Source organism: Podarcis vaucheri (assembly GCF_965113315.1).
Source record: "Podarcis vaucheri genome assembly, chromosome: 4".
NCBI classification, from domain to species: Eukaryota; Metazoa; Chordata; class Lepidosauria; order Squamata; family Lacertidae; genus Podarcis; species Podarcis vaucheri.
In genome coordinates, this window is record NC_138762.1 from 69,976,452 (window position 1) to 70,553,167 (window position 576,716).

At 42.1% G+C, this 576,716-nt stretch overlaps 6 protein-coding genes and 3 long non-coding RNA genes across 19 annotated transcripts in view; 4 read left to right on the top strand and 5 right to left on the bottom strand.

Moving 5' to 3' along the window:
• The first annotated feature begins 31,203 nt into the window (after positions 1-31,203).
• LOC309530963 lies at positions 31,204-44,832 on the top strand. Its single transcript, XR_014218989.1, has 3 exons — positions 31,204-31,310; positions 33,635-33,687; positions 43,756-44,832. It is a non-coding gene; the product is annotated as an uncharacterized lncRNA (long non-coding RNA).
• Positions 44,833-44,984: 152 nt separating this feature from the next.
• Positions 44,985-47,434, bottom strand: TMSB4X (thymosin beta 4 X-linked). Of its 2 annotated transcripts, none has more exons than XM_082220204.1 (3): positions 47,274-47,434; positions 45,858-45,971; positions 44,985-45,460 (listed from the first exon to the last, which is right to left on the bottom strand). In XM_082220204.1, exons 2-3 carry the CDS (start codon positions 45,955-45,957, stop codon positions 45,426-45,428), a joined length of 135 nt encoding a protein of 44 aa, XP_082076330.1. In that variant the 5' UTR covers positions 45,958-45,971; positions 47,274-47,434; the 3' UTR covers positions 44,985-45,425. The 2 variants fall into 2 exon arrangements, with proteins under 2 accessions (XP_082076330.1, XP_082076331.1); XM_082220205.1 differs by having other exon boundaries at positions 47,263-47,358.
• Positions 47,435-78,661: 31,227 nt separating this feature from the next.
• Positions 78,662-89,835, bottom strand: LOC309531414 (toll-like receptor 7). Its single transcript, XM_082220856.1, has 3 exons — positions 89,695-89,835; positions 87,440-87,524; positions 78,662-83,669 (listed from the first exon to the last, which is right to left on the bottom strand). Exons 2-3 carry the CDS (start codon positions 87,482-87,484, stop codon positions 80,517-80,519), a joined length of 3,198 nt encoding a protein of 1,065 aa, XP_082076982.1. The 5' UTR covers positions 87,485-87,524; positions 89,695-89,835; the 3' UTR covers positions 78,662-80,516.
• A 4,625-nt stretch (positions 89,836-94,460) lies between these two features.
• PRPS2 (phosphoribosyl pyrophosphate synthetase 2) lies at positions 94,461-120,983 on the bottom strand. Of its 3 annotated transcripts, XR_014219308.1 has the most exons (9): positions 120,769-120,983; positions 111,558-111,741; positions 109,992-110,006; positions 104,747-104,845; positions 102,642-102,766; positions 100,120-100,293; positions 99,078-99,237; positions 96,308-96,838; positions 94,461-96,272 (listed from the first exon to the last, which is right to left on the bottom strand). XR_014219308.1 is itself a non-coding variant. In XM_082220910.1 (8 exons), exons 1-8 carry the CDS (start codon positions 120,888-120,890, stop codon positions 96,746-96,748), a joined length of 972 nt encoding a protein of 323 aa, XP_082077036.1. In that variant the 5' UTR covers positions 120,891-120,983; the 3' UTR covers positions 94,461-96,745. The 3 variants fall into 3 exon arrangements, 2 of the variants coding, with proteins under 2 accessions (XP_082077036.1, XP_082077037.1); XM_082220910.1 differs by having other exon boundaries at positions 94,461-96,838; XM_082220911.1 differs by lacking the exon at positions 109,992-110,006 and having other exon boundaries at positions 94,461-96,838; positions 120,769-120,980.
• Positions 120,984-121,004: 21 nt separating this feature from the next.
• On the top strand, positions 121,005-124,640 carry LOC309531451. Its single transcript, XR_014219322.1, has 2 exons — positions 121,005-121,260; positions 124,432-124,640. It is a non-coding gene; the product is annotated as an uncharacterized lncRNA (long non-coding RNA).
• A 7,140-nt stretch (positions 124,641-131,780) lies between these two features.
• Positions 131,781-351,438, bottom strand: FRMPD4 (FERM and PDZ domain containing 4). 4 transcript variants are annotated; one of them, XM_082220847.1, is made up of 17 exons: positions 351,118-351,438; positions 210,668-210,781; positions 189,637-189,797; positions 187,931-188,033; positions 168,580-168,625; positions 157,604-157,708; positions 155,642-155,749; positions 153,313-153,444; positions 149,709-149,828; positions 147,939-148,075; positions 145,172-145,298; positions 141,946-142,035; positions 141,393-141,575; positions 139,910-140,048; positions 138,353-139,417; positions 136,737-138,023; positions 131,781-133,732 (listed from the first exon to the last, which is right to left on the bottom strand). In XM_082220847.1, the coding sequence occupies exons 1-17, from the start codon at positions 351,156-351,158 to the stop codon at positions 132,387-132,389; spliced, it is 5,304 nt and encodes a 1,767-aa protein (XP_082076973.1). In that variant the 5' UTR covers positions 351,159-351,438; the 3' UTR covers positions 131,781-132,386. The 4 variants fall into 4 exon arrangements, with proteins under 4 accessions (XP_082076973.1, XP_082076974.1, XP_082076975.1 ...); XM_082220848.1 differs by lacking the exon at positions 351,118-351,438 and adding an exon at positions 269,727-269,941; XM_082220849.1 differs by lacking the exon at positions 351,118-351,438 and adding an exon at positions 224,393-224,452.
• Positions 351,439-439,377: 87,939 nt separating this feature from the next.
• LOC309531452 lies at positions 439,378-442,858 on the top strand. Its single transcript, XR_014219323.1, has 2 exons — positions 439,378-439,470; positions 442,280-442,858. It is a non-coding gene; the product is annotated as an uncharacterized lncRNA (long non-coding RNA).
• A 5,895-nt stretch (positions 442,859-448,753) lies between these two features.
• MSL3 (MSL complex subunit 3) lies at positions 448,754-466,540 on the bottom strand. 2 transcript variants are annotated; one of them, XM_082220878.1, is made up of 13 exons: positions 466,031-466,540; positions 461,951-462,033; positions 461,394-461,489; positions 460,382-460,479; positions 459,420-459,511; positions 458,436-458,558; positions 457,249-457,409; positions 455,356-455,514; positions 454,842-455,104; positions 454,162-454,271; positions 453,539-453,638; positions 452,532-452,616; positions 448,754-450,791 (listed from the first exon to the last, which is right to left on the bottom strand). In XM_082220878.1, exons 1-13 carry the CDS (start codon positions 466,526-466,528, stop codon positions 450,692-450,694), a joined length of 1,968 nt encoding a protein of 655 aa, XP_082077004.1. In that variant the 5' UTR covers positions 466,529-466,540; the 3' UTR covers positions 448,754-450,691. The 2 variants fall into 2 exon arrangements, with proteins under 2 accessions (XP_082077004.1, XP_082077005.1); XM_082220879.1 differs by lacking the exon at positions 466,031-466,540 and adding an exon at positions 465,248-465,592.
• Positions 466,541-489,220: 22,680 nt separating this feature from the next.
• The window catches only part of ARHGAP6 (Rho GTPase activating protein 6), a 190,379-nt gene continuing 102,883 nt past the window's right edge, over positions 489,221-576,716 (top strand). The window contains exon 1 of one of the 4 annotated variants that reach the window (XM_082220861.1): positions 489,221-490,309. In XM_082220861.1, the coding sequence (XP_082076987.1) occupies positions 489,743-490,309 (567 nt within the window). In that variant the 5' untranslated portion in view covers positions 489,221-489,742. Of the gene's footprint in view, positions 490,310-502,989; positions 503,160-576,317; positions 576,641-576,716 lie in introns of those variants that run through there. The other 3 variants (XM_082220862.1, XM_082220864.1, XM_082220863.1) reach the window with 3 other exon arrangements.

Here is a 576,716-nt window from a genome sequence, read left to right on the forward strand (position 1 = left end):
ACAGTTGCGGCCTCATCCATTTCTGCAGCTGTATCTAACAGACAAAAGAGCAGAAACTTGCACTTCACGCTGAGGTAAAAGGAGAGAGTCTCCCTCCCAGTCTCTCTCTTTCACTTCCCCCATCAATTGATTGCATTATCCTTGAGACATCTGCTGACAACAAGGGCTGATGGGTAAAAGGTGAAAGATGATCCATGCCCATTAGATGTGAATAATTACATCTGAGATATTATACATTTCAGTTATACCTATAAAACAACCAAAGTAAGCAGGAGTTTATGCTTGTATTTGATTCAGGCAGCGGAAAACAAAATTGCAGTGTGACTGCTTATTGCTGTGTATGCCTGCATGTGCATTCACACCCACACACCAAATACAGTACCTTGCACAGCAAGTTTGCTGCAGTGAAACGCATAAAAATACAGGGGTTTTAAAGGTTTTTCTGCATTGTAAAGGTTTGTTTAATGAGGGGCGAAAGGTAAGTCAATTATACAGTGGTACCTTGGTTCTTGAACAGCTTAGTTGTCGAACAAATTGGCTCCCAAATGCCGCAAACCTGGAAGTAAATGTTCCAGTTTGCAAACGTTTTTAGGAAGCCGAACCTCTGACACGTCTGAGTGCAGGAAGCTCCTGCAGCCAATCGGAAGCTGCGTCTTGGTTTTCAAATGGTTTCGGGAGTCGAACAGACTTGAGAATAAAGGTACCACTGTACTCCCAAGGTGTGTGCGTTTGTGTGATGTGCAGTCCAGTAAATCAAGAGAGGGGTTTGCATTACTGACTTAGAGTGCAGTGAAGTTCTTGGTTGTTTTAGTGGTGCAATTTCATCACTTCTCCCCCCGCTGTTCACATCAACACAGCTTAATTATTTTTTTTTTTTATAATAATTTTTATTACATTTTTTCCAAATTACAGAGAAAACAAAAAGAAAGACAAAGCTAAAGAAAAAAAGAAAGAAAAAACAGAAAATCTCAACCATTTCGACAACTTATTTCAAATTTCCATTGGACTTCCCCACATCTCCCACATGAGTGCATTCTTGATAATAAAATTTGCCAGCAAATTATACCCTTATTTCATGTGTGTCTTTACATTTTCAGTTGCAATTTAAGTTTAAATCTCTTATTCTCCAATTACTCTAAAAATATAACATAATATCCTTTTTACCCGTTTAAACTTTGATTCTTTCATGAATATTGTCAGTTTCATAGATAATTAAATTTCATTGCTGGGGCTAACGTTCCCAATCATACGACGTCTTATGTTTCATACAACTTATAATACTTCTGCAAATAGTCTTTAAATTTTTTCCAGTCCTCCTCCATTGCCTCTTCTCCCAAGTCTCGGATCCTTGCAGTCATCTCGGCCAGTTCCATGTAATTCATCAATTGCGTCTGCCAGTCCTCCAGTGTGGGCAAATCTTGGGTCTTCCAATGCTTAGCAATAAGGATTCTTGCTGCTGTTGTAGCATACATAAAAAAAGTTCTATCCTTTTTTAACACCTTCTGGCCGACAATGCCCAGAAGGAAGGCCTCTGGTTTCTTGGGGAAGGTGTACTTAAACACCTTTTTTAACTCGTTATAAATCATTTCCCAAAAGGCCTTCAATCTTGGACAAGTCCACCAGAGGTGAAAGAATGTCCCTTCAGCCTCCTTACATTTCCAACATTTATTGTCAGACAAATGGTATATCTTAGCAAGTTTGACTGGGGTCATGTACCACCGGTATACCATTTTCATAATGTTTTCTTTCAAGGCATTACATGCCGTAAATTTCATACCGGTGGTCCATAACCTTTCCCAGTCTTCGGACATAATATTGTAACCAATGTCTTGAGCCCATTTTATCATGGCTGACTTAACTGTCTCATCCTGAGTGTTCCATTTAAGCAGCAAGTTGTACATTCTCGATAATACCTTGGTCTTTGGTTCTAGCAACTCTGTCTCAAGTTTCGATTTTTCCACCTGGAATCCTATCTTTTTATCTAACTTAAAAACCTCATTAATTTGGGCATAGTGTAGCCAATTTTGCACCTTATCCTTTAGTTTTTCAAAGCTCTGCAACCTCCAATTACCTCCGATGTTTTCTATTATTTCCCAATATTTCGGCCAATGTGCCTCCATATTGGCTGTTTTCCGAGCTTTGGCCTCTATTGGTGAGATCCACCTCGGAGTTTTACTTTCCAATAAGTCTTTGTATTTTTTCCAGACCATATATATTGCTTTCCTGACAATATGGTTTTTGAACATTCCATATGTTTTCCCCTTGTCATACCACAAATACGCATGCCAACCTAACGAATTGTTAAAGCCTTCCAGATCTAGGACATCAGTGTTTTCCAATAAGATCCAATCCTTCATCCAGCAGAAGGCCGCAGCTTCATAGTATAACCTTAAGTCCGGCAGGGCAAACCCCCCTCTCTCCTTTGCATCAGTTAGTATTTTAAACTTTATTCGGGGCTTTTTGCCCTGCCAGACGAACCTAGAAATATCCCTCTGCCACTTTCCAAAACATTCCACTCTGTCCACGACCTGCAAGGCTTGAAACAGAAACAACATTTTTGGCAAAACGTTCATTTTTATAACTGCAATTCGGCCTAACAAGGATAATTTCAGTCTTGACCAAATTTCAAAATCTTTTTTAACCTCTGACCAGCATTTTTCATAATTATCTTTGAATAGATTCAAATTCTTAGAAGACAGATTAACCCCCAGGTATTTCACTTTTTTAACAATGTTTAGTTCTGTTTCCCTCTGGAACCCCTCTGTTTCAATAGCCGTCAAATTTTTCCCTAACACCTTAGTTTTTTGTTTGTTCAACTTAAAACCCGCCACCCGACCAAATTTCTGAATCAATTCCAAAACTCTTTTTGTACTAGGTTCTGGCTCCTGTAATGTTAAAACCAAGTCATCTGCAAATGCTTTCAGTTTATATTGTTTCGCTCCGACCCGTATTCCTTGTACCTGCCGATCCTCCCTTATCATATTCAGCAAAACCTCCAGAACCGAAATAAACAACAGAGGGGATAGGGGGCACCCCTGGCGTGTTCCTTTTTCAATATGAAGTTCTTCTGTCACCACATTGTTCACTATCAACTTAGCTTTTTGTTCTGAATAGATTGCCTCTATTCCATTCTCAAACCCCCTTCCCACTCCCATCCCTTCCAAGTTTTTCTTCATAAATTTCCAAGAAATGTTGTCAAAGGCCTTCTCCGCATCAATAAAAATTAACACTGCTTTGGTGTTAATATTTGTTTGTAAAAGTTCCAGAATATCGATAATGTTCCTGGTGTTGTCAAACAAATGTCTGCCTGGGAGAAAGCCTGCTTGGTCCTTATGAATTACTTCATTTAATACTTTTTTAAATCTATTAGCTAAAACATCCGCAAATATTTTGTAATCCACATTTAGGAGTGAGATGGGTCGGTAGTTCTTAAGTTGAGTCTTTTCAGTTTCCACTTTAGGTATCAGTGTGATGAATGCTTCTTTCCACGTATCTGGTGCCCTCCCTCCCCCCATAATCTGGTTACAAACCTCCATTAATGGTTGTATCAAGTAGTCTTTTAAAGTCTTATAGTATTTGGAGGTGAGTCCATCAGGGCCTGGAGATTTGCCTAGCTGCATATTCTGAATGGCATCCTCAATTTCCTGTTGTGTTATTTTACAGTTCAAGATTGATCTCTTTTCTTGTGATAATTCTGGAAGGCCGTTTTCTTTCAAAAATTGTTCTATCTCAGTCGCATCCTCGGATCCTTGTGTATACAATTTTTTAAAATATTTCTGGAAACACTTTCTAATTTCTCCCGGTTTCTGAATGTTCTTTCCTTCAACTTCTAGATTGGTAACATAATTTAATTTTTGTCTCTTTTTCAACTGCCAAGCTAGCAGTTTCCCACATTTATTCGCCGACTCAAAAGATCTTTGTTTCATTTGTTTAATCTTCCATTCCACTTCTTGATTAATCAGTTTCGCATATTGTGACTGGTGGAATTTAATTTCTCTTAAAGTCTCCTTTGATTTTGGGTTTAATCTTAATTTTTTCTCACCATCTCTTATCTTCTCCAATATCTTATCCTTTTTACCATTCCAGAACTTTTTCTTGATCGTATTCTGTTGTATCAGAAACCCTCTCATAACAGCTTTACTCGCGTCCCAGATTATTCTTTTTTCCACCGAGGTATTCAAGTTAATTTCAAAATAGTCCTTTAAAGCTTTTTGGGCCTTCTTTACAATCTCTTGATCTCTTAGCAGGTTGTCATTCATTTTCCATCTGAAGGAATCGGCAGTAGTTAGTCTCATTTCCATTTTCAAAGCGTTATGGTCGGAGCATGTCTTTGGGCAGATTTCTATTTTTATAGTCTTAGGTGCCAGCCCTCTAGTTGTCCAAATTTGGTCGATTCTTGTCCATGACAGATGGGCCTCAGAAAAGAAAGTTCCTTCTTTACCAAGGGGGTTTCTCGTCCTCCATAAATCAATTAAATCCATATTGTCAGTTAATTCAAAAAAGGTTTTTGGTAGTCTTCCATCTTTGGTCAAATTCTGGTTCTGTGACTTATCCATAAAAGTAGAGACAACCCCATTCATATCTCCCATCATAATGATGTTAGAATAGTCCAGATAGTCCAGTAGTGTCTCATGCAGCTTCTTGTAAAATTCTGATTTCCCCTCATTTGGTGCGTAGATTCCTAATATCAATATTTTCTCTCCTTGGGTCGATATTTCAATAGCCAAGATTCTTCCTTGTTCATCTTTGAACAAGAATTTTGGTGAAAGGTTCTCCTTGGCGTAGATCACCACGCCTCTCTTTTTAACTCTGTCTGATGAAATAAATTCTTGGCCTAATCTTTTATTTATTAACACCTTCTTGTGTAACCTGGTCACATGAGTTTCTTGCAAACAAATTATATCCAAATTTTCTTTCTTTAGAATATGGAAGATCCTTTTGCGTTTTTCTGGGGAATTCGCGCCATTAATGTTCCAACTATACAGCTGCAGAGACATCCTGTATCGATCTGTTGTTACTCTTTATTGGGTGTCTTCTTTTTTGTCCGGGTCCGAAGGTGGTGGCTCTTTCCCAGACTCTGGTGGTGGCCAAATAGCTGCTGCTCCTTTCTGCAAGTCTTCTCCGTTGTCGTGTAGGAACTTCTGGCTATCCTCTTTCGTTTTGATTTTTATCTTCTTTCCTTTGTATTTGAATGAAAGGCCTTGTGGAAACTCCCACCTGTATGGTATTCCGTTACCTCTCAAAAGTCCCGCTAGGTCAGTATAGTTAGATCTGAGATCCAGTAATTGCTTAGGGATGTCCTTGTAGATTTGTGCTCTTCTGTCCTGTATCACAAGTGCTTTGTTAAAATGTAGGTCAAGTAACTTGTCTCTCTCCTGTTTAGTCCTTAAGATGATCAAACAGTCTCTAGGCCTGTCTTTTCCAACGACTCTTCCCAATCTAAATGCAGTTGTTATTTTAAAGTCTGTGTCTTCATTAATACCCCAGAATTTAGAGAATTCTGCTGTTAGAAAACCTATCAAGTCCTCTTTCTCAATCTCTGGGATAGAGCGTAATCTCAAATTATTTTCCTTGTTTCGCAGTTCCACCAAAGACAGGTAGGCCTGCTGGTCTGTAATATGTTTGTGGAGCGGTCTTACCTCTCCTTTCAGTTCCTCCACTCCTTTTGCTGCGGCCTCTGCTTTTTGGTTCGCAGCCTCCGCCAATTTTCGATTTTCAGATGTTGCGTCGTTTAGATTTCCAATGTCTTGTGAGTGCTTAGCCACCTGTTCTGAAAGTTTGGTAATTGAGGATGTGGCTAAATCAATTTTTGCAGTTTGGTCATCCACTTTTTTGTTCAAAATTGCAAATTGTTGTAACATTTCCTCTAACAAAGTGTTAGACCCTCCAGATGCCATATCCTCACCTGTTAATTGTTCAGCTTCTTCAACTAGAGTTGTTGGCGAGGGTGCAGTCTGCAAAACGGCAGGGACTGAAGATCTGCGTCCCTGAGAAAATAGGGTTGTTTGTGTCAGTTTGCCTTTCCCTGCCTTCGACGCAGCTCTTGTTTTTACTCTGTCGCTCATTCCCCACCTGTCTTTGGATTCAAGGTCAGGCTGTCAAAAATTTCCTGGGAAAGGCAGGCCTTGGAGTAAACAACCAAACCACAGAGAGACAAAGCAAAGTTGGTTCCCAGGAAATTGTAAATCCCAAACTCCACTAGAGGGAGTACTGTTGCAGTTCAGGAAGGAAGAGACAAAGTTTCAGTCGCCATTAAAGTTCCTGCAATTAAGTAAATTAACAATAGTCTTTGGAGAAGACCTTTCCCCTCAAGCAGAGCTCTCACAATGTTGCCACAAGTCTCTTAAAAGGTGCAAAGTACAGTTGTTAAATTGTATCCAACAGTGATGCCTCTAAATATCCATTTCAGATTTGTAAGTGTATCTGCAAAACAGCCTTTTGTCCCGCTGCAAGTCCGGGGCTTGGGTTTTTAAAGTCTTTAAAATTTTTTAGTAAGTTTAGCAGAGGAGGAAGTCCCCATAAAGAAAGATAGAGCCAGTCCCAAAGAAATAAAAGTAACTTGCCTTTCAGTTTCCAGCTTCTCTAAGCGTATGATTTCTCTTGTTTTAAAGCCCTTCTGTGCTGCTTCCAGCCTGTCAAATCCTTTGCCTTTGATCACTAAGCACCATCGGGAGACGGACTTCCTTTTTCTCGTCTCCCGCTTTCAGCCAAATTCATAGATTTTGTAATCCAATCTCAGGTGAATCTTACTCACGAGTAGTTGGTCTATAATCCAATGTAGAAAGAAGAAAGGTCGGCGCTCATCCGTAACAGCCGCGCGGCTTCACTCCCGCAGAAAGAGCGATGAATCCACAGCACCGCTTCCCCTCCACGCTTCCGGAGCCCCTTACGGGGTCCCTTCTTCGTTTTGGGGGTTGCTCTAGGTGCCCGCCGGATCCCACGGCCACGAGCTCACTCTGCTCGTGGTTTTTCTTAGTGGGTCGTCGCTTTGCCGCAGCGAACGACCCTTTTCTGCGGAGCCCCTCTTCGCAGCGCGAAGAGGACCGCCATTACTTGTTTCGCGCCGCCTCCGGAAGCCACATCAACACAGCTTAATTAGAGTCAGATTCATTGACAGCAGCAGGAAAACAGAGGTCTACAGATTATTCCAGAAAGTAGGCCAGGTCCTTTGGTGGTGGCAGTCCTTAAGGTATCCTGGCCCTAAGGCTTTCAGCATCCGAGGCTGTCCTGTGGATCACTCCACTATCCTGTAAAAATAGGTGGGCAGTGAATGGTGACTGGAGAGAGGAGAGAGGAGGACATACATGGCTTCCATGGAATGCCCTTCCCAGGGAAGTGTGCCCTTTGTTCCCTTTCCAGCACCAGGCAAAGACATGTTTATTTGTCTGGGTACTCTATCACGATGCGACATATAAACTAGTTTATAATGCTAGCTTTATCTGTTCAGCTGAATTTAGGTGCTGGATTTTTGTGCAGAAGATTGTGATATTATATTAATGCTTTCTTATTGTTGTTTTTTCTGTTTCCCTGAGAGATTATCACTGAAGGATAACCTTTTTAAAATAAAAAATAAAATAAAATAAGGGAGATGGCCAGCTGGATGTCCCAGGGCAGGACATTCCAGAGCCCATGAATGTCAGTACATAAACATTTTGGGTATCTCTACCTAGCTTCTTCATTCTTTACCTATAGGGAGGAATCCCCAGCCTTGACCCTGACATGCTGTGTGCCTTCATAGAATAAATGAGACACAGTATATATGCAGTCCTATACAATAAGCCATGGAATAGTTTGTCACTGACTGTTTTAGCTTCATTACAGAATACTGTATGGCTGCCTTGAGTCATGGAAGTAAGCAAAATGCAGTTGTCAGATCTGCAGTGTGTCAAATGGCATGTTTTTTTGTGGCAACGTGCGAAAAATCAGCCAATCACAGGAACATGTTCGGTCAAGATAGGAGTCGTGAATTTTCTTGTTCCCATCACGGATGTGTTTCTCACGCACTCAGGGGACAAAGGAGCACGATGATCTTCTCTGGAGCCTTAAAATAAAAAGGAACTGAACAGACATTTGCTTTCTGAAGTGACAGATGGATGTAACTGTAGCTAATCCATAAGAAGTGGCATAGTGAGGTAGGAAGATCATAGCACTTTCCAGCTGGCCCAAGACATTTTGCCGCCTGAGGCAAAGGACAAGGCGGCTTCTTCTCCATATCCCACGTATGGAAGCCAGCTGGACCAACAGCTGATTCTTACTGTAATGTGGTGATGGGATTGCATCCTGTACTGCAAGGCCTCCTGGACAGACTCTGTTGTATACAAGCCTCTATCCTCCAACAGAGGGGAATTGTTTTCGGACCTAGGAGGAATAGCCAGGGGCTGCCATTTCTGCCCCCCCCCCCCAGCATCTGCTGCCTGAGGCAGATGCCTCACTTTGTCTAATGGTAGGGCTAGTTCTGATACTTTCTAGCTGCAGGTACTGGAAACCTCCATATAGCTTTTTGTTCCCTGGTTCAAGACTCCAAAATGTTGTACGGTTGACTCAGCTGTCTGAAGTGCAATTCATGTGGCATGTGTGTGTGTGTCCCTACCCTACTGCACCACTCACCCCAATAGCAGGGTGAAAATCACTACAACTATGAACTTTACACCAATACCTTCTGTGTGGCTCCAAATTCAAGTGGCCACACTCACTTGATTAGTGGCTACACACACACACACACACACACACACACACACACAGCCAAAGCTGCCCTGAACCTTTAGCCTTTATGTCTGCAAAGAACATGACAAGGCTGGATAGCTCAGCTGGTTAGAGCATGGTGCTGATAATGCCAAGGTTGCAGGTTCAACCCCTGTATGGGACAGCTGTGTATTCCTGCATTGCAGGGCGTTTGCACCTCAGGGTCTCTTCCAACTCTACAATGATTCTTTGATTCTAAGGCACCGCAAAGGACAGTGCTTAATTTCCATAGCAATAAAAAAGGTCACGCCATACTTCCTGGCTATCACACCTTATGACCTAGACATTCTTCCCTCCAATCCTAAATGTATCTATGAGTGATGGAAAACTACTTTGAACATGCGCAGAGGCATTCTCCTCTACACACTGTATCCCTTGCACAAATTAAGTGTTAGGTTGGCTAGGTCTCCCAGTGCAACTCTTCTCCTCCCCCCGCCGCATCTGTGCAAAGCTAGTTTTGAAAATACGCTCCAGTGTGTGCAGTTGTGATTACTTAAGGTGCCTAAGCAGAGCTCACAAGCATCCAAATACATATTTGTATTATAAATATTGCCTAATAAACTGTTTGCAAACCTCAGAGATGGTTTCTTGCTGTTGCTGTAGTTCAGAAAGAAGGATTCGTAATGCATACTTCTGATCCTTATCCCGTATTTTATTGCAGCTCCTTCGCTGCTGTTCCCAAGTAGACTTTATTACTCAGTTGACATCATGTTTGCAGTGTGGGTGTGTCCCTAGTACTTAATCCACTTGGATTCACTTTGTAAACATTCCCGTAACTGATACTTTTAGTTTACTTGCTCTTATTCCTCAGTAATGTAGAAGTGAACTGGCCTCTTCCACATGGGGATTCCACATGGAATTTACAAATGGTTAAAATACTCCAGTATAAAGGGAGATGGGCTTTCAATTGGGAATACAGAATTTCAAATATAGCACATTATTATCCATGTTTTACGCATGCGCACAAACTTACTCTTCAGAGATTATTTGCCTTTTTGTTTTTTCACCTTGGCAATCAAATAACACACCAAACCACAATGCTTTTATTACTTTGTAAACCCAAGAAATATTCTGTTTTTGTTCAGAAAACTGAACTTTTTAAATGGCACATCTGTCCACTGGCATATTTCCCCCCACTCAGAAACCTCCTTAAACTATTTATGCGAGGTATAACAGAGGCAAGATCAGGTACAAGGATAATAGAAAAACCAAGCATAAAAGTACAATAGGATGTTCTATTTCTATAGAAGTCAAGTTTACATAAACCTGAGGAATTATTCACAGTGCTCTTTGCCCTCCTACTACAACTGTCTATCTTCATCCTAAAGTCTAATAAATGCAGCTGCCAGGTCCAGGATGCAGTGAAACTTTCTAATATACAGGTGTGCAAATCCCACATTTTCAGTTCCTTCCTTTGAATGGTAATACTGGATGACCATAAGCCTTTCTTATTTCTTCTCAAGGCATAAATAAGCCAAGCTGCAGTGAGCTCTGTCCCCACATCCAAGGCAAGGGTTCCTTTCCTCTGCGGTATTCTAGAACAGCCTCGTTTATTTCTACTACCACACAGCTAGGCCACAAGCACAAGACACCCTGCCCTTAGGCAACACAGCAACATCTGATAGTGTGCTTCTGGCTGTGCGGGATTGCATTCATTTCCTGCAACAGGGTTCTTTCACAAGCCTCCTAACGAAGCAACCGAAGTCCAGCCTCACCATTTCACAAAAGGAGTTAGATGCCTAGCGAGGTTTGAGGCCATCACCACCGTATTTCCCAAGGCAGCATAGAATCATATAATTGCAGAGTTGGAAGGAACTCTGGGGATCATCCAGTCCAACCCCCTGCCATTCAGGAGCATGCAGCTGTCCAGCACGGGGATCAAACCTGCAACCTACAACCTTGGCATTATCAGCACCACACTCTTAACCAATTGATCTATCTAGGCATGCACACTCTGCCTTTAAAGCACATCCGCCCGCCCACCCCCAACCAAAGGTTCTTGGGAACTGTAGCTTTAGGGTGCTGGTAATTGTAGTTCTGGGTAGGGTAAACTTCAGTTCCCAGGATATTTTATTTTTGTGAGGGGAAGGGAACAATCTTTAAATGTGAGATGTGTACACAGTCCAAAAGGCCACATGCATAGACTCTATGCATATATATTCTAGCTGTGCAGGGTTGCATTTCTTAGGTGAGGCTGGGTTGGGTAGTGAGGGTGGTAACCTGGCTGGAACAGTGGCTGACAGAGAAATGATATCCCAGCCATTCAGGGGAAGGGAAGTGTCTGACTGGAGAGCAGCATGTTTGGAGCTCCCTCTCCTGATATAATTTGGGGTGCCTTCAGGGCCAGCCATGTCAAATGGCTCCCCAAATGTGGCATTTTTGTTTTTGGTCACACTCCCCTCCGTTTCTTCAGCCTTCGAAAACCATTGATTGATTGACTGTGGAATGCCTTCCCATCAGATGTCAAAGAGATAAGCAACTACCTGACATTTAGAAGACATCTGAAAGCAGCCCTGTTTAGGGAAGTTTTTAATGTGTGACATTTTAATGTATTTTTAACCTTTGTTGGAAGCTGCCCAGAGTGGCTGGGGAAACCCAGCCAGATGGGCGGGGTACCAATAATAAATTATTATTAATATAGAGAGAGGGGGGGAGAGAATATAATAAATGATTCATTGTTGTTGTGAAAACCGTGGTATTTCCCATTCTTTCTTTTTCCTGGGTGGAAGGGTGTGACATAAATCCAGTAATGATAGTGATACAACAATGCTTTCCTTTTTGTTTTATTGATTATAGTATTCCCCCTCTGCCTTTTCCCATGTGAGGGACAGAGAGTGAGGGAGCCAAATGAATTCCTGTTTCGGTCTTCAGGGCTCCTTGGTCCAGGTTACGCCAAGAGGCTTCTACCCCATCATTTTACGGCTTCCATTAATTTTAAACTGAAGATCATCTCAGGGAGGCACAGAGATAACAGGGTCAGGTCAGGTTTCCAATGTAAGCCTGCAATTAGGCAGCATCAGTAAGAAGCCCAGAAGGAATGGGCCTGCCAGATATTATTACTGCATTCCGACCTTCTTTCCCACCCTATTAAGAATCATCAGAGCCATACTGCCTTGGGAGGCCCATCTGCTGCCAGGACCTCTGGAATGGGTGCCAAGTACCTTTCAAGAGGCAAGCATGAAATCTGGCTTTATTTCCCAGCATGCCCATTGCAAGGCATATATGTAAATAACTGCCACTTGAAAAACACTCATCAAGCAGCCACTCTTGACCTTATTGGCGGTTGAGGAAGGTATAGTTAAGTGGGGCAGAAAGGAGAAATTGGGAGCGTTAGTCAAGTAATTATTGAGCCACTCAAGTAGCAGCTCTTTACATACAGGCACCAGTAGGCCTGAGCCAGCATAAGGTCTAAAAATGTCCTAAGAAGAAACTTGTTCTTTATCCTGGCTCAGGATTTTACCACCCGCCGGAAAGTTATGAAAGAACGTTGAGAGGTCACAACAGGAAGTGCAATCAGCAGTGAATAAATAGAGTTTTTCCTTCCTTTTCTATGGTTTTTCAAAACTTCCTTCTTCAGTTCCAAATCCTCTTAGAGCTGTTGCTCTCAAATATGTGTTGGGGGAGGGCTTAGGAAGGTTTCACATGCCTGGCTTTCTTTTGCAGGGTCTACCTGCCGCCTGTTCCTCCTTTCTTGCATCCTGATTTTTCATTTCTGCAAAGCCAGCCGCATCATATTTTCCCATGTGGGCCTAGCTTTGTTTAAGACATACCTTTTGTGTGCTTTCTTCCTGTTATTTTTTTTTTAAATAAGCCTTTTAAAACATTTTTAAACCCTTGGGAACTCCTGGGACCTGGCTGCTGATAGGAGAATTCTGCTGCTGCATGAACTAAATGAAAACACAAACGCGTCCTCTTGCAACATATTTGACTGCATGGCGCAATATGTTCTCATTGGCGATGTGCTATAAAATCTAATCTACCTACCTCATTTTTCATGAAAAACAAGCTGTCAGGAGAGAAATGTCATAACTGAATCTGTCTCTGGAGATGGCTATCAAAGCACTGGCCAAAGGTCAACAAACCAAATTATGCACATCCCATCCTCAGCTCTGTGTGAATTCATGCTGAAACTCTTCTGTTCCTCATATATAACAGACATAAGTGGAATCATTTCCTCTGTTGAAGTATTTTTCTAGCAGCTTAGATTTGATGTATAAGCTTGTTAAAGAGAATAATCCTGCAGTCGGTTTATTATATATTTGTGCACCAACAAGTACAAAATAGCCCCTCTGCCGTGCCACAAATCCAACTCAATGGTGTAACATTGGAAAATGTCGATCACTTCTCCTACCTAGGCAGCTATCTTTCCACAAGGGCCAACACTGATGCCGAAATCCAGCATCGCCTGAGCTCTGTGAGTGCGGCTTTCCCCCGATTGAAGCACAGAGTGTTTGAGGACCGAGACATTCGCAGGGAAACCAAAATGCTTGTTTACAAAGCTATTGTACTGCCAACCTTACTATATGCTTGTGAAGCATGGACCACTTACAAACGCCATCTCCAAATCCTCGAAAGATTCCATCAACTGTGCCTCCGAAAAATTTTACACATCACTTGGGAAGACAGGCGAACTAATAGTGTACTGGAAGAAGCAAAGATCACCAGTGTTGAAGCAATGATTCTTCAACATCAACTTCGTTGGACTGGTCATGTTGTGCGGATGCCTGATGATCGTCCTGCTCCTGCTTCCAGTTTTTGCAAAACATTGGTTTGCATTAAAACCAGAATACCTGACCACAGTTCAATAGAATCCTGGTTTGGGAGCAAAGCAACTATGGTTTGCATCAGCTATGTGTCTGGTGTGGACAAAACAACAGGCTATGGCTTGCCACAAAATTGAAGCAGAAGCTTTTAATCTCCTTCTTTCACATGTGAAGGATGGGAAGGATAGAATTCGAGAGTCCAGCGTGTGTCGCTCCTTGGTCTCATGATAGCCAAGTATGTTTTGCTGTTATGTCTGAACTGGGCCAATAATTCTTGATAATACTCTTTGGACCCAGTGAGTAGTGTGGAAATGTGCAATGATGTAGCCAAGTGGGTGTCAATTAGGTCATTCACATGATGGGAAACCGCCACAAGTCCCATGCAAGGCCCACTAGGCCACTGTCATGGAGAAGCCTGGTGGCTCACTGACCATTGTGGACTCATGACACTTGTGTTGTTTGCTGGTAGGGCCATCGGTTCCTTCTCCTTAATGACCACTTGACAGGGGCAACCACGCAAACTACCTTACCATCCAGTCACCACAGCTATTATGGGATGTTGAATATATGGCAGCACTATATGTAAGGATACCCTTACTCTGGGCTCAAATATACTTTTAGATCCTGCCCTTTACATTTACTGTTTGATTTGGAGTTTAGAGTTCATATCTCTCACCTTTTCTACACCAAATCCTCCAAATCAACAAGGTTGACGTTCCTAGAACCTTGTGACTTCTCCAGCTCTTGGCTCCTTAACGCAAACTCTGTAGAAGAGAGTCCTGGTTTTTTGTTTTTTGTATTTGTTGTTGTTGTTTTTTACAAATCTTCAATCTCACATAACATTGAGCTGAGGAAAGAGGGATAGAGTTTAGTAATTTCTATTTGCGTCCCAAATAAAAGCGAGGGAGAGCGTGCCATTTCCCAGATGATGAAAGTATAAACAATTCAATTAAAATCCACGATGAGAAGCAACTGTACTGTGCCTAATCCTGTGACTTTGGGCAGCACATGTTTGATCGGTAGAACACTTAAGTTCTTAACAGTGTGTACTAGTCACTAGTGTATCTCAAATGTACACCTAATATTGGAGCATAGCTTCCAAATGTACTTTACTTAGCTGCAACGTTTCCTTGTTTCATTTCCTTATTTATTAGCATGCACAAAGCTTTGATAGGCTGAAATGGATAGGCAAGTCCTCTGCATGCCTACCCACTGAGTTCACAGGCATTTGCTTTCTGATAAGTGTGCCTGTAGCCTTGGAAGTGTTTGGGGTCTTAGATATGAACAAGAGATCAAATTACATGGAGACATGTATGTAATATCACAAGGGGGGAAATATGAGTGATCCTGGGGGTTTACACAACTGGAAGTTAAAATTGCCAAAAAAATCCTTTAGTGGGGCATGCCAGCTTGTCGTTCCTGTGCAAATGTTTAAGATTCCTGCTTCTTGCATCACCATGATAAGGTGTAAGATAATGTGAAACTAGTACATGTGATCCCAGGAGAGGAAAGAGGAAGCCAGTGTTGGCATGTTATCGTGTATCCTAACCACCTACCTCCAGACAGAAGTAATTTAGGACTTGACAAGTCTTGTTAAACATCCGTCAAACCATTAATTTGACTAGTAAAAGCATATTCTGGGATAACTGAAGCCTGAAAATTAGTTACTTTTGGAGCCAGCCTAAGAGATCATTTTTGACATTGCCAGGTTGCACCTACTAGCTACTAGATTCCATCAGGCTGTGCACCACCACAACCCACCAAGCTCTGCTCTGTTTCTAATACCCATGATTCATCAAGGTGACATGCCTGGCTAAAACCTTTGTACTGCTTTGGCTTTGTCCCTCTGCTTCACCTGGGGGGAATCAGCAACTTGTAAAAATGAAGAGTTGGCAAATCTAGACATAGCTTTGGAGATATGTAGGACGGTGAAATGGTAGTTTCTGGTGTTTGATACACTCCATGAACTGTGCTGTGAGGGCAAGGGGCTTCTGGGGTACCAGGCTTGAGAATAATTTTGCAGTGGTGCTTCTTCCTAGGGCAGGTGTGCCTACCTCAGCTTTGAGTCATAAGAATGATGGGGAGGAGGAGAAGTCAAGCCTTCTCCTGGAGAAGATGTCCAGACCCTGCAAAGGGTTTAATATGGATTTCTAGCTGAGCTATAACTTAAGTGCCAGAGAGAAGGAACAAATATGCAAAAGCAAACAAAACAACCACAATACACCACACGAATATACTGCATTGATGTTATAGTGTCCCTTTCTAAAGCCTATGACTATGTACACCTTGTACTTAACAGCAATGGAAATTACCTGCGGCCCATGGTTTTTGTGACTCCAAATCAATCAATTGATAAGCACTCCCCGATAAAAATAGACATTGTGTTTCTACCTGGTATCTTTGTGTTCTCCACACACATTTCTTTTATAATCAGGAATGGGCACCTTGTCAAGTCAGAAAAGCCCGCAGGGCCTTAAACCTCAAAAGAATAAATCTTGGATCATCCAGCAGCTCTGGCTGGAAGCCGGCTGATGAGTGCAACTGTATGTACAGCACATCCATGTCCCCAATCCCAACAGGTGCTATTAAACCTGTCGGCAATGTTTACATGGCATATGCATCAAAGCAACCATTAGTAGGAGGGCTTGATTGCACATAGATGGCTCTATAGTGTCATAATTTGAAAACGTATATTCATTAAAAAAAGGACAGGGCTGTCATTTCCTACACCATCTTCTGCATCTGACAGAAAACTGCTGCTGTTGCTGCACACTCTTATGCTCTGTACACCTTGCCATTTGCTCTTGCTCCAGCACATTCCCACCACTGGTTTGTGAAGCAGAGTACACACTACATCAGCCACAGCTTCATTCAATAGCATACCCTCCAATGTTTCTCCAATGGAAACAGGGATGTTCCAAGGAAAAGTGGGACATTCTGGTATCAAATCAGAAACTGTAAATCATGATCTGTCCCTGGAAAATAAGGATGTTTGGGAGGGTCTGCTAGGAGTTTGTTGCGGGGAAATAAATCAGATGAAGGCATCCCCACCTGTTCTACAGTGTGTACAACAATGTAAAATGTGACTTGAAATGCAGGGAAAGGAAGACCTCATTGTACTTTAAGCTGCTAATGTGTACATAATCTTAGATATGACATGGAGACAGCACACTCATTTGCACCCAGGACAAGCCACAGCACTATCTAAAGGGAAGCTTGTCACTGCCCATGTGACAAGCCTACAGAAACTCCTTGGTGCTCTTCCAGCCTCATGGTTCAGAAACCCTAACCCTTCCTAGTCAACTATTTCATACTTGCTACTTTAAGATACCAGTTTGTACACCCAACAAAGCTGGCTCTATGTCCACTAGTATTGTCTATTATTATTATTATTATTATTATTATTATTATTATTATTATCCCCGACCCCCCAAAACAATCCTGCACGATTCAGCTGTTCACAATATGCCCATGATTGGATGCAGGAACATAACTCCTGAATCAGTAGGAAGTGAGAAAGTATGACGCTGCAGGAACTGAACCCTTCAATGTGCTCTAAGTCAGGGGTCAGCAACCTTTTCCAGCTGTGGGCCAGTCCACCATCCCTCAGACCATGCGGTGGGCTGGACTATATGGGGGGGGGCGGGAATGAACGAATTCCTATGCCCCACAAATAACGCAAGAGATGAGTTTTAAATAAAAGCGCACATTCTACTCATGTAAAAACACGCTGATTCTCAGACCGTCCAGGGGCCGGATTGAGAAGGCAATTGGGCCGCATTCGGCCCCTGGGCCTTAGTTTGCCTACCCCTGCTCTAAGTCCTAATGTACTTTTTGTATTGCTGACGTTCCTTTGAGTCAATTTGGTCTTCAGTAACTAACTGAGAAACTCTTTTACTGCTATTTCCTTTAGCCATTCTTTTCCAGGAACGACGAACATAAAATTCACTTCACAAAATAACTGAAAATTTTGTTCCTTTCAGCATTCCAGTGCAAAAAAAGGGAACCATCTCCCAAGTACACCCACCCACCCTTTCATAGTGGCAAAATAACGTAATATTGTTAAGAGAAACAACAATGAATTGTTCCTTGAAAAGACTTTATGCCTAAAATTGCAACGTTTTATTTTATTTACCTTTAAAATAAATCAAAATAGGTAGTTAAACAACAGCCACACTGATTGTATCCTTCTGTCTGAAATGATGCCTTGGGGAGGGAGAGACTCTCTTTCCAGTCCTGCTTCTTAGAGTTTTCATAGCACTAACCACTATTCCTGTATTACGCAGATAGCACGAATTACATAGGTTGAGTTTACAGGTAGCAATCAGCAAAATTCAGCTAGGTGAGTCAAGAGGGCCTTGTGAAAACTCATGCAACCTTTTGGTAAAAATTGAAATTCTGTTGTCGATTCACTCAACTCACTAATCTCTTTACTGTATCTGTGCAATGACAAACCCTTTCATTAATAATATTTACCTTCTGGCCATGCATCTTCCTTGTCATGTGCGCAGCTGGTATTGTCTTTTGTAGAGAACCATAGCCTAGAGGAAAGCCCATGCCTACTCGTCATTAGCTATTGTTTTTAATAGGACCATTTTTCTAAATTACATCTTGACTCCTGGTTATGTATAAAGGCAGCACACAACACCATGGGGAACCAAAACAGAATTTCATGTAGTTTTCTTTATACAATTAGTTCTTTCTAGAGGCATATTGAACTGAAATTAAACCCTTTCAAGATAGAAAAGGGGGTTCTAACTGCATCCCTTGTTGCTGTATTTCTGGAGATAGGAGCCTAAACCAGGCTTTGGATAACATCCACCACCGCCAGGCACACACACACACCAGAGAACTCCCCACAAAATTTCTCAGGTCTTTGTTAATCTACATAACCATCAATTTGTATTGTTCTTGGAATAAATTGTACTTTGACATGAGATAGGTAAAAAGTAAAGGACCCCTGGGCGGTGAAGTCCAGTCAAAGGTGGCTATGGGGTTGCGGCACTCATCTCGCTTTTCAGGTCGAGGAAGCCAGTGTTTATCCACAGACAGTTTTCCGGGTCATGTGGGCAGCATGACTAAACCGCTTGTGGTGCAACGGGACACCATGACGGAACACTGTGATATGTGAGGTATATCAGCCTCACTCTGGCAACCCTAATTTATGAAGTACCCAAGGACACCGGTGGCGCTGTGGGTTAAACCACAGAGCCTAGGACTTGCTGATCAGAAGGTCAGCTGTTTGAATCCCTGCGACGGGATGAGGTCCCGTTGCTCGGTCCCTGCTCCTGCCAACCTAGCAGTTCAAAAGCTCGTCAAAGTGCAAGTAGGTACCGCTCCGGCAGGAAGGTAAATGGTGTTTCCATGCACTGCGCTGCTCTGGTTCGCCAGAAGCGGCTTAGTCATGCAGGGCACATGACCCAGAAGCTGTACGCTGGCTCTCTTGACCAATAAAGCGAGATGAGCGCTGCAACCCCAGAGTCGGCCACGACTGGACCTAATGGTCAGGGGTCCCTTTACCTTTTAAAATGGTATATGGGTAAAAAGAACCTATCCAGGTTCAGAAATTCACCTTGACATGTGAAGAATTAAACTAGGAACGAGGCAGTGGCAGCCCCACTCATCTCAGTGTGGTGTAGTGGTTAAGAGCGGTAGTCACGTAATCTGGGAAACCGGGTTCGTGTCTCCGCTCCTCCACATGCAGCTGCTGGGTGACCTTGGGCCAGTCACACTTCTGTGAAGTCTCTCAGCCCCACTCACCTCACAGAGTGTTTGTTGTGGGGGAGGAAGGGAAAGGAGAATGTTAGCCGCTTTGAGACTCCTGAAGGGGAGTGAAAGGCGGGATATCAAATCCAAACTCTTCTTCCTCTTCTTCTTCTTCTTCACCCACAATGTCGCCTGTCACGCAGACTGCTCTTCAGATCTTCGCATGTTTAGCATGAAGGCCTGAGAGGCTTTTAAAGACTCATCAGCTGAACACACTTAGGACTCTCCTCGTAATCAGTAATCCTGATAAGCCAGGCTTCCCGCTCACAGGGGAGGTGTCTAAGCCCGTTCAATTGAGCATAGTTAAAAACCCTCTTCAAACCTTTGTGCTAAATGCATAAATATCTGAAGGGCAGCCTGGATATGACCAGTGCTATTCACTGTGCTTTCCCTTCGCTGGAGAAGAACAGGCACAATGAATCACACCAATCTTGTATTTGGGGACAGTGGCAAGTGAGCGACTGAATCAACCTCTTTCCTGACATCTAAATAGATGATCACTGAGGGAATAATCAGGGCTAAAACTGTACAGTTTTGGCTGCTGGACAGTGCTTTGTAGTATCAGGATGAGGAACTGTAATCCTCCATTTGATTTTCTTTTTTTCCTTTGTAAGAATTAAGGTGCCAGTATCTTGATAAAAGTGTCATGGCCGTCAGCACAAAATGGCTGCCATGGGCAGCAAAGAACAAATTTTTTTTAACAAAATTGATGGTACACTGTACTAATAAGTACCAGCACAAGAAGCACTGCAGCTCTCTGCCTAGTAGGAATCCATGTACAGAGGTCTTCTACACACAAACACACCTAACTGGATCTGAATGATCACTGTATGCATAGTATCAACACACATTTTTATGTTCTTCTGGGTCCTGTTGGTCAATTCATGGCTTTGTCATATTAAACTATAGGCAGATTGATTATTGAAAAGAGCCGTACTAATTGTCTGTTTAAGGGGAGAGAAATACTTCATGTCTGTAGTAGTAATCTTTTTTTAAAAAAATTGCTCAGATAAACTAAGAATCACTGAATTTGAAAGAAGTATTTGTCATCCATTATTACTTGGCATTGTTTTCAGTAGCCAATGCAATTGCTTTGTAGTCAAATAATGTTTGGCCTTGCCTAGTACAAAAGAGAAGCAGACAAGCTACTTACTGTACTCCTTTTCTGTTTTTCTAACAAGAGCTATGTAAAAGTGCCGTCTTTGGGGAAAACAGCCACTTCCTGTGTTTAGCAAGAAAAGCAGCACCCTTAGGTTTTTTCTAACTAAACAGAGAAACTCTTATCCCTTTTTATCTGTATAACAAATGTATGATAATGATAATTTTATAAGATCCCAAGGTGGGTTACAAAAAACAATACAATATTCAATTATAAAAACAGATAAATCTGTTGCCATTATAAAACTTCAAAAGCATTCCAATGGAACAGAATACATTCAGTGAAATAAATTCTATATGTATTGGCGTGTAGAATCATTATATGTTTCCCTGTAAAATAGATGCACCATTTTGTAAACATCTTTAATGAAAGAACTCTAGGGTCAGAATAGTGATACGCACACACAATATCAAAATATTAAAAGGAAACATAAAAATGTAACAAGTTAGAAGTGAACATTGTTACCTGGAAGTAAGAGGTCCCATGAGATGGAAAAAGCTACATTGATATTTACACCGATCTTAAATTCTTGTGAAGGAATGTAATAAAAGGAAATATATCTGCATTGGGATGGTGTGGCAAGATTTTCCCTTCTTTTCTGCTAGATAATAAAGAAATGTTAAATAGGAGTTATAAAACACGAAGGCTTACATTGAACTTGGGATGCTTGAACCTGATACATGCTCATTTTACATCCAACAATTTGTTACCCATTGCTCCAAACCTTGAGGGCTCCAGGGAGGCGGCTCCATTTGCTAACCAGAGCAACTTTGGCTGCTAACAGCAAACTGGAAAAGCCACCTCATACTGTTAGAAGAGGAGGGTGGTCTGAATATATAGAATTAAGAAGAATAATTGATCCTCAAACTTCTACATAACTAGACACATCCATGATGGATGATACAAGGAGTCGAAACTCACAGCAAAAGGACTGTATTGTTTATGGATAAGAGGAAAGTATGAGGGCATTGCATCACACTGACTGACAATTTTATCCCACTGACTGACAATTTCTGCTGAGCATGTAGAATTTTGAAGCAATTTGACAGATGGTTGCCCTCCAGTTCCTCTCCATGTATACAGTAAGAGGTATTCTAGTGCCAAGGTAAATAATACTCAAGATCACTCTGATAATAAGACCTGTGAACCCACTGTAATAAAAGCAAGAATCCCTCCCCACCCCTCGCCGAAAGATGCCAGAGCTTCTGGGAAATGTTCATTTATACGAAGCTGCCACAAAAAGTGGTATAAAGTGGTTATAGCTAGCAAGGAATATAGTGCAGATCCAGTAATTGTGTGACTGCAGGAAGCACATATTCACCACAAAACAGGATGGGGATGGGAATCTAATGAGTTCACCTTGTTGACCATATTCCTTAAGTGATGCTAGAAGCTATGGCCAGTCATACCATTAAGCACAGTGAGGCAGCCACCTGAGGCAGCAGATTCGGGGTGTTATGGGCAGCAAGATGTTAGTTGTTTATTTTATTATTACTGTATTCTTAGTGCTAAGGAGGGGGAAGAGTTGTCTGTGGGATCTGGTGCCTAAGATGTCAAAATAACTTGACAAGACTTGAGTATTATGCAGTGGGGGAGGGGATTTGTGCCATTTGCTGCTCCACTTCAGGCAGCGAAATTTCTTGGGCCTGGCCTGTGAGACATTGTGTGCTAGAAAGGTACAGTTCAGGTTGTTTTGCACCTCCATGCAGAACAAATTTAAACCAAACACAATCACTGCAATGTTAGAGTAAATTTTGGCAAGGGGTCAAACCACAGGATGCCTGAATGAGTTTACATTGCCAGGAAGATTGGAAGCGCTAATTATTTTTATTAGCACAACTTCTCAACAGAAATGTAATAAACCCCGGCTTAAGGGCTCTTTAAAATATAGGTCAGCAGAGACATCAGGTATTATCAAGAACCTAGGGCTAGACTCTTGATAGTTCAGGCCAGCGAAATGTTGAGAATAAACACAGGGTGAGTTTCCGTGCTACGTTTTGGATGTAGTGACTGCATCATCATTTGACTTTCCCCAGTAATTTGATCCTCTTAGCCAATCTTCTGAATATTTAGGTTTAAACTGAGATTGCAATTTATCACATCCTGACCCAACACACTTTTTTTGGGGGGGGAGGGGGGAATTCTAGGATGTGCTGAGCTGCAATCTCATTAAGTGATGGAACATCCAGAAGATTGCTTGTCTACAAAAATGCAAAGAAAAGCACATTCCATGGTAAATTTGCTCTCTCTCTCTAAAAAAAAGGTCACAAATACCAGATTATAATCCTTGCATGCAGTCCTCCAGTATGGCATAATTACAGATGCCTACTTACAGTTAACTAACTTTATAATTTTCTATAAACTGCAAGGGCTATAACTACGACTATAACTGGAGGGAGGACGCAGAATGGGTGAGATGAAAAGATCCCCATGCAGATGAGCCTAAGGTGCATTATTATTTCAGTTGGGCTCAATTGTATTTAGCCATGAGGTAACTCTTGTGACTTCCCTGCATTAGGAAGTTTGGAAATAGAGCCATTTTCCCTGAGGACAATAGCACACGTGTTTTCTTAAGCAGGAGAATTTTTCAAGTTTCCATGTGCTGCATTAGTCATTTCTCAGCCATGAACTAAACAAATGTTGTCCCACACTACATGCTACATCCTGTATTTTACCCGAACCTAAAACTGTTTCTCACTAGGCAAATCTTGTTTTATCACAAAGAAAATCTGTGAAGGCAGGATGTCTGGATGAGAATTTCTCCCCACCCATCCCCCACAACCTTCTCATCTAGCAGGAAAAATTCCACATTTTTATTCCAGGCTTTTCACAGCACCCAGAATATGGTACTACTGCTTGAATTCAAGAAAAGAAAAAAACACCTGACTGGGTTTTGAAAATATATGAGTTTTGTATTTGCTAAGTTAAAATGAAGTCCTGCTTTAGTGATACAAACTTAGGACTGGTTTCAAGTCTTTGATACTTTTCTCCTCACAGACAGCTACTTTAAATTCATAGATAAATTATTGATCCAAATGGGTGTGACCATGGCACCTCAGTATACAGGGTCACCTAATTTAGATCACTTCCTGAAAAAAAATGACAATTTCTCTCTACTAATATGTCACCAATATATCTGAGGCATATTAGTGGAGTCAGGTGGTGATTTTCAGAAGCACTCAAGAGATTCCAAAAAGATTCCACCTTCTTCCACTTCCCTATTAGTTTGAGCCTTACCTAGTCGAAGAAATTTACAAATTTTCTAGACACAATTATTATTGTGAAAGATGTGACTATCTGTACCCCACGTGCAAGTAGCCATAATCCATGACACATGGAACATTATGTAGTACAACAGCCAAGCAATTTATTACTGTGTCTGTTCTGATCCCTAAGATCGTTACATACATTTGAAACAACTGAGTGATGTATTTCTAATTTAAGATACAACCATAAGCCACCAGACTGCAAAAGCAAGACATACCTAGGACACAATTATTGTAACACAAACTACATAAGAAAAACAGCACCTGTACCTCCCTGCCATTCACAGATTTAGCTAAGTGACACCACCAACAGAGTGGTGATCCTCAAAAGGAGTTCAAGATGTCCCTAATTACGTAGAACCATGCCCTATTTAGTTAGGTACTTGTGTTCAAGCACTTCTTAAAAGAATGGCACAGTGTATAGCAATATTTTTACAGCAATATATTTTAGAGATTTAACAGGCATTCTCTCTTTGTAAATCCATCCACAAGGAGAGTGTTTGTTCTGTCAAAAAGTGGGCAATATTTTATAGAATACACATACACAAACGCAAGCAAATGGTTTATTCCTTGGAACGTCTCCAAGGAGTCCTATGTATGCACCAACTACAATTCAGTGGAACAAGGTGTAATGACTAACCATCATTTTCTACCACTCCATTTTTTCATCATAAATTAGTTACCTACTATTTATTCTTGAGAGTCTTGGGAGTCCCATGGACTGCAAGAAGATCAAACCTATCCATTCCGAAGAAAATCAGCCCTGAGTGCTCACTGGAAGGACAGATCCTGAAGCTGAGGCTCCGATACTTTGGCCACCTCATGAGAAGAGAAGACTCCCTGGAAAAAACCCTGATGCTGGGAAAGATGGAGGGCAAAAGGAGAAGGGGACAACAGAGGACAAGATGGTTGGACAGTGTTCTCGAAGCTACCAACATGAGTTTTTTTATATATATAATAATATTTATTAGTTTTCCAACAAATTGAACACAACACTACAAAAAACCAAAAAAGAAAAAACATAGAATAATACAATACAAAAAAACTAACAAACTGCAAAACACTAACATACAACTAACAAAACAAAACAAAACCATTTAAAACACAGTCCAATTTCAATATCTTATCTTTCTTTCACTAATTTCCACGACCTCCTCGCACCTCCTTTTTTGTATTCCACTTCTATTAATTATTTCAGCAATTCCTTTCCATCTTCTTCTGTTTTCTATCCTATAATTGTCTTAACACATTCTAACCTTATTTTTCCCTTTAATGCTCTAATAGTCTATTTATACTTAACTACTTATAACATTTCTACTAATACCGTATAACTTCATTCCAACATCTTTCTAACATTCATTAATTTTACAGTATTTCTGTAAATAGTCTTTAAACTTTTTCCAGTCTTCTTCCACCGACTCTTCTCCCTGGTCTCGGATTCTGCCAGTCATTTCCGCCAATTCCATGTAGTCCATCAATTTCATCTGCCATTCTTCCCTGGTGGGTAAATCTTGTGTCTTCCAATATTTCGCGATGAGTATTCTTGCTGCTGTTGTTGCATACATTAAAAAAGTTCTATCCTTCTTTAACACCAATTGGCCAACCATGCCGAGGAGAAAGGCCTCTGGTTTCTTAAGGAAGGTATATTTAAATACCTTTTTCATTTCATTATAAATCATCTCCCAGAATGCCTTAATCCTTGGGCACGTCCACCAAAGGTGAAAGAATGTACCTTCAGTCTCATTACATTTCCAACATTTATTATCGGGCAAATGGTAGATTTTTTGAAGCTTAACTGGTGTCATGTACCACCTATAAATCATTTTCATTAAATTTTCTCTTAAGGCGTTACATGCCCTAAATTTCATACCTGTGGTCCATAACCGTTCCCAGTCAGCCATCATTATGTTATGTCCAACATCTTGTGCCCATTTAATCATAGCTGATTTCACCGTTTCTTCCTGAGTGTTCCATTTCAACAGCAAGTTATACATTATTGACAAATTCTTAGTTTTTGGATCTAACAATTCTGTTTCCAATTTTGATTTTTCCACCTGGAACCCAACTTTTTTTGTCCAATTTGTATGCCTCCATTATTTGATAGTAATGGAACCAATCTTGCACTTTGTTTTTCAATTTTTCAAAGCTCTGCAATTTTATTCTCTCTCCATCTTGTTCCAGAATTTCCCAATATTTCGGCCATTTGGCCTCCATATTGAGTTTTTTCTGTGCCTTCGCTTCCATTGGTGACAACCATTTTGGGGGTTTCCCCCCCTAACAAATCCTTATATCTTATCCAAACATTAAACAATGCTTTTCTAACAATATGATTTTTAAATGCTTTATGTGCATTTATGCTTTATGTGCACAGGTGGCGCTGTGGGCTAAAGCCTCAGCGCCTAGGGCTTGCCGATCGAAAGGTCGGCGGTTCGAATCCCCGCGGCGGGGTGCGCTCCCGCTGCTCGGTCCCAGCGCCTGCCCACCTAGCAGTTCGAAAGCACCCCCGGGGGCAAGTAGATAAATAGGTACCGCTTACCAGCGGGAAGGTAAACGGCGTTCCGTGTGCGGCTCTGGCTCGCCAGAGCAGCGTTGTCACGCTGGCCACGTGACCCGGAAGTGTCTTCGGACAGCGCTGGCCCCCGGCCAATAGATGTGAGATGGGCGCACAAACCCCAGAGTCTGTCAAGACTGGCCGGTTCGGGCAGGGGTACCTTTACCTTTACCTTTTACCTTATCATGTATAATATAAAAATTAAAAAACCTGTACAACTGCAACATTAACACACACACCCTGAAAACAAAGCAATTTAAAAAAACCCAACAGTTAAAGTATCATTAAAACAATCCAGCAAATATTGAAGTAGCTCAAAAAGTCTTACTGCCTTTAAACATAATACAAGAAATAAAGCCTTGTTTAGTTAAGCACACTGTTATGCACCTACACACATTATTTTCCAATACTGTGGTACCTCTGGTTAAGAACTTAATTCGTTCCGGAAGTCTGTTCTTAACCTGAAACTGTTCTTAACCTGAGCACCACTTTAGCTAATGGGGCCTCCTACTGCTGCTGTGCCGCCGCTGCGCAATTTCTGTTCTCATCCTGAAGCAAAGTTCTTAACCTGAAGCACTACTTCTGGGTTAGCGGAGTCTGTAACCTGAAGCGTCTGTAACCTGAAGTGTCTGTAATCTGAGATACCACTGTATACAACATCCCCAAGCCATGCAAACTATAATAGCTCTTGGGCAAGTAGACTGAAAGCCAAGTATGTAACTGCATTGCTAATGGCAAAGTACATTTTTAGGCAAGAGATCTTGTATCCCCCCCCCTATCTCGATCAAAAACATTATGGTGTGCTCATAGTCTAGTCTTGGCAAAACTGGCAGATATTTCAAAGGGAGAAAAATAATTGAGTGAACTCATAAACGAGTCACCTTTCCAGGTGGTTTCAGAAGATAAAGTTGCTAAGGAGTCATAGCACTACTATACTTGAGTCATCATCAAATAATCGTCTCAGACGTTTGTGCAAATATTGCACCTGTGTAAATACTGCACACACCTCTTAAGGCAGAAGCAATGAGAATTCTGTGTGACATGAAAAGGAAACCTATCCTATGTCTGGTCCAATGATGTCTAAACATATTAGATGCCGCAGCACAGAAAAGTATGTAAAATGTGCACCAAGGAATCTTAACAGTGTATTATTTCCCAGCTTTTGCTTCAAATGGTTTGGGAATAGCAACCAGCATGGAGCAACATAGCTTATGAGAGGTGGCCCTAAATCTCTCGTGTACATTAGAATGCCTTTGAACTTAATGCTACTGACACATCCTCCAAGGCTTTCACACAGTTCGCTGTGTGTTCAAGAAAGTGCAAGTGCCTTTCTTTCACCCCATCCTACACATGGGGGAAAAACAGCAATAGGGTGCTCATTGAGTTATAAAGTCATGACATATCCCTTAGCTACACCAAGACTGGACTACTCCAGTGCGCTCTACACAAGTCTATCTTAGAAGAACCTTCTACAGAGCTCTTTGCTCTGTGGCATGCAAAACCCTCCGAGTCCCCGGAGATCAAGGGGAAGGAGTGCTAAACACAATAGATTGAACCTGCTGGCTCCTGTGCATCTGTCACAGCTTCAGTTCCCACCTCCTCCTCAGCTGCCTGTTCCACACCTGCATATCCCCCAACATTTCTCTGATGAAAATAGGAACGTCCCATTCCATAATGATAAATTTACTACTTATACCCCACACATCTTACTGGGTTGTCCCAGCCACTCTGGGCAGCTTCCAACATATATAAAAACATTAAACTTTTAAAAACTTCCCTATACAGGATTGCCTTCAGACGGCTCAGGGGTTGGATAACTCCATACCCTCCAACATTTGTCCAATGAAAATAGGGACATCCTAAGGAAAAGTGGGACATTCCAAGATCAATTCAGAAACCAGGATGGGATTGCTAAATCAGGGACACCCCTGGAAAGTAGGGGCACTTGGAGGGTCTGTGTCTGCAGTGTTTTCCATCTCTCTCTCTCTCTCTCTCTCTCTCTCTCTCTCTCCTGTTGCTTGTCCAGCATCTTCCCATTCTTCCTCTGATCTGTCTTCATTGTCCCACCACCACTTCCCCAGCTTGGAGCCTTCATCGTCTGAGGCTTCGCTATGGCGATCTCTGGCTGGAACCTCCCACTACTCCTCATTGTCCAGCCAGTCCCTGACAATAGGTTTCTCTCTTTCATCCAATGTCTTAATCTGCTGCAGCTAAGAATGTTGGGACAGCCCTGCTGGATCAGACAAAAAGGCCCATCTACTCCACCATCCTTGTTCTCACAGAGACCAGCCAGGTGACTATAGGAAAACAGCCTGTGTCTAGTTTTTATTATTATATTAAATGTGTGGAATATTATCGTACAGTGGTACCTTGGGTTAAGTACTTAATTCGTTCCAGAGGTCCGTTCTTAACCCGCAACTGTTCTTAACCTGAAGCATCACTTTAGCTAATGGGGCCTCTTGCTGCCGCCGCGCCACCAGAGCATGATTTCTGTTCTCATCCTGAAGCAAAGTTCTTAACCCGAGGTACTATTTCTGGGTTAGCAGAGTCTGTAACCTGAAGCATATGTAACCTGAAGCATATGTATGTAACCCAAGGTACCCCTGTATTTTAAAGTTGCTTCGGTGTCCTGAGTAAGCACTAGAAGAACTGCATATGCATCTTCATATAAATAAACAAACATATATGCACACACATACACACAGTGTCACACAATCCATAACCTGCTTTCATCAACATATTTCAGTTGACACTAACAGGACTCATCTGGGGTCAACCAGTTATAATTTCACCCTAAAGGGTTGATCTAACTTCTCTTGAATCCCACAGGGAATTTCACATATTGATTGGAGCAGAGCAAGCCTTCTAAGAACATGCTCCACATCCTTTGATGCAAATTAGTTATTCCTTAACATCCCTAATAACACAGCTTTTACTACGATAAAAGAAAAGTAGGGAAAGAAGGGAAATCTTCCTTTTCTTTTTTCATCATACAGTGAGGCAGAAAACGATTGTGATAATCATCTGGTGTTAGTGACTGTGAGTACAGAACAAGGAAGTGGTCTGATTAAGCAGAGCAAAATAGCGCGTTCTTGCATATGTGCCTTCAGACTGAATGCTAACAATTCCCTGCACAGTCCAATCAGTCACACTGGGGACTTTTCAGATAGGGGAACATACACTTGATCAAAGAGTGTGCAGCCAACCTTTGCCAGAAGAAATGCTGCTTAGGCAGAAAGAACTGATGTTATCCCTCTTGTCTGTCTCTGATAAAATATGTAGTGAGCATACTAAATGTGAGGAGATGGCCTACTTTTCCTTGCAATGTGGAAGAAACACAGTGCACTGCTGTAAACCTGTCTGTTATTAGGTTAAGGATATAGGCATTCCTCCCATAAGGCAGAAACCATCAACGAGAAACAAAATTAACGTGCAGACATGTCGCCTGAGTAGGGCAATTCCTTGGGATCTGATTAAATTTAATGATAGTTTCAGCATATATATGTGTGTGTGTATATGTGTGCGCGCGCGTGCAAGGCATTGCAGCAGTTGATAAATTATTAATCTTTCAGGAGAACAAAGAACAGAATTTAATCAGAAAATATTAACCGCCACAGAAAAGAATCAAAGCTAAACTCATGTGAGAAATCGTGTGTGTGTGTTCTCTATGGAAATTTCTCCTGTATAAACCCTTCTCAAAGGAATGGTGTTGTGAAAATATCATCTGTTTAACTGTGCAAGCAAAGGTTGTGATTAATTGTGCCAATGGTCTTCAGCTAACCTTCCTCATATCGCTTAGGCTGTATACACCACACATTTAAAGCACATTTCTCTCCCCCCCCCCCCCAATCCTGGAAACTGTAGTTTGTTAAGGGTACTGGGAATTATTGCTAGATCTTGGTAGAATTTACTTTTGTGTTAGTCATGTGTAATGTTGCACTGCCAGCATGAACGAAACCAGGTTTTTTGTTAGGGGAGGGCTGGACTTTTGCTGGTGATTGGTCAGTTAGTTAAGCATTTCTATTGTTTTATTTTATTGGGGGGGCAGCTGCCCCCCCGCCCTCCCTTGGCTACACCCATGACTGAAAACCTCTATAGCAGAGGTGTTATGTACTGAGTTGAATAGGATCCAGAATGCAGCAGTCTGATTGGTCCTAGAACAATAGGATCCAGAATGCAGCAGTTTGATTTGTCCACAGGAGCCACCCAATCCAGCACCAGGTGGAAGGGAATCCGCAACCTGATTGGCCTACAGGAGAATCCCGGAATTAGCCAATCACATTGGGCCCATTGTGTAAATAATGTATATAAGGCAAACATTCTGGGGGAACTTCCATTCCTCCTCACCACTATGATCTGAATAAAGAGCATGAAATCCACTCTCGACTCCATTTCAGGAGGTGAAGAGCCTTTTTCAACCAGAGGACCAAATGCCTTTGTAAGGAACTGTGCCAGTGACGAGCAAGGGCAAGGGCAAAAGTGGGTGGGACAGTAGATGTGACTCTCTGAGTCTTACTTTTATACAGTTCGCTACATTCCAAAATCATGTTTACATACACATCCATGCAAGCAGGATGCACGATCACAGTTCAATGATATATTCCCGCTAGGCAAAAGGATCACATGGAACTTGGCTGCAGATGCAGGGTTGACCTGAGGAGGTGGACTGGCCTTGAAAGTGTGCCAAGGGCCAGAGAGGGAAGCTCAGAGGTCCAGAATTGGCCTGTGTGCCTGAAATATCCTCCCCCTGCTCTGAAGTACCACAGGACTCGTTGTATCTGCATTTTCCTTCTGTGTGTAACACAAGGAAAACTGAAATGATTCAGCGCTCAGTGTTGATCTGCAGAGATGTGGGCGGGAGTTATAACATGAACAAGTTGCCAGTGGTTACGGCTTGCACTGTAAATAATCTCACTGAATGTCCTTTGCCTCCAGAAATAAGCGCGTTTGCTGCACAAGGAAGCAAAACCACTGTTCTTGATCCAAAGAGATGATAACAGGGCAATCCTATGCATGGGTCCTCAGAAGGAAATCCTCCTGAATACAGTTGAGCCTACTCTCAGGTAAGCATGTATAGGATTGCATCCTAAGGGCATTTTCCCACACACAAAGCCAAAGGTGCTGTTGAACCTCTCTTGCTCTGTTTGTGCACACTTAGGTTGCAACCCTCTACAGCTGCCTGAGAAATTAGTGGGATTTACTGCTGAATATATATATATGTGGCAAGCATTAGAAAGAGAAATAGCTGGATCCAAAGGTTGTTGTTGTTGTTGTTGTTGTTGTTGTTGTTGTTGTTGTTTTATTAAATTTGTATACTGCCCTTCATCTGAAGAGTACAGAGTGGACATGGTTTCGAGTGGAAGTGTGAGGAAAAGACTGGCCATGGATGAAAATGGTAACCCCATTGTGCTGGGGTTAATTCCTTCCATTTTGCCAGGCCTAATCTTGGAGATGTATCCTTCAATGCTCCTTTCATTATAACACCTTTGCTCCCTCTCCCCAACCCCACTCCTGATTTAAAATTTCACCGGCTGTATTTTTGTTTTGTTTTGATTTTTAAACCCGACTAGTCTTTTCAGCTGGATCAGCTTCTGTCTTCTTAGCTTGTTTATCTGGAAAAAAGTTGATGTGGGAGGAATGAAGTGTTTTGCTGAGAGAACAGCACATGCAAAACCGCCTGATAACTCATTGCTGGGTTTTGTCGTCCCCCCCCCCCAACATAACAGCACTGGGAATATTATAGCAGCCCTAGCATGGTCATGATCCTTGCATTTACACCTCAATTCCTCAGGATCTGGAATTGGGTTTTCTGCTTCTTCTGCTTCTCCAAACTCACTGAAAAAAAGGCCCATATATATTTCATGCCTGGATCTGGGCAGAGGGACCTCTGGTGGGCTCCCTCCTCTGTCTGGGGGCTTTGGCAGGCTTTCCTGGCTGTGGTAGCAGCTCTCTGAGCAGTGCTAGGTCACTAGGCTTAGCCCCCTTTTGCTTTTCCCACAATACCTCAGCACAATGCTATGTCAGGGGCACTGTGGGGAATTGAAAAGGGTATCTGTCTAGCACTGGTCAGAAGGTAGACTAAATCAATAAATAAGGTGGGCTGGCATCAGCAGTGAGTCCCGGCAGCTGTCCAAGAAAGCCAGTTGCTCATGTTGACCTTGGATTTGTGAACATCTGATTGACCAAGAATGTTTGGATACATTGAGCCCTGTAAACCCAGGTGGAGAGGGGGTATGTGTTACTGTAATGCAGGAATGGGGAATCTTAGCCTCAGTGCAGCCCTCTAGGCCTCCCTATCTTGCCCTCAGACTGCTCACTGTCTCTACAGGCCACAACCTTCATTGGCCCTGTTTTATGCCCTGAGTGTTTTGGCCTGGCTGGAACAAGTCCTTGAACTCTAATAGCACCGCTTTCTTGTCTGGATGGAGGATAGAGTGATTGCCTGAAGAAACTAGCTGACAGGAGCGAGCCAGCAATAAATCACACTGAGCAAGTTGGAGTTATTAGCAAATATCTGCACAGGAGTGTCAGGCCTAATGACACCTCCCCTCTGCTGTCTAAGTCCTCTCCTCTCAACAGTGCGTCCCAAGCAATCTGAGACTGTGCCTGTGTGAAGCTAACTTCTCCTCCACCCTTTTCATGCCTCTCCTGGTTCTGGAAGATGGGGAGGGATAGGAGCAGGAGGGGGAGACATCTGTGCCTCTTCATCAGCTGAGTTCATCTCTGCCCCTTGGCTTCCCTCCTCTCCTACTTCAGCTTCTGCCTCTAATTCTGGACTTCTCTTTGCCAGACTCGCCCTGCTCACTATCCCCTGTTACCTCTTCAGCTTCCGACAGCTCCTCCTCCCAGTCTGCTCCCTCTGAACACTCATCATCACCCCACTACCAATCACCTTCTTCTCTTGCCGGTTCCCCAGCTGGTTCCTCCCACCATTCCTCTGCATCCAGACAGTCCATGACACTAGCCTACAATACAATGATAAGATCCACAGCAGTTGCTCTGCTCCTACTTCGCTGAAATTTCACTTCATGACTCCGACAAAGTCCATACAAGCTTACACCATAATCACATTATTCTCTTTTTTTATGTCTTTAAGGTGCCTCAATACCCTTTGTTGTTTTTGCTGCTAGAAACTAACATGGCTCCCCATTTGGACATTTGTAATGTGTAGACATCAGTCCCCAACATTTTGAGCAGAACATAGAGCAGGCTGTTCAATAAGCATTTTTTTTAAAAAAAAAAATGCACATCATTGCATTACTCTCCTCTTGTTTATTTAATTTCTAGCTGCCCCCACCTCTCTCGAAACAAGTTGGCTGCAGGGATTACAAATAAAACAGGACACACACAATAATAACAACATGTCGATTTCCATGTTCTTCCACAGCTGCTTAACCCAGACTCTTGAATGCTGGCCCAAAAAGGAGAGGTTTACATTGGGTAAGAAGTTGCTTAAACTTTGAATGGGAGTAGGCTAGAGCACAACTGGATATGTGTGTGTTCATGTGCATACACACACACACACACACACACACACACACACACACACACGAATGTAGTTGTAAGGCAACAAGCCTGCCGTATATTTGACCCTTAGGAAGGCACAAAATAGTTACTTCCTTCTGTCTAAAAATATACCAGATTTGTTGTCCACTGTGCATCAAAACAGATGGGCCTCAACCCAGACAGCACTGGGGACTTTCCAGACTGGTTGTTTATTGAGCATTCATGCTGATGTATTTAAAAAAGAATGTGTGGACATTATACGGCATTGCCTTCTCATTGAGCATTAATCCTGATCAGTTCATGAGGGGGTTATATGACATTGCCAGCTTTTGGTTGATAGCTCACACTTTGCAGTGCATAGGATTGCTTATGTACCATACAGAACTGGTTCACAAGTCACAGTATGCCAAACTATAGCTTACCATGACCCACTAGAACATGCAGGTAAGGAGCCCGCACCTGCAGCTGCTCTGCTCCTTTCTGCTCTGCATGTCTTCCGAACCTGGCCCACGGTTATGTTCCCTCACCAGTAACCACGAGATGTAGCCAAAGAATAAGCCTTGGCACCAGGGTTATATAATTTTGCTTACTGTGATGTGAGAAATGGGCCAGAGCTTGAGGGAGCAGCCAAAGCTTAGGAAGAGGACAGTTTCTTGTTTTATGAACCCCTTAAAACCTCTGTGCTCTCAGACACAAAGCTGCCTACTGAGTAGAAAGATGACCTTAGAAAAGCTTCATTGCGCTTCCCATCTCATAAGGAAGTGAGAGAGAAACTGTACGGTTAAACTGTGATCTTAAGAAGTCCCCAGTAACAGCGGATTGGTCGCTTTTAACCCCCAGGGCAAATGGAAAACTTTTTTCTCTGGACAGGGATTGAAAAGAAACACACTCTTATAAAGGCAATGACTCTGTCTTGAATCCTAGCCAGGATCAGCTAGGGTTCAAGGGTTCAAGTTGGAGCACATACTTTAATTGTATCAAAATGTAGATAAATGATTTGATCTTTTGTATGAGGATTTGCTGTTTTTTCCCCAATTTACACTTATCTGAACATAAAAAGATATGCTGGATTAAACTAAAGGCTTACGGTAAGTCCAGGGTTCTGATCTTTTGCACCTATGCCCAGTTTCAAAGCCAGGACATGAGTGCAAAAACACTCATGATCTCCTGGCACTGGAATTCAGATGCTTAGTGCCTCTGATCCTGGAAGCCAACAAGACTAGTATCCATTAAGTAGTAGCCATTAGCAAGGCCTAGCCCTACTAATAGGCAGGAATGTTCCCTTTCTCTTGTCAAGTCAGATTTCTGCATACTGGCATCCCAGGATCCTGGGGAGAGCCATAGCTCAGGGGCAAACACATCTGCTTTGAATGCAGAAGGTCACAGGTTCAGTCCCAAACACCTCCAGGTAAGGGACCAGGAATGCCCTCTGTCAGAAACCCTAGACAGATGCTGCCAATCAGTGCAGCATATACTGAGGTAGCTGGATCAATGGCCAGTAGCTTCCTATGCCTTATTGTGCCGTAAATACAGTGTGCACAGGGTGGATCTTAGGCTAGCAGCTTTGCTGATTGTGTATTGTCCCTGCCCTTGCAGATAAATGGTAGGGATCAGTATGATCACATATTCAGCAGCCCTCAAAAGGGCCTTCCTCATCCCACCCCCCGGAACATATTCTGCTACAGGTGTTATACCAGGACATACAGGGAATATGCTTCACTTCCTAGTTCCCACTCAGTTGCTATGAAAAACTGCTGGGCAATGCATATCTGGGTGCTTCCTGCAAAAAGATGTGTCTGGTGACTTACAGAAAAATTCAGCCTGTCAAGGGATATTATTTGAGTTATTTATGGTGAATATAAATAAAGAAGCTTGATAGAGGGGTTGGCCTTGAGGAGTACATTACCCCAGCACTCCAGATAATGCACTGGTTTTCTACAGCCTTGTAGACACAATTTCAGAACAGGTAATTATCTTGTGATTGCTGAACTATACAGTCAGTTTACTTCCTTAATTTTATGGCGTTGTTCTGTACGAAACAGAAAGGAAAGACAGTGCATTTTTTACAAGGATGCAAATGGGCGTTGTTCTGACTGGAAATAACTGCCTCAGAAATGTTTGTGCAAGTGAGCAAGCAGGGAACGGTCCAGCTTGCTTTTTTGTAAACTGACAGAAAAACAGAGAAGATCCATACTGTTCAGCCTCTGAAAACTGTTTCTGAATCTGCTTCAAAATGTTCCTGCAAAGTCTGTACTGTACAGTATAAGGTGTGGGTGTGTAGCAGTTTTTGTGAAATTTGCAACACAGAGAGACACTTCACCTCTTTTAAAAGATGGGTAGATGTTTCAACTATTGCAGTTGCAACCTGTCAGGCTAGCATTTTGATCTTCAGCGTAAGCACTCAGAGGTCACATTGGTTTTGACAGAATGCAAGGACAGATGGTGAGTGCTTTTGTTCATCCAACATGGGAAAGCACACCATTCCACATAGTGGACTGGGCCTGTACACACACACACACACACACACACACACCGGCGAATCTGAGTTCTTTCTCTGAAACACACAGAGACATATAAACCAAGGGGAGCCAATGAGGTGCCCTCCAGATGTTGCTGGACTTCTGACAAAAATGCCCTGATGAAAATAGATTGCACACTCATGAACATGTTCACACTCAAGAACAGGTGGAATTGCCTTTTTAACATACAGTGTAGGTCAGTGTTAATTGTTTGTTTTTTGTTTGATCTATACCGCTTTCTTTCAAACAATTAAGATGGCTAATAAAAATTACAGACAAAACTGCACTAAAAGTAATCTAAAAGTAACAACTGAAAAGGTCAGAAATGGCATAATCATATTTAACAGTAGCAACCAGAGAAAGAAACTCCATGGAGGGGATGTAGGTTTAGAGACAGTGGCTTGCAGAAGGTCGCTTAAATGGTTTCATAGCTGAGGCTTGAAGTCAGGATTTACTAGCACAAAGCTCACTTTCTTAGTCATTCCCATATTAAAATCACTTTGCTCTGTGTAAATGAAACAACATGCAGCAGCCTCCTTCAAAAGCATGCCCAACCTTAGTACAAAGAAGTACAGAAGATGCATGTTTAAAGTTCTGAGTGCAGCCAAATTCAGCATCTTGGTCAAGCTCCAGGATGTGGTCTGAAACTGTTGCAGTGCAAAGCTTTCGTTGTGTGATTGCTATCATGTTACACATGCATTGCAAAGACACCTTGACCAAAAGGAGAGGAGGGAAAGAATGATTCTGAAGTTTGGGGGAGGGTCTAGTTTTGTAAATGGTTTTAATCATATAAGCCTTAAAAGATTGGTGTATATGGAAGTTCAACTGCTGGCTATTATTGCTAGTGGCTTCCCATGGGCTTATGCTCCACAGAGATAGCTACCATAATCCTTTTGAAAGTTACATTCACTAGCCACAAACTTCATATGCATTTGGGGAAATCATACTGCTTTTTGTGTGTCTTTATCCTACTATCTCCAAATAGCTTTGAGTAACCCCCCTCCCAAGAAGGGGTTATTTTCCTTTGTGAATTCTCTCCACCAGTGGCGTAGCGTGGGGGGTGCCAGGGGTGCCGGCCGCACCGGGCGCAACATTTGAGGGGCACGAGTCCAGAGGGAAGGGACAAGCAATCGAGGCTTGGTTGGGGTGGGGGTCGTCGTCTCCGCCACTGCTTCTGTTTCCCACACGCCGTGCTGAGGCACGTGGAGGAGGACGACGACGACGACGAGGCGGAGGCGGGCGGCGGAGGAGCGGGAGGCAGCGGTAGCCCGCCGCCGCCGGCGGAGCACGCCGGGCCGGGCAAGGGCCACGTGGCCGCCCGGGGGAGCCTCAAGGTGCGTCGGCATTCACATTGTGGATTTAAACAAGGAAAATGTAGCATAATCTACTGTTTGTAAGGGCCCTTTGGGATTGGTTTACCCATCTCAGACAGTTAGCTCATCGTGTAAATAAAGATGGCTGTTGTTTACATTTTTTTAATAAAAGCATCAACAACGATCCTTTTGCACGGTCTGTTGTGCTGTGTTGCAGAACTTTTTGCAGTTGCAGGATTAGGGATGGTGTTCTGTGCTACAATGGCATAGCGTGGGGGGTGCAGGGGTGGCCGGCCACACCGGGCACAACATCTGGGGGGGCGCTCCACGGGTTAGGGGGCGCAAAATCCACAGGTTAGGGGGCGCAAATTACTTGCCTTGCCCCGGGTGCTGACAACCCACGCTACGCCACTGCTCTCCACATAGCACTAAAAAAATCCCTCTGTTGTCATCTTCAGCATTCCCCAAGAAGATGCAAAGTGCTTCACATTTCCTTCTCCCACTTCCTGCCATAGTGAAGTGACAACAGTTGGCTGTTGCAGACCAAACCATAATCTCATGCATTAGTCTACCTTGCCATGTAGCCACGAGATTTGGAATGTTGCCTTGTAGATTTGCTACTTGTAGCATATGAAAGAGCCTTAAATTGCCTGGAAAGTAATGGCACGAGTAGCTTCATTGTGGCAAGCCAACATTGCTGTTGATTTGTATTGGATATGGTCAGGATTGACATTTTCTGGATGTTGTTCAGTGTGGCTTGTGGTGGCATGCAAGAGAGTTTGCAGGTTGATGTTCACAATCAACCACATTTCTACAGAGAAGGAGCCACAAAGTTACACATAGCCACCTTGCACTCAATTAGATGATTGTGTGATTGCTCTGTCAGAAGTACAAGTTTTTCAGTGGCCCAATGATTGTGCTAAAGATGCACCAGGCAGTGGGTTGTAAAGTGTGTGCTTGGTGAAGCAAAAAGAAAGAAGGAAGAAGGAAGGAAGGAAGTGAAAACATTGCCACAAATATTCTCACTGGCTAATTAGTCATGGGAATCGGTCCTAGGTTTGCATTGCTGGTTGTGAATACTGTACAAAATGAGAAAGCAGCAGGTTTCTTCAGTTCCCATAATGGGAAAACCCCACACCTTCTAGAGACTTTAACAACAATAACTTTGTATATATAAGGGTGATTATGAAGTATTGTACAGGTTACACATCTGCCATCTACTCTTTGTAGATCTATTCTGCCAATCCACATAGAGTTGCAGAGTTGGAAGGAACCCTGAGGATCATCTAGTATACAACCCCCTGAAATGCAGCAATTTGCAGTTATCTCATATGGGGATCGAACCTGCAACCTTTGCATTATCAGCACCATGTTCTACCCTGCTGAGTTCAACTGCTTCATTATTTGCGAAAAGAACAGCAACAAAAATTTCTGTAGTATCTATATTGTACTGGGCACCATACAAGTGGAAACTCGATGCATCCATGGAGAGCAGGGGTAGACAACATGATGCCCTCCAGAGGTTTTAGATTACTGTTTCCATCAGCCGCAGCTTGCATGACCATTGGTCAGGGATTATGGGAGTTTAGATCCAAAAGATCTGGAGGGCACCATTTTGGCTGCCCTTGCTGTAGGGGATTGCAGCCATCTGCCATCTGCTTCGGGTTGGGAGAAAAGTGCCTTTTTTCAACAGCCGAGTAAATGCAATTCACTTTCAGTACATCACATTCTAGCAGTTCTTATGAAAGCTTTGGCAATCAAGGCTGATTCCCCAAGAACAGTTTATAATCTGACCTGTTCCCACAAAGAGCACCCAAAGCATGCTGCTTTTAGCTAGAGAAATATTTACATTTCATTTTTGTGTTATTTAGCCAACTCCGCAACAATCCCATTTTGGGACGGAAACAAAAGTAAACATTTCTCCAATGTCAACACAGATCCCATATGCTCAAGGACATTTCTGATACTCAACAAGAATTTGCTCTGTGGGCTGGTGAGGAGGGGGTAATTTATTTGGGTTTAGCCGTTGAGTAAAATTTTATTTATAGCAAGTCTTTGATAAAATGTGACTCCTTCCTTCATTAGAAAGGAAAACAGAACTGACGTTTTTGTTTTGCTTGTCACAAATTATAAGGATTAAAGAACAGGCACATGGTTGACAATAGGTGTCATTTCACAAGCAGAACCAGTATATAAGCAGCAGAATAGTCTCTAGTCCTGCGGGTGTGTTTTGTACACTGTACAAACATTGCACACATGGAGCAGGTGTAGCCCGCCTGCAATCCCCTACAGCAAGGGCAGCCAAAATGGTGCCCTCCAGATCTTTTGGATCTAAACTCCCATAATCCCTGACCAATGGTCATGCAAGCTGCGGCTGATGGAAACAGTAATCTAAAACCTCTGGAGGGCATCATGTTGTCTACCCCTGCTCTCCATGGATGCATCGAGTTTCCACTTGTATGGTGCCCAGTACAATATAGATACTACAGAAATTTTTGTTGCTGTTCTTTTCGCAAATAATGAAGCAGTTGAACTCAGCAGGGTAGAACATGGTGCTGATAATGCAAAGGTTGCAGGTTCGATCCCCATATGAGATAACTGCAAATTGCTGCATTTCAGGGGGTTGTATACTAGATGATCCTCAGGGTTCCTTCCAACTCTGCAACTCTATGTGGATTGGCAGAATAGATCTACAAAGAGTATTCTGCCCTTTTATGAGTGGTGAGCAATATCACTGTCATGCATATGACCAATCTAGGATGTCTACTCACATCATGATGGAGGGTTAAACCTGGAAATGCATCTCAGAGCAGACTGAGATTCTGTCATCTGTCTCTCTAAGCATCAAAGTATCCATTTGTAAGGATCTTAGCCAGAGAGATAGGTGTGCAAAAGGATTCTCATCCTTGGCCATGAATGGCTAAAACAAATTCGTTTTTGGTTTAGTTTAGCACTGCTAAGATGATATGCATTCATTATAATGGATTGCTTGACCTAGCACATCTCTCCCCATTCTTTAGCTCCCTAGAAATAATTTGTCTGTTTGAGGCAGTGTAATAGCAATCAACTATATAGATGATATATTCAAATGTAGGAACACACAGACATACACAAAAAACCCAAAGCCATTGGAAAGCCATGTCCAAAACAGCTGGTCCATCTCCAAATGGGAATGATAAATCGGCGTAAAAGTTTCACAAATATGAATAGTCCAGGCCAATAAACAGACCAAACTCACCTTTGCTTTTCATATCTGCACAGTTGCTAAGGAAGTAAGTGTTTCTAAGGAAGTTGCATTATGCCACACATTCCTCTTTGCAGAATAACAATAATTTTGAAGTCAAAATGCATTAAGTAAGGGGAAGTGCATTTGAATCATTCTGGCAAGAGAAGTAATGACTGAAATGGCAGGAGTTTGTTTCATACAATACGTATGCAGGATGCATGCAGAAATCAGCAGTGCTGCATAAGTGTAAAAACCACAGCTAACATTTCTTTTTTCTTTGGCGATCACAAGTACTCCCAGTAGCTAACATTTCATATCAAGCCAAAAAGGAGAGCTGCTTTTCTGGTAGATATGAAGATGTATCTTGGGCATAATAAAAACCTTATCTACCTGTGCTGAGAATGGGCTAGTGGGGAGCATGGGAGGGAGATACCTTGTCATATGCTCTATTAGAAATGTTCCCTATTTATATGCAACTAAGGAAATGGTACCTTTCATTCTGAGTACCCTGTTGAAAATATTTCCTCCCTGTGCAACATAGCAGATAGATGATATATTCAAATGTAGGAACACACAGACATACACAAAAAACCCAAAGCCATTGGAAAGCCATGTCCAAAACAGCTGGTCCATCTCCAAATGGGAATGATAAATCGGCGTAAAAGTTTCACAAATATGAATAGTCCAGGCCAATAAACAGACCAATCAAAGCAATGTCCCTCATTCACAAAGTTACTCTTGCTTGTTGCTGCACCATCCAAATGCAGCCCTGAGAACACTGCTTTTAAATCCATTTGGGTGGTCAGAATGCAGCTTGGCTAGACATTGTTTAAAGAGGTTACATTGATGCATAGCTAATAGAAATGAATACAAGGCCTGCACATACAGCTCAAAGTTCATATTATGGCACTGTAGCTAGCCATTTATTAATATATCAGGTGGTATCCAACTAAGTTTTACTCAGAGTAGGCAGTGGCTAAGATTCACTAATTTCAATGAGTCTACTCATGAGTAAAACTTAGTTGACTAACACCCGCTATCTTTTCTTCTTGTAACAAACATGCAACCACAAGGTCTTCATTCTATAAACCACTCTTTCCCATTTCCATTCCCCAAAAATATCCTCACTTGTACACCTCAGTGTATGCTGAGGGCCACTGTGTGTGTGAATTGTGTGTTGGGTATGAAGGTATGAGCAGGGAGGCTGCTTCAAGCTTCTCCTCTGGGTAACCTTGATCAGTCAGTGCCACTCAAACTAGACTATATTCCAAGATGGCAAGAACGTGTATGCATGTGTGTGTAAAAAGTGGTGCACGTCACACACTAAGTCGTATCATTGCTTGTAAGTCAAGTTCATAATGTCATGAATGAAAGCTGGCATTTATACTGCCTCACACCCTAAACACAGCACTGCCTTTGGACCAAAACTGGGTTTTAAAATACCCTCCCCCGACCTGTCACATAGGGAACCAAGTAAAGAGCCCAACACCCTACTTGCAAACTCCCAGTGCACAATGTGAAAATATACTATTGCTTAATGTGCTGCTTGGGTTAGGAGGGCACGACCTCACTTAGTTCCAAACTGCCACAGCCTCATACACAGCTTCAATGCTTTTCACTTGAGCATATGCTGCGTTGCCTCCACACTTTGGGTTTTAGTCATCACACTCTGCATCCTGTTGCTTTCTGATTAAGATCGCTAGCAGGGTGGTGTCTCTCAATTGGTATTTTAAGAGCCTCAGCAGAACAATTTCCTGTGGCTTGTCCACAGTTCAAGAGGAAGCAAGCAGGGCTCGCTAGCAGCCTATTTGTTGATCGCTTTCATTTTGTCGTCAAATTCTTTCTAATGCTCTTTATTAGGAGTTGTCTCTCTTAGAACTCTAGTTCAACGCTGTGGATCCTGAGAGATGTAAACAGGCCAATCCTGTATTTATTCAGAAACAATGTTCCAGTGATTTCACTTAATACTTACTTCTCCGTAAGACAGCAACATATCATACGCCTTGAGGCAAAGGCAAATGGTCTTGGCCCATTGAAATTTTTTGATTTTTTTTGGTCTTTGAACAGCTCTCCCCAACTCCATCTCATATCATAAATTGCCACTTGAAACCCCCCTCCAAATAAAAAAGCATTTACTATGCACAAAGGGGCTTGCTCTGTGAGGAAAAACAACTGTAAAGCTCCCTTGTGTATCTCATAGTTCTTGGGTGGAACTTGGCTAATATGCTTAATGTTATGTCTCCATGGATTTGCCAAGAGAACTCATTTTGACATCATTTCAGAGCAAAGTTAGGCAGAATTAGGCATACTTAAGCCCATTGATTTGAATGGTTCTAGGTGCACCTAGCTCTGTTGCAGGTCTGGGCTGTTAAGCAACTGGTACATCCAGGAGCAAGTGAATGTGTCTGCAATTACAAGTCCCACATCTTAAATGTCCACCTCCCCATGTTATCCTCCTGCTTCACTCAGCAGTAGAAGCTTAACAAGATTAGGTACTTTCAAACTGAACCAAACCCCGAAAGAGGAAGAGACAAATTAAGGAATAAACATAAGCCACCAGGCTTTAGGTGGGGTGGCTTAAATGTTTTACCTTTTTGAGAATGGAGGGAACCCATTGATATTGTTGAAAGATTAATGAACAATCAGTTGCTTAAAATACATCCAACTTGGAAAGGCAAGATCATATTTGCATGATCTTAAAACTGTACGTTACTGGTAGTGAGCATCTTTTGTTGAAGAGGATTTCAGGTAACTAATCTGGTACACATTGCACAAAATGGAGCTCTCAGCAGTTCCAACATGCAGTCAGTAGAGCCTGGTTTCACTTGAATACAATAGCCATTGTCAAGTTTTCATGAATAGTGGTATTTTAATTGACTATGAAACTCTGTGCGCACACACATGCATGTTCCAGAGAAAAAACAGGTCTATTGCTTCTTCCTAGTATGGCTGAAAACCATATGTACAACTGCCCTAAGATGCATGGAAGAGTGGAATTTAAATGAGGTTATGAACAGAACAAAGAAAAGCACAGCCACTAAGGAGGTTGGAGCCCCCCACTAAACATACTAAGCACTGCTCAGTGCAAGAGTGGCAAACCTGTGGTCCTAACTGTTGCTGGACATCAAATTCAGTAAGCATGGGAGGTGATGGGGATAGTGGGAGTCTGGAAAGCTTGTTCCCCATTCCTAGAATAAATGAGAGTATGGCATTTAAGACCAAAATATTGGTGCTATGGAAATGGTTTTCTAGGAACCTTGGATATCAATGGTCACCTTATCTAAAAAGGGGGCTTGCTCATTTTCCTCCTCTGCAATGCACAACATTGTTAAGGGGTATTCTAGGACAGGCATCTTCATCCTTGTTGGACTCAGGACATGGGTCTGAAACATGCACTTGGGGACCCATTTCTTAAATATTTTGCCATATATTTGCATGGTGGCGATGCTGCTGTTGTGACCTACCTTGGCTCACCAGTTGGAAGACCAGTGTTTTAGAGCACACTCATCAATTTGTACAGGACAGCAAGATGCAGCTGAGCAACACCCACCTGGCGTGAACCACACATCTGCAACACCCAGGACTTCCTCTCAGGAGACCCCCAAATGTAGCAAGTTTGAAAGTTGCCACCTTAAGGAATTAAGACTGACTGCAGCAGCCTGCCACCCAAAGCAGCAGCAATGACATGGCAAGGTGAAAAGAAGTCTTCAAATCATTCCCCAGCTGGAGGCTGCTGTGATGCACGAAAGACAACCTCCATGCACAGGCATCCAAAACTGCCAGGTTTTGCTGAACATGATTTTTTTCAACATGTTGAAAGGGGAAACTGTTGCAATAAATATATTGCCCAAACACTGTCCATATAATTTGGTAGTCCAATGCCTTTTATAACAAAACTTTAAAATATATATATTTTAAAAGCACAATATACAGGTTGTATAGTTCCTGCATAGACCTCTTAGAAATAAATGTGATATTTTAAGTTATTTTTGCAGATTGCCCAATGAATGTTGAATCCTAATATGCAGACTGCTCTTGGCAGACAAAAGCTGGAGGGGGAAAAATGTTTATGCAAGAGTCTATAAAGTCATATAATCTCATGTTGGTATAGGCACTTATACTTCTTCCTTTGATAACAATTCTCAAAAAAATATATATACCAGATCAGTATAATCCAGATTTTAAAACATTTTATTTTTGCATATTAAAAAAATTGTGCATTCCAATAATTAAAATCATTTGAACAAAAAAAAATGGCACTCGGTTAACTGCATTTTACAGCTTGCGGGACCTTGGTACAGCTTTGCGTATATTCGGGTGTTACTAGATTACTGTAGTCCCTTCCCAGGATCTTCTCTCGAGACACATGCAAGCTCTTTCGTGCCACCAGGACCAAGCTGGACAGGCAGATGGAAAGGGCAGCGCCTTCGTTCACAGCATCAGTAGTTCTCTCTATTCTTTAAAAATTTTTTTTGGATGTGAAAGGGGCAGTACAGTCATTCAAACTTTATCCAACCTCTTTGCATCTTACAAAGTTAAAACAGCTAAAAGAAGTAAAATAAGAAGGCAATGCTTGTGGAATGTACAGTGCATAATTTGGAAGGGCCGGTTTCATTACGATTCACCCGCTTGCTTCTCCTGTTCAATTGCTGCAAAAGGGGGAAAGAAGGAGAAAGGAATAAGAAAAAAGGATTGTGCATGTGAAATGCAGTTAAATAGGAATCACATTTTTTAAAAAAAAAACTATTCATTTAAAATTCATCAAAATTAGACACTGTTGAATAAATCTATTTTTAAAAAATTCTTTCAATATATTGCATTTATGTATACTGTGCTTAAAAGTCCCCTTATTTTCAGAAAATATCTTTATTTTGTGTACTATATTTAATGCTTCCATTTGTACATAAATTGCACAGCATCTTGTAAGGCGCTGAAACCCCATCCAGCAAGAGAGGAGGAGGGTAGCTGAAGGAGCCTGGCTCAGCCCTGCCTTCTCTTTGTCTCCAGCGGCCCACGCCCTCTTCTCATTTCCCAAGATCCACTTACTTTCTTTTGAAGGCAGTGGGTTTTTCTCTTGCGTTTCCGTCTTCTTCAACTTAGACTTGTCGAATTTCTCGATTTCAGCCATATCTGGTTTGTCAGACATATCTGCCGATTGATCTGCAGGCACGCACAAGCACACACACAAAAGAGGGGAAAGAGATGGTTAGAGATTGCACCACCCTTCCTTCCTCTCTCCCCCCAACCCCACCCCACCCCTTTTCAAAACAGCTTGAATTCACTCCAACCAGCTCAGCTCCTCCTTCCTGATTCAGTGTAACACTACTAAACCCCCCTTACTTTAAAAGGCAGGTCTCTATATACTTATATTCATATGAGCTCATTTTACCTAAAAAAAATAAAATTGCACCACTGGGGGCTCAGCCTCAGATGAAACAGCACGCGGGGGGGGGGTTAGGGAGGGAAGATAATCGAAAGGCTTGAAAATAAAATTTGAAAGAAACAGAATTTGTTCCAGGTGAAAATCAATTCGTTTAAAAGAAAGAAATACTCATTGTTTAGTGGTGGTGATGCATCTGGTCCAGTTAAGATCTCCCCACTAGCCTTATTGCATGTGGAAAGCACAGCAGAGAAAACCGCACTTACAATAAAGCAAGCGAAGGATGAGGATGGTGAAAAAACGCCTGCGTGTATGCACACACACAATGCCAAGCGAAGCGAGCGAGACTATGCTAATCACTTTCTTCCATCTTAGGGTCTGGTCTGCCCAGCACATTCGGAGGGAGTCCTGCCTTCTTCCCTCGGCACAAAGAGCTCGCGCTGCAGCTGCAGCCCCAACCACCGCCCTTCCTCTCCCTCTCTCTCGCCCCCTCGCTTTCTCCTTCCCGGGGCCGCCAGATCCACAGCGCCGGCTGCTCGCCGGGAAAACAAAGAGCTGCTCTCTTTTGTCGCTCAACGTGCGGGGGGCGGCAGCAGCCGGTCGTCCGCCTCCCCGCCCGCATCTTCCCCTCTCCACCTTTCCCATCACGCCCCAAGTCCCCCTGCCTTCGAGGCTGGAGGTTTCGAAGCGCGCACACGCGCAAAACGCGCCTCTCCAAGGAAAGCGCAGCAAGCAGTCACGGAAACCGAACCAAGGTGCCTTGATCTGTCCAGCATGCCATTCTCTCCCCCTCCGGCAAACATCAGGGTCCAGGGGTGGGGAGTGGGCAGAGCCTCCTCGCTCAAAATGATAGCAAAATAATAGTAACAATAAAGCTTGTTTCTCCACGCATTTAAACCGCCGCCTGGTGCATTCAGAAAGAAGCCCTGAGTGTGTGCGCGTTCAACAAAGCGGAGACCAAAATCTCAACTGCCTCGAAAATCCAAGCCTACGGCAACATGCGGACGGGAAAAGGGGCGCTGAGATACCCCGCAAATAACCCCCACCACCGGCAAAGAAAGGAAGAAAGACCAGAGCCTCACCAGTGATGCGCTCTCTTCAGGTACAATTCCGCTCTTTGCAGCAGCTGCTCTGGACCGTCGTATAAAAGGGCGCTCCCCCTGCGTGACCAGTTATACCCCGATTCTATGCAAATCGCAGTGATGTCATCTTGAATAACTTAACTCTTTCGCCGCCCTTTAAGTTCCCGGCTTCCTCTTTTCTTCGCCCTCGGAGAGAGCCGTGCTACATAGGGAAAAGGAAAAGGCAGCGTACCGGGGGGGGGGGCGGGGGGAGGAAAGAAGAAGAAAGTCGCATGTAAATTATGATTCGTATACATTCTTGTTCCCCGCAAAGGGGGGGGCGGGCGATTTTGCATGCGGGCGTTTCCAGTAAGAGCAATTTTCTTTTTAAAAAATAATAATAAAATAATGAAAGGCTGTATTTCCTTGGAGAATTTCCTCGCACCCGCTGACTTGAGAAATGATCACGCCATACAGGCAGCGGGCCAGCGAGACCCACGGGAGGCCTACCTATGCCGAGCTCGACTAGAAATATGCTACGGTTTTTGCCCAGGCATCCACGAGGCATCCCATGAGCCGCATGGAAGGAAGGCTGCGAGCTACCCTTTTGTGCTTCCTCTTTCATCCAAAAGGGCAAACAATGGCTGCTGCTCACTTGGAGTGAAACGCAGGCACCGTTTAAATTAACGACTTAAGGGTAGAAGTAACGCCCGGCTGGCCAGATATTACCTAGCTTACCTGGCCGGGTGGGGAGGCAGATACACCCTAGCTTACTTAGGGGGTGGGGATGACAAGTCATGTTGCCAGACATGGGTGGGGTTTGTGGGGGATCGGTTTGTAATTTTGGATACTCTCTTTATTTTAAGTATCTATAAAAACAAGGAAGCATCAAGATTCTCTTGCTGCTGCCTGAGGACTAATCATTCCAGTACCCCATGAAAAAAATACCGAGGACCGTCCCGTTTCTGAAAGACATTTCCCTGAAATGATCGGGAAGTTGTGCGAGGAAGCGATGGCACAATATGCTTGAGCGAAGAAAGAAGCCTTGTAAAAAACGACCATTGATGGCTTCGCCTTGTGCTTCTGTTTCCCTGACTGGGGGGGTGTCTCTGCCGGCTGCTTCCAGTCATGCTTTACCCCAAAAGACTGCATACATCTTGCTCTTTTGTGGATTTCCGTTGTCGTTGTTGTCGTTGAGGAACCTCTCCCGATTGATCACATTAGGAAGATTTCCTCATCTTCAACCCACCCACCCATCCAGCCGCCCATCTCCTCCAGTTCTTGACTGGCGGCCTCCTCCTGCTGCCTTTGCAGTTTGCTGCTGCAACCCCTTGCAACCTCATGCGCCATGCTTCCCCCCCCCCCCCGAGGTTCAGCAGACAATAGCTCTAGTGTAGTGAGGCTGAGGTCTGCCCATCCCCTTCCCTTCCCCCCACCCCCAAGTCCTGCTCCCTCTAACTGGTTACTGCAGATCATGCCAGCTTCTTGCGCGCTGCCGCTGTCTGTTGCATGGTGGCTGGGGAGAATAAGCTGTAAAAAAGGGAGTGGAGGAAGGATTTCGCAACAGGCAGGCCTTAGCTGAGCCAGATCGAGGTATATTCTTGTTGCGTGTACAAGAATTCAACTGAAGCTGTAGGGAAACATCCAGCCTCTTGTTATGAGAAGGGCTTCTCCTGAAAGATAAGCAGGAATTAAAAGGAGGACATTATGGCACACACAAAAATATTGGTGATGATTTTGCTTAATGAGGCATACGCAAAAGCAAAAAAGCTATGACACTGAGATTCAAGAAACATTCCGAAAAGGGGTTTTAAATTAATTTTCTCTTGAGTGACTGTGCCACCTTTCTCCGAAATTATCTGAATTTGCTCATTGAGGCATAAGCACATGAAGGTGCGATTGCTCATTGATTAGCAGGAAGATTATTGCTTTAAGAGAATGGAAAGTTGGGGGGTGGTTGTTTAAACGGTTTCTGGTGGCAACCCAGACTCTGAAGGGCGTGTTCCACACGAAGCATCAGTTTGAATGTTATTCCAGAAGCAGAGGACCTTTCTTCATCTCAAGGGCCACATTCCCTTCTGGCTAACTTTCCAGGGGCCACCTGGAGCCTTCTGGGTGGGGCAGGAGGTTCAGCAGGAGCAATGCGTACAGATTTTGCCTTTGTGTACCTTAGGCTAGTTTTTCCAAATTCTCGCACCCTCTATCTTCCATCTAGACACAAAAGAGGCACCAGCTGAGTTCGAGGGCACATTCCAGCCAGGCAAAAAGCACTTGGGGTGCAAAGCAGAATCTGTGGAGGGTGAGGCCTGAGGAGGTTCCAAAAGCCAGTGAGAAGAGAGGCGCAAAGGGCTGCATTTCCCCCTTTTCCTTGGTCCTGAGGTTCTCCATTCTTGCATTACTCATTTGATATGGAAAATGTTAATTGAATGGTGTGTGTGTGTGTGTGTGTGTGTGTTTGTTTACTGCCCCTTGCAAAAAGGAAATCTCTGCAATCAGAAATCTATCCTGTCGCACAGAGAGCTGGGTTAGGAAACCTGTCTCCCAGACATCTAGTTTTCTATGCACAAATAGGTTTATCTTGCCTTTTTTTTAATTTGAGGGAGATTTATTCAAGGAATTCCCCACCTGCCGTCTTAAACTGGTGGAGTCTAAAATCAGTTTTACTGCATGATCTGCTGTTTCTGTAAGCAGAACTGAAAATGTAACAGGAAGACGAGAAGGCTTAGAATATTTTTAACCCAGGGAGGCTTCATTCAAATCTCACTTCTGAGGTGCTCACTTTCAATTTTGTCTCCAGTTGATGAGCAGCCTCAGCCATCCTGAGGAAACTTGAATGAAATGGGGTGGGGGTGGGGGGTGGCATTGAGACAACCAATGAGTGACAGACAGATACAGCTTGTAGCAATTACTGCTGCTGTCAACATCAGGGAAAGCTGATGCCTGCAAATGTTTCTCCACAAAAAAGGTGACTACACACACATGGTCAAGAAGGCTGCTTAGATATAGAAAAAATATTCCTGTGTCAACGAGTATTGGACTGTTGAGATGGCGCATACACACATGCACAAAAACATCAAAGATTTGTGGCCCAGTTTTCCACCTGAAAAATGCTGCTGGATTATATGCATTTTTAATTTTAATGACAAATTTTAAAATAGCAGAACATTTTGCATACATACCATACCTTTAAAGCACATTGCTCCCCCCCCAACCCCGCAAAGGATCCTGGAAACATTTTACCCCTCAGACCTCACTCAACCTACCCTGAGTGGGATCATTGGGAGTCCTAGGTGGGGCCAAATAAGGGCCCTCTAACTTTCCGTCCTGTAATTTGATCATCTTGTGGGAAAGAATATCTTTATTTATTTTTATTTTTGCCTGACTCAGCTCAACTGAGCAAGGGCAATCATTCCACATACTCAAAAATCTTTAGACCAGTTATCTAAACATCACAGAACTGGCTTGGGAATCACTATTGGGTTTGTTAGCTTACTGCGTTTGCAAACATTGCTACAATTCTGTTTGACAGTTTTGCACAGTCTACGGTTGTTTCTACCTACTTTAGAAAGATGATCCTGTATTTGTATGCTTTTTTTTTTAAGTGTATTGCAACTTCTTAGGAAACCCCTAAAACCACAAGGCTCACACTTTGTCACAAGAGTTGGTAGCTCTGCTGAAAAGAGAACTCTCTCTGTAGTATTATCTCTTGCAGGCATTCTGTATACAGTATTGGAAGGAGAAAAATAAAAGGGCCAAGTCCCTTTTAACATCAGGGATGGGGAACTTGTGACCGCCAGGGGGCACTGGACTACAACTCCCATCATCCCTGACCATTGACCATGCTGGCTGGAGCTGATGGGAGTTGAAGTCCAACGATGTTCCCCATCCCTGCCCTGAGCACATGAATGAATAACAGCAGCAGTAAGAGATTAGCACCAATAGTATTATTTTTTTACATTGGTTGTGTGTGTGTTTTACTTTCTAGAGGAGTAAATCAAGGAAGTTGCCTGATGCATTGTGAGACTGCAAGTAGTACCACTCAGAAGTTCTAGATGAGAAGATGCTTCCTTAACAGCCTGTCTTATTTGTTTCTATTGTGTGCAGCTATTTGATTACAGCCAGTGGCATCACACTCTGCTATTCATTCCTGTACTTCTAATCACTGAAAATAACTGCATCATCATCACTGTCATCACTGCTCTCAATGAGTAAAGAATCACCCATACCACACACTCACTACTGCATTAATTATGGTCACCGTGGTTGTGTATAATGTTGCACGCCACCCCAATCTCTGAACAGTGTGAGATTCTAAGGCTTCCAGGTACTCAGGGTTCATGTTTCCTTCGGAATGAGGCACAGTGGAGACCGTGGTCTCTTTACGATATATGGTTTATTGACACATATATGCAACCTGAGCCTATGATGGAGGGGTTTACAGCACCCCAAGAAGCCTTTGCTTCTCCCGTAGCTGCAGCCTTGGATCCAAACAGAAATCAAGCGTGTCTCTCCCTCGCAGGCTTCTGCCTGCAGCCTCTACCAGCAAGTTGAGGGAAGGGGGCTCATCCATTTGTTTTCTGGCACAGATCTACTTCCTTTGTTGCCTTAATGGCCCATTACCTCACCAGGAAGCTAGCCTGGCTATTGTTTGAATCTGAATCCTTTTAACACTTGCTGGATCCAGGAATTAGAAGCGAACCCAGGCATACAGCACACATCCCCCAAACTCATAACAATGTAATGCCCAAGTTACATAAGTTCTGGAGTACAGTGGTACCTCGGGTTAAGTACTTAATTCGTTCCGGAGGTCCGTTCTTAACCTGAAACTGTTCTTAACCTGAAGCACCACTTTAGCTAACGGGGCCTCCTGCTGCCGCCATACCACCACTGTGCAATTTCCGTTCTCATCCTGAAGCAAAGTTCTTAACCCGAGGTACTATTTCTGGGTTAGCGGAGTCTGTAACCTGAAGCGTATGTAAACTGAAGCATATGTAACCTGAGGTACCCCTGTATTTGAAAGTTTGCTACTTGGTTGTCCCTAACAAAAAGATTGTCCAACTGTGGGTTTTGGGGGCATTTTTCCCTGCCCTGCATGGATTGGCACAACTCCCTTCGTTTTTATCAATAATTGTGGAATTGTTTCCAACAAAAATTCTGTTTCACAAACATTCTGCATGCTGATGATACAATACTAACTATTGTCTCTTTCTGAACTGGCCATCTGAAAGAAGCTTGTAATTTTAATTGCCATTGTAAAAGGGAAGCTGTCTCTTAATTAAAACAAAATAAAGTTGTTACGTTTGGCCATAAACCAAGTTACATCTCTCCTTCCCCCCCCCATAACTCAGGATCACTTTCTCATCAAGTGCCAGAGGAGTAAGATAAAGGGTTTAAAATGGTCATGACTTGCATTAATTTATATGCTTTGTAAATCAAGAGATGTGCATTTCCGCTGTGGAGGTTTTCATATATAAAACTGCTCGTGTTTTCTTTGCTGGTATTACATTGCACCTGTTGGATTTTATCTCCCAGTAAGTATTTAACATAAAATTGAACTGACCTTCCTGGTAGCTGGCCCATTAAATTAAGGGCAATCATTTGCTGATGAACAACGACTGCAACAGAGTATGTTCCACAGATTCCACCTCCTAGTTATTCCAAGGACAACTCTCAAGGAGAAAGGAGCTCTAGCATATCTAAGCCCAAGTAATTGAGAATGAAACAACACCTCTGAATCCTGGAAACTGTCGTTTGTTAAGGGTGCTGGGAACTGTACCTCTGTCAGGGGTAAACTTAAGTTTCCAGGTGTACACAACTTAAATCTGATGAGATGTAAAATCCTTACGATATTTGACTACATGAAAACTCCTAAAACGAGCAGTTAACTAAACACGACTATCTTTAGAAATGCTTATGGGACAAAGTGAGCAGGTTGTACCTGCATGAAATAAAAAGCCTCAAAAATGCAATATCCCACGGACCTTGCTTTTTTTCTAAATCTAAAGCAGAGTCAAGCACAGTGGAAGGAGGTAAAGGCGTGGCAGTCCAATGCAACAAGATGTCTGGGCAACAGATTTGTCCAAACACTGCAATAGCTGTCATCAGGAAGATAAAATAACTACCCTTCTGCTGTTCAAAATACATAAATTTTAAGCCAAAGCTTCAGGGCTGCCAGCCAGGCTCTTGCCTCAAGGGAAGATAAATGATATTGAGGTGCAACAATGCCAGTTTTATCTTTCGTTGCTCCGTTCGCCTTCCTCTATACTTCCACTTGGAACTCGGTCTGAGGATTTAGCTATGATTTCCTGTAATCTGGTTACCAGATTTTTTGATTTATTACTGGTCAGATATTTTATAACTTGCACAGCTTGTAAATTAGAAATGTTTGTAAATTAGAAATGTTGTCTGAAGGTTACTTGTACATATTTTCTTTCACTCAAGAGGGCATTCTCAAATCTTAATTTTGAAGCAATCATAGAATCATAGAATCATAGAATCATAGAATCATAGAATCATAGAGTTGGAAGAGACCACAAGGGCCATCGAGTCCAACCCCCTGCCAAGCAGGAAACACCATCAGAGCACTCCTGACATATGGTTGTCAAGCCTCTGCTTAAAGACCTCCAAAGTAGGAGACTCCACCACACTCCTTGGCAGCAAATTCCACTGTCGAACAGCTCTTACTGTCAGGAAGTTCTTCCTAATGTTTAGGTGGAATCTTCTTTCTTGTAGTTTGGATCCATTGCTCCATGTCCGCTTCTCTGGAGCAGTAGAAAACAACCTTTCTCCCTCCTCTATGTGACATCCTTTTATATATTTGAACATGGCTATCATATCACCCCTTAACCTCCTCTTCTCCAGGCTAAACATGCCCAGCTCCCTTAGCCGTTCCTCATAAGGCATCGTTTCCAGGCCTTTGACCATTTTGGTTGCCCTCTTCTGGACACGTTCCAGTTTGTCAGTGTCCTTCTTGAATTGTGGTGCCCAGAACTGGACACAGTACTCCAGGTGTGGTCTGACCAGAGCAGAATACAGTGGCACTATTGCTTCCCTTGATCTAGATGCTATACTCCTATTGATGCAGCCCAGAATTGCATTGGCTTTTTTAGCTGCCGCGTCACACTGTTGGCTCATGTCAAGTTTGTGGTCAACCAAGACTCCTAGATCCTTTTCACATGTACTGCTCTCAAGCCAGGTGTCACCCATCTTGTATTTGTGCCTCTCATTTTTTTTGCCCAAGTGCAATACTTTACATTTCTCCCTGTTAAAATTCATCTTGTTTGTTTTTGCCCAGTTCTCTAATCTGTCAAGGTCGTTTTGAAGTGTGATCCTGTCCTCTGGGGTGTTAGCCACCCCTCCCAGTTTGGTGTCATCTGCAAATTTGATCAGGATGCCCTTGAGTCCATCATCCAAGTCGTTGAAAAAGATGTTGAATAAGACCGGGCCCAAGACAGAACCCTGTGGCACCCCACTAGTCACTCTTCTCCAGGATGAAGAGGAACCATTGATGAGCACCCTTTGGGTTCGGTCAGTCAGCCAGTTACAAATCCACTGAGTGGTAGCATAGTCAAGACCGCATTTTACCAGCTTCTTTACAAGAATATCATGGGGCACCTTGTCAAATGCTTTGCTGAAATCAAGGTAGGCTACATCCACTGCGTTCCCTTCATCTACCAGGCTTGTAATTCTGTCAAAAAACGAGATCAGGTTAGTCTGACATGACTTATTTTTCAGAAATCCATGCTGACTATTGGTGATCACAGCATTCCTTTCTAGGTGCTCACAGACTGTTTGCTTAATGATCTGCTCCAGAATCTTCCCTGCTATTGATGTCAGACTGACTGGACGGTAATTATTTGGGTCCTCTCTTTTCCCCTTTTTGAAAATAGGAACAACATTTGCCCTCCTCCAGTCTGCCGGGACTTCGCCTGTTCTCCAGGAATTCTCAAAGATGACTGCCAGTGGTTCTGAGATCACATCTGCCAGTTCTTTTAATACTCTTGGATGCAGTTCATCTGGCCCTGGAGACTTGAATACATCTAATCTAGCCAAATATTCTTGTACTATCTCCTTAGTTATTCTGGGCTGTGTTTCCTTTGCTGAATCATTTGCTCCAAATTCTTCAGGTCGGGCATTGTCTTCTTTATCGGAGAAGACTGAGGCAAAGAAGGCATTGAGGAGTTCAGCCCTTTCTGTGTCCCCTGTTTGCATTTCACCATCTTCTCCTCTGAGTGACCCCACTGTTTCTTTGTTCTTCCTTTTGCTACGAACATACCCATAAAAGCCTTTTTTGTTGCTTTTAACCTCTCTAGCAAGCCTGAGTTCATTCTGTGCTTTAGCTTTTCTGACTTTGTGTCTACACGTGCTGGCTATTTGTTTGAATTCCTCTTTGGTGGTTTCCCCCCTTTTCCATTTTTTGTACACATCCTTTTTTAATCTTAATTCAGTTAAAAGTTCTTTAGATAGCCACCCTGGTTTCTTTAGGCACCTTCCATGTTTTCGTCTCATTGGTATTGCCTGACGTTGTGCTTTTACTATCTCCGTCTTAACAAACTCCCAGCCATCATGAACTCCCTTTCCTTTTAGTATTGCTGTCCATGGGATCTCACCCAGCACTTCCCTAAGTTTTATGAAGTCGGCTTTCTTAAAGTCAAGAAATTGAGTCCTAGTATGCTTGGCTGCTACTGTCCGCTGTATAGCAAACTTCAGAAGAGCATGATCACTCGCGCCTAATGATCCTTCCACATCTACCCCACTAACCAGGTCATCAACATTGGTTAGGACCAGGTCTAAAATGGCTGTTCCTCTTGTTGCTTCTCCCACTTTCTGGACAATGCCAACTAAATATTTTTTTTTTGGGGGGGTGTAGTTTAGAACCATATTTTTAGGCATCTGAATCAGTTAAGGATTTATCCAAGTATCTTTGGGACTGTTCTCTACATTTGTGGGCGTTACTCTCTTTTCACACGTTACTCACCTGAAGCAGGTATGGGAGGTGGGTGGGCTGTGGGTCTGCATATGTAGCCCCACCTATAAAGTCACTTGGCTCTTCCTATTCCTACTGCTGATATTGCCACCATGTTCATCATAACTGCAGCAGCAGGGAGCCTACGGACTCCCCATGTGATGTAGAACTGTCCGGGGGTGATCAGGGATCAGAATCATGCAGAGAGCTTCCAGATATAGGGAAGGCTCCCCCTGCAAGAGTTGTGATAGGTGTGGCAGTGATCTGGGGGGAGCTACATTATTTTAGGGGTGGAGCTCACCATGCAGCCCTTGTCACCAAGCTTATTCTTTTCACTGTGAAGATGGCTTAAAGAAAGGGTGCTTTTTTGTCTCATGAACACCCCTTTACACATTTTGTCTTCCCAGTTTCTAAAATAAGGTCACGAGGAGTCACTGCAGAAGAATGCTTTGGTGTATACTCATGCCTGTGTATTTTTAAAAACACACACACAGAGCTTTGGTCTTTTTGTGTTTTAATCCTTGTCTCTGTGTGGTACTTGCTTCTCTTTTTTCTTACTGTGCAATACTCAGTCTGAAGAAGATACCAGGGGAACTCAAAAGCTTGTTCATTGCTTGGTGACTTTTTTGTTGTTTAGTCATTTAGTTGTGTCCAGCTCTTCGTGACCCCATGGACCAGAGCACGCCAGGCACTCCTGTCTTCCACTGCCTCCCGCAGTTTGGTCAAACTCATGCTGGTAGCTTCGAGAATATCGTCCAACCATCTCGTCCTCTGTAGTCCCCTTCTCCTTGTGCCCTCAATCTTTCCCAACATCAGGGTCTTTTCCAGGGAGTCTTCTCTTCTCATGAGGTGGCCAAAGTATTGGAGTCTCAGCTTCAGGATCTGTCCTTCCAGTGAGCACTCAGGGCTGATTTCCTTAAGAATGGATAGGTTTGATCTTCTTGCAGTCCATGGGACTTTCTAGAGTCTCCTCCAGCACCATAATTCAAAAGCATCAATTCTTCGGCGATCAGCCTTCTTTATGGTCCAGCTCTCACTTCCATACATCACTACTGGGAAAACCATAGCTTTTACTATACGGACCTTTGTTGGCAAGGTGACGTCTTTTAGTTGTCTATAAAGGTGGTGACTTTTAGATGGTTCCAATAAAGATAGTACGACAAATGGGAGTGTGTGTGTGTGTGTGAATAGAATCCCATTTTCTCATCTCCTATAATTCCAGTGCAAAGTTTTCTGATTCCATAAAGCTGCCAACCAACTCCAGGCACTCTTGGATGAAACAGGTTTTCTGGATCTATTTCAGTTGGACTATATGCCTGGTTTGGGAAGGGAAACTGCTTCGGTCAGCCTGTGAGATGCCAAAAGAAGAACACGAAGCAGATGACCCTGTTGATTCTCTTGGAACTCTCAGTGGTTTTCAGTACCAGCAATAGCAGCATCCTTATGGATAGACTGACTGAATTAAGGTTTGAAGGTTCTGCATTGCGGTGGTTCTTCTCCTACTTGAATGGTCAATTCCAGAAGGTGGTGCTGGTGGAAATTACAATTGCTCTGGCCTTTGGTGTACCACAGGACTCTGTTTTATCCTCCATATTATTAGACATCTGTAGAGATTTGGACCAAGGTATCATCAATATGTGGATGACACACAGCTCTACTTCTCCTGTTCAGCTAATCTGGGTGAGGCAATGGGTGTTTGGAACCAATGCAGTAATGGACTGAATTAGGGCCAATAAACTGAGGCTCTGTCTAGTTGGTTTGAGGTTCTATTAGCAGGCTGCTCACTTGCTAAATTGAATGGCGTTAAACTTGTTTTAGAAGGAACTAAATTCCAATTAAAGCAGGGATGGTGAACCTTTCGGCCCACGAGGCCTTCTCATTTTTCTCAGAATTGGGGCAAGTACTCTGGAGGTCCAGCAAATATTTAAAATCACAAAACATTCTGAAAAGTAAAGTGTGGAAATATAAGTTGTTAGACATTTAAAATATCCCCTTCTAAGTTGCTTCCCAAGTTCCCCACTTCCCTTAGCATAGCAGGAGACCACACGTTTGGTAAGTTAAAACTGGTTTACTTACAAACTCTTCAAACATCAGATTCATGTGCTTTTCCATACAGCAGCAAGAAAAGACAAGCAGCAAAACTTAGATTAGTTCCAAAAAGCTAAATGTTTCTAAATTATTTGTACAGAAACACAAATATGGCTTGCTTAAGCATCCATTCATCCAGCTTAGACCTCCTTGCTGGAAGGGTTCACATGGTGAAATGATGGTGAAAAGTGGGAGAACAAAGAGTTTGGTATTCCTTCCTCCTAAGGTGAGGGGATGTGACAGGACATCTTACTCTATTATCTTAACCCTTCATGCATTAATTAGTGTTAAGCATGTTGGTTATATGAGGCTGGATATATCCCACAAATAAGATGTCAGATGTTGGACAGGTAAAAACCTGGTTAAGCTGAAAGGGGGTTTCTAGGTATCACCAATCAGTTAAACAACTCTGAGAATTGTAGCTCTGTGAGGGGAATAGGGGGTCTCCTAACAACTACAGTGCCCAGATACTTTGGGGGAAGCCATGAGTTTTTAAAGAGGTGTAATCTTTAAATGTATGGTACAGATGGTACCTCAAAGGAATAAGATACCTCTCAGGGCCTAGACCTAGCTATTCTGTAAATAATAGCACACATTTGACCTGAATTCAGTATTTTATTCCTACTGAAGCCATAATATATGTTTAAATAAATATTAGTGGCAATTGCTTAATGAGAAAATATCTGTGCATAGACCCTCCCTTGTAATATTTAGTTCAACTGTGGTGAAATTACATAATTTGATGGCAGTTGGGAAGTTGCTTGTTGTGCAACACTCACTCATTACAAAATATGCCAGGATATAAAAGGGTCCAGAAGTTCATTTTAAGGCTTAGCTTCAGGGATTGATACATTTTGTAAACCGAATACTGGCTGTAGATGCAGATGACCTGCTAATCATTCATTACTTGTGCTGTGTTACTACACTCTTAGTTTGCATTTAAATCAATTTGGATTCAAGCAATTTAATTCAATAGTAGAGTCATGGCATGGTGTGTCCATAAAGCTTCCTCCTAGCATGCGTTGCTAAGAAGTGAGTAATTTGAAAACACATTTCTTTTTGAAAGCACAACAAACATTGTTGTGTGACTCTTCACCAGCCTGGCTTATCTCTGCCCCTTGACCTCCCTCATCCCACCCGCCTGTTTCAGCTTCTGCCTCTGATTCTGGACTTTCCTCTGCCGCAGACCCTCCCAGCTCACCAAGCCCTGTTACCCCATCAGCTTCCAAACCTCCTCTTCCCAGTCTTCTCCCCCTGACCATTCATAGTTGTCCCACCACCACTCCCTGGGCTCTGAGCCTTCATCCCTTGGGGGTTCCCTCAGCTGGTTTGACCCACCATTCCTCTGCATCCAACTATTCCATGACACTATATTCCCCCCCCTTTGCTGCTGCCACCAAAATTGGTGGGATTTGGGGAGCCAGAAAAAAAGTTCCCTGGGGCGTGGGTGTCCCCAACTGGTGGATAGCAACCCCTCAGTAGAGACTGATCCTTTGGGATAATAATAATAATAATAATAATAATAATAATAATAATAATACCTTTACTGTCAATGTACAACCTGTGTACAATGAAATTAACCGAGCCCCCCCCCAAACACTCAATCTTTGCACTCTGTGTGCTTGTCGCACAACACACCAACCCAGAAAATCAGTTGCACTATATTATTTTCCGCTCAGCAGCTTAACAGCCCATGGATAGAAACTGTTTTTTAGCCTGTTGGTACAACTGATTATACTTCTATATCTCCTGCCTGAGGGTAGAAGATTGAAGAGGTGCTGGCCAGGGTGTGAATCATCCCTGAAATTTTTTCTTGCTCTCCTAAGGCAAAGATCTTTTGCGATGTCATCTAGCGGGCCCATGATATCATGTGCTGTGTTCACCACCCTCTGTAAAGACTTTCTGTCCGTGGCTGTCAAGCCAACGTACCACACTGTGATACGATATGAGAGGACACTTTCTATTGTGGACCAGTAGAAGGAGGTCATCAAATGTTGTTTAACATTGTTCTTTTGCAAGACCCTGAGAAATGGAGTCTCTGTTGGGCTTTCCTAACCACCCGAGTTATATTGTTTTTCCAAGTGAGGTCTTCACTAAGGTAAACTCCCAGGAATTTAAAGGAGTTTAAATTTAAAGGAAGAGACTGAGCTCTGCCCCACCAGCCTCACTTTGCCCTCAGTCAGTCCCCACCTGCCTGCACTCTTAGCTGCATCCTGTCCAGAAGTGGCCCTGGGAAACATCTCCCTCCTCCTTAGTCTTAAGCGTGTTCTCCCTAACAGAGAGCACATGTTGGGGTGGGGCCTGCAGGCCACCCCCACTGTTGTAGGGTGAGTGTTTGGTGGGGACTCAGGCAGGGATGGGCTAAGTTGGGTCTCTGGGGAGATTTCCTTGTTGCCAATTTGGAGGAGGAGTCAGAGGTTTTAAATACTGGACGCCTGGCTTTGGGCATCCTCTTGGGCTGTTTGCACCAGATCACCCGCCCACTCTCCCTGAATGGGGGGGGGGTGTTTGCTCTGACCTTGCTATGCCTGTCATGGGGTCGTCTGCTTTTGAGGCAGGGGCCTGGTAGGAATTTTGTCAATTTGGCTGATTGGCTGGTGCCATTTGGTTTTTGCCTACTGCATAGTGAATCGTCACAACTTGTAAGGTTGGCAGTTAGGCATTGGTTAAAATTGGTTGGTGGAGGCGTAAGTGCCTACCGCTCCAATGGTGGTGCTGTGAGGGAATTCCGTTAAAGGAATCCAGGGGCTTGCCATCCTTTTCATCCTAGTCCCTGGCATCAGACTTGGGCCGTGCAAGCCACCAGGAGCATGCGGGTGAGAGGTGAGGGACTGATGCCCAGCTTCATTTCTCCCCAATATTGTTTCCCCTGACTGGCTTCCGCTGGAATCCGGAAGCCAGTTCTGTCCTTGGGGCAAGGACAGATAGTCGCAACCAATGCCTAAGCAATCACTTACATGTGTGTATTTAAATAAAGTTGTGGCCAAAATCATGCCAAATACCTTAAACAAAATTGATGTGTGAGTTATTGGGGGGTGGCTTAAGGGACCTCGACACTCAAGTGTTGTCCTTGCAGAACTCTACAGCGAGGAAGATTAGGACAAAACTATAGTTAATGGGCTCTGCCTGTCCTTGCTTCTGGCTCCACCTGCTGTTTGAGCACCCTTCCTTCTGCCTGCCGCCAGTCCCAAAGGGCAGCAGAACCTTTGCCACTCCTGCCTTCAGCTGTGTACAAATTACTCTGTTTGTTTACTCCAGCTCTGGCACCCTCCCACTGTTTGGGTTTGAAGCTGAGGACATATGACGTTAGCTACAATCCATCTATATCCCGTAGTTTCTTGAGAGATATTGTTGAGTGATGCACTTTCCCTCAGGACAGCTTCCATCCAATTTTAAAACATTGCGGTTAAGCTGAAGGTGTGTACATTCCAGGCATCTGTTGCACATGTGCAGACGACAGCGTATGTGCAGATGAGGGCTTCATTGAATAGGAGCTGGGGATTGCAGGTGCAGGGAGATTCTGGCCCCCAAGACCACACGAATTTTCTGTACAGCAATGTGAAGTGCAACTTGAAACGCTGTGAGGGGAAATGACCTCGCTGTGTTTTAAGCCACTGATGTGTGCAAACTTTTAGTAGCATAGAAAGAGTCCCATAAGTGGAAACTTGAGGAGTGACACACTTCACCAAAAAGGGAGCTTGCCTATTTCTGTGCCACTGCTCTGCTGGACTTTCGAGGCTTCTATGCTAGATGTGTAAGATTTTTTATTCTTTTTGCAGACAAGTGAATGTGGAAATAATATCATAGCTTAGGGCCAGACCAATGCAATTTCCTAACTGAGATGTAAATGGTGCCCTATACCTCCCACCTAAGGTTTTCTTTTTGGCAGCAAAGAAAGAAAAACCCAGCAGCGCCTTCCTTTCTCGACCCTGGGCAGTAAAAACAGAGTAATAACAAATTAAATAACAAACAAATTGCTGCTGTTTCATGATACCCAAAATCAGCTGGGTGACAACATGTTTTGTTGTATTTATATTTTAAGCATTTTTTTTTTGGGGGGGGGGGTAAAATACCCTGGGGCTATGATGACTGAAGTGATCATAATACAGTGGTACCTCAGCTTATGTACTTAATTCATTCCGGAGGTCGGTTCTTAACCTGAAACTGTTCTTAACCTGAAGCACCACTTTAGCTAATGGGGCCTCCCGCTGCCGCTGCACCGTCGGAGCACGATTTCTGTTCTCATCCTGAAGCAAAATTCTTAACCTGAAGCACTCTTTCTGGGTTAGCGGAGTCTGTAACCTGAAGCGTATGTAACCCGAGGTACCACTGTAGTTTGTTCTACAACAATAAGGTTTAAAAAGGCTTCTCAGCTATCCTTTTTTCTTCTTCTTTTAAAATTTTTTTACAACATATTCCACAACAACTCATACAAACAAACAAACCCACCACAATTTAATTATCAAAATTAAAAACTCGTATCCCCTTATACAAAGAAAACATAACATAAAAATGAAATACTTCCTTTATCCTGTAAATGGCCTACTTATTTACTTCTTGTATACTGTTTCTTTTATATGTGATTATTACAATTTTTCCTAATTATGACTTTAAAAACTGCAAAGTCTCCTGTAGAAATTGATCGAAACAAGTCCAGGTGTGTATTTTGGGGCACTGTTTGGTAAAGTATTCTCTGCATTTTTTCCTTTTCTTTTCTTTTTGAAATTCTTGTCTAGGTTGTCCCCTAATTGTCTCTGTTAATCTGGCCAATTCAGTATAATTTAATAATTTATCCTGCCATTCCATTTTTGTTGGTACAAATTATTTTTCCCAGTTTCTGGCAATTAAGGTCCTCACAGTGCTTGTGGCATAAAGGAATATTTTCCGATCCTCTTTTGCTATACCTGTGTCTGTTATTCCTAATAGGAAAGCTCTCCTTTCTCTCTGGAGCAATTGTGCCTTTAATAATCTTAGGAAAGGCAGAAACTCACAGTAGAAAGGAAATTATTATCATTATCAGTATTATTACTGTCTGCCCTTCACCAGCAAGTTCCATGGTGGATAACAATTTAAAAATTCAGTATTAAAAGCAACAAATTATAGTGGCAAGTAGAGGATGAGCTTTGTCCTGAAAACATACATCTCAGGTGTCAAAGGCCAAAGTATCATAGAATCATAGAATTGTAGAGTTGGAAGGGACCACGAGGTTCATCTAGTCCAATCCCCTGCAATGCAGGAATCTTTTGCCCAGTGTGGTAAATAATGCACTTATACACTGCTTACCGACCACAATAAACCACAAAGCAACTTGTTAAAAGTCATAAAACACAATTAAATACATCAACAACTTAAATCAAAATAACAATAATATTATTATCAGGACTGCAATGCAAAACAATCTCCAAACTCAGAGCAATCAGAAAAATAAGGTTTGCGAAAACTGTAGAGTGGGGAGACTTTCACAGCTTGCAAAGAAGGAAGAAGCAGAGCCCAGACAAAGTGTTCCCTGCCTATCTCATCTATTTTTGGCTCTATTTCACTCCCCCCCCCCACCTCTTGGCCAGTGTAGGAAGAGGACCAACAAAGACTTCTTTTTTAAACGTGCCAGCTAATAAGTAATTCTGATATGTCTGGTGTTTACTGTGTAAAAAGCAAGGGAAGCTTTTTTAGTTTTCTTTTATGAAAGAAACTTAATGCTGTGAAGCCACAATCCACTTCTTCTTGAAGGTTCCATTAGTTTGAATTGAATTACTCCAAGTCAGTCTTTGGGTGCCATTCAGATCATATATATTTTTTGTTTTGACTGCCACCCCAGTCATCATTGGCTGAGTCGTAGTCCAAAATACCTGGGGAGACTCAGGTTGGGGAATGGCTAATTGCAGCCAAACACCTTTCTTTCTATAGAGCAGGGGTGGCCAACTCCCAAGAGACTGTGATCTACTCACAGAGTTTAAAACTGGCAGTGATCTACCCTCCTTTTGGGGGGTCCATGACAAAAGTGTTGAGCTTCTTTTTAGGGGAGCCAAAGTTGGCGAGCTTCTTTGGGGGGAGCCAGTGATCTACCACAGACATCCAGTGATCTACCAGTAGATCACGATCTACCTGTTGGATGTGCCTGCTATAGAGAAACTCCCATGTGTAGTTTTGCTCTGAAATACCCTGGAAGGACACCGTTTCAAGTATTAATTGGAAATATAGCAGAAGATGGAATAAACTCCTTTGTTGTTAAAACTTTCTGCCACTCCAGGACGACTTCTTTGCTCATTTATTTACTGGAAGGGTTATCTTTCTTGACAGAGCTTGTGAGAGACTTCGAAAACAGCAACCCCCTTCCCTCCCTTCAACCTGCAGCCAGTTACAGATCGCACTGCAGAGCATCTGAGGACATCAGTTCACATCTGTGGGTATTTCATTTACCTTCCTGTCATTACCGTGGCTTACCCACTTATACATGGCTTGGGAAGTCTGGCCTTGTCAAAGAGTTGGTAAAAGTCAGTGGGACAGTGGGAGTCTCATAATGTTGTGCACCAGATCCACAGCCAATGATGGACTGTGGGAATCAGGCATGTTCACTTACTTACTTACTTCCTTACTGCCCTTCCCTTCTCCCAGGGAGCTGAAAGCAGAATACACGGTTCTGTTACCCTCCATCTTACTCTTACAACAACAGTGTAAGATAGGTCAGAATGAGAGGCACTAATAGCTGAAATTTCACTCCGTGACCTTCATGTCTGCAAGGGGTTCCCCTGTTCCTAGTCCAGCCCCTGAACCACTCTGCTACATTGGTAGTGTAAAGATAAAGGTAAAGGGACTCCTGACCATTAGGTCCAGTCGTGACCAACTCTGGGGTTGCGGCGCTCATCTCGCTTTATTGGCCAAGAGAGCCGGTGAACAGCTTCCGGGTCATGTGACCAGCATGACTAAGCCACTTCTGGCAAACCAGAGCAGCGCACGGAAACACCGTTTAGCTTCCCTCCAGAGTGGTACCTATTTATCTACTTGCACTTTGACGTGCTTTTGAACTGCTAGGTTGGCAGGAGCAGGGACCGAGCAATGGGAGCTCACCCCATCGCGGGGATTCGAACCACCAACCTTCTGATCAGCAAGTCCTAGGCTCTGTGGTTTAACCCACAGCACCACCCGCGTCCCACACATTGGTAGTGTAGAGAAATGAGTGTGTAAGGCTGCAAACTTATGCACGCTTACTTGGGAGTAAGTCCCAATGAACTCAGTGGAACCTACTTTAATGTCACTTACTTTGAAGTAAGCTTCAGGCAAGCTTTCCTGGGAATACTCTTCCCAGGGAAGGTCACCTGGCACCTCCCTTGATGCCATTTCACTGCCGGGCAGTCACCATTTTTCATTCCCAGGATTTTAACCTTCTAGTATGTTAATTCTCTGTACATCACTGCCTGGTGTTTTAAGGTGGCAATGTGTACAGAGCCAAAGAAAAGAAGGTGAGGTTAATACAATAAACAGCAAAGGGAGGGAAAATGCATTTTGTGCTCCTTTAAAAAAACTAAAAACCCAATGGTTCATGACACAGACATACAGTGTACCTCGGGTTAAGTACTTAATTCATTCCAGAGGTCCGTACTTAACCTGAAACTGTTCTTAACCTGAAGCACCACTTTAGCTAATGAGGCCTCCCGCTGCTGCCGCACCGCCGTACCACGATTTCTGTTCTCATCCTGAAGCAAAGTTCTTAACCCGAGGTAATATTTATGGGTTAGCGGAGTCTGTAGCCTGAATCGTATGTAACCTGAAGTGTATGTAACCCGAGGTACCACTTTACAGGGTTTGCCATATTGTTTTTTGAGATGATTTCTGTAAGGCCCTGGGCAATTGATGGCAGCATGAAGAAATTTTCTGAGGGCAGAGACAGGGCAGGGTGGATGACTTCAGTACACATTAACCTATTCTAATGTACTGCAGGCTAGGGAGACCTGGGATCACATCTCTGGCCAAGTATGAAGTTCTTGTGTTGGTCTTCGTATTCAACAAAGCTTTCATAAAGGAAAAAGGAAACAACATGAGTTATACACAAAGATGCATGTGAACAGACTTTTGCCTTCTCTATGGGTTTCAGGAATGACTGGTTTGCAGAAGTCCTACTGGGACCAAAAATGATCACCTGAGAAGCAGTACCCACAAAGTCTGCTTCCTGTTTCTGCTGGCTGCAAATGCAGATACAGTACTGCATTGTTGCACTCCGTACAAGGGCCACATGAGAAAATGAACTGAGTATCCCTTCCACACCTTAGCATGTAAACAGAGCTAATTGGATTATAAAGGCAAATCCACTGTCAACATTCAGAGTTTATGGAGCAAGAACAATGGGGGAGAAGAATGGACCATTGTCATCAGCATACTTAGCTTGGTATCTTTGCAAAGATAGGGCTGACTTTGCTTCAGTTTCAGTATACAATGCACACAGAAGCCCCAGGACGGAGAGCATTGTCCAAAGCAAAGCCCCTTTGGAAAAAGAAAACAGGCACATAGAATGGGGTTTGCTTTAGCTTCACTGTGCGTGGCTACAGCTTCATACACACCCTATAAAGTAGGAAAGAAAGGAAGAAAAAGGACCCCAAAATTTCACATCAGCCACAGGCTGCACATATAGCAAGTTCTTCAGAGATATGCATGCAGTTGTTGGATACAAAGGAGCTGTCCTGCAGCAATGCTGACAAAGCAACGCCACACATTTCTTCACAAGGCTGCCTCTTGCCCGACCGACCACACAGCAATGGCATTTGGCTCTGATGAAGGCCTCCTACAGATCACATTCTTTTCCACGTAACTGCTTTGGAGATAGACAGGGTATATATTTTTGCTTTCAAAGCACGTATTCCCATGTTGTTCACTTACTTCATGCAACACGACGGGGCATGTCTGACGGTGAAAACTGAGATAAAGTGGTGCTGAAGAATATGAGCTATGAGTGAGGAAGCCTGGTTCAAAACCTTACCTTGGTTACAGATTTGGTTGGAGACCTGAAAGCAAGTCATTAGTTTTCAGCCTCAGCATTTCCATCACAATGTGGGATTGTAATAGTATGCTACCTTACAGGGTTGTTGTAAAGCAAAACATTTTTATTTTTTTTAGAAATTCATGCACAAGAAAGAAAGAAAGAAAGAAAGAAAGAAAGAAAGAAAGAAAGAAAGAAAGAAAGAAAGATCACTCCCCATACATAGTAGGGTTTCTATTATTACTATTTATAATAATAATGTATCTGGCTGAGTTTCCCCAGCCACTCTGCGCGGCTCCCAATCAAGTGTTAAAAACAATACAGCATTAAATATTAAAAACTTCCCTAAACAGGGCTGCCTTCAGATGTCTTTTAAAGAGAAGATAGCTGCTTATTTCTCTCTCCCGTCAGTATGCATGCGTCATTCATGGTCTTGTAGGTACTTCCTCATCATCCTATTTACCATTTATACAGCATGTTTAATTTCTCATAGACCATGGAGCAAGTTGACAAAGCATGGGAACATGTGCCTTGAAAGCAAATGAATTTTATCATAGGTATGCCGCCCATTTCTGAGCTTGATTTTGAAACAGGAACAAAAGGTCTGTTGTTGTTCCCATTTTATCTGTAGGGAACTAAGCTGAGTCACTTTGTGGCTTGCAAGGTCATCCAGCTCGGGATGTTAATTGTGTGCCGAAATGCAGGCAGCGTGAGCAAGTCATGCCGTCTTTTATGGATGGATGCCATTAATGTCCAGAATAGGGAAATGTATCTCCCCACAGGCCTGTGCTTTTGGTGTTGATAAAAGGCAAAGGGCATTAGAAATGTGTGCAGGTTGTACTTCCTGCATCTGAGGAGATGGCAATTATTATTTATTTATAAAGTTTCTATGCTGCCCTTCATCTGAGGATGGTTTGCAATATAAAATATATTGGATATACAACATATAAAACACAATATATTTTATTCTGTTTTATATAAAGCACTGTGCGTGTGTGTGTAAAGATTTGTACATAACATTTATAAAATATAAAAACACAAAAACATACCATAGCAACAAACAAAAACAATAAGAACCCCCATAGTTTCGTAATAATTATTTATTCAATTTCTATCATTAAGAATATAGAAGCTTAGCTCTGCGTCCATGCTAAGCCAAGTCTCCCAAAGACTCCAGTCACTGGCAGAGACTGAAGTTGTGGCATATGACAACTGCTGACAAAGCCTGTTGCCAGCTGATGCGTGGCCTCTTCCACCCATGCAGAATGTGTGATATCACACATGACTACAGTGGTGCCCCGCAAGACGAATGCCTCGCAAGACGGAAAACTCGCTAGACGAAAGAGTTTTCCGTTTTGGAGGTGCTTCGCAAAACGAATTTCCTATGGGCTTGCTTCGCAAGACGACAATGTCTTGCGAGTTCCTGCAGGGCTTTTTCCCCTCCCCCCTTTTTCTAAGCCGCTAAGCCGCTTATCAGCTGATCCGATCAGCAGATAAGCTGCTAAAAGCCGCTAATAGCGCTAATCTGCTAATCCTTCAATGGGCTTGCTTCGCAAGACGAAAAAACCGCTAGACAAAGAGAATCACAGAACGGATTCTTTTCGTCTTGCAAGGCACCACTGTATGTACAGGGCTGGCTGCGGCTGATGGACTGCATCTGCTTATTCTTTTTGTCAAGCCACCACTGCTAACTCATGTTTTGGCTTGTTTCTGGTGGCATGCCCCAAAGCTCACTCTAGGTGTGGAAGCAAGCAACGCACATACCACACCACAAAGATAAAATAGCTGGAAGCCAGCATAGACTCCCCTTTAGCTCCACTACTCCATGTGGTGTCGTGACCTTAGGTCACATTAGATTTTTATGGGTGATAAAGAAAATATGTGCCTCAAGAATTTTGCTGGTTGCAGGTCAGAGTCACTGTGTCTGTTTTTGAGCATTGTCTTTCTCTTTTTATTATTCATATGAGGCACTGATAACAATCTGGCTGAACTCTAAGGGGAGCCAAGAGACAGCTCATTTTGTGGGAGCGGTCTCTTCTGCTTGGTCACTGTGAGCCACACTTTAAAGGGGTGATGAGAACTTGGTGACTTTGCAGTTAAAAATACTCCTGAAGTCCATTTCCTGTAGTGTCCAGAGAGCTTTATGAAATTGCTCCTCTCTAACTGACTGGGGACGTGGGTGGCGCTGTGGTGTAAACCACTGAACCTTGGGCTTGCCAAGCGGAAGGTTGGTGGTTCGAACCCCCGCAACGGGGTGAGCTCCCATTGCTCGGTCCCAGCTCCTGCCAACCTAGCAGTTCGAAAGCACATAAAAGTGCAAGTACAGTGGTACCTTGGGTTAAGAACTTCGTTCTGGAGGTCTGTTCTTAACCTGAAGCACCACTTTAGCTAATGGGGCCTCTTGCTGCCGCTGCACCGCTGCTGCACGATTTCTGTTCTCATCCTGAATCAAACTTCTTAACCCGAGGTAATATTTCTGGGTTAGCAGAGTCTGTAACCTGAAGCGCCCGCCGTTCGGTCCCAGCTCCTGCCCACCTAGCAGTTGGAAAGCACAATTAAGTGCAAGTAGATAAATAGGTACCCCTTTCTAGCGGGAAGGTAAACGGCGTTCCGTGTTCTGCTCTGGTGCTGGTTCGCCGGAGCAGCTTTGTCACGCTGGCCACGTGACCCGGAAGTGTCTGCGGACAGCGCTGGCTCCCGGCCTATAGAGTGAGATGAGCGCACAACCCTAGAGTCGGACACGACTGGCCCATACGGGCAGGGGTACCTTTACCTTTACCTATAATTGTACAAGCTGTCTTCCTTAGCACTCGGCAAAAGCCAGGTTACTCTCCCAGTGCGGTGTAGTGGTTAAGAGCAGTAGACTCGTAATCTGGGGAACCGGGTTCGCGTCTCCGCTCCTCCACATGCAGCTGCTGGGTGACCTTGGGCCAGTCACACTTCTTTGAAGTCTCTCAGCCCCACTCACCTCACAGAGTGTTTGTTGTGGGGGAGGAAGGGAAAGGAGATTGTTAGCCTCTTTGAGACTCCTTAAAGGGAGTGAAAGGCGGGATATCAAATCCAAACTCTTCTTCTCTTCTTCTTCTTCCCACAGCCGTTTCTGGTGCACTTAGTGCTATTCCTGCATGCATGTTGTTTTTTTCTTCAACATCTACATTATAACGTCATCATCAAAATGCCATCCCATATCCTGCCCCGCCCCCTTTTCACGATAACAAACAACAAATAAATAAATAGCATGGAACCTAATTTTCACAATGACAGTTGTGCATTCTGTCTAGATAGCTCAGTTGGTTAGAACAGTGTTTCCCAACCGGTGTTCCGCGGCACACTAGTGTGCCGTGAGACACCGGCTGGTGTGCCGTGGGAGGGAGGCGGGCGAGTCGGGCGGCGAGAGGCGGCGGCGGCGAGGATCCGCGTTGAGCCGGGGGCGGCTCCGCGGTGGTGGTGCCGAGCGGCGGGGCAGCGCGCGCAAAAGGGAGGAGCGCGAGACAGCGGAGGAGGAGGAGGCCGGCATGTCCGGGCAGCAGCAGCAACAGCAGCAGCAGCAACTCCCGGCGACGGCTCCTCCTCCGCCCGCTATCGCCGCCACCACCACAACAGCCGCCGCCGCCTCAGCTGCCGCTGTCCCTCAGTCCCTCGCTCTGCTGCCTCCTCCCACCCCGGCAAGGGGAAGGGAAAAAACGTTCACTTTTGTGCGTCCCTCCCGGCGTGACGCTGCGCGCTGACGTCACGGGGCGGGGCTTTAATGCTGGTGTGCCGCGAGATTTTTTTCCGGTAAACAGGTGTGCCGTTGCCCAAAAACGTTTGGGAAACACTGGGTTAGAATGTGGTTCGATGCTGTGCAAAACATGCAGGAATAAGCAGCAATCCACAAGAAATTGCCACACGAAAGCACTCCGAATTTGGCTGTGTTCAGGTAGCACTCCATTTCATTTTCCTGACATTCTTACCTGATAATCACACAAAGCAAAAGCCACCTCAGGCAATCTGACAGACTCTTGTAGAAGCTGAATGTTCATTCCCATGTAAATTGTTTCCAGGGGAAAAAAATCAGTTAGCAAACTGTTAATTCAGAAAATTGCTGGAGTTTTGTGCTTCTATTCCACATGATGATATTTGGGGAGCTATACCGGCATATAGATCCTTCCTGTCATTTCCAGATCCATCTTCAAGCCCTTTTTTCCCTTTTACCACCACGTTCACCAGGAAAACTTACTTTTAAACACCGAATCAGGAAGAAATTCTGGATGGGTGTATATTGTGAAATAGGGGCGCCACAGGCATCCATGTTTTTTGCGAAGGCTACATGATGTCATTGGCATCAAAATGTCAGCCTGTATTCCCCCTCCCCCCATTTAAGGGGGGATTTTCCCTTTGTTGGGGAAATAAACAATATGCTTAAAAAAACAACAACCTGTTGTCAGTGACCTGTGATATCTTGGTGACTCATTTGCAATATTAAGCCATTGTCTGGAAGTGCCCTTAGGTCAAATGAAGTGTGGCTTTTAGTTGATCTGAATACAGATTTTCTGTTTCATTTCCTGTGTGGATTTTTGCTAATAGCATCTGTATGCTGTCTGACTAATAATATTTTATTATAAAAGCAAGCAATCGTAAAGTCACTTGTTTAATAAATTCATTACTTTAGATTTCAAGCAGATCAATGTTCAAATACTTCAGTATCTTTTAATAGTCTGCTACTGTCTCTGTCTCTCTCTCTCTCTCTCTCTCTCTCACACACACACACAGAGAGAGAGAGAGAGAGAGAGAGAGCTGTGCCTTCTCTCTCTCTCTCTCTCTCTCTCTCTCTCTCACACACACACACACAGAGAGAGAGAGAGAGAGAGAGAGAGAGAGAGAGAGAGAGAGATATGGGGCAAAATTCATAACTACAGTGGTTTAGTAAATCAGAAATCTAATTTCAGTAGCAATGAACTGCTGCCACCTACAGGGAGCATGACTGAGGACGTATTTGTTATATTCAAATACTGATACACAAATCATTTTATGGTACCTCCAAAACTTAAAATTTGAGCAGCATGAACCCTGATGCTTTAATCCATAATTAGCCAGCTTTGGACATAAGGCAAAGCTTTTGCTTGTCAGAATTCCTACTGTAGCTTTCCATCAGTTATGCTGGAGTGATCAGATAGGCCAGTGGTTAGGCCAACTTTAATGAAAAGCGAATGCTGCATTTACATTTGTAGGTAAGGACAAGAAAGCTGTACGATGAAGACAGTTAACAGTGGGGGGGGGGAAGAAGGCATTTTCTAGGCAAGCATCTTCACCAATCTAAAAGGAGAGTGGGGACATTAAACACTAAACTGTGGTGGTTATTTTGTGATCTAATCGTGGCAAGGAATGGAACTAAACACTAGATATAAAAGGGGCATATTTATGGTTCTCCTGAAAATGCACTATCATGGAAAAATGTGTCCCAATATCAACATGAATGCTTTTGTGCATTGGGCAGGTAAACAAACAAAAACACAATGTGAAAATATCTGTGGATTTCCCCAAAGCTATTGTTGTTGTTGTTGTTTAGTCGTGTCCGACTCTTCGTGACCCCATGGACCAGAGCACGCCATAAAGTTCCCCAAAGCTATAAACAAATCAAAACAGAAAGCCAGGTGAAATTAGTTTCATAACTGGGGTTGTGATCCTGTGAGAACCACATGTGACTACAGATGCTCCTGCTTCTGGGTGTCTCTTGTAAAGCAGAAAGTGATAATTTCATGATAAACTAAGAAAGAAAGAAAGAAAGAAAGAAAGAAAGAAAGAAAGAAAGAGTTGGAATGAGCATTTTACAATTCAGTGTATGCTTCATTCTGTGGGGCAGTTTGCATCCTGTTTGGGATCAGGGCTTACCACCTCAAATCTGAGCCCACTAGTACCATAATAGCACAGTAAGAGAAGGCCTCAGAGAGGTGATGAGAAAGTACAAAAGCTTCTTCCTTCCTTTCTATCCTCCTAAAACATTTCTCCTTCCCTCTTCAGATGCCAAAAAGCACCATAAAGCTCCTGTCCTAGACTGGCCTAAACTCTGAAGACTGAGCACTCTAAGGGACATGCAAGGCTGACCCACCAAGGTGAGGCAACTGCCTCAGGTGGCAAGATCCATAGGCACAGCAGAACGTGATGTAGATCTTTAGGTATGCTGCCTGGTGCTGAACTGCGTTTCTGTGGCTTCATATCATGCAGAGTTAGAACACGCAAGCAGAGAAGTGAGGTAATGATAATAACTAGGCCAGAGCTTTCTGAATTTTTCATATCGGTGACACACTTTTTAGACATGTATCATTGCGTGACACAGTAATTCTGTCTTGCATCATTTCACAACACAGCAATTCCATTTTACTAGCAAACTGGTGGTTAAAGTAACCCTTTCCAGCCCCGGGAGGAGGAAGGGGAGCGTTCGCACGATACACCTGCAGCCGATAGTTTAGAAAGCTCTGAACTAGGCAATAATCATTTGAGGCATAGCAGTCTGCTATGTGGTATGTCTCCCTAGGACAAGACCTTTATAGCAACCTTATGACCTGCCCTTGGCAACAGGTCAAGAAAAGCTTTCCCCTGTTGTTGATTTGCTGGTGCTGTTTGGCAGCTGTGTATTCCCTCTCCTCCCTGATTAGTCCTTACTCACTGCAGCTGGCTTCAGATTGAGACTGTAAGGGGGAAGCTAAGTAGCTTAATGTAAGGGGAGGAGGGGCTTCAACAAGCCTCCTGCTTCCTATTGGTGTGAAGAGCCAAGCAGAGCCAGCAGGTGGGGAGGAGAAGTTCTGCCGGGGCAATATCTAGCAACACTAGGCAAATCTAGGAACCAATGGTTGACACAAAAGGCAACTGAGGTCACATGGAAGCCAGGCTATTGGTCCATACACTTCTCCCTCTGATTGGCTCAGATGCTAGACTCTTTCAGGTGCACCTGTGGATGAAAACTCCACCCTTTGCTCCTGAGTTACCCCCTCTAACTTCCTGTGGTGATCACAGCCTCCTCACAAACCCCTTGGTGGAGGAAGGCAAGGGCCCTGCAATGTGTTCTTTTTTCTGTCTGCTGGATGGTTCTAGTCCTGCCTGTTCCCTGCACCCACCCTGTTTTCCTTTGGAACAAGGGCAGCTGCCCAGTCAGGCATACCTAAGGTGAGTGTGCAGCCTTAATTCTACTAGTCTTCATTGCTGGGTTCAAACCTGCCACAACTGTTTCCAATTCCAGTGCTCCAGCCTGTGAGCAGCTATGCTGTGGCTTCTCTTGTTGCTCATTATAATGTTTTTAACCATGACTGTTTTTAGATGCGTTCAACTGTACAGTGGTACCTTGGGTTAAGAACTTAATTTGTTCTGGAGGTCTGTTCTTAACCTGAAACTGTTCTTAACCTGAAGCACCACTTTAGCTAATGGGGACTCCCGCTGGTACCATGCCACCACTGCGCAATTTCTGTTCTCATCCTGAAGCAAAGTTCTTAACCTGAGGTAATATTTCTGGGTTAGCAGAGTCTGTAACCTGAAGCGTATGTAACCTGAAGCATATGTAACCCGAGGTACCACTGTAATTGCTTTTAGGATGTTTTAATTTGTTTTAGAAGGGTTTTTGTGTGTGTGCATCCTTTGTGTTCTTCACTTGTACATCTGTTTGCCACCCTGGGCTCCTTGGGGAGAAAAGGGTAACATATGTATTCAATAAGTAATACTATAATTATTACTCTTTTTCCTTTCTGACAAAAAAAGGCCCCTTTGGCTCAGGTGGCATTTCTTCCTTGCAAGAACTTGTCTTAGGATAGCCTAGATGTGCTGTATGCCACCACCCAGCGCTCTCTCCCAAGTTATTTGGGTCCTGTATTGACCTATCCAGCTGTCCTTCCTTGTGTGCTGGCCATTCAGAAGGGGATTGTTGGTTATTTGCAGCCACTATGTGAGAGGAAGTGTATGACAGGGTTCAAAAGCATGGATGCAGAGATCCCACTGTTTTCTGAGATCTTGCTGCCTCCTCCCTAGCAGTTGCTGTTACAGAGGGTACTTCGCCATCCTTGTGTTGGGTTAGTTGTGCCTTGTGGTTGTGATGGTTGTTCCCTTATCACCCTGACTTCATCTATGTATGACACACAGGAAGTTGCATTGACATGTGCTGGCAGTGTGGATGCAGATGGGAGCGGCTGGCAGAGTTGCTGTAGTTTTGGGCACTTCCACATGAGTGTTTATCACGGATTCAGTGGTGCTCATGAGTGAACGATTTGTGCAGCAGTCACATGATGTTGTCCCCTTCAAAATACCACCCCACATTCTTTTCCCTTTAGGCCAGATTTACCGTTTCTGTGAAAAATCCATAAAGTTTTTGTTTAAATCCAGCAGATTAAATGGAGGGAAATATTGGGTGGCATTTTGACGAGGATGCTGCAAAGAAAATGTCATGCGTAAAGGAGCAGTGCGTTCTCAATAAACTGCCATGTGGAAGTGTCCCTGGAATGCTACTGTATTTTCCTCAACTTTGCTGCAAGGAGTAAACAGGCTCCCAGTTGCACTATGTTGCTGCTGACATGGTGAGATGATAGGATCAGTAAAGAGCAGGCATTCCCAAAATGTGGTCTGTGGACAACCAGTGGCCCACAAGTTTCTTTCAGGTGTGTCTGTGGGATTTATGGATGAAGATGGGAGGTGGCACATTCTTTGCATTAAATGTTCATGTTAATTTTTTAAATTTCATTTCATTTACTGTACAGTGGTGCCTCGCAAGACGAAATTAATTCGTTCCGCAAGTCTCTTCGTCTTGCGGTTTTTTCGTCTTGCGATGCACGGTTTCCCATAGGAATGCATTGAAAATCAATTAATGCGTTCCTAGGGAAACCGCCTTCAGACCAGGTCCGGGGACAGTCTGTCCCCGGACCTCTTCTGAAGGCTGGGGGGGGGACAAGGGCTTTTCTTCCCACCCCCAGCATTTTAAAAAACCCCGGGACAGCGGAGGACTTCTCCGCTGTCCAGGCGATCTTAAAATGCTGGCGGGCGGCATTTTAAAATCGCCCCGGACAGCGGAGGACTTCTCCGCTGTCCGGGGCGATTTAAAAGCCCCTGGGAAGGCAGGCAGGGGGGACAAAGACTTTCGCCCCCCGCCCGCCTTCAGAAGGTGTCCCCTGCCCCCCGCCCGGCTTTGGAGCACCGGGAGAAGCGATCTCCCCGCAGCGCCTTGCTTCAAAAGAGGTCCGGGGGCAGCGGGGAAGAAGCGCTGCGCTTCCCGCTGCCTCCCGGACCTCTTCTGAAGCAAGGGGCTGCGGGGAGATCGCTTCTCCCCACCGCCCCTTGCTTCAAAAGAGGTCCGGAGGCAGCGCGAAGAGCTTCCCGCTGCCCCCGGACCTCTTCTGAAGCAAGGCGCTGCGGGGAGATCGCTTCTCCCCGCAGCGCCTTGCTTCTAAAAAGGGGTCCGGGGGCAGCACGAAGAGCTTCCTGCTGCCCCCGGACCTCTTTTGAAGCAAGGGGCGATCTCCCTGCAGCGCCTTGCTTCAAAAGAGGTCCGGGGGCAGCGGGAAGCTCTTCCCGCTGCCCCCGGATCTCTTTTGAAGCAAGGGGCGGTGGGGAGAAGCGATCTCCCCGCAGCCCCTTGCTTCAAAAGAGGTCCGGGAGGCAGCGGGAAGCGCTTCCCGCTGTCCCTGGACCTGGGGCTGCGGGGAGAAGATCGCTTCTCCCCGCCACCCCTTGCTTCAAAAGAGAAGACCCGCTGTCCCCGGGGCAAGCTTCGTTTTGCGAAGCAAGCCCATAGGGAAATTCGTCTTGCGAGGCAACTCGAAAACAAAAAAACCTTTCGTTTTGCGAGTTTTTCGTCTCGCGAGGCGTTCATCTTGCGGGGTACCACTGTATTAGATTTCTCTGCCGCTTTTCACTCACATGAGTGCCAAAGCAGCTTACATACATATTTCATTGTTTACTGCCTTTCTGACTATTCAAATGGTAGCAAAATGTCATATATAATCAAAGAAGCAATACAATGTAATTTAAAACCAGGCAGCATCTAGCACAGTGCATTGCAATGGCTGCAACAGGCGGAAAAAGCACCAAGCTCCTCTGCAAATTTCCAGTAGTCTGTGGGTGAAAAAGTTTTGATAGCTGCTGATAGAGGGCTCGTCCACATTTCCATTTGTCCGGTGCCTAGAAAGCCTGGGTTTCCCTCTTGCTCTGCTTCTTTCTCAGGGAAAACCTACTCTCTAGTGCTCAATCAGAGCAAACATCAATCTGGGAAAATCCCAAATAGCAGTTTGTGCCAATTGAGCACTACAGAGTAGTTTCCGCTTCCCAGGGTTGGGATGATAATAATTAATAATAATAAAATAAATAAATAAATAAATAAATAAATAAAATATTTATATTCCGTCCATCTGGCTTGGTTTCCCCAGCCACTCTGGGCAGCTCCCAACAGAATATTAAAAACACAATAAAACACCAAACATTAAAAACTTCCCTAAACAGGCAGCGGGACCAAAGGAGTGTGGATGAGCCCATGTAGAGTAGGAACCGCTGATGTCAAGTCATTGTTAATGGGCTGCTGGCATAGCAAGACCATAGGATTGGTACAGAGGCGGAAATGTGACTATCATACAATCTGTGTTTGGGTTGTTAACTAAAATGCACTGACCAGCTTCCTCAAACTGGCCACATATACTAGCAACAGGAAACACCTTTTGGTTAAATTTAAAGCAGGAGAAGAAGTTCATCTACATGACTAACAAAAAACAGTAAAAGTTGTTTATAGGCCAGAGAGAGCTTGAAAATGACCAGAATTGGGTTATCTCAAATTGTGACCTTCAATATGTGGGTTCTTTTGACCCACAGTTGGGTCAAAGCTCAAGCAAAGGTGGGTGTCACCAACAACATTATTTTCTTCTTGTTATGGTGCTGAAAGAGCAAATGGAGGATAATGATAGAGGGAGAAAGTTAGACTGGCAGAAAGAAAACAGACAGATAAGTTGGATGGCTGGAATTCTGCAAATTTATTCTTCTGCAGCCAGGAAGAGGTTAAGATAAAGTTTATTGAAAGCTAGCACAAGAGTATTCACAACATAGTTAAGTAAAACACTGTTAACAATGCTAACATTTACCTTCCATAACAAGCAGATATTTCCACACACAAATAGAAGCCACACTGGGGACAGAAAAGCAGTAGCAGCTTGTAGTACCACAGAACTGCTTTATGGCACAAGGGGCGGGGGACAATAATATACTATTTCTGGTTTTGGACAACTCTTGTAGAAGCTCAGCATAGCTAAAAATAAGCACCGTATTTTTTGCCCTATAGGACGCACCGTCCCATAAGGCGCACCTAGTTTTTTGGGGGAGAAATAAAGGGAAAAAAATATTTTTCCCCCAGGCACGGGGCTGGGGCGGGGGAAGCTTGAGCTTCCCCCGACCCCAGCCCCCAAACAGGCAGCTCTCTGCAAGCCGTGGGAGTGCTCCCGCTGCTTGCTGAGAGGTCCGCAAAGCCTGGACGCGCTAAGCTGAGCGCGCGCAGGCTTCAGCATGCAGGCAACTCTCCGCAAGCAGCGGGAGCCCAGCGCTGGGCTCCCGCTGCTTGCAGAGAGTTGTGCGAAGCCTGGAGAGCGTGAGGGGTCGGTGCGCACCGACCCCTCTCACTCTCCAGGCTTCAGCGAAAGCCTGCATTCGCCCCATAGGACACACACACATTTCCCCTTCATTTTTGGAGGGGGAAAAGTGCATCCTATAAGGCGAAAAATGCGGTATTTGTGTTCTGGACCCAGTTCTTCCAGATTCTGATGTGGATTGTCCAAATGTTATCGGCAACTAAGATTGTTGGCTAAGAGCGATACATTTAAAAGTTATTTTTGATAATCCGTTGTGGTGAATTAAACAGCTTCTTATTTTTAGGTTCTACATTAGTATAAGCATTCCAAATAATTATATCAAGAATTTGTACCCAAACCCTGTAAAGTAGAACAGTATTGTTAATCTCACATTGCTTTTGGGGTCAATGCCAACTGGAGTGGAGGGGAGGAATACCTTTTGGGTTTGGGACCTTAAACATAAAGAGGACCTCAAAAATGATATTTTGACTTCCGATAAGCTTTGCAGTTTGCTTTTATGTGATTTGACCAAAATGTGGCATATTTTCTCAGCTTAAAGCTGCAAATCTAAGCCATTGAGAGAAGTAATTTGGTAAAAAAATTGTTTTTTTGTTAACTGTTATAGATGCTGTCATATTAAAGAGTTCAAAATGTTCAGAAATATTATTAAAATATTTCTGCTTTGATTAGACCATGGTGAATAGGTACTCTCAGACCAGCTGAATATGCAAACAAAACACTCTGCTTTATGTCTTATTTTTGTTTTCACATATCGCCATTTTTATTTTTCTTATGCCTAGCGGTCTGAAAGGCTGGAAGTGGCCCCCTCTGAGAAGAGGCCTATATAGGAGCTTAGGTGGACATGCCTTGATTATCTTAATTGAGGGTTGAGGTTTACATTCCCTTCTGGGCAATATTCTGGGGGCTGTGTGCCCTTAGTGGGCGGGGCCAGAGGCAAAATTGGGCAGAGCAACGAGTGCGCATTCTACCTTTCAAACAGTAGGTTAGCTCCTAAGCATAACACACACATCCAGCCTCCATCTGAGCAAGCAAGAGGCATTGTCAGAGTTCAAGAACCCATTCCAGACAGGTGGAAATACTCCAGGAAGGTGCCAGGAGGGCTGGTTAAGAAACATGGCTTGGAGAGACTCTCAAGGCTGGGGCACCACATTTGGCCCCTAGGTGAGAGGTCCCTATTCCTGGCTTAGTGCCCCCAATTGAGTTTATAAGATGACTTGAGATTTAAATCAGTGGCTTCAAATGTTACCTAGGCATTACACTGCCTAATACACTGTTCACTCTGTGTAATAATGTATCTTCTGGTTTCTCAAGGATATGTATATACAAGAATAATAAATAGTGGCTTCAGAAGCTTATAGCTGCAGCCTTTCTGTTCTATTTATCTTTCCCACCTCAGATGTTTAAGAGTATATACAAATCTGCCACAACCTCCTAGCATATCCCAACATTTAGTATCTAGAAAGTTCCTTTGCAGCACTTGTCTCAAATAAGCTAAGCTTCCTATATTCCAGCAGTAGGTGTTGAATGTTCCATGAGCTGCTGCTATTCCTTCAAATGTTTTAAAATTTCGCCCGGTGCAAAGGCTGAGATTGAGCCTCATTCCGTTCATTCGGTTCAGTGTGGCTTTAACCTACAGAACGTTTTTGTAGAATGTGACCAAGCTATACCATCTCTTTAAAAAGCTTGTTATAGCTCAAGTCATGGTTTGCTGCTAGTGAATTTCTCAGACACTGCCAGAAATACCACTGAGACTGAGGGTTAGTTGGCCATTCAAGGACGGACCTGTTGCACAATCTTTTCCTGAGGCGGAGATACTTTGAGGTTTGCAAAACCTTTTCAAGGAACACCAGGATGATTACATCAGCTTTTTCATCCACGAGCCGCTGGTGTGCCAAGTAAAAGGTTGTCTTGAAGTTGCCGCTCGAGATATACCTGTTTGTTAGCACAAATATAGTTTTTCTGCTCTCTTGTATACTCTCAGAAAGGTTTTCCAGGACTGGCCGCCCTGGTAGCCAATCTCTGTCTTCCAAACATAGCTTGAATCGTTTCTCTCTGCCATCTTCCAGCTTTTCAAGTAATTCTTTTAGGACCCACTCATTTACAGCTGCATCTTTCTTATCGTAAGCAATGAAAGCATCGTAAATAGCTTTGGACGAAGAGAGGCGTTTATATCCTTTCAAACTGGCAGTGCAGAAATGATAGATGTACCACACATCCCAGAAATACAAGTGGCTCATCACTGTGACCAGCATCAGCGACACGATGACCGAGACAGTCATTAAGTACAGGATCGAAGAATAGTTCAGCTCGCAGGCATTCTGATCCAAGAAAACCACACTTTTACCTTTCCATGCACCTGGGCCTGCACATGTCACATCTGTTGCCAGTAAAGGAATAGTCACGTTTGTCCGGTTGACCCATGAGACAAACCACACAAGGTCACAGTCGCATCGGAAAGGATTGCCGTGTAAAACTAATGTGTCTAGCTTGTCAAGAACATTCTTGGGGAAGCTGAAATTACTAAGTGTTTTGATTTTGTTAAAACTGAGATCTAGATGTTTCAGCTGGTAGGCACCTTGAAGAAAGTTTTTTGTCAGTTTTCTAATCCTGTTGTTTTGCATGTTGAGGTTCTCTAGGCCCCTGGAGCAGTTGGACAGCTCACGGGGGACTGTACTCAACAGGTTGTCGCTAAGATCCAAGGTTTTTAGGTTTTCCAGAAGGTGAAGGTTTGCCCAATTAAAACTCTTCATTTTGTTACGTGCCAATATGAACACCTTGAGCTTGGAAGGCAAGTTCTCAAAAACATCTGGAGGCAAAAAGGTTAGAGAGTTTTCAGAAATGTCAAGAGTCTTTAGGTTGGTCAGGTCCTTGAACAAGGACAAGAATTCTTTATTCCCATCCCGCCATAAAACATCTAAGCGATTCTTTCTAAATTCCAGAGTTTTGAGTGAACTGCTTGCCATCCCTTTATCAGTGGATGTAGAAATCTCATTCCCGTTCATGAACAACGTTTTGAGATTAATAAGATTACCAATGAAGCCCAACATGTGAGTGATGCCTTCTGCCTTAAAATAGTAACTATTATCACTGAGGTCGAGAACTTCTAGTTCTTCCAGCTCTTTAAAGGCATTTGAATTTAGCAAGTCAATCCGGTTGTTAGAAAAATCCAGATATTTCAAGTTGGAAAGATATTTGAATTCAGTTCCGTTGAGAGTTTGGCTCATAGCATTAGCAGACAAGTTGAGGCACTTCAGGAAAGTGAGGTCCTTGAAATCAGAGGGCTTGACAAAAAACATGTTGTTTCTGCTCAAATCCAGCATTGCTCCATAGCTGCTGCAAGAAGTGTCGCCGGCGAAAGGCAATGGATAAGCAGCCTCTCTGTCTTTGCACTTGCAACTTCGGCCATACTCATCATATCTGAAGTAATGCATATCTTTCAGCACAACACTATTACTTTCAACTAATGAATGCTTTGGAAGAGAGTTTAAATTACCAGTGGATCCACTTGAAATGAGAGATATTTTATTGAAGGAAAGATTTATAACTTTAAGAGCTGGGAAGCTTTTGAACTCAGACACATCAACATTCCTGATGAAATTAGTCCCAAAATCCAGCACACTAAGATTTTGTAGAGGAATCAAATTTTGTAAAGTATGGTTATCCAGTTCCCGGAAAATGAAACCCCTCAAACCTAAGAATTGCAGATTGGTAAGAGTAGAAAACGTCTTTGGTAGCTTCAGATATTGGGAATATGACCCCAGATCAAAATTGAAAGACAAATCCAAGCTTACAAGGTTAGGAAGAGACTTCAGAAAGTCGGCACGCTCAATTTTTTTAGCCAAATAATTCTGTGAGAGATCGAGCACTTTAAGTTTCATAGTATTCTTAAACCACTTTGGATCCACTCTGCGAAGGGAAGTGCTGTGCAGCCGCAGAACTTCCAATTGTGTTAAGGAGTCGAAAGCACTGGAATTAATAAAAATACTTGCCTGACCTTCGCATTCCACACAGTAATAGGGGGCATTGTGACAGCGAGGGCAGTTGCCACTTAAGTCCAGGATTTTCAAATTATGAAGGCTGGCTAAATCATCCCCACTAATATTCCGAATTATGTTATTGTAAAGGTAAAGTTCCATTAAGGAAGACGGCAGATTCTGTGGGACTTTTGATATGTTATTAGCTTTTAAGGATAACACAGTTAACTTCCCAAGGGCCTGAAATGCTGTTGCATCAATGCTATAGGAAACATTGCAAGGATTGCGGTAATAGCAGTTCTGACCAAGGAAGAGACTTTCTAGGTTGCTAAGTCCTGACAAATTATTGAGGCTAAAAATGTGGTTTGCTTCGAGACTTAGAAGACGCAGATTTGAAGGCAGATCCAGAGGGATGGTGAAGAGTTGATTTCCATCTAAATACAGTGATTTTAGTTTGTGGAGTTTGGCAAAACTGCCGGGTTTGATTTGGGGAATCTTGGTACACACCTTGTCTTTTGGCCCCAACATGGTAGGCACACAGTTGCACCTGAAATCAATTTCCAGAAGATTCTTGAGGTTGTTAAAATAGCTTTGGGCAATCATTGGGATGTGGTTAATGGCGAGTGTCAGGTTAGTAATGTTGGCAGACATTTCTTCTGGGAATGTTGGGAATGTTATGAGGCCACGCTCACTGCAATTTGCTAGCAAATATTCGCTACCAGCAACCATATCACAAGGCAAGGTTTTGGGGAATTGTGTCGCTGGCACCATCCTTGGAAACAGGAACGTAATGAACATAATGGAGAAAAGCAAACTGCTTGTTTGCTGTAGGTGATTTGCCTAGACAGAAGGGAAAATGCAGTCACAACAAACTCAGCTTAAAAGGCTTCTCTTAGACATTTCAATATTGGTAGCGAAAGCAACAGTGAGTTTTGTAGCACCATAAAGACACATACCAAAACGATGTAGATTACAGGCTCCTGCTGTGTGTGAGGCTGTGCATGAACTTTATAAATAAAGTTCAGATAATTTCTACAGGATGCACATACCATAGTGGACAGAGATCAGATTTCCACCCCTCTCTCATCGTACTAGAAACTATGGCTACCCAGAGAAACAAAATGGTGGGAAATTTGAGTCAGACAAGAGGAAGCACTTTCCCACACTTGTTTCTCCATTCACTTATAAAGCAAGAGGTTTTGTTTTTTTTAATAGAAAGGAATACACAGGGAAGCAAAGCCAGCTCTTCCTCTTGCCTTATGTCACTGCACTTGGTTAATATTATGTAGTTCTTCTGCAGCCTGGCTTCAACTGGAAGTGATGAGTCAAGCAGAGAACTGGTTGCTGCTATGGAGTACACAAGGCAGTGGCGTAGCGTGGGGGTGCAGGGGGGGCCGGCCGCACCGGGCGCAACATCTGGGGGTTAGGGTTAGGGGGCGCAAATCCACGGGTTAGGGGGCGCAAATCCATGGGTTAGGGGACGCAAATTACTTGCCTTGCCCCGGGTGCTGATAACCCACGCTACGCCACTGACACAAGGCAAAGCATGGGAGAGGTTGTCTTCACTCCCATTTCAGTCCTTTTTTCGTGCAGACATAGCAAACACCTGCCTAAAATGCATGCAGTTGCCCTGTAACATCTAGTCTGGACCCTCGGTGCCACGGTCAGTGTAATTCTCCCATTTCAGAATTATTAATTGCAGCTGCTTCCCCATGTCTCAGAGTAGTCAACAAAGTGATGAAACTGACTAGTGTGATCCCTTTTGCGTCTGGGGAGGGGAAATCATTTTGCTGAACGGCAGGCTATATGAGAGGGAGGGAGAGCTTGCATGTTTTCGGTTTCAAGAGCTACTCGTGATTTTACAAAATCTAAAACACAGTTTTGAGACATTAGGAGAGAGTATGTTAGGAGAGAGCTGCTATCCAGTCACTGGTCACGACAGTCACATCAAAATACACACATCTGTTGCACGTGCAGAGCTCTGAGGTGCAACTTGAAAAATAATAATTGCATGTGGTCAGAAAAAAAGAATGGGTTTTCCTACTCTTCAAGGTCTACCTTTTCTTTAATAAAACCCTAGTAGTCCACTGTTAGCTTCTAAAAGCAAGAGAACATAGAACTATCTGTGCTGGATTTGAAATAGATTTTAGATATGTATTTTTTAATTTAAAAAATAGTTTTTAAATTAAATTTTAAATATTTTTAAAAAAATGTTTTTAAATTGATTTATATATGTAATTGTTTTAAGCATATTTTAAATCATTTTGAGATGCTTCATAGGAAGCAAGTCATAAATGAAATAATAAAAATAAGAATATGTTCAGATAAAATGCTAAGCTACAGTATGTTTGCTCTCCTTTCTTATCTCTTCCTTTGATGGTGCTGTAAGGAGGAGATCGGAAGTACCTGCCTCCATTTCAGTGAACTGCATTTTGTCCTTGGCTCAGTTCACAGGCAACACCAAGCCATGCCATTCCTTAGTGAGGATGCATGAGTGTGCAGGCTCGCAGATTGGATACTGCAGCCATTTTGCTCCCCCAGCCCTACTACTGCTGCACTGGAATGAGCTAAGCCATTGTGCAGTGCGTCATCTGAATGTCTCCCAGACAAACCATAAGCAGTAAGCCATAGAACAGCTTGTTTGCTTGGGATGAGTCTGTGTGTCAGATGGCAGGTTAAGCCAACCCATAGTTTAGTTCATGGTAACAGGTCCAGGACCAGAGAAGGAGCAAAGTGGTTAGTTTCCTTGCTGGGGACAAGTACACCTGGGTAAAGCCATAATTTGGCTCACAGTTATGGGTGAACTGGGTCAATATGTTTGAACCAAGAACTGCACTTTGTTTTAACTATGGCATATTCCAGAAGTGGGGCAGCTTTGTAGCCCAAGGTGGCCAGTTTCAAAAGCCCACTGCAAGCAATAAGCTCAGATGTTTGGCAAGGACGAAGAGAGAGAGAGAGAGAGAATGAGGTGGCAGAAAGAGGGAGGGAATAGATGGCCATGGTTCTTTTTAGTTCTGGATTCTGCCATGTGGTCCCTGACAGATTCCCTCACCCACCTTGACAGAATAAAGGCTGCCCACCGTGGTTTATTTAGACAAGCCATTATTGTAAACTATGGTTTAATTTGTATTATCTGGACAAACCATTGCTTACATTCACAATAGTTTGTCCTAATTTGGGCATAACACATTGGAGATGGAGGGAAATGCTTTGCCCTTAATAGTGATCTTGGGTATATGGCAACATTCCATAGGTAACACCAAACCATGTTGCCTTTTCACTTTAAATCAATGTTTTTAATGAGGTTGCTGCTCACATGATTTGCCTTTGATTTAAGCACCTGCCCTTGCTGTCTTTATTTGGGTAACAGCCTTTGGATTTTGGGATTTTATACAGTAGTTGAATATTAATAACTAATCTTGCAATTCAGCCTGCTCCTCTAATTACCATATTTTTCGCTCCATAGGGCGCACCTGACCATAGGGCGCACCTAGTTTTTAGAGGAGGAAAATACGGAAAAAAATATTCTGAATCAAATGTTGCACTAAACTATTTAAAGCACAAAGCGGGCGGCTCCTGTCCGCTTTGCTGCTTTAAATTGAGCCTCAGAGGAGGGTAGGAAGGGGAACCATGGCTTATCTAAGTCCAGTTAATAATGCTGAGCCTGACTTATGGCCATCGAGATTAGCCTGGCCGTCTCAGTGGAAATCTGGGGAGGCTGGGGTGGACTTTCAGTGGTCAAAGTGTGGTTGTGTCTTCCTGCCCGGCATCTATTTCCTGCCCTCTTTGGCACCCCCGCACCCTGCTTCGAGGGAAGGAAGCGGAGCCATGGATCCTCTGCTCGCAACTGCAGTGGATTCCCTCCACTTTGAAGCAGGAAAGTGGGAGAGGAGCTGCTTACATGAGTGTAAGCTGCTGCCCTCCCACATTGCCGCTTCAAAGGGAGCCCAGGAGGAGGGAATCTGCTGCAGCCGCAAGCAGAGGATCCATGGTCCCCTTCCTTCCCTCCTCCGTAGTTGCTTTGAAGCAGGAAAGTGGGAGAGGAGCTGCTTACACGAGTGTAAGCTGCTCCCCTCCCACATTGCCGCTTCAAAGGGAGCCCGGGAGGAGGGAATCCGCTGCAGCTTCCCCCACCTCCCGCAGAAGCCGCACGCTCTTTAAAGGGGCTGCTGCGGGGCTTCTCCTGGCTTTTCTGGGAGGTGGGGGGACTCCCCCACCTCGTAGAAAAGCCTGCGGGAGCCGCACAGCCTTTAAAGAGGGCGCCGCTCTTGGGGGCTATTCCCCCAGGAGGGAGAAGGGACTGATGTGGCCAGTCAGTCCCTTCTCCCTCCTGGAGAAAAGCCCGCAAGAACGCACGAAGCTTGTGTGCGGCTCTTGAGGGCTTTTCCCGCCTGCCTCCCCCCTGCATTTGCTCTATAGGACGCACACACATTTTCCCTTGCTTTTTAGGAGGGAAAAAGTGCGTCCTATGGTGCGAAAAATACAGTAGATTTGCAAAGAGCCCAGAACAAAACTATGAAACATAATTAACTGCACAGGGAGGGAAATGTGGATTAGTAGATGTGAATGCTCAGTTAAGCAGCTTGTCATGTCAGAAGGCATGTGCTTACCTGGATGCCCAGAGGTGTGCGCAAGTATTTCCTCTCTCTCTTCATGGTGTGATCAGTTTCTTGCAATGAAGAATTACCTGTTTAACTGAGGAGGCAGCAAGAGAGTGCATTTTAGAAATATGCCAATAATAAAATAAATATGGAATTGTTTCTGTGGTAGAATCATAGAACTGTAGAGTTGGGTGGAATCTACACACATATAAAAAACCCCCGATGTGATTTTTTTTTTTTAAAAAAAAAAGTTTTGAAAAATACATTGAATTTTGCATAGCTCACTGTTGCCATCTAGTGTCACATTTGTATATTGCACTTTACAGCACATTTAAAACATTTTATTTGCAGCCGCGTAGCTGAGTCCTTGGAAGGGCCCACAAGGATCATCAACCTCCTGCGATGCAGGATCCTTTTGCCCAACACGGGGCTTGAGCCCACAACTCTGATATTAGGCTGAGTCAAGATGGAAGCACTTTCAGGAATCACTGAATGAGATAACGAATGATGTTTACGATTCGTCACAACTTCTATTATAATGTTTATAATTGTATTTTGACAGTTTGGAAAAAATAAATAAATGATTCTAACTCAGAACTGCAGGGGGCTCTGAAAGTGAGAAGACAGACACCCCCTTAAAAAAAAAAAACTTAAATTATTTTCAAACAAAATTAGCAACTGCTATTAACAGTGACCTGGCCTGCAGCCGTTAGCAGATGATAATGCATGTCTCCATGCAGTAAGAAGCTTTGCCTACTACTGTTCTGCAAAGCAAAGTCTTTGGTAAAAGTGTGTGGAGCACATGGGAGCATGAGATGGGAGCATGAGGTGGAGCTGCAAAAATAAGGAACAGCAGAAGTGAAAGGACTGGCCATACAGAGGGGCAAGGGAGAAGGAGCCGAATTTTCACGTATCAAATCATTGGGCTCCAGATGTGTTGGATTCCAGCTCCTATCACCCCCAGCCGACTGGTGAGGGCTGCTCTAACCTCTGTATGCTTGACTTAGCCAGAGCCAGTCCAACCTGTGCAGTTGGGAACTCCCCCATAGAAGCAGCTAAAGTTAGTTTTCACATCTGCATTAGTTCTTCTAGGGCAGGAATGGAGAACTTGAGGTGCTTCTCATGTTGCTGAGCTCCAGTTGCCATCAACCCCAGCCAGATGGGATGATGGATGAACATAAAGCCAGTCAGGGATGATGGATGAACATAAAGACATAATAAAAAAATTCCTTCCAGTAGCACCTTAGAGACCAACTAAGTTTGCTATTGCTATGAGCTTTCGTGTGCATGCACACTTCTTCAGATACCACACGAAAGCTCATACCAATAACAAACATAGTTGGTCTCTAAGGTGCTACTGGAAGGATTTTTTTTATTTTGTTTCGACTACGGCAGACCAGCACGGCTACCTACCTGTACTAAAGACATAAGAAGAGCCTGCTAGATCAGACCAATGGCCCATCTAGTCCATCTTTCTGCACTCAGAGTGGCCAACCAGATGTGACTGGTTCCTCATCCCTGTAGTAGGGTGATTTTATTGCCCCTTCCATTTTATAATAGAAGCAGCCATGTCAGTAAGATAAAGCCAGCTGCAGCAACAATATTTCGTAGACCAGGCATAGGCAAACTCGGCCCTCCAGATGTTTTGGGACTACAATTCCCATCATCCCTGACCACTGGTCCTGTTAGCTAGGGATGATGGGAGTTGTAGTCCCCAAACATCTGGAGGGCTGATTTGCCTATGCCTGTTGTAGACTATCAAACTAGCAAAATTTTGGGCTTAGAGACCAATCCAACAGGTCCATTTTCTTGCAAGGTTTGTATCTGTCTCACTCTTTTTGCCCAATTCCAACTGACTGAGTCACAAGTTATAATAAAGCCACACAACACCAACAACTCATCACTTGACCCCTTTTGGTATCTAGGTGAGTCTAAGGCTGTTATCCTCAATTACTACGGAGTTCAAAGGTATGTCACTTTTCTCCAGAGATAAATGTGAGGTTTAGCCTCTGAAGTTTTCTGGTTCCTAACCATTGGGTTGGAGAGTCATTTTTTCCAAACCAACTAACCTATATGTTAACTTCCTGTTTTAAAGATCAATAGTACTCATTATATGTTTATAAAATACACACCTTAACAGAATGTAGCAGATGGGAATGGAGACGAATACAGAAGATGATACAATTCTCAAAAATACTTATTGCACTCAAGAGTTGCTTCCAGATACAAATGCTTTCAAGAATACAGTTAAAAATTGAACTTACCATTCTATGAAGGATTTTGAGGAGTGCTGTTTTAGATGGAGAGAACAATGAACTAAGCCCTTCCAACTTCAGGTCAGGTACAAAATACAGGGAGAGAGCACGAGAATTCACCAATTGAATGATTCTGTCACCTACTTGGGTACTTCTTCGTTTCTCACCAGGAACTTGCAAAATTAATAGTATGTGAGGCAGCTGTCACCAATGCTCACTTCCTCAAAGGTAAAAATAGTGTGGGGAATTGGGGGTTTTTTTGTTTGTTTGGGTTTTTTGGTTCTTAAAAAAAATATATCCTACATTGTCTTCAAAGCATGAACCTGCCATTGCAATGAAAGTGTACCTGGGCTATGCTGCTTCAGAATGCAGGTTGAGATGAGACTCAAATGTTCTTCCGTGTGTAAGAATAATAAATAATAATAATTAAAACTCCCCAGCAGGGGAGGGAAATGGATACGCTGGCATCTAGATTGTAACTGCATTGTGCTGTGCTGAGTGAGGTGCATAGAGTTCTACAACCTCCCCATGTGCGGGCTGAAGTGGTACAATCCAGACACAGGTTTACGATTTCACTGAGATCTAGGGCCATAGGTGGTTGGTTTTTGCCTGCTTATAAAACAGGTAATATGAATATAAATCGTACTGAGAGGTGTTCAGCTGCTAACTTTTATTCTGAGTAGATCCCTTGAAGTTAATGTATGTGGCTAAGTTAGGTCCCTTATTTTCAGTGGAACTACTCTGAGTAAGATTTAGTTGATGAATAATCTCCACTGTGTCATATAGTTGAGGAATGATAATATGCTGGCCCCGGGGGCTAACTGAGAGGCGAGGTCCGGGTCCAGTCCGAGGTCGATGGTGCGGTATGGAGGCTGTCCGTCAAAGCTGTAGCTGGGTCCAAGGTGGAGAGTCAGGTGGGGTTAGGAACTCTGGCAGAAGAGGACGACAGGGAACAAGCTACCAACAATGTTGCTCCCGCAACCTGGGACTGGGGCTGGCTGGCTTTTATCTGCCCCAAGGCATAGGGCGGCCCCAGTCCACAGGTGACTCGCCTCTCCTGGCCTGGAGGCAAGCACTCCTCCTGCGGGAACTTAGTTCCTTCCGCCTCTCTGCCCTGAGTCTCTGCAGCTCAGGAGAGGCTGGAGGGTTACCGGACCCAGAGGCAACCTCCTCTTCTCCTGGCGGGGCTGAGAGTGGAGCACCTGCAGGCAATGGGTCCTCCATCCCCTCAGGAGCCAGAGCAGACTCAGCGGGTGCCTGCACCTGAGGATCCAGCACAGGTGAGGACCCTTCAGGCTCATGCCCCAGCCCCAGCTCAGCTGGTTCTGGAGGCGGGGAATCCTGTGCAGGCTGGAATTCCTTAGGTTCAGTCCCTGAGTCCGAATCCCAGGCCATCACAGATAACTTCAGAACAGATTCAGATTCCTCAATTACTTCAGATAACTTCAGATTCAGAGCAATTAGCCTAGACAAATTTTTATATAAAACGGTGTGTAACTGGATGACTGATCCATCTTGCCCCTAATCCTTTTGTCCCTGAATCAAGCATCAAAGTAGTATTTCAATGCTTGTGGATAAAATCTGTGCTATTGGATTTTGGCCAGTCTTTGATATAGTTAGCCAATCACTAACTATAACAACAACAACCCCACCAAAACCTAGGGAGATCTCAACTGCCAAGTCTTCTTTCCTTTCACATGCTTGCCAATATTTTATTCCTCCCCTCCTCCTCCCATGTTTAGAGCAGCTAGCAAGCATTGTTACAGTTTCAGTTCTCCGTGAAATGAAACTTAAGTTGTAGAGACATTTACAAGCTAGGCTTTCTTTCCATGCGATAGTCGTGCAGGTGTGACACCTCTTGCATGAAAACCTATAAATGGTGTTTCTTACATAACCATGTGCTGACTTGAGGAGGAATACAGTGGACAACAATAATAGTTCGTCTTAAGAAGCCTGTATTTATGATACTGAGGAAATACTCCATTAAAGGTAAAACTTTCTCTATAGACCACAGGTCTGAATTGCAACAACTGTCTAAGTTCTGAGGCTGGGAGAAGGGCAGCCTTCTGAGATAATACCTATGAAATAAATAATGGTGATGAAATTATATCCCACCCCTTCCCAAAGAAGCCCAGGGCAACAAATAGTGGTGCTTCTTCTTCCTGGCACCATTTTTCTTCTTAGTTCTTAGCCATTCTTAGCCCTCATCTACCCACTTTGCTACTTAATCTGCTGGCAGTGGGACAGGCTAGAGCTAAAACTAGGCATGGTCACCTCTTCTCTTTCTGCCACCCCCTTTTCTCTCTCTTCCAATGGGCTGCCTGAGGGGAGACACAGACCACTCTTGCCAGAAACCTGAGCTTACCACTTGCAAAGGGCTTTTGATAATTGGCTGACAGCGGAATGCAGCCTTGAGCTGCAGGTAGCCCATAGACCATAGTTAAAACAAGCAGTAGCTCCAAGTTCAAACTTACTGAGATGGTTTGTGCACAGTGCGAATTCAAACTATGGCCTGGTGTGAGCGTACAAGTGTGCTGACCCCAGCAGATTTCTTTCAGAAATAGCTTTTATTAAAGATTTTCTAGGGTTACAAAAGTAGGTGCAGGTCATAGGGTCTTTTCTACAGATTCGATGTGAGACGTGGAAATTGTATACATTGTAAGGTTGGGGGAGAAGAAAAGTAAGGAGAGGGGGCTATGTGTGCGGTATTCCCCCGCCCCCCAGCATCACTTGGGTAGGTTTTCTTTCTAGTCATTTACTAGTATTTCATGGGCAGCGAGGGAGCTCAGGGCATGGTTGGTTGGCTTTAGTTGACTGCATTGAGATTTGGGTCCATGTTGCGCCATGTGTGTAACAAAGGGGAGGCCATATCGGGGTGAAGGCGTCCTTTTTTATCTGTCCGTGTCAGTTTCAGTTTGTTGGTTAGCTTTTCTAGTAAGCCTGTTTCCCATACAATTTGATACCAGTGGTCCATGTTCACTCCTGACAGGTATCTCCAATGTCTAGCTATGATGCTTCTGGCTGCTGAGAGTTAAGAGCTCTTTATAGTGTGAGTAGGCATTACTGTCCTGGAAAATATTTAATAGGCTGGAGCCACAGCTCAACATAGCTCAGTAAAATTGAACCATGGCTTATAGTTTGTCTCACAGAAACCACAAGCTGCAACAGAGGTTTGTTCCACAGCCTATAAACCATAATCTCTCCAGTCTCACTTTTGTCAGTGCCAGCCCAGCAGGGCATTGGAAAAGGGAGTCTGTCTATCTCTGGTTTGCCGCCCTCACCCACCAAATTTTAGAAGTATCTTGTTATTTTACCAGCGGGTGCTGTTCTACAATGCAAACTAAGCAAAACTAGTTAAGCCCCTTGTTGAACTGAATCTGCAAAGGATTTGCCTTGTAACATGCCTAAACTGTCTGTGCCATATGACTCGTGTGCACTAGGTTGTCTAAATATTTGCAGGCATGGGAATGGCATGGGACAGCTGGTTAGGAAATGCATGTCAGTTCCATGAGAATGCTGTGTAGAGATTTCTTACCTCTCACAGACAACTCAGAACTACTTCTTATATTAATTCAGAAATAATGGGTTCACTTGCAACATTGTGCGCATGTGTGCCGATTTGTATATTCAGACTTCTTAACAGTATTGCCACATTTCAAATACAGTGGTACCTCGGGTTAAGTACTTAATTCGTTCCGGAGGTCCGTACTTAACCTGAAACTGTTCTTAACCTAAAGCACCACTTTAGCTAATGGGGCCTCCCGCTGCCACCGGAGCACAATTTCTGTTCTTATCCTGAAGCAAAGTTCTTAACCTGAAGCACTATTTCTGGGTTAGCAGAGTCTGTAACCTGAAGCGTCTGTAACCTGAAGCATATGTAACCCGAGGTACCACTGTATGTGCAGCTGCTCTCTGGCATTTCAGCACAAGAAAATGCATTCAAAAATAAAAAGTAAACCAGATGTTTAAACTCAATCAAATCTCAGAATGAGAAACATCCCATGCAAAAACCCCTTACAAGGTAATGAAAATTTCTGAGTTTACTCATCCGATAGACAAGTACTTTTCAGTTAGCAAAACTGTTTTTGTGCTTGTAGCCACACAGTTAGTGTCATTTGCACAATCCACTTTATATTTAGCATACAAGGTGTGCAAAGCAAGGTGTTCAGGTAAGATACCACAAAGCACCCAGTGCCTGGTTTCACACAGAAGTTTAGAGTTGGAAGGTATCCCAGGGGCCATCTACTCCAACCCCCCTACAATGAAGGAATCTCAGCTAAAGAATCTGACAGATGACCACCCAACCTCTAGTTAAAAACCTCCAAGAAAGGAGAGTCCACCACCTTCTGAGGTCATCCATTTCGCTGTCAATCAGCTTGTCAGAAAGTTCTTTCTAATGTTCAGTTGGAATCTCCTTTCTTGTAACTTGAATCCATTGATTCGGGTCCTACCCTCCTGAGCAGGAGAAAACAAGCTTGCACCATCTTCCATTTGAAGATGGCTGTCATCTATTTTACAGGCTAAACATACCCAGTTCCCTCAACCATTCCTCATAAGGCTTCGTTTCCAGACCCTTGATCACGTTGGTTGCCCTCCGCACACATCCCAGCTTGTCACTATCCTTCTTGAACATGCTTTTGATAATGTTTTTGTATCTGTTTCTGTGACCAGAGTCGCTTAGAATGTGAATGTGTCTATTTATATCCATTTAGGTTTGCATTATTTGCTGCTCCTGAATGAAATAAGAGAGCCAAACATAACTAACAGTCGGTAAGTATAATGCTGTTCTGAGATTTATTGAGAAACTTGAAACACAAACCTTTCCTGATGTCATTTGAAGCAAACCCAGTCTATAACTTATCAGATATTGAAAGAAAATGGGTTTCATTTATTCCAGCTTTGGTATTAGTGGATAAAGAGAGAGATTGCAGAAACAATACAAAGAACTAAGGAATCAAACATTCTTTGGCAAGATAAGTGACAAAAAAATTACCAAGACTTTACATCCAAAGCAAGTTAAGCAGATGTAGACTGAAAATGCTTTTTGGTTTAAACTTTACACACTCTGAAATCTTTTCTGTTCTCTCTTATTGCAAAAAGCATTACAGAAGAAATATATGTGAATGTTTAAGAAAGTGGAAGTCATTTTAAAATTCCGTACAGATTTTCATCATTGTCCCTTTTTTGGGGCTATGGAACAAGACCACCAACTATGGTTTAAAAAGGAATTGTGTGATCCTGGATGCAACTTGTATCCATTAAATGCTACTATTTGCCACTTACTTCATTCACATAGATTTGGCTCCATGTTATGAGAAACGTCAAGATAGGCACCTGTCTTTATAAACTTTTAGCAATCAGTTTCTGAAACTGTTTAACTGTTCAAAATTTGGACAACCAAGTTTTGTACACGATTGTTTCAGTTCCCCTGCAGATGGGAGAGTACACGTGGTCTTGTGGGAATCTTGGTTTTGGAAAGGAAAGCAAAAAAAAACACACCAAATGTTATTTTATACAAGGGAAATGAGGTAAGGCAGATGTTTTTAAATGCCTTTCTTTTTGCCTTCTGCATAATAAATGGACAACTGATTACCGGAAGAAAAGGAAGCTCATGTTTGTGCTTTTCAAACAGACTTCCCTAATGCACAACCACTATTAAGAGTTTAAGTGAGGATTATTGTGAGGGTTTAGGATTGGTCCCTTTTATAACACAGGCTAGCATTGAAAATGAAATGTTTGCTGGGAATTAGAGACTCAGGGCCCCTTCACAGCACAGAAGCTGCTGCAGACGCTGCCCACACCACTCAGGTAATGTCAGATGGGAGCTCCATAATCGAAGCTCCTTCCCCTGTCAGCGTTGCCCCAAGTTTTTCAAGGCAATACTCATGATATTGGGGTTTGTGGTGCTGAAGGCAGCTGTACTGCAACAGCTCTCATGTCACAGAATTAACATGGGAAGGGCCCCCAGTACAGAAGGGCAAGAATAAAACAAATAAAGTTTTACAAGTATTCCCCCCCCCCCCCCAGGATAAGAATAATAAAACTGTAGAGTTGATACATTGCATTACGGTTTGGCTCAAGTATTCTGAAGTGCCAGGCACTAAATAAAGTGCTGGCATTGGGAAGTAAGAGTTTATTACAGATTGTGTGTGCGTGCAGGGTAGAAGGGTGCATTTTGAAAGAACTGCATATTCTTTGCTCTCCAAGTCAAGTGTGTTAAGCATGTGAAGCTCCTCCAGATTGAGGTCCCTCATTGGCCGAGACACAAAGAGGGGGAATGGTCATGGCTTAGAGGAGCAGTAGTTCTGCAAGCAGAAATTCTAGGTAGGACTGGGAATGCCCCGTCTGAAACCCTGGCTATCATACTGCCAGTCAAGTCTAGACAATGCAGAGTGGGATGGACTAATAAGGCAGTTTCCTATGGCTGCAAGTGCAGCCATAACTCAGCAATCCATGAAGCGCTGTACTATGCTATCTCGGGTCATAGCTGTTTAGAAGCATTTTGGCGCAGTGATTTCTCAGGATGAGAGGGCAGTCTAAGTTCATCATTATGCCAGGGGCACTTTAAGAGGTGCCAAAAATTATTACTTGACCACAAACGATCTGCAAGCTTAAGATAGACACGGATTTTGTCAGAAGGGAATTTCACAGGCCATTTAATCTAAATCTGTAAATGACTACAAGTTTCTGTTCTAAGTGTGGCACAGTTAACTCTCAGCAAGTGCATGCCTCTCAGGTTACCAACCCTGAGTTAACTTTTGGCCTTAGCAAAAAATACTGTCTCACTGTTTTCCCATATGATATATGCACATCTTAATAAATCACAGGCAAAAAGCATAGTTTTCTCTTTTAAAAACCCAAAGAGAATTTATAAAAAGTTGAAAGCAAAAATAATACACATATTTGCCCGGTTTAGTTATTGTCCATATTAAAAGAGGGAACGTAGGTGTGATTGAGCTGAAGCTTTTCGTAGACCTTTGTTATCTTCATCATGAGCTGCATTATCTGATGTGCGTGTCTCCACCCCCCCAGAATGCAGCATGCCAAAGCTGGTTTGCAGTTATAGCGGGACGTGGCTGAACAGGTACGACACAGATTCGCCGTTGTGTGTTCTTCGGATCGCCTCAGCCAAAATCATAGAAATATCAATAACCTACAAGGAAAAGATAGTGGCTTCCTTTGTTATCCGGACATGCCAAAGTGAGTCTCATTCAAAACCTCAATTGTCTATTGGGCGGGGGGGGGGGGTGGAGGAAGAGGAAAGTTGTCAATCACTTGTTGTTGTACAAGCTCTATTCATAAGACCCTGCAGATATGCTGGAACATCTTGATTAAGTTTTACATTTCACATTTCCCAAGACTTCCAAAACAGCCATTCTGCAGACTGATGACTAGAGCTGGTGGATAAATTGTCTGAGAGTGATGTGGGCTTCATATCGCAATACCAGTTTCAGACAACGTGAGTAGGCAATTCATTGCACCTGAGAAGGCGCAAGCACCACTCTGTGAGCTGGAGTGCTATCTGGGCTTGCTCAGCCAAGGGGCAGGAGGCTTCCTGCCCCCCAGCTGAGCAGTTTAAGAAAGCCCCTGCAGCTTGCATGAGCCAGAGCAGTGTGGGGGCTTCCTCAGGGCTGGGCAATGTATCTTGGCTGCTTCTTCCTCTCCTAAGGTGGGGAGGCAGAAGCAGCAGAGATACATTACAGACATTGTGTTTATATATCAGCATATTTAGCTGCTGATATCTGTTTTTCAACATTGTGACTTACCCATGCGTCACCAGTAGGGCTGGGCGGTATGAGACAGAAACTGTGCATAACGGCAATGAGAGTTGTTGCCACTGGAGGGCAGTGTGAACTGATATTTAGAATGGTTTCCCTCCAAGCCTGTAGTATCAACTTTTATAATTTATTTCTCTTGTTGCGTTAGCCATGCACTGACCAGACTTGTTTTGTGTTGTTCTGCAAGGTAGGGGTGCAGTGTGGGATGGGGCATAGAGCCAGATGTGCCCACCAAAGGCTGTGTCAGCCAGCCAGGCTCCCCGCTGCACTGTACCCAGTGATAGGGTTGGGCTGGCGCATTGGGTTTTGTTTAGCCTGTGTGAATATGTGTGCGCCAAGTGCCATCGAAGGACACGCTGCTGCTGCTACTGCAAGGTGCACATGAGACAGCTACCAAATAAGCAGGATGCACTTTATTTAATAAACCCCAAAAGAAAGAAATGTGTAAGGATGCTGGGGCTGTAAAGTGCGTTCTAAGGAATCATTTCCCAAATAAGACACCACAGGGACTTTTAAGCAAGGTTAGGTTAGCCACCAGGGATGCCTGGTACAAGCCATAAATCAATTAGGACCCGATTTAGCATGTTTGATATGTATTCAGAATGTAGAAGTGACCATAGAGCTCTCTCAAAAGTCTTAGGCTTTATACAGGGGCAGGGTGCAGAGGGAGCCTCACTAGCCCAGCCCCGTGTCGCATCAGGTTTTCCACATCGTAGTCTGGTGCTGCTGAAACAAGCTGTATTGCCCCCAGCCGCTGCTTGGGATGACACAGCTTGTTCCCAGTGCTGGGGGGGGGCAGAGCGACACTGCGCTACTCAGCTGGCGGGTGCAAAGGCTCCCGCTCCTCCAGCTTGTGTGCAGACATAGCCTACCCTCCCAGGCAGCAGCCTCTATCCATCATACGGAGCCTCTCAGGCTCCATTTGGAAATCTGCCTCCGCCTTGCACCTGCCTTTCTCCAGGGAGGGCATGAAGCCCCCACCTGCGCAGCCCCAATCCTCCTCCTGCTCCTTTGCAAGCAGAAGGATTGGGACTCCCTCAACTGGGGAGCAGTTTAACAGAGACCTCATTGCACTGCTGGCTCATGAGAGTCAGGGACTCCGTAAAACTGCTTGGCTGAGGCAAGGGCAGTGGCACACTCCTCAGCCCAGCAGTTTGAAGAAGTGGAGGGAGGAACAAGCTGTATTGTGCCTCATCGATGCAGCATGTTGCTCCCTCTGCACCAGTATGAGGGCGGCTTCACTGAGTCCCCCCTGCCTGGATGCAGCTTGCTCTCCCTTGGCACGCTGGCAGCAGAGGGACTCAGGAGCAGCAATGTACCCAGTGAAGCCGACATCATATATTGCCCAGGCCTAGGAGGCTGTGATGCTGTCATGGGCTGGCAGCACTGGACCATCGTGCAATGAAGCTGCCTTGCGCACCAGAGCCAGACTTGAGTGCAACTCTGCAAATCTGGCCTTGATGAGGAAGCAGCTCATTGCACCCCCCTCAAAAAAGATCTCTCTTGGGTGGTGTCCCCAGGCACATAACTATTTTTATCCCCTTAATGTGGCTTATAAAACTGCTATATAAAGCTTAAAAAGATGAGCTGCTGCTGTAAATCAGCGCACCATACCTGAATCTTGGGACAATGCTTCATTTTTTCTTCCTGAGGGATCGTGTTGGTGACGACGACTGCTTCGAAGGCAGCATTATTGATCCGCGAAATAGCAGGGCCAGAGAAGATCCCATGAGTGAGAATAGCATAAACCTTAGTTGCTCCTGCAGACACTAATCTATAAAACATAGGAAGGGGGAGAGCGGGAGATGTATGAATGTCAGCACAAATCTAGAGTGCAAGTTTCAGGAAACGACAAGAGTAATTACCCACTTGGACAAATGCAGACAGATGCACAGAGCCTTCTCAGGCCCCATGCACCAGTGGCAGAGCTTATCTCCAAGGTGCAGGTCTGCACATGGCTGCACCCATGCCAGGGGCGGAGGACCAAGAGGGCCTGCCCAGCTGCCAGAGGGGCAATAGCCCTGAGTGGCTTTGCAAGGTCTCACAAAGCAGTGCAGGGCACCCCCGGCAATTGCCCCAGTGGCTCCCCCAAACAGTACACACCTGTCGTCTGCCTGCCTTCACCCAGGACGGCAGGCTGCATCTTTCCTCCTGGAGCGACTGACCGCCCCAGAAGGAAAGACACAGCCTGCTTGCTCGGGTGAAGGCAGGAAGCCCCGATGCCCCTCCTGCCTGCATGAGCCCCAGAGGCTTTGGGGATTGCTCACTTATCTTGGCTGCTTCTTCCTCCCAGCATATCGTGGTGTTTAGCTGCCAACATATCACAATGTTGAAAACCAGTTATCACCCCGCCCTACTATGCAATGATCCTGCACAGTTGTAAATGAAGACTTGACTACAAAGTTCATCTATATAGCTAGGTAGGCTCAGGGAAGTAAATTAACAGGCTATTTCCTAAAAAGGTGTATTTCAATTAAGACTGAAGCTACCCATAAAAACATACTTAAGTCGTAGCAGGCAGAGAAACCAATGTTTTGTGTGGGCAAGATCTCTTTTTCTGAACTAAAATGAAACCCATCCCCTCCCCACCCCAAAGAAACCTCTGCTGCTACCCGATTCTCTTCATCATGAAGGTCTGCCTCAGTTTTTTACTCACTTGTCCGCAGCGTGACATATTGTGCCACATGTGTCTGCCATGTCGTCTACAAGAATGGCTACGCGGTTGCTCACATCCCCAACCAAGACCATCCGGTCCACTTCGTTGGCTTTCTTCCTCTCTTTGTGGATCAGGGCAAACTCAACATTCAGTCTGTCAGCGATGGAAGTGACTCTGCATCAAGCGGGAGCAAAACATAGTCAGGGCTTTTGTATTAAAAGACTGACGCATCGGAACAAAACTTTTAGATCCTATAAAAACGTTACAACAGCAGTAGATGAGTCACATGGAGCAAAATTCAACCCCCACCTCCCCTCAATTTAAGGCAGGCGAGCATTTATAATCAGGATCTAGATTGGCTTGATGGAGCATTTTAAAAATTAGCTGCATTTGATTACATTAGCTGTCTCAATTTAGCATAATGGGTAGCTTGATAGCAAGAGAGAATCTTTGCTCTTTAGAGTGCAGAATTTTGTGTTAAGTACGTCTCTCATGGCAAGATGCACGTGATAAGCAGCTCTCGTTTGCCTCTACCACCTGTGTCTTTGTGCAGATGGCTGAACCTGCGAAAGCTTGCTTGTGACCCAGAATCCCAGTCGTGTAGGATGTCCTGTGGATGGATGCCTTCTGGCATGTGAAGACTCCCATGAGAACCACAGAGGATCTCTCTGCTCTTCCCACAAAGGCTAGGGAGGCTGGGACTACTCAGCACGTTCCTGCCTGCGTTGAATAAAACCAGAGTGCCAATTTCTCAAGGAGGCTTTGGTAACCCACAGACTACCACCAACACACGATGCTGGAGTTGAAAAGACCTGCACTGGCTTCCCATCTGCTGCTGGGCCAGTTTCAAGGTACTTGTACCCAGAGTAACGTAGACCATGTACAATCCCAAGTTTATCACTACCATTGTTTGGGGCGGGGTGAGAAGCACTATTAGTGGTTCTCTATCAGCCAGAAGCAGAATTTCTGTCAGTGAGGAGTTGTGCTTTCAGTACTGTGGGGCCTAGCCTGTGGAACTGCCTCCCAAAAGAACTTAGGCAGGTACCATTGCTAATGGGTTTCAGATGCCTGGCCAGACCTAAATGCAAAGGCCTATTCCACGTTTGCCTTGGCCGCTGAAAGCAGTTTCTACATATATCATAGTGGTAACTTTTGCAAGTGTGGGTTTAGAGGGGTTTAGTGTGTCAAATTCCCAGCCAGCCATGAAGCTCACTTGCTGGCAAGTCACTGCTTCTTTGCCTCACAAGGTTGCTGTGAGGATAAAATGCAGAGGATGTGAGCTACATTTGCCAAGGAAACAACCAAACAAAATGCCAATCAGGTCCCAAGCAGACCTGGAATGGAAAGAGCTTTAGGCTCTCCAACTTGCTTGGGGCTCAAGGCCCTGCTCAGCACTCCAGTTCTGGATGTGGGACATCATTGCAATCAAACCAACAAGTCATGTTTTGCCAGATGGGCACATGACGGGGCTGAGGCTCACAGAGCTTTCCTGTAAAATTTGCCAGAGAGAAGTCTGTAAGATCACTTCCTTTGTCTGCTTTGGCAGTAAGCGGTAACCCTCCATACATCCTGCTAATCTGGGCAGCCTCCTCTTTCTTCATCATGCTTCCAAGCTGACTGCATGTGCATGTCTGAGCTCTGCAGCCCATTCACCCTATTTGAAATCACATTTTGTACTTTTGTAACTTAGTGGTTATAAACGTGCCTTCATTTTGCTACTGTTAAGTGTTTCTTCAAGACCGAGGTTATTTAAGTAAATACAATTTTTACTACTTCACAAAACTGTGTGCGGTTGTTGTTTTTAAGGGGGAGGAAATGGGCAATAGCAGGGAAAATCCAGTGTGCCTTAAAGCATTCTGGATTATTGTTTCTAGGAGTTAAATGAAACTTGCCTTAGCTTCCAAGTTTAAGCTGCAAAGGATGGTACTGTGTTGAACTCATGTGAACAAGGAAGGATAACAACAATATATCATGTCCCAATGTCTGAATCCTTTCCTGCACTGGGATGATCCTGTGGGATCTCACACAAGCATCCCTGGCATTCAGGAGCTGATGCACTCAGTGGGCCTTGCCCACCAAGCAAAGTGCAGAGCTTGGAAATCATCTGGTTGGCCACTGTGAAAACAAGGCTAGATGGATCTTTGTCGTGATTCAGCACGACAAAGAAATTATTTTAAGAAGGTAAGTTTGCCAGTGCTTGGAACTCACTGCTTTCTAAAAAATGTTCCACCTACAGAAGTTAAGCAACCGATGCAACAATCACTTAGATAAACATCAATTGCCAAAGTGGTTTCTGCTCTGTAAAAGGAATGCTGGTGAGATTGTTCCTCCCAGCATACGGTCTGAAGGCCCCTGTGGCCAGCACTTTTCTGAAGCTAATGAAGCCTCGGTCTGGTCAGTGCCTGAATGGAGAAGCCACCTGCGGAACAGCATGTAAGCTGCCTTGGCTTCCGTAACAGAAAAAAGGTGGGCTCTGCATGTCAGAAACTATATAATAAGGTTAGCTGGAGATTGCATCCTACCTTTTTGCTCCTCCCGCATCTGGTGAGACAATGACACAGTTCCTCCAGTCTACAATATTTTCTTTGATCCACTGCAACACAGCTGGTTCTGCATACAGGTTGTCCACTGGGATATCAAAGAAACCCTGGAGATTGCAAGAAAAGAGACAGCCAGGTATTAATTTACGGAGGTACAGATCTTTATATGATCAACAAGCTGCAGAGGCAGGCTAACTACTGCCAAAATCTCATGCAAAATAAGCAGATGAGGAGCTTTCTCTGCCACAGCCATAGTCTCACAGGTAACTTCCTGGGGATTGTTAGCCAGTATTGAGTGGGACCAGTGAAAAAAGTGGGCAGGGTCACAAGCAAAACTGGGCAGAGCAATGGATGAGACTCTTATCTTTGCACAGCAGGCAACACTTCAGCCACGCAGAAGCTGGAAGCTCCCATATGCACCCACCCACCACACCCATCTTTATCCACACAAACTAGAGGTATCGTCACAGAACAAGGACACATTCCCACCAGGCAAAAGCACGTGAGGGAAGTGTGGAGCAGGGCTGGTGAGGGGTGTGATTGAAGGCATGTCCCTGATGAAAGTATATAAAACAAAAGGCAAATACAGACATGGGAAGAAGCACATACCACCTTTGCTCCAATATATGTCCAAGCGCAACATCTAAATGGCTGTGCTTGACCATTTTAAATGAGATGCTGGTCATGCAGTCTAGCATCTAACCCTCTTTTTGATATGCCCATTTCACTGAAATGCTTGAAACAAGAGAGGCAAGGACCCCCCAACAGCTGCGAGGAAAAAGCTTACTGAATACATTTCAGCCTGCATCTAAGCAGCCATGTAACAGCCACTGCTTTGTGACAGTGACTAAATTTAGTGACTCCAAAAGGGTGGGTGGTGTTCATTTTAATAAACTGCATCCCAATTCTCATTAGCATCCAGGCTGGTCCTCTGCCTCTCTTGATTCTGCCACTTAAGGGAGCTGCTCTTCACTTCTTTCTTCCTACTGAAAAAGTTGTCACTTTTTGAGAATGAAAGAAGCCGTTTGGACCTTCCTACATCATTACGCCCCCATCACATGCACAGCAAACTCAAGAGTTTGAAGCCCATGGGAGCAAAAAGCAGGTCTCTTACTTGGCCTTGAGAAAACCTCCAAGACTGTGTGTGTTGTCTACAGCTGACAGTCAACAACCTGAGGCTTTATGAGAGAGAGAGCTGGAGAGATAGCAGTTGCTTGTTAAATATTTAAAATGCCCCAGCCTGGAACTTAAACAGACCACTGCAGTACAAAGCCCATGATGCTTCAAAGCAACCCTGTGGAGACCACAGGATTGCCCAAGGGAAATCACTAGACCTGGCTTCAATTTTAGTAGAGTCAACTGGAACATATGGATTGCTGCAGTGCAGGGCTGCTCTTGAAGGTCCAGATGGTCAACAATTGTGCCATCAGTGGCTAGCAGGGTGGATCATATGATGACAGCTGAATATATCCTCTTCACTGGCTGCCAACTTGTCTCCAGGCTCTACTAAGGTTGGTGGATTTAGTTTTTAAAGCCCTAAATCAGCCTGGAATGAGGATTTTCTCCGGAATCGCTTGTCCATTTGCACCTAGTAAAGAACCACTCTCAGCTTCTGAAACCCTTCTTGTTATCAGCTGGGTGAGGGAAAATCAGATGATGGAGCAATATCCCTAGACAATGACACTTGGCCCATACGGCCTATTTTAAGTAGGCACTGGAGACATGCTGCGAGCGTTCGTACTATCACTTTACTGCTTCCACAATCAAGCTGACTTTTTGTTTACAAAGGTGGGGCACAAATTTTAGTAGACAGATAGAACAAAGGGTGGAATCCAGCTTCTACTCACGCAATGGGATTTCACCTTCCTCTCCTCCCATCTACAGCCTCCTATAACCCCCCCCCCAAAAAAAACCCTGCACAACAGATGTGGTGGGCAGCTGGAGGTGGGAGGAGCAAAAGAGCAAGTGTCTATTCTGCTTGCACGCAGACCTAGCTGCACACGACCCAACACATTTTCCTGATGGCAGTGCAAACACACAAAGGGAAGCAGCATACAGGAAGGAGAGAGAAAAGGAATCCTCATTACCTGTATCTGGGAAGCGTGCAAATCCATGGTGATGATGTGATCTGCTCCAGCAACTGATAACATGTTGGCGACAAGTTTTGCAGATATGGGAGCGCGGCTCTGGAGGGAACAAAAGACGGGTTTTATTAACTTTGGGGTTGCGGGGCGGGTGAGAAGGAAGTCATAAGGTCTCTCGGTTCAAGCGATGCAAGTGGACAAGTGATCAGAGCTCTTCCACACTTCTTATAATATCTATGCATCTCTGTATATAAAACAAGTGGGACCTGCAAACAAAATGTTGCAGCTGTATCCTCATCCTCTAACACAGTGTTTCTCAAACTTGGGTCTCCAGCTGTTTTTTGACTACAACTCCCATCATCCCTAGCTAGCAGGACCAGTGGTAGGGGATGATGGGAGCTATAGTCCAAAAACATATAGAAACCCAAGTTTGAGAAACGCTGCAGTCTAACAGAAGTGCTTCTGCTCAGGGTTCCAGCCTGCCAGCCACACCTTCACCTCTAGCCTCCCTTCCAGTTGCCTTTTTTATATACCTTACACTCAACATCCTGTGGCTCTTAGTATCCACTGAACATTCTCAGTTCTCATTGGCATCAGGAAGATTATTACAGGTAAGGAGTCCTCAATATGTGCTTTCCGGGCTTGCAACAAGAGCTCAAACCAATTTCTTTACACACTTTAAATGCTACCTGCTGTTGCTCTCAATTCTCGTCCCAACCCTGGGGCAGATCTGCACCCATGTTTTTAATGGTAAAGGTAAAGGGACCCCTGACCATTAGGTCCAGTCGTGGCCGACTCTGGGGTTGCGGTGCTCATCTCGCTTTACTGGCTGAGGGAGCCAGCATACAGCTTCTGAGTCATGTAGCCAGCATGACTAAGCCGCTTCTGGGAAACCAGAGCAGTGCATGGAAACGCCGTTTACCTTCCCGCCGGAGTGGTACCTATTTATCTACCTGCACTTTGACATGCTTTCGAACTGCTAGGTTGGTAGAAGCAGGGACCGAGCAACGGTAGCTCACCCCGTCGTGGGGATTCGAACCGCCGACCTTCTGATCGGCAAGTCCTAGGCTCTGTGGTTTAACTCACAGTGCCACCTGCGTACCATTTTTAATGGTAGGAAAGGGTTAAGGAAGGGTTGGGGTAACGCAGAGGAACAGATGACACATTGCTTTTAAAGTAATGTGTTTTTAAAATGTGACACCAGAGGGAGCTGCAGAGCCACCAGCAGCGTTTCGACGACTATAAACCAACAATGAAGTAAGAAAAACCATTTAAATTAAAAGTACGCCCTGTGACGTTTTAGAACGATATACCTAATGCCCTTCTAATAATGTTAGACAGGTCGGTGTAGATCCACCTCAGGACTCTGAACACAATCGTTTGGCTTTTCTGAAAGCAAGGGCTTCTGTTTTAGACCTCTTTGGATATTTTTTAAGCCACTTGCTAACTCCAGACATCCAAACTACTTTAATATAGTCAGGGCCAAACACAAATGCATGCTGAAAACCACGGCTACTTATAAGGAAAAACAACGGGGGGGGGGGCGGCAATCTGCAGCAGAGACCTGCACAAATGAACCACTTGGCTTCCTGTTGTTCGGCTGCAACTTCCCTTCCCCACTCAAACCCATTTGCCTTGTGAAGATAATCTGGGGGCAGGGGAGAGATCAGCTCTTCCCTCATCCCCTTACAAACACTTCCTTGACAGTTTTTTTTAAACCAAGGGTGGAAAATCTGGGGCCCAGCTGATGATATTAGACTACACTTCCCCTAATCCCTGAGCATTGGCCGTGCTGGCTGGGGATGATTGGATTTCATAGAATCGTAGAATTGGAAGGGACCCTGAGGATCATCTAGTCCAACCCCCAGCAATGGAGGAATAAGCAGCTGTCCCTTAGAGGGATTGAACCTGCAACCTTGGCATTATCAGCACCACATCATAAACAATTGAACTATCCACCTGGAGGACCACAGGTCCCCAGAGATCTCCCAAGGAGGCTGTGAGAAAAAATGGAGACCTACTTGTGACAGAGGACTTTGCATTCTTCTCTCTCTCTCTCTTGTTTAGATTAGTTATTGCATTGCATTGTATTATGAAAGATCTTAAAATCTTATTTTTTGAAAAAATTCTCCTTCACCCCAAAAGGAAATCTGGTTTCAGATACCCGAAACAACTAGGGGAGAAACCAGCAGGGCAGAATTTTCAAGGCGTATCTATTTCAAATGGTCCTCTACCCTTGCCCCCACCACACATTACATAAAGTGTTGCCTAAGCAAGTGTGTATTTGGAAATATTTGGCTACTGAGGTAACATGTAGTTTTGAACGGAACAGTGAACAAATCATTCCTCTTCAAGTAGTAAACACTGACATCATTTCCCCATGTGATGAAGCTTACGTAGTTCTTAGGAATGAGGAACCAGATTTAACTGGGAAGTGGGCCTTTTCCAAAATGGCATTTAGATAGTTTGAAAGCACTAAGAAGTGTGGAGGGGGGGAATGGAATGCATTCCAGATCACCCCATTTTTTGATGCAAAACACAACCATAAGTTGATTCCTCCATAAAGGTTTGCCTCACCAACCACCAGGTTTATCATGACTTCCATTCAGGTCAAAGCATGCAACATTTTGGCAGAATGGGACATACAGTATTGCTACAGAAATCTGTCTTGCTAAAATGTAGCATTTGAAAATACTTGAAATGCAACTGTCCCACTAAGGGTCAACTCTTCCAAGTACCCCCATACCCCTAACTTTTTGATTGCTTCTTTTACATTTCATTTTAGGAAGCTAGTCCTAATTCCTACACAAATGCAAATGCCCAGGATGCAAAGCAGTTGCAATGCCTGCAGGAAGTGGAAAAAGTCAGGAGAAGAAAGGAGAGTTGTAAAAGGCTGAAAATGGACAAGAGGGGGGTAGAGAAAGAAGAGGGGGGAAGCAGACACTCAGAACAGAAAAGTAACAGCAGAACAACAGAACTGAGAAAGAACTGTGACAGAAACCACTACCTGCACAACTGATACACAGACAGCCATGATTTGGGGCTGAGCTCATTTTGGGTGTGGGTTGTTGTTTATTCATTAAAACCCTTGTTTAATGCATTGCAAACTGCTTTTAATAAAGATGTATATGAATTACTGTTCATATATGTTAGATTTAACTGAGATGGGGCAATCAGCTTCCCCTTACTCATAGCAGAGTCACATGCATGACACAATCCACCAACCGCTTCTGCCATATGCTACACATTCATTGCAATGCAGTTTGCACAGAAGTTCTGAACCTCTCACAATGAATGAATGACTGGGTGACTGCATAGCACTGGAGCTTGTACACACACACACACACACACACCGCAAACTGCCCACTTTTTCAAGAATAAATCAACACAACTGAAAATCCAAACAGTGACATTAGTGGAACACTATATAGTCAAATACACATATTTTTCAAAAATATGGCTAATTATTAAAAATGTGAAGAATTTCATTCAGCCAAAGCATATAGCTGAAGACATACCTCTCTTCACTGGCTATTCTGCAACATCAGCAGCCAGGAGGCAAAGTTCAACATACTGCGTACATTATTGATCTCAGGACTGAAAAATGAAGTGCTAAAACAGCACTGATAGATGCCAGAACCAAGAGCCACTGCTTAAAAGCTACATCTTGTCAAGACACCAGTGTGACAAGTGCAGAGAGGACATCTCTGATAATTAGTAGGAAGTATTTACTTTGCCTCATGGGATGTTCTGGCCTCTCAAAGCCCAACTGTGGATAGGTCACATCCAAGCTATTTATCTGATTCTCATTAGCAAGGAGGGAAATTGGTCATTAACACTTTCTGAAGACTCGGTGTGAAGCCAATAATATGTTGTCACTTTTTGAATATTCAGAAAACCACATCCACACACCAGCATAAGATTTACTTCAAATAATAGCTTGTTGATGCTGCCAAATTGTAAGCGCTCTGGGTGGCATCCAGTTTGTGTCAGCCTAACTTGCACAATGGTCTTCTCCTTTCTTTCCTCCATTTCTGCCCCAAACTCCCCCAAAATCTGCTCTTCAAGGTTGGAGGATACGCAGGTGGAATAGAGAAAGAGCAAGCAGGTGCAATGCTGGCGATCGCCTTTTAGTACAAACACTGGGTGAGGAGACACTTGCACAATCGGGTTCCACGTCATCTAGATTGCAACGTGCCTCCAGTCCAAGAGCACCATGACAAAAGGTGCCTGCAGGGAACAGTTTAGCAAGTAAACCCAAGTTACCCCAGTGAACAAGCCAAGTCACATAACACGGGAGAAGACCCAAAATTCGAGGGCTGCTAGCCAAGCTGACCCAAGGGAAAATGTTGTTCCTTCTCTAGTACAGAGAACATTTCCACTTAGCATTTCTTTTTCTGAATGGGGCAAATCAATGCTTCAAAAGGGAACCCAGTGAACCAACAGAAGAACCATTCATAAATGCTGGTCTGGCATGTATGTTTCGTGAATAACATCTGGAAATCAGTGAACAAGTTGGGGTTTTTTTTTAAACCCCTCTAAAAACCAAATCCTTGAACCTTCAAGGAGTTAGCTCCTGGACATTTTGCTCTCTGCTTACAAATTATACTTTAGGATTAAGAGCAAGAGACAAAGCCATTAGTCACAGCTCCTTTATGTAACACAAACAAATATTTCAGAATGACATTAATATTTTTAGAAGATCTGAAACCTGGAAATTTCCAGTTACTTTCTCAGCATCCTATAGAACCACACCCAACTTTTGCGTCTGGACTGGTGAACTTGTCTACCACACTTTTTGGCTTATATGTTTCTACTGTGTGTGTCATGCCTACACAACTCAATTTCCAGTTTTCTCCTTCAAAACAGTGATTGATTTATGCTGCTTCTCCAATAATCAAGGAATTGGCTCTGCATGTGTGGTGAATATCCTATATATACACACGTCTTAAATAGTGGCTTAGATTTAAAACTTTCCTGCTCTGAGTTACCTAATTTTTTGTTTACTTTGGAAAAGGTCTGATATAAACTTCAGTATGAACTTTGTTGTGTTGGCAAAAAGTAGTAATGTTATCTGGAAATGCAAAAATCCCAGGTTTTTTTCCTTTCTTGATAAGGGAGGCAGAGCTTGCTCAAATGTAGTTAAAAATTATGCAATTAAACTGAAGTTGAGATCAAAATGGGTCAGCTGAGATTCTAATAATCCATGGTACATTTTAAATCAAGATAGCTGTAAAGTACCACTTACCCATCTACCTTGGTCCTATATAGGAAAACACAACAAAAGTCAATTAATGAAATATGCAAATCCTCTCATCTGCAAGAATAGGATAAATTGAAAAAATCATTTCAATCAGAATCCCCATTGACCTCTTTTATATGCGGTGAAAAATTTAGTGTTGCGAAAAGAATGTGTATATGGGTTAAGTATCAAGTAGTGAGATTTGGCATATTGAAAGAAGGATGTTGCATATGATTTGAAGAACTAAAGAGAATATTGCATCCTCAGTGACTTCCCTTTAAGGTAAGAAACTATAAAAGTCAAAAATGGAACTCTGAGATCACCTGGATCAGCATCTTTTTTTTTTTCAACCTTTAAGGCATCAAAAGGTCATTATCAAAAACTTGTCATCTTATTGTAAGAAATCTTAAGTAGAAATAAGTTTCATTACTGGGGAAAAATGATCAGCTCTCCAATATTCTACTATGAATAGAACAAAATGTTCCAAAATGGAAAAGTGAAGCAGGTTTATCTAATTTAAAAGGGGGGGGGGAGAGAATCACTATAAAGTTGTGGGGTATTGTACTCCAAACAAGTTGCATAAGATTTAAAATGGTAAATAATGACTGGAGATGCAATTTCCCATGGCATTCCCTACACTGTCATTCCAAGAGTGTGGTTAGAACTAATTATAACTTATTGCTCAGTCCCAAAACTAATCTCACGTGGTTGTCTAAGCACAATATTTTTCAGAATGTGTTATGCCTCTAACTGATTTGTTCACAGCTGCAAAAATTGTGGTAGCCAAACACTTGAGCCCAAGAATGCCTATAATTAAAAGAATGCATTACTAAAGTATGGAAAACAGCACAATTAACATAATTGAGTAAAAGAATTAAACTGAGGCAGAAGACACAGCATAGGAAGATTTGCTAGGAGGCATCCTTTTGATTTTTTTTAAAGCAAAGGTGTAACATTGACATGAATGCATAAAATTGTTTATCGGTATCTTAGCATGAAAAATAACGAGAATTATACTGCATACAATAATATATTTCTTGCTTCGTACTATGCTGAACTATTTTTATGCCAAACACACCCACAGGTACTTACATTTGGATTTTTCAACTGTGTTTGTGGTAGAATTTGCTCAGCTCTCATTTGCAACATTAATATTTGCCGTATCAACTACCAAATATGCGGTGTTGATCTCAGGGGCACCATGATGGGTTAGGGAGGAAGAATCCTCTTCGCCAGTTAAGATCAAAATTCACTTGGGAGCAAAGCTGACCAATTTCACTGGAAACTTTGCTTCTAACTAAGAATTCTGCATAGTGCAGCTTTAACTACACTAGGTTGTTTATAACAGTCTAAATGAAGGGTGGGGAACATCTGGCCCTCCAGATGTTGCTGAACTTAAACTCCCCTCATCCCTGACCACTGGCCATGCTTTCTGGGGCCAATCAACATCTGGAGAGCCAAAGATTCTAAATACATTTCATAATTTGGCAAATCAGGGAAAATGTGCGGGGGCAGGAGAGGAGGACTCTTATTTTGACAAACACCTTCAGAGAGTAACCACCGCTCACTTACCTTGTCTTTCTTATCTTGCCTAGCGTAAGGGAAACATGGGATTACAGCCGTAACTCGGGAGGACGACGCAATCTTGCAAGCATTGATCATGATGAGAAGCTCCATCAAATTGTCGTTTATTTCACCACAACCACTCTGGACGATGTAGACATCTTCCCCTCTTACACTCTCACCAATCTCTACACTGGAAAGAAAGATGGAGACACAACGATGACATGACTGGGCATGTTAAGTCTATAAAGCAGACAAGTAATACTTAAATTCTCTTCCTAAACAATACATTTTAACTAAGCAGCTTAGCTCTCTGCAGATAATGTACCAGACACAGGCTTACTCCCCAAACCCAAAAATTGCTTTTCAGGCAAGAGGGGTCCTTAAAAACCAACAAGTTGTGGCAACGTGATCAGAGGCTTCACGTGTTATGATAGACTTAACCACAGGCTTCACCTTTATAGGGTGTTGTACTACTTGGAGTTAAGTCTCAACTCACTAACTCCTGGGAAGAAGAATTGATTGTTAAGCCTTTCTGAGAAGTGTAGCTCTCAGCTTCCGAGCAAACTACAGTTTCAAGGATTCTATGGAGGAAGCCATGACTATTTAAAGTGGTGCAGGTACTACTTTGTATGGTGCAGACAGGGCTTTAAGAGCATAAGATTAGAGGGTTAACTATTATTCCCACTGAAATCAGTTGAGCATAAAAGGGCTTAACTTTGGCTCGATTCTGCCTGGAGTTTGCATCATTTACCTAGTTACAAAAAATCCACTGTATTCCAAATGTATCAAGGGCAAAACTACTAGTTAACCATTAAGATTCTACCCCATCTCCACCCCCCACCTCCAAAGTTAAACAACATTCTGTTGTGGTGATACAGATAAAAGGGCAATCAAGCTAGATCTTCCCCCAGAAGAACATCAATGTTTGTTTTATGCAATTTATCAAATTCAGCCATTTGGAACTTTCGGTTCAAGTTCGAAGGGTGACTGGTGCAAAGTGCCCAAACCATTAGACAGCTGAGGAGATTTTATACACAAAGGTGCACTTTTAAACCTCCTTATTTCACTTTGAATTTGCACCATTTTATAAAATGCATGGCAGGGACGTCAGCACAATTATTACAACAAATCCCCTCCGCCCAACATATATTACATTCCAAATGGAATCAAAACTACACAAGTCAGTACTTCAACTACACCCTTCTTATGCCATGGTACCTTTGACTCAAATGCACTATCTATGAGTATCGTTCACCTATGACAGAAATAATACACTTGTATTTTATTTTGACTCACAGGTGTGAAGCCCAACAGCTAATATAAGTTTCACTCGTGGACATGGCCTTGGCCTTTAATCTACAGTATCCAGAAGAGCTGATCCCCCCCGGCCAAGTCCTAGAGAGAAGATTATTGAATGTGGCTTAGTGTTGTTGGCAACATGATTCTTTGTCCAAAGGGTAGAGGTCCTCATGCAAGTGTTCTGAAACAATTTAGGCACAATTCTCTCTCAGACCCACTCACCACCCAGGCTTGTGGGTTCTCTTTTCAGTCCACAGGAGCTCCCCTATTATTTTATTTAGTATGCTAATATTCTTATGCTAAAGAACTCCCAGGTGATCTAGCCAGGCGCTGATCTGAGCCAGACATGCTTAGCTGCTGTCTCCATGATGGGGAAGGTACAGAGGTGAGCAAATGTACACAGATGGGAAGAGAACAGCTGAACAACAACTACTATTACTACTACTACTACTGAGACCTAGTTGGATGATCTAAGTGACATTAAGCTAGCTCAGCTTATGTCCACATGGATACTTGGTGCACCACCTGTCAAGGTCAGAGGAGTAGGCTTGCTATTGTTCATAAAAATGCCATCTCTCTCCTCAGAAGTCCAATCTGAACTGTGTCTGAGTTCAAGGAGATAGCTTGAGGTGTCATGCTAGAGACAGAAGGGGGAGGCAGTTTCAGATGTGGAGTTGGGGGGCTTCAATATCAGTGTCAGAAACTGAGATATGAAAGCCAGGAGCTAAATGGCACCTTAAACCTAGGTTAGGGGTGCCACAATGGAATGTCTAGGCATACTTTTTCATAACAAGAATACAAAGCTAAAAATGAATGAACAGCAGCTAAGGTATAATGTTCATTTGTCACATGGTCTAGTCCGTCCCCTGCCCACCCCCCTAATATTCTTAAGAGGGTCTCTTCTCCAGGCATCAGAGAGTAGCTGAAAGTGCAGAGATAGAAAAAGGCCCTCCTTTCCTTCCACTCTGCAGTTTTAATCAGAAATCTTAGGCACAGTACTGTACCCAGAGCTCAGAAACTGCTTGCACCAATGAAATTCCCTGTTGCAAAATGTGTTTAGAACAATGGGAGTTTCGAAAGTTGTTCCAATATCCAATAATTGCAGGACTTCATGGCCTCCATGACAAGCAAGTGGCTATCTCAGTACATTGTTGGTACGGTGCATGTGGCTGGACATAGCCTGACCTGGTCTTTGCCACAAAATGGATGGGAGGGAGGGGCTCATTGTGAGCCTGCTGTCACGTATGGCTCACTCCCTGGTCCATCCACAAAGGCTTATGGAACCCAGTGGATGTTTTTAGGACCCACCCTATTCTCTTGACTATCATTTATTTTAAACTTTTAGTTTTGTATTTTTAAATTGCGATCATCTGCCCTGGAACCTTTTGATGAAGGGTGGGTAAGAAATTTAACTAATTAACGACAACAACAGCTGCTTCAGCTACTTGCTGCATAATCTGCCCTCAGATTCCCCATTTGGGACATATGGGACTGAGGCTCCTTTACCACGGGCAGAGTTGAGAGTTCACTACTCCTATAACCCTAGAGCTCAGGATCCACACAGTGATTGACAAGAGGTTCAAGCAGAGACAAGAAGGAAATGCCTCTCGTGATGCACTTTCGGGACTTGCTGCCATGAGAAGTTGAATGTAGCGATGGCCAAGGTTTGCTTACGCTTGATATCCTTGCCTTATGTCCACTAAGCTTGCAGTCTTTGTACTTGACCACGCTCCAGACTCAGGCAATAAGCTGTGCCTTTTTGCAGTAAGCTAAGCAACTGCTTTGGCGCTGTGGGTTAAACCACAGAGCCTAGGACTTGCCGATCAGAAAGTGGATGGTTCGAATCCTCGTGACGGGGTGAGCTCCCGTTGCTCGGTCCCAGCTCCTGCCAACCTAGCAGTTCGAAAGCACCTCAAAGTGCAAGTAGATAAATAGGTACCACTCCGGCGGGAAGGTAAATGGCGTTTCCGTGCGCTGCTCTGGTTCACCAGAAGCGGCTTAGTCGTGCTGGCCACATGACCCGGAAGCTGTACGCTGGCTCCCTCGGTCAATAAAGCGAGATGAGCGCCGCAACCCCAGAGTCCTAATGGTCAGGTGTCCCTTTACCTTTAAGCAACTGCTTTGGCCTGAGAGAAGGAAAAGAACAAGACAGCAGGAACTTCCCAGACTTGGGCCTGCATGCAGAGCCCTACAACCTCTGCTGCAGCACCAACCACCTATTTACGGACTGCGTCTGGATAGGGAAGGCAGATTCTTTCCTCCTGCTTAATTGGGAAATGCAGCTTTCACATTCTACACCATGTAATCATTTACATTTAATGCTGTACTGCTGTTGTATCAATATTTTTCACTGAAATGCTATCCTCACACCCCCTACCCTCGTTTTGGGATGTACATCACACCATTCAATTTGTCTGTATTGTATTACTGCGCCCGAACGTAATTATGTGCAATTTTGGCAGCCATACTTAGGAGGGCTGGATGCGCTGGCAGCCTATTGACTCTGGAACTTGCCCCCTAAGCTGGTCCAACAGAACAAGAGTTTGTTGACCCTCAGGGCAAGGCTTATCAATGTACACAGGCATTTGCCTCAGGGCTTTTCTGGGAGAGGATTACCATATTTTAATACTGAACCAATTGGTTAATTGTTCACTTCTATTAATGCGTAATGCTGAGCACACACTTGCAAACTCCCAGCGACGGTGTTGCAATAAGCACTGAACAAAAAAGCATGCCGCGAGGCCTGTTGGGGTATTAATCTGGATGGCCAAATTCATATTTTGCTTCTGTTCAAAAACAAGAAGAATACTTTCCCTTAAACTGCACAAGCAATATTTGTTTTTCCAACCACAGTTGGTGGCTGCAGCTCTAAATGTTGTTGACAGAAAACACAGAATGCTTCATACACATTTAAAGGGACAGACACACAGCATTGAAATGCTATATTTGGGGGGAGGGGGAATTAATGTATGCGAGCCACTGCATGTATTGTCCGGTCACATGCAACTTCCTGACTTGCGAATATGTGGCAGAAAAACGTGCATCTGATGACATACAAGGCACTCCAAGGCACAATGTCAACCACCCCTGCTACTGATCAGAACCTTATAATTCCCTACTAAACAGTCAAGTCTTTGCTTTCAGCCTGCTCAAATATCCGAAGTCAACTTGGTCATAGAGCCAGTGTTTGAGTGCTGTGCTTGGATGTGGGGAAACAAACCCCAATCCAAACAGCTGGTCAACTAAGTTAGTATCTCTCAGACTAACTTGAACACAGGATAGTCGCAAGGCTAAAATGTCACTTTGAGCACACCAGTGGGATTACACCACCACCACCACCCCAAGCAAAAGCAGTCTTTTCAATATTCTCAATTATTATTTAGGTCCCATTCTGATTGAGAAGATATTCAAACTGTTAAAAAAAGCTGCTAAAGAAATATATCTCATTATCAGAAAGGAGAGGAGAGAATAACAGTAACTTAAAAATGCTAAATTGTTTTTGTGGCAAGAAATAGAAAGAGCTGTCAATTGGGAGGTTGTAGACTCTCTTTCCTTGCAGGTTTTAAAGCAGAGGTTGGATGGCCCTCTGTCACAGAAGACTTTTGTTGAGATTCCTGCATTACAGGGGTCCCTTACAACTCCATGATTTTATGAAAGACTGAATGTGGACTTGCAATGCCAGGAAATCAGATATATTCAAAACAAGAGACATTAATAATGTTTTGTTTTAGTTGACCAACAGCTAGAGGTAGAGAACACACCAAATGCAACTCTGATCCCACGAAGTGCTCTTTTCTGTGAGGTATCCTTTGACTATGTGCTTCCTTTGCAACAGAGCAAGGTGCACCAAGCAAAAGGTAAATGCTCCATCTTGCTCACACAAATTACCATTTTGTCTCACAGCAACAAGCTTAAATGCATAGTTGGTACCTATTCATGTACGCAGAATGTGCAGCAACGAGCCCGCATGCATGCATTGCTTCTGTTAGCGTTAGTGGCACAGCAATAAATAGCAAAATAGAACAACTGAGCTCTTGAGCAGCAAAAAGCAGTTTTACGAATGAAACTTCAAAGTGACTGAAATCACAGCTTTACACAAATTTAAATCAGTGAAACAAATCAATGAAGGAACTTGCACTTTAGCTCAGTTATTTCAACTTTATGCTATTTTATTTTTTGTTTTCACAACTATCCCAATAACACCAAGAGCCATCACTATCAGTGGTGGTGGTGGTGGTGGTGTGTGTGTGTCTAAAGAAACACAAGCAATAAGCTTCTTTTGTTTACACACGTGAAGCAGATGTCATTAGAGTGCACACAGTGCTTGTTCTAAGCCCCAGGCCAGATCACATGCTGGAAAATTAGAGAATGCAGCAGCAACAACACAGCGTTGCTGTGGTCCTCTGAGTCAGTTTAGGACAGCTTAAGGTTAAAATGTTTAGCTTGTATGCTTGAAGTCGATGAGGCTTACTTCCAAGCATGAACTGTTAAAATCAGGAGTGAAAGAGAGTCATAGCATCCATACTGTGCTATACATTTTAAACGTGAATGTTTAAAACTGATGTCACTTCTCCATTCTAGTAGAGCATCAGTGAGATACAAAGTTCTTTGTGCCTTTGACTTCTTGTGAGCATGTTTTTTGCTTTCATGCACAAGCAGTACAAGAATTGAATACTTATGCCTAAACCAAGACTTGCTTAAGAATCTAATGTGCACTAACTCTAAGGATCCAAGCTAGGTATACAGTATACAGCGGTACCTTGGGTTAAGAACTTAATTCGTTCTGGAGGTTTGTTCTTAACCTGAAACTGTTCTTAACCTGAGGTACTACTTTAGCTAATGGGGCCTCCCGCTGCCACTGCGCAATTTCTATTCTCATCCTGAAGCAAAGTTCTTAACCCGAGGTACTATTTCTGGGTTAGCGGAGTCTGTAACCTGAAGCATCTGTAACCCAAGGTACCACTGTACTAAGGGATGCAGCCCAACCACCACAGCTCTTGCACAGAGTAGCATCTCGCTTCTAGCTCAGGCATAACTTAGTGTTCAGTTTTGCTGAAATAAACTCAGGTGTACTTCTATAAACAGCAGCATGAATAAGCTACAATATTTTGGTTCACCTGGCACATCACTGTTCACTAACTGGAAATGGCTGTTCAGGTTTAAAGCCTTTTGAATCACCTGCTACCCTGGAGATGCTAGGGATTGGGCCTAGGGACAAAGAATATAGGATGACAGGGAAGAATGCCCTGTTACAAAAAAGACAACCATAGAGTTGCCCATTCCGTAGCCTCCTGTTTTAATTAAAAAGTTGTCAATTTTATTTGTGCAATCAAGAGCGGAAAAGGGAAACTTATAGGAGTTTAATGGTGCAGCAATAAAACCGTTAGCATATTTGCAAAGCTAAGCAGGGTACAGTATGGTTTCAATTTGGATGGGGAATTGTGTGTATTGCAGGAGGTTGCACTAGAAAGATGACCCAGAGGGTCCCTTCCAACTCTATGATTCTATAGGTTCTTCATCTATAATTCTATGATTCTTCATTTATAACGTGTCCAATTATAGTCTCTTAACAAGTTTAGAGAAGCCTCTTAGCTACATTTCTTGCCAAGGTATAACCAGCAAAGAGTTTTGTAAACTAAGCCAAACCCCTCACAAAAAACCCTTATTCTGGGAAGCATTCTTGGGTTGGTGTGCGTGCAACAGAAAATCTTTTTTTCTGCTCTGTGACATTCTACCAGCCACAACTACATGGCAGACTCATCTGAAATGGTAAGAACTATCTGATAGAAATAATTATATCTACCCAGGCTCTAAAGTGCTGGGAAAATGAGATAGCACTTCAGGAAAGAGATTTTGGATGCTCTACAATGGAAGACAATCAGGGAAGGATACAGAAGCTGTGATTCACTTTCCCATCTCAATAAGAAACAGCCACATTCCTATGTCTTATGAACACAGAAGCAAACTGTTCTACCTCAGAGTAGAATTAGGAGAAACAGAGGGATAGGATATGTATGTGTGATCTAGGACAGCTCGTAAACAGCTTTGGTCCTTGAATATGAAATGTATTATTGGACGGATCAAACAAACAAACAAACAAACCACATTCAATATTCAAGGACCAAAGAAGCACTTTCTTTTATCTGTCTGGAATCTTCATATGTTCAGCTTCGTCAGAAGTCCACATGTTCCTGCGTTATGAGAGGATGAAAAACTTTTTTCTATCCACTTTCTCCATGCTGTGCAAAATTTTATAAAATTCTATCATGTCATCTCTTTTTGGTTGCTCTTTTCCGACTCTACAATATCCTTTTTGAGGGGAGGTAACCAGAACTGTACACGGCCACACCATAGATTTGCATAAGGCAATATGCTATTGGCAGTTCAGTTTTCAATTGATTTTTTAATGATTTCCTAACACGGAATTTGCCTTTTTCACAGCTGCTGCACATTGGGTCAACATCTTCACTAAGCTTTCTATTATGACCCCAAGGTCTCATTCTTGGTCACTTCAGACCTCATAAGTGCATATGAATTTTTTTTATTTTTTTGCACCAATGTGTGTCACTTGACACTAGTTTACACCAAATTGGATTTACCACTTTACTGCCTATTCAGTCAGTTTGCACAGATCCCTTGGAGCTCTTCAGTCTCTATTTTAACAATTTAGGGCAGTTATTGTAAGCAAACATGCTCACCTTTAACTCTAGATTATTTATGATCAGTGGTGCCTTTTAAATACTTTTTTGTCCTGTCATGATCAAGGTTGTCAGGAAAGGGGCAGCCTGTAGGCTTTCAAGACATGCTTACAGGCAAACACAGATTATCAGTGAAGTGCAGACTCACAATCAGAATAACAAGTGACGGTACTCTTACTAAGATATGGTAGTTACTCAAAATTTGTTAATAGTACAACCAGGCATGTGGACTTTTAGATTCTGCATTTAGGCACACTTTGAGAGAGCCAAGAACTGGTGCAATCATTCTAAACTACAGGCTAATAATTCACACATTATGCTTTAAAACACGAATAAGGCATTTAATGCGTAAACTAGAGGTGTGAAGGCCCAGAATGCATGCCTCACTCTGGACAAACGTAAATCATCCTCATCACCTCCTCTAGGTCCAAGCATTAAGCTGTAAAATGTGAAAGCAAAGGAAGAAAAAGCAGACTACATGCAAAGACATATATAACAGACGCTTCTGAGTCGCTTCACCTGGCTACAAGTGCCTGCTGAATCTACAATTTAGGGGCCCAGAGAAATAAAGCAGGCAGAGAGAAAAGCGGCAAGTGGTTTTTTGTTTTTTCTTTCTTCCTAAAACGGGACAATGAAAGCGTGGCCAGAGCTAAAGATACACTTGAGGCCTCAGATATCTATCTATCTATTATCTAGTTTGTAGGCCTCAGACAAATATATTAAACCACCCTCTTAGGGCAGAACAATTAATTATCCTGCGACACGGAGGACGCCCTTTTCCCGCGCAGGTTTATGAGCAAACAAGAGAGTGTCCAGTTTGCATTAGCATTTCCATAATTTGCATGCACACACAAAACACGCAACCCAGAGGAAAGCGCGCTTAAGCTTTCAAGGGGTTTTTTTTTCTCCGCATCCCCGCGCCCCCACCATGCTCGTCACTTCACCCCTCGCTTTCTCAAGACAGGAAGCTCTTCTCCCGCCCGTGCCCCTCTCGATGCGACCCCCGGTCAGGGCGAACGCAGGAAGGGTTGGAAGGGACCGCGAGGGTCATCTAGCCCAACCCTCTGCCAACGTGGGGCGACCCTGGGATTCAGGGCCTCAACTGTTGTTGCTTTTAGGGAGGGGGGGCACCGGGAATGGCTTGCAATGGAGACGCTGAGCCGCCTAGGCTGCTCGCCTCTCCCCCCCCCCGCATCCCCAATCCGCTTTCCGCGCCTCACCTGGTCTCCTGGTTGCTGAATTTCTTCGTCACCACTTTCCCCAGATCCAGCCCCAGCCGGTCGGCCACGCGCTGGGACAGATCCTGGTGCGAGCTGCCGCTGAAGAGCACGATGTTGGGCATGGCTGGGGCCGCGGCAAGGGCAGCGGTGGCGGCGGAAGAAAAGGAGGAGGAGGGGAAACGGCGAGGAGACGAAGAAAGAGAGAGAACGGGCGCGCGCGACCAGCGGGTCAAATAGCCGCGGCCACGCCCCCTCAGCGCCGCGGCCACGCCCCCCCACCGGCGCGCTCTCTCTCTCTCTCCCGCGCGCGCCCCCCTGACTCAAGAGGGCGGGGACTGAGTGGGCGGAGCTACCGGGCGAGAAGGACGTTGCTCACGCTGTGAGTAAGTGGAAGAAGGTTCCTCCAAGCGAGTGTGGGGAAGCCAGAGATAAGAATGAAGAGAAGCCAAACTTCCGGTAAAGAGTGAAAGACTCTTTTCCTCGCTTGCCGAGGTAACCAAGCTGCGTTGAACAGGCTGTATATGGTTTACATCGGGCAGGGAAGATTTGTCGGGATCATCTCCGATGCGCCTGACCTGGTTTCCGATGGATTCTACTTTTTTTTCCTTTCCTTTTCTATCTCTATGGGTGGAGCAGTGCACTGTGGGCTGAAGGGTATTAGGGAAGGCGCAGAGAGGAAAGGGAAGGGCGCAGAGCGATCCTAACCTTCCTCCCCCCCACCCCCTCTCGAGGAGGTAGCCCCTCTGAACTGCAGGGGATTTCGCTTGTTCAAATTCCCACCCCACCCAGGGTGGCTGAAGTACCAGTAACAGAACAGTTCTGCATAGAGCAAGTAAAGCTCCGCCCCAAAATCAAAACACTAACGTTGAAACCATCTCATCACCTAAAGGTTTTTTAGCTCTGCCCATGGCTAAGTAGGAGAGACGACGACTTTTTTTAGGACCAACTAAAATGATACAAAGCTAGTCAGCAAACCTTCAGGCTGGGTCATAGTCTAGAGTCATGTGCAAAAGTTATAGTTATCAGGTTACTGGCATGGGACATACAGTACAACAGATAACAAGTGCCCACTCAGACCACAAACACAGATGGCTCAGTTCCACAATCTGACCCTGCCTGGCCAAAATGGCAAACTGCAGTCTTTGAAGGTGCAGGCGTTGTTAAGCAAAACCTATTCCAGATAGTATTGTAGTACAATAAGCCCGCAACTTATGTGGGGGGTTACACACTGGGGCTCAAGCGCCTAAAGCCACAACACAATGGGTGCACTAGTGGGTGGGAGTGGCAAAGTAATTTTTCTCAGATGCCTGCTACCCTTTTTTTTTTTTTTTGCCAAGCACGTAAAGCTGAATACACAGAGGTTAAATGTGGCAGAGTCCAGCCAGCCCGCACAGCCCTTGGATCATCACAGTCTTGCAAAGTGGCGCAGGGCTGGCAGGGCAGCGTGAGGAGCCAAATGTGCAGCACCCCCTTAAAAATGTGCTCCAGCATCCCCCCACAACACGCTCCATCTTCATAAAAACCTCAGACAACTGTCATAATTCTATTACAATCATTTGCTCTTTAAAAGCAAGGCAGGATGAGAATAATGTTTAAAAATGCCTCCCAGTTCGAGGCAGCATAATTTATTTTGCCTATTCCTCTGCCATCATACCTGAGACATGGATGTGAATAGACTCTATAAAAGGGAAAGCAGAGTGTGACATAGGGCTTTAAGTAACACACAAGGCAGCTGCCCCCCAAGCCAGATTGTTATGTACTGAAGTTCTCACCCTGGGCCAGCAGGGGGATACTCTAGGTAGTTTTCACTCAGGTCCACATATGCAAATAAGGGATTGAAAGTGACGTTCAGTGATTGGATAGTTACAGAAAATGGTTACTGTTGCATTCTAGTGGAGCTCTATATAAGCAGGCTGGCTGAACCCTTCAGTTCAGTTCTGTTCTGGCCTGTGAATAAATAAGAGCTGTTTTGAAGAATTGCTGTGTCGTCTGATATGTTCACCCACAACTTAACACAGATATTGCTACAAAGCACACACCATACTTCCTAGCAATAGGTCACTGCCAGAGGCAGTGTGTCTCTGAATTGCTAAAAATTGCAGGTGAGTAGAGTGTTATTGTGCTCAGGTACTACTTGGAGGGTTCCTCCTGCCATCTGGTTGGCCACTGAGGACAGGATGCTAGTCTAGATGGGTCATTTGCCGGATCCAGTAGGGCTTATGTGCTATGCCATTGAGCTATAGGCCCACCTCCCCATTGTTATGTTACAAATTGGGTGCTGCAAACATGGGCAGAGCACAAGACAATTCTTCTGGGATACACCTTGCGTTCTACTGCTGACCTGCAGTCACATCACATGCATACAAAAGTATGCATATAGTTGTAACTTTACAGTGCAAGCCTATATTTGTCTATTCAGAAGCCCCACTGAGTTTAATGGGACCTACTTCTTACCAAGTGTCCTTAGGATTGCAGCCTTAACCAGAATTGTGGTCACATTTCATGGTAGCTAGCAAATATGTTTCAAAAGGAATCAATAAAAAATAGACTAAGAGAAACAAAAATATAATAGGCAAAAACTACATTTTTTATCCATCTCATGCCAGGACTAACAATTGCTTTGGGGGAAAAGGTGGAAATGTTACAGACACAACTGAACTGCACGTTCAATTTCCTGCATGTTTCATCGTAATTTTGCAGAGCAAATGACTAGATGTGCATTAACAACTAAGAGCTTCTGAAACTAGAAACTCCCCAAAATGATTAGATGAATGGCTGTCAGGGAGATGACCCTCCTCTGTTGGGCCTTTCTTTCCTGTTGCCTGCTGAGAGTCTTGTGCTTATCATGTGAAATTTTTTTTTCTGGAAAGTTTCAAAACTTGTATTGTAAGAGAGAACCTCGTGGTTGTAAACTAATGCATGGATGAATTCACAACGTTTCAGTAAGTGGGTTTTAAAAACATCTCTGTTATAGCCAATTGTGTGAAAGTGAATTAAATAGAAAACAAAAATTTTGGATAATGTTCTCTCTTTTCTCTCTCAAAAGTTCTGTTTAAAATCTTTTCCAGGAAGTAATCGAAATGTGTCTATTGTGGGGTTATTTTCCTATTGTTATTTAGAGTACGGTGTGGTCCACAACTCTCATTAGCTCCAGCCAGCATGGTCAATGCTGATGAATGATACGAGTTGTGGTCCCAGCAACATTTGATGTGCCACAGATACCCAAACCCTCGCTTTAGAGCAAAGATTGGATTAAGGACTTGTGCTGGTTGAAGAATGATAGGGGTTCCTGTCTTCTGCTTCGTAAGTGAGCCTCCTTCAGCTTCATGAGGAAAGAGGAAGGAGGAGCTCACAGCTGCTATTCACTTCTTCATATTTCTCTCTGGCTGAAGCCCAGACATGCTGGGTGGCTTGGAGCCTCACTGACACCCCTCTGGAGGCTTCACCCAAGGCCGAAACCCTGGCTAGACCCACCCCTCAGCTACGGCTCTGCATTAGGTGTGGGGAGATGGGCTCCACTGAGGGTATAGACTAGGCTGATCCTGAAAGTCAGGCCTTTAGCTGTTAGCTTTTGCCAGCAAGGGACAAGCATAAAAGGAGTGATGCAGCAGAGCCTGTGTCCAGCATAAATGCTTACAAAACTCCAAATTGCTTTTCTTTCAGATGGAGCCTTGGATATATTTGCAAGGGAGAAACAGCAGTAGATGTTAAGCACCTCCACCACCGGCCTTCCGAATGTCCACCCTCTACATTAACCGTCATTCATGTGTTGGGGGGGGAACACATTTTTGCTAGTATAACAATTCTGTCTTTATGTGGAAAACCGTGAGTCACTGTCATTATATTGCATAAAATAATATTCTTTTAGGAGATGACTGCACTTGCACATTTCATTTTACTTGACACATATACTTTACTTTATATAAGTGGCTGCTAATACAAAATTGATTCTGAAAATATTTAGTCATGAAGTACTTGACATCTGTACTGTTCGTACCATCCCTTCAGAGGGTTTAGGATACAGTGGTGCCTCGCAAGACGAAAAGAATTCGTTCCACGAGTCTTTTCGTCTTGCGATGCTTTTCATCTTCCGAAGCACGGTCCATCGCAACTGCGCCTCTTCAAGCGGCTTTTAAAAAAAAGCGCAAGACATTTTTGTCTTGCGAAGCAAGCCCATAGGGAAATTCGTCTAGCGATGCAACGCAAAAACGGAAAACCCTTTCGTCTGGCGAGTTTTTCGTCTTGCGAGGCATTCGTCTTGCGGGGCACCACTGTACTGTTGTTTCCTACTGGTCTTACATCTGCATTTGAAACACTGTGGCTATCCTGTATTCTCATGAAAAACAGAGGCTACTGTCTTGGATGGGAAACAAACACGCTAGTGAACTGCCTCCACTGTTACTGCCAGAAGTTGTTCTACCATCTCAATCATCCCAGGTGAAAGGATTGCAAATTACTGTTGGATTCACCACAGTAATTGAATGCCAATTACCACTGCTTGGGTGTGAATCTTAAAGCAGCTGGAGCTCCATCCAGTTCCAGTTCTCATAATGTTAGCAGCAAATACACTCTCAGACTCAATGCCAACACAACAACACAACACAACACAACACAACACGGAGCTAGGTGTTTAAAGAAGCATTACAACCTTGTAAATCCCTGCGGCACTCTCTCAGAGGCTGTTTCTTCTACCTCCCATCATGGAAAAAGCAGGGAAGGAGTAAATTTGACATGTCAAGGTTTCCTCTTTTCATCACAACGAATGGCAGGATAACCCAACAAGCTTTCCCCCAAAATTCTCAAGCACCTCCATTTCTCATTATCCCACTAACCATGTCTGATGCATCATGATGTGGGTCAGACAAGCGTGCTTTACAACTGGATATGAAAAACTGGTATCAGCATCCTCTCCCCCCCCCCGGAAAATGGCTCTAATATTAGACTAGGAAGCAATTGCCTTGAGACAGTGCCTCAGGGGCTGTGCATTTAGCCAGGGAAAGGATCAGATGCTCGCCAGTACTTCTTTGCTGTCAGGTTCTCTCATTAGAGACAACATAGCAATGTGCAGGTGGTTAGTCAGGCTGATATCATGGGTAACAGGGAAAATGAGGACCACAGAAGGCTGGTGCTGTGCCAATAGGTGCATCATAGGCATTCCGATTAATGTATTTGACTCCAAGCATTCCCACAGCATAACTGGGCAGTTTAATTAGCAATTCAATCCCTAGAAGCATGTGCCACTAGGACTTATTTTATGGTAAGAATGCTTAGGGTTGCCACAACTGGCACGTGGCATGCAACTTCCAAGCAAGCCTGAGCCTCTGCACTTTTAAAGAAACTAAACAATGTTTATATTGATATATCAGGACAGTGTATAATCTTTTTTCCCTTTTTCGTTTTAAAAAGAATTGAGCCAACATTCTCTCTTATTCATGGATGGACAGAAATCTATAATAAAAGTATTTTCATAAGAAACAATTTATCTAGCTCTTAATGTTAATCTAAATGCGTGATGCGTGATTAGATAAATAAGCACTTGTGCTCATTACTGCTTGAAAACTGCCACATCTGTACAATGGAATCATTTCTTTATTATTATTGCTGTCATTTCCTTCATGGAAGACCCGAAGCCTGAATGTATATTAAGCTTTCAGAGTAAGGCTATAACATGATCTTTAAATGATTTGTGTTAAATGAGTTCTGCATAGTGTGCTAACAAACCTGAAGTATGAATTAGCTCTCCATTTATTCAAATTGACAGTACGATAGAACTGCTGAAGTTTTTGAAAGTAAAATGTGTGTGTATACCTATATCTAAAGGTAAAGATGGACGACTCTGGGGTTGCGCACTCATCTCATTCTATGGGCCGAGGGAGCCAGCATTTGTCCGCAGACAGCTTCCGGGTCATGTGGCCAGCATGACTAAGCCACTTCTGGCAAACCAGAGCAGCACACAGAAACGCAATTTACCTTCCCGCTGGAGCGGTACCTATTTATCTACTTGCACTTTGACATGCTTTCGAACTGCTAGGTTGGCAGGAGCAGGGACCGATCAATGGGAGCTCATCCCATTGTGGGGATTCGAACCGCCAACCTTCTGATCGGCAAGCCCTAGGCTCTGTGGTTTAGACCACAGTGCCACCCGTGTCCGTATATCTATATCTAGCTTCCTTTAAATCTATGGGGCGTCTTTCTTAGAAAGCATCTACATGATGTTAGACTCATTTCCCAATTCAAAAGGTTTAAGGAAGGGGTGATTCTGTGGTTCTCCAGATGCTATCCTCCCCACCCCCAGCTTCCATCAGCCCCAGCTAGCATGGCCAATGGTCAGAGATGATGGAAAGTGGAACATAAATTTAATTGGGAGGAAGAGATCTGCATTTCATAAATTGTCCAGCAACATCTGGGATGCCCCCAGGAGCTCCTTCCCTGGTTTAATGGGTTCCAAAGCATATTAATTCAATGCTACACAGTGGTCTGTTTGGGTATTTTCACAGTGCAGGGAAACAGTACATACATGAGTGTTGTACAAAAAAGAGATAGATTTTGCTCTTGCACAGCTCCATATCAGAGCACCCATATTTGTCTATAGGTGGGATCAGATTTCCACACACAAAATATGAGCAGTGCCTACCAGGAAGATCTACTGTGCAGCATGGGAACAGAGCAAATATATTCTGACCCGAAAACACATTCTTCCAGATTGGTTCACAGAGTGCTGGCTCTGTTGGCGCAGGCAGAAGGACTCTTTCATCTGCTGATGTTTTACTGTCTGCAACAGTGACTGGACCAGCAGCAGAGGGAACTCTAATTGATATTGGCTCATTTAATGGAGCAGGTTCCTTTCCAATTTCTCCCCTAGATGCTATGGTAGTCTCCCTGGAGTTGCTTCTTAAAGAAGACTCCCAAGAGTCTCCCTTTAGCATAATTTCCACCGTTGTACCGCACTAGAAAAGGGGTGTGGGGACCAGGTGAACTCTGGCTCCCAACATTAAAAGTTGTATTTATTGTTTATTAAATCTGTATACTGCCCTATGTTCTCAGGGAGGTTACAACATAAAGTCACAATATAAAAAACATAAAATACATAATAAAAACAAAAACAACCTAATAACCCCCTTCCCTCCACAACACCTTTTAAAAGGGCATTGGATGTCAATCAGCCAAAGACCTGGTTAAGGAGGAACGTTTTTGCCGGGTGCCTAAAATTGTGTAATGAAGGTGCCAGGTGAACCTCTTTGGGGAGAACATTCCATAAACGGGGAGCCACTGCAGAAAAGGCCCATTCTCATGTTGCCACCCTCTGGACCTCTCGTGGAGGAAACACCTGAAGAAGGGCCTCAGAAGATGATCTCAGTGTCCAGATAGGTTCATATGGAAAGAATTAATGTTTTAATCTCCTCTTCCACTCACAACCATCATGTTTGGTAAACTGCAGCTTTTAAATAAAACATACCTTTGTTAAACGCTTGTATTCTTGGGTTGCCATCTTTAGTAGAGCTATTTCGATGTGAATGAGACCTCTTCCATATAATTGTCGTGATCCTTCCAGAGGCCATCTGCATGGAAGCAGGTTTCTGTACATGGAACTGTACATTGAAATGAGTTTCCTAGGCTGCTTCAAAAGCTGGAACTATGAAATACATCATCAGTCGTGCAATTCAGCTGTTTGGGAGGAAGAGGGGCTGGGATTCTGTCTTCCTCACTCTCTGCTTCCCGACAAACTACTGATCAACACAGTGGTAATTTATCTGATTGAGTTATACGTACACATAGTTGGACCACAACCAGTGAGATTGGCTTGAAGATGCAGACCATAGCTTTGTCTTGAATAGTGACTGAAAAATGTGCTATGATGTTTCTATCTGTTTGGTTCCACCTCAAGCTACAGAGTTCAGGTTATTAGCTCCAAGAGTTAGGCTAAGTCAGAAATGGACATCTCAGGGGCCACTCAATTCCCCAAACAATGTCTAGGGAGCCAAAGAAATGTGGGATATGCCAACTGCTTCATGGGCTGTCAGGCTCTGTATTAGTGTAATAATGGCTTCTAGCCAGGCCATTACTCCACTCAGCCATAAAGTTTAGTAGGAGACACTGCAGCAATAAAAGATTGGAGCCCTCTCTGGGTATAGAATTCTGGTAGACTTTAGGGGCCTGATAAAGTTATTTGAAGACTAGATTGTGGGATAACCGGCCTCATATAACAAACATGCTTAGGCCTAATTAATGCATAAAGGGACTAACACCATAAAGTCAGCTGTCCTGCCAGGCTTAGCTCACCTTGGAAGGGTCTAGGTTCAAACCTTTGTTCACTCTCCAGTCTCCCCAAGAAGCTCAGCATGTGAAGAGGGCCGCATGGCTCTCACCAGCCACTCTTGAGTTCCTATACCAATAATTTAGGAGCTTTCACCACTGTAACTAAGCCAAGTTTTACTGTCTGTGCAACCTTTTCCAAATGCTGTATGGAAAAGCACATGAATCACACCTTTGGAGAGTTTGTAAGTAAACCGTTTTTAACTTGCCAAACGTGTGGTATTTTTCTGTCCTAGGAGAAGAGGGGAGTTTGGGAACTCACAAGGGCATATTTTAAAGGTCTAACAGCCTATATTTCCACACTTTGCTGTATATTTTGTGATTTAAAATCTTTGCAGGGGTTCTCTCACTAATTAGTATTATTATTAATTCAATGTACAGTCATACCTTGGCTCCCAAACGCCTTGGGAGTCGAACGTTCCCGCTCCCAAACAATCAAAAACTGGAAGTGAGTGTTCCAGTTTTCAAAAAAAAAAAAAAATGGAAGCCAAATGTCTGGCACAGCTTCTGCTATTGTTTCTGGCATGCCTGCACAATTGGGAACCAATCAGAAGCTGCACCTTGGTTTCTGAACTTTTCAGAAGTTGGTCAGACTTCCGGAACAGATTCTGTTCGACTTCTGAGGTACATCTGTAAATACTGCCCTTAATCAAAAGATCTCAGGGCAGTGTACAACATTAGAAACACATTACAAAACATAATAAAAACATCGTAAAAAGCACACTGACAGACAACCTAATTGTAAAATATTGGGGCAGTACTTGCTCCAAACTTGGATCTTGACAACCTAGGAATTATTATTTTATGCATATTTTTTCCCTTGAAGCAACATGATTGGGCCCATAAATATCAGTTGATCAACTATGGGTATGGGCTAGGTATCTTTAAGCTAATCAGCATATCTGGGATAAGCCCTCACCCTGCAGCCACACACATGCACAGCAGCCATATTAATTATGGACTTTTGGGGATTGTTAATTTGACATAATGTACATTTATAGGCTTAATTTGAAAACAAAATTTGCACAAAACGGAAGGCATCCTATTCCTTTTTATTTTAAAGCATGATTTAATGGTACTAGAGCTTTTAGTCATGAATGTCCAATGAAATGCAGTTGACTAAGTCTTTGGGAAATTCCTAAATGGGAAAACACAAGCAAGATTGATGTGGAAGGCTGGTGACTAAAAGTAGACCAGTCGTATCTTAGATGTTAGACTGAGAAGCCTAAAATCTTGAAGACAGATTCTAGTTGTTGAGAAATGCTTGAAAACAGTGTCTGGCATGTACCCAAAGGGCACAAATAGCCTTTAGACAAAAAACTAAGTCTTCTCAATAAATATCTCATTTGTTCCTCAGATAACTGTGTTGACACAGTCTCTGCTGCGTATGCTCTGGGATCAGCTGGAATAGCTGCAGATGTTTCTATGCAGCAATGTGCTCTCATCCTCTCTTCTCACCAGTATTAAGCACATGAGTGTGTACACTCCACATGGTACACACCGTAGTTTACTAGCATCCTATGGAGAGAGAAAAGACCATTTGTATGAGGGAACCAGTTTAAGTAGGCACTTCAGTTAATGCTGGAAATGATCCAGATTTACCAAGCTAAAATGGATAAAATAAATGAAGAATGCAATCATGTTGTCGTTGATTAATACTTCACTGTATTATTTGTTCTTCGTGAGCTAGAGATACACACCATATTGTTCTGAATATTGCTTAGGTCAGAGATGGGGCGATCTGTGGTACTTCAGATATTTTTGTTAGACTCCAACTCCCATCAACCTGAGCCAACATGGACAATTGTCAGGCTGATGGAAGTTGTAGTCTAGCAATGATTGGAGGACCAAAGGTTTCCCTTAATGTACACTGATATGTTCCCAAGCTTTATAGGTAATCACTGATTACTGCAAGTCTGAAATGTTCATAGGAAAACTGATGGGCCAGGAAATTACAAGTTAGTTATATGACATCCTTTCAAAGCTCTATATATTGACCTAATTGAACAAAGAGCAGAGCAGGAAAACAGACCACAAATCACCAAGTGCATAAAGTAACAGAAGATGATACAAAGGAGTAAGAAGACTAGGAGATGCCTTAAAAAGCCTATACATAGAACTCAAGTCACTCTGTTCAAACTGTCCAGGAAGTTATTTCATGTAATGCACAGAGCTACCTGTGGCAAGATTGCTTTTGATTCTGTTTTCAAAGGGTTGGGTGTCTTAAATCGTCTTGGGATTCAAATGAAAGTGTTCCCCACACACCAGCTTTTGTGACACACCATCTTGACATGGCAGACTAACCAAAATAACTTTGAGCAAGTGCTTCAAGCCACAGCGTTGAAAAAAGACTCAGGGAGAAGCTGTGTGTAGATGTGGATATAATATAAGGCAAAGCTGCCCTTTATTTTCATAGGAGGAATTGCTGCCAGGGAGAGTGTGTGTGGCGAGACAGTGGGGCGAGCTTCTCTACTTGTTCTAAACCAGCCCCTTTTACAGGGAACCTTATGAAAAAAGCTGCAGTCTTAACTGGAAAGTTAAGGGGAGTAAACGTCCCCCCTGCCGAATGTCATAAGCTGCATTTACGTGTTTGAATTTTGCATTTGCGTTAAACATTTGGGAGCAGTCCTGCAGGCATTTTTGATTGAGCAGTGGCACAGAAATAAACTACCAATGTAACAGATGCATCAAGCAAGCAGTATGAACAAAAGAGTAATTTATTATGCGCATATATATACACATATGTATATATATATTTATATATATATATATATATAATCTCTATTCAGTCACAATAGTCTCTGGGTTTTAAAATGTATTTTTGCTAAATTCAATGCTTTAAAAATTATAATTCAAACATTAAATACTGTTATATACATTATGATTCAATTTCTTAGTTCTAACCATGAACAGTATAGTTCCCAAGTATAAACCTGGACGGGGAAAGTAAGTAAATCCTCTAGCATTACAGTCTTAAGAAATTAAGATCAAACACCTGTACATTTGACTATGGAAAAAGTCAAACTTCCAAATGCTTTTATATAGTTTATCCTTCAAAAAGAAAGAAAGAAAGAAAGAAAGAAAGAAAGAAAGAAAGAAAGAGGAGGATAGAACTGGTCAGAAGTCCCATAGTTGTTGTTGTTGTTTTTTAAATCTCATACCTATTTTATATAAAATAACAAAATATACAGAGAGAGCGTCAAGGTTTGTTTGTTTTAAACATTATTTCATACACGTACAAGTAAATAAAAGGTTTTTTTTTTAATGTATGGCTTTGCAAAGGTAGATTATGAAGTGACTTCTGTTTATTTATTTAAAAGCATTTTAAGAGAACGTGTTAGTGTGCTTACGATAGTGGCCATGGTGGTCGAATTACGAGCCAAGAGTTTAATGCTAGAGTTACCGGAGGTCTTACCAGACACTGCTTCCGCAGCTTTTAGAAGACAAATGTAGTTTATTACAACCTCATCTATTTTAGCTACAATTTCCTCCTGCTGTGTTTCAGAGTTCATGATTTTAACTAAACGCATGCAGGCTTCTGTTAAGCAACAGAGTACTTGAAAGCTGGAAGTCATAGCTACAAGCATTTCCTCTGGGCTTTTTTCAGCCATGGCCATTTTCCTGCAGGCACTTCCCAACTGTCTCGATTCTACAGATAACAGTTGTTTATACTGAGAAAGTTTAAGGTCATATGCTTCTGAATGATCCTCCCTCTTCCCCATACACGATCGGACCAAACAGAGGAGCTCATTGGCATCTTTTTGTGCTGCAAGAAATCCATCAGGCACTGCATAATTCTTCTCCTTCATTACGCCAAGTCTCGCTATTCGTGCATCGAAGGACATGTCGCTGAGATTCCTATCGGTTTGACCATCCTGGTCTCCGCGAGTGCTCTTGCTGCTTGGGCTGCTTTCCGCATCGCTGCCAGTCTTTGTGCCCTCCTTCCCATTCTCCTCACTTTCAATGGAAGGAGGCCGAGGGGACAATTCTGCTACCTGGCACTGTATCTCGGGACGATAGAGGAACGAGAGCCGGGCGCCACCTCTGTGTTCATCTTCATCCTCGTCCTCTTCGGCATTTCCTCTCGCTAGGAAACAATAACTAAAGGGGCCGCGGCACTTCCAATTGCTGGCATCCAGCTTTCGTAAGGGCAACGTTCTGTACTGCTTGGACTCCTTCCGGATGGCGTTCAAGACAGGAGATCTCCTGCTGCCCACGCTGCTGACATTCACAGAGCTCTGGGAATAACTTTTGGATAACGTTTTGCCCAGAGGAAGTTCTCCTCTTTTTTCTGATTTTGTTGAGCCACCTGCTTCAGCGATGTCTGTACATAACACACTGACTGGGGCTTTCTTCTTCCCGAGAAACGTCTCGAGGCTTGTCGATTCTGCAGTGACGCTGCTGCTTCGTCGCAGAACTTTCCTGTTGTGCGGCATCTTGAGGCTTCCCCCCATCATCTCATATGGCCATAAACTAACCGCTACCCCACCTGACTGGTTGACTTTGGGAACATCAAAAGAGTCTTGGTTTCGACTTGGCACCTTTGATTCTGAGTGAATGTGGGATGATAGCGTGATGGAATCAGCTCTGGGCTGGTTAGGAAAAGCTGAAGACATGCTTCCTTGTCTTCCAGTCACAGGCTCTGTGAAAGCTACACTAGGGGGAGTAGAAGAACAAAGGGAATAATTAAGCATTGCCTCAAAAAGCCATTTAGTGGCCAAGCATTTCAGCCATATGGTCTTAACTGATGCTTTGGAAAATTTAAAAATGACAGGTTTAATATTCTGAATACACAGACCCCACATGCAATCACAAATCTTTCAGGAGATGTGCAGTTCATCAAAACAAAAATTAAAAAAAGATCTTTACATCAGTCATAGAATTATAGAATTGTAGAATTGGAAGGGACCCTTTAGATCATCTAATCTAATGCCCTGCAATGCAGGTATATGCAGCTCCCCCATGCAGGGATTGAACCTGCAACCTTGGTGCTAAACCAGTGCTAAACAACTGAGCTAACAGTTCCTTCCATATGTTATTAGTTAACTCTGATGAAGAAGACAGATGTAGGCTGGATCTACACTGATCTAAAAAAAACGCTAAGAAAAAAAGTTATATACAGTGGTACCTCAGTTTTCGAACGTCTCTGTTGACAAACATTTCAGTTTTTGAACGCCGTAAACTCAGAAGTAAATGCTTTGGTTTTCAAACATGCCTCAGAAGTCGAACATGCCATGCGGCTTCCACTGAGTGCAAGATCCTGAGGCCTAGCTGTTGACTATTGAGTTTTTGGTTTTCGGACGTTTCAGAACTCAAACGGTTTTCCGGAACGGATTATGTTAAAAAACTGAGGTACCACTGTAGCTCTCAATGCAATTTTCCATTTACTGCTGTACATTTTTACAGCTCATTTATAACGTTTTAACTCACCAGTATAGATTAGTCTATGGTGTAGAAAGAGAAAACGTACCACCTCAGCTGTGAAGCTGCCTTGCAGTTTGAAGTGCACTTGTCATAGGAGTGACGAATTGAATGCTTGTTTAGCTGTTGGTTTTGTCCTTTCCCCTGCTTGAAGGATGACCCCCGCCCCCTGACTTTAGGAATCAGCATACACATTACTCTGTTCATTCAATGTCTTGCTCCATTCTCAGAACTACAATTCCAGGAGTTTCATGTGAAGAAGGATTGATTGTGAAACCAGCTGGGAATTGTAGATCCATGAGGGGAAATAGGGGTTTCCTAACAACTCTCAGCACCCTTAGCAAATCATACTTTCCAGGATTCTCAGGAAGGGGGGGGGGAGCTATGGTTTTTAAAGTGGCATAAATGTATGATGCAGATGAAGCCTTTAAGCAAACTTTCAGGAGAAAAGATACCAAACGGCATGCATCACATGGTTTGGGTTTCAAGCAGGACAGTAACATCTCCAGCTCTGGCCAATAGAGGAAGGAACTGCAAGGATAATAATTGCCAAACAATTGCCATTGCCAAATAATAAAAAAAGCTTTGTGGATGGGAACTTCTGCAATCCTATACACCTAGGAGTGAATCCAATTCTGCTCAATGGGGTTAATTCTGAGTAGGCATTTGCAGGCTTGCAGAGTTAGAGGCTTGTTAATACTGCCTGCCGGTACACTTTTGCCTTCTTCCTCCCTATCTTGCTTTGCTTTCCCTACCCACGGTCGGCCAGGTCTAACTGGTACCTCAACCTCCCTTCAGTTGGTCTCTGGGTTCCTGCTACAGCCTCTCATTTCAGTATTTCCAATATTCTTCTGAAGACTTTGATTCTTTTATTTGTGGGGCTTGATCCCCCACTTCTGAGGAAATCAGACAAATGTGCATGTGGCCCAAAGCAGATAATGGAGCATGTGTTTTGGATATGCACAAAGTCTACACTCCACTGCACAGGTGGGATTTCTAGAGTAGCGACTGTGTGAAACCATGCTAAGGCCACACTCTTAACACTTGAAGTACTGTCAGGGCTAAGAGGAGTGGGGGGAAGAGATAGCGGGGCCAGAGGCTGATCCAGGAGCCCTATATATACCTGAAGGAGCATCTCCACCCCATTGTTTATCCTGGACACTGAGGTCCAGCTCCAAGGGTGTTCTGGTGTTTCTCTCATTGCTAGAAGTGAAGTTACAGGGAACCAGGCAGAGGGGCTTCTCGGTAGTGGCGCCCGCCCTGTGGAACGCCCTCCCTTCAGATGTCAAGGAGAAAGAGAATTGTACAACTTTCAGATGACACCTGAAAGCAGCCCTGTATTGAGACGTTTTTAATGTTTGATGTTTTATTATATTTTTGTATGTGTTGGAAACCACTCGGAGTGGCTAGAGCAACCAAGTCAGGGTGGGATATCAATAATAAAATTATTATTATTATTATTATTATTATAAAGGGGTAATGATTTATGGGCTGTTGTGAAGCAGGAGCCAGAGATGGAAGATGGGGAAGGGTTTGAGCTGTCAGAGATGGGGGAGTAAGGACAGGATGTGCCAGAAGTGGATGGAGAGATGGCGCCTGAAGGGAGGGGGCTAGCAGAATCCTCTCCCCTGCTGCCCCCCAGGACAAGGAGGGCCTTAAAAAGGCAGGCACAGTGACATTTCCAAGTAGGAGAAGTCACAGGTTGCTTGTGCTCTTGCCATCAGACTAAGGTACTTAGGTTTGCATGCAGGCATGGTCCCATCATTGCTCCAACTCAGAGCACAAGCCTGCAAAGGGGTGCCAGCTACCTAGCTACCAGGTGCATGTGTGTGCATGCTTAGTGTGCTTCAGGATCTACTGTTAAGTTTGTGCTGGTTGTTTGCCCTTCTTGGGCTGTGTGTGCTCTGGACAGTCACTTCATTTTTATTTTACAGTGGTGCCCCGCAAGACGAAATTAATTCGTTCCGCAATTTTTGCTGTCTAGCGAATTTTTCTTCTTGCGAAGCACGGTTTAAATGGTTTAACAAAGTCGCAAGACGTTTTCGTCTTGCGAAGCAAGCCCATAGGGGAATTCGTCTTGCGAGGCAAATCGCGAATGAAAAAACCTTTCGTCTCGCGAGTTTTTTGTCTTGCGAGGCATTCGTCTTGCGGGGCACCACTGTATTTTAACGGTTTAAAAAATGCCGCCCATGTCTCTTACACACATTCAGATTAACACTTTGGTGCTGCCGTACCTGTAGTTTCTTTAATCTTGGGGATCCTGTGACATCCATCTCTCAACGTGCCGAAGAGTGGGTCAGCGGAATTGACTGTGGGATGCATAACAGGCACTGCCATTCTGTGGCACACAGTTTCAGGCTGCTGGTGCAGCTCCTTGTATGTTGCTCCGTGGCTGGAGAGCATGGTGGCTCTTTCGTCTGCCGGAATAATGTAGCTGAGGCCCTTTCCTGCTGAGTCAGGGATAATGTGCTTCGCGTCAGAGGTGCAAAGAGGAGATTCGACTGGGGTTCCACACGTGCTGCTGCCTGTGCTGCACCCTGCGTCCACTGAGGAGCACTGCGAGCTTTGCAGAGAAAAGTGGCCTTCGCTCTGCAGGGATGACATGCGCTTAGCTAGGTGATACTCACACAATCTAGTCATGCTCTGCTCTGCTTCCGGAAGCTTTGGGAGGTGGCCATCGCCAGGTGAATTAGCATCTTCGGAGTCACTGCGCTCCTTGGGCGAAGAGAGAGTTGTCACATCTGAAACAAAATGTTCATCTGGCCCATGCCCTAAAGCCCCACTAGGACTAATCTCAGGGTGCATTTCCTCTTTACAGTCCACCTCTGTTTTCCCGAGGCTTGAAACTCTCGGAACTGCCTTTCCGTTCACCGTTTCGGAATTTGGCTTCTCTGCCGCTCCCTCATCCGAAGCAGCATACCATCTTTGGCCATCCTTGCGAAAGGCAGTTCTTTCCACATTAAAAGTGCTTATGCGCTGACCCTCTCTTGAGGAGAGAGTGCTGACTTTGCCCTTTTGCTCATCGGCTTCTGTCTTTTTAGCCCCCGGCTGTTTTTTCATAACAACATTGCCATCAGGGGTTGCTTTCCCTTCCCCTTCGGCCGCTTTATTTTTCCGTTTCGTAGTGCAAGAATATATCACGGACCCCATGTGCAGCTTGCTGAAATATTCAGTAACAGACTTTGTCTCCATGGTTTCCGGTTCCATCTCCATGTTGTCTGAATGGAGAATCTGCTTGGAAGGCACAACTTTTGACTGTAGCTCTGCAACTTGCTGATTGGCTGAGGACTGTACGGATTTCAGCAGCAGCCCTCCAGCCTGGCTCTTGGTGATGGAGAACTCAGCCTGCTGCTCCACAAGCGGTTGATAACCTTCGTTAGTGGGCAAAAACAGGCGCGTGGCATTTTCAGACAGTTTCTGTGCTGTGGCCAGTTCAGAAGTTTCAGTCATTTCGGAGGAGTTAGTCTCATTGCCAGAATCTGAGGAAGATTCGGGGCTATATGCTCTCAAGATGGCTACACCTGCATGCCGTAAAAAATAAGAGCCAGTTAATGAAATCACACCAGGCACTTCAATATACTGACAAGGGGGGGGGGGAATGGATTGGTTTTTTAAAAAAAAATGGTTCTAGAATACTGATTCACATATTGCATAGTTTCCAAGAAAGGCAAATTAACATTATGGTAGTTCTATCACATGGTATGTGTAGGTGATGGAGGAAAAACAAAAACAAAAAATAATAATGAAATGTTTCCAAAAAAATGGGCTAATGATGAAAAGGCTAAATGGTGAAAATGGATGAAATGGTATGGTTTGTTTCAGTGAATAAACGTAACAGTGGTGTAAGAACCTGAGTTGTCATTTGTCTGTTGTTCCTCGGAAGCAGCCAAGGCCTCCAGTGCTTGAAGAGTAGAAACCACAGCATCATCCAGACCCTTTTCAGATTTCCCTTCAGTATTTGTAGGAACAGCATCAATAAGTGACACTGGAATATCATCACTCCCTGCATTATTAGTCTCTTCCTTGTCCTCTCCATACTGCACTGTGTGATTCTGAGAGTCTTCTTCGTCAGAGCTATCCCTGAATCCAGGTGGAGGAGCCGCAATGGCCATGTTCAGAGAATGCAAGAGGAAGTCGTCTTCATTGTCATCCCCTTCCGGAGGTGGGAGGGATGTCAAGTCAATGATGTCATCACTGGAACCCGAAAGGCTGAGAAGAGCAGGCCTGTTGATCTCTCCCACCATCATGTCTTCCTCACAGCTGACGTCGTCCTCATCTTCAGCATCGTCTGTGTTCTCTGCATAGCAAATGTCATGCAGCAGGGGCTCCTCTATTCCTTCCGCAGCTCCAAATATTTTGCCATCGTTCAAACCTGCATAAACGGAATTTGCAGCAAACTGAATGCTTTCAGCATCAGGGGACAACTCCAAACTCTTGATGTCGTTGGCATGGCTTATATAAAGAGCTCTCTGCTTTTCCAGTGCTTCTGGACTTTCATCCAACAGTCTTTCATAGCCAAGGGTTTGGGGGTTAATGCCATCCAAACTGTGATCTCCAAAAATAAAGGATACTTTTGCAGCTCTCGGAGATCCCTGCGTTTTCTTGTTTGATTCTATTCCTCCTGAGTATGACAGTGCAGATTGCTGGTTTAAATTTTGGTTCTCTTCTTCTGCCTCTGCAGAGTCCTCTTGTTTGGCCAGCTGCTGATCAAGGACACTAGAATTATAAACACTCTCTATGTACAAGTGCCTGTGTTCTTTCGGGCAGAAAGTGCTGTCATTAGCCTCTGCAGTTTTTTGTCTCGAGTCTATATACATGTGCACCTCCTGCTCTCCTTCCGCTGGGAATGTTGTCGTTTTCGCTACACAGTTCCACTCGGGTCCATGGAGGTTATGCTTCCCCTTAGTTTCAGTCCCTAAAAAACAGAACAGGGGGGTAGAGAGGAAAGGCGAATTATCAAATCAATTTATGCTATCTCGCCTACTTCAGATTAGATAGCTATTCCTAAACAGCCATGTTTTAAGATTGATCCTTTCCATATAACCTTGAAATAAGTTTCTAACAGTTGCCTATTCTTAGGCTACTCCTTACTTCTCAAAGAAGTCAAACGCTGAATTCTTATTGTGAGAATAAATCAAATACTCAACCCATTTTGATTGCGTATCCTAACAAGCAGACTTAATAACTCTACTTGGGTTGGTTGACACCCCGATACCGATAAGGGAATTTATATGGCTCTGAAGTCACTTTCAAGTTCAGCATGCCACCTGCAAATCGGATTTGCCAAGATACATACTTTTGCTTTCCTAGAAGGTCTCTGCTGACTGAAAGCAAAACTTACCTGAAAGGTAAACTGGTACATCATTTTGTATGTCTGTGTATTCATCACATGATAAGTATACATTACCTGCTTCACGGCTTCCACTATTTTTCTTGCAGGCCATGTTAAATATTGAACGCCTGGAATCAACTAAAAGTCTATAATATCCAGCGGTTAAACAGGCAAGATTCATGGCATCTGACGATTCCATTAACAAAGTGATTGGCTAAGGGGAAAAAAGGACAGCAAAGTCAAGGCTATAATCTCTGGTGGGGTGCCAGATTTAGAGCACAAATTGGTTGTTGTTGTTTTTTTTAAAAAAGAAAAATAGTAAGAAAATATTCTAGATGGAATTAAATTGATAGCATGATTCTAACCAAGCTTAACCACAAGCAATTCCCACTACGTTGAATGGGATTTCCATGAATTTGAGAGAGGCATCCTTATATGTCAGATCCACCCCTGCCACACTCTCTGTGTCTTCCAGGCACAACATATCTTGTGATCTTGACTTCCATGTCTTATAACATCAAAATAATAGCAGTAGAAGGTGAAAAGACTTAAAAGGTGCTCCAGAATGGACACTTGAAATTATGAATGTTCATTTTTCAGGTAGAACTGCCAATTGAGGCAACTGAGATCTGTTTTCTTAAGACCCCACCCCACCCCCCAATTATTGGTCCAGGACCATTTGGACTGTGTTTTCTTCTGTCCCAGTTCTCAGGGGATAAGCTGTAGAGATAAACTGAGACAAATTCAGGCCATGCATCAATTCCTTTAATTAAGAATCTCACACCTAACAACCCTATAACTGTATATGGGACTGGATGCTTTTAGAAATCTACCACAGTTCAGTATTTTGCTAACGATTGGCTCTGTGTCATTCCCATAATTGTAAAGCATGTAAAATATTGGCTCATATGAAAAACACATTTTTCTGCTTGCTTTTGGTCAAAAAGTTTCACTTCAAAACAGTCATTCATTTTACGCTGAATGGCAAGAGCTTTGGTATAAAGCCACTCAGAGCTGTCTTGGGGGGGGGGGAATAGCACAAGTTAACAAAATATAGGGAATTCTTAGTTTGGTGGTTTAAAAAGAGCAAGGCTGCATTTTATTTTTCAATGTTTGAAAAAGGTTTGTTGATATTTATTTTTCTGAGGAGATGTGCCGAGGTTAATGTTTCCCAAATGCTTTCAAAATCCATTGAAGCATTATGCAAATAAACTGTTGCTGGTCACTTCTTTCACAAAAGAAGTACTGAGATTGAAAATAAACATTAAAAAGAAGAGAAAAACAAATACTCTTCAAAATAATAATTGTAATTGTGGTACTTCTAATCAGAGAATAAAGTTCAAACTAAGCTTGTTTACAACTACATAGTGAGCTTTGACAGTAACTAAGATTATTATTCCAAGGTACGTCAAGAAAATGAAAAGAAAGGCTAATTGAACTAGACCTGATGCTGAATTTGATGGATCACCAAATTTAAAGGGATAATTGAACTCTCCTTTTTTATTCTTACGATGCAGAGCTGAGAGTCTTACTGAAACAATTGCGACATTCAACTTACTTTTACATCTAGCACATGAAGCTCAACTCGAACAATAGTTTCATCTTCTGTAAACATCTCAATTCTGTTCACGTGGCTGAAATCTGCCAGCAGAGCTACCAGATTTGTTTTGGTGTTTATTACGTGGCTGATACCATATCGTGGCCCCACTAACAGTGTCACCTCAGAACGTTTTTCACCCTGCTGCAACACAGGAAGCAAAGAGAAGGGGTTTTCACAAAGCAAGGAAATACATGTGGATTTAAATCAGTTTACCTCCACTTAAATCAACATTATGCAACAAATCCACAATATCTAATTTAACCAGCTAGGTTGTGGATCCTCACAGAAAATAATTTTACAAGATTTTCATCAGTGTATATACTTGGTACTAAGGGATGAAAAATCTATTTAAAAAGTACCTGGTTGAAATGAGCCTGCTGGAAGCTGTACTAAAGCTATTGCATGATTTGGCTCAATATTACTTGTGAAGCAAATGATTAATTGTCTCATTAATTAGCCACTTGCAGAATACTCAGCAAACATTAAAAAATGATGGTGAGGGAAAGCCTACCAATAACGTTGCTTTGAATACACGGCCCCCATAAAGCCGTAGATCACTGAGGAACTTGAGATAGTGTACCTTGGCTTGCAGAGCAGAAAGCTGAAGATAAAGAGAGAAAACAATCAAATGACCATAGGAGTTAGGCGCAATGGTGACTATAATTCACTATAATTTTATTACACACCCCCGGCAAGCTGTTAATAAGGACTTCTCAAAGCCCATAGGTAAGCCATTCTTTAGAGAACTTCCTAAGGGCAGAAATTACTTTTAGATCTTGAAATTAGAAGTCTTATTTCATCCAGTCAGATGTAGTTCAAACCATATCAGAAATGATCTAGTGCAAGACAGATCTAAATGACTCATTGAAGGATTACAGAGGTAGAACACAGCATTCCATATAGTCAGAACTAGCTCCCTTTGTGAAAAGTTTTAGAGTAGCAATATACCAGATTTTTAAAACCATGTGGTGGCAACAATTCCCCAAATGTCTACTGATTAATCCCTCTGTGAATATGTCTCATTGCTACATGTGTTATGTGGACTGGATGAAGCTCATAGCTACCGTACTTTGCCATGTATAAGACTAGGTTTTTTAAACTCAAAAATAAGGTTTAAAAACTGCAGGTGTCTCATACACTGGTAGTGGGTATGGGTGACGGGTGATTGTTTGCAGCCGCGAGCTGCAGATTGTCATTGGTGATTTGTATTGGCTGTGGGAAATGGGTGTGTGATTGGTTGCAGCATCAAGAGATGCTGAGGATTGGCTGCTGCTGTGACAATTGCGCTTGCTATTTACTTTTGCTGTTGGTGATTGGGCAGATGCTTGTAGCAGACGCAAGCGATTACAAGCGTCGGGTTAGTGATTTACTGCATTCCCCCCCCCAAATTGGAGGTCCTCCAAAACAGGGGGTGTCTTATACACAGAAAAGTATGGTACTTTTTAAAAAAATGTTATCCACAGTTAAAAAGAAAAGCCTGATACTATTCCACCTTCAGCTCCTGCAATCCGCTCAAACTGAGGCTTGAACTGCAGCAGCTACAGCAACATCCAACCCAAGGAAACTGAGGAATAGCTGTGTTTCGCCTCTCCTCTGACGCTTCCACAGATCCTTCTAAACACCTCATAACTTTCTGCTAGCACCAGTGGAAGAGATTGTTCACACGGGCCTTAAGATGCCATACAACCATATCCTTTAATGTGGGAGCTTTTCTTCCAATACTATTGGAATATCTCAGTGCAGAATGAGATGCCTCTACCCAGCAGAATGAAATCTTAAGACACTTTTTCAGTAGCCTTAGGTACCTTTTAAATAGCACCATCCCACGGTGCTGTTGTAATGTTTAAAAGTCTTCAGATTGTGTAGACAGGGCCATTAGCACCCCACTGAGGAAAGACTGTGGGTCTTTAAAATTATAGCAGCGTGAGGTGAAACCACAGAAAGGTGCCTTTCACCACATGAAACCTGCAGCTTTCTAGCTGTAGTTGGAGTCCAACTCCTATCAGCCCTGGTGAGGAATTATGAAAGTTGAAGTCCAACAACATCTGGTGGGCCACAGATTCCCCCATCCCCGATTGAGAAGTTCCTTGACTGATGAAGGAACTGATAACGGACTGGCTACTGTTGTGATTTACAAATGAGGCATAATCAAGTGATTTCCCCGCTCCTCAGAAGCCAGAATAAGTAGACTGGCAAGAAGGGCAAGTCTGAGGGGGGTGTGCTCTCTGCCCCCATCATGATATTATGTTTTGCCCACAGGAATATCAAGATGGTGGTAGGCGCCACATGTGCTTCACATGGTGTTTACCTTTACAATGCCGGGTTGAGCATTGGTGCTTACACCCACTACTGCCCACCTTCTACCTACCCCTTGGTAATCTTACCAGAGAAAATCTAGTCTAAGTGGCTACAGGTGCCATCTTTATTTTAGACCTGAAGGAGCATCTCCACCCCCATCACTCAGCCCGGACACTGAAGTCCAGCTCCGAGGGCCTTCTGGTAGTTCCCTCACTGCAAGAAGTGGAGTTACAGGGAGCCAGGCAGATGGCCTTCTCAGAAGTGGCACCCACACCATGGAATGCTCTCCCATCAGATGTCAAGGAGATAAGCAACTATATGACTTTTAGAAGACGTCTGAAGGTAGCCCTGTACAGGGAAGCTTTTAATGTTTGATGTTTATGGTGTTTTTATATTCTGTTGGAAGCCACCTAGAGTGGCTGGGGCAACCCAGTCAGATAAGTGGCATAGAAATAATAACAATAAGAATAATTACTGCTGCTGCTGTTGCTGCTATTTTCCCTTCCCCATCCTCTGGGTGCCCATGTAGCAGAGGCATTCTGGGAAAATGAAGATGGCAGTAGTTCCTTGCATCTTCATCAAATGCATCACTTCACAGTACAAGATTATGTGCTGCCCGAGCAAAATGTCAGTAACCAGCATCAGCCCTCTATGCTAGCTGCTGACTCTGGGCCCTGATCATAAGAATTAAATTAACATGTGTGTGTGTGTGTGTGTGTGTGTGTGTGTGTGTGTTTTAAAAAACCTGTGTTCTATCCCCCCCCCCATATTTTGCCAAACTGGGTGTTCAAAGTGGTCCAAAAATATAGGACATGATCTAGTCTAACTGATGCATTTTAAAGCCTAATAGTTTCAGGAGGAGAGAGCTAAGTATGTACTTAAGTCTAACATGGCAATTGAATTAATGGAACTTAAAATTGCTTCCGTTCAGTTGAACTGTGTCTTAAAAGTATGAATAAAATTTCAAATGTATCCAATGTGATATGCATCTCAAGGAGCCATGCCCATTAATGCCAAAGGCAGATCAATGGACCGGGATATTTCACTCACAGAAATGAATGTATGGCATGGTGGAGAAGATGTGTGGCCGTGGCAGACTCCTAGGGTAACACAGTTCGGAACAGAGAAAGCAATTTCCCAGCAATTGTGTTATGAAACATAGAAGCAAAATGAATGCAGGTGGAAGGAAACTGTCATGCCCCTGTGGTTAACTAGCAATTTCCTACCATTTTCAAGATAAAATAATGGTTTTGCTAAACTAATTCCTTTTAATTGTTCTTGAAAAAATGGCAATAAGCAGTGCGCATTGTACAGGCTGTCAATCTCTGAAAAATGCATTGGCCACTTATTTCTCTGAAGGATGGGACAGAAAATCTCTCCGTCAGATGCAGTCCTCCTGATTATGAAAATCTATTTCTATTAAGATGCAAATGCATTACCTTTTTACCCGGAGGAACTAGGTTTTGATTTGCTTTGACAAGGTGCGAAAGTGCTTTCTTTATGTTCTTTTCTTTCATGCTTTGCAGTACAGCAGATGGGAGGAAAGTCTCCAGGCCCCATTCTTTTCTGCAATACAAGGCACAACTTTAATTCCACAGTCCTCTGACAATTACCTCTTCTAAAAGGTATCCCCCAAGGTTGAGGAAGCATGGAGAAACCAACTGGGGGCAAACGCAAGTTGCTCACCTGCACCCTGCAGACGCTATTATCACATAGAAAAATACTGTAAAAGAATTTCAGACGCTAGAAAAATGAATAAAAGGTCATTTTGAGAAATGGCTTTTGTTCTAAAGCCACAAAGCATGATTGTGTGTTGGAATAAGTGATGGAAACAAATTGCTGATTCACATGTGCAGTCTTCAGCATGACCCAAGCAGAAGGGGTTGCAGATAAAGGCTCCCTAAGCCATTCAGAAAGTTTCCTTGCGACACTGGGGATTTTGATGATCTGGATAATCCATGTGGGAAGCTTCTCATGCAACTGGCTTACCCTTGCACAGTTCCATTTCAAGTGGCCATAGCAGCTGCCATGGGCCCACCAAGGCCCATGTGTGGCCTAAGGTGTTAAATTGGCCTAAGGTGTGGCCAATTTAAATGCTTTAGTCATGGACACTGAACTGCAGCTATTAATCCTTGCTTAGGAATCCTGGTTGGGCTACTTGTTTAGGCCAATGAGCAAGGATTCGTTTGGAACAGTATACACATTAACATAAATTACATGACAGCTTGTGCGATTAGAGATGCTGCGGGAACCCAACAGAGTCAATTTCCAGTGTAGATATTATAGTCTGGATATTATAGTTCCACCAGTGTGGAAGTGTATCCCAGAATCTCCCTTCTGCCCAATTCTCTCATTCTCTCAGATTTAATTTCCATTAAGGGTTTAATAACTTATTGGCAGCGGGATACATAACGTTTTGCACAAGCTTAGAGATTTGTGTTCTTAGTTTGCAGAGTGACAGGATCGATATTCCCAAACCTGGTTCCCTTAAGGTATTTTGGAGTGTAAATCTCATCATGGAGAAGGTAGGCAGTAAAAAAAAGTGTGGATAAGCTCCAAATCTACAATTCTTTGATAACTTAGGAAGTTCAGAGATGGAATGCTATACCCCAAACCACATGCTTCAGGAGCTCCTCTTCCAGGGAGGTTTTTCAGTGGCCACAGTATGTGATGCCAATTTTTTCCAGGCAAGCAGCTATCCATTTGTTTGTTCCTAAAGGCTAGTCACTGTTTTATTGTGGCAATGGTTTGATATAAAATAGTTCTGACACTAGGCACAGGAGACTTTTAAAGTATTGCTGCCATCTCAACAGTGCCATTTTAGGGGTCAGTCAGCACACTACCCTAACCACATGGAGGCTAGCTAAAATAAGTTCTGCCTGGCCACTTTTCTATGCCGTTGGTGTGACATTATTGAAGGAACCCAGGTTCCTACATCTGAGTTGCATGGCAGAAGCTTCAGAACTGGCAAGTGGAAGCACTTCTTCACACAGCAGAGAGTAAAACTATGGACTCTGCCACTCCCAAGGTGCAATGGCCACCACATTAGATGATGACACATTAGATTAGTCACAATAGCCTTACGGATCAGAAGTACCACGCTTCTGATAACCAGTTGCTGAGGAACTTACAGCAGGAAAAGGGTATTGCACTCAGGTTTTGCTTGCCATAGGTTTCTGGTTTGCCGTTGTGAAGAACAAGATGCTGGACATGAAAATGTCATGGATGTATCTAAGGCATCAGAGCAGCTATTTTGTCAATGGCACCCCCAGCATTCCCACAAAATTAAAAATGTTTCCACTGGTCCAAAAAGGATGGAAACCCCTGATTTACTGTATGACTCAAAATAGGATGAATCTTACCTTATTCATCTCATCTATGATTATATAAATAAGCCGGCTGCTAGACATACAAACATGATGCTTCTGCTATGTTAGCTTTTGAGGCTTCCACCTTATCACAGCATTTAGTCATAACCATCAAGGGGAGCCTTATTTTCTACACTAGACCACACCACTGAGTGTTTTGCTAAAAGAAATATTGAAAGGCATGATGCAGGGGGGAATAATGACACACTGACCTTTTTTTCAGTATTAACAGATTAGTTTGATGAAAACAGTTGCCTAGCTGTTATCCAGGTTACGCATGAGGTGTGTGCATATTTAATGTGTAGCTGCTGTATGTAACAGAGGAAAGATCCCTGTAACTCAGTGTTGTTGTTTGACTCGTGAGAGACCTTTTGAGCAGAAGGCAATGGTGTCATTTCAACAGCAGATATAAATTAAACAGTAAAAAATAAGTTAGTGGAGAACTAGTAGTATGATAAGACATACTGACTTAGCAACTGTCTCAAAGTTTAACTTTAAGGTTCTTAGGAGGGCTTTCTGAGAAATTAGTAGCACAATTCTAACATGTCTACTCAGAAGTACAGTAAGTCCTATAAGTAGCAATGGGGTTCACTCCCACTTAAGTGGGGTTAGGACTGTAACCTAAGGCTGCAATCATAGCCCCACTAACTTGGGAGTGAGTCCCAATGAATTCAATAGGATTTACCTCTGAGATGGTTAGGATTGTGCTGATACTGAAAGTATCAAATTTTACTTGGTGTTTGCAGTTGTTCCATTTCCATCACAAATTCAGCTTGCACATCAACAGACCACATAAATGGTAACCACAGATATTACAAGGTTTGCATTCTATACTTACTCAATGTATTTGAGAGAGATTTTCTGCGTGTGCTTCGTGGTCACGGTTGCAATATACATTTGCAACGCAGCCAGTCTCAGTGCAATATCATACTTGAGCTCAGGTCCAAACCTCTCTTGAACCACATCGTTACAGCTCTGTCAAATAACCAGCAGAGGGAGTATCAAGCTCAAAAATCTCTGATTTTGAACATAAACACCGCATTATGACTAATTCTTCTTTAAAAGGCAAGCTTATAATTAACAAGAACTGTGACTGCCAGATGAGCCATCCATAAATCCTTGAAGATCACAGAGTGAGAAATGGCCAGGAAGACACATGAAAATGTTGATACGTAACATGGAGCTTCTTAAGTGGGAGTGAGCAGAAAATCACCCAGTTTCCTTTCCATGGCATGGACAGAGAACGTCAGCTGTTCTAACTGGTGTGCTGGGTATGACGGGTCAGAATCTAGTCATGTTCAAGGACTAGGAGCAAGGAATCTAATTCTCTTTATTATCCTTCCTCCATCCAAAGTGATGTTCCTTAGCCAATTCATGGTGAGTGAAAGGGCAGGTGACCAATCTACCACTTGGCTCCAGCAAATTAGTATGCTACAAGGTCCTAACACTGTAGCTCCTCGCACACGAAAAGGCCTAAGAGTTTTGCACAACCTCTTTTGGCAGAACCAGGAAGAAGGAGCACAATAGGTAGGTTCAGGAATGCGGATTATAGGATGAGCGTACATGCCAAATAATGAAAAAACACACGTGCGCACACTGGCATCCTCTTACAAGAGCTTTTGGTAGGCTGAGGAGCTCACTGCAAATCAGCAACTGCTTTGCATGTGGAAGGTTCAGTCCCTGGCATCTCAACATGGGTCTGGGAATGGCTCTTGGAGAGTCGCTTACATCAGTTTAGACAAGACTGAGCTTGACGGACCAGATGTCTGACTTGGTATAAAGCTGTTTCCTATGATCCTCACTGAATGACCATAGCCAATCATTCTGTCATAGTTACTTCTTCTGGTTCTTAAAAGGATGAGATGGGCCCCATGCTGCCCTAGGTTCCTTGTAGGAAGGGTTGAATAACAGATAAAAATAGTCAGCAAGGAAACCTATGCAGTTTCATCCATGCCTGTTATTTCAAGAAGATCAGTGATCCTGGAAACTAGAGGTGGTTAACATGTGGCCTCCCCCCAGATGCTACTGGATCCCAGCTCCTATCAGCCCCAGGCAGCATAGACAACTGCCAGAGGAACCACTTAAAGGGGGAACTGCTGTGCACACAGCTTTGTGAGCCCTGTGAATCAATCCAGCAGGCAACTTCAGTGGTGGGTGGGAGAACTGAAGCCTGCTTTCTGCAAGCACTGGCTCTCTTGTTCAGCTGATTTAGCAGGCTTTGGTTTTCCTGCCCATCAGCTGGGGTTGGGGAACCGAAACCTGCTTTCCCTTGCAAATGCGCCATTGCCCGTGCACTTTAAGGCTCCCAATTGTGCATGGGCAGCAACAACTCCACCTGCACACACCTGATGTCACATGAGATGTTGACTGTGGAGCTGGGGGGCATGGTTTGGAGAAAATGGCCTAGTGGGATGAATTTGAACCACTAGCAAGAGGCCAGGTTTGGCCCACCCTGATCTAAACCCTTGTGCCGTTTTCCTGCTATTCCCATCATAAACAAAATGTTATATTCTATTTCTTTTCTCTGCTCACATGTCACATGCCTTTAAAAACCTTCTCTCAAGGAAGCCCAAATTGCCCTGATTTATAGTAAACCCATACAACTCACCTGTACATACAGATATTCAAAGGCAACCGCATCCCTTCGTAAAAGGTCAATGGGATCCTTTGGGACAAAACTAATTCTGAAGAGACATCTCATCTTATGGGAGCTAGGCCTCTGGGTCACCTGGAACAACAAAATGCATGTGTGGAATTCCTGACATTGCATCCTATTTTGCATAACACACAAACCTTGAGATGACTAGACAGAAATTCTAACAAAGGGTATTATTATAATTATTATTATTATTATTATTAGTTCCCTCTCCCCCTTCATTATTATTTTTTTACAAAGCAGCTTACAAAATAGTACAAATATTAAAACTAGTATAAAACCAAAACAAAATGAAAACCTAAAAACACAGGCAGGGAGCCACCACAGAAAAGGCTCGTTGTCATACCACCACCCCCTCTGTGCCTCCTTTGGAGGGGGGCATATGGAGGGATAATCCTCATCAGGACGAATGGTCTTTTTACCAAAGGGCAAGTTATTATCACTCTGTTAATTCTAACAGAATGGGGTCTTAATAGTTATCATAAGGAGGCTATGTGGTATGAAGAAAGAAATAGAGGAACCAAAATCAGTTTACTTTGATTTCAGAAAAGGAGGAATCCTAAATTATTATTATCTCTCTCACACACACACACTCCATATGCATCAATGGAAAATACTGGTATTTCTCTTAATTCTGAAACATCCCAGACATCTTATACAGTGTTCCATCATTGCACAACCAACCCAGGACAGACTTTCAGAAATCAGCACTCCCCACCCAGATTGCTAAACACCAATAAAGCCAATGAAAATCTAGGTACTCGTAGTCCTATTTCTTCTCTTAGTCCTTCTCCCTGACCTATCTGCTGAATGCCTCCGCCTGTTAGTATGTGCCATTTTGACCTATGTTTACGCTGCTCCCGACCCATCAGGGTCTCCACCATAATCTCTGGAGACTGGCACACTGACTTATATGGCACACAGGCCATTTCCAAAACTTTCCAAATTAAACAAAAGCCTCTATGGAGTAGCCGGAAATTTATCAGGAAATCATCTCGCAGAGAAAATACAATCAAAAGGCAGACTTGGTGTATTATGAAGCAGAAAATCTTAGCTAATAAGCTAATCTTTCACAGAAAGATTATGCTGCAGTGCTTGCTAATATCCACATTGGACAGCAGTTTGATTCAATCGTAAGATTTTTATTCAGTTCAATGGGTTTTTGGCTAAGCCCTGTTATACCCAATTGAGAGATTGCATTAAATGCAAGCATCAGTCAGAAAAGGCATTGTGACCCACCCATCCAATTACGGTGTTTCCATTTGCTAGTAAACAGTAAGAAAACATGGTGGATGAGCATTAAAACAAACCACCACTTGGACTAATATAAAGAGCAGGAAATCAAGGATATAAAAGGGAGAAACTGAGGTTAACTATTGATAGCTTAATCATTATTGAACTCCCAGGTTTATGCAATGTCGATCTAAAATATGGTATCTTACAGACCAGAAGCCCCATCATCCCTATTCATTGGCCATGCTGGTTGGGGTTGATAAGAACTGTACTCTAAAACATCTGGAGGGCATCAGGTCGGAGAAGGCAGCAATAGATTAACACAACCCAGAAACCTACCTATATATTTAACAATAGTAATTGGGTAGGGGAAATGGCCGCCACTATGCACCCTTCCCCATGCATTCCTTGTATGTAATTCTGTCTCCTGTCTCTTGTGGACTCTATTTCACTCAATCAATGGGACAAGATGGTGAGTAATATGACAAAGGGAAAGAAATAAAGCTGGAGATGTTGTATGGGCAGTTTCCTGAGGCGCCTGTATTGTTAAAAGGCACCAATGAAGGCCTAACAAGTAACTGCACATGACATTAATAGCGTTGCTTGGAACAAGGAATTTTAAAAATAGGCATGGGGGCCATGTTTGACTGGGACTGCAATGCACAGGGAGGGATGGGTTAAACCAGCTGCAATGCCACAGTGCAATTTAAAAAAGCTCCATTTGGCACCATCACTAATTTTGTCATGAATTTAAAATGCTAGGTTGGTCTTATGAAAATGAATGTTTATTTGGATTGCCATATGTTTTGAAATAAATTGGTATTAGAAAGTTTGTGGTAATGATGTACTGATATGTATTTTTCATGTTGTGCTGCTGTTATATTATGGGTTGTTTTGGACATCTTTATGAGGAAAAGTGGCTTCTTTATTATTATTATTATTATTATTATTATTATTATTATTATTAATTAATGGCACAGAAGGAAATCACCACAAGATCAATTTATATATATATATTTAAAATCCCCTGATATCACAGTGACACAATTAATGCAATGTGTGTTTAGGACCTACTGTCTAGGTGGCAAAAAAGCAATCTGAGAGCCAATGTTTGTGCTTAAATCTCTCCTATTGAAGCCAATAGATGAAGATGCTTAACTTTGGCTGAATTGTGCCCAGCTCTGTTTGCTTTGATTGACAGGAAATTGGCAGCATTGTTCTTCAGCCTTTTTTTCTCTTCAGTGCCCATAATACAGTCTCCTAATTCATAATACAGTCCTCTGCTTTCCTTGCTCTAACAAGCTACTTCCTAATCATCAAAAGGCAGGCAGGCAAGCAGACAAAGAAAGAAGCACTAACAAGCTATTGGTGAGCTTTTGAAAGGTCTTTCCAAAACAAATAACAAAGAAAATAACAATTGATTCCAGTGACAGCAGAATTAGGCCAGAACCAACAGCTTCTAAGAACCCCATACTGCTGTTTCCACAATGAGCTTAATCTTCCTTAATGATCTAATAAATGAAGTCACCCAACAGTGTTTTCTGCATCACCATTTATCACCGCAGAAGTGGATGGATTATGGCATTACTGAAACAATCAGGGAACAGGTTTTGTTCGAGCAGGCTTGAGGAAACATACTCAGTGTGATTTGGAGATATATATAAATATAAAATCGAGGAAGACGGGGGGGTAGCTCAGAAATCAGGCAGGGGATACAGGCAGGGGTTTTTAATTCTCTGTTTAATGCTACTCTTCTGCAGCACAACACACAAAAGGGAAGGAAGGAGATCTCACACAATACAGCACCTACACTGCTGACCAGAGCACACACACATAGAGCCCCACCCCTGGGATACTAGCTGGACAGGGAGGGAAGGCTCCTTTTCCAAGCAGCCAAAGACAGGAGGAAGAACATGCAACAAGGGCAGCCACAGACACACACTGTCACCAGAAACCAGAAAGCAGGAGATAGATTGGGCCCCAACAGAGGCAAAGGAGAAGACTTTTTTTTTTTTTGTATGATGAGGGTGGGAGCAGAGAGTTCTTCCAGGAGCTAGAGTTGCAGAGCTCCCAATAGTTAAATCCACACTGCAGACTCCACAGAGCAGTTCCCTAGCCACCTTAGCTATGGCAGCAGGATGGAAGTTTCTGCTTATAGCACCATCTTTGATTTAAGTCCAGTTCACTGCATTATAACTAAACACATTTATATGCTAACAGTAGCTATCTGACACTGCTCTAGAAATGATAACAGTATATTCCAGAATATTTCAGGATCCACAATGCTTCATTGTTGCATGCATAGTTGCATTATTGCACAAACCTGAGTAAGAGTCTCTTGTTCATGTAGCAAGAGAAGTTTGGTTCCAGACCCATCAGTCTTCTGCTCCAGCATCAGGGAAAAGTGTTCAATACACTTAATTGAGAGCTTCTCCTGAAGCGTTAAGATGACATCCTTCAAAAGAGAACAGATTGATAACAACCACCCAGAAGAAAAGAAACGGATAGAATTGGGACCTTGTTTTCCCTCACTCTGAAATGTAATTTCTCAGTCCAAAGGGGTAGGAGTCTGTGGGCCAGACCTGGAGTTGCTCAGCTGCCAATCACATGATGTCACACTGATGTCCTCTGCAAGGCACTTTGAAGTCCCAAGGTCAGGACTTCAAAGCACCTTGCAAGGCATTGCTAAAAGGTTTTCAAGAACCCCCTGCTAAAATGATGGTTAACAACCCCCAGCTCTCTAAGCAGGAGATTCAGATACACACTCTTTCTGAATTTGGCTAAGAACTGCCTGCAAAAAGTGAGGGCTTTCCCCCTTGCTTTAGCTGAAGTCCACTTTATGGCATTTCCCCATATACTTTCCCTCCCTCAGTAATAAGCAATGTTGCTGTCATAAAAAAAAATGATTTCTCTCTCCCCCCCTCTTCTTTTTAAAAGACATTTTTTCATCAGTAACATTCTTGTTATCTTCCCACTGCTAAACATCTGAGTGGATATTTTTGAACAAGCTTTTGTATCAATCTCTACCTTCTGTTATTACTTCTAAAATGGCAATTAAATGTCAGTTTGCCTAAATGCAGTTCTGATTTCATTCAAAACTGACCACCCATCCGTAAAGATCCACGTTATTTTCAATTTATCTCTGATGGATATATATATAGGTTAACCTTGCCACTTGACAAAAATTTTGTTTGGTGAGTTCAGTATTAGAAATGGATACCTAGTAAACTGAACATAAAAATTCTGGTTCACAAAATCATTATTGATGCTAGGGAGATAAATAAATTATTGAAGCAGTTAAATAGTTCCAAAGATTTTTGAAATATATGACTGAGATGCATCACAGACATATTGATTGCACTTCCTCGCAAGTTCACTTATTTTTGCTAAACATTTATTTTTAGATCAGAAATTAGGCCAAAATGTGCACACTGAGTATATAACTAAGGGAAACTGACTGTAGAAAGGACAACACATTACTGCAATTGTGAGGTTTGAGAGGTTAGGAAAGATATCAGTGGGGAACCAGAGCGAAGTCTCTATTCTCAGAAAAATAAATAAGTCACAATGTTGATTGAACTGTACTATATAATCTGCATTTATCAGCATGCTTAAGTTGTGCTAATGCATTATGGGTCAGAGTTGGATAAAGGCTTTGCTTTCCTCAGATGGGAAGGCACCGTCCATCCACAGAAGTCCTTTGATCAAAGTGGCAGGGTTAGCCCACCCATGAGGCAAGGTGAGGCAACTGCGTTGGGAGGCAGGATCCGGCCTCTGAGGAGTGCATCACCTGCTGCTGCCGCCTCTGCCATGGTGGAGTGACTGCTACGGCATCCACCTTGGGAGGCCAGATGTGCCTCCTCCTTGGCAGCCCTACCCAAATAAGAGTCACTGCTGGTCTCCTCCCTCTCAGGAAATGGCATGGGCTGCTCGCTGGGGTCTCCTGGGGTCTGTACCTGCCTGGCATGATTTAGAACAGGCCCATTTCCCTCTGCGCCAGTCTTTGATTCCCAAGAGGGTGTCATTTTGTGGTTTGCCTCAGGTGCCAAAATATCTTGGGCCAGGCCTGGACAGTAGGCTGCTACTTTTGTTGACTTCCTCCTCCTACTGCATCCCAAATGCTGCCTCCTGCACTGTTCCAGAGGATCTCTAAAGCCAGAGTAGCTTCCAGCTCCCATTAGTACCATTCCCATTGTGAATTTATTTCACGATATCCCTTATTCGTTTAGCCTGTGGTCTACTTACTAGTAATATAATTCACTGCTGGCATAACCCTAACATACCTATTTCTCATATTATTGACCCATATTTGTTGCAAGTTATTCAATTAGCAATCAATATCTTAATTTCAGCTGGCACAGCATGCTGACTTCTGGCAGCATATCATGACTTCTTAGTGAGGTCCATGTAATTTTAATTAAGTTGCAGTAATTAAAGCCGTCACCCCTATTTTTGAATCACTAGCGCCACATTAGAGTTTATGAGCATAAAATTCATTTAAATCCACAAAATTCGTCACAAGGAAGCCTTATAGTACAGGCTTGAATCCTGCATACAAAAATGTTATTGTAAGGCTTGCTGGAACTTTATTCATTTATTTTTTGCAGTCTTAAGATGCAATGTATGTTGAAGATTCTGAGCAGCGAGCCTACCTTTATTGAAGTGCTGCAATCAAACCGAAAAGATTTGGTCTGCCCATTTTCAAGATACACTTTCAGAACGTTTGGCATGAAAAGAAGTGAATTATCTTTAACAGTTTCCTGTCAGAGAGTAAAAACAGTGAACATGATCAGAGCTCCCATATAACAAGGCTTTAAATTAGCCTAGCACTCCGATTCAGGGGAAGGAACCACACAAGCTGACTGACACTTGAAATCAAGGACTCTGGATCCCCCTTAAGCAAAATAAATAATTATATTTACCACTAATATTGAGTTATTTTCTGGTGGCCTTCACACGGAGGGATGGTGCTCAAGTTGTCCTTAAGCCACTGATGTTACAATCCTGGTACTTATTACCAGTGTTGAACTGCCCATGAGGTTGACTAAAGCAAGTGCCTTGGGTGGCGGAATCCCATGGGGCTGTGACCCTGCAGGTGTGCCCCTGCCACCACTTGGGCCATGCAGTTGAGGCTTCCAGCAAGATCTCATAAGAGTTCCACAAGATCTAGCTGGAAGCAGCTGCCCCGCGACCCTGGAAAGTGACGCTTTGGTGGGGAGCACCTTCTTGTTTCACCTCAGTTGACGAAACGAGATGGGTTGCCCCTGCTCATTAGTTGAAAAAGAGTTAGAGAAAAAGATGGCCTCAGCTTTGATACAATATATTGCCAAATTATTGTCAGCAGCCTGGTTTCCTTCCCCAGCAGTGCCTTTTATGCAATATGGCGCAGCATGAATACACTCTTTGTGTATGTGTTCATTGGCGGGAAGGAGTCTGCTGCTTGCATGTTGTTCTTCCATTGTGCATATCCAAAGGTTTATTTGTTTTATTGCCCACAGATTGAATTCTGATCTGAATGGGGCACTGGCGTGACCCAGCGTGGCAATTATTATACCCCACTTTTTTTATAAAATTACAAATAGAAATGTGCAACTGAGAGGCCATGTTGCAGGGATTACAGTAGTTTACGGAAAGGACGAGACAATGATTAACACAGTACTGGCTAATTGGTACTCGTTCTTCGCAGGAATGAGCAAAGGTAAAAGTTGGAAGCTTGAAATTCAAAGAAACTAGATACAAAATTAAGCAACGGTGAACTCCTTTTAAAGCACAGCATTTATAATATAATATTTATAATATAGCTCCTATATTAGGAGATGATGCCTATGAAATATTAATGCAGAGATGTTGTTTACTTTGCCAAGAACCAAAGATTTCATTGTGCTCTTGGTTTCATAACGGGATTCTTTAAATTATTAAGAAGGATCAAGGAATAAAAAAATACTGTTGCATTTTCTGAAACACCTTCTTTCTCAGGTAGGCAATTGTGGGGCCTGTGTTTATGCGGGGAGGACAGCCCTGTCCCCCCCGAGTCTCTTCTGAACTGCCAACAAACCTTTATTATGGCTCAGGCGCAACCATTCAGTTAATTACACAGTAAGGTCCTTTCACATGATTTCACATGTTGAGTTGCTCGCTTGAAAATACTCTCCATCAAAACTAAAACCTTGTGAAGAGTTTATAGATTTGTAAGAGAGAATGCTTTCCGTCTTAAGAACTTGTGTGTCATAATGGATGTTCACTGTTATGTAAGCTTTGCACATGATGTATAATTTCAACACAGAGATATTTCCAAACAAGCAGCGTTGAATAAAATATGCAATGGTACAGAGGAGCATAGGGAGCATAACATGCCACTGATTATATGCTTGAATTGATCCTTAGAATCCTGGATAACTTCGCTTTCTTTCTTTTTTAAAAGCATTAATTTCCACCCCAAATCTTGGCATGGTTTGGATATAATGTCTATAATGAATACATTGCTCACACATATCTAGGCAATTTATCATACTATTGTCCATTTAAAGTTTTAGAGAGTGATTTTGAATGAATCTCTCTCTCTCTCTCAAAAGGGAATTATATTTTAAAATGAAGAAATAAATATTCACACTCACAGAAACCTGGCCATTAATAATGACCTCTTCTGAGAATCGCACTTTGACAGGATTCGACTTCAATCTGGCCTTTTTCGCAGCGCTGATAAATGCCGATTTAGGAGACTAGAAAGAAGGGATGAGTGGAAAAGGCAAAGATGACTTGACTGACAGTTAACTGCCATCCACTGCTATAGATCTCCTGATCAAGTCTCATTTGATCCCATCTGTCAGAAATATTACTGCTTCTGCCCAATGCCATTTATTATATATTGGAAATAAAAGCAAATCACACTTTTCTGTTAGCGGTATGAAAAAATGTAAACACGGTCAGATGCAACAGGAATAGGCTGACATTCTTTCAGTGACATGAAGGCAGGCATCCCTTGAAGACGATCACAGTGCCTGGAGGTAGACCATCAGGTTGTGTAGCCAAAGCAGTGACCGGAGGAGGAATGGTTGCTGGGAGCAGCACAGAAAGAAGAAACACCATGTAGCAGCACAACTGGGCACCTTCATCTCCTCCACCTGAAATAAAACACGTGTCTCCTGTATCACCCTCCACAGCCATAGTTGGCACTGTAACTCTCCAATGGTTTGATTTTACCTCCAAAGGGGCACTCTTCCACTGTCTCCCGAGACAGATGGATGCTAACAACACAGTCCGCAAGAGGGTATGCAAAATATTTTCACCAGTGTAGGCTTTTGAAAATGGAGCAGCTGTAGTAGACTGCAACCACTACTATGCTATAAGATCCACTATCCTGTAATATTACATATGAGCCTTTTCTACTGAGGAAGACTAGGATGGCAAAATAAGGCTAATATTCCGGAAATCCATGTCTTAGACTCTGTGAAAGGATTCTGTGGAACTTTAACAACCCTTCATGTGGATTATTGGACTCTTTGAACAGACAGGTGGAATAGATACTTATGCGTGAACTGACTAGAGAATGAACTGATCCACTGGGTCTTCTGTTTTTTTCCACTGAACTTTATGAGACTTCTGTTGAAATATACAATTTGATATAATGAATAGTATACCTTATTTATTCAAAAGTACAGCTGGTTACATCTTGTGTGTTTATTGAATAATGTAGTAACGGGGTCTTCACATGGAAAGAGAAATTCATAGGCGATTACTTCTCTTTTGTTTCAGGGATTTTTATTTTTTTAATATATTACAACAATATTGATCTAGCAGGCTGCAATGGTTTGCTGCCATAGTCTGTTGCAACTTCAGTTCTGCCGCAGACTTGCATTCAGGATGCAAAACGATGCACCAAACTTCTTTCCAATGAATAAATTGATAAGGAGCATGTGAAACAATGTACTGCACAATGTGCAGCAGGGAAGCTGTCTATTGCTATATATATGCCCCCATTTTAGGTGGGACCAATATGTGCACAATTGTGCACAGCGCTGAACCTAGAACTAACCTGGAAATGTCATAAAATACATCACTTAAAGGGTGTAACTGGGGTGGAGGCAGAGGAGGGGCACAATGGGGCAGAGTGGGGGAGGAGTGGGGAGTTTCAATTGCATGTGATTTCACACAAGTGTGCAATGACTCTGAATGCAATCCCCACATGTGTGTGTGTATGTAGGTGTGTGCCTTTAAGAAAATAAGTTGTTATTTTATGCCATGGAGAAACAAAAGAATCACAAGAATTCCCAAGTTGTGACCTTCATCTAACTGGCTGGGCAAAAAGGTCATTACAATTGTTTTGCTAATTAATAGAGTATGGCTGCTGTCAAAGCAGCATGTTTTATATCCTTTTAAAAGGTTCTGTAGTACAAGTAAAAAGTTTTTCTTTGGATTAGAGTAAGAGAATGGCATCTCTGGTAATTTTAATATTTTCTTTTTCCAGCCATGGAAATCTAATGCAAATGTCCAGAGTGCAGGTGGGTGATTGTGTGCAGATGTGAGTTAAAGGTCTCTTAATCATGATGGGTTCTAATGGGTGTCTATGTATCTAGAGTATGATGGATTTTCTGGTGCTTCAGGCATGGAGATTTCCCTGTCCAGGGCTCCAAAATACAAATTAATAGGTGAATACGGAGTATTTGACTGCATGGGGACTAAGAAGGGAGAAAGGCACCTGCATACTCCAGAAGTCTCACATATGTTGCATGAACATCAAGAGCTACTTCTCTGTTAATGGAGGTGAGCCAAGGTGCACATGTTGCTTACTTGTCCTAAGTCTCAGCATGGGCTACCTTCTTAGGTAAAATGGTGACTTTAGAGTCAAGGTGCTAAGGAAATATCAAAATGGCAGCAAATTTGAGCCTCTTGGTCATACTAGCAATCACATGAGATCAGGAATGGGAAACTTCAGGTACAAGAGCTGATAATGTTAATAGTTCTTGTCTAGACAGAGGATGGAGAGGGATGTGTGAGTGCAATGGAACTAGCCTCTTGTACAAAAGTAAAATTCATATCCATTTCACTGCCCATGTTTGCCTTTGGCACCACTGGCCTGTGTCCCCTGGAAGGTTGTCTATATGGCCTTGAGAAGAAAAAGGATTCCCCACCACCACCACTCTTGCATTAGATGATCCAGGCTTATCAGATCCATTGCATCCATCATATCTGGTGATTCATGCTAAATACCAAATACAAACTTTCCCAATGATCTAGGGTCAAATGTTTAAATACTGTTGTTTTAGAATCTGAACTGCAATATCATTGAAGGTTGCTGCTTCAGCTTTTAAATGTTTCAAAGGGTGCTTCTCTTACTAAAAGAACTTGATTTATATTTTCAGAGCCCGTGTGTCCAACAAAATAAGTCCAGCAATAAAACCAAAACTGATATGTTGCAACAATTTCTATTTTAATACCTTCATATTCATATTGTGGGTATAAGAGTGATTAACGGTTCATGGACCGACTAGTTCATTTTTTTATGAAAGCACTTCTTTTTAGCTAAATAGAAGACATTATTCTCATTTAATGACCTTAAGCAGGAGCTTAAGGAATGCATTTGTCAGGGAATGCAGAATATAGAATATTTATAGGGTTTGTAAGATATAGTCTGTAATAAAATCAGCAATAAAGCCAGTCTCATTAGCACTATGTTGTTGGGAGTAGGAAGAATGAGAAAACTCTAATACCTTACTGTAACCAATGCCAGCAAGAACTCTTCTGTGTGGACCAATGACATTTTTTTCATGGCCACAAGTGTGGAAGCAAATTGCTTATGATTGTATGAACACAATGGTAGGAATGAAAGACCACTACAGTTGTACCTTGGTTTTCAAACAGCCTAGTTCTCGAACGTTTTGGCTCCCGAATGATCAAACCCCAGAGCTTCCTGCAGCCAATCAGAAGCTGCGCTTTGGTTTCTGAACGTTTTGGAAGTTGAATGGATTTCCAGAACAGATTCCATTCGACTTCCAAGGTACGACTGTATTCCAAGCCAGCCTCATGTGCTTCATTTGATTGCTTTATGAAACTCACAGTTACAAAAACATATTAACCTACTACAAATCTGTTAACTGTAACCGGCGCACAGAATACAACAGTAACAAAGGAAGCTTCCTTATTCTGAGTCAGACTATTGGCCCGTTTGGCTCAATATTGTTTACACTGACTGGCAGAGATTGAACCTGAAGCTTTCTGCATGCAAAACATGATGTACTCTACCACTGAGCTGCAGCCCAGTTAAGTCCATAGATAACTGTGCACATAATGTTCAAAAGACATTGACTGCACAAATGCAAAATGCCTATCCACAATATCTTATCCTAGAGTTACTGGTTCCCATAAGGGATCTTACACCATATCATGTTGCTACAGACCTTGTGACAAATATTGTCCCCTTTATTTTCCACTATTGTTATTTATAGGATTGTGAATGTTTCAAAAAGGTGCAGCTATGGTTGCATATAAAAAAAACACAAAGGGGTTTTAGCTTAATAACAATGAAATGGATTACAACACATGTATTAGGTGGGAGAGAAAAAAAGTTCTATGAAAGTTATGTGGAATTTCATACTTTAACATTTACTGAGAATGAGACAGTGAAATCAGATATAATAAAAGATGAGCAAGGTTTGCATATCTTCTTAGACGCTCACATTAAATATGCTATTAAATGAACTTCATCATTACATAACAGTAAACACATTAACTATGATAATTAATAGCCACAAGCTACACGCCAGCTAGTTTACAGGAACAAGAATTGGTTTACTGGGAAATAACAAAATTAAAACAATAAGAATTGAGAGGACACATGTCTGCAGCCTTTATTGTGAGGCAAGCTTTTTTTTTTTAAAGAAAAAGTTGCTTAGTTTTCCACAACAAATTTATGTCCCTAGTACTTATCCCCATCTCATTCATTCTCTCTTCACAACACTATCCATCATGGCCAACTTTTTCTTGACTAATAATTATGCAGCAGTTGCTGACTACCAATATGGCTCCAAGGCTGTCATATTTGTCAATATTTATTTTAATGAAAGCATCTTGGAAAGGCAGTGAATTATCTCCAGGCAAATAATGGTACATAGCCATTATGCACTTTTTACTGGGGTAGACCTCAGAATTCCATGGAAACAGGGTGTGTGATGTTCACACATCCAAGAGAGGGAAGAGCACAATGATGTTTAAGTGGAAGTTATAATGTCTAATGATATCTATAATTAGGCTCTTCCCTAAGAGCTTAAAACACTTTACATAATTCTCTCTGTGGCATTAGAATCCTTACAACAAAACTGCAATATATCCATAGGACCGACAGCACGCGGGAGGACTGAGTCTGCAAGTGTAGCAACGGTTCCACTCGCCCACACTACCCCTCCATCACCTGACTCTGTTCTCTGGCCAATTCAGGTTTCTGGAATAGGTTGGCGAGGGAAGTTACTTTTCAAACACAGACTGAAATCACACCGGTAAGGCTGCCACCACTCCCTTTAGTTCAGGGAATCCCAGAGACACAATCCAGGGAGAAGAGTGTGTCCAATTAACCTGGCAATCCCCACTCCTTACAAGCTGCATCCACAAGCTTGCAGGCAGAAGTTCACTCGGTATAGCGTGACTAAGCAGAAGGCTTGGATTTAGCTGTTCCCCGGAAAAGGCACCAACACACCAACAGGTTCTAAATTAAAAGTTTATTTTAAAAAGAAAACTGAAAACTTGTGGAAAAACCACAGGCACTTCTTAAGAGTCTTACAAACATGAAAATAATAACATTGTACATTATAACTAGCTCGTACATACTCACAAAGAGAACACGGTTAGAATAGTCGAGTCCTTTCAAGTTGTTGTATAATGGAGCTGTTAGAGGATTTCCATTTCAAAAGGACGAAACGGCTGTTAACGATGGAGCTTACAGCCGGGCATCTTTGCAGAATGCAGAGCAATGGCATAGAGCAAGCAATGGCATCTAGCCATGAACAAAACATCCCTTGATCTTTTATTCACAATTCTGACTTTGCGTCGTAACTTTTGGCCAATCAAGGGTCTTAATTTGATCAGCTCATTCTTTTGCAGCTGGGTCAATTTAGGCTTGAACCCTTAATCAAAGAATCTTCCTCCCACCTGTGGAAATTAACCAGATCCCCAATTCTCAGCAATTTGAAAACAAACAACCGGAGGGGAGGAAGAAGTGATTCACACCCACAACCCAGGTGTCAAACCTTCCATTAATCAGGGACCCCTTTCCTCCCATAAACCTCTCATGGCAAGGAGCCAGAAGGTCTGGGTTTTAAAGATACACAACTCCCTTTCCCAGGGTCCTTGCGGCTGACAGAATACCCACAAGGCCACATTCTTCTTCTTGACCAAGGAATGATTTTTCTAACAATGATAACTTCACTACAGCAAGACACCCAGATCTGAACTGGGGGACTACCTGGTCCATCACCAGGTATTGGAATGTTTTTAATAAAGTACGACTGAGCATCACAATGTATTTGAAAACAGTCAGAGAGTGTATGAAGGAGGACTGGTAAGGAATGCGCCCTGGAGAGAGTTATGAGGGGCATAAATGCTTGGAGGGCCACATTTGGCCACTGGGGCTGAAGTCACACACACACCCCACCTGCCCGATATGAAGAAACAGAATCAGGAAATAAAGGGAGAAACGCATCAAGAGAAAGGCAGAAATTCAGGAGCAGCCTGAAGTGAAGCAGAAAGCAGCTGCAGTAAGAGATCAAGCCACTCTGCCCTTTGGCCCCAGGCTAATTCATTGACTCTCCCTCTCTCTCTACCCTCTATTTTCTTACTGCAGGATTTGCTGGTAAACCTTCAACTTCACTTTGTGGCAATAATTTGGAACAAATAAAGACTGTCATGCCTATCCCAGCATGGAAGAAAATGTTTGATTTTCTAGCAAACATCTCTGGATAACTGGGGGTGGGCAGGAGTGGGGGTTAAGACCCAGAGCTGTTTTCCTGATTAGGTCTATATCAAAATACATTCCCACAACAATTTCAAAACACCAAATAATTGTAAGTCCACAGAACAAACCACATGCTGAAATCAGTTTGTATAACTGTGTATACTTTATTGTTTATCTGTATAGATGTTGAGCTCTACAGTAAAAGGATTCATGGGGATGATTAAAGGGTCTCCTTCCATTGCCAGCCTCAGTAGGAGCAAAGACTTGCTTATGCTGTTCCCTCACAGCAAGATACCTTCTTAGGATTTAATAGCTTTCCAGAATGATGGCTTATCAGACCCTCAATTGAAATTTATTCTCCAAGCCTGAATGCACAGCACAATGGATAAATGATCTAATTGGAAATATGCCTAAGCCTAATAAACTACCCATTGCAATGATAACCCATTTACAAAACAAAATGTTTTCAACAGATAATCAAATAAACTTCCAGAAAAGTGAAACTTCAAAGTGCTCCAAGTGATTAAGCTCTTAAATCCTTTCCTTATCAGTACAGATGACATTCAAATTAACCTGAGAAAGATTTATTAGATTGACAGGAAGCACAAAAGAAGAATGTTTGGCTTTGGTTGTAATTAAACTGAAAATGAATGAGCTTAAGCAAAACTAATCTGGAAGACACTGAGTGAATTATGTTCAGCAGATGACCAGAGTACTGTAATTCTATAATAGTGTTAGTTTCACTGAGTTGTTTTCATGATGGGTTAGTAGCAAGCGTACATATACTACTGGTTTTACCCAATTCAGAATACACGTTTGCTCTCTCTTCTGTTTACACAACTGCTGGACAGACAACACTTCCTCAGGAGATCAAAACAATTTGACAAAACAAATGGGGGCAATTATACTTCATTTAAGATCATCTCTACCATGAAACAAAGAAAATAAAATATTTCTGCTGTGGTATCTGGTTCGAACACATACAGCATCGGAGTCAGATTTTAAAAAAACAACAAACTCATCTGGTAAAACCCATGAGCTGAGATTAACACCATCTACTCACAAGTACACCACCTAAGAGTAATGTTACTGGCAATCAGTTGTTGTTGTTTTTTTGCGCCCACTCAGTCTGCTGCCCAGGTACTGCTGAGTTCTGTAAGTCCTGGAAGACCTGCTCCCTGCCTTGCAGGTCTTATATCCAGCTGACCTGGGAGGGCAGGGGCCAGACTGGCTTCACCTACAAAACCTGAGGCTGCTGAACAGACTTTTGGGCTGGATTGCGTGTGGGAATTTGTTGAGGAAGGGCTGTTGCTGTTGGTATTTTGTATCTTTATGTTAGACTTTGTGGTTTATGTGGAAATTGTTTGGTTCAGCTGTGTATTTTTTAAGGTTCTGTTTATTGCTCACAACTACTTTTATTATGTTGTGGTTATGTATTTTTTATGTTGTAAGCCACCTTGAGCACAGTTTGAACTGTGGAAGGGTGGCATAAAAATAAAATTATGTATGTAAGTATGTATGTTATGGGCAAGTTCAGAGGCTCTGCTTTTATTTCCTTTGGTTCTTTATTTTAATTCAGACTTGGGCTGGACAGCCCTTTCAAAGACAGGACTGTCCTCTGTAAACTAGGAAACATGGCCACTCTAAAACGGTTCATATTGTTTTGTTTCAGCCATTGAGAAAATTCAGTACATATAATAGGAGAATTTTAAATACACACACAGAGTAATGCACTAGGTCCTTCTGAGGTTATTGTAGTGGTATGGGTACATCTGATGCTTCAAGTTAACTACCTTGGTTTGTTTATTCTTGCAGTTGACCTAATATGCTTCTATGTTGTTGTTGTTTTTTTAAAAACCCCAAGCAACAGTTCATTCTGAGTACACAGCCAGTTACTGTTTCAGCATTCTAAATCTCAGGAGCATTATAAGTGTACAAGAAAAGGATTGCTGCCATCCAATCAGAGGTAGCACGGCCTGAGGCCAGGAATAAAATTTATAACATGCATCCCTCTGATTGCATTTAGCACTATAAGAATGTCTCCAAGCTGCATACAGCTTCACTGCAGGCTGTATATTTTTGCTTTCTATGTTATTAAATCCAATAATGGAACAAGCAGTTGTATTTCTTAATAATAAAATGTGGAATGAATTTCCTAAAAACCACGGCATCAAACATACTGTGAGTTTAATTCTGATGCCATTTTATACTAACTTACAAATCTTCAATGGATCCCTGCTATGACTTCAATTAACTGGAGTCAAAAGGAATAAGGTACATCAAAGACACAAACTTTAGGCCACAAATAGATCTCTGTTTACATAATAATTGGTGCAAACATGATCTATTCCTTGCTGCTAGCCTTAGCTACCTGGAAAAGATGCGGAATCAAGGCAAGGGGATATATTATTACCATTTAAATAGGGGGCTGTCCAAGCATGAAGGACACTACTCACTTAGGAGAATTCTGCATAATGAGTTCTGAGATCTATGAGCCAGATTTCTTCCATCATTTGCTCACCGCAGTGAAAGCTACCATTTTATCACATAGTGTAAATAAAATGCCATGTAAATTAATAAGCACATTAAATAAAATACCAGTAGGTTAAATTGTGTAGATAAGGCTAAAGGGAAGGAGAATTATGCAATATTTTATGGTAGAATAAGAAGTATCAGAGCATCTTAGGAAGTGCCTATATCTCAGTCTATCAAGCACTTGCTTGGTCAGAATCAGGGATGGGGCTGGACTCACCTGATCCCCACACTTCTCAAGTCAATGTAAAAATCAGACTGCGACCTTGTTCAGAATCTGCACTGGACCAAATTCCTCCATGAGGTAAATCTGAGGCCTTTAAAATTGTTCCCCCTCCCTTTTGGATGACTTGTACTCAGAAAGGTATACAGTGGTGCCCCGCAAGACGAATGCCTCGCAAGACGGAAAACTCGCTAGACGAAAGAGTTTTCCGTTTTGGAGGTGCTTCGCAAAACGAATTTCCTATGTGCTTGCTTCGCAAGACGACAATGTCTTGCGAGTTCCTGCTGGTTTTTTCCCCTCCCCCCTTTTTCTAAGCCGCTAAGCCACTTATCAGCTGATCCGATCAGCAGATAAGCTGCTAAAAGCCGCTAATAGCGCTAATCCGCTAATCCTTCAATGGGCTTGCTTCGCAAGACGAAAAAACCGCTAGACGAAGAGAATCACAGAATGGATTCTTTTCGTCTTGCGAGGCACCACTGTACTACATTTTATTTTTTTTAAAAAAAGACAAATTAATGTGACCATCCCAGGCCCTCACCACCCAGAGTGGCTAGGAAACACTTGCTGTGGGGGTTGCAAACAGGGCCACAAATTCCTCTGGGAGTATTGGGATGCAATAATGTCCCATCCCTTCAGAGACATTATATGGGGAGGAAGCATGACGGCCGCATGGGATGAGGAGGAGGATGTCATCACCGCCTGACACTCTTAGGGGCATTTGTAGAGCATGCTGCAGCAGCTACACTTCTTAGCTGATCCAGGCAGCTAGCTTATAAAGTTGGGAGAGAGTGAGCTTTAATGCTCTTGGGTGACCTTCACAAGCACTTACTTTTTGTTATATGCAGACAACTCTACGAGGCCGAGGTGTCTTCAGCCCCCTCAATACCTGCTGGCAGGAAGCCAGGCCCCCTCAGTATTGGGGGGGGGGCTGAGTGTGGAGCCAAGTGTGGCACGGTTCAGTGACCAGCTTGCTCCATGCCCCCATAATCTTGGGTGCAGGACCGCACCTCTGGTTATATCTATGTAGATTATTTGCCAGGGAGGGCAGCCTGCATATTAACTGCAGAAATGGGATTGGACTGTTTATATCCAAAACCAAAATGAACATGAACTAGGTTTGGAGAGATCTATTCATCTCTAGCCAGTATGTCATCGTCCATATTTGTAGCTTGGGCACTCAGAGCCTCCTCTTAGCTTAAAGCACTCAGTTGTCCAGAAAATGGACATCATATGTACCCCAAGCACTTTTGGAGGAGGCCTGTATTTTGCACTGTTTCATGTGAACAAAGGGATTTTACCTGCCACACGCCTGTGTACTTGCCCGTACTAGATAAAAACAGGCAACTGTTGCTTTTGTGTCTTATAATCTGCAGGGGTGCGGGATACCATGAATTGCCACATTACTTTTTGCTCCATTACTTAACTCTAGCTGGTTTGCTTGGGTCTTGCTCAAGGGGAATAAATGCAGCCTCCTGTCACCAAAAAAAAAGGGGGGAAAGACCCCCTAGTCATTTAAAACCCACTGAAAAGGAACATAATCACGGTGTTGCTAGACAAGGGGGAAAAGGGAAGCCAAAAAAAGAAGACTCAAAAAGATTGGCTAGTATACTTGTGAAATGTCTTGGAGTAGAATTCAATATCCTTGTTCCTCTGCCCCCAAGAAGCACTCCTCATACATACTGGAACATATCCATATTTATTTAAATTACACTTACATTGTTCCACTTCTGTCTAGAGTAGTATATAATCATCACATTTATCTTCAAAGACACAGCTCGTACTTCACATGTGCTATTGGTTATGCAGATAAGGAAGACACACACAGAGAGAATAGGCAGACAAAAGCAGTAAATGTTGCTAGGAAACTAATTCTAAAAAACATGATAACTACTTACAGGATAAGGCTGAATAACAGTAAGGAGGATCGATTCTTTGCAGCTTCTGTAAAAAAGGAGATGAAAGTGACGATTTATATTTTCATGCTCCAGAGATAACAAGGTTTCCTTTTTTAGTGGAGAGAATTGGGATCTTGTAACAGGACATTTGTTAACAACAACACCAAGAGTATTGAGAACAGAGCTGAGCCAAGACAAACAGCAGTTTCCCCAGATATTTTTGGCTTCAATGAAATGTCCACACCATACATGCTTTCTCTGAAACAGGGTGACAGTTTGCCCATCAAGAATGAAGGCAATTCTGGTGGACGGAGTCTTCACTCTGACTTATCTTTCTTTGCCCTCAATGATGTTATTACACGGTCAAATCTGATTAGTTATAGAGTGTCCTGGTATCACTCCATCTGCTATATGGTTCCACACTAGCTGGGGACCCAGAAAGAAGACACATGGGGGCTGGCGATTGTGCCAAAGCAGTGGCGACTGATGCTGGATTCAGATACCACTTTATTCCATCTTCACAGCATTGACTTACCTGTTCATTTGTTGCATCTTATGCTATCTTTAACATGACATAAAAGTCACTTCTGGGAACCTAGTGGAATCTAATGAAAGTTTAGCACTAATTTCCATGTTCTTTGTTTCCATAGAAAAATCTGCTTGCAACCCCCTTAACTCAGAAAACTGCGGGAGTTTTATGTTGACGAAATTTCAGGTGGTATGCAGTTTCTCCAGCCATTTATGGCAGTATATTGATTTTAAAAAGGCCACAGTTCCATAACACAACAAGATATTGCAGTTTAAAGGAACATTAGAAATCAAGACAGAAGCACAAGCATTATAACCAGTAAACCCCATGCCTTAATGCAGCCGGAGAGGGGGGGCGGGGAAAGCAGCAAAGAAGAAGAAAGTAAATATTACTACATTATAGTGGCTTTTAAGGTATTTCAAGCTCTCCCCACTTCTTGCAGTCCACAGACAAACAGACCAACATCTGATAAAGCCAGATTGACAGCAAAACAAATGAACATACGTACATAAATATAGGAGTCAAAAGTAGTATCAGAATTAAGGCACTTTAACTTGCACCATAACAATCCAACTTGTATATTATTACTTATTTTTCTAATGAGAACCAATAGTGTCATATGCCTGTACACATATGTTATCTGGTGCTTGCTTTCAAAGTGGAACAGCCTCCCTCAGGAGGCGAAGGACTCTCCTTCTCTGGAGGTTTTTAAGTAGAGGTTGGATGGCCATCTGTTATGGATGCTTTAGCTGAGATTTCTGTATTGCAGGGGGTTGGACTAGATGACCTCTGGGTCTCTTCCAATTCTATGATTCTATGAGTCAACACTTAGGTTGCACTCCTAATGCTCAATTTTCTTGGGAGTAAGCCCCATTAAACACTGTGGGACTGACTGCCACGCAAACATGCATAAACTTGCACTTTTAAAGTATGGATAAGATATTTGCAAGGCCCTGTTAGTATTTTCAGATGTTTGTAGCATGATACTTAAAAAGATGTCTTTCCTTCTTTGTGCATTTGCTGCCAGAAATGCACACCAAACATGTTTGCCGCATCAGGTGTGCAGCTGCCCTAAGGAAATGTGTTTGCACATAGTCAAAGGTAATTTTGGGTCACACAAGGATAGACTCAGCCATTCAAATCCTTCAGCATCCTCTAAAGGCTAAGAGGAAAGATTCTGAGGAAAACCACAGTCATTATCATCTACTTATAATTAATTTAAAGTAATTAATTGATAGCTTTCTGAAAAGTTGAACCAGTACATTGGGTAAAGCAGCAAAATGGGACACAGAGATTGCAAAAAGCCTGTGCTGGAGCATTCAAAGCTTTTGCTGAGGAACTCTTATGAAGTGTTAATCTTATTGAGTATCTCAGAAACACATAGATAAATGCATATTTATTTGCCATGTAAACACCCTCAAAGCCAATATTTGTTTTATTACATCAAGGGGCTGTTTTTCTTTTTAACATTTGGGAAAGGTTAGTTGCCACTTGATGGTGATGAACTTGAGTTTCTGTTGGCTCCCCCGATTTCCAATGCAATTAATTGCCTGCTTCTGAGATTTATTGCCGGGTTGACTGAAGTGCAACTAATTTGCATGCCAGTGCTGCTCAGTTGGAAAAACAAAATAAATCACCACCACTGCATTAGCCTGAATGAGTGCAAAGCCCAAAAGAATTTACTCATGAATAATCCAGCAGCTGAAGTAACTGGGGACTCCTGGTAAGTGGTTCCACATTTGCAACTTACGTGACTGGTCTTAAAACACTATTGATCTCTCCATCCCATTCAGTCTGGAACAACTCCGCGAAAAGCAACCATGTGTCAGGAAAGCATTCTAGTAGCAGCTCTTCCTTAAGGAACATGACACACACACTGTCTCCCCATTCCCACCCAAGGGACAAAGTCTTTTTCAGTCTTTTCAGCCAGAGTGGAAGGGAAAGAAAAGGTATTGGTCCCTGTAACTTTAGAGAGAGGAAACAAAAATTCAGAGAAAGGCCCATTTGTGAGCAGCTCTTTGGCTAAAATGCGAGACTGTCAGGATGGAAAAAATGTACTTGAAGATTTTGTGGTAGTTGTGTACTGGATGAAATCATTGTATTGCCGTGCTGCTTTGTGTAGCTCTTTGGACAAAGAGAGAATAACCCTACCCTTTTATATAGCTGCAGAGTGAAATATTCACTTGGAGGTTTATAGGATGCCTCGTCTGTGGTTATCTTTGTCACAGCAGCTTGTGAAATCATGCAGCTGGTTAGGATAGGCAAACATGCTCAAGTGTGACAGGTTATCATGGGCTGATCAGTGGATGGACAATTTATTTCAAAAGCGAAGAATGTTGTAGGGCTGAGAGACATAAACTCATGAGGCACCACCAGAGTTCACCGTAAGGCCACCAATGCTATACTTGCCATTTTTCAAACCCAGGATAACTATAATACAATTGGATATTCCTGTTTTATAAGCTATTATTGAATGATTAAGGCTTGAGAAATACATCTCCTGCCTCAGTCAGTCAATACAGTGAACCTTGCACCCAATTTTATTAAGAACCACAGCAAATGCTATTAATTTCAGCCCTAGAACTCAAGAAGCAAAATCTCCTTTTGCTGGTGTTTCCATGCCTTTGCTAGCTATGCCTCCCTAGATACAGGCATAACAGTGTAAATGTATATTCCACCCTGAACAAAGGCAGATTTGAAAAGAAACCAGAGATCATAAAGTGGCTTTAGTTAATATGCTCTTTGTGTAGCTAACAAAGAATCCAGATGCTAATAACCAGATTTTCTTTATTTCCAGAGAATTAACACTTGCTTAACAACAGCAACAACCTGAATGAGGATTTTTCTAAGATTAGGGGGATTTCAGGGCCATCCACTTTACATTTACGGTGCATTCCGCTTGGACTGTATTTGGCAGTTCTACCCAGTTTCATAGAGATACTTAACATGCAAGAAATGTGGAACATAAAGGTGAACAGAAGTATTAGATGATGGAACATTACAAAGGTCAAAGCAGTATTGCTAAGTATTATCTGTCTCGGACTACATGAAGCATGGGAATTCTAATATAAAATTTGCCATTGACTTTGTCTGTGAACTTGCAGGTGCAGAGGTCTCCCCCCTTTCTACTTATTCAGTGGAGAAGGAAAGAAAGAAATTTGGAGAAGAATGTCCCTGCATGGAGATGAAACATGAAACAGCTGACCCTGAATCATATTCTGATGACAAATGACTTATGAGACTTTAGTGGGATAGAAGGTCTGATCCTAACAGAAGGCACTAGAAAATATGAAGGGCATTGATGGGTATTGGCCACCACAGAACAAGAATCCCATCTTTATGGGTCAGAAGAGACAGACAGAATAGATAAGGCTGTTGGCAGTGCAACGGGAGATAATTCCATGTGTTACTTAGAGTTCATTCTCTTAAAGTTAAAATGATCTAGCCAAGAGGGGACAGGTGGCAGGTGCTCAGCAGCCAAGCAGAGTGGCATGATCTATATTGAGGTAGCATGTGTTCTGACTGGCTGTGTTGTTCTGATGGAGTTTTGCTCTGTACGTTTGGTCAAATGACACCCTGCTATGTACAAGGCCTAAAATAAGAAAGGCAAAAACCTTTCTCTATTCCTTTCTCTTCAAATTATTCTTTGTTTTTGTTCAGTTTCCTTCTCGAGACTTTTATCTCTAGATTCAGATTGCATTACTTAAGTGGCTTTGCTCACAAAAGACAGGGTCAAGCAAGGAACTATGTGTGTGAGAGGGGATATACAGACTTCAGGGATAATTTCACGATGCAAATTCAGTATGACACATTGCACAGGAGACAACATCTTTCTCTAGAGAGCTTGACATTTACAGGCAATCTTAATCAGAGAATGAAGTTAGAGAACAAACATAAAATTTATTTGCATGATATAAATACTAATTATTATAAAAATATGCAGTGGGCCTTTTCGGTAGTAACACTCCAGTTATGGAATAGCCTCCACAGAGAGGCTTTCCTGGTACCTTCTTTATTATATTTTTGGCACCAAGTACAGACCTTTTCTTATTCACCCAGGCATTTGAACGGTATTTTAAACCACTCTGGGGCTGTAGCTGCTTAGCGTAGTTTTGATCTGAGCTGTGAACTATTTATGCTGCTTCTGTTGCGAGGAAATTTTCATTGCCTTTTATTGTTGATTTTAATTACTATAAATTGCATTTTTAAAAATATTGCCTGTTTGTAAGCCACTTCAGGGAATATTTGTTGCTGGGTGGCCCTACAAATCGAATAACTAAATGGCAAATTCTTCTCTGAAATGCACCTAAAACTTTCATAACACCCCTCAAGAGCACAAAACAAAGCTAATCCTTTTAGACATTATATGAAAAGAGAAGGCAAGAAATTATGTATCTAGAGATTAAAGTAAAAGGCTGGAAGGAACCTCAGTCTGTTTGGTCCATGCTTTTCAGTCACCAGCCTAGTTTTCTTGAACTCCATGTTCCTTTGCAATCTCTGCATGCACACACAAAAGTGGCCAACAAATGAAATAGATTTCTAAAAGCAATAGATGATATTGATTCATTGCACAAAGGAACTAATTTTGAAATGTAAGAATCTTGCCCACCATAATGCCAAATAACCAAATTTCCTATTGAACCAAAATGAACAATAAAGGCAACTGCTATACAGTTAAGTTAGCATTGATCCCTCCTAAATAACCTGATGGTACAAAGCTGTTTTAGTTGCTATGGGACAAACAGAGACTTAACATTGGCATGCAAAAAAAGAGAACAAAGGGTCCTACTCTTGGTAAGTAGAGCAAAGCTTCTGGGCTCTGGTTACTTGACATGAAAAAATAACAACACAACAATCCTTGGCTCAACACCTACATCAGCACCAGCTTCTGGATCATTCAAATGAACCTTATGAAGCCAGTTGTTTAGCAGCAGGGACCAGTAACTATTGTTGATGACTAGTGTGGAACTCAGCTTCTTAACCATAGACCTGATATCAATCATTTTATGCTAGCAATCCATTTCATAATATTTTCTACTGTCTTTCTCTCTTACTCCCAACAACTCACTGTACACTATTATTTAAAGCAGGGGTCAGCAAACTTTTTCAGCAGGGCGAGTCCACTGTTCCTCAGACCTTGGGGGTGGGGGGTGGACTATATTTTGGAAAAAATAATGAACAAATTCCTATGCCCCACAAATAACCCAGAGATGCATTTTAAATAAAGGCACACATTCTACTCATGTAAAAACACGCTGATTCCCGTACCGTCCATGGGCCAGATTTAGAAGGTGATTGGGCCGGATCCAGCCCCCGGGCATTAGTTTGCCTACCCATGATTTAAAGCAATAGGCTTGTGAACGGCTATTTGCTATGAATGGATTCTTTATGTTTAGACTGAGTATATCCTTGATTGAGTTATGATACAGATTAATAGTAGCAATCATGAACTTTGATTACCAGATGTAGGGGAGAAACAACAGAGATTGTGGTACATAAAGTTTTAGTATGCCATAAACACCACAGCACCATTGATTTACATCTAAGTGCTAACATTTATTCCTAATATTGAGGGATGGAGCCAGGTTTGAGAGAACCCTTGGCAAAGTGGGACCCTTCCTACATTAATGAGCCCTGGTGGTCTTATCTTACAGCAACAGCAGGCAAATTACCGTATTTTTTGCTCTATAAGACTCACTTTTCCCCTCCTAAAAAGTAAGGGGAAATGTGTGTGCGTCTTATGGAGTGAATGCAGGCTACACAGCTATCACAGAAGCCAGAACAGCAAGAGGGATTGCTGATTTCACTGTGCAGCGATCCCTCTTGCTGTTCTGGCTTCCTAGATTCAGAACATTTTTTTCCTTGTTTTCCTCCTCCAAAAATTAGGTGCGTCTTGTGGTCTGGTGCGTCTTATAGAGCGAAAAATATGGTAGGTCTCGTCCAAACTTCTGCTTGTCCATGCCTAGAAAGCATGGGTCTGAGCAGTTTTGCCTTTGCCCCACTGCTTTCCTCCAGAAAACCCACTCCTTAGTGCTAAATCAGATGAAATGTCAATCCAGATAAAATTGACGTATGCTCCAATTAGCAGTAAAGAGCGGGTTTCCCTGGAGGAAAGCAGTGGGGCAAGTGGCAGTATGGATGAGCCCTTAAGCAGAATTCTGGAGAAGGGCTGGATGGCTTGGATTCACCACTTGAATCTCCTGCAATGTCCCAGAATGATTCTTCTGGGGCATTGTGGAAAATCTAAATGGCAGCTCCCAGCGCCAGGTACTTTGTAAAAGGAGATCCTAAGCAAGGCATGAAGAACGAGCCCTGTAGCTGCCCAAGGATACAGTGCTTTGCATTCCTTTGGGTAAGAAAGTGCCGGATCCTTATGGTCTATTAGTAATATTTGCTTTATTAACAAATACGCAAGCAGAGCATAAGAAAAGGCGTGCTGATTTTAATAGTTCATCAAGGGCCTAGCAGAAGAAGAAGGAGGAGGAGGAGGAGGAGGAGGAGGAGGAGGAGGAGAAACAACCTTCATTCCAGAGCCAAACACTGCAATCCATTGTCAGATGGAATAAATCAGATGATTCCGCCCAGCAAAGGAACTTGCTGGCTCAAAGGGTACAGATTAAAAATAGACATTAGAACAGAGTCAGATCACAGGAAGTAGAACAACCAGCCCCTTGATCCCATCTAATCTCTTATCTCAATGCCACCTTATCTACATTGTTCAAAAACGTCTCTATCATTTCATTATAAAGAACTCGAATCTAAGTGTTGGGGGTGCTGAGCTGAGATGGCCCAACTGCCTCTTGCTTGTTCAAAGCAGAATAAACATGTCCTAATTATTTGCAATGAGAAGCAGGGTCATCCTAGGGGAGGAACAGGGCCCGAGGCAAATCATTGTGTGGGCCCCCCTGGGGCCTTTATATCCACCCCCTCCTCATAGTGATGGCAAAGGAAAGAGCCCTCCTCTCCACAGCTTTCTTCTTCTTCTTCTTGACACACCCCTCTCTCTATCCACCCCCAGCTTACATTTTTCTATTTTGCTACTGATATATCAGTGATGTGCCTCTAATACCCTTGGCCTCCACATCCTCCCTTCACTGCCTTGCTTTAAGATGAGAGGAGGTGGAGAGCCTCAGCAGGTGAGTGGAAAGGTGGCAGGAAAGGCAGGACAGCAGGTTGTGGCCGCTGGAACCAGGTGCTTCCCATCCTCAAATGTGCAGGACTGGAATAGTCACCTCTGTTTTCACACCCCAGCCCTGCAGGGACAGCCTTGCCAAAAGGGTAATGCGTTTGTTAATTAAAATATTTATATTATGCCTTTCAGATCCTCATCCCCACCTTCCAGCAGCCCACAATATTAATGACAGATTTTTTTATAACCAGGGCTATTCTTCAGCTGGAACTCACCTAAGCTACTTTGTATTTAGGCACAACTTGTGATTTTGCCCCAGAAGGAAGACAGAAACAGCCTAAGCTGCGTAAGTACCAAATTTACAGATATCTGGACTAGGGAAGGGATAGAGCTTAGCACTTAAGCATATGTTTTGCAGAAAGAAGTCCTGCTTTCAAACCCTTGTGCAGGCAAGGGGAACCTGTTTCAGCCCAAATGCTGCATTCCTGTCTGGACAACCTTGGGGGGATTCAGGACAGATAAAAGAAAGTACTTTTCCCACACGCTACATGGTTGAATTCATTCCCTCAGGAGGCAGCAATGGCTACCATCTTGGGTAGCTTTAAAGGAGGATTCAAAGGAGACAAATCCAATGCTTTTTTCAGGGGGGTACGCATACCCCTAAACATTTTGTGAATCTACGTTTGGCCTCATTGAGGGGCAGTAATTCAATATGAGTAGGAAAATGAGAGTACCCCTAAACATTTTTAAAGAAAAAAAGCACTGGACAAATTCATGGGGAATACATGTACCTCAGGTTACATACGCTTCAGGTTACAGACTCCGCTAACCCAGAAATAGTGCTTCAGGTTAAGAAATTTGCTTCAGGATGAGAACAGAAATCGTGCTCCGGCAGCGCGGGAGCAGCAGGAGGCCCCATTAGCTAAAGTGGTGCTTCAGGTTAAGAACAGTTTCAAGTTAAGTACAGACCTCTGGAACGAATTAAGTACTTAACCTGAGGTACCACTGTACAGCTATCTAACCATGATGGCTATGTTCTGCCTCCACAGCTGAAGGCAACATGCTTCTGAAGACCCATGGCTGGAAACCACAGGAGGGGAAAGTCATGTTAGTGGGTTTCCCATAGGCATTTGGTTGGCCCCAGTGAGAACACGATCCTGGCCTAGATGGGCCATGGGCCTGATCCCACAAGCTCAGGTTCTTACGTTCTTAACAGTCTGGCTTGGTATATGGCAGCTTCGTATCTATTACCTACATATTTATTTTTACAAAAACAAAATGAAGGAAGTGGGTTAGTTAATCTCCTACTTTGTCACCCCATAAAGCTTTTCAAGCTCAGGAATTCTTCAAAGCTTTAAGATGCGAACTGCCCTGAGGCCTGCAGGTATAGGGCAGTATGCAAAGTTTAGTAATAATGATGATGAAGAAGAAGATGATGATGATGATGTCTTTCCTACAAACAGATCTCGTCATGAGATGTTCCGTTTCCTAGATTATCAACATACATAGCATTAGAGAAAGCCAAGGAGAGTTGCCAAGTTAGGAAAGAAGATTCTCATTTCAAAAGAATGAGTGAGTTTTTCAGGTGTCAAATGTTTTGGAAATCTTCTCCTATGGATTGCCAACACACACACACACACACACACACACACACACACACGTAAAGTTTTATGTTTCCCTCCATCTCCAGCATAGAGTGCAAGCCAATATAAGAGAAGGTAGGATCAGCTCTCAGTTGACTAAAAGGTCAACTGAATGAGGGCAGAAAGCTCTCAGAAAATCAACCATCTATTATGGCCACGGAGAAAACTCCATTAAAACTAGAAAATGTGCTGGTTTCTTGATGTACTTTGAGGAGATAAACAACCAGATCCATAAACCACCTGAGGCATTCCCTAAGTAAGGTCACATCCAGAAGTGGAGGATGTGTTAGTTCAACATATGAGACCAAGCACTATGTAATTTAACTCTTAATTCACATTACACCAACAAGCCCCCCCCTTCTAATTCTTGGAATAGCCAGGCTAGCTTCCTGGTGAGGTAATCATCTGAGTGATGGGCCATTAAGGGGAACAAAGGAAGTGGATTGTGCAAGACAGCAAATGGGTGGGGTGCCCCTCTCTCCCAGCTCATGGGTAGTTAGAAAGACAAAGTTGAGAGCTGAGAATTGGAGTGATGTGAGCTAGAAGCAAAGGAGCAAGCTGGGGAGATAGAAACAGAGCATTTTTTTTATTTCTATTTGAATCTAAGGCTGTGGCTATGGGCAAAGCAAAGCCCTCTTGGGGTGCTAAAGCTATGAACCCCTCCACCATAGGCTCAGGCTGTAGATATGCGTAAATAAACCATACAGACATAACAGACTCTATGGAACCTCATTCCATGGGTAAGTGCCTGGAACTCCTGGAACCCCGCACTGCTCTGAGATTGGGGTGGTGCTCAACAATATTATTCCAGTAATACAGATGTCTAGGTAGCCCAAAAGAAAACATTTTATCTGTGGCTACACACCACCCTAAACAATGAAGGAATGGCATTTAGCATAATATTTTATCAGAACTTTGGAAAGCTGTAGCTTTCTGAGAGACAAACTCTATGGGAACTTTTAACCCCTCAATGTAAATGTCCCTGAAAATAATTCAGAACCGCAGCAGTTAGAGGAAATGGGTAAAACTTCCCCTATCTAGGGTCCTAATCTGGATCAGGCCCACTCTGCCTCCAACTGGCTTTGTAAGAGCCATTTATGCAATTGCTAATTGTGCAGATGGCATCCCTTCTAGTTTCGATCGGAGATTATCCTGATGTTAAGACTGGCTGGCTTGTGGCAGGTTTTACGAGTTTCGTTTGATGCATTAAAAAACCCTTCAAAGGCCATTTGACCATACATGACAGCGAGGTAAGTGCACACACCACAGGCAACATTGCCTCTTTCAGATCACTTTCAAGCCTCTGAAACAGCTACCGTCTGTCTCCTTTCTAAGTTCTGCATATTCTTCCACGGTTAAATCCAGCTATTTCTGTGAGTATCTGACAAATGCAGGGGACACATGCTGTTTGCCTTGAGCCAAATGGTGCACAGCTCTCCTCTTTCCTCTCTTTTGCACTAATTAACCTATTTCCTTTTTTCTGTATTAATTAAAAACTGGCTCTTTTGGCAAAATATGTATTAACTTTAGATTACTGAATGTTTCCTCTTTTTAATGAAACCTCTCTTTTTTGGCTATTTCCCACATTTGAGAATAATTTTCAAAATCAAGGCTAGTTAAAGAAATAATAGCTTCCCCCTCCTCCCAGGCCTTTAGAATTCTCTGCAGCTTGCTGAGGCTGAACTTTCCTGTATAATTAGTAAAGTTAAAGGACCCCAGATGGTTAAGTCCAGTCAAAGGTGACTATGGGGTGTGGCACTCATTCCGCTTCAGGCCAAAGGAGCCGGCGTTTGTCCACAGACAGTGTTCCAGGTCATGTGGCCAGCATGACTAAACTGCTTCTGGCGCAATGGGACACCATAACGGAAGGCGCACGGAAACGCCATTTACCTTCCCTCTGCAGCGGTATCTATTTATCTACTTGCACTTTTGTGTGCTTTTGAACTGCTAGATTGGCAGAAGCTGGAACAGAGCAATGGGTGCTCACCCCATCCTGCAGATTTGAACTGCCGACCTTCTGATCGGCCAGCCCAAGAGGCTCGGTGGTTCAGACCACAGTGCCACCCACACCCCCTTGTATACTTAATACTGACATACCGTATTTTTTGCCCTATAGGACGCACCTAGTTTTTTTGGGGGGAAATCAAGGGAAAATTTTTTATTTCCCCCCCCCCCAGGTTTGCGCAGCCATCCCCAAGCTAGAAGAGGGAGACGGAGCGCTCTGTCTCCCTCTTCTACCTTCAGGGACACCCTCCCTAGCCTCTGTGGGGCAGTGCACTGCAGAGGCTTTGCGCAACCATCCCCAAAGCTAGAAGAGGGAGACGGAGCGCTCCGTCTCCCTCTTCTGCCTTCAGGGGCAGCTTGCGCCCCTGTCTCCTGAGCTTGTTCTAGGTTGCATCAACAGAAGTATAGTGTCCCAATTAAGGGAAGTAATAGTCCTGCTGTATTCTGCCATGGTCAGACCACACTTGGAGTGCTGTGTCCAGTTCCTGGCACCACAAGGATATTGACAAGCTGGAATGTGTGCAGAGGAAGGTGACCAAGATGCCAAAGGGTCTGGAAGAAGAACAGTTGAGCGAACTGGGTATGTTTAGCTTCTAAAGAGGAGACTGAGAAGAGATACCATAGCCATCTTCAAAAATCTAAAGGGCTGTTACATGGAGGACGGCGCTAGCTTGTTTTCTCCAGCTCCAGAGGCTAGGACCTGAAACAATGGATTCAAGTTATAAGAAAGATGATTCTGCCTAAACATCAGGAAGAACTTTCTTACAGTAAGAGCTGTTCGCCAAAGAACAGACTCCCATAAAGGTAGTGGGCTCTCTTTCTTTGGAGGCTTTCAAGCAGAAGTTGGATGGCCATCTGTCATGCATGATCTACTTGAGATTCCTGCCTGGCCAGGAGGTGGATGACATGACCCTTATTCAATGATTCTATGAAATCTTTTAGTCACTATTTTCAAAAGTTTCTCTAATACTCTAATGTCAGTTTATGTCAGTTGATTGCCCAAATCAGATTTGTTCCTTTGCTTATTATAAACTTACAAGCTATATCAAAGAACTACACAAATGCCACGGTATCTACTATCTTTAGGTACCTAAGAGCTTTCACACAATTCTATGCAGTCAAAGGAAATACCGTAATAGTCTTTCAGCATCCTGTGAAACCTCATGTGTTCAGCAACAAGCACAATTAGTGTCAAATAAATCCATGTTTATGATTCAAATGCAGACTGCAGGTTCTTTAGTTGTTTGGGAAAACAACACAGAGAACCATAGGGATATATGCTAAACAATGTGACAATTTGTTTTAGAGGAGTGTTACTCACTTTTCTCGTGTATGAAATAAAACTGACAGCACAGAGATTCAAATGAGAAATCAAAATGTTCTCAACTGTGCCACATTAGCAATTAGAATATGTTGCGGCAAACTGGGGAAAATTGAAAACTTTCTTAAAACAGTAAATTAGTCTCAGAGAGACCATTTCAGTTTCTCCCAGCAAAAAGTACTCATCCAATGATTGGTCTATAAAACATTAAGAACACTACCTTTCCTAGGGAACCAACAGGCTTGAACCAGGAACTCTGTCAGTGAGAGTCAAGTGTTTTACTCCCTGTGCCAATGGGCAGTTCTCAGGTATGAGGAACTTTTGGACTCATTTTGCTGCTATAAAGTACTATCCAGATAATGGCCAGAAAGATGTACTGCAGCCTATCAGCCCAGGCCACGTGGACCCAGGAGCCAATAGGGGACCAGTTAGTCTTATATAATTGCTACCTGGAGGCGGTTGGAGGATGGATGGCGGCTAATGGATTGAAGTTGAATCCTGACAAGACAGAAGTACTGTTTTTGGGAGACAGGGGGCGGGCTGGTGTGGAGGACTCCCTGGTCCTGAATAGGGTAACTGTGCCCCTGAAGGACCAGGTGCGTAGCCTGGGAGTCATTTTGGACTCACAGCTGTCCATGGAGGCGCAGGTCAATTCTGTATCCAGGGCAGCTGTCTACCAACTCCACCTGGTACGCAGGCTGAGACCCTACCTGCCCGCGGACTGTCTGGCCAGAGTGGTGCATGCTCTGGTTATCTCCCGCTTGGACTACTGCAATGCGCTCTACGTGGGGCTACCTTTGAAGGTGACTCGGAAACTACAGCTAATCCAGAATGCGGTAGCTAGACTGGTGACTGGGAGTGGCCGCCGAGACCATATAACACCGGTCTTGAAAGACCTACATTGGCTCCCAGTACGTTTCCGAGCACAATTCAAAGTGCTGGTGTTGACCTTTAAAGCCCTAAACGGCTTCGGCCCAGTATACCTGAAGGAGCGTCTCCACCCCCATCGTTCTGCCCGGACACTGAGGTCCAACGCCGAGGGCCTTCTGGCGGTTCCCTCATTACGAGAAGTGAAGCTACAGGGAACCAGGCAGAGGGCCTTTTCGGTGGTGGCGCCCGCCCTGTGGAATGCCCTCCCATTGGATGTCAAGGTGATGGACAACTACCTGACATTCAGAAGACATCTTAAGGCGGCCCTATTCAGGGAAGCTTTTAATGTATGATATTTTAGTGTTTTTTGGTTTCTGTGGAAGCCGCCCAGAGTGGCTGGGGAAACCCAGCCAGATGGGCGGGGTACAAATAAATTATTATTATTATTATTATTATTATTATTATTATTATTATTATTATTACCTCCTCAGGAAAAAAATCAGACAGAGTAGCTGCTTCTCTTCCACTGCAATGCTGCCTTTGGACTATCAGCCACCTGTCTGCCTGTACTATACAGGGTAGGCACACACAGAGAGAGATTGGTTTTGATATCCCGCTTTATCACTACCCGAAGGAGTCTCAAAGCGGCTAACATTCTCCTTTCCCTTCCTCCCCCACAACAAACACTCTGTGAGGTGAGTGGGGCTGAGAGACTTCAAAGAAGTGTGACTGGCCCAAGGTCACCCAGCAGCTGCATGTGGAGGAGCGGAGACACGAACCCGGTTTCCCAGATTACGAGTCCACTGCTCTTAACCACTACACCACACTGGCTCTAGATTGGGATCTACGAGTAGATTACTGGATTATTTTTTGTAGATCTGAAAGGCTGACTCCTGTAGTAACTCGGATATAGGCCTATACCTGAATATACGGCTGATCCAACTAGCACCTGGTATCATTCTTGAGACATTATTTTGGCCCTAGCTCCACCCCTCAAACTGCTAATATGCCCATAATAGCCATAAAGTCTGAAGCTTAAGCCAGATAAGGCAGAATTAGCTTTAAGTCCCCTAGCATCACAAATTTGTGGATCTCTAACTTCATTCCATCACCTCCAACAGGTCTGTCAGTCAAGTCCCCTTGGCCATTAGGTGGATGCTACACCTAACGGTCAGTGGTACCTTTACCCTTTTACACCTAATGAGTGCAGGATAGTGAGTAGTATCCTCAGCTGTCCCTGGAATCCAGCATCAGAAGCACATAGTCAAGCACTGTTTGCTCAGGATATTTGTGCAAGGAAAAACATTCACAAAGGACAAAAAGGATCACAATTTCTTTGTGCGCGTATATTACGTTATAGGATTTGGCAGCTGGTTTCAATGTTGCCTGCAGGTCTCAACAAAGCCTGTGGTTTTCTATCTACAAGAGGGGAGTTTGTGGTAGAAGGAACTGCTGAACTGGTCAGAGCAGCTTGTTTGCCAGGCTAATATGCCAGAGGTGGACCTGTAAGCACACTCTATTTACATGAATGAAGAGCAGGCCATGTTGCCAGAGAGTTAAATGGGTGGGCCTTCCCCTTTCTCACCTGGTCAAGTGTTCAATCAACCTAGAGGCAGAAGAACAATAGCCAGGGCTAGTCCCTAGATGAGGTTGTCTGGGGCTGGAAGGTGGAAACAGAGAGTCTTGATTTTATCTCTGCGCTATAAAATGATAGCTATGGCTTTGCAAACCCACCTGGAAGCCTTCTGGGGAGGCAGGATTTGTTGGAATGTTATTGCAGTGAGCCCTTCCATCTAATGCTCAAGGGCTGCCACCTGTCCTGTACAATACAGGATTGTCCTGTATTTCAATGTAAAATGCTGCATCCTGTATTGATACAGTTTTGTGTTGTATTTTGGGTCTTCTCTCTCTCTCTCTCTCTCTCTCTCTCTCTCTCTCTGCCAAGTTAGGGATCCTCTCCAAATGCATGTGTTTGAAAGGGTGCAGGAAAGGTCACGTATTTAAGCTCTGGGTAGCCAAGCACAGACAGATTTACAAATTCATGTGTATGTGTGCGCACGACAAATTCCAGAGGGGCCATCCTGTTAGGCTGCAATAGACTCTAACAGATTGCTTTGAAGTCACTTTAGTACCAGATTGAAAACAAAAACAAAAACCCAACTGCCTTGTCCTTTATCTTGCCAGAACGAAGGCGGCAACCCTAGTTCAAGCTGTATATCTGTGTAAATGAAGCCATATATCCTACAGACACCACAGTTGCCACTGACCTTCATTCCAAGGAAGCCAAACCTGGGTAAGTGCTCAAACCCCTGAAGCCTCTCATTGCTTGGCGATGAGGGTGTGTGCAACAATACAAACTGAAAATCATACCTCACTCTTGGCGATTAAAGGCATAAAATTCCCTTCAGTCATTATTTTGTATTGTACACTTTGCAGCATGCTTGACATGGAATAAATAGAGCATTTTTTCTGGGGGGGGGGAATGCAGAAGTCTGCTATGGTGTGTGTTGATACATACATACATACATACATACATACATACATATTTAAAGGTAAAGGGACCTCTGACCATTAGGTCCAGTCGTGACGGACTCTGGGGTTGCGGCGCTCATCTCACTTTATTGGCTGAGGGAGCTGGCGTACAGCTTCTGGGTCATGTGGCCAGCATGACTAAGCCGCTTCTGGCGAACCAGAGCAGTGCACGGAAACGCCGTTTACCTATTTATCTACTTGCACTTTGACATGCTTTCGAACTGCTAGGTTGGCAGGAGCAGGGACCGAGCAACGGGAGCTCACCCCGTTGCGGGGATTCGAACCGCTGACCTTCTGATCAGCAGGTCCTAGGCTCAGTGGTTTAACCCACAGCGCCACCCGCGTCCCACACATACATATTTAAAATCACTCTAATTCCAAACTATACCGTGATTAAGTTTAAGACACCAGAACAGGCACCACCAGCATAATAAAATCAGCAGCAGCTGCTGCTACATAGCAACACAGCAGGTTCTTTAAATAGACCTCAGCTGCTTGGCATGCACGTTACCCACTCTCCTTCTGCAGTTTAATAATATAGTAAGAATTGAGCTTGGCTTTTAGAAGCAACTTATTCCCTGTTTCTTTGCTTGTAAAAGAAGCACCTCTGCCCCTCTCGTAAAGCACAAGTCTGGTTTACAGATACTGATATAAGCAAGCCGTTTTCTTATTTTTTGTCCATGGGGGGGGGGGTGTCATTCACCTGGGGGAAAAGAAACTCAGCAGAGCAAAACGCAAGAAGAAGGGCACTTCAGTACGCCAAGTAATAATGAGAGCTTACCGATGCAAACTATACTACAGCACTATCTGAGCAACTGGGCTTCAAAAGGCGACGAACACTCTAATTAAGCATGGTCAGCATAGCAGGAGCCCAGTAAAATGAGAAATGTGGATGAACCACAGTTCATTATTTTTTAATGAATCTACTTGGTAGTCTCTACACCTTTAACTTCACATTCTACCAGAGTTTTCCTACAAGAAGGCTGATCAACAAGAACCATGATAGACTCACAGTCAAAATTCCTACCGTAAGGCAGGAGTCAAAATGCACACATTCAAAAATATCACTTCATATATGCATTTGGACTACAGCTGGAGGATCACATTTGTAAATCTTCTGGGTCCAAAAACTACTTTCCTGTAGACACCTAAGGACAAGAGTTCCTGACCAGATGCTTCAGTGACATGCCACTTTTCTATGATTTTTTTTTAACCTGTTAAGCAGTAAATAATGTAATCATGTAATAGCCAGCAAATAGTCAATTATATGTAGAGTGGATATATATAAGACGAAGCATTAGAGGAGAGCTATTATGTTATTGGCTCGGTATGGCAAACGTTTAGAAAATTGCAAACACTTTGCATTTCCCGGTTTTGCTTACTGCTACACTGCCAGAAGCTAAGCTATGGTTTCACTTAGTGATACATTCAAACCTGGGCCCTGTGGTGTGTCTACCCCAAACCCTGGTGAAAACTCATAGTTTGTTTGGAGAAAGACAAAGCATGAGACCAGGTTTGCATGTAACATTAAGCCAAACCATGGCTTAACTCCCAGTAGCAAAGCAGTAGCAGGGGAGGAGTGAAGCAGCCCTGGTTTTCTAAATGTACACCAACATGTTTGCTCATTCATATTAAGCCATAGTTTGGTTTAGTATTACCTGCCAACCAGGCCATAGTTTCATTTTGTTAACTTTCATTACTTTGTGCAGAAAAATCATACCCCTTGGATTCATGTATCTTTCAATTATTTTTTTAGAGAGAACTGTGGGTGCAGGAATGGGCGAAGGAAGGGAAGCCCAATTCCTGTATACATAAAAGTACCCAAACCATTTATAATCTTGGGCTATGTTGCCTCACAGAAGGGATGCCTCATCACATTGTCACCATGGATTACTTTTTGCCATGATGTGGTGATTGTACTGTACTTTTCCTAATCATTCCAGATGTCCCCATTGAGACGATAGTAAGCTCTTTATGTGGAATGAAGTATTATGTAACTGTAATACAGCTCACTGAAACTCATTAAAGGGAAGACAACTGCTGTCAAAAGTCCCAGCGGCAGGCAGACACAGGAAAGAAAGGGTAGCTTTCTACAGTAAGGACATCACCATCGCAGTATTCCTCCAAGAATTCAGTACCACTTACAGGATCCGTTTACAATTGCCTGACTAAATTGGTATCAAAGGGGTTACACGCAGAATTAGCCCTGGAAAATGCATGGCTCATCTAGGATTCTAGAATGACAGGAGTTTGCTTAAAAGACCTACAATCAACTGCCTGAATTCGCCTGCAGGAAACTGCATATACTCCAGGATTGCATATACTCCCTGCAACCATTGCTTTGAAGCATAAAAAGAATCTGATGCCTAGGATGGAGTACAGACTCCTGAGACTCTCTGCTTTCATTTAAAAACCGAATGTCTCCAGTTCTTATGGAGGCCGAGAAAATCATGGAAGTCACAACAGGACAAAGTAGAAATTCCGAGGGGGGTTCTGCTCACAGCAAAACTCCTTGTTCTTCCTTCATAATCTCATATTCCTTGAAGCTGGGCTCAGTAAGTTCCCAGTTTCCATGGCTCTCTTTCTTATAATCCTTCTGTCTTTGTCAAGATGATTCTAACACACAAGTACATATAACTAACTATTAATTTCATACTTGTCACCTGCCAAGCTGTTTCACTAGTAATTTGTTCAAGTTGACAGCTTTTGTGTCTGCCATAGTTAGACTGTTAACCTGCTTGTCACAGGTGGTCTTGGGGAGGAAAAAAAAGAAAACACCTTTTAAAAGTCATAGATAGCTTTTAAATATATTTTCTTTTCGCAGACTACAGTTTTTCATCTTTTCCTAACATTACCAACACTTGGGCAACCTAATTCCAATATATGTAGAATAGGAACAATGAATGTACCATATACAGCCATATACAATATTTAAAAGCTTCTTCCCCACATGGAGTTACAGTTTCCAGAGTGGTTTAATAACCCATCCATCTGGGAAATATGAAGGAAATATGGGTCTCTGAACTATGAAGGAAGTATGGGTCTCTGAACAACTTTTAGCACCCATAAGAAACTACAGTTCTCGGGATTATTTGAGGGAACACATGACTTTTGAAAGCAGTATAAAAGCTGAATTTGTAGCTCAGGTTTGAGTTTGAGGGTAGGGTTGGCTTTCTGTCTTGTGGCTTATAGTTAAACCAATAAAATTATTACCTACCTATTAATAGTACTAATGCTGAATGCAAAAGTGAAATGGTGTTTATCAAACCACAGCTTGCTAGAGTAGTTTATTACTCAAAATAAAACAAAAAACAAACCATTACCTGACGAGGTCGATGACTCTCTCCCTTGGAGCAGTGTTGACAGGCTCATCATTAATCATTATGATCTGATCTCCCGGTATAAGTTTTCCTTCAGAGGGACCCCCTATAAACATATGACATTCAAGAACAGATTATGCATCATTTCAAATGTACCAATAAAACGTCTCTGTTAGGCAGATAGTAGATATTCATTATATATTACTATGATGGAAATGTGAAGTACCTTCTACATCCAGATCATCCTTGTTGAAGGCTAGTTTTAATCATTCAAAAATATTAATTCACTTTGCTTTTAAATTGCCCTTCATGAAAAACAGACCCCCAGGTGGCTTTCAAAATATTATATAAAACAGAACCCAGTCTCAACAACAGACAAAATACAGTTCTGTTGACTCTATCATAAAACTGTAACACCACCAACAAGCAAGTGAGAAACTGGTTTTTTGAAAAACATCATTTCAACAGATTCGGCAGCAGTACATCATAACAATAAGATCATAATCAAAATGATAAATTTCCACCAAAAGCTTGGGTGAACAGACATGTATTTAACTAGATGCTGCAAATCTAGAAGTACAAGGGCCAGCCACATCACTGCAGGGAGGGAATTCCACATTTGGGGATCCACTAAGGAGAAGGTCCTATTCCACTTCACCAAACAGTGAGCTACACTCACTAGTGGGATACCCAAAAGGACCATCTCTACAGATCTCTGGGCTGGCTCAGCTGATATAGGAGGTGGCACTCCTTCAAGCATTTTGCGCTGGAGATATCAAATATCAGTGGGAAAGCAATTATATCTGCCCCCTCCACGTGACATGCACAGATATACAATCAAAACTTGCTGACGGATCAAAGAATTGTACCAATAGTAGTTTTAGTATCAATTTCAGCTTCTTATTTTAGACTTCTGAAATTCCCTAGTGGCACATGAAGCAGGGATGAAGCAGGAATGGGCAGAAGCTAGACCAGGGTCTACTGGTAGATCACTGAGTGATTTGCAGTAGATTATCAAACATTTCTGACTTCCAAGTAACAGCATCATCATCATCATCATCATCATCATCATCATCATCATTATTAATACTTTTCAAATTAGCCTGCTAAAATGAAGAAACAAGGCAAAAATAGGAATGGATTATGAGCTTTTTTCAGGTCCTGAAAGCAAGAATTCCTGAGCTCTTTCTTAATTCCAAGTGTATGTCCATTTTGCATTTGTACTTGATTCTAGCAGGTTGATCTAGGGGTTCTAAGGGTGGGAAGAAGGACCGAAGTAGATCCTGACAGCTGGACATCTGCCTGCTCAAGGCTCTGCTTAACCACAGATAACCATCCACCCTTGCACACTTCCCAGAAGTGTGGTCCTTGCGCTTTAAGAAGCACCCAAGATATCCCAGATCCTGGGATACTGAGTAGGTAAAGCAGGTCAGGTCTGTGAGATGCTGCTCTGCATTATTAAGTGACAGCCACAGTGGAGGAATGATCGATAGTAATGTGCCACCTGCTAATTCATTTAGGATGAGGGAAAGAGCCAACCTAGTCACCAATATAAGCTTTAATGTTGATTATGGCTGTACGTTAGAAGGATTCACAGCAGAAAGCAGAAATGTTGAAATCATAATGCAGTAAGTTACACACAATAATCAGATCCATTCTTCTGCTAGGTCATAAGTTTTAGAATAACTCAAACATAGAAGGAACCATACCTGGTGTGACAGAGCGCACCACCACAGGCTTTTCACTGCCAGCCACAAAACCAAATCCCAGCACTGGATCTCGCCTCATTTCTACTTTCCGAGGGGCTGGAGGTGTGATTTGGCAGCTGTCTAATCGTGGGTCATCAAAAGGGGCAGACTGCGTTATGTGACTAAGGGGAAAAGAAACAAAATATATGTTTGTTATCTGTTAAAGGTTACCTACCTGGGTGACAGAATGACATGGTGAGAAACTGAGGACTAAGTCATATTACTCTAAAATTCATCATCTTATGTTGGAGAAATGAGGAATAAAACTTCAAATCTACATAAAACATCCTAAGTACATATCAGCAGAACACTCATAATTGGGTTCACCTTGTGCCTTCTTGGTGTTTACACAATATATGCAAGTCCAGTCGAAGTGTTCCAGAGAGTAATAACAGTAGTAAAGTTACACTTCAATACATCAGCATGGACACTTTCTTACCTAGTAAATAACACACAGGGGGACTAGCAGATACGGCACTCGTAAATTGAATTCAAATTTTGTCTCTTAAACCAAGGTTTGGAGGCTGCGGTGGAGTGGATGGCAGTGGGATGGATGAAGGTGAATAGTGAAGGGGAAAACTGAATTCAAACAAGTTGGAGAAGATGCTAAGGAAGGATCTTGGATGAAGAATGCTGAGATCCTGGGTAGGGTTAATTTAGCTGTGATACAGTGAACTTAGAAAGCTGCCTTATACTGAATCAGACTATAGGTGATGGTAACTCCATCTGATCAGAAGGTTCTTGGAAGTGATTTGGCAATGCTTCTTGAAAATAGGCTATTATAAAATGTAGGTATTATAAAGAGCATTCACAATAGACACCAGCTATGTGTGAGAGGATGTTCAGGAGCAGTCACATCAATGGCATTCCACCCATCAGGCAGGAAACTCCCCAGAGCTATCTGGAAGCCATCTGGATCAGTCAACTTCCAGGTGTGGAATATTCCTATATGTCAACAGAATGTTACCTGCCCATGACAAGGAGACAGTTGTAAAATCTCCCACTTTCAGGTCACCCTCTCTTCTTGCCTGGCTAACAAAACCAAATCCAAAGTGTGTCAGCATGAATACTGACATTTCCCAGGACTAAACGTGGGGGTGATTAGCACCATGCCCAAGGCAGCAATCTGTCCTGCTCACCCAACACAAATTACAAAAATTCAGCCAGACAGGAAACCTGGAAAGAGCGATAGATGGACTTCTCATAGAGTACCACAACCCCCTCCAAAACCCTATATCCTACCCTGATTAAAATTTTGTATTGTTAAATTTGTATAATATTTAGATCTCTTTTCAAAGTCAACTTAGACCTTCCTGTTAAAGTATTAAAACCAGGAGGAATAAAATAGGAACACTGGAATAATGTGTTTGTTATGTATTTCTCTCTCTACCTACAAACTAACATCACACAACAAACCATTAGTATTTGGCAGTCAAATAAGTACCGTGAAGTTAACATCTTCTGATCATTTAAGGAAAATGCCTGCAGGGTGTAAAGCAAAGCAAAGCAAAGCAAATTATCATGAGGACTCTTGTATGAATACTTTGTCTGCTCAATCAGCTAAAAAAATATTCATTTCTAAAAGTCAACTTCCCCTTTCCACAATTCTGCATTTATAATCTTCCTTTTCTGCCCTTTCTCTAGGAAGCTCAAGGTGGTGTATATATGGAGTCGTCAGACAGTCTTACATCAAGGCAACAAATAGGCCCAGATTACATTCAAAATGGCTGCTTCATTGTCAGGTGCCTCTCATGCCCTGGTTCCTGCATTTTCATCCTTACAGCGTTTTACTCAATATATATACTCAGTATATAGGCTATATGACAACCGCATCAGGTGAATGGGAAACTTCGTATCAAAGCAAGGGGAGGGGAATTCTGATTTTTCCCCTTTTCTGACAAAGTGTCAATTCTATTTGTTCATAAGCTTCTTCAGCGATTAAATCCTCTGAAGTTAGGTCATTTTATAGCACTCTATAAGTAGAAGCCATCTGGATGAGCATATGGTAGAAATGTAATTAGAAAGGGGTGGGGAAAAGGATCTGTTTTTTGGGTGTGTTTTTTATAAAGTCCATTTTCTTTTTTTAAATAAAGTCACATACTTTTCCATAAAATTGAGTTGGGTCAAATCAATCATATGCAAACATGCCAAAGGCTGCCTTGCCTTCCTCATACAACATGTAGAACATCTAGACCTAAACACAAGAAAGCAGAAATACATCTACAAACCTGAACAGAGAAATGGTACATACTGACTTATAATTGGGGACTTTGGTATTTGTTTTCCCCCCTATATTGCAATTTCCCAGATACTTCTGAGCCCCACATAAATGTAACTCATCTCTCTCTGGTGTATACTAGTGAAGTTGTTGTAGGGTGCCCAAGGCTGACTGAAGAACTCTTCAGTGAGTGAAGAGGTCCTTACGAAAGTAGGAATCTCCTCCTGTGAGTGGGAGCGCCTTCCGTTACATCTCACGTAATTTTTATTGTATGGAAGCCACCCTGGCAAATTTAATTTGAAGGTTGGGGTAAAAAAATCTATTTAAAATGTTGGACCCAGCCAATTATGTCGCTGAGTCAGCACACTTAGTAATCACTCTGAAACAGCATAAAGGGAATCACTCTTAAGTTGTACAGGTGTACATGGGCATGTCCAGATCATATCACATCGTGCATTGCATATGTAGTGCATACCTTCATGTGGAGTACTTCTAAATTTGAAATTGTGTAAACACAAGCCTTTGAGGATTTTTCTCTATTCACATTACTGCTGGTATGTGCTTATGCCATCTTCCAACATTATTAGTCAACAAGCTTATGCTTTAGAAAAGAAATTGGCCTGAAAAGAAAGAGACTGAGAGCTATTTTTTCACCTCATAAAAATGCATCGGTAAACCCGGTTGCAGAGTCTTAATGAAATGCAGTTTACAAGATAAAGCAGAGTAAAGTGGGCTGGAGAACTGAAAACACATGGTAAATTAATTGAGGTTGAAGGGCTCTGTACTAAAGTGGAATGAACAATTCTTGTTAGTTGTGTCTGTGACAGGTTTCATTCTAAGGGGAATGACAGCAACACATCTGCTTAAATTGAACCTCAGTCTACAAACAGAACTCCAATATGCCTTCAGGTGATGTTCTTGAGCATTTCTCCATCATGAAGAATAAGGCACTGATGTGTCTAATCTATCATGAAAAAACACTGGTAAGCCCAGCAAAACTGATATACATGCATACAGACATGTGTGTTTGTGTGGTCTAGACATTAGAAGACTAGAGTACACAGTACAGTGGTACCTCAGGTTAAGTATTTAATTCGTTCTGGGGGTCTGTTCTTAACCTGAAACTGTTCTTAACCTGAAGCACCACTTTAGCTAATGGGGCCTCCTGCTGCTGCCGCGCCGACGGAAGCCAATTTCTGTTCTTATCCTGAAGCAAAGTTCTTAACCTGAAGCACTATTTCTGGGTTAGCGGAGTGTGTAACCTGAAGCGTATGTAACCTGAGGTACCACTGTACTCAAATGCTTCTGAACGAAAGTTCCCAAACCAGTAGCATGTAATCGGAATGCTCTTAACATTTTTGCGGCAATCCCAGGCAAATTTACTCACTAGTCACTTTAGCGACAAGAGAAGAGACGATTATCACACTTGACATTGCATGTAGACAAAGTTCAGGTTTTTAAAAATGCAAACTGCCTCAGCTGTGGGAGGGGCTGGTATGAATGAGAATAATGGGGAATTCTCCCTCCCCAAAGCTTCCGAAGAGATGTTCTTCTCAGGCCTGATCTGAAATGTCTAGCGCAGTTTGGCTCATAGATTGCTGTCAACAGAAAATCTTAACAGTTGTAATAAAGTAACTCTTATTTATTCCTCTCCTTAATGTCCATTCGCATATAAATTAAGTGCAGAGATAAACTCCAATAATAAATACATCTTGTATATTTAACAAGATACAGAGATCACTGTGCTTAAAGACCTTTGCAAACATTAGCTCAGCAAATCTATAGGACAGGCCAGTATCCCCATATGAGGAGTTGCTTTAATGGATTTTGAAATGTATGCATTGCCTTCTTATTAATTTATGTTTCAACTATTGAGATACTGGAGGTTGATTGTTTGTGATTTTATGCATTGCAATATTTTTGTCAGTTTGATGTAAACTACCTTGAGCATATATGGGAAGGGGATATGCAAATAAAACTGGTGTTTGCATTATCAGATGGGATGCGGGTGGCGCTGTGGGTTAAACCACAGAGCCTAGAACTTGCCGATCAGAAGGTCGGCGGTTCAAACCCCCACAATGGGGTGAGCTCCCATTGCTCGGTCCCTGCTCCTGCCAACCTAGCAGTTCGAAAGCATGTCAAAGTGCAAGTAGATAAACAGGTAAACGGCGTTTCTGTGCGCTGCTCTGGTTCGCCAGAAGCGGCTTAGTCATGCTGGCCACATGACCTGGAAGCTGATCCCTCAGCCAATAAAGCAAGATGAGCGCCGCAACCCCAGAGTCGGCCACGACTGGACCTAATGGTCAGGGGTCCCTTTGCCTTTACCTTTTGCATTATCAGAAGAGTGGGGATAATGGCTTGCCTAAGTTTAGACCAGGGGTAGGCAAACTAGGGCCCGTGGGCTGGATGCAGCCCAATCGCCTTCTCAATCTGGCCCGTGGACGGTCCGGGAATCAGCATGTTTTTACATGAGTAGAATGTGTCCTTTTACTTAAAATGCATCTCAGTGTTATTTGTGGGGCATAGGAATTCATTCATTCCCCCCCCAAAAAAAATATAATCTGGCCCCCCACAAGGTCTGAGGGACGGTGGACCGCCCACAGCTGCAAAAGGTTGCTGACCCCTGGCTTAGACCCTTCTCTGCGTGTGTTTGTGTACACATGCATGTAACTGCTATGCAACTGAGGTTTCCAGCTTAGAATGTGAAAGGGAAAAGTCCAATGACATGCAAATAGGTGACCACACTCATTCATGCAAAGAGGCTTGCTGGACTGTAACTGTGTAAATGGCTTGGATATGCTGTACTGTGAAATGTCAGGAAATTACTATAGCCAATGCTGCTGTTTAGGCTCCAGATGTTACTTGTGTATAACTTACTTCCCCTCCAGCCAGTTTTTCATCTTTCCACTCCTTCCCTAACAGTTACTTCAAAATAATTGAACTGGAAGTAATGTGACATTTGGATCTTGACATTTACATTTGGGGTAATCAAGGAAGCATCGCAACTCTCTAATGAAACAAACAAAACAAGAAATGAGAGTAAGATAATTCAAGTTATTTCAGGGTTTGGGTTGAGTTCTTTTTAAAAAAAACAAAACAAAACCAACTTCTAGAGCAAAATATGCTCTAGAAACTGTTTTCCATTAAAATTGTGAAGCCTTCTCTTCCAACCTTTCTCAAAGTCAAAAGCAAATGGTTTTATTATATTGCATTTGGCAGAGAGCCACATTTCGGAGCTGGGAAAATCCTAAATAGACTGCATCAATTTTTGTTACGGGCTGTGACAATGATATTTTGAGAATTATATTCCACTGGAGTCATCTGTACTGGGTAAACTTTTGAACACTCAATACTGGGAAGTCTAAGGTTTCAAAGGTCTTAAAAATGTCATAAGTCCTGTGGATATGTAATGGCAAGAAACATCAGATCCTGAGGTGGAATGGGTGGAGCCCAGAGAACTGGAACTCGGTGACCCTGTGGAGGGTCCTAGCATGATGAAGGAGATGAGTCTGAAGAGGTGTTCAGTAGTCCAGGGAGTGGAGAACTGGATACAGGAGAGGGACCAAGAAGGTTAGCAGAGGAATGTCATGTTCCTTTGACACTGGAGACCTCCTGCTAATGAGAAATCTCCTCCTTTAGAGGAGGCAACTGAGAGTAAATCGGAGGAGCTGCTGCCACCTTTGCCTCTGTATCCAAGGACACAGAAACACCAGTGCTGGCATGAACAAACTTTGCAAACTCAGGCCACTTGAGGTATGCCCATTTGGTTGCCCAGTCCTGGGACAATGGTCACTTGTCATGCTAAATGCTGTGCCCATCCTATCTTTTAAAAGAAAAGTACTGGGGTGTGTCACTTGTTGGATCTCTTAGCCATGCATCTCTACCTCTTCTGCACTTGTTGCCCTGTGGAAACTGAGCTTTGCCTATGTACTGTTTTGATTAATGCATTAGGGCTTTTGGAAGCCGAGTACAATTCTTCATCCAGCATTGACGGCCAGGACACAAAAGAATAAAATGAAATAATATACAGTAATTCTGATGGAATATGTACAAGATTTATGTATATTAACTTGTAGATTTTTGAATTGCATTTGGTGAAGTCCAAATGAAAATGAACAGCATAATTGGCAGAACAACACTTTTAATTAATAGTGACATATTTAAGTTGCTCAAGTTAAATAACACATTAATATCAGGAAATCTAATGATTTATTAATCCCCAATTAAATTAGCATGCCTCCTTATTAACCCTAATTTAACAGAAACTTTCTAATGTAATTGAACATGGTCACCACCAAATGCATGTCATTTACTGAATTCAATCATAACTTTGTGATAAAATATTTCTCAGAATTAGGGCCTCAAATCCAGAGTTCTTTAGCATTGGTTCATTGTACTTCAGCAAAAAGTAGGAGATAGTAAAGACCTATTCCATGAGCAGAAATCTATTCATGGTAGTTAGGATCAAAGCCAGAAAGTTTTGCTGTCATTTCCTCCTTCTGTGATGGCCAAATTACCTGTGATGCTAAACATGTCAGCTTAAAAAAAACAAAAAACCCAGCAACTGGGAATTGATTTTCAATTGGCACTGCAGCATGGGGGGGGTGTTTAACCCTTCTTTCCCCAGCTACAATGCAGATGAAAATTCTTATTCTGTGCTGCCTCCAATGAAATTATTATATAGTTGCAATATAATTGTGTTATCAATAAATAATCTGTGACCTTGAGAGTACCCACGTGTAACTCACTGCTTCATTTGTAATCACAGGTATAAGACTTTATACCTGTGACTTTACGCTAAGTCAAAGGATCTCTTAGCAACTAGGACCTTAAAACTTGCCTTACTGAGAAAATCCTGCAAACTTATCACTTAAGCAGCTGTGCTTATCACCATGAATAATGAGCCCACAGTTCCATCGCATGCAGCCTTTAAATTGTTATTCACAAAAGTAGGATTTTCTGACTTTCCTGCATATTGACAAAAGGTTTAAAGCACAACCCATTCAAAGATAACCAAAATACACTGAAGTTGAGGTGCTGTTTTTTGTAGTTTCTACTTAAACTCTTCTGCATAGAAAAAAGGGAAAATGAGACCTAAACTCAAGTTACTAAGTAGAAGAATTGTTGCCTCAGCACAAATCTATACAAAGATGGGCCTCAGTAACCAAGGTAACAAGCCAAACAAGTTCATGTAAACTTAGTATATAAATAAGGCAAACCTTTTGAATTTAGAAAAACAAACAGTAGTTAATAAAATACGCAAAACACACTTTCATTAAGGCAGGCAGAAGATATGATTACATTGGTTTAAGAAGCTATCCCCCCCCCCCAGTCTAGTTTATAAGCCAAACAAATTGAATTAAAAGTCAACCTGGAAGATAAAACCAGTATATTTAAACACACTTTTGCCAGCTCAGAGATTTCACTCTGTCACAGAATCCATAAATTTAGTTGGACAGTAATATCATTTTATGAAGCCGCATTTCATTTCATTTTCTTTTGTGAAAACCTTGACAAAATATTTGACAAAGAGAAGAACAGATTTTGCTTTCTCATTTCCATAGAAACTACGGCCCCCAGGAATTAGCAGAATCCTTTTTGTCTTCAGACCACAAACTTGTCAGAAATGAAAAAAAAAAGTATATCCCAAGCAGGCCTGAGAACTGGAGTGGGCAAACTGGGCCCACAAGATGAATTTTAACAGGGAGAAATGTAAAGTATTGCACTTGGGCAAAAAAAAAAGAGAGGCACAAATACAAGATGGGTGACACCTGGCTTGAGAGCAGTACATGTGAAAAGGATCTAGGAGTCTTGGTTGACCACAAACTTGACATAAGCCAACAGTGTGACGCGGCAGCTAAAAAAGCCAATGCAATTCTGGGCTGCATCAATAGGAGTATAGCATCTAGATCAAGGGAAGTAATAGTGCCACTGTATTCTGCTCTGGTCAGACCTCACCTGGAGTACTGTGTCCAGTTCTGGGCACCACAGTTCAAGAAGGACACTGACAAACTGGAACGTGTCCAGAGGAGGGCAACCAAAATGGTCAAAGGCCTGGAAACGATGCCTTATGAGGAATGGCTAAGGGAGCTGGGCATGTTTAGCCTGGAGAAGAGGAGGTTAAGGGGTGATATGATAGCCATGTTCAAATATATAAAAGGATGTCATATAGAGGAGGGAGAAAGGTTGTTTTCTGCTGCTCCACATGCAGCTGCTGGGTGACCTTGGGCCAGTCACACTTCTTTGAAGTCTCTCAGCCCCACTCACCTCACAGAGTGTTTGTTGTGGGGGAGGAAGGGAAAGGAGAATGTTAGCCGCTTTGAGACATCTGAAGGGGAGTGAAAGGCGGGATATCAAATCCAAACTCTTCTTCTTCTTCTTCTTCTTCTTCTTCTTCTTCTTCTTCTTCAATGGATCCAAACTACAAGAAAGAAGATTCCACCTAAACATTAGGAAGAACTTCCTGACAGTAAGAGCTGTTTGACAGTGGAATTTGCTGCCAAGGAGTGTGGTGGAGTCTCCTCTTTTGGAGGTCTTTAAGCAGAGGCTTGACAACCATATGTCAGGAGTGCTCTGATGGTGTTTCCTGCTTGGCAGGGGGTTGGACTCGAAGGCCCTTGTGGTCTCTTCCAACTCTATGATTCTATGAAATGTTTTTACCCTTGCTTTGGAGCCCAGTTTGCATTAAAAGAAGCATTTTGAGTGCATGACATAAGTAGGGCTTGCCAGTTGACCAGAAAAAAACAACTGTATAAGATGTAGCACACCATCACTTCCAGAAAATGCTGCTTCCTAAATCTGTAAGGTCAAATGACTGAGTAGATGTGTGTTCAAGTGCAGACTCAACAAAATCAGAAGCAGCTTATGCAGTACAGACACAGGGAAATGAGCCTTTGGGGGGCTTCTTGGCAACCTGTTCATTGTTGTTGTTTTATTAGTGTTACACTTATTAACTGCCTTGTAAACCACCATTGCAAGGCAAGTTACACATAAAAAAGTTAAAAACATTAAAAACCACAAGTGCATTTAAAACAAGATGAAAGCCCTAACGCATGGAAACACATGGTAAATACTGGTTTAGCCAGCTGGGGAAGCTTGTCAGGATAGTGGGTACCTGTCGTATCTCGACAGGAATGCTATTCCACAGAACTGGGGCAGCCACTCTAAAAGCCCTGCTACAACTTACTGTGGAGTTGGTTTCTGAGATCTTTGGAAGGAGGATTCTTCCGCAGTCTGCAGCAATACTGGGTGTATAAGGGATTAGGCCAGGCTTCCTCAACCTCAGCCCTCCAGATGTTTTGAGACTACAATTCCCATCATCCCTGGCCACTGGTCTTGCTAGCTAGGGATTGTGGGAATTGTAGGCAAAAAAACATATGGAGGGCCAAGGCAGAGAAAGCCTGGATTAGGCATTCTGCTTATTGAACATTCATTCTGCTTCCTTTGCAGGGAGGTTAAATAGCCATTTGCTTCTGTCCCGTAACCTGAATCTCATCCAAACTGGGGCTGATGGATGTTCCGCCAGAATTTCTTGACATATCTTTAAACTTGAAAGTGTAAATAAATCTATTGAATGCCCCCTTTAGAAGTATGCCATCTTCTTATAGCACAAAAAGGTCTGATCCTTTGAGGGAAGTGGGGTTGTTGCACAAGACCTCCCAATCAATGATTGTGCAACCAGAATTTGTCAGTATGTGATTTTCACCTCAAAATAGCAACCGCCTGGAAGTGCCTTAAGTCCAAAGTCACATGCATTCTTTATAACGGGCTGAAGTGTCATCCTCATTTGCTTTTGGTGCTCTCAGGTTGCATCAGCTACTTTTGCCTACTGAGTTCTCTCCTTCCTTAATCCTTCCGGCCATTTCAACAATACCAATGTAATCTTCAGGTGAAATGAAAACAGTCCCAGCCATGCTGAAAGCACTTAATTTGCTTTCCAAATCATGATGCAAATGCTTTCTTCCCCTTCCTGGGGGTTGGACGAGCAGGGCAAGGAGAGAAGCAGAGGGAAGAACAATTAATCCTTTCTGTCAGTATAAGAGTGTGCAGCAATGTTTTGATCAGACTCTCAGAGTCACAAAGTGAAGGAGTATTTGTGATTCATAGCAGGCAAATTCTCTGCAGCAAAATTAGCTATTCATCTCCATTCTTAAAGGAGCAAAACAGGTTGCGGCCAAACTGTGGGCCTCTACAGGCTGTTAAATCATTCTGAATGCTGGACTGCACTGAGAACAGGCACCCGGTAGTGATTAGTTGTCAGTAATCGGTACTGCTGAGTTTTTAAAAAGAGAGAGAGAGAGAGGATTTCCTGCATGAAAAAACCATCCTAAGCAGATGCAAGGATTTGTGTTTATTTTTAATGACTGCATTTTGAAGAGTTATTTGTTCATAAAATAAATCATGAGGCACAGAACAATCTTTGAAGCCAAGAAGCTAAGACAGCCATACTCACTAAGAATTCTTAAGGCAATTCTATTCAGGTTATCCTAGCACCACACCCAATATTACTAAGGTGCAGTTGGCATTGCTAGTATTGCCCCTTTTTGATTTCTTGGCCAATGGTGTGTGGTTGATTAGTCTGAGGAAGTACAATACAGTGGTGCCTTGGGTTACAGATGCTTCAGGTTACATACGCTTCAGGTTACAGACTCCACTAACCCAGAAATAGTACCTCGGATTAAGAACTTTGCTTCAGGATGAGAACAGAAATCGTGCTCTGGTGGCGTGGCGGCAGGAGGAGGCCCCATTAGCTAAAGTGGTGCTTCAGGTTAAGTATAGTTTCAGGTTAAGAGCGGACCTCCGGAACGTATTAAGTACTTAACCCGAGGTACCACTGTACACAACTTTCAAAAGAGAAGACCTATTACTTCTTTAGTTGATATCAGTCAAACATAGATTGCATGAAGTGTAGCTGTTGTGGCAGAAACATGTTCTATCCTCCACTAGGCTGCACCAGTTTAAAATGCAGGTGGGAGATTGCATTTTAAATGCCCCTGTCCTGTTCCCTGGACTCCAGCTACAACATATTTTACTTCTCAAAAGAAATACAGTACTTTCAAAACCTGATATTTGAGAAATGAAGTTTGCACTTCAGTATCAAACCAATCCAAGCCACTATGGTTCTCACATATGCTGCTGTACTCTTAAAACTCCTTTTATTTTTGGGCCTCCTATATGGCTTTCTGTTACGCTTATATCAGCAGCAAGTGTAATCTGTCCCAGAGCATAACTAGGGAAGGAGAAAGAGGGGGTATCTGCCATAGTAGGCTCTTGGAATTCAAAACAGTGTGCAATATATTCACAGTGGTTAAAATAGTGTTTAATTATGTAGGTCAGGGTCCATGTGTCAGCAATTATTTTATTTGGGCAGGCAGAAGATGGCAGCATACAAACCTGGATATGTTAATTGACTTGTTACTGCTGCTCCTATTTGTGCAATTGTGTAAACTTCCAAAACGCCAATAAAATATTGCTGATGCACTGAATTTCTTGTCCAAATATTTATAGCCCATTTTACTGCTTTTACTTTAATAAGATTGCAGGTGTACTTCCTTTTTAACTTGAAAGAAAATTGCTGGGGGTTTTTCCCCTTGACCATTTCTTCCCATAAATAAATGAGAAACTACATTTCTGCAGCTGCCTTTCGATGGTGGCAAAATGGCTTTTTGGCAGAGCTGTCATCCATCATATTGTAACACACTGCATTTAGCAACTACTATTTATAGTGTGTCTGATGCCAAAGCAATTTTTCAGAGCATGCACTGACTTGAGAAATGTTATTGTACAAATCCATTGGTCCAAACGTGCATTGGCAATTACCTGTAGCTCAAATTTATTTTATGTAAAATAATGGCTTCCCTTCATTGGGGTCACTTAATATAGTTATGTTTTCTAGGGGCAAATCACTAAGATTCTAGGATAACAAAACAGAACACAACTAAGACTGACAGAAATATATATAGTCCACCGTGACCAATTCAAGTGCTATTTGCTTTTTGCAGAATCACAGCCTGGTAGCTTACAGAAAGGAAGGAAGGAAGGAAGGAAGGAAGGAAGGAAGGAAGGAAGGAAGGAAGGAAGGATCACATTAGCAATTTTGAAAAAAAGGAAAGCATGCTTCCAGTCCTGACAAAATCTTGGTACTTGAAAAGTAGAATAAAAATCCCAAAGCAGATTAGTCAAACTACAGTGTGCATGTGCAGAGTGGACACAATAAGCAAAGCAGGCTCTTATAGGGGCTCTCCTTATCTTCCCTTTCCCCAAAAATGTTACCTCCAGGTTTCCTGTGTCTTGGCAAGCTGGTTAATGCAAGACTTTTCCATGCATCACACATTATGTCATCCAACTGCCGCAACAGTCCCTTATGTCTGCCAGCTTTCTCACATTTTTATTGCTAACATGCAGATAGACACACTTGCACCTCTGTTATTTATTCATGGTTTGCATGTTTATATCTGCACACACACACCACACCCCTCTGCATTAGCCCAAGGAACATCAAAGCAGGAGAAACAATGATATCAGCAGGAAAGGAGACAGCTGACATACCAGAACACCCAGGAGAGAAACAGGGTTCCTGCCAGTTTTCCAAAACCCCAACATCACAGCCCCCTAGATTCTGTTGCTCATCTCCCTCTATACTGCAGGTATAACTTCAAAAGGCTTCAAAATGTCATGTGCCAACATTTTTTTTTTGTTGTTTAGTCGTGTCCGACTCTTCATGACCCCATGGACCAGAGCACGCCAGGCACTCCTGTCTTCCATTGCCTCTCTCAGTTTGGTCAAACTCATGCTGGTAGCTTCAAGAACACTGTCCAACCATCTCATCCTCTGTCGTCCCCTTCTCCTTGTGCCCTCATTCTTTCCCAACATCAGGGTCTTTTCCAGGGAGTCTTCTCTTCTCATGAGGTGGCCAAAGTATTGGAGTCTCAGCTTCAGGATCTGTCCTTCCAGTGAGCACTCAGGGCTGATTTCCTTAAGAATGGATAGGTTTGATCTTCTTGCAGTCCATGGGATTCTCAAGAGTCTCCTCCAGCACCATAATTCAAAAGCATCAGTTCTTCGGTGACCAACCTTCTTTATGGTCCAGCTTTCACTTCCATACATCACTACTGGGAAAACCATAGCTTTAACTATACAGACCTTTGTTGGCAAGGTGATGTCTCTGCTTTTTAAGATGCTGTCTAGGTTTGTAATTGCTTTTTCCCCAAGAAGCAGGCGTATTTTAATTTCATGACGGCTGTCACCATCTGCAGTGATCATGGAGCCCCAGAAAGTAAAATCTCTCACTGCCTCCATTTCTTCCCCTTCTATTTGCCAGGAGGGGATGGGACCAGTGGCCATGATTTTCATTTTTTTGATATTGAGCTTCAGACTATATTTTCCGCTCTCCTCTTTCACCCTCATTAAGAGGTTCTTTAATTCCTCTTCACTTTCTGCCATCCAAGTTGTGTCATCTACATATCTGAGGTTGTTGATATTTCTTCCGGCAATCTTAATTTGGGTGTCATCCAGCCCAGCCTTTCACATCATGAATTCTGCATATAAGTTAAATAAGCAGGGAGCCAATATACAGCCTTGTCATACTCCTTTCCCAATTTTGAACCAATCAGTTGTTCCATATCCAGTTCTAACTGTAGCTTCTTGTCCCACATAGAGATTTCTCAGGAGACAGATGAGGTGATCAGGCATTCCCATTTCTTTAAGAACTGGCATTAGGCATGCAGTATTTTGGCACCAGTGAGGTTTGGTCCAAGTAAGAACTGTGCAGGCATGCAGATGCTACATGCATGTGGAGAAGAGCAAGTCAGTTGTAATGCCAGATGTATGGGGGTCACTTACACAGGTAATACTTTTTGGCAGATTCCACCAGGGTTCTCACACATTTAAATCAGCTTTCAGTGACCTGAATGTACAGGCAAACTGACCCTGATGGATACAATGCTGAATCTACTTGCATATGTGCTTGAGAACAATGAAGGCAATAGACTTAACCACACCTCATAGGGCATAAGGCCGTACTCCAAGCAAAACATATAGTTAGCATAATGTACAGCAAATTCTCTCTCTCTCTCTCTCTCTCTCTCTCTCTCTCTCACGCACACACACACACAATATTGGATTCCTCATATGCATTTATTTTCATGATAGGTGGCTTTATTGTTCTTCTGAACTATATTGAGGCACAAACATTATTACTGTGCATATTTCCTGCGTCCAAAAATAAAACACAAACCTTGATTTTAATTATGGGAAAATGATTAAGCCCTAAGGAAGCACATCTACATTTTTGTCTGCCTTGTTCCTATTTGTAATCCCAGCTAATTACTTCCCTTGTCAGAAAAATATTCTCTGAAGTCCTAAGACACAGGAGAAACACTTCAGTTCCTTTCATTTTGTATGAAACGGGTTGGATGAAGTTAGGTGCATTTGTGGCTTATTGACTGACGAAACCCAAAGAGCACTCACTAATAGTTCCTTATCATCCTGGATAATTTATGGGTTAATTGCCAGCAAATTAGCTGCTCCTCAAGCAGAGATATTTTGCCACCTGGAGAAAAGGATAAGATGGTGCCCCTTTCTGCATTCCTCATATTGAAGCCAGCTGGCAGCTTAATCTTATTTCAGCACTGGTAATGGGAGAGAACCCTCTCCCTGTATGCCACCCCCCTCTCCGTGGGGAGTCCACAGAGCAGATTTTGAGGGGTCAGGGTGCATCAGAAGAGGAGAGGGTAAGTTCTGATGAGCAGACAAAAACCTTTGTACTAGCATAAGCATTTCATTGAATACTGTCCAATATGGTTTTCATTAAATATTCTAAATCTCCACATTCACTTTGAAGTTATATTCACCCATCTGCATTACTGAATGATCAACAGCTGTATGAGTTTACTGACACCACTGACAAATATTGTTTGAAGTGAGCTGAGGTTATATGAAAGCACTGTGCATCTCTGGAATTTCCCCAGAATTACCGTATTTTTCGCTCTATAACACGCACCCGACCATAACACGCATGTAGTTTTTAGAGAAGGAAAATCCGTAGGCATGCCACCCGTAGGCATTTCCTCCATAACACGCACAGACATTTCCCCTTACTTTCTAGGAGGAAAAAAGTGAGTGTTATGGTGCAAAAAATACAGTATGTAATGACACAGAACGGAAAGTTTCCAAGTTTTCTATAAATCATGTTGCTCTGATCTCACCAAGACAGAGGCATCTTCTAAACTGCATCTGTGAGGCTTTTGTTTAACTTTTCTAGCCTGTAAATTCTTAACTGTTAGCTTGCAGAGATCGGCACAGTAACTGACATGATGTGGACAAAGTATGTTTAAAGGGTAAAGGGACCCCTGACTGTTAGGTCCAGTTGCGGACGACTTTGGGGTTACGGCGCTCATCTCGCTTTACTGGCCCAACCAGAGGAGCACACGGAAATGCCGTTTACCTTCCCGTCAGAGTGGTACCTATTTATCTACTTGTACTTCGTGCTTTCGAACTGCTAGGTAGGCAGGAGCAGGGACCGAGCAACGGGAGCTCACCCTGTCGCGGGGATTCGAACAACTGACCTTCTGATAAGCGAGCTCTAGGCTCTGTGGTTTAACCCACAGCGCCACCTGCACTGTTTAGCAATCTCTAAATATATATATATATATGCACTGAAGGTATAAACTATTCTAAGAAAATTACTGCATAGAAAGTTCATTCCTTATTAAGCATGTAGTATTTGTTTGTTTATTTACAATCAAAGTATTTGCAAAGGATGCACATTCACTTCAAACATCATTCAGAACAACACTGGGTCTTTAAAAGAATTGTACTGCCCATGTAAACAACCCTCAGGGATATTCAGGATTACAGGTGTTAAGTAACAACTGGGAGTATCCCTGATTCTGTGAGCAAGACAAAAAACAGCAAAAATATATAAAAAATTCAAGCAGAATAAACATTTGGGCCTGATATTAGGAAAAGCAGGCAATGTATAATGCATGCCCAATAAAATATATGAAAGCAACACAGCCTCAGAGCTGGAAACTATAAGTAGATGGGAGTCAAAAACCTTGACCTTCTCATTTGTTCACTATTGATCTTGAAGCATAAATTGATGAGTATGTTTGTGAGCCTCTGTGTTGAATACTGTAGGTATTATTAGTAGTTAGGGAGCATCGCCTACCATGGACATGCCATTAATAATATAAATGATGGAGTTTGGCTCTCTCAGAGCCAAGGAAAGCTGCATTCACAATAAAGAAAAACAAAACAAAACCCATTTGGTTGCATCTGCTTGGGTAATTGCATGGCTTCTTCAAGGTGCTAAAAGAAATACAAGGCAGATGCAACTAAAGAGCAAAAGGAAGCATTGTAAGAAATGTACTACTTTATTATAATTCAGTTCTTTGGGCTATATATGAAATTAAATTCTATCACTGTGAGTCCCAGTGCAGAGAAATGAAGGCTGTTGTGTCTGAGAGTTTCAGTACCCAACATAGAAGCTTTTGCATACTCATCAGCATGGCTAGAGAATTTAATCCAAATTTCAGACTCAATACTGAAGACTGCCAATACTGGTCACAAACCACTGTGCCCTTTTCATAATACTGTTGTGAGTTTGGGGCAGATGTAGGCTGTATGCCTGAGTCCCTTCTAATTCCTAAACGGCCTCGGTCCAGTATATCTGAAGGAGCGTCTCCACCCCATCGTTCTGCCTGGACACTGAGGTCCAGCGCCGAGGGCCTTCTGGCGGTTCCCTCGCTGCGAGAAGCCAAGTTACAGGGAACCAGGCAGAGGGCCTTCTCGGTAGTGGCGCCCGCCCTGTGGAACGCCCTCCCACCAGATGTCAAAGAGAACAACAACTACCAGACTTTTAGAAGACATCTGAAGGCAGCCCTGTTTAGGGAAGCTTTAAAGTTTGATGTATTATGGTATTTTAATATTTTGTTGGAAGCCACCCAGAGTGGCTGGGGAAGCCCAGCCAGATGGGCGGGGTATAAATAACAACAACAACAACAACAACAACAACAACAACAACAACAACAACAACTAACTTCTTCTTCTTCTTCTTCTTCTTCTTCTTATTATTATTATTATTATTATTATTATTATTATTATTATTCCTGGATCCAACAAGGGTTCAATTGCTGGAATAGCCAGGCAAGTTTCTTTATAATGACCCCTAAATATGGGCCATTAAGATAGCAGACAACAAATGGGTGGGGGTCCTTCCCTCACCTGGCTGTTAGTGTGAAGTACAAAGGCCAGAGTTGTACAGTGGTGCCTCGCAAGACCAAAAGAATCCGTTCTGTGATTCTCTTCGTCTAGCGGTTTTTCCGTCTTGCGAAGCAAGCCTATTGACGGATTAGCGGATTAGCGCTATTAGCAGCTTTTAGCGGCTTATCAGCTTATCAGATCAGCTGATAAGTGGCTTAGCGGCTTAGAAAATGGGGTGGGGGAGGGAAAAAAACCCGCAGGAACTCGCAAGACATTTTCGTCTTGCAAAGCAAGCCCATAGGAGATTCGTTTTGCGAAGCACCTCCAAAACGGAAAACTCTTTCGTCTAGTGAGTTTTCCGTCTTGCGAGGCATTCGTCTTGCGGGGCACCACTGTATGTGAGAGCTAGAAGCAGGCTAGGCAGCTGAGAGACAGAGCCATGCTTGATATTTGCTGGAATCCAAGGCTGTGGCCATAGGAGAAGCAAGAACTTCTTGGGTCATTAAAGCTATGAGTTGTTCTACAGTGGGCTTAGGTTGTATATACGTGTAAATAAACGATATATCCTAAAGACACAACAGTCTCTGCTGTTCTTCATGCCGAGGAAACGGAATCTGGGAAAGCACCTGGAACACCTGGAATCTCACACCACTCGGAGACTGGGATGGCATGCAACAATATACTCCTTCTCAGAAAAGGTTTTCAGTGCTCTGGACACTCCCACTAATAGATGGAGCAAAGACGATTTCCCACTTACCCCTGCAGTCCCTTACACTGGCTTACTTACTGTTCTAGAAGGTATTCCAACTCTCTGGCGAATATTTCTGCGGGGTGAAATTAGTGACAGAGAGGAGGGAGGTCCAGTGAAAACTACCTATACCTTTACACGGAAACATGCTGGAAGTGTCCTTCTCATGAATAGAACCCCATTCATGGGATCCTTGAATACAACCCAGCAGCATCACTAACAGACCCAAGCCTTTTAGACCTATAGAGCACACTTCACCATGTAGTGCTAACGCTAAACTCAGGTTACAACAAAGCCTATGGCTTTCACCCTGTTGGTCAAAAAAGAGGTAACGGAAACTGAGAATGCCCCCCTCCCCATAGGCTCAGAGTGCTCTGGGGCAGTGAAGGCTAGTCCATTAGGATGAATGGGACACTGCCTGACCCACCTCAGCCTCTACCTGCTTGCCTTCTTACTTACACAAGGACAGCGGGAGCCTTTGGCTCTGGTTCCACCCCATTTTGGTCTCCTTGCCCTTCTACCCTAGCAGTCTCAATGGGCACCGCCTACCACTGCTCTGAGGTATAAATAGCATTTATCTATCCCAATCCTTCTGTTTATATCTCAAAGCACATTCACCCCCCCCCAAAAAAAAATAACCCTGGGAATTGTAGCCTGTTAAGGGTTCTGGGCATTGTAATAATACTAATACTAATAATACTAATACTAATACTAATACTAATACTACTAATAATAAATTTTTATTTATACACCGCCCTTCCTGGTTCAGAAAACAGGGTTCAGGGCGGCTAACAATAAATTTAAAACACTTAATTGATGCAACAAAAAACAGCATAAAATACAGTACACCGTATTTTTCGCTCTATAGGACGCACCTTTTCCCCTTCAAAAATGAAGGGGAAATGTGTGTGCGTCCTATGGAGCAAAGACACCATAGCCCCGCGATCCTCTCCCGGCTGGAGAGGTGACGCGCGGCTATGGCAGGAACCTCTACAGCTGCGCGTCACCTCTCCAGCCAGGAGAGCGCGCGCGGGGCTAAAGAAGCACCCCGCGAAGCAGGAGCCTCTCTGCTGCGCCTTTCCGCTGCTCCCTGACCTGCTCTTTGGGGCTGGTGGTGGGCTTCCCCCCGCCAGCCCCAAAGAGCAGGTCGAAAGGAACCTGAAGCCTGGAGAGCGAGAGGGGTCAGTGCACACCGACCCCTCTCGCTCTCCAGGCTTCCAAGGTAGCCGCCTGAACGCACCTTAAACGGCACCTTGTTTTAGAGCGGGAAAACAAGAGGGGGAAAGTTCTCCCCCTCTCTGCGCAGCGCCTCCTGCCGCTTCGCTGAAGGGGCACTGGGCAGAGAGGGGGAGAATTTTTTTTTCTTGTTCTCCCCTCTCTAAAACAAAGTGCGTCCTATTGTCCGGTGCGTCCTATGGTGCGAAAAATACGGTAAAATGTGAATAACAATAAATTCAGAATTCAAAAATAAATTTAGGGGGAAAATCCACCCAATAAACAGTAGATGATCACCAGGGCTAGCTGGCTAAATTAGTCCTATTTGGGCCAGCAAGGAGACCAGGGGAGAATTAGCTGTGGGATCCCGGAGTGGGTAATCTTCACAGAAAGGGGAAGAGGGGAAGGAAGGGGAATAAAAGATCAGGCTGAGTTCAAATTGAAACCAGGTGGAAGAGCTCTGTCTTACAGGCCCTGTGGAAGGAAGTTAAATCCTGCAGGGCCCTGGTCTCATAGGACAGAGCATTCCACCAGGTCGGAGCCATCACTGAGAAGGCCCTGGCCCTGGCCCTGGTGGAGGATAATCTGACTTCTTTAGGGCCTGGGACCTCTAAACTGTGATTATTCATGGACCTTAAGGTCCTCTGTGGGGCATACCAGGAGAGGCGGTCCCATAAATACGAGGGCCCTAAGCCACAAAGGCTTTGTAGCTGTGTAAGGGGTAAACTACAATGTCCAGGATTCTTTTTTTGGGGGGAGGGGGAGGAATACGCTTTAAATGAGCTTTAAATATATCATGCACATGCAGCCTTAGAGCTCACTCTCAGTGGATTGGTATTAAGGTACGTTTCGGCTTTTGACGCACCTGACAAAGCAGAAGTACAGCAGCAAAGCACGTACAGCCGCCCCTCCCCCACTCCCCCAGCATTTGTATGTCCCTCAATGTACAGCCACTAGGAACAGAAACCTCAAAAAGGAGATGAAACAACACACATTCCTTCCTTTTTTTATTGTCCCTGTTCTGGAACACCTTCTTCTTTTTCCCCTTTCAGCTGAATGCTTTGAGTAGAGACCTCTTTTACATTCAGAGTGCTGAATATATGGCCTTGGCCAATTAACTGTATTTCAGACATTACCTCTGCACCCCGGAACCTTCAAATCAGAAACGCTTATTTGAAAACAAGGAGCACTCAGGCACACAATGGAGAACAGCAAAACCAAAATGTAACATGCTGCATGCTTGGTTAATGAATTCAACAAGCCTACACCTTGTCTGAAGCCTTGCATATTTGCTCAGGAACAACCTGACATAGGCACAATGGACATAGGAAGAAAAGTAGCTGTGTTATATTGGTGAGAATGCACTAACTTCAGATGAACAGACTAACAGAAAATATGTTTGACATGTTTTAAATATCCAGATTTCAGACACTGAGATGTTGTTGTTTTTTACAGTACACATGTAAGACTCTTTGTGGAAGATGCTGTATACAGTTCATGTTAACATATAACCTACTGGCTAACAAATTTGCAGCTAGCACATAGCATACTTAGGTTTAAACTCTGCACTTCAGTCTGCATACAAAACTCATCAAGCAGCAACCTACTTGAAGTAGTCTCTCCCATCTCTGTTTGCCGTCATCTCCCATCCATAGGAAGATCCCTGGTTCAAGGTCCAGGTTCCTGAAGGGGGAGGCCAGCCTGAAGACTTGGTTCTGTGGCTAAAAACAAATGAAAATCATTAGTATTTCAAAATGAGCCTGATCCATTCAATCCAACAGTGACTTTTCTGTATTTCTGAGTGCAAAGTGAATTCATGTTAAATCCTATTATATGTGTGGAATTGTGACATAAGGCAGTAATAACTAACACAAGCATAACACACTTTAGGACCTAAATGTTTAGATGCACTTTGTTGAATAATCATCGGATTCCTCGTTTTATTAAAATCTAGACTTACTTTGATTTTGGCAGACCAAATTGAACATTCCAACTAGCTTTTCACCTATGACCTTAAAGTGAGGCTGTTTCAAGAAGACTCTTTTGGGAGGTTCATATAACCACCCTTGCATATTAACAATGGGAACTGTGTGAAGGGGCCTTACATACATACCAATGCACATAAATAGGGTTCCTTCAGGGAGGACCAGTGTGCACCTACAACCCTTTCACACAGCTGCCAATCCATGGCTTGTGCATATACCCCCATAAGTGGCAGAGTAGCTGGTATGACCCCCAAGACCCACTCATGGGCACCTTCAACACTTGGGAAGGTTGTATGAACCTCTTCCATGTTGTGCACACATGATAAGAAATAGACCTAAACTGGGTTTGGGGAAATACATAATGTGAAGTAAGAACCACTCAGCTTCTTCCCCAGTCAATGTCGTATTGAGTGCCATCATGCTTTCCAAGTATTAGTCACCTTAGACCATTTCCTGAAGAATGAAAGGATGAATAAATCATGAATAGATTCATCAGAGTACACACTGTAGGAACATGGTTCCACAAAAGAGCCTTTGCCCTTCAAAAAAGGTGTCACGGTTGCTAAAAATCTCAACGGTGGGGGGAGTGCTCTTGAGCTCAGGTCCCACTGTAGGTTTCCCACAGGCATCTAGTTGGCCACTGTGAGAAAAGGATGCTTGACTAGATGGGTCATTTGCCACATCCAGAAGACTCTTCCGATGTCCTTATGGCATTGAGCCATTTCTAAGGTGCTGCTAAAATACATATGGCCAAATCTTAACTGCAGTGTCAATTTAATCTGGATGTGCTCAGTGCAGAAGAAAAGCAGAGAAAGACAAAAATAACTGAGCCGAACTGGATACCCTCCTGATCGTCTTCTTTTTTTAAATAAAGAAAAAATCAACACAAATTATTTAAACACTAACATAATTTATCTTCACTCTTCACATCCGTAATTATTAGTTACTTTACAGGGATTTATTTTGCATTTCCCATTGCTGGATATAAACAGTAGCAGGATTATGTGATAATCTCCTTTGAAAGCAATCCTTCAAATGCCAAAGTGCACCACTTTGAGGCTGTAAAATGTGCACAACAGCTCTCTGTGTTGTATGCCAGTGTTTACAATGCTGTTGTGTACTTAGAACTAAAAGAAGCAAAATTACTCATGTGGTACCCTAGAAGTCTCCATACACATTAATGGCATAGCTTCTAGGAGAGAGGCTATTGTTGACTGCTTTGCATGCAGAAAATCCCACGCTCAATCTCTGGCGTTTCCAGGTAGGGCTGGGAGATACCCCTGCATGAAACCCTGGACAGCTGCTGCCAGTCTGTGTTGACAGTACTGAGCTAAATGGGCCAACACAGACTGAGGTCAGTCAAAAGGAAGCATAGCTAAAACTACAGAATTCACCAGCACAAAGATGTAGCGATGACCGTCAACTTGGATGACCTGAAAAGAGAACTAAACAAATTCACGGAGGTCAAGGCTATCAATAGCTTCTAGGCACAATTGCTGCATATTAACTGCACGATCAGAAGCAGTAACCTCTAAGGGCAGTTGCTGTGGTAGGTGATTTCCGAACTGCTCTGAGATTTTACTGGCATATGCACGAGTTTAAATCAATAAAATCCTAGGTATGTTTACTCAGATGTTTCATTGTGACTGAGGAGTTGGGCAAAGCAACCCAAGTCCCACTTCTGCCAGGCTGGGAAAGGGGGGCTGGGTTGAATGAAGGTGTCCCTCCATCTAGCTCTTCCAGTTAAACCAGTTTCCTACTGGCTGACAACAACGGACTGATGAAATTCTCACTCCATCAGTGGCAACTCCCCCACTACCAGCAGCATCAAGCAAAAGGTCCTGAAACAGGGCATTTCAAATTCTGCAAGGACTGAGCCACCTTTCCATTTACTGGATCCTGAGCTAGTCTTACTGCCACTGCACAATGGCATCCAGAACAAAACAGCCCTGATAACTTTGCCCAATAGCTCTGTAAAATCCACACTGGCAGGGAGGGGGAAACTGCATCTTAAGCCTGTTTAGTGCAGAAAGCTAAGAAGCTGACCTTTGTGACAAAGCCGTTTATGACACCATCTGATATAAAAAAGGACTCGAATCTTAGTATACACTGCTCAAAATGGGGTGAAAATTTAAGGCAAACAAAAATATGGCAGCAGTAAAAGAAAACTCTCTCATCTCGTGAGGTGAGATGCAAAGAAACAGTTAAAGATATAAAACACTGAAAAATGGCATTGTTTCTGTGGAAAACAAGGAGGACTCACTCCTAAATCTGCTTTCATCACATGCTTTGATGTGTTATATTCTCTCCATGTAATCTTCAGGTTTGATCCGACCATTAATATTTACAATCGTATCAATTATGAAATAGATTCAGGCACTCAAAACTATGACAGTAGTAGTGATTGCCACTGAAAATGTTCTTGTATGAAGGAAGAAATAAAAGATATGCTGAAAACTATGCTGCAGATGAACAATAAATAAATAAATTTCAAGTGCATTTAAATTAATACACCTTTAATATGCTTCTCTGTTCTTGTTTAGAATCATCTGCTATAACTGCATTTCAGATAAAGATGGCTTTAATATGGACGTACAGATCACCTTATAACGAAGGAATAACAAACAGCACGACAAAATTTACAATGTTCATTCCAGCATCATACACAGCATGGTACAAAGTACTGTCTTTCACAGTTCCTCACATTTTAGCAGATTTTAGCAGCTTGCCCCCCAGCGTTTAGAGATCTTCCCTGAGGAACAAGGATTGATTTCCACTGAAAACATATATGCCAAAGCTGTAGGACAGCAGTTCTCAAACGTTTTGAGACAACTTGGAAATTGTTGAGTGTTTCAGTAGACCACTTAATAAACTTCTTTTTGTTCTACAAATCAAAGTAGTATGCAACACATATTTTAAAAAGCAGTTTTGACTTTCTAATGTGATGGATATGTTTGTTGTCAGTGTAGGCCCTAACATTAGGCAGAGCAAAGTGGCTACCTGAAGTAGCAAATTTGAGGGGGAATGGCAGAGAATAATGGCAATATATTCGAGTTGTGTGTGCCATGGGACCTGACGACACTCCCTAAGCTAGCCTGCTACCCTCAGGTTGTGGCAGATATCTCCAGAACGGGATTTCTCTGTATGAAGTTTACAATGCATTTAACTGAAACACTTCTTTGATCCAGCCTGGATTAGGAGGGGAGGACACCATCTTGTCCATGGGTAGACAAACTGAGGCCGGGGGGCCAGATCCGGCCCAATTGCCTGCTAAATCCGACCCACGAATCAGCGTGTTTTTACATGAGTAGAATGTGCCCTTTTATTTAAAATGCATCTCTGGGTTAATTGTGGGGTCTACCTGGTGTTTTTACATGAGTAGAATGTGTCCTTTTATTTAAAATGCATCTCTGGGTTATTTTGGGGCATAGGAATTCGTTCATATTTCCCCCCAAAAAAATATAGTCCGGCCCCCCACAAGGTCTGAGGGACAGTGGACTGGCCTCCTGCTGAAAAAGTTTGCTGACCCCTGATCTTGTCCTTTGCCTCCGACAAAAAAAACTATTTTGGGATTATGGGCTGACTCTGATTTTGATTCTGAGTAGATTCTGTTCTGAGTAGTTGATCTTTGTAATAAATCAAAGAGCAGGACCAAATGAATATGTTTTTGACTCTTCTGGAAACTTTCATCATACCACCAGTCTGCTGACCACCAGTGGTTCCTGGAGCACAAGTTTAGGACCTCTGCTTTAGGGAGGGTGGGGGACACACAAAGTGCTTCTATATTAGAAAGCTAGTCATCATGACAATCCTTAAGTCCATTCCTGGGGGGCAGGGGGGGCAGTGTCACTTTCCCAAGCAACATTCCTTACTTAGGGGTTTCAAATGTCTTCACATTAGTTACTGCCTTCTCCCCCAGCAGTTTTTCAACTCCAAATTATCTCCTCTAATGTTGCTTTTATTTAAGAAAATAAGTCATTTGACTCCTTTAATTAATGTACAGCATAGGCAAACTCCGGCCCTCCAGATGTTTGGGACTACAATTCCCATCATCCCTGACCACTGGTCCTGTTAGCTAGGGATGGTGGGAATTGTAGTCCCAAACATCTGGAGGGCCAGAGTTTGCCTATGCCTGCTGAAGATATGAAAGCTTCCTAGCTAATATCTATTTCTATGGTGCTCATTGTTTTTCTCACTGCACAGAGATGCAGGATCCTGTGCTTAAAGAGGTCACCACTACACATGCCTAATGATGCACAAGATGAAGATTTGTTTTTACATCTTTTCACAGTTACTGACAGCACTTGGGAATGGCAAATTGTTGTTTAGATAGTCAATGTTTAGAGACTGTCAGACTGAGTTGTGATTACATTGAATATACAGCGGATGTAAATATGCCTATGTTGACTTCAATTAAAGTTAATTTTCCTTACTGAATTGTTATTAAGCAGGCTAGTTCATGGTTGTTGTTGCTGTTTAAAAAAAGAGATAGTCTTTGAACAAAAGCATCCCCCCCCCTTTTCAAAACATACCAAGCTATCTGCCTCACTTATGTTTCAAAACTATGGTCCTTGCTAATAAAAAGAGAAAAGAAGATGATGGCGACAGGGGGAGAAAAAATAAGATCTACTCTAATTATACAACATATATACACAACTGTAACATCTTGCCATTGCTCCGCGCCAGGACCCCTTTGAATTTGCTGCCTGAGGCAGCCACTTCACTCTGCCTAATGATAGGGCTGGCCCTGACACACTGAGTAATTCAGAGTCCATCTGTCCCCAAACTGCTTCTCAAATTCTTCCCCATTTAGTGCTGAGTTATCCCACTTTGCTGATAATATTAGGGACGGATAAGAGCAGTATCCTTATGAAAATGAGCAGGCTTCTTGTTTTTGAACTGCTCTGAAATTGGAGCTTGAACATGCTCTAGAAGTGGGGGTTTCCCCCCTTACTTTCCTTGGGAGTTAAGAATTTCAGAAATACAAAGTATTCTCCCTGCTACCGATATCCGAAAAAGATTTTCTAGCTATTTTCTTGGTAGCATATTGACTAGAAAACAGGAGTTCTCACATGATGGATATACATACTGTAGGAAAGCATTCATCTCATGAAGCTTAGGAAAGCTTATGACAAACTACAAATGTTTATCAGCTTGTACTGCTGTGACATAGGTTTCTTGGAAATCATAGGCTTTCTAAAAACAAAAAAGGTACTAAGAGTTTAAAAAAACAACTCTCATTTTTTAAGCCCCTTGTCTTAAACACAAGTCCCAAGATTCTTAATGGACTCAACACAGAGTCTAATAGACCCTCAGATCCCCTTATGAAACTACAGTTCTAATAATAATAATCATCATCATCTGGCTGAGTTTCCCCAGCCACTCTGGGCGGCTTCCAATCAAGTGTTAAAAACAATACAGCATTAAATACTAAAAACTTCCCTAAACAGGGCTGCCTTCAGATGTCTTTTAAAGAGAAGATAGCTGCTTATTTCCTTCACATCTGATGGGAGGGCGTTCCACAGGGCGGGCGCCACTACCGAGAAGGCCCTCTGTCTGGTTCCCTGTAACCTCACTTCTCGCAATGAGGGAACCACCAGAAGGCCCTCGGCGATGGATCTCAGTGTCTGGGCTGAACGATGGGGGTGGAGACGCTCCTTCAGGTATACAGGACCGAGGCCGTTTAGAGCTTTAAAGGTCAGCACCAACACTTTGAATTGTGCTCGGAAACGTACTGGAAGCAAATGCAGATCTCTCAGGACCAGTGTTATGTGGTCCCAGCAGCCACTCCCAGTCACCAGTCTAGCTACTGCCTTCTGGATTAATTGCAGTTTCCGGGTCACCTTCAAAGGTAGCCCCACGTAGAGCACATTGCAGTAGTCCAAGCGGGAGATAACTAGAGCATGCACAACTCTGGCAAGACAGTCCACAGGCAGGTAGGGTCTCAGCCTGCATACCAGGTGGAGCTGGCAGACAGCCGCCTTGGACACAGAATTAACTTGTGCCTCCATGGACAGCTGTGAGTCCAAAATGACTCCCAGGCTATGCCCCTGGTCCTTCAGGGGCACAGTTACCCCATTCAGGACCAGGAAGTCCCCCACACCCGCCCTCCCCCTGTCCCCCCAAAACAGTACTTCTGTCTTGTCAGGATTCAACCTCATTCTGTTAGCCGCTATCCATCCTCCAACCGCCTCCAGGTTCCCTGGCTAAAGGAAAATATGGATAATCTGTAAATCTGTAATATCATTAACCCCTCAGGTGCCAAAGCACTTTTTATTCAGAAGTTCTTGTAAGGAAAGGAATTATTATTTATAGAGTTCGAAAATTCAAATGCTTTTAAAAAAACAAACAAACAAAAACGCTGTTAAAATCATACGTCACCTCTGAGGCAGTCTTTTGACACCCTTATTTGCTGTTTAGCTGAGAATGTAGAAGAAAATATTGTAGGGGGGAGTGGAGGGCTAAAATCAGTATGTGACAAATGGGTACCGCAGAAACTGCCCTATTTTCAAGCTGAAGGGAAAAGCTTTGAATGATGCACCATAAGGAGTATTAATCTTAAACAGCTCATTCTCTTTTCCTTTTGAGGAATGGGAAAGTTAGCAGGCTCTTTTCACCCCTGCAGGAAGAACGACAAGCTAAAATATTCCTTCAGGCACCCAAACAGGTCATTTTCACTTTTACATATAGCAGAATGATTTACTGTACAAAGCCGGGGATACATTTGCTTTGTTATTGTTTCCAGCACTGTAGGAATGTGAGGGAAGAAATGGAAGCTCTCAGACCAACTAAATGCATAAGGTGCCCGGAGCTCCTGTAAATCTGCACAAGGTGGAGAATGCATAAGGCGGGTCAGGTTGAGAAGAAAAAAGACAAAACCATTTTTATTTACTTTTTCTTTTGGAAAAAACGACCTTGTAATAAATTCTGAGGGGGGCAGGGGAATGAAACGGAATGTGGAGGGCTTCAGAATCAGCTGCTATCTCAGGCTCTCCTGTGGTGATTTTGATTTAAACAAAATAATTGTGCTTATTAAATGAGTCACTACTGTGGAGCTATGAGCTTTTACTGATTGCCACTGATGATCTGCTGGGAAGCTATGTTGTTTATTTATTTGTTAATTTACTGAGCTGGGCATAACCTCTTTGAACCTGGAAGGCATTATATAAATGCTAAAAGTTATTTTGTAGTTAGCACTTGCGCAGAACCTCTGGAGTGTTCAAAGTGATTTTGGGTACATTATTTCAGCCTGTAAGGTAGGCCTGCATTATTATTCCCATACCACAGAATATCAGCCTTCCCCAACCTTGTGTTTCAAGAGGACCACACATCCTATCTCAGCCAGGCTGGCTGGGGATTAAAAGAACTGGAGTAAAACAACATGTGAGGAATGCTGCCATTGTGACTGCTTTGTACTGAAAGATCTCTCAGTTATAATTTTGGGCACAACACTACAGGGTTGTTGTTTTTTGCAATTTCCAGATATCATGTATCACCGGGGGAGGGGGGAAATGATTTCATAATAGACTTCCATCAGTCTAAACCAATGAGCCTTCACAACAGAGGCCAGATGTTCCTACCAGTGAACTATATTGGGGGGAACCTGTGGCGCAATGGGTCAGTGTGTCTGGCTGTTAACCAGAAGGTTGGTGGTTTGAGCCCACCCAGGAACAGCTGCGGGCAGGATTTCTGCATTGCTAGGGGTTGCACTACATGATCCTTGGGGTCCCTTCCAACTCTACAATTCTATGATTCTGTTTCACAGACCGAATCTTATTTCTGCCATGGTCACTTGGAGCACAGTTCTTCAATCTTGGTTCCCCATATGCTGTTAAACTACAACCTCCACCATCTCAGGCCAGCTTAGCCAATGATCAGGGGTGATGGGAACTGTAGTCCAAAAACATCTTGGGCCCCAGGGTTGAAGAAAGCCGACTTAGAACATTTGTTCAGTCAGATATTAATGCAATGCTATTGACAGCAGCGAACAAAACACACACACAAAAAAACAGCCTTACAAAAAATATATTAAAATCCATCATTGACCCCAAAATGTGCCAGTTCAGGAATTGCATCATACACAGAAGGTGGCTTTTTAGAAAATCAAAAAGAGCTTGCAGGTGCATAGCAATTTCACTTTCCATCATTCTCTGTAAACAAATGCCACTATTACTTATCTGAACACATGTCAAATGGTTTGCAAGATGCATTTCACATTTTCCAGTGAGTGTTAATTTGTTTCTCTTATCCTCTACAATTATTGTCTTAATTGCAGGTGGCTATTCATAAAATGCGAAGGAGTTTTAAGGATTCTGAACACTCTTTCAGCTTTGAAGACTATAGAAGGCTCCCCACCATGCCTGTCCCATTGACAGTCCTAGTCGCATTAAGCCTATCGCAGTGCACTTGAGAGTAAGGTGCCACACAGAAATGCAGTGCAATAAAGGTATGTGGAAACAGCCAAGAAATGAAAAACAAGAGAACAAAGTTTCCCTCTGTCTTATCTTTAAGCAAAACTTTTTTTCTAGAAATATACTAAAAAGGGGGGGGGCATGCTGGATGGCAAAATACCTGTATTCAAATCCAGGCTTGTCCCAATCATGGGTTTATCAGGCGTCAAAATACAAAATGGGCACAAGATGGGCATATGTGTCCTGAATTCCTTCCCCTTGTATCCTGGTCCCCCCCACTGCCATCTATCCCCTAAGATATTCTTACTCCAGTAACCAGGTGTGACCCTAGGCAAAAGGGGAAAGTGGCCTGGAGTCAGTATGGAGGGGAGATAGTTATGGTAGTAAGGAGGATTCAACACTGCTACCTGATTTCCTGTTTTGTACTTTATATCAGTACCCTCAGTTTGAAACCTTCAGTTCAGATACCTGGCTGAAGGATATTTGCATTTGATGATATGATTGGCCCACAGAGAGCCCCCGGTGTTGTAATACATTAGACCTTTCTGCAATTAAATTCTCATTAGCAAATATGGCATTCCACTACAATAAGAACTTTTTGGCTGTGCATATGAATAGCCATCGACTCCCCCCCCCCCAAAAAAAAAATCAAATGAAAAATGCTAAGTTATGTAAGAACTACCCATCGAGTCTTGTAGGTTGTGCCCATCCAGCTAGAATCAATATGAAGAGCCACAGTAAGTGCACACAGCAAGGAGAAAATAATTAACACGTGTACTCTTGAGCGCCATTCATGTCATAACGCCACATAACAGAAAATACAAACACACAGCAGATTCTGAACGTTATATCAGAAATATGGCAAAAGCCTCGTGATTATACACACAGCAACACAAAAACAACCACCCAAAAGCTGGCGAGGGAGCAGCATTAAATACACAAAGCAACAGGGGCCTAATTATCAGAAAAATGTGTAAGGATTTTAACACGAAGGCCTTTTTTCCGGTGAGAAGTAAGGAGTAAATGTTCGTGTATTCTAGAAACAATCAAAAACTTTCCACAAGAATGCTTGAGAGTTCATGATTTGGAGGGACTAAAAAGATACACAAACACATATTTATCAGAGTTATTAAGAGGAAGAGCAGTCCCTTACTCTCTACTGAAGGCACTATGGAGGGAGATAAATTGTTCAAGCTCCTTTCTCACTGCTAAGAAAGCCAGTGGAACAGTTTGCTAAGGAAGCAAACATCTGTCATGGTAGCTACTGTGCAACTTGGGGGGGGGGGAAGCCTCAGGAAAGACACATGTACTGAACTTGAAAATAGCCTGCTACTACTACTACAAACAAACAAACAAACACCAAACTTGCAAGGTATTGAGAGAATGTTCCATGGTACAATCTTAATTTACAGTACTAAACAAAAGCCTTGTTATTTAATCTGAAAGCAGAGATTCTTATTGCAGATAGCAGTTATATACACAAGAAGAGGCTTATTCGTGGCAGAATGACACATGTCCCCTCATATCTATTTACCAAAAAACAAAAGCCCTACTCCAGGCATTAATTCCAATTACCTCTTCACTTTCGGTATGATTTCCCTTTCCAGGGTTCTGTGAGACAAACATTTTCACAGTTCGGCTCATGCTGTGAGTTGTCTGTGCTCACCTTCAAAATCTTAGACTGTGGTGGCAGAAGCCAACATTAATAATTCATTTCTATAAATAAATGAAAAATTAATAGCCGGTCTAGTATTCCAGGATAGCCACTTAAAGACCTGGAGCTACACCACAGTATCATCACAACCCCCAAAGTATACAAAGTGGTTTATTTGTGAAACAAGTAATGCTCACAGGATTTATGTCCAACCAATGTTTCAGTATATACATTAGGAGTCTGATCCTATCAGTCCCTTGCATGTATCATTTAGCTATGAGCTGTTCTCTCCTACGGGGAAAAAAAAATCGATGAAGGCTTGCCAAGGGAAGTCAAGGTTGGCGGAAGAAAATACCCAGGGGTGGAGCAGTGACATGAATGGAGAGGGGTGCAGCGGGTGGCTCAAGCAGACCCTATGAAACTACTGAAAAATAGAACTACTTGTTGACAAAAGAATATAAAAGTTTAAAACAGGATTTACTTCCCAAAAGGTTTGTAAATAGCCTGGGAAAATGTGTTTTGAATTTGCTATTTTTAATCAAAACATAGTTATTTAGGAGAATGCAGTTTTAGGCCAGGATCCAAGAAGGAATTGCAATTTTACAATATATGCCACCTTCCCCTTTTAAAGAGCTACCTTTGCAAAAGCACCCCCCTAACTCATAGCTCTGGGACGCGGGTGGCGCTGTGGGTTAAACCACAGAGCCTAGGACTTGCTGATCAGAAGGTCCGCGGTTCGAATCCCCACGATGGGGTGAGCTCCCGTTGCTCGGTCCCAGCTCCTGCCAACCTAGCAGTTCAAAAGCACGTCAAAGTGCAAGTAGATAAATTGGTACCGCTCCAGCGGGAAAGTAAACGGTGTTTCTGTGCGCTGCTCTGGTTCACCAGAAGCGGCTTAGTCATGCTGGCCACATGACCTGGAAGCGGTATACCAGCTCCCTCGGCCAATAAAGCGAGATGAGCGCTGCAGCCCCAGAGTACGACTGGACCTAATGGTCAGGGGTCCCTTTACTTTTATCTTTAACCCATAACTCACAGCATGATGCTGATAACGCCAAGGTTGAGGGTTCGATCCCAGAATGGAGCAGCTGCATATTCCTGCATTCCAGGGGGTTAGAAGGGACCCTGAGTATCATCTAGTCCAACACTACAATTTTGCGATCATCATCTAAAATTCAATCCACATACGACAGAGTTTCTCCCAATAGGTGCTCCCCCCCCCCACAGCTGAGTGGTGTTCATGTGGGAGGTACACGCCCCCAAAGGAACAGGTTTATAGTAGGGGGGTGCTCATAGATTCAGCATTGCCACTGGAGGCGCACATAGCCTTCATAGAGAGATATACAAATATAATAAATAAAATAAAGTGCTGTTTGAAGTGCTCAGACATCAAGAACTAATTGCGTTCTCTTTCAAGTATCATTGGGAAAAAGCTATCTAAAGGGTTACACTTTGATTACGCAAAGAAAAATCTTCTGAAAAGGTTGGTTGGAGAAAAAAGCCTAACAATTAATCAAGGATTAAATATACATGGCACAAAAAATAAAAATGAGAAAATAGATATTTTAAGACATATTTGATTATCTGAAAGTTTCTGCTAACTTTAATGAGTTTTACAAAGTGGCACAAGATTAGTCTGTGGAGTTCAAAGTTTTAAAATATGTCTAAGATCCTTCTTTCTATGCTTTCACTGTAATTAGAACAGAACAATGGGCTCTGAGATACTAAAATATATATGCTGCGAAAAGAACCTTCTCTTTAGAAAAACTATTTTGCAACTTACCAACAGACTGAGAAGCCGCTTCATGTCTGCCTTTGATGTAAATGTACAATCAAATTCCTAATACAGTTAAAGAACAGGCAGAGTTTATAAAACCAAGCTGCACTTTGTTTAACAAATGTGGAACAATGACATTTATCTAGAACTTTTTACAACTTGAATAGCATTCAATTTTTATTTTTATTTTTTAAAAATCAAGTGTTGACACACAGTTTGAAACTTTACCAATGAAGTGCTGTATTGTGTTGCACTGGAAAGTTACAGGTAGGGCTCTTTTGAATTTTGTGAATTTTTATGTTAAGTTTACCTTGATCAGCAACTCCTAAATAAATGTGGCAAATCGGAATGTGATTATGCTTCAGATTTCACACTTCTACAAATTGTATGATACAGTGCTCAGCTCAGAAACATACCATGAATACATATTAAGTGCATTTTCCTGTGATAAAACGAGACTAGTAATGCATATGTTCAAATGAATATCTCGTGATAAAATATAAAAATATGAATTTTAATGTAGCTTTTTAATTAGTTGTTGAAATAATTAAGTACAAAAATGCAGATTAGCATGGAAACAGGATGCAGCAAATTTATAAATAAACATAGGCAAAACTGGTACAGACCAAAAATAGTCCAATATACCTATCTTTTGTTATAGTTCAGATCTCTTCTCATTGGTTTGTCTTTGGCAATTCCCCTTCCCTCAGCCTGATCTATCTCACTGAATTTTTGTGAGAATATAATGAGAAAACCTTACATACATAAACCTTAGACTTTTTGAAGGAAGTATGATAGCTTGAATTATCAAGCTCTTTGAAAATTCACAGGAGAGAAAGGTAAGGAAGTGCTTTAAAAAGAAAAAAAAACAGGATAAATTAGGGAAGTAAAAATAACCACAGAGATTTTAGTCACTCAAGTAGCAAACCACCCAAAGGATACATGGTATAACAGGGCATCCACTATATGTTTCATAACTGGGAAATCAAATCCTTAATTTCAGAGGAAGTTTTCCAATAGGAAAAAATGACTTCAGTTGAGAAATGTGAAAAGTAAGATTTCTGCAGCACTAAGCCTGCAGTCCCTGCCATTAATCTTGCAAATGGTGCCTATGTGCACCAATGGAAATCCTGCAAAACAGAACCTCAGAAAACATACCTCAAGGGAGAAAATAAAGCAAATATTGTTCCTACCTCTGTCTGTCCCTTTAAGAGAATGCCTCTTTACCAGGACCATGCCATTAACTAAGAGATAGCCAGCTACCTCTAAAGCATCTCCCTCCCATCTTCACATCCACAGGTGGTGTCCTTTCCCTAATCCACTCCCCCCACCCCAACCCCAACCCCTACCCCGCACAGGAAAAAAGAAAGAGATTGGCCTCACTGACATGCTTTGTTTCAACAAGCTTGCAAACACAAATGACAAAATTCCCCTCTGAGTATGTGATGGATCTCCAGGATGCCAAGTAGAGTTGGCTTTCCTGGATTGGTGGATCATCTTCATACCTTTTAATCTCCAGGCCCTCCCCTTTTGCAACTGCAGAGATAAAAAGAGCAAAGCTTCCAGCTTCCTTCCACCTCCCATTTGTGTGTCTTCGATGAATCACCTGGGATGACCCATTCGGTTTTGCACGTCAACTGAACATATTTTTTGTCAGTTGCTAAGACAACCTCAGATAGTGAGTATGTGTTTTCTTTCCCTTTAAAGCCACTTCCCACTCCTTCCACTCTCTCCTACTGATTTAAATAATTCTGCTCTTTTGATCCGAACTCAGAAGTGGACAACCATTTTGCCTAGTCAAAGGACCTGGTTTTACTCATCTTGCCCCACCAGTTCAAGCTTCCAAGGAGAGGGACTGGGAACTGCAGACTGTACTCTGGCTGCCCCCCTCTCAGATCACTGTTACCACTTTAAGTCCGCACCTCTTTCCCCTTTAACCCGTCTTTGTCTCTGGGTGGGAAATTGGGGTTGGTGCTACCCAGGAGTAAAAAACTGAAAGAAAGCACCAGTCCTACAATACACATGTGAGTGTTTCCTTTGTGTTCCTAAAGATTTTGATCTAACACAAAACTGATTTTTGTTTTTAAAAATTCCCCCCAAAATGGGCAGGGCTGGCCCTATCATTAGGCAGAGTAAGGTGGGCACCTTAAATGGCACATGCACAGGGAATGATAGGTAATGGTGACAAAGTATTGGATGACAGAGCTATGCTTGCCATATGCCTTTCCTGTGCCCCATAAACAAATCTGCTGCTCTCAGGATGTGCCCTGTCACTAGTGTTGAAAGAAGATTCAAAGGAGAAGATTCTGCTATCATCCAGGTCAGCTTCTATACATGAAAATACATGTCATTCACCGCAGGCAACAAAATGTATTGGGGGTTATGCAACATAAGCCAAAGAAGGTGGCTATCTAGCATTTGGTTTTCTTGGGCTCCCTTCCTCTTTGCCCCACTTCTTCAATGTATGCAACACTAGGACTTCAGTATACTGCTTCATTTGACTGCACAGATGCAGTATTGTAGGTATGGCATAGGACTAAAGCCATTGCTTGATTGTGTATTACCAGGACAACGGGCAACCCATGAGGGGTCTTTTTTATGCAGCTTGTTGTCAAAGGCAACTTTTACTCAGAAAGGCTTTTTCAATCCTGTGCCAAGATGCATTGAAGACTGTAGCATTTCCTTCCCCCGGCCAAGGAATCCATGCTGGCTGAATTAATGAGAAGGCCTTAATTAAAGGAGTTCATACTTACTTGCTTATGTATTCTGAATGCTGAGGTCTCTGGTGGGTTACATTGGAAATCAGTACAGTTTCATTTATATGCTGCCTAACTCCTACCTACCATAGACCCCTAATAGCTCAACTGTTTCCAAATCCAGGAAAAATAACTTGCTTTTCATGAACATTTTCAAAAAGTCTATTTTATAACAACGACCACTGTCAGATGCTTCTCCAGCATTTCCCTTCTCTTGCTGGAGCCCCACAATGTAGGCTATTCCATCTTGATATATAATCAATTGAAATGTGTCCAGATTTCTATCAAAAGCATGCTATGTTCTACTGGTGACCAAGCATCACACATTTTTAATATAACTGGCTGGTTCTCCTTCACACAGCTATTTTGTGTGTATTTTTGTTTTTTAAAGGAAATCCATAGCTTTGTTTCTTTTCTGTGCGCAAATTTTCTGGGGTTTTTTATTATTGGTTCATTCCTCGATTGGCATATTTTCAGATTGAATGGTTACTATTGACTCTGTTTTCTGTTCGTTTTGGGTTCAGACGGGGAGGGGGTAAATAATTCCCTAATGCGCAATTGGATTCCATTTTTGTTATGCTCTAATGCTCCAGAAAAGAATGAACTGCAAAACAAGCTGTGAAAGCAGCGATTTCAACAAGGTTTTTCTGCTTTACTTTAATATGAATGTAGGTCATTGCATCAGATGCGCACTAGTTGAAAAGAATGAAGAGGATAAAATAGAGACTGCTGGAATCGCCATCTAGAATGCCGCTTAGTAAACTGATAAATATTATGCAAAAGTTGGTTGTAGAGTTAGGGGATTCATGTCGCAGGCCAGAGAACCACAAGAACTGCATCATCATGAGGAACGGCTAAGGGAGCTGGGCATGTTTAGCCTGGAGAAGAGGAGGTTAAGGGGTGATATGATAGCCATGTTCAAATATATAAAAGGATGTCACATAGAGGAGGGAGAAAGGTTGTTTTCTGCTGCTCCGGAGAAGCGGACACGGAGCAATGGATCCAAACTACAAGAAAGAAGATTCCACCTAAACATTAGGAAGAACTTCCTGACAGTAAGAGCTGTTCGACAGTGGAATTTGCTGCCAAGGAGTGTGGTGGAGTCTCCTACTTTGGAGGTCTTTAAGCAGAGGCTTGACAACCATATGTCAGGAGTGCTCTGATGGTGTTTCCTGCTTGGCAGGGGGTTGGACTCGATGGCCCTTGTGGTCTCTTCCAACTCTATGATTCTATGATTCTATGATTCTATGATCATCATCATCATTAACATTAGGATACTGACTTTCACCCAAGGATCGCAACAGAAAAATACAAAACGAGAACACAAAATACATAATAAGACAAAAGCAAACCAATAACCCCACTCTCACAAACACATTTTAAATGCTGTAGAATGTTAACCAACCAAAGTTATAGAGAAACATTTTTGTCTGGCGCCTAAAGATATGTAATGAATATGCTAGGTGAGCCTTCCTGGGGAGAACATTCTACAAAATGGGGAGCTATCGCAGAAAAGGTCCATTCTCCTGTTACCACCCTCTGGACCTCTCGTGGAGGAGGCACACAAAGAAGGACCTCCGATGATGATTGCAGGGCCTGGCTAGTTTCATATGGGGAGAGATTTTGCGGTCCTAAGCTGTTTAAGGTTTTATAGGTCAGAACCTGCACTTTGATTTGGGCCCAGAAATTAGAAGCCAGTGCAATCGGGGCCAGGATCGGTGTAATATGTTCAAACCATCTTGCTCCGGTGAGCAACTTGGTCGCTGAATTCTGTGCTAGCTGAAGTTTATGAACCATCTTCTGAGGCAGCACCACATATCTAGAACATGTTGCAGTGCTCTAACATAGAGGTTACCAGAGCACAGACAACAGAAGTTAGGCTACCCCTGTCCAGACAGGGGTGTATCTGGGCCATCAGCCAAGCTGACAGAAGGCACTCAGCACCACATTAGCCACCTGAACCTCAAGCGACATCAAAGGATCCACTGTAGATGACTGTGTGTTTCCTGATGTGCTCACAAATATCAAAGAGCTGTTGGGTTGTTTCTTTGAATAAAGAGTTAACTTAACTGATGCCATGTGAGTTATTACTGACCTGCTCTTTGTTGTTATTGCAGAGTCCTGTGCACAACGGAATGACGAACAGTACGTGCCACATGCTTAAAGTTGCTTTATTTTCAGTTCAAAGTGGAGAAAATACAAACATGCATCTTGCCTCTGCTGGAGCAGAGAAGCAACCGTCCTTCTTCTCGGAATAACGAACACCGAGAGAAACAGTGAAAAACCGGAAGCCAGTGTACGTCACATCCAGCTTCCCATTCCCGTGGGAAAACCCAACAGTACTCTGACTGTGGAATGTAAACATTGTCTTGTGACAAGCACTTCGCTGCACAGTGAAGAGAGCTGAAACTAACATCCTCCCCCTTTCTGTGAACATCACTGGGCAGCGTGTTCGTACAATATCAGTACAAACCCAACTTCTGTACATAGGTACAGTGTTGATCCCTTGATACAATCTTAGACAATACATCAGCAGGAATTTCATTACCTGGCATATAGGACACCGTTACGAGTCCCTTTTGAATATGTTCCCTAGCATGTTGCAACTTCAATTGCAAGTGCTTCGTGCTTTGCTTACAACCTTCCGAATTCAGCAAAGCCAAACATGCTTTGTTGTCCTGGTAAACCTGGATTGGACATTTGACAGGAATTTTCATGTCTTTGCACAATTGTAACAACCATTCACAATCCTTAAGTGAATAAGACAGTGCATTCAGTTCAGCTTCACAAGTACTTAAGCTAATTGTTGTTTGCTTCTTGCATGACCAATCAAATAGACCCTGATTGTACATGTAGCAAACTCCAGACGTACTTTTCCTGTCTGTAGTGTCACTTCCAAAACTTGCATCTGCAAAAATTTCAAGACCACCAGACTTCTGATTGTTAAATCTCAGTCTGTAATGCATAGTGCCTTTCAAATAGCGTGCTATGCGTTTCAGAGCTTTCCAATCCTTAACAGTAGGATTGTTAACTTGTCTGCTTAGCAAATTACAGCTAACAGCAATGTCAGGTCTTGAACATCTGGCAATGAAATTTACCTTGCCTAGCACACTTCTGTACAGTGTAGTGTCAGAAAATGCTTCTTCAGTGTCTTCTACCTGATAACCTGTTGTCATCGGTGTGTCTACAGGGTTAGCATCCATCAGGTTTAGCTTGCTTAACACATCAGCAATTTTCCGTGACTGGTGTACTAGAATGTTACCACTTTGATCTTTCTCTATTTCCAGAGATAGGTAGTTGTTTACCTCACCAAGATCTTTCATGTCAAAGTGCTCTTTTAGTTGAGCTAGGGCGTTATTGTACATTGTGACATCTTTCCAAAAGAATAAAATATCATCAACATAAAACAAACAATACAGCTTCTTTTGCCCCTCCTCTTTGACAAACACACATGGATCAGCTTTCCCTTGCTGAAAACCTAGAGAAAACAATGCTTCAGTGAGTTTTGTGTGCCAACACCGTGCACTTTGTTTGAGACCATAAAGGGACTTCTTCAGAGCACAAACAAATCCCTGTTTTACCTGTACGCCATCAGGTGGAAGCATATAAAGTGATTCACCTAAAGATCCGTACAAAAACGCTGTATTTACATCGTGGTGACTAATGTGTAGATTCTCCTCTGCAGCTAGCTTGAGCATAAGCCTTATGCTCTCATATCTCACAGTGGGTGAGTAGGTCTCGTGATAGTCTTCACCTGGTACCTGTGCAAAACCTCTGGCTACCAATCTGGCTTTGTGTCTGACTATCTTGCCATTTTGGTCAGTCTTCGCTTTGAAGACCCATTTGCTTCCAAGCAGTTTCATTCCTGGAACTACTGGAACTAGCTCCCAAGTTTTGTTCCTTTCTAAGGAATCAAGCTCAGCCTTCATGGCATTTAACCATGGCTCAGCTTCCTTAGAATCCAAATCTTGGATTTCTGGGAAACTTGAAGGTTCAAATACCTTCTTGGAGCTTTTAACAGCTGCTACTGCTGTCTTAGCAAATTCATCAGCAAATCTCTTTGGAGGTCTGCCTTTTGTGGCTCTTTGTGACCTGCGAATTAGCCTTTGGTCTTCAACACTCTCCTCTTCCTTCTTAGGAGAAAAGTGACCTATTGTGAACAATGGTTCTTCCAATTCCTGATCAGAGCTTTCAGAGGGTCACATAGAGGCTTTCGCACTCTTGAAATCCTCTGAAGTATCCGATTCAGTTTCAGACTCAGAATCAGAACCTTCATCAGTGGGTGTGGGTTGTTGTTGCTTATCCTCAGTCTCATCACTGTCATCAGGATAACATTGGAAAATTCCCACATTCTCCCCCCACTTGGCATTGTACTCAACACTTCTTGTGAGCCTAATTGTCTTAGAGTCAGTCATCATTATTCTGTAAGAACCTTTCTGATAACCTAGAAAGATACCATGCAAACCACGCTTGCCTAACTTGGAGCTTTGTGGTGAGTGAATCCACATATCAGAACCAAAAATTTTCATGTGTTTGATGTATGGTTTCTTACCAAACATCTTCTCATACGGGGTACAACCAATCGCTGAAGATAACCTGCGATTGTAACTGTAAACAAAACATGAGAGAGCTTCGGCCCAATAACTCTCTGGAAGATTGGCATCATGCAGCAAGGTTTTTAACCCTTGAAGCAATGTTTGATTTGCCCTTTCGCAAAGCCCATTCTGCCATGGCGAGCGAGGACTGGACAAATCGTGTTGAATTCCTTTCTCAGTCAGAAAAGTTTCAAACTGCTGAGAAGTGAATTCTCCCCCGCGATCTGTGAAAAGAATTTTTATCTTCTTACTATGCACATTTTCCAACCAAGCACAGAATTCCTTGAACCTTGGAAAAGCCTCTGATTTCTGCTTGAGATTGTACACATAAATATACCTGGAAAATGCATCAATGAGAACCATGAAGAACCTATTTGCACCCAAAGAGGGCGATAGTGGACCAACTAAATCAGCATGAACAACCTGGTATGGTTCTGTAGCTTGCCTACTAGACACCTTACCTTTCGCAGCCATTTTCACTTTGTTTGCTGCGCATGCCTTGCACTTCATGTGGTACCTGCAGGGTGTAATAGTCATACCTTCAACCAAGGTAGGCATTTTAGATACTGCCTCAAAATGCAAATGACCAAATTTCCTGTGAAAATCATGAATACATCCTGCATGCAAACTTTTGTTAGAACCTGCAATGCAACAAGTCTCATTCTGCACAACATCATCATAATACAAAACAAACAAACGATCAACACATTCAGCATGCAATACATAATCGTCTTTCTTTGTGATGGTGCATTTCTTGTTCTTGAAGGAAACGTCAATGTTCCGTTCATTCAGCTGCATCACACTTAGAAGATTGTGTGTGGCATCTGGAACATAAAGTACATCCTGTATCGATAAGTCCAAACTGTGAAGTACAACAGTTCCATAGCCTTGACTGGGGATCGTGTGGTCATCCGCCTGGTGAATCGCACCTTCCTGCGGTGTAAAAGACACGAACAGTCTCTTGTCGTTGCACATGTGGTGGGTAGCTGCTGAATCAACAACGAAGAAAGATCTAGACGTCTTCTGGACCTTTGCGACCTTTGGAGTGAAGCGTGAGACCATTGCCTTGTGCTGCGTTGTCCTGGAGACCAGACCTTTGCCTTTGCTTTGGCCTTTTCCACGCGATGAGCTTCCGCTGCGCTGCTCTGTCTTGGCCCTGGGATATTTGCATTCCCTCTTCATATGGCCTAGACGTCCACACGAGTAGCATTTCACTGCCTTCAAAGCTTTGGTGCCCTCTGGTGGTTCCACTGCACTCTGGGATGACGTCTGTGAAGACTCCCCCTTACCCATGCAGCTAGCACCCCGGCGATCTGCTTCATTCTAGATCACGACAGTAACATAGGCTACTGTGAGCTGAGCAGTTGGTTGAACAGCAATCTGAGTGGCAACGGACTCCCAACTTGGACCCAAAGAATGTAGTATCATGAAGGAATACACAGCCTCTGGAAAGTTGAGTCCTCTCTGTTGCAGCTCATGTCTCAGATTCTGCATCTCCATCAGATGTGTACGCACATCTCCACCTTCAGCAAGAGCCATACCATGCAGCTTGGCATAGTAGTACATTGAGGAACCTGCTTCTGTCCTCAAGTGAGCCTCTCTTAAAGTGTTCCAAATTTCTTTGGCTGTGGTCTTTCCACGCAACAGACAGAGCTCTTCTGGGGATACTATCAACGTAAGTGTTCCCCTTGCTTTGGAATCCTTAGCTGCCCATTCAGCTGTAATTGGAGCTGGGGGTTGTCTGTAATAACATTAAACAGACCTTCTTTCCGCAGAATTGCCTCTGCATACTGCACCCACTCCGTGTAATTTTTCTTATTGAGCTTAGGAATCCCAAAAGCATCAGCCAGCTTTGCTTCAGCCATCATTGCTGCTTTAAACAAGCTGCGTCACAGTACAGCTTCCAAAAGCACTTTTAAAAAGTACTTTCACTTTTGCAGCCATCAAGCCTGTATCGCGGCAAAACGGTTTTGAAAGTTCAAAGTCCAGCCATAAAACCATAAATTAGAAACTGGCAGGCTGCCAGGCTGCTCCGGGCAGCATGAGCACATACCTTCATCAATCAAACTTGACGCGCAGAGCAGATAACGCGATCCGTTCCTCTGTACCTCTGCCGGCATTCCTCAGTTTGATTTACGTCTTTCTGGGCCCGATAACCAAAATGTTGTTATTGCAGAGTCCTGTGCACAACGGAATGACGAACAGTACGTGCCACATGCTTAAAGTTGCTTTATTTTCAGTTCAAAGTGGAGAAAATACAAACATGCATCTTGCCTCTGCTGGAGCAGAGAAGCAACCGTCCTTCTTCTCGGAATAACGAACACCGAGAGAAACAGTGAAAAACCGGAAGCCAGTGTACGTCACATCCAGCTTCCCATTCCCGTGGGAAAACCCAACAGTACTCTGACTGTGGAATGTAAACATTGTCTTGTGACAAGCACTTCGCTGCACAGTGAAGAGAGCTGAAACTAACACTCTTGACATCACCCCTGACAATAAATGTTCCTCCTTTAGCTCATATCATAAGCTCCTCAAAACTTCAGTTACAGATGCCCATTTCATTGTGTTTCTGCCCCATAAAACAATACACATATTTTCTGAGGGACTTTACTTAGAAAGAGTTTGCCAAGACAATATGACACACGTCTGTAATTATTAATTTTGTTTTATTGTATTTTGCTATGATTTTGACTGTGAGCCACCTTGAAATGTCCTTGGTTCTAAAATTAGCATAGCATTATTTTAAATAAACAAATGTTAGCTTCTTTCATTGTACAGTTGCCCATATTAGGTGGCTCTATACATAAAAACTTACCTCCATAGGAATTAATATCAGTATCAAAGGCCTTGATTTCAGTACCTTGGAGATTTAGTTAGTGAGTTTGTTAGTGAGCATGAAAGGCAGGGTCTATCTGTGGTGACGCTGCATCTCTGAAAATCTCTCCCAAACTAAAAGTGTCAGACTCACTCACAGTTTCTCTTTTCTCAGGAATTGAAGGCACTTTTATTTTGATGGACAATGAAGACAAACTATTAACTGTATGAAGCTTTCAATGCAGATTTGAAAAACAAGAGAGACAACAAACTGGAGAGAGGGAAGGGAGCAGCAAGAATAAGGGATAAGTGTGTTAGTACATGCAATTAAACACATCAGGGAGAAACTATTGTTTAGTGGTAGAGAGCATGTTTGGATGCAGAAAATCCCTGGCGTCTCCAATAAACAGAATCACAGGTAACAAAACTGGAAAGGACCTGAGACCTTGGAGGGATGAAGCCAGTCATTGGCTAGGGTAGCTAGGGTATTGGGATAGATCAGTGGTCTGACTCAGGATATGACGGTGTGTACAGTGATTCTGAAGCCCTCTTTGAAAGAAATTTGAGCATTTGTTCCCCTTGTTTGCTATTTGCTGCCAGAGTTCTCCACTCTCAAGCTCAGAGTAAGACATGGAGCGGGAGTATGCACCACTCGGTGAACTAAAGCTTCTCATTCTGGCATTTTCCAAGCTGGAAAACATGGTCTTACTTGATGGCACACATCCCCAGGAAGTTCTCACGGTAGCATGCCCTGGGAGCCAATGGATATAGAATCAGGCAACACCACTTTTAAAAAAACAACAGACCAATTCTCAACTGGGATAGGGTCCAAAGTGGTCCCAGGTGAGCCAGCCTTCAGAAGGCCCCAGCCTTCTGCTGAGGTGACTGTTCTTCCTATGTGAGTGAAAACACTCCAGCCAGCACCTTCCAGAATGCTCTGTCCAGGGTCCTGACAGATCCTGCCACGATCCTTCTCCTATTGCAGTCAGCTTCCCTTAAGCTTCACGCCATAACCCACAGGATAGGACACAGTTTTGCCATTCTTTTCCTAATGGAAAATATAAGGCCACATCACATATTACATTTTTTAAGGGTTTGCCTCAGTTATGTTATGTGTGCCTGAAAGGGACTTCATTGAAAGGTGGTGAACTCTCATTCACTGGAGGTTTTTAAGCAGAGGCCATGGATGCTTTAGTTGACTTTCCTGCATTGGAGGGGGTCCCTTCCAGCTCCACAATTCTATGACTCTTTGAATGCTTCTACTGTAGAGTTACAATTGACAGGAAGCCATGACAGGAAGTCAGCAACCGATTGAGTACACACAGTGGCAAGCCTGACTTGCTTCTGCTGGGTGTGTGAAGTAGCCCTCAGTGATTACAGTAACATGACCCCATTTATCAAAATGGATTCTATTGCCATTCAGTCTCAGCCAGGGGCAAAACTACATTAGGGTTGAATATATAAAACCCTTGTTTACTACAGGAATGAAAAGTATAAATTTATTCGACATGATATGTCATGAAATAAATGCAACCTGCACACTGCATTTATATAGTTTGCTTCTTGCTGAACATTTCTGAAGTGTCACAATGTTCACTTTATAACATATTATTCTGCTTATTAATTTGCACTATCTATAGTCCCTCTTTTCATCCTTCTTGAAAATTATTAGTGCTTTTCAGACTAAGGATAATAATGTTAAGGAGGGTTTATATTATACCGATCAATATCTGGCTAATGACTTAACTCTGACCTTTTACAAACATTTAAAAGAGCAGCCTGTTTTTATTATGAACATTATTAATTTTGTGGTGTGTAATTGTCATAACTTTTATGGCTGGCCATAAAGGGCATGTGAATTACTTGCTCAGGAGCCAAAATAGCTAGTTTCTAGAAATGAAACATTGCAACGGCTTTCAGTGAAGCCATAAATAACCAAATCGAGGTTAACTGGAGAGTGGCACAGATCCATTTACCAGCTCATGGTTATATGCACTGATCTCTGCCTTCATACTTCAGCAACACTAGCTATGGAATATCAAAGACCAGGTGGATTGTTTGTGCCTGGTTCCATGAATTCACAATCCTTTGTAAAATGAACCTTCTGGCCTAGAAAGACAGGGCCCTTTGTCACTATGGCAAAGATTGTTGTGGGGGGCAGGGGGACTGGAGGCCGTGTTAGAGAAGGAATTAGCCAATTTTCTGCCTTGCAACAGGCAAGGCATTGAGATACATTCAACCAAGGTCTCACATGGGCAACGAAGAGGCAACAGCCTGTTTCCCATCTGAGCATCCAGTAGACAGGGTAGACAAGGAGCTATTCGTTTCTCATGCCTTCCAGTGCTTCCAGTTGCATTTTGGTATCCAGTGCCTTTATCTCCCTTGGGTTGGTCCTAAAGAGGAGGCAATGACTATAAATGTTTGGTCAAACCCCGAGCCCTGATGTTCCTAGCCCCTGTTGACATGCTGACAAATTCTAAGGAATCCCCATGGCTTCTGTGAGGAGGCACCTCTTCTTTTGGGTACATCAAGAACGTATTATTTCACTTAAACAGGTGGTAAAAGAAGAATAACCCATGCACACTTCAAATAGATTTGATGTGTCAGAGCGGGAGTCAGAAATACAGACAGGGGATTTTATATTTAGCAACATATTCCGGCTGTTGAATGGTCACTTTAAAATGTGAAGGTTCATTATTATTTCACAAGTTGTGTATGTCTTTAAGGGCCAGGGCATATAACAAGACCCAGCCTTGCAGCTGTGAAACATAGCAGGTGCTGCTAGGTTGTGTTAATTAAGCTGTGTCAGCATTGGGGCATAGTATATAAGGAGCAGCACCTAGCTCTCCCATTACCCTGGATGGTGGGTCGGACATGTTTTTGTTGTTATCTTTAGTGTAAAAGGAGTTTTTGTTTTTGTTATTAAAACCTTGTTTAAGAAGTTTTTGAGCTCCTTGTTATGCATGGTCGCCCCAGCAAGCTCTCTGCAGCGCTACTAAACTGCAAATATCCAACACTGGTGAGATGTCATGGTAGAGGTTAGAAAATGCCTGACTTTTGCTCTCCTTTACAGCATTCCGGAATTATGGTACTTTGTTAACTATGATTACTGGAATCATTAAATAAATGGGGTAGACTTGGGGGTGGCTTGAAAGTGGATCCACAAGGATACAGTATGAGGGGACATGGCAGAAGTTAAAAAAAAGTATGCATTGGGATGAGGAGAAACTTTTTTTTACCCATCTCTCATGATAGAAGTCAGTGAAACCCAATGGAACTGATCAGCAAAAGATTCAGGACACACTAAATAGTTATCCACACAGCACATAATAATTGTTTATGGAGTTCATTGACACAAAGCATGCTAATGGCTACTAGGTGCAATACTAAGTATGTGTACTCAGAAGTAAGACCTATTGCATTCAATGGGCTTCTTCCCAGGCAAGTGGAATTAGAATTGCCATTTTAGATCCCTTAACTGGAAAATAAATCTACCATTGGCTACTAGTTGTGGTGGCAATGTGCAGGCTCTTAAATTCAGAGGCAACATGCCAGTAAGTACCAGTTGTTTGAAAGGAACAATAGAAGAGGGATATCACATTCATGAGCTGCTTATAGGCTTCTCAGAAGCATATGAGAAACATAAGGAATAAATACATACATAAATAAAATAAATCCACCATGAATAAATACATAAATAAAATAAATCCACCATGAGAAACAGAATGCTATACTACTGTATATGCCAAGTTGGTCCAATACAGCAGGATTATTATGGTCACAGGGTTCTAGAAAGCAACTCTGAGCAACTTCATGGCAAATTAATCTAAGACAGTAATTTGCACATTACTGGTGGTGTGTAGTGCAAGAAAAAACATTACTCAGTAACTTACAAAAGGTTCTGTGATCTCAGACTTCTCACCCACAGACAAGTCTCTTGCTGAACTTCTGCATTATTCCATTTTCTATCCCCATCTGTACAAGTAATTCTTATCTTTGTATTGTGTATCATTCCATCATTCCCAGTATACAGATATTTCCAGAACTGAACGACTGCAGAATCTCTTTTGTTCTGCTCATCCCTAGCGCTAACTCTTACACACTCAAAAAGTAATTCTGTAAGTGTGTGCATTTGCATGTGTTTAATTTTTAAACGCCCTTAATTAGATTAAAACAAAACAATAATTTTCCAGAAGCATATTTCTAGTAAATTGTTCTTCCAGTTTTAACTCTGAAGAAAATACTACAACAAGATTTAGACTGCAATCCTGTACACACTTTCCTGGGAGCAAGTCCCATTAAACCTAGCAACATTATGGAAACATGATAGGATTGCAACGATCACTTTAAACCCCACAGAATATACACATCTACACAATTCTGTTTGCTATCTCTTCTATAGTTACTAACAGGGAAAGCTTCACTACACAGAAGAAGTAGCACACAATCCAATCATTTGAAAGAAAATGAATGCTTAATAGAGAGCAATTTGAGATTGAAATAATACATGATAAGAGAACAAACATGAAAGAAAAATATTATCAGCTTGTTAGAAACACCTAAGTTATGTGCAACACAGAATTGGAAATCTCCAGACGTTAACCAATTTTGCATTGGATTCATAAAGTACTGGGTATAGAGGCAATGGAAAAGCATAGCGCAGGAACTAGCCAACATTAAGCTGTTTTAATGACGCTCCATTCGTGGAAATTTTTAACACACCCTTGCTGCAATCAACGGAACTTTAAAATGCTCGACTATGTCTGGCTCAGGAACCTGCTGCCTGAACATGACGAAAGAATGAAACCCAGGGCTGTGCACACACTATACTTTACAAGCACATTTGAAGGACATTATCCCCAACTCAATGAATTCTAGACACTGTAGTTTATTAAGGGTTGCTGAGGATTGTAACACTTTGAGGGCTAAGCTACATTGCCCATAATTCTATGAGTAGAATAATGCGCTTCAAATGTGCTTTGAGGGTATAGTGTTTGTGCAGCCATAGTCTGCAAAGCTCCAGAAGAAAATACATTTTAATTGCTATATAGAATAGCCAAATAGAATAGCTACATTCACTTGCAGAAGTTGAAAGAACACCTCTCCCCACCCCCTTGACTTTATAAAGCTGATTTGGGATAATCATTCAACTAAAATTGTTTTCTTTCCTTGTTTGTGGAGAATTTCAGCTGTTAAATCATATACTTGGTTGGAGTTCAAATAGCTGCCAACTGCCTATAAAAGAATCCACAATACATGCTATTTTTCCTGTCGTACCTTAGTAGGCTTTGTTAATGGATTGCATAAGTGGTATCACAAACTATTTTCCATCACATGAATGGGCCATGAACCCAGCCAGCGCACTTGGATCAATTTGCAATAAAAACATTTCATTAAAGAAGAATACATAGAATAAAGGTGCTTTGTGAAAGAAAAACTATTATACATTCTAATGCTTTCAAAAGATACTTACACTCTTGAAAACTGAAGGAAAGCACAAACTCTGAGTTCCACAGCTCTATAACAGCCACCAATAATGACTTACTACATGTGCTAGTTCTGGGTTGTAGCCAACATGAGTTCTACTCAGAGGAGACCCACTGAGATGAATAGGCATGCTGATAATAAGGGATGCAGGGAGAGAGAGCGAGAGCTGCAGCCCAAGATAGGAAAAGAAGTGGAAATGGAGCCCTTGCTACTGTAAATGAATTCAGATCTGCAGGGCCTGATGAACTGCATCCATGGCTACTTAAGGAATTTGCAGATGTAATCTCAGAGCCTCTGTCTATAATTGTTGACAATAGGTGAGGTCCCAATAGATGGGAGGTGGGCAAATGTTGTCTCTATCTTCAAAAGGGTGCGGGGAGAAGACCCAAGCAACCACTGCCTGGTTAACTTGACGCTGATACCAGGAAAGGTGACCTCCTCTACTTCCTAAGGAAGGAGCTATTATTTGCTTTTTAGTCCAGAACCAAGCTTTGTAAGAAGGATGAAGCCCCATTACATGTCCAATAAGTCTTCCTAGAAGCCACTCAATGCTGAAGTTCACTGTGGGTGCTTGTCCCATATTCCCGCCCCCCACTACAGCAATAAAACATGGGAAAACTTCAGCAGGAAAGAGATTAGGCCACAAGAGACTCACACATAATAGGGAGCAACCTAGTCACCACCACAAACTCCATGAACTGAGCAACGACTGATAATCTGAGCTTTCCCATCAACTCTTTTAACAATAGCTTTAGCCAAACCCCACTCACTTCATTCTCATCCCAAATCCATAATTTCAGTGGTGCCCATTATGTTTTGGTCCCAGATATTGTCTTATTTTTACTTTCAAGGTAATGCCACTGCAGCTCATTAATCTTTCCAAGACAGGAAAAAACTCAAGCAAACCTAGCATCCACTATCCCTTGAACTTGTCTGTCCGATAGTGACTATCCAACTTAATATCTAAAGCTTGAATCCTGATACTTGGGGAAAAGGGCAAAGGAAGTGCACAAGTTTTCATCTATCTCAAGGCTAAACATTATTGAGTTCTAAAATAAACTGTCACTGGTTCACATCAACACATGATGGGATATATAAAGCTTAGACTTTGTAAACTTCTGCATGGTGTATCTTCCCCATGCTCTGCAAGAAAGCCGTTTAACAGGTGCATTAAATAGAGCCTTTAGGAATGCCAGCCCACCTATACCACCTCAAACTGAAGAGCGTGGTGGGGATGCTCATCTGGAAAATTGCACAGTTGCACAGCATGCATGTGTGTTTATAATAAGCTCTCATATTTCAAACTCATGCAAAAGACCACTGTGCTTATGGAAAATGTAATTGAGCTTGTGAAGTCAAGATGGACTATGCTGTTCCCTACATCCTGAAAATAAATGACTCAGCTAGAAACTTAATGCCATGAAGCTATTAGCTTCAGACTAATATTATCAATAAAATGTTCAGTAGGAAATTTTCCTGTCTATAAATACTAACAGTGATTTGAATCCAGATCACCTGTCTGAGAAGGCTCATCTGCACTTTTCGTTAGTCCTGGTTAATGTTTGTTCTGATTCAGGGGTAAACGATAAGTTTTCCCGAGGAAAGTGGAATGACACAAAGCAAACCTGATTAGACCCTTGCCTACGAATCATGGACTGTGTCTAGAAATCGCAGCATAAATGGAAGTGTGGGTGACCCCTGTGTCATAACACTCTCTCTACTACACCACATGTGGAGCACAGTATGCCACAAAATATACTGCTGATGTCCCAAATAATCTTCATTTTAAAAGGAATTTTAAGGCATTTCTATCGTAGCTGCATGGAGACTGCCAGATACCTATAATCAAAGCTTTCAGACACCATGCCATGCTTTTACATGAGGGAACAGGTTGACTCTTCCATACCTAACAATTTTCTAAATGTAGCAACTTAATGTAAAATACTTTTTATGGCACCATTGTTATTGTTTAAGTTGCAAGAGGAAAAGAATTCACTGGACACAAATTAATGCCAAGGTACCATTTGACTAAATTGTCTGTGCTGCAAGATGGAGAGTTTAAGAGGTATTTGGTAATTGACAAGGCTTCTATAATTTAGGTTAGGTAGCTGCTTCAAGCAATTTCAAACATCTCTCTTGGAGTCTCTGTACTGTGCTCATATACATATAAATTCATTTTATTGCACAAAAATCACAATTCAGCACAGAGGGAAAGAGAGAGATAACTGGATGCCATATAGCCAGCCTCAATTGCAGAGTGCTGTCAAGCTGAACCTGCCATGGAAAGATAAAAAACTGTAAAGCAAGGGATATGCACAGTTCAGAAGGTAAGGAGTATAGTAATTGACTATTAATCAGTTATCCAAATTGCTTCCATTTAAGCAAGATGCAAGATGGTAATGCATTGCTATGAAAGGCAGCCAGATTTGGGATTATGCCCGCTCTTCTCAGTTAAATGAATCAGAAAAGTACTCAGCAAGTGTACTGTCCATTTGGGAGCTGGCAGTCTTTCCAAGGTTCAAGGTAGCTCTGTTGGGAATGGATACTTAAAGAATCAACAATCCTACAAATCACAAGAGGAGAAAAAACACTGCAACAGTGCAGATGGGGGAACATCCACTCACCCAAAAACCTGGGAAAAGAGGTGCATCTTGACCCAGTGCCAAAAACTATACAACAATGGTGCAAGATTCAGCTTGGAGGGGAGGCCATTCCACAACCTGGAAACAACAGAGGAGGCCCTCTCACACAACACATATCCCTCAAACCACAGCATGTGGCAGTTCTGCTAACAGGGCTTCTTCTCTCCATCTTAACACAGAGAAGCAGGCTAATAATGACATAAGTGCTCCTTCAGATATTTGAGGCCCAAGTTGTTTAGAGATTTGTGTGTCAACTTTGTGCGTGTGTGTTGTTGTTGTTGTTGTTAGGTCGTTTAGTCGTGTTCGACTCTTCGTGACCCTATGGAACAGAGCACGCCAGGCACTCCTGTCTTCCACTGCCTCCCGCAGTTTGGTCAAACTCATACTGGTAGCTTCGAGAACATTGTCCAACCATCTTGTCCTCTATTGTCCCCTTCTTCTTGTGCCCTCCATCTTTCCCAACATCAGGGTCTTTTCTAAAGTGTCTTCTCTTCTCATGAGGTGGCCAAAGTACTGGAGCCTCAGCTTCACGATCTGTCCTTCCAGTGAGCATTCAGGGCTGATTTCCTTAAGAATGGATAGGTTTGATCTTCCTGCAGTCCATGGGACTCTCAAGAGTCTCCTCCAGCACCATAATTCAAAAGCATCAATTCTTCGGCGATCAGCCTTCTTTATGGTCCAGCTCTCACTTCCATACATCACTACTGGGAAAACCACAGCTTTAACTATACGGACCTTTGTTGGTAAGGTGATGTGTAGTAATATGTAAATAAAGTAATGAAGACATGACATCTTAATCGATATGTATATGGATGTATATTCTACAATGCATTCATTATAACTTAAAGGCAGAAAGAACTTCTGTGAAAGAAAAGTAGTTTTCTTTTTTTAGTTACCACATTTTAAAAAGGTGATATTCTTCATGTGACTGATACTTTGAGAATTGAGGTTTTATAGTTTTGCCTTTTCATATGTGGCATACTGTGATTAATGTTAGATTTTTGAGCATTTAAGCTTTGTGTGCTGTACATATTGTGACTGAATACTGTACTATTTGTTGCATTCAATTTCTTATGTTGGGTATTTGGCTTTCTTCAGTGTATAATTTTATCTCTGCTTTTAAACACATTTCCCTTTGATAGATAGTTTCCTTGATGCACAAACCCACTCATGCACCTTCCTTTCCCATAACTACTTCTTAACTGAACGTGTCGTAAAAGAATTCAGGTAATTTATATGCAGTTCTTTTATTTGTCATATAGCCATCTGAAGTATTTATGTTATTCTAATACTTTGCCTCAAACCAAACATCTATCTTTGTGAAATATATTTGCTTTTAGTGGGTCACAGCTAAAGGGAATTTGCAAAGCAATTTATATTAACCTGGGTTGTCTTTGATCAATATGGAGCTATGAAGCCACACAATTTGTCCTTGCACTTAAAATAGCTGTAAGCCATTTAGAGTTGGAAAGTAACACAGAGATGTTAACAACAGGTGAGGCAAACAGAAGCTATGCATAAAATTCATTGTGGAGCTTCACATGAGGGAGAAAGATTTTTCATTTAACAAAAGTGAATGATGGTAAACTCAATAAATTATATGCAGGAGAAGCCAAACAGCATGGTAGCTAACCTACCTGCAAGTATATTATGACTGAAAAGTCTTAGGATGGTTTTGCTTTCTATTTTGAAAGAGATTCATGATGAGAGACAAATAATAATAATAATAATAAATAATAAATTTTATTTATATCCCGCCCTCCCCAGCCGAAGCCGGGCTCAGGGCGGCTAACAACACTAAAAAAAGTGCAACAATATAAAAACATCATAAGAATTAATTAAAATCAAAATTAATGGCAACCATAAACTAAAGTATTGTAAAGATTGCTGAAGGAGGGAGTCAGGCTGTGCCCTAACCAAAGGCCTGGTGGAACAGCTCTGTCTTGCAGGCCCTGCGGAAAGATGTCAAGTCCTGCAGGGCCCTTGTCTCTTGTGACAGAGCGTTCCACCAGGTTGGAGCCGCAGCCGAAAAAGCCCTGGCTCTAGTTGAGGCCAGCCTAACCTCTCTGTGGCCTGGGACCTTCAATATGTTTTTGTTAGAGGACCGTAAGTTCCTCTGTGGGGCATACCAGGAGAGGCGGTCCCGTAGATACGAGGGTCCTAGGCCGTATAGGGCTTTAAAGGTTAAAACCAGCACCTTAAACCTGATCCTGTACTCCACTGGGAGCCAGTGCAGCTGGTATAGCACCGGATGAATGTGATCCCGCAGCGAAGACCCCGTAAGGAGTCTCGCTGCGGCATTCTGCACCCGCTGGAGTTTCTGGGTCAGTCTCAAGGGCAGCCCCACGTAGAGCGAGTTACAATAATCCAGTCTGGAGGTGACCGTCGCGTGGATCACAGTGGCTAGGTCAGGGCGAGAGAGGTAAGGGGCCAACTGCTTAGCTTGGCGGAGATGAAAAAATGCCGCCTTTGTTATAGCTGCAATCTGCGCCTCCATAGAGAGGGAGGTATCGAAGATTACACCCAAACTCTTAACGGACGGTGCTGGCACTAATTGCACCCCCGCAAGAGATGGGAGTTGCCCCCTCAATCCCATATCGTCCCGTCCCAGCCAGAGGACCTCTGTCTTCGAAGGATTTAACTTCAACCGGCTCCCACGTAACCATCCAGCCACAGCTTCCAAGCATCTGATCAGTGTGTCTGGGGCCGAGTCAAGATGGCCATCCATCAACAGATAGAGTTGGGTGTCATCGGCATACTGATGGCAGCCCAGCCCAAAACTCCGGACAAGCTGGGCGAGGGGGCGCATAAAGATGTTAAAAAGCATCGGGGAGAGAATCGCACCCTGAGGCACTCCACACACCAAGGAGTGGCGGGATGACAGTTCCCCCCCAAGCGCCACCCTCTGTCCCCGACCAGAGAGAAACGAGCGCAGCCATTGAAGGACTGCGCCCTGGATCCCCACGTCGGCGAGGCGGTGGTCCAAAAGTTCGTGATCGACCATGTCGAAAGCTGCTGACAGATCTAGAAGAATCAGCAGCCCCGACCCGCCTCGATCCAGCTGTCTACGGAGATCATCTGTTAGGGCGACCAGAGCCGTCTCGGTCCCATGACCAGCGCGGAAGCCGGACTGGAATGGATCCAGAGCCGATGTTTCATCCAGAAACCTACCAAGCTGTTCAGCAACCGCTCTCTCAATCACCTTGCCCAGGAATGGAAGATTCGAAACTGGGCGGTAATTGGATAGATCTAAGGGATCTAATGATGTTTTCTTTAAGAGCGGACGCACCACTGCCTCCTTCAGTTCCCCTGGGAATGTCCCGGTGCCAAGGGACAAATTGATGATATCCCCCAGGGGGGCCTGCACCTCGTCTGGACATGCTCTAATCAGCCAAGACGGGCATGGGTCGAGAGGACAAGTGGTGGGCTTTCCAGCTCGGAGGAGTCTGTCCACATCGGCTGGGGATATCCGGTCAAAGTGGTCCAATACTGGACCCGAGGACAGTCAAGGGGCCTCCAGTTCTTTTATTGTATCCAAATTGGCAGGGAGGTCATGGCGGAGCGACAGGACCTTCTCCGCAAAAAAGCTCGCAAATGCCTCACAGCTATGTGTCGAATTGTTATTTAAATTTGGCTGTCCTTCGAGGGACGTTAAAGACCGAATTATACTAAATAATTGTGCCGGGCGAGAGCTAGCGGATGCAATGGAGGCCGAGAAGTAGGACTTCTTGGCGGCCTTCACTGCCATCTCGTAGGTTTTCATAAAAACCCTATAAGATGTTCTTGAGGCTCCGTCACGGGCACTCCGCCATACTCGCTCTAGCCGTCTGAGGTCCCGCTTCATTTTCCGGAGCTCCTCAGTAAACCAGGGAGCCCGGTTTCTGCGGGGTCGCAGAGGGCGCTTAGGTGCGATCTCATTGATGGCTGCCAGGAGCTGGGTATTCCAGCCCTCAACAAGCTCAGTCAATGAGTCGCCAGGGGGAGAAAGGTCCCGCAAGGTTTGACGGAATCTATCAGGGTCCATCAGCCTCCGCGGGCGAGCCCAAATCGGCTCACCACCTAAGCAGGGTGGGGGTGGAACATCAATCCTGGCTTTCAGAGCATAGTGATCCGACCATGGCACCTTCATCGAAGGAGACAGGATCACATCTATACCGACGCCAAAGATCAGATCCAGTGTGTGGCCTGCTTGATGTGTGGGGCCCGAAACAAACTGGGAGAGCCCTAGTGTCGCCATAGAAGACACCAGGTCCAGAGCCTGTGAGGAGGGAGTGGCATCGGCATGGATGTTGAAGTCCCCCAATACCAATAGGTTAGGGAACTCCAAGGCCCAGCCGGCCACCGCCTCCAGCAGGCCTGACAGGGTGGCTGCTGGTGCGCTAGGTGGCCGGTACACCAGCCAGACAGCCAAGCTCACCTCGGAGCCCCACACTAGGCCAACACATTCAATGCCGGGGATCGATGGCGGTGGTAGAGCCCTGAAAGAACAGTCTTCCCGGATTAATAATGCCACCCCTCCCCCCGGCCCACAGTCCGTGACTGGTGGAGGACGGAGAAACCCGGGGGCGCCATCTCTCGTAAGGTAACAGTTACCCCTTCGCGCACCCAGGTCTCCGTCACACAAGCCAGGTCAACCCCCTGCGAGATGATGAAATCTCGCAGGGTGGCGGTTTTGTTGCCTATAGACCTGGCATTGCACAACACCAGTGACGGAGGTGAGTAATCCTTTCTCACCCTACCCTCGTCTCTCGGGATGGGGCGCAGATTGGAAGGGGTACGAGCATATCCGTATCTCGATCCCCTTCGCCTATGCCATCTGCCCCCACCGCCATACCTCCCTCGCCCCTCCACAGTAGGAATCCCAGGCCTCATACTCGCCTCCATTTACAAAGTATAAAAGCAAACAAACAAACAAACAGAAAAAAAACAATTACACCAAAGCAAAACCAATCCCCACCCCACTCAACAAACCATCCCACCCCAACCCAAAATAAAACAAAACAAAATAAAAATACATGGATAAAAAACCACAGTTTCTGGTGGTACAACAAAGTAAAAAATAAAAACACTTTTAGAACACTTTAAAATATATAACACGATTAAACATTTGCTGCCACAGCAGCAGTGTCCTTAGAGTTGTGATGGTGGTGAGTCTGGGGCCCGCTCCCAGGCCCAAGGTGGAGAATGGGCTTGCAGGGGGAGCGGTCCTCCCCAAGACTCAATGGCAGAGCGGCAGCAGCGATGTCCCGAGGCCTCCTTGGGGCCTTATATGCTGAGGTAGAGTATGGGGCCCGCCCCCAGGCCCAAGGTGGAGAATGGGCTTGCAGGGGGAGCGGTCCTCCCCAAGACTCACCGGCAGAGCGGCAGCAGCGATGTCCCGAGGCCTCCTTGGGGCCTTATATGCTGAGGTGGAGTCTGGGGCCCGCTCCCAGGCCCAAGGTGGAGAATGGGCTTGCAGGGGGAGCGGTCCTCCCCAAGACTCACCGGCAGAGCGGCAGCAGCGATGTCCCGAGGCCTCCTTGGGGCCTTATATGCTGAGGTGGAGTCTGGGGCCCGCTCCCAGGCCCAAGGTGGAGAATGGGCTTGCAGGGGGAGCGGTCCTCCCCAAGACTCACCGGCAGAGTGACTTATTTGCTCAGGTAATTGGTTTCACATGGAACATGGAAACTATTTGCAGCAATAACACAAAACAAAACAATAAAAATGTATCTTTGCTCAGCTCCATGCCACACAATGACAACATAAAGATCAACCCCTTTGTCTGCAAAAGAGGTCACAATAGCCAATAGCAATTAGCAGCATTAGTTTGTGACCTGCACATAAATTAGATAGCTCAGGGTAGCGGCTGTGCACTAATGATATATTGTCTGCAGTATTTAAGTGTGCTGAAATAATACCTTCTCTCTCTTCCCAGGTTAGCTTTCCCTTTGAAATTTACACAGCTCTCATTTACTCTGGAGATTTCTAAATACTTTCCACACACAGCCAGTTATCCTGTGTAAGAATTCCTGGAATAACTTAAAACTCTGCTTTGCTTACACGTTTGAATCAGAAGCTTTCCTGAGCTGAAAAGGTGCAAAATCAGGGTATTCTTTGTCAATCTGGGGTAATTGGCAATATAAAACAGTAGCATGATTATTATGCCTAGAATGCAAATGGTTGTAGAAACGTGGTAACCTCTGTAAGTAGCCCATGAAAGGAGGGATGCACAGATCAGTTTTGTTTCTGTTCATTCAGGTCTACCCCATTTTGTTTATGATGTAATGTGCTGTTTTTTAAAAAATAAAATAAAACCCACACCAAAAATCCATTTAGATACATATTCATTGCTAAAAGTGTGTTTTATCTTAAAGGATGCATTTTAAAGCACATTTTTGTACATTTTCAAGCAGAGAACTGTATTATAAAATTTGGAGGCCTGTAAAATCTGAAGGATCATTGTGTTTGCCTTCTGTACATCTGTCTGGAAAGTGTCAACCAGGGTTAATTTGTATCACAATTCACAGAAATTAGAGTGACGAAAAAAGTCCAAAACACATAGTATAAGGAATTATTTGTATATGTGCATGGCTAGCACAAAATACAGCAACGAAGGAAGCTCAGTTGTGCATCCTTACCACACTCACATGATGCTGTGTTAAAGGAATTGCACTGGCTACTGATTAGCTACTGAGCAGAGTTTAAGGTTTTGTTGCTAACGTTTGGGGTTCTGGACATCTTAGGACCAGGCTATCTGAGAGAACACCTCCTTCTGTACAATCCAGTCCATTCACTGAGATCACTGGAGGAAGCTGTTCTCATCACATCATGCCTGGAGATCTGACTACCTGAGGAAGGGCCTTCTCTGCAGTGGCCCCCATACTATGGAGCAGCCTTTTCCAAGAGATAGGGCAAGGCACTTACAGTAATGCTGGTCCACTGACTGACTGATATATACTTATTCATGAGATCATTCACAAACATTAGCTTTTAGTACTGGTTTTATTAAAATTTTCAGATATATGTGGGTATTTGTGGTTTGTTTTTGTCTTTAGTAATTTATTGTCTTCTGCATTCCATCCTTGTTAATTTATATGAAAGGCGATCTATGGATGATTTAATGAACATATAAAATACTGTTGTTTCAGGATGGCAACTCAGGTCCAATTCAAGATCACAAATCATACATCAGAGACAGAAAGAGGTTTCATATTACTGCTCTTCACAACAGCATGGATCCAAAAATCTGCAGAAAGGATTTCTGCTCATTCAACAGGGCCTTCTTGACCCCCTTCCTCCTACAGTCTCTTACTTCCTTCCCCAATAGGTTGTTCCTAAGAAGTAGAGGATTTGGCATTGGGAATCCAGGGTGGAATTGGCAGAAATCATGCATACTTTCTGCTCCTGCAAGGCACTTTTTGGAGTCCATATTTTTCAGTGGAGGCAGCAGCTGACACATTCATCTGTAAGGTACTAGCTGACTGAGCTCTTAGCAATGGGAATGTAAATGATGCACATACGTATATGAATCAGCCCTATAGCAACAGCCACTAAAACCCTTGATCATGAAACCATGATTTAAATCTAGAGAAATTAATTAATACCAGACATATCCAGCACACTGCATCTGGCACCAAGAAAGAGAAAGACAGGCAGAAAATGATTTAACAATGAAACTCTAGCTCCTGTAGATGCCACTTTGGTTCAAAGTCTCAACATTTTTCATAGGAAGCAGATTTATTATTTCCAACTCTGTATGCTCCTTAATCACATTATCTTGAAAGAGGCAGAATTCCTTCATTTTTCATAAGCTGTTTACAGTAGAGAGAGAGAGAGAGAGAGATGCCACAACCAGTAGGAACTATAATGTGCACAAGGCTTTGCCATCTGCAATACTGACAGATTCACAGAACTGTCCCAGTACTGCAGTTACCACCGATCCTACTGTGTTTCATAGGATCGGAGGTCTCTTCACCACCACCCCAATACAATATTTGAGGAGGCCAGGGCCTCCCCAAAGTTGATTGCCATTCAAATGGTGTGTGTGCACCATATCTTGTGATCAATTATGTGGGGCGAGGCTTACCTGTCCCCCCAATATTAGATGATAGAGATAGATGATAGATAGATAGATAGATAGATAGATAGATAGATAGATAGATGATAGATAATTTATTACGGTCGGAGACCACACTTGGGGGTACAGTCACCGAAGGAAAACAAACAATTAAAACAATGTACAACAATAAACTACTGCAGGGAGCTGACTCAGAGTCATCCATAGAACCGAGTTTGGGGATTTTCTTAATAAACTAGTTTGAGTTGGGAGATTGTCTGCGCCTACAGATCTGTACACAGATTCTGGCGACCATCTGGGTTGTCTTCTGATCTTTGCCTAACAGGAAAAGGTCAATTTTTTGCTTTTCCGGAAGGTCAGCGCGCCTCACCAGTAGGGGATCAATGGTCTTACTGCGTGCCTCTTCATAAAAGGGACATCTAAAGAACAAGTGCTCTGGGCTTCTTATCTCCCCCAATGAACAGGTGCAAAGTCTCTGAGCGTATGGGACTTTTTTAAAGGCTCCTTCCAGGACCCGCGAGGGCAGGGCAGAGCTTCTGGCGAGTGTAAAGGCACTTCTTGCATTCTTACCCCCAATATTTTATTCAAGTTGGCACCCTTTCTGTGTTTGTCTATATACACATAAAATTTTTGCATCACATGTTGCCTACCCCTGTGCTAGTGGATCAAACTTATGTTTCTGGAACAGGATTTCTGCTTTCTTTCTTACCCCCCAGCATTTGTTGCCAAATCTGCTCTAGAAGGTCTTATTATGGGCTGATATGGCATTCACCAATCATCAACAGCAGCACCAGGTTGCCATGTGTAGTGAAGTTAGGAATTTCAAAAGCTCAAACTTTGGTCAAGTGAGGAGCAGAGTATTGTGGGAAGTCAAGAAGCCACAAGAGTTATGGGAAAGGGGACTTGTTGCTTTAACACTGCAGACTATCAGTCTCCAAATGTGTGAATTGTTATCTTGGGAAGGAACTTCTCCAGTTGATTTGGGGCTTGTTTGACACCTGGAGCTTATAGCGTTGTTATCAACCTTCCAATTACCCTGGGATTGTGCATCTGTGGAGTGTTCACTGAAGGGAGGAACCCTTTGATCCAGAAGTTCTGGGAACTAACAAGCTTGGCTGTCACAAGTTAAAATTATTAGTCAGCCAGCTGACCATTGGTGAATTTAAATGTAAACAAGAATTCTGATTGGGTCTAGGTTCTGTCTCCACGTGAAATTTGGAAATAAAGATCCCAGGAAAATGCTGAGGAGGTGTGCTCTGCAACCTGCAATCCGCCCGTCTGTTAGCTTTGCCACCTTGCTAACAGTCATCCTGCCTGTGTGTCTTTGTGATGAAGATTCTTCCTATCCTTTGAGATGTGGATTTTGCTGAGGACTCTGAAACTATCCTAACTTTTTCTCTGTTCTTAGAGTGAGTATCTTAGTTATACTTTACAATGTTTTTGTTTTATCTGACTGAAATGTACAAAAGATGTGCCTGCTTTTTAAGCATGTTAAATTTCTTTTTAAAATAAATTTTAAAAAGAGACCTTCTTCTGTCTTGTGTGCCGATTCTGAGGGAAAGTCTAAGTCCAAAGGCCTGGCCAGCGGTTACGCACTACCTGTTGGATTTCTGCCTGCAACTTTGTGGAAACAATTTGCAGGGTGGGCAGCCGGTAACTAGGGAGCATCGCCTTCGCCCTGGGCTGTGTCTCCTGGTGCCCTGAGACAAGGGAGCGGTGGCAGCAATACCATTTTTTGATGCGTTTTGTTCTGTAAAAAAGTAAATGCTGCCGGCTACCGTCCCTGAAATCTGACCAGCTGGATGGCAAGGGCAGGTGAGGGAGGGGTGAGTGGCCGGACCTTTACTACATGTTGGCAGCATTGTGGGATAGAACTTCCCTGCAGAAAGGCACTTTGATTTTAAATCGGCACGTATCTTTTGTATGCTGCAGACGTTTTATTTTTTTGATAGACAGTTAGGAAATTATGGAAGAAAATTCACTGCAAACTGTGGACGAATGGGGGCCGGGTGAAGAAGGCAGTTCCCTTCCTACAGAGGTAGATCCCCCCCCAACCTCCAAGTCCCAAAGCGGAATCCTCCTCTTGGGTTTCCAGAGATTCCGAGGCTGAGGAGTTGGCGGATACCAGCCAATTAAGAACTGTTCGGAAGGGTGGGCGCGAGTCCTGCAACTTGGAAAGAGTAAGGGGCGTGCCGGTTAACCTACCCGTGTCACCTCGTGAGGAAGTGGAAGCTGGGATGGTCTCCACACGTCCTAGAGGGAACTATCTTGTTTTTGCAGAGCCTAAAGAAATGGAATTTTCAGCTGGCGACGCTGTTGAGTGGGTACCAGATCCTGCACACGGAGGATTCCAGTGTCGAGATATGTTTCCCAGAATGGGCCAGTCCATTCTTAGGGGCCCGCGAACCAGCCGGATGGCTTATGAGTATCAAGACTTGCCACAGCAACTGCAAGAAGTATCTGTGGGAGACTACCGTCGAGAGCGTCCATCGCGCGACATTCACAGATCAGCGAGACGGCCTTCGCCCAGTCCAGGTCAGGTCTACTCACCAGTAAGAGCTTGGGACACTCATGGGGCGAGGCAACGGTACGAGGAGGAGGAACTTCCCCCTAGACCCTCACATGGATACACAGAGGTGGAATACCTGCGTCCGGATGGACAGGCGCCTCATCATTATCCTCCAAGGTGTGACTACAGCCCAGAACCACGAGGAGAAAATACCAGACAGTCTCCTCTGGGGTTGGTTTTGAACAACTTGAACTGGAGGGCGTTCCCAAAATATCACACCCCCCCCCCACTGATGTCCTGAGTTTTCTGACTCTTTTTGAAATCACTTGTCAAGATATGGGGGTGTCCTTGAAAATGTACATGCCAATTTTGCGCTCCCTAATTTGTGGAGAACTAGCCGAACTGATGGGTAATCTCCCATCAGCTCCCATTGGAGCAAGCCACAGAATTCGCAGAATCTTTTCAGTTAAACCGCTCCCATCTGGCAAACAGGGGACCGCCCGGTGGGAATAGACTGGCAGCTTCAGTTTCTGCCGGGAGGTCTGTTCCTCCCGCTAAAGACCAAAGTAGAGCCCCCCTATGCCTGCAAAGGACTCCTCTACAGCAGGTGGGGAACGCACTAACTTGCTCCTAGTTCGGGACTGTGTTTTTATTGCAAAAAACCGGCTCATGTCAAAGCAGCCTACCCCCAGTTAAGTGAAAAGAAGCCTCCAGTCCTGACTTCGACTCCTGCGGTGTGCATGATCCAGCGTCCGGCGGAAGATTGGGAATCGGAACAGCAAGGTTCAGGAACTGGGGGAAACCTGGTCCCGGATGGGAAGGGTGGGGCAGCATCTGATGCTGTGGCTTCCAAACCAGCTATAACCAATTTAAGTGCTGTTACCATGGGGCCTGTGAGTACCGATGCTGGACCAAGGCTGCCTCACCTGAAGTGGGCTAATACGCACTGCCCCTCTGAACTTTATTGGAAAATGACACGGTGTTTAAAAACAGGGTCTTCGCTTCATAAATAGTCCATTCACATATGGGGATGTTGTGCCAGAGGTAGAGGGGTAGCCCTCACCATAAAAGGGGTCTCCTCTCCCTTGGACAAGGCGGATGGAGGGTGCCACGTTGGACAGCCATGTGCCCCCCATCCTGCCCTCCCTGCAGAAGCTGGCCCCTCAGGTCTCGCTGGGGCCCCGGCTGGCTGGATTCTTCCCCTCCCTCGCCTTGCCCTTCCCCTTCCTTCCCCCTTTGGCTCGGGGGGGAGGGCTTGGACTCCTGGTCACCCTTGGCTTTCTCCCCTTTTGCCTCGTTGGTTTTCTTGGCCGCTGCAGGTGCCTTGTCATCGCGCCCCCCCATCTTGCTTTCCTTAGACACAGCTTCCCAGGGGGCACCATGTGTGTTTGCCGGGAAGGCCTCAGCTCTGTTTCTTGAGGATTTGGGCCGTCCCCCCCCGGGGGGGGGACTTCTTCGCCTTGGGCTTCACTAGAGGTTTGCCTGGATGCTTGCTAGCTTTCGCCTTGGTACTCTTGCTGGGAGCCGCCTCCTCCTTCTCCCCTTCTGGGTTGCTCCCTGCCTCGGTTTCTCCACCGGAACCTTTGCCGTGGGATTCTTGTCCGCTTTCTTCGGTTTGGGTGCTGTTCATGCATCCGAATCTGAATGCTTTTCCTGGCTCTTCTTTCCCTTAGCTTCCTCTGTGTCCAGCTTGAATCTCCCTGTGGCACCCAGTGTGGAAGAGTTTTGGGGCTGGATGAGGCAGCCCCTTCCCCGGCCTTCAGGGCTTCCTTCAGGCAGATGGGGTCCACCCCGGAGTAGCTGCCCAGGATGCAGTACTTTATGGCCATGACAGAGACCCCCTTGCGCTCATCCAGGGTCTTCACCACCTCCATCACCATGGTTCCAGTGATAGAGTTGTCTAATACAAGGAGTTCCTCCTTTATTAGCTTCTGTTTAGAGTAGAGAACGCTGATCAGATGTTTGAGCAGCTTCTTAGAGAAAGTGTTGCATAGTTTTCTTGCATATTCAGTGGGATACGTGGATTGTAGAGGGTTCTTAATTCTAAGACCCTTGGGTATAATGTCCAGGTTCTTGCATTTAGTAAGAAAGAAGATATCAGTCTGTACCTGTGCAGGTTTCTTGGTGAGGTTGATGGCACCACATCCATCACCATGGTCAGCGTGAGCGGGTGCTGCGCCTTGGGGCGGTTCAGGAGGGCCAGGGTGCTGGCCAGCAAGGCAGAGGTCTTGGCTGCTGACAACGGCTCCATCGCAAGCAACTGCCCAACTCTTCCACCCCTTGCCACCCCAGAGCATCTTAAACCTAATGCATCTTTGACAGCTGCCTGCCAGGTTCTCCTCAAATGTGGAAGGCAAGCATGGAAGCCCATAAAGCAGCTTTGGAGCTTCCACTAAGGTTACTGGGCATCACATTAACCTTACATTGTCTATACAATTTTCCTTTAATAGTTTGGTTCTAGGATATATTTAGGATTCAGTGGCTTCCCTCAGTTCTGTTCTGAGATAGTTCTGGGAATGGAGACAGAAATGGCAATATAGAACAAGGTGGTAGGGAACATTTTAGCCACCCAGGATGCTCTGTAACTAACTGTAAGGTGGCCATCCTTGAGCAGACAAACTTCTTCTTTTTTAAAAAAATTCTTTTTTATTGATTTTGATTAAATAAAGGAATAAACAAACTATAAACAAGAACAAACACAAATAAACAAGTACAATAATATAAATTTCCATTACAATCATTCTTTAGCATCATCTTATTAACACCATGCATATAGACCTCCCTCCCTCCTGGCTAGGGGCTTCTTGATATATCTTCCCTTTTGCAGTTTCATTCTCAATAATCTATACGTCGTAAGATTTATGTTAATTCTACTGTAGTTCTTAAATTTCTAAAATTTCCTTCAATGTATGTTCTAAATTTATTCCAATCGTTAATATACTTTGTACCTTTTTGGTGTCTAATTTTTTGTGTCATTTTTGCTAGTTCCGCATATTCAAATAATTTTACTTGCCAATCTATAACAGTTGGAATGTCTGGGGTCTTCCATTTTTGTGCTATCAATACCCTAGCAGCCACTGTCGCGTATTGGAATAATATCTGATCTTTTTTTAATTTCATCTCCAATTACTCCCAGTAGGAAGGCTTCTGGTTTTTTAGGGAAAGTATATCTAAATATTTTTTTTAATTCATTATATATAAGTTCCCAAAACTTTGTCATTTCCTCACAGGCCCACCACATATGGTGAAAATTCCCTTCCTTGATCTTACACTTCCAACAGGCTTTGTTACCAGTTTTATACATTTTCTCCAATTTCACCGTCGTGATGTACCATCGGTGATGTACCATTTTACTTTTTTTACCACTTTAATTCCTTTTTGTAACTCTAATTGCTCTTATATTTTTTTCCAAATTTTTGGTCATCATTTTGGTCTTTATTTTATTTAACTTGAAACCAGATACTTTACCAAATTCCTCTAATAATACCAGGGCTTTGCCAACACTTGTTTGCGGTTCTTCTAACGTTAACACCAAATCGTCCGCATATGCTTTCAGTTTGTATTTCTTAGTACCTATTTTAATTCCCCGTATCTCTGCTGTTGTTCTTATTTTATTCACAATTACCTCCAGCACCATTATAAATAGAAGAGGGGATAGAGGGCACCCTTGTCTCGTTCCCTTCGAGCTGTTAAATGAGTCCGTCAAATTATTGTTAATAATAAATTTGGCTGTTTGGTTCGAATAAATCGCTTTTATTCCCTCCATAAATGTGCCCTCTAACCCCGCTAACTCCATACATTTTAATAAAAACTGCCATGATACATTATCGAATGCTTTTTCAGCATCAATAAATATTAGCGCCACTGGTATTTCATTTTTAAGTTCCAGGTATTCAATAATATTTATAATATGCCTTACGTTATCCTTAAGTTGTCTATTCGGGAGGAATCCTACTTGGTCACTATGTATAAGGTCTGTTAAGCATTTTTTGAGTCTATTTGCCAGTACTTCTGCAAAAATTGTATAATCATTGTTTAGTAATGATATGGGTCTATAATTTTTTATATTCAATCTGTCAGTGTCGGGTCTGGGAGTCACCATAATGTGTGCCTCCTTCCAAGTGTCCGGTATCTTCCCTCCCCTTAAAATGCTGTTCATGACCTCGCATAACACCGGAGTTAATTGATCTTCTAGGATTTTATAATACTTGGTTGATAACCCGTCCGGGCCTGGGGCTTTCCCTGGTTTCATCTTTTTTATCGTCTCCTGGATCTCCTCTGTCCTTATAGGTTTATTTAATTGAATTCTTTCTTCCTCTGTTATGCATTTCCCTTTATAGTCTTCTAAATACTTTTCTATTTTAGTTATATCTTCCTTTTCTTTTTTGTATAATTTTTCATAAAATTTAAGAAAACTTTTCTTTATTTCTTTCGGATCTTCTATCAGCTGTTCTTCTTTTTTTATCTTGTTAATCACATTTTGTTTTTGTCTTCTTCGTAACTGCCATGCCAATAGTTTTCCTGTTTTATTGGCTGATTCAAATTTTTTTTGTTTCATTGACTTGATTCTCCATTCCACTTCCTGATTTACTAACATTGAATACTGTGTTTGTAGCATTTTAATTACTTGCTTGTTCTGCTCATCTTTGGGATTTGTCGTTAGTTTTTTCTCACATTCTCTTAACTGAGTAAGAATTTATTCTTTCTTCTTTTCTCTCACTTTTTTCCTGTAGCTGTTTTGTTGAATGAAAAAGCCTCTCGGAACCGCCTTGCTGGCATCCCAAACTATGTCAATGTTTGTTTCTTTATTCAGGTTCAGTTTGAAATAATCTTTCAGAGTGTCTTCAGCTTTTTCAATGACCTCTGCGTTCTCAAATAAATATTCATTCATTCTCCATCTGTATACACCTTGTAATTCACATTTTGTTTCTAAAACTATCGAATTATGATCAGAGAGTGTTCTGGGTTGTATTTCACACTTCGAAGCTCTTGGGGTTAATTCTCTTGAGACCCAGATTTGATCTATCCTCCCCCAACTCTGGTGTGGTTCTGAGAAAAATGTAAATTGTTTCATCGTTGGGTATTTATGTCTCCAAATATCTATTAGATATAAATTTTCCTCCAGGTTCACAAAAGACCTTGGTAATTTCCCTTGATTAAGTTTCCTCTTTTTTGAGCAGACAAACTTCTGAGGGAGACTGCAACATGAAAACATCAACTACAATACACTATCACTTCTGGACTAAATCAGCATTATGGATTTTAAAATTCCACTATATGTATTAACTGGCTTCTAAATGCCAGTGAATAGCCAGTGCTAATAAGGTAATTATCACTGTCTATACATTTTGGCATTTCCTTTCCTTCTGACATTTCCTTTCATTGTTGACAAACACCCACACACACAAAGAGAATGAAAACAAGTAATGTATCTGCAAATCAGGATAGCACTTCATGCATCTGATGAAAGACTGTGATGAGTTAAAGCTTATGCCTTAATAAATTCGTTAAGGTGCCACAAGTCTCTTCTTCGTTTTTGTTGCAAGAGACTAAAACAGCTACACATCTGGAAATTGTGGCATCAGTTTGAGAGATTAAAGGGATGGGGAGAAAATGCAAGATATAAAAGTGATAATAAATATACCAGAAATGTATCTCATGAACAGTAACTGGTTCCAATGTGTTGAGCTCTGTTTCAAGAAACATATCTGTTATGGAAGAGTCTCAGTATTTGGGATGGAATTTGGGAGTGGCAGATTCCATAAGCATCACTAGTTATTGTCCATTGTTATGGGCATTTCCTAAATATGACTATTATTAATAATAATAATTGTAATATCATAATCAATGAATGAATCGCCTTCTAAACAATCATTGCAAGGTGATTTACACTGAATATAATTAAAAGCAGTTAAAAAAACAAATACAACAAATACATGTAAAGCAAGACTAAAACCATACAAGAATAGACACTTGTGGTAAAGACCCCTTTTTATCCAGCAGGGATAATGGGCTCAGTGATAGTGAAGAGGTCAATACCTTCAAGCCTAATAGTGTCAACAGTCTCCCACTTTGAGTTGTGGATAGGCAAAATGATGGAGCTCAGTCTGTGATTTGGGAATCTTATGGTAGGTGAAAGACTTAAACCACATTGTTATTTGACAGATGTTTGCTAGTTTGTTTCATCACTGGGACTCATGTAGAAACATAGAAACATAGGAAGCTGACTTGTCTTATACAGAGTCATACCATTGGCTCATCTAGCCTGGTAATATCTACAATAATGGGCTCCTATGAAGTCAAATACTGTATAACAGCTGCCCAACTAAGTATTGTAAATAAAAAGCATCAAAAACACCAGGTGCACTATATGACTGAACTAATAGTATATGTTGACATTATGTAACTTCAATGATAATGCCACTAAGTTTCTACCCATTAAGTGGTTAAAATTATCTTGTGAATGTATGTTATATAAACTGCCATTAAATGCTCACAAATATTCTGCAAAGAGGATGAAAGTGTCAGCAATCAAACCCTGGCAGAACAGTGTCGTTTTTATTTTATTTTATTTGGGAAGAAAGGTTTTATTTTTGCTGAGTACCTGAGCCCAGGACTGAGTACTGCTAGCAGAGATTGCAGTGGTGGAATTTAATTTTTATTTGGTTGCATGAATTATAGTTATCTAGTTTTATCTGGTTTTTATATTAAAGCTCCACTAATTACAACAACAAATGACTTAATTCTACCAGTAATTAACATTAAAATAACTCAGCATTTTTATTTCATGGGTTAGTTTCACAGTACAGCTGGATAACAACAATAATCCATGAAAAATTATGTCTGGGCTTTGACAGCAAGTTGTGCCTGTTCATTGGTCAATTCCCAATCTCTCCCATGGTAGATTTTATGCCTGCACAGTAGATATCTGGTTGTCTGAGCTTTCGAAGTACCATCCTATAGCAGGTTAGAAACACAGTGTGCTCCAGATACCACGTTAATAAGCATTATGCTAGTTTGCAAAATTAGTACAGTATATTGGATCTATACTTAGTCATATGTCTAGCAAAGACCCACTCTACTCTAAATCATGACTAAACTAACACTGATTTTCCTGCAAACAACCCATCAATTTCAATGAAAGTTTATCTTTAAAAAATGTAAAGAAATAATGTGTGGATTCATCACATATAGCACATTGCCTCCAAGTAGGATAGAAATATAAACTGTAAAATATTATCATCAGCAACAACAACAATGGCACTTAGGTCTTCTAGACAGCAATGAGATATATTGAATCAATGTTAACAAACAACTTAGCTACATACAACACTTTCAACCAGTCCAGTATTCTTTTTTCCAAAAACAAGAAAGCTAAAAGGTATGCTATGTTGGTGATTGACACATTTATAAACAAGCAGGGTGCATTCTGTTGTTGTTCTTGCCTGCATGAGTAACTACAATCACTATTATGGATTGTTCCTAGTTTGAGAGCTCTGTCCATATTAAGTAGGTAAATTTAACAGAGCTCTAGAAAGAACAATTCAGCAGAATAAGAAGAATAAAGGGTGGAGTTTGACCCTCTTTTTATGGGGAGGATACAATTGTGTGTCTGAAGAAACTTCTGTGTTTAGTTTTAAATACAGGAGGCAAAGAGCAATCCTTACTATCCTTCAAGAATAAAACTACAAACAAGGGCAGATTACCTTGTAGAAATATAGGTCAACATCCAGTTGTACCAGTTTAGCCCTACAATGGATGTTCTGCACAAGTGAACTCATCTTTCCTCTCCTGTCCCTGCAGCTCCTTGTACACACCTAGATCTGCTCCAGATGGTTGAAGGACCCTCTGGGGAGGATGTGGGGAAGGAAGGAGAAGAGGAAGGGGAAGTCCCACTACATGTCTACAAACATAATATTGCCCATAATGTTTAGTGGGTAAGAGAAAGGATGGTCTTCTTTGGTGAAGCTCAAGGATAGATGTTTTCTATATTACTTGTTTTAAAAACTGATTGCTGTGCCATTCAATAATAGGAACAATGTGCATATTAGCTATGGTGGTTACACTCTGTTTCCATGGTCAGAGGCAGTTGCTGGAAACCACACAAGGGGAGAGTGCTCTTATTCTTGGGTTCTGCTTGTGGGTTTTCCCACAGGCATGGGCTTGGCCACTATGAGCTAAGGTTGCTGGACTAGATGGGCTATTGGCCATATCCAGCAGGCTCCCCATAGGTTCTTACATGACCCAACAGCCATTGAAAAAGATGGGTACAACAAACTTTTAATATCCTATTTTGCCAGCCGTGGTAAATGGCTAGACTGACTATAGTGTACCAAGTGAGAAGTCTTGGAGTCTTATGGAGTCTTATGGAGATGGGTAATTCAGCAAATGTGCAGAGTACTTCTATGTAGACAATGCAGGCTTCCCGTATCTACTTTGAATATCTGCTCTGGAAAGAAGCCTCTCTATGATTCATTGTCCTGTGCCATTTTATAGCCACCTTCTGTCACCTTCTCAGTTTGCTGCAAACTAATAGTTCCCCACCCTTTTTACCACAATCCATTATTACAGTCTCCTGAAATTTAATCTGCCATTTAGTCCTTGGAAAATGGAACAGAACAGAGTGATTAATTGTTGTTTTTACAGCAATATCATCATCTCATCCTCATTCTACCCTTTGGATGAGGCATAGGTAGTCGTCTATGCAAAAGTTAAGAGATTCAAGGACAGTTTTTGAACACAAAGTGCTCTCAGCTCCATTTTCCTGTGTTAAAAAAACTCTTCAAATCTGTCTCATAATGAAGGACTTTTATTGTTTTAAACTGGTGTTTTAATGCAAAGATTGCAGTTTCAAAATAAATATCATTTTAAAGTACGGTAGTTCAAAGGCACCTTTGGGTAATTTTCTATCTAAATGTAAAGTTACATATACGTGCTTTATCTTAATTATTCCATCTAAACCTTTTCATTTATACTCCTCCCACAAAAGATTTATTTCCCCATGATCTCTGAAGCTCTTTAGTTACCAAGGAGATCTGTTCCTTTGTCAGCTGTGAAATACGGCCTTTGATATTTTATTGATCTGGTGTAAACCTGCCAACATCCCTATACAGCATGAAAGAAACTTATATTTCAACATAATCTAATGGAACATCAATAAAATAAAATCCAACCTTTCTCTAGTTACTCTCAAAACGAACTATTTGCATAATTCATTTCAGTCCTTAAAACAACGTTATTTTATTGCATTTCTATGCGAGGGCTTTTAATATCTGCATAGAAATGTGTTTCATGCTTCGCTGGGATGATATTATATGTTTGAAATGTGAAGCCCTAAATTTACACTGAGATTAACATGTTCCACAAAAGAGAAATATGGGTGGCTATTGACTAAATACTTGAGCCACTGAAGTCTCCAACATAGGTTTTACACCTCTAGCTTCATATGACTTTCACCATTCATGGAACTTAGTTTAGTTCCAAAACTACTGCAGCTATTTGAACTAATTTTCCAGTCTTCTGTAAATGTGAACCAGCTTTAGGAGTATACCCCCCCATCCACACCAAACACCTTACAGTTTAGAAATATCTGTAGGAGGTGAACTTATTTTTGAGAACAAGAACTGCTCTTGTGCTACAGTGACTTAATTCCGCTGCTCCACTGGGATCACAAAAACTGTATTTGCAATTGCTGAGCTACATGCTCTGCAAATTCATATTCTAGAGTTGTACCTGGGGTATTTGGATTCACATAAGAAACTGTATTTTTGAAGGTTAAAAAAAAAAGCTAACACTTGATAGAAACAAGGTTCTACTAAATTACACCAGTCCAAAGAGTGAAATGGTAGGTTGATAATTATACCCTTTCCCTAGTACAGTCATACCTTGGTTTTGGAACAGCTTAGTTCCAGAACGCTTTGGCTCCTGAACACCACAAACCCGGAAGTGACTGTTCCACTTTGCTAACTATTTTTGGAAGCCAAACATCCAACAGGGCTTCCATGGCTTCCAAGAAAGCTCCTGCAGCCAATCAGACACCATGCTTTGGTTTTTGAATGGACTTCCGGAACTGATTCTGTTCGGCTTCCAAGGTATGACTGTGTTTTGCTGTTGTTGTTTTATAATATATCAGACCTTCATAGCCCACATGCATAGATGCTCAGAGCAAATAATAACTTTATGGGCTGCTTCATTAGCACCAACAGAAAGTAATGCACAAAGTGGTCTGTACCTCATTTATTTGCATTAGTATCCAACCATCGCATCAACTCCCCTCAGTTATGTTTTTTTGGAGGAGGGTCTTCAAAGAGACACCAGTTTCAAATAAATGTGAAGCAGTCCAGCTCCTAGAATCCTAGAATGGAAGGGACCACAAGGATCATCAGTTCTAACCCCCTGCAATGCAGGAGTCTTTTGCCCAACGTGGGGCTTCAAAGAAAATGCTAAGGAGTAAACCCTCTCTAAGACGGTTGGATGGCACCTTGTTCGCCTCCTTCTGGCAAGTCCTGCAGCCAATCAGGTGCCAAACATATTGCTCTGCATTCCTTTGGACCACAACAGTGAGGCTGAGAGTGGGGTCTTGTTGTCTGGGAAGCCCAGGATATCCATCTGCACTGCCCAGGCTTGCATCCCAGAGAGGTCACTTTGGTGCTGCTAATGCAGCAAAAACAATGCAGGATGGAGCAGTTACAAATTAGCTTTCTCTGCAGCCACAGCAGGTGCTGTGATTCTCCAGTGGTTTAACGTCACCCCTGGAGGCGCACTCCACTGTCTCTTGAGACAGATGGATGCCAACAAACCACTTAATATTCTGAAAATCTTTAAGCAGTGTGTACAACACACAGGTGGCGCTGTGGGTTAAACCACAGAGCCAAGGACTTGCTGATCAGAAGGTCGGCGGTTCGAATCCCTGCGACGGGGTGAGCTCCCGTTGCTTGGTCCCTGCTCCTGCCAACCTAGCAGTTCAAAAGCACGTCAAAGTGCAAGTAGATAAATAGGTACCGCTCCGGCGGGAAGGTAAATGCCGTTTCCATGTGTTCGCCAGAAGTGGCTTAGTCATGCTGGCCACATGACCCAGAAGCTGTACGCCGGCTCCCTCGGCCAGTAAAGCGAGAGCCCAGAGTTGGCCACAACTGGACCTAATGGTCAGGGGTCCCTTTAACTTTACCTTTTACAACATAAAAACAGTAAACAATCTCACTAAAACAACAAGAACATAAAAACAGTTTTAAAAAGCATATAAAAACAGAGTAGGGATTCGGGGAACTCATACAGATAAAAACAGGGGCTGGTCTTACGGCCCTGGCAAAAAGATATGTCTGTACAAAATGTCTGAAGCAACTGAGGGTTGCTGCTTCTTGTATTGTGTCAAATTTATGATCCTGACCCTGGCATGAAACATTTTGCTGAGTTAGTTTGCCCTTGTTCTTTCTATTACTTTATCATGCTGCAATTCATAAAAATGGGATTTTATAGGTATAATACAATATTTCTATGTATTAGAGATGAACAGATTTTCCCTACCAGTTGCACTGTTGTTATGTGGCTTTGCTCTCCCAAATCTTCACTGTCTTCTTCCTAATTTAACATGGAGACTGTCTGAACTTAAATCCTGGGAATGGCGCATGGCAGATTTTGGAATTGCACCACTTTCCTTCTTATGCATAAAATATTACACTAGCTTTCACTTCTGTCCAGGGCTTTTTTTCAGCCAGAAATCGCCAGAACGCCATAGCCATCATAAGAGAACAAGGGAGGCATTCGTGGTGAGTTCTGGCACCTATTTTTCTAGAAAAAATAGCACCAATTATACATAACGAACAAGGAATACCAGATGCTACCTGGAATTCCAACAGGACAAGCCCTATGTTCCAACTGAGCCACAAAGGGCTCGTCTGCATTTCTGCTTGTTCTGCACCTAGAAAGCATGGGTCTGAGATGTTTTGTGTTTCTCCCCACAGTTTCCCCCTGGAAAATACATCCTTTAACGCCAAATTAGACCATATGGCAGTCTGTGGATAACTCGATTGCTGTTTGGTCCGATTTAAGAGTAAACCCCAGGTTTTCCCAGGGGAAAATGGTGGGGCAAACAGAGATGGGGTCTAGCTGGTGTACCGTAGCCACAATCCTACACCAAATCTAACAGAAATGACAGCTGTAGAAACAATCCAAACAAACCAGTACAGGGGCACCTCGGGTTAAGTACTTAATTCGTTCTGGAGGTCTGTTCTTAACCTGAAACTGTTCTTAACCTGAAGCACCACTTTAGCTAATGGGGCCTCCTGCTGCCGCCGTGCTGCCGCCACATGATTTCTGTTTTCATCCTGAAGCAAAGTTCTTAACCTGAGGTACTATTTCTGGGTTAGCGGAGTCTGTAACCTGAAGCTTATGTAACCTGAAGCGTATGTAACCCGAGGTACCTCTGTACCTGCAGACTTTGCCACACCATCCTTGAAAATTGCATAGCCACCATTCAATCATGGTGTTATTGCCAATGAGGCCCTCATGCATAATCATGCATGGATTCTACCCATCAATATGCAGCAAGAGCAGGGAAGCCACAATGATGTCACCGTTTCTAATGTGCATGTTTGTGTGTGTGCACGTACACACCCAACCCACCCACCCACCCACCCACACAGGCCTTAAGATTTAATGGCATAAGGTTGCCCCAAGGAGAATTTCCTAGGAGGAGGGTTCAACTCTGACTGTGGTGTATGATTTTACACACACAACACTAATAGCGCGGCACGTACCATTGACAATGGCATCTCCATCGGGGGAAAATATTTTTATGAGGGAAAGGGAAGGAAGACACATTCATTTCCTTTCAAGGAAGAAAGGAAACCAAAGCATACAGGATCTACAGGAAGCAAAATGATGGCACCCCATTTATTTGTGACACCCCTTTCCTTCCTCTTTCTGCCATTCCCATCCCCTCCCCAATTTTTATTTGCTGCCTGAAATTGCGTCACAGAATCTCCAGCCTTGTCTTAGGACATGAGATCTTTGGGACAAGCCTGTCCCTGTACATCTGGCATACACTGGGGATAGCAACGTGTCGCAAGCCAAGCAAGAGGGCAAATCCTTCCACCTCCATTTTCCAGCCAGGATAATATAATAATAATAATAATAATAATAATAATAATAATAATAATAATACACCACCCATCTGGGCAGCTTCCAACAAAATATTAAAATACAATAGTCCGTCAAACATTAAAAGCTTCCCTAAACAGGGCTGCCTTCAGATGTCTTCTAAAAGTCTGATAGTTGTTTTTCTGTTTGACATCGGGTGAGAGGGCGTTCTACAGAGCGGGTGCCACTACCAAGAAGGCCCTCTGCCTGGTTCCCTGTAACTTTGCTTCTCACAGCAAGGGAACTGCCAGAAGGCTCTCGGCGCTGGACCTCAGTGTGGCTAGTTTCCAAGGATACACAAATTACTGTGCCTAGTGGCTAGATAAAACTGTTCTCCAAACCATATCCCTGCAAAGGACACAGGTTACCCAAGAATATGATACTTATTACCCTGTGTAGTGTTGATCACTCACTGAAAATATACAATGATTCATTTTAATAAACCCGGTGTAGGCCCAAGCAAAATAGACACATCTTGCTGAATATACACACTGCCTACTATGTGAAAGGTAGAGTGCTATTTATATAAGAGCATGCCTTACGTTTTGGAACCACTAGATATGTAACCACTTGTTTCCATTATCATGTCTGCTAATGGCAAAATGTTATTTATTTTCTACTCATATTCTCAGTGAGAATATACTTTCCTTTTTAAATATCACAATTCCCAGTTTCCATACTGTTCAATATAAAGAATAATAAGACAGTGTGATGCTGGAAATAAGGAACTTTCATAGCATTGTAAACAAGGAAATCACACCCCCAAACAAAAACATTAAGTAAGTTTTCACCTCCATTAGACGAAACAGCACTGCTAGTAATGCCTGCACTTTCCCCCCCAACAAAACACTAAAAATATTAAAACACATGGATATTACCAAGACAAATGGAAGCACTTTTAAAATGTATTTGTTTCAGTGGGAGAAATTCAAGAATGCACTTAAACCCTTCCATTGAAATCAATGGGACTTAAGGATAACCCTGACTTGATCACCTCCATTCAAAAAAGCTAAAAAGTGAAACTTGAGAAAGCTCGTTGTTAATATGAGGCAAAAGTTTAACTGGAACTTTACAACACATCACTTTGCTGCTAACACAGAACAGAACAAAATAAAAAAATTCCTTCCTGTAGCACCTTAAAGACCAACTAAGTTAGTTCTTGGTATAAGCTTTCGTGTGCATGCACACTTCTTCAGATACACTGAAACAGAAGTTGCCAGATCCTTCTATATATTGAGAAGGTGGGGAGGGGTATTACTCAGAAGGGTGGTGGGAATCGGAGATTGGCAGATAGCTGGGATGAGCCTGTTGACGACTCTTAACGACTGTAATAGGTCTTACAGGAAAAGGCAAGGGGTGAGAAGGATGACAACGATGGTCTACAAGCTATAAGGAACACCATTTCAGATAAAACCACAGCGGACCTTGCCACCAAACTCTGCCAATTTGTCCTTACCCACAACAACTTCAAATTTGGTGATGACCTGTTCCTTCAGATCAGCGGCACAGCAATGGGCACCCGCATGGCCCCACAGTATGCCAACATCTTCATGGCAGATTTAGAACAATGTTTCCTAAACTCCTACCCACTCAAACCTCTCTTGTACCTACAATACATTGACGATATTTTTATCATCTGGACACATGGTCAACAGACCCTGGACACCTTTCACCAGAAATTCAATGATTTTCACCCCACAATCAACCTTACAATGAATCAATCTATGCAAGAAATACATTTTTTGGACACTACTATAAAAATACAGGATGGATGCATAGACACCACCTTATACCGTAAACCAACTGACCGACAAACATATCTACATGCCTCTAGCTACCATCCCAAACATACCAAACAATCCATTGTATATAGCCAGGCACTACGTTACAGCCGCATCTGTTCCAATTCTACAGACAGAGACTCTCACCTAAGAGATCTACAGCAAACCTTTTCAGAACTAAAATACCCAGCAGATGAAGTTAGACAACAGATCAACAGAGCCAGACTGATACCCAGAGAGAACTTGCTGCAAGACAGACCCAAAAAAGAAAATAACAGAACACCACTAGTCATCACATACAGCTCCCAAGTTAAAACAGTTCAACGCATCATCAGAGATCTACAACCTCTCCTGGACAATGACAGTTCTCTTTCTCAAGCTCTGGGAGGAAGACCTTTCATTGCCTACAGACAGCCACCCAATCTTAAACAACTCCTAACCCACAATAATACTACAACCAGACTTAACACGGACACTGGCACCAGAGCCTGCAATAAACCCAGATGCCAACTTTGCTGCCACATACACCCGGACAACACCATTACTGGCCCCAACAACATCACACATACCATCTCGGGACTATTTAATTGCTCATCGTCCAACATTGTGTATGCCATCAAATGCCAACAGTGTCCTTCAGCTCTCTATATTGGACAAACAGGCCAAACCTTACGCCAAAGAATAAACGGACATAAATCTGACATCAAGAATCACAAAACAGAGAAACCAGTAGGAGAACACTTCAATCTCCCAGGACATTCTATACAAGATCTCAAAGCAGCTGTTTTACTACAAAGGAATTTCAGAATTAGACTGGAAAGAGAAGCTGCTGAATTGCAACTCATTACCAAACTTAAAACCATGGAGAGACCTGGTCTGAACAGAGACATTGGATTCTTATCTCATTATACATGACTAAGCCATTTCCCACCTTCTCACCCCTTGCCTTTTCCTGTAAGACCTATTACAGTCGTTAAGAGTCGTCAACAGGCTCATCCCAGCTATCTGCCAATCTCCGATTCCCACCACCCTTCTGAGTAATACCCCTCCCCACCTTCTCAATATATAGAAGGATCTGGCAACTTCTGTTTCAGTGTATCTGAAGAAGTGTGCATGCACACGAAAGCTTATACCAAGAACTAACTTAGTTGGTCTTTAAGGTGCTACAGGAAGGAATTTTTTTATTTTGACTATGGCAGACCAACACGGCTACCCATCTGTAAACAGAACAGAACACAGAGCACACAGAAAGAACATTCCCTTACCTCAGAAGTCTTTAATGGGTCGGAACAATTTGGATTGTCTCTTGCCCTTTTTCTATGCACAACCATAAAATTTTAAAAGAGCTCTTTGCCAGTCTCCACTGCACCAGATAAAAATAAAATGCACAAGCTAGAGCATTTGACAAATGGAGGTACCAATGCAATCCCTCACCCTAATTTATTGCCAGACAACTTGTCACTTTCTCCCTCTCTTTTCTTATTGGATCCTTCTTGGAATGTGAGCCAGCTCACATTCACATCAACCTAAAGCAGCAGAAATAGCAAAACAGTCTCACAGGTCTTTTAAAAAATGTTTCATATGACAACAGTTCACATAATCATTTGCCATCCAGAAAAATAGCTCCTCCTGAAAAATTCACCAGGGCATTAATTTACTAGTGAAGCGGGCTCTGTTTATTTAGAATTGGTGGTCCTCATGTATAGGACTGCCACAGGCATTCTTAAATTATCAGTCTCAAACACGGATTAAATCTACTTTCATGCAATAAATGGAAAACAGCCCCTTATGATACTCCTTTCCCAGTGTGCATGAAATAAATTGCAGCCTATGACTAGGTTGTAATATTTAAAAGAGGACTCCAGCCAGTAAATGTGAGGATATAGGAACTGAACTTATACTAGGCTGAACTCATATCCAGAGAATATATATGCTTAAATAGCAGTGACATGAGGCTTACTACACAGTTTTGCAGCTGCTCTTTCAGGCACACCAATCAAGTGGTTCCAATGGCAAGGCATGTTACTCATTAGTGAAATTCTTCGGCAACACAGTGTGTGAGTGTGTGTACAAGTGCGTGCATACACTCATGTGTGCATACATTTTTAATCTGAAACTTTTTGTTCCTTACAGGAAGTAAATTTTCACCAGCAAACTCTGCAGATTCATAATAAACTGAGTATTAGCAGCAAACATTTTCTACAGATTTCTGTCTCTGGAAATATCATTTTCATCCTTTGCATAAAATAACAGTGTTGCAGTGCTATAGAATATACTTTTTAGCTCAGTGAAACTTGAGGCCTCTTTAGTAATGCAAGTTGCCTAATGTTCAAGGAGGAAAGCACATGAGAAGCAAATCCTCACCGACATTGTGCAATCACTTCCAAGAGAGTAATTTCTCTTTTCTCTCAATATAGCTGCAAAATCTGAAGCCGAATAAGTTTGAAACATGCATGTGCCTGGAAGTTACACAGAACATTAATCTTAACCTTCTTGTTATTATCTAGTACTCTCATTCATTTGCTGTGCCAAATTAATACTGTTTCTAAAATATCAAGTAAAGAAGCAAGATGATACCCATACCCCATTGCAAACAAACATCTGATTCCACTTAAATGAAGAATTCAGTGCAATACTGAAGAAACGATCAAGTCTAGGATTGCTTCTCTGTATATTAAGCTTCCATGACTATGAACACCCAATAACCAAAAAGCATGTCTCTAAGGTATACTTTTGCTCACAAAAAATATTGCTTTGGGATAGTCATATCAAACATTCTCATTTACAGTCTCATTTCGTTTCAGCACTAAAATAGAGAGGTACAGGAGGGGGGGTGAGAGAAAGAATGAGGGAGGGAGGAGAGAAAGAGAGAGGAAAAAATGAATGAGAGCTCTGCAGTGCTACAATTTTAAGAAGCAAAATGAAGAAGGAAAACCTGGAAAGACATTTGAATCCTTTGTGGCCCCTGACACAACACTATCCATTCCATAGAATGCTACAACAGGTGACGTTGTGACGAATGCAACTTTGTAAAGCAGTTATTGGTTAAATTTCGTCCAGACCTGGGCTATGCAGAAATCTGTAATCTTGCCAAACGATTCTTTGAAGAATGTCTTCAGCGTGCAAAAAGACCAGCAAATAAACATCCAGTAAAAGAGTAGGGTAAGTAGCTGACAGCTTTAACCTTTCCTCCCCGTTCCAAATAAACAGGTAGATAAATAAATAAATAGACAGACAAGCAGACAGACTGTTCCCTGTTTGCTCAAGATGCTTCTCCTTCCAACATTCAATTTGAATGAGCCAGTGCAAATGCACTGCTCATCCTCTCATGAGGCCAGGATGCATTTATGTGAAACATGAGGAGAATGCCTAATGCTGAAACATACTCTCTGCATCTTCAATGAGATTTCATTACAAGGCTCTCTTTTCACTTGACTAGCACATACTATGGTACCCTGGCAAGTAGTCTCTATCTTCCCTGGCCATTCATTGCAGATGCAGGAAAATGTCACTTTCAGATACGTTAACTATGCCCTCCGCAAACACCAAGCAACTACCATTCCCAGCACCCTTAACAAATCACATTTTCCAGGATACTTTTGGGGAAGCCATGTGCTTTAAATGTATGGTGTGAATGTGACCTATCTTCAAAAGGCAGCGCAATAAAATTCACAAGAAATGTGCATAAAAACACACACATTGCTGCATGTTTTTAGGGCACTGAAATATCCTGTAAATTATGAAGGGTACCGGGCAACTTTAGTCATGCTCAGAGCAGACCCATTGAAATCAACATTACGTCTCTGGAGCTCATTGATTTCAATGGGTCTACTCTGAGTATGACTTAGCTGGTTATCACCCATTGTAATATGAACTGTGTGTATATATGTTAGAGCTGAACACAAGAATGTGGGGGGAAAAACCCTAGATAATCTCAGGCAAAAAGAAGTAAAGTGCCACCGGCTTTAGTAATACATAGATTGCAACAAATGTCTTTTTTGGAAGGTTCAGGGCAAAGTGACATAGGTACACAAGAAATTCGCAGTCAAATCCTGAAGCCATACATGACAACCATCATTCCCTTTAAATGCTTGATCTGTGTGGTTTTTGTTTTGTTTTGTTTTTGTCACAGCTATATGTCTGCCTACTACACATAACAACATGTGCCCAATAGTTAGGTTCTGACCATTACATACATACATATCCCTATTGTTCATTTATTTACTTACATACTTTATATTTTCAACATGAATTTATGTTCCCATGAAATAATAATAACAACAACAACGGTGATTATGCTTTTAATCATAATTAATACAAAAACATGACAACAAACTAAAGCACCAACTGCCCATTCAAACAGACGGTAAAACCAAACTCACCAAGTTCAGAAAGCCTACACTGGCAGTTCTTAAAAATAATTAGTTTTGGACAGAGCTCTGTTAATTAGTTGTTTCATCGCTATTTTTCCTGGTATTTATTAGGAAAGTAAGAAAACTTAATTATTAATACACTATTAAAATCATTTAAAATGAATGATATGGTCTACTTACTTTCAATTAAATAAAACAACCTGATTGTATCTACCATTTTCTCAAACTTGGCTATTTTTAACAGAAACTGAAAATTAACACACGGGGCAGTGAATTCTTTGATTAGGAATGTAGATTCACTATGAAATGGAGGGGAAAATAAGAAATCCAGAAATTAAGCCCAAGTTTTTGTTTGAGGTAAACAAAAAATAATAATGTTTGATGTTTTGTTATGTCAGGCCTCACTATGAGCCTGAAACTGCCTTGGTCGCACTGATCGATTATCTCTGGCAGGCTAGGGACAAAGATGAGAGCTGCTTCCTGGTTCTGCTGGATTTCTCTGTGGCTTTTGATACCTTCAACCATAACATCCTTCTGGACCGTCTTGAGGGGCAGGGAGTCCTGCTCCTTTCTCCTGGGCCATGTCCAGAAAGTGGGGGGGGGGGTGAGTGTTCAGAGCCCTGAGCTTACACTTGTGGGGTGCCTCAGGGTTCCATCCTCTCCCCCATGCTCTTTAACATCTACATGAAGCCGCTGGGAGAGATCATCAGGGGGTTTGGGCTGGGTGTTCATCATTATGCAGATGATACCCAGCTCTACCTCTCTTTTAAATCAGAATCAGTGAAGGCAGTGAAGGTCCTGTGTGAGTGTCTGGAGGTGGTTGGAGGATGAATGGTGGCTAACAGATTGAGGTTGAATCCTGACAAGACAGAAGTACTGTTCTTGGGGGACAGGGGCGGGCTGGTGTAGAGGACTCCCTGGTTCTGAATGGGGTAACTGTGCCCCTGAAGTATCAGGTGCGCAGCCTGGGAGTCATTTTGGACTCAGCTGTCCATGGAGATGCAGGTTAATTCTGTATCCAGGGCAGCTGTTTACCAGTTCCATCTGGTACACAGGCTGAGACCCTACCTGCCCACGGATTGTCTCACCAGAGTGGTGCATGCTCTAGTTATCTCCCGCTTGGACTACTGCAATGCGCTCTATGTGGGGCTACCCTTGAAGGTGACTCGGAAACTGCAATTAATCCAGAATGCGGCAGCTAGACTGGTGACTGGGAGCGGCCGCCAAGACCATAGAACACTGGTCCTGAGAGATCTGCATTGGCTCCCAGTACGTTTCCGAGCACAATTCAAAGTGTTGGTGCTGACCTTTAAAGCCCAAAATGGCCTCAGTCCTGCATACCTAAAGGAGCATCTCCACCTCCATTGTTCTACCCGGACACTGAAGTCCAGCTCTGAGGGCCTTGTGGTGGTTCCCTCATTGTGAGAAGTGAGGTTAGAGGGAACCAGGCAGAGGACCTTCTTGGTAGTGGCGCCCACCCTGTGGAATGCCCTCCCAGCAGGTGTCAAGGCAGTAAGCAATTATCTTACTTTTAAAAGACATCTGAAGGGAGCACTGTATTGTGCTTTTAATATTCGGTTGGGAGTCACCCAGAGTGGCTGGGGAAGCCCAGCCAGATGGGCGGGGTATAATAGAATTAGCAAAATTATGAGGAGCTATTTGGGAAGGTCGCCTGTGATGTGCCATTCTGGTGGCATTTACTATGCATGTGTAAGAAGATGAAATGTGCTGAAGATCTAATTGTTGCTTAAAATCTATCATTGCAGAGAACACTGAGAACTGCAGAGGACTTTCCCAGCCCCCATTGGAGAAGGGGAAAATGTAGGTTAGGGTGATTGCTTAGAAGCATTTCATAATCACAGTATTTTCTACCTAAAGAAATATTTATTCATACCCACTTCCCCTATAATGGAAAACCTGTTGACCGAGTCCATTTATTGCTGCCTTTATAGTGTCTGGTACTAGACCCTTATTTAGCAGCAGCATATAATGGTGACTAATTCCACAAGTTGTAGGGACACCTTGAGGATAACTCCCTTATTTTCATCGACCAGAAGCCTGCAGGCAACATTTATTCCTTTTTAGCACAATCACAGCACAGTGCCTGACATTTGAAGCACATAATTTTTTCTTTTTTTTATTATCTGACTTCAGGGTTTCTAAACTGCTTCCTCTGAAGGAAAAGATTATACTGCACATATGGAACAGGCCCAGGCACTATAAAAAATAGGGAAACATGTTGACCTTTGGAAGTTCCATATACTCATGTGATTTTGACTCTGGTTAGGGGAGAGATTTCAGGCAAAGTGTTGAAGGTAAGTTTCAGGGAAAGACTTTATTATCATTGTATCCACCTGCCACTACAGTGAAAGAGAAAGCCTATTTTTTATTGCAAGAAAGTGGACTGTAGCACTACAATTTATGCTATAGCAGCCTTCCTTAATATGGTGCCCTCAAGCTGTTTTGGATTGCTGGGATAGCTCAGTTGGTAGATTAATCTCAGGGTCGTGGGGCTGAGCCCTACTTTGGGCAAAGGAGTCTTACATTGTAGGGTGATGACTCTCGTGGTTCCTTCCAACTCTACAATTCTGTGATTCTATCAGCATTCCTGTCAAGATATGACAGGAAACAACTGGAGACATTTTTGTTCCAATAAGCTATTCACTGTTGAATCACTATTTCTCTGCCATGGGTCTACACTTTGTTTTGTTTGTAAATTCATCATCAAGTTATTTTATATGCTGTTTTTAATTGTATTTGGTACACTGCCTTGGGATATATGTGGAAGGCAATTAATAAACACCACCATGGATAATAATAATAATCAGCCCCAACCACCATGGGGTTAATGGGATTTCAGATCCAAAACATCTGGAGAGTCCAACTTGGAGATGGCTGGTTTATAGCAATATTTAGACTACAGTGGTACCTCGGGTTACATACGCTTCAGGTTACACACACCGCTAATCCAGAAATAGTGCTTCAGGTTAAGAACTTTGCTTCAGGATAAGAACAGAAATCGGGCTCCGGCGGTGCGGTGGCAGCAGGAGGCCCCATTAACTAAAGTGGTGCTTCAGGTTAAGAAGAGTTTCAGGTTAAGAACGGACCTCCGGAACAAATTAAGTACTTAACCTTAGGTACCACTGTACAGCTTAAACTGGATATGTGGGCATCTTAGAAAAATAAGTCATTTTCATGAAATTTAATTGTGGCACAGGATCGTAATCCACCTGAACAAATTGACCCAAATATAATATAATCAGCTTTTTTGCCACCTGCCATTCTTATTTTCTTTTTAAAAAATGATTCTGGGACCTGGCCATAAATGTAAAGCATAGCAGTTATGAAAACTGAATGAATTTGTATCCATGTCTAGTCAGAAACAAGCCTGAACAAGTTCCATGTGCTTTAATGCCCAAAAAGCAAGTTATCAGATGGCAAACTTAATTCTTGATCAGCGTACTCTGATCATATCTTCTACTCCTTTCCAAGCCTCAGTCCTTTTCTTTGATATTATTTACAGGACCAGATATCATAAAACAGTAACTATTGTCCAAGGGTGAACATCAATGACTGCACAATATAAGTAGTTATTAAAGAGAAAAGGAGCCTGTATTAAAGTTGTTTTATTTCTACAAAATAATAATACTAATAATAATATGCACAGTTCTTTAGAGTTCTTATACAAACTTTCCCATAAACCATGTTACATTCAACATGCCTCTAAAATGCAAGTTAAAGTTTCCAGTAACAGCATATACCATAGAACATATTCCAAATTCTTCACAGTCTTCATTTAATTTGTACACTCTGCCTTTCCTTTTCCTTTTTAGATCATTTTATCCATTCCAGGTTGCCTTCCCATTATTAGGGATGTGAATTCTGTATGAAGCTGGATGTAGGGAGGGTTGTGTGCATCTACTTTATACTGTTGCTCTCGTACCACTGCTTCCCTCCAATGGCCTAGAACTGACAGAGGAGGTCCAAGTTTATAAAAGCCTGCCCACTGCCATAGTTCATTACCTTGGGCATGGTGTAAAGCAAGAAAAGGGACTTTAAAAGACTTACCAACCAACGTATTGAAATCTGTATTGCGTTGGATATCAAGCAAAGGAAGAACTTAAATACAGATCTGCAGCTAAAATGCTGCATCCCCACAACAAACATTAAAATATATATATTTATATTTATACTTTTCATTTTACAACAAATACAAAACATAGATTTAAATTATTCCACACATCATATTTTGACTCTCCTCCTCCCCTTTCTACGGTTTCTTATATTTATACTACTTTTTTACTGCATTTCCAAGTTAACCCTATTTATTTTTCCCCCAATCAATATATGTTTTCTGTTACTGCACATTTTTACTTTAATCCTGCTAAAGTCTTAATTTGTTTACAATAATTTTGTAAATATTCAATAAAAGGTTTCCATTCTATATTAAAAAGTTTATTGTCTTGGTTTCTTATTCTTCCAGTAAATTTCGCCATTTCTGAGTATTCTAATAGCTTCTGTTGCCATTCTTCTTTGGTCAACATTTTCTTCTTTCCATCTTTGGGCAAAAATCACTCGAGCGGCAGTAGTCGCATAAATAAATATTTATATTGCTTAGGTAACTCTAATCCACATAATTCCCACAGCAAACATGGTGGAAATTGAGACCCGTCTCCAATCTACGTAGAATAGCAGGGTAGTGCTCCTTTCAGTATAGAGACTTTGCTAATTATGAGACACATTGCTAATGGGTAGTGTGGAAAATAATTCTTCTACTGTCTGTACCCTGTGCTAATCTTCCAAATTGCTGCAATCAATTGACTGGTGCAAGAAAAAAACCATTGTGCTGCTGAAATATTATGCAACAATCCCACAAGCTCATCAGTGAGGGAAGGAACGGCCTGGGTCTATCCATCCCCTCTCCCTTTCAATTGGCAATTAAGCCCACAAATGAGAGAAATGGTTATGTGCTGAAAGTAGGCTTTACTGACAAAAGAAAAGTACAGGTAACATTCCTCAGGTCCCCTTCATATCTGATGTATAGATGGCTATGACAGCATGGGGACAGCTGCTGAGACTTTACCAGGCCAGGAACCTTTTGACATTCTTGGACAACATGGCCCAATACGTGCCATCTCAGTTCCCTCTGGACTGGGGCAACTGCATTGTTATGACTCCATGGATACCATGGAGTCTTCTACTTCCTGATTAGAAGATTATTCTCTTCCTTGGATAATAGAAGTCTTCCATTACAAGCGGCTGCTATTTCCACAAGAATTTCCTTTTAACATTAATAGCTCTGTTCTGGCAGCTCCATCAATTTAGATGACCCATGCATTACTCCAACATAGTTTCAGCTACTCCTAAGTGTTCAAAGTACACCAAGCTCTCTAGATTAACAGGCTTTGGGTTCTTAAAACTGAGGGTCTTGGGATCAAGCCAAGCAGGAACAAGGTGGGAAGATTTTATGAATGCTCATCTTTGGCCAAGAGTATAGAGAAACTCAATATAGAAGCCAAGTTGCCTGAGCCAATCTGTATGCATTATGTAACCCTCAAGGACCCCAAAGATTGGATTTAACTGCAAGGGGCTTCTCCTCACTTGCCAGAGTCCCCTCCCCGCACATACATTCTAGGGATTTGTTCTGACTGTGTGATTTGCAGTGCTGTTTGCACACCAAGTATGTGTGAATTATATTCATGCATTTAGCTCTATGGATGAAAAGGAGAATAACAGCAGAAGAATCAGAGTGATTCCTTTCTTCCAGCTGTCTCAGAGGATGCTCTGCTTCATGCAAGTGAGCTGCAGCAAATCAGGTGGTAAATCAGAAGCTTGAGTGCTCTTAACCTTTGAAGAGTTGGTCAGCCAATCTAGAATTTGATTGACAGTCCAGCCTAAGGCTGCAACCAGGCCCTTAAAATTAGAATTTCAGCTGGATCTTTCATAGTTTAGCAGCAAGACAGGTCACCTTGAGATGTCCTGTTGTCTTCTCTCTGCAGATAGCTTGCTCTTGAGGAAATGATTGTCAGCTCACTGAATTGTCCATTGAAAGTGATCTGCTTCTCAGCCCAGTGACTCTTTTAGTCTTCTTCTATTAGTTGCTCTGCGATTTCAGGCAGCAATCTGGATAAAAACCTCAGCCCCATGTATAAACTTCCAACAGCACCCTCCTTTCTCTTTAGCGCTGGTATAGTTATGGAGAGGTTTGGTCTTTCCTCATGCAGATCACTGTCTAAGAAGCTAAGCCACACTCTATATCCCAAATAAAGTTTTCTAAAGCAGAGAGTAATCTTAACTCTGAAACAGACCATTCACTAATTGCTAACCCAATTCCTATGGTACTTCTGTATTCTCTCCCCCTCCTTCTTACACTGTTTCTTCCCTCAAATGCTTATATCATGGTACAAACTTACAACACAGAACAAACACAATGTAAGTTGGATTAATCATAACAGAAAATGCTTAAAATAAAACTGTTGGTGTCATTAAGTCTTCTGAGGAGCAGAAAAATACAGAAATGTTCTCTGACATTTATTGCCAAATTCCAGTCATAGGTTAAAAAAAAAAAAAGAACAAATTCGCCCAAGGCTCTTAACTATGGCGGAATTTACACACATATTAAAAAGTTCTGAAAATGCTTTTTTACAAAGCATTTTAAAAAATGCATTGAATTTACCATAAGGCTCACCGCCGCCATCTAGTGTCACATTGTATATTGCACTTAAAACACACTTAAAACGTCGTATTTTCAGCTGTATGGCCGAGTCCTATATGTTACGTATAGGTTAAGTGTTTTGTTTTTGTCACAAAAGCAAGCAAAATTAATTTTTTTAAAAATAAAAATATTTCCTAGATGAGAAAGGCAATTCCTTTTTTAAAAAAAATCCTTTTTTAAAAAAGACTACAATAAATTGCTAGTTTTTTGAAGCTTAAACAAAGCACACAATGTGAATACATACAAAAAGTTAAATTTGCGTGGTTCTGTTGGAAACATATTGATAGTTAATACAGAGTAAACAGATGCCTAAAATGCTATGAACTAATGGTTTGTGTTTGGGAACAGGCATTTTCTTTTTACTGAGTACAGTAAAAGCTATCATACCAAAAAAGGTAAATTCCTTTAAAAGTTTCTGTTCTTTAGTATCTTTGGCTTGGTGCAAATGTATTACACACCATGGAATTCAGCTTCTGGGAGCATGCCCCTCCCCCACCTCCTTTCTCTGGAGCAGGGATGGGAACCTGTGGCCCTCCAGATGATTTTAGACTCCAACTCCCATCAACCCCTGCAAGCATGGCCAATAGTCAGGGAAGATGGGTGATGTAGTTCAGCAATTTCTGGAAGCTCACAGGCTCTCCAGGCCTGCTCTAGAGCAACACTTTCCCATGACTTTTCCATCCTGACATTGAACATTATTTTACGCAGGCGCTGATAACCATAGATTAAGGGCAGGGAACATTTTCTAGCTAAAGGGTCACATTACATTATGGGAAACATTTCAGGGGTTTCATGCATGTGGGGTATATAGCCAGAGGTATAAATAGCCAGCCGTGACTTTTGCTTTTTTATTGTAGGTTTCATTTCAGCCATGCAAGAATCAGAGGTTTCTACTCACTCACAAATCTCTCTCCATTCTCCACCCAAGTAAGCAACATACGTTAATAGGTTAATTCCAGCCTGGCAAAGATACTCAAGGAGGGTAAAGAGAAGGGCTGGTGGGAGGTGTGGCTTGGGGAAAGGGGTATGGCTTGGGGGAAAGGGTATGGCTTGGGCCAGAGGCCCAGAGAAAAAGAATTTGACGGTCTTATTTGGGGACCTGAAGTTCCCTATTCCTGCCATTGTTAATACCAAACATGTAGACTTAAACCTATGGTTTTAAAGCTGCTGTTGTATCGTTTAAAATATACTCTGGAATCATTTTATGATGGCACCATGGTTTGCATTAGCTTGCATGTTGAAAGTCTATGCTTCAATAAAGGCAAAAAATTGCATGCCTTTTTCAAATGTTTTTACTCCAGACTTAGGCAACTGGGGAAAAATGCAACAGCTAGGTCAAAAAGACTTAGTAAGCAGAAAGCCAACCTGCCTGCTAATACATTTTTCCAAGTCCTTCAGATAAGATCACTTTACCCTACTCTATTACCCTATTAAGATCAATGAGGCTCAAATTTAAATTGGCCAGTTCTAGAACATCTTTCTTATGAATCAAATATCTGAAGCAGTCTTTGTCCAGAACACAGAGGTATATTCACAGAAGTATGTTTGGAAAAGTCTCATTCATAATTTGATTGACTAGGACCTTTCTTTAAGTTCTGGATCACAGCAAGGACATTGCCTCTGTAATAAGCCAACAAGCCAATTGCTATTCCTTATTGCACAGCTCCATTGGATTTGATATCTAATTTGATGTTCCCATCACTCAATCTACTTACACATTCCTCAAATGAATACACTGTATTTCCTAAAATGACTTGGCTACTAACCCTTAACAATTATGTCCCCTCCCACTCTCTGCCAAAAAGCTGGAATGGCACAATGCTAATATTTACCTCCCCACCTTTTGCTATTATCTACAGTGGTACCTCGGGTTAAGTACTTAATTCGTTCCGGAGGTCTGTTCTTAACCTGAAACTGTTCTTAACCTGAAGCACCACTTTAGCTAATGGGGCCTCCTGCTGCTGCCATGCCGCCGGAGCACGATTTCTGTTTTCATCCTGAAGCAAAGTTCTTAACCCGAGGTACTGTTTCTGGGTTAACGGAGTCTGTAACCTGAAGCGTATGTAACCCGAGGTGCCACTGTATTTAAATTCTTACAGACATTTTGAAATTATAATGAACTTTAAAAAATAATAATCAATGTCCATTTGTTACCATGCCTTTGAGTAAGCACATTTCAACATCATGGAAAAAGTCAGGAGGCCAGCATCCATCCATCCAATCAATGATTATTGCTTAGAGCATAATCACTGTGGCCTTTTTTTTTTAACCATATAAGTAGGTCTCAACTCTCTGCAGGACAGAGGTTTGCCACACAAACAAATGCACCACAGACATTATCAGATGTTATTTGAAAACTATTAACCGTGACATTCCAGGTGATCTTTCTTGTTTGCTTCACAATAAAAAAAAGAAAGCACTGGCAGATTAATATTTTTTAACACAAAACCTTACATCTGCTCACAACAGATGGCTCAGTTTTCAACCTCTTTTATGCACATGTTGTGTTTCTTCCATATTTAAGTGTTGCATAAATAAAAGCTCTTTCATGATATTGCAAAGTTACTTTCAAAGTGCATATGCGTGGGCAGGGGCAATTATAGGAATAGCATACCCATTTCTATTTAACTTTAGAAAAGAGAGGTTTCAGTCGCTGCCTGCACAGAATACTAGTCAAGGTTAGTTAGCATACAATAAGCCAGGAGTTTCACACTTTGTCCCAGTGCACCCTAGCAAGAAATGATTCCCTTGACCACACTGGTGAGTATCCAAGCCTAAAAGACTTCAGTGAGTTATCTCTGCCCATCCCACTCCCCACAACTTCACACAGATGTGTGTTTTCAGAAGGGATGCTGGTTGGCAAGTGACAGTGAATCCCATAACAAGCTAGACAAAAATTTGAGAGCTTTGGGGCTTATATTTCTGAACTAGGTACAGTTCACATTCCAACACAGTTCAGTCCTGAAATTTTTCAAGTACAATGGCTTTCGATACTCTTCCCTTGATTTACGATACCTACTCTTGATCACCAGGCAATCTGTAAGGAGTTGATTGTCTGTCAAATATTATGTGAAAATAAAAAAATTCCTTCCTGTAGCACCTTAAAGACCAACTAAGTTAGTTCTTGGTATAAGCTTTCGTGTGCATGCACACTTCTTCAGATACACTGATACAGTGTATCTGAAGAAGTGTGCATGCACACGAAAGCTTCTACCAAGAACTAACTTAGTTGGTCTTTAAGGTGCTACAGGAAGGAATTTTTTTATTTTGACTATGGCAGACCAACACGGCTACCCATCTGTAACTGAAATATTATGTGGTTTGGCCCAAAAAGTCTTATAGTCCTATAACAGAAACTATTGGGGAAATGCTGTCAGATTTTGGCTACAGTGATAGATTTAGCACAAGCTATAACTTATCAGACATCAGTTCCCTTTTTTGTAGTCTGCAGACGATCCAATGTTTATCAAAGATGTTTGCACACTTGCCTGGAGGGTATGGTGTATAGAAGGGAAAAGATGCCTCTTCAAGGATATGTGTGTGAGATAGAGGTGGGTAGTGCAGAACTATGAGGGGAAAGGCGATTGTAATAATCTACTTGGCTGCTCTATGCATTTATATGAAGAACACAGATTATTCTGCCATTTGGTTCCTTATTCTTGTACACAGGACCGCCACCAAAAATAATAGTCCCATGCCAATTTTCACCTTCCTCTTACCCCATCTTTACTAGTGCGCACCATTGCTATCACGTGTTTCCCTGCCCAGAACCCTTGGCTGTCATTTTCAGATAGAAGGAAATGGGCTTCACAGAGACATGAGGACATAGGATGCACTGAACTAGAAACACACCTACTATCTGAGAATGAGGTGGGGGGCAGTCTCGTTTTCTTAACAGTGTGCAGTCCTGCCCCCAAAACACTAATCTGAGTATGGAGTTATCCTATCTGCTGCTCATGTTCTGCTAGCAGCCAATCATTCTCAGAGCCCAAGCATTTAACGCCCATGCTCTGTAAGTGCAACCATCACCACAGATTTGACACCCTAGGGCTTATCACATACTCATGCTGACCAAGAGCTTACTCTCTGAGCTGTTTTATTTGCCAGTACCAAGTTTAAGTTGGGTTCACAAACGGCCAATTGTACATGCCCATACAAGCAGATGCTATGACAGCATTAACCTTAAATGCAAGTTGTTGACACACCGCTGCAATAATAGTGGTGGGGATGGGGGGAGATCCAAAAGAAAACAATACGTTGATTTAACACTTAGATGTCTGAAAACAAGTGCAATTAATATATTAGAGATCTCTATAACTCTATAATGCTGAACATCAAAACAAAATTACTTTTGACTGAATAGCCTTGAAAGACCATAAGGTCACGACCCTTTCATATATAAACCTCGGTTTAAGAACAGTCTGGTTTAAGAACAATTTGGTTTACGAACTCCACAAAACCAGAAATAATGTCTTGGTTTGAGAACTTTACCTCGGTTTAAGAATGGAATCCAAATGATGAAAGGGCAGTGGCCGCAGAAAGTCTCATTGGGGAAAGTGCACCTCAGTTCACGGCTTTGGTTTAAGAACTGACTTCCAGAACTGATTATGTTCGTAAACCGAGGTACCACTGTACGTATATACTGCAATCCATTTACTTCAACTTGATAATAGCCAACCAAGCTGCTTCTTTTAACTGCAGCACAATAGGCTTTTATTTTAACATACCATAAATATTCATGTACTTCCTCATTTTCTGAAGTTGTACCTTGTACAATGAATAATACAAGTCATTTTAGTCTAAACGAGGCCCTGCTTGGTCATTTGGTAGCAGGTTAAAAAGCAGCCCAAGCAGGCATTGAGGATGTATCGGCTACACTGCATCATGAAGAAGGAGAACGTAACATGATTTCTTCCCTCAGGGCTTTCTTCTAACTGAGCCAAGGAAGGAAGTTGCAACTTGGCAAATAAAATGGCTGCCTAGGAGCCAAGCAAGGAAGTGGACTGAAACATGAAATGCTGCCAAGATTTGTTCAGCTTTCCCAGATATGAAAATTAACTGAGTAATGAAAATGAACCACAATATAGTTATTATAAGAATGTTTTCGTAATAAACCTTATAATGGAATTTTAACCCCTTGCACCACATTTTATTTTTTTCTCATACAATGTTTGTTTCACACTTCACCACCTCCATGTATCTCTCAAAACCCTCTTGAGAGGTTGCACACTACTGTGGAACTCAGCACCATGAAAGTATTGAGCGGATGATCATCAAATTTGCAGACGACACCAAGCTGGGAGGGGTGTCCAATGCTACTGAAAACAGACTTGGGATTCAAGATGACCTTAGCAGATTGGAGAACTCTGCCAAAAACCAACAAAATGAATTTCAGTAGAGACAAATGTAACGTTCTATACTTAAGTAGGAAGATAAATCTCTGCACCAATGTAAGATGGGGGACACCTGGCTTGTGAAAAGGATCTAGGGGGTCTTAGACCACAAGCTTAACATGAGTCTACAGTGTGATGCAGCAGCAAAAAAGCTAATGCTATTCTAGGCTGCATCAACAGAAGTATAGTATCCTGATTTAGGGAAGTAACAGAGTCTAGTCTGCCTTGGTGAGACCACACCTGAAGTACTGTGTCTAGTTCTGGGCACCACAGTTTAAGAAGGATATTGACAAGTTGGGATGTGTTCAGAGGAGGGTGACCAAGATGATCAAGGGTCTGGAAACCAAAGCTTGTGGGGAAAGATTGAGGGAATTGAGTTTGCTTAGTCTGGTGAAGAGGAGACTGAGAGGAGATATGATAACCATTTTCAAATATCTAAAGGGCTAATGGCAAATAAATGATTGCAAACTTTATTCATCAGGGCAAGAGACCTAGACTGCAAGTAACTGTATTGAATCAATATTCCCAGAGAGAGGATAAGGGTATTTGGAGGGGGGACGACGACGACACACCATTATGTCATTACGGTAGTATGATAATACAATGTAATGGAGAAGATCTGGATAAAATTACAATTTTGATTAACCAGTGCAACACATATTACCAGACACCATCCCATTTTTGATCCATAACAAAACTCTCTTAGAAATGATAACAAACCCACTTGCAAAAATTTCAAGAAAAAGAATATATCTAAAGGGATGACACAAGCTTGTTTTCTCCAACTCCAGATTCAAGTTGCAAGAAAGGAGATTCCGACTAAACATCAGGAGTAACTTTCTGACATTAAGAGCTGTTCGACAGTGGAACAGATTCCCATTTGTGGTGATGGGCTCTCCTTGCTTGGATGTTTTTAAGCAGAGGTTGGATGGCCATTTGTCAGGTATGATCTAGTTATGATTCCTGCATTGCAGGGAGCTGGACTAGGTGATCCCTGGGATCCCTTCCAACTCTACAGTTCTATGATTTTATGACCACAAATCAACTAAATTCCACTAAATCCCTGTCCACATGCTCTCTTTACTTGTGTGTAAATAAGTGTGTGAGGACCAGTTGGGGTGAAGGTCTGAAGCAGGGAGCCTGTTCTACCCTTCAGAAGTTCCCTGCATGATTTAACCCCTGGATTGTGCAGGTCACATATTTCCAATTACTCTGTTCTTAACAAAATCACATTCATCACTTAACATGGAAGAATCAGGGGCATGAACCCAAAGCAGCTGTAAAATAAAAGGCAAATGTGTCTGATTGACAGACATGAAGTTATGTTTTACAACTGAGTGAAGTTCTTACCACAAAACAGGCTCAACCAATATGTTAGCCAAACGCCTTCGGCAAACAAAACATGTAAAAGGAAAATAATTGCCTACCCATTAATTTTATTTACTAATAAATCACTTAAACATTGAAAAATGTTACCAGGGGTTTCCAAGGGCTTATAAATATATTATGCCTCTATTATACAGACTTGTCATCATATATTTTACCCAGCTATAAGAAATGTTTTCACCTAAGTGACTAGAAGACTTGTGAAGTATTCTAAATCATATCATATTTATCCAACATAGCAATCAAGTTAAGCTTTCAAGTCTCTCACGGCAAATATAAAATATTTATCAATCTGAGCAATGAAAATTTGCATGTATTTATACGTCACGGAGCAGCCTATGGGGTGACGTGGAAATGTCACTTACCCCAAGCTCATGGAGAGTCATAAGTCAAGCAAACACATTTGTCTATTGCTCGTGAATAAACAAAATGCAAGGCTAATGAGTCAATGGGCATCAGCTACTGTATATAGTAGCCTACATCACTAGCTGATAAGTAAACCTTCGCTGTAATTTCCTTTCCATTACAGTCTAAGTAGACATTAAATTTGCTATTAATGAGGTGACGAGTAGACTAAGGAAATGGTGTGGCTGATTTGAACCAAAGAAGCACTTAAACAACAACATTCTGCTGTAGATCTTCTGCATGATGAAGTCTGTGACCTTCTTGGTTTGGATCACAGAATATAATTTGTCAGTTGATGTGCAATGCAGCATTGTATCACGTGCAGAAAGACTTAGGATAGCTATACTTTACCAACTTTCCACTTGATAAGAGATGGCACCCTTGATTAACAATTCTCTTCGCATTAGGCCTTCAGTAGAAACTTGTTGAAGCAACTTTATGCCTATTACTGGTGCAAATCAAATCAAGCTAATTTTCTCTTTTGTGTTCTCAAATGCATATAGGAAATTAATTAGCTGGGAATTCAGATTAGGTATTTTTGGTATCCACACTTCCTAGGAGTGATTTATAAGTGTCACAATATTTGATTTATTTGACAACCTCAGAAATATACATCCTTTAAATAGATTCAGCAGGAAATTGCATCAAGATTCATGACTCCAACACATTGAGGCATCGCGTGCAGGAGCTTTATAAATTCTTAAGCAAAAAAACAATTAGAAGAATATTGGATATTCTTCAACAAATTGCCCATAAGTTTTCTCATTGTTCTTCTTGGTACTTAGCAGTCAACTTTAATTCTAAAGTGGCTGAAAAATTGTTTCCCTATGTCTATGACACAGCAAATGATTGCTGCAGCTCTTGTAGAAATTTGTGTGGAACACAACTAGCTTTGGTGAGCCAACTTGGTGAGCCAACTGTGTAGGGCAGAGCTTTGAAAACAGCAGAGATTTCCTGATTTAGCAGCATATAGAGGGTCTCCATGGGAGGAATTCAACTGAGTGCCATGGCCATTGCTTCATCAGTACAATTACTTCAGCTTGCCAAACAGAACAATCCCTTGTCTCCCTGTGCAGTGTTTTGGGCATTCTCCTAGCCCTTGCCCCGAGCCATTTGGAGGGATATGGAGTTAAATGATGGGCAAGGGGGGAATCTCTGCTGTACTAGTGGAAGTCCTTGCACATATTTCCATTAGTCGGAGTCATTAGTTAAATCTGCCCCTTGTTTCCCAATCGCCCGGGGTCTGGTCTTGTGCCACTGTGACAGACTAACCAAACTTCCCAATAGTTCTTATTGAAATTTCGTTTTTAGACATTCAGCACAGCGTGATTTAAAATAAAGAATATAGCTTTCCACAGTTGTTTTGGGGTAATATCAGTGCTCTTTAAGAAGGGAGATGAAGGCACAGATTTTTTTTTTATGTTTTGTAACTTTGATTATTTCTTCTGCTGAGTATTAAGGGAGGGTCAGTTCAAATAATAAAGGCATTATAAGAGAGAAACAAGTACAAGAATCACCACGTTTCCTGTTCCAGAAAGTACCTAACTTTTAAATACCGTATTTTTCGTCCCATAGGACACTCCGTTCCATAGGACGCACCTAGTGTGGTTTTTTTTTGGGGGGGGGGAAATAAAGGAAAAAATATTTTCCTTTATTCCACCCCCCCAAAAAAAAACCAGGTTGGGGAAACCAAACCAGGTCGAGGAACAGCAGGATGGCAGCGCTGCGCCTCCTTGCTGTCCCCCGAGCTTGTGGGGCTGGCCAATGTCTGTCCGGCGCGTGGGGCGCTCTGCTTCAGGGTGCCCCGCGCTGGGCGGCAGGCTGCTATCCGCAGCGTGGGGAGCCCTGCGCCCGCCGCTCCGGGAAGCAGGCTGCTATCCACAGCCTAGACAGCCCTGCGGGACCTCCCACAGGGCTGCCTAGGCTGCGGGTGTCTTCCTGAAGCCTGGAGAGCGAGAGGGGTCGGTGCGCACCGACCCCTCTCGCTCTCCAAGCTTCAGCGAAAGCCTGCATTCGCCCCATAGGACGCACCCAGATTTCCCCTTCATTTTTGGAGGGGAAAAAGTGCATCTTATGGGGCGAAAAATACGGTATATTACTTACAGCATTTTCATTTTGCCACACATTTCTAGGTTGTGATTTTTGCATTAGAGAGGCAAGATATATTATTAATAATATTTATAAAATTCATATGCTGCCCTTCATCTGAAGATCACAGGGTGATTTACAACATAAAAACACAAAATACATAAAACAATAACAACACTGTACCCCACAAACACATTGTAAAGGTCATAGGTTGTTTAATCAGTCAAAGGCATGGGAGAAGAAGAATGTTTTCACCTGACACTTAAATATATGTAATGAAGGTGCCAGGCAAGCCGCCCCAGGAAGAGCATTCCACAAGCAGGTAGCCACTGCAGAAAAGGCCTGCTCTCATGTTGCCATCCTGTGGAAGGGACACACGAAGAAGAGTCTGAGATAGTAATTGCAGGGTCCAGGTTGGTTCATATGGTAAGAGATGGTCCTTAAATTACTGCAGTCCTGAGCTGTTGGTTTAATCAAATCTAGTTGTAATGAAGAAGCATGTTGTTGATTACAATGGGGGCAACTTTTATGTGGTAGTGCCAATATAGAAAGGCACATTTATTTTGATGGTTTTGCTATTGTAACTTCAAAAGAAAAACATCAAAGGCAGCACTTTGGAAATGAATGGTGGCTTTTGTGTATTAAACAGCATTTCATTCAGCATCTCAAACAAGGCACCTAAACCGAGTTTTTACTTATATGCAAATTTTAATAGACTGGTAATTAAGCAGTTAATATTATTTAACTGATAGAGTTCCATTACAATGGTGGAAACAGACCTAACCATCACCATCATCTTCCATATTCTATACTAGCCCACTGCAGGGCACTCGAAGCAAAGAGAATAAAACATTTGGGCTGTTAAGTAGCAATTTACTTCTCAACACTCAGAAAGACAGACTTCAAATATGAAAGCCTGTCCTGAGGGTTTCCTCTAGTCTGAGGGAAGTCAGAGAAACTTGGAAAACGTGGCCTGAGGACATCTGAAGAGCAAGAGTTATGGTGGGAGAGTTACACGGGGGCAGGGGGGGTGAAGCTAGCTGCCAACCATGCACTGCCAAAAAGGAGAAAAAATGCAACCGCTCAAAAATTGCATATCCTAATTCATACAAATGCAGATTTAGAAATAATTGCTATAATTTAAACAGAAATATTTTGCATACTATCATAGTAGGGACAACTGTGACTAGGTGACGTCTGTGCCTGCTTGGTCTGCTTTCCATGTGCTTATTGCTAATGGACAATATCCAGGCCTCTGCTCCACTTTCTTATGGTTCTTTATCTTTAAACCAGACTTGGACTGGGCTTCCAAGAGGTGACTCCTTTAAGTAGACCGGTGGTCTCCATAAAGTAGGACATGTGACTATCCTATATCACATCTCTATGGTATTAACTATTTTTCACATTTTATCCTGGCCCCCTGCACTAAACATTTTGACAGTGCATACAGTGGTGCCCCACAAGATGAATGGCTCGCAAGACGGAAAACCCGCTAGACGAAAGGGTTTTCCGTTTTTGAGCTGCTTCGCAAGACAATTTTCCCTATGGGCTTGCTTTGCAAGACGAAAACGTCTTGCAAGTGTTCCGATTTTTTTTCGCTTCCCCCCTTTTTTTCTAAGCCGCTAATAGCCTTTTAGCCGCTAATCCGCTAAGCCTTTAATAGCTGCTAAGCCTTTAATAGCTGCTAAACCGCTAATAGTGCTAAGCCGCTAATAGGGTTGCTTCGCAAGACGAAAAAACCGCTAGACGAAGAGACTCGCGGAACGGATTAATTTCGTCTTGCAAGGCACCACTGTATATTATAGGTTAAGCAGGAGAGAGAAACTACGGCAGCCTCCTACCTTCAGTGGGAGGAATAGGCCATGGCCCTAGGCCTCTGCCATTGCTGGTTTCTGGTTTTTGCTATAGCCAAATCCACAAATTGCAATATTTAAATAATATCCTGAATGTGGACTGGTTTTTCAAGCAACCCAGGTTAAATCCCAGCCTTTGCAAAATTTGCTGTAACTTGTAAGCTGAGACACAGATAGCCTGCCACAGATGTTCCCTTTGTAATGCTTAGGCCAAATCAGCCTAGTTAGGCCTCTGTCTGAACAAAGTCGGTGCCTTGCAGTATTACTAAAATCCTATGCAATACACAGGTGTTCCTTGGAGGATGTTGGAGAACAGCCTTTACCAAAGGTGTCATAGACTTTAAGACACTCAAACTCAGGACGCAAGGGAGAAACGTGCTAAGAAGAAGGCACGCTTGGCAAATCCACATCGTGATCAACTCCCACCTGGGAACCAACGTCCCCACTGTGGAAGGACGTGTGGTCCAGAACTGGCCTCCACAGTCACTTATGGACTCATTGTTATAACCGTGTCTATGGAAGACAATCTTACTCGGCTACGAGTGATTGCCAAAGAAGAAGAAGTGTGGAGATTCCTTGGAAGCATGAAACCTACCGATGTAGGATGTACACTAGGAAGTATGACTGGAGGGTAGAACAGTGCTTAATTTGCTTTTTAAATTATATTTTAAATATTTCTTTTATTTGGAATATTTATAAACTGCTTAACATTCTAAAATACCAGGGTGGCATAGAATAGTAAAAAGCAAAACAAGTTACAAAAATAGTACAGTTCAACAGTTCTCAGTTCAACAGTTCTCAAATAAATAATAAATTCATCCTTCAGTGAAAACTTGGATTAATTTTACAAAATGTTTTCGGCATCTGGTGAAATGTGTACAGTGCTAAAGCCTGTCTAACTTCAGCAGGCACTGTGTTCCATTTTTATTTTTTTAAGATCAATACCGCATTTGTCAACATGCTCCGTTGGAAAGTCCGATTGATTTCAGTGTTTGTAAATAAGTGTTCTTAGGATTAAATCAGAAGAACTAGGTGTTCTTAGACACAACATGAAAAGTTTTGACATACTGATTGATTCCATCAGCAAGAACATTTGTCAACAAGACTAGCAGGATTCGGCTTGTATGTGAACACACCCTAAATATCCAATTCAGTTGTAGTTCCTTACTTATCACTAAACCAACCCCTACAGCTCAGTTGGCTGGTCCCACTTGTTTTCCTGGAATCAGGAGCACTTCCTAAGTTCAAGCAACACCAGTGAAGACTGGCTGCATTTAAAATAGCTTGTTCTATATTTAACTGACAGGAGCTCATTTCCCTGTAATGTGTGCAGGTGCAGGGCACTCAGAGAGCAGGTAAAAAGAGGAAAACGTTTGGGCAATTAGAAAAATTCCAGTGCCTGAGATGCAGAAACCCAGGCGTTGACTGGGGAAAGGTCGAGGTTTTCCAGTAATCCAAGGAAAGTCAGGGAAACTTGGAACACAGTTCATATTTCTCATCACCATTCCAATGAGCAATCAGTTCTTCAGAAGACAAAATACTCCCCAGGGACACCAAAAAGGGGAGAGGTGATATAGATTAGTCATTTTGTGCAAACAATAAAGGTAAAGGTAAAAGGACCCCTGACCATTAGGTCCAGTCGTGGCCGACTCTGGGGTTGCAGCGCTCATCTCGCTTTATTGGCCGAGGAAGCTGGCATACAGCTTCCGGGTCATGTGGCCAGCATGACTAAGCCGCTTCTGGCGAACCAGAGCAGTGCACGGAAACGCCGTTTACCTTCCAGCTGGAGCGGTACCTATTTATCTACTTGCTCTGGTGTGCTTTCGAACTGCTAGGTTGGCAGGAGCAGGGACCGAGCAACGGGAGCTCACCCCGTTGCAGGGATTCAAACCGCCGACCTTCTGATCAGCAAGTCCTAGGCTCTGTGGTTTAACCCACGGGTTATATTCAAATTCACACCAGAAGTCAACTTGCACAACTGATCTCTCTTCCTCGCCTCCCCTTCTCCACTGCTGCAGCCCCTCAAATCCTCTCCATAGCATTTTTTCAGTGGGGGGTGCACAATCACCTGAACTATGTGTGCTTTGTTGTAAGGGTCTGCAGTGGGAGGATGGAGAAGCACCTGAAATTAGGAAGAGGAGCCTTATCTAAGTACTCCCTGCTTACCTGTTGATAGAACGTACAAGTCTTTCTGACCAGCAATAAGGTGTGAGTTTAAAATACGTGTCCACAGTACGAAAGAAGAATGGCAGATGAAATTAATGAACTACACAGAATTGGACAAGCTGACAGGAAGGATTTGAAACCTGTGGGATCAGAGATTCTTAGAGGACTGGAGTAAATATGTGAACTATTTGAAAAGCAATTGTAATCAACAGATTACACTAGTAGGATTACAAAAAGTTTTGTAAGGAGGACTATGCGAAATATTGCAGAGAAAATTTGCGAATAGAATTATTAGTGAAGGACTATAAAGCAATAATGAAATAATGAAATGCAGACTAAGTGATAAAGATTGAAAAATCTTCAGATGTAGTTGATGGAAGTCCAAAAACTTTGTATAAGATAAGATAATATGTTATATGATTTTTGGAAATCATATGCAAATCATATATAAAAATACATGTCCACAGTTTGTGTACTGTTTCCTCTTCAAGAAACGGGGGAATAATTTTGCAGCTCATCTGCAAATGTTCCCTCGCCACACATTATACTGGAGTCAAGATGGGACCATGTAATTTCTCATTCTCTCCTACGGTAAGTGACCATACGCAAACAAAACCCTTTTCTCCTTCCCCAACCTTGTTCTGTATACAACACCTACTGTCTCACATATGTAACTGATATATGGAAAATACTTTACAACCTGAGAAAAGAGACAATGCACGTACTTTTGTAAACAAACAAACAAAAATTAATAAAAATAATAAAAAAAAAATCCATGGAAGTGTTTCTGTGCTTTTTTGTAAGCAATGCTCTTGGTATTAGTGATATTAGACTTCAGTTCTCTCTCTATCTCTCTCTTTTTCTTTTTTTCTTTTAAAAGGAGAGTCGCATGCAGAAAAGCACCCTGAAGTTTTCTGCGGAGTCATTCAGTTCAATCAGAAAAGCAGAACAAACTCTGCAATTCTTATTTTCATTTTGTATTTTTATGTCATGAACCTCCCTGGGATCTTTGGATGAAGGGCGGTACACAAATTTAATAAATAATAATAATCGGTACCAAGCAACTTTTCACAGTCATTTCTCTAGTGGCAGCTTTTCTCTTTGGATGATTATTTTAAAAAGCATTTCAGCAACATGTTCCAGTAGGAAACATCTGATGATTCTCACAATTATGCATTTATGTCAGTGGCCTAAAGGAATTCCTCTATGCTTAGAAACATGCTTAACAAGAGTGGGCGGTGGCGGCGTGTATAAAGAGGATGCTATCTTTTCATTACAGTGGTACCTTGGGTTAAGTACTTAATTCGTTCTGGAGGTCTGTTCTTAACCTGAAACTGTTCTTAACCTGAAGCACCACTTTAGCTAATGGGGCCTCCTGCTGCCGCTGCGCCGCCGGAGCACGTTTTCTGTTCTCATCCTGAAGCAAAGTTCTTAACCCGAGGTACTATTTCTGTGTTAGCGGAGTCTGTAACCTGAAGCGTATGTAACCCGAGGCACCACTGTATTATTATTTTTATGAAAGGGAGGACTGCACAAACACACATGTGGGTGGTTCCAGTGAGGGGATGTTAAAACATACTAGAACAAAAATAAATAAATAAATGAAAGAAATTATTCAAACATTGCTGGAAGGAGCTCTCCGATGGAAGGTCATCATAGCTCCATTATTATGGGCTACGTAACAAAATCATTTAGCCCAAATTATGCACTGCATAGATTTTGTGCTCCATTAGAGTGCTTTATCAACAAATGGAGCACTATGCTCCAGTAAAGCTGAAAGCAGTTCTAGTTTCAGCATGCACCACTGGACATATTAGCCTACTTTCCTGTGTTCTCCGCTACTACATCTCTATTTCCACAGCCTACCTTTTCTTTATACTGCCTACATACAAATGCTGCCTAAGGCCTCTGTTATTCATATTATTATTATTATTATACATGTCAAAAGTGATTGCATCACATAAGTTGATGTTTCCTTGCATGTTTCCTTCCTTGGAAAATATTCATTCTTCAGACAATTCAAACCTTTGATACTTTTTATGTACCTCCACATTACTATAATTTACTGACTGTATAGGTACTTGCCATTGTTTCATGGGTTGAGGAGATCTGCTGATCCAAAACAAATGCTTACATGAATCTTCTCTCAAAAGTACATGATTTGAGGAATCCAGGGAGCACTTACATCTGAGCTCCCACACCTGCAGCAAATCTCTGGACTGTGATGAGCATGTTTATAGAAGATTCTTCTTTAAAAGATATGCTCCTGTCCATATTTTTGGTAAAACAGTCCAGACTCCTTTGCATGTGGATTGAATAAAGCCTCTGAAATGTTTTTTCCCCTAATAAAAATAAGAAATTGCTATATCCCATTATATGAGACACAACATTTATTGTAAGGTATTAGTTTTAATAGCCAACTTACTTAAATAGTGTTTTGTTGGGTATGTCATGCAATGGAAAACTGTCATCCTCTCATATATAAAAGAGATTCTCCTTTTTAATGAGATACTTTGAAGATAATTTGTTCCATGAAAACTGTCAGTCATAATAACTATATTGTGTTTTTTTTAAGGATGACTCACAGTTTACTTTGCAAATACAGTGGTACCTCTGGTTACATACTTAATTCGTTCCAGAGGTCCATTCTTAACCTGAAACTGTTCTTAACCTGAAGCACCACTTTAGCTAATGGGGTCTCCTGCTGCTGCTGCGCTGCCGCCATGCAATTTCTGTTCTCATCCTGAAGCAAATTTCTTAACCCGAGGTACTCTTTCTGGGTTAGCGGAGTCTGTAACCTGAAGTGTCTGTAACCCGAGGTACCACTGTAGTAGGAAGCCCAGGTCTTGGTTTCTTGGAATTTTATACAGAGAGAAATTGAAAAGCAAACATGAGCTATAGTATAACTCATGGGTAGGCAAACTAAGGCCCGGGGGCCAGCCCAACCCAATTGCCTTCTAAATCTGGCCCGCGGATGGTCTGGGAATCAGCATGTTTTTACATGAGTAGAATGTGCCCTTTTATTTAAAATGCATCTCTGGGATATTTGTGGGGCACAGGAATTTGTTCATTCCCCCCCCCCAAATATAGTCTGGCCCCCCACAAGGTCTGAGGGACAGTGGACCGGCCCCCAGCTGAAAAAGTTTGCTGACCCCTGGTATAGCTGATGCCAGGGACCAGCAATGTGGGGTTATGTGTCACGCACAATCCAGAAATTGGGGCTGAGGGAAGAGGCTGTCAAGTGGGGGGGGGTAGTGGCGGGAAGTATCTGAAGGGGAGTGTGATAGCCTGGGATTCGGAGTCGGAATCTGAACCTGAGGAATCCCAGCCTGCACAGGATTCCCATCCTCCAGAACCAGCTGAGCTATATCCCCTCCTCTGCTGTCTCTAAGGACAAGAAGCTAGCTATGTAGCAGGAGAGGTGTGTATATCCTGTGCACCTTGAGAAATGCTGTACAGTAATTGAGTGCTTTCCCAATAAAATAAATTACTACCCTTTGTTCTCCGTGGGCTGGGTGTGCTCAGGACAACCTCTTATTAAAATTGTTGTTGTTGTTGTTTGTTTAAAAAAATCAAATATTTTGGAGCAAGTAGCATTTTTACATATCAGGTTGGGCATGTAACTAGCTCTTCTAAAAGCCATGCATATTGTTTAGAGAGTGATGCGATGTATATGTTGTTGAAGCTCTGATACTGATTCTCATTGCTATAACTCTGAATATATTCCTATCTGAAGCATCAGTGGTGATGCTAGTAGTTGTGTCACAGGTCAAGTATTTTGCTCTTTGCTGTCACGCACATGTCTTGGGAACACTGTTCTTACTGTACTCAAAATGACAGCTGTTTCCTCCAGAGACTGGATATATTGCAAACAGTAGTGTCAACCATGACACAAGTGTTAAATGATATGTGGTTTGTGTGTGTGTATTTCTGCATTACTGCCACAAGCTCAGACTGTTGTTTACTCCCGGAATGGGGGAGACAGATTTCTGCTGCTTTATGTATATCAGAACAGGCTGTGCATCTGTATGCACACTGTCGGGAGTGCTTAAAAATATATTTCAAACTTTAAAACCAACTTCTTGAGGAACATCAATATCTATACAGCTCATCATTTTGGCAATGACAATAGAAATGCTTCATGATGTCAATGTTAGGGTAGGGTAGGCATAGGCAAATTCAGCCCTCCAGATGTTTTTGGGACTACAACTCCCATCATCCCTAGCTAACAGGACCAGTGGTAGGGGATGATGGGAGCTGTAGTCCCTATGACTGGGGTAGAGTTTGACAAAAGCATGTAGAAGCTAATGAGTCAACTAAAACTACTGAAATATCTATAGTAAAGTTTAAACACAAATAAAGACATTTCAAGATGAGAGGTAGGTAGGTAACTATATTTCTAGCCAAGAGGAATAAATTAGAAAGTTCAGACCAAACCAAATATACATATGGAGAATTATCAGGAACAGCTAAAAAGTGAAAATCAGTGAGTTATTCTATAGAAAAGCCCAAATAGACCGTGCTGAAAGTAGCGTAATACTGTACACAACGCATATAAAATTAATATAAATCCTGACCCATTTTCAGTAGGTAAGAAATTTACCAACATACGGAATTCCAAGTTCAAACCCAAAGAAAATATTTGTGCTCTATTTCAATAGAGCAGAGAAGTTTTGGCACTTTGTACTTAAATATGCTCTGCCTTATTGCCCATTCTCTTGCTCAGTCTAAGGAATTCATTGTGGAACTATTGCACAGTTTGCTTGGGATTTAACCTACCTAAATCGTTTAGTAACCTTATTATGAGCTAGCTCACTTTAATCAATCCCTTTTTAAAGGAGTGTGATACTTATTATTCATTTAGCCACCATACTTTCTATGGTTTAATCACTATGTGTTAGTGGGGTCCTTCCTTCCTTCCTTCCTTCCTTCCTTCCTTCCTTTCTTTCTTTCTTTCTTTCTTTCTTTCTTTCTTTCTTTCTTTCTCTTCTCCATGAATAATGATTTGTATTCAAATTTGTTAACAACACTGTAGCACAACTAAACCTCAACCAGTAGCTCATAATAAGACACATTTGGGTGTTTTGATTGTTGGCCAACCTGTATGCAGCTGAATGTACTTTATCCACACGTTTCATCTTTAAAAATAACATAAGAAATAACTTCTGCATTGCTATTTATATTTCTTGTTAGAAATTTGCTTTTCAACGATGTGGCTGAGTGATATGCCTTTGCATACATCTGCAAAAATTCAGTGAAGAATCTGGCAGATGCTGGCTTAATTATTTTTAAATGGATAAACAATGCAAATTGATTACAGTAAAAAAAATTAGCATAGTAAGAATGGATATGCTAAATATGCACCCTGAAGCAAGCAGTAACTTATGTGACAACAAGTTATAACGTAGTTTTAAATATACACATTGGAGCCAGGCGTCACACACATATGGCAATCACACTCTATGCATAATTCAAAATGCTAATTATGAATACTGTGCATCTTAATATTTTAACTACATATCTTTCCTGATGAATGAAGAAATGTGATATTTAAATTGAGCTTTGCCCTTAGCTTTTTATCTATGTTAAACCTTTCCATGGAATATATTTTCAAAGTGACATCCTAGAGGTAAATCTGCAAAACAGAAATTTCAGTGCCTACTCGGAATAAAACAGGGTTGTATCAAATGCTGCACAAATGGAGTTCTGCTTGTAAATTGGACTCCCCCCTCCTCTTATGCCCCCAAAACTGGTCCAGAGGTTCCCCAAACTCTCTGGTGCAGATGTGGATGGTGCATGGGGGCGGGGCTACTGGAGAGAGGTGAGGAGGGGGAAATTCCATTGTGCAAGTAGAAGTCTGTTGCATAGGAGGAAAAGCAGTGAAGGATTCAACTCAAATAACTCAGAGCAGGGCTTTCACTGTGGCTGCCCCTGTTCTGTGGAATACCATTCCTGTTGAGATATGGCAGATGCCCACGCTAAACTCCCTGAAACAAATGAAGATGTTTTTGTTCCAGAAGGCTTTCCCAGCTGGATTAATGGGACTTTGCCATGAGTGCCTATTTTGTAGTGTTTTCATTTGAATTTAGAAGTGCATACTGTTTTTCTGTGTTTTTAACTTTTTTTGCTGTTTTAACTGTACATTGCCTTGAGATGATCGTGTAGAAGGCCATTGTTGTTGTGGTGGTGGTGGTTATCATCTATCAACAACCAGAGTCACTTGTGGTTTGCAATAATACAGGAAATAAACATGTTTTGGGGTGGCATCCCTAAAGCTACTTGCCATGAAGTAGTCTCAATGAAATTATTGGTACAATTCAATAATGCATCTTACCATCTTGGAAGTTACACCAGATGAGTACAATGCTGGATGCTATGGAATAACAGACCCCATTACATCACATTAGCAAGTAAAAATAATATTGTTTCTCCTACAACCTGCTTTCACATGTCTTAAATTTCACATACTTGGGGACATAGCCTAAAGGGGGAAAAGTCACATTCATCCCACTGAATTCATTGTAATTAATTAATTTTCCATTACACATTCTCTGTAAACTTCACACAGGGTTATGGTTGAAGCTCTAATGTAAAAATATCACATTCAGGATTGTTGCAGGTCATATATGCTGATACATTTCCTCCTACAAGATAATGGGTTTTATAGTATTTATGTTGTCATGCTAAATTACATGACAAATATCTTCCAAAGGAAGTGAACTAAATTCCAGACACGCAGCATTCAAAATGAGTTAACTGGGGAAACAGCTATACTGGAAAGTAAATAAAAGTCACTTTAAAAGATTCAAATATATATTTAAAGGAATGAGAGCATAATTTTCATTGATATCCTATCAAAGGCAACTGACCCTTTTCTGGCCTCCAAAACAAATAAACGAACCTGTGTTTATATCCATTTTCTGTCTTGCAAAAAAGTCTTTTAGTACAGCATGTTAAGTGGCCCAATTACTTTCCATTTTTGTTTCTTTCAGTGTCAGCAGATAATTTAATCCATGACTCATCCTAGATATGAGTATATGCCACATTTGATGTTCTGCATAGATCTCCCCAGTAATAGCATTTTTTTAAAAAAGCAGAATAGTTATTCCTCCCTCCAATTCCGTTCAATCTTTTGACACTACTCTAGTCCCTAAACCTTTTTCAAAAAAAAAATCCTGTCGATCCTATGCTAAATTTCAAGGCACATGTGGATACAGTCCAGATAATTTTAAATTTTTATATTCCATTAAGTGGGGGGAGAGTTCGTTCTTTAACATTTTCCTATTGAAAGGATAGCACTTGAAAGTGCTTCATTTTGCCTGCATCACAACTTACAGGTCTCTTGAGAAAATAAGAAGTCAATATTCTCTCCTATGTGCACATACCCCTTCATTTGGGTTCTGTATTACTACTACTACTATTGAAATCAACATGATTGTTTCTCAGTTGTAAAAGAAATGTGAATAGTAGAAACGGTGATTAAAGAGCCCTGCGCTTATTTTGCAAAATTTTACTTCTGTGAAGCTGGGGAGATAGCGGCCCTGCAATTATTCAAAAATAATTTAACAGAGCAGAAGGGTAGCAATAGTTTTTAAAAGTTTATTTCTAAAATTCCCACCTGAAAAAACAAAAAATACCGTATTTTGCGCCCCATAAGACGCTCCGGCCCATAAGACGCACCTAGTTTTTTTTGGGGGGAAATAAAGAAAAAATATATATTTTTCCCCCCCCAGGTGCGGGGCTGGAAGAACCAGGTCGGGGAACAGTGGGAAGGCATGCTCTGCCTCCCCGCTGTCCCCCGAGCTTGTGGGGCTGGCAATGGGGAGAAGTGCGCCAGTCCCGGGACGGCAGGCAGCTCTGCGCCGCCATCCAGAGCGGGGCGGGACTTAGCGCCCCGCTCGGGATGGCGGCGCAGAGCTGCGCTGGTCCCAGGACCGCAGGCAGCTCTGCACGGCCACCGGGAGCGGGGCGGAGCTTCTCCCGGCTCCCGGTGGCCGGGCAGACCTGCGATGGTCCCAGGACCGCAGGCAGCTCTGCGCGGCCACTGGGAGCGGGGCGGAGCTTCTCCCCCGGCTCCCGGTGGCCGCGCAGAGCTGCGCTGGTCCTGGGACTGCAGGCAGCTCTGCGCAACCCTCGGAGCCGGTCTCCCGAGGGTTGCGCAGAGCTTCCTGAAGCCTGGAGAGCGAGAGGGGTCGGTGCGCACCGACCCCCCTCGCTCTCCAGGCTTCAGCGAAAGCCTGCATTCGCCCCATAAGACGCAGGCACATTTCCCCTTCATTTTTGGAGGGGAAAAAGTGCGTCTTATGGGGCGAAAAATACGGTATATGGCTTGACACTGGAATGATAAAAGGGAGGGAGTAGCCTGGATTTCAAGAAGGGATTTTCAAAGTAAAATACTATATGATTGGGAACATCAATCACCATGTGATCAGAAATGATTAATTGTGATTGATTTCTCCTTCCTCCTTCCTCACTGTGCTTTTTTTTTAAGACTGTGCACACAAACATGAAACTGGGAACATTTGAAATTCCCTTCCCCACTCCAAACTCCCCTCAGCTACTAATAAGCAGAAGCTGCAAACCTTTGGGTCCTGCTGCCAAAAGATGATTTGCAGCAGCTAAACTCTTCAAATGGGCAAAGTTGTCTTGCCATTTTGGTATTTTGCTGCTAGGCAAGGCTTGCAATGAAAGGGATTTATATTCAAGAAAGAAATTTTTAAGGACATGACTTTGAAGCACATCACCAAAGATAAATTGTGGCATCTTATTTTAGAACACTGATAAAATAAGATTCAGAATCACAGATGCTGTGATATTTCCCATCATGTAAGTGCTGTGTTACTGCCAGGCAGTTATACAGTTCACAGGCTAAAATAAATGTCTTCCAACAAGGCTTGACATGACAAACACTATGTTTACTTGCCAGATGCAACAGCTACAGTGAGAGGAGCAAACAATGGCATAACTGTAGCTCTCAAGTTGGCCTGAGATACAAACTAGGTATTCTGTCTTTTTCTGCAGTTCCTTTCCGCAGAACATTGGCACTGCTCTTCATTCTTCTCTCCTCCGTTTTTTCCATCACAGTGCTATACCTTCTATGTGTCAGTCACAAACCTCTATTTAATCACTGACTATCTTCTTTATCTTGCAGCAGAAAAATAAAGCAATTTTCAAAGCCAACTAGTATATCTAAATACAGGAAGCTCAACCCCAAACTTGGATCTCAGCGCAGACCAAATTGCCAAAGAAAATTCTGTACTGCAGGAGTGGAGAAATTCAGGTCCAGAAGCAAACTGTGGACCTCCATGCCTCTCTGTCTGGCCCCTGGGGCTTATGCTCATCCCCACGTTTCACCCATTCTTCCCAGACCACACTTTTCTTTGGCCCTGCTGCATGACTTGCTTTACTGCTTTTGCCTGACCGGAACATGTACTTGAACTGTAGTAATGCCTTTTGCTTATATTGATTGAGAAATGCATGTATGTGTTTGTGTATGTGTAGAAACATCTGCCTTTGGTCTGAAATTGGTAGTCTACAGTACAAAGGTTAGAGCCGCCTCAGTTGTTCTACCCATTTTTGCCTCTGGCGCTGTGCACCACTGGCATGCAGCTCTTGGGAGCTTGCTCATAAGGAGATATGACCCTTTGTCTGAAAAATGTTTCTCATCCCTGTTGTGCTGCGTGAGCTGAGAGCCTCTACATATGTAGCAGAGGAAAGCTTTAACTGAGTTTACAGGAATCACATGGAACTACTAGTCAGCTGTTAGATAACAGAATGAGGGTCAAATTACATGTTTCACAGCAGCCACATATAATGTCGCAAAAAGGTCCATTTTCATATACCTTGAACCACATTAAGTATTGCAGGACCCCTGAGAACCCCTGAGAACAGAGGAAGGAGGCAGGTCATAAAGAGGCAGATGAGGAAGCAGATGGAGATAAGAGCCAAAAGTTTAGCAGAGCTGAAAATCTCAGTTCCCCCCCCCCGAGAATTCAATATTTTTTTCCAACCTCCCCACTCTGAAAAAGGCCACTTTGCAGATTTTACTCTGGAAACTTTCTACCACAATTTGGGGGCAACCCCACCCCCACAATGCCCTAAAACAACTCTGAGGGTGGGGCTTTGCAGCGGTGGGGTGGTATTGTTTCATTTGTTATTATGGTATGCATTTTTGTGATTCTGTATTGTAAACTGCCCTATGACCCTTGGATGAAGCGCAGTATATAAATTTAATAAATAATAATACATAAAATAAACACAGTAGTACCTCAGGTTACATATGCTTCAGTTTACAGACTCCGCCAACCCAGAAATAGTGCTTCAGGTTAAGAACTTTGCTTCAGGATGAGAACAGAAATCATGCTCCAGTGGCGTGGTGGCAGCAGGAGGTCACATTAGCTAAAGTTGTGCTTTAGGTTAAGAACCGTTTCAGGTTAAGTACGGACCTCCGGAACAAATTAAGTACTTAACCTGAGGTACCACTATACAGTGGTACCTCGGGATGTGAATGGGATCTGTTCCGGAGCCGCATTCGCATCCTGAATAGAACGTAAAACACGACAGCACGTCTGTGCATGCACGGGTCGCGTTTCGCCACTTCCGCACATGTGCATGACGTCATTTTGACTGTCTGCACATGCGTGAGTGGCGAAACCCTGAAGTAACGCACTCCGTTACTTCCAGGTCGCTGTGGAGCGCAACCCGAAAATACTTATCCTGAAGCATATTTATCCCAAGGCATGACTGTACATAATAATAAAAGGTAGTTGGGATGCTTACCTGGATTTTCTCCAAAGCAAGCTAACCCACAACGTTCTCCTTGGGTGATGCAACAGTATTCCCCCAGTGCTATAGTACTTATCAGGCCTGGTATTTCTCCTAAATCGAGCCAAAAACTGTACAGCATCTCGCAAATCTAACCTAAAAATCATCCTGTTATGGTTATGACAGCCAGTTTTATGTGAGTTCCCTTGAGCCAGTCTGTCTGCTATGCCTTATTCTTTTTACAGTCTCCTATTACATCAATAAATCATAATATGCATTCTGTCATCTCTCCTGCATGGCATATGCTATAAAGAGCAGGTAGCTTTGAAGTTCCCTTCTGTAAGAATCTCTCTCTGTTCCCCGCTCCCCACCACCTTCAGACCAGAATATCTGTTCACTTAAAGCAATATGCTATATTTTAAGCCCACACTAGGATACAAGTCTGATGCAAAAAACAACTTTAATTGGTGCACTGCTAAGATAGTGTAAGATGTTGAAACGTTACCTTCCTATCTTACACGCAACTTCATGCACAGGAAGAGCATGTATCTGAATACCAGTTGCTCAGAATCACAAGTGGGGAGAGTTTTACTGTGTTCATGTCTTACTTCTGGGGTTCCCATAGACTCTGACTGGGAAAATGGAAAACAGGATGCGTAGCAGATGTGTCTTTGGCCTCATCCAACAGACTTCTTATTATATTCTTATGAGATCTACTGGCTTCTCTATCAACAGAGGGTGGGCCAGTCACTATTAGGAGTGCTAAATGTGTTCCTGTCCCAGTGTACTATTTTCTCTAAGCCAGGGCTTTATTTCTTCTTTCATCTCTCTGAACTGTGTCTGGTAAAGAGAAACACTCTTTATGGGTGGATATTAAGACCGCTTTTGGTTATTCCTGTCTTCTGATGTGAGGGTCTGTTCTTAACCCCTCTCAGTTATGTTCCAGATTGAAACCCACTTATTCCCCCCCCCATATAACTCAATAGGAGAATCTGAAAATGATTTTATATCTTCCAAGATTGGTAGTAATGTGATTCTGTGTTAAGGTTTGTACAGTACAGACCTGAACCAAGGCTTCTGTGAACTGAACTAAGCAGCCATGGAGTCCCTTATGTCTTCTTCATATGAACACCACCCATTTTAAGAAGAAAAGTTACCACCTGGGACTTGGTTTTTATTTGGAACTGTTATTTGCTGTTTGTGCTGATAGAACAGGCTGCCCATAGACCAGTAACAGCATCAGCCTTGACATCAGTTTTATAATTCTGACAACTGAATGTCTGGGGAAAATATGGGTTTGGGAACATCAGCAAGAAGAATGCCATTGAAGTAGAAATATATTTTGAAAGAAATTACAGATTGAAAGCTTCTGTTCAACAGATAGATGTGCCATCAAAAATGGCATAGCATTTATCTTTGGTAGACTGGCACTGCTTGGCACAGTTAAGGACCGGTTTATTGACAATACATTAAAAAGCCAGTTCCCAAGGTTCTTCCATCACACACTAGCAGTATATCAAGATGTGAAACTTAGAGAGCAATAAATAGGTGCAAGTGTAGGGGCATTCAGAATGGAAATGATTCAGTTCTCAAGGACGGCAACACAATACACACACACACACACACACACCAATTTATTGTGGTCCATAGACCCAAAATACTCAGTACAACAAAAGATTATAGTAACCCCAGTATGGGGCAGTGTCTGTCAGGGCCATTAGGACTTCCTCGAAGTCATTTTTTAAAAGATTAAACAATAGGGGAGTGAAAATACAACCCTGTTGGATGCCTCTTGACATCATGATTTTGTTAGAGTGTTATCCCAGTAGATCATATCTTACCTGCATGTTACTATCACTATATAAGGCAGGCATAGGCAAACTCGGCCCTCTGGTTGTTTTGGGATTACAACTCCCATCATCCCTGATCACTGGTCCTGTTAGCTAGGGATGATGGGAGTTGTCGTCCCAAAACATCTGGAGGGCCAAGTTTGCCTATGCCTGATATAAGGTATAGGAGTATTTTGTCCTCCATCACCAAATACAACTTTGACCATAATTTGGATCTTGGGATGGAATCAAAGGCATATTTTAGGTCCATAAAGGCCACATATAAATGGCCTTGGAGTGGCTATGAGGGAAAATCAGATAGCCCACCAAAAATAGTCACCCATTGGTCATCCCTCCCACCCAAGGGGCACGTTTGGCCCTGCCTGGAAGTAACTGGGCAAAGTGTGTATGTGACCTTGCTGTGGAGTTAAGTAGTTCCCTGCTGGGACCAGGGAGCAAGCTCCTTGCAGACAAATTGGGCACATTTGCCTTCCTCATAGCAACTACCACAACTTTTGGTGAAAAAGGCATTGGCCCAGTCTAATCCAGGGGGTTGAGAGGGAGCCTCACCCTTTATACAAGTCAAAATCTGGGTGGAAGGTTCTGTCTGAAGGTCCAGACGGGGCAGATGGGCCATAGAACTTCACAGTTGGCAGCCTTAAGGGGGGGGGGGAAGGTCACCTTCGTTGAGTTTCACTTTGAGGGGACCTTTAACCCAGGACAGACCCTTTTCAACAATCAGCCAGGAGTCAGGCTGGTTGGTTCAGGATACTTATCCAATTGCGATGCCAAAGCCTACTATTATCTGCAATCAATAAAGTTGCGACCATTTCAATTCAAATATGTTGTAATGTCATTTTTGCTGCTTCTATCTCCTACTTCCCCACTGGTTTCACGGGGCTCACTGCACTTGGGTCCACAAAACTAAGGATCATGCTAACTCACTCACCCATTAAGGACTTTCTCTCTCTCCTATTCACTCCATGATGCGTACATAGACACATTATCCATCCATCCTTCTCTCATACACACACACTCACACACATTAACTCAGGAATTAATCTTGCATTTTTATATTGTCCAAAGAGCCTCATTCTATCAGCTAATACTGCCAGGAAAGAAAGTGTTTCAAGTGAATGCAAAGGCACTTTTGATATTAAAAGAGTGCATTCACAGCAAATGAAACAGCAAATGAAACTTGATACAAATGACAGCGAGAATGAATTAATGCAGAGCAACTCATCTTTTCAAAGCAATGAGCAATCTGAATATTTTTTTTCCTTTACGGTACTGACAGTTTTCAGCTTCAGTCACTTAGCCTTCTTCAGGCAATATCCCATATTGTGTGTGTGTGAACTGCTTTTACCTGAGATAACATTTTTACTAAAATCTGTTGCTTCAGTTAGATTAAAATTTGCAGAAGATTTTTCTTAAAGTAAGCAAGTATGGTAACAACTGTTCCATGTTATTTTACTAATCTGACAAGTTTAAAATACAGTGGTACCTCGGGTTACAGACACTTCAGGTTACAGACTCCGCTAACCCAGAAATAGTACCTCGGGTTAAGAACTTTGATTCGGGATGAGAACAGAAATCACGCGGCGGCGGCGGGAGACCCTATTAGCTAAAGTGGTACCTCAGGTGAAGAACAGTTTCAGGTTAAGAACAGACTCCGGAACGAATTAAGTTCTTAACCCGAAGTACCACTGTATTTCTTTCAATCCGCTCACATAGAATAACTATCAACATGTATGCAATATTTTCGGAACAATGATGGAAACACCTCATTACAGAGGATGATTGTCAAACCATCACAACATTCCTCAAACATGTTAACTCAGGAAGGTTCAGAATTTTGCCCAGAGGTAAGAAGTGCATTATGGCAGTGCATTCACGCATTCACTCACACCCCAGCTCCCTAAAAGCTTGCAGCATGTCAACAATGACTTCTTGCTTCCTAGAAATAGTGTATGCATGCCCTGCTCCCACTGCAAACAAGCCACTTTCTTTTCCTGTCTGTCTTCCACAGTGAGAGGCTGGAAGAAGAAGAAGAGGAGGAGTTTGGATTTGATATCCCGCCTTTCACTCCCTTTAAGGAGTCTCAAAGCAGCTAACATTCTCCTTTCCCTTCCTCCCCCACAACAAACACTCTGTGAGGTGAGTGGGGCTGAGAGACTTCAAAGAAGTGTGACTGGCCCAAGGTCACCCAGCAGCTGCATGTGGAAGAGCAGAGACGTGAACCCGGTTCCACAGATTACGAGACTACCGCTCTTAACCACTACACCACACTGGCGAAAGGAAAGATCCCAGGTGAGAGCTCAGAGGAGCTACTGTCCTCTGTGGGTGCTAAAGGCCAAGAATTACTTGGATTCCGTATTTTACTTACTCGATTTGTAATTTTTGTAGTTGTCATTTTACTGCATTATGGGAAAATCTTAATAAAAAAATCATGAGAATAAAATCCACTTTATTTCCCAATGACTCAACAGGACTCACAGTCAAATCCCAAATCTTTTTTAACTGGCTATCCACTACTAATTGTGTGACCCCCCCCCAAAAAAAAACACTGATGTCTACTGTAACTGCTTCCTATTTTGAGGCAAAGATAGCTATGACTCACAGTGTAACCAACAAACCATTTACTCCACCAAAGTCTTGCTGGCTTGGCTCTGGTTTAATTATCATGGCCTATTTCTTCGCGCTACTTTAAAGAGCTGGTTTTTAAAATTGTTAAAAAAAAGAATCCTGTAAATGTCTTTAACTTTTCCATCAAAATGTTTTCATGAGAAACAAATATCTCAATAATTTAGGAGTGTTATGACTCAGTGTCACATTGAGTTTTACACTATACCTCTAATTACTTTCAGAGCCACAATGGAATCTAACTGGGGGGGGGGAAACCCACCAGGCTCTCCACTCCCCTATATACAACTTTTTTTTATTTTATAGGGGAAAGATTCCACTGTCTAGAACATCTGCTGTAAATCACAAGGATTATTCCAAGTTGACAGAATGCCCAGACCCACTGAAATTAAATGTTGCTTGCTCATCCATGATCCCCATCAGCATATTGCTCATGTTCACCATATTACTAATCCTCACATGCTAACAAAAGAAGCCTGCACAGAACATATGGTAATGTTATTACACAGTTACCTGTTGCAGCAAACCCTAAGAAGAATATTAAAGTTAATTTTTACGTGTCAAATATAAAGAAGAAAACAAAGATATATTTTTAAAGGACAGGAGGAAAGCACACACTGCTGGCAAACATATAAGGGAATGAATGCCCTCCAGATAGCTTTCCACAGAAAACGGGTGTATGTGAAAAATACATGCAAAAGCAGCCAGGGGAGTGAGGTCCACAGACTACTGCATAATAGATAGTGGGTATTTAGCCTTGCAGGCTTTAAGTATAAGTCTCAAGGGCTCACAACACCCACTTTTGTTTGTTACTGAAAAGCAATGACAAACCTAGACCGCATCTTAAAAAGTAGAGACATCACCTTGCAAACAAAGGTCCGTATAGTAAAAGCTATGGTTTTCCCAGTAGTGATGTATGGAAGTGAAAGCTGGATCATAAAGAAGGCTGATTGCCGAAGAATGGATTCTTTTGAATTATGGTGCTGGAGGAGACTCTTGAGAGTCCCATGGACTGCAAGAAGATCAAGCCTCTCCATTCTTAAGGAAATCAGCCCTGAGTGCTCACTGGAAGGACAGATCATGAAGCTGAGGCTCCAATACTTTGGCTATCTCATGAGAAGAGAAGACTCCCTGGAAAAGACCCTGATGCTGGGAAAGATTGAGGGCACAAGGAGAAGGGGGTGACAGAGGACGAGATGGTTGGACAGTGTTCTCAAAGCTACCAGCATGAGTCTGACCAAACTGCGGGAGGCAGTGGAAGACAGAAGTGCCTGGCGTGCTCTGGTCCATGGGTCACGAAGAGTCGGACACGACTAAACAACAACAACAAGTATTTACTTTTTCTTTCATGGAACAAAATGCACCAGTTCCCTTATGAATTGTACAAGGAAGTGCTGAGATAGGAAAAATGAATCACTTCTATTTCCTTCCTCTTAATCCTTCTTACCCTGAGGGGCAGATGTGGCTCATCAACCTCACAATACAGGTGGATGCCAACCAGAAACCCCTTCCCCCAAGAGATTCTGCAATACACATACCCACTTATCCTCAGTTGTTACAGGAACAAGGCACACGGAGTGGGAGAACTCTCCAGAACCCTGTCATTTGTTTGGAGAAAGACCAGAAAATATTGCTCTGAGTGATCAACACCTCCACATTTACTAAAATTATTAATTAGTCCATTGCAGCAAGTGTAGAAGCCAGATGGCCAAATGGAGGAAGCTTCACAATAATTTTGAAGCAATTTGATACATGGTTCCTTATAGGTGTTTTAAATCAAAACTCATCTAAGCTTTTCATCCTTCCAATGTATTTCTCTCCCCCAAATGTAGGACAGGAGCTTTCAAATTGTGGCATAATTACTGTGTGTGTGTGTGTGTGTGTGTGTGTGTGTGTGTTTAAAAAAAGCTTTATAAATAGTTTGGGTTTCCTAAGGGTATAATTGAGAAGACACAAAAGACAGATCACATGGCTGGCAGAACTCTTTCTCCGTCTCTCATCACTGCCTTGGAAAGAAAGAAATAGGCAAAGGCATATGGGCTGGCCAAATGTTTCATGGTTCCCAGTGGGGAAACTGCACAGTAGCAGAGGAGTTTTAAAAGTGGCAACTTCCCCTCCCCATCTCCTTCAAACATAGAACCCAGCCCAGAAGGGAGCCCTATGCAAGTGGACCCAAACATATGCTCCCCACAGACCACTTAAATGATCCCCCCCCCCGCCTGCTGTAGCAAATGTAACATTCTGTATAAGATTCTATATGTTTATTCTTTTATTTCTTATATACTGTATTTTATTGGATTGCAATTCAAATTCCATAGACTCAAATACAATTAAAAATCATTATGAATATTGAATCTACATCCAACGCCACAGAGTACCTGAATGAAGCTTACAGACCACTGGTGGTCTGTGGACCACAGCCTCAGAAGACCCTGCCTAAACCATAAGTTTGTCTATGTTTTTATATACAGTGGTACCTCGGGTTACATACGCTTCAGGTTACAGACTCTGCTAACCGAGAAATATTACCTCAGGATGAGAACAGAAATTGTGCTCTGGCGGCGCGGCGGCAGAGGGAGGCCCCATTAGCTAAAGTGGTGCTTCAGGTTAAGTACAGACCTCCAGAATGAATTAAGTACTTAACCCAAGGTACCACTGTATGCTGTAAGTCACCCAGAGTAGCTGGGGAAACCCAACTGGATGGGTAGGGTATAAATACTAAAATGATGATGACGACGACGACGATGGTGATGAGTAACTCAGGTGGTGAATGCCAACATTAGAGCTGAAATGGGGCTAGTGAAAAAAAGGGAAATAATTTTTTTAAAAAAATAAACATTAAAACCTGCCCAATGATGTTGTGTGACAGTAGAAAAAGAAAAAGCATAACATTGGTTGGCGGAGGAGGAGTGGGGGGCTGAATGGAATATTCTTGAGAGAGAAATGGAACCCTGAACAGATACGCTGGATACACTGCAACATTTTGTTGTAAGACCATTTGTTATACATCTTGGGACGATATTATGGTATGGAGAACATTGTCCCCTTGAACACAACTGAGCTGAAACACAGCCAAAGTGGTAAGATTTGAGAGCTTGCGTTTCTTCCTTAGAAACTGTCTGTGTACCATTTCCTTAAGGAGGCTTATCTATTATTTTGACAGCTATAGATCTAGAAACACAGCAGTTATTTAATTTCACTATAAGAGAAGACATGTGATTTCATTTTAAGAGAAGACACTGTTATAGCATCGTTTTGGGGAAAGTGTTGGGAATACCTTGCATAAGTGAAACACCCCTTTTATACAGAGTATAAAAACCCCAAGCGACATCCTCTTGCACAATGGAAATTTTCCAGTTTCTCCCCCCTGTAGCGCCTGAAAATCTGGTCTGAAGGACCCCCAACCCTCTACAGCAGATTTTGGGGGTGCACTGGGGGTGGAACTGCGGAGAGGAGAGGAAGAATCACTACTGCATGGGCACACATCACACCTATGGATGTATAATCAAAGGTTCCCAAATGACTTCTTGAAAAAAGAAAAATGCAGAAATGTGAAATATATATATATATATTTATGGAGTGAAGAAATGCAATTACATCTAGCCTAACACTTTTGGAGAGAGTTTATCCTTCAACACCTATGCCAGATCAGCCTACATAACCATGCCAGAACAATATGGGTGTTCTATTGCCTGCTATCATCTTCACTGAGGTCAGGGTTTTTCCTCCCTTTGGGAAAGTATGTTTTCTGCCAAAGGAAAGGAGGGACAGAAGTGAAGTATGATGCAGTTCAGGTGAGGCTCTATTTGGAATTGTGATCAAACTGAATTTAGACTGCTTTTATTGAACATTTCCCATAACAAACATTCAGTGTAACCCCCCACAATTTATTTTTATTTTTGCATATTCCAACCTAAGAAGTCATGGGCAAGATTACCTTACAAGTCTTCCCCTAAAATGCTAAGTTCTGTACATGTGCAAAGGACCTTGTGTGAGGAAACGTTCATCAGATATTTGAAATGGCACAAGAAGATTATGAGATAAAGCTTTTTGTTCTGAACACACAGAGGTACTAATGGATGTCTAAGAGGGTTTTTTTTAAAAAATATATAAAAATATAAAAACCCATTCCTGAAAGACAACGTCTTTTGACACCATGTGGGAATAGGCTGATACATATTCCTTGAGAAAGAACCACACAACCAATACATAGTTTAAGATATACTCATGTTACAGGTATACTCCAGCTCTGAAACACAGCCCTGGAAGTTATAAAATATGAGCAATCGCCTTATTATATACAATTAAAGGTCAATCACCTGGATGAAGAGATGACATGCCCTATCTCAGCTCTGGAACTCACAGATGGAATTGGCTTCTTCGGATTTTATTCCAGATCACTTTTCTGAGTAGCAGCGCTTTCTTTGATATACCGCAATAATCCACAATGAGCCCGATCATTTTCATGTTGAACAAAAACTCTGCACGGTTTTACACCTTACTCTATCAAGTGGGCTTAGTTAACAAATCCTTTGAGAGAAATTTTGTAATAGATACTTAAATGATTTTTTTCTGCTCAGTCTGCAGTTTGAACTTGAACAAAATGGGTACTTGGGTGCAGCAATAAAGATTCAAGTGACATTAACAAGTTGTCATTTTGAGATAGGTACGGTGCTTATCTGAGCATTTGTGAAGGGCATAGATATTGCTATAAGAAAGCTTATGCTTGAAGCGAGCCCTTGGATGATTTATTCTTAATAACAGAAACGTAACAGAGATTTATGTGGGGAGTTTGAATCCAAAGAGGCATATAGGCCATGCCACTTTTATTTCCCCATAAATAAAGTTGGGAAGATGAAGATAATGAAAGTAAAGTTCAAACCACCAAGATTAAAAATTTAATAAGATCATCATTTGAAGTTTTGCATTCAAAGCAGAAGCATAGGCATGAGATAGAGGCAGAGTGGGGTGGAGAGTTGAGATGAGCTGGAATAATCAATGAAAGGGTATTCCTGTGAACCTGTGTAATATATTTAACTTGTGGGTCTTGTAGCTTGTATACTCCTGATATTATGATGCCAAATTGGTATATCACAACAGAATCAAACTCTAATATAGCTCTTTAAAATATTACCTTCAAATGCTACAGTTCTACATTTTAGCTTAATGCTGTACCCATTAAATCTGCTAAAGTATCAGGCTATTAAATCTCATATATATATATATATATATATATATATATATATATATATATATGCAGGTTTTGGTGTCTTCGGGTGTCTTCCCGTGTAAGAGTCGGGGTGTCTGGGCGACGTTTCGACGAGGTCTCACTCGTCATCTTCAAGCTGGAAGGTTTCCTCCCCGTAGAGGTGAGATATTTGCTTTCGTAGATTTTCACGGGTACAGGAATGCAGGTTTTGGTGTCTTCGGGTGTCTTCCCGTGTAAGAGTCGGGGTGTCTGGGCGACGTTTCGACGAGGTCTTGTGAAGATGACGAGTGAGACCTCGTGAAGATGACGAGTGAGACCTCGTCGAAACGTCGCCCAGACACCCCGACTCTTACACGGGAAGACACCCGAAGACACCAAAACCTGCATTCCTGTACCCGTGAAAATCTACGAAAGCATATATATATATATATATATATATATATATATATATATATATGGATTGTGCCTGTGACTCACTGTCTCTTAACTCTTATTTGAGTTAATGCCATGTCATGTCTTACTGATACACAATTGTATATTGCTTGTAACAACCGATTCATGAACAGTAATGCATGATGCTGTGCGTCTTTTCATTGTGTGTTGATATATGGGAATCAAAGTTTCTGGAATTTCTTTTTACAGGAAAAGTCTGTGGTCAGAGTCAAAGCCAAAAATGACACATTTGTGGCACGCGTGGTGTAATCTAGGCAATGAAAAAGGCTGGCCACCCCTCTTGGAATGGACATGTGAATTGGTTGTTACCATAAACAGAAGGGCAAAAAAGATTTGTGCAATTATCAGTTTGTATAAAAGTTCTGAACTCCATCTGGATTATGATTAAATGAACCCTTTGGGAATATATATTCATGGGATGCTTTTGAAGTCACAGTGAATTTGGTAATGAAATATGTTTTGGGGTCTGAATGATGTTTCGTTAGCAAGAGCTTCTGGATTGCAATTCATTTTAACAGTACTGTTTACAGTTCTCCTCATGGGAATTTTTTAAAGGGTCCATTGCATATAGTGATATTTTATTACAAGAAACTACAGTTGAAAGTAGTAACATGATTACAATGGAAAAAATGTTTTGTAGATTTTTTTGCTCTACATTTTAAAGTACCTGATTTATTTCCATGAGCAAGTTTACATTGTTTTGCAATGATACAATCAGAAACTATAGCGTATGCTTTTTCCTAAACACTTCCATTTAAACTTAGCTTGTAAAGGATACGCAGCAGGTAGTAACCATTACATTTAAGAAATCATTTTGTTTGGTATTCATAAATATCCATGTTTGTTTGTTTTTTTGTTTGTTTTATTAAAATATTTATATCTGGCTTTTTTATTTTACTGGCAGTTCTTTTAACAAATATGCAAAGTAGGAATTAAAATAATAAAACAAATGCAACAATGTAATAAAAAATCAACAGAAACTCTTAGCAATTTTGGCAATAATAATAAAACACCTTCTTTGATACATGGTAGAGATGGATTTTTTTTGGTGGCAGGAGGTTGGGTATATTTGATCTCTCATTTTTTACCAGCAGATGAGAGAGCATGAAAGGCAAAGTAATGTCTAAATTAGAGCTATAAATTAAGAAATATCAGTGGTTTGGTATGTTGAACTTTGACTTCACAATGAAATAATTGCTTATTTCTTTTATTTAATTTATTTTAGACCTTTAGCCTCCACCATTCATTATAAAAACGTGTTTATAAACAATGCTAATAGAGTTTGCTTCATGTTACAGCTGGCTATAACATGTTTTTGAAGAGATGTTACATTGGCCAACTTGTGATTTGTTCAATATTAGGATTTGTTAGACTCAGTCATGTCCTATGGAAACCCCCAAATATTTACAAGTACGAACACACACATACACTTGCATGAAGGAAACGCCATTGGATAAAATTGCCTCCAGGATTATGGAAGTGGGTCCCCTTAACAGGGCTTATTCTGAAATCTCATAAATGTTGATTCTGGGTAGCTGCCCCCAAATTAAGAAATTTCTTTCTATGGGCACAAGTTTGAGAGTTAGCATCCTTCAGAACCATTATAGATGTTCCTTTTGGGGAATACATATCTCATGCTTTGAAGGGTTTTTATCTTGCGTGGAATGAGTTATTTATTCAATGCTAGTTTTGATTTTGTCACCTGTCGTGTTCATTCTGAAGATAGTAAAAACATAAATAATTAAGAGTCTAGAACTTTTTATCATTCAGTTTTAAAACACAATCAGGAAACTACTTCATCTGAATCCAGGGATATTTGCTGGATGATTTTCCTACACCTGGGCCCATAGTATACAGCACAGATGGGATAGAAACCACATACAGATTTGAGTAAAGAACAGGTCATATCTACATTGAACTGATCATTTCCTTTGGCTGATTTAACATTCTATGGACTTAAAAATGTGTTTGTGAGACGGAGATTATGGGTTTGTTTTTGTTTTATAAAGTATTTTGTGTTGTCATTTTGTATTTTTATGTTTTCAACAGTTTAGGATTAAGAGAGCAGGGCATAAGTGTTATTATGGCCTAGTAACTAGGAATTTACATTCTCTCTTTCAAATTATATTTCATCCACTCCATATTAATAAAACCTGGAGAATGGAGACGGTGGATTTTGGTAGACAGTAAACAGCACTCTAGAGATCTCTCATTATCACCAGCTATTGGGGGGGAAAGCAGGCTGCCTCCAAAAAACATTCAAGAAAGCATTCGTCAAATGGATCACTCCAATTAATGACCATTATAAATTAACTTCACTGTGTGAATTTTTATTTGTGGGCCTATCAGAGTGTTTTACAAAGCTATGCTACATTCAACAAACTCCAAGCTACATTCCAAACAAGTTCAATGTAAGGAGCTAAAACTATTAATTTAGAGGTACAATAATTCAAGTTGATACAAATGTCAAGCTATTAGACAAGACCTATAAAACAAAAAGCAAGTAACCTGAAGCAAAATAAAAGCTAGTAAATAGTTAGTAGCATTACTGCAATGCAATATGACTGGCCACTTGGAAATAAATAAAATACACTCTATGCAATACTCTTAAAAGAAACATATTCACAAAATAAAATATAAATCACAGCTAAAGAGACAGTTTTATTGTATTCTTTTCTGAATACTTCACTGCCTTTAGTATCAGTGAACCTATACATGCATTATTGTTTCACATTATGATTTAAAAAGTGACTGCAAAAAAGAAAGGGTTTTTAAAAAGCACATATGCTTGTCTCTCTGCAAGGCTCTGCAGATGTTGCTGAACTAAATCTCAGATCATCCCTAGCTATTGCCCATGCTTGTTGGGGCTGATGGGAGTTGTAGTTAAACATTTGGAGGGTCAAATATTCCCTACAGCAGCTCTGAACACAATAACAGCTTTATCAGCCAGTCATTAAGATACACAACTGCAATAAAATAAGATTACCACAGAAATACAAATTATTTCAAGGTGGTCAACTGGGTCACTTCAATATTGCTCATTCAAGTAGTTTTCAAGTCAACCTCAGATTGGCTTGAAATTTCCCCCTCCCGCCTACATGCAGCAAATGTATCATTAAATCAAAATGTTATGAACTATTGAGCAGTCCATATTTTAAATATATTTGGTGCTAGGTTTCCCCCCCCCCTTTAGAGAAGCTTATCTTGATTTACCATCGTTGGGTGTTTGCAGAGTTTTCCCTGCAATCCTCTTAATGCTGTCATATTCTTTTCCTGCATTATTAAACTTGAATCATACTCTAGGTATTTTTAGTGGGTAAGGCTTCATGAATTATGCAGCCGGCTACTGCTCATTTGTCATGACCCAAGACAAGGATATGAGGACACAAAGGGAGGAAGGGGAAAGGTGTGTTGTGAGAATGATTCCCATAGCAAAACTCCAGAAGATGCCACTCTGCCAGAAACTTCTGTGAGAGAAGTACCCGAGAAGCCAGCGCCAACTACACATAAGCAACCCAAGGGAACCACTCTGCTTTCCATGTATTCTGAAGACTCCAACTCCAAACCTTTGGAACAGCAAAGGCTTCCTGCCCTCATCTCCTCCACTAGAGACAATGCCAGAAGAATCAATAAAAGCCTCCTTAAGCACCAACAGCTTCCTCAGAGGCAGTGAAGCTAGAGACACTTGCCATCGCCTACAACTTCAGGCCTTTATTCCAGCTGTACTTGGAGCTGTCCATGGTTCTGCTTCCCTTACTCATATATGACTTGTATCTGGATAACCACGAAAATGTTACAATGAGGTCATAAGTGATCTAATTATTATAATTAAAAATAAAAGGCTTGGTTTGGCATAGAAACAGATCTAGGCTGTTTCACAATCCACGTCTTTCTCTCTGTGCAATAATGGTTTTTACAATAATTATTAGCTCTACTCAGGCATTCAGCCAAACTTGCAAAGGTACAAACTGTATAGTGGGCACAGAGCCATGTGTGCCCACCAATTCCACCCACCCCCACTGTATGCCAGCTCAGCCTCTTCGACTCCAAACCTTCATGAGGACAGAATGCAGCTTGTGAAGATCGGGGGAGGGGCAGGACTAGTATGCTGTTCATGCCATTTATTGATTATTCATCAGTTACATACAATGAAGTTTACATAGGCAATTCTCCAATGCTTGTGGGTGTTGGTTAGTCAACAAACTATCAGCAAGTATTCAAGGACTAGTGTATCACAAAAATATTTATTTATGGGGGTTTTGCTCAGATAACAACGTTCATTCTACAGCCTTTATTAGCCCAACACATTTCAAGTCTTATGATTATTCTTCAAGGGCAATCCATTTTGAAGCCATTTAAAAGATAACCAAAACTGTCTGTCACACTGTCTCAATGCAACTCTGAGGTCTCCTTTCTTTCTTTTTTTTATATATATGCATCCTCCTTTCCCCTCTTCTCTGACGATGCTGACTTAAACATTCAAGTCTGCTGTGGCTATTTTGTGCACTGTGCAAATTTGTACACCATGCATTGTACCACTGCACACTCTTCAGTTCTGAATAGCTGTGCAGACCTATTATTTAATCTGAATCCACATAACAGTAGTTGCAATGATGTTTGTAAAACCAGGAGTTCCATCCTACAGCTCAGTTCGAGCTACGATCACTTACCTAGGAATTCTGTGAATAAGCCATAGTCTCAGTACACACAGAGAAATCCCTTTTATAAAGCATTAGTTCATTCTCTAGGGTTTTGGTGTTTTTTAATGTCCTGACTGCTCTGTGCCCTAATAATCTATTGGAGATTAGCAACATTACACAGCCTTGCAGAACTGCTCAGTAATTGCTCTGATATGCCGCGTCAGAATGATGTTATATAATAAGACACCAGCTCAGCAGAACATCTGAATTTATTTCAATTTCATTCTGGGGTTTGTTCTCCAATAATTATTTCCCACTTGTCTTACTTAGGTATTACCACTGGCATTTAATACAAAACATTGAAATCAAGCATACTTGATTCTTGGTGATATATTCTTTTTTTCACAGACTCAGAACTAAAACACTGTACTGTACACTGAAACCAAGTATTTATCATTTTAAAAACATTGGAAATAATATGAAATTAAAATTATTGCATTAGACTTTAATACTTTACTCATTGTAAGCTTTAATACACACACACACACACACACACACCCCAAACCATTTTTCTACTAAGCTTCATGTTTTATCTTTGCTTTAGAATCATTCCCTTCCTTTTAAAAATTCCACAAAAAATGTGTAAAAATACCTTCTGTCTAAAAGAAGAAAGAACATATAAGTATTTGAGTTTTAATTTTTCACTTTAAAGAAGAATCCTTTATCCAGAGTAAAGTTTGATTCCACTTCTCTCCTGATAAGACCCAGAGAGCTAGAAACATTCCCTTTTGCTGCTATGGTTACCTGAAAATTTAAGCTTGAAAGCTGTCTAAATTGAGGCAATTATTTACAACCACTTGGAACGTATCCAACATGTCACTATTTATCCTTGCAGAGACCAAGGTAAATAATAAGTATGAGCATAAGCACCCTCCCAGTATTTACCAAAGGACCACAATACCCTTTTCTCATAGAAGCTTGTCTCTCCCACTGCTTTTAATGGGAAGGAAGAACTTATATGGGTGACACAATTGCAGAAGAGGAAGAAAATGCCCATACACAAATCAATGGTGACCACTGTTGACAACTTATTCGGGACCTGAACTGCAGAGAAAGAATGCATGGATCCTAAAGTGCCTCCATGCTAAATCACAGTTAGTTTACCAGTTTATGTGCCATGTTTATATGGTGGCTGCTGCTTAAATCTGGACCCATCCCATGCTGAACTGTTGGGTATGCATAGAAGCTATCATCACTGTTACCACAAGCTTGGGAAGTACCCTTCTGACATCCATCCATTGCAGTTCCAGAATACATAGTGTATCAGCACAGATTATGCAGAAGCCTCCTTCACTATAAGACTCCTTCACTGTACTCTTCTTGGTGCCTGAGAAAAAACTTGCTTGTTTAGACAAGCCTACCCAGATGCTGAGAAAGTTCAGCAATTTTAATACAGTAAGTTTTAGCAATTTAAATTACGTACATTTTAAAGGATGGCTGTAATTTTTGTTCTTGATTTTCTTGTTTTGTCTTTTTGTACAGCACTTCGTGGTGTGTGTTTTTACAATCAAGCAGTATATAAATTTGATGAAATAAATTAATAGTGTCTAAATAGATCAACCAAACCTAATGGGTTGTATTCGAACAAAGTTGTACCAAAACCACAAGGATTTCTGCCTGCACAACAGGACTTCCTCTCCCTTTGCTCTACCATCCCAAAATCTGTTCTGATACATTGGTAAGAAATACAGAACACATTTGGGGGAGTGCAGGGAACATGCAAAGAATGAAGAAATCCCATTGCGCAGGCAGACAACTTTGTTGGATATAGCCTACTAAGTTTCCAGCAAAATCCCTCTAAATATAGAAAAATAATCATATGCACAATTGTTTATTCCCCATAGTCATATCAAAATAGGACTTGTGGAGTCAAAGAAATCTGTCCCAAATCAGACCACAGAGCTTCAAACACTCCATCATAAAGCCTTCAGTAACATTAAAAAGAAAGAACCACTGCAAAATAAACCAGTGAATTCTATGTCCAAACAATACAAAAGGCCATTTAGAAATATACATATAAAACCTTGTCAAATAAATATAAATGCAATCTACCAAAGCGACCTAAAAACCACTCATTTCAGATCAAAAAAGCAATCATATCAAATCATTTGAATTTTATGCTGTGCTACATCACAGATTTCTGAACAGGTGGCTACATACTTCAGATGAACCAAAGGAAGAGTAATGGAAAATACTTTGCCAAGCAAACATCAATCCTGGTAGACTACATTAAAACACTAAAGAGATGATCAAAAGAAAATAGCCTGCTCTAATTTCTAGAAGAAATGTTCTGTTCTTTTTAACGAAGCATATGTATTCAAACAGAATGCACAGAAAAATGTCCCACCAAGTCTCAAAGTACTAGTTAAAATATATTCATGTAAATCTTTGTTATGGCTTCATATACCAGTATGCCTATTATGGCTTGTGGAGGGTGTCTGTGTATGTGTGTGGACCAGGATAGTACATGCTTCCTTTACATGCATTATGCACTCAATACAACTCTTCCCAAGTGTGCTAGGATAGCCATCTCTGTACAGTTGTATGGATGGAGGATCTTTCAGGCTTTGTAATGATCAAATGGAAGTTAAGACAAATTAATCCACTGCTTCCACATATTCATATGATGTCTGAACAGAACATTATTAATGTCTTCTATTATCCCTAACATTATAGGGGATCCCTAAACCCCTATATGGATCCCTGAATGGATAATTGTTAAAGAAACTTTAAACGTCTACATTTAAAGAACCACCACCACCTCCTGGGCTGAGAGACAATGTGATAACCAAGCACAATAAATCTTCATTATTGTATCCAGAAGCAAAACCTCACAGTGATCCATACCTATTGAAAAGTTTCATGCTACTCTCCTTTTTTCACAAGACCAGGGGTATACCTTTTTTATAGCATAACAGGATAGAATGGAATGGAATGGAAGAAAAGTATGACTGCATGGATCTACCCTAAAGTATCCAGTATAAAAACAAAGTACTTAAGTTTTGAATTGTGCACACTTCACTTTTTCCACAATGCGAACTCAAGACATTTTGCTGCCTGATGCATAGCATCAAACTGTCCCTGCAACAATAGGGCCAGCACTTTAAAAAGTCTTGCTCCTCATTTCAGACATCAGTTTGACAATCTATTCTCATGAATTTAACAGCCTGAAGGAGCCAGCTTCACCCTGCTGCATAGTAGGGCTGTTTTCCAAACTACTTTAACACACAACTTTTAAATTGATTTTGGAGGTACACAGTACAACTGATTAAAGATTCACTGTTGAAATAGTATTTGCTGATACATCCTATTTTTTTCTTGTGGCTCTGCGCTTAGGTTTAAACAACATATAGCATGCAAGCACGCACGCACAAGCGCACACGCGCGCGCGCGCGCACACACACACACCTTTCATAATTTATTTTATGTCTGGTGATGACTAATAGTGATTTCTAAACTTTTATATTTAAAAAAGCTTCAAGTTAAACAAATATACAGAAGCGGACAGACTCCCATATTCACTTGAAACAAAAAGAATGTCAAAAAAGCCAGCATTCCATAATAGGTTAAAATAAGAAAAGTCACATGTAACTGTTTGCTGCTTATCAATAAGAAAAATTGACTGTTCAAATATGTACACGTGACAAAACATATAATGTGCTCTGATTTCCATTGGAACAAAAATACACAATTCTTAAAACAAATCATAGCTACAATTCCAAATGATCTGTGGTGAGGAGCCAATATAGAGCTGTAGATTGAGTTTCACTGGGTGGTTTATAAACATTAAAACATTTGTTAACTCATGCACCAAGAGGAATGGGATTTTAAAATCAAAATTAGAAAGACTGTTTAACTTTACTAACTGAGTGAAATGAACTTTTCAAGCCTGCCATTATCAAAGTAATATTACTTTAATATTTATTTTGTGTTAATGCTTGTATATGGACAGATTACAGTTTGACTTTGGGGAAAACCTACTGAGTATTTTTATCTGAATAAGCTAACTATGCAGCTTTCACTTTTCCTCCCTTGAAACGTGACAGACTGACTAAATTGTGAAGCCAAGTGCTTTCCTTATGGATTTTTTATATTATGAGAAATATCTACATAACCAGCTGAACTTGCATGTTTTCTCCCCTTGCAAAATGTAGTATGTAATGAAAGTTTCACTAAACCAGTTAAAACAAATCACCTCTTCTTACTATGAAAAATATGAGATGAAAAGCTGCATTTTCCTGCTGATGTGAATTTTGGGCACACTGATCGGAATCAATTTTTTGAAAATACTTTTATTCAATCCCAGAGTTATTTCAGCTTTTTTTTTTTCTTCTGATGGCCTTCCAAAAAAAAGAAAGAGAAAAGGATTGGAAGTAGACTTCTAGTCAGTCCACTCTGGCTGGGGCTGGCTGTTCATAAGACATTTGGCATTGGAGAAACACAAAACATATTTAGTTATTCCAGAGGACTTGTAAATTTAAATGTTACACCAGTTAAAATAGTAAGTTGGATAATATTCTTTACTACTCTTATTTCTACAAGTTTCAGTGTAACCTGCAATTTGAGTTCACATTTTTTTATCTGGTTAAAAAGAAGAAACAGATAGCACCACAAAAACATGTTTATATACAGTAGCTGTACTTGCTTGCACTGACACGGCCAGTTGGCACATCCTGTTTTGCATCCACGTACACTACAGGACCACAGAGCCTAGGACTTGCTGATCAGAAGGTTGGCGTTTCTAATCCCCGTGATGGGATGAGCTCCCATTGCTCAGTCCCAGCTCCTGCCAACCTTGCACGTCAAAGTGCAAGAAGATAAATAGGTACCGCCCCAGTGGGAAGGTAAACGGCGTTACCATGCGCTGCTCTGGTTCGTCAGAAGCAGCTTCATCATGCTGGCCACATGACGTGGAAGCTGTACACCGGCTCCCTCGGCCAATAAAGCGAGATGAGCACTGCAACCCCAGAGTCGGTCACGACTGGACCTAATGGTCAGGGGTCCCTTTACCTTTAGCAAACTTCAAGAATATGGCCAAATTTTTCAAAAATAGGAGTGAGACTCTCTTTCCATTTGTTCCATCCTCAGCTCACTGGCTATAGGAGTCAGATTTCCACAAGGCGAACACTCTCCCCATAAGGCAATCTGTAAAACTTCATATGAGAAAGCAAGAAGGAATTGTGAGATAGAAGGGGCAATGCTTCTGGTTTCTTAACGTTACCAAATAGTGCTGCACCTAAATCAGAACAAGCAGCAAAAAAGCGACTTTTCAGTTACATACGACACAAATTTTAACCCACAGGATGAAATATAACTTACCCTGTACAACCTCATGACAAATTCATCAACATATCTTGCAGCCTTGTCCTAAAGTGACCCAGTACCAAATGGGAAGAAAAGCTCTGTAGGTTGCTTGTGTGCTTTCTGTACTAACTGCTGAGCTAAGAAATTAAAACCCCAAGATAAAAGTCTAAGTTCTTAATATAACATGCCACTTAGTTATAAGTCTCATGATACGAGGTGACTTCCAGTTCTGTGACTGAGTGCACCACTAGTACAGTATAGTGGCCTTCTCAATGGCTGACAGCTAGCCCCAGGCAGAGTGGACTGACTAGAAGTCTACTTCCAATTCTTTTCTCTCTCTTTTTTGGAAGGCCATCAGGAAAAAAAAATATTTATGTCTCAAGCTGAAATTACAATGGTATCAGCTTCTACCTGTGACAACTTTAGTTGTGCTATGTTTATAGACAGATTATTCAGCACCATATTCTTTCAACTTTGAACCTGAAAAATGACAACAGTGAAGTTCTTATAGGAGGATATACAGGAAGTCAGATCTGCTATACGTTCAGGCAATACCAGATTGTTTCCAGTTCTTCAGCAGAGGGGCATTCTTGTTCTCAGTAACTTATTGTGCTGGCATGGAGGTCTGCATGTTTTTGACTAGTGCAAGCCTTAATTTGTTTTTGTTGTTTTTTCCTCAGAAGCTGTTGAACAAAGTATCAGCTTGCTTGGACACTGAGTCATTGTTCAACTGTTGAACAAAAATATTGACAATATCCCTAATGTGTTTGCTTCTGATGTCTTACTCAAAGCAATCACCATTGCCTGTCCATCAATTACTAGAAGAATGGAATCAGTGACATGTTCCACAATTCTTGGACAATCAATGTCAGCTTTAAGTAGGTGTAAAAATGACACCTTCTCTCTGTCTCGGACATCACTGTTCATTTCTATCAATAGTACAGATACAGGCAGAAGTTCATGCTTTACTATTGGTTGCAAGACAATGTGCCTTCCAGGCTCATGCACCACTATTAGATGCTGTAGACTGTTCCTGTCAGCCTAAATTACTTCTTCACAGTCCTTGATGGTTTCACTCTGAGAGTCTTTAAGACATAAAGCCAGGGGTCTTTTCTAATGTCTTGAGATAACTGATATTGGGCTGTCCATCTTTTTGTTATGTAGGACCCTGGCAGAGACACATGCCCGACTGGCATGTTCTCTCCCTCCTGGTCATTCATTCGAGAGCTTCAAAAGCTTTCTTCTGCCCGAACATCACAGCAACTGATACCAAGAAGCATCAGCACACTTAGGGATCCGCAAAGTATTCACAGTTTGTGTAACAGAACTCAGTAGCACAGCATTTTGGCTAATCTACGTTTATTTACATATAATACGCTCGGAGCATTCTGACTTGGCTCCTTCCTCTTTCTCATCAGACAGCAGAGAGAAAGAACAAAGGACAATAGTCTCACTTCACAGAACACAGTAACACAAACATCCTGTCTCCATCACTTCCCACACTGTGGAATGAAAACATACACCATCATGTGATAGACAACAATCTCATGACTGCAAACGTGGAGCAGGAATCTTAACACTTCTATCAACACAAGTCACTAACAAAAGTCATAACTTGCTCTTCTGGCATTCAGTGAATGAGTCTATTTTTGGTTCTGTCCTTCTTTGCTTTTTCTTTACTATTCAAATTCAGGAGTCCTCTTCAGTACATTGATTTTTTAGGTAAGTTCGTTTCAATTTCTCCTAAGCTCCAATACAGCCATAGAGATGAAAAGAACTAGTTCAAGACATCAGCTCGGATTCAGGCCTTCCAACTGAGAAATCAACCTGGAATCTGTGTTTTTCATATTTCGAATGCTCAAATTAGTCTGTAGATTTCGAATGGTCAAATTAGTCTGTAAAAACAACCTTCCATCATTTCCCAAACCATTTCTAAGAAATAGAGCCAAGACTAACTTTTCCCAGTCTGGAGAGCACCATGTTGAGGAAGACTATTATTTTAAAGTAGTCCTGCTCTGGTCTTCATCCAAAAATGCTCTCAGAATAGCTTATACTAAAATCAGCAAGAATGACCCTCAATTAAAAATGGATGTTTGAAGAAGTGGGAATGGTGACAGCGGCTTTCCTCTGCTTCCAGTGGCCACTGTGAGGTGAGGTGGGTCCAATCATAGCTGGTGTAGCAGCAGCAAGTGGAGAAGGCAATGACTGCATCTTTTGTTCTCCCAAGTCCCAATTCTCCTGAATCCTGGAGAATTTCTAAAATTAATTCCAAAAACTGGAACATGAGCAGGTTGGCACAGATTTCTGTTCTCCTCTGAGTTACCACATGCTCACAGATAGAACAGAATACAAAGGAAACAATATTGGCATGCTAGTAAGTACAATTTCATTAAGATTCTTTTTTGAACAGCGTTTTATTGATCCTGCACATTCAGCATACTCTTGCACACCAGTAAAACACATTAAAAACATAGTGAACTACATGTACTATCAAATCAAATGTGCTTCTCTAAAGTGTTCTCAGTGCATCATAAAAACACCAATCACACATATGATCAGGTGGAGGAGAAGAGGGGAGAGGCTGGAAAAGGAATGTCATTTCTGGCAATGGTAGAGGAGGTCCACATTGCAGCATTCTCAGGAAGAGCCTGATTTTATCTCTCCAAATAATTCTTCAGAAACATTCAGAATTTAGATGTCAGATTTCACCCATCACCACCTTGCATTAATTTCAATTTATAAAGCAATCACAAATCATAATGGAATGGTCATCTCACATGTAAGTTCAATTTTAAAGCTAGTAGTTGATGTGCAGGAATCTTGATTAAAACTAATTAACTACTTAATAATGTATTTATTATGTGGGTAAAACCTCAGCGCCTAGGACTTACCGATCGTCAGGTCAGCGGTTTGAATCCCCGCGGCGGGGTGCGCTCCCATTGCTTGGTCCCAGCACCTGCCAACCTAGCAGTTCGAAAGCACATCCGGGTGCAAGTAGATAAATAGGGACCGCTTACTAGCGGGAAGGTAAACGGCATTCTGTGTGCTGCGCTGGCTCGCCAGATGCAGCTTGTCACGCTGGCCACGTGACCCGGAAGTGTCTGCGGACAGCACTGGCCCCTGGCCTCTTAAGTGAGATGGGCGCACAATCCTAGAGTCGGACACAACTGGCCTGTATGGGCAGGGGTACCTTTACCTTTACCTAATGTATTTATGGCATTTTAAAACATATGGCATTTTAATATACTATTTCAAAATTCGCTAAGGTTTTACACGAGTGGAAATGGATGCTCTCTATCCCAAACTACAAAATGTCCCTCCACCATTTTCATCTGCTTCCTGACTACAGATTGAAGAACACTGAATAAAATCAGATTAAGTTAATCTGAAGCAGTTTGTCTGAAGTCAACTCTTCATGCACTTGGCTTTTAAAGCCTCGTATTAGCAAACCAAAGAAAACTTTTTCTGAGCTGCCATTTCAGTGTCATATCTACACATTTGCGTAAAATAAGCATCAATATACTGAGTTTTATATTGCTGCATATATATATATATATATATATATATATATATATATATATATATATGCTTTCGTAGATTTTCACGGGTATAGGAATGCAGGTTTTGGTGTCTTCGGGTGTCTTCCCGTGTAAGAGTCGGGGTGTCTGTGCGACGTTTCGACGAGGTCTCACTCGTCATCTTCAGGCTGGTGCTTTCGGCTTCTTGTTACTGGAACAGAGCAGAATCTGGTGTTTGAGTTCCTATAAATACTGTTGAGGGGTGTGGTGTATAGCCTCCAACGTTCTGGGCAGAGAGGAAGTTCCTAGATTAGTGTGCCTCTTCTTCTTTTGTTCCTTAATTACTTGAGGGATATCTTGAGTGATTTCATGAGTGATATTCTGAATACCACTGGGTGGGTCATTAAGTGTAGATTAGTTGCTAAAGCTTTTGTGTCTTGACCTCTTGAGCTTGTGAAGAGTTTTTCTGAGAAGATGGCTGTGCTGCATTTAGTTGTGCTCTGGCTTGGCTTCGTGTATAGGGGCGAGCTGTGGTTTTGTGCCTTGTGCCAGCCAGATATGTGTAGGGATTGCAGGGGGGTGCAGCATCCGGAGGTGCCACTATAGTTTGGTTGCTGGATGGAGTCTGTAATATGTCTGTGGAGAGGGTCTGGGTTTGGGTCTGGTGTGGTTGATTGGTGACGGCGTTCTGTGTGCCTCTGGTTCTGGTGTCGGTTTTTGTGGGGAGGGCTAATTTCCAGATGTCTGGCAGGCGGGACGTGTCGTCACGCTTGTTCATGTTGTGAGGGTGTTTCTCTATCTCGATGGCTTCCATGATTATTCTCTTGTGGTGATGTTCCATGTTAAAGAGCAATTTGGAATCTGCAAAATTAATTTCGTGTCCTGTTTCTTTCATGTGTTGGAAAAGAGAGGAAGTTTTTTCTTCTTTTTTGACGGCATTCTTGTGTTCTGCGATACGTGCATTTATTCGTCTGTTTGTTTGTCCAATGTACGTGGCTGGGCAGACTTTACAGGGTATTTCATAGACCCCTTGGTTTTCCAGCTGGATTTTGTCTTTTGGGTTTCTGAGGATATTGGCTATTTTTTGGTTGGTGCAGAAGGCTGTTTTGATATTGTGTTTATGGAGGATTTTGCTGATTTTGTCTGTAGTGCCCTTGATATAAGGAAGGAGGGCCATGCCATTGTTTTCTTCTGTGTCTTGGTTTTTGGGGGGTGTTTCTTTTTGGATTAGCTTCGTAACCCTGTTTTTCTGGTATCCATTGGCGATTAACACATTTGAGAGATTCTGTAACTCAGTTGTCAAGTGGTCTTTGTCAGCCAGGCGTTTGGTTCTGGAGATGAGAGTCTTGGCTACGGAGTTTATTTGTGCAGGGTGGTGGTGTGATTGTGCATGTAAGTAGCGGTTGGTGTGTGTTTTTTTCCGGTAGATAGTGTGTCCTAGGGAGCCATCAGGTTTTTTGTAGATTAGGACGTCAAGAAAGGGGAGTTGGTTGTTGTCTTCTATTTCCATAGTGAATTGTATTTTGGGGTGTAGGCTGTTGAGATGTGTGAGGAAGCTATCTAGTTTTTCTTTCCCGTGTGGCCAAATTACAAAGGTGTCGTCAACATATCTGAGCCAAAGTTTGGCTCAAAAAAGAAGAAAAAACTTCCTCTCTTTTCCAACACATGAAAGAAACAGGACACGAAATTAATTTTGCAGATTCCAAATTGCTCTTTAACATGGAACATCACCACAAGAGAATAATCATGGAAGCCATCGAGATAGAGAAACACCCTCACAACATGAACAAGCGTGACGACACGTCCCGCCTGCCAGACATCTGGAAATTAGCCCTCCCCACAAAAACCGACACCAGAACCAGAGGCACACAGAACGCCGTCACCAATCAACCACACCAGACCCAAACCCAGACCCTCTCCACAGACATATTACAGACTCCATCCAGCAACCAAACTATAGTGGCACCTCCGGATGCTGCACCCCCCTGCAATCCCTACACAGATCTGGCTGGCACAAGGCACAAAACCACAGCTCGCCCCTATACACGAAGCCAAGCCAGAGCACAACTAAATGCAGCACAGCCATCTTCTCAGAAAAACTCTTCACAAGCTCAAGAGGTCAAGACACAAAAGCTTTAGCAACTAATCTACACTTAATGACCCACCCAGTGGTATTCAGAATATCACTCATGAAATCACTCAAGATATCCCTCAAGTAATTAAGGAACAAAAGAAGAAGAGGCACACTAATCTAGGAACTTCCTCTCTGCCCAGAACGTTGGAGGCTATACACCACACCCCTCAACAGTATTTATAGGAACTCAAACACCAGATTCTGCTCTGTTCCAGTAACAAGAAGCCGAAAGCACCAGCCTGAAGATGACGAGTGAGACCTCGTCGAAACGTCGCACAGACACCCTGACTCTTACACGGGAAGACACCCGAAGACACCAAAACCTGCATATATATATATATATATATATATATATATATATACACACACACACACACACAGAGAGAGAGAGAGAGAGAGAGCGCTACAGATGGTCCAGAGTAGCCTCTCCCTCTACCCATTACAATCTTTAATACGTTGGTGAGGATGAGGATGAGGGATTGTCCTCATAAAAAGAGGATAGACTGGCACAGGAAAGAAGAGGCAATTTGGCAGAGTCTAAGCAAATGCAGATTAAAACATGCAAGCTACTGCAGACAAGTACCAGGATAAATAACTCATTACTGCTTAGAGAAGAGACAATAGTTAAAGGCACAAGATGTAAAGCTTATGTAAGAAAATCACATTCCCAGCAGCATTAGCTTTCAGTATTCATTACTGCAGAGTTCATTTTGTATACGTACTAGTATTGGGGAGGATAGAAATTTAAAAATTAAGTCAACACTGGATCTTGCATTGCAGGACACACATCTCTTTTCTAAACAATTTGGAGATGTTCATGTGCTATTACACTTAATTTGTTTCCTTTCACTGTTGCAGGAGAAAATCAAACCAACATAAAAGTATGAAACTAACTGTAGTTGCTTTGTCATTTGGTATATGGAGCATTAAGAGTAAAGGAACACCTGTTAAGTAACCAATTAAATTGAGCATTGAAGTAGAAGTACCCCCCCAAAAATCTGATCATCCCCCCTCCCCCAAATTCCACCACAGTGTTATCTTGGGTTAAGAATTTAATTCATTCTGGAGGTCCGTTCTTAACCTGAAACTGTTCTTAACCTAAAGCACCATTTTAGCTAATGGGGCCTCCCCGCTGCTGCTGCGCCACCGCCATGCGATTTCTGTTCTCATCCTGAAGCAAAGTTCTTAACCCGAGGTACTATTTCTGGGTTAGCGGAGTCTGTAACCTGAAGTGTCTGTAACCCAAGGTACCTCTGTAAGAGCTTAAACTAAGCAACAGTCATCAAATCCTTTAGCTTATGTGGGTCTATCCCAACAGCAGATGGGTCCATTAACCTAAGGTTTGCCTACTTTTTTAAAGGCCTTCTATATTCTGACAAATTTTATCTGGCTTGTGCTTATAGCTTTAAACAACTTCCACCATTTCCTTTATAGCATGCAGTTTATCTTATCTATTATAGGCAGTGGGTTTTTTCTGGGGCTCCTCAAGGGTACCCTACCTATTGTATGCCCTACCTATTGTAAGGTTTTATACTAAGGTTACCAGATTTTTTTTTCAAAGAATCCGGGGACACTTTTTTTAAAAAAAAGATATCCCTGTATGAGTTTTCCTTAAAGTCAGTTAGCATTTCAGAAAACCGATTAAGACCAGTGTTTCATTCAAAGTATGTACTTAATGCAGAATTCTAGTTTCTATTTTCCCTTGTACTAACTTCATTCATACATTTAGCTATGTTTTGTTCAACGATGTTGCCTTTTACTTGTTTTAATTACCATGCTGTAATCCCAGGCAGCAAGGCAGACTCACTCCTGATACAACAGAACCAGTAATTGGATCCTTTTCTATGGCATTCAATACAAGGATTAATCCCAGCCATTGCTAAACCTCTTAATGTTGCATGTGAGCACAGTACTTTTGTTCCTAAAGTAGATCCTGTACAGTGGTGCACAATGGAAAATTAGCCAAACAGAAACCTTTTGGTAGATTTATATCTTTGTCTTCCTTCATCCTCTTGTCAACCACTCCTCTCAAGTTCCAAAACACATGACAGTAGAAGCAACCTCCTGGTTCAGTCGCCAATTATTTAACATGCAACTTGCACAGTACATGCTGACTGACCATCATGGCTCTAAGCTCTCTGCCCTTCTTTTGATTTTCCGTTCTTTTGCTTTAAGGTTGTTTAAACATTTCTAGACATCTGGAATGCCCCTTCTTTGCTACTTTTATGCTTAGCATCCACAAAAGAAGGGTCGTAAAGTAGTAATTTAAGAGTCTGATTAGCATGACACTCTCAACGATGCCTTGCTGTCTTAAGCTAATTTCAATTTTTATTGCTCCAAAACAAAAGCAAGTGCCACTGTAATGACTAGCTTTCCAGAAGGGAGGCCATAATTACGCCTTCCATGGAGCTGCCAACTTTTTTAAAAAAAGTCATGAATTTCCAAGGCATGCAACATGCTTTTTCAAATGTCTCTGGAGTAAAATCACCACATAGAAATATGTAAATACAAATGTAATATTGCATTTTATATACATGTGCACTCTGCCTTGTCTAGACACAGCTCTCTTTAGGACTTCTCCAATGCTTTTCAGTCTATCCACTTTGGGCTTCTGCCATATGTCCACTAGTATAAAAGGTGTTGTTTGATCATTACTCTATAGCAGCATTAGACTATGAAGCAATATAGTTACATATTGCTTCAATCCATACTGCCTCTTTCATACCATGATAAAGGATAAAATAGGTATAGCGATAGAGATACAGGAACCATTTCACTTCCATGCCCTAAATGGTGATCAGCTGCAATCCCAAGTAACTAGGAGAAACATTCCCTTTAATTCTTTAATTCTAAGAAGTAGTACCCAAATTATATTCCCTCTTCTGCTGCTGGAGCTTTCCACTCTCCCTAATTATTGGAGGACCTTAAAACATAAAGGTTCATAATAATAATACCTTTATTGTCATTGTGCAAGCTGTGTACAATGAAATTAAATGAGCTCCCCCCCCAACACTCAATCTCTTATGGAACAACACACGACCTCGCGCTATGTTATTTTCTGTTCAACAGCCTAACAGCCCATGGATAGAAGCTATTTTTTAGCCTGTTGGTACGGCTGATTATACTTCTATATCTCTTGCCCGAAGGTAGAAGATTAAAGAGGTGATGGCCGAGCTGTGCGTCACCCCTGAGAATTTTTCTTGCTCTCCGAAGGCAACGATCCCTTGCGATGTCACCTAGCAGACACAAGGGACAGCCAATGATATCATGTGCTGTATTTACCACCCTCTGTAGAGACTTTCTGTCCGTGGCTGTCAGGCCAGCATACCACACTGTGATACAATATGAAAGGACACTTTCTATTGTGGACCGGCAAAAGGAGTTCATCAATTGTTTAACATTATTCTTTCGCAAGACCCTGAGGAAATGGAGTCTCTATTGGGCCTTTCTGACCACCTGAGTTATGTTGATTTTCCAAATGAGGTCCTCACTAAGGTAAACTCCCAGGAATTTAAAGGAGGATACTGTCTCTCCACATAGCCCTTCAGAAGGGAGTAGCAGTATTCTGCAATGGAATCTGGTTATCAACAGATGTTGTGTGTTGTTTTCTGGTAATTTAGCAAGGAATGTGAATTTATGCTCTAATCAATCTACCTGGAAAGTATACAGAAACATAAGGGCCCCGCAACACATCATCATCATCATTATCTCTTTCTTCTATCCCACCCATCTGACTGGGTTGCCCCAGCAACTCTGAGCAACTTCCAACAAAATATAAAGGAACTCAACAAAACATCAAAAACAAAAAGCTCCCCAAAACAGGGCAGCAGCCTTCCTATGTCTACGAAAAGTCGTATGATTGTTTCTCTCTTTGACATCTGACGGAAGGGCCTGGTGCAACTACCAAGAAGGCATTGCACACAACCACTTTTGACAGTCTTTAGATGGTGCTAGAATGCATTTCATCATTGTCTGTTAATTCTAGTTTTTGATGCTGCAAGGAGCCTAATATGCAATGATCCATTAGAAAGACACAAAGTAAACAGAAGTTTGGGCAGGAGAAGTATTTATTTATTTCATAAAATGCACATGCTGCTTGATTGTAAAATACATAAATAAATCTGAGAACAGTACATAAGAAAAGCCTGCTGGATCATGAAAGATGGGCGTGACCCATCTCCTCCAGCATCCTGTTCTCTCAGTGGCCAATCGGATGCCTATGGAAGGTCCACGAGGAAGGCCCAAGTATTTCACTCTTTATTTGGAATAAAATATCTCCCTTAAAAGGAATAAAATATCTCTCTTATCCCTAGGCAGGTGGTAAGGCTAACCACGCAGCTTCCTCACCTGCTATTTCAACACATAGGAGAGATTTGTGTGAACATTGCTTTGCTTTCTCCTGAGCTTGAGCCGTTGTGGGAAGGGGAAGGACAATGAATCAAAAATAAATAGTAGAGCCCTTTCCAATGCTGTCTGCCACACTGGTGGCGATGGCACACATTAGCAGCACAGGGGGCAGGACAGCCCACCCCACCTTTTCATATGCACACAAGCCTTTCTATGTTCTTCATTTTTTTATCCAAAGGGACTGTGCACAATGCAGGTTGGCTAGTCCTTCTGACAATCACAACATCTCCTCATATTCTCTCTGGAGCAGATTTTCAAATTTTAAAAAATAAAATCCATCTGGTACTGTGTGCAAGGCAGAGCATGGGATAGGAGGAGGGAGAAAGAGAAAAAGAAAATTGCATTTGATTTGGGGGAAGTATGCATGCCGTCTGGAAAGTTGAAGGAAAGCTGGACTTAAAGCAGAAAACAGCACACTGGACCATGTGTAGATACATCTGAACACACCAAATGTCCCTGTGCATATTGCATTATTTACACTGAACATTTGATTGATGGACATCTATGCTGTAGTCCCATAAAGCCATGTCTAAGAATCTGGGGATCTTTTATTTTTTTACTTCAGCAATTTAATCACATTTTATATGTGAAGTAATGGGTACTGAAAACGTTAGCCTCAAGACAGGAGGCAATCCATCATTCCTTCAATTTTACTGAACCTGACACAGTAAATCTTCATAAGACTAAATGTATTTGCTGACCTTATTATGCTTAATTGCAAATTACTGTAGCAAAAGTATCAGGGTATCTGGTCAAATCACATAAAGCTACATCTTATCTGTTCCAAAGCAAAGCAGTGAAATAAGCGAATGTTCTACTCTGTCACTCTGTCTCATGCTGAGGAGCAATGTGCATTAGTGCCAAAGGATATGAAATTAACCTGTGTCACCTCCATTGATCCCTGCTGATAAAACATTTTTTGACATGTAAACCTCACAGTGTTTTCAGGATGGATGTTTTGGGTCTTAACCATTCCTTCCTGGGAATATTTATTATCTCTCTTTCGCTCTCACTCACTCATTCGTACAGAGTTAGAAAAAGGATAACGAAAAGGTAATAGCTGGCCTAGAGAGAGCTTTTCTAACTACTACTTGGAAAAAGCCTGGGCTGTTAAACGTCACCATTTGAAGATAAAGAAATGTCTATCATCAACTTTCCTCCAGGATACTGCAGTACACATCCTTTAAAAGTAACAGTTGATCCAATGTGTTAACGAACAGTGGATGCAGTGTTTTAAACTTTCCTAAGAATTATGCTTTAAACACCAACCCATGTGGGCACATGTTCAGTTTATTTTGCTCAGATTCTGGTGTTTTTTACATTAGCCTAGAATAGCGGTGCTGGAGGAGACTCTTGAGAGTCCAATGGACTGCAAGAAGATCAAACCTATCCATTCTTAAGGAAATCAGTTCTGAGTGCTCACTGGAAGGACAGATCCTGAAGCTGAGACTCCAATACTTTGGCCACCTCATGAGAAGAGAAGACTCCCTGGAAAAGACCCTGATGTTGGGAAAGATTGAGGGCACAAGGAGAAGGGGACGACAGAGGACGAGATGGTTGGATAGTGTCCTCGAAGCTACCAGCATGAGTTTGACCAAACTGAGGGAGGCAGTGGAAGACAGAAGTGCCTGGCGTGCGCTGGTCCATGAGGTCATGAAGAGTCGGACACGACTAAATGACTAAACAGCAACAACAGAATAGCGGTGGAGTAGTCTATTTTCATGTAGCCTTCTGAACAGTACAGATCAACTCTTTTTCTGTGGACTTCCCCACAGGGAATTGCTCTGCCTTCTGCTGTGTGTGGGGGGGGGGAGAGAGAGAGATGTGGATGCCATGGTGTTGGGGGAGCCTAGAGGACGAGAAGGAGGGTTAGAGGAGAAGAAAAATGGAAATAGATAAAGTGGTGGAACCCAGGAATATGTAAGAAAATAATCAGTTCTGATTTGTATAGATCGAAGGGGTATGGTGAGGAAGCTGAGACAGGCAGAGAGGAAATGAGAGAGAGAGAGAGAGAGAGAGAGAGAGAGAGATCACTCTATGAGATTCTGCAATGTTGCAACCACCACACATGTTTGATGGGGACTCTGAACCCATCTGGTACACGCACTGCCCTTTTATGTTTCCCACTGCAAAGCACAGACTGTAGAACATATCTGAGAACAGAGTCCATTCCTTTGCTCAAACCTGTATAGAGCAGCACCAAGTCAACAAGAGCAAAACTGAAAATAAATGGAATGCAATGCAACAAGAACTCAAACTTAGTATCTTTAACCACTCATAGTTGCAGTAAGGGAATGAATACAATTATCTTCAAGTTGCAGGAATTCCATGTTATCTATCTATCTATCTATCTATCTATCATCTCAACAGATATTAAAGGGAGGAAAGTGGCCAGGCCAGCTGTAATTCCTTTCCGTTGCACTCATATGTGTACCTGCGCTTTTCATAGCATGAGCTTCCCTGGCAGTAGTTCAGGCTCAGTTATCTCACTTTCTGATTTGTGCTCCATCTATTGGCTTAGCAAGGAAACATCAGGCAATCAAGCAACTATCAATTAATTTGTTGCCATTAAGAACTGAATTGCACTGAAAGAATAAGGATTTTATAAACTGCAGAACACTTCCCACAGAATGTGAGCTGATAAGGGCAAAATCAAGGCAGGGACCTTAAATATAGCACTTGACAAAGAGTAAACGAGCAGGCAGTTTGTTTCAATGGAGCATTAAGATATTAACATATGAAGAGATTTGAGCCCTACCTACTGAATCATGCAGAGGAATCACAGACTAGTCATGGTGCTTTTAAAACTAATACTTCGTTCCACAATATGGTAAAGAATCCCCTTCTTAACTATATACCATATTGTAAATATGTCTTCACAATATGTTTATAAAATAGCAATGGAGTGGATTAAGTCTGGATTGAACCCATTATGCTATTTCCTGTTTCATTTTCCATCGTTTTCCTAAATCATTCTTTTGTAAATTGTAGCTGTAGCACAATAAGTTGCTTAATTCAATGTGCTTTCTGCCTTAACATCACAGGGGAAATAAACACAAGGGTTGTATGCAATGCTGCTGTTTCACTTGTGTAAAAGAACACACCCCTCCTCTTCCCTGCATCTGTATGCACACCCTCAAGGTCTGCTCCAGAGGACTGAGGGATCCTCTGGGGAAGACTGAGGGAATCACGAGGAGAGGAGAGGAGAGGAGAGGAGAGGAGAGGAGAGGAGAGGAGAGGAGAGGAACAGGACATTCCCATTGCATGAGGGGAACAGTGCTCACACAGCATTGGATATAACCTAAGGAGTCAGGTAATCCACCAAATTGTTCCTTGCCAAAAAGTACAATTTCCACTAGCACCTTGATTTTCCAAACTTAAAGGGTGAAACTTGGTTGTGATTTACTGTACAAAAGAACAATCCATTGAAGTGGGGTGAATTCCATATCTGCCAAAGCACTGGGGAGCATCTTAGTTGCATCAGTTAATTCATCTGATACCAGGCAGCAATGACAAGATCTGGATGGAAATAGATGTGCCAGGATCAAAGGATGCAAAATTAGGTAATGTGTACACATTGTGTACTTTTATGACATATAAAGCAAGGAATCCAAATTAATCTTGAGTCAGTATCTCCTGATACTTGTGTTGAATCGTCCATCCTTCTACAAAGCAGTCAAGAGATATAATTTAGGGATTGGGAAGAAGAGGGACTGTACTGGTGTAGGAACTTAAATAACACTCATCCGGTCACAGATGAAGAACTGACCAACTGATTAATCAATATCCAAGTCAACTGATTTAATTAATCATAGCATAATAATAATAATAATAATAATAATAATAATAATAAATTTATTATTTATACCCCGCCCATCTGGCTGGGCTTCCCCAGCCACTCTGGGCAGCTTCCAAAAGAATATTAAAAGAATATTAAATATCAGTTACTTTCTTTCCAAAAGGAATATTCAGGAACAAGCTAGTGAATGTCTCATGCCTGTTAAGGCCTCAGTTTGGGCACAGCAGATGAGTCAAGGGAACTGGTTTCAAAAAAATACCCTGCATTTTTTTACTTGTGGAGGTGGGAAAACTTGGCATTTAAAGACTTGATTAAATTAATATTAGTTGCTGTCAGGCTCATATTAACAACAAAAGAGCAACAAGACTCTTACTATAAATCTCGGGAATGGTAAACTTTGGGAAGCTGCCACTGCAGAGACACAGACATATATGTTGTTTGTATGATATCTCCTTGGTCCAGAATGCAGTTTTGTTTCTCATACTAAGACTGACAGTACAAGGACACCTAAAGTATGTAACAAACTTCAAAAAAATAATGAGAAAGAACGTGCTAGCTCAGCCACCATGCCACTGAAGTTTCTCTACTCTGGAGTTTTGTTTATTAAAGTTTGTTTGAAACATGTAAATAATGTAGTACTCAAAACATTAATATTAACAAAAAGATGGAAGCCCAACACATTTGGGGCACAAGCACCTCTTCAGCAGGGGGGATCTGAGCTTTAGTGCAGCATGGTAGTTGAAGTGTTGGACTCGGAACTTGGAGACCAGGGTTCAAATCAACCTTCAGCCATGAAGCTCCAGGAGCAACACTGGGCCAGTCCCTGTCCTTCAGTCAAACTTACCTCACAGGACTTTTTAGAGCATAGAGTGGGGAGGAGGAGATCCATGAGCTCCTTATAATACCATATTTCCTGTAACTGTAATAATAAACTCTGTGTTTAGTAGGTATAATATTTCAAATATAGGACTGTATCCAAAGTTTGCACTAAGAAACTGCTTGCATGATGAGAATGCCTTCCACTTGCAGTACAGTATTTTCCCTTTACCCCTCGCTTCATACGCCTCCTAAATATGTTCTGGGTTTTATCCCACCCAGAGAAATCTCCCTCTGGAGCAGATCTGGGCATGGTGCAGGTACACATGGGGAGACGAGAGTACATTGTGCAAGCAGAGGTTGCTCCTCTTACACTTTAGTTGGATACCGCCCAGAGCGTCAATGAAGTGCATTATTTTACCAACAGAGATTATTGGTGAGGGACTTTGAGTCCAAATAATACTACTGCTACTACTACTGCTGCTATTTCTCACCCCCCCCCCAACTCAATAGTCTGTTTTCATACTCTACAACTTAGGCCTTTTAAATAAACCACAATTAACCACAACCATAAATCAACTTAAAATCAAACATAATATTAGAAAAAGCTACTCCCTATTCTAGTGATCTTAAATATAGAATTAAAGTGTTGCTGAGCGCTAACAGAAATGAAGGTTTGCCTCAATACCAGACCTGGAAGTGGCAAACTTGACTGGCTTCTTTTTTGGACTCTGTCCCATCACCTACTGCTGACAGATGGGTAACAAACCAATAATATTCCCAAGCTCCATTGGCTATGCCAAATTTATTGTTATAAATGCTGATAAATGTTCTCTTTATCAGCAGCTAAATAAAAGCCAAAAAAAAAAAAAAGCTGAAGTAATTCTTGATAACATTTTTTCTATCAGAAATTAAAAGCAATTCTCTGCTCCGTTTCAAATACGTCTTAAATAAGCAGAGAAAACAGATTTTTTATCTGAACTGACTCAAACATCAAAAAGCTTGAGGGTAGAAGTTGTTCGGCTTTTTTACTTTTCAATTAGGGTGATATGCTTCACTAGAGGTCTATTTTCAGAAAGCAATGTTTTCCGGTACTATAGTCTTCTCAAGTCCTTTTCATAAAAACTGTCAAATATTTTGACAGCTATGTTCTTTCGAGTGCTGTTCGATTTGGAATCAGATGCATTTTGTTTGGCCTTGTCCCGCAGTAAATGTGAACATTTATTGTCTTTTCCAATCTACTAGAAAAGCTATTTCTGCAGGTTTTAGACTCCCATAGCAGTGAAAAGAGAGAACAATTCCTATATTGCTCTGTGAACTTTTAGAAAGGCCTAGGCTAGAATATGCAGGTGCTACCAGGTAAAAAACTGTACAAGCAGGAAATCTGTCTTGCTGTTAAAATGCATCCTACAGAAAGAAGCTTCCAACATAAGAAAATACATAAGGATCACAGTGAATTTTTATTACAGCAAGAATGACTGCATTACGTCGACCTTCCTTTAAAGAAAAGTACTCAAAAAGGTTCTATCATATTTTAAAAGGTACAGAACTGAATCTATGATTAAACAGGCCCAAAATATATAGAATATTCCATTGGAAATCTGTGGAACTTATGGGAAAGGACACACACATTTTCTTTAAGCATAGTTGGGAAAATAAGCAGTATGAATAGAAGTTATCCAGGCATATCCTGGAAGTGTCAAAAAGAAAGGGGAATTATGATATATGGTAGGAGGGTAGTTTGGTTTAAAAGGGGGGAGGGGGGAAAGATCAAATGCATAATAATTTCTATAGCATGTTTTTGTTTGGGTGAGCTGGTTTGAAACTGCACCTGCCTAACACATCCAATAAACGACTGATTTGATTTTGATTTATTATATTTCTATGCCGCTTTTTATTCAAATGAATCCCAAAGCGGCTAGCAAATACAGCATAAATCATATAGAGTAATTATCAAATTATCAATGAGAGAATTATAATCTAGGTAAAGGTGAAGGACCCCTGAACGGTTAGGTCCAGTCAAAGGCGACTATGGGGTGCAGCACTCATCTCGCTTCAGACTGAGGGAACCGGCGTTCATTCAAAGACAGCTTTCCAGGTCATGTGGCCAGCAGGACTAAACCACTACTGGTGGATGGAGGACTGCAACGAGTATCAGAGCGCACAGAAATGCCAGATTCCAAGAGCTTGATATACAGCAAGGATCAAACTCTACCATGATGATGCTAAGTTCCATATCTTTTGTTCCCAGTGACTTTGACCAATGCAGATAGGAAAGAGAGGTCCTGACTCCTTCCCCTTAAACCATTTCCCCACTCAAAATCATCCCCTTTGATTGCTTTTGACTGAGGGGGGGGGAAGCAGCTAGGAAGGCATGATTTTGGAGGAAACCAACGCGAACCAGAAATGGGTAAGGATACCGCTGCCCAGTACCATTTCCCACATTTTTTTGCCTTAACTCCACTTTATTGGGGACAAATTACACATAACTAAGTATCACATGCAGTCTAGCCCTGAAAAGTCATGCCAATATGACTCTACAAATTATCTTTTAGATGGAGAATTCATTTTGCTAACAGAACTCATTGCCATGAAGGCTCTATTGCAAATGGGATTTTTCTTCCAGATACTCTTTCAAACAAAACAAAACAAATATATCCAAGTGACACCAACAAATTAGTTATAATATGTTGCTGATAATTAATGTCTACCTTCCCTCCTCTACCCCCACCCCAGAAGACAACCTCTTATACCATATTGTGTTTAAGACACATGTTTTGAGGGGTGGATGATTAATACTAGTCTACTAAGCAAATTCCAGCATTCATTAATATGACAAACACCACGAACTAACAAGCTATCCTGATTACACAGTGTGGCTAAAATGAAGATTTGGCAGAATAAAGCTGATTGAGTGGGCTGAGGAGGGGGAAAAACTAATGAAGGACAAAGAAAGTAGGGCACTATGAAAGAAAATCAAGCAGTTAAGTGTACTAGAAAAAGTGAAATAGCAAAGAGAGGAAAGCAACCTGTTCCACATGATTGCTTTTGCACACAATAAAATGTGAAGATCTCGCTGATTTATTCTGCAAGATCAGAGCATCTTCCTTCAAAGGTAGTACTTCTGTTGAAGAGACACCACATTCTACAACTACCTATAACACAGAATTTTATATTGCAGAAAGGGCACTTTACCCCACTTCACACACCAACTAGTTTTGCATCCATCATACGAAATGTAATTGCTTGAGGGACAGGTACCTACTGGATACTGCCAACAAATGAATGAAAATAAATGAATCAATCCCCACTTCCCTGGCCTGTGCCTTTTTCTGAAGTTGTATTATTGGCAGCGCAAACCTATAAATATCTACTCAGAATTCAACCCCATTCAGTTCAAAGGTACCACTCTCAGGCAAATGTATATAGGACTGCATATACAATGTTTCTTTTAACACATTAAAAACAGAGCATCCCTATGCACTATCATCACATAGAACAAGGCAGATAGCACCAGTATTCAAAGGTATCAGAAGCAAAAGAAATTAATTGACACTAGAGGAAACAATGTGATTTGGGGAGCTGCATTTTTAGCTGTCATTTGGGTTTGGATGTTGAGCAACTGGAATTCAAGTTACAAATAAGAGAGACCCTGCAAGAATATCCAGACACCATATTTATCATTTATTGTAATGCAGGTTAGCACAACATTTGACCCATAATACCCAAATGGGGGCTTTTCTGGGATTTCAAAATGGGTGTGTATTAAGAATCTGGTTGTCGCAATACATGGCTGGCAAGATACAATTGGCTTGGTGCAATACCAGGACAGGCCTCCTATAATGAGACTATTAGGTCATGAATTTAAACATAAAAACATTAGTAGCAGCATAAATGGAAGAAACAGATTTTCCATAAAATGAGAAATATGTTCATTCATACAACTACACAGATGACTGTAGCGAATGCAGTTGAATTCTCACTGTTAACATTATCTTCCATGTCATCAGATGTGCATAATCATAATAATGACCTTTAACAGTGGACAAACTGATAGCATTTTCAAAAAGCACATTATATTATGGTTTAAGGAAAGCCTTGGAAAGCCCAACCAGGCCATGATGTTTATAGAAAAAATATTTCTACAATTTAATGGAATTTAACAGAATTTAATATATAATTCTGTATATTAATGGAAAATGAAAAGATGCTGATGAAACAAAGTGAGATTTCAAGCTACTCTGTCATGAAGGTTTTAACTTTCTCAAATATGATGAAACTTCACAAAGTTGTTTCCTCAAATCACCTGTGATAAAATCCACATTATACAAATATAATGCTTACTTCTGAAAAAGTACCATTACACCAAATCTGTATTTCTTTGGGATTACATTCAATTAGACACAAGAGGCATGTTTAACGCAACATTTGTATGCAGTATCAAAGGTGCATTCATTACCAGAGGTCTGCAAGAGAAAACAGTTGAAATGAGAAGCAGGAAACAGAAGGAGGAAGGCAGAGATGAGGTACCTGTGACTCTCCAGAGGTTGCTGGACAACAACATCCTTACATATCACTGTGAAATAATTTAAGAATTACAGTAACAATAGCAATTCCAGTCTAGCAACCATATAGATTCTAGGAGTCACACATTCACTGAAACAAAAGATCAGTGGGGCAAACCTCCTATGGAAGAGGCAAAATATCCTTTGACAATAATCCCCCCACCCGAAAACAATTGTTCAAGGATCCATCCAAGATACTTTAGATGTCTCTCACAGAAAGCGGAAGCGCCCCATAGAACGTTTAACAACTCTTCACATTTCCTTCAGAAACCCCACATTAAAGGGTTTTGCACATTTTAAGGTAAGATGTGCAATGGGTAATTCTTAAATAATTTGTGAGTTAGTGAGTGAGATTTTTTGTATAACTTTATTAATCAAAGTTTGGCACAAGCTATAGAACAAAGGTGAAAGAAAATGTTTTTAACAAGCACTGATGAAAAATGATGCGAAATTCAAAGTCAAACCAGAAATAACTTTTCCCAGTTATTGGTGACTCATACCTTCTTAAGCCCTCCTTTGGCTCGTTCATAAAAATTCCAATTAAAGTTTCATATGGCATATCTGGAACTGAATTTTTTATCTACAGTTTCCTTGAAAAATTGACTTAATATATTAAAAAAAAGTCTCTGGAGTCTCATTTGGAGTCTCCAAATAATTTCTACCAAGACTAAAAGGAATAATTCCTTGAAGATATGGGGAATTTAGTGAGCTTCTTACCCCTACCTCACATAGATTCTATCAAGCAGGCCTACTTTCTAACAGCTTCCTTCTTCATAACTGCTTCACCTTTTTACCTGAATTTACCAGAACAATGTACCCATTTCCCCCTCTTTCAAGGTTTTGAAGTCCGCTGAATGCAGTAAAACCTAGAAGAAACTGGTTGTATCTAGCAGATATGCTGCTAAAAGAAAACAGCATTTGCACCCTGAAACTTTACTTTTAATGCCTTTATTATAAAGCAATTCCTCACCTGAGAGATGTTCTTCCTTTGCTCATAATCATTATTTGGCCCTGTTGTGGAAGCTCCAAAATTTTCTAGCAGCAATTTCTGTTGCAGACAACAGCATAATAATCCCCCCAGCTCCTTCAGAAAGAGAAACTCATTAATCCCTAGTGCTTAACAAGAAAATCTCCTGTTTAAAGAGCATTCTATCTCCCCACCCCCACCCCATCCCAGGTCTTAAATCATTAGATAATGAAGAAATATTTAGGGTGTGTTGATGCCACTGGGACTAGAACAGCAGCTAACAGTAGATGGAGCCAGAGCCAATGACAGGTGGAGTCAAATAATTCTGGTTTTGTCTCCATTCCCCCTCCCTGCTATGTTCTACAAGGGCAACACTGAGATGAGGAAGTTGACAGCTAAGGTTTGGCTGTAAGTAAAAAGGAAGGAAGGTGTGGGTGGCTAAAGGCAAACCAACATTGGTGGGGCACTCCCTCATTCCCTCTAATGGATCAGCCTATACTACGGATGCTAATACCAGATTCTTCTCTATAGCATGCTCAATACATTTGTGCTTCCAACAGCTTTTAAAGATGAAAACAACTATGCCTGTCAACACACTGCCCAAAATCCCCACCAACTCAACAGAGAACACAACAGACTTGTTCTGAATAAGGTGTCCCAAAAAACTGTGTTCAAGTGGAGAAATTCATAAGAATGGGACTCATGCACATTAGCAGGTAAGCAAAAAAAGTAGGGAGGGCACAATTTTGAAGATTAGGTGCATATTAGGGAAGTGTTGGATGCTTGTTTCTTCAGGCTATACCTCCTATAATCTATATGAGAGTAACAGAAACCTCATAATCTACATGAAGTGGTAGCATAAGTAAAATGTTTTCAGCCCTCCAAACAAATAAGCAATGAACAATATTCTGTTGTACTGCACAGGAAGCATAATCCAATGCATATTTACTGGGAAGCCACTAGAGGTGGGAAGGCCAATTTTTCTGATTTTTTTTCCCCAGGCCTTCCCATCTCTAGAAGCAACTGAGCTTGGGGCGGGAGGTTACTCTCCAACAACTGTATTTAGGATTGCATTCATAAAACGGGAAAGGCGCCACAAGACCTCAAAGAATGAATTTATATGAGGATCTTACACTGACAAGCGTATACAGTTCGGATGTCTGGAATGCAAACAGTGCATTAACACGTGAGGTTTGGGGACATGGTTTTCAGACCTACATGCATACATCAAATGGAATGACTGTTTGACTGACTGTTTTATATTGCATAAGTCAACTTTTTGTATTAGTATTATGAACCCAGTTGATAACACGGTCAATACAGCAGGGGTGGACCTTGGGAATATAGTGCCCTGTGCAAGACCAATATTTGACACACATACACACCTCACCCATCCCAAAGCTGCCTTTCCAGAGTCAGGTAAGGGACTTTCCAGGCTTTGGAAAGGAGGAGTGAGGCTCTGGCATGGTCATAGTGCCCTTGCGCCTCCTTTCCAGAACTGTGTAAGTGCTAACTAGGCTTTCAGAAGAAGCAAGGCAGTGCCCATTGGCCCCTGTAGCCTGTGCTGGGGAATCAGTTGTGCTGCCCTAAATCTGCCTCTGCTTCCACTTCAAAGTGCCTGGGAAGGGTTGTATTGATTTCCAAAGCTATGCTATTGAATAAATGCAATCTGTGATGGTTACAGCCGTACTGCTTGCAATCTTGACCCAGCCCTGTAGAGAAGGTGAATTTGGTTCTATTTTGCATTCAGCTGTTCTGCTGAACTCAAGAGTAACATTTATTCAGTCTAGTTGTCTTTTCCTTAAAATTAATTACACACTGTAACCCAAGCAGTAAAATTGTTCCAGAAGAACATAACTGCCCCAAGGCCAAAAGTATACAGTATGGCTTCTCTCATCCTTCTAAGTTTCTGCCTTAGGGTTGTTGCCTTCTTCCTCTGTGGATTATGAAAATTCACATCTACTTTCAATATATATTATATTTTACACTTTTAAAAAAATGTTGCATCTTCTGGCACTTGAGGAAACTCACCATGTTTACAAAAAGGCCTAACACTTCAATTAAAGATATGTTAGTAGATTTATAATATGAGGGTTAGTTTATTAATTGAATAATTGAGTTAAATATTTTTTAAAGTTATATATTACACATTTCAACTACATTAATTCAAGGTGGCTTACAGCATAGACGAGAAACAAATACAAATATATACAAATTGCACAATAAAATCAAAGTTTTATGTATAGGTTGGGTGAGCTGATAAAAAGTGGGAAAGTGAAAGATTCTACTGAATGTGTTTGATCCTAATCAGCTTGTTCATGCTCTGCTATTAATCCAATCCAAAATCTTCAACGTCTATCATTTAAATATAAAATTTTGAGGAACAATAATGCTATTGTTTTTAGAACTTATCCAACTATCAAGCTGCAATCCTAAACCCTATTGAATTCAGCAAAACGTTCTTCTGAGTAGGCCTGGTTAGGACTGTGTTATTTATAATTATTGTGTTACTTTTATTTATTCACATTTATCTCAGCTATCTTCTAAACTAGGAAAAGACTGAAGTTGAGTTTCAGAAAACACTAAAGCATTTGTAAAAGTTTATTGAAGGATTGGTCAGCATATTTGATGATGTTTCCATGTTTCTTAAGCACACTCAGGGGAATTTCAGTTCAGCTCAGGGGGACTTCTGAAAAAGCTTGCACCGTATAGGTTCTAACTGAAAGTGATTTCCCTTCTCAATTCTTCTTAGCAGTGGAGATCCTCTGCTTAGATGTTAGCCAGTTGGTGCTTTTGTACATGGTCATGTGCTTATCATGCATACATTTGATTGGTGTAGAGAGACGCCAAGAGCTGTACATACTGCGTTTCATGGTGTTCTACTCCCATATTACATTTCCCCCCGCTGCTCACCTCAAAACCTTGGTTTATTACCCCTCTTAAGGCTCCCAAATTATTTGAATTCCTTAACTTCTTCGGCTCATAGATATGTCTTTATAAAGGCAAGATTCAACACCTTCCCTCGAATGTGCTGAGAAATAGATTTTCCAATGGACAGATATCGCTCTTATGTGATTGTAATTGTGGGGCATCGGAATCGTTGCATCACATAATCTTTGATTGTGCTTTTCACTCATCGGCCAGGAGCAAGTTTCTTGCTCAATATCTAAAGGGAATTGCCGATGATTCGAATGAAGCCAAACTGAGATATCTACTAAATGATGAAGACCCCCTAAGATCACTCACGGTTGCCAGATTCTTGATCAGCGTCCTATCCCTAAAGAAGAAAAATGGACTCCTGTGCGGCTCGGATAACCCTTTTAAACCATGATCTATGTTTTAGGATGTAACTAGGTGATACCACCACTGATGTCTTTTATTAATTTATGAGCAGAGGGCGATGTTTATGTTGCAAATTTTTTGTAATGTATGTTGTTGGTCTTTTGCTTATTTTGCTTGGTTCTTGTCTGTTTTCTGTAAGTTTTTGGCTGTTTTAAATTTGGAGGTTTAAGTATATATGTGTTGGTGGGAAACTGTCGTGTGACGGGCCAATGGCCGTAATAAATATCAATCAATCAATCAATCAATCAATCATTCCCCCCCTACAATCATGCAACATTAGACACATACACGACAGAGAATGAGCTCCCATGTATCATTTTATGGTCCTATTCCACAGCCGCTCATGCCACCACAAATTGGATAAGGTGCTGTGGAGCATGTTACTCCAAGGAAACTGCAGATAAGAGGTAGAGGACTCTTCAAGTAATGATGTCCCTCAACTGTATATAAACATATCTAAAGGGTAGCCCTACTTTTTTCCTCCCTTTTTTCTACCTTTTCATATTTGATCTTGTGCATTAATTCACTTTATACATAGTAATGCACTGTCAGTTTAGAGAATAAAGAGCGGATCTTTACATGTATCCACTCTGGCCTTTTTTTTTTTTTACTTTCATCACTTAGATGCTAAATTGTGATATACACAGTAATCCCTATTTCAGAAAATTGTTGAGAATGCAATAGAACATCAATTCTTTCCAGCAGACCTGAGAATATCTACAATCCATTTATAATTTCAGGCTCAGGCTTAAAATACAATTGGCTGGCATACCATAATAGCTGAAAATGACACTAAATAAGAAAAACCTACCTTCAAAGTGTCTCCATGTTACAGGCAATGAAAAGCACCCTTAGCACTAAAATCGTCTTGGTCAATTTAACAGTGCTAAGTGCAGAACAAATTGATCCTAAATAGAACCAAGCTCTTTCCTGGCATATGCCTACACTGAATAAAATCCAGCAAATCCCATGCAACCCGTTCCCCTCTTTATCAAGCATTCCATAATGGCCAGGCTAGATTTAAATGCTATCATATAATGCTTGAACCAAATGGCACACAAAGTTGGCAGTAAAATCCCAGTTAGTTCAAAGTCACTGGTCAAATATGTCCCCTTCTAGCATTGCAGAAGACCTGTTCTCAACTACTGAATGACAGCAGTATGTGGAAATGAAAGAAGACTAAACAACATAGCCCTTTGGGGCTGAATTTGCTTATAAACTTATTTATGTCATGTTTTCAAGCACCACCCACACAAGATGGCTTCCATATAAGAAAAACACAAAACATACCAGAGAATTTTAGGTGGCAACACAGAAAAAGAAAACACAGGGCAGTTCAAAATAAAGCATCAGTAGATATTCTAGCAGCTGAAAAATTAAACATTCAAAAAAAGTTATTTTATGTGTGCTCATAAAACAAAGTCTAAATCAGGAAAAAGCAGCCCAAAAGATATAATTTTCCAAAGCTCAATTAAAGATTTGCACAGCTGAAGATCTGCAGAGTTCTACACTTCCATGGAAAGGGAGTTCTGTAATCTTGGAGTCACAACAAAAAAGGTCTTGTTTTTCATTTTTTAACATCACAAAAAGTTTTGGCACCACAACTTTAACAAGTACAATTAAAGGCTTTATCTACACTATCCTTTAAATACAACATACGGTATATGGTACGCCAACAAAACACAACTTAGAATATTATGCTGCATGCGCAAAGCTTCAATGTTGAGCATTCTAGAGCACTTCTTCAGTTTAAGTAATGTGTGTGTAGTTTATTTAGCAACTGGAGATAGAAATGCTTCAAGATAAATCCAGCACAAACAGCAACTACTCAGAAGCAAGTCCCATTGCATTCTTTGGGGCTCACTCCCACATAAATAACTCAGCATAGGATTGTAGATTTAAACTACAATCCTACATGAAATTTCCTGGAAGTAGGTTCAACTGAACTCAATGGAGCTTACCTCTGAATAAACAAAGCATGTGACAGGACTTTAACAGTGAAATCTATGTAACAAAATATATCTTTCATCAAAACTCCCTAGCTTGTATCTATAGAGAGAAGTTGCATTGGTGCTGCTACAGCAGCTTATAAACAGCCACTCCACCTGGGAAAACTAATAAACTGGAAATGTTGTTTCTTCTTCTTTTTTGAGTCACTACTGTGTCATTAATTAAGTATTAATTACGTGTGGGCAGGCAATCAACTACCAATTTCAATTGTATTCGCAAAGCTTAATTATGTCCAGAATATTGCCATGTTTGAATGAAGGCTTTCAAAACAACTGAATGAGGGAAGAGGGTCATCCCAAACCACTTCTGCTTCCAGGGATATCAAGAGGGCATCTGACCCAGGCTTCATTCCCTGTGTCAAGTCATTAACACCGCCAGCGGTTTTCCTTTCTCTAAAGACACATTTTATTTTATTTTTAATAAAAACAATTTTATAAATCCAAACACAAGCAAATTGGCCACTGAAATTAGCATTATGTTCCCTCAAAAGAAGATATGTGGTTAATTCCATTATGCAGAAAAATAAAATGCGATCAGTTGTGAAGTTATTCCTGGGCCATACGGGGGAAAGCACTTACAGTACTTAAAAGAAGTTCTCATACATGCACACTGTTTGTTTGTTTGTTTGTTTGTTTGTTTAGTTACTTACTTATTTACTTAATCAATCTCCATAGCTCAGTAGCAGAGCACATGCTTTGTATGCAAAAAGTCCCATGTTTGATCTCTGGCATCTCCAGTAAGAATTGGGAAAGTCTCTGGTCTAAAATCCTTGACTGTTGCTGTTATTCTAGACTAGATGGATCAACAATTTGACTTGATATAAGGCAACATGTGCAATGTGACACAAAGGCAACTGTATTCATCAAAACTTGCCACAGAAAAATTTCTTCCTGGATTATGGTCCTAAAATGGTAGAAAACTACCCATGAAATGATACAAGGCTGCAAGATCTCAGAACAACTATCCTAAAAAAAAAAAATAAGGGTCTGCTGCTTAAGTTCCACAGAAACTTGGGAGTAAGCCTCATTAAAAACCAATGCATTTGAGTTCAAGTAATTTGAATTAGTCTGAATGTAAGGAACAATCTTGTACTCCACACCACCAGACAACACTTAAGTGTGTTCATGGAAACATGGCCATAAAAAGACTACTTCTGATCTGACAGGCATGTGTCACCCTCAATTCATACTTCCTGAGGACTTTGCCCCACATTTCCCCACAACTTCCCATGTCTCAAGTCCTCCTCCCATAGAACTTTTGCTTCCATCATTCTTCTTTGCCCCTCCCCCACCACCTCATCTGCTCTCCTTCAGTCAGGTCTCTGCTGTCCCCCACACCTTCATTGTTGCTTTGCTCGCCTCTACCTCCAGGTTCTCTCCTCCTTTTCTGGATTTTCATCCAATTTTTAGTCAGTTGATCCCCATTATTCAAATTCAGATGATTGCACTATTAACCACCACCATCAAATTTGATGATCATAAAATATTATACATCTTGAACAAGGAATACCAGATGTATTTTAGGAGCCAATTTATTCATCTAAATTTTCCCTCTGATGTATTTCTATCTATAGATTTTTAGAGTATGCAAGTCTTAGGATGGGATCAGGCATTCCATTATACACATGATAAGTGTTATAATTATCATTTATGACTCTGAAAGCATAAAATGGATATAATCCACTATCATAAGGTTGCACATCATAGGTCAGGTCCTTTCATAACGCTGAACAACTTTGCAAATATCACATGAGAGATATAGCTTTAAACCTGATTATTACATCACCCTCCGAAGGCCATTTATAGTATACCAAAGTAGCTTCTGAGATGGGTTAGGTTAACCACACAGCTAAAAACCTTAGCAATTGACACAGGAAGATGTAATGGGGATATTTTGGGTAGAAATACTGGGGGCGGGTATAAAGAATGATTTTTTTTGTTGTTGCTTTTACTGGAGAGACAGCTTGGCTTAATATGCTTTCACACCTGTGGCATTTTCCAACTTTAGTACATACTGTACTATAAAGGAACCATTTGTCAATTTGGCAGGTGCACAGCCTGTAAGACCCTGATATAACGTATCTGCTTTTTACAGTGGTACCTCGAGTTACAAACGCCTCAGGTTACAAACTCCGCTAACCTGGAAGAGTTACCTCGAGTTGAGAACTTTGCCCCAGGATAAGAACGGAAATCGTGTGCCGGTGGCACAGCGACAGCAAGAGGCCCCATTAGTGAAAGCACACATCTAGCTAAGAACAGTTTCAGGTTAAGAATGGACCTCCGGAACGAATTAAGCTCATAACTAAAGGTACCACTGTACTTCTGCAACAAGAGTTTTCTTCTTTGACTACATCTCATTCCAGTCAGAACCTCAGAAATGGCTAAAGACCAGTGGTAAATATGGCATGTTAACCAGCATATATGAACACAGTAGCAACTTGGAGTATGTTGCAATCTAAAATAAACTCTTTAGTAAAATTATCCTTATCAAAAACCATGAAAGTGGTGGACCACTTTCACACCACAACCTTGAGAATGTCTGTGGTTTCCATAACACCTTTTTTCCAAGAAAGCCTAGTCCTGTTTTTTAGCCACAATGAAATGGCTTTCAATGGTCTCAGCTTGTTTGTGCATGCATATCTCTGTGTAGCCTTAGGCCTAACTTTTCTCTAAAGAGCTTTCCTTTCTACAGCAATAGATCAACATTCCGCTACTATTGGGAGAAGAGAAGAGATATCTACGCATAGGGAGGTGGAATGTATCAGACACATAAATTCATCCTCTGGAAAGATGCATTTTCCACCTGCTGTGCTAAGTAAGGACACAATTAACTCATCACTGATCTGGTACCAATGCAAGGCAGAACTGAAAGTTGTGAGCATTGGTACACATCTTCTCTTTAAAAAAAACCACAACTCTTAATGTGCAACATTTCTAATTTACTGACGCCAGCTTGATAACCAAGGAGCACCACCATAGTTCAGTAACCAAGTTGGGGGTAGCTGGTTAACCAAGACCAGATTGCAAGCTAATTCACAAGATTTCTAAAAACTATATAATGCTTTCCGTAAGATTGTAGATCCACCTTCCTTCCCATCCAAGCAGGACTTCAGGGCATCTCAATTAAGGCTGGGGAGGGGCTTTCTCCACCTAGGGTCACCCTACCAGCTTTTGGAGTGCTGGTGCGGGAATCGCCCACCAACTAAAGAGAACCTACACCTGGAGCTCAGCCAAAGAGTTCTGACACCACTGTCCAAGCCCCTCCATCCCACGTTCCCCTGTCGAGGAGCATCGTCAACATGATGATCCATGCAGCGCTCATAGGGAGCCGCTGGCTGCATGACAGGCGCCCAGAGCAGCTGCCTCGGGAGGGAGGAGGGAGGGGGCGCCCTCCGCCAGCAAACGCAGGACCTCCGCTGGAGCGGCGAGGAAGTTGAAGGGGCTTCGCGGACTCACCTCTCACTCCCTTCCGTTTCTCCAGCGCCAAGCGCCCATCACTGCCCCAAATGGACCAGAGAGACCGAGAGAGGAGGAGGAGGAGGCAGCAGCAGCAGCAGCAGCAGCTGAAAGAATGCGAGACAACCTAAGAAAGACCTAGCGAAGAGAGGGACCTACCCGGAGAGCTTGGCAATCTTGACAAAGCTAAACACATCCATCCATGCAGCCTCGCTTCGTGCCCCGCTCGCCCGCTCACTCCAGCAGCAGCTCCATGCCGGGAAGCAGGGGAGGCATGGCTCGTCTCTTCCAGCACCAGCAGCAATCCTTGCCTCGGAAGAAGGAGCTGGCGACGAAGGCGGTGGCGGTGGCGGTGGCTGCTGCTGCTGCCGCGGCTGCTACCCCCCTCCGGCCGCGAGCTGAGCGTGCAGCATCTCCCAGCGGCGGCACCATCGATAGCAATGAAACTGCTGCTGCCTGGGCTGCTTGCTTGCTTGCTCGCGCACGCGCGCCCCCGTCAGCCCGGCCAGCTCTGGGGCTAAGCCGGCGAGGCGTCAGGCCGGCGAGGCGAAGGGAGGAAGCGCCTCCGCGTCTGCGCAGAGGCCCGCTCGGCGCAGCAACGAAGCAGGCAGCCTCCTTGCCGTGGCGCGCGCGAGCAGCCTCCTCTCAGGGGGCGGGGGGAAAAAGGCGCCTCGCGCGGGCCGGAGCCTCAACAGCTGGGGAAGCAGCAGCTGTTGCTAATCCCGTGCACCTGCCGACGGGGCCCACCAGCTGCCTCGCGCCCGCCCCTGCTTTCCCTCAGGCGCGCAGGGCTTCTGCTCCAGGGGGGCGGGAGGGCGGAGGCAGGATTCTCCCTGTCATAGCAGCCCGCGAGGCCATCTTGGAGGGGGCAGCTCAGTGGTGACACTTTGTGTAGCCACACGGTGTTTCTCATTTGTTCCTGCAAGACACTCGCACCGTGGCAAACAAGTCCCCGGGAGAGATGCAAGCGAGCCCCTTCCCAAAATGGAGCTGTGCTTGGAGATGCAAGATTGAGAGTCAACGGGCGCCAACTCCTAGGGGCCAAGCGGGGGAGGAGGGAAGCTTCCCCCCCGCCCAATAAATAAAAATCAATAAAAATACTTAACTGACTGGGGTGCTGCCCCTAACAAAAATCCTGTCTATGCCCATGTGCCCCCCATAAAATATTTGAGGGTGCTTGGTGCCCCCAAAGCTAATGGCCATTGCCATGCAAATGGTGTGCTTGCACTGCATCTTGTGATTGATTATGTGGTGTGGGGCTTACCTGCTCCCCCAATATTTTATTCACGTTGCCACAATTATTTTTAAGCACCCTGAGTGCTTCACAGCCTCTCTTTCATTTTGAGGGAAAAGCAGATCAGCAGCTCTTCCTGGTTTGGAAAGAGCATAAAAGCAGTAAAAACAACAACAATCCCTTCTTCCTCAGAGGGTTGGACTCGATGGCCCTTGTGGTCTCTTCCAACTCTATGATTCTATGAAAGCAGTGTGAGGTGGAAAGAGCCCCAGTCAAGAATCCCCTTAGAAGCCATCCCTGCTGGGGGCTACCTTGGGGAACAGCTGCAACTTTGGATGGCGAAGGCCTCGGGTGGTGTCTGGCATCTCCGGCTAAGTTTGGGAGAGATACCTGCCTGGAATCTGGATTAGGTCCTGCCAGTCAGTGCAGACGTGCCTGAGTTAGATGGATCTAGCATTTGAGTTGGTTTAAGGCTGCTTCCTTTATCCCTCTTCCTCTGAGCTCTGCCGCTTCCAGGGAAGCCTGCTGGTCCCACCTCCACAGTCTTGTTCACCCTCTCTCTAGGCACTGCAGCAGGAGGGATTGGGGCCATGGTGCTACCTATTAGAGAAACTGTGAGCAGCCACTTGTGCCTCCTCACTAGCTCATTCTCCTGCTGTTGGGTCTGTGGTATAGACTGGGTGGCACCATGGTTGGGATTCTGCCCAAGGAGCCCAACCCTTCCCACCATGCTGCCCACAAGTGAAGACAAGCAGAAGGCTGTGCAAACAATGGTTGCTACTACTGCCCTTGATAATTGCCCATTTGCCCTCTTTCCTCCGGAAAGCTCCTTCTGCCCACATGTCCTCTGCCTTTTGGGATTGAAACAAGAAGGGCTGAGTCCAGCAGATGCCATCCAGAGGGAGCCTGTTGGCATAAGAAGGCAGGCTCCCCCCTCTCGCTGGGTGGTGAGGATGGCAGGATTGGGGCTTTGGACCCAGTTCCAACCACTGCACCCCCACCCACCCCAAGGGAGAGCCCAGGTAAGAAGGAAGAGGCTGTTCCTTCCATAACTAACATACTGGGCCAGGGATGGGGGAACCGGCTGTGGCCCTTGAGGTGTTGTTGGGCTCCATCTTTCATCAGACCCTAGCCAGCATGCGATTATGAGACTTGTAGTACAACAACATCTGGACGGCCGAAACCTCCCTTCCCCTTTCTCTGTGCTGCACTAGACGGAGGGAGCTGCTCATAATGGACCCAGTCCTCCCTGCTATGGTGCCCAGAGAGGATGAGAACGAGAGGAAAGGGAAGCAGCCACTAAATAATAATAGTAATAATAATAATGATAATAAATAATATTGTACCGCACCCATCTGACTGACTGGATTGCCCCAGCCACTCTGGGCAGCTTGCAACATGCATAAAACATAATAAACATTACACATTAAAAAGCCACTATCTTTTTCTTGCTTGCATACTTCCCTGACACCAAGTGGAACAGAACGGATGAGGAAGTGCAGCTGGGGGGATGAGAACCTGGTGTCTTCCTGACGGGGGGTGGGTGGGTGGGTGCCTGTCCTTTCAGCCTCTTGCCTTATTCATGGCAAAGGAAAGGCTGAGCGATTGCTATTATTTTGCTTCCCGTTTGATCTCCTCTCCTCACCAGCAACAGCTGCTGATTGGCTCCCCGCACCCTCCACTTCCAAAATGTTGTGAGCTTGTCTCCTGAGAAATTGAAAGGCGTGATCTAGAAGATGAGGCTGTGTGCAGTCAGACTGTGGGAAGTGCTGTTGTTCATCTATTTGGGAAAGGGGGGAGGCTTGATTGTCCCTCCTCGTACACATATACGCACAAATGTAGAATTGCTGTCTTGCTTGTTTTTAAAAGCCAAGGTTGATTTTTTTAAAAAAGGTGTGTGCTTTCTGCTGTGTGTTTATGTGTGAGAGTCACACACCACCAGCGGCCTGCAGCTACCCAATACAGCCCTCAAGCTAAAAAAGCAAGGTTAGCTACCCCTATTTTAATTGCTGTGTGGTAAGGTAAGGAAATGTTTGCTAGGTGCAGATTATTCTGTCTCTGTTGCACTGTGTATGGGGAAATCCACCTATGCTATATGAAGTAGTCCTATACCGTCAGACTACTGATCCACCTCTAAAGGTAAAGGGACCCCTGACCATTAGGTCCAGTCACGAACGACTCTGAGGTTGCGGCGCTCATCTTGCTTTATTGGCCAAGGGAGCTTCCAGGTCATCTGGCGAACCAGAGCAGCACATGGAAACACCGTTTACCTTCCTGTTTACCTTCCCGCCAGAGCGGTACCTATTTATCTACTTGCACTTTGATGTGCTTTCGAACTGTTAGGTTGGCAGCAGCAGGGACCGAAAGACGGGAGCTCACCCCGTCGCGGGGATTTGAACCGACCTTCTGATCGGCAAGTTCTAGGCTCTGTGGTTTAACCCACAGCGCCACCCGATCCACCTCTAGGTTAGCATAAAATCTGCCAACAGTTAGTAGCTTTGTAAAGCTCTGTAAAGCAGCCTTCTCCAGTGGGGTTTTCTTTGGAGATGCCAGGGTCAGGGACAGAATGTAGGTACTTCCATTTACAAAGTGTGGACTGTACGTTAACTAACCTATTATCCTCCACTAGTGTCTTCTCAATGCCTGTGTGCAATAGTGAAGGGACGGGCTTCAATACATACTAGTAAAGTAGGCAGTGTGTGTGAAGCAGCCTCAGTAACACTAAAGTGCAATGCCACATCAGTCTGTAACAGGAGTGGAGAAGCTTTTGAACCTTCTCAGCAGCTGCCTGAGGGCCGCATCAAAGTGACTGGCAGGGTGAGAGGCAAAGGTGGGCAGAGCTATAGATGTAACGTTCTGTGTGTTGTACAATAGGCTAGTTTCTACACGTGTGCGCACACACACACGCACACATCTCTATCATCCATCAAGGCAACCAAGAGGCATTATCAGAGTTCAAGGATACATTCCAGCCAAGCAAAAACGCCCAGAGTGCAAATCAAGGGCGAGTGAGGGGGTATGTGGCTTGGGGAGAATTTTGAGAGCCAGAGTCCTGAATGGCCATTTTTGGTCCCTGGGCCTGAGGTTTCCCACCCCTGGCCTATAAACTGAAGCCAGAATATTAATACTGGAACTTTCTCACACAGCCTAAATCAGTCCAGGATGTGGAGTTCTACAATAAAACAAAACTAGGATCCTCCCACACCACCTACATATAGCCTGAAGAGAACAAGGAAGCAAGTAGATAGAAAATCATGAAATACCTGCAGGCGGGAGTTGTGGAAGGGAGCACCATCCATCATTGGGATATTGTTGACAGAATCTACCCTCTATTATTTTTGGAGTGGTTTCTGTAGGGATCCATAGGTGGGAGGGTCTTTTTTGCTTCAGGCACACCAGTAAGAGCAGGATTTATTCATTGTTTCCTGTTGTAATTTCTGCTTGACAAGAAGACTTGCAGCCTGATCTTGCTCAAAACCCATGCTGTGGAGCTACATGCTTGTGTACAGACCTTTCCCCAAAAAAGTTCATTTGAACATTTTAAAAAAACCTTCACAGGTTTATCCGTCTCCTCAGCCAGCTTTCTACCACATGTCAGCCATATCTGCTACCATTCTGCTCAATGCCACCCTTCCTCATCTTGAAACACCTCGTTTTTCTTCAAATGAGCATGTTTACAACTCATGCATGCTAAATACGGATGAAATCAATTTAGGGTTGGGTAGATTTCTTCATAGTAGATAAACTATGCAGTCTAAAATGGTCTAAAATAGTCTTTTCAGACTGCAGGAGCAAATCTTGCCCCAAGTCATCTTTTTATGCTCATCTATATGGGATGCATCTCCTTCACCAAAGCTGTGGGACCTGGTAAGATCTAACCACCACATCCTTGAAAGAGCCAGCAGATCCTTATTGGTGTTCAGAATGGTACTGGGTAAAAGAGGAACGTTTTGTACAAACACACAAGGTACTGTTGGTTTCGTGCTATTCTATTCTTTAAAGCAACAAAGAAGAATAATTGACTGCCTCCTTACCTTGTGAGAACTCTGAGCACCCTTGACAAGAAACACCCATTCATCTTAGAAACATACCACGGGCAATTACACAGCATAGCATTTAATTTAATGTTTGTGCTAAGGATCTGAAAACTTCCCAATTAAATCTTCTTGTATCAATTCAGAATTAAAATGGTACAAAAATTAAATTAAAACTACAGAATCTTGGCATGTCATTTATCTTAGGACTGATTCACAAACATGTACCCAAGAAGATCCAGTTTTGCCTACTGCTGTACTATCAGAAGCAAGACAGTAGTAAATACAGATTTAATTCTGCACACACACACAAATGCCCTCCGCTTCCAAGTTTAGGACAGGAACCTCTTTTTACATCTCTCCATTCCATGATCTCACATGAATGCACAGCTTATCCAGTTTTCGTACATATATTCCTGAACACCAGTGTGATTTCCCTTCTCTCTCTGATCTGAGACCAGTGCACATGTGTCAAAGAGGAATGCTTTTACCTCTGCCTTGCATCTGCCACAGTTATTATCACATCATGACCTCTAAGAATCTCAAGAAATGAAGTTACTGAAATATTAGGTCTTTTCAGGCAACCACCAATTTTCTCACTTGCTCACACCCCCATAGATTAGAAAAGAAGATAATTCCAGAGGACATTTTCTCAAGATGTGCCAGGCATTCAACAGTGCTAGACCTAGCACATTATGATACATAGCATATGTTATAAAATATATTTAGGGCATTATTAGAGTGCATTTCCAAAGGGGCAAGATCTCTACATTTCATTTTAATTCACCAAGCAATTTTTGTTGTTTTGCAGGATACATCTAGAAAACTCTGATAATTTCATTGCACTTTTGACTCTACAGCAGATGAAAACTAATTAAGTCAGTTTGAACATAAATACTTTTCATAACTTCCAATTTGCTTTAGTCCCAGAGAAGCAATTAAAAGCTCATTTTCATAAACAAGCTTTTTATTTTGTTACTATTAAATACACCTTTGTGCGTTTCTTTTTCGTGGCAGATCTGTTGATTGAAAAATACTGTTTAACAGAAAATAATGCAAGCTGGATGAAGTGCCAAACAGTAAACTCAAACTCCTTTTGCTTCTATGTCATTTTTGTCTCTCCCACTACGTAGTCCCTGGTTTATCTGTTATACATTTATAATATTGTTGTGCATGCCCCAAACTCTGAGAGGCAAGAGAATTCAGGAATTCCAGCACTTATTCAGGGTTCAATTTCTTTTGAATGAAGATGGTGTCTTTAATGCATATGGTTTTGTGTATGCATACATATCCTGAGCATAGGCTCACAACACTAACTATCCAACCTATCTTGCTTCCCCATTAGGTTTCAATGGGGGAGGGATTCCCCAAAGCCATAGCTGTGGATTCAGTACACAGAACAACTCAAGTCAGCAGCAGTTCTATTTAGCTGATTGTAGCCTCTGGGAGCTCATGACATGGACTTGTAAACAGGGGCGTTTGTGAGGGAATTTTGAGGGGGAGGCCCAGAGTAAGGTAACTAGCAGGTGGATTTGCGTGGACAGGCAGAGTCCCCAGATCCCGAGCGCCCCCCCCCCCCCGTCATGTGGAATAACAACTCAAGACAACGTGCTATGGGATTTAATTGGCCACAACTTTATTAAATTTCAAATGTGGGTAGACCTTGGCTCAGAAATTGGGCGTTCTCCCTCCCCAGTCCCTAGCCGGGGACCTAGGGAGCATCAGGGTTATCCACTGTGGGGGGGGGGATGGGCCAGCTCTGGAGAACATATGTTCAAGCAGAGATAGCCGCCCCCGTTATGCCGCCGCCGCAGGGGAGAGCAATGACCTTTTGGCGTACGGTCAAAGCCTCCCTTCAGAAACCCCTTTAACGGGGAACCCTGGTCTCGCCGCCGCAAACAGGAAGATGGACTAAAGGATTCCGCCCAAGGCCTGATACCGCCAAAGTTGTGACGTTTTGCTACGGGAAAGGCGAAACCTGCCATTGCAGGGAAATTCCTTTCCGGCCCTTTAGCAGTGACCTTAACGTAGCAGCGCCCGCATACCTGTGAAGAAAAGTTAACCTGCAAAACCTGTGAAGAAAAGTTAACCTGCAAAATAAGACATTAACTGAGGGTGGGTAGGGTGGGAGAAGCTCTGGAGCCAAGTGAGGATTCCCAGGTAAGATCCTCCCTCTATTGTGTGGGCAGGTAATCCCTCCCCTACCTGGCCTGGTCTCCTTGGCAACGCTTCTCCCAGGTGGGATTGGACAACTGACTGAGGTAGGCGGAGACCTCCAGGTATCCCACCTGAGGGAAGGCAAAGCCAAGCCTATGCTGATGGAGCCGCTCCAGATCCAGGGGCTGTGCGGTCCACGCAAAGGGCACCCCCCATTTTAAGCAGAGAGCGGTCATTGTAGCAGGTTGACTGGCCAAACAAAAACTGACAAGTGGGGTGCTGCAGGGTTGTGTCCTGAGCCTGCTGTTGTCCAACCATTTTATGAACAACTTGAATGAAGGAATTGCGGAGGTGCTCATCAAATCTGCAGGTGGCAGGGTTAGAATAAGAAATCACTGCCTAGCTGCTAGCTGGTGCACCTTTTATCCACCTCCTTACCTTAGCTGGCTTGTGGGCACTACTTCTGCTGTTTCTGCAATTTGTATCCTGGCTCCAGTTTTAACCTTCCTTCCTAAGTGAATAGCTCCTCTGTCAAGCCCATGGCTCCAGGCCTGGCAGTTCTTGTATTGGCAGGAGTAGGATAGCTGGCTGGGAATAGTGAGCAGAAGAAGCCAGTTATTTAGATAGTGCAAAATGGTGAACAGGAAAACCAGGCTGAAGCAAGGCTACAATGCAGGAGGAAATGAAATGCAAACTGGTGACAGCAGTGCAGTGGCGTAGCGTGGGTTGTCAGCACCCGGGGCAAGGCAAGTAATTTGTGCCCCCTAACCCATGGATTTTAGCACTCGAGTACGAGCGCGCCCCCCAGATGTTGCGCCCGGCCCCCCTGCACCTTCCTACGCTATGCCACTGGGGCTGGGGGCGAGTGAAGAAGCCAAGGAACCCCCCCCCAGGCTCAGCAGCAATTTATTAAATTTATTATTTGCGGAGCCCCCGCAGGCCGAGGCAGCCGAAGCCCCCTCCCCTCGGGCGCCTCCCCGCTCCCTCCTCTCCTTGGGCTGTAGGTGGAGCTCCAGATCCGGGCTTGGCGAGCACCTCTCCTCCTCCCGGCCGGGTCCGGGGGCTTCCAGCCATGCTCCGTCCTCGCGCCCCCCCCCGTGGCTGAGACTTGCACAGAGAGCCAGAGCCAGCGGCGCCCCCTTCTGCCGGGAGACCCTCGCCCGCCCGCCGGCTTCCTCTCGGAGGGTTTTGGGGAGCGCAGGGCGCGGCGAGGCCCCTCGCAGCTCTCCTCCCTCCCAGTCGGCAGAAGCAGCCGCCGCCTGTGGCTGGGCCGAGGGGATGCCAGCGGCGTCGGGGTGCGGAGGCTGCCCATGCCCGGCCAGGCGTCGGTGGCGGCGGCGGCGCTGCTGCAGCGGCTGCTCCTCCTGCGAGCAGTGAGTGGAGCGCAGCCGCAGCGGCGGCGGGGGGCGCGCGCACGCTAGGGCGCAAGGCTGGCGGTGGCGGTGGGGAGCCCGGCGGAGGAAGGAACTTGTCCCTTCCTTCTGGACTCGCGCCCCCCCAGATGTTGCGCCCAGTGCGGCCGGCACCCCTGGCACCCCCCACGCTACGCCACTGCAGCAGTGAAGCACACAAAGATATATCATATTTTGTGCTCTATAAGACTCACTTTTCCCCTCCTAAAAAGTAAGGGGAAATGTGTGTGCGTCTTATGGAGCGAATGCAGGCTGCGCAGCTATCCCAGAAGCCAGAACAGCAAGAGGGATCGCTGCTTTCGCTGCACAGCGATCCCTCTTGCTGTTCTGGCTTCTGAGATTCAGACTATTTTTTTTCTTGTTTTCCTCCTCCAAAAACTAGGTGCGCCTTGTGGTCTGGTGCGCCTTATAGAGCGAAAAATACGGTAAATGCCAAAAGTAAATAAAGAAATAAGACCTCTCGCTATAATATGACAGCTTCCATTCTCACTCAAGCAGCTTATTTAGTGTGGCAATACAAAACCGGCAATGTGTGGGGATGGGAGGGAAGTATCGCAGCAAAAATGAAACAATTAGCTTGTGATTATGGGTGGACGTTGAGCTAGAGTACCTGTGTTGGAATGTGCCACCTGCTGATCTTGCAAAGCCCAAGTCTAACACTTTTGAAGTCGAAATGAGAACTGACCCAGCCTAGGTGCAGCTTGTGAGTGTCAGAGCAGGCAAGATCTAAGGTAGGGTCAACAATAATACAAATAAAACAATAAAACAAATACAAACAAAGAAACAAAAACAGGAATATACAATCTTGTAAAGGCAACGGATGGTCTGGAAACGGTATTCTATTTCTCTTCAGCTAATGACAGTTTACTGGAGGTGAGAACGCTAAGGAGACTTCTGAAGCCATCCTGAGTGTAACAGCTCAACCATGATTGCTGGACAGCTCCCTGGGAAGATCTGTGGCTTTCAAGGCAGGTTTCACCCCCAGCAATTACCATTTCATAAACCCCAGAATTCGGCAAGCCCTAGGCTCTGTGGTTTAGGCCACAGCGCCACCCACGTCCCAAGAGATGTTTGGGTCATAATGAATAATTCAATGAAGATGCCAACACAGCTCTATGTGGGGCAGCTGTGAAACAGGTGGATTCCATGGCAGAGACCCTTAGGAAGGGAACTGAAAATAAAATTGCTGATATCATGATACAAATCTATGGTACAACCACACTTAGAATACTGTGTACATCTCTGGTCACCTCTCCTCACCTGTCCTCCCAAAGGATATTGTAGAATTGGAAAAGGTTCAGATAATGGCAGAGGGTGAACCAACTACCCTATGAGGAAAGAATGCATTTTTTGAGCTTTTGGGTTTACAGAAAAGGTGAGTAGGAGAAGACATGATAGAAGTTTATAAAATTAGGCATGACATAATTTTCACCCTCTCTTATAAACTGGAACTCAGATATATCCAATGAAGCCGAATGTTGAAAAGGTTCAGGACAGATAAAAGAAAGTGCTTCCTCACTTAGTATTGTAACTGCAGATACCTGGTAATCTAAATGGCTTAATAAAAACACTCCTGAGATAAAGAACTATGGTTACTAAACAAAGCTTGATATACTGTCTTGTTCAAACCCTGGACTATACAAGTCAAGTGCTGTGTGAGTTTTATTTTTCTAAAATGCTTTCGATAGCTCTATATTTGCCTTAATAAATAACTTTTTTGTTATGCGACGAGCTACAGAATTGCACTTCTGGCTCCTGAGTGGTTCACTGATATTATCTGTGACTATGAGAATGACTTGTGTAACAAGTCTGCTAATGTGGCACTCTCTATTTTGTCTTAGGTTAACCAGGCTGAAGGGAGCCAAGGAATAAGATGCATTCTGGACCCAAACGAAGTTTACTATATACCCTCAGGTACGAAAAATGCCTGGTTACAAAGAACAGTTCTGACAGTAGCACACAGATCCTTGTCCAGCCTCCATCCTGAGCACCTGAGAGAGTGAATTCTAGTCATGGAGTGGAGAGGTGATGGGCATGTGAATTTATTGCTGGGGGATTCAGGATGCAAATGACAACGTGTGGAGGTCAGAAGAACAGCAGAAAACTTCACAGCCTGTCAAACCAAACAATGCTAAATGGAGCTGAAAGCAAATTCCAAAGCAACAAGTAAAATATTCCACTATTTTTCATTTTCTTGGAGCAAACAGTTTGACATCACCGCAGTATGGAAATAAATGCACGTGCTTGCCTCTGCAGTGACAGATGAGTTCAATATCTCCTCAGTTTAAGGGCCAAACTAGATATTACATGTAGATCTGTGCAACATCCACACCCACCCACCCCCCAGTTCATTTGAAAAGCAAAACAACCAACACCAAGGAAAGGACGGCACAAGCAGGAGTATAGGAACTGCATGGGAGCTGGCACTTAAACTCTTTCCATTCTAACCATTTAGCTGTTCCAAATTGCCATCTACTGCTTCCTGCCAGCTTCAGAGTTCTAAATGTGGTCACACATGCTGGAAATATAAGGAGCTGTTGCTTTGCTGAGAGAGAGAGAGAGAGAGAGAGAGAGAGAGAGAGAGAGAGAGAGTGTCTCAATCACAATAGATTAATAGATCAATCAATCTATAGATAATAGATAGAGATTTCAAATCAGATTTCAAGATAGAATAAGAAACCGTGTCTTCAGTGTATCCAGGCAAATTACCAAATGAGAGTGGCCTAAGTCCTTAAAAAGAAAGGCTTCAACTGACTCTCTGCCAATGCTTCATTTACATAGTGGTATGGTATGGTTGTTCAGATAATCTCAGAATGCCACTCTACATGCAAATCACTCCACACAATGCACAATTAAATTAATATTAGTATGCAGAGGACACAGAATTTGTATAAAGTTGTCAATTGCCTGGCCAATTGTCATTAATTGATACAAAGCATGACAAGGTGACAATGCTGTCTGCCAATTTAAATCTATTTTCCCATTTCTGTAATTCTTTGTGATGTGTTGTGTATGCACTTTTGCAAGGCAATGGGGAACTGCCAAATGTGACATGATAATCTACAAAATAAAGCGAATTGGTTCATTAAAAATGGCTACCGAAGGTATCTTTCCTCCAGCAAACTCAACTGAATTGCCTTGCCTCACACTTAAAAGTATGCAATAGGCATATAATATCTAAAGTTATAAAATATAATCTAAAGCCACTTATGGATTCAGTATACTACCACGTTGCAAATAGCACAGCTCATATTTTCACTAGCCTGCCATCCCCTACGTACTGTACTTGTGTTAGCCACTTGAGGAATATTGACAAGCTAAATGAAAATGCAGACAACTAGCTACATGTTGGCTTACAATCCTGTACACTAGTAAAGGTGTTCCAAAGTGATAGACCATGACTGCAACTGCTTCAAAAAAGGAAAGGACTTAGCAGAACATAAAGGAAAAAATAAGTTTGCATCAACAAACACATCTAGTCAGGCAAAGTCAGGAAAAACCACTGCATCCAGGATTCAAATTACCAAATGGAAAGCCAGAACACTGGTTATCTGAGCAGACAGGTGTAGCAGATAGAGCATTGGACCAGCGGTGGGAAACCCAGATTCAAGTCGCTTGCTCAGCCACAGACTTCACTGGCAGGTCCATAGCAGTAGCATCATGGAGTGCTCCTAGTGAGCAAGTTCTAACAAGGGCTGGAAGTTAACCGAGACCTTTTGAGCTTTTGCCTCCAATCCCTCTTTCCTAGGCTCCTCTATCCTCTGGTGCAAATGTCAGGAGCTACAGACCACATTGTGACATCCAAATGCAACAAGTATGACAACATTCCAATTGATTTTGTTAAGCAGTGGAACGACTCAGCCCCAGCTCTCCATTGTTGTTGTTTAGTCGTTTAGTCGTGTCCGACTCTTCGTGACCCCATGGACCAGAGCACGCCAGGCACTCCTGTCTTCCACTGCCTCCTGCAGGTTGGTCAGGCTCATGTTTGTAGCTTCGAGAATACTGTCCAACCATCTCGTCCTCTTGTCGTCCCCTTCTCCTTGTGCCCTCCATCTTTCCCAACATCAGGGTCTTTTCCAGGGAGTCTTCTCTTCTCATGAGGTGGCCAAAGTATTGGAGCCTCAACTTCACGATCTGTCCTTCCAGTGAGCACTCAGGCTGATTTCCTTAAGAATGGATACGTTTGATCTTCTTGCAGTCCATGGGACTCTCAAGAGTCTCCTCCAGCACCATAATTCAAAAGCATTAATTCTTCGTCGATCAGCCTTCTTGATGGTCCAGCTCTCACTTCCATACATCACTACTGGGAAAACCATGGCTTTAACTATACGGACCTTTGTTGGCAACAGCTCTCCATTAGATCATTTTAAAGATGGCTTTGCAAATGAGCTCTGCTGGACTTCCCTATACCCTCTTTTTTCCTGTAGTAATCTTCTACACAAACCATTACTTGGATGAGCAGTTCAGGCCAAGAGATGGGGTTAGCAGCTATACAACTGGACAGTTTTGCATAACCTTGAGAAACTCCACTGAATTCAGAAAGATTATTCTGGAATAATTGATTAGGTGATTGCAGTCTCAGTATCAAAGGACCCCGAGCTCTCGGTGCTGTTATTAAAACCAGAGCAGGCACATAATTCTGAATGCCAAATTTTGTAGCAAAAGAGGACCCCGGTTTTTCCAATGTTCATAGGCAATGCTGGGGAGTAATGAAAACCAGAACCTGAAGATGTCTGAAGTTTACCCAAAATGTTATGCGTGTTGTATTAAATTTTGACTCACTCACTTCTTAGACACTCTTAATTGTTTTCTGATAGGATAGGAATAGACTTGCACTTTATTTATCTATCTATCTATCTATCTATCTATCTATCTATCTATCTATCTATCATTTATTTATTTATTTATTTTTCTGTCGCTGACATTTTCATCTTTTTTTTCTGTGCAAGCTCATGTCATTGCCAAGAAAAGAAGCAAACATGGTGAAAGACAGCAAATGCTTTCAGTGTCTGCATTTCAAAGGGAAGTGTTTCACCCCATGGAGAAGAGTAAATATTAGGAAATAGTTCCTCAAGTTTCATTTGTAAATTTCCTTTTGTGACAGCTTGTTATTTTACCATTTTCTTCTGTAGCAGCTTGTTAGGAGAGCAATTGAAACCATAGGGGATTTTATTATATTTTCCCCATCCTTTGAAACTATACAAAAATGGCAAGACAGATGTTTCACTGCAGATTTGTTTCAGGCCACAGCAATTTTAAACTGACAAAAAATGTAATACTCCCACAACGTAGCAGTTAGGAATTATAATAATGAGAGACTATTAACTGCACTACAGACAAGAAAAGAGCATTAAAAAAATAAAAATAAAAGGAAACAAAAAACCCACTAGATTAGGCAGAGGGAGGATGTTTTTAGAAGAATGTAAATGTATGCGAAGCAGTAAATTCTTCTGCTCTCTCATTCAAGGCGTAAGAGCCAGAGTCAGACTTGGAGCAGAGACACCTAGTTTCACCTCAGCATCTTGGGCCAAACACTATCTCTCTGCCTAACCTACTTCATTAGGTTACTAAGAGCATGAAATGATGTAAAAAAGGTAAAGGATCCCTGGACAGTTCAGTTAAAGACGACTATGGGGTTGCGGCGCTCATCTTCGTTTTCAAGTCAAGGGAGCCAGTGTTTGTCCACAGACAGCCTTCTGGGTCATATGACCAGCATGACTAAACTGCTTCTAGCACAATGGAACACCATGACGGAAACCAGAGTGCACAGAAACGCCGTTTACCTTCCCACTGCAGCGGTACCCATTTATGTATTTGCAATGGTGTGCTTTCAAACTGCTAGGTTGGCAGGAGCTGGGACACAGCAACGGGAGCTTGCTCCATCATGGGGATTCAAACCGCTAACCTTCTGATTGGCAAGCCCAAGAGGCTCGATGGTTTAGACCACAGCACCACCTGCATAATCCCATGAGTGCCACATTGAGCACCAAGAGGCAGGGAAGAGGAAGTAAGCATGAGCTGTGCATTCTGTTTTAACATGACATTGTAACACTAGGCAAGGAACTTGCATGTGGGAAATATATAACCAATTTCACCATTCAGAGGCTCCTGTTCAAGTTCATTTTCTAACGTTATCTTTCCTCTGAAAGAATTGAAATTATTTAATGGAAATTACAACTCTCCTACCCTTTATGTGCAATGTTTGAAGCTCTGCCAAGATATACAATAATGGCACATACAATGGGTTGGAGTTAATCATGGTTTACTTAAGCCCCACTGGTTTCAGCAGATCTACTCTAAGCATGGCTAAGTCTGGATCCAACCTATGATTGCCATAATACCAATGCATTGCAGGGGTTTGGGCTAGATAACCATTTGGGTCCCTACAACTCTATGATTCCCTATTATGTTAAAAGTGTTATTATTGCAGCCACATTATTTACTTCTTTCCTTATTTGCTATAACATGTATATTTCATCTTTCCATCATTGGCCCTCAAGATGACTGATGATGATAAAAGTTTAAACAGACAATAAACACTGAACAGCGAGGCTTGGAAAAAAAGAGAAGGCACAAAAAAAACCCCAGAGATAAAATAGTGAAAAGCTTTATACAGCACAGCAGACAATTCTGATCAAAGGCGTTAGTTAAAAGGCAAGCTTGGCAGGATACGTAAATGCAAGAAGCATATCAGCATATCAGTCTCTCTAGGAAAAGCATTCTACCACTTCAAGAAAGCCCTGTTTCATGTCCCTGCCTACTATACTTCAGGCAGTAGCACGGCAAACAACGTGGTCTCAAGTGTTGAGGGTATCACCCATGCTGCTTCATACGGAAACATATGTTTCTTGAGACAAACTGGTCTCAGATACTCAAGACCAGCACTTTGAATTGGACTCAGAAGCCAACTGCCGCCTAGACCTGTGGCTCAAGGAATGTACTGAGAGATCCAGAAGAATTAGTATGATAAGAATTAGCAGAAGTATTAGCAGGTTCACAGTCTCCCTCTCCCTTCTTCTAGCAAAGCCCATACACTAAGGTGACCAAGGTAGATTTGAACCCCAAACCAGGCCAGATGTTTGCTGGAACCTCACCCTTTCGTAAAAAGGCAGTTTTAACTTTCAGCAACCAAGACCCTAGTCCCAAAATTTAATCATCTTGCAGGATAGTGCAAGTGGTCCATCTCACTTCTCCAAGAATCCTGACCACATCTCACGTGGCATAAGCTGTAAAGAACCATATGCATGTTTAGAACAAGAAGAAACCATATGAATGATTATAAGCCACATCTCTAACTCTGCAGTCCAACTTGGAATGGATGCGAGTGACTTTAACAGCAAGTTGTACCACAACCTGATCACAACAAGGACACCACCATATGAGCAGTATGAAACAGATGCCTGCCTGTCCATTAAAGTTCCACTGCATGGCCCTAACAAGATGCAACAGTGGTAGGAAAATGATCTCTTCACCTCTACCATTGCCCAAACGAGTTCTAGCTTGTCTTTGTGGTATTTCCTCCACATTCACTTTTGCCAACATTACAGGCGAAAACACAGTTGCAAACACTTAAGATCAAGAAACCATCTGCTAATGGTTTGGTGTTTGTGTTTCTAAAGTTCGTTTTCTCAACTAAATAACGATGAAACACATTTATTAAAAGGGGGGGGGTCACTTGCTAAAACTGCCATATGTACAAAACGGAATTTGTTCTTTCTTTGGCCAAGAAAAGTCTCACTCTCAAAGCACCAACACTAGCTTGACATAGTTACAAGAGCCATACTGAAAATCAGATTCTACTTTCTGCAAAGGAACAAGCTGCTCCATGCACTAAGTAAAGAGGTTGATATGATGTACTGCTTTAAACACAAGATAACTACTCTGGTGAGTGACCATTCCAAACACAGAAGGCCTATGTTTTATTTGTGCAGTTGTGGCTGCCAATAAACAGCATGACGTGTCTCAGACAGATGTTTGCTGCCGGCTCCAAACATTGATGCTGATGAGTAAAAAGGTCTGAAAGAACTGTGCTGTCAAACAAGATAATAACCCTTCAGCAGGTTGCCTTCTGCTTCCATGTGACACAGATACAGACAGTTCTGCATACAATGGAATGACTCTGCTTCATCCTGCATCTGGGAAAAGAGCTTTCTAAAACTGACAGCTCTTCTCCAAAGTTATCATCATAGTGAGAGCTATGGTCCATAATTTGAAGAGTAAAACAAAACTAATAAAGATGGAAGAGAGATGAATGTGAAATCCAGCTCTGAATGCTTTTGAATAAAGTGGTCTCAGTACAGTTACAAAGAGCTAGAATTTCAGTACTGATGAGCTATACTCAGAGGTATGTGGATAATACCGTATTTGGTTCCCAATTCCTTAAGGTTATTAAGCCCCAGTTTATGATTGCATAAACCTGTGTTTTAAGGAGCTGGAAGTTGCACAGATCCCTCCCCCATTGCAGTTCAAAAAAAATGAACCTACGAAAGGATTACAACAATAAGCAGGTATCAAGCAGACCATAAAAGAAGATATGAATTTTGTGTGTGTGTGTGTGTGTGTGTGTGGATCTTCATTGGAAAGCATAGGTTGAAATGGCAAGATGATGATGATAGCAATGACGACAACAACTTTCTGCTGTATGAGAAAGCTGCAGTTTCTTATTTTCACAATAATTCATTTTGGTACAGCTAGTACTGATTACTGCATACTGCTTTCTGAGTTGCAACTCGCAACAAGCTGTCCAAAAACCAAGCCTATCAAAGCGCTCCTTGGCTTGTTGCCTTTTTACAGCGGAACAGACCACACTGCCCTAAATCCAGCATCACTGAAAGAGTCCAGCATGAGATCAGTGCAAAATATGCAGACCACAAGGCTGGTCACTTGTCCTCATGCTAGTAGAAAGTGCTCCCTTTCCAGGGAACATTTCCTTTATTTTACAGAAGAGCCCAATTTAAGCAGAAGACAGCAGGAGAGAGAGCTGGAGAGCCAGGGGGAAAAAATAGACATATAGAAGCTTTTTAGAGGCTGCTCCCCATTTTACGCAATTTCGCTTATGTGCAGGGGGCTCTGGAATGAATCCTCTGCGGGGAGGGGGGGACCCTGTACATTATTCTGTTTGAATCCTGGAAACAGTATTCACTCTTCTGTTTCTTTTGTGTCTGAACCAGAAGGAGGGCAACTGTTATGTAACTGGGTTAAAAAAGAGAGAGCATGTGTCAAGGGAGTTTCAATGAGTTTTAGCACTGAGCTTGGCTGGGTATACACAAAGTGGAATCCTTTTGGAGCGGGAAGTACTTAGCCGTATGTCAGGTTGGAGGATAAACAACTCGCAACAAAAGAATAATATATCAAGGACTTAGACCCCATTATTATTTTTTTGCACATTGTCTCATATATCAAGGACTTAGACCCAATTTTTTGCACATTGTCTCAAAATGTCAAAATTGCGCAAGGATGGAGTCCTTACTTTAATGCTCTTCTGCGGAACAATTTGAACAGATGTGCAAATGTTTGGCCTCGACAGCCACTTCTTTAAGGCATATTGGAAAAAGAGATTATCATGCAGTATGTCATAACTCATAACTAAGTGGAACTGAACTCTAAATTATTTTCTCTCTCTCCCCCACTTCCCTGATAGCACACCTCTCAGTGCCTCATAAGTACTTGCTATCACATCCTTCAAGTCTTAGAACTTCACAGAGAAAGATAATTGGACGTTCACATTTTCCTTTGACTTTGCAGTGATTGACATTGCTATTAACAGTGACAGCCGACCTTCAAAGTCTTGGACTTGAAGTTCATTTGGGATAAGCTCACATAATGTTTGTAGGATTCTCAGACACAAATATGAAGAAGATGAGCATTGTTTCGTGCACCACTGTCTACCTTCCAGAAGTGGGTTGGCAGTGGTGAACCAAGCATGGAACTGCTTCAAGAAGGCTGAACAATCAGATGGTGAAAGAAGAAGCTGGAGTCACCATGGGGAACTGAGCCTCAGGATCCTTTGTATCCTGATCAGTACTCTTCTCTGGCTGGTAAATGAATCAATGTTTTAGAGAAAGAGATCTTTCCATTACTCATGCATTCCCCACTAGATATCTATTGATGACATCTGTTGGGAGCCGCCCAGAGTGGCTGGGGAAACCCAGCCAAATGGGTGGGGTATAATAATAATAATAATAATAATAATAATAATAATAATAATTAGATAATTACACTTGCTTAGGTGTGAAATTTGTTAACAAACTTTGATAAGAACATTTGCAGCAATAGCTTTTCACTACCCTATTGCTCTGTGGGTTAAACCACAGAGCCTAGGACTTGATGATCAGAAGGTTGGCAGTTCAAATCCCCATGATGGGGCGAGCTCCCGTTGTTCGGTCCCTGCTCCTGCCAACTTAGCAGTTTGAAAGCACATCAAAGTGCAAGTAGATAAATAGTTACCGCTCCGGCGGGAAGGTAAACGGCGTTTCCGTGCACTGCTCTGGTTCGCCAGAAGCAGCTTAGTCATGCTGGCCACATGACCCAGAAGCTGTATGCCGGCTCCCTCGGCCAATAAAGCGAGATGAGCACCGCAACCCCAGAGTCGTTTGAGACTGGACCTAATGGTCAGGGGTCCCTTTACCTTTATCCTATATTCTGCCACAGTCTTGGAATCCAGCTAGCAATGATTATCTACCTGCTAGGTATTTAGCAACATTAAATAGTCCTGGACACAGGAGATCATTTATGTTCAATGCTTTGCCATCTGCACTTATGGAAGGAAAGTTTGGCAGGTTGCCTTGGCAATTGGAAGTTTCCCCTTACGAAAGTGACTCAGCCAAGATATTGGCCCACGCTCTAAAGGGGTTGCCAACCTTTTTGGACCAATGGGCACATTCTGAGCTGTAGTCCTACTTATAAAATGACTGCCCTCGGGGCTTCGTATAAGATAAACTTCAAGACAATACAGTAATTGCTGCTAAACCCCATGCCCGAGAATCTCAAGCTGACTATGGGAAGTCAGCTGTGTCCTGCTAGTCTTAATTCTTTCTGGAGTTAACTCCAGTAAAATTAGCAAAAAGTATAAAAATAAAGAAAGTAAGTGTTGGAAATGTAAATCAGCAGAAGGGACATTTTTCCATATGTGGTGGGATTGCAAAATTGTTAAGAAATACTGGGAAATGCTTTATAATGAATTGAAGAAGATGTTTAAAATAATGTTTGTTAAAAAGCCAGAAGCTTTCCTACTAGGTATTATAGGAGTGGATATACCAAGATTGCAAAAATACTTATTTAAGTATGCAATGACTGCCACATGAATATTATTAGCACCATATTTGGTGTGTCCAGACATGCTAAGTGTGGCGGCTGCAGGGGAGCAGAAGTAACGAGTGAATAATGTTATGCTGGCAGGCAGCTAGGACACTGAAAAGAGGCTTTAGGAATTTAATGAAATGATTAACTCAACTGTCACTAACCAGTTGGATCATTAGCATTAAATTGATCTGCTGCCGTTCACCTATCTTGTTATTCAATTGCCCTTCTGCTGAACTATTGCTATTGAACTAACAGGTTGCTAGTGCTGTTAGGAACCTAGGGCCCTTCAGATTATATATTTTTAAAATTGAATCGTCTATAACCATTGATGCTAAAGGCCTACATACGTACACTTAGGGTAAAGCCCCATTGTGTTCTCTAAAACTAGCTCACACATAAGTAAATTGGTTTAGATTATGGTGATGTACACATGGAGTTCAAGCATCTGTAGGCTATTCATTCAATATACCAGGCAGTAGCCTAGAACCTAGGGACGCGGGTAGCGCTGTGGGTTAAACCACAGAGCCTAGGACTTGCCGATCAGAAGGTCGGCTGTTCGAATCCCTGCAACAGTGTTTGGTCCCTGCTTCTGCCAACCTAGCAGTTTGAAAGCACGTCAAAGTGCAAGTAGATAAATAGGTACCACTCCAGCGGGAAAGTAAACGGCGTTTCCATGCGCTGTTCTGGTTCGCCAGAAGCAGCTTAGTCATGCTGGCCACATGACCCAGAAGCAGTACGCCGGCTCCCTTGGCCAATAAAGCGAGATGAGCGCCGCAAGCCCAGAGTTGGTCACAACTGGACCTAATGGTCCAGTTACCTTTAGCTGAGAACCTACTGAGGTTCTTTGATCCCACAACAGTTAAAGGGTTGCTCTATGGGAAATATGTGTTGGGAGCCCCTGCTGATATTTTGCCTTTCCTCAGTATAACATTTATCCAAAGCAACTAGTAGGGGTGATCATGCTTCTTAGTTAATGGCAAACATATAGCTATATTGATGACCTTGTTGTGATATATTATATTTTTGTTACCCTACAGCTGTTTTAACAGCGCTTTGCCCACCATTTGAACTTTGCCATAATTTAAAGTAATATCCCAAGTGTCTATACAATTTCCAAAAGGTGTGTTTTTAAAAAGATTTAGTAGTGCAATTTCAGAAATATTTCCTTCTTTCTCTGTGTGATACACTGACCTAGGTCTGGGAATGGGCTGTATACCTTTCAGGTGTTGTGATATGATATGTTTACTGTCTTATATTGCAACCCATCAGGGACAGGAATGAAAGTTTTACTGCTGTGTGAATGGGAAAGAGCCAGCTTTGCAATGGAGAAATGCACCGTTGTGATTGATTCCAGACTACTAGACCACACACAAAAATAATCCACTGATGCAATATGAAAGTGTCCTTTGAGATATTAAGCAATAAATCCCTCCAAAACTTGTATAGTCCAACTAATATTATTAATATGGGCTTTGTAAGGCAGAAAGATACCAAAACCTTCAATGAAACTGTTTTTTGTATGTTGACTATTCAAACTTTACCACATATGACAGGGGTGGGAAATCTGTGTCTCTTTATATGGTCCACTGCCATTGACCATTCTGACTGGGCTGATGGGATTTGGCATCCAACAATCTTGAGGGCCACAGATTCCTGATTAAATTCTCTACCAACAGATGAGCTGGAGATATGTTGGTGCATCCACAGAACATATATTGTTACCAACAATGAAATTTGTCACTCAACAACTATGACAAAATGTTTGTGTGGATGATCATAATAAGTCATAGCAAAGGAACAGACATTATGCAAAAACTTCTGGGTTTAGAAAAATCATTTTTTTCTTAGAGTTATGCTTTTCTTTCTTGCATTCTGGAGAGCACACAGAATCCTAGACTTAATCCTGGGGGAAAGCTTTACCTGTTAGGTACGATTCTCTTTGCTTGAGAGATGCCATCGTTAAAATGAAGGACTAGGACCACAGAGATCAGGCTTCAAATCTTACCTAGTCATGAAGCTCACTGAGTAATATGGGCCAGTCACCATCTCTCAACCAAACCATCCTCACAGGGCTGTTGTGAAGATAAAAGACGGAGGAAGAGAACCATGTTGTTGAGAAGACAATGAAGTGGGGAACAACTTGTATATTACCTGAGATCCCTCAAGGAATTGTGTGATAAAAAAAATGTAACAACCAAACAGGCAGCAGCAACCTAAAGTTCAAGTGAGCAAATTTATCAGGCTGAGAAATATTTCCCCCTCTGTTGACAAAAACAAATTAACTTGGCCCTACAAATGTAGGAGAAAATCCTTCACGACACTAAAGACCATGGAAACTCAAATGTTTTCCTCTTGTAATAGTCACCAATGAGCATAAGCTCACTGATTAGATTCCGATTAGTGTTGAATTGGCTAGATTTTCTTTCATTATACTTTTAACAACTGAAATCTTTAGTCAACACAATCCTCAATGCAGTCATACCTCGGGTTACAGATGCTTCAGGTTGCGTGTTTTCGGGTTACGGACGCACCAAAACCCGGAAGTACTGGAACGGGTTACTTCTGGGTTTCGACGCTTGCACATGTGCAGAAGTACTAAATCGCGCTTTGCACATGCACAGAAGCGCTGAATCGCAACCCGAGCGTGCGCAGACGCGGCGCTGCGGGTTGCAAACATGCCTCCCATACGGATCACGTTCGCAACCCGAGCGTCCACTGTATATGGAAGTGCAGACACTTAGATCAAATAGGAGGAGCAACCAAAAAAGATGACTCAGAAAACATTATCACCTGCAGACAAAGTCATGAACCTATCTTTGCCTTGCAAGTATTTATCTCTTTGGAAAAACAATTGTTTCCCATTTATTACGTACAGATCCATTACACTGATTCCATTATTAATTTAAAAATCTATCAAAGACCAAAATCTTCAAATATCCCCATCAGCAACAGTTGCTGTGTCAGTTCCTGTATCAATTCCTGTATGGGACTTGTTTAATTATACTAGATGATAAATATGCTTTTTGTGTTATCCATGGGACATGCATAATTCCTGAATTTCCTTTTCAAGTTTATCTTCCTTTAAGTGATTATTTTGATGTATGATTTTTTAAAAATACCAGTATATTTCTTGAAATTATTTTAAGGCAAACAACTTGATTATATTTTTTAAAAAAGGGAAATCTTTATGCCAAATATACCGCTAGTAAGAAAAGAAACACATAATGCTATACAAAGTGACAGTAAACAATGAACTGATGGGTTCCTACTTAACATATTAGAAATTTTTACCATTTTACTTTTTCCACTTGCCTAGGAGTAAGCCCTATTTAACTTAACGGGGCTTACTTCTAAGTAGACATGCATAAGATTTCATTGTTAGTTAATTGTGTCCTAAGCACCAATAAACACAAGACAATGCACCTATTTTCAGTAGATTCCCTTCTGCCTTTTTTGTGTAATTCTTTAGCTACTGTATCACAAGCTTAATCTTCCTCCCACAGAACTATTTCCTTAGTTACCCATCTTCCCCCACTCAGTGAATGCTGTATGCTTAATTCCTGAAAGTCAGGAAAAACCCCACAATGGCCACGGTCTTTTTCAAATGTTTTGATGAGGATGAAGGTATCATGATTACATATACACAGCATTTATGCCAAAGAATACACATTCAATTGACCAGCTATCTTAAATCCTATATTAGATATTTGTGTTTCTGTGTTTCACTGGACAAATATTAACAAATATTAACAGTTTCCAACATGTAAATGGCAAGCGACTTCAGTTTGATTCTTTTATAACAAAATTGTTCATATGGAACTTGCAGAGGTGCTCTTGTAAAACTTCATGCTCCATTTATCTGCCTTCCAAATGTTTCTCAATGTTTTTAAATAAATTATGTACAAATTCTCATGAAAGGGATACATTTCCACAGACTTCTTTATGTGCCCTTTGATCTTGGCCTACATCTTCTTCTTAAAGGGTTCCTGTTCATAACATTTCTTGGCAAGTGTATTTCATAGCCTCCTTTGGGATGAAGGGTGTGGGGTATACATTAAATTAATAGATGACTATTCACAAGACGGAAACGACAGAGCAGTATAGGTGCTACTACCTCAGTCAGGAATGGGCAAACCTGTCAATTTCTGTTTCCTTCATTTCTCATTTTTCAAATCTTGAATTCATTCCTCCACATTCACATCAGTTTGCAAATTTTCAATTCCTCGTGAAAATTCATCACTATTTTTGTGTGAATTTCTCCTAATACACACATTTTATGCGATTTTACTGAATATACACAGATTTATAAGTGATTCTGCCTAATATAATGCATTTTTGTATGCTTCTTCTTTTTGCTTCTTTTTTTAAAATGCATTTTTGTGTACAGTACCTAGCTGGAGAAATGCACTGTAAAATTCAGAGAAGTGTGAATTTTAAAATACAGCTGCATTTCAGTTTGCGTATTGTTCAGGAAGTCAGAATTAAGTAATGTAAACCGAACCAATTATCTACACCATCCTTACTCTCAACACACATCTGACGAGCACTGTAGCAGTGACATACATCTATATCCACATCTATGATGGTTGGTGTCATGTGCTATCATGTTGGAAAAGTTGTACTAGGAGTGTACAAAAGATTTGGATGAATCAAGAATGGAAGAAGCCAGCTTAAGGCAAATTTGAGGCATGTCGAAGTGGAATCTCTCTGAAGTGCTTCAGACCCAAGCACTTTGTGGTGCTTCAGAGCTTTGGATGTTTTAAAACTGCTGCAAAGAGCATACCTCTGAAATTTGAAAAGTTTCTCTCCAAGCTTGCCACCTGAGGAAAATACCAGGGAAGAGAGAGGTGGAGAGTAAATAAGAATTTTTTTGTGAACAGTTCCAGCTTGTAATCGCAGAGTGCTGAGCTTACTGTATAACTGGGTGATCCAGGCAAAGGCACAAAGATTGTTTCAGACTGCTAGACTTTTGGGAAGACATGTTTAAGTTATGTATCACAATGTTCCTGTCTGTTCTGTGCTCGTAAATAGCTGGACATTCAAGTCCTTCTGACTGCACCACATGCCCACCCATCCACTCCACTCAAATCATCCTTACACTAAAGTTCTGTGGCTTTTGGCACCAGCTGAACAGAGCACAAGCCTGAAGCTCAGATTATAATTTTTTCTCCATTCAACATTACTCCCTAGCTCCTGCCACTATCCTGAAATTTTGCAGCTTACTTTCCTGGGGGCACCAATACTATGAATGGCATTTTCATAATAAAACTGTAGCCCAGAAAATCATAGGGAGAGGGGCAAATCTGTCTTAAAGGCATCAAGCAGCCACAAAAAAGCAATTTTCCTGTAATCTGCCAGTTTTCTTACCAGGGATTGCTCTCCTGTGTTTGAAATTGTTAGACTAATTGCCCACAAAACATTAGGGGACATTTTTTTTCTTTTTTATGTGTGGCAAACTGTAACCATTGCCCTCAGCCACTACAGCTATCCTTCCAAAATGTGTCAGGCGTCATCCCTTCAGATGCAGCTTCCATGCCTGCATATTTCATCCGATTCTGCCCCCAAATAAAGATGTTTCTGAACTACAATTCCCATCACCTCTGACTATTGGCAATGTTGAATGGGATTGATCAAAACTGAAGTCCAAGAACAGCTGGAGGGCCATAGCTTCCCCATTCCTGATTTACTGTGTGTGTGTCTGTGTGTGTGTGTGTGTAACAATTGAGAAAATGAGGTAGTTAACCCAGCATGAATTGTAGCATCTGTACTCTATTGACAGTAGGCATGTTCACATATCACACTGAGCAAAGGGTACAAATGGTCTCTACACTTGTAACAGCGTTCGTGCAAAAGTGTGTACACTTACTGATTAGTACATAGGTACACAGACTCCAGCGCTGTGGGTTAAACCACAGAGCCTAGGACTTGCCGATCAGAAGGTTGGCGGTTCAAATCCCCGCGACGGGGTGAGCTCCCGTTGCTTGGTCCCTGCTCCTGCCAACCTAGCAGTTTGAAAGCAAGTCAAAGTGCAAGTAGATAAACAGGTACTGCTGCGGCGGGAAGGTAAACGTGTGCTGCTCTGGTTCGCCAGAAGCGGCTTAGTGATGCTGGCCACATGACCCGGAAGCTGTCTGCGGACAAACACCAGCTCCCTCGGCCAATAAAGCGAGATGAGCGCCGCAACCCCAGAGTCGTTCATGACTGGACCTAACGGTCAGGGGTCCCTTTACCTTTACCTTTACACAGACTCCACACTCGTTGAATGTCATGTGTGAACATTTCTAGCCATAAACACCTACAAATGTTAGACCTAGAAATCTAGCACCAGTAGAGCATGACTATGCTGTACAGCGCAGACAAACAAGGGCAAAAGAAACCTTTAGTGAAAACGTACACACGTATACATTTAATATTGCTAACTGAAGCTCTGCTTTCCCACTGATTATAATTCCAGTCATTCAGTTCATCTGGGGGAGAGGCAGTAAAATGAAGTGCACTGCATCACTTAAGATACAGAGTGTGAGATACAACTGATAAAAGCAGCTAAAAAAAGATGACCAGACTCCCCCCACCCCCAGAGTTATAGGAGAAAAACAACCTGAAGGTCAGATGTTTCCAGTTAGTGATTAGTGAGGTCAATGGTCAGCTGACCATCTACTGCCAAGAAATGTATTTAGCAGGAGCCATTATTGTATTAAATTCCGGGAACATAATACCTTAAGTTTTTCTACTTAGCAAAAGTTTAGTCAGGAAATTCATATAACTCAGTATGTACAATTATGCCTGTATCCCAAGGGGATTCATTTTTAGCTGATGTCTCCTATTGCTGAATATGCCCTTCCTACTTTTCCATCTAAACTAGCTTGGTGGAGGCCATGGAACTTGGAGAAAAGAGCATCAATTTATTTATTTATTAACACGTTTACAAAGCAGTTTACAAAAGATAAAACAGTAAAATCCAATGCACATTATTATATGAAGGATAAATTCTTAGGACCAATCCTTTCGCATTGAACTCTGAAGCCAGCTAAGTTTGTTGTAGCCCAAATGTTGCAGCCTGTGACACTGAGATGATGCCAACCTGTATGTTAGGGACTTATTGTGCTGCGCTCCAAAGATGGGAGGAGTGGGGGGCAGGGGAAGGAAGGTGGAATTGTTGATGGCCTACAGCATGGATGGGAAAACCAGGTCCTTTCCAGATGTTGCTGTACTACAACTTCCACCTTCCATGATCATTGGCTGTTCTTGCTGAGGCTGATGGAATCCAACAACATCCATAGGTAAACCATTTTTAGCTTACCAAATGTGTGCTCTTTTTCTATGTAAGGGGAAGGGGGAAGTTTCTGGAACTCTCAAGGACATATTTTAAAGGTCTAACAGCCTATATTTCCACACTTTACTTTGCTGCATGTTTTGTGATTTTAAATCTCTGTTGGGGTTCCCTCACCAAAGAGTACTGGTCCCATACCTGGTTTTTGGCATCCAGGGAATTCTCATTTCTATATCTTTTTTCTTTCTTACAGCAACAAACCATAGGCCTGCTTACCTCTCTCCCCTGCCCAACTCCAGAGGGCCTCTTGAGTGGTTCTTGTATTCCATCTAGCTGGTCCAAATATTACTGGACTCCAGCTGCCACCATTCCTGACCATTGGTCAAGCTGGCTCGAACAGATGAGAGTTGGAAACCAAAAACATCTGGACAGTCTCAAGTCTCCCAACTCTGAAATCTAGCAGCACTTCATCTGCACTGGTTTCTGACCCTTCATTGCAGGCAGATGCACAGCCAACTCCTAGAGCTGCAGTAAGAGTAGCCTAGTACACATTGGACCACAACCTCAGATGGCTAATTTACATTGAATAACTAAGAAGAATAACTCTTCAATATCGTAAAAGGTATGGAGGGGAGATTTAATGTGTACTGAGTTCATAAATACAAGAATGCCTCTGAAAAATAAGAGAACTGGTATTTATGATAACAATCTAGGATTAGGGAGATTTTCCTTTCCCTGCTGAGCAAAGACACCTGGATGGCACAGAGCCTAGAAGTGGATTACCTTTAGAACGTTGTGTGTTATGTCCATGAAACTGGGCTTTATTGTACCTTTGCAAACTGGAGCACTGCCTAGAAACAGAAGAAATTATAACAGGCCTCACTACTCTTTCGACGTCAAAAAACGGCAGCCTTTCTGTTGACAGCGAACATTTTTGTAAGACCTTCCACCAACAAGACCAATGAAGCTAAGATTTGTGACCTTTGCCATGAAGAAAAACTGCTAATCTTTTTCATGGAAGTGAGCTCTTAATTGCAAGATTTGGAATAATGAAGAGCAGGTTAAAAAGAACAGCAGCAGTGTAAACCAGGGATAAGGAACCTCTGGTTGTTGAACTCCAACCCTCAGCAGTTCCAATCAGTATGGACAGGAATGATGAGAGTTGTAGTCTAGTTGACCACAGGTTCCCCATCCCTGTGTTGTTTTTTCCTCCCAGGGAACTGTGTAGGATTGCAGCCTCAATGTTTGGATTAGACGATGTGGGTTTGTTTTTTTTTGGTAAAGTACAAATTTCTCTGGATCACATACAGAAAAAGGTCTACAGAGCAATACAGCCTCATCTGTACAGAAAGCATCTACTTTCTCCACTCAATGTTTCATTATATTTATCAACTCAAATTAATAATTTATTGATATAGTGCCCTTAACTACTTAAGCATATAATTCCGTTTTGCAGCAGTTTTCCATTTAAGTGTTCACCAAGCTTGAAGCAACTCTTAAATTTTTTTTTTTTGATTAATTACATTTCAATAATTTTATTTTTTTTAAATGAAAATGGAGCATGGACTGAAAATCTTTTTTCATTTCTTAACCAAAGGTAGCACTCGCAGTCAGTATCCTGTGAAAGTCAGCCTGTCACCGGTCCTTCCAGATGGATAGCAGCCAAATGATCAAATTATAGAGAGCAGGGAGTTGTAAGGTCTTGGCCCCCTCCCATTTTGTGATGCCCTGCTTTTAGGAAGCTATGGTCTAGCAAAAATCCAGGTGAATCAGGGAAAGAGGTGTGCTTTCCGGAAGCACAATCAGGCACAAATAAACTCAGAGACAGCCTCTCAGAACTGAAAGAAGTTGGAGCTGATCCAATAAGTCTGAGGAGTCAGCAAATGGGAGGGTTGTTAGACAGGAAGCAAAAAAAGAGATGTAAGGGTCGTAATTTCAATATCTGCTGGAGACGCCGGAAGGAGTCTTCAGAAGGGTCACCTTGAGTAATGGTGCCAGAGGCTTTGTTAGAGCCATCCAGAGCTATCTGTTTGTTTTTGCAATAAATCCTCCTTTTTAATTAGCTACGCTTACTGTGTTATCAAGCTGGGGACCTGGACTCCTGACAGTCTCTCTATGGCTTCCTTCAAAGCTTTGAGCATGATTATTATTCACTCTGACCATCAGTGACTCTCCAAGGGTCACAGACAGATGCTTTACTACCTGAGAGCCTCTTAAATTGTATCTGTATTACAGACATTGATTACAGATGGTGATGCCCCCCTTTTTGTTGACAGAGAATGCATGCCAGAAAAATCCAAGAAATTACGGCTTTTTTGTTGGCTTGACAAATAGATTATTGTTCTTATCCAGCAAGGCAGTTCTTTTGTTCTTAGGAACATTGTGGAATAACCCCAACTTGGAAAGCGTCCTCAAACATGCATTTGTTTTCGACAGAATTTAGCCTGCCAGTATTAGCCAGAATTCAGTTGCTACTTGAAGTTCATACACTTCTTTCTTGCTACAAGGAGCTCCCACCCACTGGTTGAGCTACTAACCCTAACGTTTCAGACAGCTAGCAACAATATATGTAAGCCACGCTCCCCCAACCAAGTGCCATTCACAGTTGTTGGACTACAACCCTCTATCATCCTCAGGCAACATGGCCAATGGTTAAGGATGATGTCCAGCAACTTCTGGAGGGCTGGCCTTTTTTAATCTGGTCGCCACAGTTAGAATCTTTGGTATGTAGCCAGCAAGAGCTATGGCTTCCTCACCGTCATCTACTTCCCCTTGTTTTCCTAGACTTTGACAGCTATCCTTCTTCACTAGCTCCTTTTCTTGCCTGAGCCTCCTTGCTGGTTAACAGGATATCGACCTCCACAACCTTCAACAAGACTTCATTCCTAGGATTAATGTACACAATGGATTTTGTGGCCTAACTCAAACAAAACCCAGTGGCCCACAACTATTTACAGCTTGGGACCAGGATGCCCAAAATATCAACTCACCCCCTATATACCCAACCCACCACTGTGCTCTGCAGGAGAGGGGTTCCTGCAGATATCTTCTCAACAGGAGGACCATTCCATACAATGTAGGAATTGGACCCTCAGTGTGGCAGCACCTACCTTTTCAAACTCTGTCCCACTGCTTTCTGACTGGTGTAATCTATGTTATCTGTTGGAAATCTTTATTTTCCAACAAGCATTTTAGAAGATACTGTTATCCCAAGCTAAAACTGTGTTCAACTAGAAATTGTATTCCTTGTTGATTTTTTAAATTATTAATCATGGGGGAGTGAAATAAATGGCTTTGCAGCTAATGCCCAGACTTCTGGGTAAAATGTTGGATAAGATTTGAGAGGAAGGACATGAGCATCAGCTCCCTTCCTGGTATATAGCAAGGCTCGCCAAACACTTGTCTGAAATGCAAGAATGTATTGTGGAAATTTTCTTGCTTTGCAAAGCTGTTAAAATTCAACATAAGACCTTGCACTAAGTTCAAGGTACCATCAGTCAGAAAGTCAGATGGTATAAACTAGCAGTGATTAATTTTGTCCCAAACCCTGAGCCATATATTTCTGTCGTAGAAACCTCCTTTTTCTACAGTAGTACTTAACCTCTTCTGCCGTTGCACAAGCCTCGGCTAATTCAGCCACTTTGGGATTTGGGATGTTCACAGGAATACTAATACGGACCTGGAGAATCTTATCTTGTATTTAGCATCTGCAAAATATTTGCATACTAGGAGCTACCTAGTTCACACCTTACAGCGGGGAGGTTTTATTATCTTAGAGTTGTCATCAGCTTGCATGAACAATACAGCTTTATTACTGTTGATTAAGATAAATTCATTAGACGAATTCATGGGCTTGGTCCTAACAAGGCTTCTGCTTGTGGAAATATCCCCTGAGTGGGATTCAACTCATGGGACATTCCCACCAACGGAAAGTGGGGAGGCAACCTTTACTGATTCCCCTTTCCCCCTGCAGCTCCTTGAAAAATATTCTCTTGAGGTCCGTGGATTCTTCTGGAGTAGCCTGAGGATGCTGCAGTGGTGAGGGGAAACAATCAAAAAGAGCATCCTGTCTTTTGTTTAGTGGGATACTTTGCTCGCACTCCTATCCATGAACAGAGGGAAAGCTTCTGTACAATAGCACTGGTGTACAACATCATTAAAATACAGTCACCTCAGAACACTAAAACTTTAAATTGAGTATTATTGTGAAGATATTTGATCATGAAAAAGGAGAGAAACCATTCCCTCACACTGTTGTTGACAGCCTCACGGAGGAGGGCACTTGGCAACACAGGAAGGTGTCTTATACCAGATTAGATTATTTGTCCAGCAGTGTGTTGTGTACTCGTGACTTGCAGCAGCTCTTTAGAGTCTTAAGCTGTGAACTTTTCTATGAACCACTGCTTTGAACTCAAGGCACTCTTGGTTAAACCTTCTGCCTACAGCTCTTTTGGATTAGAGCTCCCAGCAGTCCAGCAGAGTGTGGCTGAGAGGTGCCGTCCGGGGCTGGGTTTGGTGAAAGCTGTTAGACAGACACAAAAATTCCTCTACAGTGAGTTCCCATCTTGAAAGATGAATTAGTTATGCACAGTTTGGTCCTTAGCAGTTTTGGGTGCCATCTTGCACTCTGTGTAATCTGAGCAGGATGCAGAGCATCCTCATAAATAGAAGAAATCAGTGCAACCTGCCAGCCAGGGCAAGTGAGCAATTGGTACTCTGCTCTCAATGGAAACTCTTCTGTATTATGTATCCCACAGCCCAGGTTTTATTCTGCTTTGATTGGAAGTAGCCACATGCTCTTGTCTTGTGGGAAATCGGGCTGTTGGGTGACCCTGAGGTCAGGCATTTAGAGCAGGGATGGGAGAATTGTGGCCCTCCAGATGCTTATGGATGATACACTTCCCATCATCCCTGACCATAAGCCATGCTGGCTGAGGCTGATAGGAGCTGGAGTTCAACAGCATCTAAAGAGGCATTAGTTTCCTATCATAGATTTTGAAATATGAAGCTGCTGAGATGCAATGGACTTGGAATGGCAGTGATGCACTAAGCAGACAGTGGAAAGGAGGCCTTCTGGTGGAGCAAAGGGAAGCTGCAGGGGCTTCTTACGAGAGCCTCCTTCTCTGCTTAGACAGGCTGCAGGATTCCATCTTTTCATGGCGACATTTGAATAGATTTTCAGTGATAACAAATTTGTCCCTGCAGAGGGTAACGCTTACATTTATCTGTAGCCTGATAAAATGAAAGCAATAAACAACTTCCAGGATGCCAAGAAGAAGAAAAGACGGGGGTTAATAAAAATGTTCCCAAGTCAATTTTTGAAAAATAGCATCTCTACCTATCCCTGTTTAGGTAGAAATTAAAACTGAAAGAGTTTTTGGAATGAAAGAGATCTGTGTTTCTACGCTGTGAAGCAGAAACAAGGAACACCATATGCTATCACTGTCTAAACTGGTTACGCCAACTTACTAAACATGTGATAATATGTGCAAATGAATATTTGAAAGCAAAAAAAGGAACAGCGCTGCCGCTCTGTCCTGCACCTCCGCTTCAAGTGAGGGCAATAGGAAGGCTTCATTAGCCCTCTATAATGTCGCCATGGCCGAATCTGGTCGACTGCATGATGCCACCACACTGGTCACGTTCACTAGGTGATCTCCTATAGTCTTGGATCATGCAGAGAAGAAGCCCTTGCAAGTTTTGTTTTGTTTAAAGATGATGTCCCCAAAGCAGCAGTAACAGATTTCTGAAAGAGTGGCTGTGAACAAGCATGAAGGAATGGGAACAGTGTTCTTGCCATTCCTACCACCCTAGGTGCTGCATCAACACCTAGGCTTTACAAAAAAAATATGTCACAATGCCATAACAGATTTGCTGCAAAAAGCTAAAAGGCAACTGAAGCTTTATATCTGAGAGGCTTTGATTACTTCTCAAAGCGCCGTCCATCGTGAGCAGACAAGTCTTAATACTTCTACCATTATCTGTAGCCTCTAAGCAGATGCAGCACCTCAGACATGGAACTATGAGGACAAGATACAGCCCTGTGTAGATTCCCCAAAGTTTCCAGGTCCCACTCACATGAATGTATGCTTGAAGCCAGAATGATTCTCTGGGATGACACAGACATGACACAGTCTGTATAATAATAATAATAATAATAATAATAATAATAATAATAATAATAAAGATATGAAACTCAAGCTTTTGGATGAAGACAGTGATGGAGAAGTTATCAGCATTTGGAGGACTACGTACATCATAGTATAACTATTGCGTCAAAACTGAATAGATTGTTTCAACAGTCATGTGGAGTGATTGATTGTGCAGTTCTGGCCAGGTTACAGATCCCTAAGGACATTTAAATGTGTAGTGCTCATAAATTATATTGTAGCCTTACTGATTTAAGTTGGATGGATCTGAATAAATATAAATCTGCAATAAAATAGAGGTGCAGAGTGTTATGAGATGGTAGGTGCAAGGCACCCAAAATACCAGATCAAGCTAGTGTTAGAATTTAACTAAGCCTTGTGTGTTAAAATCGGTTGCTAGACCCATGTGTGTGCTTAAGCTGTGTACTAGACACTTCTAATTCTCTGGAGTCAATACGCATAACAGCTAATTAAGTCAAGCTGGTGCTTCCTGTGATGCATCAAAAGTTAACTAAGCCAGGACTAGCCTTCTGTATGAGGCAAAAGCCTGGAGGGTAATGAGAGATTAGGACGACAAAGGATCAAGAGCAAATCAGTTGGCTCCCTCAACGGAGAGTTAGTTTAAAAGATAATGCCAGTTGTTAAGAGTTTTAGGATTGCAGTTAGGAATTACGCAATCAAGTTAGCAAGCAGTGGGTTGGAGAGAGAGTCAGAGAGCAACGTTTGAGAGCAATGGCTGAGGTTAAGTCCAAGACTATCAGTGAAGCCAGAAACTCTTGGGGTGTTAAGGTTGTGAACACCTCCATCATAGGCTCAGGTTGTATATATGTTTGTAAATAAACCATATATCATAAAGACACCACAGTCTCTTCTGTGCCTCATTTCCAAAAGGGAACATGAACCCTTGGTAAGACCCTGGAAGCCCTTGATTCTCGTGCTGCTGTGGAGATTGGGAAGGATGTAACACAAAGAAAATATTCGTGGATTTGGTATGTGTGTGATTTTATCAGCGTGGTATAAAGCTGAAGCACTTGGCATCCTAACTTTCACTACTTTGTTCATTCCATTGCGTTGGTGGTGGTGGTGAGTTACCAGTTCTCTTTTCATACTCAAATCTCCCAGACCCGTATGACATTCATTTGTGTGTCCTGTTTCCTCAGCACTTTATGCATGTGACAAATTCTGCCACCCCACTCCAACTATTTAGCAGAATACAGAGAGAGCAGTAGGAAAATAAGGTTTAGTCGATATACATCTTGCACTTTCATTTGACTATGAGATTGCTGCTCTATTTCTTTTAGATTTCTAGCCATTTGATTGGGGCTATAAATAGTTCCTGCACAGCTCAAATATTGCCTAGCTCCTCAAACTAGGATAACTACCTTTAAAATTGTGGCAATAATTCTCCCCTGAAAACTGAATCTTTTGTCCACCCTATTGATTTGAGATTACTACAACAAGCAATGGCTTGTGTCCAGTTGTGCCCTTTTGCTCCAACAGAGGCCTCTGTGAATGGAAGTGGGGCGGAGGAGATTGTAACAGATTTCAGCTATTTCCTGCGGCATCCTGCACCACCTTTCAGCCCTCCGGAGATGGTTTTGGGGTGGTGCCAAAGGAGGCTGCAGGAGGAAGGGAGAATCTGCAAAAATCACCTCCCCACTTCTGTACATAGCAGTCTCCACTAGAGCAAAGAGCCTTCCATGAGTGGGGAGACCACCCAATGATTCCAAGTGGCTATGTAGACACCATACACTTTAAACACATTTAAAGCACATGACTTTCCCAAAGAATTCTGGGAACTATAGTTTGTTAAGGGTACTGGGATTAGTACAATTCCCATGATTCTTTGGGGGAAGCCATGTGCTTTAAATTTATGGTGGGTACCTAGCCAGAAAGAGTATTATGATTTCCAGTAACATGGAATCACTGGGTTTTTTCTCAGTTGTGAAAAATATGTGTCGAGTATACCTCCTTATTCCATTATAGGGGGTTCAGTGAATCAGATAAAATCAGCAGTTCATTTGGAAGTACTTTTAATGGAATTAAATACAAATTGAAATTAAATTTCAATTTATGAAGATAAATATTGACTTCATGCGTTGTAGCCAATTTGTGTCATGTATACATCAATCCCATCCTATTACTCCATAGGGTGTTTCTGAGCACAATTCAAATTGTTGGTGTTGACCTTTGAAGCCCTAACAGCCCCTGCCCTGTATACCTGAAAGAGCATCTCCACCCCATCCTTCAGCCCGGACACTGAGATCCAGCGCTGAGGGCCTTCTGGTGGTTCCCTCACTGAAGAGAAGTGAGCCTACAGGGAACCAGGCAGAGGGCCTTCTCTGTAGTGGAGCCCACCCTGTGGAGTGCCCTTGCGTCAGATGTCAAGGAGATGAGTAATGATATAATCTTTAGGAGACATCTGAGGGCAGCCTTGTATAGGGAAACTTTTTAAGGTTTAATGTTTTACCATGCTGGAAGCCGTCCAGAGTGGCTGGGGGAACCCAGTCAGATGGGTGGGGTACAATTATTATTATTATTCCTTTCCATTCAAATCTCTCTGCAAATTGAGATTTTATACCTGCTGTTTTCTTATGTGTCCCTAAAAGAGGGGAAACAAATTGCTAAGCTGTTCTCTATCACACTTTCTGATTGCTTTGCAAAGGTACAGCCATACCTTTTACCTCTTCTTGCGAACACTTCGTGTTACGTTTTTTCAGGTTGTGAATGCGGCAACCCGGAACTGTTTACTTCCGGGTTTTGCCACGTGCATGTGCAGAAGCATTCTGCACGCTTCGAGCATGTGCAAAAGCGTTCTGCGTGCTTCGCACATGCGCATAAGTGCTCTATAGCGCTTCACACATGCACAGAAACACCGCTCTGGTTGTGGACTTTTCAGGGTGCAAACGGCACCCCGGAATGGATTGTGTCCGCAACCAGAGGTACCACTGTAGCTGTAGACTTCCAATAGGCTGCTTTTTGCTATAGTGGTCACTTTCAGACAAACTGTTTATTGAGTGTTCATCATGATTTGTCTGCACAAAGTTTGTGGGGAGTTTAGAAGTCATCAGCTATTGACTTAGCACACATTCTGATTTGTTTGCAGGGAGATTATACGATGTTGGATCAAGCGTTATCCTACATTTTCTAATGCATTTTCCCAGAATGTCAGATTCTTTCAGGAAGTGGGTTTGTTGTGTAACAGATGCAAAAGAATGATTATTGCGCAACCTGAATTTGCTGGTATGTGATTGAATATTACCCCCCCCCAAAAAAAAAAATAGTGGCAGCCTGGAAGCACGCAGTACAGTGGTACCTCAGGTTACAGACATTTCAGGTTATAGACGCTTCAGGTTACAGACTCCGCTAACCCAAAAATAGTACCTCGGGTTAAGAACTTTGCTTCAGGATGAGAATAGAAATCGTGCAGTGGTGGCACAGCGGCAGCGGGAGGCCCCATTAGTTAAAGTGGTACCTCAGGTTAAGAACAGTTTCAGGTTAAGAACGGACCTCCAGAACGAATTAAGTTCTTAACCCGAGGTACCACTGTATGTAACTAATTAAGAGATAATAAAAAGGTAAACAGCTCTAAGGAAGGATCATAATTGAACCAAGCTAAATTGAGTTTTGGATTAGATTATCAATAAGGTAGCCTCTGGCAAAAATAAAATAGAATAGTGCAAGCTCAGTGACAAACCTGATCACCATCAGGATTTCTTCCACCTAATAAATGCAATCAAATATATTACAAGTATTCAAATATGGTGTTGAGTGAACTATTTAAATAACTGCAGTGAGCCAAAACATTCCCAGTATTTTCCCTGTAAACGGCTAAAAAAAGAAGGTTGCAAATCCAGTTTTCATCTACCAGCCTGTAGTATCTGTCCAATCGCTGCTGCATGTACAGCTCTGTGATGGAGTTTAACTGCCCTGATTAGAGAACAGAGGTCACTCATCATCATCCCCATTTGGCAGGTGAAGGTTTTTTGGGTTTGTTTTTTTTAAGAGAGAGAGCTCATTAAGCCTGCCAAAAGCTGCATTAAATAATCCGCTCTGCATCACATTTATAGGCACTGTAAAATCACAGTACAAACTATAATAAAGACTGGGAGATTGGTTGTTGATCTGACTCTAAGGCTACAATCTTACGCATGCTTACCTGGGAAGGTAATTTATTTTAGCGACTTCTAAATAAACATGCATAGGACTGGGCAGAATAGCAAAGAAAAGCAAATAATTTCTAAGTTTAATCATGGAAAAGATGTTATTTTGTGACTAGGGTATTTTTTTGTTCTTTTGTTCTTTTTTGGGAGGTGGGTAGATATATGTAACAAATAAAAAATTATATTTAAGCTCACCTTCCTCCTGCCATATGGACAACCATAAGATAATTAATGAAGTCAATCATGTGATGCATGGGGCTTACGAGTACTGAGTTTGCATTGTATAGACCAGGTGACAGCTTCAGTTAAAATCTGATTATATATTCCTCAGTAATTTGCATGCTTCTAATTTCCATGACAGGGAGATCTGTACAGCTGGCTTCAAAAGACTGGCATTAAATAGTTTTTGAATAGTCACTCTACTACATCTCTGGTTCTGCTCCTAAAGTGACGAATTGGTGAAGGCACTAAAGCCTGTGGTTTTCTGATCCAGAATATTAATTTGCGCCATTTGAACACTGCAGATAGCATGGGAATTATCACAATTTCATAAAAGCTCAATAATTCTCCAGCTGATTATCAACCTGACCCAGTCACACTGGCCACACCAAGTACAGTATAGCACACATACAGATTTAGGCAAAATATGTCCCAGAAAGACAATATGTACGTATACAGAATGTTGTATGAATTGTCCAGTTATGAAATGGATATTGGAACACAGTTAAATCTTAGTGTGAGCACAATCTTATTACAATATCAGGCTTTTTCTGAAATATGGCAGAAAATAGCTTCCTGCCTCTTCAAGCCAAACAAGTGTTGATCAGGAAAGAAATCCACATGAAATTTCATCCTATGACAAAGCGTTGCTGTGATGCTATCAAACATTTTATAAGTTAACCAAGCAGAAAGAAAGGGTGTTAAAAGAAGAGCTATATTGCTGCAATTGTTATCAGATTATTCTCAAGATTAAAAAGTATTATCTTACTCACTGGATCACAGTAAATATTCCCAATGGCTTTTCATTAACATCCATTGTATTTAAAGTAGATTGCAGAAGAAGAAAGGTCCTTTATTGGAAACCTCTGTCTCTGGTCTCTCGCACACTCAAGATCTTCTGGGTCTATCCAGTTCCCTTCTCCAAATGAAGTCAACCACAACACGGTTAGTACTGTATTTGTGGCTTCAAAGTAAAAATAACTGGTGCCCGCTAGGCAGAGGACTGCTATTGTGTCACACTTCACATTGCATCTCTCTGTCAATATAGCAGACATGAGGGGAATCAATGCAAAAGCCATTGTCCCAATGCTCTATGCTATGACAATTATGTGACAATTTAAAAGCATTTAAACTCAACCTTGAAACTTGCCTTGAGATTAACCCAAATACATGCAGTTTGATGTACAGCTTTAACTGGAGCTCACAATGACTATAGTTGTGTGCTTGTGTGTGTTTGTGTGTTTCCATGCAGAAAGTGAGAGTGGGCTTTTAGTATATATGATATCTACTATTCACTGCCCTTAGTAGAGGAATGTTTAGTTCTCTTAGGCTGCAATCTTTTGCACACTTTCCTCAGAGTAAGTCCCATTGATTCCCTCTCAACTAGGTAAACAAGCCTAGGATCACACTGCTAACACATGATGGATCTGTGCTTTTCTATTGTTAAATGTACAGCTAGTCATCTTGGCTTAGGGGTTATTTGAATGAAGCACATTGGGTTGTCTCCATAGCTGTGCCGATGAGGTTCCACTGGCACAATGGAGCTTCTCTTTCCTCCCCTCCCCCATGTGTTCCAAAAATCTTCCCCAAAGAATCCCCCAAGCCTCCAGACTTTGTTTTAAGGGTGCAGAACAGGAAGCCCTGCTGTGCGTGCAGAAATCTGTTGTGCCAGTAGAATCCAGTGTACACAAATCCCCCACTTTCTGGGATTTAGCACAATGCCACTGAGTGGAATAAAAAAGCAGCACCTGTAACTGAGGCACCTACCGCAGTGTGTGTTTTTTTTATAAGGAGGAAGCAGCTTTTTACTGCTGCTCCAGCAGAAGCTCATATGTGCAAGAATATTCAATTATATAATAATAAAAAATCCCTGCCAGTTTAAGATCAGAGTTAAAGCTATCTGATGCTGGCTCAGGCTCCACAAAGCCAGGAAATTGGAAGCTAAGACTGATGCCATAACGGACGTGGCCTGTGATCAGCAATAAAGTTGTGCAATGTCACAAACTGTGCTTGCTTACATATATTGCTTCTATATATTAGCCCAGCAGATGCCATTTTTATAAGCTGTAGAACTCTGAGGCTTATAATAATGGAACCTTGTTATTGCTACTTGCTGTAACTATAGGAGAACAGAAGCAAGACGTGAACATAATAGCCCTCCTGTGCTCAAGTAACACAAGAACACCCTGGGATCAGGCCAGATCAGGCCAGGTGATTTCGAGAGGGCCTACTCTGAGTCCCCCTAGTAAAGGTAAAGGGGGACCCTTTGGTAAACATCATTGAAATTGAGCTTACATTTCCCATCTAGCCTGGGCCTATTACCAGTTTTGCATGGCCCTGACTGGGCTCAATAATCTGATGAAGGGCGGTCTAGAAATCAAAATACTAATTAGTAAAGGACCATAAACTAGTTCACACAACACATTCATTGTCAGATCAAACAGTCTAATATTGGCCCAGGAAGGTGCTTGCCATGGGTAAACGGGCAATTTGATTTTCCTTACAGCTGCATCTGAATAAATTGACCCACTGCTGGCCATCCCTTTTACAACGAAGTTCACAAAATACATTCATCCACACGAATGCACTGAGCATGGAGGGCAGGCTGTTGATACAGACAGGGAATGTATTGTGGGAACAGACCTAGATCCAGGACTCAGCTACATTCGTAAAGATAAAGTGCTTTATATGTGTTATAACGCTGTGACACCAGATGGTGCTGTGGAGTCCCATCTTTCGCCTATGGGATTTCCCTGTATGAAGTTTACAATGTGTTTAACTGAATCGCTTCTTTGATGTGTCTAGATCCAGCCCCAGAGTAGGTGGCAGTACTGATAGCCTGATGTTGCTAGGGATGCATTTCCCCCCATCACAGTGGAACTTTGCCTTTCACGCAGGAGCCTAATCTGCACATATTATCTAGCAAACCTTTCTATGACAAGGGACAACACAGCTTCTCCAAGCAGGTGATTCCTGTAGTGATCCAAATAACTAATTAATAAAAGAGATAATAATCTAAAGAACTAATTAATAAAAGAGATAAGAATCCAAACAACTTAATTAGGATATGATATGGCAAATTAAGGTGCTTTCCCCACTTTGCAAAAAGCAGAATATATAATGACAATAATTGCAAATTTTGGGAGAATTCTGGATTTTTCATTTTCTTAGCATGGACCCAGGCATCCCTCTGAAAGCACTGAGCTGGCTCCCTTACAGTGGGGCTCTATCTCATGTTTAAGCAATTACAAATCCAGGACAGTTCAGTTTTTTCAGATTTGGGTATCTTAGACCCAGTATGCTACAAACACAGTCTATGAGTGATGCACATATTTTTGATTGGACAGCGATTTCCTACGTGGTTGTGTTAGCACAGAGATGCTAACTTCGTTGCACACCCCTAATTACTCAATCACCAACTTTAATGAATGATCTTGTATGAAAAGCAAGCTCTTAAGAAATGACCACAATAGTTCAGTGAACCAAATGGAAACCCCAGGAACTGAAATTACTACCATGCTGTTTTAAGAGGTGTGCTTGTTCATGTTGGTAAGTGGCTGAACTACAAGGTCTGAACATCAAGCATTTTGTCTCAATGACTAGACATGATTATTGCAGAATTGAATGGCGCACAGCTGTGCCATAATAGTAATTATGGTACAAGCCCCGAGAACTGGCACGGCTGAAGCTGGATTCAGAGAACACAGTTAATGGATGAAATTCTACAGCTCCATTTGATAGTAGCAGGTGATGTGTGTAACAAATGAGATCAGTAATACTAATACTAATAATTTTAAATAAATTATACATGTTTACAGTTACAAAGAAACAATGCATGTTCATAATTACAATAAACCAAAACATATACAAGGCTGAATATTATCTAGAGCATCACAAATGAGTTATACTGTCTATTCAGAACATCACAATTAAAACTGGCTTTCTACAAAATTATTCTGCCACTTTTCATTACTTGTTCTCAATGCAATATGTTAGTTTAGCTAGTATTACTATGCTCCATGTTCTAGTAAACCATTCGGAAATTATTTGAGTGTTGTTGTTTTTAAAAAAACAGCAACAACATATTTTTAACCAATGTAGACAGGAACATTCTGCCAAATCTAATTGGAAGCATATAGAAGCCCATTGCTTATCATGGTACATTCCAAAGAAAAATCTTTTATTGTATTTCAAGAACAGCCATTGCTGGTGCAGGTGCAATAAAAATTCTTTCCTGTTCCCATAATTGCCACAGTCTAGAGCAAAAGTTATCTGGGTGAGATAATAAGATTTGTTCACACTCCTGGGGGATTGGGGAGTGCACAGTATTCTTGCTGCTGGAGCTGCCTGTCTCTGGGGATCTCGGTGTGCTAGCCAAGAGAGGCTTAACCTAGCCCTCAGGAGGACTGTAGGAGTTCAGCAGGACACATTTGGGTCTCTCCAGGTGCCTTCAAGAGAGCTGTCAGGTGATCAGGGGCAAAGAAGAAGGACTTGCATTTCCACCTCAAGACTGAGAATCTTATTAGATTTTTTTTACTCTTCCTTTCAGTGAAGAATCAATCTGAATATTTAAGACTATGTTTAACTGAGATAATAAGGCTGGGATCACCTGTACATTATCATTTCCTGGTAACTGCAGGTCGCACTAGCATTTTTTTCTGCACTTGTCATTTGTAGGGCAATCGCAGATTCAACAAGGAGCTTCTGACTCTGCTCCTGGTGCCAATGTCCTTCTCTGACCCTTCTCCTTCACTGTCCACACATTCTGCATGTTGTGGCTAGGGTACTTATTAGCTCTCATATAATCCCTCATATAAACAGCTGCACCTGCTGCAGACCCCCCCCCCAAGTGTCCCCAAGCTGTTGCCCATTCATTTCTGGGTCCAATTCAAGGTGCTTACAATAGTGTTTAAAGTACTAAACGACTTAGGACCGAAAGATCTGAAAGGCTGCCTTCTTCTCTATACACCCTCTTGGCACTAAGGGCTGCAGAGGAGGCCCTCTTGGTAGTTCCACCACCTTCAGAGGCTCGGTGGGGGAGCAGGCATGATCTGTGGAAGCCCCCAAGTCATGGAACGCCCTTCTCCACAAAAGTACGTCCAGCACCTTCACTATGCAGTTTCCAGCAAATGTTGAAGGCACACCTCTTTACCCTGGCTTTTGACACTTGAAGCACATATTTTTAAGTCCCACCTTGCTTTTGTGACTGTGGGTTGTTTTCAACCATTTCTAATGTTGTGTTTTAATGTTGTAATCCGTCCTTAGGGTCAAGGGCAGGTTAATAATAATAATAATAATAATAATAATAATAATAATAATAATTGGGGACCAAGATATTTAAAGAATCTTCTTTAGTCACATGCCCTAGCCCACTCACTGCAATTGATGTACAAAGCCCTGCTTTGTGTCCTGTTGCCATTGGAGGTTTGGCTGGCCAAAGTACAGGATGAATTATGTTCAGGTGCAGCACCCGGGTTATAGAACCCCACCCCAGAACCTCCAATTGCCCCCTTCTTTCTAGGTGTTTTGTCACATGCCCAAAATGTGGCTATCTTCAACTTGGTTAAGTTTCCCCCTCCCTCACTCCTTTTAATATCAGGCTTAGTCTTTCAGCTTTTGTTTAGTATTTATGTTTTTATGGCATTCATATTGTTTTAATTCATATTCTGAGCCACTTTGGAGTGATGGGTCTGAAATTAATTGATATGTAGTATTTGGTTGGCATGCATATTTATGGTATGATAAGGTCAAAGCTCATAAAGCATTTAAAAATCATATTGTCAGGAAAGCTTTGTTTAATGTTTGGATAAGATATAAGGATTTGTTGGAAAATAAAACCCCAAGGTGGTTGTCACCAATGGAAGCAAAAGCTTTGAAAAAACTCAATATGGAGGCCAAATGGCCGACATACTGGGAAATTTTGGAACAAGACGGAGATAGATTGAAATTGCAGAGTTTTGAGAAATTAAAAAACAAAGTGAGAGACTGGCTTCATTATTATCAGATAATGGAGACATATAATTTGGATAAGAAAATTGGCTTCCAGGTGGAAAAGTCAAAATTAGGAACAGAACTGTTAGAACCCAAAACTAAGAATTTGTCAAGAATGTATAACTTGCTGTTGAAATGGAATACTCAGGATGAAACAGTGAAATCTGTTATGATTAAATGGGCACAGGATGTTGGACATAATATTATGTTTGCTGACTGGGAACAGTTATGGACCACAGGTATGAAGTTTACGGCATGTAATGCCTTAAGAGAGAATATTATGAAAATGATATACAGGTGGTACATGACCCCAGTCAAGCTTGCAAAAATCTATCATTTGCCCGATAACAAATGTTGGAAATGTAAAGAAACGGAAGGTACATTATTTCACCTTTGGTGGACGTGCCCAAAGATTAAGGCTTTCTGGGAAATGATATATAATGAACTGAAAAAGGTATTTAAATATACCTTCCTGAATTAACCAGAGGCCTTTCTCCTGGGCATTGTCGGCCAATTGGTGCCAAAGAAGGACAGAACTTTTTTTATGTATGCAACAACAGCAGCAAGAATACTTATTGCAAAGTATTGGAAGACACAAGATCTACCCACTCTGGAAGAATGGCAGATGAAGGTGATTGACTACATGGAATTGGCAGAAATGACTGGCAGAATCCGAGACCAGGGAGAAGAGTCGGTGAAAGAAGACTGGAAGAAATTCAAAGACTACTTACAGAAACATTGTAAAATTAATGAATGTTAGAAGGATGTTGGATGGAAACTAAGTGGTTTCCAGCTGTAATGCTTTAAGAGATATGAAAAAAAAGAGGTTTCACAAATGGGTAAAAGTTTAATGGTAAGGATTTGCTGAACTAACAAATCGAACTGGAATACAAAGAAGGGAGGTATGGGGAGGTCTGAGGAAATAAGTGTATGGAAGTTATGTTATTGAAAATTAATGTGTGTTTTTAACTGTTTTTTATTTTGTATGTTTATTTTTCTTTTTTCTTGTTATATCTTAAAAACTTTTAATAAATATCTTTAAAAAAAGAAAAGAAATTAATTGATATGTAAAATGCCCCATAGTCTCTGCATAGGTTCTGATCAGTGTCTAAAACAAATATGCATGGATTTTCCAGTTAAGGAAGACTATGGTGCTAAAATGCCTTATTAAAAAGATCCTTCCTGTAGGTAACCGACAGCGGTATAAAACAGAAAGAATTTTGACTCCTAAGCCAATTAACTCTTACCACTTATGGCCATGCTATTCTGTGTGTGCATCTCCGTCTAGGCAGACAATGAAATCAGGCTAATTGCCTTTATTCTGCTCTGTGCTGTAATTAGTTTCTCGTATGGGAGGGAAGTGTGGCTGTATTTACATTTTCAAAACAACAAGGGAATGTTTAATCCAACTCTCTTATTCCCTAAAAGCCTTACTTACCTCTTCCAGTATTAATGAATCATAGGTATCTATCTATGCATCTATGTTAGGCTTTCCTTAATGATCCAGAAATAACTGCTGTGATTTACATTCAGAATGCTCTTGGTTTTAAGCCTCTTGAGAAGCCTTCTCTAGCAACTGCTGCAACTATCTTGAGCAAGGCTTTCTCCCTCTTACATCCAGTTAGGAAGAGGAACACAGGAAACTGCCTCATGCCAAATTAGACTGTTGGGTCCATCCAGCTCAGTCTACACTGATTGACAGCAGTTTCAGGCAAGGACTCTTTCTAGCCCGACCTGCAGATGCCAGGGATTGAACTTGAGACCTTCTGCATGCAAAGCAGATGCAGTGAAATAAATAATGCAGATTCTGGTTATGCTCTCTAATTCCCTGTTGCAACCCCTTCCAACAGAAATTCTTTTTGCCTTGCTTGGAGGTCCCTGGTGAACATGGCAGAGCTGAGACCCTAACCTATTTGTTCCGTCCTAGTTGAACTTTGCAGTAGCTTGTTTTGTTTTTTTTAAGACCTCTAGTTCCATGAGTGTGAGAGAGAATTTTACAGCAAATCTGAGTGTATGCTCTTTTTAAAAAATAAAAAATGCAATTTGTAAGCATTCGGTGTTCAATAAATGAAGGATAAAAATAGTAACTTGTGAGCTATTATCTCTGATTACTCTTACATATAAATTATATGCAAATCAATGCTAGTCAGCTATAGCACAGCCTTTGATGACTTAATTGCTGTGTGTGTGCCATATTCTCTCTAAGAAATAAGGACAATAAAACTTGAGCGTGTGAGAGACATAACACTCCCATAGACAACAGCTTCCTAAATCATCAATAGCGGGATCATATACAGTTGACAGGACAATTATTGAGCCATAGGATGGGTAGTTCGGTAGCAAAAGCCCATGCTAGCATATCAGTTAGCTCTAATGAGGACAGAAAAGCAGACTGCATCAAGCTGAAAACATTAATAGGTTTCAGCTCCGCATTTCCTGTTTTTGGCTTTAGGTTTAAATAGATCTTCCCTGCACAATAAGTGCATTTATTCCTCTGCTAAGTAAGCTACAGTGCATCCCAAAATATGGTTTCATACTATTGTACTCCTCCATAATTAGCCTGATTGTTCAAGTAGGTCAGCACCCAACTGCTCCCATCGAGAACAGGAGCAATTAGAGGCTGAGTACTTTTGAAAATTGGCTCTCCCTCTTGTTTATGCTCTTTGCTTTTAAGCAAAATCTTCCATTCTTTATCTTCATATTTATACAGATGTAGCAATGCCTGGGCACTTAGGACTTTAGGACTTATTAGTGTAGTTAACTTTAGGATAGATGATAGATAGATAGATAGATGATAGATAGATAGATAGATAGATGATAGATGATAGATAGATAGATAGATAGATAGATAGATAGATAGATAGATAGATAGAGAAATTGTATCCTGAATGAGGTAGGTAGATGCTGGATCAGCTTTCTGGACCATAATCCCTAGATAGATAATTCAGCACCCCTGAGGTCTGCTTGTTTTGCCCAGCTTTTTAACTATAATATACAAACAGGCACGTTTATCAACAAAAACACAAAGATGTCATTCAATAACTGTCCTGATTTAAAACTTGAACATTCAAACTGATGAGCTTTCTCAGAGTTAGACTCTGTACATCTGGAAAATTGCTCTCCAAGCTCTCAGATAAAAAGCAAAGGAAGGCAGAATGTGCTACCCTGTGCCACTGAGGAAACGTTAAGCTCTCTGGAGACACCTGAAGAGGATGTAGGACAGCTACAACAGAGGGCAAGGGTGGGGAAGCATTTCCCACCCGAGGGGCATAAGGGCAAACTTCTGGAGGTTGTATTGCGTGGACAGGCGGAGTCCCCAGATCCTGCACGGTCCTCCCGACATGTGGAATAACGACTCAAGACAATGTGCTATGGGATTAAATTGGCCACAACTTTATTAAATTTCAAATGTGGGTAGACCTTGGCTCAGGCATTGGGCGTTCTCCCTCCCTGGTCCCCAGCCGGGGACCTAGGGAGCATCAGGGTTATCCAGTGTGTGGGGGGGGGATGGGCCAGCTCTGGATAACATATGTTCAAGCAGAGATGGCCGCCCCCGTAACGCCGCCGGCGCAGGAGAGAGCAATGACAACCTTTCGGTGTATGGTCAAAGCCTCCATTCAGAAACCCCTTTAACTGGGAACCCTGGTATCACCGCCGCTAAGAGGAAGATGGACTAAAGGATTCCGCCCAAGGCCTGATACCGCCAAAGTTGTGACATTTTGCTACGGGAAAGGCGAAACCTGCCAATGCAGGGAAATTCCTTTCCAGCCCTTTAACAGCGACCTTAACGTAGCAGCGCCCGCATACCTGTGAAGAAAAGTTAACCTGCAAAACCTGTGAAGAAAAGTTAACCTGCAAAATAAGACATTAACTGAGGGTGGGTAGGGTGGGAGAAGCTCTGGAGCCAAGTGAGGATTCCCAGGTAAGATCCTCCCTCTATTGTGTGGGCAGGTAATCCCTCCCCTACCTGGCCTGGTCTCCTTGGCAACGCTTCCCCCAGGTGGGATTGGACAACTGACTGAGGTCGGCGGAGACCTCCAGGTATCCCACCTGAGGGAAGGCAAAGCCAAGCCTATGCTGATGGAGCCGCTCCAGATCCAGGGGCTGCACGTGTCCACGCAAAGGGCGCCCCCCATTTTAAGCGGGGAGCGGTCATTCCGGTGCCGGTTGGGGCCTAGTGTAAACAGAGGTAGAGAGAGGCTGCATTCAGCCTCTGGGCCTAAGCTTCTTCATCTCTTTCTAAGGCTAAGAAGAGGTACTGAAATGAAAACCTCCAGGGGGGAAAGATCATAATTATGTGGGCAATTTATAAGTACTCCGGACAGCAACATGGGGTTATCCCATTTTATTCACACAATAGGATATGAACAAGTCATGGCTTGGTTGTTTTTCACATGCAAGGGAGATATAAAACAAATCAGAATGACCTCCCCTCAGTGAATTACAATATGGCTCGTCTTGCCCAGATCCGAAGTGCTTTTGGGGAAAAAAGGCAAAAACATTTTTTCTTCCTTCTATTTTAATTTTACTTATTTCTTTCATGAGATTTATATAGTGCTTGATTGTAATGAAGACTCTAAGCGGTTTACAAAAAAAGAGAACTATATAACTTTCAGTAAAAAAGAAAAGGTTAAACGCAACTATTTAAAATGTTCAGAAAATAATGAAAATCGACATAAGCTGAAAACCAGATTAAAGCACATGTCAACATTCTATACGTTGACAAAATACCATATTTTAATATGTTGACAAAAACAGGCACCCCAAAGAGTACAGTGAAGGTGCCCGCCTGCTGTCAATAGGCAAGGAGTTCCAGAGTTTTATTTTTAATTGCAAATTCAAAAGCAAAAGAACATAAGAATAGCCCTGCCAGATCAGGTGAAAGGCCCATTTAGTCCAGCATCCTGTTCTCATATTGGTTAACCGTATGCCTATGGAAAGTCCACAAGCAGGACCTGAGTGCAAGAGCACTCTCCCCATTTGGGATTCCCAGCAGCTGATATTGAGAGGCATACTGCCTCCAAGAGTGGAGACAGAACATATCTGTCATGGCTAGGAGCCACTGATGCCCTCCATCATTTTGTTCTCTTCATTTGGACAAGGCTTCCAGTGTGGTGTAGTGGTTAAGAGCGGTAGTCTTGTAATCTGGGGAACCGGGTTTGAGTCTCCGCTCTTCCACATGCAGCTGCTGGGTGACCTTGGGCCAGCCACACTTCTTTGAAGTCTCTCAGCCCCACTCACCTCACAGAGTGTTTGTTGTGGGGGAGGAAGGGAAAGGAGAATGTTAGCCGCTTTGAGACTCCTTAAAGGGAGTGAAAGACGGGATATCAAATCCAAATTCCTCCTCCTCCTCCTCCTCCTCTTCTTCTTCTTCTTCTTCTTCTTCTTCTTCTGAAATAAGTCTTCTTGTCTGCAACAGCGTCCTTGACTCTGCTCATTAACCACAGAGGCACCCTCTTGGCACTGGGGGTATCTTCCCTGATCTGCAGTGTGCATTCCCACTGGGCTTCTCCACCCCCAAGCATTCTGGAAAGATTTGACCTTCTTTTTTCCCCCTTTTAACTTCCTTCTCCCCAATCCTTTCATTCAGGGGAAGTTTCCCTTTTTTTTAAGTAAAATGTGACTGTGAGCACAGAGCTTATATTTTCAGGCTGTCACAAAAATTTGTTCCTCTGTACGACTGGGTTTGCTTCATTGCTTTTTATTTTCAATTCAAGTGCCTACAGAGTTCAGCCATTCTTCGCTTGTGAGATGACATGGAATCGCAGAGTAAGGAAGTAGCACTGGGGAGAAACACCAGCATTCCTCAGCATGATGACTGGAATGCCATTTTTTTTTTTTTTTTGTTTCCAAAAACATAGCTGATAATTGTCACCTGCAAATAATCAATTACGGCAATGACTATACCTGCCTTAACGTTATTTAAACTACAGAACCTCAAACCTCAGAAAATACCATGCGGTGTTTTCAGCCTTTTCAACCAGCATTTATTCAATCCTTTAGACCAGGTTTGCCCAAACTTCAAACATTCTGAAACAGTATTTTACTGGTTTAAAATTGTAGATACATTTGTTGGTTGGTTGGCTGGCTAGATGGTTTGTACACAAATCCTCAGTCCCACCCTTGTAGTGTTCATTCATCACTCAAGGTGGCTCAGGGTTGCCGGCTTAAATAAAATAGGGGGGCAGGTAAGCCCCACCCTGCATAATCGATCACATGACACAGTGTACACACACCATTTGAATGGCAGTGCTCATAAACTTGGGGAGGGCATGGCCCCCTGAAACATTTTATTGGAGGGGGGTGAAGATACCACAGCCCCTAGGAGTTGGCTCCTGTGGGGTGGGCTATAACATTTTAATCTCAAAATACATATCTATCTATGCATCTATACATGCATATGTACGTACGTACATGTACACTCAACTCACAACTTGTGCAGGGGTTAGGTTCCAAATATGGCATGTAAAGCTGAAATTGCATTTAGACAGAACAGTCCTGGAACTTCTCCCTATTTGCAGCTGCTACAACTATTTCTACTTTTCCAGAACTGGTGTGCTGAGCAGGCCTTGCCCTGTGCCTCCCAAGGCAGAGAGCTTTAAAACTCTCTGTATTCCTTACCGGGCTCTGGAAAGGTTTCATGCCTGCTGTAGGAGGCTCCTGCAAAATCTGCCAAAAACCTCCCAGAACCCACAAAATACCTTTCCAGAGCCCAGTAAACAATGAAAAGGTTTTTTTTAAAAAATTACATGTTGGTGAAACCTGTCACAGAAAGAGCTTTTAAGCGCTCCGCCTTGCATACTGGGCTCTGGAAAGGTATTGTGTGGGTTCTGGAAGCCTTCACAAGACCTTCCCATAGCTTGGTAATCAGGGCAGAGAGCTTCCTCTCTCCCTTAAAAACCCTGCAGGAACCGCTGCTGTTGTTTTCTCTAGCAAACTGCCTCACCGACCACGGCTTGTGACCATGACACTCTGAAAGATGCAGACATTTGTACAGCCTTTCCTTCTCAAAGCAGAAGCAGGAGGGAATCGGCATTTAAAATGGTTTATTTTCCAGTTAAGGATCAGCCATCTTCTGCTCAGCCATCCAGAAATAAACTCTCTCCAGCCCACTGATTGATTTTTAAGCTATTTAGTTTTGCTAGCAGAGTACAGTTGGATGTAGTGCATTGTACAGACTAGTTTCAGGGAGAGATGTCATATTCTGCTACAACCATTCATAAAGTATTCCATCTTTTTATTGGAGCTTGTTTCCTACAACACTTTAGAAAGGCCATTTCCACCCCATTAATCTCAGTGTGGAATCTTTCGTTGACCTGTAAGGCCTCCAAATGAATTATACCAGAAATATTTTTCTCCTCTTATTTCTGTATAGCCAGCAATTTAAATTAATTAGTACCAAATTCTCATGTATTGTTTGATATTGTGAACGAATTTATTTAATGCATCTATTCAGTGTGGCACAGGTTCACTTGCAGAGCTCTGCCAGTTAGCTAGGGTACTCATTCTTAATTTGTGTCAAGATGCTCTTGCCTAGGAGATAACAGGTTTAAAGTTGCAGTCAATTGGCTTCATCAGGTCAGCCTTTGGAGTAGGCAGCGCTCCATGGTTTTTTTCCCCTTAGAAACCTATTCACAATCCTCAAACTAAATCGTATTTTGCCTGCCTGCCTGCCTGCCTGCCTAGCTGGATTGTGTCTGGATTGTTAGAGCAGGTAAACCTGATATATTTAAAATATGCTGCTTCGTTTACATGCTTAATTTGCTGAGATTGTACAGTGAAGGGTTGAAGGTTATAAAAGTCATCTTTGGCAGAATGGTAATTGAATTGACCAATAATTTCATTGCCATAAAAAAAATAATTGCCCCAAAAACCAAACTCTCATTTATTACCCTGATAAATTCAGCCCATAAATGAAGCCTTTGCTAGTGCGCTATAAACACTTCCTCGCTGGCTGGGATCCAGGAGTTCTTGTGAGCAGAACACTGCTCCCAGTGGTGGAAAGGGGAGTGGGATGATTTTTGTGAATTCTTCATTCTTAACCCCTTATGCGCCCTGAATATTTGACAAGTGGTGTGTGTTTTTACGGGGAACTGTGAAAATCACTGTCAGATTATACAGTGGTACCTCAGGTTAAGTACTTAATTCGTTCCGGAGGTCCGGACTTAACCTGAAACTGTTCTTAACCTGAAGCACCACTTTAGCTAATGGGGCCTCCTGCTGCCACCGCGCCGCCAGAGCCCGATTACTGTTCTCATCCTGAAGCAAAGTTCTTAACCTGAGGCACTATTTCTGGGTTAGCGGAGTCTGTAACCTGAAGCGTATGTAACCTGAAGCGTATGTAACCTGAGGTACCACTGTAGTGTGATCTGCAAACAGAAGGAGTTCCTCCATCTATGGAAACACAATTCATGGTCTAACTCAGCAGGCTAATTCTTTTGCTTGAAGTAATTTCCTTGTTTACACCATATCATATAGGTATGTATTTTTTAAAAAAACCAAATTCCTTATCAAAACATTGTGACAACTTCAGTAAACCATGAAATGAGGAATATTTCATTTGATATTTGTTCAGTTGGAACAAATCACTGAATTCCATGAATAGTTACTGTACACCTAATAAGAATTTATACAATGAAGTTGCAGCAGACTTTTGATCTACAACTGAATATGCAATCCCTTTATGTCCATGGGGTCTGATTCCCATGCAGCTGTTCTTAGCTAGAAGAGGGCAATAACATTTTAAGCCTTTTTAGATCTGTATATTATTATTATTATTATTACTATTATTATTATTATTATTATTATTTATTAATCAACAATATTCAAATTTTACAATTTGGAATTTGAATTCAACATTCAAATTTTATGATTCACATATTCCATCAAAATTCAAAATCTGAATGAGATTTACTCCCTACTGAAGACCCTCTTTTGAGATTAGGTAAATGAACGAACATAGCATAAAATAACAAACTCCATGGCAAATGTCATTTGTCAGCTAATGTTAAACAACTGTTGCAACATACCAGCTGTCAGATACTGCCAAATGCTGACTATTTCTGAAACATCACTCAGTGTCAAATGCTGAGATTAAGTATGTTCTTACATTTCTACAGCCAGGGAATAGGCATTGTCTACATTCACAGAGGACAGTACTGAAAGGAGTTTTGGGGTAGAAAACTTCTTGTGCACAGGGTGTTAAATGGCCAAGTTATGAAGAAACAGTTTCAAATCAATCTCACCCTGGGGCAGCAGCTTCTGTCTTCAAGACTACTGGAACGGTATAAATTTAATCAGAGTGTCTTTTAAAGGCCAGACCTTGCCATTGAGCTCTGTGAAGCAGTCACTTTCGGTAGTGCAAAGGGAATGTGTCATAACAGCAACCAGGAATTATTTAGATCAAGCCCCAGCCCTTTTCTCTTGGAATCACTGTAGTGACTTGCCAGAAGAAGAATTCCCTGGCCTGTAATCCACCCCACTTAGGCACCACTTATGCCACAGGCTGTAGAGAGACAGGGCATCTGTAGCTCAGTGGTAGACAGACCCAAGGCGTGTTGCTGCCCAAGGCAAAGGACTGAATGCTACCTATTTGCATCTCATGTACAAAAGCCAACCAGACTGGCAACTGAATCTTACTTCAACACTGGTGATGGGATCTCCACTGCATCTGAGGGCAGCAGGCTAGCTTAATGGGTGCCATTCTGGCCATACATGAGGGACACAACTGCATCTTCCTAACACCTCATTGCCGTTCCCAACCTCCCAACATATGTTGCCTTAGGCAGCTGCCTAATGGCAGCAGAGCACATAATATGCATGCAAAAGCTCCCAGATTCAACTCCTGGCATCTCCAGGCAGGGGAAGGCTCTTCTCTGAAACCCTGAAGAGCCCCTGTTGGTCAGTGGAGACAACACTGTTAGATGGACCACTATAAGGCAGATTAGAATGTTTGTAAGGAAATGCTTCCACTTGCTTGTCAGGTGACCCCATGGGGTTTTGTCTGGCTCTATCAAGGCTTAGGGTTTGGTCCAGCTCCTTCAGCTTGGGAACTTGTCTTTAGGAAAAGAGACTTAGCTGATGATGTGAGACTACCTTCCCCCCGTCATCCTGTCCGCTCATTGGTGCCTGACTTTCTTCTTCCCTGAGTTTCCAGACTTCATGCCTTGACATAAGCCCCTGTGAAAATATCACATTACCAGATGCTGGGGAGAACTGCAACGTGAAAGAAGAGATGGAGTGAGGGGGGAGAGAGAAGAATGAAGAGAAGAGAACATTTCAGCTGACAGCATGTTCTGTCAGCAGAATCATATTTCTAATTTAGCAGCGTGCACCACATGGATATTTCAGCAGGGAACTCATGCCTGCAATCCACACATGTTACCCGTGGGATTGGACACTTTCCTTCTTTCAAAAGCAACATAAGAATCAATGGCAAAATTTTATAGTGTGTTTAAAAAGCAAGGAAATGTGGGGCTGAGCAATTCCTCTGCTCGGTGGATAGGAACAGCAACAGCCTTAACTAGGATATGTGACATAAAATAGTAGAAAGAATCCAGGCCTCTGCAGCAGGGATGAAGAACCTGTGTCCCCCAACCATGATGTTGATGGACTCCAACTCCCACCACTCCCAGCCAGCATGACCAACGGCCAGGGCTGATGGGAGCTGTAGTCCAGCAGCATCTAGCAGGCCACAGTTTCCCCATCCCTGCTCTACCATCTTGAAAAGGGTGCCTGCCTCTTGCCTTAACTCTGTGCTTAATGTGTCTGCCAATTAATATGCCCGCAAAGTCCAGGATAGCTAAGCAGTGTCTCCAGTTGTGGCACACAGAGTGATTAGTGTTGTCAGGCTCAGATGGTAACTCATTTTGTCCTCATTATAACCTTGGGAGGGGGCGCTGAAGTACTTTATAATTATGCTGCTTGATTGTTGAGCTCTCCTCTGTTGCATTTCAGAACTTCCCGGCCTGTTTTAAGCATTTAACACTCTGCACTGAAGCATCTCTCAGGTCACCTCTAACGATCCTTAAATATTGATTCTTTCTAATGAGCTTTGCATAAGTCACAAGGGGGACTTTCCAATTAAAATATACTTTTGGAATACACTAAGCAAAAGAGGCTAATTCTGCACCAGCTAATTCAGGGGCTAATTGATCTAAATTTATTTCCTGAATCTTTTCGAGAAGAAATAGATCAGATTACTCGGTTCTAGCCACCTTTGGTGCCACTGGCAATTCTTTCCACTTCAAGTACAATATTTCATGACGCACCACTTCCTACATACAGTACAGTACGGTATATTGTCAACATTTTTACATTCCTTAATTGGATTTTTTTTATTTATTTAAAAAAGTGAAGTTATGCCTTTAACAGCTCTGAACAAAATTTGTGAATGTAGATTTTTTTTTTTTAAATGCCATCTGCTGTTAAATAATGCAGGGCATTGTTGAAGTTTCTGCCACAGTTGTTTTTCTCTAAATATGAAGCGGCATGAGCTACTAGGCTCTCCTTTTGAATGTTAGCCTTGACTTATTTCCTATGCTGCAAAAAAGCCCACAGTAAGTCACGGAATCATGATGTTTTCGCCCGTCATCCCCTCCTTCTTTATTCCATTATGAATCAATAACACCCCCAACAAATTGCTAATGAAATTCATCAGAATTAGAAGTTTTAATTAAATGTAACAATGGTTGGCATTTTTAAATGTACATCACTTGGTGCATGTACTAGCAAAACTGTGAGCCATATATTTTAATCAAGATGATACAAACATAAGCATGTGAGAGAGCTGATTCTACTATCCTAGCAGCTAGGTTATTTATTTCAGTTTACTTTTGCAAGATTGTTATGCTTCCTTGGTGTATACAATGCAGGGCAAAAGCATTAAGGAAATTCAAGCATACTGAAAAAGAATTTCAAATTAATTTCCTGGCATCACAGATGCAGATCCCAGTGGGATGTTAATATAAATGCCATTTCTTCTGAAACATAATGTGAGTCTGTTTAATCTTTCATCATTAATCTTCATAAAAAATGAGTTAGCAGAAGAGGCAAGGAAGAAGAATCCTTACCACATCCTGCTATTTATAACATCATGCAGCTTCCTTCAAACAAGCAAAAATATTATCAATTTGCTCCCATTTACTCTCTCAATTGCCACATTTAAGCAACAGATTTTGTTGTACAATATACGAGCAATGTGGTGGTTTCCAAAATTAATCTGTGCACTGTCATAAAACCTGCATTTCTGATATACCATTTGAGTCATGGACTCCTCTGTACACAGACAGCTAATCTTAAACAGCTCTTTATGCCTGAGAACTGTTGCCGCATATTTTTTAATGCCCTGCTCTTGATTGGAAAATAGAATTCTACAAGTTGGAGCATGTTAAAATTCACAGATGGAGGGGGGAGAGATTTGCATAGCCTCTCTGTGTTTTAACTAACGTTGGATATTATACCTACATACTTTACCCAGTGCTGCTCCTATTGCCACACCCCACTCATCCTCCTAGCCTTTCCCAAGTATTCACCCCATTCAAACAGACACAAATTCCAGTCATAGTAACAAGAGAAGACATGGCTGAAGGAAGACAGTAGAATCCTTAATCAAAGTGGATTCAGTAGCACTAGAGTCTGGGGATTGGGGATTGGGGGAGACAGCTCCTCTAAGGACCGGGAGAGGTTAAAGATTGTGCCCCTGTGGTCCAGCATGACTCCACATTCCCTTGGCCCCACTCAGCCGAGCCATTGCGCAGGACTCTGGCAGGCCAAGCAAGGAGAAGTGAAGTGGTAGACAATATGCCACATCCAAAGCTCTGCAGGCTCACATCAGGTGACCAAAAGGACTTTGGATCTAGGGGAACCTAGTGACCCTTGCCCTGAATCACCTATTTTAGGAACAGCTGTCAGTGGCAGATTTACACCTGAGAATCTTTGGGGCCACTTGGGTGAACCCTGCCCCTTCTGTTAGTGGATGGTCACTTGTTCCCCATGTTAACCGATGGGTCAGTGCATCTGGCTGTTTACCAGAAGGTTGGTGGTTCGAGTCCACCCAGGGATGGTTGTGGGGGGTTGGATTAGATGATCTTCAATGTCCCTTCCAACTCTACAATTCTATGATTCTTTTATTCTAACGTCTGCAGCCGGTTTATCTGTGTAGGATTGCATGAACTATGTAATTGGTCATATGTAATGGATATTCTTTGCATGGTTTTTAAAGGTAAGAAAAAGTCAAGGATAATAGGTCTGTGCCCCTAGCACATTGGTCGTAAGAGCTAAATAGAGCCTCCACATATATCTCTAAGTACCAGGTGCTAGAGGAAAACGACAGGGAACGATTTGCTTGCAAACTTCTCGCTGGTCACTATTGGAGACTGAAGATGGCATTAGAGGGACCCTGGATTAGGTTTGTCCCAAGCAATGAGCATGTACACCACCAAAAGTCTTGTGCAAGCAAGCCAACATGTGCAGTAGCATGCAGAGGAAGGTGACATCACTCAACACTTAAATTTAAGCTGCAGTAGCACTTTGAAAATGCAAAGACATTTGAGTCCATCGCAGTACATGTTTCCATGTCTCCTTCCATTATGTATTCATCTTATGATGCCTATTATTTCCATTCCATGAACTTTTCTATAAGGCAATGCTGCGTGTGTGTCATAACGGTTAAAGCTTCTCAAGATGATTTTGCCCTAGACTGCAAACTATGTGCCAATCATGTGCTTTTATATCTCTGTGTGAAAGACCTGACTTAGTTAACAAGGCATGTCTGCTATTGTTATGGAAACGGCATTTTTATGAGCACAATCTCTAGCATTAAAATAGCTCTGTGCTTACACTTTGGGGTGAGTATGGTTAAGATTTCTTATCACGAAATAGAGACTCTAATATTCTGAAAGTGATTCTCTCTTTAGGAAATTGGAGAGGAAGATAGTAAAAAAAAATATAGGTATCTCTACTTGTCTTAAAAAGCCTTCTTTACCTTCAGTAGCAGAACTTTCTTTTTGTGCCATATCAGCAGATTCCTGTCTACAGAGAGAGCCAGTGCAGTATAGTGGCTAGAGTGCTGAAATAGAATATGGGAGTCGCAGGATCAGATCCCTACTCAAGCTTGAAGATCACTGGATAACCAAGGATCAGTCATTTGGTTGTATCCAGTCTTAGTTCTACTCAGAGTAATTGGCATTATTAATTTAGGTCCATTCATTTCAATGGGTCTGCTCTAAGTAGAACTTTGTTAGATATAACTTGTTGTCTCTTGACCCAACTAACCGCATAGGGCTGTTGTGTGGATACAATGCTAAATTCATTATTGTTGTATTTGCATCCCATTGGAAGAAAAGTGGGGTACAAATGTAGTAATATTGATAACGATGCAGGCCTGGACTCTCAATAGTACATTTCTTAGACTATAACAGTATCCCAGCTCCCTGAAAAATGTAACACAAGTACTTCAGGGAAACATTTTTGTATCCCACTATAAATTCAAATGTATCTTGGGATAATGAAGGACTCAAAACAAAGCCATTGTGTGTTGTGGCAGAAAAAGGCACCTTAAATCTTTGACTTTGGAATTTGATATTGTTCAAAAAAAGGCACAGGCCATTATTATCCCAATAACATTAGCTGGAAAAAGAAAGCACGCCAGTGGCAGATTCCTTGAGATATTGGTTGCCCCAGGTCTTTGTTTTGTTTTCAGAAAAAGAAAACTGCTTGGGGCTGAATTATAGAATTGGAGAGTTGGAGAGAGACCACAAGGGTCCTCTAGTGAAACTCCCTGCAATGCAGGGATCTTTTTGCCCAACATGGGGCTTGAACCCACAACCTTGAGATTAAGAGTCTCATGCTCTACTGGCCGAGCTATCTGAGATAAAGAGCAGTTTTCATTATAATTTTTTTTACCTCAGCATTGGCCAGGGTGAAAAGTATTCCACATGTAAAAATCAATTGGTTTCATTCTGATTTCCAGCCCCTCCCAGCATTTTGTTGTATGCTTTTTGTGTACAGAAAGAAAACTGTAAAGGGGAAGAGGCTGAAATTTGGGGATGTTTTTATTGCTGTGCAGGTGACCATGTCCTAGAATACAATGCGATAGGTCGACTTCTGTGTCAATGGGGTGATGAAAAGTGCACCAGCAAAAGTAATTGCACTGCAAGGTCTGGGTTAGGACTATATCACAATCATGGTTTTCTTTCTGTTGATTAAGTGAAAGAACGTGAAAATGTTTCAGCTTCCAGTTCATTCTGTAGATCTTGGGAACTCAAACAGAACAACTTACAAACAAGTATCATTCAATATAACCCCAGCAGAGCCAACTCAACACATTTTGCTGCCTGTGTGACATACACAGCTCTGCCTACTTCCTGCCTCTGAACACCTGCCAACGCTAATTCATGCATGCATTCTTGACTTAGCATCAATATGTGGGTTCCCACATAGGAGATGGTGGCTGCTACATTCCTCCCTGGTTCCTCTTGATGCTGCACTGCTGGGAGCTAAGCTATGGTTTGGGTTAATATGTTATCCACACCCAAGCTCATGGTTTGTCTCCTCCAGACAAACCATGATACCAAGTTTGGATGATGCACTAAACCAAACCATGGCTTAGCCCATCTCAGTAAGTAACGTCAAAATCTCATGCTTTTGTTATAAAGAACAATAAGCTTTCATTTTTAGAAACCAAATACAATGGATGAAGTGTAAATTACAAAAAGAATGGCAGCCTTAATGGAACAACTTTTGTATACTACAGAATTGAGAATTTTCAAGGTACCAGATAAAGTACGTACAAACACACACACACTTACAAACACCCAGTTTAAAGCGTTATTTTACCTTACATAACAAAATGCATTGAGCCCATAGAATAGAGAAAGGCAATACCAATTGCAGGCAATAATAAGATCATGTAGGGACATCTGGGCTACAGCTGATCTCTCACTCCAATATGTCATAGCTCATGAGAGTTACTCTTGTGAAGAGATGAATCAATCTGCCAAAGAGCTAAGCATCCTCACTTCTCAGTGGCCAGCAAAAAAAGGGGGGGGCATTTGAGCCCTATGATTTACTTATCAGTCCTATCCTGATATCTAGACAATGCAGGAGAATTGTGCCCAAATGTATTGACCTCTGTATTACATTTTGGGGGACAGAAGAACATGGAGAACCAAGGAAGTGTCACTTCAGATCAGGTTGTTGTATGATGAATGGACATTTCACAGGCTGGCTTGAGACATCTCAAAATGGAATCGCTTATTCACAGATGAAATGCTGCTCTTTCTCCCATAAATTTTTAACTTCCTTGAAGGGAAAGCATCTTTTCTTGGAGCAGAATTATTTATATATTCCCTTTTAAAGTGCCTTTTTCATATTATAGATATAGGCAATCCACACTGCTTAGAAGTGTGTACTCATTTTAGAAAGGTCGCTAAAGTCTTTGCCTTGGTTACTAACATCTTACGGCAATGATTTCAAGAGGGTAATTAGCCTTTTAATTTACAACCGTTTGTAATTTAGAAACCCTTTGTGCTACACTATTTGGTAATTTAGAAACTTCAAGCTTTGTTGGTCTTCTATCATATGCTGTGTATAAACAGAACAGCCTGATGCCATGATGGCTGAGGACCTTTTTCTACACACCTGCTCATTCCAAAACACTTGCTTAGTAAAGTGAAGTGTTTTGAGAGCTTTGAGTCTCCCTGCTGAATGGATAAATCTTTTATCCACCCTTACAGTTTTGTTGAAAATGTTAGCTCTTTAGCTATGGTGGCCTGACCTGGCCAGATAGCTGGCATATATTTGGACCTTGTTGGTACAGTTTAGTAGGTATAGGCTGGTATAGGCTAAGATTTCATTCTTAGCACAGTATAGTAGTTAGAAAAGACAAAGGTCTGAGCTGAGGTGTGTGAGCTAGAAGCAGGCAGAAGTGAGTGAGAGAGAGAGAGAGAGAGAGAGAGAGAGAGAGAGAGAGAGAGAGAGATGCTTGATTTCTGCCTGAATCCAACGCTGCGGCTATGGAGTGTTAATGTTGTGAGCCCCTCCATCATAGACTAAGGTGTGTAAATAAACCATATATCACAATATCACAAAGACAGCTTCGTCTCTGCTTTTCCTCATTCTAAAGGAAACACGAACCCTGCGTAAGTGACTGGAAACCCTGGAATCTTGCAACGTTCAGAGATTGGGGAAACATGCAACAAACACTATGTATGCTTAACCAAGAAACAAAACACATAAATGTTTACTACCTTTAATGAACAAAAGCAAATACATTTGTTGTTATACTTCCACATAACAAGATTCTCTTAAAGTATGGTCAGCATTTTTAAGTTGCTCATCCACTTGTAGTTTATTCCACTGATTCCTTCAGGACAAATTTATTTTCTTTTTCAACTCTTTAGAAGATATTTGGCCAAAAAAACCACAAACCTTTTATACCACTGATTCTGCTCTTAGCTAATCAGATACCCTCTTATTCTGCCTTTCCCCTTTCATTAACTTAGATAATATTTTCCTTTAAAATGTCTGTTCCAGCCAATGGTTGTGCAATTATCAACTCCACAAAGCTGTTATGTGGTTTGTTGCATTGGTAAGCAATTATTACTTAGCTGTGAGCTTCATTGCATTCGCAGGAACAAATACCAATCTGTAATTGTAAAGTTACAAATACAAGCTGTAATTCTGTTCAACAAATCAGTTGCTATAGCTTTGATCTGGAACCGTGATTGCCTTGGCCAATATATTGTATAACAGACAATCCCTGTGCCGAAAAATTGTACTAACTTGTTAGATAATGATCAGAACATACCAAAGATAATTAGAATTTGGGACCATCAGGCTACCTCACAAACTAAAACTTTGGCCAGGCAACCTAGCCCACTGCTCCCTCATTTACCAGAATGATTTTTCCAGTTTTCAGCCCCAAATCCCGCTAAGCTGATTGATTGGTACATGGCCTTTCTGTACTTTTTCTTCTTTCCTTCTCTACCTGACACTGCTCCTCCCTCCCACCAGCTTATTTGACTTGATCATTCACATTTCCTTTCTTTTCAGCCATTGTTTTAGAAACATATCACAAGTTATAAAGCCTGCATATGACCCAATAATGTGGTATGTGCTAACAAATATTTCCAGACAAGGGTGTGATCTTCTATCCAAAGCTGTAGCTCATAGCTGTCAACTTTTCCCTTTTCTTGCAAGGAATCCTGCTCGGAATAGGGGAATTTCCCTTAAAAAAGGGGAAACGTTGACCGCTATGCTGTAGCTTGCCATGGAACGACGCACTATATTCTTAATTACTTGGTTGCGGTCGAGGCTAGGGTCTAAAAAGCACAATTGCTAATCAGAACAATGCTGATTTCTCACCACAGTATAGCTGAGCAGCCTTAGAAGGCAAAGGTAAGGGTCATGACCCATGAGCCAAAAAAGAAGATTGAGTGTTCTACCTCTATACCGGATTTGAACTGGAGTGGCCAAGATGTGCCACATGCAGAATGGAGGCAGAAGAACTTCGCCTTAAGAAAGTGAAATGACTACCCATTAAGTTGCCGGAGGCTTTCGTCATGACCAAACGATTGTGTTGGCAAACAGATCAAGCACGTATATAGGGCGTTGAATTAGCACGCATCTGGAGTTCTTGCTCCTCCACATGCAATGAGGACAAGTTTGTCTGCTAGCAGTAAATATAGCTGGTGTATGCAGAGGTTTGCTTCCTCTTTGTCCTTGAAAAAGCCAGCACTCATTGTACAGAGTCCTAAAGAGCAAAGCTAAAAAGGCCAAAGCGTACAGGTGCCAGCTGAACTAAGCACCTTGATAACACCCATGAATACAGTATTTACGCTATTTGGCTACCCTACTTTATACAAGGACAGCCCATGGGTGAGAATATCTAGTCAACCAGAGCAGGGAGTACAACATCTTGGCACTCTTTTTTATTTTTTCACCTGTGAACCTATTAATGCACATATCCAGAATCTCAAACAGCGCTACTATGATTACTCAGAAACCTATAGAAGAGTGTAAAGTGCCTACATCCCATTTGTCAGGCTACTTCGCAGAATACCGTATTACATCTTAGAGTAGACAGTACAAATTAATAAAATGTAAATCTTTAGGCTACATTAAAGTGCAGCTCTTGAATTCAAATATTTCACTCTCTTTCTTGCAACCGTTCCCTTCACACCACCTCCAGCCAGCTTTGACAAAGCAAAATATCAAGATGGATTGTTTTCTTAGCACCCTCGGGGCATTACTAAATGTGGATAGTACATTGCAAGAGAACCATGCTGAATTTGAGAAATGTGTGTCTAATGCAGTTAGTTTACTAATGCAGACAGGCTGTTGACAAGATAGCTGTTTCCTTCTCCTAGTGTGCACCATAAGTGGTTGCAATTATTGAAGAGTTCACATAAGGAAACAAAATCTAAGGCTACGGTCCGCCAGGATTTTTCCCCCTGTGCAGAGTTCTGTCAAATTAGCAGGTGCAACTCCCATTTCAATTGGGCTTGCAAAGAACTAACTAGCACAAATGTGCCATTTAAAATGGAAGAGTTAGTGTTCCCTATACCACCCAAATAACAGCTCTTAAAGTACTGGCATCAGGTCAGCACAGCCTTTGGGATAAATATTGCCATCTAGTGAATAATGCTAAAAAGCCTGTAGTGTTATTCTAATAGCAGCAGGCTACAAATCAAGGGTGTGTGTGTGTGGCTTTTGTGAACCAAACCTCACCAGCACATGCTGTAAAATTCTCCCCTATGTATTTTGTGTTTAGCAACAGATAAAATGTGACTATGCCCCTAAAGAAAAACAACAACAAGTATATAGACATAATTGCACATTACAGCAATACACTTCATACTTTAGAGCTCTCCTGGGATATAGATATAGATATAGATATAGATATAGATGCAAGTGTATGAATCAAAACTTCGCCCTCCTACATACTGTTACCATATTTTTCGCTCTATAGGACGCACTTTTTCCCCTCCAAAAATTAAGGGGAAATGTGTGTACATCCTATAGAGCGAATGCAGGCTGCGTGAATAAGCTCAAAGCCAGAACAGGGAGACGGAGCGCTGCGCAGCACTCCGTCTCGCTGTTCTAGCTTGGGGTTAGCTGCGCAAACCCTCCGCAGGGCAGTGGGGTGCCTTCACCCCGCTGCCCTGCGGAGGCTACAAAGGCTGTCCCCGAAGCCTCAAGCCTTTGGAGCGCAGCGGGAACTCACGCTGCGCTCCAAAGGCTTTGGATCAGCGAAAGGAACCCGAAGCCGTTGGAGTGCAGCGCGAGGTCCCGCTGCACTCCAAAGGCTTTAGGGATCTTTGAGGCTGCGCTTCCCCCCACCGCCAGCCCCACAAGCTCGGGGGGCAGTGGCAAGGCAGCGCACAGCCTTTGCGCTGTTCCCTGACCTGCTCTTTGGGGCTGGCGGTGGGGGGAAATAGCACTTCCCCCTGCCAGCCCCAAAGAGCAGGTCAAAAGGAACCTGAAGCCTCCGGGGTCCAGCGGGAACTCCCGCCATGCTCCAGAGGCTTCGGGTTGCCTTCACTGAAGCCTGGAGAGTGAGAGAGGTCAGTGCGCACCGACCCCTCTCGCTCTCCAGGCTTCCAAGGTAGCCGCCTGAAGCCTCCCGAGCGCAGTGGTAACTCCCTCTGTGCTCCGGAGGCTTTGGGTGAATGCACCTTGAACACACCTTGTTTTAGAGGGGGGGGGGGACAAGAAAAAAAATTTCCCCCTGTTCTCCCCCTCCTATGGTCCAGTGCGTCCTATGATCCGGTGCATCCTATAGAGCAAAAAATACGGTAATTGGCAACATACTTAGGTCTGAGACTCTTATTCCCTCTATTGCTGTTTTCTTGAGAAGGGTGAGCTTTTATCTACTATTTTAATTTTGTTTTTTGAGGGTCTGTGTTTTGCCTGCTACTTTTTGGTTTGGTGGGTTGCTTGCTTTGTTTTGTTTGATTTGAGGAATGTTTTACCTCCTTTATTTGGTCGTATTTTCTTTTGGTTGTTTGGGGTAGGGGATTGCCTGTTTTCTGTCTGTGTTTTGTTTGGGTTTTTTGTATATGCATGCATGTGTTATGCGTCTTTTGGGAGTAGGGGCGTTGTTCTGAGCATATCCATTTCACAGAAGAAAAACTGATTTTTGCATAGCCCGTGATAGTTTATCAGGTTTCTAAATGTGCCTCCAGGCTAAGGATGAGGGGACAATTTGATTCAGTTTGCATTTAAAGGTAAATCTACCTAATTCTCACTTTCTGAAACATTACATGAACCGAAACATAACTGTCGTTTGGACTTCACACTTCCCTGAATTTTGCAATGCAGTTCTCCAGCCAAGTCATATGTGCAAAAATTCATGGTAGTGCATATATAACGCCCCCCCCCCAAAAAAAAAATAAGAAAATGTATTATATCAAGAACCAGAGCTTTGGGAAAAGGTTATATTAGACAAAATTACACACAAATTACATGGAGAAATTCACACTAGAATGCTGGTGAATTTTCATGAGGACTTTTTAAAAATGCAAACTCATGTGGAAACCTGAACTTAAGATTTGAGCAGTGAGAAACTGAAATTGACAGATTCACCCCAGACCATAATAGGCTGTAGACTCCATAGAGTCTGGCTCTACTCAGTGTTTTGGATCCCCCATCCCACTCAACTGTGTCTCTGCCACTCCCACTGACTTGAAGCTCTCCTGTTCCTTGGGTTGTCAAGGAGTTGCCTGATGACACTTAATTGACCACATAAACTTTGGCAGCAGCATTGCTACTGAGTGGGATGCTGTAGCGGTATCAGAAAAAGCAGGAGGAAAGAGTCCAAGAGAAAATCAGTAGTTATTTTAAGATTACTGATTCTGGTCTTATAACCCCAGAAAAAGAAATGTTGGGGGGGGGGAGGACCCTGAAACTCAGCACATATTGGCAAGTGCACAAAGGAAAACCTTCTGTCCCCACTACTTTCCTTTTCATGCTTAAAACAACTGGCATAGATGTATATGTAATATTGTTGTCGTTCTCTGTGTGGCTCTTTATGCAGCCAAAACATCACACATAACAGGGCAGCATCAGCAAGCATGAGAAAATCTCAAGGTTTGCAGAAGTACAACAAAATCTTTAGAAAAGCTCTATGTGGGAGGAGGCATAGCAGGTCAATAAGGTGCTGAGCATGATCGGTGAGCACTGCTGAGTGGGTGAAAATGGACACTTTGAGCAGGCAGGGGAATGGAATGGAGTATCCTGGAAGAAGGCATCTGGCTGGAATACTGAACAAGGGCACTCCACACTGCAGTCTTTTGCTGAAAGGCACACTTCTGTGTCTCATCATGGGCTGTAGCAACAGTGTCCCTTGTACAGACGGGAAGGCTCTTTGATTCAGCAGAGTCTTCCTTCAGTGGAACAGGGAGGGAGACATTTTTCACTGATCTCCCTTCACCATCTGCCACACTGGTCTGAAGGGTACTCTCCACCCTCTGGAGCAGATTTGTAGGTTGTGCAGAAGGGAATGGGTGAAAATCACCACACACCCCATTCCACTGACAGATGCTTCCATGGAGCTTTCTGCCAATGTGATGTACATCACTGGATACAATCCTAAGTATTTTGCTAGGTGTTAAGTATTTGCTCTATTCAACTGAGACGTTTTCTAGTGCAGTGTTTTCAAACCGCTTTGCAGTTTCAGGTTCCTTGGAAGCTTGTCAGCAGGAATTAGTCAATGGGCAGATCAATAATGGTCAACGTTCCTTGAAAGTTTTCCCATTGTGACCAATCTTCCTTAGCTTGTATTTATTTAATGAATGTTATATACTGCTTCATTGTAAGAAAACCTCTGAGAGGTTTAGAAAAAGTATTTAAAAAACATTAAAATTATTGATAGAGAACAGTTAAAAACAGGTATTTAAATATATTCCTCATACCGAAACATTGTGTTTAAGTGCACAGACTCATTTCACAGAGGTCATTGAGAAATCCCAGCAGGCCTGGCCAGGGCATTAATTGAATATGCATCCTAAGCATGGCCAGAATCCTTTACTGTATTGCTAAAGCTCCATGAAAAAAATATGCAGGAGTTCCTTTGCAAATGTGTTCATATAAAAGCCATTTTGGCATATAAGCTGTGCTTAAATTAATAAATGATAATACTGTTACAGGCCACCCCAATCTCTAAGAGATGCAAGATTCCAGGGGTTCAGGCACTTACCCAGGGTAAGTGGAAATAAGGAATCGTGGGGACGGTGGTGTTTTCATGATATATGGTTTATTGGCACATATATACAACCTGAGCCTATGATGGAGGGACTTTTACAGCATCACACTCTGAGAGTTCTCACTTCTCCCAAGGCCACAGTCATGGATGCCAGCAGAAATCAGCCATGGCCCTCTGTCCCAACTTGCTGCTTACACAATAACACTCCCCCCCCCCCGTAGCAACCTGCAATCCTAAACACAACTCTGCTAACTAACTCGGAACTGGAGAAGGGACCCCACCCCTCTGACACCTGGCACAGAGTCTCTGCTAATGGCGCATATCCCTGGCTTTGTTTGCTTAATGACTTGGCCATTGTCAGCAATTGAATCCCTGCATCTGGGGAAATCAGGGGCCTTGGTTAAATTCTAACCCTTTGCTGGTTCTCAGAATTTAGGGGACTCTGAACAATATGTTTCGTTGAAGGAGAACAGGGTTGGTGAAGCTGTGGTCCTTCAAATGTTGTTGGACTACTGCTCTCATCATTCCTGACTATTGACCATAGTGGCAGGGGCTGATGGGAACTGAAGTCCAACAACTCCTGAAGGACCACAAGTTCCCCATGCCTGTTGTAGTGCATTAAAAAAAACCACTGTTCCCGTGCATTAAAAAATCTAGAAAGTGTGGGCTTCCAAGTGCAACTATAGTATAAGAATCAGTAGCAAAAAAAAATGTACTGATTTTTTTTCCAGCAGGCAGCTTCCTGAGCCCCCATTTTTTCGCATTTCTTTAAGTAACTCAAACACCAGAAGTGATTTGCTATGTTGAACTATAGGTCTTTCTGGAATTCTACCATTTCATGGGCTATTGACTTGAAAATGTTGCCATCAGTCCAATATGACATATGGTCTTCCACCGTAGGAAAACACTAGCACAGCAGATGCACATTTTCACAGGGTAGCTATAGCAGCAGGAAATAATACTTAACCAGCAGCAAATAATAATGCGCTGGAATGAAGGCGAACATATGGTATTTTGACATACTACTCAGCTGAAAAACGTGTCAATAGGACCCTGCCCTCCCCACTCCCAAACAAATAATGGGCTTATGCTTTAATGGAAGGGTGCTAATTGTATAAAATTGAGTGTTGAGTGTAATTCAGCCCCTTATCACAAAATTATGCAAAGCCGTGTGACCCTTAAACTAACCAAACTTTATGATTCATCATGTTTGATGAATACTTGCAATTCAACAAATAATCACCTTTATCTCCTTGTGCTGGTAAGAACATGATTGTGGGTGTGTACATAGACCTAAAACATTTGTTTAATAATAAGTATATTTAACAGAGAAATGTTTTCCCCCTTTTGGTGGTCATTCCACAATGTAACTCAGTTCATTTCTATTTAATTAAGCATTCACTAGAATTCTATTACATGTGAAATATAAAGTCATATCTAGATTTGAAGGCTGTGTCTTTTTTAAGTCCTCCGCTTTTTAGACATAAGAACAGTTGATTGAAAACATGTTAAGCCCAATTAAAACCAAATAAAAACTGTATTATCTGGGAGCTCTGGAATCAGCTAGCTCAATCTTATGTTGACCGGAAACTGCATTTATTTCAGTGTCTCTGCCTTGGTTTTTTTAAAGTCATATATCCAGATATTCCTATCTGTTCCAACACATAGCTTTTATGGACTCTCCCACACACTTTCTCCTGATGTTGTGCTGGACACATAATAAGTCAGATCCAGAGGAACTTCCTCTGATTGAGCAAACTCCTCTGGATCAGACGCAATGAGTCCTCTCTTTTCTCAAGGCAATTGAAAATCTATTTATCAGTGAGAAGTCCATACAAGTGTAGAATAATGCTTTCATAGATAGTACTCTTGATGGCTAATGTTGATGCCAATTCCAATAGCAGTGGGGAAGGGCCATAGCACAGTAGTGGAACAACTGCTCTACATGCAGATTCAATTTCCAGGTAAGACTTGAATATATCCTGTCTGAAACATTGGAGAGCCACTGCTGGGCATTCTGAGCTAGATAGGCCAATGGCTAAATATACTCACCTCTGTTCCTCCTACTCCAGCCAAAGACCCACTATTTAAATTCCACTGGTTTCTATGGGAAATACTTAAGATGGATTCTAACATCAATGTGACTTGGCGCTACAAGGGAGTGAATGTTCTCACATTTAGGCAGCTATCTTGTCAGGTTTACATGTTGTTGTTGTTTTCTAAAGGATAGTCGAGAATGAAGTCATGTGCTTGTTGCAATATGATCACTGTGTAGAAATGTTGCAGTCAGTCCTATTATCCAATTGGGACAAAAGCCAGACTAGTGAATGGTGGAGTATTGGATCAGATGTTTCCCTAACGCTAATTGAAAATACATCAGCAGGGAGGCAACCATTAGTTAAATGAGAAACCTTATAGATGCTCCTTGAGCTACATGCCAGATCTGTACTTAATAAATCTGGCTTGTGAAGCAATACTTTTTCATCATTAATGTCAAACTATTAACAAGCTTTGCTAATTCATATTTACCAAAGATACTAGGCTTTAATCACAACCAAGCATATAGCCTGCCATGGAATTCAGTTATCCTCAAAACTACCTTGAAGCTTCTTATAGGGTTCAAATTTAGCAGGACAGTGTACTCTTCAGGGTTTTTTTTTTTTCAGGGAGTGCATTGCAGACTGCTAGATGTCTCCAGGCACCTTGACATTTAGTAGGCATAAAGGCGAGGTTACTAAGCAGAATTAGGTAGTTTTGAAGGGACTGCTGTATATATGAGACCCCAAGGCCATAATAGTCTAACATACCAACACCAAGGTAATTGCAATAATTTGCTGCTTTTGTGATACATTGGCTTCTAACTGCTTTGTAAACCATAAAATGAACCTAGTATTGGGAAGAAATGATTTCTGTTTATTCAGTACCCGATTGATTTTATATCCCACCACTTCCACAAGATGGGCAGGAAACTTACAACAGAAATAAAACTCAATTATGCATGTAGCCCTGCGTATTGCTCCGGAATGAAGGCATAAAACTTTTGTAAGTTAACACTGTACATAAAGCAATTAAATATATTTAAAAACAACCTTAGCACCAAACAAGTACTTAGACTAGGGGTGAGGAATCTTTGGCCCTTTGGATGGTGCTGGACTGTAACTCCCATCAGCCCTAGCATGCAGGGCCAATAACCAGGGATGATGGGAGTTGTAGTTCAGCAACCCTTCTGCCTCCCCAGGACAAGTTTGCATACAGAGAGAGGAAGAGGGAGACCTTGAGCTCTTAACTGTGTTTTTTATTTATGGGCTCTTCTAGTTTTGAGAGACGACAGTGGCTAGTGGGGAATACCCAGATGTATTTCTACGCATCCATATTTGGAAGTATATTCTACTAAAACCAATGGGACCTTCTTCCAAATTATGGAGGAGTAAAGTTCACAGCCCCCTGACAGAAAAGGTGACTCAGCTTAACAATGAAAAGAACAATTAATTAGCCAATCTTGTTTGTCACAGTGAGAATCCAGCAGCTGACTGGACACTGTGTCAAAGCAACCCTAGCATTCAAGGCAAACAGCTTCATATTAATCAATGTCTATTTTGATTCTCATTAGATTCAAGGTCAAAAATGGCATTATAACCCTGTACTATTTCTTACATGGTGCAGAACTATGGGGTCAGAGTTATTGAAGGAAACCACGATTCCTCCACTCCATTATACATTATAATAATATGTTCTTCATTCTTAAGCAGGGCTTTTGTTTTTGCTTTTTGCTTTTGTTTTGTTTTGCCTTGAATGCTATGGAAAGGCCAGCATTCCTCCATATGCATGAAAGCATTTTCTTTTTTCATCTTTTTTTTCTGGCAACCATCAGACCTCAGAGATAATTCCTGACAATGCTCTTTGGTATTGTGAAAAATAAAACCCCGCTGTGGAATATAGGGTGTTTACAGAGGCAGGAAAGATGGAAGATGCAGTCGGTACAAACAGTCTGGTTTTGCTGAAATGCAGCGGTACTTGGAAATCATCCAAAGCCACTCCTAAACTGTCAGGTTTCTCGGATCCCTTGGCTGTTCCTCTCTGTAAAATGCTATATTTGGCTGCACAGCTTCTGACTCACCAGGCTGAAAGCAACCCACCAGCCATATATACAGAAGCTGCCAGGTGCCTGGCAGGAGTATCTACTACCTCCAGGATCAGAAACACCATCCCAATCACTGTGGAGCAGTCACTTCCAGCTTCCCAGACACACCCTGGTTAGCCACTGTGGGAATGGGATGATGGAATAGGTAGGCCTTTTGTCTGATGCAGCAAGACTCTCCCTGCATCCTTATGAGTCTCCCTTGCGTTTTTGCATCCCTGGGCAGACAGCAGCAACAGGAGAATTAGTTCCTGTTGCAAGTAGTGACTGCTGATGTGTTCCATGTTTTGGTCGCCATCTTTGTCCTACGGGCTGCGACGCATATGGAACAATGGCATCTTGGCAAAGTGACTATTGCAAAGAAGGGTCCCTGATCTCTGTCCTTCATTCTGCCTTAGGAAAGAAGCCATGTTTCCTCTCAAATCAACATGTTGTTGCTTTAAGAACTGTCTGTCAGAGGGACAGAGAAATCAGCACTGTGACAGCATCTCCCCAACTTCCCCAAAGGTGTCAAACCTCTACCTGCTGGATGTGACATGACCTTATCTGCCTGTGCCAGCTCCTGAGCCCACCTTTAACCAGAATGTATGCCAGAACCCTGCCTCTGTGACTGGCCAGGGTCTGACAGGTGCTTATTTGTATACATGGCATTCAAATTCCCATGATAAGATAGGTAGAACAAATATATCAAGCATCTTGTATAAGGAGGTGTGTGCAATTGTAGAAGAGTTTTCAAATACTTGAAACTGGCATTCAATGATGGCCTCTTCAAAGACAAAAAGGCACAATCAAAGCCACAACTATAATTACAAAGCTTCTCATTCCAAGAATCAGAAACTCAAGAATGCATGGATGCTACACTAATGGTCTATCCAAAACTTCAAGCAACAACACACAACCAGGGAGGACATAATAACATGTAGAAAATAAATTCTTAGAGCAAAAAGATCTCTCTCTGAATGGCTATTCATCTCTTAATAGCAATCAGATTCTCCCCACCCCCCTCAAGTACATAATTTCCTGCTTTTCACCTTCTGCAATTATATGCATCACAAAGCAATGAAAGAGATGTGCATGGGGAATGTATTTCAGATAGATCCGTGTGTCAATGGGAGACTGTTCTATAGACTGAGAAACAACATTTTCTCTGGTTGGTTACAATTGGAATGAAATCGGCTATCATTATGCTAGCTCTATATATATATTGGAATGGTACTTTGCAAGTAACTCCATCAACCAAGTTACACACAAAAAGCCCTGAAAGCGGCAGCTGTTGAAATGAGACCCAATTCTCTGAAGAGGATACGGTGCAGTATAGGATCACTAGACTGTTTTTCAGGATAATCAAAATAATGTATATCTGTGGAAACAACTAAAAAGGAGACAAATCTCAACTTGATACTGAGTACAGTAGTTCCCAGGATTTGGTGTGTGATGAATTGACCAGGAACAATAACCATGGTGTTGTCAAATGTGTGTGCATGGCAAGGTGCCTAGAAGGTCAACCTTTCCTAATTTAAGGAATGTACAGACTACCTTTTAAGCACCAAGTTCATTAAGTGGCTCACAACAGTATGTATTAATAAGTAAGCTATAAAATTTTAAAACCATGTAAAACCAACTATTACATTGCATTTCAAATAGCACAAAATATTACTAAATCAGTAACAAAACAGCATTACTCAGCAATTCATGCCCATACTAAGAACCAAGACACTTCCATGAACTAGCAACAGTAAAAGACTTTGTAGTCCATTTAAAAATGTTTAAAGATGGAGTCATGGGGCAGATCCACACTATACATTTAAAGCAAACCCAACACACATTTAAAGCATTCTGGGTACTGTATTTTTGTTAAGTATGCTGGAAAGTGTGGCTCTGTGAGGGGAAAACTATAGATATGCACACGCTTCTATAGCCACTAGGCAGCAGACCCTCCAAGTGTCCCTGTTTTCCAGGGTATACTCCCGGATTTACAGAAGCCATCCTGGTTACTAATTTGATCCCGGAATGTCCTGTTTCCCCCCCTATTTTCACTGGGAAAATGTTGGAAGATATGGAGCTATGTGACCTTTGAGCCAAGGAGATAAGTAACTATACAACCTGTAGAAGACATATAAAGGCAATTATGAATAAGGAAGTTTTAAAAATGTTTATTGTTTTATTATGTTTTTATATATTTTGGAAGCCCCAGAGTGGCTTCCCCAGAGTGGGGTATAAATAATGTTGTTGTTGTTGTTGAATTTGATGGCCCCTATTTTCATTGGAGAAATGTTGGAGGGTATTAGACTAGTGGCTGCAACTGAAGCAAAAATCCATGTAGAAGTAAGCATGCAAATTTTACAAAATTATAAATGGTGGAAGATTTTTTTAAAACTGAAAGATTTTGCATGTGGTCCAAATCTACCATGGCAATTTTTCTAAACGGTTCTCAGTTGTTACTGCTGATTTTTAAATGAGCATTCTTTGTAAGTTTAACATGGAAATAAGTTATGTAACATCACAGATGAAACTAAGCCTTAGAATTTGAGCACTGTGGGGGTGTGCTGATAAAGTGTTTGATTTTAACATTTGACCGGTTAGCTTCATAAACAAAATACATACACACAGTGTGTTTTGGAAATATGTGGAAATAAAATATGCCAAGAAATAAAACACAGTGAAAATTGGGGGGGGGGGTTAATAAATAAATCAGACCCAGAAGAATCTCAGGCTTGCCTTGGGTGTCGTTAGTAACACTGGCAAATGTGCAGCTCACTCCTCCTGAAATTCTCAAGGGAGCACTCATACAATATGTACATATTTGAAATCTGCACAAATCTGTTATGCCTCTGCAGGCATTACCACAGCAACTCAAGATTTGGAAGCATGATCAGTGAATCTGGATAAGGTTTATGAAACGTGTGTGTGTGTGTGTGTGTGTGTGTGTGTGTGTGTGTGTGTCTTAAAGTATATTTGGTTTTTCACCCCAGTAAATTCATCTTGCTAAATACCGGGAAAAGGTAATCTTGATTCTATATACAATGGGCATCACAAATGAGAATACTGTGGACACTGCACATGGACTGCTTTTGGACAGCCAGCTGGTATCTGTTTCAAGTAATATCTGACATCTGTTGCAAGAAATAATAGGTCTTGCTGGAATTGATGTGATTTATACTCCAAAATATGTCGAAGGCACCAGGTTGGTGAATGCCTATACTATATTCAAAAGTATCCAGAAATCGAAGTTCTGAGGTTGCAAATAAACCTAAAGATTATTAATCTCATCCTCAAAGAAGCATGTACAGTTTTCTGTACACAAGACTGAGGAAAATACGTTGCAGGGAGGGGAAACATAACTGTATGTTTCTCCAGCTTGGGGTTGTTCCCTTTGAGATACAGCTCTGTTCTGGCTTGTTAACTTTCCTGAATACAAAGCTCAAACCAGACAGTACCTTTGTTCTCCTTTCAGATGTCACAAGGGGAGACTTTTTCTGCAAACAACAGCAAAAGCAGATAAATTATTTAAAAATACCTTTTCTTTTCTTTTTTTGAAAAGTGCCTGCTGTTGAAAAGGAGAAACAAAAAACAAACAAACCCCAAACAACTGAAAAACTATCTTCTACAGAAGTTAACTTGATTTTCACTAAACTTCTAGCTTGAAAAATCATATAATGTGGCTTATATCTTGGAGGAAATAATATAGATGAAAGTGAAATTTATACAGGAACCAGTCCTAGGAAGCCAGTTTGCCATTGCTTCTATGGGAGAGGTGGAGAGCATGCAACCCTCCAGATGTTATGAACACAGCTCCAACTCCCATTGGCCTCAGCCAGCATGGCCAATGGTCATGGATGATGGCAATTATGGTCCAACATCAATGCTAAGGCCACAGGTTCTCCATTTCTGTTTTATGGTATAAACTGGGTTGGGAAACTTCATGCCTAAGATGGGATGAAGGACACACACACACACACACACACACACACACACACACACACACTTTCTAGGCCATTGACTTTGCTTGACACATTCCATACCTGGAATGTGTCATTTGACCATGATAATACCTTTGGCTTAGTTGCTTGGATGGAGCAGTAGGTGTCTGTCTCTGTCTGTCTGTCTGTCTGTCTGTCTGTCTGTCTGCCTGTCTCTCTCTCTCTTGCTGTGTGTGTGTGTGTGTGTGTGTGTGTGTGTAGAACCCTCTAATCTTTGTGTGATTGTAATGTACCCTACAGAAGGAAAAGTTGACTCTATTGCTCCATCTACGTCCCCTTCTATAATTGCTGACCCTGCCCACTGAAAGGTTATCCAGGAAGAAACAAAGGTTTTGGGCTGGAAAAAACCTCCCTACGCCTGGAATAAAAGGTCAAAAATTATTGCACCAGGTACTTCCCCAGCATCAAGTTTTGTAGGGTCAGATTATTATTATTTTTTAACATGGATGGCAGGCTCCTTCCTTTCCCAGAGGAGAAGTAAAGCTCACAGCTTCTGTGGTGTGTTAAAGGGGGAAATATTGTTATCCGAAAAAAGACATCCAAACTGAATTTATGTTGAATTTTGTTTCCTGGTACCAATACTCATCACGGCTCAACACAGAAAAAATTAATTACTGCTGAGGCACATAATGAATCTGATGCCTTACAAGTTTAGAAAGTGAAATACAGCTCCCAGTTCTTTTGAACTACAATCAGCCATCACTCCCAGGAGTTCTAGTCCAAAACAGGTGGAGGGAACCAGGTTGGGGACAGCTAATCTAATAGTTTCAAGACATACTTCTAGGTTCATGTTACCTGTATCCATGTGTGATAAAACGGGCAAAGTAACAGGAGGGAGCACAAAATCAGGAAATACGGACACAGATTTTCAATGTATACCTGCTTTCTTTGTAGATGTCAGGAATTTGTTTTTAAAGTAATACCAACAAGGTATCCTCATAGCATGGTAAAAAATTCGTTCCAATAACATAACACAACATAACAAAATCCTAGTAAGTGTTGGAGCAGCCATGGCAACAGAGAAACCTACCTACATTTTTAGTGGCAATGTCTAAATGAAATCTGACGTTGGGCAAGTTTCCTTAGCTGAATAAATAGGACTTTTGTTAGGAGCAGCCCAGTTTCAACTGGCATTATGATGGAAATACCTCTAGGTAAGCAGTATTTTAACAAAGAATAGGGATGGGAAAGGAGTCAAGATGGCAACACAAGCAACACCGTCTATCTTTCACTCTGCTTTTTTCTTTCTTTTTCTTTCTTTACTACTGACCCATTTTAACTGTTTTATCTACTATGCGCCACCCCATGTTTCCCACCTCAAGACAAAAGAAAGGGTATTATAATGAACAAAACATAATCTGTGCAATTGGGAGCCCTAATTTCAAGGATGATTTCTTGGAAATGCAGTTCCTGTTTCCGATATCTCTTGACTCAAAAGATGAATTTGGAAAAGCCCTGTCCTTGTGATACTGAGAAACACATAAACAAATCAAGCCAACCCCAGCCCCCGCCCTGACATCCTTTTTATTCTGCATTGATGATGAGTTGTTATCATGAAGGAATCAGGCAGTTATACACCATGCCACTGTCAATACTGCTTGCACCTGCAAATGTTTTGGGATGGTAATTGTTTTGTTTCTAATTAATGCATGTACCTTAACTTCCCTCTGAATCACATGACTGTAGAGACCACAAATTTTCCATTTTTTGTCCTGCTTTTTTGCACTATAGTTCAGGAGAGTCACTTCAGACAGCAATAATGTAACAGTGATGAACCACTGCAAAACAACTAAAATTGTGTCAATTACATACTGTAGAATACGCCTTCAAAAAACCAAAGCGAGACAAAAAACACCCCCACCAATTTGGAGGGGTCTGACGTTTTAAAAAAAGAAGATGATGAAAATCTGAACAGAGATTTTCAATTAATTTGATCTCTGCTAACTCTGAAAAGAGAATATGTAAGTGAAAATTGGTGCTTATGTTTGAAATGAAAGGTTAATGAAATATTGGTCCATGTGATGTTCTTCTGTAATTGAAAAATCTTCAAATATAATAGTTTTTTAAAAGGACAAGTTTCTCCTGAAAGTTTTTGCCGTATTAGAGTAAATAAAATATTTCCCTGTACCATTTTGCCATTTAAAAACAAACAAACAACGATCTCAAAGGTAATGTGGGGTGATTTGGGTATTCCTCAGTCTGGGTTTTTTCTATCCTAATGGATTCAAGAAAGAGGCAACCAATTTAAACAGGATAATGTAAACAGGTTTAATAGTATTGAAGGCACACCTCTTTAGCTGCATTTCCTGAGCTTGGACTGCCACGGAGTTAAAAAGGTAAAGGGACCCCTGACCATTAGGTCCAGTTGTGACCGACTCTGGGGTTGCGGCGCTCATCTCACTTTATTGGCCGAGGGAGCCGGCGTACAGCTTCCGGGTCATGTGGCCAGCATGACTAAGCCACTTCCTCTCTTTGGATTGCATATTAACTACAATGAGGCTTTAATACCTTCTATCAAAGTTTGTGAGAAGGAAGTACAAGCAAACAAATGCAGCCTATAGGTAGGAAATTGCGAGGCCTTCAGATGCGGAGAGTTCAAGTTTCCGCAGCCTTCTCTCCCTTCCTCTGCTTCTCAGTCAAGATAAATGATCTATTAAATCACAGAAATCCCAGGCTCTTCAGTTCCTGCTCTCTGGGAGGATTGCATTAAACCCAGTCAGCAATTATCTGTAATTCGAGATAAAAATCTTTACTCTAAAAGCAAGCTCTAAAAGGTCAAAATGTAATCACTGCCTTCAAAGGGGACTTTTTACTGTATGTTTGGCTGAACCAAGACAGCAATATAAAATGCATTCAACTTCCAGGCCCGCATTTCACAACATAAAATCCTTTGGCTTGTCAGAGTTGTGGGAAATGTAATGATAGAACTCTTTTAATACTATCTGTAATGCTATCTGAAATATTCTAGGCTTTTGTGACCTTCTTATTTGGAGTCTTTACATCTAATAACAAGAAAAACAGAATAGACCTTTGAGAAATGGGAAGTCATGACAACAGGGCAGTTGGAAATTAAGTTTCTTTTTCTTCTTTCAAGGCTAAGCTAGAGGTGACCTGGGAATGCACAGATTATTCTGTTAGCCAAAACATATGTGGACAAGTAAGCTTTTACTGGTGGGCAAGCCAGCAGCTTCAAGTGGGTGATCTTCATCATTCACCCCAGACACTGAGGTCCAGCGCTGAGGGCCTTCTGGTGGTTCTTTCACTGTGAGAAGTTAGGTTACAGGGAACCAGGCAGAGGGCCTTCTCAATAGTGGTGCCCGCCCTGTGGAACACTCTCCCATCAGATGTCAAGGAAATAAACAACTATCCGACTTTTAGAAGACATCTGAAGGTAGCTGATGAGTCTCAAACCCTCAGTAAAATAGGGACTTCGCTCCATGTGAAGACAGCCACCGTTGGACTGAGCAAACAAGACTAAAAGTGGGTCCAGCGGTCAAGGACGGGAGTTCTGCATGTGCTATAGAGAGAAGTCAGGGACAGGTGGGGCTCGTCAGCCTGAGAAGATAGCCTATCTAGGCGAGGTTACTTCAGTGCTGCTACTGTAGTGATTTGACATGTTAGAATTACTGGCTGGTAGGGCCAGTCACAGTAGATGGGTTCACACCTCCATTAAGAATGGGAGAGAAATTCAGTTCAGTTTGCATTTCAAGATAAATCTATCTACTTCACACTTTCTGAAATGCTATGTGGAACCAAAACACAACCATCCTTAGAAATTCATACTTCTCCAAATTTTGCAATGCAGCCAAGTAATTGTACAGAAATGCATATACTATGAACACATATTAGTGCAAAATGTATTATATCAGGAGAAATACGCACTGCAAAAATATGAGTGCTAAGAGAAATCTGTAATAAAATGCAGGTGAACTTTCATGAGGACTTTTAAAAAAGGAATTCTCAAACTGATCTGGAAATAATGTAAAGAACTGAACTTAAGATTTTATTAAAAAAGAGAAACAGAGAGAAATGAAAATTGACAGTTTTGCCCATCCCTATTCCTCATCTATGTTAGAAATAATTATAGCAGCTCAAGTATATTTTATACTTATGGAATACGAATGCTTCTGCAGTGTTCTCTAGACAGTTTCTCAGGGCTAGTTCTGCTTCAAGTATTGAAATACTGCCTGGGAAATGTGAAGTTCTCAATGCAGGATCGCCCTCTTGTACAAACAAATTATCTGCCTTAACATGGCAGGTAGCTACTGCTGAGGAACTATTGACAATACACCTCCAAACTCTATTTTTATTCTCTGTCTGCCTCTGCTTCTTGGCAGGCGTCACATGGAAAAGTCAATGTAAAGATGGCAAAGTGGAAGAGGCTGCCTGCTACTAAGGTTTGTTCAAAAAAATTCTTGACAAGTTTGGGGGCGGATAAAGGGATGGAGCCGTGTTTGTGGTGCTCATTTAAAAAACCAATTCAAGGGAAACGGATAAAGGGAGGCAATGCAGTGGAAGCAAAAGTTCAGACATTGAAGGAAAAACCAGAGCGACAATGTTCTCAACAGCAGAAGGGTAGTGTAGATAGAGTACTAGGCTTAGGCTGCAGAGCTCCAAGTTCAAATATGTGTTCAGACATGAAGCTCTCTATTTGACCTCAGCTACTTGTCTTTTATTCACCTATCTTATCTCACAAGGTTGTTGTGTGGATAAAATTGGAGGACACTATGTGTGCTGCCCTGGAGGTAAAAAAAAGGGGGGTGATAAAAATGGAATATATAATTATAATAAATAAAGAAGTTGGGAATCGGGAGGATTTTTTCCCTAATTTTTGGAAATAAAACCAATTCATCTAACTTATTTCTCTGCGGTTCTGTCAAGCAGCAGATAGAAGATGCCTGGATGAAAATAAATGGCAGCGTTAGCAAATTCTGAGGTAGCAAATATGCCACAGCCCCTCTATTACATTTTTTCATTTACCGAAAAAGTACATCCATTCATAGCTACTGCTTTGATTTAAATAAATAAAAAAACCACATGCATCAGCATGTGCACGGCCATTTGTTAAGAAAATAAATGCAGTGGCATATTTTGTACTGATCAAAAGAGACATCAGCAATTACTATTGAATTTTTCAAAATAGTGCTGCACTTTTTTTTATACAAAATTAAAATGTAAGGAAAACATGACATTGAAATAGCATTGCTCTGTCAATCTCCTGCCTTTCTGGCTTCATTTTTGCAGCTGCATTAACAGCACATATCCTGCGTATTAAAAAGCATACAGGCTATCCTTATGCATATTGATACAAAGGGCAAAGAAGTTGTGAATAAACAATGTATACATATTTCAGAAGAAACTACTTTATTGAAAAACATTGAAGATAAATAATTTATACAACCACTATTATTCCACAGAGCAGTAGCAACTAATTTACTTTCATTCATTCTTAATTCTGTGTGTGCATGCTATACAGTTTGCATGATGTGTACAAATGAAAGCACCCACCCGATGGGACAATGAACTGATAACGTTCTCTCTTGAGAACATCATCTCTAATTGCACTCATCAGCAGTTACCGTACATAGAAATGCAAGGGGCCAAAAGTACTTTTTTGCTTTTTCGTATCTCTCGTGTTGATTGTGCTGTGATGGGTCGTATAGAAATCATGAAAAGGATGTTATAAAATTAAATATTTTACTCACTGACAAAACTGCTTCTCATCTTCATCTGTGACTTTGCCAGTGTCCCAGGAAAGGGAAAGGGTCTGCTGAATTTCTTCTTCAATGAAGTTTCTCTCCATGATCTTTAGAAGTACAGAAACTAATTTAGTCAATATATTTGCTCTTCATTAGACCAACAAGAAAGACGGCTTCGTTACTGGTATTTTTCAGAAGGACAGCAGCTAAAGTTCTTCACCGGTGAAAAGAGACAGCCACAAAAATAGCGAAGTGTGCAAGCATGGCTGTGGCACAGAGACTAGGAAAACAGAGGCAATAACAGCTTGGAGACCAATCATATTTCATTATTCTGCTGAGTAGAAACAAGATATGCTTAAGAGGTCATGTGCTTTGAGTGCCTTTACAGAAGCAAAGGCTCTGATAAGATGTCTCCTCACCCTTAATAGAAATATGGCTTTCTATTAACGGTCAGATTTGATTGTCAGACATACAGATTTCCATCAAAACATCCAGGATGGCATCAAAATGCTGAGCTACTTTAAAAAAAAGTTTTTAAACCCTAAACATTTTTTTCTCGGCTTGCTTAGCAAAGCTTAGGATTTCTGCCCTTCTGTAGCATACTTGAAGTCGCTAAAGCAGAAAGTGGAACGGTGGGACCAAATACCTCTGCCAGATAAGGAAAACTTTATTGAGCAAGAGCAATTTACCACAGGGATAAAGAAAGAGCAGAAATTTAGAGCTTCAAGACCATCCTCTCAAGGAAGGCATCAGACTTCAGCTGTACAGAGAATTAAGCTTCGTTTAAAATACACAGCACTATCAAACCACTTACAGACTATTCTGATTCCTCACAATAATCCTAAAAGGAAGGGGGTTCAGAATTGCTTCTATTCTAATAAAACCTTTGAAAAACAAACCAAGGAGCTGTACAATATTTAAACAAACCAAGGAGCTGTACAATATTTTAAAAAACCTGGAATTAAAAAGAACAAGAAATAATAACAACATTCTAAATACACAAGAAGGATAGGAGAATGGGAAACATGTGAATATCTGAACTCGTTTGACAAGTAAATTATTTAAGGATATAGACGTGCATGCGGAAGTGAAATGGAAGATTCTGTTTGCCAATCATGTAACAGCGCAATTAAATAAAAGGCAGAATTTGTATGTATTCTTTCTGCCTTTGTGAATGGTTAAAAACAAAGGTGTACATGGCAGCCGTCTGTCTTCCTATAATTATGAAATGCTTCATATAATTATTTATTTTCTTTGTGAATCATTTCCCGTGACACGTCCCTCATGTGCTTGTGTGTGATATATACAGTATACACACACACAAGAGGGGGGGGCACAAAACAGCAATCACTTGTGTATAAATTCAGTTAAAATCCAATAGAAACACAAACTAGAATTAATATATAAAAACACCTCCACTAAGGAGGTTTGTTCAAAGATGGACAACAGAGAAGACTCCTGTCTAATATGTATGTATACAAGGGAGATTTTTTAAAACCAATTAATATTTATTGGTTTTTCCAAGTTTTTAACGAATCAATGCCAAATTACATCAAATGGAATACAAAAAGTTGACTTCCAAGTCTTCGTCATAGATGTGTCCCTGTTTCCCCCTCTGTGCTGCTTAAGGGAAGGGAAGAGAAGATTCAAGGGAAGATTCTAACTGCTGATATTGATATTCCCCTTGCATAGAAAAGAACAATGAAGGTCTTGTATGAATGGTGATCTGAGCATAAACCAGAGCTGTTGAATTATGTCCAGTAGCTAGCTTATTGGTATTTTTCAGAATGACAACAGCGAGAGTTATTGACTAGTGAAAAGAGGCACCACACAAGTAGCAAAGTGTAGGATCAGATGTGCATGCAAAGTGTACCTGTGTGCACACATTAAGCTGCTTTTATTTTTCTTCCAAAGGAAGACCCATATACACATGGGAGGAGAGGTGTATTCAAAGGCCCAAGGGTTCATGTGTGAATTTTTAGGAAGTCACCAGAAAGTTAACTTGCAAAACCAAACCATAAATGTACATATGAAGCCTCGGAGCCTAAAGAGACTCCATAGAGTCAGAAGACCATGTGGGATATTTTAAGTGCTTCTACTAGAAGCATCAATTACTATAATCTAAAAAGCTGACCTTCAGAATTAAGGTAAAGGTAAAGGGACCCCTGACCATTAGGTCCAGTCGTGACTGACTGGGGTTGCAGCGCTCATCTCGCTTTATTGGCCAAGGGAGCCAGCGTACAGCTTCCGGGTCATGTGTCCAGCATGACTAAGCCACTTGTGGCGAACCAGAGCAGCGCACGGAAACGCTGTTTACCTTCCCGCCGGAGCGGTACCTATTTATCTACTTGCACTTTGATGTGCTTTCGAACTGCTAGGTTGGCAGGAGCAGGGACCAAGCAACGGGAGCTTACCCCGTTGCAGGGATTCGAACCGCCGACCTTCTGATTGGCAAGTCCTAGGCTCTGTGGTTTAACCCACAGCGCCACCCGCGTACCTTCAGAATTAGCAATGTCTATATTCTATATTCCGTGCTTTTTTATTATGACATCACCACAAGTCCTCACTAATTATACATTGTAGAAGTTCAGCAGTGATGTCATGACAATTAAAGTCAGAGTCAGTGCATCCAGTGTTTCAAGGTCAAGGATAAAGTGACAGGCTAAAAATTCCTCTATTTTCTCACAAAAAATAAATATGTATTTATGAAGCAAAGGGTTGTGCACTATGCATTTGAAATAAAAAGCATAGACACCGCAACTTTTCAAATTCTGTACAGCGGTAGAGGAAACAGAATGGAAATAATTGGGGGTATCCAATCACCCAACTGATTTTTCACCTTCCCTATTCTCCCCTACAGTTCCATCCAGTTCAGGGGGCCGAACGAGGCATGAGAGGTGTTATGCAAGAACAGACTCTTCTGCAATCATATGGAGAGAAGCCAAAATATGCAGTTCCATATTGAACACCCCTCACTCTTTGGGGAAGGACAGAGGACTCTGCATCATATCTGAAATGAAAATGTGAATTTCCTTATTCTTAGGGCGACCCTTCTACAATTCAGGCCCAGCTCAGCAAACAATGATTAATGTCGAACCTAAAGCAGAGTAGTTAGAAGCATTTTACCACTGGGCCTAATGTTCTTCCTGTTTGTGCCAGTATTTTTCAGAGTTCTACTAATAAAACATATTGTATGTGGCAGTGGTTCCAAAGCTTCTTTTCTCTGTGGACTCCTTGAAAATTGCTGAGGGTCTTGGCAAATGTTTCTGTCTGTTGTGGCTATGGTAATGCACTGTGCTATATGCTGTATGTTATTTAATTGCTTCTTTTATTTACATTGCGTTTTATTGTAGTACAGTTTTAATGCTATACCTTGAAGGGTTGTTGCGAGAATAAATCAGATCATTACTGTAAGCCCTGTGCTTTATTAAGGAGTCTTATAGAAATGATTAGCAATTTAAACAGTAATAATAAACGAAGCATCAGCAGTACCTGTTCAGCATACAGAATTTACCGTCTAGCACTTGTAATGTTGATTCAATAGAAAGGGGCATCATCACCTTCTCCCAAGACAACTAGATCCACTAAAGCAGGCTGGGATGCTGGAGGCTACTTTGTTTACACCTATGGAGTAAATTTAGAATATTCAGTTGCAGGTGAGCAGCATATTGTCCCCAAACCTTTTGAAATATGATCTGACCCTTGTTGCCTCTTTGGAGAGATAATCATATTGGACTCTTCTTGGGGAGTGGGGGAAGAGGGAAAGAGAAGGCTAATTTTGCCTTTTGGGGTCCAGACTTGTTATTTTGTTGGTGGGGTTCTGTCACATAATGGCAAATGCAAGTTGTGCAGATGAAGTAGATTTGGAGCTTTTGCACAACAAACCTGCTTCCAAAGAAAATCAGACTTCTGCAGTAAGGAAAATGCACTGACAGGTGCGAGATAACAGTTGCTTGATGTGGTCATGTAACCTCCTTGCAGCAAATCAGAATGAATGCTCAATAAGCAGGTCCTCGAGAAGCATGCTTTCTAATAAATAGAGGCCAGTGCCTGGAACAACTGGTAGCTACAAATTGACATAAACGTTTCCCACTATGGAAGTTTTGGGCTTGTCAATCCACTTTTGTCCCATTTGTATTAGCCTGGACTAATCCCCATACACATGTATTTGAATTCACTAGGCAACTTTGGTCTTTCCTATTCATACCAGTAGGTGCTTCCTTTTGTGCTTCCTCCTGGCTTCAAATCTATTGTTTCTGTTATGGCAATTAAGTACCAACAGGGAATGCATGCACATAGTTGCATGTGCACCTAATTTTTTATAAAAAAAAACCACCTAAGAAGGGTGGTAATGCACAGTCAGGCAATTGTAAATTTGCTTGCACAGTTTTCTAGTTTTGTGCAAATCTGAGGGCTGGTTCTATAAAGTAAATCTCCAATAGGATTTAAAAGGACTGACAGCCTAATCTTATTTGGAGAACTAACTGTGTGATTTGATTGAATGTTTGATTATTTAATTTCTATACCACTTAATATATTAAAAATATCGCTAAGCAGTGTACAAAAAAACTGAAGCAGCAACCAACTTAAAATATTACAAAAATACACAGTTACATAAAAATGTTTTATTTGTACAAAGCTAAACTAACATAATATGTGCAATGGGGCACGGATGGTGCTGTGGGTTAAACCACAGAGCCTAGGGCTTGCCGATCAGAAGGTCAGCGGTTCGAATCCCCGCAATGGGGTGAGCTCCTGTTGTTCAGTCCCAGCTCCTGCCCACCTAGCAGTTAGAAAGCACGTCAGAGTGCAAGTAGATAAATATGTATTGCTCCGGCGGAAAGGTAAACAGCATTTCTGTGTGCTGCTCTGGTTTGCCAGAAGCAGCTTAGTCATGCTGGCCACATGACCTGGAAGCTGTACGCCGGCTCCCTCAGCCAATAAAGCGAGATGAGCGCCACAACCCCAGAGTTGTTCGCAACCGGACCTAACAGTCAGGGCTCCCTTTACCTTTACCTTTACAGCCTCCCTCTCAGTCTCTAGATTTGATTTCCAACTTATGGTGTGTTTTATTTATGGGTTTCATGGACCTTTCAAATTAAGCCAATTTAAGGGAAGGCTATCTCCTGCTATTGGAATGAAATGTATTTCTTCTCTTCCCTAATATTCCATCCTTCTTAACTATTGGTTTTTATGCTGGCTGGGACCGATGGGAGTTGGAGTACAAGCAACAACATGTGGAAGGCAACCATTCTCTAAACAAGAAGGTGGGGGGAAATTTCATCAGATATTCAGATGATGCAAAACAGGGAGGAACAGCTTACATATCCAAAGAGAGGAATAAAATTCAACATGACCTTGACAAAACACAAAATTGGGCTGAAACTAATAGAATAAAATTCGACAGAGAAATACATCATTCTGCATATAGGCAAGCAAGCAAATAAACAGGCATAGAATGGGAGATATCTTACTTTGCAGTAGTGCTTATGCAAAATATATGGGGAATTGTAGTGTCTCATAAGAGGCACATAATCAGCATTGTTTTGTGGCTGCATAAAAGGCTAATGTTACAGATAGGTAGCCGTGTTGGTCTGCCATAGTCAAAATAAAAAAATTCCTTCCAGTAGCACCTTAAAGACCAACTAGTTGGTCTTTAAGGTGCTACTGGAAGGATTTTTTTTATTTTAAAAGGCTAATGTAATTTTAGGTAACTGCCTAGACTCCAAAGACTCCTCTGAAGAGAGTTAAGTTATGGGTAGAATATTTCTTAATCTCTCTGTGTTTTACATGGTTATTTCATCAATCATCACTGACTTTATTTTAAGATGCAATTGATCTAAGTGATTAGAGAAGCAAATTGAGCAGCGTGATCTACATTAAAAAGAAAATAATTAACACATTTCATCTTTTAATTAATTTATCAAAAGCCAGCAGCAGAGCCAGGCATTTAGTGTTTCGCCTCAACAGCAGAAAGATCAGGAGAGGACATTATTCGTGGGTCAGACCTCCAGACTGCGCCCTCCCCCAATCCATTTAGGATGGTCAGGAAAACCTTCAGAACAGTTCATTGAGGGGGGGGGGATAGATTACACTGATGAAATGATTTCCTTAGGGCTATGTTGAAACACACACACACACACACACACCCCTCTTATTGTTTGGCTGCAAACACAGTATGGCTCATGCATCTGTATAAAGAAACAGATCTGATGTTAAGTTCTTCAGTACTGCTAAATGTACTGCAAGAATACTGAACGGTGGTGTTGAGGGAATTATGAACATGGTTTCCTGCTTGCTACCTTGAAATCTGTTCCCAGAAGCATTTAAATACAAGCTCTCTCACATATTTGTTTTGGTAGACGCAATTTAATTGACCCAGGTGCTTACTAGGATAGAGTTGTGTTTAATTTCACAGTCCAGCAGCTAAAGATGAAAAGGAAAAGATGCAAAAGAAATATATTCTTAGATATGCCATAACCTGGCAACTGCAGTGCTAAATATTTCCAGTGCCTCACTAAATGAGCAAGCACATAAATATACAGGTAGTCACTAGCTTTTACCCCTCATTCCCAATTCCCAATTTTGCTCCTTAAAATGCAGCAAATGTTTCTTTCCTTGGCTGCATATACTTAGTACAGTGGTACCTCTGGTTACGTACTTAATTCGTTCCGGAGGTCTGTTCTTAACCTGAAACTATTGTTAACCTGAAGCACCACTTTAGCTAATGGGGCCTCCTGCTGCTGCCGCTGTGCTGCCACTGCACGATTTCTGTTCTCATCCTGAAGCAAAGTTCTTAACCCAAGGTCCTATTTCTGGGTTAGCGGAGTCTGTAACCTGACGTGTATGTAACCCGAGGTACCACTGTAATGCATTGAATGACTAAAAGCTTTACTGTGAAGGACTGGGCATATGCAAAGTCATGAGAAAAGCAAACAAGATTTTAAGCAACTCCATTGAAATAAATATACATAGAAACATAATGCATTATATGTAGTTCCACAATGTGGGCATATGCATAAGAACACAAGAAGAGCTCCACCATATCAGACCAGGTGTGCCAACCAGTTCAGCATCTAACCACAAGCTTCCAGGGAGCCTGAAAGAAGGCAAATTGCTTTCTTATGCCAACCCTAGTCAGGCATCTGGTAACCTGCAGGTAACAAATGCATTAAGGGTCCAGTGAAAGCATGAGAGGGTTAACCTCACTCCCCTCAGTGCCATTCTACATGCTGGTCACAGCCCTGGTGAATCATGCTCAGTGTCCTTCTGAGGGTTTCCAAATTTGGCCAGGATTTTGGTTCTTGTTCTCATGAAGGAAACCCCATGCTTGTAGAAGTGACCCCCTTCAAACAGGTGCTTGTTATCATGGCATGTGGTCAGCTTATGCAGAAACATCAAGAGGGTGGAACCCTTCCCATTCCTACTGATCTCTTCCCAAGTTTGGTATCCATGGTTACGAGATGCCTGAATATGGCCTGCTGTTGCTCCCAGTAACTGGTACTGCCACTGAAGACAGGCATTTCATGTTCCAGAGAGTCTCATAGATTGCATACTAAGTATCAAGGCTTTACTCTTCATAATGAATTTACACTGAGCAGAAATTTGTTGATAATCGGATAGAACAATATATCTAACTAGAGACTATATTTATCTCTCTCTTTTTTCACTCACTGCACACACCTCAGAGCAGCTAGGTTTACATCTGCTATTTGCCACAGTAGTCTTATTCTTGCAGATCTGCTGTAATGACCTGTAAATGGTATCATCCAAGCCATCAGATTAGATCATCATTACTAATAAATGGCAAAGCGTGCTGGAACCTAAGCCAAGGTTTTCCTTGCTGTTATTTTACTACCATACTAACAACAACCTATTACAATATTAGTCATATATCAAGATCAGTCTTGTAACTAGCTATTTTTGTTCTATATTCAGAACAGGCTCCATACTCCCCCCCATTAGGCCCACCACACAGATTCAAAATGACTGTCCTGCCTTCTCAAGGGTTATATTGCTATTATTATGTCCTTTTAACGAAATCAGCATTGATTTGGGACAGGAAGAGATTAAAGAATGTACATGGTTTCCTTTCGTACCATTATAGCTCATGAACAGCTGGTGTGTTATCATTAAGGGTGTTTGACTAGATAGTAACCAAATGAGCAGAAATTTCAGGTTCAAATCTCCCCGAAACCACTAAGGTCAGTGGGAAAGCTCTCTCTCTCTCTCTCTCTCTCTCTCTCTCTCTGACCTCAGATGATTGATATGAGGATGAATGCACAAATACCATATTCCTCCTCCTCACTTGGGGGGAAAGGCAGAATAAAAAGGTAATAAAATGTTTGCATCAAAATGAATGCCTACTTCAAAGAGCCATGCACTTAAACTAGTCTGGTTCTTCCTCCTTAAATAAATATACCACAGAATTTAATATAAAGCATTAAACCATTACATCCCCCAGAAGTACATAACAAAACCACCATCTGCAGAGCTTAAAGGTCAGAAGCAAAGTGGGCATTAAGTATCTACTCTCAGTTCAATGTGGTTTACATTTCTTGTTCTTTACTTTACAGTACTTTTATTGAGCAGTCCAGGCTACTCCCATATTCAATCAATTTCTTCCTGTCTTGACTTCAGTTTATTTATAGATTTGAAGTTAGCAGTCCCCATGTCTAACTGGGCTTTTAGCTTTTCATTTAACTTCTTTACTTAAGAAAAGGTGGAAATCTGTAGTCATACACTCCTGAAAACAGTATGTGAAACTGTTGCAAGAGGATCTGTCTACTGAGCCAGCGATGACTCATTGCTACCACATTCCACTGTCAAATCCTTCTTCCTTACTTCTTCTGTCACATAATGCACACGTTTATAAAGTATTGTGAAAGAGCACCTACACAAAACACTTTCTATTCATCAATGTAGACCGTTAACAAAATATTGCAGTGTATTTGCACTCCCTAAGGGTCTCTCCATACATCCTTTCTGTTGCACATTCATGACGATTTGTGCTCATGATGCTAATGGGGCAGTCACATGTGATCCCGCTTTCAATACTTGTTTGCACCTGCAAAAGGTTTGGGATGGTCACACAATTTCATTCCCAATCAGTGCATAGACTTCATGCTGAAATTCCGCAACTTTTTATAACGCTAATGCTCTGTTTATTTTTGTCCCGCTTTTGTTGTGCTGTAGCCACTATGAACAACATTAATGTGGTAGCACAACAAACCAAAGCAAAATAAATCACCACTAATGCACTATCAAGCTGGTTAATTCACCTCTTCCTACTACTTTTTTTTTCTTTTCCACTGCACTCAATATTCCATGGTTTGCCCCCTCGGGATTTCCCCCCACTCTAAAGATTTCTGCTTCTGCCTCACAGCTGTGCAGCCATTGCATATAATTGTGTATGTGTGTGCGCGCGCGCACACACACGCACGTGCACACACATCACTTGAGTTGAGTGAGTTTATGGATTTCAGCAGCAGCACACGTGCCTATCTGCACATGGTGCTCTCTCTTTTCCCTCTCCAGCACAAGAACCAGAAAATCAAAGGAGCACAGACAGGCATCACAGCTGTAGCAGAATCTTGACAGGCACACACATTAAACAATTTCAGTGATAAAGATGATAAAAACGTACTTGCAGCTTAAAAAAAAATACTAGCATATTATACCTTTTATCTATCAAATACTTTTTAAAGAGAAATATACAAGTGTACATGCATCTTACAATACCATTAAAATGTGGTGGTGGTGATTTTCTAAATACAAAGAAGCTCTGTTTTTATTGGGCTGCTGAACAGGGTAGTTTATTTGTATAATTCATATCCATCAAGACCAGATTTGAATTTCCAAAAGTTGTAGTGTGTTTTTTAAAGAAAACCTTGATAATCACTCATGCCTATAGGCAGTGCTTTTTTTCTAAAAAAAATGTTTAGGGGTACTCTCATTTTCCTACTCATACTGAAATACTGCCCCTCAATGAGGCCAAACTTAGATTCACAAAATGTTTAGGGGTATGCATCCCCCTGCGTCCCCCCAGGAAAAAAAGCACTGACTATAGGGGTTAAACCAGTGTCTCCTTTAAGGATAGGGACAGGAGGAAGCTAACTGAGTTAGTTAGTTTACTCATAAGCACAGCACTCACAAACGGCAAAGGTAGGAAGTTGGCTTCACCCGCACAACTGCGGAATAAAGAGAGACTGTGGCTTTATTCTAGGAAGGGCTTTTTAGAAGCTGAACTGTATTTCAACTCCCTGTCAATATCATTGGCTCCATAGTATCATGTAATCACACAAATCGATAGTCTGCCATTTCACATGCTTGTCGTTATGAACAGAATCTTTCTTTTCTTCTCCACAGCAAGCATATTAGCTTTTCTATTGTGAAGTAAAACCTGCATGTTGTGAAACCCTGTGGCTGCCCCCAAAAGTCAAGGCACTGAAAGTAGATTTAAAGCCGATAATTACATGTGATACAATCACCACAGAAAAGCAAGATATGAAAAATGAAGATGCCGTAAAAATGACTCACAGATGAATTATTTATCACACTGGTGATCTTGAAGTCCATTAATAGCTATAGGTCCACAAAGTATCTGAAATTACTCAAAGTGACAGTCTTAGAGCAATTCTGTATAACTAGAAATGAATCTATGGACACCTAAAGACATCAGCAGGCATTTTTAAGTGAAGTGTGTTTGGCGGCCGTCAACAAGCTACTGAACTTTTCCATAATACTACTAAATGAAGCTTATACCCTTCAAGAATTGATGTATGCTTTTAGTGCTGCCTTCTTCAAATAGTTGTCTGAAGTGTTGTCTGTAAGCCAGGCACTATCCAAAGTACAGCCAGACTTGCTTTGTAATAGGATACTAGATTCTATTCTGAAGTTCATTTTATCTACAAATAAATAAAATAAATCCAATTTTCAAATAAGAAACAGTATATTTTAGTCTGTGTGCTTACCAACTTCAGCTTTTAAAAAATACTTTGATCATTTTTTGGTACACTTAATTCTGCCCCTGTCCATTTTTTCTATGGAAGATTTAGAGTTGTCTTTCTTGCATCATTTTCCAGTAATCCCTGGGGACCCAGAAATACCGTACTTTTAACTATTTTTTTTGACAGGTCAAGAAATCTCCCTACTATTCTTTTCCTGTCAGCAAAGGGACCTACATTCTTAGAAGAACCTAGAGACACTACAAGTAAAGACCTATTCAGGCTTTAACAAGCATATGGTGATAATAACTGAGGGAGGAGAGTCTCTCTCTAGACTCAGATCATGACAGGGCAGCCTGTCAAATACATGGAGCCTGTCCCCAAGATCTGAAATCCTGAATGCTCAGAGTTCCAGCTCATGGGAGGCTCGCCTGGCATGTTCATTATATGTCTTTAGACATCAGGCGAGAAAAGGTTTCTCTAGAACCTTGGTTGACCCTTGGTTGACTAACATTCAATGGTCTTTTAAATGTTTTTGTGGGAGGGGGGTGTTGTTGGCTTGTATTTGTATTATTATGTATTTAGCGTTCTCATTTTGTATTTTTATGTTGTGAAGCTGTATTTTAATTGAAAAAGGAGCCATATACCAAACAAAATGAACTTATTCTCTCTGGCCTACCACCCCCTCCTCCACCACTGGGCAAAATTGTCTATCATTAGTTACCAGTGGCGTAGCGTGGGTTGCCAGCACCCGGGGCAAGGCAAGTAATTTGCGCCTCCTAACCCGTGGATTTGCGCCCCCTAACCCTAACGCCCAGATGTTGCGCCCGGTGCGGCCGGCCCCCCTGCACCCCCCACGCTACGCCACTGTTAGTTACTCCTTATTTTAACTGAAGTGAGAGATTTTGAGATTTTGCCTGGACCAAACAAACTTATTCCATTTGTGTCAGGCTATCAATTTTATACTGACATACAATATCTCACATATGTTACAGGCACTTTTCTTTCTCCAAAGATACTGAAGCTAATGGAATCGCAGCAATCAGCACCTGCTGCTCACAAACATATCAAATTCCACTCCTTATTACTAACATTCTATTTAACCATTAGAGTAATTTACCTAGTTTATAATCCCTGAGGGAAAAGTAAAAACAATCCATCTCCCCAACTATCAAAATAGTATAGTGTTTCACAAACTCTCAGACACGCAACAGTGTTAAAACCAAAAAGAACAAAACAGTCCTGTCACAAGGTAACAAAAGCTGAGGTGCACCACAAACACATTGAGGTTCACACATCACCTCAGTGACTCACTGCTGCTTGCTCTATTATTAACTATTATTATTAGATTTATTACCTTCCCCTGAAGGTTCCGGGCTGGGTTACAGCATTATAAAATGCAGCATTAAAACAGTTAAAAAACTAATTACAATCACAACTAAATATATCTCTGAAGTATCAAAGGGTAAGGAATTGCATCGTCAGCAAATAAACAAGTTACCTGAAGGATTTGAGCTGCATTTATGGTATGATGATAAGAAGTTACCACAGCTGACATTTATGAGCAGGCCACAAGGGTGAAGAAAATGACCTGAAGTAAATTGTGAGCCAGCCCTCAGGTCTGCAGTAGGAAAACCTTATGGGGGAATGAGAGAATGCCAAACAGCACAACTCATCTCACAGGTTCCCAAAGGTAATTTACAGTGCAATCCTAAGCAAATCTACTCAGAGCCAATTCCTACTGAATTCAGTGGGGCTTACTCCCAGCTAAATGGTGTTAAGATGACTGCCTAACAGATCAGGAGTCAGAAAGTTGTAGCCTCCCTGATGTTGTTAGACTTTGATTTCCATCAGTCCCAGCCATGATGGGAGTAACTGGAGGACCACAGATTCCTCATTTATAGTCTTTAGGGCTATGCTGGAAAAGGGACTACTTATTTGTATACAGTGGTACCTCAGGTTACATACGCTTCAGGTTACAGACTCCGCTAACCCAGAAACAGTGCTTCAGGTTAAGAACTTTGCTTCAGGATGAGAACAGAAATTGTACTCCGGCAGCACAGCAGCAGCAGGAGGCCCCATTAGCTAAAGTGGTGCTTCAAGTTAAGAACAGTTTCAGGTTAAGAACGGACCTCCGGAACGAATTAAGTACTTAACCCGAGGTACCACTGTATAGGCATCAATCGGATGGACTCTGAAATATTTTGAAGCCTGAAAAGAAACAGTTCCCTTGAACACAGAAAAAAAACTGTTATGTCAACACATCAACATACTAGGTTTCTGTAGAGAGACATAAAAGCACCCATTTCCTTTCAAGTAGGCAAGTTCGAGACACAACTGGCACTCCATCTGCTGGAATCTCACGACCAAATTCTTTTATCTGTCTTTGGAGACATTGCAGAGAAGCTGTGTTACTTCTGCCCTCGAGGTTCTTAGGTGGCTGGAGAGAGACAGTGATGTGTATGAGCATAAAGCTTGAAAACGTGAGTCTCCTCTTGTCCTCTACTACATCAATTGGCAGAGCATTTTTCACGCGAGTGTTCTCAGGATGTGCAGCAGCCTTCCTTTTGCTGAACTGTTGGGTTTATCAGGGCTTGTTCCTCCCCTTCCTGTGTAATATTGCTAGCATTGCTTCCTCCAGGCTGCTGCTGACCACACCAAAGTCCAGCCCTTGAACAGAGGAAGCAAGCCACTTATTTACAGAGTTGCAGGTGGTGTTTGAACAGCACAAGAATGGTTGAGGGGCGTGCATCTTTGCAGACGCCAGTCTCAGAAGAGCTGTCAGGACCATAGCCAGATAGCGACACTTTTATTATCCCCAAATGTGATTTAACCATAGTGTGTTAACAACTGGAAAATGAACAAAACCATGACTGCAATGGGAAATCTATATTCTAGGGATTATTTTTTTAAGTGCTTACCAATTCACATACACCGAAAAGCATGGAAGGCATGTTAAACTTGAGAGCATTCCACAGCAGGAATGGGAGCCATTTACCTAATGTCATGTGGGTGAGTGGGACATGGATGGCAAAGGATCTATCTGCCTTTCACCAGCAGCATGATGGGCAAAGAGGAATGAGGTAGGAGTCAGGGGAACAGAAAGCAGAGAAAGGTAAAAGGGTGACCCCACCCACATCTGTCTCTGGCTGTGCCAACCACCAGCTTTGGCCTTGTCTACATGCATTATCCCTGAAGAAATGCCCAGGGCTGTCCGTGGCCTTTGGTACATAGGTTGCCCACTGCTGTGTCTTTTCTACTCACTGATTCTTAAATAATATGCCAATATTGCCATCATGAGAATGTGTAACTTGTCACTGGACACAGGGTTTTCACTGGGAGGAGCAGTAGGTTAGGCATGAGTCTGTTACTTTTGGTCAGGAGAAAGAAGACTGAAAGGGAAAAGAAAGTACTAGCAAGTAATGGTTCTCCAGTGGAAGTGAAGAAGGCAGCAGCAGATAGCTGCAATCGATGCTGGGAGGATCTGCAGGAAGTTTGTGCAGCTGTCGTCCAACACAGCTGTAGCCACATTTATGAGCTATAAGAAGTTCAACAAGGAAGCTGAGAGTCTGCGTAGCTGCGAGCCAATTGGGGTGATTCAGATGGCTAGCTCCATGGTTGGAGGAGTGTGCTTCTGAATACCATTTGCTGGGAATCTCAAGCAAAGAGAGCTCTGTGGTATTCACCTTCCACTTGTGGGCTTCCCAGGGGCATCTGGTAAGTCACTGCGAGAACAGGATACAGTATTGGACTAAACTGACATTTCGCCTCATCCAGCAGGCTCTTCTTATGTTTTCACACACACCTTGCATCAAAGTGCAATGGCAATAACTCTCTGCCTGAGCCATATCAAGGCCTCTACAAATCCTCATGTTGTTATGTACAAGCAAGAACACTCTTAATTATTTTAGCATAAAAGTAAGACAAACCCTGGTCCCCCTTCCCTCCGATAAGGGATTATGAAGGAAAGTGAATCTCTTTTACTTCCCTCTGGGGGAAAACCCCATAGACCTATGTGTCTCCAATCTGTCAAGCTTAATTCTCTCTTAATCTACATATACATGCACACACTCAGTAGATAACTGCTGGTAAGTATGCACTGAACAAAGCCTAATTCTAATATCTAACCTGTTAAGTAATTGTGTTTAATGATTTGGTTCAACCTTAAATAATCTTGTTCTGTCGGACACCTTTAGCTTGACTCAGCTACCGTTATAAAGGGGAATAAGGAACTGTGCCAAAAATGGTTGGTGGCTGCATAATGTAGAATAGGTTCACTTTTGCATAACGGCAAGGATTTTTCTAAGCATAAACACTTCATACATAGGAACAATTGGTTCGATTTAAAAGTTACCATATTTTGATATCAGTATGAATACAGCAGCAGCATCTCAAACTCATCTTCAACAAGCGGTGTGACTCCCAACACTGTAGCATAATATATCACCAGTTTCCCACACCAACTTCCAAAGCAGCTTAGCTGGAATGGTTTATAGACCAGCTAACCTAATTGGTGTCAAGAGTTCATCATTACAGCTGCAAAACCAGATTGATGTGTGTCAGGTTGCTTCCCTGTAAATAGTAAAAACAATGTTCTATCTAAGATGGGGTTCTGTTTCACAACTGTTTCATGTTTCAGCCTCAAGAGGTGTTTCCCCCCCCCCCCACTCAAAAGCTTGCTGGCTCTTAAGCAGTTAGTGCTTTATCATAATTATAAATGCCTTCTCATATTTCCCTCAACGCCCATTGGATGCATTCTGTACTCTAGGATCATCACACAGATGGAGGAAAGACTAATTGGCAGGTGGAGAAAATAGATGATGGCAGCAGAATTACCGATCTAGGTCTACTCTCACTCACACAAATAGAAGTAGCCTTCTAACAATAGAAGATTAATAGAAGTGACCAACTTGTTTATCTAGAAAGGGCATCAGTACATAATTCAGTGATTTTTATCTCAGATACAGGGGTCATCCACACTTCTGCTTCTCCTGTGCCTAAGGAGATTTTCTGCTTGTCCTGTCACTTTCCCCTCAAAGACCTGCTTTCCCTGGAAAACTCAACTGACATTTCTTCCGATTCAGCCATCAAGAGTTGGGTTTCCCTGGGGGGAAGGGGGACAAGTGGATGTGTGGACAAGCCTAGTCATGGAAAAAGTTGTGGCTGCTCGTGTCTATTTTTTTGCATTTCCTTAGAAATAGTTATACATAGTGTGATATGAATATAGATAGTAACACAAAGCAGTGTTTTATTTTCTGTACATGTGCATGAGTACATACCTGGGTAAACAACTATGTAGAATAATTTAATCAGGGGCAGATGAGGCTAGTGAGTTAGCAAGGTAATCTGAAGAAAGCCAGAAAAAGGCCTTGGACTTCCCCTTTAAAGTTTCTCTACGTAGCAGTAGACCACTTTTTCAGTTTTGTGAAATAGCATTTCTCATTTAAGAAAATATGCAAAGTATCTATAAAGAAATTTTAATTATGCTTCCTTGCATTGTGGATCTAAGAACCCATACTCTGGGTTACATGCAAGAAAATGTAAGAAAGAATTGGATATGGACTGGATCTTTTGAGTGAAGTACCCAGAAAACAGGATGGGCACAATCCTTTTGAACAGGGCTTTTAACTACCATGCTGCACTAGCAAATTAACAGATACACAAAGTAGTATTTTGGGCTCCCAAATATGCTTTTTTTAATAGTTTAACAGCAACTACACAGGAATGGTTCACTTTTGGTAATTAAGGAGAAGCAGCTCAACAAGGATTAAATAGGACCCCATGGAGGGAAATGTATAGAAGTCAAAGAGTGTAAGATAAACAATGATAATCAATATACTAAGATATGTAAAATGCATAAATGAATAAATAAATAAATAAATAAATAAAGGAATGGTTCACTTCAGTCATTTTATTTCTATACAGTGAATACAACAAAAGACATTTGCCATACAGCTGAACACACAATGGAAGGAATTACACATCAAGTTTTGCTATTATTCTATATTAACTTATTAATTATTTTAACCATTTTGTACAAACAATATTTACATCAAGGCTATCAAATGCTTTTGTCATTATAAAACTTCAAACTGGAGACCAAAATCATTCAAAGCACTTTAGGACCTATCGCCAGAAAGCAAACCTGTGTGGAACCAATACATTTATCAAACTCTAGCACCCGAAACAGCAATAGTCCACAGATTAAATGGCCCCGCCACACCTTGCAACCGTTCTACCCACAGTTGTCTCCTGCCTGCACAAGCCAGCCTGTTACAATAGTAGGCCTGCTATCTACATGGGCATACTGGTACCTCTAACATTCTCTATGTTATCTCAAGAAGCTACAACGCCTAGTAAGCTTTAAGGTGTGAAAGTGTGTCAGTGGGGTTGGAGTCTAAAGCTATTTTCCCTGCAGCTTCAAAATTATTAACTGACTAGGCTCATAACCTGGGATTTTGTTTAAGAAAACAGGTTGCAATCATTTGTTAGGGAGAAATCATCTAGGTGAATTATCCCAACATTTGGGAGCGATGACACAAGTGTGAAGTATTTTGGTGCCTGAACCAATTGCTGCTGCTACTACTACAAAATATATTTATGGCCACTTAGTATTCAGGGAACTCTGTCCCATGGAAATATTAAATTCTTAATTCGTAAGTTAAGCTGACCAATACAAAGCCTAATAAAATTAGTGTGTGTGTGGGGGGGGGTGTTTTCAAGTAGTGTGGATACAGTATCAGACTACTTAAGTGATAGTGTGAGCCCTTCTTACTTGCCTACTGGCTTTCTTGATTACAGAGACTAAATTAAAGTCTTTTAATTGAGCAAGCTATTTTTGCTGGCATGGGCATATGAGTCTAACTCTAAAGGTTATTTAAGTCTAGCTAGTATATGAAACAAGATCTATTTCATTTATATATCATCACAGTTGCCACATTAAGATAACGCCAGCAGGCAACTGTATGTCCAGATCTCTACCTATGTAGCAGCACACATACTCCTAAACTAATCTAAACAAAATCTGCATCTCAAGCTGAACAGCGCATATCAGAGGTTCATTTAGCAGCCACTGTTGGTTTTCAGAACTCTTGCCAAAGTAATTGTCACTGTGGCATTCTTCATTCCCGAGAACAAGTACGCCCTGTTCTTAACAATTGCTGACAAAAAAATAAAAAATCACCAAAGCAATTCAAATCACGTATGGGGTGTATTAATCCAAATCCAAGCTATTCAGGCACTGCCAACACACCTACCGTGGGAAAATGTAAATGCATCCTTAAAAGCAATCCTGGGTTTCTCCTCCCCCCCACAACCACAGAAATCTTGAAGCTGAGATCATGCTAACACAACACTTGCTTATTCTTTCTTCTATAAATATTGATTTATGTCAAAATAGCTTCATGTAATGAGTTATAAATTCCAAATGAGAAAAACTTGTACAATAGTCACTCCTAGATTCGCCTTAAATGGAGGTGGTGTTCTGGGAATTCAAGGTGAAGCAAGCTTATGTTAAAGTGGAACGCAGCATGGTTGGTTCTCGTGAAGTCTGTTCTAATGCTTCTATTCCTTTTCCTCACTTTATTGGTATGCAGTTCTATGCATCAGCAGTCAATGCAGAGCTTCTTTTATCTAGAAGCGAAGGTTATCTAGTGCTAGAATGCAATGTCAGCATACCTCTGAAATGAAATGTGATTCTCTTATGCCAAAAGAATGACTTAGAGGAACTCCCTTTGTAATATTACAACAATGTATTTTGATTTTTCTCTTGAAGTAGTGAAGTAAAGTAGTAGCCATGGAGTATGTACAGTTGGTTATGTCAATATGGATTGCTTCAGTAGATGGCTCGTGGATTTTTTGTACTATAGTAGGCCTCACAGGCAGCGACATAAGATGATTCTGGGAAAAAGTCGTCATGGTATTCTGCCAAAAACCTGGAAAATCAGAATATGTATTAACAGTTCTGTAATTCTTTAACATACCTACATAGGTAATTTTTCAAACATCCAACAGTGAATATTACAAAAATCAAATTCCTTAATGGGAGTCACACCTTCAGGATTTTGGAGTCTTTTTGCCACATTTCCAGCGATGCTGCTGAAAATCAAAATTAGTCAGTTCACAACTCAAATTTGGTGAGCTTGTAATTCTCTAATGTATTATTTGCTGACTTCAAGCCAAGTATTTTTGTAATTCAGAGACATGTTACAATTTATATTTCCTGTGCAATCTGCATGGTTTCTGAGATTAAGAAGCTAAAGTCTACCATCACTGAACATGCACAGTTATTTGTTGTTGTAACCATTTGCTTTTTGATTTCCCAAGGACATTAGAATGTCATTTGTAATACACATGAAAAGGTTTTAATTTAACCCTTTGGTGTTCTCCTTGAATCTGCAATATGCTTACAACAAACACTCTTTGCCCTCTCTCTCCTCTGAGGGATTGACAGAGTGCTAGGCTCTCCACAGGACATGGTGCCACCTCCACTGTGTCCTCACGGTTTCTCTCTCAAATCACAGGGATAAAGAGAAGAAGAGGTGGGAAATATTGTTTTCAAATAATAAAAAGAGTGTACAGAGCTGCCTTCTCTGAGCAGGGAGGATGAAAAACTGGACTGGTAGGTGTGCCAACAGTGAGGTTTGTTCTACACAGCTCTACTTTTTGGCATAAGTAGGAGCAGCAATCTCACTTTCATAGGCCACTAAAGCTGCCTCATGCAGAGCCCTTTAATCCATTGACACAGAATGGAAGTGGCAGAAATCCTTCCCAGCCCAACTGGAGATTGCAGGGACTGAGCCAGACATGTGTTCTATGATGGTTTTATGCTGCAGTGAGAAATAAAAATAAAGCTCCTTTCTTTTTTTTTTGAACCAATTTTACGTCATCTCTCAGTTACAGCTTCTGACAATACTATCCTACACTTGTCTACTAAGAAGTAAGCCCACTGGGTCTAATGGGGCTTACTCCCAAGTAACTGGGCAGAGGGTTACAGCCTAAAAATACGCTAGTTTCTCTAACTAAGGCTTAACTGAATATACTTGCAGCCTCTCAGTTATGTATTATAGCTAATGTTGCCTGGCACTGTATTAACTGCATATTGGTACAGACTAGTGGTCACATTTCATTATTGCAAGTTGAATTCCACAGTGCCTACTCCTCCTACAAATAAGACTAGCTGCAAACTCAAATCAGAAGAATGATCAAGTTAGTATTATACGGCAGAAATGCTAATTCAGTATTCTATATAATGAACAAATATCAATTCTGAAGGGCAACTGTGTGCACCAATTGGTAGACCAATCTGAAGCACTGGTGTATCAAGAATGGATGCTAAGGACAGCATTGGACATCATGTAATGATCATGCACATCCTGTTGTGCATCTAAAGCACTCCTTACACCAAAGCTCCCACTTCACTTCACATGTGCAATCAGAGGATACACAAATCAAACAATGTGTCAGCTTCTTATTATATAAAATGTTAACGGGAAGCCCTTTGTGAAGGTAAAATTAACTTCTTGGGCACACCCTCTCACTTTTCTTACAGACTAAGCTGTAAGACAGTCATATAGCACAGGACTCGTCCATTATTAAAATGATTGCTCTTGCAGTTACTAGGTGCCCTGGAACAGTTAGACTTAAAGACTTTCTATAATTCACGGTCAAGTTACCTTAGGAACAACTCAAAGTGCTTTACTAATGCCTTTAGGTTTTTGTCAGGAAAGCTCATCTTCCCAAGTATCTCTGGAAGCTTTACTGTAAAAGCAAAATGGGGAAAAAACAATATCATAGTTAATTTTTAATCTGTTTCTATGCAACCGTCTAAAGACAAAAAAAAAAAAGTGAATTTTTAAAGTTTAGTTAAGTTTCCCACTGCTCAATACAATATTCCATGAGTATAGAATACTCTGGTGGTTTTCTTCCATTTGTAAAGGTATATTGATCCTCAAGGCATACAGAATGGCTTGTGGCTCAGCCTGTAACAATTTCTGACGAAGATAGTAAATGTGCCCTGCTATGCTGTTCATCAGAATTCGAAACAACTAGATCAAGTCAAGAGGTGCCTCTAGTTAAGTAGACAAGTGATTTTTTATTATTTGTGGAACAAAAAATGTGTTAATAAAAGTACTTAAATCAAATGAGAAATATGCTGCAAGGATGCGCAGCTCAACTTGATTGCTAAAATAGCTTGTCTTCCAGTTTGGAGCTGTACTACCAGCTTTTCGTAACACTTCAACGAGTGACAGTTCAGGTGCATCTGCAGTGACCCTCAACAAAGCAGCTCCCCAAAATACATGTGATGCTTAAAACAACCACCACTGTATCCCATCCTTATTTCTCCCCCAGCACAACAGTTAGTAGAAATGAACTAGCTGGGTTCCCATGTTAGCATCCAGTTTGAACAAACATAATACTAGTTTAACAGGAAGCACTCAGTATTTGAATTCTTGCACCAGGGTCTGAAGATGGAGTAGATAAAGTATATCTGGATATGGGAGAATACCTAAAAGAGAAACTCAAATTCTCTCAAGAGCTCAAATTGTTTATTTGGAAGAGTGCTACTGTGGAAATCCAATCCAAACTTCATTGGGACAAAGCGTTATTTACATCCAAGTAACTGTGTATAGGACCTTAGCACTATACATAATCTATTTTCAAAGTGAAAAATGTATTTTACCAAACATGCGTAGCAAATGTTGAGATCCATAAATGTAAGAAGGCGGTGGTGGCTGATCACCTGGGGGATAGCTCTCTGGCATAAGTTTCCATGACAACACCTAAACATAAAATTAGCACATTTAAGAATACATCAAAGCATGGTCCATAATAATATCTCCAAGAGATTATATAGGCCCAGCTCATACGTCACAATAAACCATAATTAATGGTTTATTATGAATGTAGATCTCTGTCTCACTGTGTTCCTCACCTAGCATCAGTGGGAACAACAAACTACGATCCCTGCTTCAAATGACATCTGAACCAGGGATCTCAGCTTGTTTTGCTCACACAAACCACAATTAGTAATTCAAGAGCAAACCTTGGCTCTATGCTATGTTTTGTTTGGAGAGAAACAAGCCATAAAGTCTGTTTGGACACAATAATCTGGTCTGGAACTAAAGAGATTGTGGTTTATTGTTTCCGCTCATGCTAGGGAAGCAGCAAAGAGGGAGCCATGTGTACATTTGCAGGTGCAGCTATTCTTTTCCGAAAGAGACTAAGGACAACTTGGGTTCACAGCTAAATTTAGTTCTTTAAACGTAATTTAATCTTAGGAACCTGCTAAGACTAAGAGCTTACCTCGTTTAATTCATTGTTTCTTCTGCCTTCAAAACCAGCAAATACTGCCCCACCCTCTTTGCTAGGAGTCAACGTGATGGGTGACGATGACCCACTGTGGACAGGAGTTTCTTCAAAAGAAAAGCAGAGAGCTATATTATTCCCTGAATCAGGAACAGAACTTTTATTCAAATGAACCTGATGCAACCAAATTAATGCATGATTTATTATTTTTGTTATTTATTAAACTTGTATACAGGCCTTCATCGGAAGATCACAAGGCGGTTCACAACATAAAAATACAAAACGAGAACACAAAATACATAATAAAAACAAGAATACACCAATAACCCATCCCATGAACACATTTAAAAGGACACAGAACATTAATCAGTCAAAGGCTGATTATTCTGGGCTTTATTCTATGTTTGACGCAAGTCTATTTAAGCAGAGTGGGTAGTGAAGGCAGTTGAAATTATATGCACCCAAGCTTAAGATACCTGCTACCTACCCAGAGGGAAAGGCTTCGGTGCCACCAGTACCTACTTTTCTTCCACGACTAGTATAACACTCAGCATGCACATGTCAAATGTCCTTCCCTACTTCTTAAAAAGTAACAGATGATAAATAATGTTTACAACAAAATGGTGTCTCCCCCTGCCCCCACTAAATAATTTCTCCACCTTGCTACAACGACATACTCTTTTCAAGGTGCAAAAACAATTTTGGCATTGACGTAGGAGCCTCAATGTTCCGTCGTTTTGGTTGTGGTGAAGAACTGCTTTCCGACAATCTGTCACAGTTGGATGTGTGACGTGTGGAGCGCCTTAGGGACTGCAGTATTTCAGGTTCGGTTTTTCGGCGTTTTGGTGTTACTGACTCTCCCGTCACAGGCTGACTGTCCGTGGACTGGGGAGTCGATGGGTTCAGAAGTGGTGGGCTTGGGGAAAGCTCTTCTTGATTTCTGAAGAAAGAGAAAAATAACAGTGCACTAAAGTGTTAAGCGATGCAACTGTATGTTATGCAAAAAAGTATCAGCTAGAGTAACTATGTGACTTCCGTGTTTTTCAAAACTACTTTCTTCTACTTGTTCTTAGCCTACTGGAAACCAATCTCACCATCACAAAAAGCAAGCAAAGGTTAAACGCACTGCAGTTACACCATCTACTTAAATTATACTCTAGAGAAGAGGGAAAAAAGAAGCACCAAACCTACCTGTTAGTGTTTGCTACACTCTCTTTGATTGGAAGAAAAAATTTGGAGGAAGTCACCTTCTTAAACTGTGCTTGCTCATAGGGATACAGAAGAATCAGAGGAAGAGTGAAGTCGAATGTTATTCTTAGCCCATCCACCATTTCTTTACACAATTCAACACTAGAAAGTTAAGGTTGCAAAAGAAATGCATAAATATTTTCTATAATTAACTAAATATGTATATGTTAACATGTCATAAGGCAGACAATTTTAAGAGAAATTGTAAGTGAATGTACATTTTAAGTTATTTGAACTCTAGGGAACTGCGTGGTCATGGGGCCTTGACACGCAAGAGAACAAAGTCATGAGCATTTGCGCTTCTTGAGTACAGGTCCACAAATTTTGGAATGCCTTCCTTGATAGCCAGCCAAAATTTGAAGTCACCAAGGTTCTTCCCCTGTGGAGGAATGGATGGGTCTCGCATCACGCCACATGGGAGTGCTTCTGAAGCACACCATGAGACTGAGGAGAATTCCCTTCCCTTTCCCACCCCAAAGCTCTGGAGAAGAGCTGGATTCATTGATGTTTCACTGTGTTTATGAACTGGCCAGAGCTTCTCTAAGCTATCACAAGCCCCAGGCTGGAAGCTGGGGACTGTATCTCTGAAGTTTTGCAGAAGAAGCTGAAAACTGACCAGTTAGTAGTGATCCTCTACTCCTCGCCCACTGACTGAGCTGCACAGGGATGATGCTGACAATAGAAAGTCAGATTCACAGGAAGTCAATTCCCCATTAAACACAAAGTAGCCAACATACAATTGTAGAAACAACTGTCACATTATCACAAGTATAAAGGGTATGAAAGTATATGAAGCAAGCAAGGACAAAGATACAACACTGTAACTGAATCAAACCTTACGCAGTGTGGGAAGAAAATAGCAGGCTGTTTGGGGAAGCCAGAAATCTAAGGTCTAGGAAGCTGAAATTATGAAAAGAGGGCTCAGAAAAATGGTTGCTGAAGGAAGGGGAAGAGTAGATCATATGCTGAGAATAAACAGACTTGAGGGAAAGGGGTGACGGCAGGGGAAGTTGAAGTAGGACTGGAAAAAACTCACATAGATCTTAGGGACAGGATGAGTTATGTACTGCTGGCAGGCAGAGAGGTGAGGTCATTTGAGGCGAGCAGTGAGCTTAGAAGGTTTTGGAAACAACTTAAAACTTATTGTTTGAGTTTAGAGTTTGGACTACTAGCATGAAACATCTGTTTTGATATTATCTTTCTTCTTGCAAGAGATGTATCTGGTGAGGGAAACTGCATTTAGATATTATGACTTGGTAAACAACCAAATCAACAAACACGCAAAACACCACACACCCTTTAAATAACACAGTGAAGATTTAAACCCTCTGCTACATCTTCACTCTGCTTACTACTATCTTAACTATACAAGATGACTTTATATAAACATAAATGACATACAGAAAAGGCTCTATATGCACCTGGTGTTTCCTGAGAGCTGCCATTTAGGGAACCTTAAATTTTGTAGATTATGCTCAGGGACAGAAAATGAGGTTGATACTAAAAGGACTGCCAAACGTATCTCTATTTAAAAACCAATTGCCTTTTAGTTCCAAGACAAAACGTGCCCAAACCAATTCCTTAAGTTGCATCTACATTACCCCCACTAGGAAGGTAATTTTAACAGCTCCTACAATGGCCTTTACAGCTCAACGAGATCCATCTTCATATTGCATTTTCAAGCATTATGATTTGCTTGTGTCAGCTAACCTTTCACTTTATCCTCAGAATGACAGAGTTCATTTACAGCAAGTGAGCACATACCGCTTTGAAAACTTATGCCTTCATTTCAAGCACGATACTTTAGATACATAAAACAAAAAAGTGCTTACTTACTTCTTTTCTGGTGGGATATAGTGCAGATTCAAGTTGGTGTGTGAAGACATCTGATGGTGCCGTGATCTTTCATTGGCTGAAAAAGCTGCATTGATGGCAAAATGCTTCACGTACGATTCCAAGATGGTTATTATATTTGTCTGACATGGCAGTTTCACCAGCTAGATGAATCAATCAATGGCCAAATTGAAGCAATTATTTATGCAACAGCATAATAAAAGTTCATGACATCTGAGATCTGATTACCACCATTCTTTTGAAATACACATTTAAGTAGACAAGCCTGAACTCAGAAAAATAAAGTGTACAAGAGAAACTTGCATCCAGCTTTCTCTGTTTGGAGAGTAAAGCAGCCATAGAAGTTCCAGTAGCACCAGCTACCTACTGTACACCAATAAAACCTATACTCATTTTACTTATATGTGCCAGGGCGCTGTGGGTTAAACCACAGAGCCTAGGACTTGCCGATCAGAAGGTCAGTGGTTCGAATCCCCGCGATCGGGTGAACTCCCGTTGCTCGGTCCCTGCTCCTGCCAACCTAGCAGTTCGAAAGCATGTCAAACTGCAAGTAGATAAATAGGTACCGCTCTGGTGGGAAGGTAAACGGCGTTTCTGTGCGCTGCTCTGGTTCGCCAGAAGCGGCTTAGTCATGTGGCCACATGACCTGGAAGCTGTATGCCGGCTCCCTCAGCCAATAAAGCGAGATGAGCGCCGCAACCCCAGAGTCGGTCACGACTGGACCTAACGGTCAGGGGTCCCTTTACCTTTTTTACATATACCCCAGCACATAATTTGAATTCATTGGCTTGGGTCCTGCTGTCTGAAGCAACAGAAAACAAGCTTGTTCCATTTTCCATGTGACAGCCCTTCTGATACTTGAAGATGGCTATCATATTGCCTCTCAGAGCTCCAGAGCTTAGCAGCACAAAACGTACTTTCCTTAGGCTATAACCTCCCTCTGGGATAGCATGGAAGAAGTGGTCAGAAATAATACTCTTGCAGAATTCGGGTTATTTTTAAAATTACTCCTTCTGCATTATAAATTAGCTATTCATCATCAATCCAGAACTCTTTCACTAGCTTCCATAGAGCTTATGAAACAAACAACTAAAATGGTTCAGTCTTCTGAATACAAGAATTTGATATAAGTGCTTTCAAACATCTTCATTTGATTAAGTTATTCATACCCGTTTTCTCCTATTAATATAGTAACAATCTTCTTCAAGCTTTTTTTTCAAGATTTCAGGAATTTCAATGTTTATTGCTCTTTCTTCCATGTCCCGTTTAGTATGAGTCTCTTGCTCTTCTTTCTGTACAAATACATATAAGATTTTAAAAAGTCTTTTCATACATTGTACCGGTAAATTACATAGAGAGAAACATTGGAATTATTTATAACATACGAACCAGGACTGATGCTAGTAGCTAGCTAAAGTTAATCATAACCAACTTATGTCCACTAATTACTCCACATATGACTTAGCTGCATCACCCACTTAAAACAACTGCACAGTAACATTTTTTTTTTTTGCATAGATATGTTAATGTCCTTTATAACATATATTTTTTTAAATGTAACATCACTCATTATTTTGAGAGCAAGTCACATTACATTTAGGTTGTACTTTGAAACAATACGCCTCCATGATCAGTGCGAAAAACAATTCTGGAGTTATATGGTATACCAGAAAAATGGGAAACTGGATCCAAACAATGGGCCAGATCCTGATGTTCTCCAACCCTCATGAGTCACTTTTACAGATGGATGGAACCACCCACTTCTCAACCACCTGACATCAGATTTGATTTTTTCCTTTCTGGACTGGCTTGAATTCAATGCGGCAGGAATCAGCTCCCAAGTGGAGCTCCCAGGTTCCATTGGAGCTTGCTTGGATATTAGCAATTTGTGAAATATTAAGTGGTATATATTTAATGGGCATAGCTTGGGAGGAACTAGGTTCATGTGTCCAAGGTTACCATCACTGGTCTGCTGAGATATACCAGTGACAAAAATCATAGGGTACATAGTACTATGTTTTTACATTGTATGCAAACATTAAGCTAATCTTTTGCGAGTAAGACACTTGGTACCCAGAAAATTCTGATTGTTGCCCATGAAGTATTTTATGGCGTATATTTATTTGTTGGTCAAGATAGCTGTATTGGCATACCATTTCTATTTTTTCATCCACGTCACTTTCTTCACTCTTTATTTCTTCATCTGTGCCTTCATCACTGTCATCAGAAGAAGAACTACTTATAGCTGTATAAGAAAAAATGAGTTACTTTTGACATTTAGCACGCTTACCCACTCACTTCATTTGACAAAAGGAGATGTACCGGTAATCCTCAAGCTAGATTTATCTGCCTATTTAAAAACTTTATCAATCTTTCTTTTAACTAATTAAACACATTTAAACACACCACAAACTGTGTTTTATATAATCGACTTTTATTTTGTTCTGTGTATATCACAATGTTTTTTGTTGCTATGGCCAATGGCTGATGCAAATAAAGTTTCATTCATTCATCACAAAATGTGGAAGTTTTCTTAATATCAGTGAAAAATAACTGTAATTGGGAAACTCCTTAGTACAATGCTTCAGTAATTGGAAATTTACAGAAAATAAATTGGTTTCACAAGGAACAATAAGTTGGACATTACACAACAGAGATTCTGAAGAGTTCTAATTGCTGAAGTGTCAGAACAAGCAGAATGTATGGTAAACCTTCCTAATTACCACTACCAGTGTTGAAAAGCTTAAATATTTGATGTGCTTTTAAGGCTATGGTTCCATTCCAATCCCAAATATGTTCATTTCCAAACCTGAACTCAGAAGTATTGCCAAATTCCTTACAGGTGAATGTACTTTTTAGAAGGACATACACTATCATCAACAAAAAGCAATTCAAACCAATAATAGTGTAAGTTTTCCTGTACACAAGACTTACATGTGAAGTTTAACTGATAGTAAAGCTGCACCTTCTGTTTTCTCCCTCCTTTCCCTTATTAGCTTAAGGCTGTAAGCTTCTTAGGACTAGAGATCAATCTTTTTGTGCTGATAAAGTTGATATATAAATACTTAAAATAGACAGTTCAATCATAAGCAGAGAAAACAGACACCAAACTTACATTTTTCACTGCTTTTATCATTCTCTTCAGCAGGAAGGATCTTCAATACAGAATCAACACCAGGCAGTCTGCAACGCCCTTTCTTTCCTTTTCTTCTCCTAAAAGAAATTTAAGAAAGCCTACCATTCAACCTAACATTTTGTTATTTTACTTAAAGCAGTAAGAGTACAAAAATACCATACAAACATAAATCTTCAGGATATGCCTGTGTTTTGCCATTCCCCTGAACATGAACGGATTCAAAGACATAGGTACTGATGCATATATAGTGCTAACTATAGGTTGTTGCTACACAAAAAAGCTTTGGCAAGTTATTATTATTATCATATGCTTCCTCCTTTCCTGGTGTGCTGCAATCCCCTCCCTTGCTGGCAGTAAACCATAGTTTACTCATTCACCCAAACCGGTTAACTATGATTAGTGCTTGCCATGTAAAGCAGAAGCTATGATTTGATCCTGGAGTTTCAATTCTAGTTTTTTAAGGACTACTGCAGCAATGGGTTGAGAGAAGACTGAGACTGGTTTGCTGGTGCCTTTTCTCACTACCAAGGAGAATAGCAAGCTATAAAAGCAGTAGCTCCCGCTATTGCTGGGGGGGTGGGGTCCTTCACCTATATAGCTATGCGGCTTCTCTCATGAAAACAAAAGGTATTGCTTAAAAAAAATTAGCTATAGCTAAATAAATCACAAAAGAGGGGCAGGATTAATAAAAAAGCATAGGGCAAAGCACTAATAAGCCTGTCACCCATCACAACTGTTCTGACTACTAGGGATAGGACGTTTTAAGAATATTAGCTTTTGGAGCTTTTTTCCTTTTAAGAATTCCCAGTGGGAACAGATGGACTTCCATCAAATGTGCTAAAAGAGTTCAGTGAAAAGCTTAGTAAAAAAAATCACTTGGAAGTACAGAATAGCTACATCCACCTCAGCAGGTATAAACTCACAATTGTATGTAAAAGGAGTATGCATTTAACAGATATTACTATTGGTGCAAACTTTGTTTGATCCTTACATGCGAGCCACAGCTTTCCTTGCCAATCTACGTTGTAATCTGCGGTTTTCATCAGAGTCACGAAGAACATGATCTTCAGCTGCCCATCTGTCCCAACTGAGTATTAAAAAAAAAAAAAGCATGAAAATGTAAGATTACAGTAGGGAGTAGTATTTGAAACAATACATATGATTTCAGGTCAGTTCATAATTAAAAGGCTAACTGGGATTTAGTTAATGTTGGTTTTTAGTTTGATAGCCAAGTTAGTGAGATCATGCATACATTTTATTGTATGAGTGGATGCACAAAATATTACACAAAGCAGTTAAGTTGGTACGCCTCCGCTTACACTGATGGCAGGCCCTCACAATCTGGCCATGGACATTGTTATTCAGGAGCAAGTCCAATTTTCGTGACATTTATTTCAAGATAAGCATGATTAAAACTGCTGCCTGACTTTCAGGTGGGCATTACAGGTACCAATCCCTGCAAAGGTGTGATTATTTGACATTTTATTTATTCGTGAATTATTAAAAGAACTTGCAGCACTATGCACAATGTACTAAATACATCCTCACCTTCGGTTCCAACCATTAAAATGGATCAGATATTCTGGAATCTTTCTTCCTTTCTCATCCTTTCCAATAACAATGTCAACAATCTGAAATTATAAATGTTTGTGCATTATTATATAAACATGGGAAGAGATTCTACAGGTTTGTACTTCAGACCAAGAGAATTAGTTTCGTTTCCAAGCAAGCTTGTTTATTTTGAAGGCTTACAGACAATATCATATGTGAAAGCAATAGTACTGCGGTTTCAGAAAGGAGCTGGGGAACCAAGCCAAGAATACCACCCAGAGACAATACATTTAGTGACTGAGAATGTGAGGGGATTGTTGAGCGGCTCTCTTTTCAAATGCATTATTTGTTTTGAGGATGGATCACCAATTTCTATTTGTCACAACACTTCAGAGACTGGTTTTCTAGCCCATACGAAGAATGGAACTGGTGTTGTGTTCAAATCCTGCAGAAGAAACCGCATACAATGCACTTGGGAACTGCAGTTTTCGCCGAGGGAGTAGGCGGAATGTAACCGGTGTGTGTAGCCAATGGTGCTGCTACGTACAGTATGAGGAAACCCTGGGCTAGACATCATCTGGGAACCCTATGCCACTGTATCCTGTCTCTCTCACCTGCACCACCCTGGCCACTCTGCTTCTTCCCCCACTTCCCACTGAACAGAGTAAAAACAAAGCAAACACCTTGACATTGTTTCACACCTTTGTACTTTTTCAGTCTTAACAGTACAATTCAAAACATGCCATTGAGTTTAATGGGTCTTGCTCCCAGGAAAATGGGCATAGAAGATGGTAGCCTTATTAATATCCAGTATTGCCAGACATTGTTTGAAACTCCCATTGTTCTAGGTGCATTTTGCGACAGGGAATTTCATTAGTGCAAGCAGTTTCTGAGCTCTGGGCGCAGCACTGCACCTAAGAGTTCAGATTAAAACTGCTGAGTGAAAGGAAAGGAGGGCCTTTTTCTGCCTCCCCACTTCCAGCTACTCTCTGATGACTGGAGAAGAGACCCTCTTAAGAATATTAGGAGGGTGGGCAGGGGAAGGACTAGACCATGTGAAAAATGAACGTAATATTTTAGCTGCAGTTCATTCATTTTCAGCTTTGTATTATTGTTATTTTAAAAAGCATGCCTAGACATTTCGTTGTTGCACCCATGACCTAGGTTTAAGGTGCCATTTAGCTCCTAGCTTTCATCACTCAGTTTCTAACACTATTACCAGATCTATGGAACTTGTGCCAGGGGTGTTTTGAAAATAGGGCTGAGATGGGCAAAACGTTTGCAGATCAAAGTCAATCAGGCACTTGTCATAAACAGAGAAGACTGAGTGAGGAAACCAATGCAGAAAAGAGGAAGAACCTGATTGTTCATACTCTGGCTGTTTGCTTCTGCACCACAGTGTGCTGAAACTCTCCTCCATCATCACTTCCTCTGGGAGCTGCCAAACCCCCGCACACTCCACACTACCCTCATCCTGGTGCTCCCCCCCACCCCACCCCCATCAGGTGTCATCAAGAATTGACCCTCCTTTCCTTTAATCAAAACTTCTTTTTCTTTTCATTTTTTTACAAAAAAGAAATAACCTTCTCCCTTTCTGATACACCATCTGGCAAGCTGGGATGAGGGAAATTGCCCAGCCTGCTGTCACCCCCGACTCACCAGATAGCACACAATGCTGATGGGAGTCTGCTCACACCTTTAAAAAAAAACTAAAAAAGAAAACAACCCTGCTTTTCCCGACACCAGCTTGGTAAGGGTGGGTGGGGGTATTTGTGTCAAGAAATAATAGCAAGGTAAATGCTAGTTTCACTCTGCTTCCCCCCCCCCCATCCCCTTACCAGGTGGCGTCATGTGAGGCCATAGTTTCTCTTTCCTGTTGTAGCTGCTGTGAAACTCCTGAGCTGACTCTAGCTATATTCACCTGCTACCATCCTTGTTTTCCAGGGTGCCTGGACTAGACGCACTCTGGGAAACAAAGGCGGTGACAGGTGCAGCTGGCTTGGCAGGCATTTTGCTGAACAGTGTGCCTGCTACTGAAGATCCATTTTAAAAAGCAAATGAACGTATGTTGCCACCTGTCTCTAACAGTCATCATCAATATACACACAATTTCATTCAAAAGCCACAAAACAGAGGAAAGAATACCAGAACAATATGCAGGGTTAAGTATACTAAAGTCCTTTGATTACAAGGACTTTGGTGTGACGAACTCTGCATAAGATTAAGCTGCAGAGTATAAAAGCAATATAACAGTTTTTCCAGTTATTTCCTTTGCAGTTCCCTTTGGGGTTTATGGCTACAATCCTAAGCACATGAGTCTACCTATCTTTCACCAAGGCTTACTTCCAACTAAATACAGTATACACAGAATTTGGCTGCATAATCTGGTTTGGAATAACAGGAATTGGAAGGATCTGGTGTACATACCAGGGAATTGCCGTCACTGTATTCAGTGTTAAGCTGCAGTCCTGAGCTATTTTGAAATATATTTTTCAAGCATTTGAAATGGTTTCAAATATGCTTGAGATTACAGCCAAATATATTATTTTCAGTCCTACACCCCAAAGAAACCTCTCAAACTGATAGGTAGATGGCAAAGAATGATCCTACCAGTTTGTTTCAATATATAGATTACCTTAAATGTTTTATGCAAGCCTCATTTATAGCTTATAAATATTACTATAAAACAAAGTATGCTTTAAAAAAAGCAGTTCTCATTCACTATAAGCAAGATTATTTATGCTATGCCCTATTATTAAAGGTTTGATTTTCAATGCATGGGGAGGGTGTAGAAAGTATACAACAAATCCATCCATGCTAAAAAGTTGGTAGTGCCTTCATTGTCCAAACTTGGGTCCAGTTCAAACATTACAAAATGCATGAGGCAGTTTTGTTTTTCTGCCTGAACACCCAAGTACCACACTCTGGTTAGCTGCAAACGGTCATGCCGTCCAGTGCCTCTGTAGTCAGTGAATAAACTGAACTTGAGTTACATGCCAATTACTACATGGCTGTTAAGAATATGTTAACACTTGGATAAATATCACTTCCAAGTAAATTTGCATGGAATTGAGATATTCATTTCTAGTGTTGGCAAAATAAACCTGCTTTCTTATAGGAAGCCCACAGCTAAGAAGTCATTGGGAAGGCTTTTCTCTCCTATGGAAAACAATGGAATTGGCCTTGCCATGCAGAAAAGGCACAACTGCAGCCTTCTATATAACCTTTGCAGCATCTTGAGCGGATAATATTCGGTAAACAGAGGCCAGGCAATAAAATGCAATCCCCGTTTACCTGGGAATAAGCCCCGCTGAACTCGGTATGGCTTACTTCTAAGCCGATATGGTTAGGGTTGTTCTACAGCTAGAGAATAGAGCCAGCCGGTAGTAAACACGGTGGTCTGTGTTGTCTTTTAAGAAGTGGGGACAATTTTCCCACATTCCCTGCACCTGAGCCGAGAAATCTCCAGGCGCTGGTAAGACCCACCTCTTAGAGAGAACACGGGCAGCTAATTTGGCACGCGGTTACCCCACAGACACGTGTCTCAAGTTGTCCCTTAAAAGGACAGCCTCTGGTAACCAGGTAACCTATATTAGAAAAGAGTCAAAATAAGACGAAGAGACTAGCGCGGGGGGGGGGGGAGAGCAGGAGGACTGGTGCCAATTTTGCGTTGTCGCCTTTCTCCTTCAACGGTAGTATCTGCAATGGATCAAAATAAAATCATATATATGCCCCAATAATATGTGCCCCTTTAGACGGGTCCAAGCGAGATGGAGGTGCCCAAGGAAGCTGCTTTGCACCTAAAGCCCCTCTCTTCCCTCAAATGGCTGTGGGGCGAGGGGGAGTTGCGGGGTGGGGGGGAGCCAAACAGAGCTGGGTTCCCCCGCCACCCAGAGGGGAAAGGAAACAGCTGCAACACCCGGAAGCGCCACCCAAGAAAGAGGCCGCCGCTTCCGTTAGCGGGCGGGTTGCTCGGAGGAGGGGGGGGCACCGCGCGCGCGCGCGCACGGGAAGGGAGGGGGGGTGAGACGGCCAGGCGCGCGTGCCCGCTCTCCCTCCCGGCGGAGGAATCCTCACCTTGGCATCATAGAGCACCTTCGCCTTGGTCGGGTCCGGCTCGAAGCAGAGAACTCTCTCGCCTTTGCGGAATTTAAATTTCATTCCCCGCGAGGTCATTTGTTCATCATGGCGAAAGGGAAGACTCAGCCACGCCTCGCGGCAGAAGGGCGGAGGGAAAGGCAGGCAGGCAGGCAGGCGGCTCGGCTGAGCCCGCCTCCTCCTCCTCCTCCTCCTCGTCTTCTTCTTCTCCTCCTCCTCCTCCTCGCTGAAAAACAGTCCGCGAGCGAAGAAAGAACGCGCGGGAACAGCAGCAGCAGCAGCAAAGCAGCTGGGCGCCCTCCCGAGCAAGTGCACGCGGTTGCAATGCCTCGTTTCGCTAGTCATGTGGGTGGGATGTGCTATAAGGACGGGAGGGATGCTACCGCCGCCGCTGCTATTCGCGCGAAGAGCGAGGAACAAATCTCCGCTCAGCCATGGAGCCCGCTGGACCACCGGTCGCTTAACCTCATGCATCATAACTGTTGTGCAGAAACCATAACATTCATACCTACCCTCCCAACATTTCTCCGATGGAAATAGGGACGTCCTATTCCATAATGCTAATGGTCCATTTTATTAGTTATACCCCAGCCACTCCGGGCAGCTTCCAACATACATAAAAACAAAATACTAAACATTTTTAACATTTAATATTTAGATGTCTTCTAACTTATGGCACAGGGGACGCATAGCTCTCCCAACATTTCTCCTATGAAAATTGGGACATCCGAAGCAAATGTGGGACATTCCGGAATCAAATCAGAAACCGGGGCGGCTTCTGTGAATCTGGGACTGTTCCTGGAAAATAGGGACACGTGGAGGGTCTGTACAGTGGTACCTTGGGTTAAGTACTTACGGTAATTCGTTCCAGGAGGTCCGTACTTAACCTGAAACTCTTCTTAACCTGAAGCACTACTTTAGCTAATGGGGCCTCCTGCTGCTGCCGCGCCGCCGGAGCACAATTTCTGTTCTCATCCTGAAGCAAAGTTCTTAACCTAAAGCACTATTTCTGGGTTAGTAGAGTCTGTAACCTGAAGTGTATGTAACCCGAGGTACCACTGTATATACCTTGCCTTGAGCTCCTTGGAGAAAAGGCAGGGGTGGGGAGATATAATAGATAAACAATAATGAATACATATATACATATACATATACATACATATACATTCTGGTTTTCAGTGTGAAGTGGGCTAGCTGCCCTAACTCTAGTTCTGCCCTTAGAGCTGCCAAAATGGATCCAAATTCTCCCATTTGTAAGCATGTATTGAAATTGTATGCTTTACTCAATGCACGGCTTGGTAAAAAAAAAAGGTCACCTGTTTATTCAGCTGTTCTCCAGTGTCATGGACAGGCTGGATACAGAGGCACCAGCTGGGGAACCTCCTCAGAGCCCAGGAAGTGGTCAGAGGGAGAAGACTGAGAGAAAGAGGTGTCAGAAAATGAAGATGTAACAGGGCTTAGTGAGCAGGAAGAGTCTGTGGCAGACAAGTGCAGAAGCAGGAGATGAGGGGGCCCCAGAGGCAGAGATGAATCAGGTTGCTGAAGAAGCCAAGGGGTCTCCCCCTCCTGTTGCTCTCCCCCTCTCCCCTGTCTCCCAGAAGCAGGAGACACATGAAAAGGGCAGAACTATTGGCTGCATGCAGATGCAGTCTCTGTTTGCTTGGAAAAAGCCCTGGACAGGAGAAGATTTAGGCAGATGTGGAAAGGAAGGGGTCTTCAGCTTCCGCAACTGTCTCATGGGGCAAGACCTACTGAGAAGAGTTGCTGTGCTCATTAGGCCTGGTTCCTCTGAGCTGGCCTGGTTTCTGCTAATAAAGAGTTAATTTCACATACTCCATGTAATTTATAGCATTTATACATTCATCCTAATTTGCTTGTGTATGCTTACATGTCTTCCAGTTAATTATTTGTTCATTGCTGCACTTTACAACACATTTCCACCTCACTTTCCAAATCGCAAAAAAGTCCAGTTTTAAAACGCTATTTGATTGCACCTCCAAGATAGAAAGCTATTGACCTAATATTTGCTGTGTTGACCAGAAGTGGTTTATTGCTGCTCAGCCCAGCAGTACTAAGTGATATGAGAAACCAATAAAAAAAACTTGCTGGTTATAATTCTTTATTCAGGACTTGTGCTTAATCTGAATCATTTTTAGATGGAATATCTCTTTTAGAAATCTGTTTCTGTGGAGTGCTGTGGTTTGAAACCTGACTGGCTATGTGTTGTTGTTGTTTAGTCGTTTAGTCGTGTCCGACTCTTCGTGACCCCATGGACCAGAGCACGCCAGGCACTCCTGTCTTCCACTGCCTCTGCAGTTTGGTCAAATTCATGTTGGTAGCTTCCAGAACACTGTCCAACCATCTCGTCCTCTGTTGTCCCCTTCTCCTTGTGCCCTCCATCTTTCCCAACATCTGGGTCTTTTCCAGGGAGTCTTCTCTTCTCATGAGGTGGCCAAAGTATTGGAGTCTCAGCTTCAGGATCTGTCCTTCCAGTGAGCACTCAGGGCTGATTTCCTTAAGAATGGATAGGTTTGATCTTCTCTCAAGAGTCTCCTCCAGCACCATAATTCAAAAGCATCAATTCTTCGGTGATCAGCCTTCTTTATGGTCCAGCTCTCACTTCCATCCATGAAGGGGACTGGCTATATACTTGCCCTTTATTCTGTTTTCTGCTCTGGACAAAGGCCTTTTAGCGTGACCTGAAATACATACTTGTCTCTGACCCTTCTGGCTAATCATTTTTCATCTTAATTCCTCAGGGGTTTAACAGGAACTATATCAAAACTTTTATTTTCAATCAAGACTTTTAAGTGATTAATTGCTGGTGTTTTAGGCTTCTACTGTTTTATGATTCAAGATCTTAGTCATGTTTAATTATTTTGCTGCAGCTCTTCTGTTTCACTATTGGGCTTTTACTGTTAGTTGGTTAATTATTTTATATCTGTCACCTTGACTACCTTGGCAGAAAGGTGAATAATATGTTAAATATAGCCTCGAGCTTCAGATACCAGTTTCTCTTACTTGCATCTTTAAAAACACACACACACACTTGTGGTTATAAGAATTGTATAGCCATTGAGGACTCCTATTCACACACAACTTGTGGGATACAAATATAATTGTTGTTATCTTTGAGGGCAAGCTTTCTGCTGGCAAGTAGGAGCTACTTGAATCTAGTGTACAACTACTAGATATGACTGACTGACTGACTGACTAGCCTAACTCCTGAAGCCTTTCCACAGTGACCCACCAAATGCTGACTGTGAAACTAAATTAAATCTCCAATCCATTTTTGCTCCTGCTTTCCATGTAGGAGAGCCAACTCCTGTCCTTTGCTAGTCTTAATACCTATTTATTCTTCCTATATTGCTGCATGTTAAATTTCGATAACTGCTTTTTCCTCTTGGCTTTCTCAATTTCATTGAAACTTTTAAAAAAATTAACTGTTCTTTTTGTCAAAATCCAGCTGTGCAACCACAATGTTCTAGTAGAAGCATTCAGAAAAAACTCAAGGGTGGGAATTAGCACAGTATTTTTTTCCTGGGAAATGGGATGAGGTCATTTGTTTGGAAACAATCCTGAACTTGTGACAAAGAATGAGTACTCAAGGGGCGGAGTAAATTTTAGCAAACGAAATGCTGTTTGTATGTTTTCGGAAAATTCCAAAGACATGATTATTTATTTTAGTTTGATCTGTTACTATGTCTTCTTTTCTCTGCATTTTCTATATACAATCTTTTGAACTAATTTGCCAAATGTACTTGTTCCCATTTTAAGTCAAATGAGACAATGCATATTTATAAGAGAAAGCTTACTTGCTTTCAAAGCCTCATATGGTACGTATTTAATATCATGTCTAAATTGGTACCAAGTTCAGGTCTTTATAAAATAAGACAAGGTGCGTTATTATGCAAAAACAACAAACTAATAGTGAGGTAAAAGAAACCAAACTACCAATTCTTATGTGCAACAGCAGATCACAAACAGGGAAGGGACCTGCACAACAGAAGAAATATAGCCCTATGAAACACATCGTATCACCAGATTTATGTTGTTAACCATTTATTTATGGTATTTATATATTGTTTTTCAAATGGACCTCACAAAGCAGTTTACATAAAACCAGTGCTATTTTTCTGGAAAAAGATGTGCCAGAACTCACCACGAATACCTCCTTTGTTCTCTTATTATGGCAATGGCACCGACCTGAGAGGTGCCAGAACTGAGTTCCTGCTGAAAAAAAGCCCTGCATAAAGCTATTAAAATAATAAGCATCAATACTATACAATGAAATAGAATGATTTTTTAAAAATATCTATTGTCATTGAAGAAACTGCTTTTTCTTTTTCTCCCTACTCCTCAGGGAAGGATGAGTTTATTAAAAGTCCTTAAAACAGCAGTTGGGGAAGGAAAGAGTAATTAATATACAACGGTGGTTTTACACCAGGCTCCTGCAGGTGGCCTGTTTATTGAGCATTCATTCTGATTTGTTTGCATGGTGTTTATACAGAATCATAGAACTGTGGAGTTGGAAAGGATCCACGAGGGCCATCTAACCCAGCCTCCTGCAATGCAGAAATCTCAGCTAGATCATACATGAGAAATGGCCATCCAACCTCTACTTAAAAGCCTCCAAGGAAGGACAGTCCACCATCTCTCGTGGTCTGTTCCACTGTCAAACAGCTCTTGCCGTCAGAAAGTTTTTCTTGATGTTTAGTCAGAGTCTCCTTTCTTGTAACTTGAATCCATTGGTTCGGGTCCTACCCTCCAGAGCAGGGGAAAACGAGTTTGCTCTATCTCCTCTTTTCCAGGCTAAACATACCCAGCTCCTTCAACCGTTCCTCATAAGGCTTGCTTGAACATCTTGATTGCCCTCCTCTGAACATGTTCCAGCTTGACAATATCCTTCTTTAACTGTGGTGTCTACAACTGAACACAGGACTCCAGGTGTGGTCTGATCAAGGCAGAATAGAGCAGGACTATTACTTCCCTTGATCGTGATCCTAAACTTCGGTTGATGCAGCCTAGAATGGCATCAGATTTTTTTGCTGCTGCATCACACTGTGGACTCATGTTACGCTTGTGGTCCCAGGAACTGAAGCTGGAACCTTCTATATGCAAAGCTTTACCACTGAGCTACAACCGTTATCCAAGATAACCTCTGCCTTAATCATTCATTCACTTAATTATGCATTTGCTTTTTAATGCATTTCCCCATCACTTTATTGGTTATTTAAGGCTAGCCTGGAATAGCAGTCATTTTACAACTTTCTACATGCCCCCCATGAAGTACATGAACCTGAAGTTTTGAGAGGTTCACCTTACAATCTGAAATCTTCCCATCTAGAAAATGTCTTTCTTCTTTGCAATCAACTTTGTCTGCCTATTGCTATTACAATACAATTGATTTCATGTTGTTCATTACCTGCTGCGTAATGGAATCCAAGTGTGAAATTTCCAGACAGGATGCAGTTCTCTTTGCTTCCCACTAGATGGCCTGGGTACCTTCCTTGTTTTTCAAGAAAGAAAATGAAAAATATTTACGTATTTCATAAAGCAGTAGGTTGGACTAACCACATGGATTATTGGAGCAATGAAACTGTTGAAAATGAATAACAGCTGTCTCTTCTTCTTTTTTTAAGATGTAAAAAAGAAGAAGAAAAAGAACCCTGGATTCTTTTTTTTTAAGATGTAAAAAAGAAGAAGAAAAAGAACCCTGGATTCTCAGAAGCAGTACTATTGTTTTCCTGTGAATATTTCCCTGCCCTTATAAATCTTTACACACTTAGCTTTTATATATTTTGGAAAATTAAGGTATACAGAAGAGCACAAAATCCATCTGGGGGCCAATTCTGTACCATGAATCGATAGGCACGTGACATCATCATTGTTGTTGTTAATGAATCAATTAAATTTCCCACCCTTCATCTGAAAATCACAGGGCAGTTTACAATATTAAGCAGGCGCACCGACTTGGGCCCCAGATTATGGGTGCCCAATGGCACCAGGGATGTAATGTGCCGTCATGACGTCATGTTACATCAGTGCACCGCAGCAGCACTTTCAAAGCCTTGCAAGGCCTCAAAGGTCACGTCCGAAGCTTCATGAGACCTCTGACACAACTTCTGGTTTCTACTGGAATTCGCACTGGAGGTCTGGCAGTGCCTCAGACATTGCTTCCGAGGCCTTGCGGGCCCTTGGAGGTCAAGTTGGAGTCCTCACAAGACCTCCAACACGACTTCTGGAAAGTGCGTTTGAGGCTTTGCAGGGCCTCTGACATAACCTCAGAGGTTGTGTTGGGCCTCTGATGCAACTTTTGGTAGAAACCGGAAGTCACATTGGAGTCCCACAGTAAAATTGTGCATGCCCGGGGCTCCTGTAGTTTGCACCAGTGATATTAAGGTAGATGTGGGCACTAATTCAGAACCCAACCTGAGTTCTCTGTTACTGGACAGAGATCCTGTTTTCCTGACTAAGGGCGATGCTATCCCCAGCTCTTTTCCAGTAAGATGCAAAGGAGACATTGGTAGCAGCTGTGAGTTTCCTATATCACTGTAGCGTATTCTCTGCTACTTCCACTGAAATATTTTTAGAGTTCTATAGTGATTTCATACTCTTTAATGCAGCTTATAAAACAGTGATTGAATTGCACCCCCAAACCTCAGGCTTTTATATACAGTATTTACACAATGAGTCCCGTCTGATTGGCTGATTCTGCTTCCCTCCTGGAGCCTGATTGGTCTTTTCCTACAAGCCAATCAGCTATTGCATTCAAGGATCCTACTTGCCTATTGTTCTAGGATCCAAGCTTAGTACATAACACCCACCTTCATTTAATTTTTGTCTCTCCCTTCTGTGGGTAGGTTGACCTTAGAGCTCCTAAGCCCATTTCCCTTGCCTTTGGCTTCCCTTACTCTGCCTACTATGTTGTTGTCTAGGGTAGCAAAAGCAAATGAAAAGAGGCCTTTCTTTTCAGATTGAAAGTGGGTTCTTGAGGACTGAGACACATGTTCTCATCACTCTGGGTCATGGCCCAAACTTTTCAGAAAGCAATGTGATGGACTTGCTTTAGACTGCAAATTCCAGAAAAGATTCAAAATAGCCAAGCCTGAAACTCTAAATCTTGTCACTTATCTGCCACATACTTTCAGGTTGCACTAAGATAGTTTAGGAATATTTAATAACATGATGCTTATGGAAATAAATAAATAAATAAAAATTTAAAAAATGGCCAGTAGCACCTTAGAGACCAACTACGTTTGTTTTGGGTATAAGCTTTCTGAAACGTATCTAAAACATATCTGAAGAAGTGTGCATGCACATGAAAGCTTATACCCAGAACTAACTTAGTTGGTCTCTAAGGTGCTACTAGACAATTAAAATATATATATATATTTATTTTGATTGCATCAGACCAACATGGCTACCTACCTGAATCTAGAATGATGCTTATGAGATACTTCATATTATATTGATAACCCATATCACATTGAGGGAAATGAGTGGTTGTGATATACTTAAGTACTTTGTGCTGAAAGTTCTGTAGAGACGAAGCAGACAAAGACACTGAACTAAATGTTCTGATCCTTCATATGCTGTTCTGTTTTGCATGTACAATTGACACAAACTGCCTACAGTGCCTTTGTTTCAAGGTCTCCCCAAGGGTTGGGCAGCTGTACACTTTGGCCAATATTGCAGAAAAGCATGTCTCTTCCTGCCCCTTATTGCAAATGTTCTTCAGAAAGTTTATGACCTGCTGTGACTAAATCATGACTGAATGTTTTCTCTATTTGTTATCAATAATGAATAGGAAATGTCAATTAAGCATTAAATTCAATACTATATTTGGCCCACTTAGCAAAAGGAACAAGTTTGTCATCAGCAGAAGCTGGTGAGCAATAACAAGGGCTGCTTCAGATAAAATGCATCACTTTTCCCCAAACTGGAAATGCCTTGTTATAGTGACTGGCTACCTTGATCCATTGGTAGCTTTTGTACAAGTTTACAGCTCAGTTAGCATTTAATTGGATATGATATACAGTGGTACCTTGGGTTAAGTACTTAATTCGTTCCAGAGGTCTGTTCTTAACCTGAAGCACCACTTTAGCTAATGGGGCCTCCTGCTGCTGCTGCCGCGCCGCCGGAGCACGATTTCTGTTCTCATCCTGAAGCAAAGTTCTTAACCCGAGGTAATATTTCTGGGTTAGCGGAGTCTGTAACCTGAAGCATATGTAACCTGAAGCATATGTAACCTGAGGTACCACTGTATCAGGCAACCTCATAATGTTGGGAGGCATAGATTTATCCTTTTGTTTATGTCATATTTCAGTGATACTAAAAGTGTTATGGTATAGCCATCTTTACCGTTTGCTGCTAAAACAGTGTCAAGAAATGTACTGATGCCCACATCCCATTTATTGGACTAATTTCAAAGCCGACCTGCCTTTTTTTTTTTTTAATCAATGTGTTCAGTGAGTGATCCATGTTTGCCACATGTCTTGATCATCAACAGGACCAGCCATGTTTGTATGATTTTTAATAGAGGCACCTGTTCAGGTAACCTTGCTATATAGTGAACCTCCTCAAATTGTAAATGACTGCCTGATACTTTTGAAGTATTTTGGATTGATTCTTGGTCTGTATAAAAATGGATCTCAAAGTCTTACACATGAATGTGGTCCAACTTTGGGTAATTTCACACTTGCAGTTGACTATTGAGTTTGATGTTGGGATCCAACCTAATGCACTTGCCTGTAAATACTTTAGTATTTACTTCTAGAAGCTCCAGTAGGTTACTGCTGGTTTCTGGGTTGTGATTGAAATGAAGGAGTGTGGACTGGTCAGGGAATGAACAAATCTACTTGCATATTCCTTTGTACCCTTCTCTAAAGCAATATACACCTGAAAATTCAATGCATGGAAACGTGGGACAGTTTTGTGAACCGAGAAAGAACTTAGGAAGTGGCCTTATACTGAGCCAGACCATTGGTCCATCTATCTCAGTATTTTCTATACTGATTGGTTGTGGCTCTCCAGAGTTTCAGGCAGGGGGTGCCTCTCGCTGCCTTACCTGTAGATGCTGGCATTTGAATCTGGGACCTTCTGTATGCAAAGCAGTTTATCTACCACTGAGCTCCCACAACCCTTCCCATATAGAGATACTTTAAAACTAAGACCAATTTTGGAATAAATCTACTTGCTATACTTGTTGCACAGCATACACTTTCCATGTGCAAAGTCCCAGCTGAGCCCATGCTGTCTCAGTCAGGATACCTGCAGTACCCTAATTGGAAGTCCTCCATGTTTCAGAGGATCCCTGCAGGAGAGGGGAAGGAAATAGTTTCCTCCAGAACTTGGAAAAAACAAATGTGTTTGGTAGGGTCACCCCCCAACCCTGCCAGCAATGCCCCTGGTAATCCTCCAACCTATCTTTGACCCAGCCAGTGCAAGCCTTAAACACTCTGCTCTTCGCCCATCTGCTTATCATCATGCTGCTCCAGCAGGAAGAAGGGAGGGAGGAAGCTCATATGACTGCACATAGAAAATTTAGAATTTGGGTACAATCAGATTATTAGCCATGGGAAAATCAAATGAAGGAACATGAACAAGAAAGTAAAATGTGCAAAGCAAATGTATCATTGTTTGTACAAATCATTTTAATGCTCTTCGTCATCCATTCACGAGGCTAAAGTGGCAAACAACGAGGACTAAACACAGGAAGCCATCACTAAAAATTACGAAAACCAAAATTGCGACAGTATAATAAATACCATCACAGCTGTTGATTCCCAGCATAGAAACATCACAACTCTTGTCATCAACAGATTTTTAAATTTTATATGAGCTTCAGTTATATACTGAAATATGGACCATTTATGTAAATACTAGACAGAATGCATGTACCCACTGACCAAATTTTTAGATTCCTAACTATGGCATGTGCATTGTCTATTAAACCGTGTGTGGATACAGACCTAGTCAGTGACTGCATGCTAGTTTCCACAGATGGCTGTCCCCATTTTGGTTTTCTCCTTTGTTTATTTTGTTTCCAGCTTCCTGCCTTGTTCTCTGGGGACATAGTTATTCCTAAATATCCCTCTTTAAATGTGTGTGAAGTATAATAGTTAATTTTCATGTGTTCAAAAATGATAATCTATTTAAACAAGCTTTCATCATGCAGAACATTATCTGTTAGGTTTTTTAAAAGAGAGAGAGAGAGAAGCAAATGTTTTGTCCAATTGCACATCAGGGAATTTCAAAACAAATGTGAAACAACACTGAATTTCTGATTGAAAATCAGGTTAAGTAGATTTTTAGCTATATGACAGAACTGATTCCAGGCCTCAGATAACAGTAGAAACATGTTTTCAGTTGAGAAAGAAAACACATGTGTTCTTCTGAAATGAGAAGGTTTTCTAAAAGACAAGCATCATGTGTAGCAAGAGAGTAATTAAAATATTCCAGCACTTAAGAACCAAATATAACCCCCTTTCCCCATTAACATTCACATTTTAAGTGACTTTTGGGATAGATGCAGTAGCAACAATAAAGTTGTGCTCGTAAAAAATCAGTTTAGCAGGCAACTGCTCCAGTGTCATAAGATGCAGTAAATTATGAACCAATGGTGGCGGCAGCAAATTCAACACCCATCTGACGGACTGCCAGCTTTTCAGCCAGCCATTGTAACTTTAACAGCAGCTTGAGATGAAGAAATTAACAGCAGATAGATGTTTGTCTCCTCCTGGAATATCTTTACTGCTGATCTCTGTCCAACATTTTCCTGGCAAAAGAGCAGTATGTGGCGATGTTGCTTCTTCCCTGCACTGGCAATTCCTGCCTTCAACAACACTAGATAAAAGTGCCTCTTATTGAAAGATCCATAAATCAAGCCTACCCTGAAAAACCTCTAAGGACTAATGCAAACTTTTCATTGTTTTGTCCTTGTCCCACCTCTGCCCCTTTCACTTCTGTTCAATATATTGCTGTTCAAATGGTTCACCTCTCCTGTTTTGACTATATGATGTATCCTTAAATCCCTATGCTGGCTTCCCATATACAGCACATTTCCCATACTTGCTTTTAGGCCTGCCCCTGAATTTTCCCTTCATTTTTGCCCATCTTTCCAAGCTTCACTCCTCCATCTCTATTATTCTCCATCTCTCTGAAGTTCCTGTCTTTCAGTCAACTCTGCCCATTCTCTCTCATTCTTCCTTGTCCTTGGGATTCACTCCCTGAATTCTCGGTCCCCTTTCAAATTCCCCCTCTTTGTCAACCAGGACTTTGACTTAACACTTTAATTCCCATCCTCAACTGTAACCAAATTTAAGTAAATGTAGCTAGAGTTGTTCTCTTCAATACCCTTCCTGTCTGCCCTTCCCTTCGCTCTGTCCTGACCATTGCCAGTTATAAACCCCTTTACAAATGTATCTTTAGTTTATAAAATACACACACCACTCTGCGGAAAGTGCATTGCACATTACACGATGCTTTATTAAGTACAGTGGTACCTCAGGTTACATACGTGTAATGGTTCTAGGGGTTGCTCGTGCGTAAATCGGCACCACCACTGGCTGGATTACCTGGGTGAACTCTCACTGTCCGGACAGCCATTCACCCGTGGCTGTCTCAATCACTGGCAGAATCCGTCAGTGGGCGTTTCTTGAACTTCTTCCAGCATAAAAGTTCTTTGATGCCTAGTCGCCGCCTACTCTCCCTGCGCGGAAGCCTTCTGCACAAGGAGGGTGTGGGCAGCGGAGGACCCGTGCTCTCCCCGCTGGTCTCCGGCGAAGAGTCATGGAGCCACCTCGCCAATTCCCCCATCTGCCCCCCTTCTCCACTGGTGCTATGCTGATTTCCTTCCCCAGAAGATGGGCTGCTTCTCTCCCTCCCGGGACGCTCTCCGGAATCCCTCTGGACCCCTCCCTCTCCCTCTGGCTCCGATGGCAGTTCCCTGACAATACGCTTCAGGTTAAAGACGCTTAAGGTTACAGACTCCGCTAACCCAATAATAGTACCTCAGGCTAAGAACTTTGCTTCAGGATGAGAACACAAATTGTGCGGTGGCAGTGCAGCAGCAGGCCCCATTAGCTAAAGTGGTACCTCAGGTTAAGAACAGTTTCAGGTTAAGAACGGACCTCCAGAACGAATTAAGTTCTTAACCCGAGGTACCACTGTAATAGTTACTCTGAAGTGTTTGTTGTGCCTCCCAAGCTACCTATATTCTAAGTCTCCCCCATACTACCATTTCCCCATTTTCCTGACACACTCTTGCAACCATAGGCACCAATGCCTAGGGGCCCAGGTCTCTTTGCCTTTCCCCAATATTTGAGGGGGTAAGGGGACCCCAAAGTTGATAGGCACTGCTGCCTTTCTTTCTTTCCCATGTTCAGACTTCATTTCCCAAAAAGCTGTAAAGGGACTTGTAAAAGGGTTGCAGGGTGGCAAAGGAGCTGGGATTTGGCAAAAACATCTGACATAATTTATTACAGCCCCTGCGAATTGATTAGAAGGAGTATGTGTGTACGGGAGGCAGGGAGGCCGCTGAGCAGACAGAGGGAATCCCGGCACCTCAACTTCCAAACAAGAAGAGGAAACTGAGAGGCTACTTCTGCAAAGGGTGTGTTGCTCAGTCTTGTCTTCCAACAGCAAGAGAAGCTCCTGTTGACAGTCCCAGCTGCAGGCTCCTTTGCATTAAATCCCTCCTAGAGGGCAAGAATTTGATTTAAATAAATAAATGTCTACATGGGGGAACATTCACAAATAGCACCCCTTACTTGCATTCTGAAGTTGTACAAGACTGTAGTCAACATTTTCTGTCTGTTAGCTCAAGGACTCCTGCACTACTAGGTGGGCAAATTGTAACACTGCAATCTATGGTGCAATGAACTTGCCACAAACCTGCTTGTGCATTCTTTTGTACAACACCACTGGTGGTGCAAAACATTTCGCCAGGGGAACAAGTACACTGCTAAGTGACTTTAACAAGGCGCTATGTTGAATACAACCCATAGTCCAGAATTCTCCTGCCTCCATCTGTTTGGGCTTGGCAGTAGGCCTTTTATCCTTGTACACTGTACATTGGAAGTTGCTCTTAGAAATTGGCAGGGCAACGGAGTACTTTGATACAAGTTGAACTGCAGTTAATAAAAGCATCTATATATACACATGTATAAGCCCCACTAAATACACAAATATTTAGTTGAGCTTCTCCGCTTCTGAAAATTTATATTGTAAGAACAGTTTCAGAGGTTTGCCCTGAACCATTTTTACTCATAATTCAGTTGTTTTCTTGCAAAGCTTTCTTTGCAAGATGCAAATAAAAAGGAAAGGAAAGGAGAGGAAAAAACATTGCACGTGCATTTGCTAAGTTTTAAATGTGAGCTGATGAAGAGAATTTGAAAATATATGGGGAACAATGCTATTTCTGCATTAAGCCAAAAAAACCTTGGAAACATGAAATCTGGTTCCAAGTTAGACCACCAAAAGAGATACTAAAGATAGTACTAAGAATAGAGTCAAATTAGTTTCTATTCTTAGATTTATCCAGCAACACAGAAGAAGCTGAAAAAGCAAAATAAAAAAGGGGGAGGATATGGAATTAATGTTCATTTTAGAGTCACACTTAGTTTGAAGTCCTACATACGCACCTGGGAAAAAGTCCTATTGAACTCAGTAGGGCTTACTTTTGCATAGAAATCTATAGGATTGCACTGGAAGTATGAAATCTTGTGTTATTACTAGCCATCTTAATTCAAAAGGAATTTTTACTGAGAACCCAAACACTAGCATGTTATTTATTTACATAGTGCGGGGGGTGGGGGTGGCATTTGGATGCTGGAAAACATGTAGACTTATTTGGCAGATGAAAGTATTTGTAAACCAAACCACAAATAAAATATGTGGCATTCGGAAAGAAGCAATTAAAAGTTGCATTTTTATTATTATATGGAACCTCACATTTTGCATGCAGTTTATGACATGAACTATTGGCTCCAATACAAAATCAAAACAAAACAAAACACTCTCTCTCTCTCTCTCTCTCTCTCACACACACACACACACACACACACACACACACACTGCACCACATAGAAACTTGAATATGCAACACCTAAGAACCAGGGTTGTGCATTTGTTTTGAAGATATTCAAACAACTTTGGATCCAAAGCAACTCAGGGTTGCCAGGTTGGAGTTGGCTGGTGCCAAAGCTTCAGAAATGCTTTGAAAGTGGTTTGGTGGGTTTTTTTAAAGTAAAAATAAAAACCCCAAACACTTTTTCCTCACCTGGTTTGATACTTCACCCAACCACTCCATAAATGGATAATGCCATTTATGCATTAGCGCAGCTTTACCTTGGCTCTCCTTGTTCTAATGATGTTGCTTTGGGGAGGGATGTATTTAAAGGTAAAGGGACCCCTGACAGTTAAGTTCAGTCGCGAACGACTCTGGGGTTGCGGCACCCATCTCACTTTACAGGCTGAGGGAGCCGGCGTTTGTCCGCAGACAGTTTTTCTGGGTCATGTGGCCAGCATGACTGAGCTGCTTCTGGCGAAAGCAAAGCAGCACACGGAAATGCTGTTTACTTTCCCACCGGAGAGGTACCTATTTATCTACTTTGTACTTTTGGCATGCTTTTGAACTGCTAGGTTGGCAGGAGTTGGGACTGAGCAACGGGAGCTCACCCTGTCGTGGGGATTCGAACCACCAACCTTCTGATTGGCAAACCCAAGAGGCTCAGTGGTTTAGACCACAGTGCCTCCCTTATTCACTTTTGTGCAAACAATACGCCCCAATCTTCCCCTTAAAGCCTCTAATAATGTTACTTATTCTACACACACACACAAACAATTGCAGAATTCACTTTTTGCTTGGACCCTGAAGAGGACCCTCCCCAAATACCACAAAGCAGAGACTTTCCTGTGCCTGCTATTTAGAAAAATAAAAAGTGCATATTGATTTCATATTAACCTTGTATCCAGTTTGGCCCTTAGGAACAGAAGGAAGGTGTATTATACTAGATTAGACCACTTGTCCATATAGCTCAGAACTGTATACCTACTCCATAGAGATCTTTCCATCACCTGCTATCTGACCCTTATAACTGGGGAAGTCATATGTTTTCTGCTTCAAACGACATCCTCCATGATTGAGGAAGTGTTTAACGAAAACACTAGGTGGGGAGAATGACACAACTTAGCATTATATATAGTTTGGGGCACCAGAGGGTCACTGGGATTTTTTGTAAACGTGCAGGCCTTGAGAGAGGGATTGGACATTGATATCAATATTGGAGACAATAATGGATATTACAATACTACAGCCATGCCTTAGGACATTTTCTTGTGGACTTGGCACATTGCCTTTCCAGTGCGAATAGATAGTGGTTGATTTCTTGACTATCTAGGTAGGAGAGTTGAATGCGTTCAAGTTTTCTTTTCCCCGAGAGATAATATTTTTATGACAATATACTTAATCTGCTTCACAAAGTCTCACAAAAAGGAAATATTAACATCTGAGCCCTGGACGCCCCTTAGAATAGTTATTTCTGTGTAGGAATTTAGCAATAGGAGTAATGCCTGGGAAAGTACTGGTAGATTTAAAATGTGCTTTGACAGAAAGCCACATGTAAAAATATAAACTCAGGCTTCCCTAGTTAAAGGTTGAGTCAGGGTCCCCATTCGCCACTGAGGTGGCTTTATTTTTTTGACACGATTTTCAGCATCAGCCAGGTCAAAGGAAACGCACACAACAATAATAATAGCAAATTAATAATAAACTCTTTTAGTCAGCCACAGCCTCATCTGTTACATGCTGCCAAAGAGGCTCAACGCAGGGGTTGCTGTTCTCTAAGTCATGTTACTTCTGGCACTTTTTCTATTTTCAATGTTTTTAATGTTTCCTTTCCAACAACAATGAACGTCAAACTGGGATGCTGAAAAGTACATCTGTGAAAACAAACATCTATCTTCCTACAAGATCAGTAATAATAGACCTATCTGGAATTCTCCCAAGTAGTATGTAGCCCTTGGGTCTTGTCAATTATTTTGGAGTCACGTTACTCCAGTATGGTTCTGATTTCTACAAGTTGGGCTAAAATGTTCAAAAAATAGGGTAAATTTTCAGAGGTAAATTCTGCACAGAAGATGCTAAAAATTCTGCATCGAATGATAAACTTTTGCCACATTCTCTCCTCTGGGGAAACTATGCAAGTTAGCTAGATTATGTTTGATAGTCATTGCTTAGTAACTGCAAGGTGGCATTGAACCAAGATGAAGACTACACATCTATAATGCATCCAGGAACTGGAATTCCAGCTGCTGACTTTGTTATACATTTCAGAGCACAATTCAAAGTCTTGGTGCTGACCTTTAAAGCCCTAAACGGCCTCGGTCCTGTATACCTGAAGGAGTGTCTCCACCCCCATCGTTCTGTCTGGACACTGAGGTCCAGCTCTGAGGGCCTTCTGGCGGTTCCCTCACTGCGAGAAGCCAAGTTACAGGGAACCAGGCAGAGGGCCTTCTTGGTAGTGGCACCCACCCTGTGGAACGCCCTTCCACCAGATGTCAAAGAGAAGAACAACTACCAGACTTTTAGAAGACATCTGAAGGCAGCCCTCTTTAGGGAAGCTTTGTTGGAAGCCGCCCAGAGTGGCTGGGGAAACCCATCCAGATGGGCGGGGTATAAATAATATATATTATTGTTGTTGGCTTTGTTTTTGTTGTTGTTGTTATCAGTAGGTTGCTTCTCCAACATATACAGGATCCACACACAGGCCCCATCCTGTTCTCTGCTGAGTAGGAGAGGAGCCCACTCTATGAACATCAACAGCAGTGACCATGGTGCTCCCAGCTGTTCCTCCATGGGATTGTTAACTTTAGTGTTCCAGGACAGGTGAACGTGTTCACAGCATGAAGTAAAATAAAAATACTTAACTAACTGACAAACTGCATCACAGGTAACTCAGTTCTGCTCCCCCCCCCCAACATAATTCCTGTCCCCACTAAAATAAATCCTGGCTGCGCCCATGTGAGGTAGAGCGGCAAGTTCTATTACCGAGCAGAATACTTATTAAACTCTTGTTTGTTCAGGGATTTCCTGACCAGTTTTATATTGCACTGTTCAGTAGTTTATTGATGGTTTATTGTGGGTGTTTAGTGATGGTATGTAGTTTTATCTGTACTCTTGGCCTTGGTTATGTGGGAATGCTAAGGATAGTAGGAAAGGATATATTGAATAAGTATTATCCTTCCTTCACTCATGCTAGTAAGTGATGTAGCAGAGCAAATTCCCGTCAATATAGCTGGAAGCTAGTTTGAAGATTTGTTTGAATCTCTTGGTTAAGATTATTTCCTGGTGTCCTCTTTTGATCCCTCTTAAAAGAATAAAGACATGAGAGTCTTTCTGAGTAAAGTAACAAAAGCTTTACTCACATTTCAGTTCACGATTTGATCCCTGAAAGGCAGACTTTACTTGGTAGTCACACAAAGAAACTGTGAGTTCATCTCATGTGGAGTCTGAGTTCATGTGCTGCTGGCTGAGAGCCAGCAGATAGCAAAATTACATTAAGAATACAAAATGGCTGCAGGAGAGCAGCACTGACTGCACCAATGGATTACACCCCACAGGCTATATAGTTTATAACTTTGTAAACCATTTAGAGAACTTTAAATAAATCAATTTAATGCAAAAAGTTATAATAATAATAATAGTAATCATAAATTATTATTATTATTATTATTATTATTATTATTATTATTATTATTATCATCATTATTAATACCCCACCCATCTGGCTGGGTTTCCCCAGCCACTCTGGGCAGCTTCCAACCAAATATTAAAAACAATACAGCATAGTGGTTAATTTGATAAATAAAGGCAAAACCCCAAAGTCAAGTTGCATAGTTATCATTTCCTTGGCTAGTCTAGTTATTTTGGTATCTGATGCAGAAAAACTCAAAAATGCTACACACACCACCAGCACCAATAAGATACATTAATTAACTGAAGAATTGTTTCCTTAGGACGCCCCAAATCAGCTGCCTAAAGTGGCTGCCTCACGCTACATAATGCAGAATTAGACATACTGTATCTAAGCCCATAGATAAGCTTTTGTCTGCCTAACTAAGCCTAGATTTGGGATGATGCTTAATGGTTTTTCAAACAAAATGCATAAGAAGTGATGCAATATAATAACTATATTAGGCAAAACGTCTGCATAAAGTGCTTTGATTTTATTGCCCTCGTTTTGTGGTTTCAGTAGAACAGTTTTGATATGCTTCAAAAGCTGCACATATACCAGCAAAATGTTTGTAATCCCCATGGCAACTGTATTTTCAAATCACACTGCACTATCCCCAAACATTTAACCATTGTTATGTGCCAGTAGTTGCTGGGACAAAAGGTATTCTGTGTAAGAGGACTGTCCACAAATTCCAAACCACCACCACAACAAAGTACGTACATTACATGACAAAAGGTTCACTCAAATTGGAACTACATTATCTTAAATGCAAGTGGTCTGAACTGAAAGAGCTTTGGGATCATGTTTTTAAAATTGTAACTACCTGCTGCTTTGAAACCAATTTTAGGTGCACGTACGTTGAAGTAAATCCCACTGCAATCAGTGGGATTTACAATGCGTTTTTACTTCTGGTAGCAGTGGCATTCTACAGGACAGTCCAAATTGAACTCAGTCCTATTGAATTCAGTGGGTCCTCCTCTCTAGTAAGTGGAGTTACTACCACAGCCCTAGATATTTAGCATGAAGCTAATTCCACAGATCTGTATGTATCTGTACTGAGGCACTGATCTCATGCCATTGATCTTGCTTATTTTATTGACACCAAGCACTGCAAAGCTATCCCTGGGTAAGTCTGCAACTCTATTCTTGCCATAGGGGAGCTTGATGAGCTTTCAATGATATTTCCTTTATTTATAGTCCCCAAAGGCTCCCAGAGCACCTTACTAAAGAGTTACACAATAAAATAAAATTCAGTAAGAATTGCACACTTAATCAGAAATAACCCTGTGCCAAGTTTATTATGGCAATATTTTTTGCCCTCAGTTTTGATGTTCCCTGGTGCTGCCAGGCAGCAGATCCATTGGGGATCTCTGAAGTGAGCGAGGTTGAGAAGGCTAGACCCTACTTAGTCTTCCCTTGCCAGTATGCTTTATTCGGACCAGCCATTATACTTTTTCTCTCTCTAATCTAATGGATAAACATGGCTGTCTAAAGTTTGTTTGCTCTTGGCATTTATGTCAATGCAAATAAACGGACAAAGAAATGGCCTCGCAATCACTCTTATAAGCTGTTCTTCTGGCAAATAAACATTCAGGATGGAGTGAAAGAGCTGCCACATCAATGCAGTATTATGACATGTCCTACAGTATCTTGACAGAACAACAAATGGTCCCATTCACAGTACAGCGGCATGAATCATCATTGTTACTGAGGCAAAGCTGTCACTGATATACAACCCAGAATTAGATGGACAGTAAATTATGCTGGCGTGGGTCACTCTTATTTCTGACACCTTGGTGTCATTTATTGTGAAATCACTTTGATATATCCTACGGAAAGTGATTTATAAACCTAAATAAATATATTTAGATCAGAAACATCTACACACCCTTGTTGTTCCATAAGCTGTTTTCATAGCTATACCCTCCTCAGTTGCGCAAGCGGGAAAATAGGTCATCATTCATTTCCGTTCCCTGCTGGACAATCTTGTTACCCTATACCAGCCTTATAGTATCTGTGATATGAATAAGCTCCTGGTTTCGACAAGAATACTGGAAAACAAATCTTTACAGCATTAAGATTTCCCCAAAGCTGTTCTGCAGGAAGTGGACAAGCTAAGCGTGGATATGGCCTACTTCATCTGGACTGCATACCATCTGAAATTCTGTGCAATGCGCAAGGACAGCATACAGATAAGTTTCCAGCTTGTATTTGGGGTCTTCAGGATCTTTCAGGGTGTCTTCAAAGTTGTTGTTTCAATTTATATACCACCCTTTATAAAAGATTGCAGGGTGGTGTACAACATTAAGAACACATTACGGAGCATCCATAATAAAAAGCTTAATAACAGAAAGCAGAATAATAATAAATAATAATAATATCATAATATCAGCCCCCTACCAGCTTTAACAGGCCATAGATTATTTAATGGCTAAAAGCCTGGGTAAAGAGGAATGTTTTTGCCTGGCACCTAAAGACATGAAATGATGGCGCCAGGTGAGCTTCTCTGGGGAGAGCATCCCAAAGTCGGGGGGCCACCACAGAAAAGGCATTTTCTCTTGGCATCACCCTCTGGATGTCTTGGGGAGGGGAGACACAGAGAAGGGCCCTGGATTACAAGCGCAGCGTCTGGGTCGGTTTGTATGGGGACAGGTGGTCCTTAAGGTATTGAGGTCCTGCACTTTCCAGGCATGGTAGAGAAATAGGGGAGGCACTGAACCTTAATGACACTGCAACTTCCAGGACTGGTGCCCTGCTCCTTACAGACTTGAAGTGCCCCTATGTTTGCAACCCACTACCTGGCCAACATCACTAAAGGTATGGTGTGGGACTGTTGTTATGATAAATTTATGATAAAATGTGTTCTTAAGATTGTCCACCACCCCGTGATCTTTTGATAAAGAGTGGTATATAAATCACCACCACCACTATCATCATAGCATGGTGCAACTGCTGCTTCCTACATGCTCCTGACACTTGGTCCTCTGCTAACCCAGAGCTTCCCCTGTATCTGGTAAAGGCTGTAAAGGTATCTGAAATCTTAAGACATCTGTGTGGATTTGGAAGAGAGAAACTACCTTGGGAAGTGACTGTCCTTAATGAGAACTTAATCAGGTGTGTTCAGATTGTCTGCATGAAAATTTCAAGCTGTCCAGCCTGTACTGGTGGGCTGCTGGTCCAATCCAACCTCCTGGGTATTGAGGAATTGCTTCACAGTTTCCTCTGCTTATATCTGTGATTCTGTCCAAAAATGTGCCCAGCAGTTAATGTCTTTAAACTAACTTCTGTCTTCACTATCAAGTGGAGGAGTAGCTCAAAGATACATGTTAAGAGTTATAATTGTGCATCTTTCTCTTCTGGCAAACTAAGTTGCTTTGCTCTCAATGTGGGTACTCAACTTTCCTGATGCCATCCAACTGGGGGTCAGCTTATTAGCTTGCACTCCTATCTGCTTGAAGGGGAAACTGGAAGGAACCAATGCAATTGAAAGGTGATACTCCACAATCCAGTGGAAGTACTTCTCATTGACCATCCTGGTCATTTGTTGGGAAGAGGTACAGTGCATGCCTCTTTCTGCAGATAATTCAAAATCACTGTGCAGAAGTACAATGGCGGAATAAATAGACATGTGGGGTTTTCCCTGCAGAGAGGAACATATGGGAAATACTTTGGATAAACTTTGATAGAAAACCTTTGCTGTGAACATGTTTATATAAACAGGCTTTGTATTTGCAATTCATCTTTTAGAAAAGTGGCTATGGGGCTTACACATGTATTACGCAACTGGGTTTCAATGGAATGGGAAAGAGCGAAGGGTTCTGAACTCAGCCCAGAGGCTCATGTTGTTTAAATAAATGTATACAGTAATCGTAAGCAAGAGAGCAAAAGTATCCAACATAGCCTACACAAAAGAATGCTTGCCATGGTATTTTATAAGCAGCCCATAATAGGAAGGGAATGTGTCAAGCGATTTTTTTATGGCTCGTATGTTGGGAGTTTATACAGCCAGTCATGTTTTTGTAACAATATAGAGAAAAATCACCAAAGCCTAAGCGTTGGAAAAATGAAGTTTCTTTTCATGAGACATGGAGAAAGTGCAAAAAAGAGATAGATAGATAGATAGATAGATAGATAGATAGATAGATATTTAATAATCTATTTTGCTTTTACAAATCTAGATCCAGGAAGTACAAATTTTCAAGGTACTTTGAAAGAGAGCTAATCATTTGAAGTCAGTGTTCGAAACCCCCATTATTCTAGGCACATTTTGTGACAGGAAATTTCATTAGTGCAAGCAGTTTCTGAGCTCTGGGTGCAGCACTGCAGCTAAGATTTCAGATTAAAACTGCAGAGTGGAAGAAAAGGAGGACCCTTTTCTGCCTCCCCACTTCCAGCCCCTCTCTGAAGAGACCCTCTTAAGAATATTTGGGGGTGGGCAAGGGAAGGACTAGACCATGTGAAAATTTAACATAAAATTTCAGCTGCAGATCATTCATTTTCAGCTTTGTATTCGTTATAAAAAGTGTGCCTAGACATTCCATTGTTGCACCCATAACATAAGTTTAAGGTGCTATGTAGCTGCTAGCTTTCATCTCTCAGTTTCGAACACTGTTTGAAGTGCAACTCGCCAACTTTGGTCACGAACCTATTTTGGGTGTTAGGGCTTAGCTTCTAAACACCAGAAATAGGCAAAGATGTTTCTAACTATGTAGGAAGTACTTTTCTTACACTTGTGAATAAGACCGCTTCTAGATCACTGCTTCCAGTGCTTGCATGCATTTTGTTTTTTTAAAAAACAGAATCCATACAATGTTGTTGGCATCAAAATGGCAAACTGCTATTTTTGGGTTCCGTTTAATCTGGATTTACTCTTTCTACGGAAGATCAGATAAGCAACAAAACAAAACCCTGTTGCAAATGAACTGTTTGGAAATTAAGCCCCCAAGATCGGGGAGAACTTGTGAGCTTGGTTTGACTTCTAGACTAGTAGGAATTCTTCCCCCACTTCTGACTTTTAGCTATACCGGTGACCACGATGCCAGGTAACCACTAGAATGGAGAGAGGGATGGAGAGCATTTGCAAATGACATCTCCTCCTTTATTCACGTTTAGACCAGGGCGACTCCCAGGTTCCAATTCTCCTAAGAAGAAGAACCGTCCTGTTTCCTCTGCAATATATAAAAAAGCCACCGAGGAGACGCAAAAGGGGGCGGAGTAGGAGGGCAGGTAAAAACAGCCACCTGCAACGCACTCCTCCTTCGGACCAAGCCCTGCTCCGACAACGACCAGCACCGTGCTGTGAAATCCAATAGCTGTGGGACAGCGACCTGACAAAAGATTCCAAGCAGCGGCGCCCATTGCGCAACCGGGAAGGCGGGCAAGGCAAGGCGCGCGGCTGGTCAGCCTCAGAGCGCGGCTGCTGTGCGGAGAGAGCCGAGCCTCCCTTTCAGGTGGGGGCCCCGGCCGGGCCGGCGGGGACAGAGAGAGAGAAGGAGCGAGGAGGGCGAAGCGCCCGCTGCATCCTCCTCCGGCCAAATTAGGCTCTAAGCGCGGAGTTCACTTGGCGGGAGCGGGGCCAGGAGGACAAGCACGCGGCCACCGAAGCCACACGGGCGAGGAGGGAAGCGCGCCAGCCGCCTGTTGAGGCGACAGCAGTAGCAGCAGCAGCAGCCGCCGCTTCTCGTGCCGGCGAGGTGCCTGAGGGAGGGAAGAAGGGCGAGCTCCCGCCGGCTCCATAGCAGCAGCAGCGCCGGAATAAAAACCGGCGGCGTCTCCCCCCCCCTCCCTCCTCTCTCGCTAACTCTTCTCCCGCCGCCTCAGCGCGAGCATGCGAGGAGCAGCCCCTCGCGGCGGCCAGGAGGAGGAGGAGAGGGCGGCGGCGGCGGCGGCGGCGGCGGCAGCTCCTTGAGGCGCCTGGGGCTGAGGGGAGTCCTCCCGCCCGGCCGCCGGGATGTCGGCGCACAGCCTGCTCAACAGCGTCTTCTCCTGCTCGTCCTCGCCGGCGCCCGGCGCCTCGCCCTCCTTCCCCGCGAAGAGCCTCTCCAAGCGGAGGCTCCGCCAGACACGCAGCCTGGACCCGGCCGTCATTGGCCGCGGGGAAGAGGCGGCCGACGGCTCGCTCCGCGCTCCCCGGGCCAGGGCGGCGGCGGCGGCGGCGGCGGCGGGCAGCCCTTCGGCCGAGTGCTTGGCGGCCTTCTCTTCGCGCGCTCTGCTGCGCCCGGCCGCTCCGCCGACTCCTCCGGGCGCCTCGTCGCTCTCGACGCCCAGCACCCCGCTCGAGAAGTCGCCGTCGGGCAGCTTCCACTTCGACTACGAGAGCCCGCGAGGCAAGAGGCACACCGCGTGGGAGCTGCCTTTCCTGGCGCGCGCGCCCTCCGCCTCGGCGCTCGGCAGCGCCCCAGGCGGCGGCGGCGGCGCCAACAGCATCTTCTTCTCTCCCCGAAAGTGGCTCCAGCAGAGGAAGGGCCAGCAGCTGCCCAGCAGCCATGCGTCCGCCTACGTCGTGTGGAAATCCGAGGTAGACAACGGGGCTTTGCTGTACTTGGTCCGCAGCTTCCCTCTTCAGTCTCCAGGCCTGGGTCTGGGCTGCCCATAGGAGCCAACTCCTAGGGGCGGAGGTCCCCCCAATAAAATATTTGAGGGGGCCGCCCCCTCCCAAAGTTGATAGGCAAAGGTAAAGGGACCCCTGACCATTAGGTCCAGTCGTGACCAACTCTGGGGTTGCTGCACTCATCTCGCTTTATTGGCCAAGGGAGCCAGCGTACAGCTTCCGGGTCATGTGGCTCTGGCGAACCAGAGCAGGGCATGGAAACGCCGTATACCTTCCCGCCAGAGTGGTACCTATTTATCTACTTGCACTTTGACGTGCTTTCGAACTGCTAGGTTGGCAGGAGCAGGGACCGAGCAATGGGAGCTCACCCCGTCGCGGGGATTCGAACCGCCGACCTTCTGATCAGCAAGTCCTAGGCTCTGTGCTTTAACCCACAGCGCCATCCGCGTCCTAAAGTTGATAGGCCAGTCAAATAGTGTGCTTGTGCTGCATCAGGTAACCGATTACGCAGGGCGGGGCTTGCCTGCCCCCCATATTTTGTTCAGCCCTGGGGCTGCCCACTTGCCAAGAGTGCCTTGGCTGCCCCCACCACTGAATTAAGTACAGAAGGTGGGGGTCCAGGTCACAGGGTGTTGGCTTGGGGGCAGGGGTGCCAACTTGAATAAAATATTGGAGGTCCAGGCAAGCCCCACCCCACATGATTGATCACAAGACATCGCGTATGCACACCATTTGAATGGCAATGCCCACTCATTTGGGGGGGGCAGACCTCTCAAATATTTCACTGAGGGTGACAAAGGGACCTTGGCCCCTAGGAGTTGACAGCTATGTTTGGGGGGGCCTCGGGCCTTCTCTTTGCAAGTTAACCACTTTTTCTTGCACTTCATGTCTCTGATTATGGAATGGCAAGCATGGACAGTATTGGGGGCTGAAGAACTGTGAATTGGGAAATTTCTGCTTCCAATTTTCTCTTCCATGAACTCACCACAATGTCTGGGAAAGCACTGAAAGGCAGTGGTTCCCAGTTGGTGGCTCTGGACCCCAGGGGATCTATGTCACCATTCACATAACAAGTGCTCGCTTTGGCAGCATATATACCATTCACATAACAAAAAACTACCCTAGAGATATCAACATTTGCAAAAGTAGGGGTTCCATATCCTGGCTTTTGAAAATAGGTGGTTTGCAGTACTTTGCTAATTGGGGACCACTTCCCTAAGGCATATCTTACTTGTACCGCTAACCTAGGTATCAGCCCCAAGTGTAGACCTTTCCCTTTTCCCTTCTGTCTTCTTTAAGTGCCTTGTCTTAGGTTTCTAAATTTAATATTTTACAACAACAGATTCTGGGGCTGGGGCATGTCTGGATGTTCCCCTGTGGCTTGAGTCCTAATCCCATTTATATATCGGAGTGGTTGTACTGAAGAGGGGAAGATGCTCAGAACATGCTTGGTAGCATTCATTTTTTTAATACGGAAGATTTGCACATTCCACAAGACCAAGCCATGATACTGGGTAGGATCCTAGTAAGCCTTGCTTATATTTCCTTGGGTGAAGACAGGTGGTGTTAAGTACTTCTGTGGTGTATATGTCAGTATTTGGGAACAATGTGTTGCCCTGTATTGTGGCCAGTTCCACTACCCCCCCCCCCCACGGTCATTAGGTTGTGTTACATGTTTCAATGACTCAGAGAGTGGATGCGTTCTCTGACAGTTGCTCATAATTAAAGTTGAATTATAGAAGCTTGAACATTAAAAAAATCTTCACGTCATTCCATCTCACCAAGCGTACAATGCGCATATAGCACTGTTATAGTTGTCTAAGGGCAGATAGCCCCTCTGAATCCCTTATGTATGGCTTGCTGCAAACCTGTTCAGACAGACTCAAGTGTGAATTGGTTGCTGTCTGAAGAGGCATAAAGGTGACAGGGCAGTGTTCAAAAATGGGTGTTTTTATAACCATGTAGTTGAAGTTACTGATAGACAACCAGCTTCACTGATTGTCATCTGTTTCAATACTTGGCTATGTTTGGTTATTTAATATCATTTATATTATGCTGTGTTGCGGGTAGAGAGTAGGAATAGACAACACATGCAAAGCAAAATGTGCATCTGTTGTAACTGTGTTACAAGCATTACTCTTTATTTAACTTGTGTGCTGTTCTCACTGTAGTGAGAGAACAGTAAGCGGTAGTAGGCTGGTTTCTCTGAGGATGGGAAAGACAGAAAAGGGAATAATTTTGACATGTCCTTCAGTAAATTTGCCAGTCTTGTGAAGGGCAAGTAGTCCATGTAACACTGTTTGTAAAATGTGCTTAGGACATGTAGAGTTTCCTGGTGCTGAACACATCAATTCAAGTAGTGGAAAACTTTGAACTCATGATTCCTTTCCCAATTATTGTTTAAGTTTCTATACATCTACTCTAGGTTTTTCTATATGAATTATAATCGTAACATTAGGAACATGGGTTGTTGTTGGACTTCCATTAATGAGAATGTTTCGGCTATTGGCAAAAGATCTGGAGATGAGGCTGTTCTGAACGCTCTATAGAGCTGTGCTTTCACAGTGCTCCGCATGTAGTTAACTATGGCTGTTGGCTGAGGACTAATCCTATCTATATCAATTGGGAACTGTAATATGTATTAGAGGAACTGAAGCAGGTGTGCTAACTTACAGGGTAATTGACTGAAAAAGAAGTGATTTAATATGGCACATGCATTCCTCCATGTCCATCACCTTGCTAGATGGTAAACGACAGCCCCTTGAGTGTGACCCCTCCCAAACAATTGTTAAAATGCGTGAGATATACCTTGGATGGTACATTGCTGGAGTCCAAATATATTGAAAGGCACTGCATTTTTTGAGCTATGTAGATAGGTAAAAGCGCTTCTACATAAAGGTATTTGGGCTAAGGATTGTAACTTTTTTTCTTATGCATTTCTAAACCCATATTTCTGCCTTATGGAAACCAAAGGATAAATAGGAGGATATAATCAAACATAGTTTCTGTGGCTGGATACAATTCCTCAAAAAGCATAAAGAGATTTTTTTTGTTTGTTTGTTACCCCCTCATATGTATCTACTTTTATGTTCCAACTGAAGAGAATTATTTAAGCTCACATTGAAAAGTAAGCTGTCTGTTTGTAGGGTCAATTGCTATACCCTTGGTTTATTCCATATATAGTTGTAATGCGTACATAAAACTTTCCTCGCAAATGATTAACTGTAAGCATGCATGACCCTGGTAGGATTAATTATTTCTGCTGTATTCACTCAGGCCATTTTTGTAAACTACGTGGTAGTACAATATTATTACGTACTGAGGAAGCTGTGGTGTACTCTGTCATTTTGACAAGTATGCAGAGGTTCATTTAGAATTCTTGGGTGCATATACACTAACCCACCTCTTCTGGGTGGAAAGAGTGCAAATATCCCTCCCAAATAATTTTGACTATATATGGATGAAAAATAGTTGCAAAAGTAAGAGTAACACTTAGTCAAACACAATAAGGTTGATAAGTTACTGTATTTTATTCAGAGATTTAGGAAACAGGCACAAACTCTGCTGTGATGTATACAAATATATACAGGTATTGAAATAGCTCTGCAGACCTAGCATTCCCAGGCAAAAATGGCTAGCTTTGAATGCAGTACAGTTACTAGTACAGTATTACTTGAATGTAAGTAAGCGCTGCTAAAATTAGAGAGACTCGGAATCTGTTCACATGACCCCATTAGCCTGTGATAGATCCAGTTTTTTGTTGGCCTGTACAGTGATGGGGGATGAAACAATTGCATACACATTGCAGCCATAAGCAGCCTTCCTTGGGTTTTTGAATCATAGAATTGTAGAGTGGGAAGGGACCACAAGGGTCATCTAGTCCAACCCCCTGCAATGCAGGAACATTTTGCCCAATGTGGGGCTTGAATCCACAACCCTAAGGTTAAGGGTCTCATGCTCTGACTGAGCCATCAGTGTAGCATTCTTAAGTGAGCTATTTAGATGTAGCTTTCTTAAGTAAGTTATTTTGCAGGCACATAGTGTGAGATTCAGTAGTAAATGAAGAATCTTTGCAAGCAGAAAAATAAAACATTTGTCTACTTTTAGGGCGCTTCAACATTGTCACATCCTGGCAGATTATTGTCACACAGTCGAAGCTTATTTGAAGCTCTTGCAAAACAAACCAGCTTCCCCAATAATAATACTTTTTACGATAAAACCAGTGACAGTAAGATGCACTGGAAAGTGTGGGATAACACTTTCTTTACACAATGTCATTGAATTTCCTCAAAAAAACAAATAAGGATGAATGCCCATTAAACAGGTCATCTGGAAATGACCTTAGTTAGTGCCTTGATCAGTAGTACTTCAGAACCAAGTCTGAACAGGTGATCAGCTACCACTGCCTCCTTTTTTCTTTTGCAAAGAGCTGCTCATATGAGTAGTCTTTTCAGATGAGTTGTATAATATTGGAGTTGTAAAATCATGCAATATTGCCGCTCCTCTTCTGTCAACTTGCAGTTCACAGAAAGGAAGGTGTAGCTCCCATGACTTGTTGCCACATTAGCAACCAAGCAGGTTTTTATGTTTTATGTGCAAGAGATGGTTGGTTATCAGCTCTGACCCAAAGAGGATGGAATTTAGATGCTTCAAAACCATATTGGCAGTTTTGTAGCTATATACACAATACAAAAGGGTGCTGAATCTTTTATTTACGAGTAGAGAAACTAGTAGATGTTTGTCTTCTCTAATCCACATGTCAGATTTTTTATTAGGCAGCAATCAAATTTTATAGGTGCAGCACAGTTTCAGTAGCAGGAACACACAATGGCAAAGGCAATTGGGTTTAAATGTGAAATTATTGATTGTAATTATTCTAAGACAAGACAGAAAAATGGAGGACTAGATCCTACATGCATTTACAGACTGCACAGCCTTACAGTTTAGAACATCCAATATATGATACTTAAGATGGTTTCTTGGTAATTGATGTAAAATATTGGCACAGGTGATGGCTGCACCCCTTTGTCCTGCTTCTTTCCCTGATGGATGCAAACTGCTTGTTAGGACTTTAAGCATGGATGCTGTAACAGATCTGTATTTCACATCTTACAGTTGTCTGTGATCTTAACAATCTAGCCACCTGCTTCCAAGCATGCTATGCATTGTTATTGATGAACTTCAGAGATGTAGTTGTGCGTGAACTTCTGGTGCTAGCTGCATGCATAATTCTGACTGAAGCTCAATGAAGAGTGTTGCTATCTAAACGTGATGGTTGCTGAAACTGGAATTTGTCTACCAGAGCAGCTGACAGTTTGCTAATGCATCAGAACCAAGTTGCTACTTGCAGAAAATTTTCTATCCTTTTTATTACTGGTGATTCACCCAAGTGTGTGAAGGAATTCCTACTTTACTACTGCCATTGCCTTGCCATCTGCTTTCAGCCTACCCCCCCAGATTCTTCATCTGGTCTGCAGTCCCAGACAGTAACACTCTCACACATTGGCGGAACTGACCTATTATGCCTACACTTTGACAAATAAGGTTTGAGTGGCACAGAATTCTTTCTCCTCATCAAACCACGTTTTCCGTCCAATGGGTGACCAAGAATTCCTATCCATCGAGCCAACCAGAAGTGAAATTTTACGCTCCTCTTCCTCTGCATAAAAAGAACCCAGCTTCTCCCTTACCTCTTACAAAACTAAGTAGCAGCTAACTGCCAGCCAGAAATGGGTGTTTCACATTTTAAGCTTAACCCTTCTCAGGACCTTACAAACATGGTAAACATTGTATACAGAACAAACTTTGTCTCAGTCAGCACACTGTAAAAGTGATTCCTCTACACACTACTACAAGCCACCTTGGCTGGACAAGATATGAAGCCAGCAAGATTTTTAATTTCGTTGGATTTGGGGGGGGGGCTGAGGTGGGTATTTAGGAAAAGGATGTAGTGGTTGAACTAGGACCTGGGCTAAATTCCTGCTCAGCCATGAAACTTACTGGGTGACCTTGGGCCAGTCGCTGTCTCTCAGCCTAAATACGGTACCTCACAAGGTTTTTGTGATGATAAAACAGGGAGGAAGAGAACCATAAATGCCACCATGAGCTCCTTGGATGGAGGAAATGTGTAATATAAATGTAATAAATAAAAAAGGCAAACTTACCTGTGGGTAAGGTGAAATCCTTAATATCTTCTCAACAGTATTTGGACTTATTATTTTGGGGTTAGCCTCCCAGATGTTGCAGGCTACAACTGTCACCATCCTTGATAATTGGCCATGCTGTCTGGCACTGATGGGAGTTGCAGACTAGTAACATCTGTAAGATACAGTGTTGGTTATACCCTTAAGTTGGAGCGGAACATGATTTCCTTAGGATATTTACTAGAAGTTTACTTGCACATCTCTTTTATAGGCACTTTGGATGATATGAAACAGACCAGCTAAAAATCCCTCAAATGAAGTTTTCAGTCTTCCTTAGGTGTGCCATTAGAAATCCTGCTGCTTCTATAGACCACAGATTGTTTTTGAGTTGTCAAGATGTGTATTCTCAGGACAGTTTTTCTGCTTTTCATTAACTAGCATTGGCTGGATGAAAGGCAGGCGAGGCTCAAAATCTTTTTTGAGCAATTGCTGAAGAACAAACAGATTGTGAGGAGCACTGCTGTAAAATTAAAACACAGACTTTATGTATTGACTGTCAATCTCTGGAGTGGATTCATACTTCTGTGGAAAACGATTTGAGGGTGAAAGATATAGATAGAATTTTTCTTGATTATTGTCTCCTTACCTGTGGTATTCTACCCCTACCCTTACCTGTTCCTATTTGCAAGTTATTTTTATGACCAGCTGTCTACACAAAAGGCTTTTATGGTCCTCAGATTTCAAAACAAGTCCCTCATAATGATTAGAAGGGTGATACTGCAGAGCAACTTTTTCTGCATCTCATGGAGTCATGACAGTCGTACATTGTGTACATTGCAGAATCCACGGGGAACCCACAAAGGAAATTATTGTGAACCTGATTGGAAGATACCCAAGGCCCTGTTTTGGGTGCTCAGGCAATGTGTGAAGTAAGTGTGCAGAGGGTATAGAGTTTATATCCTGTCTCCAAAGTTCTTGTCCTGAATGTGCACTTCTCCTGCCCCAAACATCCATATCCAGCATGTGCTACCTTGACTTTTCCATGTTGAGTAGAAGAATGGGGCTTCTAAGAGTGTTTGAATGAATGTGCTTAGAAGTGTTGGATTTGGACCCTTGATAACATTGGGTTCTGGATCAGTTAGATGCAGTTTTGAGGCCATTTCAAACTTTTGTACTCAGTTTGTGAGAGTCTCCTGTGGGGATGTGGATACTGGGAATGGGGCTTTCATGCACAGCCTTCATGCCCTTATAAACGAAGATATTTGTTGCATAACAAAACTGATAGAGCCTCAGAACCACTTTTAAAATGTATTTTTAATTGATTTTCAACATTAACAAAATAGAAACTACAAGTATTCATAAACACAGGGAGTACTATTGAAAGCAAGTGCAAAATGGAAGGTAAAACCCATGGAACAAAATAATACAGCAAACTTCCTGTTCAGGGTAGTTCATTTACGACCCTGTAAGACTACCCTTTTAATGCTCGTTTGCCAACCCAATCCCCTCAAGGTGTTTTGGACTACAATTCCCGTCAGCCCCAGTTAGGATATATTGGAGTGAACCTGAACGATCTTTCTGGAAAAGGTGGTACGAGAAATGCAAGCAAGGCTTCATGCCTACGCTACATGTGACCTTGACTGTGTGCTATTGTCCTTCAAGAAAGACTTGAGCTATCCTCCAAAAGCAGCACCTGTTCTTTTGCATATACACTCCTTTCCTTGGTTATGATTCTGTAAATAGACTCTTGAAAGAGCCAGCAATAAGATATGTTCAGTTTTCAAGTGGATTGTCCTTGTCTTACAGATACATCTTGCATGCTTGTGTTGTACATGGCCCAAGGAGAATTACAATATTATCTGCCAATGTGATTAAGTGTTCAAATAAAGATAGCAGATTGTTGTTCTGCTATTTAAACTGAAAGCTCCCAAGTTTGCCATCTGGCAAGCAACTCTGAATTTCTTAATATCTGGTTCAGGAACCGCTAGAAACATTTATTGTTAATTCTTCTTACACAGTAGGTGATCCATTGACGGAAGACTATTTTGTTTTCAAGTTTGGCTTGGAAGTAATAGTTCGGAAAAGCAGAACACAGCCTAGCTGGATGCACTGAAATATAAACAAAAACCTTTCACCTTAATGGGCAAAGCATAGTTATACTTCTCCCCTCTGATACTTCTCCCCTTACTCTACCAGTGGTAGTTAAACTAGGCCCATGTCAAATGCTACTTGAATGTTGTGGTGGTTCCAGTACTACTTTGCTAATGCCAAGGTAATTTGACTCCTTAGTTTTAGTTATTAGTTTGTTCTTACTACTTACACTTAGATTTTGTATTGTATAATGCATTATCTTTTAAACAAAACAAAATGGCACACTTGCAACATTTCACTAGTTACAATCTAGACCGTTAAAACACATTGTTTCTCCAGAATGTTACTGGTAAGTGTAGTTTACCCCTACAATTGCCAGCACTCTATTTTTTAAAAAAACTACGGTTCCCATGATTATTTGGTGGAAATCATGTGCTTTAAATGTATGGTGAGTGTGTGTGCAGCCCTGCTTGGAGCTGCTTTGGTGAGCAGTTACCCAGCTCATATTTCTTTTTGTTCTCTGGCGCTCTGAACAATCTAAAAATATTCCTCAAACAGGAAATGTTTTTCATTCTGTTATGTCATTTGCTTCCCATAGGAGGTATTATATCTAATTTATAGAATAAACTTTTGAGCTGGATTCCCATAGGAATCTAGGTACAATTGATTGTTTGGCATACTACCCAAACTATTCCTCTGTTTTTCAGAAGATGCATGATCAATGTCAAAGGGATTGTAAGCATTAGAAAGACTGGAGCCTACAGAATGTAAGGCAAGAGGAAATAACCATACTTGGTTTGCCTGCAGGTTAAAAACAAGCACCAAAGGACTTCTTAAATTTCACTTTGAAGGCATTTCTTGGCTAAACTATGAACAGAGTTTTCTCTCATCATACATATATCTTTTTGCCCAGTTTCAACCACATTCTCATTAGTGGTACATCTTTTGTCTATGTGTGTTTTCAGAGACTTAACTTTTTATTACAACATCTTGTTTGGAAGAAGGATATATTTGATAGTTTTGAATGTGGATGGCATTCCTCTGAACCAAAGGATCTTATCCAAGCAGCTGTGCAGCTACTTCATAATCTCATTTGAAAATACGCATTCACTCTTGTGGCTTTAATAGTATCCTTGCTATTTTCCCTGAGAGTTTAATTGTACATCTGAAGTCCTGCAATAGCTGGATGCTGAAGGAAGGATGCTATAGGGTGATGGATGCCTGGTAAAGTTTACATGGTTTGAGGCAATGTTCAAAATTCGCCAGGTGCCAGGTGTGTTTTGCACCTGACTGTCAGCCACTTGCGACCAGGTGAGGATGCCTGGGCACCAGGAGGGCTCCTGATGGCTCCATCATCTGGTGGCGCATGCCTGGGGATCCTTGGATCTTGACTGTTTTCACACACCAGCAACACATTCTGTGGAATTCTATCTTTTATATTTTATCTGCACAATCAAAATGAATTTCAGGAACCAAAAAGGGTGACTTCTTTAGACAGTCAAAATAAAAAAATTCCTTCCAGTAGCACCTTAAAGACCAACTAAGTTAGTTCTTGGTATGAGCTTTCGTGTGCATGCACACTTCTTCAGATACACTGAAACAGAAGTTGCCAGTTCCTTCTATATATAGTGAGAAGGTGGGGAGGGGTATTACTCAGAAGGGTGGTGGGAATGGGAGATTGGCAGGTAGCTGAGATGAGCCTGTTGACGACTCTTAACGACTGTAATAGGTCTTACAGGAAAAGGCAAGGGGTGAGAAGGTGAAAAATGGCTTAGTCATTCTTTAGACAGTATTAGTCTAGCTCAATTCCCTTTCCCCATGGTTTTCTTCCATTGGATTCTGTTATCATTGGTCTCGTACATCTCTTCCAGGGAGAACACGGAGAACTGAACTACTGAGGTCCTAAGGAATTTCCTTCAGTCAATTCCAACAATCATGAGGTTGAAAGCCTTGTTTGAATATTCATCCAGCTAGACCTTTTGTGCAGGCGGTAACTGAGTTCAGCTGAACACTGCTGCTTAGAGTCATGATCAAACTTTGTTTACTTAACCCTGGTCGTGTATTAAGCGGGCCTCAATGACAGCCATATTATGAGTCATGTTTCTTTACAGCAGTGCTTAATAAAGTCTTAAATTCTGCCTGGTTATCTTTTATTGCGAAGAAAAATAGATTAATCTTTGTTTTTAAGGCCAAACTGGATGTGATGGCAGAAGCTATCTTTTTGTTCACATGTCGGCATATTAAGCAATGTGAGGTCTAATTTTAACCTCAAAAGGCATGCCTTGGTAAGTGGAGCTGAATTCTGCCTTTCTTTGCTACAGTCTAATGTCTCTTTTACCACCTACCCTAAAGGATTATTGTTTTGTGAACAGGGGGAAGCAGAATAACATTCATTTTTCATAGGAATTGCCTGCTACTTACCAAGGACCACAATTAAAACAATAAACTTACAAAAGATAATAAGCAGTTAAAATAGAAATCAACTGATAACATTACATGCAGAAAGTAAGCAAGAATTTCACATTCCCAAATGCCTGAGTCAAAATATATAGCCTTGTGTTTTCTGACAGTCCCCAGAATTGGGCCAGGCAAATATCAGAAGGCAGAGACTGTAGGAACCACAAAAAAGGTCCTCTGGAGGTGATGGAATCACCAACAAGTTATTTCCTGTTGATCTTTCCAGGGGAGCACTACCCTATTCTGGACAAGTTTCATACACCAAACACACATAGTACCGCCATCTATCTGGATTAAAATTGAATTTGTTGGCTCTTATTCAGCCTGTTGCCACCTCCAGACACCTTGATTGAGATGCAACGGAGGAAGCTGAGTGATAGCAGCATTCTGATGACACCTTAATCCAAATCTCCTGATGACGTCTTCCCACTGCTTCATATATGTGTTGAAAAAATGGGTAACAAAATGGAACATGCTACAGCTCAACTGTGATGCTGTTGAGATTTCTCCGCTACCTTTTGTAACCCATGGGACTCAATCCTGCAACTAGGAATGGAACTTCGGTAAAGCCATGTCCCCAGTCCCCATCTCTTTATTCCAATATGATACTGTGGCCCATGGTATCAAAATCCATGAAGAGGTCAAGGAGAACAGGCAAGATAGCACTCTCCCTGTTCTCAGGGGCCCGTGGTGTTTCAGGCCATGATAACAAACACATCAAAAAATAAGACCTGGGATATCTTCTCAGAATTTGTTGTAACTGCAGTTTCTAATTCTGTATGAATCTGAATAATTTTATCCTCAAAGTGCTTCATAGAAGTATCACAGCAGTCTTCTGATAACTCACTTAATCTTCCCCACTGGCCAGGTGTAATAAGCCTATTTACAATTTGGAACAGCTCTGTTGGACAGCTACTCAGTGGAGAAGTAGTAACCTTTATTCACCACTAGATGGTAGATTCAAATAATATACTCACCCAGTGTGTTTTTTTCTAAAAAAATGTTTAGGGGTGCTCTCATTTTGACTCAAGAAAATCACTGGGGAAGGAAATAAAGCTGCCATCAGAGGTGGTAACAACGAAACTGACCAATCACCGTGCTAGATTCCAACTCCTACTTCACACATTAAACTCTCGCTTCGGTGGTAGCAATGGAACTGATGATTCACCGTGCTAGAGAAGAAACTAACAATTTAATTTTTTAAAGTTTTTCCCCCCGTTAGATTCCCAAAATGTTTAGGGGTATGCGTCCCTCCAGAAAAAAAGCACTGCTCTCGCCCATCTTAGATCAGGTTCTCTTCAAGATTTTTTCCACTTGCACTATGGTGTGATCACACCAATTGTCTTATGCCTCTTGCCATTCCACAGCAAGACTAGAGCCCTGATAGGAACAGAACTGGAGCCCTGGCAGGATTTTATCCAGAAAATCCTGCAGAGCCTTCAGGAATCCTTTGAATTTCATAGGTCTCCAATAGGTTCACCACCTTTGCACCACAACTATGTCCGCCTTCACCAAGGAATGGTCTGTCTATGACAATAGGCTGAGTACCATCTACTCCCTTTAATGTATTTAATAGATCTAACCTGCTTGGTCTCCAAAACTGACAAAATAGTTTTGGGCCACTGATGTATTTGGATAGCCCCATGGTTGTCATGGAAACCTGATCTGTAAGGCTAGATGCCTTCTTGATGGGAATGTTGAAATCTCTTAACACAACAGTGCACTGAAAAGACCAACTCCTTTGTTGCCCCTCTACACACCTCCCTTGCAAGGGAGCACACGGTAAAGGGCCACAGATGTTGAATTGAGCACAAAAACTAATTGTTAGCCAGTGCAGTCATGTCATAATTGGTGTTATGTGCTCAGACAGTCCTGCCCCAGTCAGCTGCCTGGCACCAGCTGCAGTTTCCAAAGTGTCTTCAAAGGCAACCCTACATATAGCATGTTGCAGTCATTCAATCTAGAGGTCAACAGAGTGTAGACAGCAGACATTAGGCTATTCTTTTCCAGGTAGGAGTGTAGCTGGGCCACCATCTGAAGCTGATGGAAAGCACTCTGCACCACCACCACCACCACCACCACAGCCTCAAATGGCTGCACTGGATACAGAAGTCCTCACAAGCTATGTGAGTACCCCTTTCAGAGCAATCTGGATAGTGAGATGCAAGGGTGGAGAAGAGGAAGTTTTATGTATGGCAGGAAGTAGTACAGTATATGCTACTAAGATAGCCTTCATAAACCTGGTGCCCTCTAGCAAGTGTTGGCTGCAGCTGATTGGAGTTGTAGTCCAAAACATCTGGAAGGCACTGGATTGGTGAAGGCTATGCTAAGATATCAGTACTGATTTAATTCTACTCCCATCGGTGAGAAATGGTGTTGGAACTCTGTGAAGTTAAGCCAAGAAAAAGCTACTTGGACCATAGAAAATACACATTTCTTGTCCGAGGCATCTTATTGTTTCCCTTTATGGAAATTTAGCTGTCAGCTAGTAATTAATACATGTGATTTGTTTTGAACACTGATGAAAATCAGCAGCTCTGTGTAGTCCCCACCTCTCCCATAATTGGCATTAATTAATAGAACATTTTTAGTTCAGTATTACATTTGGGCTATTCTTGTGTTCAATAATTGAATTCTGCATGTAGACTTTCAAAGACTGGCAGTGCTCCAAGCACTGAAAAGTCCTGTTTTGTAAATTTAAACTCCAGCTATTTTTAGCTTTTATTTTTAGTTAAAACATCGCATCACTACTGGCATGAAGTCAGAATGATCTTGAAACTTATGGCTGGGATCTGTTCATTCTCAGCACTAGGGCCCCATTTGTGCAAGCAGCGGTGTAGTAGATATATTAAATGTAGCTACATAAAAGTGAATGCAGAGGAGGAAATACGATTTGTCTCTTTTCAACTAAAAATAGTTTGGTGTGAGGTTAAAAAACCCTGACAAGATTAAATAGAATTTATGGGGTTAGCGACCTTAAATGCTGGAATTGTCAGGCTGACTGATCATCTTCTTCATGTATGGTGGGAATGCTCATCAGCTGTACTTTATTGGAGAACAATTTCACAATGTCTCTCAAATACTACTGACTGCATTATAAGACCTAGTGTCTTGATGGTGTTGTTTAATGTGGTTGGAAATGAGGTGGAGAGGCCTCTAAGATTGTTAGCTTCTATCTTACTAATGGCTGCAAAGATCATGTGGGTAATGAAATGGAATGATCAAAATTCCTGGCCACTCTCTGGAAAATGGCTTTGACTAGGTGGTTACACCAGGTAAAGGTAGCTGATGGGTCTCGAACCCTTGGTGCGTTAGGGACTTCCCTGCATGCAAAGACAGGCTCTGGTGCGTTAAGCGGACGAGACTAATAGTGGGTCAAAAAGTTGGTTGCCGCAGGTTCTGTAGAGGGAAATGAGGGTCAGATGGGGCTCGCCCATCTGGGAAGGTAGTCTATCTAGAAGATAAACAATGACCCTCAACCTCTGCTGCCTTGTGGGATATCTTTGGGAGAAGAAAAGGCTAAGGAGTAAACCCTACACAAATCTGGAGTAGAGTCTCTAAGGTGGTTGGGTGACATATTGTATGCCTCCTTCTGGCAACTCCTGCAGCTTGGCTGGTTCCAAATGTATTGTTCTGCTTTCCTTTAGACCACATCAGCAAGACTGGTGGGGGGTCTTGTTGTCTTGGCAGCCCAGGACCGCTATACACATTGCTTTGGCTTGCATGCCTGGAAGGTCACTTTGGTGCTGCTAACACAGCAAGAGCAACACAAGCAGGGCTGTAGTTAGGGAGTGGTGAGCTGGGCCCTCGCCAGGGGTGCAGGTGGAGGGGGGTGCGCAAAATCGGCTTTAAAAAATTGTCCATAAATATGACTATAAAAATATTGATTATTGCCTCATAAGAAAAGGTTTTAAATAGAGGGTGAATTGAATGGAGGGTGGGTTTGGAGGAGAGGTGGAAAGAAGAGCTAATTTGTCAGTGGCTAGGGGGTGCAATCTGGAAAGTTCTGCCAGGAGTGCAAGATCACCTAGCTATGGCACTGAACGCAAGAGGCAGCCATTGCAAGTTACCGGTCTCTGCAGCCACAACAGGCACTGTGATTCTCCAGCAGTTTGAAGTCACCCAAGAGGTACACTCCATTGTCTTTTGAGACAAACGGATGCCAAATGATGTGCCTGGAATCTTTGAATGTCATTTATCCCAGTCTGTATTTGTTTTGGATTTTATATGAAATTGTTTTATATATGTTTGTTGCTAAATCACTTTGAGATGTTTTATTCGAAGCTATTCATAACTAGAATATAATCAATCAGTACATACATAATAGTTGTAGGCTACCATGAAAACACGGTGAGTATATCAGAAAAGAAGGATAGGAGAAGAGAAATGGCCTTATAGATAATGGTATGGTGGCTTTCGATTCTCCTTATTCCACATTTTCTGCAATACATTTAAATGCTTGGGCTTGAGGCCCTGCTATCTACTAGAGGATGTGCAGAAACAGAGTCCAATATTGCACTGAGAATATTTGAGTTATATCAGGCAACAAAAACATCGTAAATCATCTGTCATTATATATATATATTAAACCTCAGGGAATTCAGAGCTGAAAGTTGCCATGATTCCTAAATATCTTTCCTTAACTGAGCCAGGGAATACTTGGTTCAGAGTCATGAAACATTTTTTAACTAGTAGAGTGAGGTGCATTTTGCATGGTATCATTCTCAACGAAACGTTGCTTGTTGTAGTGGTAATTTTATCTTGGCAATAGTTCAGTAAGTTGGATCACATATTGGGGTTGCCTACTTTTCTCCTAGGTGTAGTTGAGTAAGCAGTCTGATTAACATGTGAAGTGGCAGTATACTTTCATCTGCAAAAGGTGTCATGGGTGAAATCTGTGAAGTGTATGCAACAAAGTAATTTGCGACCTGAGTAAGCTGCAAAGGTCTGAAGGTATGCATAATGGAATTTAACAGAACAGGCCTTGCCAACGATCTCACCATACCACATATCCAGATACTGTACAGTTTTGAAGCCTTGCTAATCTGCGATAGTTAGTAGTAGTTGTTGCATGACTTTGAGACATTTGCTCGTTTATGGATGAGATGTACAGAGAAAGTGAATTGCTATTAGTTTCTTGCATATTGGTGTGTGTGTGTGTGTGTGTGTGTGTGTGTGTTGTAGTCAATACTTTGTAAAGCCTTACGAATATTTCTAATGCAACTACCAATATCACTAGGCTTTATTCACAGAGTTGTTTCTGGCCCTGTTGGACATGCTAATTTTTCATGTCAGTCTGCAGTTGGAACTTCTTATCCATTTGGATGCCATTTTCCTTTGGCTCACCTTAAGCGCTGTGAAATTTCCATGCTTCAATTGATATGTCAGAAAAGTACATGTGAAATAATGTGTTATGATGTGAGTGGCTGCATGAAAACAATGGAGATCTAGTATAATTGGGAGGGGGGAGAGATGGATTTTTTTTTTATTGCTTACGCCTTTCTGTTCCCTCCTGAAGGCCAAGGGGACTAACAGCAAGCAAAGAAAAAGAACAAATTTGAAATATCAGAATAATGATAAATCATAGAATCTTAAGAGTCATGGAATTTAGCACGAGGCAAAAGCCAAGAGTCTTTTCCTCCCTAATTAACTTTTATTGATAAAATAATAACAAAAGTCAGCTTTACAGAAGCATGGAATGGAATAAAACAAAAACAAAAAAATAGCAAGTACAGTGGTAAAGGTAAAGGTAAAGGTACCCCTGCCCGGGCGGGCCAGTCTTGACAGACTCTGGGGTTTGTGCGCCCATCTCACATCTATTGGCCGGGGGCCAGCGCTGTCCGGGGACACTTCCGGGTCACGTGGCCAGCGTGACAACGCTGCTCTGGCGAGCCAGAGCTGCACACGGAACGCCGTTTACCTTCCCGCTGGTAAGCGGTACCTATTTATCTACTTGCCCCCGGGGGTGCTTTCGAACTGCTAGGTGGGCAGGCGCTGGGACCGAGCAGCGGGAGCGCACCCCGCCGCGGGGATTCGAACCGCCGACCTTTCGATCGGCAAGCCCTAGGCGTTGAGGCTTTAGCCCACAGCGCCACCCGCGTCCCTTAAGTACAGTGGTACCTCGGTACTTAATTCATTCCGGAGGTCCGTTCTTAACCTGAAGCACCACTTTAGCTAATGGGGCCTCCTCCTGCTGCTGCGCCGCCAGAACACAGTTTCTGTTCTCATCCTGAAGCAAAGTTCTTAACCCGAGGTACTATTTCTGGGTTAGCGGAGTCTGTAACCTGAAGGTACCACTGTATTTCAAAGGGATATTAACTGAGGTGGAAAACTCATTGGTGTAGAAAGATATCACAAGTACAGTGGTACCTCATGTTACGTATGCTTCAGGTTATATACGCTTCAGGCCCCATTAGCTAAAGTGGTGCTTCAGGCTAAGAACAGTTTCAGTTAAGAACCGGACCTCCAGAACGAATTAAGTACTTAACCCTAGTACCACTGTACATAAGCAAAGATACAGTGTTTTACCTTGCATCAGTATTTCCCAATGTGGACCCCTTTTTATTCAAAAGCCAAGCCATGGACCCCCTACTTTTGAAATTGTTTGATATCTCCTTGGTAGTTTTTGTTATGTTAATGGTGCTGCAGACCCCCTGGGTTCTGCAGACCATGTTAATACCCTGGGGTAAGCAAACTACCAGTTGGGAACCACTGCTATGGATAAACGAGTCCTCTGTAGAGCAATACCTGAGGGACCAGAGGGCTAACATGCAAAGAGAAAAATACATAATATGAGAATAGATGCTACACAGTGTCACAGTTGTCTTATCATGTCCACTCAAAAATAAGTCCCACTAAGTTAAATGTGGTTTTACTCTGTAAATTATAGGATTGCAGCCAAAATCTTTTATATTCAGAAAAACAATTTGTAACAATTCCAGTTGATGATACAGTCTAATAAGCACATAAAAGCTTTACAAAACAAACAGTACTTTTCAAAGCTACTAATATTAATAAGCATAAAAACACCACAATAATCCCTGTATTATTAAAGAAACGCAAAGAAAGGAACATTAGCAAATAAACCAATGAACAAAAGAGGCAACTTGAGTATGAATATTTATATTTATGCTTTATGTATGAATTTTAACAAGGCAAAAATAAGGAATATGTCAAGAGCTAAGCTACAATAAATATTATTGACAAACGCTAGCTATAATTTCTTGAAGGGGGTTTAAAATGCATAAGCGACTGCCAGTTCTGCATTTTATCCAAAGTCAGCCTAGTTATTCCCACTGCCACAACTTTTCTTTTCAAATTGCCTCCTAGCCTCTAACCCAAGCATTTATTGCTTTGTATTTCATACTCATCTCCCTTCAGTTGTGAAAGAGGTGCTGCCTTGAACTGACCACAGTTCCTGAAATGGCAACCACTAAAGGGGAGATTTCCAAGGGAAAGCTACTTTGGAGTTGTCTCCACTGGTGTGGACACAACATCTGTGATGAAGCTCAGGAGATACTCCTCTTCCCCTGGAAATAGGTGTAGGGACTGGAATGTACACATCAAGATGCTGTCAGACCTTGTGGATTGGTGTTTCTGTGCCCAGTTCAGAAAATGTTCCTCCTACCTTGGTTTCTGGCTTGCTTCTGACATGGCAAAAACAGTGTTTAGATACAACATAGCATGATCATTTTGACATATTATGATGTCTGTTGTTTCTTTCGTTGTTAATATTTTTTGCTATACCAAGCTTATTGCTTTTTGTTTAGGTTTCTTGAGCAATCCGCACATGTTTCAGCCACTGGTGGATGAAGGTGGGGGGGGAGCTGTCTGCCCCGGGTACCATGGGGGGGGTTGACATCGCGGCTGCCCCCGCCCCCCAGATGCTCAGCACTCGCCATGCATGCTCTGGGGTGTGCACCACGCCCCCTGGGATGCGCGCCAGCCCTGCCCCATGGATGTATGCCGCTTCGATGCTGGAGCAGGTAGCTTCACCACTGGTTCCAGCTTTTAAAATCCTCTATGTAGCATGGGGTTTTGGTTTTTTCATACAATTATTTCTCTCACCTCCCACCCCCAGGGTTTTGGAAAAAAAGGATGATAGCCTTATGTGCATTTTGGAAGAATCTAACAATGCCTGCAGTGTACTTTTCAGCAGTCTGAAATGATGTGCATGAAAATGCAAGCAAGCTAAAAACTTCTCAGCTGATTGCTCATCAACAGATCCCCTATGATTTGGCAGCTATATTAGAGGAAGCAAGCTTAGTAATGTTGTGCTTGATGTTCCTGCTGAGATACAAAGATAAAACTGTTCATGATTACATAGGCTTGAACCCAGGAAATTCAGATCTAGTAGATATTTTAAAGTGAGTCACTATCCATTAAGGATATGCTGGAATTGCATTTAGATCCCTGGAGAAGCAGCTGCATCATACTACAGTAGAAGTTAAGTTTTTCTATGGCTGGTTAGCAAGTACACAGGAAAAATAATATCTGAAGTTATTAGCATATCATGGGAAGCATCAATTGATGCCAATAGAGTCTTCCCTTGAAATGCAAATAGCCGCTTTGGAATGGCAATTTTTTCCTCTGGACCATGGTAAGGGGTAGTAGAGGAGGGTTAAACACCCACTCTTTTACAGTGGTGCCCCACAAGACGAATGCCTCACAAGACGAAAAACTCACTAGATGAAAGGGTTTTGTGGTTTTTGAGCTGCTTCGCAAGACGAATTTCCCTATGGGCTTGCTTCGCAAGACGAAAACGTCTTGCGTTTTTTGCAAGTTTGTTTCCTTTTTCTTAACACCGTTAATACAGTTGCGACTTGACTTCAAGGAGCAACTCATAGAACACGGTGTAGTAGCCTTTTTTGAGGTTTTTGGTGATTTTTGAAGCTTTTCCAAAACTTTTCCGACACCGTGCTTCGCAAGACGAAAAATTCGCTAGACGAAAAAACTCGCGGAACGAATTAATTTCGTCTTGCAAGGCACCACTGTATCACTTACAGTTGTTAGACTTATCAGACTGTCCCATTGCTGCCATTTACTTAAGAAAAATGTGTAAACATCCCATTCACCATTCTCAGAGATGCTCAACTTGTGCAGATTTATTTAACAATTGACAACATTTGACTAGTCGTTTGATTCACATTCCAACCCTAGATGATTGGGGGTGAAGGTTCTTCTTTCAGCAGTAACATTGATCTTAAATGAAAGTGACTCTTAAGTTAGGCATTAATGTGCAATTGGGATTTCTTCTTTTGTAACCCTGAGGTCAGAGTGGGCTGACAGATGTCTCTAAGCCTCACCCCTTGTCAAGCTGAAGCTGTGTATCATTTTATACTTGTATTAATTAAAAATCCCGGTTATGAAATTGTCCTCAGGTTTCAAAGTTAATTAGTTGAAGTGGGGGAATTGACTGCTAAGTTTTGTTCAATCCTGTTCGGATAACAGCCTGTGGGGTGCATTGGTAGTGCATTTGACAGGTCAACCTAAGGTCAGGTGCCATTGCATTCATTAACACGCTTAGCAATAGCTAACAATTACTGCGTGACTAGAATCTATATCAACTGCCTGCTATGAAATGAGTCATTTCCATAAAGTCTGTGTTACACATATGCAAACTTTCCCCTGCATCTTCTATTAACTTATTACACATTACTTGCATATTGAAAACAGAGCATTTTCCTGCTTGATATAGTCATCTTTCTCCCTGCTCTCCTTCTATTCTATAATAACTATTAACTACTATGGTGTAGCAGGTTATCACGATGGATCAGTGCAGTTTGTTAGAACCTCAACTTGTATGGTGTGAAAAGTTCCCTTTTTTGTTAACTATTGCAACCCTCTGCATGTGAAGACAGGCTTGAGCAGACAAAAGCAATGGTGGGTCCAATGGTCAAGAAGGCTGCATGTACTGTAGGGGGAGATGAGGGGCAGATGGGGTTCATCAACCTGGAAAGGTAGCCCATCTAGGTGAAGGAAAACTCTGACCCTCAACCTTTGCTGCCTTGCAGTTACACTCATTCGTGATAAAGGCTTTGGCAGTAAATCCTGAGGAAAGATATGTACCCACTGCCTTGCAAGACATCTTCAGGAGAGAGAGAAAAGGCAGAGGAGTAAACCTTACACAAATCTGGAGTGGAGTCCCTAAGGCGGTTGGATGGCATCTTGTATGCCTCCTTCTGGCAACTCCTGCACCAAAGCTGGTGCCCATTATATTGTTCTGCTTTCCTTGGGACCTTTCAGTGAGGCCAAGAGAGAGGTTTTGTGGTCTGGGCATCCCTGGACCTTGATTCACACTGCCTAGGTTTGTGCCCCGGAGAGGTCACTTTGGCACAGCTATTTCACTCACCCCTGATTCTTCAAACCATGGTTTGTTAGTTCATCTGAATTCAGTCTTTGTCTCCAATTTCCTATTCATTTGGAAGCTGATGTGATAAATAAAATAACCTGTTAAAAAGTAAAATAATAACAATAAAAGTAAAAAAGAAGAAACAGTAAAAAGGAACAAATGTTCTTCTCTTGTTCTAAATTCAATTCAAAGATTACTTATTTGTACAATTTATATTTAAACAAAACTCTAAGATGTTTACAACTTAGGTAAGATAGAGGTCTCTTAGATGTGTCCATACAGGGACAAAGCAAGGCTTAGCAGGACAAAACCTTAATCAAGTTCCATCATCCAGCTTAATTAGAAATGTTTGCAATAATTACAGAGAATTTACAGTATATATCTTAAAATCCAGATTATTTGTAACCTGGATAACTACTACCAGGTTGGAGTTTTAGTAACACTTCATTTTATGGTAATGGCCATCATCGAAGCAGTTGAAAAGTACAGCGTTGTTCCATCTTTGATATTCTCCCCAGTTCTTAGTCATCATTCCTCTGTGCAGAGGCTCTACAGACACAATACCATTCTTGTCTTCTGCCAACATTTATAGTCCTGATCACCACAGCATTGTGTTGTTAGCTTGCCATCGGTGAAACTGCAGTTGTAAAGTAGTAACTTGCATTGCACATGTGGAATTACTTATCCTATCTGGGAAGAATGTATGAGGTGTGCAAGTTTTCTTATCTGCCTTTCAGTAAGTGGGCAGATAAATAGTTTAATTTAAAATATGAAGCTGTGACTTCCAAAAAATATATATTTCAGAGATGGCTTTTGATATCCTGTAGCTTGTCAAGGGAGCACGTGACCATACAGTCTGCTAGTGATGTTGGAGAGCTGCATGTTTCAAGCCTAGCCTCCAGGGAGGAGGAAGAGGAAGACAGTTTAGATTTACAACAGGGGTTTGAGGGAGGTCACAGCTCAGAGGCAGATGAAGGGAAAAGTTGGGAAATCATGGGAGAGCCAGAGCAACACCTGGCTGACACGTTGTCATTAGAAAGCATTGTTGTCATTAGAAAGCCACCCAATCCAGCTCCAGGTGGAAGTGAATCCGCAACCTGATTGGCCTACAGGAGACTCCTGGAATTAGCCAATCATGTGGGGCCCATTGTGTAAATAATGTATATAAAGCAGACACTTTGGGGGAACTGGCATTCCTCACTACTATGAGCTGAATAAAGAGCATGAAATCCACACTCGACTCCGAGTATATTTCAGATTGAAATAAAAAAGGACTGTAAGAAACTATTCCTTGTCTTATACTTTCCTGGGCAACCAGCTGGGAGCTGTTGACAGCATCCTGACACTTATGGGAGTTGGGGCCTAGCAACATATGGAGGGCCACAGGTTGCCCATCGCTGGGTAAGAGGACTGGATGCAGGATAGCTCCTAACAGCCACCTGAACTTTACCTATCAGATTGTGCCTTACAATATAAGCCACGAGGTGGGCTTTCATTGGGCTAGCACTAGGTGCAAAGATGCATTACAGTGGGACCTCGGTTTGCGAACGTGATCCGTGCGGGAGGCATGTTCGCAACCCGAAGCACCGCGCATGCGCGGGTCACAATTTGGTGCTTCTGTGCATGCACAAGTGCCGAAACCCAGAAGTAACCTGTTCCGGTACCTCTAGGTTCAGTGCGGTGCGCAACCCGAAAATGCATAACCTGAAGTGTCTGTAACCCAAGGTACTGCTGTACTGAAAAGATGTACAAGTAAACACCTTGGGTGTCTGGCCTTGTAGGTCTCACAAGCACTTCTGAATTCACACATTAGCCTTGAGGGGCTTATCATTGAGGGGCTGCGTGGTTGGTGGTGATGGTGCATAGGAAGAACAGACTTTGTGTTTGCAGATGTGTGTGTATATACATAGTAGTTATGTTGCCTTAGGTGAGCGAGCACCTGTTAATATTGTTTTACAATAACTAGATTCAGGGTCATTTTTACGAGGGAAAAATAGTTTTGAGTCAGAAAGAATTTGAAAACTGGAATAGCTTGTTTAGAGCTTATTTGTTCAGTAATTTATTAAATGGATAAAATATGTGTAAATATGGATAAAAAAGGTGTCTACTTAGGCATTTCCAAAAAGAAGACGAAAAGCACTGCAAAAAAGAGGACACAAAATTGCATACAGTTTGCAAATGCTTATTTATATGTATAAATGAAAGTTTGGAAATCCTTGGCTTTGACAAATTAAAGACAATCGTGTTTCTGTTTATTTCTTCTGTGCCTACCCAAGGAGCCTGTGCATTTCAGTTTAAAGTTTGAGACAGATCTGGGTTACATTCCATACTTCATTTTTTTCAGAGATGGGGAATAGCCATTGTTTCTTTATCCTAGAATCCTAGGTGTGCAACTTGATATCTGTAGCATTTGGGAAGGATTTCTTCAGTCTGTAACGGCATCTTGAAACATCCATTTAATTTTTGTTCTTTTTTGTACATTTGTACTTTTCTGTATATCTATATCCCAGTGGCGTAGTGTGGGGGGTGCCAAGGGTGCCGGCCGCACCGGGCGCAACATCTGGGGGGGGCGCGAGTCCAGAGGGAAGGGAAAAGTTCCTTCCTCCGCCGGGCTCCCCGCAGCCAACGCCAGCCTTGCGCCCTAGCGAGCGAGCGCCCCCCGCCGCCGCTGCAGCAGCTGCGCTCCACTCACTGCTCGCAGGAGGAGCAGCCGCTGCAGCAGCGCCGACGCCGCCACCGACGCCTGGCCGGCACGGGCAGCCTTCGCACCCCGACGCGACGCCGGGCCTCGCCGCACCCTGCGCTCCCCAAAAACCTCCGAGAGGAAGCCGGTGGGCGGGCGAGGCCCGGCTAAGCCTCTCGCCAGCGGGTTAAGGGGCTTTCGGTTTTAAAAGGATTAGCTTGGGAAGGGGCGGGGGGGCTGCTCGCCAGCAAGCGCCTGCTCCGCGTTTCCAAAGGCGCTCGCCATCCGAGGGACACGGAGCGCTTGCAAGGAACGGGCTCCGTGGAGCAGGTTAGGAAGAGATCCCTTCCCTGGCAGGCCGCCGGCTGCTTCCCATTCACGATCAGGAGGAACTTCAGGCTGCTTTCAGCTTTGGTAGAGGGAATCTAAGCAAGGGGATGGAGCCGGTGCCCTGAGGGAAGGCGGCAGCATTGGGTTTGTTTTTAGTTTAGAGAAAAGGCAAGCAAGAGGCGACAGGAGAGAAGCCTGCAAAACTAAGGCATGGCAAGGAGAGAGTGGACAGAGAGGAAAGTTTTTATCCCTCTCTCTGTACAATATAACTCGTGGGCATCCAGTGAAGCTGAACGTTGGAACAGTGGCGTAGCGTGGGGGGTGCCAAGGGTGCCGGCCGCCCCCGGGTGCAACATGGGGGGGGGGCGCTCGCACTCGGGTGCTAAAATCCACAGGTTAGGGGGCGCAAATTACTTGCCTTGCCCCGGGTGCTGACAACCCACGCTACGCCACTGCTATATCCACACAGACTTTTGGACCTTCGTTTTCTGCTCATCTTTTTGTTGAGGTGGGTTGAATTGGAGCTGATCTTTTAGACTTCTTATTAGTGATCATTTTAGCCTGCTACATAAAAAAACATAAAAAGCAAGAATATTAAGTCACTGATGTCACCAGCTTAGCATTAGAAGGGAATATTGGACCCAATCTATAAGTATGCAGACTAGTGTGATAAAATTCTGCACTGTACCAGTTCAGACTGCAGATATACATAGGATTAATGTTTGTATGCTGCTGCATGTAGGAGAACATGTCTGGCACACTCTCTCCCTTATGGTCTGGTCTGGTATGCAGAAGTTTTTGTTTTGGGGAGGATGCTTTTAAAAATATGATATCTGCTATGCTCAGGACTGACCCTACCATTAGGCAGAGTGAGGCGACTACCTCAGGTGGCAAATGCAAGGGGGAGCAGTCACTTCTTAAGTGCCCAGCCATTCCGCTCTGTTGGAGGACAGACTTGTTTATGCTAGACAGCCAACCTTGCCCACCCTAAACTAGGCTGTTGTCCCATGTGGATGGGGTGCCATCTTGTCTTTCACCTCAGGCAACGAAAATGTATTGTGTCAGCTCTGGAATCCAGAATCCTGTTACCTCAGTTCCCCTCATTTTGCGCAATGTATAGGTCTGCTCTAATGCCTCCTGTTTTACTTAATTCTCCAAAAGGCTGTGTGAACCTTTTCAAATAGAGTGGTGTGGACCAGTCATACTGATACCAGTGAAAAAACTCTTTTGGGGCAGCATAGAGCTTAATAGTAACTTGCCGTTTGTTTTTTAAAGTAGCAGTTTTACTGTAGCTTGTTATTTCTGCTTCCTCTGCTCTGACATTCCTATCAAATTAGTTGTGTTTGTGTAAGCAAGGCTTTATGAGCTTTTAAACAAAGTACAACATTTAATGTATGTGTAGAGGCAGCACCACAGCAGTGTGACTTGAGATAAATATATTCAGCTGCCTCCACAGAAATGTAAAACATGACCCCTTGGGCATGTCTCCTAGTAGGCTAGAACGATGCGTATATTGGCAGGTCATTTGGAATTGTTCAATACTTGTTTTATTATGATGAAGCTTAGAACAAAAATTGGAATCTACATATACTCATTAAGCACATTTTTTCCAGTAAGTTGTTCTCAAGTGCATGATGAGGTCATCCTTCTCAGAAATTATAGCTTGTTTTCTTACAGATAAGTTCAAGTAGATTTCACAAGCCATTAAAAAAAAAAACATTGTTCTGTGAGAAACTTTTTCTGCTGGTCAGACAACATGGCCTCTTTACATATAAATATGTTGTAGCAACATACAAGTTGTAGCCAGTCTTCACAACAAAATCACTTGCAAATCTACAAGAGATTGCAATCTCTGTCCTAAATCTTGTGCTAAAGATATTAATTCGTTCCTCTTTGATGATGTAATGCTACAGAAATGTAAAGTCGATACGCCGCAGCTTCAAAATAGGGACTATCTGGCTCATGGTCTGCATTATCAGTGGTGTAATAATACTCCTTTTGATCAAAGTCTTTTTTAAATCAATGGTCTCTCTGTGTGTGAGTACATAAAAGTTTCAGCGTGTCCAGTGTGAAGTGAAGCAGAAGGATGCTGGATAAGCTAAGGTCTTAGTCCTTGAGTAGGTTAGTTCATCAACAGGCAGGCGATATTGGGTAAATGGTGTGGGAAGTGGACAGAATCTGACCTGAATGGACTGCCTCGGGGGTGAATAAAAGTTGATTACTAACTAAGTCTTGACTGGACCAGAATAAAGAAGTGTTCTGAAAAAGCTACTCCATGCCTCCCCTTCCACACAGCTGGCAAAACTCTGAGCAATTCTTGTTTTCTGTGGTATGGGCCAATAAACTTGCTGAGAGCTATTTCCCCTAGAGCATTTTTCTCCAGACAGCATTAAACAACCTACATCTGGAGCGTTGTTGGTGTAGTATGGCTTTCTTATCTTTGCTTATGTGAATCTCAAAGCTCCCTTCTTGAGTTTGACATTGTACCAATGAATTATCTAGGTCATTATTTCCCCTCTAAATATCTAGAGTAATTATTTCAGTGATAAAACGAGGAGAGTTAAGGTCATTACAACAAATTCAAACACCAAAAGCAAGTTAAGGCATATGACCTTAACTTCTGTGCCGTGCAAGTAGTTAAATGCATTCTGCAGCCTTGCATATTATGCTTCCTTGCAGCCAGAACCCAGTCTCTTGGTCTTGCATCTCTAATTGCCTTCCTCTGCAAAATGAGATACTGAATTTGCATCGTGATCGTGGATAACTGATGGACTATACGAAGATCAATCCTGACAAGATGAGCAATTTTAATAACAGCATATAACATTCGTAAAGCATTTTCAAGTATTCAAAGCATTTTACATGCATTATCAACTTGTAACCCTCACAACACCCAGATAGGTTCACTTTGGTTCAGTGAAAGGGTCCTGTTTCTTGTCCCTGGACCTTAAGGGCAGGTCTATTGTTAAGCTTGCCCATCCTTGATGTTGCAGAGTTGTTGTGTAATGGAAGAGATGAGAGGGAGGGAGATAGTGAGAAAGAACTTTCTCCATGCGCCTCACCCCATGTCATTTTCACCAAACTGCTGTTCCATCCACCATGTAAGCCAAGAGCAACCAAGGCTGGATCTACACTGACCTGTTTAGCGTTATTATAACAATATTACATATATATCGTTCTAGAATGTTGCAGGGCAGACTTGTAAATTAAAAGCATTTCTTACTTTGTTTTGTCCGTCACAACGCTGGTTCCCTGCTGCTGGTTCCTGGTTGCTCTGCAGTGCCCTCTTGTGTCACATTTTAATAAAGCATTATGAACATTAAAAGCAGAATGTTAATGTTATGAAAACCCTTCCTTAACGTTATAAACCACGAGTGTAGATCCACCCCAGAAGGGTTTAGGAAACAATACATTTTATGGGAAGAGTGAAGGAAAAGAGGAGAAGGGCAGAAACTGGTGTGAGGGGAGGCTAGGAAGAATAGAAGAGCCAAGGGAGCAAAGGAGGATCATTGAACTGTAGCATTGTAGAGTTGGAAGGGACTGTCGGGGTAATCTAACCCCCACGCAATGTGGGAATCTCAACTAAAGCATCTGCAACAGCTGCCTCTCCAAACCTCCCAATATGCATTTGCTCCAGACACAGCCATAGCATTTTCACACAGTTCATTGTTTGTATAGAAATGTAGTTGAGCGCCTACAGTTTTGCTTATAGTAAAATCTGCTTTGTGTGTATGTATGTATGTGTGCGAGAGGTGGATGAGGCGAGAGAGGCTGGAAAATTGACCTGGCAAACCGACCTGGCCACTCCAGCAGTTCACAATCTGTTAGTGAATGTTCTAGACATCAATACCTGATAGAAATAGCAGCCTGCATGTAAACAGTGTCCCAATGGGCTCAGAATGTTTAGACTATGTGTCTTGTATAGCTAGATGCTTTCTTGTGTTGGAACCAAGTATTTCTGCACTTGAAAAGAGGGTGTGTAGAGTGTGGAGTATGAGTAATAACATTTTGTCATGTACTTTATTGAGGATTTACTTGCTTGGAAACAAACCCTTCTGTCTTCTGTAAAATGGCATCTCAAAATGCATACAAAGCCAGCAGGACCAAAACATGCAGGGATTTGTATATGCTTATGGAAAAGTCTCAAAGTATTTCATATTCTGCATTGGAAAGGACCGCTCGAACATGTGGTTGATAACCCTGTGGATTCTTTTTGTTTATGTGCTTGTTCTTTGAACGGCTGAAGACAGAGCACTTCCAACAATCATAAAGTAACCTCAATATCAGGAAGGCACAGAAATGTGTGGCTGAACTCTGAGCTATGTATGCAGAACAAATCTGATGGTAGGCCCTCCTGGATTGTACTGCTATTAAATGCAAGTTTCATTTGTGCATCTTCCCCTGTGTCAAACTCCCTACCAAATGAAAGCTAGTATGTCAGGGGGAAATATTACAGCCAAGTCATTCTTATTCTTACTCAAATGTGTGTGTTATTGCAAGCGGAATATGTTATGCAAAGGAAATGATACACTATTTTTAAAAAAACTCTTTGAGCAAATAAAGGCACAAAGAACAGACATTTCAACTGAAACAAGTCCCTATCAGAGCCTTTATCACTACCTCCACCTTTTGGGGATTATCTTTGTTATCACAGCTGCTTGACCATGACTAGGAATCTGATAGATGCTACTATCTTTGCAACAAACTCTGTTCTGAAGGATGATCTGAGAAATGTGAAAACCTAGTGTTTCTATTAAAAGTGTTGCAGGGATACCTGTTTTTGATGGCACTAAGCCAGTTTCCTAAACTGTTGACTCGTTAGAGATGTCCCATTAAACCAAACATGGGGAAACTCTAGCCCGTGGAACCCAATTAGGCATCACAGAGGGCCTAAGTTGGCCTACAAGGCTGTTTTCTTCAAGCCACATCCACCTGCCCTATACTTGATGTCATATATCAGCTGATTGACAGCACTTTTGAAACCCCTGTTTGAAATCAAGTCACCAGGGCAAAGTCACAGTAATGTCTGGTAGTTAACAGGTGAGTAGCTCTGCCCATCTGTAAATTTGGCCTGCAGTGGTTGCAGGGTTTGAGGTTCCAGTCTGCTGGCTGGAAAAGATTACCCACCCCTGTGCTAAACCATAGTTTAGTATGATGAGAATGAGCTGCAGCAAGTCTTGGTTTCCTGTGTTCCCCCTGTGATCTGTTGTGACCACAAGGAAGCATTCAGACACATTTGCTTCCAGTTTAGATTAACTGTAGCTTGACATTTTGTCCATACTCTGGTTAATCTTAACCATGGTTTGTCAGAATCATGCCAATTACAAATCGTAGTTAATGAAGCTTGTTTCTTTCTGCAATTAAGGTTAACCACAGTTTATAGTTTAGATAACTTAACAAGAAGTAGTTAATTTAAATTAGAAGGGAGGACTTCTGAACCTCCAGTGATTATGTAGGGGGAACGGGTGAAGGGAGGACATATGTGCAAGGCTCCCTGCTCATTCTCGATGACTTAGTTTAGCATAATATCCAAATGTCTTCTGTTTACACAGCAGCGCGTTCCTCCATTAAAGGCTGCTTGCAGTTGTCAGAACATATTTCTTACTGCTTATGTAACTTTACAGCTCTTCCTTGCTTGGTACAGTCAGCGTTATTATTCTTAATCAGTAGAGGGAAATATAAGCGAGGAACATGGGCCAGATCTATTTAGCTGGTACACAGTGACGATGGAGAGATTATCTGAGTACAGTATGTGTTTTTATGCTAGTAAATTTTAATTTGGATATTGTTTCACTGTGCAGAATAGTACAGTGCTACCTCAGGTTACATACGCTTCAAGTTACATATGCTTCAGGTTTCAGACTCGGCTAACCCAGAAAAAGTATCTCGGGTTAAGAACTTTGCTTCAGGATGAGAGCAGAAATTGTGCAGCGGCGGCGCAGCGGCAGCAAGAGGCCCCATTAGCTAAAGTGGTGCTTCAGGTTAAGAACAGTTTCAGGTTAAGAACGGACCTCCAGAACGAATTAAGTACTTAACCCAAGGTACCACTGTACAAAGCTAAGTTTTGAGTGTTAAAAATGTTTGTTTATAGGTTCAATTCCAGGTGCTCACATTATTATTTAAATCTCTAAATCAATGAAAGGCTGCCTCTATTCCTCCTGATCTTGTTGAGCATGACGATCTGCAGAGGGAGCTCTCTTGGTAGTCCTGTCACCCTTTGCCAGAGCAGAGCTTTCTCTTTGGCAGTCTCCCTCCTCGCAGGTGTGTCTAGTATCTTCATTGTGCAGCTTTCATCGTATGCTGAATTGTACTCTTTGCCCTGGCCTTTGACAGCTAAGATGTTTTGTTTCTGCTCTTCTGTTGAATTTTGCATCGTTCCATTTGTAATGATTTTACACGTTGTGTAACTTTTATGGTTTTATCTGCTTTTTAAAAATAATTTTATTGTTGTGACCTACCATAGAACTCTTGTCTATTTAGAAAAGTATTTATATGCTGCCCTCTCATAAAATATCAGGGCGGTGTGCAGCTATATAAAAAGATTTAAAGAATGAAATGCCGTGCAGCCCAGTCATTAAAACGACTGGCTACTGCAACACGCCAACACACTTTGACGACTGGTATCTTTAGTATACATTCAGTAGGTCAGTTTGTAGACATATCAGGCTCTATTGAACACTGGTCTGTGTTAAATCATAGTGTAGACAGGCCTGCTGTCAGATCAGTTCAGCATTGGTGAGCAGGAAGCCTGAAGGAGCCTAGAGATCTCCTTACTTGGACGTTTCAAGGCATTGCTGGGCTGGTAACTGTTCAGCCTTGGAACAGGGGAATGACTACATTTCCCAGAGTCCCCTTCAGTTCTGTCTCTATAGAACTTTCCCTTCTTGCCAATAAGACTCAGCTCCTCCAATGGCAAATCATGTAGATGAACATTTTGAATGCCACAGGCCACAATTCTAACATGGGTTGTTATTCATTCTGTTCTGATTTAGTTGAGTTTTCTTCGTTTCTCAATCCTCTAGGGAGGGGGTTGGGTCAAGTTTTCATTGTTATTATTATTTCATTTGATAATGTATATAAAACGTATATAAAATGTTAATGACAGACACAATTAAAAGCTGAGAAACAAAATTATAAAATAGGAACATAGAATGAGTAGTTGCACATTAGTTGAAATAAGAAAGTCCAAGTAAAGGCTATCAACTTTACCAGATCATCAAGTATAGTTTCAGATTTACCAGGCTGAAACTATACTTGTCTTGAAAATGATGGTTCTGCTGTATATGTCTTAAAGGAATGTCCAAGCATATTAAAAGGTGTCTGGAGGTTCTAGCCCTTGTTGAAATCTCAAAAGATGCTCAATCTTTGATTTAAAAACAAGTAAGCTGGTGTGATGCTTTCAGGCTTGATAATCCTATACAGTGCAGGGCCCTGGTCATGCTCATTCCTGATTTCCTGATGTGCTTATTAGGTATTCAGGCAAGGAGGACTAATCTCCAATATCAGTGTGACTTGTCCTCCTACCTTTCACATGCTTCACTGCAATAAACAGGCTTGTGCTGGAAAAGCCACTTGACAGCTGTAAAGTTATTTGGATATAACGTTTCAGCAGATGAGGTCTTGCTTTTGTACCGTTTCAGGCTAGAGCGATCTCTCTCTCTCTCTCTTGCTCTCTAATATGCTAGTTTTCCATGTGCAGGGATCTTTTGCCCAGAGAAGCATTTAGTCATCTGAAGTGGTAGCACTGGGAAAAATAGTTACCACCTCTAACATGCATGAGCCAGCATGGTGTAGTGGTTAAGAGTGGTAGGCTCGTGATCTGGTGAACCGGGTTCGTGTCTCCGCTCCTCCACATGCAGCTGCTGGGTGACCTTGGGCTAGTCACACTTCTCTGAAGTCTCTCAGCCTCACTCACCTCACAGTTTGTTTGTTGTGGGGGAGGAAGGGAAAGGAGATTGTTAGCCACTTTGAGACTCCTTAAGGGGAGTGAAAGGTGGGATATCAAGTTCAAACTCTTTTCTTCTTCTTCTTCCATAGGAAGGCATTCCTTGAGTCAGATCATTGGCCCATCTAGCCAATGTTTACACTGATTAGCAGCAATCCTCCAGGGTTTCAGATGGGGATCATTCCCATTCTTTGTAAATAATTGGTCTTTCTTAAAAATCTTGTTCTTGTGGCAGCGAATGTTAACAGAGACCTTTTAATGCAGACCCTCCATTAGGCGCATGCAAACGAAACTCATAATATTTGTAGAAATGTATACTGTATTAAGTCAACATATTTGTAAGAATCAAATAAATGTAATTCAGGGGCACTAAATGGAAGCTGGCTTTTTAAGCATAATATTTGTTTTGGCAGTGATTCTGAATTTTGAAAACCTGGTTTAAATTGTCTCAAAATCTGCCAGCTATAATCTCTCTCTAGTTATTAGAATCAAGGCATTCTCTGGGCAATGCAAGTAACATAAGCTGTTCACCTCAAAATGAGGTGTATACCTTTGCATAAGATATGTTTTAGAGGCATGTGCATTTTATGTGTCCCTACAAGAGAGTGGCAATATTGTGAAGTGCTGTTTTCCAGATGGTTTTTTGAGTGAACCAGATTTAGTGTCAGGGAGTCAGAGTGGTTAGTATATTGGAGTGGTTGTGTTCCCTGTGCCACTAGTAAGATTTCTTTATAAGCCATTTTGACCAATTTTATTTTAAATCTACAAAGGTAGGCCAGTTTTTGTAATGTCAAGTTAGAAACAGTAATTTTTCATTTTGAGCCTCCCAGCTGTGTCATCAACACAGTTGAATTTGTAAATTTAAGATAGAAACTTGAACACATGTCATGTCCTGATCCTAAGAGGAAAATAATGAGTCTGGGGTTTGGGCTGGTTGCCTGTTCTGTATTGAGATGTGCTACCTGTTAATGAACAGGTTCAGAGTTTTGAGGTGCTCCTGGGTCCATCTTTGTCATTGGAAACTCAGGTGGCCTGAGAGTGCCTTTTACTAGCCACAGAAGGTACACCAGCTATGGCTGTTCTTGGACAGGGATTATCCATATATGGGTTACCTCAAGACTCAATTATTGCAATGTTCTCTATGTGGGGCTGGTCTGGAGGCTTCCGCCGCTGCCAAATGCTGAAGCTAGACTATGGATGGGGACAGACAGTGAATAATTCCAGGGTTCAAAAAATTTCAGTGGCTGCTGATATGACACCAGGCTAGGTTCAGGATCCTTGTCTTAATTAAAAAGGTCTTTAACAACCTGAATGATGGATACCTCAAGGACTGCATAATCTCTTGTATCCCTGTCCAATCACTGAGGTCTTTGCAGGAGTTGCTGTTAGTGGTCCTTCATGGCTCATATTCTACGAGGAGCCGAGAGTTTCATATTGTGGATGCAATTTTATGAAATTCCCTTCCAGTTAACGTCACAGAGGCCCTCTCTTTACTGAACTTTCAGTGCCTACTGACTGTGTGTGTGTGTGTGTGTGTGTATTCCAGCAGGCATTTTAATCAAAGTTTATTTCATAGTTTTAGGCAATTTTTACTTTTTTTTGGTATTGTATACGTGTAAGCTGCTTAGAGACAGTTGTAGTTAAGCCAATTTATACATTGCTTACATAAATAAATACTGCAATAACAGAATATGAATTAAGCTGGAATTATTGTCGATAGGTAGCGTATAGTACTTGGAATAACGATCCTGTGCTCATTGTGTATGTGCATGCTGCTGTTGAATATATCCTTGATTAATCCTCAGAGAATGTTTTGTAAACTTAAATAGTATTCATCATGAATAGTTTTACTATTAAGGAACTGTCTGCAGACAGTTGCTTATAGTGTAGAGGCCTGTAATTCTTAACGAAACAAAAACATGGAGACTGCTGTTGCTGCTTCTTGTTACCTCGCTGCTACTCAGGTTTTGGAAATGATAACTCATCTTCTGTAATGCTTATGCAGGACTGTGGTGAATTAGTGTCTCGAAAATATTTAATTCTCTAGTTTAGACCTAGCTGGGGTTGCCAATATGGTGCCTGAGAGCACCAATCTTTCTCATCCCACTTCTACCCCCCCCCCCAGCCACCACATGTAGCAAAGCTGCAGATGCAGCAATGATCCCTCCCCAAAACCCACAAGGTGGGAAGAGTTTGGATTGCTCCCTTAGTCACATTTATTAATTTTGATGGGTCTTATCTGAGTCGGAATAACACTGAAAATGACATCTAGTGTTTATTGTAATTCTCTATAAACCATATCAGAGAAAAGATCTATGCACATTTCAGATTATTAGTACTTGATAGTTCCATTTGTGTTCCACAAGCTGGTCTCTGACCGTAATAAATTTCATGTTCATGTACTTGATATCTGCCAGATGGCTGTTGCGGTTGCTCGAGAGTAAGCAGGCAGGACTCCAAACCCATCATTTACAGGTTTTATTTTGGTGCAAACCATTTACAGTGAAGAGCCCCAAAGTCCATGTCTGGCTCAATTGCTAGCAGAATCTGGGAGTGGTCTCTTTTTGGACCTCCCCCAACATAAGAGTTTCGTTGCCCCCAACCTTCTCCTTCCCTCTTTGCGCCTTAGGCTACTGCGCAGGATAGCCGATGGCAAGGGTGTGTTTCCCTCCTGTCTGCCTTGCCCAGGACCCACAAGCATCCTCTAGTCCTTGCACCTCTTCCCCACTAGAGGTGGGGCTTTCCTCCTTCCCCGGAAGAGGAACTGCTTCGCAAGAATTTCGGAGGCTCCCTGTAGCACAACTGCCCTTCTATTCCTCGCCTCTGAGCTGATGTCAGTTCCCTGACAATATCATTTGTGGGTCGGTGTTAAGGTAGTCTTTGGTTTCAAGGATACATGGACTAAAGTTGTCTCTATTCTGCTGTTGAGTTTTTTCAGATTCTAAAAGCTACAAGTTCAGTAGTTAGAAACCTGATCAAATTCTTACCACTCCATGTAAAAGCATTGTTTAGACTGGTGCTTCCACTTCATGGTGATGCTTAGGGAGACTACAGGAACACTGAGTTTCACCCGTTGACATAAAACTTATTCCAAGTAATTGCTGGTTTCTTAGAAACAAGTTTTTAAAGGTTGGTTGTGGTGCGTGTGATGTGACACTAATTCTTAGGTTGCACATTTGTATAATACTTTAGGTATGTGTGACATTATACAGAATGAGCAGGTTTCCATTTTAAAGCACTGCTTTTATCATTGCAGAACTGTAAAAAGCATACAAAAACAATGGCACAAAACATTCAAAAGGTTACAGGGAATTTATGTAGTGTGTATGCTACCCTTATTTATAACACATTTCTAAAGAGGTTGGATTGGGATTAGCTGCAGACTGAGTCATTTAACCGGTGGGTTTGGAATGTATGGTACTATTGCCATCAAGTTTGGGGTACAAAGGAGGCAAATTTGCAGCTTTATTGAGTCTTCCATTTATTAAGTACACTCTCTTTTGATCTACCTCAAACTTCACTTGGGGAAAATGGTAAAGTAGCTGGCTGATATAAAGACAGAAGACTGACTAATGCAAATAACTTGAGTCGTGACAAGTGTTGATTGACCTATGTACTAGCTAATGTCTGCACTGCGGTCATGACTGGCTTTAGCATTGTGGCACTTTAGATGGCCTAAATAATATGCTTAATCTTTCTCCTGCTCCTATTTGTGCTTTCTTACTTGGAATTAGGCACTGGAAGGACTTAGCAGAGAACGTGCGTGCTTTTCATCTTAGGGAGATAAGAGGGTTAACCCGCTTCTCAGTGTACCATGGTCCCAAAACCTGCCCCACCCCAAAGATGTCTTTTACCAAATAAAAAAAACAAAAAACGATAAACAGCATGTTAAGTGATATTATTTAGTGTCACATCCAGTTTAACCATCACATTGACTTTATGAGATAATTATTTTGGATGCATGGCGCGGGACTTAGAATTCCACAACCATTTGCCGGTTTTTGCACGGAGAGCCATATTTATTTTTTTCACGGCAGAGTCCAGAAGATTCAACAGCAGCTTGAATATAACCGACTGTGGTAGGACGTATCATGTGGCAGTAGAAAGCGATGCTCATAAAACGTAACTTTGAACAGGGAATGCACAACAGATGGTGTGTGTGTGCTAGTGTTTTCGATAACTTTCTTAAAGTGCTAATTTGCAAAGCTTTAGGAAATCACAGATGCATTTCTGATTGCTACTGGTCTTGCTGTATTTGTCGACTCAGTCAGCTGCTGAATTGAAGGGCAGCCGTAGAATATTTTATTAGGATGTGCATGTTTGCAGAAAGAGAGAGACAGAGAGAGAAGTTGTGTTTTCCCAAGCAGCAGCCTGAAAGCTTGCAAAGCTGCTTAATGGTTTCTAGATCCCAGCCTTTCCATCTCACCTCCTTACTAGACTCTGTGTGGACTTCATGCTGAACAAGACTATTTTAGGACCTTAAAAAACAACTCCACCTTGCGATGCTCCTTTTGCTTCTTTGTTTGTTTTTCACAGGTGCCAAATGTTTCTGGGTGCAGGTTCTTGGCTGAAGCAGCTTGAGCAAGCAAAAGTGATCCCTTTGGAGGTGTAAGCACTTTTATTTTCCTTCCCACCCACAGGCTAAACCTCTCTCATTCTAATGTTTTAAAATAATGTTTGCAATCATATAGCACAAGTGCTTATGTCCCCACCCCAACCCCCAACAGTACACACACAACCCATTCTTGCTGTCATTGTCTTTATTTTGTTTCAGATATATGAAATAATAATAATAATAATAATAATAATAATAATAATACATTTTACTTGTATCCTGCCACTCAGAGCAGCTGACATCATAAAAACAACACAATACGCATAAAAAAGACCAGTTAATTAAAATATATCTTAAAATTAATTCAGACAGATCGGTAAATGGATCTCTGATCTAACTGGATGGTTTCCTATGGCCCAGTCAACTTTTAAAGTTTTTTGCACAGCTAATAAGTACTAGAAAAGTAGAACGCAGGTATAACGCATGAGGGCAGGGTGTCTGTTTCTCTGCTGTACTATCTGTAACTTAGACTGTAGATTTTGGAACTGTCTGACTCAGACTCAAGTCCGACTGTTTGACGCCCCGTGAAATAGAGCAGTGGCACAAGGGCTTGGAACTTTGCAACAGCCAAGTTTTTAGTGGGTTGTCAGTATCAGTTTTATTATTAAGCATAATATTTATGATTTAGCACAGTAGTGTATAAATATTTCAGTGTGGAGTAAAACTAATCATTCTGAGCTTTGGAAAGGCATATTTTGTGCCAAGCCTCCCATGATATACCAGCCTCACCCCCCTTGCCCATCCACATAGTTGGAGAATGTTAGTACTAAACATGCTAGGAGCAAGGAAACGGTTGGTTTGGAAGGAATGGCAGGCACCCTCCTACTAGGTGGTCCTGAATTTGGCCAGGAGCTCAGCCACTATCAGAGCTGGTGCAGAGCACATTCCTTTCCCAGGAAAGCAGTCGCTTCAGTGCCTCTGAAATGGCATTTGCTGCTGTGTGTGGATTTTCAGATTCCAGAGCGGCTTCCCCATTCCAGTGGCAAATTTGAGAAGTGATATCAAATCATGTCTCTGATTTAGGAAAAAATGGCACACACACACACCGTAAGTAGATTAAGTTAACCGTGAACACTTCACTTGAAATGTTAGTTCATGCAGATGTTCATTTGAATTATTCCCTCTAGCACAATAATTATTTAATGAGGTTAAAAAAAAATTCTGTTGATTGGTTTGAATTATTTATTTCCTTTTGTAGTCCTGCTGCAATGATTTGTAGCTCAGTGTATCTGCCTGTGTGCATAAACTTCATTTGCCATAACAATAAACTCACATTTCAGGTCCCTCGTCCTGTGTAATAATGTAACTGCTCTGAATATTTATCTGAAGAACACTTGATCAGTTTCAATCTGTCAAAGTTGACCTCTTAATACAGTATATTACTCTTCATGTTACTCTACTTCCTCTTCATATATTAATCGCTTTGAGAAGCAGGCAAAAGATACCATGCCACTGTTTTTAGGGCGGGGGGTGGGGAAGAGCTCATAAAGTGACTTCTCTGCTTAAATACTTCACTGAACTCATTTACCCATATAACAGAATACTAGAAATAGAAGTGAGCAGGTAAGAGTTGAGGAAAAATAAGCTGTTAGTTGAGAAAATTTCAGCTCTCATGACAGCTGTATTTCTGTTCATATTGTCCCCCCATTTTGTGATTGCTTAAATTTGGTGCTTTCCAAATGGGAATAGTCTTACCCCATACAACTTGAGTTTAAGGATTAGATGCCTTTTAGAAATAAACTACTCTTCATATCTCCGACAAAGTATACATTTGGGTGCAGTATGGAGTTAACTTAAAATAACTGAAAGAAATGAAGAAGTTTCTTTTTATAAAATATGTCTTCACACTCTAATATTATAGAACTTCGCACAGAAAAGTTTTTTGTTTTGTTTTTAAGATTGGAATAAAGGCATTTTCTGTCTTGGCAAACTAACAGCAAAGTAAGGCTGGGTAAATGGGCAAGACTGCAACTTCAGTAAATTCCTAAAAACAATCCCAAGTGGGTAACTTCCAAAAATAGTATTGCATGCTTTAGAAATTTTACTCTTGTCTGGAAAAGCCTTAGAAGGAGAAAACAAAGGGCAAACTATTGTGTTTATATACCTGATGTAACAGAATTACATTCTTTTCTGGCGGTTCCCTCATTGCGAGAATCAAAGCTACAGGGAACCAGGCAGAGGGCCTTCTCGGTAGTGGTGCCCGCCCTGTGGAATGCCCTCCCTTCAGATGTCAAAGAGATAAACAACTACCTGACATTCAGAAGACATCTTAAGGCAGCCCTGTTCAGGAAAGTTTTTAATGTATGACATATTAGTGTATTTTTGGTCTTTGTGGAAGCCGCCTAGAGTGGCTGGGGAAACCACTAAATTATTATTATTATTATTATTATTATTATTATTATTATTATTATTTAAGCAGATAGCAATGGCGGGTGTGCGACATCCTGGTAAACGACACAATAAAAAAATGTGAAGATTACCAATACTTGGGACTACTTGTAAAGTTCTGCACATTTTCCTCTTGCACACTGGCCCAATTTTGTTGTGCATTCTGTAGCATAGTTGCCGCTAGGAACACAAGCCACTTGATTGCGATTCCAGACAGCAAGCTGTTTGTGCAGAGTAGTGGCCATGAGGTTTATGCTGGTTTACAAAGGACCCCTGTGGCAAAATGATAGCTTTTCTATGATATGATAAAAATTTTGAGCTATGCTTCGGTAAAGTGGTCTAGTGTATGGCTGGAGTCCATGTGTTTTACGTCCTCTGAAATAACTGTGTTTTGTGATGTATATATGAAACAAAAAACCAAATCAAATAAACAAGTCTCCTGTGTTCTTATGCAGAGAGCAGACTGTTCTGGAGGACCCCAGTTGCTACCAAAATGCACTAATGGTTCAAGTAGACAAAACACTAAATGAGCTATGGTTCAAGTAGACAAAACATAGAGTTGTAAAGTTAGTTATTACTACTTTATCACAAAACAGGTCATCGGGTTCTAAATAAGTTACTTTTCATGCTTGTCAGACAGTGTATGTCTGGACCCCTGGAAGAGCTCTTCTTGGAAAAGATAACACTGGCAAATTGACCGGTTCATTGTATCATTGGCCTCATTTGTATACTTAGGCATGGGAGAAATTTAGTGCTAGTTACGTTTTCCATCTTGATGGATAAATAATTGCAGTTCACCAAGACATCCAGTACTATTAACCTGTGTCTGAGTAGATACAACAGCTTCCTGTCACAGTACAGATATTAACAAGATCATTTTAGAAATCTTGAGTAAATTATCACCAATCTGCTGCTGTAAAAGGATTACTTTGCCTATTTAATATTCGTGTTAAGTTCTAATTGAATGATCATTGCTTGTACTTTTTGTATTCCATTGCCATTCAACTCACGTCTTACATTTTTAATGTTTGCATACATATATACGAGAGTGTGTGTATACATATATATTGCAAAGCTTATGCTACAATAAATACAACCGCTAGTGTTTTTAAGGTACTACAAGACTCTTTGTTGTGTTTGCTGCTACAGACTAATGCTATCTCTCTGGAAATAATTGTGTATTACTTGCCATCCATCTTCTCCTGAAAGTAAGACTTTTTTAAAAAAAAACATTTTATTTTCTTGATTGTGTTTAATGGGAATATCTCATTTGCTCTTTTTCTGTTATCAGGACTTCTTTTATAAAATAATAGTTCTTATATAAAGAAAAAATAGTTTATATATAAAGAATAGGAAGGCCTTACAGGATCAAATGGGTCATACCAAGAGTTCTCAGGGGGCAACATTGGCTCTACGTGATGGTTCTGTGGGCTGCTTTATTAGGACTATGCTTTCCTTTGCACAGCAACTGTAGTAACTTGGAATGCTTGTTCATCTCAGCTAACAGTCTGGATCCAACACAATATCGTCAGTATTCCAGAAAGATGTATCAGATAGTCCTAATGAACTCTGAAGGTTATTCAGATGCAGGTGCCTGGTCACAAGAAGCCTTTTGCTCACTAGAAGCCGTCATAATATGGTTCTTAAGTGGAATGAAGGGCAAACACACACCTGCCACGTTGCCTGATTATGTGGCAATGGATAATTCTGAACGAAGCCGTAATTTATCGTAACTTTCATTTCACTTTCTGACATCACTTAGTGCAGTTCTCAGATGCCACCAAGTGGAGATCGGAAGTATATTGTTTCAGTCTTCATATGCAATGTTTCTCTCATCGCCTGTTTTCACTGTCAGATAAAATTACGAGCAAGCATTAAACAAATTTAACTCTAGCTTGTCCTTAGTAATGCTATTGTGTATCCAGTGTTGCTTTCTTTTAATTGTTTCTCAAAACAGGTGTTGCACTGTGAAAATATCTTGTATCTTGCTTGTGGACTGATGCTTGGTTATTGAGCTGTGTTTTTGTTTTTACTGTTGAGACTGACTCTTGTACTTCATTGTTAAATTAGCTATTGTTAAATTAGTTACGACTAATTTTGCAGTTCGCTTTTAGTTTTCTAGAAGGCTCGCTTGCTAGACGTTTGTGGAAAGTCACCCAGATTATGAGCATTGTAGTCACAAAGGAAGAGCAGATGTATAATTCTTAAATACTTTGCAGACTTGGACACTAATATATTTTAAAGGAAAAAGCTCTGAGAAATGCTATGCATGAGATACTGGAAATATTGCTTCACTCATTGTGCAAATGTAGGCCATGTTTTAAAACAACTTTTTGTCTTTAAGAACTTCCTGTGAATTTAATTTGCTGAACACAATGCATCTCAGAGAATTACTTGCCTTATTCCTTGCAGAAAAAGCCATAACCATAGATTGAAAGATTCTCTTTTAATGCAGTAGTAAAGTTTTCTGCATGTGCTGATGGAACTATATTCCCTCTCTTCCTCCTGTGCACTGTTGGGGGGGGGTTATCCTCCTGAGCCCTCCCCCACAAGCCACTATGAGGAGGTATGGGGGAAGCAGAGTGGGGGAAGCCCTGTTGCATCAGCAGAAGCCCTTCTGCTAGTGGGACCAGTTATCTTAATCCAGCCCTTGGTCGTGATTTAACAGTAGACCCATTAACTTATCTTACTAAGTCTGGATCTAACTCAATATTTGTTTCTCTGCAATGATACTTTTGTGTGATTCTCAATGGGCACAGCATCCCATCTCTGCTTGAAAAGGCCTTTGGTTATTTTCTTTTTTTTCTGGTTTATTTTTGATGGCTGTCCTGGAATTTTTTACTGCATTTCTTATGTTAATATTTTAATGCTAGGATTGGGGTTGAAGTGGGGAGTGATGCTTTGGATTTGTTGGCCACTTTGAGATTCTTTTGTAAATAGGGTAGAGTATACTTTTTTAAATAAATAAGGGTCAGCTCATTCTAAAATTTCAACATTAAAATTAGAAGTCAAGCATGACTATCGGAGGCAGTTTCCTGTTTTACTTGGGCTGGCCAAGGAATGTGGTGTTTTTTGGTTGCATCTGGAGTCAATTGAAAATATGGTGTGTGCAAACATGAAAAAAAATATTTTCAAACCTCAAAAGAATCTGGTTCTTTTTTCCTTACTGCAACATTCTGGCTGACTGTGTATCCGTGTGTGTGTGTGTGAGAGAGAGAGAGAGAGAGAGAGAGAGAGAGAGAGAATTTTTGAATATCTCTTTTAACCATAAATGGCATGATTATAAATTTTCAAAACACTGTACATGTATTTTTTTTTTTTAAAAAAAGATAGCACCTGCCTGCAGGTTTACAGTGACATAAAAGGGCACACGAATGGGGAGGGAAGAGAAAAGGAAGCACTGGAGCAGCAAATATTTCACTGGCTACTGAAAGGGACCAGTTTGATTCATGATGTTGATCCTGGGAGTAAGGGGGGTGGAGTCTCCTAGTTGTTGGCAGACGTCAGACCATCACTTTCCATTACTGAAGTTTTAATTATTATTTTTTTGATGTGTTGTTGTGTTGCTCTATGTACTCTCCACTTTGATCGGTAATTCAGCTTCTAAGAAGTTCTGTATAAAATGAAGCTTTGTGACTCCCATTCACTATAATGAGGAATTAAAAAATTGTAATAACTTTCCCTCCTTTGGCCAAAATGGATTAAATTAAGCCTGACCTGCTGGAGACAGATAGATTCAGGGACTTTTTATGTAGGAAGTAAAAGGGATTCACTTGCCTCCATGATCCCTGCAGAGGGGAGCAGAGCTTTGCTTGCATGCTCTTTCTGAGCTTAAAATAATTTAGAGGTAGCCAAGTGGTTGATGGTTTTGAATTATGGTGCTGAAGGAGACTCTTGAGAGTCCCATGGACTGCAAGAAGATCAAACCTATCCATTCTTAAGGAAATCAGCCCTGAGTGCTCATTGGAAGGATAGATCCTGAAGCTGAGGCTCCAATGCTTTGGCCACCTCATGAGAAGAGAAGACTCCCTGGAAAAAACAGTGATGTTGGGAAAGATGGAGGGCACAAGGAGAAGGGGACGAGATGGTTGGATAGTGTTCTTGAAGCTACCAGCATGAGTTTCACCAAATTGTGGGAGGCAGTGGAAGACAGGAGTGCCTGGCGTGCTCTGGTCCATGGGGTCACAAAGAGTCGGACACGACTAAACAACAACAACAAAGTGGTTATGCATTCTTGCATGTACATTGCAGCTCAGTCACCACAATTTGCCTTATTATTCAGCCTCCACGCATAGTTGATGCACACCCCTACTGTTTATTATTGTTTTACAGGTGAACTTGAAGTTATTAGGGTTGCACTAAATGAGTTAGAGCAAAGGTTTATCAGCAAAAACCAAGCTAACTGCAAAGTATAAACTATAAAGTTACAAAGATCTTAGTCTCTGCTGATATTTCTAATCCATTATTTTAAAAGTAACTACAGAGAAGTGCTAACCTAATGAAGACACTAGAGGCAAGATGACTATGTTGCAAAAAGTAGCCTTGCATTGGGTGGCCAAATATGAGTTTGTTAGCTAAATCCGATTACGTATTTAATAGTATGGTACACTGCTGCTTCTTAAATTGTGTAGCCTGTGAATATAGCATTGTATTTTCTGAATAATTTCAGTTATTCTGCTTGAAGTAGCTTAGGCTGCAGTCCCAACCCCATTTACCTGGAAGTAAACCCTACTGAAGTCAGTTCTGCATAGTTGGAATTGCACTGTAAATTTCTTAACAAACAAAGAACAGTAGTGTCAGTATCAAAAGCGCTGTAGCTTGATGAAATACTTTATATTTCAGTATGCTTCCTCTCTGATTCCCAGAACACCAATTGTGATGGTGGTAATTTGAATGTATTGGGAATTTAACTGATGGTGCTTAATACTGGAGCAGACAATTGGTCCATCTAGTTTATTTATACACCTGTGTTGTATACTGTCAACAAGTGACAAATCTCCCAAGTTGTCAGACACAGAACGTCCAGACCTGATACCTAGATTAGCTTCAGGTGGAGAACCTGGGTCTTCCTGTGTGCAATGCATGTTTTTGCCAGTGAGCTATGGTGTTTCCCAATACGAGAACAAACTCCACGACCAACCACAGGGTTCCAGGAGTGGAATTGTTCGCTGTGAAAGAAGCAGAATCCTCAGCTCCTGTCTCTCAGTCAGAAAGCTTGATCAGATTTCTTCCTGGCCCTGTCAGCTGGTGCCCAGTCCATGTCCAGAACAAAAGAACTAATAGACTGAGTAAGACATCATTGCAAGAAGGATGGGTGGAAGAGAAGGCAAAATGCAAGTTGGCCCTTTGATCTGGCCACCCTTTATTTATTATTCAGGAATGGGCTTTAGAGGATTAATCAAATAAATCAGAGTGGGCCATTCTCAGCCTGTGGTGTGGTGGGCCTGAAGGCTTCAAAGCTGAACAGCTGCCTGCAGCAACTCTCATCTTGTCCCCTTGCTCGTTCTTCCACACTGAGCACAAAGGGGTGTCCTGCCTAAAGGTGAGTAACTGGACATAACAAGGTAGTCTGTAAACGTGTTTGGAATTATTTCCCCCTGCAGCGTTTGGAACAGTATTTGCTTCAACTTGATAGTGCAGGAACGAGTTTCCTGCCGAATAAAGTTTACAGCACTTCCTTGTTTTAATGTTTGACGAGTGCATATTTGAAATACTTTGATAAGGCAAGCCAGGTCACAGTACAATATGTAGAGCATTTGAAAGCAAATACTAATGGTTGCAGGGGGTGGGGATGCCTATACTGAAGATTCGGAAGAATTAAAAATAATTTAGGAAGAGGCTATTCCGAATAGCTTGTGTTGTCTGACCATATATCAGCCCAGATTAAACCATAGTTTAATTGTTGTCCCCCCCACCCCACCCCATTGGCATGTGCTAATGGAGGCTGAGCTTTGTGGCTGATGCCTGGGGCTATTCAGCTCCCAGCCAGCAGAGGGCACCCCAAATGCCATGAACGGCACTTGCTTTTCCCACCCACCGTGTGGCTTGAGACACTTGTGATCTTTATAGAAAACTGCTGCTTGTAGTCACAGCATCAATTTTAATAAAAAAGAAATATATAGTTGAAAAAGAAGTAGCAGCAATTTGGGATTGTGAGAGAACAGGTCATCAGCACTCTGCTATCCAGGCAGCTGGCTGCAATGTTAAAAAGGGACCTGGGGAAAGGAAGTAAGAAGGGAACTGTGCTCCTTGACAATGTAGCACAGTCCCAACTTCCTCTCCAAGCTCTATTTCCAAACCAGGAGGGACAAGAAGCCAGTGCAGTGAGGAAATGTGTAGCATATAGACCAGGGGTAGGCAACCTAAGGCCTGGGGGCTGGATGAGGCCCAATCGCCTTCTCAGTCCGGCCCATGGATGGTCCAGGAATCAGCGTGTTTTTAAATGAGTAGAATGTGTCCTTTTATTTAAAATGCATCTCTGGGTTATTTGTAGGGCCTGCCTGGTGTTTTCACATGAGTAGAATGTGTGCTTTTATTTAAAACGCATCTCTGGGTTATTTGTGGGGCATAGGAATTCGTTCACCCCCACCCCCAGAATATAGTCCGGCCCACCACATGGTCTGAGGGACGGTGGACCGGCCCACAGCTGAAAGAGGTTGCTGACCCCTAATATAGACCTTCACTGGTACACTCTAACCATGTACTTCTTGGAGTCAAGAGCACTGCTCCTGCCAAGGGAGTGATGCTCCAAGGCACTGCCTGCACCTGCGGCTCTTAAACTGGTCAATAGATTCTCCCTTCCTATGCCTTTTGCACTAATCATTTCTCTTTCTGCTCCGGCTTTGCTTGTCTCCAGCACTCCTTTCATAAATGCACAAAAACTTGTCTTGGTTACCTGGCACCACAGAATGACCTCCTGATGCACAGTTTCGAATAGGTAATACCTGTGCCCTGATTTCTTCTGATTTCTGATTTCTTTCTCTGATTCTGCTCTTATTCCCTTCTTTAAAATCTCAAGTGAGCTGCCCACATTGTTTCCTCAAAGAAGTTTTAAGTGAAGTCTAGTTTACTTCCCAACCCCTTTTAATTTGACTCCCTGCTTCTCTGCCTAGTTTCCATCGCTTTTCCCTCTCCTTACTGCCGCCAAATTTCCTCCTCCTCTTCATGGCACTAGCATGGTGTCCCTCCTTGTTCTATCTCTTTCAATCCCACCTGTCCTCTGTTGCTGGTCCAATGGTTGCTGGTCCAGTCGAAATGCTGCCTCTGTGCATAATCCTCCTGATAACAGTTCATCTATTTGATTACTCTGAAGCTGTATCATAAATAATTCCCCATACCTGAATGCTCAGTTGTCCTGGTGTTGCACTGTGACTCTTGGCTCAAGACCTGAATACATGTTCCTCCTGAACACAGGTAATCATTGACATATGCAGAAGAGGACACATGAGAACAGACTTAACTTTTTCGTATATGACAACTGTTTAACATGATATTCTTTTGATATCGGCCATAGTAAGCCATGGACTATTTGAGAAGATAAGTTCCTCTACCGCCACCCAGTTTCATTGGGAGCAGCATTTGTGGCTCAGTGTTTTGGTGGTTGAGGTTGCTTCTGACTCCTGGCCTTGGTATGTCAGGTGGGGGTGTTTATCTGCTTCTCTTGGCTACACACCCCACCAGTGAAGATTTTTTGGCTTTGGCAAGTATTCTTGCTCTTAACATTATTAACATTGGCTTATCGGGTGTAAAGAACGAACGCCTAAATCTCATGTACCTGCTAGGTATTCTAATAATACTTGCTACCTTTTGAGAGACAATTGTTATTTGAGTTAGAAGAAATTCTCCACATCAATCAAGAGAAAAATAAGAAGCCACAAGCTTGATCACAGTCTCTTTCTTCTGTGTATTGTGCCAAAGGATGTCCCAAGACACATGTTCATGTAATACAGGGCATTCTTCATCCTAGTCCTGAACCTTTCACAGCTTCCTGGTAGTGGCTTGTACAAGGACTGGCACACTTATTTAACTGCTATTATCACAGAATCTATTTCCAGGCGTCTTGTGGGGGACTAGGGTCATAAATTATATTCCTCATGTAAGTGCGACCCTCTAGAAAAGTCAGAATGCTTAACGTGGGGAAAGATTTTGGCACTGAAAACTGTTTCTATGCTATCAATTGCATGAAGAAGGTAATGAAAATATATTTTAAAAATTATTTCAATAAATATTATAATCCAGCTTTATTGTGCTCCCTTTCTACTTAAACTATTCTGGAAGGCTTTTTTCTCTAAAAGATTTTGAGCACAGCTAATTTAAAACAGTATTTTTGGACAACTTGGATAGCATCCCTCTGCTGATAATACACTGATGGGAGCAGTATTTGTGTACTAATAAAAGATCTGCTAGGAAACAGAATGTGTTTTCGTTCCTTATTTAGAGTGTTTTATCATGACGGCTTGGATGTTTTTAGTTCCCTCAGTATTTTTCTGGATGGCTCTGTCATTTAAGGTAGAATGTATTAGAGCTGAAATAAGTTGTCTACTTGCACACAACGCTCTTTCCCATAAGCTGAAGATGTGTAGTGTCAAGAGCAAACCGTTGATACGGTTTTATTTTGGGATGAGGAAATGTGGGAAATACAGGATTAGCACACAGTCTGTCTAGACTGTAGTTCTCTGAAAAGAACTGAAACTTGGCATATCTGCTCTGTCCACTCCAGTGCTTCCAAACCATGTTGTGTGCCTTCTCTTTACCCAGCAACAACAGAGGATTAGTGTAGGCTGTAGAGTCCACTTTGTTCCCAGTGCTCAAGCTGGAAACTCCATTTTGAAAATCTTTCGTGACTTAACAGTATATGCAGAAAACCCTCAGAAAGACACTGATTATGTTATACTAGGCATTTAATGCAAATGTAGTAAGAATGGATGTGCTACTAAATAGATTATAGAAGCGCTTAGGAAACGTACAGAATGCTGCAAGTACATTAGAACTAGCATGGCATTTTTCTTGGGGGAAAAAGTAATGGCCTCAAATACAATGTATGAATTTAAGAATCCCAAGTCTTGCCAGTAGATGGCATTGAAGAATATTATTTTGTGTGTGTATGCACTGGGAACTCTAACAGAGCACAACGTTTTAGAATAGAGATAACAAAAAAATAAAATAAAATAGGGTGCCACCTATTTAAATACATTTTCTTCTTCGACAAAAATACCAAACAAGAAGCAGTAAATACTAAATATAAATATACACAACAAGATTGCTCACCAGTTGTTTTGGACCTTGCATGTCGTTTGGTGCAAATCACAAGGAAATGAGTTCATGCTTTCCTCTTTGTCGCAGAGCTTATGTTGCCCAGGTAAATGACCCCTGGACAGTTAAGTCCAGTCAAAGGTGACTATGGGGTGACTATGGGGAGCCGGTGTTTGTCCACAGACAACTTTCCAGGTCATGTGGTCAGAATGACTAAACCGCTTCTGGTGCAACGAAACACCATGATGGAAGCTAGAGTGCATGAAAACACCCTTTACCTTCCCGCCACAGTGGTACCTGTTTATCTACTTCCACTGGCATGCTTTCAAACTGCTAGGTTGGCAGAAGCTGAGACAGAGCAACAGGAGCTCACCCGTTGTGGGGATTCAAACTGCCAACCTTCCGAACGGCAAGCCCAAGAGGCTCAATGGTTTAGACCACAGTGCCACCGGCATCCCTAAATTACTACTACTACTATTCACCTTCTATACAACTGTCCCAATGTTATGTACAATAAAGTTTAATAAACAGTTTAAAAAAGACAACCAACCAACCAACTAGACACATTTTAAACAAAATTAAAACCATGCAAAATGACAAAGACCAAATGATCTAGTTGCCTCTTAAGAATGAGGGGGAACATCCTGAGATTTTCACCAACCTGCTTTGGAGAAGAGAAGAAGAATCTAACTTCCATCCAAATTGTGTGTCTGTGTGTGTGTCTTTTCCATTCATTAAAATATCATCTGTAGTCTGAAATCTCACATGTATACATATTGATGATTAGTACAGAGATGCTCTTGGAGAGATCTGCAGATAGATTTCTGATGTGTCCTATCACATTGCCAGAACAACCAGGAGGCTGTTTCTGGTAGTCTGCAAACCCCACCAATAATTTGGCTGCTGGGGGCGGTTCACAGTCTATACTAGCACTGCCCTACCCCAGAGAGCAAAATCATTGTGCTGTCTGTCTGTCTGTCTGTCTGTGTGTGTCTGTTTGGTGCATGCCAGTTTCATCCTCTGCTTGAGTGTATGACTGCACACACTGTGAATTTTTGCATGTGTGGCTAATGTAGAATCTGAACCCATGTCTAGGCTGTTGGGCTTAATTGGATGATAAGCGTCATTCAGAATATGCATGAGGTAATGTTTTCCTTAAATAAAATATGCTTGCCTTATCTGACACACAGAGGCATCAAAGCTGCAAATAATCTTTTAGTTCACACAGAGTGAAGCTACCTCTTGTTTTAACTGGTGTTAGTGTTATTGCAGCTGTAGATTCCAATGCTGGCTTTTGTTGCTTTTAAGATGACACTGATACTCACTAGAACTCTTTTGAACTCAAATGCACATTTATATTTATATTTGAGCCAGCCATTTCCATCATTTGTCCTGTTGCAGTATTGCTGCTTATTTATTGTTGTTAGCCGCCCTGAGCCCGGCTTCGGCTGGGGAGGGCGGGATATAAATAAATTTTTATTATTATTATTATTATTATTATTATTCAAATGGCACTCTGAGATACTGACAAACTTGGGTGCAAAGCTTCAGAGAAAGTTCATAACTCAGTCAGCAGCAGCAGGCAGACAATACTTTGTGTGCACACACCTCAGACAGTCTCAGAAGGTCTCATGGCCACCCGCCTCGTTGTAGGCCACACCCTTTGAGAGATGGGGGGGTCAAGAGTGGGTAGAGGAGGTACTAATATATAGGGACTAGTGCCAGATGGGGTACCAGACTTCGAACTCTCTTTTCTTTTAAAATGTGTCTCTACCACTAGAGCTATAAAAGCGATGAAGCAAAATGTGCTGGCATTATTCAAAGCAATTTCTTTGTGAAAGCTTGTGTCCATCTTTCAATGTTTTTAGCCAATAAGTGGAGTCAGAGTGATTCAATTCTGTATAGAAAGTTAAACAAACCTGAAGGAAGACCCAAAACCTGCTTCAAATGGAGAAGGGACTTCCTAGTTCATTCTGAGGCCATTTTGGGTTTTTCCTGGGCATATGTTTTCCTCAAGAATCACATAGTAGAGGACTGCCTGGTTTATTTTGAAACTCTCCTCCTCCTCCTCCTCCTTTCTTTCCCAGTTTGTTGCCATAACTCAAGAAATATAGGATTTTAATGTAGCTGTGACTGTGCAATATGTACGAAAATACAATTATCATACAAGTTTCCTGTTGATATTCTGCCTGTCAGGCACATTATTTTTATGTGTGGGCTCTGATTTGTGGTTTTTTTTGGGGGGGGGCTTCACCTGTAAAAGAGGAGGGATATTTGCATATTATACAAAGCATATACTGTACTGACTTGTGTCCTTTTGTGGGGGTGGGGTGGAGGGCTAAAACCACAAACAGTGCACTAGACCATGAAAATCCTGTTGGCTGTCAGTGGCTACCAGTTAGAAAGCATCACTTTTGCCATTACCTTCAAAGCACATTATGAGGATTATAATGTCTCATTGAATGCTTGAGAGGGAAAAACCAGTTTGAACAGGGTATGAGATTCTTAAATCATCATAAAAAATTTCCAGTGTTGTGTTTCTTTAAGTGAAATATTAAAGTGCAGTGTTTTGAGGGTGTACCTTTTTTGAGTCCAGAGAACTCAGTGCTTTTTGTATACATCCTGGATTCTATTGTATGTAGGATTTTATTTTATTTTTTAGTTTCTCTTTGATGTCCTTCAGGAACCTCTCAAGTTAATTGTTTATTCCAAGTCTAAGAATCATGGTCATGTAGGATAAAAGGACTGCTCTAATTTTACTTGTCTAGGAATACTTTTCTCCTGTTCCTTTTTATTATATATGTGCATAAAGTGCTACAACAGTGCAAGAAGAGGGACTGGTCCAACACCACAAAAATTGATGGGGCGTAAAAGATGGCAGGGTTTGTTCTGTGGTGAACCTCAGGGTACCAGAACACCTCAAATCAGTGCATAAGTGCAAATTTGGAGAATTTATCCAACATTTGTGTGGCAAAATGCAATAAGGTAACTGATTTCTTTTTGCCCTTGGGAACAGCAAATAATCTTCCTGGTTATTGTCTGATGGATCTTATGGATCCTACAGACTTCACTTGGAAGATCAAAGTTGTTCATTTGCCTTGGAAGCTGCTGGCTTAATGTAAATGTACAAAAAATGAGTACTTTCCCCTGTGATAAAAGTATAGTACTTTGCAAGAGTTTGCAAAAGGTTTGCGATTCCAAAAGTCCCATGGTATACCTTGTCAGATTTTGTCTTCATTTTTGCTCCCAGGAATTTTGTGTTACTTTATGATACAGTACTTGGTTGGATAAGCAAAATATGTTGTCAGATTTTCCTTCTTCCTGGGGCCCTATCTCCAGATGAAAGAAGTTGAAACTTTGAAGCTTTCTGGCTAGCAGGAAGATCTACCCTAAATGACATCACTGACCTGTTTTTCACTGTACAAATGGCACAAAAAAACCTTTCTTCAATCTTGTTACATATTGATCTGTGTGACAAATCTGAAGCTTGCAAATACATCAGTGTTGACAAAAGCAAAGCCAGATGTCTTCACTTAATGGGGGTTTATTGTATATTAGTCACCATACTTTCTTCCTGTTTCACAGTTCTTAAGGCGGCTGGCTTTCCTGGAATATGAGCTGTGTGAGGCTTGCAGAGAGGGTACAAAAGCCTATACAGAATGTTATGTAGCAGTGTAGCTATTACTGAGGCAAAGAGATAAATAAACAATAAGTCGCTGTCCCCACCCGAGCAGAAGCTGAGCTCCACTTACCCATCCTGCCCACTTACCCTGAACATCAGCAGTCTAGTGCTATGATGAAATTGCCCAATGGCACAGACTAGGTTAGGTGATTAGGAACCTGCTTATCTAACACAGAAATGCCGAGCAGGAAGGGTAGTGTGCTGATCTCTTTTCTCCCTATGGTGTGTGGGGATGTGTGGGAAAGAGGGCAGGAATCAAAGTCAAGGAATGTGTGCTTCACCACATGCATTCCCAGAACATCCTTTTACTCCTTCTTCCAGGATACTTCTTTTTCCCCCATTATGTTTTCTTAAGTTTCAACATTTTTAACATATACAATCAAAACCCAATTTCATCTTTTGTCTCATTTTTATTGGCTTCCCATCCCATTTTCCATTGGGTTACTGTTTCTCACCTTCTGCTGCACCCTATCTTCTATCTGTTGCTTCCAAGATACTTCTAAGCTGTTTCAAGCCCTTTCATAATTTGGAGAGTACTTGGAGGGTGTGATTAGAAGTAACATCCTCCAATCTAAACCTCCATCCATCCTCTACACCATCAAACTCTTTTTAACTTCAAAGGGATCCCAGGCCTTAAAAGCTCCTACCAACAAACATTGACAGGGTGGGTGGGAATAGATGTGTACAGTTTAAAACTTGTGGGAAATTGGTAGGTGGGAGGAAACAATTACCTTTTCACTTTCCCACCCTCCTCCAGTCTTCCCCTTTTGCTAAAGGGTTCAAGCCTGAGCCTCGGTGGTAGTTTGTTAGAGCATAGCCTCTGCATGGGAAAGGTCTCTGTTTTAATCCCTGTCAACTCAAAGTAGTAGTAGATAGGTAGCCGTGTTGGTCTGCCATAGTCAAAAAAATTCCTTCCAGTAGCACCTTAAAGACCAACTAAGTTAGTTCTTGGTATGAGCTTTCGTGTGCATGCACACTTCTTCAGATACACAAAGTAGGTATAGGAAAGACCCTCCCTGGAATTCTGGAGAGTTGCTGCTGTTCAGACAATACTGGGCTAGACAGACAATTTACAAACTATATGAGAGGGAAGTCCTCCAAATGTAAAAAAAAATACCACCTTGTCTGTGCCAAGCTGAGAAGTACCACACCACCAAGTTTGCAGGGGCAGACTTTGGTAATCTTATGTAATATGGCACCCTGTGCAAGACCGAAATTGGGTGTCTCCAAATGGGATCTTTTCAATTATGAATATTCTCAATTTTGCACCCCTTTGACTCGACGCCTTATGCTCACACCACTTTTAATTTGACCAGTGGCGTAGCGTGGGTTGTCAACACCCGGGGCAAGGCAAGTAATTTGCGCCCCCTAACCCGTGGATTTGCGCCCCCTAACCCTAACCCCCAGATGTTGCGCCCGGTGCGGCCGGCCCCCCCTGCACCCCCCACGCTACGCCACTGAATTTGACTCTGAAGTCTGGTATGTTGAGGGGCAAGTGGGGCCTCCAGCAAAAGGTGGTGGTGTGTTCTGCCCCCTTAAAGTAGTGCTTTCATTGCCATTCCCTCGAAACAAAGTATTCCTCCTTCCTATTCCATACCCTCCAACATTTCTCCGATGAAAATAGGGATGTCCTAAGGAAAAGTGGGACATTCTGGGATCAAATCAGAAACTGGGGCAGCCTCTGTAAATCTGGGACTGTTCCTGGAAAATAGGTGCACTTGGAGGGTCTGTAATATTTAGGGAAGGTGACCAGTGATGGAAGACAGTTTTGTATCTCAGTTAATCTTCAGACTATTGGTTGAGGCAGTTTGGAAAGGCATACGTGTGGTTCTGAATGTGTTCAGAGCATGGCTTTCAGTGACTGTCTTGGGGAATTAGGTAGCAGTTGTGTGGAATTACTATCTATTGACTGTTAGTGCAGGGGAAATAGAAATTTGCATTTTGAGTAGGAAAACATAGTGTGTGAAGCCCCCCACTTAATGTATGACTATAACATCTCTTATGCAAACACACTTCTGCCTCATTGAACTAAAGCCATGTGTAGCAGGATTAGCTTTGCTGAACAGGGCCATGGCATTTTTTTCTCTTAAGTAATGAGCAGTAGTCATCCGCTAGTATTCCTGGAAGTGAGAATGAAAACAAGATGTTAAAGTCAATAATGAATCCAGCTCTATATTTTTCACAATGGTGGCTTGAACAGCACGTCAACATTTGGGGAAAACCCTACACTCCCTTGTGAGCCCAACTTGCCTTAAAATAAGAACTTCTGTACGCTAGAGAATAATCTCACATTTTCCTGTTCCCACCACTTAATAATTTTGCTTGAAAGTTATGGAAGATAAAAGTTATGGAAGATAAAAGTTGGAAAAATATTTACTTTCATTATTATCATTTCGTGTGCGGGTGTGGGTATGTGGGTGCCTGCACATATGAGTGTTTTTGTATGCAACGTTTGGGAGGAAATAAGATGGCAAATAACAAACAACAAACTAAATATTGATGTATGTAATTTTTATTTCTTAATTATATTTAGTGGTAGTATGGCTGTATTGTTTCTTGTAACATAAAATCATTCAATAAAAATTATTTTTTAAAAAATGAAAGTACAAGTTATTACAGCAAACTTCCTCAACGTTTTCTGAAATGTATTTTAAATCTCACTAATTTCAGTATTCTCAGTACTGAGTGCAATGCCATCTAGTAAGAAATAATGTGGATATGAAAAGTTGTTTTCTTTAAAAAGAAAGGCAAGGGCAACCTACCGGTACTTATTTCTGTGTAGAGATGTAAAAGGTAAAGGTAAAGGTACCCCTGCCCGAACGGGCCAGTCTTGACAGACTCTGGGGTTTGTGCGCCCATCTCACATCTAGAGGCCGGGGGCCAGCGCTGTCCGGGGACACTTCCGGGTCACGTGGCCAGCGTGGCAACGCTGCTCTGGCGAGCCAGAGCCGCACACGGAACGCCGTTTACCTTCCCGCTGGTAAGCGGTACCTATTTATCTACTTGCCCCCGGGGGTGCTTTCGAACTGCTAGGTGGGCAGGCGCTGGGACCGAGCAGCGGGAGCGCACCCCGCCGCGGGGATTCAAACCGCCGACCTCTCGATCGGCAAGCCCTAGGCGCTGAGGCTTTAGCCCACAGCGCCACCCGCGTCCCTGTGTAGAGATGTGGTTTAGAGTAATTCTGTAAAATAACTGGCATAATTGGTAATGCAATTAAGCATCAAAAGTTCCTTGGAACAATGGAAATGAATGTTGAGTAATTGATAATTTAGGCTGATGCTCCAGTGAAAATGGCTATTTCAAGGCACTCTTGTGGCAAAATCTGGGAGCTCTGAAGAGTTTTTTTTTCAAAATATTGAACTACAGTGGAAGCATGGAAAGCTAATACAAAACACAGCATAAATAACAAGCTGCATTTTCCTGTTAATTTTACTACAACACACTAAACCACAGGATAATGGGGCAGCTTGTGGATTTGCCCTGTTGCAATCCTCAGCTTTTGGTGAATGCGGTATTCCCACAAACGGAATTGTGTTTCTGGTGGATGGGTGGGCGGGCAACATCTAGATTTATTCTTTCTGTGTTCTTCCACTGTAAGCTATGGGCAGGAATACAATTTACTTCCTGCACTTCAAGTGGAGTCTAGTGCTGTGTCCATCTCATTTGGTTAGAGCCACACAGTGAATGAGATATTGCTGTGTGGGTGGTCTTTGTCCTCTCCCCTTTCTCCACCCCTCACAACCACCTTATTCCTTTATCTTGCTATTGTAAAGTAGTTTATTTCAGTACTGTATTCTGTGTATGTTTTTGTTTTCAAACCAGTATAGATGCACATCTTTTTTGAAAATACAGATTGGTGTTTATCAACAGTGTAATCACATTTTTTTTAAGTGCCTAAAAATAGTAGTGATTAAAAATTGTCTAATGCTACAGCTTCTAGGTGACATACAGTACAATGACTTGTTTGAACAACACAGTAAGCCAAACTATGGTTTACTGAGACCACACAATGTGTGAGCACTCTGCCAGGAGTTCACAGTCACTTGGATCCTCCCTAATCCTATTTGCTTCTGCATCGTGCTTAGCTAAACCAACAGCTTCAATATCACCCATGGTTGTGTTTTCGGGCTGACAAGAGTTGTAGTTCAACAACCTGGGCCTTAGCTCAGTTGGTTAGAGCATGGTGCTGATAATGCCAAGGTTGCAGGTTTGATACCCTTTTGGGACAACTGCCTATTCCTGCATTGCAGGGGGTTGAACTCAAAGTCCCTTCCAACTCTATAATTCTATGATTCTAACCTCTGGAGAGCACCACCATTTGCCATCTCTAGTCTAAAGCCAGAAGAAGTTCATATAAATTTAGGCCTTTTCAAGAAACAGAGAAAATGTGAGAGGGAGGTGGGGAAATATAGTTCAAACACAATGCTGCTTTTTAAATACATAACTCCAACACTTCAAACTGCAGTATTGTATCACTGTATGAAACTTTATTTTGGTATGATAAATTTGCACCTGTCACCCTGTCATTCTTTTCTTCCTGCTTGTGACAAAGAGGCTCATGATTGCAGAGTACAAGTGATGTGTGTGTGTGACCATAGCCTTTATGTAGAGAAAGAGACAGCAGGGCTTCTGTGAAGTCTTTTAATTTCTGTATTCCCCCCCAAAATGCACTTTTTAAATTAAGTATATTTCTGGTGCCTTTAAAAGCAAACTAGATTAGTGAAATCTGTAGGTGTAATTGCCAATACTAAATATCTTAAAATACTTTTTGGGTGGGCAGTATAGATTTCATTTCAGTTGCAACTTCAGCACCAAATGCCAGTTTCTTATTTGTGTGTACAGTATGTGTGGTGGGGAAGCCTTGGTTCTGTTCACTACTTTTCTAGGGCTCAGAACCTTCAGAATTCAAATGGTTTGTTCTAGCCCTTGGTTGTGGTCAGTAAATGGTTGGCTCTCTATGTGATCCACAGTACTGACTCTAGCACATGCAGGATGCTATCTGGAAGAAGAAGAAGAAGAATTTGGATTTGATATCCCGCCTTTCACTCCCCTTAAGGAGTCTCAAAGCGGCTAACAATCTCCTTTCCTTTCCTCCCACACAACAAACACTCTGTGAGGTGAGTGGGGCTGAGAGACTTCAAAGAAGTGTGACTGGCCCAAGGTCACCCAGCAGCTGCATGTGGAGGAGCGGAGACGCAAACCCGGTTCCCCAGATTACAAGACCACCCGTCTTAACCACTACACCACACTGGCTCTCGAAGGCTGAGACCAGGGCAGTCCCATCCATGAGACAAGCCGAGGCAGCCACCTCAGGCAGCAGAATCCAAGGGGCACCTCTGTGGACACACCCTCTCACTGCCAGAGCAGCAGCTGTGGTAGCTTCCAGATTCTAGCAAGGTCTCACGAGAGCCTTCAAGGCCTCTGAAGGCCTCCACATGATTTCACCAGAAGCCACAGGCATGACCATGGTAAGCGAGGATTCGACAGGGGCAGCAAGGGGATGCGGGCGGCACAGGTTCTGAGCAGCCCGTTCCCATTTCAACTCAGGTTGCAAAATTGGATGGCTGAGGCAGACAGCAGCATTGACACCTACTCCTGAGAAGTCACTGCCACATAATTTGCCAGTGCTTTGCTACCACAGGAAAGACTCCTGGAGCCAGCAGCAAACTCTGTCAAAGCCTAGGGGTATCCTAATCTCTGCAAGTGTTGACAGCTTTGATAGCAGGCTCAGGGATTGGTGTGTTACTGGAAAGCCACCGCAGGTGGTGGGGTGACATCAAAGAGGTGTTGCCGCAAGGGCTGAGGTGGTCAACAAGCCTGTTGGACCCTGATGAGAGACAGTGCCTAGGTGACACAGGATAGGGGTCTTCCTCCCCCACCCTTTGCTAGCAGTTTTGGGAAGTTTTCTTGGCATTGCTCAGCATGCTCTGAGATCGAAGATTTCTGTTGCCGGGGGGGGGGGGTTCTGTAGAGAGCAGTCTTTCTTCCTGAATTGGCATTTGATTTTCTTTGTTTGCTGGAATATAAATTACTGGTTTAATTTTTTTTTGCTGTTTTGACATATTTCTGAACCCTCCCAGTTTTTCAGAAAGTAGGGAAGTGGCATATAAATGATTTTAGTATGTGTGTGAAATGGGTAACTACTATGGAGATTTTATGGTCGGTCTGCTAGGTAGCCCCAATTTCACTACTAATAACATCACCTACTTCATAGGGCTGTTAATCTCCTTGGAGGAAAGGAGAGATATAAATGTAGTACAGTGGTACCTCGGGTTACAGACTCTTCAGATTACAGACATTTCAGGTTACAGACTCCGCTAACCCAGAAATAGTACCTCGGGTTAAGAACTTTGCTTCAGGATGAGAACAGAAATCGTGCGGCAGCGACAGTGGCAGCAGCAGGAGGCACCATTAGCTAAAGTGGTGCTTCAGGTTAAGAACAGATTCAGGTTAAGAACAGACCTCCAGAACAAATTAAGTTCTTAACCCGAGGTACCACTGTAAATCTATTGCTGTGCACATACTCGTGTCACTTATCTCAGATGTCTGCATGAGAACTGTGCATCAGTAGACTGCCAGCCCCTTTGTCTTTGGGTCTAGTCCATGACTTACTGGATATACATGTAATATATTTGGCACCATCTGGAGTTCCATCCAATTCTGATGATTAATTTGTAGGTACTGTGTCACCTTGAGTAGTTTTGGAATTGGCCCAGGAACTTAATGGTATGAGGAATTACAGCTACTGATGTCATTAAAGGTGAGTTTCTTTTAAAGCTGTCACCTCTTTTTTTACATTCCTAGTTAATATATATATATATGGGGGAAAGTGCTATAATTTCCAGATTCTAGGATGGGCAAAAAAAGACCATAATATAAAATTATAAAACCATAATATAATGTAAAACCATTCCTAGTAGTGACATTAGCCTGCATGCAGTGCTACATCACTCCATTCAGAAGTGAAATTTGGGATTGCGGGAAGGACAGTTTATTTCGTTTAGAGAGGCAAACATATCAGACGACACAGCGATTCTTCAAACAGCTCTTCTTCATTCAGATGCCAGAACAGAACTAAGCTGAGGGGCTCAGTCAGCCTGCTTATATAGAGCTCCAGAACAACGTAACTGTTGCCATTTTCTAAAACTATCCAATCACTGAACGTCACTTTTCGATCCTTCATTTGCATACAAAACTATCCACAGTATCCCCCTGCTGGCCCAGGGTGAGAACTTCAGTACCTAACATTAGGTTAACAGAAAATGATAGACACATTTAGAAAATGTCCCGTTCTCTCCCTCCACTGCCATTTATTTTATTTTAATCATAAGGCACACCAACCGATTATTAGATTGTAAAACAAAAAGAAAGCCCCAACAGCACATGGCCTAGAAGTTTTTTTGGCTGAGATGAGACCTGCTCCCAGCTCTCTTCCATTTTTTTTTTTAAATAATTTTTTTATTGGTTTTACAAAGTTTTTTAAACAATACAAACAAATAAAAAGACATACAAACATGTATAATTTCATAACTTTTTTTTTCATATCCCTCACTTCTCGGACTCCCCCAAACCTCCCCTTCCTACATCCCAATTTCCAAAATTATTTTAGCAAATTCTTAATAATTTTATCAAATATATTTTTTCTTGTTCTTTTCTTCAACTTAATCTTATGTCGCTGTAATCTCCTTTTCTTTCTCAAAACCTCGACATTTTAGCATTCATCAATTTTATAATAGTTCTTAAGGTAAATTTTAAATTTCTTCCAATCTTCTTTCCGCCGTCTCTTTCCCTGATCACGGATTCTGCCAGTCATCTTGGCCAGTGTCATGTAGTCCATCACCTTCATCTGCCACTCTTCCAGGGTGGGTAGATCTTGTGTCTTCCAATACTTTGCGATGAGTATTCTTGCTGCTGTCGTGGCATACATAAAAAAAGTTCTATCTTTCTTTAACACCAATTGGCCAACAATGCCCAAGAGAAAGGCCTCTGGTTTCTTAGGGAAGGTACCCTCCCAGCTCTCTTCCAGCTGGGAGAAGACTGCTAAGGAACAGAGCATGTTAAATATTCAAAGGTCTGACCCTGTGGGCTAGTCTGTTCAGTCCTCTTCCTGTGGATTTTCTCTCCCCTGAGATAAATTCTTTTCAAATCCATACTTTCTGTTTTGTGGGGAGAAAGCATAATTTCAGGGGGCAGGACAGGTCAACTTTAAAGAAGCTGGAAGGGGAGCATAATAGAACGTATGAGTCAGGAACTTCGTTTCCCATTAGCACCCCTGCTGACAGAATTCCACGTTCCTAGCAATTCTGCTTTGAGGGTATGTAGGTTATTTGGAGAAGCAAATACGCATTCAAGTCCTTGAGATAAGAATGCTTTTGCACAGGGAAGGCTATCGGTCTTTTGGACTCTCTAGTTAGAGCTCTAAAAATCTGGATTAAGAAATTTTGATTCAAGGTAAGATTGGTACTTTTTTGTGAAATCACCCAAGGCTTAGAGGACCAGCCTGAGTGCAGGAGAGGCAAGCAATTCTACAAATATGACAATATCAGGACAGATAAAGGATTCTGTCAGATAGTCTTAAAACCATCCCTATTTGCTTCCATGATCTGTACAGATTTTCCCCATTGTTCCCCTAACAAATCACTTGTTTGTATTTTAAAGCACTCACAGTTGCATTAACGTTACAAAAATGTTTCACTTTAGTGCTGGTTTTTCTGCAAGGAAAAGGCAACAGTAGGAGACATGGCCTCAGTTTACATGTTCAGGTAATGAAACAAAAGTTTGTGATAGAACCCAGGCCCTCAAAAATCTGCCTCTGGATTTATAGGCTCCCCCAAAGTTGATGGGCATTGCCATTCAAATGGTGTCCATGTATTGCATCTTGTGATCAATTATGTGGGGTAGGGGTTACTTGGGCCCCCCCAATATTCAAGTTGGTACCCCTGGTGGGAGGATTGGATTAGATACTGCATTGGCTATACCAAGACAGCAGAATCCCATGCAAAACCCATTAAAACAATACCAATTTATAATACAATTATTAATACCATTCTTTCAAATACCAAATTACAGTGGCACCTCGAGTTACAAACGCCTCAGGTTACAAATGCTTCAGGTTACAAACTTCGCTAACCTGGAAGAGTTAAGGCAGAGTGGAACCGGAAGCCCTGATTCAGGAAGAGGTTTGTATGGGAATCTTGCAAAAACAAAAGGTTTTCAGACAGTCCTGTGTTTTGAAGTTCTGACAATCATGGCTTCAGAGCACAGTATCACCTGATGTCATAGTGATATCAGGTGAGTGACAGGTGAGCGGCCACTCTGTTTTCTATTGACAGTATTTGGGAGGAGGTGCAGTAAGAGGGCCACAAGACTATGTTTTGCCCTGGATCCCAGGTTACCGCTGGGGAGCCCTGGGCAGTTGTCTCATTAGTTATTGATAAAATACTGGGAACATTTTGGCTGACTTTCCGCAGCTAAGCATAGATGCACCAGGGAATATGTGAATGACCTGTGGTATCTGAGCAATTTTGAAGAAAACAGAGCCACTAAAAAGAAAATGGAATGATTCTGAATACAAACTCTGCTTTCCAGTTTCTTAATTCAATATTTCTTGTTTGTAAGATTTCCTCTCCTACCCTGCTTAAAGAACCTTTTGGTCTCTCACCTTCCGTTTACCTTTTGTCTGCTTTCTGGCAGCCACAGTAGTATCTTCTTGCCAGTAGGGTGTGTGAGCACGTCTGTTTGAAGCCAACAGCAATATTGGTCTTAGGAGTCTGTTTTCAGGGCCTCTCCCGAAGACTGGACACTTTCCTTTATGCACTGTGGCATTCCGCACACAGTCTTAGTGCCTGGGAACCCCATACTATTCATTTCTGAGAGAGGCTATAAAAACAAAATTTGTGCCTGGATTTGTATTGGCTTGTTTCTTTTTGCATGAGGGGTTAAATTCCAGTTTTGCACACCAAGCTTTTCCATGCTGCTGTTCATCCGAGACACAAAGAGAATACCAAGAGACAAAACAGGATGGAACTTGAGTAAACAACATAAATGTCAATAAAGGTTTGGAATGCTGAAAGTGAATTGCTAGTTGTTCTTGACATAGCTAAAACATATAAAAGAATCTGAAAATGTGAGGTCTTGGTGTGTCATATGGAAAACTACGGCAGTCAATTGCTTTTACACTGTTTCTCAAGCATACGTGAGGATCTGAGACTCAGCTTGGATGGGAGAAAGACACGTGGTAATATGTTCAAGGTCTGGCACCATCACATCAGGCGCACACAATTGAATTCAATTGGCCTTTATTTCTCCTCGATGTATCGGTTTTGTATATGTAGGGGGTACTTTGGCTGTGTCTCATACACTTAGTAAGGCAGAATATATATGTGATGCACACCTGTTTTGCTTCTCCCTTTGGACCAATGGTCAATAACTTCCATATAATGTAACCATTTAAACATGAGTAAAACTACTTTTGAGCATAGTTTAATTCAGGGGTTGGCAAGGTTTACCTTGCCTGGGCTGGTTCACTCCAGCAGAGATCCCTCTGTGGGCCAGATTGCGCGTGTCCCCACGATTTCTGGCATCTGTGTCTGTGCAGACGCGATATCCAGCGTCAGCGTAGATGTGATTTCCAGCACCATGGAAGCAAGTCCCTGCGCTGCGCTGTGCTGGTTTAGCGCAGTGCGCAGGGACTCGCCGTGCGGGCGACTCAGTTCGGGGGTGGCTTGTGGGCTGGTTAAATGACCCCCGTGAACTGCTTGTGGCCCATGGGCCTTAGGTTGCCTACCCCTGATTTAATTCATAGAGGTGATGTCTTACGGGCTCATAACTTGGCATTCTCAACCTCAAGATTAAAAGGCATTGAACAATCTTATAAAGAGCATTGGGTGTTATTTGCAACAAGGTTAGACAGTGCTATGTGCAAGACTAAACTGCAGCTCTGCATTGAATTGGCACATTGCATCAGATTGTTTCTATACTTCTGCTTATAATAATTAGAGTCATAGGCACCCCTTAACAAATAATCAAGCATAGTCTGAAATGGGGGGGGGGAGCTAATCCCACTCTCCCTTAATAGCCTCTTTAATGTTTCACAAGAATGCCAAGATAAAATGAGCACAATGTGATAAATTAGCAATAATCTAAAATTTTCTGCTTGGGGGCGTTGATATAAGCGAACATCTTTTCCCAGCCAATTACACAATACATTAGAGGTAACTCTACAAAAACATACGGTAATTTTGTCATAAATCCATTGTTGGATTTGGGATTAAATATCCAAATTACACTGAAGTAATGAATTCACTCAGCGTCCTTATCCTTCCTTGATGTGTTTATCTCTCAGCTTGCTTTCTTGACATCAGGAGAATTTGGAAGTACCATGGGAATCCAAGTGCTACCTATATGTTGCAATAACAGTGTGATTGGCAACTGTGCTGTGTGTGGTTTTTTTTTTTTTTAAAAATCAAATACAAGGTGCATGGATTATGAAGATTCCAGTTTGCAGGAAGGGAATGTTTTAAGCCTTCATTGCCCACCTGCATTTTCTGTGTAATACACACAGAGAGAGCTATCAAGACTGCACAGTACTCACATTGCCTGCTGACATTAACAATAAGAATATGCCATAAAGCCTAATCTAAACATATAGATCAATATAAGAAGAAGATGAAGAGTTTGGATTTGATATCCCGCCTTTCACTCCCTTTAAGGAGTCTCAAAGCGGCTAACATTCTCCTTTCCCTTCCTCCCCCACAACAAACACTCTGTGAGGTGAGTGGGGCTGAGAGACTTCAGAGAAGTGTGACTGGCCCAAGGTCACCCAGCAGCTGCATGTGGAGGAGCGGAGACGCGAACCCGGTTCCCCAGATTACGAGACTACCGCTCTTAACCACTACACCACACTGGCTCTCCATATGCCCAAATAGGTATCTAAACAAGACAGTTTTAAGTCATGCAGTCAAATGTAGAAAGGGCATTGAGATCTTCAGACCGTTGAGCAGTGAATGGTGGATTCCCCCCCCCCCCTTCCATGCTGGCTGGGGATGATGTGGGAGTTGCAATCCAAAACAACTGTGTGGCACAAGGTTGGTGAAGGTTGATGTCCTTCGGCCACGTTAGCTGATGTGCTAAATTAAATTGCGGCCAAGATGGCTGGAAGATTACATCATTTTTTTGTAATCACACTGCTCTTTTTCAGCAGATAGCCAAGCATGGCTTGATTTGTTTTTATCTTTGCTGTCAACTTATTTACCCAAGTTGGTTGTAAATTTGCAGAAAGATTATTCTGTGAGTAAAGGCGTATAGGTGTCATTCCTCGTCCCTCTATATCCTTAAGCAATCAAAGGCTCTGAAGTTTGTGGTGGTTTCTTGAAAAGAGGAGCACACTATGTAGGAGCTGAGTCTCTTTGGTCATTCCTACTGCTTAAGTGGTGGTAGCTCTGCAATACTGTATAATAAATGCCTTGCATATAGTTTCAAATGGGTAAGCCATGACTTCCCCCCTCCCCTCAACAATCCTTTGTTGTGGAGATAAATTATGAGACTTGGATTCAAAATCTTGACCCGGCTGGTCTCTCCAGGTGTTTTTGATGACAACTCTCGTCTGATGGGAATTGTATTCCAAAACCACTGGAGGGCTTCACATTGACAAAGGCTGCTTCAAACGGTGTTGGGATAAGGGAAGGGAAAGAATGCCACAGGCCCCGTGTTTCCTGTAATGGGTAGAAAAAACAGTGGGCAACATAAAGGGGGAAATTACACTTGGAGTTTACTTATAGAAGGACGGGGGGCGGGAGTAACTCATGCACTTTGGCAAGGCTTTAAACAGGTACAGAAGGGGGCAGATGGAGTCCAATACATGACTTATTCACAGGTGAGCTCATAGGCTCATAGAGTTGGAAGGGACCAGGGGGGTCATCTAATCCAACCCCCTGCAATGGAGAGTTGTCTCTTACTGCACAGCCTGGGCTCACAAGCTGCTGTAGATTCCTGTCTCCATCACACCTTTGGCTGTGGAGTTGCAGCTGGATGACTTCTACATGGGGACAGAAAGCTGCTGTTCTCCTTATGTTCTTCTGGGCAGGTGTGTATGTGTGTGGTTGTTTTTATTCACAACCCCTCTTCTCCCAAGTTCCTTTTCTGCTCTCAAATCTTCAGTTTGGAATCTCTCTAGTGGATTCTCCTCTGAAAAGCTCTAATGTAATCTCTTTGGAGAAATCCTTTGTTGTCTATAGCAGCAGTTAAGATCTCCTCCCCCTAAAAATGATTGTGCTCCAGGCATCCCACAGAGAGCTCCACTGCACAGAATTACACCAGTATTTACAGCCTCTGCTGTAAAACATTTTCAGCAGTAGAGCGTGAAAGTCCTCTTAGACCTTTATTTGACTATGCAGTCTGATTCTATATAAGGCCTTTCCTGTTATACCTTCCTATAGAACTTGTTTATGCAGGTGTTCTATACATAAATACAGCTTAAATAACCTACAAAGTGGTCCACCTAAAGCTGGAATTCTCACTTGCAGACATCTTCCAACAGATGCCTTTTCTGGTGGGAAGATACAAAACTTTATAATGAGGAAACCAGCTCATTTCATAGGGTTATCCATGAAAGAAATCTCTCCCATTTTTGTGTCCAAAAAACTGTCACACCAACCATGGTAATGTTAAGAACAGTATTTCTTATTCCTACAGAAATGTTAGCTTGGTACATACTTTGCTATCACTGTCTTTTAGACTGTAATCCTGTATCGTCTTACCTAAGAATAAGCACCGTTGAGTTCATTGGTACTTACTTTGAACAAACAGTGATATGACTCTCATTTTCAGGAATTAAGTTAAAACTGAGGCATCAGGCATAAGCCTGCATTTTATTAATGTTTGATCAGGACTTGTATATTAAAGAGAGAGCTTAGATTTTCAAAAGTTTCAAGCCAGCAGTTTACAACCTTGGTAATGTTTATTCTCCTAGACAAGGGCCCCTTTGATTGATAGCAGAAAACAATTCTCAAAGTCGTAAAAGCTGGAATTACAGACTGAGTGAGGACACTGACCCTATATGTTACAGAAGATAAAAAAGGCAGAAATAAATAATTAGGAATGAGTAAATAGTAAAATAATGCCAATGTGCCTCCCAGTAAAATGAGCCAGATCTTCTTTCCAAGGTTAAAGACCAAATGGAGAAGCATCTGGCTGGCAGAAAGAAAGCATTTTTTGGGAAGTCTTTTTAAAGCTGTTTCTTTCTTAAACTGAAGAGAGTTAAAGGGCAATAAATGTTGGGAAGAGCTAATGGGAAAAGCAGCTGGCTGGAGAAGGGGGGGGATGTAAACTGGAGAGGCTTCTTTTAAAGCGGTTTTTTACTGTGTTCCTTTTTACTGAGTTCCTTTTCTACTTTACAAAGGCCTTATTCCTTTTAAAAGGCTACCTATGTTATGTATTAAATATATTGTCTTAAATGTAATTATGCAAAGGATTTAAGAAATGCTAGATTTCATATAGTTGTAAGAGTTAAATTAAGTCAGCCACCAGCCTAGCCCTGCCAGACGGAAAGACGCCATCTGAGCAGTCCTGATATATTAGTTGTCAGACATTTGTTTAGAAACCTTCAAATGAAGGAGATCTTTCAATGTTGATGTGAAACTCAAGATCCTTGACATATGTTTAAGATAAAAATTTAAGATTAACCATTTGTTTTAGAAGGCAATAGGGCAAGGAGGGCAAGAGGTGAGCTGGTAATTAAGATGCCTTGTTGAGACACATGTAAGATATATTACTACTTATTTGTCATTTATAGATGTAACAATATATAGCTCTTTGTGTTCCATATAAGGACAGGAGGATATGGGTGTATCTTCTAGGATTGGTTCTAGCAATCAGCCAATAGGAAATTCAACCAGGCTGATTGGACAGAGGTAGCCACAGGAGGAGCAAAGGGGGCTGGATTAAGGGAATATAAGTGCTGGCCATAATGGCAGGAGGCCAGGCCAGAGCTTGGTAACCATATACCACTGTGCCTCTCATTTATTTGTCTGACAAATAAATAATTATTTTAATTTCTCTATTGCTGCGTTGAATATTTCATTCCAGCTAAGCGTTAACCACAAGCAGGGTGCTACATTTTATGGTGCCTGCGACTCGGATAAGTGGTCTGCTGGAACGCAGCCCCTTCGCCCTACTGGGCAGGGTACAAGAGAGAGGACCACTCACTGCCTACCCAGCGCGCACTGGAAAGTTTTTTTCCAGGGGAACGCATAAGTCTCATCTGTCTGATACCCTGCTCACTGGCGGCGACGGACCGGGGGGAAACGGAACCAACCAAGGGTAAGTGCACAAAGGGATTTTTTGGCCCTCCAATTAACTGGGAGGAAGAGAAGTCTTGATCAAACTTCTGCGTCTCAGCAAGTGGGAACTGAGTACGCTAGGTGGTTGGGTATATCAGATGGTGGTCTGGTGGGGGAAAAGGGAAGAATGGGAGGTAGAGTGTGTGGTGAAGTATCTAGCGCATTGTATGTGTGAGAAAGTACAGAGCAATCTGTAGCTGACCTGAGTGTGGAGTGGGCAGTACTTCGGTTCCTGGTAAGGCGACTTCACCAGGCAAGGAAACCCACGAAGTGTGTGTGTGAGTGACTGAGTGGATACTTCACAGGGCCATACAATGGGAGTTGGGGGTTCAAAGGGGGGAAATACACCTCTTGAATGTATGTTAAATAATTTTAAGAAAGCCTTCTCAGGGGCGTATGGAGTCAAAATGACGCCAGAGCGCCTGAGAACGTTATGTGAATTAGAGTGGCCGAAGCAAAATACTGAATGGCCATCTCAAGGAACCTTTGATATAAATTTAGTAAGCAAACTTTGGTCTAACATCGCCAAAGAAACTGGAGGGTGCCCAGAACAATTTTCATATATAGATTCTTGGCTGAGCACATTAAATAAAAATCCTCCATGGATAAGGGAATGCAAAGTCCAACGATGCAAATTATTGGCTGTAAAAGCCGAAGCTAGGAAAGGAATCTTGCCAAATAAACTCAAACCCATTTTTGAGGGACCAGAGGAAGAGCTGCTTCCACCTCCACCCTATGCTCCACATCGAAGGGAGCCTAATCCAAACACTCCACCAGTTGTAACCCCAAGGCAAGAAAGTGGAATGAATAATGGGGCTGGAGTCACAGAACTTGATTCCTTGATAGATTATGATAAATATCTTCAGGAGGCATTGGAGGCCTATAATAAAGCCCAAGCAGAAGTGGTTATTCCACCTGTGAGTCCCAGTAGAACTCCATCTACAGTCTCTTTTAGTGGAATAACTGATTGCCTACCCCAAACTCCTGTACATCCAAGTCCTAGAGAATTATTACAGAAGTTACAGGGAGACCTTAATCGGTCAGCAAGCAATACAGCCAGGCGTATAAGGCTGCTAAAAGAACGCCTTGGGACAAATACCATCCCCTATGATTTGAGGCCCCTAGAGCAAAGCGAAGAGAAAGATCACGTACTAGCCCCTCTCAGAAGAGTATTTGATGCACTTGAGGAGCCTGTGCTGGTTAACGGGCAACCCGGACCACGGCCACCTCGAACTTCGACCCTCCAGTACATTCCATTCACAACTACGGATCTGATGAATTGGAAAACACACACCCCATCTTTTGCAGAAAAACCTCAGGCTATGATGGACTTGGTGACTTCAATAATAAACACTCATAGTCCTACTTGGACAGATTGCCGCCAGCTCCTGAATACTCTGTTCACCACTGAGGAAAGGAGAGACATAATTGAAAAGGCACAGATATATTTGCGTGAGCAGGCCAGAGTGGGAAATATTTATAATATTGACCGTCATCTCCAAGACCACTTTCCCTTGGAAGATCCTAATTGGGATCCAAACAATGTAATTCACCTGGCCAGACTTACCACCTATCGCCAGACGCTTGTGCAAGGTATCCGCAGGGCATGCCAGAAGCCCACTAATATGTCTAAAGTCTCAGAAGTAGAACAGAAACCAAATGAGAGTCCAGGAGACTTTTTAGAGAGGCTGCAAGAAGCCTATCGTATATGGACTCCTTTTGACCCTGAAGCCCCTGAAAACAGTAGAATGATTACTGCTACATTTGTGGCCCAGTGCGCTTCTGACATTCGTAAGAAAATTCAGAAATCAGAAGGATGGGAAGGGATGCTGATGAGCCAAATTATGGCCATTGCACGCCGAGTTTATCGGAATAGGGATGAGGCTGAGAAACAAGAGAAGAAGAAGTGGCAGAAGGAAAAGATGGTAATGCTGGCCACAGCAGTGAAGCAAGACTACCGCCCCTTAAATGGAGGAAGAGGGCGGGGAAGGAATCCACCACTGGGAAGGAATCAATGTGCGAATTGCAAGAAGGAGGGTCATTGGAAGCGGGAATGTCCTGAACCTCTGAGGTTGGAAGAAGTACGCCCAGGCCTAGGCCCAGGCTCCGGCCCAAGAAACCAGGGACGGGGACGGGGAATGATCCGAAATGGAAGATATCAGAGACCTGGACAAGGACAGAGTAGAGACAATTTCATTGGACTGGCAGAGGAGGATTTTACCCAAGACTAGGAAAGACCGGACTCCATAAAGTTAGGCTTCCAGGAGCCCACGGTCACGATTCAATTAGGAAGCCATTTAATAGACTTTATGATTGATACTGGGGCTGAATACTCAGTACTCTCAGAACTATTGCAGAAAAAGGCATCCAAAAGTGTAGTCATTAAAAGTGCCACTGGTCAGTCAGCTAAGAGGTCTTTCCTCCAACCTTTGGAATGCCAGATTGGGGGACATCGTTTAACCCATCAGTTTTTGTATATACCTGAGTGTCCAATACCTCTCTTAGGTAGAGATATGCTGTCCAAATTGCAGGCCCAAATCACCTTCACTCCTCGAGGTCCAGAAATGAAACTGCCATCAAAGGCAGCAGGAATAATTTCTCTCTCAGTACCTAAGGAACAATCATGGCGCCTAATGTCAGCCCTGTAAGTCCAACCCACATTGGATACAGAGTTAAACAAGCTCCTCCGAACCCTACAGGTGCCACCAGGAGTATGGGCCGAAAATAGCCCACCAGGAATGGCTAAGAATATAGCTCCAATTGTAGTAACCTTAAAACCTATGGCTACCCCTGTATCTGTAAAGCAATATCCTTTACCCCGGCGAGCAGCAGAGGGCATCCAGAAACATTTGGACCGCCTATTAAAATATGGTCTGCTTAAGCCCTGCCAATCAGAATGGAACACACCCCTTTTGCCTGTTCGAAAACCTGGGACAGATGAATACAGGCCAGTGCAGGACTTGAGGCTCGTAAACCAGGCTATCGAGACCTTGCACCCAAATGTACCAAACCCATACACCTTGCTGAGTTTGATCCCACCAGAAGCAACATTTTTTACTGTATTGGACTTGAAAGATGCATTCTTCTGTTGCCGGCTGGCACCACAGAGCCAACCTATATTTGCCTTCCAGTGGGAAGACCCTTTGACAGGAACAAAAGGCCAGCTAACCTGGACAAGATTGCCCCAGGGATTCAAAAATTCCCCAACTTTATTTGGCACTGCCTTGGCGAAGGATCTAACAAGTTACCCCTCAATACCTGGAGAAAAGGTGGTTCTGCAATATGTAGATGACCTTATACTAGCAGCAAAGGATTTTGATACCTGTAAAGAAGGTACAGAGGAACTGCTCCACTTGCTCTGGCAAGCTGGCTATCGAGTTTCCCAGAAAAAGGCACAGTTATGTTTAGAAAAGGTCAAATATTTGGGCTTTGACATCTCACACCAACAACGAGCATTGAGACCAGAGAGGAAAGAAGCTATTTGCCTTATCAAGGAACCCACCACAAGGAAACAACTCAGAGGATTCTTGGGAACAGCAGGGTTTTGTAGACTATGGATACCTGATTTCAGCAGTCTGGCCAAGCCCTTACATGAAAGCACTCGAGGTGCAGAAAAGGACCCATTCGTATGGGGACCTGAGCAGCAACAAGCCTTTTTAGTTATCAAACAACGACTTATGGAGGCCCCAGCCCTTGGACTGCCTAATTCAGAAAAACCCTTTCAGCTGTATGTACATGAACAGAATGGGATTGCAGCGGCAGTCCTGACCCAGAGATTAGGAAGTTGGAACCGTCCAGTAGCTTATTTGTCAAAACAATTGGACTCAGTAGCAAAAGGATGGCCTCCATGCCTAAGGGCAGTAGCGGCCACTGCAAGCCTTGTCAAAGAAGCTGATAAATTTACCTTCGGCCAGACGATGTACGTGAATGTACCTCATGCTGTTCTGACACTCATGGAATATAAGGGTAGTTATTGGCTAACGAACCCAAAGATGGCTAGGTACCAAGGCCTATTGTGTGAAAATCCCAGGATTCATCTACGAGTAGTGAATATGCTCAATCCAGCGACTTTGCTGCCCCTACCAGAGGTAGATGATGAAGAATCACATGATTGTCTCCAAATAATGGATGAAGTTTATTCCAGTAGACCTGATCTGAAAGATGAACCATTGAAAAATCCAGATGTTGTATATTATACTGATGGTAGCAGTTACCTGCATGAAGGTGCCAGACGAGCAGGATATGCTGTGGTCACCAATGAGGAAGTTGTGGAAGCTGAAGCTTTGCCTGCTGGCACCTCAGCACAAAAAGCTGAACTTATAGGTTTAACTAGAGCTCTGCAATTGGCAGCCGGATGTAAGGCAAACATCTATACTGATTCTAAATATGCCTTCTTAACCCTGCATGCACATGGAACTCTATGGAAAGAAAGAGGTCTAATAGGAGCCCACGGGAAGGCCTTGAAATATGGACCTGAAGTAGAAATCCTGTTAGAAGCAGTATGGGCTCCAGAACAGATTGCTGTAATGCACTGCAAAGGTCATGGACGAGGAAGGGATCCAATAACCAGAGGAAATCATGCTGCTGACAAAGCAGCTCGAGAGGCAGCCCAAAAGCCTGTGGGAGGATTTATAGCAGCCCTCATACCAGAGGTAGTTCCAGAAGAAGTTAAACCTCACTATACCCCAGAAGAGAGGAAGTGGGCTGAACAGGAAGGAGCGGTTGTGAAGGACGGTTGGATGATCCTGCCGGACAATAGGATTTATGTACCTCATCATCTAGCAGGCACAATTGTAAGAAATTATCATGAATCTACTCACCTTGGCGGTACTGCAACCAGAGAGAGTCTCAGTCGGAAGTTGTATATTATTAATCTATCACAATTAGCAACTTGCATTTCACAGAAATGTGTTCTTTGTGCTAAAAACAATCCCAGGCAGGGACCGGTACAACCTCCTGGAATCCAACATGTGGGATATGTCCCCATGGAAAGCCTAATTGTGGACTTCACAGAGCTGGTCCCTTCTAAGGGATTCAAGTATCTCCTTGTGTTTGTGGATACTCTTACCGGATGGGTTGAAGCTTTTCCCACCCGAACTGAAAAGGCACGAGAGGTAACTAAGAGACTCCTCACTAAATTGATCCCGAGATTTGGGTTACCTAGATGCATTGGAAGTGACAATGGGCCAGCGTTCATTGATCAAGTAGTACAAGAAGTATGTCGAGTCCTACAAGTGAAATGGAGACTGCATGCAGCCTATAGGCCTCAGAGTTCAGGGAAAACTGAAAGAATGAATCGGACTCTGAAAACCCAATTGGCAAAATTAACCCAGGAAACGGGATTGGGATGGGTAGATGTGTTACCCATAACACTGTTTCGTGTTCGGTGTGCACCCACAAAAAGACTTAAGTTGTCACCTTTTGAGCTCCTGTATGGGAGACCGCCCTCCTTTGTTCAGGATATTTCAGTTGACCTTAAACAAATAGGAGACCATGTGACACAGGGACAAGTGCAATCTCTCTCCCGTGTTTTTGTTTCTCTTAACAGGTGGGCCCTCGAGCGCACGCCGTGCAGCATTGCTGAGCCGATTCATCAGTTCCAGGCTGGCGATAGCGTATGGGTGAAAGAGTGGAAACGTGATCCACTTGCACCTAAGTGGCGTGGACCTTACACCGTCTTGCTCTCTACTCCAACAGCGGTGAAGGTAGCTGAGGTGACCCCCTGGATTCATCACTCCCGTTTGAAGAAGTCCGAAGGCAGTTGGACGTGCAAAGGTGACCCCTCTAATCCTCTTAAACTGACTCTCTCCAAAAACCCCTGTATCTAGCCCTACCGGGAACGGGCTAGGTCACGGGCAACATTAGACGACCGGCCTGCTGCAGCCACAACCTGGAAGCTGGCTGACCTGCGCACGCCTGAAGCTTGAGGAGCATCTGAACCAGCGATTGTGAAAGGAAAGATTCACTTATACAATTAATTGACTGCCCCCCCCTTGTGGAACAATTATCAGAGATATTACTCATTGGGGATCCTCGGGATATATGTTTTGGTCTTGGTGGTTCCCCATTTCTGTCACTGGGGGAATTATATTGGGACTAATATTTATTTGCTATCACAATAAGGTAATCTTTTGTGGAAGGAATGCATATGCTAGACATCAACATGATTTTATTATTAATCCTGATCCCTTGGAAAGGGGAAGGGTCCTTGAATCTGACCAAATTGACTAAATATGGATTCCGCCATGACCACAATATGTGGGTAGGTTTAGCTGAAATGGTAGCCAATGTTGCAAATAGGACCAATTGCCTTGTTTGCTCTCTTGGGCCAGATGATTCAGAGGGAGGTATGCCCTTATTACCGATACCATTAGATGCCATTGGTATGGTAAGCGAAATACCACACCAAACAGAAATACAGAATTTCCCCGGATGGAACTCAACTAAACCAATACGAGTTATACCTGTACAAGGGGAATTCTGTGTACATAAATCATCAGATGCAGCTGATTCTACCATGATAGGCTCTTCTCATTGTCGCTATACTTGGGATAATATTAAGAATACCTGGGCACACGGTACTACCTATCGAACTCGGAATGCCTTGCCCTGTGCACCTCCTTTTATTCATGCATGGAAAGTGGTATGGAACATAACTGTGACAGAAAAAGGCAATCTAACATACTGCACTGTGAACTCTCTACCTCTTTTGCTATTTCGCCTTCTGTACTCCACGTACCAAAAACCTCAGACCCGATGGTTGTGGTGGATATGTGGAGAATGGGCATACAAGAAACTCCCCTCCAAATGGAGTGGGACTTGTTTCCTGGGATGGGTATTACCACCAATGTGGATTATGCCCACTAATTTGGCCAAGCGAACACGAAGAAACGCTGATATTTCTCATATAGCAGGAGGAAGTACCCAAAGTTGGAGCGGTACTGATGACTGGCCACCAGAGCGCATTATAGCCTATTATGATCCTGCCTCCTGGAATCCTGGTGAGCTCATACAAGGGGCACGGGATCCTATTTATAATCTAAACAGAATAATTCGATTGCAAGCAGTAGTGGAACTTGTAACCAATGCAACGGCCCAGAGTTTGAGACTTATTGCACAACAGTTGGATGAAAGTAGAGCCGCCATTTTGCAGCTGAAAATGGGAATGGATTATGTACTTGCCAAGCAGGGAGGCCTATGTGGAGTCTTGAACTTGACAGGGAATGCCTGTTGCTTTAACATTTCAGATAATGGTGAGGCAATCCGTGTGTTGGTCACAAAGATGGAGAATATAGCACATGTCCCAGTACAAACATGGGAAGGATGGGATATGGGATGGCTCACCAATTGGTTACCTAATGTCACAGGACTCAAAGGGATACTATTGTCTTGCTTGTTTTTCTTGACAGTAGTGGTAATGGTTTTATGTATGATGCCATGTATCATTTCATGTTTTAGAAGTACAATTAGCAAGATGGTTTCAAATGAAACTCTACCTCATATCATGGCCCTATACAGAGCTTTACCTCAGGAACATGATGAAGGTCAAGCTATCAAGGACACTTGGGATGAAGGTCCTTGAGCTTGAAAGGGGGGAATGAGGCATCAGGCATAAGCCTCCATTTTATTAATGTTTGATCAGGACTTGTATATTAAAGAGAGAGCTTAGATTTTCAAAAGTTTCAAGCCAGCAGTTTACAACCTTGGTAATGTTTATTCTCCTAGACAAGGGCCCCTTTGATTGATAGCAGAAAACAATTCTCAAAGTCGTAAAAGCTGGAATTACAGACTGAGTGAGGACACTGACCCTATATGTTACAGAAGATAAAAAAGGCAGAAATAAATAATTAGGAATGAGTAAATAGTAAAATAATGCCAATGTGCCTCCCAGTAAAATGAGCCAGATCTTCTTTCCAAGGTTAAAGACCAAATGGAGAAGCATCTGGCTGGCAGAAAGAAAGCATTTTTTGGGAAGTCTTTTTAAAGCTGTTTCTTTCTTAAACTGAAGAGAGTTAAAGGGCAATAAATGTTGGGAAGAGCTAATGGGAAAAGCAGCTGGCTGGAGAAGGGGGGGGAATGTAAACTGGAGAGGCTTCTTTTAAAGCGGTTTTTTACTGTGTTCCTTTTTACTGAGTTCCTTTTCTACTTTACAAAGGCCTTATTCCTTTTAAAAGGCTACCTATGTTATGTATTAAATATATTGTCTTAAATGTAATTATGCAAAGGATTTAAGAAATGCTAGATTTCATATAGTTGTAAGAGTTAAATTAAGTCAGCCACCAGCCTAGCCCTGCCAGACGGAAAGACGCCATCTGAGCAGTCCTGATATATTAGTTGTCAGACATTTGTTTAGAAACCTTCAAATGAAGGAGATCTTTCAATGTTGATGTGAAACTCAAGATCCTTGACATATGTTTAAGATAAAAATTTAATATTAACCATTTGTTTTAGAAGGCAATAGGGCAAGGAGGGCAAGAGGTGAGCTGGTAATTAAGATGCCTTGTTGAGACACATGTAAGATATATTACTACTTATTTGTCATTTATAGATGTAACAATATATAGCTCTTTGTGTTCCATATAAGGACAGGAGGATATGGGTGTATCTTCTAGGATTGGTTCTAGCAATCAGCCAATAGGAAATTCAACCAGGCTGATTGGACAGAGGTAGCCACAGGAGGAGCAAAGGGGGCTGGATTAAGGGAATATAAGTGCTGGCCATAATGGCAGGAGGCCAGGCCAGAGCTTGGTAACCATATACCACTGTGCCTCTCATTTATTTGTCTGACAAATAAATAATTATTTTAATTTCTCTATTGCTGCGTTGAATATTTCATTCCAGCTAAGCGTTAACCACAAGCAGGGTGCTACAAAACAATGACACTTGTACTGGTGTGGCTTTCTGGCACACAACTTCCACCCCATCACACCAGCTGCCTCTATTGCGGTGGCAACAGCTTCTGTCTTCCACCGTGATGCAAACTGCTACCTAATGCTAACTTCACAAACATACAATTGAGTTAGGTTATAATAAAATCTACTTTGTGATTTTAAACCTGAAAATTCCAGTAACTCCTTCAACTCTCAAGCAAGTTCCTTTTAAGTCTGTTTAATAGGAGAATGCACAGAAAATTATTTGTGCACATATTTCAATAGAGGGTTGTGCCCCTCTGTAGGGAAGAAGTTATATTTCTTGTTTTTTCCCATTATCGTATGAAATATACCCATAGAGTCCTGCAGTGATTTCATGCTCTTTATGGCAGCTTGTAAAACAGTGACTGAATTTCCCCCCAAACCTCAGGCTTTTATATACATTATTTACACAATGAGTCCTGTCTGAATGGTTGATTCTGCTTCCCTCCTGGAGCCTGATTGGGCTGCTACTGCAGGCCAATCAGTTGTTGCATTCTACGATCCTACCAGCCTGATAGGCTGATTAACTTCCTCCTGGGGTCTGATTGGGCTGCTGCTGCAAGCCAATCAGTTGTTGCATTCTAGGATCCTACTTACCTATTGTTCTAGGATCCAAGCTTAGTACATAACATCATACATTGGGTTCTTTTTGTGTACTGTATTCCAAAACTGCCTTCTGATTTAACATGGGGAGTGTTTAAGATTAATTCTGGAGTTGACACATTAATATTTTACAGCTTTTTTTCATCCATTCAATCTTGTCCCTTTTTTCGTAACCAAGGGGACGAAACTGCACATGCATCAGGGACCTGTCCAAAGTTGATAACAAGCTCAGCAGGTTATTGACTTTTGTTCTTCTAAAAATACAGAGTCATTTTGAATTCCCAAATCTGGGAAGCATAGGAATAATGTAATAAACATAGGGATAATGTAATAAGCATTCCAATCTGGCTTGAGTTTTAAGATGTGAGTGAATAACCAGTGTTTTAGCCATGTACGCATTGAGTTCTGCTTTGTCACTAATTTCCTCCCCTTTGCCATTTAGTTTGTCTGTCTCACTATGCAATTGTCATGCTGAAGTTTACACTGCATTAAGTGTTGTCACTGTTGTATCGCTGGGGGACTTGCACAACTGCACTGCCATTACAAATGCAGGAAGAGGATTAGCAAAACACTCTACCTGTGGCTTGCATTGTGCTTCTGAAATGTTAAGTGCTGGTTGTAGTGTGCTGCCAGGAGCTTCTAGATGGGGATCAGTTGCTGAAAAATAAGAAAAGCCCACATTTGTTGACTTCTAACTCTTCACTTTCATTTATAGGGCCATTTGAGTTTTCCATGTTCGGGGAGGGGCATTTTACACACATAGATACCCACAGTGAATGTTATGTGGAAGAAACCATCACGTCTGCACACTGGTGGTCTGTTAATTTTTAGCCATCCCTCCACGAACTTCTAAGGGAAGAGTACCGGTGAGTTTGATGAAATCATTTCCCCAAATGGAGGAAAAACAAACAAACAGAAAAGTACTGAATGTGTTTAGATTTCAGTTTAAGGCTGACTTAATTTTCTTTTGACAAAGAAAAGCACTTTCTTGAATGAAATAGATACTGTGTGTATTTACCTGAGGCTTGTAGAAATAGCTTATATGACTGGGCTGGCTCCGTAAACCCCAAGATGTCTGGCTCAGCAAACTTTAAATATGAAGAGGTCTGCAAATGTGGGACAGCAGCTTAATCTGTTCTAGGCTAGGCCGTCCAGCTATCTTGGCTTGCAAAAACAGAAAGAGAGAAGCATTTTTTCCCCCTGGGATGGAAAGAAGTGCCATAGAAAGTGATTTACTTTCTTTAGGATTTAGAGAAGGCTCGTCCCTTTGAAACTCATTGATATTTAAATCCTAGTCCAAAACAGTTTGTGTAAACAAGAAGCAATCTAAAAAGTGTTCAGCTAAAATTGTAGCTTCAGGATGTCTGTTGTCCATCCACTTCTGAAGTATCTGGGACTTTAGAGCTTGTCTTTAAAATATCTTTCATGTAATGATGGTACCTATTCTGCCCTTTCGCTATGACTGTTTAAGTAGTTTCTTTTTAAACACTTTTTCTAATTGCATGGATAAGTGACCTTGCTTGTGGAGCATGCTATATGTTGACAGAGTGCATTACTTCATTTTGCCTCGTTGGCAACTTGAGATCTTAAGAAAACAATACTGAGGTTACTCTCATTCTGCTATCCTTGGAATGTTGCTTGGATTTTAATTTAACTCTGTCGCTGCGTGATACCCACACGGAGAGTTGCTTTTTCAAAGGCAGCAGAAATAAAACGCCTGAAATCAGGAAAGCAAAACTACCGCCACTTTCTACTTTCCCCCACCAGTAAGAGGTCTTGTAGCACTTAAGTTTTTGCATTACCAATTACATATTTTAGGACCACTAGAAGAATAAATGAGAAAGTAAATGGCCTCCCTTCCTTGCAACATCTTGCAGCTATTCTGCAGAGCAGCTTCAGTGACTGAATGTAAGCTTCATTTAATTTTTCTTTTAAAGGCACAGCTCTCAGGATTCAGTCTGGCAATCTATCTGTGTTCTGGCTTTGCTTGAGTACTCAAATTATTATTCCCAAAACTTTCCCTTGAGACTATTATTCAGAGGAAGAGGGCAGGGGAAGCAAAGGAATCAAAGCCAGTGGGAGCTAGATTCCTGCTCATGCTTATCTGTGGCCAGTGTGCCAAAATTTTTAACTCTTCGCAGTTTATATTTAGTTCTATAAGCTCATTTGCCAACAGTGATGACTGTAATCAAAAAGTCATGTTTTCCCATTGTATTCAGTAAAATAGTTTATTTGAACATTAGCTCACTGAAGTAACTTTGACACAATTTAGTTTAACTACTTTTCATTGCAACCCCTATGCATATGTGTTTACTGAAAAGCAAGTCCCATTCAATTCAACTGGACTTTCTCCCAGGGAAGTAGGTATAGGTTTACAATTATTCTAACTTTGACTTGTACAGAGGATGTTCCTGGTAGATTATGCAAGCTTTGAATAATTAAGATAATGTGAAGGCCACTGCACAGAGTTTGGAGTTCCGTTGACAATGAGATCATGTTTAAGGATTGGGACAAGAAATGACACTTAACTTGGTCCTTACGTAATTATTCCTAAGTATGGAAGAATGAAAGGTGAGGTTCACATGGTTAACTTCTAATAAAGTCGTCATGATGTTACCGTTGATCTTGCTGCTTTGTGATGTATTTGATGCTGGATGATGTAGTTTTCTATAAGGCAGAAGATTGCCTTAATTTAAAGCCTCATGTCATCCAGAGGTTCAGTCACTAGTCCAGACACCAGGGCTGGCCTATTTGGGCACCTGGGGTGAACCACAAAACGTGAAGATCTACATTGGGAACAAGGGTGGGATCTGTATTCTCCCCTTGTTCCCAATGTAGATCTTCACGTTTTGTGGTTCACCCCAGGTGCCCAAATAGGCCAGCCCTGGTGTCTGGACTAGTGACTGAACTTCTGGATGACATGAGGCAATGCATTCCTTGGAGGCCAGATCTGCTGCCCTTTGGATTCCTGTTGCCTGAGGTGATAATCTCACCTTGCCTCATGGGTTGGCCAGCCCTGCTAAACACCAGACCATAGACTCTCTAGCAATTTGACATCCCTGCTCTCAGGATATGCTTGTTTAATGTAACCTAGCATAAGCCTTCCATGACCAATGTGTCAGCCATCACCCTATTTTACTTGTTTATTTTCATATTTTAAATTTGCCCTTTTATAAAATCAGATTGCAGGGTGGTATACAACAAATATAAACTACGAAGCAATAGAACCCCATCATCATAAATGCCTGAGAAAATAAAAATATTTCAACACTTGGCATAGAAGGACTAGTGAAATAAATGCCAGCCATGCTTCCTTAGGGAGGTCATTCTAAAGCTGGGCTGCCATGACTGAAAAGGTCATCTTCTTTGTTATTACATAACACACTTCTGATAAGGAAGGCACATGGGACCAGGGCCTTGGCAAAGAGGCTAGCATGGACTGAGGAGTTTCTTCAACAGTTTGGGTCTAAAGCTGTTTAATTAGGGTTCTAAACTTAAGTATCATCAGCATCTTGAGTTGGCCCCAAAAGCAAATGTGTAACCAATGCAGTTTTCTTAAAATGGCAGTTATACAAATGAATCTGACAATACTAGTTAAAAATTAAATTCTGGGAGCTGAATTCCGCATGATTTGGCACTTCTGTGGTCTCCTCAAGAGCAGCCTCACACAAAAAGCATTACAGTAGTACCTCGGCTTAAGTACTTAATTTGTTCCGGTGGTCTGTTTTTAACCTGAAACTGTTCTTAACCTGAAGCACCACTTTAGCTAATGGGGCCTCCCACTGCTGCCGCGCCGCCAGAGCACGATTTCTGTTCTCATCCTGAAGCAAAGTTCTTAACCTGAAGCACTATTTCTGGGTTAGCTGAGTCTGTAACCTAAAACGTATGTAACTTGAAGCCAATGTAACCCGAGGTACCACTGTACAGTAATCCAGCTAGGAAGATACCACAAAATGAATGGCTGTGGCTAGACTACTCTTGTCCAGGAGGAGCTACTTCTGGCAAAGCAGCCAAAGTGCCCACTTGCATTCCTTCTTCACTATTGACACATCTGCCTCTCTTCTTACTCCTTTCAACCAAAATTCATGGGTTACTTGCAACCGTTAGGAACTGTTCTGGATGTCTTCTACGTGCGGCCTGCAGCTCAGAAGGATTAGCATGTTATTCTCCATTCAGAGTGTAGCTGCAAGCTATATTTGTACAATACTTTTCTTCTTGGGAAATTGGTTTTGTTTATACATTCCTTTAGTGGAAGCAGCTTTTGTTATTTTGCAAATGGAAGGATCATGGCTGAGTGGGAAAATAGCCGAACTGATTTTTATATATTTCAAAATGGTTACTATTTGTTACTTACATTAGAACGTTCAGTTTTCAAAGGGCGCAACAATATTTTGGTGTATTTGCCATCCAAACAATGTGAAGGGACCCACCATTATTTCCCTTTAGCAGATGGGGAACTGAGGCCGATGTTAGACATCAACTTGCTTACGGCAACACTGTGTGCCCTGCATCCTCGGTAGAAATTTATCACTTATCTGAAATTACCTCAGCGTCTCATGCAAATAAGGCCATTTGAACCTCTTGAAAAGCTGAACAATTATAGATAAAAGTTAAGTTTGGAATGCCTAGATTCTATTGCATCATGCCCCACCTTGCATTACATTTCATTTCTTGGCTATAACAATGTGTTTATGTCTATCTGTTTACGGTATATTAAAGGCAATGTCCAATGTTAGTCACATTCAGAGTTAGATCATATGCCATTGATAAGTACCAAAACAACAAAAACTAATGTAAATGGTATGTTAGGAGTCTTCTTCCTTCTTCTTTGGTGATCACTCGTAGCTGAGTAAGATTGTCTTCCATGAGCATGGTCTTAACAGTGAGTCCATAAGTGACTGTGGAGGCCAGTTCTGGATCCGCATGTCCTTCCACAGTGGGGACATAGGTTTCCGGGTGGGAGTTGATCACGGTGTTTCTCCCTTTCGTCCTGAGTTCGGGTGTCTTCAAAGCCCATGACACCTTTGGTAAAATCTGTTGTCCAATTGGAGTGCTTGCAGGCAGTGGCGTAGCGTGGGGGTGCAGGGGGGGCCGGCCGCACCGGGCGCAACATCTGGGGGTTAGGGTTAGGGGGCGCAAACCCACAGGTTAGGGGGCGCAAATTACTTGCCTTGCCCCGGGTGCTGACAACCCACGCTACGTCACTGCTTGCAGGCCAGTGTTTCCCAGTTGTCGGTGTTTATACTACATTTTTTTAGATTTGCCTTGATAGAGTCTTTAAACCTCTTTTGTTGACCACCAGCATTACGCTTTTCATTTTTAAGTTCAGAATAGAGTAGTTGCTTTGGAAGATGATAATCAGGCACAACATGACCAGTCCAACGAATGTAAATGGTATATTAGGAGTGATACCCTATTCCCCATGTGTAGGGCAGATACTACCTGGTTTTTCCACAGTTCTGTAGTAGCTGTATTCATATTGCCATCTTAAGTTAGCAGCAATGATCACATGCCTAGGAGTAAACCTTGCTGAGTACAGTGGGGCTAACTTCTAAGTAAATATTAATAGAATTGTGGAATGAATCACATTTATATGTATTTATGTACAGTAGACACATTCTTGTATCAGTTTCTCTATTTTTAAAAAAGGTTTGAGTCTTCTTTTTAGTGAAGAAGCATGTCTTTTTAGATAGTTTGCAAGTTTGGCCTCTTTGGGGTAGTTTATATATATTGTATAGTGCTTAATAGGCTTGTAAAACGCTATGATAGTACAGTACGGTATCATACAATGCAATCTAATTTAGCATGATATTGTAATCACATAAGGTAGAGAAAAGTTGAAAACACTAAATATGTAATTCTTTGTTCCATAGATGAAGGTGGTTTTAAAGTTAATTCTATTTTTAAAAAATAGTACAGTAACATCTTATAGCATAGTCCAGGCTTACAAGCATCAAGCTGCTTTGATAATTAGTCATATTACCACTCAGAACAGAAACCAGTAGGTGGGTTTTACAATCGTCCTCTGCCAGAATTATTGTCTTAAGACAGCATGAATATAGTCAGAACTGAGGCAGAAGAATTCATTATGCTGGCAACTGCAGTTTTCTTTCTTCTTTTTAGAAGCTGTAGTTTCTAATACTTAAGTATCATTTTCTAATGATTTCATCTCACAAACCAGTGTATTAGAATCATACAGAGCACAGTTTAATAAGCCCTGCTAGGTTGTTAACTAACTGCAGAAGGATGGGTGGGAAAGGTGAAACATTATTCATTTGCTGATATATTTCAAATTCTATTTGGGGACTAGTTTTGTTAGTTAGAGCCCAGGATGTCTAAGAATAAATCAGAAGCAGGAAATTTGTCATTATTGAATATAAACACTAAATCCAGTAGGTCAGAAAATGTTCCAGATGAAAGCATCATTTCCCAATAAAAGCGAACATTTGTTCCAAACAGATTTTGAAAACCTTCCACAGAAAAATTTAAGTGCAAACCTTAGTTCTGATGCTTCAAAAATTTGCAGGCCTGGATTTTAGAAGGAATGATTTTAGAAGGAATGATGTAGGGGAGATAGAGGGAGGTTTTTCTACATCCCTTAAGACTAGAACTCAGGGAGCAGGGCATTCAGTGAAGCTGAATGTTGCAAAATTCCAGACAAAGAAAAACTTATTTGAACAGCACATAATTGCACTATGCAATTTGTTCCCATACAATATAGTGATGACCATCAATTTGGAGAGCTTTAAAAGGGGACTAGACAACTTATTGTAGGAGACTAGCACTGTGTTCTACCTCCACTTTCAGAGGCAATTGAATACCAGTTGTTTGGTGGATCACAAATGGTCAGAATGGTAGTGCATTGATGTACTGTTCCTATGTGATGACTTTTCTTCTTCTATACAGACTTTTTTCTATATAGCTGTGGCACTTTCTCTTTATGGGAGTTATAGTTAAATGGAGCTTCCATGAGCAGGAGCAGTGTACACCCAAATACTATGCACTGGGAAGGAGGTGCTAGATTGGAGAGACTGCTTGTTTGTCTGTTTCATAAAAATTATATGCCACTTGATTGTTGTTGCTGTGTTTAAAAAAACAACAACTTGTAAAAGCAGTTTACAAAAGATAAAACAGCAAAATAAAGGGGGGGGTGCAATACAACCGTACTGTCACATTCATGGCCTGCTTGGCAACAGCAGGCTAGCCACAGTTGGGAATAAGATGCTGCGCTTCATGGGCCTCCTGCCCAGATTCTGTGCTGGTCTTGATTTTGGAACTTCATACCAAGCTATTTTATTGATTCCATTTGCAGACTGCGTGTCAGTTCATAGCACATCACGAAAACAATAAAATACTCATCAATTGTTACTTGACCAATTTCACAAATTAAAAGCCGAAGGTTTAAAATTCACAGTAATGGAACTGCAGCAGATGTCCAAACAATGAATCCAGCCCAAAACAGGAGCATGTCCCAACAGCCTGGGTGCATACGTGTGTTCTAAGTTTACGACAAAAACTCAACTCAGTTGGTGATCATTGCACCTCAAGGCTAGTAGTCTCCAGCTTTACAGACCAGGCCCCTACCTTTAACCCAAACATGTATTTTGGGACCCGTTTCTTATTTAATTTTGCCTTCTATTTGTCTGGCATTAGTGCTGCTGCTTTTGTTACCTACTTTAAACCAGACTGTGGCCCAGTAGCAGCTCCTAACCCACCAGTTGAAGACTAACGATCTAGGGCAGGGCTTCCGAAACTTATGTCTCCAGCTGTTTTTGGACTACAACCCCTATCATCCCTAGCTAGACCTCAAGGTTTGGCACAGGAGATAGTAGGAGACTATCATGCTATCTGTGACTTCAAGTACTTGGGCCCTAAGCTGCTGCTCTATATCTGGAAATACACGTTGGATTAAAGTCTGCTCTGCCTGCCCATTCATAATAGTTGGCTTGCCATTCATGTTAGTTGGCTTGCCTTCTCCCGATGATTTCTGACACCTTTGTATGTCTGTTTTGTATGTTCAGTTCACTAGTGATGGCAAGACAAAGAAAACAGGCACCTCTTAGCTTAGTAGACAGAACTGGTGTGTAGACTGCCCCTTCCATTGGCTTCCATTTCGAATGGAACCCAGGGCCTAAGCTTTGGTCTCCTTTTCTAGCCTGGGCCCTCCAGGCACAAAGGGATTGGCTTTCTTGACCACCTCTCTCTTCTGGGGCAAAGCTATAGTTAGAATAATAGAATTGTGGAGTGGGGAGGGATCATGAGGGTCATCTTGTTCAACCCCCTGCAATGCAGGAAACTTTTTGACCCTTGTGGGGCTCAAACCCACAACCCTGAGATTAAGTTGTTGGAAAGCTTCGGCTGTCAAAGGCACAACGTTGTATCCAAACAGTCATAGCACCCTTGGAGACATCCAGTTTGTCTGTGTTAACTGTGATCAAAGTGTGGAAAGGACTCGTAGGCCTCAGTGCTAGCATCTGAAGAAAAAACAAAATTCTGGAGAGGGAGCACAGAAGAGGCAAAGTATATTGCGAGGTGGCAGGGGTGCCAACCTGAATCAAATGCGTGTTTTTTGGGTGGGGGGGAAGGTAAGCCCTGCCCTGCATAATCGATAACAAGATGTGTGCGTATACAGCATTCAAATGGCAATTCAACTTTGGGGAGCTGCCCCCTAAAATATTTGAAGGGACCTCACCCCCTAGGAGTCAGCTCCTGTTCTAGGTGGGCAAGTTGTGTTCAACACGGCAAGATCTCTGAAACAAAAATAGCACTTTGACAGGAGCCCATCAGGGGTAGGGGTGTGTGTGTGTTTTCTTTCTTTGGGGTGCATACCGCAGCACCCATTGTGGACCTGCAAGTGGGAAAGAGGGCAGGGGCAGTTGGGTGCCACCAGTGAGAGGGCTCTGTTGTCGTTTTAGAAGACAGACACGGCATATTCGTATACAGAGAGGCATCCTCTTTGCCTTATGGGTGGAGCCGCTGCCTCCGCCTTGTCAACGACGGCGACCGAAAGGCAGCTCTTGCCTTTGCGGAGCAGAGGGGGGGGGGAGGTTACGAGCGTCCCCCCCCTCTCCTCCCCGCCCCCTTTTCTCCTCTCCTCTCCCAACTCCACTGGTCCCAGCCAAGCGCCGCTAGGAGGGCGGGATGCGGCGGCCCCGCCCCGAGGAGGCGGCAACCTCGCCTGCCGCGGCTCTGGCTTAATCCCGGTCGTGGATCCGCGGGGCTGAAGCGGCGGCGGGGAAAGTAGTTTGCGAGGGTGATGCTGCGCCGCTGGCTTCCGCGGGAGGCGGAGGAGCGGCTGCCGCCTCTGGGACGCCTTGCGCGCGTGTGAGAGGGACGGAGGGAGTGATTGTGAGACAGGCACACACACAACACACACGCGCGCGCGCGCCAAGCGGGGCGAGGGAGAGTCCCGCCGGCCATGCTGCAGCGCCGGGGCGACCTGGGGGGCTCCCCTCCGGCCTTGGCGGGGGGCCCCGTGTTGAACGTGAAGCCCTGCCTCTACTACGCGGTGAGTGCCTTCGCCTTTCTGGACGGGCTGCCGGGAGCGGGAGAAGGGGGCGAGGCGCCCAAAGGGGCTCGCGGGG

Bases quoted from the DNA above. Each gene is read 5' to 3' on its own strand.
- TMSB4X (XM_082220204.1), bottom strand. From the start codon at position 45,957: ATGTCTGACAAACCAGATATGGCTGAAATCGAGAAATTCGACAAGTCT. The intron at 45,461-45,857 runs GTAAGTGGATCT...CCCCTTTTGCAG, and splicing joins CCCACTGCCTTCAAAAGAAA to CAATTGAACAGGAGAAGCAA.
- MSL3 (XM_082220878.1), bottom strand. From the start codon at position 466,528: ATGATGCATGAGGTTAAGCGACCGGTGGTCCAGCGGGCTCCATGGCTG. The intron at 459,512-460,381 runs GTAAGTTTGGTG...TTTCTTATACAG, and splicing joins TGATAAAAGCAGTGAAAAAT to CTATAAGTAGTTCTTCTTCT. The intron at 453,639-454,161 runs GTAAGCTCTTAG...TTTTATGTTTAG, and splicing joins GAAACAATGAATTAAACGAG to GTGTTGTCATGGAAACTTAT.
- LOC309531414 (XM_082220856.1), bottom strand. From the start codon at position 87,484: ATGAAGAGAGAGAGGAAATACTTGCGCACACCTCTGGGCATCCAG. The intron at 83,670-87,439 runs GTAAGCACATGC...CCTTCTGTCTAG, and splicing joins GCACACCTCTGGGCATCCAG to GCAAATCACCTACAGCAAAC.
- FRMPD4 (XM_082220847.1), bottom strand. From the start codon at position 351,158: ATGGATGTGTTTAGCTTTGTCAAGATTGCCAAGCTCTCCGG. The intron at 149,829-153,312 runs GTTTGTGCAATA...TTGTTGTTCCAG, and splicing joins AACAAGAGACTCTTACTCAG to GTGACCCAGAGGCCTAGCTC. The intron at 145,299-147,938 runs GTAAGTATAGAA...CTTGTATTGCAG, and splicing joins ATCTCTCTCAAATACATTGA to AAAAGAATGGGGCCTGGAGA.
- PRPS2 (XM_082220910.1), bottom strand. From the start codon at position 120,890: ATGCCCAACATCGTGCTCTTCAGCGGCAGCTCGCACCAGGATCTGTCC. The intron at 102,767-104,746 runs GTAATGAGGATT...TGCAATCTCCAG, and splicing joins TGCACGCTTCCCAGATACAG to GGTTTCTTTGATATCCCAGT. The intron at 99,238-100,119 runs GTGAGTAAAAAA...TATGTTTTATAG, and splicing joins ATATGTCACGCTGCGGACAA to ATTAGTGTCTGCAGGAGCAA.